This window comes from Miniopterus schreibersii (assembly GCF_964146895.1).
Source record: "Miniopterus schreibersii genome assembly, chromosome: 11".
Taxonomy (NCBI): Eukaryota; Metazoa; Chordata; class Mammalia; order Chiroptera; family Miniopteridae; genus Miniopterus; species Miniopterus schreibersii.
The window spans coordinates 36,733,922-37,310,637 of record NC_138111.1 but is presented as its reverse complement, the minus strand read 5'-3'; the positions used below and the strand labels follow the sequence as shown (position 1 = coordinate 37,310,637).

Below are 576,716 nucleotides of genomic sequence, written 5' to 3'. Positions count from 1 at the left end.
TGTAATTGTAATCACTGACCCGAATGATCGTAGTGTGTACAAGTTGTTGTATCTTAATTATTAATTTTGAATGAATCAAAGAATATAAATTTGTTTAATTTTTTGTTGCATGTTCATGTAGCATGTTGCTGGTATTCCACTCTGCTTTCACTAGTGAATCTATGTAGATAATTCATTTTTTTGTAGTAGCATGTTTTCCTTAAAAAAGATTTTCAATTTAACTTAATTTGTGAAGTAAGTTGATTTGCAGTTAACTGACCAAATTCCTCTAAAATAGGAACCTGCATTTGTTTATTTTTCTTTAATATGTATATTTAGAAAAAAATACGTGATCATTGTAGTAAGTGAAGCAAAACTTATACACATGCAATAAAGGTATTCTCACCTTGCTCTCTCCTTCCAATCACTGACATCTTCCTCCTCTCACCACAGTGACAAGTAATCCTTGGAGGCATAATCTTCTGTACTCATATAAACACACACTCATGAATATTTATAAATTTTTGAATTTATAGATTTTAGATTTCATAAAATAATTGGGATCACCCAATACACATTATTCAAATTGCTTTTGTCATTTAACAGAACATAAACATTCTTCTAGTTCAAAAGTTAGCTTTAACTCTGTTTTCTTTTTTTACAGCAGTTATATACTTAATAGTGTGCCACTCCCCAATGATGAAAATGCACACTTCTTCCTGTTTTTAGACTCTGCAAAAATCATCTTGATACATATATCTCTTTGGGCTTTCTTTTTTCTGAATTGTTTTGTTATATATTTTGTTCATTCTATCGTTTACCCCCTCTAATTATTAATTTGTAATAGTTCTTTGTAGAGTAAAGGCATTTGCACTGTGTCTATGATATCCATTTCATTTTTTCTAGTTTACAAGTCAACTTTTTGATTTATAAAATGATTTCTTTAATCAAAACAATTTTTACAATTGTTTTCATATTCAAATATATACCCTCCTTTATACATTCTGAGCTTCCCTCCTAATATAAAGAAAATAGATGATAGATGTAGGTAGGTGAATAAACATACATTTATGCTGATTAAGCAAATGACTTTTTTGTTAGGACACACTAGAATTTGAAAACAGTGGTTGCCTCTGAGAATTGGAAGAAAGCTACCTCTCCCTGTATGCTTCCTTTTGCTATTTGAATTCCTAGCATATTTAATTAGTATTGTAAAATGGCAAAAAACAGAATCTCTAGAATCATACTGCTGGATTCAAATCTCTGCTCTGACACTTTCTAGCTATGGAAAAGGGATTCACTTAGCTCTATGAGTTCAGACATCCTCCCAGAAATTCATCACTCTCTTGGAACATTTTTAATACTTTTAAGCAATTTTTAAATATTTTCTATTCATTTTAGTTGTTTTTCAGCTGTATATTTTATCCAAGTAATCAAACTCACTGTTATTTGAAAAATCTTATTTCTGACAGTGTTTTGAGAGTGAGCTTGTTGGATACACACACAGGCACACAGACATTCATTAAGTGTCTATTTACTCATGGTTTATGAAAGGTTTTTATGAAGAATAAATATGAAATTTAATTCAGTATCTTTTCAACATCTATGAGAAAAATCATAGTCATAGAACTCTAATTCTTTGATTTATTGCTCTAGTTAACTATAGTAATGGATTTAATAATATTTACTCATTCTTAAATTATTGGCATAGATTGCACATGTCAACCTGCTAATATTTTATCTAGGTGTTTACATTAACATTCATAAGTGTAATTGGTCTGTAGGTTTTATTGTCCGGTTTCAGTTTAAAAGCTATGTTAATTTCATAAAAAGAATTTTGGGGGGGAAATCAAAGTATTTGAATCTTATATTCATTCTCTATGCACTGGAACAACTTAAACAACATTAGAGTTTTCTATTTGTTAACAACTTGGTTGACTTTACCTACTAAATGCTGTGGTCCAATGCTTTATTGAAAAAGGTAGTTCTTTGAAAGTTTTATATTTTATATGGTAAGTGATTTACTTTAATTTCATGTCTCAAGGTTAGTTTTGGTAAATTATCATCATCATCATCAACTTTTATATCATTATTTCTTTCAGGTTTAAAAAGATTCACTTGCATAGAATGAACCAAAGTATTATTTACATCATACTTACCATTTCTTAAATTTTCTGCAATCTATCTTTTTTCATCTTTGGTCACCTAAAGCCTAATCTATATATTTTTAATATTTAGAAAAGAATTGGTTCCAGAATTCATAAAATAGTCATCCATTTTTCCCATAATTTAGCCCATTGCCTTCTGCTTCCTAAAGGCTTTTAACATTTTGGGGTGGACATGATTAACTTACTTTTACCCCTTAGGCTTTAATGGTGCAGCTATATATGGGCTCTGTATGACTGAGCCATCTATCAGGGACTCCTCCATAAGTTCCAATACATGGTTCTTCATCATTTATTTTTTTGAAATATTTTATAATTTTATTTTAATTTTTTCTGTGGCAAGAGAGATGTTTTAAAGGATTTTTAAATCTATTCTCTAATTTCTAGGGAAGTTTTTTTTTTTTTTTTTTAATAAAAATATAGAGAAAATTGTTGATCTGCCTTGTTAGTCAACTTATACAAGGTTCCACTTTTCCTCCTTTACTTGATTACTCATGATATGAGAAATGCAAATTAAAGTCTCTTATGACGTGTTTGTTTTCATTTTTCATACACCACATCTTATTGGGCTTTCTTTGTAATTCAATGGAAGATTTTTTAAAATATTATTTTAGAAATTGAGTTTATTTCCTTTTTAATATTTGATAGAATAGAAATGTTTGGTGTTTGGTTCACATCATCTCATTTTATTAATTCTTTTTTTAATGCACATCAGATGGTGATACAATTGACTGAATGACTCCGTCAGGTAGAATGAGGGGTGGAAAGTACTCTCAAGACAAAAAAAAAAAAGAGGAAATCTATGGAAATGGTTACATGAAGCAGGCACCACCAAAGCATCTCCCCAATTTCCAAGGTCATCGTGTCCCCATAGGGACACAGAGTTGCTATGAATATCACCTGCATGAATGAGAATTGCTCTGCATTTTTAAGAAAAAAGTTTCCCTTTGCCATGGCCACCAGGATTAGAAAATCTGGCTCCTTTCCTGTCTGCTCACAAGATACAAGAAACAGGTACAAAGCATCTTTAGCACACCCCTCAGTGTTTAGGGAGAGATAAGTAGAGTGAAGATCAGTTTCCCAGATATATAATCCCTCAGCCAAACCAAACCAAAGACCTTCCTGAAGTCTATTTTCGCAGTCCTCTTAATGATTTTAACCTTGAATTCTGCTGTCTAAATTCCTTCCTTCCTTCCTTCCTTCCTTCCTTCCTTCCTTCCTTCCTTCCTTCCTTCCTTCCTTCCTCCCTTCCTTTACTTTTACATTTGCCTGTTACTTTTTTTTTTTTTAGCCATTACTCATGGTATCTTTTTTTGTTTGTGTGTTTTTGTTTAAAATATTACAGATGTCCCTTTTTCTCCCCCATGACCTGTTCCACCCCATCCAATCCCCCTCCCCAGCCCCTCTCCCCACCATTATCCATGTCCTTGGGTTGTGCATATATGCTTACAAATTCTTTGGTTAATCTCTCCCCCTCCACCCATCCACCCTCCTCTGTCCTCTGACATTCGTCAGTCTGATCCATGCTTCCATGTCGTTGAATCATTTCTGGTCATCAGTTTATTAAGTTCTTTAGATTCCACATATAAGTGAGATCATGTGATGTTTGTCTTTGCCTGACTTATTTCACTTAGCATAATTTTCTCCAGGTACATCCATACTGTCCCAAAGGGTACGAGACCCTTCTTCTTCACAGCTGCATAGTATTCCATGGTGTAAATGTCCCACAGCTTTTTTATCCACTCATCTACTGATGGGCACTTGGGCTGTTTCCAGATCTTAGCTATTGTAAATTGCGCTGCTATGAACATAGGGGTACATATATTCTTTCTGATTAGTGTTTCAGGATTCTTAGCCATCTTAATCAATTTTTTAATATTTTTAACCTTTCTCTGCTACACTGTTTTAGGTGTCTTTCTAAGAAACAACAAAATATTGAATTTTCTTTGTTGTTTTTTTTACACCATTATGATTATTTATTTGATAGAGAAATATGTGCAAATTTGCTGATGTAACTAACATAAAAGATTTTATTCACTCTGTCTTACTTACTATTTAACACATTTACTTCATAGTTAACGTATTTTATCATTAGTTTTCTGCTTTACCTTTCATTAAGTTTGTCAACTTAGTCAACTTCCTCTTCATTTTCTCTTCCCTTTCCCCCTGTTAATTTTACTGCACTTCTATGCACTTTAATTTTACTAAGCAGCCTTAATTAAGCCCATATTACTCCATTATTTAATAAAAATTAAATCACAAGTATGGTTCTTTCTCTAACATCTTTTGCTTACTCTTCCTACTTCCCACAATTTCACTGAGCTAAGCCTTTTAGAACCCAGATTTCTTGTTAATAGAGCAGTCTGAGAGAGCAGTAAAGGATTCCTTCCCTTTCCAAAAACATGTAAATGCTAAAAAAACAAAACTACTATTTTTAAAAACCTAGAAAATGTTGACATACACAAAGATACCAGAAATGAGGAGAGTACACAAAATCAGATTATTTTGTTTGGCAGGGCCAAGGGGCTCATGGGAGTATAGAAACTGGGGCTTCACAACTGCTCAGGGAGGCTGCCTGGGGCACAGGTTCACTGTGCATGATGAGTGATCACAAAGTGATAACAAAGGCCAGCCATGTTCTGAAATAGGGAATCGAGAGCTCTCCGAACCTGCTTGAAGAAGAAAGCTCAATGCTTCTTTCTTTTCAGGGCCATGGGTAAAAAGATTCATCTGTTAAAATTTAGAAACCCATGAAGATTCCTTCACTGCAAAGCTTCTCAAACTGGATACAAATCACCTGAGGATCTTGCTAAAATTTAGGTTTGGCTTTAGTAAGGCTCAAGATTCTGTGTTTCCAATAGGGTGTCCACACTTCTAGCTGCAGGTGTGGGATGAATGAACACTACCTTAGGAAATGGGGACTCCAAATTACTATAAAAGCTAGACTGCAACTGGCGAGAACTGCAGAAATAAGTGTAAAACCACCCTACGGGGCATAAAGGACACCACTGCAAATAGTCTCCTCCTCCAAGTTGAATTCAGAGTCAAAAAATTTAAAAATTGCAGTAAGAAACCAGTTGGTAGGCCTAACAAATGAATAATGGATATGTCAAGCTGGCAAAACAAAGCTTCTATGTCAGCAAGGATACTTTGGCTGTAACAGAAAAAAAACAATGACCAGTAGCCTAAGCCATCAGTACATTGATTATTTCATATAACAAAAAGTATACGGAATATATAGGTTAACTCAGCAGAATGGCAGCCGTAGAACTTGGTGGTTTCCACTTTCCATGCTGCCATCCTCAATATGTGGGCCTTTACCCTCCAAGTTCTCCTCTAATGCTCAGCAAATAACCACTGTCAATCTAAGCAGCACATCCTCACTTGACAGTGTCCCAAATTTTAAAAAAGCAGAGGGTGTGGCAGTTCTCACATATCCCTGTCTTTTCATCAGAAGAAGATCTTTCCCTGAAGTCCTTCAAGCTACCCTGGAAACCTCATCCGATGTCAAACCGGAACTCATCCCACATCAGTCTCTACAACAACCACTGGCAAAGGGGCACAGAGTGACTGTGCTTGGCCTAGACCAGTCATGGTTCATCTCCTGGGCTGGGGAAGGGGTGGCCTTCTGGGAGCACATTTCTGATTCTCTGATCCCTTGGCATAACTGGCATTCTGTTCACTTAGAAGAGGGGAAATGGCTACTGGTTAGGAAACCAACAGTGTCTGCCCCAATCTGATGCTCATTTAAAAATTTCAGTGTCTGCCTTTCTCTTATAAGTCTATTTCAGCTATCTGGGGTGAGGGTAAGGTTGTCTCAGGGTGATAATGAGAATAAAAGCTAGATTTTGGATGACAGCCACATTCCTATTTGATGTCCCAATATGTCTTTATCACATTTAAAGTGAGATTTGCATATAATCAACTTAAAGCATAGAAATGAAAAAGAATGTCTAAATTTTATATTTTTGGAGTAACACAGAAGAGAAAGAGAGATAATATTTAAAAATCTTTTAGGACAAATGCCAAAGCATAGACATGGTATTGCTTAAATTTTGGACAATCCGTTGTATATATACTCATTACATGACTTCTTTTATTTTTTTGATAAAATAATTTTTAAAAAAAAGAATTTCAAAAGAATATTTTAAGCATTCACAGAAGCCTGACAGCTGACCAAATGAATCATAATGTTTAAGAGTTAATCGAACAAGAAATAAAATTCTGGTGACAATCATGATAAAAGTAAAATGTCAAAGGAGGTTTCCTATCTTCTACTAAAGATTTTGGATAGATAGATGATGATGATAGATGATAGATGATAGATAGATGATAGATATAGATAGATGATAGATGATAGATGATAGATGATAGATGATAGATAGATAGATGATAGATAGATATAGATAGATATAGATAGATAGATAGATAGATAGATAGATAGATAGATAGATAGATAGATAGATAGATAGATAGATGATAGATAGATGATAGATAGATGATAGATAGATAGATGATAGATGATAGATAGATAGATAGATAGATAGATAGATAGATAGATAGATAGATAGATAGATAGATGATAGATGATAGATGATAGATGATAGATAGATAGATGATAGATGGTAGATACCATCTACAGTAAAGTATAATATTAAGGAACTTAAGAAAGTGGATCTGGCAGGTCATAGAGAGATTTCAGTGCTTTTTGTTTTCTTTCTGTTTTTCAGAGAAAACTAGTTTTGAGGACTAGAATGTAATATCAAGGGAAACCAAAATGCTTTTAGGCTAACTGCAATCCTAACTACCTAAGAGGGTTTTTTGTTCATTTGATTGGTTGGTTTTTGTGTATGTGTTTTTACTGTATTTTTCCCCCCATCTTATTGTGGGCAGAGTCACATGCTTCTTCTCAAAGGTCATGAAGCCTCAGAGATAGAAAAAGATTAAAATATCTCCGAGTTGTTTGCTACTTTAATAAAAATGCAAGGTATTCTTAGGCCTTCTCAATCTGATAAGCTCAACAGTTCAAATGATTCGCAACAACCATTTGTTCCAGCCTCATAAATGAATATGTAAAGATAAAAGTCCAAATTTCAGGCCTGCTTTTGGCATATTGTCTCTTTTGAGTCTCATCATAAATTTAGAGTTGGCTACATTTTCTTGCTTTGTTGAGGTATATAATAATAAGGAAATAGATCTTCAGATGGGGAAAAAAATAGAGCAGGTGGCTGTTGTTTCTAAAGCTAGAATGTGTGTAGGCTGTAGATGGAGTTCAAGCAGAGGATGTCACTTGGAATGCGAGGTAGGATTTGAGGAAAGCTACAGGGGTACCCTACACATATGGCAATTAGTCGAAAGCATTTGTGGAGGGCATGTCGCCGTCATTCCACCTTGTCAAGGATCTGTGGATTTAGCTCTGGGAAGATATTAGATAAAGAATAATGCTTTTTGTCTTTCTAAAAAATTTGAATTTGATAATCACTGTAGTCACACAACTAATTAATTGAAATTCCTTCTAAATATATTCCCATAGGAGTACACGCATCATTTAAAACTGAAAAGCTCCCTGACCATAGATAAACATTTGGAGAAATGAAAGGATGCCTTAGATTTATACACTGTAGTGCTTTATAGTTTTGGAAAGAGTTAAAAAAATAAATCAGAAAAGGAGTTGTTTGCCCATCTTCTTTGATCCTCACAACAACCTCGTGGAAAAGAGGAAAGTGGGATTCAGAAAGGTTAACTGACTTCCCCAAGGTCATCCAACTAAAAAGTTTTCAAGTCGGGGACTATACCTTCAGACTACTCTTCAGTTTAATGATTTTCTGACTCCAGGTCCAATGCACTTACCATTTCACATGACTCTATGAGGTTAGTATTTTAACATAACACATTTTGGAGAAGTGCGCTCCTTAAAGAGAACAGGTCTAGAAAAAATGACATTAGGTGTGTTTTTTTTGTTTTGTTTTGTTTTTTGTTGTTTTTTTAAAATATATCTTTATTGATTTCAGAGAGAGGAAAGGAGAGGGAGAGAGAGATAGAAATATCAATGATGAGAGAGTCATTGATCGAGCCTGCAACCCGGGCATGTGCCCTGACCGGGAATCGAACCCCGATCGCCTGGATCCCAGGTCGATGCTCAACCACTGAGCCACACCCGGCCGGGCAGGTGTTTTTTTTTATTTGGATTTCTTTTCCCCAGAAATAAGTGAGCAAATGGGGTGGGAAGAGTCTCCCTGTCTTTGTCTCTGTTTCAGGAAGATGACTGCCTCTGTTCACGTTAGAGTGATGAGTGCTACCATGCATATCTTCTCAAATTTCTATACTTTACTGCACTGCAAGGTAAGCTTAAAAGTCATTACTGAGGGCCTTGGGTCTTTGAACACATTTCATATGTTAAAAAAGGAAAACTATACACCTGGCTGGCATGGCTCAGTGGCTGAGCATCGACCTGTGATCCAGGAGATCAAGGTTCTGAGGTTTGATTCCTGGTCGGGGCACATGCCTGGGTTTTGGGCTGGATCCCCAGGAAGAGGCATGCAGGAGACAGCCGATCAATGGCTCTCTCATCATTGATGTCTCTATCTCTCTGTCCCTCTCCCTTCCTCTTTCTGAAATAAAAAATATATACATATATTTTAAAATATATTTTAAAAAAGAAAACTAGGATCAAAAGTTTATGTTTAAAAATTTTTTAAATATTCAAACCAAAGAAGTAATTCCAAAATTCCAAAAGAGATGACAATCAGGAATCTTAAAACTGTGTCAATGGTGACAACCTATTTCAGAGATAAACTGGGTTGCTAAACTATAAAACACACATAGAAAAGTTACAATCCCATTTAGGTATTTTTATTCCACTTTTTCCCTATAATTGGGGTTCATTAATTAAGTGTTTCATACAACAATATAGGCCTTGTGCTCAAACAAAAGAGAATTTCAACGAAGAATGCACTATAATCATGCAAATTTCTTGCTTGTTATACTCATAAAACCAATATTCAACAAAGCCCATCTCACAATGTCAGGGACACATCTCAAGGGTGTCTGGTGGCAAAGAAGGTGGCAGAGTTAGCACACCCTTTGAATTGACATTTTAAAAGAAAACATGCTCAAATTGTTTAGAAAGGCAAATTAGTATATCAAATGGGCAAACAAATACGGCTGTAGCTTCTCAGAGACTAGAGGACACACTGTGCTGGGGTCAGCAAAGAGAATGATCTGACTTGACCACAGGGCACAAAAGCAAACTGATAAAAGGTGAATCCATTTTCCCCTTGCCCTTGCCTTTCTCCTTCCTAGAGGACCACATGCTGTGGTTTTGCAGAGACTATCTTGCTAACATGTTCCTTGAGGTGCAAGCAGACACATGCCTATGCTTTGTCAAGGACCCAGAGATCTCAGGGAAGCTTAAGGGTCAAGGACCAACTGCACAGACACCGGGAAGCAGAGGTGGCTAAGGGTGGGTCAGTGCACACATTGTGAGGCATGACAGTCACTGGAAATCATTTACTTACTAAAATACCATACAGAGCATTCAGTGTTTGCTCCCATAAAAAAAGGTTCTCTTACTCTCTTTTATTTCAGTTTGCTTTCTAGACAGGCCCAGAAATGGGTGGAACAATAGTTAACCTCCTGGACTCATCTATGTCTGGGGAACTTTACCATCCCTGCGATGCGGCCACAGCCCTGCAGAGAACATCTCCCACGGACAGGACCAAGCTCCTCTGAGACCGCACAGCTCAAGGGAACCGCCTGCAGAGCATGAGCCTTTAATTAAAGGAGGAGGGAGGGAGGAGAGGAAAAGTTTCCATGCTGTGATTTAATAAAAGCCAAGGGACCACTGCCTCCCAACATCTCCTATTGCCGCTCTCGTGTAGAAGTACACAACACCATGTCTGAAATTCTGTAAGTAATAAACTAGCTTTGCAAACCCTAGGTGAGTGGGGAAAGGAGAAAAGTAAAAGCAACCCAAAGATATCACAGGGCTGGGTAAAGAGAGGGGCGGAGGGAAGAGGCTGGAGGGGAGGAATTAGAACATGGTGCTGGGGAAAGTGTCTTCGTCTAGGAAGAAGTTGGTACGTTGTGCAGAAATTACAGTAGAATCATCTACGCCTCATTAAGAAATCAGGGAGGGGTGGTGACCATGATTGGAATAAAAATATACAGAGAGGAGACCCTCCAAATTAAAAAGGGACAATTTGAACAAACAGCATCTTTATCAAACCAACAATAATTGAGGAAAAGGAAACAAACAATGCAAAACACAAAAAATGTTGGCTAAGATGAAAACAAAAACACTAAGAGAGTGAACTGGGTTCATGCATTCAAATACAGTTGGGTTAAAAATCAAAAGCCCCCCCAGCCGGTGTGGCTCAGCTGGCTGCAGCATCGTCCCCTGCACTGGGAGGTTGTGGGTTTGACTCCTGGTCAAGCCACATACCTAGGTTGCGGGGTTTGATCCTCTGTTGGGGTGCACATGGGAGGCAACCAATCAAGGTTTCTCTTTCACATCAGTCTTCCTCCCTCTCTCTCTCTCTGTCACCCCCTCCCTCTCTCCTCCTCTCTCTAAAATCAATAAGCATAGCCTCAGGTAAGAATTTTAAAAAGAAAAAAGAAAAAACCAGCTATACCCCACTTAAAAAAACACATCACTTACAACTTGAAAAGTAAAAGGGATGGAAAGAGATATTAGGCAATTGTATACCAAAGGCAGTATTCTGTTTAACGGAATTTTTTGAGTTTGTTATTTTATATGATACAATAATGTGTGCTTTCATAGTAATATTGAATACTTATAGTTAAATAAAAATGGAGACTCTAGAACAGTGGTTCTCAAAGTGTGATTCCCAGATGTGGGAACTCATTTGAAATGGAAACTCTAGGCCTCTACCCCCACCCCAACACTGACCTATTAAATCATACACTCTGAAGTTAGGGCCAGAAATCTGTTTTTAACAAGTTCTCCTGGTGATTCTGTTTACTTTAGGACTCGCATGAGCCTATAGATGTATTCCTGGTCTCAGGAACCTAGAGCAGCCCTCTGCCAAAGAGAGACTGATGTTGCCTTCAGTGAGGAAGAACATACTAGGAGCTGACAACCAGGAGATGGTAAAGAAATCCGAGGGAATCCAGATGAGCCTCTAAGTAATACCAGTTATAACTCCCCCGAAAACTTCACTTTTTTAGCAGAGTTAGAGAGAGAAAACAAAACAAAACAAAACCTTACAATATTCATGTGCTCAAGAAAGTTGCCTAAGACTGGGTTTAAGCAGTCTTGGGTTGGTATTCTAGCTCTGTTTCATCTATAAATTGAGATAACATCAGGCCAGCAACTTCTTTTCTTTAAGCCTCAATTCCTCAATCTATAAAATGGAAAAAATAATCTTCTCTCAGAATATTTTTGTGAAAATTAAATGAGCTAAAGTAACAAAGTACTTAACATATTGCTAGCACTTGGGCATCTCAAAAAGTGGTAGTTTATTATAATAACAAACACATGATGACAGCTAGCCCAAACTTAGTTTCTCTAAGTGCCTTATGTTTTGACTTTGTAATCCTCATAACAACTTTATGAGGCAAATACCATTATCATATCTCTATCTTACAGAGGAGTGAAAGAAGGCCTAACACTAGCTGAAGGTTACCAGTTGGTGAGTGGCAGATACGAGTTCTATCTCAAGCAGGCTGGCCCTGAAGCCTGCACAGTAACCACTAGGCAAGTCCCCTTCAACATGATGCTAATGACGATTACATGGTCCCTCTTATGATCACCAGTCAAGACATTCAGATTTTACTTTCCCACTTTGCTTTCTAGCCATATATGCTTGGAAGTTTATTAAAAGAATGAACTGCCTATCTAGAGGGGTAATAAATGAGCAATACCAGAGTTAGGTCTTTTGTGTTAAAAAAAAAGACAAGTGAAGATTTGGTCCCATATATTGTCCCTTAATTTATAGTCCATTTAGCTAATGTTTTGGGACAAATTTGTCCTTAGCGTTGCAACTCTTTTATTCAACAGTGCATGCCCTTTTACAACTCCTAACTAGCTAAGATGTTTCATCTCTCCCCTCAACCTCTCTCATGCCAGGATCATCAATTGCCTTTTCGCATTGCTCTTCCATTGTACCCACCCAACAAAAACCAGACTGGAATAAATTCTTCACCCTGCCTATACCAGTGCTGCTAAGGATTGGTGGAAAATTAAACAACTACTATGTGACAATGCATATAAAGCACTTAGCACATCAGCAAGCACATAGTGAGCGCACACATAAAAAACTGCCATGTATTATTATTTGTCAACGTTCTTTCATTCTTAACAGTGACTAGTTTAGACACACTCTCCTCTCAGCAGAGGACCTCTAAGTGAGAGAATTAAGGATTCTCTAAGTGAGAGAATCAAACTGACAAGCTTACTTGCATCCACACCTACAATTTTGATTTCCCTCATATAGAGGTGATGGCATATTCTATCTTCCAGTGCCATTTTTTCCATGGATATCTTGATGTTCTGAACCTCAAGACTACCTGTCTTTTCAGGATTTCATTCTTTCAATAATCCCTTCTTGTTCCTATAGTTCCTGCCATTTTTTCTTAAAAGTATTTTTTTACAATCAGCAGAAAAATGTTCTAGTCTTTCACCACCACTAACTCCTCAACCCACTGAAGATTAGGCTTTATTCTCCAACATCCCCTTATAATTGGTGTTACCAATTAAGAAAATAACTATCATATAATCTGGAAATTTATCTTGAAGAAATTACCCAAAATATAGAAAACACAATGATCACAGATATTCATTGAAACACATTTCTTAATTCAAAATGTTAAAAAGAAAATTACATCCCACAGATAGGAGACTGGTTAAATAAATGATAGCCCGGCCAGTGTGGCTCAGAGGTTGAGCGTCAATCTATGAACCAGGAGGGCACATGCCCAGGTTTCGGGCTTGATCCCTGGTAGGGGCTGTGCAGGAGGCAGCCGATCAATGACTCTCTCATCATTAATGTTTCTACCTCTCTCTCCCTCTCCTTTCCTCTCTCTGAAATCAATAAAAACATATTTTTAAAAAATTATATACCTACCTGATTAAAACTTACACAACTTTTAAAAATGGATAATTATGAGTTGATATAGCAATACAAAAATCTTTCTTAAGCTAACATTAACAAGAAGAAACAAAGTTGTTATGAGTATGCTATGATTGCAATAATGGAAATTTTACCATTTGAATGAAAAACAAAAGAGAAGCCACAAATATTGTACTTGGTTTAATGTTTGAGTGTTAGGATTATGATTGATATCTTCCTCTCTATTTGCCAAACTCCCTGTAATGTTGTGACATTGTTTTCATGATTTAAAAAAAAGACAGCCTTTTTTCATAGACCAGACAATTCTTACATAAGTTATGACACATCAGTAAACCTGCCAAGTTTCTGCAGCCTTTCTCACATTTAACGAATGCATTGAGGGACTGTGCAGTTTTAGCCTGAAGATGGCTGGGGGGTAAATATTTTTATCATTTCTAGCTGACATCTCTTAAGCTTCTATTTGCAGAATCCTCTATTAAGCTTGGGACGAGTCAACAAGTGAATTGAAATTGACTTTGATTGGCATAAATACCATATTTATCTTCTCAAATATGTAATCAGGAGACAGCTGTCTGGCCACACTTGATTACTGGCATATCTAAGGTTAATGTAATATCCAAATTCGAAATCTTGAGTATTACAGATAAAATCTGAAGCCTTCTGAAACAGCAGGCCTCATTTACTCTACCCTCATCTTTCACAAACAGGCTGCAATGCATTTATTCTTTAATTAGTAGATCAGGAAAAATTTAAAGAAAAAATATATTACATTTATCACTGTAATTGAAGAAGTCTTTTTTTTTAATCCTCACTCGAGGATATGTTTAGAGAGAGGAAGGGAGAGAGAGAGAGCAACATGGATGTGAAAGAAAAACATCTATCGGTTGCTCCCCAAGCAAACAGGGATCAAGCCCGAAACCTAGGTATGTGCCCTGACCGGGAAACAAACCCACAGCCTTTTAATGTACAGGATGGCACTCCAACCAACTGAGCCACACCAGTCAGGGTGAAAAAGTCTTTTTCAAAAGTATATGTACCATGTAACATGAGCAATATTTTGATCAGTGTAGGAGTTAAAAGGGGTAAAAAAGATTGATTACATTAAATATCAGCCTAATAGAAATACTTGCTAACGCAAATATTCAGCCTTTTTTTATCTCCAAGTTTTATCTCATGTATTTTGCAAGGATGGATGGATTATAGGACAGAGTCACGCTCAGGGGCTCACATTCCCTGGATGTTACTGTTCTATTTCTACATCTACCTATGCAAAAGGGGCTGCAAAGTTTCATTACTATCTATGGCCTCTCATTTTCATCTCAACTCTAGATACATGTTGAAGTCCAAGGGACAGTGTGGGGGTAAACAACAATAAATCAGATTTTGTTCTGGGCTTTTTCAGATAACATGCACCCTGGCGATGTTCTCATTTACCCCAGTTTCTCCAGTTTGCAGTGCCCCCATCCCACTCCACTCCCACTCTATCAACATCGCTGCTATAGTGGGTACAATTTCACATTCCTTCGAAGTGTTGACTGCAGATAAGAAGTTGAGAACTCCTGATTTAAAAGACCAGAAAAATGTCACTCCTTATACAGCTTTGGAGATACCAACGAGATGGAACTACTTGTGGAGGATTCAATGCTATAAAAAGAGATTCTAAAACAGTCTGAGGAAGATGGCCATTAGGTTGAGCTGTTATTGATATTAGAATGTAGGCAATGTTCCATTAGACGCCTGCCCTGTGAAACCACCTACTGTATATTTGTTTTAGCCAGAGAAGTAGTTGGCTGGGAAGCAGACAAGGAAGTTTGTTGAAAGAATATTAGAGGCTCACCAGACAGATGAGAAGGCTGGGGTTTCAGATTAGAAGCTAAGTTTCAAAAAAATGTGTCCAAATTGTCCAGAACCAGTCTTATGATCATCTGCTACTGCTGCCATAATGACCTAGATGCTGAAATTTATATGACCACTGGGGACATGACTCCACACGCATCACCTTGGTCACAGCACCAGGGCCACTTCTTCATCAGATTTGAAAATGGCCACAAACACTTCACGCAAAATCCTCCCCTGGACAATGGATTCACACTATTTACCTCCCAACCCAAGTCTTGGGTAAATGCATCTGATTTATAGAGCCGTGGTGACATACTTGTGTCCTACCTGCAGGGGTATTTTTTGGCTTCTGTCTTAGGGAGCTCTGACACACAAGTAAGAAATATTCCAGTAAGCAAAAGTATACTTAACAGTTGGTGGGCAACAGAAGGCATGACAAATACCTATGTTATCATTTTACTGCTAATTCTTTTAGTTATTCACTTAATGAAAGATTTGCTTTACTTAAAAGAGAAAAGGTGAGCAGGAAAACAATATAGTTCTTTCTATAAACTCAGCTGCTTCTGAAAGATCTAGTGACCCTGAGAACAACTACAACTTCTCGAGTTCTTTCTGCACACCACATAGGACAAAGTAATCAATATGTGTGATCTTACCCAACCCTGACAGCAACTCCATCAGTTATTTACAGATGAGGTTTAGAGAAGTTGGGTAACTTGCCCAACATCACACAGCTAGGAAGAAACAGAACCAAGAATTCTGACCCAGAATGAGGCCTGGTGGATGGATGTTCAGTATTTCGCTTGAATTGTCCCTCTCTCTACCCCAGTCACAAGCTCCATGCTGACACCAGGCACAGAGAGAGACATTGTCTAAGCAGAATAAAGCACAGCAAGAAGAAACAAATTCAGAAGAACAGCACCCAAAGAGATGATTCCAGAATAGCTATGCGACAAATTTGCCATTTTCCAAATTATGCCAGAGCTGTGAGCTTCAAAATTTTTTTGTTTATGTACTCCCTAAAATAATTTTGAATAACTACCTACTCATCCTACATTCTCTAAGTTGATATCTAAAACTGTTATGTAAGTTTAAATAACTGAAAAGCATGCAATTTCCAACATATTGTAAATATTAATACTTCAAAATAAAAATCTCATTACTTTTCAATGTATCCAATGGAAACTACATGCATAACAATTTTATATACTTCATTATCTATTTTAAACCCACATGAACAAGCTAGCTACTCTAGCCATTTGGAATTTTATCTTTTCCTTTTCTTTTCAAACTCATGTTTTAACTTTACTTCTCTCATGTAATTTTATTCTAATAAAATACATTTTATCCTCGAGTGTTTTATTAATTTCTCATCATGCCCTTCTGCAGGAAAAATATGTTGTGTTTATTAATTAGAATTTAAAGTTTATTTTATTCCCAGCGATCCTAAATCTCTAATATTAAAAAATCTGAATAAGTTATCATTAATAATTTAAAAATTGATAACTACATAAATACATAAATGTTTGAAGTGTTGATATATCATTATTCTATACATGTAAGATTTCATTGGAAATGCATGTGTCCTCAATGAGACAAATGGAGATTTTTTTTTAATTGTCTATGCCCCTATAGGACAGTGTTGAATGACTCCTAACCATCTCAGATTCCATGGTTTCAAGTGGAACTTACTGCCCATTCAGGTTTGTTTTTCGGACCCTGACATTTCCTCTTTTCATGAACCTTCCAGTTACCCAACCTCACAGTTACTCTGAAAAAAGAAAATATATCGTTCCCCTCTCACCACTGTCCACCAACATCCAATCACTTTTCCAGTTCCACCTGTTCAGGGTCCCTGCTTTCTTCCCTTCTGTTACCTTATCTCTGCCACTACCCTGAATTTCATCGGTAGCTACTAACTGGCCTCCCTCTTTCCTTCTTTCTTTTTCTCCCCAGCTAATCCATCTTAAATATTGCTACAAGTCAGCCCTGCTTGCCCAAAGCAAGCTCAGGTCTTGTAACTGCCCTGCTTTAAAACCTTCCATCATTCCCCCATTATCCATTATCCCCCATTATTCCTTCCAAGTGCTTTAGCCCAGAAATGCTCACTCAAGGCTATCCACAACATGGTGTTAATTTTCTTTCTATGATTATTTTCTGCTGCTCATACATGAGTAAGTATGTGTCCATGCTTCTCAAACTGAGGACTCATACATCCCGGGTTTTGAGACACTCGCTATGCCAAAGGGTATGTGCAGCCACAGGACTGTGGCATCTTCTTGAAAACAATTTAAGACATTTTTTATATTAAAACAAATATACTGGCATTATGGAATAAAATGCAAACTTTGTATGAATTATTAGGGGGGAAAGTCAGGCTTTAAAGAAATTTAAATCTCGCTACTGACCATCTCTAGCTACACTACCAAGTTCCTCTTGGCCATTGTATACTCCCAGGGAAGTTTTAAGAATCACTCTCAAGTGTAAAAGCTCCTTGTTAATATCATTATTTAAGTTATTTAAAAGTATCATTATTTAATCATCTTTTACTTCATCTGCACCCCTCACTCTCCCTGTACGCGCCACAGGCTCTCTGCCTTCCTGCCCTCCTTTGAATGCACCTACGCTGTTCCTTCCCCTAAAATACATGTATTTTATAAACACACTATAAAATTCTATCAACTTCAAGGCTTGAATTTAAAAGTTGACTCTTCCACCTGGCCAGGCGTGGCTCAGCGGTTGAGCATTGATCTAGGATCCAGGAGATCAATCGCAGTTCGATTCCCAGTCTGGGCACATGCCCTGGTTGTGGGCTCCATTCCCAGTCAGGGGCGTGCAGGAGGCAGCCGATCAATGACTCTCTCATCATTGATGTTCCTATCTCTTTCTTTCCCTCTCCATTCCTCTCTCTGACATCAATAAAGACATATTTTTTTAAAAAGTTGACTCTTCATGGAGGCTTAGAGAACCACACATACTCTCCTCTCACCCTCTTTAGAAAGCAATCCTCTGGCTTCTTCCTCTCAGGTGAGACACATTACATCATCCCTATTAAGTAATTATTTAAACAGTAAAGTACTTGATAAGTGAGATCTGCATCTAATAAGTGCACTGCCCTGAACTTCCAAGAGTTCCTAACATAAAGGTGCTCAGTAAACAGTTGAATGACTGAAGGAATGAGTAAAGCACCGCTGTGTCCAGGTATCAGCATCAAGTTACTTTTGCTTTGTCTTAGAATCCTAGGATCCCGTTTGTTGAGAACATATATAAAAGATATGCCTGCTTCTACTCAGAGTGGCAGACCACAGCCCACTCTGAGTCACTGAAAAGTGATTTGATATTTAGTACAATTTGATATTTAGTTTTAAACCAGAACATTTTCCCAAGTCTTTTCATAGGTCAACAATAAAACTAGAGGACTCACTTCAATTGTCAATATGATACCTTCAGAGAAAAACACAGAGATTTCAAAGGTGACTATATCTAATATAAACAAAATACTGAATTATTTACTAAAGCTTGAGTCTTATAAGTGCATAAAAGAGACATTAGTGTAGGGTGTCTTTGCAGCACAGCTGCTAGGTCATTACAAAAAATATGGGTCTAACAGATGGAGAGAAACTAGAATTAAACCTGCAGGTATTTCTTGTTCTTTCTCAAGTCATGTTTATTTTAATTAAATTAGGGAAAAGAGAGTCTCATTTCTTAAAGGGAGAATTCTTGGAGGACTTTCATCTCCCTACCATTTCTTTCCCAACAGAATTCTGAATGGGGGCAGGGTGAGGTGGGGGGAGAAGAAAGCCTGTGGCATTTTATGATTGGAATGAGTAACTTTTAAAAGGAATGATACATTTCTTCTTTCAGAAATGTATAATAGATTATACTGTATGAGTTGTTAAAATAAGAGTCTTCAATTTGGAGGTAAAATGTAGAGAGAAACATAAAATCAAATTAGGTGTCAAACTAATTAGAATCAATTAGTTCTTGCCAATAAATCCTATGTTTGTGTCTGATGCTTTATAAACCACATGTTATTTTTAAAGGTAATTATCTAATTATCTTAGCAAGAAAGAATTTATAGACACTTTGACCCACTTGTGAAAAATGGATTTACAGACACCCGTTTCCTCTGATGTCAAGAAACTTAATCCTACCAATTCAAAGTAAATTTAGTTCCTTCTGGTTTGAATTCCACTCCATCTAGATAAAGAGCTGTCAGTTCAATATTTCTCCTCCTCATTAGTCTCTCCTTCTTGCCAGGGGAAGGGAATGACAGGATGACCTATATTTCCAACAATCCCTGTATATTTTTCAATAATCATTGCTGTGAACAGTCACTTAAATAACAATAATATGTGTCAGAAACTGTTATAAATGCTTTAAAAATTGTCTGCCCATTTTACAGATTAGGAAACTGAAGGACAGAGAGGTTAAGTGGCATGCCCAGACCTCACAGCTAGTATGGATTTAAAACTAGGCTTCAGGAGAGAGGCCTTTGATTCCCCATGGCTGATAATTATGCTTTCTTTCTACACAGGCACTGAAACTTCAGAAGCTCCCTCTACTGGCTGGTGACAAATTCTGCACAAGGCACCTTTCTTTACCTATGTAAAGGGAAAAAGTTTGTCAATAAAAGGGCTGCTGAGATTTGTGGCTGAAAATAGTTCAAGATATTAAAACCTGTGTCCTTTCTACTGTGACTTATTATTTTTTTATTATTTATTAAAGCAAGCAACCTGCTCTTGAAGAAGTTATATGATTTCTGTATCTAAAGGAATGGTGGATATAGAAATTTCCTACTTGCAAGTTTGTCTGAACTTTTCCCTTCAAATACATAGACCATTAAGAAATTCTGAAGTACTAAGAATAGAGGCAAGGTGTCCGGTAGAAATATATGGGTCTCAGGAGAAAGAGAACCTGTGTGCTGCTCCTAAAGAGGTAACAAGATTTAAGAGAGGTGATGCATGATGCTTCAAATAAGTGGGACCACAGACAACCTGGTATAGCTCTCCAGGTCACAGTCACAGCACAGAAAGAGCAGAAAAGTACCAGGATTGAAGAGGCCCTGTGGACAGGAGCAAGAAACATCTCACCAGTCATCATGTAGACACACTGTATTATTAGTCAGCTTGAGCTGCTATAACAAAATACTATAAACTGAATGGATTAAATAACAGACAATGACTTCTCACAGTTCTGAGGCTGAGAAGTACAAGATTGAGGTCTCAGCAGAATCACTGCCTGGTGAAAGATTATCTTCCTGGCTTTCAGACACCACTTTCTTGATACATTCTCACACTGGGGGCGTAGGAAAGGAGGGGTGGGGCTCTGATCTCTCTTCCTCTTTTTATAAGAACATAATTCCCATCACGGGGGACCCCACCCTCATGACCTCATTTAAACACAATTTTCCAAAGACCCCACCTTGAAATATCATCACAGAGGAATTTTGTGGGGACTCAAACATTCAGTTCATAACACAGATGCCCTATGATGATAATACTTTATCTCTACAAAAGGTCCCAGGTTCATGTCCAAACTCAGGGAAGAAAGAAATTCTGAGAAAAAAGTAAATCAAGCTTCCCATAATCACACCAGTAATGGCCCTCAGAATTTGGTTTTTAGTCCATTCACTGAAAAATAAAGACATGGAACATTGGGTTGACACTTGAGTGTATAGATTGAGAGTCACCCCATTTACCAATTATCATGTTTTTAAAATTTAAAGGTGAGCATGTGTGTATAAATGCCAAAAAAAAAAAAAATAGAGAAAGAATACTTATTAAGGAGGGGTAATTTCCAGAGATAAAAAGCTCATTTTTGCCAGTATTTATAAATCATAGCCAAGTAGGAAAATATACTTGAAGAAGTAGATTAACTTTTGCACATTACGTAGCTATCACTTATTATTTAGTCATGGTTGACCATAATCCATGTTAGTAATCTAGCATTACAATGGGAGAATTGCTAACCTGAAAGCTTTGATTCAATAATCAATATTTACACATTCCAGGAATATTTTGAAACTGGTTTTGGTTTGGCAGAAATGGTCTCTCTGTAAATGTATCTTTATATTGTGAATTGCCTGCAATGTAATGATAAGTAAATTAAATCAGACTGGTTACAGCACCATTTGGCTTAAACACACACATGCGAGGACTCTACTGTGCCTGGCAGAGACGGCTGGCTCACTCCTATAGCATGGGCTCTACGTTGTCCTTCAGACAGGTGTTTCCTGAATATTGACACCAAGAGTGTCAAAACAAAACCACAATAACAGGTTTAAACAGACACACCAAAAACAAACACAGATAAACAACTTGAGTTTACAAATGAGAGAAATTGCAAAGCCAGGATAGAAAATAACAAAATCAGGTAAATATTTGTCATTCTTCACCCATAACAAAAATGACAAAACATTTCCTGGCTCCTAACATGATGATGCTTTCAACATCTGGGATCCCAAGAAACATCTTTTGGGAAATAGGACAAGGTGTATAATGTTATTTACATGTTAATTCAGATGCTTAAAGTATGGCACTTATCCTAAAAGACCAGGATGATGCTGTTAGGTATTGCTCATGGATTAAATTCCATTTAAATCATCTCACATGCTTTAGGTCTCACAATGAGTATACCACTCATTAGTGCTGGGTAGGATAGGAGGGGAGATGTTTTCAAGGTAGTTAGAATAGACAGAATACATGAATGTCTTGGGGTTTGTTATGACTGCAGAGCTTGACTTAGGAAATAATGGCTAGATACAGTCAGAAGGACTACCCAGTCTGGGTATAAGGAGGTAGGCTGGCTACCATGCTTCCTTTCGGGCTCTGTGGCAGGCCCCAGACTCTATACCTGGGACATAAAAGCAGCCAGGCTTAGCCCTTTCATTTGTACAAACCCAGACTGTTGCAGGTTGGGTTTCCTAGGAAACAATTTCAGAAGAGATTAGTGTTCAGGAGGCTGTAGGGGGAGCTTTGTGATCAACACCTGGGGAAAGGAAGGGAAAGGAGAGGAGGGGAGGAGAGGGGAGAGGAGGGGAGAGGAGGGGGAAAGGGAAGGGGGAAGAGGGGAGGGGGAGGGGGAGAGGGGAGGGGGGGAAAAGGAAGGGAAAAGAGTCACTGCTGACAAGAGGGAGATGCTAAGCTTGAAGAGGTCTCAATGAAAGCCTCAACTGAATATATGGGAAGTTCTGAAGACAGAATTAATTTTGGAGTTGTCCAAAGTTAGGATGAGAGGCCAGACCTTTATAAGTGTCCCTTCCCCACACTCTGCCCATGTCTAGCCCCAGAAAGGGGCATCACCTTGGACAAACCAGTGTTCCTCAGCTGAGGCAGGAGTTCTTTGAAGGAGGTTCACAGTTCAGTGCTGTGCCCCTCCTGTCAACCGCAGAGGCCTATCCATGGTCATGGATGACTTTCTTGGCTCCATTTTTTTAAAACTGATTTTACATATTTTCAGAGACTCACCTTTGAATGACTTTTTTATAATCCAGTGTCAGCAGGGGTCCCACTTATATAATTTAACCAATCAAGTAACAGACCTGCTTCAGCAAAAGGGCCAATCACAGTCTTTGAAGGTGACCATGTAACACCACTAATACAAAGAAAGCATTATTCCCAACTGCAAGCAGTTCTACGCTACTCACTGAAAGTTATGTTGTTGTATTTTAATTATAGACGACATACAATATTACATTAGTTTCAGGTGCCCAACATAGTGATTAGAGGTTTACATACCTTACAAAGTGATCAGTGCAATAAGTCTAATAACCATCTATCACCATAATAGTTATTAGGATATTATCGACTATATTCCCTTTGTTGTAAATTACATTCCTGTGACTTATTTTATAAATGGCAGTTTGTGCTTCTTTATCCCCTTACCTTTTTGGTCATCTGTTAAAAATGCATCTGCATCATTGTCTATCAGAAGGTTCACTGATATCAAATTCCAACCCCCACAAACAATAACCTGACTGCAGAAGATGAATTCAATAGCTATAGATGAAGGGACCAAGGATCAAAAGATTGAATATTGTTCCCAAATAGAATTTACTATAAATCAGAAGGAATTAGTGTAGAATTCCCATCCCCATTTAAGGAAAGGAAAAATGCAGACAAAATATTCATAAGAATATAAACATTAGAGATTATAGCTTTGGATCCCAGTTTTTTTGTTTGTTTGGTGGTGTGTGTTTTTTGATTTTTTTTTTACCATGAAAGTTTGGTTTTTATTACTTTCCTCCATGAACAACGAAACACTAAATTATCATCCTCAGTTAATCAGCCAGGGTGACACAATTACAGCAAACAAGAAAAAAAAAAATTTTAAGTGGTCTTCCAGCTCTCTGATGCCAGCAAATGCATGACTTCTGTTAGGCTTTTGACATATTAAGAAAAAAAAAGCAGCTCTGGTCCTCCCCACCCCTACTTTCAAGAACCTTAGAATGAAAACCCTGGATCAGACACATCTAAGAAAGAAAGAAATTTTATAGCAAAATCAGTTCAGCCTTGCCTGTTCCCTTTTAGTTTACTTAAATATCCTTCATGAATCCATCATAAATAAGTTCATCTATTTAGTCAGCTGTTATCAGAAAAAAAATCTTTGAACATTTATTAATCTGAGAATTTTCTCAGCCAATCCACTTCTGAGTTGAGTACTGAAGGTTTATTAAAAATAATGGTAAATTTTTAAATAAAAAAGTCAAGTTCCATTTCACTGCTTGGTCCCCAGGCTCTAAATATTGCAACAAGTTCTGTGTAGGTGTGTGAAGGTTTAGGCTGGAGAGAGTTCAGGCACCGACCTGGAGACGAAAAGAACAATGGGAACAGGCAGAGATGACATGTGTTGCTTGAATTGCTTCAATTAAAGTTAGACCTTGTGCCCAGAGGTTCAGCAGCCCTGCACCCCGTTATAAAAATGTCCTTCTTTTGACATCGCACTTCGCTTCCCAGCAGAAGCGTTTCTCTAGGATCCGACGGGCCTCATCAACACCATCCCGTCTCCTCTGCTACACGTGCCGCCAGGAAAGGTTTGCGGCGTCTGGAAACTGGAAGGGGCTGTGCATAGGCTATTCCAGCAGCTTCGCTATTGCACTGGCACACCTCCAGCTTCTCTGCTAAATACATAATTAAATCTCACGGTCGACATGGTGTGATTCATTCCCATAAAGTGTGAAAACAAACAACTGTGCATGCGCTGTCCCCTATTTCAAATTCAAAACAAAAATATCCTGGAATCTTCCATTTCCCTTAAGTTCCAAATGTAATTAGACCGTTTTTAAAGACAAGTAGTCTTCCAGTTTCCATGTGTTAAATCCAATCTGTCAGTGACAAATGGGGGGGGGGGACAAACGACTGCAAAATGTAACATCTTGGTTTCCTCTCTGTATAGTCAAGTGCTCAAAAATGACTTTTTTTCCCCCTAGAATTATCAAAATGTCATTGCTCTCTCATGCAGAGCCTTTGTTTATTTACCAGTTTACAGCCAAGAGCAAATGTTCTCAAGTAAGTAATCAGACCCTCCGAGTGCTGTTGACTATTGCAAACTTACAAACTGCAGCAATGTGACAAAGGACAGCCGTGGTGGGCTCTGGCTCCACTCCACAGCCCCAAGGCATGGGGAATGTAAAGGAAATGCCCAGCACTTCTCCGCGGACGTCACTACTGAGTTCTTTAGGAGGCAACAATTCTTTTTATTCCTCCAAATAAATTTCATATATAATGAACTACATTCTTTCCACTGCTTCAGAGAGGAAATTCAGTACATGAGGAGCTAAATTTTTGAATTCACAAATACATAGATGTTTATAGTATATTTGTATTAGGAGAGATCAAAATAAATCAGTAAATATTTCAAGAAGGGAGGGAAGTCATGAGGGTACATTTCTTTTCATTAAATATTAATTTTGTGGCACAAGTCTAAAATTAATAACCTGAGTAACCTGAGTATATGAATACTCATATAATAATATATGAATATACATTTATGAAGGTTAAGTAATGACCAACAATTTCCTATCACATTAAGTCTGCCAATTTTCATGTCTGATTCTATTCTACTAAATTACATACTTGTTTACACTTTATTATACTTATATGCTTATATATATGCTTTCTCATACTATAATTATGTACTTCTTTACACTTTTGCTATACTACATAAGTTATTTTCTCAAACATGGTATATGCATCCGTGACTCTATAATTCTGCAAATTCTGTTCCCTCAGCTGAGAATGCTGTTCCACAAACTGTCAAAACACCTCCCTGGTATTTCAGAACCCAACTCAAATGCCACTGACACTTAAATAATTGTCACCTCATAGCCCCCTGAGCATTTTTTTGTTTCTCTAGTTGTAATGGTACAGTTTTTGATTTATTGATATGTGCACCGGTATATATATTTTCTCTTCACCTACTAAAACTGTGAAGAGTTATGATAAGTATTAAGTTTCATTCACTTTTTTTAAATCTCTTTCAAAGCCAAAAGGAGAATTTTAAAGGTAGGCCCTTCTCAAAAAAAAAAAATGTATTGATTAAACAAAGAAATGTGTGAGCTAATATCTCTAGCATGTTCATTGTAGAAAATATTTTTAAATGCAGAGCAGCAAAATAACATTTAAGAATATCCACAATCTATTTTAATATTATATATGCTTCTTGTCTTCTTTGCCTTGTATGTATAAATAACATAGACTTGTTTTGTATTTGTGAAAATATTATTTGTCTAATTTAGAACCTATCACAGTTACTTAACATAACCATATATCACGACTGAGTGTGTCATTGTGACTTTGTTCTATATATACACACATTTTATATAATATTCATTATATGGACAAACATAATTTAAACAATCTTCTACTGTTAAATATTTTGACTGTTTTTCATTTTTCTGTCTTCACCTTTCCTATCTTCAAACTTTTTTGATAATGCTAAAAAAAAAATTCAACTCTGTAAATTCTAAAGATCTTAGTTTTATTTAACGATTCGTGAATCATGCAGCATCCAATCTAGCAGACAGTAAAAAGCTCCAAGGAGCTGAACAAAATGGAAGACCTTTATAAGCAGAAGGGAGCAGGAACAAAGAAGTTACACTAGACAAAACTGTATTGGTTATTGCAAGTTTCCTTTCCTTTGGGGTATGACAGGGGCCTAGTAGGCAGATTACCTAACTAGTGCCTGTTAAATGATTCCTGATTGACTGGCTTAAGATCCTATTTCTGGAAAAGCTGAAACTATAATAAGAGTAATCTTGGTTTGGCTATGTGGGGCTTAGCATAAGCAACTCCATTTTGAGCCTGTTGTCTTATTTTTAAGAGTAATATAAATCATTTTTCCACCTCCACTGGTAATTCCATTTCTTGAAATTGTAGACATTACCATGGCCTCTCCCAAGGACTCACAGACTAGATGATCTGCCTGTTTTCACTCATGGTTTTCTTTAGAATATTCTAACTGAGCACACAGAGTGTTCTTGTCACCTGTCAAATCATGTCTCTGATGTCCTCAGTCATCCAATGTCTTCCTGTTTTACTCAGAGTAAAAGCCAAAGTCCTAACGAGACTAAAAGACTATTCACACCAGCGCTCCTACTCTTCCCCCTCATTGTTTTTCTGGTCCAATTTATTATTTCCCCCTCTCCCAACCTGCTTCACACACATGGGCCTCTGCTCTCTGCTATCCCTCAAATCTACCAGTTCTTCCACATCCTGCACCTGTTGCTCCCACAGCTGCCCCCCCCCCCAACTTAACTAAGTAAAATCTGTCACCTTTGAACTCCATTGCATTTTCTGTGAATGTCATTAAAGTATATTCACCCTCTCTCCTTGTTTCACATCTTTACTGAAACAGCAAGTTCTCAGCGAGGCCTTAAAATCAGTCTCTCTTAAAGCTCACCGTATCTTTTCTATAGACTCTTCACTATCTGGCACAGTTAATTTCTTTAATGTCCTTCTGCCCCAATTATGGACTCTATTTCATAAGAGTAGAGTGTCCCCTGCTCCTGGAATCATGTATCTAACACATAATTGGCACTTAATCATTAGTGGTTTAAAAAGTATATACTATGATGACTAGACTATATAAAACGTCACCTTCATTCAAGATTATTTCTTTTCAATTTCTCTTATTGCGACTAAACTATTTATACTCAAAATAAATTGAGTTTTGTCTCTCCATCTCTAAAAAAATCTGTATTCTTTGGCACAATGAATGCTTGCAACTAGCACACTACATACAAATGCACCCCAGTCCTTTATGGTATATGTTTATTAAAATCAGTTGTGTTTGTTTCCAAACCTGTGTATATCTGTTGCACTAGTTATTATTACACAACTTCATTAAATATTTACAATGGACTATAGATCTGAAAGTGCCATTGAAGGTTTTGGTAAGAACCAGTAAAAGCAAGTTACTACAAAAAAAGATGTAGAAAAAGATAACAAAATGTTTGTAAAATAACTATAATAATATAAAAATATAGAAGGAAGCTGCATTCATTGCTTTAAAAATGTTTTAAGTACTTAGTTCCCCCCCAAAAAATATCTGAAAATTATAGATGGTTAAATATGGTTGTGATGTATGTAAGAAAAATAAATCATAGAGAACTTTAATCATCAAATATATGTGCAAATAAAAGACCTTAGTCCATGTCAAGACATACATTTATGTGTTGGAAGTTAAAATAAAATGTTAATCATAATTATAAACAGATGTTGATATAGATATATACTTATATATAGATATACTTTTAAAAATAGTCACCTTTATTATTTGACTGGCTCACAACCAGTATTAATAGTAATAATAAATTAATATAATATTTCTGCCTCTCAGTTTTCTTATCAACAAAATGTAGGTGTGTTGCCTACAAGGAAGATGAATGAAATAAAGTTACATATCACAAAGTGCCCTGAAAAGCTATTAAAGATGTAAGCTGCTGTTATAATTAAATGGATTTAAGGAAAAACTGAAAGTAATAAAAGACACCTTTATTTCCTCATTCCCCTTAGACATATTCTTTGCTGGAATTATCAAGGCATTTCACATAATACTGTTCTAAACTTGAAAATTCAAATGCATCAGACATTCCAAGCATAACTGGAACAAATTCAAATGAACATCAGATTTCCATTTAAATCCAATTTCACTCATTTTCTCTCTTTCTGTCTCAGAACACTCTTTCCTCTTATAACTGAGCTCGTCTCTTAAGAGTCAAGGAACTCACTTGGGTAGCTCCCTACCTGGGGCAGCAGGCATCTTCGAGGGCCTTCGTCTGTGCCTGCGCACCGAGGGGATCCCCACAGCAGAGCCCCAGCAGTTTGCGAGATGAGTCCTGAATTGCTCCATGAATCTAAATGACCTGAAACAATAGGACTGTAGATAAGAAAAAAAGAGGGCCCAGGTTTCCATGAATCCAAACTTTCCACCCTCTCCATCCATCGCCTGAACTGAACAGGTGGCAATCGGCCCCCACCCGGCTGGGTAGCAGCTCTGCCATCCTTCCATGTGTGAGAGCCATTTCATCGATAGTGTGGCAATGAAACCATAAGATGTAGTTAGGTTCTGATTTGGGAAAATGGAAAGAGTTCTACAGTTTTTCCAAAGACTCCAACAGGAGAAGCAGCAGAATTAGTGGGAAGGGCATAGACTTTGGGTTCAAATCCTTACTACTCGGCTATTGTGATTTTGTGCAAATTACTTAAATTCTCTTAGTCTCAGTTTCCCATTTCTAAAACATGCATAAAAATGCCTACCTCAGAGTGAGGGGCTTTGGTTTTATTTTGTAATTTAAAATAATTTATTTAAAGCATCCATTTGCCAGGACATATAAAGTGAGAAGATATTTATTATTATTTATTTAACTCTACAATTTAAAGATAAAACAGATTTTGTGCTATTTCAGACTTAACTATGGAACAGTTTCTCTTCTTTCAACTAAAAGGAAAAGATGTTTCTGTAATCTAAAGAGGGCTTGGAGCATTCTCTTTTGACACTTTGTCGCACATCAGGGTTCACTTACATATGGGTACAGAGCGCTTCCTGCCAGAGTCAGGGTAGCAGAATGTGGCTGTTAGAAAAATATCTTAAATAATAGAACAGCAACATACATGAGCAATAGCCATACAAATTTCATGTCCTTAACCTTAACTTTGTTCTTAGGTTTCCACAAGCCATAGATGTTTAATTTAGTCTCAGAGGGATTCATTTTCCAGTTCTTTCTTTGGACTAAGACATTTTAATGAATAAAGTTTTGAATAAAACAATCCTTAAAAAATATTTCAATATACCTGATATATTTGTGTATTATAAATAACATGCTTCCTAAAAATTATAATAGAACACTTTCTAAGTGGTGTGTCTGTTTTCAAATTATCTCTAAATAGATGTCAATGAAATTCATTAAAAAAATAGACACAAATCATTGTGACAATATATAGTAAATACATTTAATACCATTATTATATACATAATCTTGATAGATATGTTTTCTAACTAACTAGCTTTAAATAGATAACCTACTAAAAAACACCTTCTATTCTTAAGTAACTAATTGAATACAAAAACTTATCATATTACCTTTCTTCCAGAGACAAAAACTGTTTCCAAAAATGCTTTCCAAGAAGAAATGTCTTCTTTTTTGGAGTAGGAGTTTAATTATAAAAAGACTAAAGCAAATTATATGCCAAGTGAGGGGGAAAATAAAGATTTATTCAAAGGACTTTTATGTTTTACATCTGATATTTAATAGGCTTTTGTATTACAGCTAAGCTGAAGATAATCACTCATCATCTTTATCAGAAACTCCAGAAGGCCCAGCCACATGCAGAAGTGGTAACTGAGCTGCTAAATTGGGTGGTGGTCACCTTATTCTCCCAAATGTACTTGGTTCAACTTCTGACCTTCTCCAGTCTTAAGTGCATAGCTTCCACATTTTTCCAGGTCCTCTTGGTGGGACCTGAGCCCTATGTGTTAGTGAACTAAGATGATCCCATTGACATTAGCAATTCCATCATGACCCAAATCAATTGTACAACAGTAAGAACTAGTGTGTGCTTTTACCCAAATGTATGCATTCTCCAGGAAAGTGCACTCTTTTCCATTAAAGAAACAAGGCTCTATTTGATGGACCAGGAAGAGGAAGAAGGAAGGAAAAAAGACAAGAAAAAATTGAGAACTTTAAATCCTTCCATTGAGATGGTTGATATATTTCACCTAAACTGCTAAATTTATCAGCATAGAGGTTGCACAGTATCCATTTATAACCTTTTTGAGGTCTGTAGAATCTATAGTTACAACCCTACATTGAATATTAGTATTATTAATCTGTGCTTTTTTTCTTTTTCTTGATGAATCTTAAGAAAATTTTTATCAATTTTATTACTATTTTCTAGGAGCAAATTGTTGACTTCATTGATTTTTCTATAATGTTTATTTACTGTTTCCCTGGCCTCAACTATGTTGGTACTCACTGAATAGAAGTGATGGTAAACCTTCTTAGGTTTGGAGGCATGTTATTAATATAAGTATTCTAGAAATTTTATGAAATTCCTAGAAATCTGATGTGTCTTGGTAAAATGTTATCAGTCATAGTTCCAGTTATTATCCTAAAATATTATATACAGAAATAACCAAATTTTCTATTTAATTCCATTGTAATAAACTCTCACCAGGTCATTGATAATGAGTGTATTTAAGTCTTTTGTCATTTCCAGACAGTTAGTGTTTTACTCTGATGCTTTTGTAAAAGTAAGATTCATGGAAAAGACCCTCTGAAGTATTCTTGACTACTGACTTCTTTGCCAGATTATACGGTGTCAAAACTTGGATGCATATTTCACAACTGAAGAAGGCTCCACTTGAAATCTGCTCTTGTGAAAAAGCTGGATATCTCAAAATGAAATTGACTAGGAAGAGAAGTAGCCAACCTCATGGTAGACTGCTTCCTCCCAAGACATGGGATTAAGAACCTTTCGTTCCATTCCTCCAGGCCTTTATGATTCTTTTGTCAACTTTCTGCTTTGCTCTGGCCTGGGAAGATAATGCCATTATTGACATATCTCATGCCATAGCAAAGGGAGGTTATCCAGCCTCCAAATGACTATTGAATTTGCCACATGCTGGTGATCTTGGCCTTCTGCCCAACACAAATTTCTCCCTGATTTCCAATGCCTCAGTTTCTCTAGAAAAAACTCAGCCCTCTCTTTATGTCAGGTTCCCTAATCCTCTGGGTCTGTTTACCTGCCTCTGGATAACAGTGGCAAAGCCAAGGAAACTTGCATCCAGGCTCTGTACAAAGAAAGGAAACAAGGCCAGGGTAACCAGAATAAAACCACCTGTGTGGTCTACAGACCCTTACATTTTACTGGCCTCCATGGCTGTCACCTTTCCCGAAGCACAGACTGAAACAGGAATTACCAGGAGGCATGCATGATTCAAAATTTATTTCCTCTGGCATATTTCCTATTCTCCTGGCTAGGAGTAAGTACAAATAAGCCTATGATCAGAAACCTTTCCTTAATTGTTGAAGTTATTGCAGAATCTGTTACTAAAGCGATAACTGGCCAAGAAAAAATCCTTAGATTCTCTGGCCAAACAAATACGTCAACACATGTGAAGTGTAAACTTTAGAACAGTACATTTTACAATATGTAAATTAAACTTTAATTTTAAAAATGTATTTGTTTTGAATGGTGATCAGTGGCATTCAAAAAAAGAACATGAATTTAAAATAATTATAAAGGTGTATGCAGGCCTAAAACCCTACGTTTGCTGGAAGAGACACATTTAGTCTTCTTAGCTTTGTTGTTTTGCATTTGGACTCCTAATTTCATTTAAACTCTTTTGAATTGACCTTTGGAAATGCATAGTACATTAAAAACAATTTTCAGAATCAGGTTCAAAAAGATCAGAATAAATGATTCCAAATGTTGAAGCTAAAATGCAGATACTCCAGCCATAGAGATATGTGTATTAAATTTGGGTTATAAATTTGTTTTGAAATTCTTGGTCACCAAAGTGAAAAGAGAAACACAATAAATTATATAACCTTCAATATCTGGCTTATAAAAAGTTTACTTCCACCTGGAGAGCAAAGCTTTTTCTAGTACTTACTCTTGTTAGATGAAGGGAAAAAAAGAACAAAAAGGCCAAAGAAAGAAGATTCCCATGTCCTGTAAGAAATTTAGCAGTAAGCTAATGGAGACTTGCTCCAAAATTGTAAGAGAGGCAAATATACTGATTTCCCACTAGGGAAAGATACAAAGAAAATCATCTGACTGAGGAAAAAAGAGAAAGATGAGAAGAGTTCTAGGAATGAACAGGGAATGACCAGCAACTTCACCTTTTTTAGATTCTGTTTGACCAAGAATGCAGCAAATGCATGTGCCTTCTGTAGCAACAGAGGACACTTAGGGGAAAATCATGTTCAAAATCCCGTTGGTCCAAGTCTTGGTTTTAGAGGGATAAAATTCATGAGGCAGTTTTAAAATTTATACATCAAAAAACCTTGAGGTCTTAATATCTTATGGGAAAGATCATTAAAGCTCACCAAATATTACGTGTGCTCCCCTGTGTTTCCCAGGCTTCCTTGCAGTTAAGTTGGGTCCATAGACTAGTTTTGACCAGAGCACGTCCCATTTTTGGGTTAAGACAGTTAAAAGTGAGCATTTCTACATCATTCCTATCTTCTCCTACCGTGGAAACCTTGGAGAGCACCCGCTCCTAATAGCAGGGCTGAAAGAGAGAGAAGGGCCTTTATTGCATTAAGGCACTGAAATTTCAGAGTGTGCTGTTACCACAGCATAATCTATTTAATCCTGAGTAACACATATATAATATAAACTGAAGAAGATATGGGTAATGAAAAGATATATAAGACCAGGAGCTAAAAATGAAGAGATGAATATACAAGCTGTGGCCTGTGGAGGAACTGGGCATCAGATCAGAGAAATAAAAATCTATCACCAAGACCATAATGTAAAAATTATGTTCACATCATGCTAGGAGGTCAGGACTTAACTGGTAGAAAAAAGAAAGTGAAGAATAAAATGGTAAGTAGAAGATTCTAAGGAATTTTCTGGGACTTGCCTGCAATAGTGGCATTTTTCATTGGTACCAGCTTTAGGATTATGAGACTGGGTTGGGCTCCTTTCAAGATAACAAGAGTAAAAAAAATCAGTCATGAACTGAATAAGAGGAATTGGAAGATTATTCCATTATGGAAATAAAATTTAAAAAGGCCATACTATATGTATATGAACTGAATCATTGGGAAGACACAATCACTGAGATGAGAGCACCAACAAGGCAGTACAGCAGAGTAAATACAAGCATGGACTCTGGTACCACATTATCTAGGTTCAAATCCAGGTTCCACAATTAATTCTCTGTGAGAGTTTAGACAAGTTTTTTAACTTCTGAGCCTTATGCCCCTAATATATGAAATGAGATTTCTAATATGACTGCATTATAAGACCTTTTTGAGGACTGAGTTAATTGCATAGAGCACAAGCACAGTGTCTGGCATACATCAAGTGCTGTACAAACACTCCCAATTATTTCACTATCAATCTTGATAACTAAAGCCACTTTTGATAAGTCATAAAATGCATCAAGTTTGATGATACTATATAATTACAGAATTAAATTTAAGACAGTTCACTGCATCCAAGACTATTATTTAGTGTTTCAAGTTGAGTGAAATACTTTCATAGGCACTGAGGTCCCAGAATACTTCATGTTTCTTATTCGGTTTTCAAATGACTGGCTACTTACAAAGTCTTTATTTTCTAAGTGGGAGAGAAAGAGAAATGTCTATGAAATTTCTATTTCATGACTTAAGTATCTTAAGATCAAAATTTAAATAATTATACCACAGTGGCAATTAGTTGAAATGAAATATTACTCAGGTTTGGAAGCTATTATTCAACTTTAGCTCAGTAATGTTAGATATTTTTCATTCAAATAAGGAAAATATGAGACAGTGATAAATGATTCTCTTATCTGATTTCCATCCCAAATTTGTAAAATAATTTGACAACAATGAGTCCAACAAGAATAAAGATACATCAAACTAAGGAAGTCTACAACATATATTCCATTTTACATGCACATCAAATTATCCATAACAGAAGAAATTTGAGTTTGTTATAATTTTCCTTCTACCGTGGTGATTATTCTATCTTGGCATTGTTTGCCTGAAAAATAATAACTGCTAGATATTTCAAAGAGCTAAGGGAAGAGGGGAGCTCACAGCATCCTCTCAATTATTATATTTTTATCACTTTTTCCATTAATTAACAATGAGGATATTTAGGCTCCCAGTTAACAATCACTAGAAATCACAGTACCTCATTTAGAAGACGCATCATTCAACTTTCAAACTGAAGTAATGAATTCTAATGAATCCTTTCCTCCTACATTGAAGCTTAATCCCTATTCAAAGTAGATTAGTTAGTATTTAAATTTATCATAGGATCAAGAGTGATTAGTGGCCTATCATAAAAAGGAGTCCCAAGAAATTCATGGTTCTTTATTACAGACAAGGCTGAGGGTGAGCTATTTGAAAAGTTCCCGGATGGTGCATTGTACTTGCCAATGATGCCTGTTCCTGAGATGTTCTGCAGTAAAATGCAGCCCAGAAAGAATGACGTCCACTTGTACAGAAAAAGAATTCTCTAAGAAATGAAACAGCTGCATGCTAATGGTTTGCTAAATTCTTATTATCTGCATTTCCATTGACTGCTCGGCTTTGGAATGTGTGACTCTAAGTCTCCGTTGCCTGAAAGATTTTCTAAGGAGCTTTTGAAAATATTAAAGCTCCTGAAAGACTTAGCTAAGTTTGAAGTTTGACTGAAATAAATATCCCAGAGATATGGTTTAGAAATTGAAATTGCCAGTTTCTTGTGGTTGTGTTTATGTCCTCCCAGGATAGGTGTAGGAGTGAATTAGATTTTAGGATACATATTGCAAACTCAATGATACCAGAATAATCAGAGTCATTGACATCCAAATGCTACACTTCCTCAGAGCTACATTCTGCTTCTGGAATCACTGATAAAATGCTGAGGTATATAAAAGTTGCTTTTCAGTGAATCATAATACAAAAGTCAAAGCTCTCTTCCAAATCACCCCAGGCATCCTTAATAAACAGAATGGAAATATCTTCCCATGGGCACACATATATCCATCTCCACAGTACCTTTAGTTTCAATGAATTTACTAGTTTTTAAAACTAGATCCATTTTTTCCTAAAAAAATTAAAAATGCTAATAGTGGTGATTTTTAGGAAGTATGATTGGTAGGATGTCATGACAGAAGTTCTCTTTTTTCAAATATTTTCTCCATTTTACTTGTTTTAGTGCTTGTTCATTTGAAGTAGAAAAGCTCTACTCTTTAGGTTGCCAAAGTGTCCATCTTTCCCTCTGTAGCTAAATCCCCTGATTTGAGCAGAAAATTCTTCCTCTCTCCAGACAAATAGGTCTTCTATATTTTTTAATGTACTTGATAATCTTTTTTACCTTTACTTATAATTTTATACATGTTTCCAGTATGAGAATCTAATGTTTTTATTATTATTGTACCAGTAATTGTGGGATAAATAAAGGACCTAAAATTTTTATTTTGAACTTTTAAGTTATTTAATTATGCTTATATGTATAATGTAAAACCCAGTCAGTATATACATTTTAAAACATATTCTATTTGAGGTCTAATGAGTATATCCTTCTTTAAGACATTTGTGATTTATGACTAAGCTTAGCATTCCCTTATGCACACCCTCCATTATTTTATAAACACCACTTATATCTTCTCTTCTCTTAGCCTTTATTCTGCAATAGCTGAGTCACCCACATATAGCACAGTGTTTCTTAGTAGTGGCACAATTGCCATTTTGGACCAGATAATGCTATGTAGAAAAGGGCTCCCCTGTGTCTTAGGTGATATTTAACAGCAACCCTGGCCTCCGCCCTCTGGATGACAGTAGCACCTCCAAAATTGTGGTGACCAAAAATATCTTCTGGACATTGCCTAATTTCCAGTTGAGAACCACTGGTACAGTGGTCTATGTTTTATTAGGTGTATATATTAGGTGTAATCCAAACATCATTCATTTAAAGCAAACTGTGCAGAAATTAGTGTTCCATTTTGAAGATGGGAACTCTAAGGCTCAAGAGTTACTTTGGAATTAATTAATTTTGTTTTACCACTGAAAAACTACAAGCACATTTTATTATCACAACTCAATAAGGTTATAACAGAGTTGGGAGTATTTTAAGGAAAAAAAGGTAATAATCGATGGTTTCCACTTTCAGTAATAGAGCAACCAGACAAAAGAGCAGCAAAGAAAAAGAAGACCTGAGCAAAACTGTAGATCAACTAAGGCTAACAGACATCTAGAACACTCCACCCAATACACTGAAATTAATATGAAATTAAAAACCAATAGCAGCCTGGCCAGGCGTGGCTCAGCAGTTGAGTGTCGACCTAGGATCCAGGTGATCAGGGTTCGATTCCCGGTCAGCGCCCATGCCCGGGTTGTGGGCTCGATCAATGACTCTCTCATCATTGATGTTTCTATCTCTCTCTCTCCCTCTCCTTTCCTCTTTCTGAAATCAATAAAGATTTTTTTTTTTTAAAAAATAAGAAAAACCAATAGCAGGTAAATATTTGGAAAACCAACAAATATGTGGAAATTACACAACACACATAAAATAACCAATGGGTCAAAAATTAAATCAAAAAGGAAATCTGAGAATATTTTGAGATGAAAGAAAATAGAAATACAACATACAAAAAACTATGAGAAGTAGCTAAAGCACTGTTTAGAGGGAATTTATGACTATCAATGTCTATATTAAGAAAGAAGAAATATCTCAAATTAATTACCTAAATTAACATGGGAAAAAGAAGAGCAAAGGAAGAACATTATAAAGATTAAGGTGGAAATTAATGAAATAGAGAAGAGAAAATATTTGAGAAAAATCAATGAAGCCAAAAGCTGGTTCTTTGAAAAGATAAAAATTGACAAAATTTTAGTTAGATTGACAAGCAAAGGGAGAGAAAATGGAGGGAGGAGTGGGAAAGATGGAGGGAAGAAAGGAAAGAAACACCCAAATCACTAGAATCAAAAATAAAAGTGACATTACTATGAACTTATGAAATAAAAGAATTATAAGTGAATACTACTATGAACAATTGTATGCCAGCTAATTAGAGAAAGTGGACAAACTTGTATAAAAACATAAATTACTAAAACTAACTTGAAAAGAACTAGAGAATCTGAAAAAACCTATTAAAAGTGAAGAGACTGAATTAGTAACAACCAAAAAAAAAACCCACAAAGAAAATCCCAGTGTTCAATGATGAATTCATAAAAAACAAAGACAAAAACAAACTAAAGATGAATTAATACCAATTCTTCCGCAAACTCTAACCAGAAATGGAAAAGGAGGGAACACTTCTCAACTCATTTCATAACCAAAGTTGACCCTGCCACAAAAACAACAGCATCCCTGTCCTAGGATATAGCAAAAGAATAAAGGGACATAAAACCCATAGCCATCATGTTTTCTAAAAGCAGGAACTGCGGAAAAATATTTAACATAAGTTGAACCTATGAGCAAAAGTTAATTGCAGGTATCTTTCAAGCCAATTTACTTCTGCTAAGATAAAGCAGCAGTTTAGTCCTATTTAGCCCTAGTCACAATTGTAGATACTTTTAGAAAGCTAAGAATCTAAAAAAAAAAAAAATTGCATTGCTAATCAAATTTACAGACTTGTCTCATTCTACATATTATTAAGTTTACTACAAAATGCATTGAAACCAACCTTAAGCACAGGCCATAAAAAGCTTTTGGAGCTGATGCTCTAGGTGCCACACTCATTTCCACAGCCCCTCACCACTTCAGGGGATACTAGTCCAATTCCTGGTGACTAAATTTAGCTTTCAAACAGGCCTTTTCTGACCACTGAAGCTCTCTTTGCTCCTGGCTCAGCAGACAGGAGTGTGATCCCCCGTCAGCAGCCCTTAAAGAATGACTGATGTAAGCTGGGATCCACATATCCCACCTGCATCATCCCTTACGTAGGAGAGCTTTGAAACACTTGTTCTGCAAAGGCTCCGAAGTGGCTTGAGGGGTACGCGGTTAGCTCCAGTAGCCCATGGGTTTGCTGGCTTGACCACAATCTCTCTTTTCACTTCATTTTTTTTTTCCCCTCTGTCATTCCCCCTCTCCTCTGCCAGTATTTACTACATTTCCCAACTAAACTACATGTACCTGGTCTAGCAGTCTGCATTCAAAGGAACCCAAACTAAAACAGTTATGCTTTACAATTCAGGTTGTCTAGTTATCATCTTCATTTAAATTTCTGCAACGAGTCCTTCAGGATTGAAGCTCACTCAAAACAGTTATTCATATTCTTGAAGGTTATCATCAGGCTCCCGATAAACGCCCCAATTCCCTGAACTATTGTTCCTATGGTACAGTTTCCAGGTCCATCACGTCCCCTTCCTTCACGTGCTTTCATTTATCATTCTCGAGCAAGTTTGGACAGATAAGCCTGGAATGTAATAGGACATTTATCATCATTAGTTTGGTCTTAGTGCAGCTAAATGACACAGATGATTACTACCCAGTTACAAAGTGTGTTGCAGACTGCTCTTGATTATAGAGGTTCTACCACCTAAACCAGGTTAGTTATAAATCCAATGTAATTAACTAATATGTATATCATCCTAAATAAAGTTTTGGAAAAGTTAGAGAGACACATGGAATATGTTTAAGGAAGTAAATTTGATTCATCAAGGAAGGTGAGGGGTCTGTTGTCTTGCAAATAAACAAACTGACTTGTATATTATCTGTCAACTAAATGCAACATGGAGCCAGATCACTTCAGGGTGCTAGACTTTGGCTTATTGCTATATTCTAGTTATTAGGAGCCATTGCAGAAATTTAAATGGGGATGATGACCTGAACTGCATTAGGAGCTGTCTATTGCATTCCAAAATATTAGTAAACATGGTATTTACTAATTTACATTGTAAATTGCATCAACCCATGATATAGTTAAAATTATTCACTGCTTAACTCTGTCTGCCAAAAAGCAAGTCATAACAAAAGGCAAAGTACTATGTCAAATTTTCATTAAGCTTCTAGTTCCCCTAATTAACACAAGAAACTGCTTCCCTTCTCATTTGTCCAAATTCCTCTGTGGGGTTGGAGATGGGCCATTCATGGGAGGGAGAGCCATGGTAGGTGGCCTGGAGACAGACTAAATGTTAACACGCAGGGAAGTCAGAGGAAAACTGAGATGAGAAAGAGAAGGGATTTTCTTAAAGAAACCATTGTAGAGTACCAGGTCCCAGGGACAGTGGTCATGTATTAACTATAGAAGTAAAGAAGTTCAAATCAGATAGATCCAGGACACATCAGAATAGAGTGGGAATCAGGACTCTAAAGGCAGAATAAGCATTAGAGACCTGCTTCTTTGTATCTCTGGCTATGCAAACACTGGGTGAATTTAATAGCTGAAAAAATCTTCAGCATTATCTTCCTATATGCAATTTAATCTATACCTAATTTTTACTGTACCTCAGTATCTCACAAAAATAGATTACACTTGCTGGGGTTCTTAATCTAAAACAGAATTTAGGGAGTCTAGATATTTAGATGGGGGGAAATTGCATCCTTATTTTCACTAACCTCTGAAAGTTATCATTTCCTTCCATTATGCCTGTGACAAGCAACAAAATCACAGTGGTACTGGGGAATTCAGGGCTTCACTAGGCCACACTAGTCTATGGCACACTAAATTTAAGCACACCAACTATAGTAAACCTTAGTGGGAAACCATGGCCCCAGGCTTTAGGTAGGATGCAGGTTTTAGAACCAATATGTTGTTTAATAAGACAAACTACAAAAACACTGATTTCAGTCAGTATTCAGGAGTTATTTCTTCTGACTTTCTAACCATGTGATAGTCATATTCAAATTCTATTTTAAAATTTTTTAAATATGCAAAGATATAGCCCTGGAACTTGATCTAACTGGTTTTTAGCTACTCCACCCACTATAATCCAACCTTAACCCTATGAGTCTCTTAATACCTCAGTCACAATTCCTTTAGTAACAGCATAAAGCATCATTTGTCCAACTTCCTAAAATGGATGCCCTTCATTGTTAGAGCTTTTTCTTTGGTTCTTTGGCGAGTGTGAAACCTGGGCCGTCTCAGCAATGAGCTCCATTCATGAAGTGAGTCTTGGGGAATCTCAAGTTAGTTTCAGTGCCCAGAAAGATCTAGTGTGTGTCTTCTATTTCCCCCTGAGAAGTTTGTAAAAATTAGCTGAAGTGACAGGATCACTTCAGTTATTGTATGTCTCTGATTTTTTTTTTTTAGTGATAAAATTCATTAGCACTCAATACATACAGCTTTTTGTGAAGGTCATGGGAGATCTGGGTGATGAAATGGTTGAAGAACAATAGCCTATATGGCTTTTCAGGAGTATCAAGTAACACTAATTGATCTTACCTTCGAATTCCAACATGTAACTAAAAATTTAGCCACAGTGAAAAACTATGAAAGGGGTAAAGCATTATTTTTAAGAATCAGAATCTGAATAAAAACTTTAGAGAGAGTAGTGAGGGGCAAGGTAGAGCAGTGTTCTGGGGGAATCCTAGGATCCTGTAGTGCCCAAAGAGGTAGGAAAGAGAGAAGATACACAGCAGAAATGTTAGGAGTGAAAAATCCAACTTTGATACATCACTGTTCTGCAGAAGGCCAATCATGCAGGCAGAAAGTTAAAGTAATCATCTCTCTCCTGGTTTAAGCAAGCAGGTTTCCTCTAAAGACGCATCATGTTAGTTTTCATAAGTTACTTCAGTGTGGTTACATGGTAATACATTGGCTCCACAGCTGGCTTTGCTGCTGCTAGATGTTATGGATTACCCTGTATTTCGACCAGGTAATAATAGAGCTCCCCTCAGCACCCTACATGTGGTTAATGAGATAAGAAGATAAAATGCCTCACCTGCTGCAACAGTCCTGGAAATGGAATTAATAAGAGAGCCAAAGAAGGAGAGTGGGAAAGACTAAGGAAGAGAGAGAGAGAGAGAGAGAGAACCCTTGCAGCAACTTCCATGTACTATACTAAGCTGCCTATTGGCCTTGACATCTAATGATCTTGCTTGTGAATGTGTTAATGCCTTCTGAATTAGTGCACAAAGACCAGCCAATTAAAGAGAGGCTATATATTCCTAAAATAATGACCATGCACACTGGAAAATTTTACCTGACTATAGGACTGTAATCTAATTGGGGTAAAAACCTGATCCTTACTACTCCATATTTAAGCAAAATAAATTGATGTTAATTTTTTTTTTTTTTTTAAATCCCAGCTGTGAGATTGCATTGAAGGGAATTTCTCTTGATGCAGAGCTTAGACAAGCTACCCTGGGCTGTGGGCATTCATATTTTGGTTTGTTAGAATTTCAGAGAATGAAGCCAGTGAACACCACTAGACTAGAGTTGCTAGTTCTGTGTTCATGGAAGAGTGCAGCCCAAATAGGAGGAATTATTTTGTTTAATGGTTAAGAAGTCTTTGCATGAGAATGGCAATCAATGCATGGGTTCTTGTGTGGCAGGGAAAGGGTGGGGGGTTTGCTCTTCTTACATTTCTTCTAACTCAGACTGTCTCACCCTCTTCAATATGCCAGTCCCATTCCAAGAAGTTGCAATTTTAATTGGTAGAATTATGCAACTATACAGCATGTTTAATAGTGGGCAAAATCACTGTCCTTTAAAACCCCTCTGCTCTTCCTCTCTCCTGGGCTGTGGGTAGGGTGCATTCATCACTGTGAGCATGGAGGCCAGCTGGGGGTACAATGAAAGTAAGAATAAAAGAAGAGCCTAAGCCGCATGCTCCAAACCAGTTCTAACACAGAGATCTACTTTGGAATAAGAAATTTAAGAAAAGTCTAGATTCTTGGGAGTTTTTTAAAGTCAATCTGACATACTACATGTTTCATTGATTTGCTTACTAGAATGTAAGCTCTACAACACATTTCTTTTGCTTTTTTCAAAATATTTCTAGCACCTAAGACAGTGCCTGGCATAAACTTGATAATCAATGAAAAACTTTTAATAAATGATACCTGATTTCCAGTCACATTATACTTTATCTGTACATCTACCTTAGAAATCTTACAGAAAAACAACAAAATATCAAAAGAAGATTTACGTATATCTGGGTCACCTGACTATATATTATCACTTCCAGGTAACCCAAACCTAAGCTATACCATTAATACTTGTTTTTACTAAAATTGGGTAGGATTGAAAATCAATGCTATGTTATGATGTTGAAAGGTGAGGGAAAATCTTTAATATGAACTAAATGTAAAAATTTTATATGTGGCTCAATTATATTTGACTTAGTGAATAAACTTTAATAATGAAGATGGTGCATCGCAATCCAAGATAGATGGAGTACAAATACTTCCAGGTAGCAAAGCACCCTTTAGCAGAAGTTCTACAAAGAAGACCTTTCCTCTAGCTGAGTCCTACAAGTATTATAATCAAGTCAGTTTATTTTTATGATTTTTAAGGATATGTAAAATTTATGGAGACTAGAATACATTTTCATTACAAAAGAGAAAATGGATGATCTTCAGCTATATTTCATTTCTAAAGGGAATTCTTTCTTTTTTAAAGATACATAAAAGAAAATGTTATTTTCTCTTATAAAAATGCCCCTTGCTTATAAGTTTTAGATTAAAGTCTTTCAATTATAATCTAAAAATTAAATATTCGGCTTAACATCAATAGGCAATTCTTTGCAGCTGTGTATATGTGTGTGTGTGTTGTGTTTTGTAATGCATTGTCATTGGAGCCAGAAAAGGATTCTTCTAGTGATGTCTCTATCTGTTTTCTTAAATATGACAACTATAAGATAATTTTACAATAAAAGTGCTTTCATTTTGTTAGTTTCTCAAACAACAAAGAGTCAATATTGCCCCAATTTTGCCAACAAAAAGGCTAATAATATAGTCGAAGTTACTGTTTTACTATCTGCTAGTGGAATGGAATTACTCTTTCTTAGTGATATTATATTATAGTATTTCTGAGACATGATATACTTTCTTACATATTATATATTTTTGTAATTATATCAACCCAAAGTATTTCTTGGACTGCATTCTTTGTCCCTCTGTATATTTGCCATTGCTCAATCTTATTTTGGCCTTATGTGTCCAAAGTATATTGAAGGACTATATAAGATTCAGCATACAAAATTCCCTTCTGGATATATTGCTGAGAGGGCATTGCAGATATATTTCTCTCTTTTGCGGAGTATCTACTTGTAAAAATTCCACGGGAGATGCTGCTATGGGTTCAGTACCAAAGAGAGCTCTAATTCTGAGCAACTGGCATTCTTTACACATTCAAACTCTGTATCTTTAATACTGATAACACCATTATTCTGAATGGTAATAAATTCAGAGCCAAATTTTGGCTGCATTAGTACAGGGACTTGTGGTTTGCATTTAGTGTATTTGCCCAAACTCTGTGTTCCACACAGCACTCAAAATTAGTAATTGAAATTTTAAAATTCTATCTTTGAAATAGTTAAGATAGTCTTCAAACATTTCTGGTTGGCTATAATTTAATAATTATAGGTTTCATCCATAAGGGCAAATGCAGTGATCTTCAACTTCATTTATCAATAATGGACCTCAATTAAGGAAACAAAAATAAATGAGAAAAAATATAATGAGAGATAGATAGAAAGTGAAGAGGTTAGCCAAAGAACATATATGTATCACCCATGGACAGTGTGGTGAAGGCCAGGGGCTGGGGGGGGGCAGGTGGAGGTGGGCATAGGGGGCATGGGGAATGGGAGGCATCTGTAATAGTGTCGACAATAAAAGAAAAGAAAAGAAAGGAAAGGAAAGGAAAGGAAAGGAAAGGAAAGGAAAGGAAAGGAAAGGAAAGGAAAGGAAAGGAAAGGAAAGGAAAGGAAAGGAAAGGAAAGGAAAGGAAAGGAAAGGAAAGGAAAGGAAAGGAAAGGAAAGGAAAGGAAAGGAAAGGAAAGGAAAGGAAAGGAAAGGAAAGGAAAGGAAAGGAAAGGAAAGGAAAGGAAAGGAAAGGAAGAAAAGAAAAAAGAAAAGAAAAGAAAAAAAAGAAAAGAAAAGAAAAGAAAAGAAAAGAAAAGAAAAGAAAAGAAAAGAAAAGAAAAGAAAAGAAAAGAAAAGAAAAGAAAAGAAAAGAAAAGAAAAGAAAAGAAAAAAAGAAAAGAAAAGAAAGAAGAAAAGAAAATTGGTGGACTTATCTAAGAGTTTCAATATTTGAATTATGGAATTTCAAAAACAGAAATAAAGTGGGGGAAAAAGAGATAAACTAGCACTCTGATCATTTGAAAACAGGACTGATTTCTTCTTAATAGGTACCTTCTAGAGTTTTCAGGCTCACATGCTCACTCTCAAGAGCAAATATAAAAGCCATGATATAAATAGTTGATAAATAATGGGGAGCTCAATGGGCCTCATTGAGTTTATACCTCCAGTGTCATTTCTCCACCCATTCTCCATTCATTCGTTCTTCCTGCAAGACCAAAATTTGTTTCCCTTTTCATTTTTGTCATTCAAACTAGCACTCATTCTATCTCTTGGGGAGGGATGGAGGAGATGGTAGGAGTGGTTCTCATCACTCTTAAATCTGACTGCAAAGTGTGGATCCATCTCCAAAATTCTTCACCCTTTCCTCACAGTCCTTAAAAGCAAGCACTCAGGCAAGCCCATTTGGTTTTAAGACATGTCATATCGATAAGCAGACCCAGACAGGCATACTCAAATTACAGTCATGGAGAGAGCTTTCATAATTTTTGTTTCTCATATTCTATTTCCTATTTCTCTCTTTTTTAAATATACCTGGAAAACTGCACCATTAAAAATAAAATAAAATGGATGAAATACTAAAGGTTTAATCTTTTAGAAATTGGTAGTTACTTTCTCTCCAAGCCCTTGATTGTAAGCAGCCAACATGTGCCAGGGAGAACTCACTCTCTATGGCTGCCTGTCAATGGCCTTTCTCCTCTTATTTCCATGGAAACTAAAGGAGTTTTGATAGAATAAAGCAAGGGAAAGTTTTCATACAGTCCTTTCTCTCCTCTTGTTAACAGAAGAGCAGTACCCAACCTCTGTGCTGCCCCAAGAATTGTCAGGCCAAGGAGAATAATACATTTTGTTACCTCTCAAGCATCTTTTTTTCTAATTCAATTTACACTCCATGAGAAAAGACAAACAGACAATTCAGAATGGTATTTTTTTTAGTTTCTCTTCAATGCTTTCAATAATCTCAAATGTTCTAGCCCTTTATCACCAGACAAAGTGATGCAAAACCTAGAATTCTATGCTTATAAATAAACTCTAAACATTTTAAGGGAAAATATTAATCTCAATACACACCTGCCAACAATTTCAAGATGATATTTCTTCGGGTGCCTTGGCCTGCAATTAACTTCAGAGCCTCTTCAATGTTGAGATGAAAAACAGCTTTTTCCTCTATGAGGACAGGCTTGATACTGGTCACAGATGGTTAATGTCCAAATTTAGGTGAAAAAAATCTTGCTTCTCTCTATTTAATCTTCCAAACCAAACAATTTTCTGTTTTGGCTTCTCGTTAGAGCTGCACAGATAAAATGCAAACAGTCACACTCTTTTACCAAACTCCTTCGACGATTCCATTGAGGTATCACTCTTTTAGTCTTTCATCAAACATTGCTGTGTCCCTACTATGTGCCAGGTAGGAGACTTATTAAATAAAATTGACAGCATTTTGCCTTATAGAGCTTACAACCTAGAAAAGAATCCAACCAATCAATAAAACCAAAATTACATAATTAGAGATCAAAACAGGTGACCAGACTAAAGCTTCAAAAGAAAGTGCTATAAAAGGTTATGGTTGGAGCTAAGTAAGGCAATGAGGAAACATCATTGACTAATTATGAAGGACAAGAAAATGCCAGCATTTGAAGTACTAGAGAAAGGGACTTCTAGGAAGAGAACATAGAAAATCTTAAAGCAGAGAAGAGATTGATTTGAGGAATTGAAAGGATTCTCTGGGTGCTGAAAGCAATAAATGAGGAAAGATAAATTCAGAGAGACAGACCAACACTACATCATGCACAGCCTAGTAGACCATGGTAAGAGGGTAGATTTTAGTCTAACTGAAAGATAATGAAACTTTGGACAAGTTGAGTAGCAATAAAGTTGGAGAGAAATAGATTCCTGTGGAATACATAGGACTTACTGGTGAAGGTAAAAGAAAAGGTAAGTAAGGATGACTCCCAACACCTGGTTCTGTAAGTGGATAGGATCATTTTCTGGATGGGGAAGGCTGTGAAAGAAATAGACTTAGAAAAGAAAGCCATGGACTCAATCATAAAGATTTTTAGTTTAAGATGCTGAGAGACATTTACATGGAGATTTAGTGATATATACAAGATGAGAGCTCAGAGACATGCTCTTGGCTATAGATGGCTGTTTTGGAGTCATCAAGAGCCTTGGGGATTAAAAAAATCTGTAAGGAAGAAAGTACAGAAAAAGAGAACATCTTCCTAAGATATGGGCCTGAAGATCATCAACATAGGAATACTTTTTCAGAGAGGAGTTATACTGAGAAACAAACAACAAAATAGGAGTAAATTTCAAAATGGAGAAAGGAGTTAACTGTGCCAAATAAAATGAGCATGAAAGTGTCTGTCTGCTGTATTTACTTGACAAGAGTAGTCTCAATAGGGTGTTAATAACAGAAGCCGAACTGGGATACAAAGAGTAATTTGAAAGTGAGGAATCAGAGGCAGAGCAGTTAGACAACTTTTGAAATGTAAATAAAATAGTTAAAGTAGTTAAGTAGGGGAAATAAAGTAGTTAAAATGTAATATGCATATATGCATAACCCAGGGACACAAACTATAGTGTGGTGTAGGCCTGGGGGGGTGCAGGGTGGAGTGGGTAAATGGAGGGGAAAAAGAATAAATGTAATACTTTTGACAATAAAGGTAAATTTTTAAAAAGTAATGAAAGACGATGGAGGGTTGTTTTGCTTAGTTTTGTAATTAAAATTCTAGATCAGGTTTATCTGGTGATGGCAATAATGCAGAGGCAGAGATGAAAAAAAGTGTGAGTATTTTTTAAAAAAAGCAGAGATCTTGACAAAGTGAGAGCTCTTGGGGTCCAGAAGTCATTAGCCTTCAAGATGATTTTCTGGTGGGAGAGGGATCGAAGGGACGTTAGATAAAGATGCAGATTCATGTAAGATTTTCTCTTGGGAAAATGACAGAGTTTAGAGCTGTTGGTTCTTTTTTCCCAATATTATTGAATGAATTTGGAGGAGGGAGCAGAAATGATGAACAATCATTGCACAGAGTAGAGGACAAGCTTAGTGAAGAAATCCTGGGGAATGAATGCTGAATGCTCGCTTGGGGCTGGTGATTTAAACTTTAAGTCAGCTAGTTTACATGTTTTTTTCCAGAAGGCATACCTGCAAAGGGAATAGGTATAAAAAAAAATTAGTTGACTAGGGTTCATCTAGGATTGGAGTTTGTCAGCGAGAATAGAAAAAGACTGGGAAGTAGAGAAAAGTTGTAGGGGAATGATTACAATGATAAACCTTAAGCTACACAAAGAAAAAATGAAGATCAGCAAGAGGCTTTTACCCAGAGGGCCCCGATAGCAGATATTTTTATAAAGTCAAAAAATTTTACCAATGCTTCAATTTGAGGTCTCTGTTTGTAAAGGTGATAGTGCATCTTGTTAAAGAGAGGTTCAATGCTTCTTGCCATAGTATAAACGCTTAAGAGTGAATGGAAAGGCGTTGTGATGTCAAGTGCCCAAAGAAGTGGACTGTGCTCAAGAGTGTCTGCTGCTTTCATCTCCATATTTGCCTTTGTCTAATCTCCTTCATAGCACCAGGACTGCTTGCCACGTTTCTAAAACCCCCTTGTCAATTGAGTTCCTCATGGTTTTGTCAGTGGAGGGCAATAGCAGGAGATTTGAAATGAGGGAGAAGAAAAAATGCCTTTTTCCCCCTTCTTCTGGCCAGTTCTCCCGCAGCAGCACTGGCATCCACAGGCATCTGAGAGTAGCTCTAGAGGACTGCGGGCTCCAGCTGTGTTGGTGGCAGTTCAGCGGGAGTCCAGCCTCCTGGATGAGTCTAACTCAGGGATGTCAGTGTGGTTCCAACTGCAGCAGGAGCAGCAGAAGCAGCAGCAGCACCTCCAGCGAAGGGTGGCTCCATCTTAGGATCACTTAGCAGCTTCAGATCTTGTGTTTTTTAAAAAAAAAAAATCTCTTTTTTTTTTCCAGTTCCCATCTATTTCTTCCATTTGCTTTCCAAGAGTTTCTACAACTTTTAACCAGTTCCCTGAATTAAATCCTCTCTGCTTGAAATGTCTTGAGACATTTCCGATTTCCTAATCAGATACGGCTTGATAAAGAGTAAGGAAGAATGGGACCAAGAGATGAGTGGAAATAATTAGGACTGTGGCCAAAATCCAGATGTCATATCAAATCCAGAAAAATGAGAAGATGCACATACCAGAGTTCAGGACAAGCTGAGATCTCCCAAATATGTCACATGCACATAGACCTATAAGTTCATAAAGTGTGGCACCATCGGACAGGAGAATGCCCTTCAGTTACCACCTCACTATCCAGCAATGTCCTAAGATTTATAGGGCCAATAGTTCTTGAAAATACTTTAAAGTTTCTAAATTTCATGAAAAGATAAATATAAGAAATGCTAGATATTATACATGTAATTCCTGTTTCTTGTTTATTTTCAAAGCACATTGGTGAATTAAAGGTTCTAGAATATCTTGAAGTAATAAATCTATTTAACTTCATCTAGTCTAAATGTTTCCTACATAATATATGATGAGAATATAAATACTCATAAGTACATGAATATAAATAGTGTATATACTGTATAGAGTATATAAATATATAATGAGCATATAAATATAAAATATCAGTATATAAATATATCTATCTCTATCTGTGTCTCTTTCCTATGTCTATCTCTCCTCCTTTTCTCATAACACCTAGTAACATCCCATTTAACACCCCGTAAAACAAGTATTCTGCTGAATGCACTTTGGGAAACTCTGCTGTGAGGGAAGCTGCCCATCTGGTCCGTCTATTCTGGACTCTAAAATCTCAACTACAGTTGGCAGTGCAACACACTTTGACCAAATATCTATATATAAAAATGTTCTAGAAACTTTGAAGGCAGCAAAAAGATTAGTGGGAATGATTAAACCAACACAGTGAAATAAATAATTTCCAGTTTAATAGTTCATTCCATCCTAAATATGCACGTGTGGGTTTACACACACACATACTCACACAAACAGCAAACTCTGCAGTAAGCTGTGAGTTCTGATTTCATGACCCTCGTCCATAAAACGATTAGTGACACAGTTGTCTAATGAATGACTGAATGAATAAATGACCTAGAAACTGAGGCACTCCTCAAGCTAAGTAGACAAGCTGTTCTTTAAATCATACTCTATTGTACTTTCATTGATCTTTTCACTTAGTAAACACCTATTGTGTCCTTACTATGTGCCAGGTCCAGCGAGATGTTGGGAAAATAAAGATAAATAGAACAAAGCCCCAGCCTTCAAGGAGTTCAGGTTCAGAGAGAGGGAAAGGCAAGCATGTAAAGAGGTGGGGGTGCAAGTAGTGTGCCTTGGAAAGGGCCTTTTGTACAGTGGCAGGAATAACGCCAGGTGCCTAGCACAGCTCTCCCTGTGTATGTGCGTGCGGCAGTGTGAAAGGGAGGAGAGGAGAAGACGCGTGTGCAGGTAGGGGTGTGAGAGGGGCTTTCTCAATGCTGTTTGCAGTGGCAAATGCCAAACCAGGTAGGAGCAAGAAAACCATCTCAGGGAGCTGCTACGTTAGCGTGCCAGGTAGGGATAGAAACCGGGAAGTTAGGATGAGAAAAGGGGCTGAGCATTATAGAGGGGACCCTGAATTTTGAAAGGGGGCATGTTTCCTGCACAGTTCCCACCTTTAACAGAGGACGTAGCTTAAATTAAACAAATGAATGCTTTGTGAAAGGATTTCCGATTTCAGCAATAGGCACCTCTCCTACCTGCCCCCACCCCATCCAAGACACACCAGGCAAACCCTCACTTACCTCTTGTGCATGATTGTCAGACTCAGGGCTCCAAGAGTGAGAAGAGAACAGAGAGGGTGAGGAAGCTGTGAGAAGGAAAAGCATCATATCATATAAACTATTCTCTGAAAGGCATAGCTTTCTTTTGTATTTCTCGTGTAAATTGTTCTCCCTTCTCTGCCCCTTAGACCCACCCCTAGCCAGCTTGTTCAAATATTTCTGATGTTATCTGATGTTCCCCTCTTACTTCTTGCTAATGGAGCAGAAGGCATTTTGTACTCTACTTAAGGAATACAAAGGAAATTTAAAAGTTTATAAAAACTAATTTTAATAGACAATTTAATATAAATATTCATATTCATATTAAATCATGCAGAAAGTAGACACAAAATTTCTCATTATTAGATAATGATTCCTGAATTTCCCACATTTGGGTCAGATTCCTAAAATCGTGTTTATTTCCAGCATAGTGTCTCAGATATTGAATTTATGATGAACAGAGATCATCTTAGACATATGGATGAATAAATAGGTAGATTTCATGAAAGTAACTCAGCAAAATCTTTCTGTAACAACCTTGTTGACCTGAATCAATGGCCATTTCTGGAAGACCCATGAAATTTAGAGTTTTGACAAATTAAGAATTTCCCCAAAAAGGAACAATTTTCTATAATATGGTCCCTATAAAGATGTTGGTAATTAACCACGAGTAATCATGAGTATGGGTTCTGATTTGTATTATGTAAATGCTGAAAGGGGCTTTAGAGATTATCTAGTTCACCTTTTTTTTTAATTTGACATATGAGCTAGTAAGGGCCAGAAAGATGAGTCCCCTTCTGAGGATCATTAGCAGTATACAAATCTGAACTCATGTTTCAGTCCCTTACGGATTATAACAGGCTGCCTCATATATTCTTCGGAGGTGTCATACTGTTGATACGATATATCACTTCAGACTACAAAGCAACAATCAGACCCCCTAATCCCACTTATTTTTTATACAAATATTACCATTTCAATGTGTGGCTTTCTCATTTTGCTGAGAGGTTTTTCTTCCCCACCCACCCCCTCCTTAAATCAGGCAAAGAGACAAGTAACTGACTTCATTTCTCAAAAATGTAACCCACAAGTGCATAATTCTTCCTGTCAGATTTCCTTTTCTGTAAGTTGGTGAGTTTATTGTGGTAGCACTCAAAAGGCTGAGCCTGAAAAGTTCTATAACATATGGCATACATTTAACATGGCTTGTGAATTAAAAATAACAGCCTGCCATCTGCCTCTGCAAGTTGATTTTATCAAAGTCTAAATGAGAATCTCAAAGATGTGAATGTTGTCAATTATAATAAGAAGTACTCAGGTTCAATAGTAAGTGACCAATCTATGATTCCCTGCCCTCCCCACCCCCCCCACCCCACCCCCCGCCAATGGACTGAAGTTACCGATTCCTTCCCCTCCTCAAGTTAAAAGAGCTGCCCAGTTTTCAATCTACAGAATCTTTTGGTCACCATTACATCTTATGTCTTTCCTATCTCCCACCCCCCCCAAAAAAACACCTTTGTCACAAATTTAGCTTTCAAAGCTATCCTTCTCTAGGAATATATTATGTGGATTTCTTTTCTGAGGTTAGTACCTCCTAAATAATTGATTACAGTTTATAAATCTTTACTCCTTATAATATTTAATTTCTTTTCTCCTAAAATTGAGATTTTACTAAGTAATAATAGATGTTAGAAGGAGGGAGTTGATGATTTTTCATCATAATAACATTCTCACATCTTGTAGAAATTTCTGAAAATGATCTAAAGTACTATACTCTCTGTCAGAAGCTCACACATCAATTTAGTTGGATTAGCATTTATCAAGCAACTACACCAGGACTATCCCTGGGGAGGGAATGATCGGGTAAAGGCTTTAAGGCAATTTCTGCTTTCAGGAATTTATGTCATGGTTGAAATAAGGCTTATACCTGAGAAACTATTTGAGATGAAGCCTGTCTTTGTACAGCCAAGTGCTCACCTGAGTATACTGACAATAAATACAATAAGCATCACGAGAAGAGGGAGCTCTCCTCCTGAGCCCCTCTTATTCTTTATTTAAGGGCAAGAGGCTTAACCTATACAGATTTCCATTTTATTATTGTGTAAACTTACTTTACAGAACAATCGAAAGCAAAATTATATGAAGTGCTAAATTTGTAAGCATTGTATAAAAACTAAAGGGACAATCATAGATAACATAAAATGAGCCAGTAAGTAGCCTAAAATGCTCAAGCCTCAAGACTAATTTGTTTTAAATTTAACTAGAAAAGCTGTATAGAGACTTATAATTTCTTGACTGAAGATTGAAAAATCAATAAATAAAACTACAATACAGAAATTCCATGAATCAAGAGTCATGAATGTGAACATTAAGGAGTAAATTTTGCAATGAAAAGTGGGTATTTTCTGAGCATGAAAGTCAGAGTTATCTGGCCAGCTCATGCAGGTGGCACAGGGTACATACAAACTTAGTTGGGGCCATTTGCATAGGCTACAATATGAGTATTATATTAGTTTTTTAGGGCTGCTACAACCAATCACTACAAACGTGGTAGCTTAAGACAACAGAAATTTAGTCTTTCACTGTCTGGAAGCCAGAAGTCAAAATCAAGGTGTTGGCAGAGCCACGCTTCCCCTGAAAGCCCTACCAGAGAATATTTCCTTACCTCTTGAAGCTTCTGGTGGCTCCTGGCATTCTAGTTCCTCACTCAAGGCATCCAGGCTAGGGCAACGTAACTCAACCTCTGTCTCCATCTTCACATGGCCTTCTTCCTTGTGTGTGTCAAATCTCCTTCTTCTATAAGGATACAATTACTCATCTCATTTCTAGATCCTTAACTCAATTACCTCTTGAAAGACACCATTTCCAAATAAAGTCACATTAAGATGCTTGGGTTAGGACATGGACATATCTTTTAGAGAGACACAGCACAACTCACTATAAGTATGCAAGTTTCTTTTGCTTCTAAATTACAGTTTACTAGATTACAAATCTACTTTTCATACTAATTTACTAAATTAAAAATATGATTTCCTAGGAAGCAGGAATTGACTTAGTTTAATGACCACAGTTATTGATAGTTCAAAAGGAATTTCAGAATGTAATCCAGGGTCTAGGAAGAACTAATGTGAGTTGGTTCTACCGTTTTTAGTGTTAAACCTTAAACATCTTTCTGATTATAAATCTGCTTCCAACTCTAGGAGAAGATGTCTCAATAAGCTGGTAATCATGGATGTCAAGAGAAAGATACATCTAAATGTTAAGAATAATATGTTCATTAAGCATCCCCCCCACACTCAGACCCAGAAAATCATTCATATCTTATTCCTTCAAAGGCAATACATTTTTATCTAATTAAGGCAAGTTTTTGTGCAAGAATGCATGCTCAAAATTCCATTAATGAGAATGCAAGAGAAGAACCCAAATGATGAAGTGTGAACAATTTTAAAGTGAAAACTCACACTACAGGAATGCCCACAAATCAAATAAATCAATGTAAGTAATCAATCATCTTAATGAAAGCCTATGGTTAGCAGGTGTAAATGCCACTGTGATCTCTTACTATTACAAGAAAAATCCCTGATTCTGGACATGAACAATTCACTGTGATTACATACAAATCAACTGCAATAGCATGTACTTAATGGATGCATAATTGAAGTTGATTGAACAGCTACAGTTTCCTTGTTTATCTTTCAAATATAGAGGAGAGCAATAGGGATTTTTCCACCAGTAATTAGATGCTTTTTCCCTAAGATGCATCAATAGCTGTTTCAAACAAAACACTGCCTTCCATTCAAATCACCACATTTGAGTGATAAAGGAAAACAGAAGATAAGGGTAATAAAATGGTTCTTGAAATAGAAAAAAAACTCCAAATGTAAGCCCAAGTTCTAAGACCTTCGCATCTAATCAAAACAAGAATTCATTCCATGGTCAAGATGAAATTGTCAATCTTATGAATAATATGGCTCTTGTCAACTATGATAGGCCATGCCTAATACTTCTTATTTTTGTAGACTTTGGGTTGTGGCTAGGGCAACACTGGACTGACCATTATGCAGGTAATTGTTCCTCTACTTGTGATTGGTGTGAAAGATCATAACCAAATTCAAGTGGACTGAAGTACTATCATAAAGTAGTCCCTCAGTTAACCTGAATCTGTGGTTTTACATAATTGACTATAATGAGTTTTGGCAATATTACCTATTAAAATTTCACCTGAAGAATCACACCTGAAGCTTTAATATCATCAATACTGCCTGACAAATTCACCCACCAAGAATTATCAGGAGATATTGCCACTACCCCCTAAACATATTAAGTACATCAGAAGAAAGACTGACAAGAATTGACAATAACTTTTTAACTGCACATTATAATTTGAACACAGCTTTACAAAATATTGGGAGAATCCATCAGGCTAGTGGTTTGACTTTATGCTGATGAAACTATTTGTTGACACACTGAATTTAATTTTTATCTAGGTACCTTAGATGTGTTATCTCACTCACCTAATGAGAACTCCTGCCTTCAGAATAAATTTCTTCCCTTTGGTTTTATGTTTCTGCTTCTCCATCCATTCATATATTTTTATATCATTTGAGAAACTATAGGGTAGGAACTTTAGGAATTCATGCTGTCTGGGTGTATGCTTAAGTGTAAAAACGGCACCTCAGAAACATATTCTGTAAATCTATCCTGAACATTTCCAAGACTATTATTTTGCCTATTCAACTTCAGTCCATAGACTTTCTATTTATCCCAAGAGTAGTGAATCTCTCAACAATTAACCTTCTGTTAATGGCTTCTGCAATTACTTATACAAAAAACCCATAAGTACCAGTTACTACAAAATATAAGATAGACAGAAGAGCAATTCAAATCAAAGAGCTGGCACTTTTAAAATGTTCTTAAAATGGGGGAAGCGAGGAAGTGAGGGGAGGGAGTAGAGAGTGTTACCACTAAAAAAGCACCATAAAAATGAGGTGGAGAAGGAGAAAGAAGATGCCAGAAAGGAAAGAATAATGGTTTGAAAATCTGTCCTCATTGAGAACTCTAAACTGACAAATACATAGATTATAGTTGACTGTTTTGTGCCCTTTATTTCTCCTGGAAATACTCCACTTTACCCAACATTCCCTAAGGGATGGTCCTTAAGAAGTAAAATTCCTCAGGGCAAGTCTTCGAACATGAAAGTGATAGTTTTACCCTATAGAGCCTCTTGACTTCAAAATTGGAAACAGTTCAAATTGTGTGTGTTTTTTTCATTTATAATCTCAGCTAGATAAATTGTGCCCAGGATGTAAAAAGATGCAATAATAAATGGCATAGGAGATAGAAGACCATGTCAGTTGCAAACAGAAAATGAATCTTGTTGTAGGTTCAGTGCAAGCAGCAGTAATAATTCAAAATTGCAACTACAGAACTGAAGTCTTCAGACCTGAACCAGCAAGGGCAAACAGTTTTTAAATACCCACAAAACAAGGAAATGATTTATTTATTGGACATATTTTGGAATTTTCTACTAACCAAATTTATGCAGTCTGGGAAAGAAAAAAAATGTGGCTCAAAACAATACAAAAGATTCAAAAAGAGTTAGTGAATTATTTCTGTAATACAGTAATTTAATAAATAAATATGCCTTTGAAGGCCATAGAATTTCTGTTGCAATAACTCTGCTATTATAGCAATGTATAACAGAATGGATGTGGTTGTTTTTGTAAATAAAGGTTTATTGAAAAACAGCCTATGGGCCAAATTGGGCCTTCTGGCTAGAGTTTATCAACTCCTGAACTAGAATGTAAACACACCTTTTTGTGTATGATTATATACTCTGACATTTTTCTCAAATAATACAGTGGGTTGGTTTTGTGTTTCCTACAAAATTATAAGCTCTTATCAGATAAAATAATGTATTTTGTCTTTTATTATTAATGTTATTATAATTATTACATCAATTATAGTTCCACCCTTTTTCATAGTAAGAACTCTATAAATATTTTATTTAACTTCAGTTTTCCCACCAATAAAATATTACTATTTTCAACTTCTAGTGACTTTCTTCATTAAATGAGTCTTGAAGCAAAGATTAAGATAATATTAATTTTGAATTGGGGAGGGGGCTTCAACTCCAGATGAGATATAATAGTTTTTGACAGATATAATAGCTTTTGACCAATACTTCCACTGGAAATAATTTTTAAATTTGATTTTTTTAAAAATCCTGTTTGGAAGCATCAGAGAGCTGTTTCGAAAGCCAGTACTTCAGGGGTATACATTTCAGAGAGAAGGAAATAGTTGAGTAGAAAAGAGGTGAGCTGATATGTTCTGTGAGCTGTTTTTCTGCTCAAGGCATTACAGTATTTTTGGTGCAGGGGAGAGGCTAAGAATCTGGGAAGCAAGATACTGCTAAGAGACAGAAAAGCCAGAGGGGCTTTTGATAATCTCACAGGGCTGAGGAAATAAAACTTAAAGTTCAGGGCTTTCACAGGAGCTAGGATGCATGGAGCAAAAATTCAAAAGAGAAGGTAGAAGCAATGAATTGAGCCAAGCACTCAACAGTGTTTCATTTGAGTATTTGTTGAACTCTTTAACTGCACTATGAAAGAGTCTGAAAAACCAAATAGAAAGGCTCTGAAAAGCAGTCTCACAGTAATGAGAAAAAAACAAACAAGCAAAACTACAGTTGAGATAGATACTTTATTAGACACACCAGTCCCAAAGTTTGGAATTTAAGAAGACTACATCTTGGGGAGAGACAAACCAGTCGTAGATCAAAGTTTATAAAAACAATATTTTGGCCTCTATTCAGCTCAGTGTCTGAGTGAAATTAAGTGGTCTGACTTCTCTCTGTGAGAGAGTAGGGTGAATGCCCTCTAGGGAAAAATATCATCATCCAGAACTACTGTAATTTTTATACAAAATATCCAGTATTTGATAAAAAATTATCAAGCACATCAAGAAAAAAGGCTAAGAGAAATAAGAGACAACAGAAACAGACCTATATGTAATTCAGATACCAGAGTTATAAAACAGGGACCTTAAATGTGATTCACATGTACAAAAACATAAACAAGACACAAAAATTCATCAGCACCTACAGTTGACACTTGAATAATGCAGGGGCTAAGAATACCAACCTCTCACACAGTCAAAAATCTGCATATAATTTTTGACTCCCCACAATTTAACTACTAATAGCCTACTGTTGACCAGAAGCCTTACCAATAACATAAACAGTAATTAACCCACATTTTGTATGTTATATGTATATATATATATATATATATATATATATATACATATACACACACACACACACACTGTATTCTTATATTAAAATAAACTAGAAAAATGAAGATCTTATTAAGAAAATCATAAGGAAGAGAAAATATATTTACCATATTTACCAAAAAAGAATCCCCATTTAAGTGGACCCATGCAGTTCAAACCTACATTGTTCAAGGATCAACTATTTAAACTATACAAAACAAACAAATATAAACTCAGTAACTAAATTTAAGACATAAATAAATGGGCTTAATAGCAAAAGGGACATGTCAGAAAAGAATATTTATAATCTAGAAGGCAGAGTAGTAGAGAATCAGTAAAAGCTAAAGCATAGAGAGCAAAAGATATAAAAAATATCTGTAAAAAAGAATGTAAGTGACTTATGGGATATGGCAACAAGTTCTAAAATGCATGTAATTTGAAACACAGAAAGTGAGGAGAGAGAATAAGGGGCCGAAGCAATATTTGAAGAAATAATTAATAAGAGTTCTCCAGGGTTTATAAAAGAATTAAGACATAGATTTGAAAAATTCAAAACTCCAAACAGGATAAATGAAAAGAAAATCACAACTAGGCACAACAAAACAGAACTCTTGAAAATCAAATACAAAGAGAAAAGGTTTCCAGAATTAAAAGACATGCTACCTTCAAAGAAAGAAATAATAAAACTGACAGTTGACTTTTTGACAGAAAGAGTGGAAACAGAACATGAGTAAATGGTATGTTTTACATGTTGAAAGAGAGTAACTGCAGGCATAGCGCTCTGTCTCTGTAAAAATACTATTCAAATGGGAAGTGAATAAAAATCTTGTGGGATATAAAGCAAGCAAATAGTAAGATATTTGATATAATCCTGCACTTAAGCAATAATTGTATTTTTATAATTATGTTTAAAAATTAATCACCCATATTAGAAGACAGATATTAAGGCTGGGGAAGTAAACAAGACAATGATTATATGCTGTTTACAACAGACAAAGCTTAAATATATGAAGTCAGAAATACTGGAAGTAAGAGTATGGAAAAAGATATGCCATACAAACAGTACACAAAAGAAAGCCAGTATAACTATACTAATATTAGTTAAAGTGGACTTTAATACAAGGCGCATAACTAGAGAAATAAGGAAGTATTTTGCAATGATAAAATAGGCCAATTCTAAGGGAGATTTTAAAATGTTAAGTTTATATGCACTAAAGTATAGCTACAAACATAAACTATTGGACATCTCAATAAATGCAAGAAATTACGTTAAAAAATTCAACAACTATTCATAATTTAAAATTTAACAAATTTAAAATAGAAGAAAATGTTCTTAATCTGATTTTTTAAAATTTAAGTCTACTATAAACATCATACATAGTTAAAAATATTAAAAGATTCACCAAGTTTGGGAATGAGGCAAAAATGACTACTTTTAGTCAAGATTTTACTACAGGAGGTCCTCCTGGGACAAGTTAACTCATCCCACTCAACCTCCACCCATCTCCACCTGGAATTCAGATGTAATGACTGGAGCCTGGAAGCTATTTTAGGTTGTAGCAATAGTAGAGCAGAAACCTTGAAGGAGCCTGTCTGTGAGTCATATTGTCATCCTTCAGGTATGACCTGGGTAACTCTGGCCTTGTTTTATAGGAGAAAAAGTTAAATATCTATCTTGTTTAAGCCATTGTTATATATTGTTCACTGCTATTTGTGGCAAACATAAACTTAACTGATACAGCCATTTGTAAAAATACGTTTCAAAATTTATGACCAAGCTTCTAAAAAATACTTCCTCACCAAGAAGAGACATCAGAAAAATTTCCCATAGGTTTTCCCCCTCCAAATTATACTAGTAGGTTAAAATCATCAAGATTGGAACTGAAACCCTGGCATGTGTGGCTCAGTTTTTAGAGCATCAGCCCAGGCACCTCATGGTCATAGATTCGATTCTGGTCAAGGGCACATACCTGGGTTGTAGGCTGGATCCTTGGCCCCAGTCAGGGCGTGTGCAGGAGGCAACCAGTCTATTTCTCTCTCTCTTTTTCTCTCTCCCCCTCCCTGCTTCCCTTCCACTCTCTCTAAAAATCAATGGAAAAAATATCTTTGGGTGAAGATTAACAACAACAACAAAAAATTGGAACTGAAATTATTCCCTTTGCAGTATTACATCTATCTTTACAAGTTTTCCCTCGTGGAAGCAATCGTCTTCTTTCTCAGAGGCTCCAGATGGGACCCTTTTCTGGCAAAGAAAGTCCTACAAGTGATTAGCTCTGCCATAGGGTATGTAGAATAAATAAAGGTTAAAAGATCATAAAAATGAGACCATATGTCCAAACATACAGCACGCGCTTTGGCAAAGAGAATATAAGTGTTAAAACAGATTATATTCTGCTTGCCAGGGAATTATATAAAACACAAAATAAAATAGTTCTTATCATTTTAGTTGGGCAGCTTGACAGAAGTTCCCCTGAACCTCAAAGATTAAATTTGGCCAATACTCCAAAGTACCTTACTATCTCTACCCTACCCCTTTAACCCCTATGACCAGAAAGAGCAAAGTCTTATAATTTTGAAAACAAGAAACTAATATTTGTCTCCAAGCCTAGAATTCTGAAATCCTCAAAAAATAGAATACATAAAATTCCTTTCTTTTGGCTCAGAAGAGCCACTTTTCTAAAACAATACTTGGTCACTGGTAATGATGATCTGAGAGAGTCTATCAATCTAAAAATATCCTTTCATAGCCCTTACTTTTTGGCTCATCATCAGCCAGAGTTACTGCTTCTCTTAGCCCTGGAATACCCTGTGTGTGGATGTCCTAATCTGTCAGATCAACTGGGCCAAAATGGAATTTACCTAATCAGTTCCTAACAGAAGATGGATCACGGGCCTTCTAAATCAAGGCATTAGCAGTGAAGCTATAAGTGAGAAAATGTAGATTTACCAAGGATTTTCAGTAAGAGAAAGAGGAGTCAGGAATTTGCTGGGTCAGGAATTCAGTTTTTCTGGGAGGTAGAAGATCACTTTGGAGTCTCACTCTCAATGAGTAAAGGGCCAGAGAAGAAATTACTTTTGAAAATTGGTGAGTGTTTCAATAGTGTAATAACATTCCTAGAGAAGTAATTCACCCTCAGTAATAACCTATAGAGACTAAAACAAGGGGAAATTGGCATAATACCAAGAGAATTATCGAGGTAGCCTTGAAGTTTCAATAACTCATCTTGTTATGGTTCTAAACTCAAGGGTGGCATTTGGATGACAGATAAAAGATGTTCATGAATCAGTGTTGATGTTTCCAAATTCAGACTTTCTTGGAAGATGTAAGACTATAATTTGAAAGGAGATCAGCCTCTTTACTGAAGACCTTGTCTTCTAAGAAAGTCAGATATTCCAAGCAAAATATCTAACATACTAAAACAGACCCAGTTAAAAAAAAAAAAAAAAAAAATCTGATAGGAGGATACACCTACTCTACCAGCTTCTTCTCTGCCCTCATAATTGAAAAAAATCACACAAAACAAACAAAAACCTATCTCCAGAGAATCTTCTATTGATCTTGTTGGAAAAATGAGTTGAAATATCCTAATAATAAATAGCTTGGAAACTGGCTCTTTTGAAACTGGTGCTAGGACTTTGGTTAATTATTTACTAAGCTATTTTTTCCTGTATACTTTTTAAGGTTCAGTAACTCCTGATTGCTCAGAATGGTTATGTTGGGGATTTAATCTAAAGAGCCCCACACACACCCCTGGATCATCTTCTTTTGCTTTGTGTCATAATTTATCAAGTTATATACTCTGGAAACAATTACCTTTTAATATTATTTTTGTGAAAATAATAGATGCTAAGATATAAAATGTAAATTAAAATCTCTCCCTGAATCTCTAGTCCATTCTCTAGGGATAATTATTCAGGATTAACAAATTCTATCTAGACCTTCTGGTAGTTTTCAAATAACGTAATATATTTGTGCCCTTATATCTTGAGGGCTCAAATCTTATATCTTGGTATGTCCACTATCAATACTATCCCTTGACAGTCCTTTAAATATAAAATACCTAGTATATTTGCACTATTTCTCTACTTCCCAAATTTTGTTTATATTGATGTTTAAACTTAATAAACTGGGCTTGTATTACTTGATTTAGTAAGCTTAGACCATATTTAATGACTCCCAGTTGGAAAGATGAGAATTTCAGCACCCTTAAACTTCTTCCATGAGTCTTCCCTTTCTCCAAAGGTGCTACTTATACTATTATTTTTAGATTGTCAGGATCCACCGTGTTTATATTCTGTTCTCTAACAATAATGGTCTTCCATGTTTTGTAAACTGTTAAGCCTAAAATTAAAAACTAACATCAGTTTTAGCATTGTGATTATATAAATATTTCAGAAATATATATATATGTACACTCAAACAAATATATATAATAAAGCTGTGATAATTATATAAAAAAACAAAAATAATTGAAATCATGTGGTGGTGCCATAGAATCCAAGATATAGATCAAATTAACCAAAGACAAAATTAAGACATGTACCCAATTATTTTCAATATATATGTATATGAAAATATAAAATGGCATAATTTCAAATATGTGAGCAAAAGAGGATTCTAGTATACATGTGGTTTTGAAATCAGATAACTATTTTAAATTGCAACCCTACATCATACTTTATAGTAAAATAAAATTCAGATAGGTTAAAAACAAATATGAAAAGTAAGAATGTAAAATTATTCTAACACGTAAAAACAAATTTCAGCTATTATGTTGACTAAAAACATCCAGTCATATAACCATGCATGCACTGTGCCAGTTGTGTGACATTTAAAATTCAAAAAATATATATTCTTATGAATGTAATAATAAGTAATATAACTTTATTACATGGACAAGAAAAATACACACCAATTTCAATAAAGGGATTGATTATACATAGGTTGGGAGAAAACTGTAATCACACAGTACAAAGAGGAATTCAGCAATGGTTTATAGTTTTCAGTGTAATGGTGTGGCTTATTATTTGCTAAATTTATTTCTGATAATTTCATTTTTTGCATTGTAAATATTTTTAAAGTTTTATTTTTTAATTGTTGCTGGTATACAATTAATTTGTATATATTGTCCTTGTGTCTGAAAGTTTACTCAATTAATTATAATTTTCAATAGGATTTGGTAGATTTCTTAGGACAATATTCAGTATACATGATTATATACTGCCTTATTCCCAGTCTTAGGGAGAAAGTGTCAGTATCTCACCCTTAAGTGTGATGTTAGCTGTAAATTTTTATAGATTCCCCTTATAAAGGTGAGGAAGTTCTCTTATTCTTGTTGGCTGAGAGTTTTTAATCATTAACCGATGTTAACTTTTGCCAATTACTTTTCCTTCATCTATTGGAATAGTGAATTATATTAATTTATTTTATGAACGTTAAAACAATCTTACATTCTTAGGACAAATTCTACTTGTGATATATTAAGCAGTCAATGATCTTAAAATAACTTAAAACTTGAAAAAATAATTGTTATAGGTTTCATGTCTGCACATTTATTTCTATGTACAATGTTTTCCATTCCTTTACATAGATCCAAATGTCAACCTAGTATGCCTTAACATTCACTCTAGCTACAGATACTATAATAAATTTGCTCAGCTCTTATTTTTCTAAATGTAATATTTTTATTGTCATCATTTTTATTGTCGTAAAAAACACACAACAAAATTTACCATCTTACCCATTTTTAAGTGTATAGCACAGTAGTGTTAACTATATGCACATGGATGTGCAAAGATACCTAGACATTTCTACCTTGAAAAACTGAAACTCTATACCTGTGTACAACTCGCTTTTCTTCCTCCCACCAGACTCTGCAACTACTATTCTACTTTTTGTTTTTAAAAGTTTGGCTACTTTAGATAGCTCTTTATAAGTGGAATAGTGAGTGACTGGCTTATTTCACTTGGCATAATGTTCTCCCATGTTGTAACTTATAACAGTATTTCCTTTTTAAAAAATAAATAATATTCTATTATGTGTATATACCACATTTTCTTTACCCATTCATCTGTCTGTGGACATTAAGGCTTCTTCTACCTCTTGGCTAGTGAGAATAATGCTGCAATGAACATGGGTGTTTTTAGTTCTTTTGATATATACCCAGAAGTGAGATTGGTGGATCATATAGTAATACTATTTTTAATTTTTTTAAATAAGCTTTCATACTGATTTTCATGGCCATATCATTTTACATTCTTAACGATAACTCCCAAGGGTTTTAATTTCTCCACACTATGGCAATCACTTATTCTTTTATTTTTATTCTTATTTTTATTCTTTTTATAGTGACCATCCTAATGTGTTTGGGGTGTTAGCTCATTGTGACTTTAATTTACATTTCCTTGATTTGTAGCAATGTTTTACAACTTTCATGTGTTTATTTGCCACTGTATAACTTCTTTAAATAAATGTCTGTTCAAGGCATTTTATTGTTATAAAAAATAGGCTATTTGTTATTGTTGTTGTTGAGCTGTAAGAATTCTTTATATATTCTGCATATTAACCCCTTACCAGATATATGGCTTGCAAATATTTTTCTCTCATTCCATAGGTTGCCTTTTTACTATGTGGATTGTTTCTTTTGTTTCACAGAAGGTTGGTTATAAGTTTGATGTAGACCAGTTTGTCTAAAGGAGTCCCCCTTAGTCCATGGTTTCACTTTTTGCAGTTTCAGTTAGCTGTGATCAACCATGGTCCAAAATATTAAAAGGATAATTACAGAAATAAACAATTTATGAATTTTAAATTGGATTCTGAATAGTGTGATGGAATTGTTCACCATCCAGCTCCTTCCCATCAGGATGTGAGTTATCTGCTTGTCCAGCCGATCCACACTGTGTATGACACCCATGTGTTAGTAACTTCATAGCCATGTTGGTCTCAAATCGACTGTCACAGGATCACAATGCTTGTGTTCAAGTAACCCTCATTTTGCTTAATAAGGGCTTCAAAGTACAAGAATAGTGATGTTGGCAATTTGGATATGCCATAAGGAGAAGCCATAAAGTGTTTCTTTTAAGTGAAAAGGTATACACATATAAGAAAAAACATAGTGTATGTAGGGTTCGGTACCATCCATGATTTCAAGCACCCCCTGGGGGCTCTTGGAATGTACCCCATGGGATAAGGACCTACTACTGTATTTATTTGTGTTGCATGTGCGTATGGTGCCATAGCCAAGAAATTATTGTCAAAGTCAATGTCATGAACTTTACCTCTATGTTTTTCTCTAGGAGTTTTACAGTTTCAGATCTTACTTTTAGGTTTTGAATCCATTTTGAGTTAATTTTTGTGTATAGTGTAAGGTAAGAGTCCAACTTCATTCTTTTGTTTGTGTATATCCTATTTCCCTGGCACCTTATGTTAAAAAGACTATTCATTTTTTAAAATATGTTTTTATTTATTTTAGAGAGAGGAAGGGAGAGGGAGGGAGAGATAGAAACATCAATGATGAGAATCATCGATTGGCTGCCTCCTGCACGCCCCCTACTTGGAATCAAGTCTGCAACCCAGGCATGTGCCCTGACTGGGAATCGAACCTCCAGCCATGACCTCCTGGTTTATGGTTGATACTGAGCCACACTGGCAGGGCAAAGAGACTATTCTTCATTCCCCATTGTGTAACCATGGAACCCTGGTCAAAGATCATTTGACCACACATGTGCGGGTTTACTTCTGGCACTATATTCTCTTTCATTGGTCTATATGTCTGTCTTTGTGCCAGTACCATCCTGTTTAATGTAGCTGTGTAATATGTTTTGAAATCAAGAAGTGTGAGGACTCTTTTGTTTTTGTTTGGCTATATAGGGTCCTTTAGATTTCTTTGAATTTTAGAAATTTTTTTTCTATTTCTGCCCCCAAAAAGCCATTGTGTTTTGTTGGGTATTGTCTTGAATCTGTAGATCAATACTTCTTTATGTCACTTGATTTGATAATAGTACATTTTTTGGACCAGGGATTCTTGCTAAAATGGCGAATCAGTTTAAATACCATATTTCAAGTTCCAGATGAATTATAGTCATGTGAATTTTTATTCAGAACCAACACTACTGATTTAAGATAATAATAAAAGATCACTGTATGATGAATACCAGGTTGTTGCTATTTCTTTTTCTCTCATTCTCTCATAACAGTTCCAGTGTTATTCAGACTCTAAATTAGGTGAAATATACAAAAAATAATTTCCATCATACCAAAGCAGTATTCAGTCACTTATTATGCCCTCTGATCCCATTTTGTCTTTGTAGGACACTAAAAACTAGGAATCACCAACAGCCCCTTATATTTATAGGAAAGAGGCTTAAGTAGATCAATCCCAGTTCTAACTGTTTCAAATGAAATTAGACTGTATATTAATAATAAGCTTAATCAGTTTGCTTACCCATATTGGCCTAATATCCTACTAAACTTGTTGATATCCCATTGCAATTAAGAAGTACTCCCCAGGCCAATGAATAATCACTGTTTTCAAAAGAAAGAGTTTATGTTCTATATAGCTACATAATGTACCAGAGAAGGCTTTACGGCTTTACAAGTCCCACAGTGGGACCAAGATATTCTCACAGAGGAGAGTCATGAAGTAAGGAGTGTCAAAACAAAAGAAACTAACTTCATGCAACTATTTTGAAAAAAATTTCCAAGTTTCTGATTCTAAGATTCTGTTGTATCTTTGTAAACATAATTATGATCCCATTTCTAAAGAGTTTAAGGAGGAAAGATTTCCAAAGGATGAAATGAATTATAAGATCAGATTAAAAACAACATATAGAAATATAGAAACTCAGAACTACAGATAAGTCAAGAGTAGAATGAACAGATAAATAAAATCTGGGGGTGGGGGATCCTAAGACAGCAACTATGTTGAAAGCAGAAGATATTAGTGAGTAATAAAATTAATTACTCAGCTCCTGTTTTGGTTCTGCCTTCTCCATCACAATGAATTACCTTCAAACTAAGAAGTATACAGAACATCAGTGTCTCCTCAATGCTCTTGCTGAAAATGACTTATGTTGGATAAGACATAGAACATTTATTTATATATATATATATCACTGACTTGATAAAAATGAGTTACAAGAGGTCAAAAACTAAGAGCAAACAGAAACCCAGAGAGATGAGAAAATCCCACAGAAGCCCACTTGCTGGCTGAAAAGAGGGCATTTGTTGAACTTCAATGAACGTTTTCCCAATTCTCAAGGCATGGGGATAAAGCAGATAAAGTCAGGGCACCAAGGTGGGAAGTCAAATAGGAGACATACACACACTCTTAAATTAAATTTGAATTCCCCTAAGTGCAAAGCCCTCAGCAAAATTGTAAACAAACAATATGACCACTGGCACTCTACCCAACAGGAGGCTGCAAGGAAAATTACCTATCTTGGCCCTGGGTAAAGGCAAAACACCATGAGGGAAAGCCTGTGGTGAAAACATAATCACATTTCCAAAAGAGAAGCAAGAAGGAGTTAGTGTAGCATGTGTGTTGTGTTGTTTTGTTTTGTTTTGTTTTGTTTTTTAGAGAGGAGGGAAAGTGATGGAATTAGGAAAGAACACCCAAAGGACTTCACAGTTAATATAAATGCTCTAATTAGTAAACTGTGTGCATGTATATAGATATTTTTATATTATTTTCTCCACAAATTACATGTTTTTAGATATTCTTTTTTCCTACTCAGTATTTAATTTTTAAAACTCTTAAAAATTTAAAATTTTTAAGTTTTTTCAGTTCTGAAACCCTCTAGTTCTATCAGCTCTGTTCTATTCTATTATCCACAAAATTACATTTAAAATACACCTATATACCCTAGACTGTGTCCCTGGGATGGAAGCCAAGACAGAGAGAGATCTAGAAACATCATCATATAAGGAATTGCCTCTATATAGTCCCGAAAAGACTCAAGTCTAAGAAGGTTGCAATAGTTAAGTTTCCTCCTTTTTGGGGGGGGGAGGGGAGTGTTGGTGTTTTGTTTTATTCTGTTTATCTGAAGGGACGCTCTGTAGAAGAGAGATTCAATTTTTATCATTTTCTGTAGAAACTGCCTAGAGACACATTTTGGCTTTTCCATACTGACACTGTTGAAAAGCTTATACACAATAACTAGAAATATACAAGCAAGAATGATGATTTTCTGCCAGGAATATTGTAAAGGATTCTTAGATGGAATTGGAGTCGATGACCTCTAAGATGTCTTCAGATTCTTTGGTTGTTCTCTAGAACTAGATAATATAAAATAACCTAAAACACTAGGCCAGGAGATACAGTTTCCAAGTTAGCTGTAACTATCAACAGAAAGGTATTTTTACTTTGCTGCTTTGCCTTAAGTGACAACAGACAGAACAAAGTGAACTGCTGTGGATCGCATCAAATAGAACAGCCATAGAATTCCCAACTATATGACATATGAGTCATCTCCTATCACATCAGTGGCCCAAGACACAGATTTAAAAATAAGGAAAGACCTTTAACCTGTAAAGCATGGTGATTCCCTACCCCGATACCCTTCTTCTCCCCACATTTTGGTCAGGAAGCTAGTATCTACTGTCTTACAAAATGAACAGCTGGTACAGTCACCATAAAGATGAATTTATTGCCAGGCCAGATTGCTCAGTGGTTGAGCACTGACCCAAGAACCACGAGATCAGGGTTTGATTCCCTGTCAGGGCGCATGCCCAGGTTTTGGGTCCGATCCCCAGTAGGGGGTGTGCAGGAGGCAGCCGACCAATGACTCTCATCATTGATGTTTCTCTCTCTCTCCCCCTCTCCCTTCCTCTCTCTGAAATCAATAAAAACATATTTTTTTTAAAAAAGAAATCTTAAAAATAAAAAAGATGGACTTACTGAAGAGAAAACAAAGATGATTTCCTGAAATTGACAAATCTAAGCTGAAATAAAGGCATGCCAGAGCATTACTCTTTCAGAGCAGATGCCAAACAAATCAGATCACCTTCACCTCACTTGACTGATCTGTTGTTCTTCTCTCTTCTATGCATTCCATTTACCTGTCTTAGCAAAGTGCATTCAAAACCAAAAGGTAAAATATTACTTTAGCATTCAGTATGTATGATATTGTTGAAACGGGCTTCTCAGGAAAATCATGTGTTGCTCCAGCGGCCTGCAGTCATTTGGATGTGAGCAGCTCATGATTAAGAGGTCAGTTCTTACCAACAGCAGCAGATGTTGTTGGTGTTATCTGGATAGACTGCTTGGTGTCAGCAAACAAAGTTCCCATTAAGAGAAAAATTCTAAGTGTGTCTTTCCTAGAGGATTACACTCATTTAAATTTTTCCCCTGGCTTCTTTCCATGAGATTTGGGGTTGTTACAAAGATGTGCCATGGAAATTTTTCTCCTCCCAGCAGATGCCATCCTTAAGTTGGATAAGAATTTCAAGATTCAAGGAGAGATTGGATCATGGCACACAATCGAGTCTTGTTATTTGACTCTGTAAGCAATCAGCCTTCTTTATTATTTAACCATCACGAGGAGCTTTTTCCTTTCGTGTAAGTGAAGATGAACCTCAAAATAAAACACTGCACCTCTAATAAGACTGAAAATGCCACGCTTTTATTCTTCACAAAATGTAACTGAAATAAAACTTAATAGAACCTCTTAAGCATAAACAGCAGGAACTGGAAAATTAAAATATTGTGGTTTTGTAACACATGGGCCTTAATGAAAGTGTGTACTGCATGCTTGATCACTTACTAGTTCTGTCCCCTGATTATGCTCTCTGACCTCTTCTGAAAATAAATGCCTCCCTCTGCTCCTTCAGTTTTCCATATGACATGAACACCAAGATAGCTCAAAAAATTAAAAACAATTAATGTGATGTGAGAGAAAATAGAAAAGTCTCATTAAACATCACATGTTTGGAAAAATTTGTTTTCTTCTCTCCTCTCTCTCTCTCTCTCTTGCTCCCCCTTTCTCTCTCCTGAAGATAAAATAAAATTGCTAGGCTTAGAAGTTTGCTTGGCAATGTCTACTTTCACCTTGTCTAGAACCAATGACAGCAGCAAAGCCATTGCAATTGTGCATTTAGGAAACAAGTGACAACAGCAAACTAGCTTAGGATCAGGTGAAATGAAGAAGAATATTTGTAAAGTTGTTATTTGAAAACATGACAGTGGAGAAGGGTAAATTATTTAGTGACTGCCCCACCTCTCCTCACCTTCAAGAAATAAAGATAATGAATTCATGTCTTACAGGAAAACTAGAGGATTCTGTTCTTTGTCAAGCTTAGTGCAAAAATAAAATTTGGAAATCATCTGAGTCAGCTTTGATTCATATGAGGAAACAGGAGCACTGAAATTGTCTTTTTCTTTAATTACATAATTGATAGAATCAGTACTCTGAAGCAAATATTTTAAATTAAATTAAGTTTAGATTCTTTAGCAAAGGGACATGCCCTTAATGATCAAAACACATTTATTGGCAATTACTTAGCATGGAATTGACTCACACAAGTTAAACTGAACTGCATCTTCCCCACCAAATGTCTCATCTAGAACAGAAAATAATCAGAACTTTGGTTACCCGTTTAAATCTGCTTTTTTAAAAGTAAAAGTGAAACAGTAAAGTAGCTATCATTTAATTTTGGTAGATAATATATCTTTAATCTGACTGAGTTCACCACACATTCTGCAGTTCTGAAAACTTATGCTGCTACGCTGAAGTCTTCCAGCATATATTTGGGGGCAAATGAATATATTGTTCAAAAAAGTTTTTAGAAAAATCTTAATCAGATAGCATAAACTTACTCTTATGCATTTATATTATCCAGCTCCTATTGCACTCTCTCCCTCTAACTGAAGTCATTAATAATATTTTTCCCTATCTTGCATAGGGTACAAATTAGGATGTTCATTTCTTATTTAAAATGTTTGCTATTAAGAGCCCAAGGCTGATAGTGAAGAGGCTTCAGTCTGATACTAATTGGCTATGTGACTTTACACAAATTATTTAATGGCTCTGTGCCTTGATTTCCTCATCTATAAAATGAACCATAGTAATACTCACCTTCTTATCTGTGAAAATCAAAGACATCATCCATGTGAAATTGCTTTGCAGAATTAATAGCACTTTTTTAATTGTAAACCCCTGTCACCTGCTTTAGCCTATGCAAAACCCAGGAATGACAGTCTAGAAGATTCCCACGGATACAAACATACTCTGCTAATCCACTTACATTTCTCTGATGGGACTAACTGGGATGTGTGTGACTGCCTTCCCTCCCTGACCTCCTCCAAAGGGGTGCTGAGGTAAGAGATGACTTAAAGACAGGATTCTGTTCCACAGGACTCTCAAGTGTGCTTCTTTAAGAGGCTGAGTCACCTATTTATATTTGCTAAAGTGACTAGCATTACAAACAAAAGTACCAGCCTCTTAGAATTTAGAGATGTTTGCAGGAATAAAAGCTCTGACAGGCAGGGACTATCACTAATGTGAAACACCTCATGAGCAAATAGAATTTTAGATCATGAATGTCCCAGATTAAGGGAAAGTGAAAATTCATTAAGCCTCAACCCTGAAAAAATGTTTTCCATTTGCTTTACCCTTAATTTTATACTTATATAATGTGGCAATAACCTTTCATTCAAATCCTTCATATCATCATTAAGTATAAAACAAAGACTTGAGGGTCAAATGGTGTTAGAACAAATATATAGGCTTCTTCCTTCAAATCAATGATGAGTTCATGGCTGAATCTGGCTAAATAATGAACCTCGTTTCCTTTCACAAATAAGTTCTCCATTTCAAAAGTCAAAAGTTCCTTGAGGATGTGGTCTTTTCTCCAACAACCTCAGGTTAGTAGCATCAGCGGACAGTGAGCAGGCGATGCTGTCCAGAATCAGTGTATCTGCAGCTTGGTTTCATATCCACTTTGCTCTGTAATTTTCCATCATTGTGGAAGGTAAAAGTGCTTTGCTCAGACTTCTGCCCTGCTATTCAAGGCTTTGAAAGTGAGAGGCCATATTTTTGTAGATTTTGGATTGACACAGTGCAGGAAGCTTAGCAACTCTCCCTAGAGCCCTTTTTGTGCCTCCAGGTAATTTCTGAAGATTTCTAGGATCTTTAGGCCCCTGAGCAATTTGTAATTGCTGTCACAATAACTCACCCGTATGAATTATAGTAGTACCTTGGAAGCAAGACACATTTCTCAGCTTAATACTTTGCTCCTACATACTGAGAAAATATCTTTATCATATATTTCCTCCAAAATACACTGAGCATGGCTTAAATTTACATTAACCTTCTAAATACATTTAACCAAAGCAAATTGGCTTTTATTTAAAACCAGTTTTTCATTTTTATGTATTATTTTTAAGTTTTATATTAAATGCTTTATTTTTTTGGGATTGCTTCTCCCACCCCCTTCCCAGAATTGCCAGCCTCTCTAGGGGGAAAAATTACTCTCATCTCCTCTGCTTACCTTCTGTATATCCTACTTCCTACTACCAAGGATTCCTGGATTAAAAACTCATCAACAATTGATCACAAAAGTAAATCCTACTTGGCAGAAGCCTCTAAATTATTTTTCTTCAGTAATACAGTGAATTTTCAATCTTAGTCACACTGCAGAGACTAATATATAAATATGTATGTAGTGACTTTCCTTATAAATGGAGGGTCTTGCTATATTGGTTCTGAATTTCTTACAGATAATTAACTGTATCATTGTCTCATTAAGTAAATGTACTGCATCAACTAATACTGTTCATTCTAGGAGTTAAAATGCTTTGTGGATATGAACTTAACCATATGAGAAGAGCACACATTACTGACTAAATTAAAATTTTGACCAAGGAAAGAAAATTTTTAAAAAGAATTGTGCTATTATAGTCTTAGTGGTTTAAAAACAGTTCATAAAATTGCTACATATAATAGATTAAACATTTTATATTAGTTAGTAAAATACCTCAAAATTGTGGGCAGAGAATTAGAGACTAAAAAGGTTCCTTTAAAGATTATTCTATACATAAACAAAGGTTGAAGTCCATTAATTGTTGCTCATGACAACTTTTGCATGTCTATCTAATTGAATATAAATTACTCACCCTCCTGAGCTACTCTTTAAGATGTTATTTGCACTCAATTAAATGAATTTGACCAAGTTAAATACAATTACAGTCACAGTGACTATAATAGTAAACATTTCCTTTTGCTTATTTTCAGAACATAGTGATTGGTCTGTGTGGCTATGTATGTGTGTTTCCCCAGAACACAAACTGTGAAAGACATTAATATCACTTATCAGATCTGGACTGGACCTGTGGAATTTGTTATAATTCTGTCAATTAAGGCACTTGAAATTCAGATTTCATTGTAGAAAGACCAGATTTCATTTTTGGTCTCAACAATAAAAATGTCAGGGACACAATTACTTAATATATTAATGTTCTTAGTCTTCTCCCATCCTGTAACCCACACACACTAAAGACAATGTTGCCAACAAAGGGTTCTCCCCTTTTCCTTGCTCCTATGTGAATTGGAGTCTTTGGATAATGCTATAAATATTACTGCCATCCTTGCTTATCTGATGAATTCTTAGGCATCTTTTTCCCACTCTTGTCTTTGAGAATTGCCTAAATCTTTATGAATTAGATATGTCTTTTTTAAACAGCATAGACTTTAACTTTTTAAAACATTTTGCTATGATCTCATTGATTATTTAATTGGAGCATTCATCCAATTACATTTTGTTGTATTCTTGACATACTTAAATCTCATAGGTTGACCCTCTCTCTAGGAAATGTGAACACTTTAGACTCCACTAATCCTTTTTCAGAGTGAAATAACATAGTTTTGTGTACTTTCATTACATAAATAGCTAATATATAATATCAATTATATGTCAATTATAAAATGTTAATTAGGTATTAATTATATAACATGTAACTATATATTAGTTATATAATATATAATTATATCTTATAAAATATAAGATATAATAGTTACAATATTATTTACGCAAAAACTACTCATTTAGATTAACTCATGAAAGTACAATTTTCTTTACTCTTCATTTCTACCTACATGTTTTCACTTCCTTCTGGGATAATTTTTCTTCTGCCTAAAAGACACTCTAGCGTTTCCTTCACCGTAAGACTGCAGATGAGATATCTACTTCAGTCTATTGCAACAAATAAAATATTTAAAATGTCTCTATTTCAGTTTTATTGTTTTAGAATATCTCTAGTAAATATAGAATTCTGTATTGGAAATTATTTTCTTTCAGCATTATAAAGGCACCATTCAATATTCATTTCGCTTCTGTTCTTTCTGAGGAGAAGTCAGCTGCCATATAAGAATTATTTATTGGAAGACAGTCTTTCTCTTTCTCTGGTTGCTTTACCTATTATTTTCAGCAATTTTATCATATAAGCCTGATTATGAATATTTTCCCAACCTCAGATATATATAGTTTCTTGTATCTATGCCTTGATATCTGTTATTAGTTTTGGAAAAATTTTGACCATTAACTGTTCAAAAACTGCATCTGATCCATTCTTTCTGTCTTCTCCTTCTTGGATTCCAAATAATGCACATAATACCTTCCTTCTATATCACCTTATACTTTGTGTTTTCCAAATACTTCTATTTCACCTTATACTGTGTGGTCTCATTACTTAAGTCTAGATAGTTTCTTCTGATCTATATTTTTCAGATTACTAATTCTTCTGTCCAGTGTCTAATTTGTTTTTAAATTTATCCATCTAGTTCCTAATTTTGGTCATAAAATTTTTCTATTCAAGAAATTCCATTTGATTCTCTGCTAAATTTTTTAACCTTTATAACCTTTAACTTAGTAAGCATTGTTATTTTAAAGTCTGTGTCTAATAACTGTGTGGGGTATTTCATCTTTTGTATATTATGGTTTCGACTCATGCTGTTTTGTTTTCTTATTTTTTTGCCTGATTATTTTTATTTTGGACTGAATAGAGACCACAATCCTGACTACAGACACACCTAAAAAGCTGATGAATATTCTATTGGGGTCCTCCCCTTAGACCTCCAGATAAATACCTTCAGGAGGGAGGACCCAGTGCAGCTCTCCATCCTGTGAGCACACCTGCGCCTTTTCCTTCCCCACCCCCCACGAGCTTTACCTTTACCTTCCTCTCTCCTAAGCTCCAAGGGCCCCGTCTTTTGCCTCAGTAACTTGTTTTCTGAGCTGATTTCTTCAACCGTTCACTTCTGCTACCTCTGTGACTTTCTAAATAAACTTTCTCTTATAGTTGGAGTCTTGGCTCTGAATTCTCTCCAAGCCAGAACCCAAGTACCGAGGTTGCTGAACCAAGGTCTGGTCTGACCCCACCAGTCTGACACCTGGTGCAACTTTCACTACTGTCAACAGTTCTAGTTAAGATCAGATTTTTCATATTAAAATTTTAAACTGAAAGAAATAATTTCCATTATTTCTTTCTAAATACATTTGACAATGACATAGTTCCACTCCTTGTATGTATTGTATGTGTTTAATCTAAAATTCATGACAGGCAAGTAAGAGAACATTTGAAATATGTTTATAAAGCTGAAGAGCAATATCATGATTTTTTTAAATGTTTTTGGTCAGCTGTGTTTCAGCTTGAAATACACTCAGTCACCTTATTATAAATGACATTTAGCAATATCAGGTTTAACAATTTCTCAAATATACTTCCACATCTTTATTTTAAATTTCACCTACTTGATAATTGTCTTCTCTGTATTATTAACCATTTATACATCAACCCATGTGGGTTTTGCACCATTTAAACTACACTAGCCAAGGTCACCACTAGCCTCCCTCTTTCAATCATTAAACAAAATTCAGACTTCATTTAACTCAAATTCTCTTCTGCATGTGAGATTATAAACTGTAAACTTATGAAAGTCTTTACAGCTTAATTTCTACCATCTCACATTTTCCTGAATTTCTTCAAAGAAAGGAAGAAAGAAAGAAATTGTTTGAGAACTAAGATGATGTCATCTTTCTCCAGAGGGGATTTATCTTTGCATCTGCCAAGTACAAATTAATGGGCGTGAAGACTCTAAAATCATCTTTATTTTTCATTCTCACCTGAAATATGATTTGAGAGAGAGAGATTTGAGAGAGAACAATGATTGCTTGTCTTCCATACGTGTCCCGACCAGGGATTGAACCCACAATCTAGGCATGTGTCCTGATCAGAAACCGAACAAACAACCTTTTGGTATCCAAGACGATGCTCCAACCAATTGAGCCACACCAGCCAGGGCTCATCTTTTTCATTTAATTTTTTTAGCGAGAGAAAGAGAGAAACATCAACTTCTTGTCCTACTTATTCATGCATTCTTTGGTTGTTTCTTGTATGTACCCTGACTGAAAATTAAACCCATAACTTTCGCGCATTGGGATGACGCTCTAACCAACTGCACTACCCAGCCAGGTCTGAGATTATCTTTATACAAGTTCAGAAGCAGCAATAATGTTTCACCTTTACACCTAGGGTGCAACCCATTGAGTTTCTTTTCCTAAAATAGAGTTTTTCTGCCTCTTAGCCCCCAGGCCAAATTGTCAAAAGCAATGATCAATCCTTCGTTCTCTCAGTCATGCCTTCAGGAAGTGACAATTACCCCAAGGGGAAAGCAAACCCAAAATGCTATCACTACTTACCTGGACCTTTATCTTCCCTCTCCTCTGAATCCTACTTGGTAAGTCTTCATAGTTGTTCTTTTTTAACACTTTGGTTTATTTAATGATTTCTTTGTTCAAAATATTTTATTTATTAATGATTTATTTTATTTTTTAATTAAATTTATTAGGGTGACTTTGGTTAATGATAGGTTTTAAGTGTACAATTCTATGATACATCATTTTTCATTCATATGTGGGATATAAAACTGGAAGCAACAAATGAACAAGAAAAACAAATAAAAACTCAGACACAGACCACAGGTATGGTGGTTACCTGAGGGAAGGGGGGTGGCGAGTAGTAAACGGTAAAGGGGGTCAAATGTATGCTGACGGAAGAAGATTTGACTTTGGGTGGTGGGCATACAGTGCAATATTTAAAGATTTTTGAAAAGACTTTTGAGCAGCTTTTCAAGTTGTTTTTAAGAGAGAATTTAGTTCAAATTATCTAATTAATCATCATCAGATACAAGTCCCAGTTCTGAACATCTCCTAAGGTCCAGTTCAAATTTAAACTCTTCTACAAAGCACTTTCTGTCACCCCATCTGCTAGGCAGAATTACATCCTATTTCATCTCTGTGCTCATTTCCACCATGTTAAGCTGGAGTTTAAGGAACTTCTGTCTGGCATTATGGTTCTATATGTGTATCTTTAAGAAAAAGGGTGATAGGGAGGAAACAAGATCGCGGCGTAGGTAACAGCTGCCCCCCCCCCCCCCCCCCGCCTCCGCAACCACATCAAAATCACAACAAACACAGAACCACCAGCACTCAGAGCCTCCTGGGATCTGGCTGCACAGAAGCCCCACAACCAGGGAGCTGAAGGAGCATCGAGACCGGGAGGAGGGGCGGAGACGGGGCTGAATAGCAGAGATGCTGCCGCGGGCCCACACCGGGTGCCGCGGTTGAAACCCGGAAGGGAATCTCGGTGGCGGAGTTTTCCCGGAGGAGGGAGGGGTCCCAGCCCCACAGCAGGCCCCCAGCCCAGGGCTCCAGGTCGGGAAGAGACCCTGCAACCTCAGGCTGTGAAACCAGCGGGGACTGTCCCTGAGGGTCACGGAGGCTGCGGGAGCCCCAGCAGCTCCTCTAAAGGGCCCGGCACGGACTCACTTGGACGCTCCCTCTGAGCCCAGCGCCGGGCAGCAGCCGGAAAGGAACCGGGGACACTCGGGGAGGAACTAACCTGCCTGGAATCCAGGCGAGAGGTGGAGGGGCGGCTTCCTCCCAGGCAGACGGGCTGGCAGAGGCCATGGCTCCTTTGGCGAGTCCTCCCCGCACACAGCCGGCAGGCAGGCGCCATAGTTGAATCGCCAGCACCTGACTCACACCTCTGGCCCCGCCCCATGATTCCCAGAGGCCCCGCCCCTCCCACCTGCAGGCTCATCCAGGCCATTTCCAGGGGCTTTTCTGTGCAAGTGGCCTCTTGAGCCTCATGCTGAGGACTTTCCTAAAATCTCTCAAACAAGCAGCAGCGGGCCCCATACGGCTTGATAAGAGGCCTCAGGCCTGGCACTAGTGGCAGCTGCACTGGCTCATAGCTTGGCCTCTCCTGGGCACCTCCAAGCCCAGCACAAGTAGCAGCCAACTATGGTTTGCTGTCTAGCTCATGCTGGGTGGCCCTGGGCAAGGCACTGGCACAGGCTGCCTTTGCACCTCCCGGGAGGCCCCAGAGACAGTGCACCTGGTGGTCAGACTTGACCACACTGGATTACAACCCTACCACACCCACGAGTGACACACTCAAGGGGCGCACTTGGTGAACACCAAAGCTCCACTGAAGTAAATCCTGCTCCATAGGGGTGTCTCCAGCACAGCAGCTCTTTGGCTGCAGTTGCAGCTGGTCCTCACGGCTGATTGGCCTTCCAGTGACGCCAAGAGCAACCAAGGCTCAACTACAACAGTACAGTGCACACAGCCCACACAGGGGAGCACCAGAAGGCCCAGCTCAGGTGACTGGGGGGGCTGAGCCACTGGACCCTACAGGACACATACTACACAAAGCCACTCTACAAATTCCAGGAGACATAGCAGCTCTACCTAATACATAGAAACAAACACCTGGAAGCAGCCAAAATGTGGAGGCAAAGAAACATGTCACAAAGGAAAGAACAGAAGAAATCTCTAGAAGAGGAACTAAATGAAATAGATCTAAGCAAGCTAACAGATAGAGAGTTCAGAATTTTGGTTATAAGGATGTTTAAGCAGATGGTTAGGGAAATAACTGAGAAAATCGATAACATAATAAAGTACCAATTTGAAACAAAAGCTACAGGAACTGAAATGAAGAATAATTTACATGGAATCAACGGTAGAGTAGAGGACGCTGAGAATCAAATCAACAATTTAGAACATGAGGAAACAAAAAACACCCAACCAGAAGAGCAAAAAGAAAAAAGAATCCAGAAATATGAAAATAGTATAAGGAGCCTCTGGGACAACTTCAAGAGGCCCAACATTCATATTATTGGGATGCCAGAAGAGGCAGAAAGAGACCAAGGAATTGAAAACCTATTTGAAAAAATAATCACAGAAAACTTGCCCTACCTGGGGAAAGAAATCGACTTTCAAGTCCAGGAAGCACAGAGGGTCCCAAAGAAGAGGAACCCAAAGAGGCCCACAGCAAGACACATCATAATTAAAATGCCAAAGGTTAAAGACAAAGAGAGAATCTTAAAAGCAGCAAGAGAAAAGCAATTAGTTACCTACAAGGGAGCACCCATACGACTGTCAGCTGATTTCTCAACAGAAACTTTGCAGGCCAGAAGGGAGTGGCAAGAAATATTCAAAGTGATGAAAAACATGGAACTACAACCAAGATTGCTCTACCCAGCAAAGCTATCATTTAGAATTGAAGGTTAAATAAAGAGCTTCACAGATAAGAAAAAGCTAAAGGAGTTCATCACCACCAGACTAGCACTACAGGAAATATTGAAGGGTCTTCTTTGTGAACAAGCTAATGAACAAAAGAATCTGATGAACTGAATGGATCCAGGGACATTGACACATGTGCCAGATAGTCATGTTTCAGAGGGGGGAGGGAGGGGCAGTGGAGGGTGGGAGGAGATTGGCCAGGGAGGTTATATGCATATATGCATGACCCATGGACACAGTCAGTAGCAGGGTGGGGGCCTGGGGAGGGGGTCTTTAGGGGGGGGAAATGGTATACCTGTGATGCTCTCAACAATAAAGATAAATTTTAAAAGAAAAAAAAAAGGGTGATATATTTTTTGATATCTTTGTCAGGAGAACAAAAATATATATATTTGTACAATGTACTTAGTTTTTTTATTATCGCAACATTCTTGCGCTCACTTTGCACCCTTAGCACTCTCTAAAGCACATGCACTCAGGATCCAAATAAAATAACTTAAAATGGAAAGTTATTGAGAAAAATTGTTATTCTTCTCATTTTTAATAACAGTTTTTTCAAATCCCTTTTACTATATACAATGCATCATGTGGTATTCTAAATTAGATAGATATAATTATCTCATTGTAATTTTGCTTCAAGACACTCACTACTCTCTGCTGGATTATTGAATGTATAGCTTTCATCAACAAAGTGAAAACTCATTCAGTAAATCCTGGGGAATAGAAAGTTAAATCTTTCTTTCAAGATAAGGAAAAAAGACAGCTTAACTTCAAATATATGAGATAATCTTATGGGACAGAAAAACTTGAAATAACTGTAGAAAGTACTAATTGGGGGAATAAAGGGACCCTGATCTTGTCCCCAGGCTTTCAAATTACCGATGTTCTAGTTCATCATTTATATATTTTTTCTTTCTTTCTATTGTAAGTCTGAGATATCGTGCCTTTTTAACTTGAATCCTTCCCAATTCATTCTATCGTGGGGCTTTACTCTTCTTCGGTTCTTGTCAGGATGTGGTTTCACAAATGTTCTTTGGTTATGCATGTTAATGCTTATCACCCACTTTGAACAAAAATAAATATTATATGGATAGAAAGTTAGAATAAGACAGAAGACTCGAGTGACAACCTGAGACGTATCTAAGAATACAGGGAAAAGTAAATAATTAAAGCTAAGTACACTTTTAAAAATTCATAAAACAAGAACTTCTAATTCAAAATTGTATCTACTTAGCCCTGGCCAGTATGGCTCAGTTGGCTGAGCATCATCCGAAGCACAAAGAGGTCACAAGTTCGATTCCCAGTCAGGGCGCCTGCCCAGGTTGGGGACTCGATCCCCAGTAGAGGGTGTGCATGAGGCAGCTGATGGATGTTTCTCTCTGCCTCTCCTTTCCTCTCTCTCTAAAAAATCAGTAGAAACATTTTTTTAAATAACCTATAAAATAGTGTCTAATAAGCAATGTCTGACATAGTCCCTTCTAGCTTATCACTAGGGCACATATGAAAACGAAGGAAAAGTTGAAACATAACAACACCAGCAACCAAATGCTGGAATGAGTGGGATCTTCGTTTCTCATGGAGCAGATAGAGCTGGATTGTGAAAAACCTTGTGAAGGTTTCATCTCATGACATTGCTAGGCATTGTCTGAAGAAATAGACACCCCTTGAGAAAAAGGTAGATAGACCTTTTGTACTTCCCCCACTGTATGACTTTGAACTATGTGCCAAGCTGAAATTTTGGACAGTTCTCTTTCTTGTTTCCTAAAGACCCTGGTCCACTTTTGGATTCACTAGCTTCAAGCCTCCCTGTTATTCTAGATCCACAACTTACAGCCGTATGACTTGGACAAATCACTTAACTTTTCTAAGTCACTTGACATTTTGAAGTCAGCATCTACTTCATGAGTGTTGAGAGATTTAAGTAGGTAAGGTATATTTTACTTTTGATAAGAAAAGGCAAAGATTCTGTTTGTCTAAAGACAGTGTAGTTTTATTATTTCATACAGGTAGTAGCCTGAAGCACCAATCCTATTTGCTGATTATTGTCAAAAAGAAGCACAGAGAAATTATTCTAAAACTAAAGTAGTTATTTTTAGAAACCATTCTATTACTTTTGATTGGTATATAAATAACAACCCCATACAATGAATTACCTCATTTAGTTATTTTGGTGCAGAGTCACTAACAGTTTATCTGAGAGGATACATCAGGTAATAGCACAACTGAAGCTTAGCATTTTGTGGGTCTTTTATAGATATTTTACTCTTTTTCCAGGCAAGCATGTGATTTCACTTGCCTTAAAATTCTTCAGGTATAATTATCCCTGCAAAACAATACGGAGTATATCTTAGGGCCCTTATCGCCCACTTATTCGGGTGCAGGAGCTAATTTGAAACAGTTTTCTGAACAGAATGCTGGCTCCCTGGCAAGAATACATCCAGGCGGAGATAGCCTGCATATATTCACATTAGGTTTCTTAGTTTTTCCTCAAAGACAGGAAACCTAACCCCTACCTTATAGCCAGGTTTACATACAGCATAATCTGGACCTCAGTGCTATATACATTAGCTTTGAATATCTCCTTAGAATAAATAGAATTCAGGGACAGATTTTCAGAACACTCAGTCCAAACTCTGTACCCTCTATTCTAAAATATGTAAATCAGGTCAGCTGCTTACATAGCTAGGCTATACCCATTTGTTCTATCTGTCCCTATCAAGAATTATTTCCATTGTATCATAGGGTGGTATAATGCTATGAGCTTATATAGAGAGCACTTCAGGTATAGCTGTAGGGAATAAGTCATGTATTGATGATGACATCAGTGGGCTTCCTTGCTCTATGGCTTCCAGTTAGAATGAGACAATGGGAACACCAGCAATAAATGAGAGGTGAGTAGAAAGTAATAGTCACTTCTTAGTATCCAGAAGTGATTCGTTCCAGGACCCTCGGATCCAAAATCCACAGATACTCAAGTCTTTCATATAAAATAGTGTGGTGTTTGCATATAACACACATATCCTCCCATATACTTTAAATAATCTCTAGATTACTTATAATACACAATACAACATAAATGCTATGTAACTAGTTATTCTATTCTATAATATTCTATAGTGAACAGTGACAACAAGTGTCTGTACATGTTCAGTACAGACCCAACTATCTTAGGCCTAACTACAAGTCAGCAACAACGTAACACTTTTTTCAAATATTTTTGATCCATGGTTAATCGAATCCAAGGATACAAAAACCATGGATACAAGGGGCTTACTCAATCAGGGTGCCTGGATCCCTGGGTCCCTCCCCTCTGCAGACTGTGCTCCTCCACTGCAGGTCACTGCTGCTCTCAAGGCAGCCCTCTCTGGGAAATTCTCTCCTGGGCTGTGGTAACCACTGCGTCTCCTCATCTCTTTAGAGTTCTATCAAGCTCACATTTCTATCGAGTCCTGTGTAAATAAACTTTCTTGTAATTTTCTTAATTTATGCTCGACATCTGTTTCCTGTTGGGACACTAATTAAAACAAAGTGTGTACATATATAAAAGGTTTAGATATCTCTGTGCTCATTCATTCCCTCACCATCCCTGCTTCTCATCTCTTTATGGGCCCTTGGTGGGTGTCAAGCTTCATGGGGACTAGGAAGAACACTGATTTAGACAGAGGGTGGACTTCTGCTGCTTTTCTGGCTCCTCTGATTTTACATAATTTGTTTCTCCTCCCGCATTTGTCTAAAGAGGGTCCCCATTCAACATCACCATAAGATCTGCCAAGATAATCTTAGTTGGCTTCCATTACATTTCTTCACAAAAGGTTTTTTTAGTTTTGTGGTTTTTTAAATAAATGAGGGCCTGTGCAACAGAATTTCGTCTTTACTCTGCCTAAGCTTCTATGTGATCTTCACATGTCATTTAATCTCCCTAAGCCTTGGTTTACCCATTTGTAAAATAAGGTAACTGAACCAAAAAATACCTTCAATGTTCTTTCAACTTAAAAATTTATTATTATAATTATGTCCTGAAAGAAAAATTGAGTGTGTTTTATAGACCATTGTTTTTCTACAGACTACCAGATGCATAAATATGCATGTGTATCAATATAGTTTTATTATGAAGAAATGCATAGGTGTGCAAGGTAATATTTCTCTCATTGTGAAGGCAGTATTCTAACAAACTAAGTCTTCAAAAATACAGTTTTATGCCCAGAAAAAAGTGTCGAGGCCTCAGAGTAGTTGTCACAAAACCTATGTATATCATCCCGTAGAAAGGGCATGTATTCAAACACTATTTTCAACCTTTAATTTTAACCAAAGTATGATTTTATGAACCATCCATGTATTGTCTGTTGTAGAGTACAACAATCTCACAGACACACAAACTATCCTAGTGATCTTGTGAATTAGAAAGAAAGCAAAATAGATCCAGAAATCGTTTCCCCATTTTATTATTCACTCTGTCAGCTGGAATAAATAATTGTCAATTTTTAACTTGGTATGGCACATATTGAGAAATAACTTGAGATTTAGATGATTACAAATACAGGAAATTGCTTACTTTGAAGTTATCAAACAATATGCTAACAAATTGCTAGCCTCTCTAAACCTGACTAGACACAGTGATATTAACACATTCTGGAACTTGTTGCTGTTGGTTTATCAATGTAATTTTAGTATCTAGCACGGTACCTCACCCACAGTAGGTATTTAGGAAATATTGGTCAAATCACTAAAAGACTAAATAAAAGAAATACTCTCCCAAACCTTATTTAGACCACGTGCAGCATATATTGATCTTTCTGCCTTAAGAATTTCTAGAAGCTTAAGTTCTAAGTTTTATATAAATGAACATTAAATTAGTGATCTAATTTTCTCACATAAACACCTAATTGTCCCACAAAATGTATATCCAGATGCAAGCAAGTAATTGCATATGCAAAATAAGAATTTGCAAGTAAAATGACTTGCTTACATGTGTGAGGACATATTTTACAGGTGCAATTTAGGTGCAAATTTCTGAAAATTTGAAACCAGACATTCAACCCATCTAACACATTTGTACTGTGATGTGAAGAATAAAATAGAAAAGCTGCTTTGGTTCTGAAAGTGTACTAGCACCTAGACTGCTATATCAGGCTGCTTAATACCTTGGGGTATTTGGGCAGGGGGAATTAAAAATAATAACAAAGTTATTTCATTTGGGAATATAGTTCTTAACCCAGAAGTTACTTTAGGTTTATGTTCCACATAAGTTTTCTCACCAGCTCACACACATTCATGTGGGGCTGCCTACAGGCAAAATCAGAAAGGAGGGAAATTTTTGTCTACGGAACCCATCTTTTGTTTCTCTGTGTTTTTATTTTTTCCCTCCACTATTGAGGTTATTCCTTCATCTCCAACATTTTTAATAGTTACCTGGCCTTATAAACTAACTCAAAAACTGTAGCACCTCATATTTCAGACCTTTGTGACCCTCCTTAGCAAAATCAAAATGAACATGTTTACACATGTTAAAACAATGGTTTGCAGAATTTGGCATAAATAATAGTTATAAGGTGAGCTTATTTATAGTACAATTCCATGGCCCAGCTACTAAAGATACTGCTTTTGTAGGTCTGTGGCTAGGCCTGGGAATATGCATTTTTAATATATTGTTTTATTTTTAGAAAGAGAGGAAGGAAGAGGGAGAGAGAAAGAAACATCGATGTGAGAGAGAAACATCAAAAACATCGATTGGTTGCCTCCTGTATGCACCCCGACCAGAAAGCAAACAGGAAGCCTGGGCATGTGCCCTGACTGGGAATTGAACTGGTAACCTTTTGGGGCATGGGACAACACCCAGCGAACTGAGTCACATCAGCCAGGGCAGGAATATGCATTTTTAATAAGCGGTCCAGGTAATCCTGATGTAGGCTGCACTTTGAGAAACGCCTTCAAAACTCTGGCCCTTATTTTCTAAAGGGACACTGAACTAAAAATCATGAGTTAAACAATTAAAAATTAGCACTAGATGATAGATTTTAGCATAGGAATTAAAATGACCCAATACTTATATCTCAGAGGTAGCCCAGTATAGTGGAAGGAACTCAAATTATAAAGTTAGTTGGACTTTGTTTTGAAAATGTGTTCCTCCACTTGTAAAAAATATGGCAGTGAGCAAGTTCCTGAACTCTGTAACTCAGTTTCCTCATAAGTGGATTTAATTAAACCATCCCAATAAAGTTTATGAGGATTAAACAGCAGCAAAGGAAGGAGGAGCTCAGGTACCTGATGTATATAAGAAAGCAGAGCTCCTTCTCTGGAGTGGTAGAGGAGCACTTGAATATGTCCTGGGAGCCTGGGTGTGTCAGGGACTGAACTCAGACTTAAGACATTTTGCAGGGATTAATGAGAGAGACCCAGCTGGTGACTTGTATAAACCAAGCTCTCAGGACCAGTCCTGTATGAAGATATTTCAGCAGATGTCAGCAATGGTAGGTGAAGACTCAGGAATTTGTTCCAACTTTTGGTACATAAAAATTGAAGAAAAAGCCCTGGCCTATATGACTTAGTTGGTTAAGCATAATCCAGTGCACTGAAAGGTTGCTGGTTTGATTCCCAGTCAAGGCACATGCCTGGGTTTCGGGCTTGGTTGCCAGTGGAGGGCATGCAGGAGGCAGCCAATCAATGTTTCACTCTCACCTCAATGTTTCTCCCTCTCTCCCTCGCTCTCTAAAAATCAATAAAAAATCTTTTTTAAAAATTGAAGAAAAAAAAAAAAGAGTCCCAATTTGATTGATATTAAGTGGGCATAACTTAATAAGCAGGGGGTTCAAAGTAGAGATGAAATTCAATCACAGAAAACTTAAGAAAGTTTCATTTATGACACACCTGAGAGTGGAGGCAGAGATATCCCACTTCATATTCAATGTCCTGGGCGAGATGCTTTAAACGGAGTATGTGTTCAAGAATTGTTGGCTTGCCCTAGCCTGTTTTGCTCAGTGGTTAGAGCATTGGCTTGTGGATGGATGGGTCCCAGGTTCAATTCCAGCTAGGGCATGTACCTCAGTTGTAGGCTGGATCCCCAGCCCCGGTCAGGGATGTCGGGGGACAAATCTCTCACATTGATGTTTCTCTCTCTCTCACCAATGGCCAAAACCTCAGGCAATAAAAGCAAAAGAGGAGTAGGGGATTACCCTGGTCTTTGGGTCCCCTGACATGGTAACATGAAAAAAATTACATCATGAAGGAAAGTAAAGTGCATGACACTGTGCTGGCTACTATAAATTTTTTGTAAAACATGGTACTGCCTTCAGAAAATGAATAAGGATGGCAGGTAGGACCAGACCTGCGGAAGCTAGCTTGGCCAAGGCAGGTTTCAGTAACAATGAAGACCTGGTGGAGGCGACTTCGTCAAAACTGGAGCAAGCCTAACAGGAGATCGGTCTTGCACAGTAGTTCAAGGACAATTAAACTACTTTATCTAAAGTCATCTGCCACCCTCAACAGAGCAAGTAATGGAGCAAAGCCGCTCTTTCTATTCCTCTCCCAAATAGGTCAAGGGAAGAAAAGAAGACGATGTTGAATGAATCGTCCCTGTCCTATTAGTGATCCTCTATCTCGGGCCTAGAGAAGTTAATGAACTTGCCCAGTGTCACAGAATGAATTGGGATCTACCCAGGTCTATCTAACTCTACAGACTATGTTCTAGTGTCTCTGGCTCATGGTTTTCCAGAAAGTCACTGAGCCTAAAGATCGTAATCAAGTTACTTGCCTCCTTCAGCAACTTCTCCCTCTTTTCTTTTCCCTCTGTGCCAAAATAATCACATCACTGTTTTCTGTTAGGCTTGCCAAGGAGGAACACATGAGGCTGGGTGAAAAGGTAAAGGCAATTTTATTAGGGCATCTGAATACAGGTGGTAAAAGCATCTGAATACAGATGGGCTGAGCTCCAAATGGCATCAGTGTGAGTGATTGGGGAAGGTCTCTTTATAGGGTGGAGGGAGGGTACTTTTGCTGCATACCCCAGGTTTTTCTGAGAGGGAGTGTAGAGGTACTAAGCATAACCAACAGGTTGTTGTTTGAGTTTATCTGAAAGTTACTTTCTCATGCAGAGGAGGGGTGAGCCCTCAGGAACATTAAGTTTTTGTCCAAACGTAACATTTTCTACAAAGAAATGCACCCTGTTTTATCTGTTCTATATCTGTTTTTTTTTTAAAAAAAAAAAAAAAAAAAAAAAGAACAAAAAGAATAAAGAATGAATAAACTAAAAATAAGGAAATATTTGGAAAATAATTTTGATGCAAATGTCAGGCATTTTTATTCTTGTTTGTTCTAAAATTTACTTAAAAGTAGCCTGTTGAGAATATTCCCAATTTTGCTCTCTTCATTTTCTTTCTTTACTAGCCTTAAAACCCTAGAGAAGCTTATGTTTGCTTTTTGCTCAAAAATATTTACTTTCTTACAATAGGAACATAATTCCAAATATTTGTCTTGGGCTGCTAAAAATAGTAGCTTCAAATGAAAACAGCATCTACCAAACCTGTAGCCTTAGTGGTATGGCACTTCCCTGTTAGAAATGTGCTGAATTTCACTCAAAGCACCTTCCTTTTAGTATCTGATTTAAATTGAGTTTTATTTCTACTAGTTTTACTGGGAGAGATGTTATAATTAAATGTTACTTAACAATAGTCAAATATTACCCACCATGCCTTTCATCCCTTTACATTATCTAAAGTCTTAGACTGTCCCAGGATGAATCCACCTTATACTAATGAAAAATTGATGCTTAGAGAGGGTTATCTATCTTGCCTGAGGCCACACAAAGCCAACAGTAGAACTACAAAGTTAATCGTGGAATCAAGTATTCTTCCTTCCCTTGAGTTTACTTTTATATATCTCTACTTCTAAAACTTATATTTTTAAAAGATTCTTTATTTAGGGCACAGCTCCCTCAAGTCTATCATTGGGTTGTAAACTTCTTGAGGGCAAGAGCAATTCAATAGATTCTTGGTACCCAGCAATGTATACTAATGGGGATTTATTACAATTGTGTAATTAACCAAATGTCTGCCCCTCCTTATTTCAGAAAGTATTTAGAGAAGATTTCAAGATCACATAAACTTCTACAAGATAACATGAATTAAAAATGAAAGTGAAAAAAGAATATTAGACTAAGATGTATAAGCAAGATGTAAAATGAAGCCAAAGAGACACATAGAATATGTTTACCATCCTGCAAAATATTATACTGGCTACAAGTGGATCCCATATTCACTTCTAAACTTACTGACGCTAAAGGAAAAAATGGGAAATATGATCAGTTATACTACTCACTGTCTCCTCAAGAAGAGGAAGAGTCCTCTTGATACTAGAGATACATGTTCTCTCCAATGGCTTGTTAAATATGTGTTAAATAACTCAGAGTGATTGCTTGTGTTTTGGCTTAGTTTGTTTGTTTCCTACACATTCCTCTGCCTTTAGAAAATTAACAAGTCAATTTTCTAATAAATTTATAATTTAATAACACCTTAAGCTACATTTCTAACAAGATTGCCTATAAATAGTACTCCTTGGGCATTCCAGCCTTAGCCCTCAGTATGCACTTTGCAGCGCCTCCTCCCATTCCTTCCCTCTCCCTGGCTTCCTTTGATGCTTATTTTATCAGTATTCACTTGTAAAGACATTGAATGGTAGTAGGAGAATCACATGATATGGGTAACCCCATAATTCTGGCTAGTACCAACTCCAGTGTTAAAACAAGGATGTACCAAAGCAGAAATATTTGTTGCATTTTTGGGCATTAAACATTGAAAGGATTCCAAATATCGAGGACCAGGGAGGAAATAAGCACAGATGCCACCATTTGGTGGGTGGTTGTTGTACATTTTAGAGAAAAAATACAGTAAATGTTTTATAGACATAATTGCATTACCATGCCTCCCCTGACATATTGTGCTTGTCACTTTATTACTTAGTATTTATGTGGTATTTTAACTGTTCTATATTATTTCTCACAAGCCTATCAAGTAGGCTAGTATTATCCCTATCCTGGGGTAGAACCGGATCACAAATGGCTGGAGATGTTAAACTTCTACCTCATCACACGGAAAGTTCAAAATTAAAGCTGAAGGAAATGCATTACCTTGTCCTTAGCCTTCTATTAATTGACCTCGTCCATTCACACAATCCTAATTTGAAATCCTAATTTGGGTGAGGAAGGGAAACAGATGAAAAATACAGGTCTGCCCGTAGACAGCTTTCTACTTTGGTTTGGGCTGGAGATTAAAAGAAGGTAAAACAAAGATTTGCATCACAGTGTGATTGAGTGCTATGCCTAGATTAATAGTCTATGATCATGTTACAGGCTGTACTCTACAATAATTTAACCTGCTTGTATTAAGCTATGGAAGCCTGGCACAAGAGCTAGGAAGACAGAGAAAGAGAGAAAGAAGGAAAGGTGAATGTAACAATTGAAACAGTCAGGCGATTCCCCACACTGCTCCTTTCAATGAACATGTAACCCCTTCTTCTGCACGTGTCAGAGTGTGGAGATCAGTGGTTCTCTTGGCCTCAGCTCGGCTTGTGAGTACCACCCAGTATGGAGCATCGAGTACGTGTCTAGTTTTAAATATACTTTATATACATATTTATATATAACATGAAACATAAGCTGTATACAAGCCAACTGCTTTATTGGTGCTTAATTAATGAAAGCACGAACTGCTCCAACATCTGAGAAAAATTGCTGTGTAGGACTCGCCGAGTAATAATATATCAGTCTCAGATATGGATGAGTATAGACTTAAATACCCTAATTGATAGGCAATTTAAGGATTTTCAAGGGTAATTGTAACTGTGATTTCCACCTTGCATTCCAATTTCAGAGTTAGGGAGATGTACCTGGAATGTTTGAGCTACTCTGGGGGCAGAGGGAGTGGCAGCTTGTTCATGTATGTCAGGAAAGGTCTGACAAAGGAGGGGCCTTTAAGTTGCATCTTCAGGAATGACTCGTGTTTGTCTAGGCTAATAAGGGGGATAGAACATTCTCAGCAGAGGAAATAACAATACGCAGAGCCAGAAATGTCTGAGCTAATGGCCTTTTCTAAAAATTCTAAATAATTAGATGGTCAAAGGTTAAGGTGCATGTGGAAGGGTGACGCTGAAACTTTAGATATTACACATGGTGACATCAGAGATCATTGTTAGACAAAGAAGTAGCTTAATAATTGTGTCCTGAAGGGGGCTGTCTGGTGGCTATGTAAACATTGCACTTGAAGTGATCAAAGCAGGAGCAGAGGTAAGTTTGGAAGCTGTTGCCAAGTGAGGAACAGTGAGAGCCTGAACTAAGGCATTGGCAATAGGAGGGAGTGGAGTGCGCACAAGTTTAAGAGAATATTAGAGTCAGAAATTACAAGATTTCCTGACCGACTGGATGCAGGAGATAGCACAGTTCCCAATTCAAAATATCTAGAAAGCTGATTTTGTCAAACCTTGAAGAAGTAAAAGTAGCTACATATTTATAAATTTAATATATAGTTTAAAGGGTCTCTATTAAGAAAATTGTCTTTCTTTAAAAAGACTACATAAAAATGTGTGGTTTTTTTTCCCTTGGTCACTAGGAAACTCAAAATTAAATTTAAAATCAGTCTTACTGTTATGGTTAATTTTATGTGTCAACCTAGCTGGACCAGACATTTGGTCAAACATTATTCTGTTTCTGTGAAGAAATTTTTTTAACTTTATCTTTATTGTTGAAAGTATACAGATGTCCCTTCTCCCTCCCCCCATAGACTGAGGAGGAAATGCAATTTAGAGCAAAACAACTGACTTTTGATATTCCTCCTTTCTAAGAGGGATGCTGTAATTCATAGCAAGAACAAAGATAAAGCTGTGGATGGCTACTCCTCACTTCCATCAATAGTGGGGGGGCAGCCATACCCAGGAATAGGATCCTGTGCAAGGAAAGGGTCATTTCAAAGGTTCTGCCAGTTCAAGGTGTGATTAAGGAACCTAGGCCTAGAGTGCAGAACCTTTTTTAATTTATTGAGGTTTTGGATAGGCAAAGGGAGAACTGGAGGGAGTTTAACAAAGGGGTAAGGAGTCAGACCTCATAAAGAAGCATGAAAAATTGAATTTGGAAGCTTGGGGAGAGGGGCAATGGAGGAAAGGAGAGAAGCAGTCAACAAGATGTTAGAAATCTGGGAAACAAAGAAGCAGGAAAATTGCCTATCACAAATTTCCTCTGGGGGACTGTGGAACATTTAAGCAGTGGGAGGTCTAATATTCAATATTAAGTTGTAGACTGTTCTGGGATATAACCACCTTTTATTTTTTCCAAGTTTCCGTGAAAAAGTCTGACACAGCTGCCTTGTTTATAATGCATGTGGAAAAGGTTTGCATCTCCAACAACTGGCTAGAACTAAGCAGCAGCTACCCCCCTCCTCCCACGTTAGATGGCACCTGTCCTGCTAGTTGCTCACTGTCTGATACACATTTGGATTGATGCAGGCCTGAGGGGAGCAATGGCCACAGCATGCAAAACACAAGTGAAAGGGGGAAGTTCCGAGAGCGAAATAGAATACTGAGAACAGAAGCCCGAAGGATTTGGGTAAGTCTTAGAGAAGGCTCTGGACTACCCAAAAGGAGGGAGACAGTGCCATTTCCTTTTAAAAAATAATAATAATTTTTATTTTAAAATATTTAAAGAATTATAATAGTAAAGGTCTTTATAAAGATGAAGACATCAGGAATCATCTTGCTTCTTGAATCACACTAACTCTGATGTTGGCCCTTGAATCCTCAGGCCTCATTTCCTGAAGCACTGTGCAGATCTCTAGCATCTGCTTGAAGTTTCCTCCCTCCCAGTCTGTCTTTACATTGTTCACCTTGAAAGCATTGACTGCAGAAACATTGGCAGCCTTCTGTTTCTTTTCATACTAACAGATTTTGTTGAGAGAGGTGATCCTTGGTCCTATATGGTTAAGTACACATATAACAGTCTATATAATGACTTTACATAGTAGATTAATTGTAAATACTACTCATTTCTTAAATGTGATGACCTGATTCCCCAACTGTTTAATGTTTCCACCTCCCCAAATCTCAGTTCTGTCATTGGTCTACATATGACATGGTGCTTAGATAGAAGAAATGGAATTCAGAGATCCAACTAGATAGATCAGACTGTGCTCAAACCAGGTGCATCTTGTTTAGTCCAGAGGATATTTATATGTCAGGAAACTAACATAAATATCCTGATTTCTAATTTCTTCAGACAAATCAGAAGCTCTGGAGAAGATTCCATGAGATCACGCTGCTCCTTTGCCCAACTGGCCCACTTTGCTCAGTGAGGTTGTTTGAGCTCCTTCTACTGACCTAAGCCCTGTTTGAGCATTTACCATTATGGAAAATGGTCTGTCTCACAAGGCAACCCAGCCTATTGTTCAAACTGTTAGAAAATCTTTCCTCATGTTGAATAAAACTTAATTTCCACGAAACTTAAATTGAATTTACCTCCATCACTTTGGTTACTAAATATAGTTACCAGTTTCCCCCCAAGATTTCTCAATCCATGCTAAACATCTTAATTATTTTCACCTCTCCACCTATGTCAATGATTCTTAACATTTTTCCCTTTGTGGTCATTTTTTCTGGACATTAATGACAAAAATAGAATTGTCACAATTGTCTGTGTCATGATGAAATATGGATATTAATATCAAATTGCAGTGAAAGACATAACTTTCCCTTTTTCCATATTAACATTTTTTCTTATTTTGATACATTTGTCTATTACTGGATGCCCTGCCAGAGCAATACATATATGCATTAGAAATTATGAATGTCAGAGACAGGATCCATAATATATTCATGCTCTCCATTCTGCATCCATAATGGATTCATCATAATGTGCCCTCTGAGTGTGATATATAAATAATTAAGCAAGAAAGCATTGCTTGTATACTGTTATTTAAAATGGGATAAGTTGACAGGGCTAATAATTGACATGAGGTGAGTTAAGATAAGGTTTTTCTGGGTTTTGGTTTTGTGTGTGTATGTGTTTGCATGTGTGTAAATAGAAAAGCATTTTCCCCTACCTTTTGTACAATTTTTATATACACATAGGAAAATAAAATGTTAGAGCCTTACATAGGCTTAGATTAAGTAGAAAAATACCAGCTTGAAAGCATGAATGACCTGCCCATGGTCCTAGAGATAACTGCTGATGAAGCAGACCTAGGATCCAGGTTTTATGGCTTCATTTGCCTCTCTTTTTAGCATATGCATATCTGCTCCTAATATACTTCTAGTAGTTTTTCAAAATAAATGTATAATTAATGCATCTTTAAGTATATTCAGGTCCAGAGAAAGAAAAATAAGTTGAACCTACTAAGAACTGGACTGCATAAATGTAAGAATTTTAATCAAAACCTTAAAAATCATTCTCATTCGTTCAGTGTTCAAAAGTTCAAGAGAGCAGGTACCACATTGCTTTTAGAGGGTGGAGGAAAGTGTAAAATTTTAATTTCTGGTAATAATTTTTATTGATTGGTACCCCAAAATGTACATATTAAGCTTACTTCACTATATCACATGTGAAAAGGCTGAGATGAGTGACTTTTACACTTTTACAGAAATTGTCTGTTATTTTTCTAAAATCCTACATGAATTTTCATGCCAATTCCTACTTAGCTGAAAGAGAAGTCATTTTCTAGCTGAGAGTCTGAACTGAACATAAATCTTTGTTTAAAGCATCTGTGCTAAAGCAAACATAATGAAGATTTATAGACACCTGACCAGAGAAAACTTAAAGTGATCAATTAAAACATACTTTGAAGTATCTAATTACAAGGTAACAAAAAAGAAAAGTAAACTGAACTCCTTAAAAGAAAAGAAAAGCTGATTTTCCTGCTATACATCAGTACCTAGAGCCAAAATAAGATAGATATATTCTACACTAAGTCCCTCAAGGGCTACAACAGTGACAACAGAGCTTTTCTGTCAAGAAGTTGCAGGGATAGAAGTCAGTGGTCTCTGTGAGTTACAATGAGGGGACCTCTACAGCGCTTGATGGACACCACACATTTCACTGGGAGTTAACACTGATTAACTAAAATCCTACAGCTGAAGAGCATGTTTTTGCTCCTGAAGATATGTCAGCAAGGAATATTCTTTTGCTTACTTGTCTTATCAAAAAAATCCATTCTGTGGATCTCAGAGTGAAACCTGATTTAAAATGACAATCATCCTTGATTCTAGGTTAAATCATATTTCCATCTATGATGATTCATTTTCAAAACTTGATTCTGACCAAATTAATAATATATCAAGATTTTTGCTAAAAAGCAACCATTACACAATTAACAGAGTGAAAAGGCAACCCACAAAATGGGAGAAAATATTTGTAAATCATACACTTGATAAGAAGGTTACTATCCAGAACATAAAAAGAATACCTATAATTCAAAAATAGCCAAAAAATACAATTAAAAATGAGCAAAGACTGGAATAGGTATTTCTCCAAAGAACTTATACAAATATCCAATAAGCACATGAAAAGATATTTAACATAAATAATCATTAGGAAAATGCAAAACAAAACTGCAAAAGATGCTACCTCATGCCCATTAAGATCACTATTACCAGAACACACACACACACACACACACAAAATAGCAAATGTGGGGGAGGACATGTAGAAATTAGAGTTCTTGAGTATTGTTGGTTGGAATGTAAGATGGTACAGCCACTATGGAAAAAAAGTATATATTTTATATTTACCATTTTATGTATTTTACCATAGTTTTCTTAAAGGAGCCATTAGTCTCACTAAAAGCAAAAGAATGTTTATTATTATTGTCTATAATACTATAATGGCTAACATTTATTTAACCTTATGCTTTAGGTAGTATTACATGCATTATCTTGTAAAATTATTTTTTAAAGCCAACAAGGCTTCATCACTGTTCTCTTTGTACAGGCGAGGAAACTAAAAATTAGAAATTAAGTAACAGTCACATCTGACACCCAGAATTATTGTAGTATAAAAAGACCCCATTTGACAAAATCCGACACCCATTCATGATACAAACTCTCAGTTAAGTAGGAATAGAGGGAACTTCCTCAACTTAATAAAGACTAGATACAAAAAATCTACAGCTAACTTTATTCTTAATGGTGTGAAACTCAAAGCTTTCCCAATAAGATCAGGTACAAAATAAGGATGTCACCTCTCACCACTCCTTTTTAACAAAGTTCTGTCTAATTCAGTAAGACAAGAAAAGGAAATAAGAAGTATACATATTGGGAAGGAAGCAATAAAACTGTCTTTCTTCTCAGATGACATGATCATCTATGGAGAAAATCTGAAAGACCTGACAAAAAAACTCCTGGAACTAATAAGCAATTATAGCAAGATTGCAGAATAACAAAGTACAGAGGTCAATTGCTTTTCTGTATGCCAGAAACAAACAAGTGGAATTTTATTTTAAAAGCACAATACCGTTTACATTAGCACAGAAACATGAATTATTTAGGTATGAATCTAACAAAATATGTTCAAGTTCTATTTGAGGAAAACTATAAAACTCTGATAAATGAAATCAAAGAATAACTAAATAAATTGAGAGATATTTCCTTTTCATGGTAAGGAAGACTCAATGTTGTATAGATGTCAGCTCTTCCCAAATAGATATATAGATTCAACACAATCCCAATCAAAATACCAGCAAGTTATTTTATGGATATCAACAAGTTGATTCTAAAGTTTACATGGAGAGGCAAAAGATCCAAAATAGCCAACATAATATTGAAGGAGATAAACAAAGTTGGAGGACCGATGCTATACATCTTCAATACCTACTATGTAGCTACAGTACTCAAGACAGAGTGGTGTTGGCCAAACAACTGACGAATAGATCAATGGTACAGAATAGAGAGCCAAGAAATAGACCCACATAAAAATAACACCAAGTGTGAACCCTAACGTAAAGTATGAACTTTGGATGATTATAATGTGTCATTATAAGACCATCCTTTGGGGGGGGGGGGGGATGAATCACAATTCTGGTCAGTGATGCTGATATTGGGGGAAGATATACATATGTGAGGGCAGTGGATATATGGGAAATCCAACCCACTCACATATTTGGTACCTTATCAGGGGACACTAACAAACTGGGCTCAGCTGGGATTATCTCTGGAATGCCCATATGTGGCCTTTCCACATAGTGTGAGCTTCTTTAATGCATAGCTTCTTTAGGATAGTCAGACTTCCAGAATGGTGGCTCAGGGCTCTCAGTGGAAGTGCTCCAGAAACAATACAGAAGCTGCATGTCTTTTATAACCTAGCCTTTGCAGCTACATAGTGTCGTTTTTGTCATTCTCCGTCAGCCAAAGGAGACACAAGCCTACCAAGATTCAGGGGAAGGGAACCTAAAGCCCATCTCTTGATCACAGTAGTGTCAAAGCATCCATGGCCATGTTTTAAAGCCATCACAGGTTCAAAACCCCTATTCCTAGTCATAGGTGATATTTAGTCCTAGGGACTTATAGGTTGTCATTACTGAAGAAAGTAGGAAAGAATTAGTAATTTATACAGACTTTTACTCCAATAAAGCCATTTTAAAAAATGAAAATATATATAACTCAAAAGCATTTTCATTTGAAATCACAATGCTAACTTAATATTATTTTCAAGCAGTCAATTCATATCAAAGCACAAAATGTTTACACATCTTTGTTCTAATGAAAAATGAACCTAAACTAGAAAAGTCAGAGCAAAGACCAGTGCCGAGATGGTTGACATCTGAGTAACAAAAGGACAAAGAGATGATGGATGGCAGTATGTATATTAGCAAGTACCAAGCACTGTTAATAGCCACTTGCCTGCTCTGAAACTGTATTTACACTAAAGTCCTTACAAGGAGGCGAGCAGCAGTGGAGAGCAAGGGAAACCCCACAGAAGTTTAGACCAGGCTTGGAGGGTTATAAATAGAGATGCCCTAAACCCCTCAACAGATAAAAGTAAACCCATCAATAAAACTATGAAGAGAAGAAACAGCCTGAAAATCCCGGGGGGGGGGGGGGGGGAGGGGGGAGGGAGAAAGGAGTTTAGAATAAAAGAAAGAAAAAACAAAACAAAAAACTCTTGGTTATTCTTCCAGGTGAAGTAGACTATCTTATCAGTCATGAAGAAAGGAAATGTATAGGGTATTGTTTTCATGGCCCGCTGAGTATATTTTCTTTAGGACATTAAAAAGTGACTATGAAGCCAAAAAATAAAACAATTGAGGGCTGTTGACTTTTTTTGTTACTATAAAAGAAATGATGAAACAGGATTTAGAAAAGTTGTGATTAGTAATTGAACCCCCTTGAAAATAAAAATGTAATAATTTATAGAACAGCATTAGTTTTTGCCAGTGAGGGTTACTAGAAAAATAACCATGGCTTACCAAAAAATTGCTCACCTTCCAGATTGTTTTATGGTTGCTTTCTTATTGTTTGTGCTGTAACAACTGTTCTCAACTGAACTTGCTTTATAAAGAAACTAATTTTTTAAGATCTACTCCTCAATCATTCAACATAAGCATGTGAATAGATATACAAAAGAGTTGCTTTATCTAGATTTTATCAGCTAGAAATCTGTACTGAGTCACTCCAGTATTCCAATAAAAAATATAGTAGTCTTTTTCATAATAATGACTTCAAATCTCTAAAAGATACTGAAGTGACTTCTGAGTCATCAAAATAAAAATGAAAATCGTTGGCTGAAGAAAGATTATGGAGGACATCAAATACCAGCCTAAGGCATTTAAGTTTCATTTGATGGACAAAAGAGACACATTGAAAGGAAAGTATTTGAACAAGGCAATGACATTACCAAAAGAGCCCTGTAGGAAAATTAATCTGGTGTTCAAAAACAGCTTAGATTTTAATAAGGAATGACTGGAGACCTGTTAGGAAGCTATTGAAATAATCCAGAGTGAAGGAAGAAATAGGTACCTTAACTTGGTTCTGTGATCATGGAAGGAAGAGATGATCAATTGTCTTAGTTTGCCTAGGACTGAGGAGTTTCCAAAAATGTGAGAGGTTTAATATTTAAACCAGAATAGTCTGGGACAAACCAGGATGGTTGATCACCCTAGTTGGATGTTAGGAATAAAAAAAAAAAAAAAAGATTCATTTTATGATTACAGGGAGACAGGGTTAGAATGACTATTTAAAAACTCTCTAATAGCTAGAAACTTCGGTTAACAGAAATGCTCTCATTTACAGCCATTCCAACTAATCACAAACACCATAAATATGGAACAAAAGGTATGAACACTGCAAATGAATGGATAACTTTATAGAAGGCTTTGTTATATTCCACCTATACAGTAGGGTGCAGCAAGACAGAAGTCAGACACCTGAATGACATAAGTTATAAAAGAATAGAGAACAATTGCTCAATGTAGCCTAAAAGGTCAGTCAGTGGGTCAACAGCTGAGACAATGTTGGCTAAAGGTACCAGGATGGAGAGTTCAAGAGCTGAGTATGAGTTGGAAAGCTGAATCAAGAAAAGCAGAGGTGATAAAGGGACAGGAAATGAACTTCAGAAAAAATGTATGCAGGGACTGTAAGTGTCCAAATCTTCACCAATTTCACTCAAGTTAAAGCTTAGCCCTCACCCAGTTTCATGCTCCAACTGTGGCCCATTGTCTACTCATTTCCAATGGAAAGTGCTTAAAGCAGGAGGTATATTTTTCTTGGTTATAATTTCCCCTCTCTACTCGTTACTTATTCTTTATGCTGGCAACAATTTTCCCTTCCCCACCCTCCCCGAAAGAAACTACTGTGACAAGGTTATAAGTATTGCCCCTTAGATTACTTTAATTCACTAGTTCCTCCTTTATGTTGGCCAATACACCTTCTGCTTAGGATGACAAAACAGAATGACAGAAGAAGGTGGATGGGATGGAGTATAACCACATTTTTGAGTTTCAAATGTCTAGGGAATATGGGGAAAGGGGAAGAGAATAGATTTTGGATAAGAAAGATGTTGTTGTTGATGATGATGATGGAGGGAAGAGAGAGAGAGATCTATAATCTATAAACTTCCCAGAGTCTGAAATGTGAAGCTGAGAGAGGGAAGACTGCAAGGAACCAAGGAGGAAGAGAGGTAAGTAGACAAAGTGAAGGACCCGACCTCTAACCTGCAGAGATTACAATGACAAAGGCAAAGTTGCATCTAGACATTTCCCAGTCTCCACTAAAGTGTTCATTCTTTCAGGGCATGAGCTAGCAACACCACCTACCTCTTATTCTAGCCAGAAATTTGGGAAGAATCCTTGACTATTCCTTTCTCCGCATACTACTCCTGTGGATTATATTTTCAAAATATCTCCTGAATCAGTCATCTTCCCACCATCCTCTCTGCCACTACCCTAGTTCATTCAGTCCATCTCATTCAGTCCATGCCAGCCCATATCTTGCCTATGTTACAGCAACCTCCAAACTGGCTTTTTTTTTTTTAATTATATTTATTGAGGTCACATTGGTTAATAGGATCATATAGGTTTCAAGTGTACATTTTTATGATACATGATCTGTATATTGCATTGTTTGTCCACCACCCAAAGTCATCTTCCATCATCATATATTTGTGCCCCCTTACCCTTTACTACCCTCCCACCTCAAACTGGTTTTTCTGATTTTTATCAGTCTCCAAACAAAAACATTAGCTTTTCTAATAGGCTTTGTTGTTGATTGGCACATCAACTTTATGTTAGACTAGTTTACTTCATATTTCAGTTTAATTTTACTCATCCATGAATTGGGTTTAGAAATAATAAATGACTTGTCAGACAGTTTGGAGGACTCAGCGAGTCACTACCTGTAAAGTATGCTTACGTGGAACCTTGTTACCCAGAACATACAGTAAATGTCCACTATCATCACTGATGTTATTATATTATATAATAGTTACAATATTTAAATATTTTCTACCACTTGCCTGTCAAAGGCCAAAGTTTCTAGTTGACTTAAGGAGAGGGTTTGGTTGAATCTATTCAAGGTGAGCTGACTTTAACCAAAGGGGACTCTCCAGAAGTTCTAGGCCAAAGTACCACTGGCTCCACAGGCTCCCAGAATGAGAGTCTAGGAAGCATTATGAGCCCAAGTGGCTGCCTTCATATTTTATTACTTTTCCCATGCCCACATTGGTTTTTGTTTCCACTTCTCACTTTATCTGTTTCATTCTCTCTCTGAAGACTGGCTTTCTCTGCTTATTTTATTGCTTACAATAGTAAATGGCTATCCCAAGATTTCCTACATATGTTCTCAGTTCAAACTCCCAACAGAAGCAGTTTTCAAAATGTCTGTGGGCCTGGAAATGATTGGTCATCTTGGGGCAGCTGAGAGTCTGAGAAGGGCTGTTGGAAGGGCAAACAGCCAGATGAATGCGTCTATTAATTCTGACTCTAAACTATGTTTCCAACAATGTGTCCTATCAATTCCCTGCAAAGTAGATACTTCAGCCATGCTGAATTCTCATTTCCCACAATTGTGATCATCTGTCATGAATCAATGCCCTTCCACATTGTTCTTTCCATCTGAATGCCCCTTGCCAACCCTCACTTAACCAACTTCTACTTATCCTTCCAAGACAACCCACACTCAATCACCCTAATATACCTTCACTTCCCGTTACTGCAGATGACTTTGTATATTTTGTATATTCTCCAATTATAGCTCCTCACATAGTGTATAAACTGATAAATTATATCTCTTCTCTGAGCTTCTTTAAGGCAGAGATTCTTATTTTTAATTCATCATTTATCTTCGGCATCTAGACAATTTGTTGATTGAACACTTAGATGAAAATTAATTGTAATTTTTATTATAAAATTACATTCACCCAGTCTACTCAGGAGAATCAATCTGAGCTTATGAAAAGTCTATATTAATAAATATTTTTAAAGTAATGTGTTTTTTAAAAGAAAAAAAAAAACACCCTTTCAGCATACACAGTAATGAAACCAAAGCTAATAATTTATTAAAGAATGAGTATTCTGATAGCTCTGTCTTAATTAATAGAGCTGTTAGATATAAGTGTATTTGTTTCATATAAATAGAATTGCCAAAATGGTTTTATATTATGTGGGAATAGACTGTTTCATGTAAACTAATGATTTTCTTGGCTTTCAAGTCACCATATACTTTATTACATGAATAATATATCTTTTCCAGAAATGATGCAAGAGTAACTGGCTTGTGCCTGAATAAGTCTGAATATTGAACACACATAAGTCCATTTTAATAACTGCACTTTGCCTGTCTCTATTTGCGATGTAGTTAAATGCACATGCTATTTTTCAAAACTAACTTCTGCTTTTAAAATGATTTCCTTTGAGAATAGGTCTGTCTGTTAGCATTACTGCCTTTCAGTCCTCAGAACTGCCTTTTCCTCCCCCGCTCTTTTTTTTTTCTTCTATTCTTCATCTCATTCTATTTCTTCTGAAATATGACTAAAATCTAGCAACACCCTCTGCTTGATTCTTCTAGTCTGATGACCTACACATTTTGTATTCTTTCCTCTAGACCCTGTATTCTGAAATATAGTGGTACTTTGAGTGTTCCACAAATATTTGTTCACCTTCTGACCCAGTGAGTACACTTTCCCACTTCACTGAGACGGCCTTGTCACTTGCTTTATAATGAAATATTAACAGATGTGCTCGAATGGTTTATTTGACTTCTTGTGCCTGGTAATCCACCACGAGAAGAGCTCATCCCAGGTTACTGCTGCTCCTTCTGATTGGGCCCCAGATCAGACACATTGAGCCAACTTGAACTTAATGCACGACCTGGAGCTGAGCCCAACTGACCTTGCCACTTGAATAAGACCTGCACAGATGATCCTATCATAAATCAGATCTACCTGTTGACCTTCAGATCTGAGAGCATGACAATAAATTCCCACTGCTGTCAATTACTGCATTTTGAAATAATGTGTTACATAGCATTATTGTGACAAGCGCTGACTAATATAAAATTCTTCCTAACACCACTACACTGATTCTAAAATATAAGGGGGAAAAACCTCAAATTTATGAAATTTAGGCATCTCTCACATGACAAGACTTACATAGAGGTAATTAAGAGCTAAAAGAGCTGATTTGGGTTATGACCAAGCACCTAATATATGCCAGGCATTCTTTAGATGCAATATTTCTAATCCACCATTTTATAGGTAAGAAAACTGATTCAGAAAATTTAGATAACTTTCTCAAGGTCATGGTGCTAATAAGAGGTAGGACTGAAATGCAAACCTAGGTTTGGACCTTTTCCTCTCTTACACTGCACATTATCATTTATGCTGTCAGTTAAAGTCACATAATAATTAATGCAGTCCCCAGAATTAATGTTATATTCAGACGTACTTCCTGTTTATTATTGATATTTGATGGGTAGCAAACAGTTTAGGCTCTCTTCATATAAAACAATAAAATATTTAAAACATTTTAATTATGCACATAGCGTAATTTGACATTTTTTAAATTTAGAATTTCAAGCTATTGTGGAAGTTGCCAGAGAAGGTGCAGAAGACAGTTTTTATTTACAGTGTCACAAAGATACTGAGTGCTTAAAAATAAAGTAAATTTATCATTCTGTGCCTTTCCCATATCGTGTTCAGTGATGGACAATTGTGTTGGTGCACCAGACAACTCAGATTTGAAAAAGACCAAATGACTATTATTTTACCATTATAAAGAAAAAAATGTTTGAAAATATGACACAAAAATGTTCCAAACAACAACTTAGTGGAATTGTAGTAGAAAGATACCAATTTGAAGTAATTTCACTCTTCGATTTTGAGTCCTTCTCACTATCCAAACAAAACTTCTGCTTTGCATGTGTTGAGTTGATTTGTTTTGTTTTAATTAGGGTGTGTTTTATAAATAGTATGGCTTTTCTAATACAGAGAATATCTGGAGAAAAGAAAGAGTAATTTTTTTAATTCTTCTTTCTAAGGAAGTCTCTTTAACATTTCTTGTACTGCTGGTTGGGTGGTAACGAACTCCTTTAGGGTTTTCTTATCTAAGAAGCTCTTTATTTCTCCTTCAATTTTTAACAATAGCCTTGCCAGGGAGAGTAGTCATGGTTGTAGGTTCTCGCTTTTCATCACTTTGAATATTTTGTGCCAATCCCATCTCGCCTGAAGGGTTTCTGAAGAAAAATCAGCTCACAGTCTAATGGAAGTTCCCTTATAGGTAGTCTTCTCTTGCTGCTCTCAAGAGTCTCTATCTTTAACCTTTGCCATTTTAATTATGACTGTCTTGGTGCAGACCAATTTTGGTTCATCTTGATTGGGATTCTCTGTGCTTCCTGGAAATTTGTGTCTATTTCCTTCACCAGGCTATGGAAGTGTTCAACAATTATTTCTTTGAGTAGGTCCTCAACCCTTTGCTCTCTTCTCCTTCTGGTACACCTATGATGCAGATGCTGTTACACCTGATGTTGTCCCAGAGGTCCCTTCAGCTGTCCTCATCTTTATAAATTCTTTTTCCTTTTTGCATATCTATTGGGTGTTTTCTGCTACCTTGTCTTCCAAATTGCTGCTTTGACCCTCTGCCTCATTTAACCTACTATTTATTCCTTCTAGGGTATTTTTTATTTCAGCTATTGTATTTTTCACTTCTGGCTGGTTCTTTCTTATGGTTTCTATGTCCTTTTTATGCTTACTATCTCTGTTTAAGTTCTCGCTAAGTTCTTCCCTTAATTCTGCTGAACGCCATTATAACCATTGTTTTGAACTTGTATCTGGCAGATTGCTTGCCTCCATTTCATTCAATTCTTTTCCTGGGGATTTCTCCTGTTACTTCACTTGGTACACATTTCTTTGTGTTTTCATTTTGGCTACCTCTCTATATTTGTTTCTGTGTCTTAGGTAGATCTACTATGTCTTCCAGTCTTGGTATGGTGTCCTTAGGTAGCAGGTGTCCTTTGGAGCTCAGCAGTGCAACCTTCCTGATGACCTGAGCTAGGTGCTCCAGAAATGCCCTTTGTGAGGGTTATATGAGCCCTCCTGTTATAGTTGAGTCTTGAATGCTGTTGACCCGTCAATGGGTGGGATTAATTTTCAGGCTGGCTGACAATGAGTATCAACCAAGATCACAGTGTATGAACTTCTCTATGGGGATTGACCTCACAAAGCAGAATTCAGCCCAGCAGGGTCTGGTGACCGCCAAGATGTTTACTAGGGTGTACTGCTTGGAGTTGTTCTGAAGCTCACCACTGCGTGTTTTGGTTCTGGTGCCTCTTGGGAGGCACTATGGTGCAGGTCAATGTCCAATGCTGCCTGTGACCAATTTTCGGTTACCTGTTTGGAGCTACAAAGCTATCTACAGTTTGTGGCTACCTCTGCTGGGCCTGGGTGCACCTGATAGGCATACCAAAGCTGGCTTCCACCAGTTCCAAGCCCCAGGGGCTGGTCCCCAAAAGGCTCAAGGCACCCAGAGATCTGCCTGCAACTGGTACCTTCCTGTTAGGCTCAGTCACTGTAAGAGCTTCTGGTGCTAGGTGAGTTGCCTGAGTAGGTTCTCAGTAAGTCCCAAGCTAGGTGTTCATGAGAGGTGTTCACAGATTCAAACTTGCCCCCAGTGCTGGGCCTGAGGTCACTCAGCAAAATTCTCAGGGTACACCAAAGCCAGCAGTGACCTTCCTGGGGCCTGTGGACCTTTGTGTTGGGGTGAGGGTCTCAGGGAGTCCCCAGAGTAGGCCAGCAGAGTTCATCAGACTAATACAGATTAAAATTTTGCCATGTGGAAGGAGCGCTCTTCACAGAAATGGTGGTGCCTGTGGGCATGGAGGGAACAATGGCCATCACCTCAGAACCACAAAGTTCAGTTTCTCCGTCTGTCTCTGCCACCTTCTGACTCTGCCAGACCTCCTCCAAAACCATCTAAGAAAGTCTGCACCTCAGGCCCAGGCTGTCCACAGCCAGCTGACTCCTCCACAGGGCACAAGCTTGGCAGGGGCCTTATGGAAGGGAGTGCTCAATCCAGAAAATATGGCATCTGTGGGCAGTCTGGGAGATGGACTCAGCACAGAGTCCTTGGCAGCTGTCCCTCCAGCCCTCTCCCTACATGACTTCAGTCTGCTCTGAGCTGCTGTCTCTCTGCCACGGCCCAGAATGAAGGCCCACAAATGAGATTTTGTGTGTTGGCCCTTTAAAAGGGCAACTGGTTTTCTACCACATTACCTTCACCCCCCTCCACCATTTCTCCATTTCGGATGGACTCACATCCAGGATTTTCACAGCCAGATGTTATGTGAGCACCTCTTCCCAGTTCTAGTACCCCAGGCTGGGAACCCAGCATAGGTTTGCGACCTCTCACTTCTCAGAAGGTACCTTTGCATCTGAGAGATCCTTGCATATTCTCTACCCCCACATGTGGATGTGGGGCCAGCTTTTTTTGTGTCTGTTTTTCCTACCACTCTAGATGTGGCTTCTTCTCTAATTCTTGGTTATAAAACTTATGTTCAGCTAGTCTTCATTTGGTTATTCAGGTTGATCATTCTATAATTTAGTTGTCATTCACATTTGGTCCTGGGAGGAGGTGAATGTACCTTCCATCTACTCTGCTACCATCTTGCATCTCCCGCTATCTGTGCATCTTCTATGATGAGATGTCTATCCAGACCGTATGCCCATGTTTTAATTGGATTGTTTGTTTTATTATGGTTGAGGATTAAGAATTTTATATCTATCTATCTATATCTTACCATCAGGAGCATCTCTCTCTTCCTCCAGGGAGAGCATGGTGGGTCCCCACCACGAGGACCTATTTTCTCTGTTTGGGGGATCCCGTTTCTGGGCAGACAAGAGATACGTTGCTACCGTGGCTTTACCTGGCAGCCTCATACTAAGTGGACTCTATTTGACCTGACCGAATGAGATGATGGCTCTCTCCCACGTCCCCACTGGGCAGAGCCCCACTCACAGAAGCTGGATGTGCTGGGTGTGTAGACTGGGGGCTGGCACAGGGCTGGGGCAGAGGTCTGGAGGACTTCTGTGGTTTTGGGTGCTGTGGCCTGCCCTGAAGCCTCCAGTCTGACATTCTGGCACATTCCATGAGGTTTCTTGTAAAATCCCTTCTGCTCACACAAGCTCAAGGGGATCCTGCTGTTGGAACTGAGAACTTCCCCTGCGTAGAGCATGTTCACAGTGGTCCTTATATTTGGCTGAGCCTCCCTAGATATGCTTTCCTGACAGAGGAAGTGGCTCTGCACTTGAAGGGAGAGGGAGCAGGCCAGAATGTGCAGGCCTGCACCCTCCAAGGTATCGGATGGCAGAGCCAGGCTGCTCAGCTCAGTCCAGTGATGAATCAGGGTGGGGCTGGTGTGGGCTAGGGAAAGGGTTAGAGAGGGGGAGTGTGGGGCCAGATATAGGGGAGGGCAGAGGCAAGATGGATGGCACCTTCTACCTGGGTGTGTCACTCCCAGGTACCTTCATCTCCTCCACTCCCAGGCCCTCCTCCTCCCTCACTACCTCCTCCAGGTCTTCACACCCCTGCTTTCCCGAACAGGGCTCAATGTAGACAGGCGACCACAGATGTAGAGAACCAACCCCAACACTTTAAAATGTTTTCATTAGACCAAAAATCTCTACTTTTAGAGACCTGTCCTAAATAAATAAAGATTTATGGACACATGTACCTTTCAGCATGATGATGGGAGTGAAAAATCTAAAATGGCTCATGTTTCACAACAGGGGCTTCGGAAATTCTGACAGGGAGACAGAAAATGCCAAGGAGGAAGAGGACTGTCTGGCAGTGTCCACCACTAGGAAAATGAGAGTCCAGAAGGGCACATGCCTGGGAATCCTCACTGCTCAACCCACAAGTACACATACACATGCACACACATGAACACCTACAGGCACCCACACATGCACACATGAGCGTGGGAACATAGGCACACACAAGTACACATGCCATCACAATGTGCACACACAAAGGAAGGACTGGAATGGTGAGCACCCCCTGTCAGGGCTCTCCTCCCTGGAAGGATTTTGTTCTTTACTTGATTTTGAATTGCTTTAGAATTCATTATTGCACTATAATAAATCTTTATTTTTATTCTCCTAAATCCTTTAAAAAACAAAAGCTAAATAATATACTTTACTCCATAGATGAGTTATATATGGATAATACTAAAAATATGACTTTAATATTTTTAGGACTGTTGAAGTCATGCATGCATTATAAAAAAATTAGACATCACTTCAAGGAGAAGATAAAAAATTTGCAAGTCCAACCCAGAGGTGACCATGATGTGTACCTTGGTGGGTATCTCTCAAGCTCTACTTCTCCCAATCTGTTTGCCTGACTCTGACACAGGCAGACTGATTTTCACATATGCTTATCTGCCTATTGAAATCCCATGTATGGGGTCTAACAGGTAGGATCCTGGATGCAGACCGTTGGGTGCTGTGACTGCCCTGAAGCCTCCAGCCTGATGCTCTGACCTTCTGGCACCTCCCGTGAGGTTCCTTGTAAGGTTCCTTCTGCTCACACAGGCTCAAGTGGGTCCTGCTCCTGTAACTGAGAATTTCCCCTAGATAGTTCTCATGTGAGAAGACCCCTGAGGTTTTTATCATTAGGCATTTAGAGACCCCTGCACTCACTTTAGCAGCTGCTCAACTTCCTTTGTTCATGTAGAACAGAATTGGTGGACCCATCCCCTCTCCATGGACATTAGTGGTTTTTCCAAGTCCTGGATATTTCATCAATGCCCTGATGGGTAGTCTCAAAATTACATCTTTGAACAATTGAGCAAGAATTTCTGTGGAGTGACCTCCTGGGTGAGCACTGTCAGGTGCAGGGGGCACCTGTAGACCTTTGACGGGTCCTGCTCACTCTTCCTCCAGAGGAGGCCTTCCCCCTTCTCTCCAGGGGAACTGCTGGAGCCTCTGCTGTCTCACCTTGTCCCCAGGGCTGGTCACCACCAGATCAGAAGCCTCCCAGCCTGATGGTGACAGTGCTCTCTCCCCAGTATTGACAGTGCCTGTGTCCCTGTCAGGGAGGTGGGGCATCTCTGACATGTACTGGCCTGTGCACTGCCTCTCCTTGGAAGTGCATGTGTTTGCCCTCTGCCCCTTTAGAAAATACGGACTTTTGAGAGTTTTCTGCACCACATAGATATTAAAGTTTATTCTGGCCTTTGGTTGTAAAGAATGCTTTCCAGCTTGTGGTTTGTCTTTCCAGATTTCTGCATATTTCTGTTTTGAGCACAGGAAGAACCAGCCATTGCCTGACTGGCTTGTGGACCTGGGGTCACATTTAGCACAGAGGTTTCTGTCCCAAGATTATGCTCACACCTACTAAAAGGGCTTCTTACTTTTTATATCTGATCTCTAATCCTTTGGGGATTTAATTTTCAAACAACAAAAATGCTATTTCAGATAAACACAAGCAAAAATATGTGAGCAGACACAACAAGGCACCTACAGTAAGATTCTGATTATAGGGAGCATCCAGACCACGTGAAGGAGCAGAGACAGAAAGCAGGTCAGGGGTTCCCAGGGGAAGGGGGCGTGGGGAGTGGGTACTGTGGGGGCAGGGTTTCCTATTGGGTGAGGGGACATCTTGCAACTAGATGGTGGTGGTGCCTGCACAGCGTCGTGAATGTGCTCCATGCTCAGGATGACATAATATAAAATGCAAACAATTTTATTTATTACTTAAGTTGAATCACCCCATGGAGAAACAAAGAATAAAAGAAGGAAGAATAGAGAAAAAGAAAAAGACCCCAAAATAGCTCGAATAATAGCAATAAAAAAATAAATAACTGAATCAATCCAGGGAGAAAAGTAACACATGAGAAGGAAAGAAAAGAAAAGAAAAACGTCAACCAGGGGGGTAAGACAAGTTTTCTGATGGGAGACTGTGAGCAGTCTCAGCCGGGGGCTCCAGAGCTGGCCCTGGTGGCTTTGCAGGAGCCTCTCCTCCTCTGGGGCAGGACCCAGGGCAGGTTCCAGGGCAGGTTCCTCAGCCAGGGCCGGTGGGGCCTCAGTTACATCAGCGGATGCGGCACAGGTCACTGTCAGCTTCACAGCTGCAGCTGGAGCAGCTGCTCCAGGGGGAACGACCGCTGGAAGTGGACACCCCTCGGGCTCTGCACCAGGCTCCTCTGGATGGACGTCAGGTGAGACAGCAGGAGCCGCCTCTGCCTCCTGGGCTGGTGCTGGAGTTGTGGGAGGAGAAGAGATCACCCACATGCCTGCATTTCCATGGCCCCCCCAAAGACAGAACACAGCCAGAGCCCAGGGCCCACCACAGGACACCCTCCCCACCGGCAGTCTCGCAGATGGGTGGTCGGAGGCCCGTGTTTGCCCCTGGCCAGCCTCTGGTGTGCTCCCTGTGTGTCTGCACCATCCCTCCCCATAAGCTCACATGCACCTCCACCCCGCCCCCCTCACCCCCACCTTCTCACCCTTGGGCTCTGCCTCCTTGGGCTCCAGGTCATCCTGCCTGGGTTGTTTAGCATCAGCACCGTGCCCCAGGTTGGAGTCACCATTTGTGAGCTGCCTGTGGAGGCTGAGCGGCTTCGAGGTGGGAGGCTTGTGGAGCCTGGGCGGCTTTGGGGGAGGAGTCCTCCCGCTGCGAGCCCCGGGCCCTGGCTCCCCAGACACCCAGGGGGCCACACTCCCTTCGGGCCTGCTCTGGCCCTCCGTGGTGGGGCTCACCGGCCCCTCACAGGTGGACGTGGGGCGGGGGTCTTTGTCAACCAGCTCTTGTTCCTTCACCACCTGGGTTGAGCTCTGCAATGACAGTGACCAGCAGCCAGTCAGGAGACCTCAAGCCCTGCCCAGCCCTAGTCACTGCTGCTTCTGCCCATGGGGCCTCCTGCTCCCGGATCAGGCCCAGCCCTGGGTCTGCACAGACCTCCACCCAGGGAAATGAGATTCACCTCCAGGGCTCGGGGTAGACCTTGGGCAGAGGCCGCCCCCCACACTCCACATCCACCCTGCCAGCCTTCACCTGGGGTGTGAACATGACAGGTCCAGCAGGCTTCTGACCCCCCTCCAACCTGTTCCTGCTCTGGGCAAGATCTCCCTACATGAACCCCCCCCCTTCTACACACACACACACACACACACACACACACACACACACGGGGAGGGGACATAGGGCTGGTGAGGTGGGATCAGAGTGGTCGTCTGGTCTGAACAAAACCGCCCCGGGCCTCCCTGGGTTACCTTTGGGTTCTGCCTGGCAAAGGGCCACAGGGGGCTGCGCCGAATCTGGCGGCCTGGTTGGGACACACTCTCCTTGCTGCCTCTTTTGAGGCCTGGGCACCTGGACAGGGGAAGACAGCAGGCAGACATGGTGTCCTCCCCAGGGTCTCGGTCCAAATGAGGTGGGAAGGGGCGGTTATGGAATGTGGCTGCCCAGTTGCCAAGGTTCCAGGCTCCGGCGGGCTCCATCGTCAGGAAGTGAGGTCACTGCCCCGGTCCCTTACTCTGGATGTCTTCTCAGACAGGAGCAGTGACTCATTTCCTGACAAGAGAGTAGCCTCCCTATACCAAGCAGCTCACAAAAGGTGACTCCATATGTTACTGAACAATGAAGGGGTTAACAATGAGATCAAGGAAGAAATCAAAAGACACCTTGAGACAAATGAGAATTAAAAAATAACCACCCAAGGTCTATGGGATACAGTGAAAGCAGTCCTCAGATGGAAATTCATGGCAACACAGGCCTATCTCAAGAAATAAGAAAAATCTCAAAAACAATCTAACCTTATACCTAAAGGAACCAGAAAAAGAAAAGCAAACAAAGCCCGAAGTGCATAAAATAAAGGAAATAATAACTATCAGAGCAGAAATAAGGCAAATAAGTTTTTTAAAAAACAATGTAAAAGTTCCGTGAAACCAAGAACTGGTTCTGTGGGAACCAGCATTCTCCGAGCACAGGCTTCTGAGCCCTGAGCATGGGTGGGGGACACCGGAGAATACTACCTTCCCCCAAGCTTGCCCATCTGTCCCTTCCTCGTTTCCCGTTAGCTCCTCTGGTTCTGTTTGCTCATTGGCCACCATGTTCATGCCAAGGAGTGAACTTTTCTTTCCATCCCTTGGGGCATGGGGTGGCTGTGTCCAGCCCTGGCCCCTACTCCAGGGCAGTGTCTCCTGCCTGAGCCCAGACACACAGGAGCCTGCCTGGGAACATACCCTTGGCCCCTCCTTGTGTTGCCAATTTTTTAACAACAAATAAACCAATTAAATGGGGCTTAAAAAAACAAACAAAACAAAAACAAACTACTGTTCTGAGATGAAATGTTGAAATGTAAAGGTCTTTTGTTGAAAGATTTCGATTCAGTTACTTTAGATTAAAAGAGAATAAAAGTTTCTTCTTGGACTATGAAAAGAGAATATTTTATGTTTTTTAAAACTTCACTACTGATTTCAGAGAGCAAAATACTTCTAAGATAGCCAGCAATGAAGAAAATAAAAACCTGAAATTATGAAAATAAGTTTTAAAAATAATCTTATCAACAGATAATTATTTTTATTCTTTATTTTTTCTTTCCAAAATAAAATCTCTAAGCACCCAATACCAAATTCTTACCTACATCTATCAAATTTTACCTTGCTTTGTCTTCCTCTAAATCTGTCTTTCACATATTTGCATTTCCTCAAGTGTGAATAATATTCAAAGTTTGCATATATACTGTACTTTTGAAGGTACTGTGATTATTGAGTTTACACTATTATTTATTTATTAAAATCTATTGGTTTATCTCCTTACCCTTAGAAATAGTATGAGAGAATATTCCTTGAAATCAGGGAAACTAACATTTATTTAAAGAATAGAAAATTAAAATTATTTTAATATTATAACTGTCTTTTCCAAGGCCTAGGCCTAGCATTTTAATGAAAAATTTAAATATTTAAGTAATTATGCCTCAGTATAAACAATACTATCTATTAATAAAAGATTAAAACATTATTTCCATTTAATTAGCTTTGAAAGAAAATAATGGCAAATTATAAGAACATTCTTGGATCACTAATGTTGTTTGCTTTTATGTTCATCAACTTAAAAAGTAAACATTCATTTGAAACTTAGAACTGAAAATAATGGAATAGGCTGAGAGGAATCAAGAAGAAAAGAGTGTCTTTGAATATTTTAATAAACTGGACTGCTAATGACTCAAAAATAGTAATATTTATAAATGGACTGAAGCATGGTAGTAGCGGCTTTGTGATTTAAACAATAATGGTTTTAGAACAGACAACTGTCAAATTGGTTTTTTCCAATAGTTGTCTTAATACTTTGGTATAATTCTTGGCTTAGACTAAAATTTAGCTACAACCTGGGTTATAAGCAATGTATTAGTAAGGGTCCTCCAGAGAAACAGAACCAATAGGATAGCTAGATGATGATAGCTAGATGATAGATAAACATAGATGATAGATGATAGATAGATAGATGATAGATAGATAGATAGATAGATAGATAGATGATAGATAGATGATAGATAGATAGATAGATAGATGATAGATAGATGATAGATAGATAGATAGATAGATGATAGATAGATAGATAGATAGATAGATGATAGATAGATAGATAGATAGATAGATAGATAGATAGATAGATAGATAGATGATAGATAGATGATAGATAGATGATAGATATAGATAGATGATGATAGATAGATAAATGATAGATAGATAGATGATAGATGATAGATAGATGATGATAGATAGATAGATAGATAGATAGATAGATAGATAGATAGATAGATAGATGATAGATGATAGATAGATAGATAGATAGATAGATAGATAGATAGATAGATGATAGATAGATAGATAGATAGATGATAGATGATAGATAGATAGATAGATAGATAGATAGATAGATAGATAGATAATAGATAGATGATAGATAGATAGATAGATAGATAGATAGATAGATAGATAGATAGATAGATAGATGATAGATAGATAGATGATAGATAGATAGATAGATAGATGATAGATGATAGATAGATAGATAGATAGATAGATAGATAGATAGATAGATAGATAGATAGATAGATAGATAGATAGATAATAGATGATAGATAGATAGATAGATAGATATAGATAGATAGATGATAGATAGATAGATAGATAGATAGATAGATAGATAGATAGATAGATAGATAATAGATGATAGATGATAGATAGATAGATAGATGATAGATAGATGATAGATAGATGATAGATGATAGATAGACAGAGATATAGATGATAGATAGATAGAGATAGATGATGATAGATAGATAGATGATAGATAGATAGATATAGATAAGAGGATATTTATTATAGGAATTGGTTCACATAGTTATAAATGCCAAGAAGTCCCACAACCTGCCATTTGCAAGCTGGAGAAGCAGAAAAGCTGGTTATGTGATTCAGTCCAAGTTCAAAGGCTTGAGAATCAGAGGGCCAATGATGTAAATCCCAGTCTGAGTCAGAAAGCCCAGGAACCAGTAGCACCAAAGTCAAAGGGCAGGAGCAGATAGATGTCTTAGCTCAAGCACAGAGAGAGAATTTGCCCTTCCTCTGCCTTTTTGCTCTATTTAGACCCTCAATGGATTGAATGATTTCCATCTACATTATAAAGAGCAATCTTTATTACTCAGTCAAATGCTTTCAGAGACACCCTCACAGACACACCCAGAAATAATGTTTTGCCATCTATCTGAGCATCCTTTAGCTGAGTCAACACATGAAATTAACCATCACAGCCAATGACTGAAAATATATGTTACAGACACAAATAAGAGATTGACCTTATTAGTGGAAAATTCTACAAATTGATTGCAACCAGAAAAGGACTGCACTAGCAAACCTAACCCAGAGCTGAAATCCCAAAAGTTGGTGTATGTAATTTCAAGTATTCATAGGGAAGGGGATGCTGTTCCCTGTCCACTCCCAGTTCAGGGCATTGTTTCTAGTCTGCCGTCCCCCCAGTGGAAATTCCAGTACAGTAGGGGTGGAGCATGATGCAAATAGGATGTTATGAAAAAAAACTAACTTCATGATTTACTAGGACATTCAAATCAAATTGCAGATCCAGATGTAAATAATGAAAATCTAGACCATAAAAGTCATAGTTTGTGGGCTCAGGCCAAGGTGGTGGAGTAGGTAAATGCGGTACTCTAACATTCTCCACAACCATATCAAAATTACAACTAACCTACAGAACAACCATCAGTCTAGAAATCTAGTTCCAAAAATGAGAGCGAACTCCCCCATTCCAGCTTTTTGCTGCGAGCTGTTAGCCAGCTGACATTTTCTGTGTGGCAGACCACTGAGCCAACTATTTCTTTAAGTCACTTTTGCTGTGTGCATATCAATCATTTCTTGTTTGTTTCTTTGTTTTTTAAGAATTAAAACAAACTTCACAGTGCAAAGAAAAAATGCTCTTGGGTAAATCAGGCAGGAATTAATTTTGTTGAAAAGCAAATAAGAAGATTCATTTAGTTAGTCAATCATTAACAAATGTTTACTATCCATTTACTCTATACTATTCTAGAAGACCAGAATACAATATTGAACAAGAACTGGTTTCCTTTGATGGAGTTACAACATAGGGGAAGGAAACAAAAAATAAATAAGGAAGTAAATGATTAAACAGGAAAATTTCTAATAATGCTGAGTGCTAACAACTTTTTCCTAATATACAGTAGGATAAAGGGTATGAGAAAACAGGAAAGCAATTTGGGAAAGGCTTCTCACAAAAGGGCTCACTTTGAACTGAGACCTGAAGGATGAAAAGGCACCAGCCAGGCAAAGATCTGGAGAAAGCACCTTCCGGGCAGAAGGCATGTGCCTGCAAAGGCCCTAAGCAGGAATGAACTCAGTATGTTTAGGGAGCATACAGCAAGAAGGAAAGCAACTAGAAGACATACATAGGTCAAGATGGGGAGCTCTAAGATGAGGGCAATGCGATAGGAGTCTTCACTGTCTTTGTGAGTAGTTAATCATCTAGTCTAGTATGAGGAGAAGCACTGGAAGGTTTTTCAAAATAAAATAAATCAAAGACCTATTCTACGTTTTTACAAGATCTCTCTGGCTGCCAGGGAGCATGAATTATAAAGGACTGTAGTGGAAACAGAGAGACCCTAAGCATGAGACTTCCAATTCAAGTCATATGATCTTTCTTCAGGCCTTTGTCTAATGTAGACAAAGCCTAAAAGGCCCTAATATTGGCCAAACTCTATGTAAGAATTCATATGAGCACATTCATTTAACTTTTTTTTAAATTTATAAAACATTTTTATTGACCTGCCAGGAGTGTTTTACAAGGTTATGATTTTCTGATGATCAACAGAAGCATGTCAGCATAAGAAGTGTTTCTCTGTTCTGTTCCTACTGTTAGCAGGGTAGCATTTCCTCTGTGAGATTTTGGAAGAGCTTAAAACAGAGATTTTGTAAAATCAAATAGAAAAAAGAAAAACCTACTTCTGTGTTCCACACTGACCTCAGCATTCCTTAATTGATGTACTTTATAAGATCTAACTCACTAAACAACCAAAACAAAACAAAAATATGCAGTACATGAAAAAGCAGTAAATTACACAGGCTACCTCCTGTGGAACATCAGGATATTTCCTGATGGAAGTGGGCACTAAATTATACAAAAGTTTTCCTGAATAACCTCTAAATATGATTTCCCTGTTCTTTATTTTCTTGGCTAAATGTTCTTCCTCTTGAAACTTTGTATTAGAACATCACTGGAATTTAGCTTATGTACGTCAATGGAGTTGACATCGAAGCAATTAATTCTATTGAAACATGTCCAATTCTTTACCTTCTCTGCTTCCCAATTGTAGAGACTAGCATGGACGGCAAATACTCTAAAACCAGAAGTATAAAAAGTACTTGTGACTATGGAGGTACAAAAAGACTACCCAAGGGACTAAGTTTAAAGAGTTATATTGATTCTTTTTTCGCACCTCCCTTTCACTCTTTGCCTTTAAAAATGGAAGAGGCAATTTTCAACAATACGTACCTAGTCTTGCTTTGACACATCTTTCTTGGAGGAAAATATCCTACAGATAATTCAAAATACTGTCTTAAGTTGAGAAAGGATGGCCTAGATGACTTTTATTTACTTTTTCAACACTAAGATTAATCAAGAAATTGTGTGACATTGCCATGACAAAACTTCTTCCATTCGTATTTTTTAAACTTATGCAAACTAATTTTTTCAGTACATACCTTAAGATAAAAGGTAAAAGAAACATAAATAGATTCTGAACTCTGCCTTATTCTATCAATAAATAAGTCATTCATAGATGCACGATTTTGCTTAAAAAAACAATTTCCATACATTTCATTAAAGAACACACTTCCAATAACATACTTTTTATGTAATGATTATTAGCAAATATGTATAGTATGTAGAGATGTGTATATACAGTGATCAGTTATGTACTAAAATTACTACAATGATAACTTATTTCAGAGTAGTCTTTTTAAAATTTATTATATTGTAATAAAATAAATAAAACACAAATTTGACATTTTAGTTATTTTTAAGTGTACAATTCAGTGACTTTAATTCCATTCACAATGTTGTACAACCATCATCCCCATCTATTCCCATAGTTCTGAGAGGCAAAAAGATTTTATTACTAGTGCAAATGACCACAGCCATCACATTCCCATTCCCTAAAACTGAACTTCAATATTGTAGGTACTTAGTAAATAACAAATTAATGAATTAATAAATTCTGATACTGGACAACCCTACCAGTAACTGACATATTTCATGTTCCTCTCACTCAGAAATAAGAAAGTGTTATCACACAGTGGATGACTTTGATTTGCATAATTTTATAACTAGAAGAGACTAAAAGAGATTTTTCTCTAAGCCACTCAGTTTTATAGAAACTAAGACCCAGAAGATTTAAATGTTTTTCCAGATTTTTACCATTAGTTTTTCAATAGTGAAAATCTGACCAAAATATGGAGTCTTTGCATCACATTGATGACCCCTAAACTGTAATACACTATTTAACTCACCTCACAATGTTTTGAAATCTAAGTCTTGATCACTTTAATCACAACATAAACCACTTTAGAACTGTCAACTATTCTATGTACCCCTATTAGGTGACCTTCTTGATGGTCAACCTAAATCAAAGGCATCATCATAGGAAAAAATCTCACACTATTAAAGTGACATGTAGGCCCTGGCCACAGCACCATGTTATAGAAGAAACCAGGCTATTGGGTGTGAACTTGATCCACTTAACTCTGAACTTTTTTGTCACAGTAAGTCATGTTGTGCTTAAACACCAATATATGACTAAGTATAACTTGCTGAACATTTTTTCCAGTACATTGAAAATTTATCAGATTTCCTTTTTTCAGAATTATTAAGATAGTAAAAAGGCTAAATTTATTATCACTGAATTAGTAAGCAGCTGAGCTTCAGCATGAATATTATGATATAGTGTAAGCTCTTGACTTCTTAATGTCCTAGACTAAGCTGCAGGGTCCTTCATGACCTGGTCTTTATCTACTTCTCCCAGCTGGTCTTTCATCTCCACCCTGCTCACCACCAAAATGTGCTTCCATATTTCTCCAACACACAATGCTTTTCTTGACTCCGTATGATTGCTGATAGTAGTTTTCTTTGCCTAAGCAATATATATATATATATATATATATATATATATATATATATATATATATATATTTTTTTTTTTTTTTTTTTTTTTTTTTTTCTTTTCCTTTTCCTTCAAGTCTTGGTTCATGTGTTATTCTCTCAGAAAGCTTGCTCTGCTCTCCTTTGTTTATGAAAACTGGGCAACACTCTTTGTGACCTTCTGTATGTCACTTCCAATTCTGACAGCTCAGAGAAATGGTGCATTTAAGATAATGTCTGGGCCATGAAAGAGTTTCTAGACTAAGAATTCAAAAATTGATTAATTAAATAATTACCATCTCTTGCTTGCTATATTAGAGTGGATTAATTGATTGATTTTTTTTTTCCTGTCTCTCCCATTAGGTAGCGTGTGCCTTAAAGGCAGGGACCCTGTAGTATTTGCCATTGAATCAGTACCTGTCATGTCTGTCAGCACAAAGATGTTCTGTAAATACCTGCTAAACTGAATCTAAATTGAACAGATGTACCAAGAAGTAAGGGCTCTTAATTTATGAAGCCCTCCTAGTAATGTTTAAGAAGGAATAGATTTGAACCAAGGCAAATCTAAAAACCATTTACAAAGCAAAACATTTTGTTCGCCAAGGGAATTTAACAGTTCAAATGTGTTTTTGTTTGCAATGTTTACTGTACTAACAAGCACTTCTAAAACGTATTTTTGCTGTTGAGGCTGAAGAAATTTGTTTTAAAGGCATTGGGACATCTAGTGTTAAAAACATATCTAGCCCTTACTTAAACTAGAAAAATGATTGTCAGTAGAAATGTTTGTAGGCAGAGTTTCAGCTGCGCATAGTTTCAAAATGTTTCCTTGGGAGAAATGTAGTTAGAGATATTTTAATTGAAGGACTTTTGCTTGCCAGCTTAGCTCCTAACATCATTTCATTAAAATGGAAGCCAATGCATTGCTGGAAAGTAAAAATAATATTGATTTCCACACAATAACAGTACAAAAAAATAAAAATTAACTCAACATAAAGATGAAAATAACAAAAATGAAAGAAACTTATTCTCTATTCTTTAAGCTTACTCATCAATCAAAAAGCACTATAAAGGCAGTATGAAAACTGTATTTTCAAATGCCACTTAATAAAGCTTCTTGTGGAATAATATGTACAATGTGATGTAATTTATAGTTTCCTCAGATGTTTTCACACAAAAATGTTCAAAAGATTCACAACAGCATACATCGATATACAAATCAATACACATAGTTCCTTCCAGGAGGGACAAAAGGATAGGGAACTTCAGTTTTATCCCTAATACTTACATTTTTACACAGAATGTACTATTTGTATTATTTGTAGCATTAGAAATTACTGTTTAAAATATATTTTAACGATGACATCTAAGTAAGAGTTAAACTCTGAAATGAGTGGTTACACTAGATAATTTTTAACACTTCCATACCAAGATTAAATAATTTTATTGATTTTATACTTCTCAAGAGAATTTAAAGGGAATGTAGTTAGTAGAGTTAAAATAAAGTGTTCTTTATATTTTTACATTTTTTAAGTGTCAAATGCTTTATGCAAAACAAAACAAAAGACAAAATATAATTCTGACTTAATGATAATTAGTTCTAAAATTAGTTATTATCATAAATTGATCCAAATTTTCTGAATAGAATATAAAAAAAGTGACTTCTGTAGTATTTTTTCTTGTGTGTTTTTTCCAATTTCTAAATGTACATCTGAAATGTAAAAAATAAGAATATAAACTTCTAATTATATCTTCAAAATTTTAATTTAAAATATTTTTAACACTAGAAATATAGTGGCAAATTAATGACTATTCATAGAGAAATATTTGGGTAAATTCTAAAAAATCCCCACCAAGTAGTATTATGCTACCATCCCAGGAAATAAATCAAACCCTTATCAACTAATTTGAACAGATTTTGATCACGTATTGTTAAATTAGAAAAGTGAGGTCACTGCCTGGGCCCTTCCCAGAGCATCTCCTCAGACAGGAAGAGTGACTCATTTCCTGCGAGAGGGGGACCGCACTGCACCCAGCAGTGACCTCACTTCCTGACGATGGAGCCCGCCGGAGCCTGGAACCCTGGCAACCGGGCAGCCACATTCCATAACCGCCCCTTCCCACCTCATTTGGACCGAGACCCTGGGGAGGACACCATGTCTGCCTGCTGTCTTCCCCTGTCCAGGTGCCCAGGCCTCAAAAGAGGCAGCAAGGAGAGTGTGTCCCACCCTGGCCGCCAGACTCGGCGCAGCCCCCTGTGGCCCTTTGCCAGGCAGAACCCAAAGGTAACCCAGGGAGGCCCGGGGCGGTTTTGTTCAGACCAGACGACCACTCTGATCCCACCTCACCAGCCCTATGTCCCCTCCCCGTGTGTGTGTGTGTGTGTGTGTGTGTGTGTGTGTGTGTGTGTAGAAGGGGGGGGGGGGTTCATGTAGGGAGATCTTGCCCAGAGCAGGAACAGGTTGGAGGGGGGTCAGAAGCCTGCTGGACCTGTCATGTTCACACCCCAGGTGAAGGCTGGCAGGGTGGATGTGGAGTGTGGGGGGCGGCCTCTGCCCAAGGTCTACCCCGAGCCCTGGAGGTGAATCTCATTTCCCTGGGTGGAGGTCTGTGCAGACCCAGGGCTGGGCCTGATCCGGGAGCAGGAGGCCCCATGGGCAGAAGCAGCAGTGACTAGGGCTGGGCAGGGCTTGAGGTCTCCTGACTGGCTGCCGGTCACTGTCATTGCAGAGCTCAACCCAGGTGGTGAAGGAACAAGAGCTGGTTGACAAAGACCCCCGCCCCACGTCCACCTGTGAGGGGCCGGTGAGCCCCACCACGGAGGGCCAGAGCAGGCCCGAAGGGAGTGTGGCCCCCTGGGTGTCTGGGGAACCAGGGCCCGGGGCTCGCAGCGGGAGGACTCCTCCCCCAAAGCCGCCCAGGCTCCACAAGCCTCCCACCTCGAAGCCGCTCAGCCTCCACAGGCAGCTCACAAATGGTGACTCCAACCTGGGGCACGGTGCTGATGCTAAACAACCCAGGCAGGATGACCTGGAGCCCAAGGAGGCAGAGCCCAAGGGTGAGAAGGTGGGGGTGAGGGGGGCGGGGTGGAGGTGCATGTGAGCTTATGGGGAGGGATGGTGCAGACACACAGGGAGCACACCAGAGGCTGGCCAGGGGCAAACACGGGCCTCCGACCACCCATCTGCGAGACTGCCGGTGGGGAGGGTGTCCTGTGGTGGGCCCTGGGCTCTGGCTGTGTTCTGTCTTTGGGGGGGCCATGGAAATGCAGGCACGTGGGTGATCTCTTCTCCTCCCACAACTCCAGCACCAGCCCAGGAGGCAGAGGCGGCTCCTGCTGTCTCACCTGACGTCCATCCAGAGGAGCCTGGTGCAGAGCCCGAGGGGTGTCCACTTCCAGCGGTCGTTCCCCCTGGAGCAGCTGCTCCAGCTGCAGCTGTGAAGCTGACAGTGACCTGTGCCGCATCCGCTGATGTAACTGAGGCCCCACCGGCCCTGGCTGAGGAACCTGCCCTGGAACCTGCCCTGGGTCCTGCCCCAGAGGAGGAGAGGCTCCTGCAAAGCCACCAGGGCCAGCTCTGGAGCCCCCGGCTGAGACTGCTCACAGTCTCCCATCAGAAAACTTGTCTTACCCCCCTGGTTGACGTTTTTCTTTTCTTTTCTTTCCTTCTCATGTGTTACTTTTCTCCCTGGATTGATTCAGTTATTTATTTTTTTATTGCTATTATTCGAGCTATTTTAGGGTCTTTTTCTTTTTCTCTATTCTTCCTTCTTTTATTCTTTGTTTCTCCATGGGGTGATTCAACTTAAGTAATAAATAAAATTGTTTGCATTTTATATTGTGTCATCCTGAGCATGGAGCACATTCACGACGCTGTGCAGGCACCACCACCATCTAGTTGCAGGATGTCCCCTCACCCAATAGGAAACCCTGCCCCCACAGTACCCACTACCCACGCCCCCTTCCCCTGGGAACCCCTGACCTGCTTTCTGTCTCTGCTCCTTCACCTGTTCTGGATGCTCCCTATAATCGGAATCTTACAGTAGGTGCCTTGTTGTGTCTGCTCACATATTTTTGTTTGTGTTTATCTGAAATAGCATTTTTATTATTTGAAAGTTAAATCCCCAATGGATTAGAGATCAGATGTGGGAAAAAAAAAAAAAAAAGCTCTTTTAGTAAGTGTGTACGTAATCTTGGTGTAGAGACCTCTGTGCTGTGTGACCTCTGTGCTAAGTGTGACCTCTGTGCTAAGTGTCACCTCTGTGCTAAGCCAGTCAGGCAACAGCTGGCTCTTCCTGTGCCCATAACAGAAATGAGGAAAATGCAGAAATCTGGAAGACAAACCACAAGTTGGAAAGCATTCCTCACAACCGAAGGCCAGAGAAAGGTGTAACCTCTTTCTGGTGCAGCAAACTCTGGAAAGTTCGTGTTTTCTAAAGGGACAGAGGGCAAACACATGCACATCCGATGAGAGGCAGTGCACAGGCCAGTACAGGTCTGAGATGCCCCACCTCTCGATGGGGACACAGGCACTGTCAACACTGGGCAGAGCGCACTGTCATCATCAGACTGGCAGGCCTCTGGTTTAAAGCAAAAACAGTTATTATCCCAGAGTTCTCTGGGTCTAGAAAGCCAGGCACATCTTAACCAAGTCCTCTGCCCAGAGTCTCTCACAAGGCTGCAATCAAGGTGTTGGCCAGGGTGGTAGTTGTCTGAAGGTTCAACTGGGGCAGGATCTGCTTGTAAGCCCAGTCAGTAGTTATTGGCAGGATCCAGTTCCTTGCAGGCTGCTGGACTGAGAACCTCAATTCCGTACTGTGACCCAAGACCACCCTCAGTTTCTTGCCACTTGAACCTCTTCAAAAGGCAGCTCACAACATGGCACCTGGCTTCTTCAAAGTGAGCGAGCAAGAAAGAGCGCCAGTGAGACAGAAACCAGTCTTATATGACCTAATCTTGGAATCGATAGACCATCCTGCTTGCCATACTCACCAGAAGCAAAGCATAGCTCCAGCACACATTCAAGGACAGGGAATGAGCCAAGGACATGCATAGCAAGAGGAGTGATCACTGGGAGCCATTTTTCAAGGTTTTCCTCACGCATTTAATATGATACCATTTTTATTAAACAAATGAGAACAAAATCCATCTTTTATTATACACAATTATACAAGCCTTATAGCAATATTATGAACATGGAGAAAATTAGAGAAAAATATTCCACAGGTTAACACAGGAAATCTAACCAAATAGTATTGACAACTAAGCTCTGGATAGGACCCAATAAGTCTGTAGAACTGTACACTTTGGGGTAAACATTCCCCATTGTCCCTTCATCAGGAAAGAGTCTTTAGTTTGGTCCCCTAAGGGTCTGGTATCCTGGAATCACTCAAAGTTCATGGTCATTTATCGGTTTCAGCTGGTTGAATCCCATTGTGCTGAAATACAACATTTAGCTTTACTATCTCAATGCTCTGAAAGGGAAACATTTTCCTTTTTTGAATCAGAAAAAAAATTAAGCTAGTTGTAGAGATACGTGTACAGAGTGGTTCTATTTCACTAAATGCAAAACAAAACTAACCACCTCCACTTGTTGGATGCACACTTGTATATACTGGTATAAGCATCATGCTGTGACAGGATGGGAGGGTAGCCAGGTGACATTACTAGTTTTTCATGTATACTGTATCGTGTGTTGCTTGCTGGTAAGGTGACAAACTGTCCCAGTTTCCTTAGAACTGAGAGATTCCTTGGGACATAGGACTTTCGATGCTAAAACCAGAAAAGTCCCAGGCACCCAATTTCTTTCTTTTTTTTTTAATCCTCACACAAGGATATTTTTTCCACTGCTTTTCAGAGAGAGTGAAAGAAAGAGAGACATAGACTGGTGCCTCCCACACATGCTCCTACCAGGACTTGGGATCGAGCCTGCAACCGAGGTACATGCCCTTGTGAAACCAGGGACCCTTCAGTCCACAGGCCGACACTAACCACTGAGCCAAACCGGCTGTGGCACAATTTCTCGGTAATGACAAGAATGTATTACTTCCAACTTCTGAACATTAAAGACAGCAAATAAATAGTGAAAGCTTTCTTTGGGTAGAGTTAATCATTTTGGAATGTTCTGAGAATAGAAACTTAGCTCCTTTAAAAAGTTGTTAGTGGGCAGTAACATCATGTTGAAGTTCAAAGATGCTGAGGCAACGCGGGTAGTCTGTGAAGGGGATGACAAGGAGCGGTCACCTGTGAGAGGAAGCAGGGAGCTGGTGGGGAGGCGGGCGTGGCTTGCTGAGGCCCAGCTGTGGTTTGAAGTTCTGAGTTTCAAGTGCGACCAGTCTGCACAGATGTGCCCTTTCCCCAGCTAAGTCCAGCACAGCCAGAGCATCTGCCCAGCCAGAGTTGGGCTTATCTAGGGCTTGGGTTTTGCTAGGAGGGTAATAAAGAAAGAGAGGGGAAAGGTGATTGAGAATATAAGGAAGGAGGGAGCGTAATGATAGCCTTTGGAATGTGTGTAACCTGAATGAGGACTTGAATTTAGATTAGACACGGTGCAAAGGGAGCGGAATCAAGGGGGCTACACAGGGTAGGAGAATTTGGGAAGTGGGAAACGAGAGGGAGTGAGTCAGAAAGATAAGCAGTGGCGATCAGGGTGAGAGAGTTGTGGTGTCTTGAAACAGAACATATTGTGGGGTGGGGTTTCTTTTTTAAAGTTGGGGCTCTAGGTTGTAGCCATCTAGTAACATGTACAAATAATAATAGCACCTCCCCACTCTGCCAAATCACCGGTTCTACTTGATTGAGAGGGAGGTGATGTAAGGACGCAACTGTTGGCGATGATAAGGACCCAGGGCATGTGGACAGCAGGTAAAGGAACTGGAGGCCCGTTCCTTGTGTCAATATAAAAATTATCCAGAATTATGATAAGTGGTAAGGAAACAAACACAAACTAACGAAACACTGGCTGAAGCTGTTCAAAATACAAATACAATAGAAATCAAGTAGCAGAAGGAGTGAGATAAAGTGACCCAATGATTTAAGAATGATACAAGGTGTCATTTGAAAAGGGCAGTTCTGAACCTCTAGAAATATAAAGCAAAATTAAGAGCAATGAGCTCTCACCAAGGGAAAAAAGATATTTTAAAGCTTGTTTGTACTCTCATTTGAATGGCCGTCAAAAAACAAACATGGATCAATATGGGCCAGGGGTTAGGAAGAAAACAGAGATGCCTATAGATGATAGCAGCCAAAATTATAGATAAGTAACGTGAATACTATTAAGATAAGCAAAGTCACCAAATGAGTCCTTAGTTGTTACTGGTTTTACTTTTAAACATATGATCTACTGGTTACAGAGTAATAAGGAATATACCACATACATAACAAATGCTAAAATGCTGATTTCACAGTGAAGCATATTGCTGAAGGAATATTCTATTAATCCATGTCTAAAGAAAACCTACGGGGTAACTTTAAAAGGGGAATCTGCCAAACAGATACCACCTACCCAACATGCAGCTTTAAATTAATTAACCCACCTCTAGCAGGCCCACTGCCTATTTTAACTTTTTGTGTGTGAGTGATGAAACAGCACAGAAACATTGACCAAATGCATTAAATTTCTTCATATATTCTAAAAAGTTACGATGTCTTGAAACTGAACATTGGTTGGGCTTCTTTTTCAGAGAATCCAGTTGGGACTCTAGGTTGTAGCCATTCTGATAACATGTACAAATAATAACAGAGCGGCTCCTTACCCCATCAAATCGCCAGCGCTAAATTTAGAGACCCAGATTTCCCACAGTGAACATTTAAAACCCCATAACATTTGGAGGCCTTCTGTAACATCTTATTTTTCTTGAAAGAAAAGGTACAAAGAGGACAGATACATTAACCAAAATAATAATAATAATAATGTGTTCTGAAGAATACAAATTGTTATTTAACCAGAGGGTGAAAATCTCCAAGGAAGCTCCTTAAAGGAAATGTTTACATTCATTTTTTTCATATAAAAGGATTCATCTAACAATGCATTACAAACAAAGCCCACAACACTGTTGATGATCTCAGCTGGAGTGAAAGGATAGAATGCAGACCAATTTATTGCCAACTGGTTTAAAGGAGTTATAGGCCGAGATCCAGGGAGAAAGGAGAAGGGAATGGGTTTAGGGCATACAAGGCAGGAAACACATTTTCTGATCATCAAATATGAACAAATTTTCTGCTTGGCGTTTATAGAAAATTTCTTATTTAATCCTAAAACTAACTTTATGGTAAATAAACTGGGTACGTTGTTAAAGAAAGTGAAGCTCAATGAGCTTAGCAAATTGTTCAAGGTGACACAGCTCCTAAAAAGCTAGGCCTTCGTTTATCTGGCTTCAAAGCCAGTGAGAAACACATAAAGAAATTCACCAGAGTCTTCTTATATCTTTTTTTCAAAAACCAAAGAAACATAAATGGAGGTAGTAATTTTAAGGCTCTATCCCCTGCCCCTACATATTTACTTAGATAATAATTCACAGAGGCTAAATACACCAACCATATGCTTCAACTTAAAGTCAATTTAGGTTATTAGACTAGTGGGTGCCGTAGCTATGGCTCTTTTTGACCCTGAACTACATTTCTGAGCCTGAACATTTATTTACACCAAGTTTAACACTGTTAGCAGTTCACAGTCAGACAACAAGGTGAGAGAATTAAATTGAAAAAACGAAACAACTGAAAATATATTACAACAAAAATTAAAAACAAATGCCTGAAGACTGATGTGTTTTCACTGTGTTCCCTTAGCAACGCACACAGTACCAGGTCCTCTGGACCTCATTCTCTGTGCACCCACCACACATTCACCTTTGGCATAAATGTTAAATAAATTTAAAAGAACCTGAATCCTATGTTTTAGGACTAAGTTCTGTCAACTGCCATAAAATAGTCACATTCATTTTGTAAAGTGAGTTTGACATTTCAACTCCCTGAAAAAGTGTTAAGGATTAAATGCACTCATTGCAAAAATTAAAGGATTAACCTCAGTGTTTATAAATAGGTAGCCAGTGGACAAAATATAGCCCTCAGAGCTGTTTTCTATGGTCAGAATTGGGTTTGACTTTGACAAATTCTGTGGTCTCTAGTTTGCTACAGGCTTTGCTTGCCTTCTCCCTATGATCTTAAACTCAGTCAGATTGACATAGTTATGCTACCTGACTGACCCTTGGAGGCATTTGAGTCTGTAATCCCCCAGTACAATGCTGCAGAAAGTTTCTTCCAGCTCTCACACTATGATTATTTGATTTAGAATTACTGAAATATGTACCCAGAGCCATTGAAATTCTAACTCATAATTTGATATGAAGAAAATGAATTTTTTTAAAGGAAAAGACTATCTGATCTTTAGAAGACATCAGTATTTATGGAAAAGGAAAATGGGAATGTGATGTCTCCTTAGCATTTAACTGTAGTGAAATCTTTATATAGGAATCACATGCCAAGCAATCACTGAATGTATCTGTTAGGCATCCACAGTACCCATGGCACTAAGCTAGACACTGAGAGAGATACAAAGAAGCATATCTCACGGCTCTCATCATCCAAGTGGAAAATTTCATTTAGTTTATGAATTAACAATACATGGGCTGTTAAATTATTGTGTGCCTGAGTCTCTGAAAAGTGGCAGATAGTTTTTAAAATGCTGAATCACAATTATGTTTCCCTAAGAAATAAATAAAACCAAGGAGATTTATTTGGGAAAGAGTTAAAAAAATTGCCAAGCATGTCCCTTTTGGCCACACTGAATTAAATGAACAGCAAAATAAATGAGAAAAAGGGGTGTTTTTAAGTCTCTTTATGAAATAAAGTTATTCACTGCACCCCAGAGGCTCAGATTAGTTGAGCATTCAGTCATTAGCTGTCTCACCGTCTTCTTCTCTCTGTTACAAGAATTCTTGCCCAGTAAGTCACATTATCTTCTAGGTTCCAAACATAGTATTCTTCTAATTTTGATGCTATCAGGCAAAATTTGTCCTGGAGCAAAGGTAAAGCTTGTGACCGAGGCCTGTAATCTTCTGATAAGTGCTATCCAACAATTTGATATAAGCTTCTAGAACAATGACCAATGTATAATAAGTGCTCAACGAATACTCAATGTTTATAATTTTTATCATCATCATTTTGACTCTGATTGTAAGAGCCCAATTCTTCATTAGGAAGCTCCCAGTGTTGTTAACCAATATTTTCCAATATCAGTTCACTTTATAGTTAAAATAAATACTCAAAGTTCATCGGGGGGAAAAATGCTTAGAATATTGAGCAGTATACATGTGTCAAAAGAAGGAGATACCCATCAAGAAGACGGTTTGTGTTACTTTCGGCATAGCACTCTACTCGGTTAACTTGTCGCTGAACAACTGAACTGCACAGCCGCCATGCGGCCTTACATGTTATAGTGCTCGGTTTAAATCTATCACTGTAAAATTAGCAAATAGCTCCACAAAACCATTAGTGTTCATTTCTCCATTTCTCCCTCAAATGGGGATATTTAAATCTGAAATAAATTAGGAACCAGGTAAAAAGAGAGAAAGTGGTTACAAATATAGAGTGGGCTAGAAGCAGTTTACAAATGGAAGGTGTATCAGGAACAGTTGATATTTTTTATTGCTCCCACAGTCCCACATGCTTCCATATGTTATCACCACTATTGTTATTCAAGTTTATTTTCTGCCTTCCCCACTGTTCTGTTAGCAGCTTTGCTGTAACCTTGCTCACTGTGAGGCTCCAGGCCTTGTAGAGAGGCTAGCACGTAATGGGCCAGTGGTACATCATTGTTGGGTAAACAAATGAAGGAAATTGCAAGTGATATATTCACTCTTTAACTGAATCTGACTGATCTTGTGAAAATTCATCAAGATGGAAATAGTTTCAGGACCTCAAGTTCACTATTCAACAAGAAAATCCTTGATATTTTCGAGATTGCTCCTTTTATTCAAATCATCAGTTATATACCCTGACTGTTACTACAAGATTTTTATTTGGATTATCATAGTCAATAAGAACTATTGTAGAGTCAAAGTCAGAAGGGAGCATCTGACACATGCAAGGCCCTTGCTTCATGTGTTTGTGGTATTTTTCATCCTCACAGCAAAGCCCTAAGGAAAGCAGTGTAATCCCCTTGAGCATATGAGTAAACTGAGGTTCAAAGTGGTCAAGTTAGCCCCATAGGTAAAATGGCTGGACTTCAAACTAGATCTCTCTGCTTCTAAAGTCCTTCCTTATTTCACAATAACTTGCTAAATAAGCAATTATTTTCAAGTGAAAATATATTAATGCAGGTTTATAATTTTTTTTAAGTGGGAATTCTAATAAACTTGTAATCTAATGATTTAAAATTAAGGCCAAGCCTTAGAGTACAAAATCCATTGGCTTTAATTCAAATTATTACTGCTAAAAACCTCATTGCCAAAGTGAAAGTATTTTTTCCACCATCTGCAAAGTCCATTTTTGTAATAAAGATCAATAGGATGCATTGCTTTCTTTCTGTGAGAACCTGAAAATTATTTTCCCCACATAGGTATTTTGAAAATAATCTCTTCGTGAAGATAGAAAAGGCTGTGACCTTGTATTATGTTTTCAGGTGTAACGAATCAGATATCGTAATTTTATACTGCCAATATTTACTTTAAAATAAGGAAAGAAAACGATTTCCTAGGACATGCTTTCCCTAGAACAATTTCCATTTCCCAAGGGGGAAGTAAAACGAGTTTTTAAAGAGTTGGGGGAGGGAGGGCTTGAGGAATTACAAGGCATTAATGTTAACTATGTACCCAGTGTTTGGATAAAGATGCTACATCCGCAGAAAGATGGGAGCTGCAACTGTAAGAATTATTGGGAGATGTCTATCAGCTTCCACTGAGATCCTGTTCAGAGAGCTGCCTGCCCCCCCCCCCCCCGGGAGTTCCTACAGCTCCATCTCCGTGGAAGGCAATATTGTGCTTGCCCGTGGAGAGGAGGAAGGTAATCTGCTGGGCTGTTGTCCTGTTCTTTAAAAACACCAAATCACTGACAGTATCGATTTTCAGCTCTTTATACAACTTGAACTCTCCAGAATTTAATATGGAGACACTAATGTTGGAAAAATAAAGACCTTTCCTTTTGGACAACCTCAGTGTTTGAAGGGTAAACAAGTACTTTGTAAATCGGTCCACTGAATGACAAGCCAACAGATTTGAAGCCAGCTGTCACCTTTTATTAGTCACACCCATAAATCTAGCCTGGTACTGGGATTGTTCCCAGTGCCCCTACATCACAGACAGGGTATTAAAGGGAGCCCATTGAGGGGCGGGGGGGGGGGGCAATTCCTTCTTTTTAGAGTATTTTATTTAGAAGTCTGAGGGACTGCTGTGTTCTGTGGATTGATCTTACAAATTTTCATAAGGGAAAAAGGATGACATATATTATTTTTCTTTCCCTTTCTCAAACTGTCCTCCTTTCAATCATTTCTTTAGACACTAGTCCCGACTAACACTTTACATCTAAAATTCATCAGCCCCCATCAGTACAATACTGTTTTGTCCCTCCCCACCCCAAACGAATTCCACCTTCTTGTTAATAGATCTCACAGGCTTGCAACATTACTAAATAAAGTATAAGAACCATAGCAGAGCCTTTATATTCTACCATCAATATGAATTTTAAAAGTGTCGTCAAGAAAATCATCTTCAAAGGTATTTCCTTGCATGCGTAAGTCCCGCCGCCGAGATGAAACCCAGTAGCTGCCGCAGCTCTGCTATCCGGGCTTCTGTGTTCTGATTCTTCCCCCACTAGCACAGCCAGTGAATTTAACACTCAGATTTGCTCTGACAGCCTGACAACCAATATCACACGACCACAGCTAAGAGTGGTTTATTACTTTTAGAGGGATTTATTTAATTCAGTCTCACAGCCTGAGGGTGGGGTAAAGATTTAACTTGAAATTAAATTCCAGCAGGAGACCTTTTAATATAAGAAAAATGGGCAGAAGGATAAATGACATGCTCAATTGCAATGCTTTTTTTTTAAAGCCTATATTTAACATGGAGGAAAAAAGTCCCACGAAATCATTTCAGTTGTCTGACAGATATGGAGAGAAAAAGTGCAGATGAACCAGTAATAATGATATAACTTAAAAGCGAATAATCTAAAGGAAAGTTTTTGACACTCTAGAATTTCTTCAATCCATCCAGGAAAAAAAGTTTCCCCTTTATGAATGCTTTCTGTCAATGTCTGAATAAGTTGATAAGAAATCCCAAGTGTTCTTCTATTGGTTAATGTTAAAGTATATAATAATTCTGGATGAAATACTAGAGTTTAAGCAAAGCCATGGCTAGAAATTACTCTGATTTTTAACAAGAACGCAGAAAATGTTTACACCCAAAAAGGTGGTACATGAAAGTGGTGGTCATTTGTATTATGAGGCTAAGAAAAGTGGAGTTATATCCCAACAGGTAACCCAGACAGGGCCTTGCCAATTGAGATACTTAAGGCACGTTGGATACTTACGATCATGGTCCTCTGATATCACGTATATGGAAAAAGGAGATACTTCATGGTTGATACATAATTGAATATCAATGGTATATTTTGCCTTCTGTGGTACTATTTTGTTGGCTTTGACTTCCCCTTATAAGGAAAAATAGCTTTCATACAAGTGTAAAAATGCTTTCTATTAATGGCAAATGTCTAATTTTGAGGCTTTGGGGAAATCAATGCCAAAGAAAGAGTAGAATATAATAAACAGGATAGCCATTTGCCTCACTGTGTGTTTAAAAACATTCCAGTTCCATCCAAATTTCAAAAATGTGGTTCCAGATCATACCAGACCCAGGGTCAACCAGCACAGCAACAGGTATGGCCCTGGACAAAATTACTAAGGTCATGACCTTTTTGTTCACTAACCTCATTCCACCGTTTTGTCTCTCTCTTCTCTTGTGGAATCTGAGGTTTTCATAGCTCTACAAAGAAGCCTTCTTGACACCTATACCTATTGCCAAAAAGCTGTTCTGCTTCCCTGTTCCTCATGAAAACTTGTGTTCATTGGATCAAAGCGGTTAAAATATTGTTAAATGACTAACAAATAAGTTATAATAGTTGAATGCAGGAAGTCCCATGTTATCTTGGTTTATGGGATCCTTAATTGTCTCAGTAATTGTTCCATAGCATTCTTGGGACAAAATAACAAAATATCCTATAGTCCCATTTATTAAATACTTAGGTCCAAGCATCTTAATTAGCATTTATGTTTTAAAAACTTAGCACCTATTGACACTACACAACCCTCTCAAATTGTGGAATCAGATTGGACTGAACCCCTCTCATTAAAAGAAACAAAGCAATCAATGTTCAAAGTGTTAACTACCTTGAGTTAATAGTTCACATGATGTCCAACAGATGTTACTGTGCTTATCTTGAATTTTAAGATATACTGCAATGCCTCTTTGCATTTGCAGTGGGGACCTAGGTGACCTCAGTGCTCAGTTTGAAAACAATGAGCTAATTGCGTTGTCTCTGTTAACTCTGCATTTCAATAGAGACGCTCATTCTTAATGAACCGCCAGTTGATGCCAACTTCACTTACTATGGTAGACTCAGTAGGAAAGATGAAGACAGCGATTTTTTTGATACCTCTGATCTCACCACTCACCAACTTTCTAATGCATGGAATGATGACAAAAGCCCAGTCAGAATCTATCACATTCTTACTGGTTTATCCAAAGTCCTAAGACCTCAATAATTTGAAAGATTGACTTTCAGTTATTGACACTTTTGTTTATAATCCTTGTGTAATTTATCAATGATTTTTTTTCTTTATTAAGAGTTTAAGCAGTGATAGTCAAACCTCTTACCCAGTGTTTTCATAAGCCCTCCTTTGTAGGTAAACTACAAAAAATGGACATGACAATTTGGAGGGCAAATATTTACCTCTCTCTGGCTCCGGGTATTCCTCTTCCTCCTTGTGCCTACCCATTTAATCTGGATAGATAGGATACAGTTCAATGAGCACCTTCTCTTGCTAGGACCTATGTTTCTATGGGACATTTTTCCCCTCAATTTCCCCCAGTATGATGCCTCTACCAGTGTCCTTGTCTAGAATCTTGCTTGTATAAATTGAATGCCTTCAGCTCTCTGTAACTTGATACAAAGTTGCCTCAATCCAATGGTTCTTCATCTTTGCATGAGCTTTTGTCTCGTCTTCCTAGGTGAGCTCCACCCTCACAGTGGTATCTAAAATGCCTATTGTGGCACTAGGCCTCATGGCCATGATCAATAATTCCCACAAGAAGAGAAAGGGCAATTTCCCAAAGCTCTCCCAGAGGAATGAGAAAGAACTTTCTCAAAGGCCCCTAGCAAACTTCCCTTATTCTTTTTTTTTTTTTTGATACAATGACTTTTTCACCCAAAAACACACTAAATAAACACACTCAGTGATATTTCAGACAGAAGCTGTTTTCTTGTTTCCTAATATTTGTAAGTGCATGTTAAGTGCAGGATAAGCATCAGCCAGTCCCCAAACAGACTGAAGAAGTGGTGACTAAAATGGTGCAGGAAGAAAAATGCCCTTTCAAAGGATGGCCCTTCCTACCTCCTCTCACCTACCACCAACCACTTGGAGGTCTCATTTCTTTGGTGAATTATTACATTGCATTTAAGATATAAACTATGTTTATTTGTGTTTAAGTGATTATATTTCCTACTTATATAAAATTGGTTTCATTGTTCAACGATGTTTCTATTTGTGGTTTGAGATGGAACTCATAAATTTCCCTATTATAATTAATAGAATTTTTTTTTTCTTTTAACAGCTCTTTACTTAGTGACAGTTTTTTTCAGAAAAGAATTAAAGTCATTAAACAAGGGATAGGTATATACTCAAAGCAATTTACTTCTTTGGTGATTTGATAATTGAGATATCACCATATTTTTTTTCTACAGCAAAGTTAAACTAAAGGCCCATCTGCTGATGAAAAGCATAACCAGATTTTAGGTTAATTAGCTCCCAAGTGCCCTGTATGTATTTATACCATCAATAGATCAAAAGGTACACATTTGAGTGTGCATGAAACCAGAGCTTTCTTCTACTAAAATCAAGTGTATGCATTTTCCAGAGCCTCTTCTCTGCCAAGTAACAGTCAAATGGTAAGGTATGCTTTCAGAAATACATCCTATGAAAATGTTTGTGCTGAAAGTTATTGGTAAGGAGCATGTTAAATATGTTTTCTTTTCTTCAGATTCCTACAATGATAAATATTTATTTCTTCTAAAAATGTTTATTTCTTCTAAATATTGAAACACCCTAAAGCATAAGCTATTTGAGTGATGGCAATACATCTTATATAAACAATATGAATCTCAGACCAAAGATTATAATATGCAAAAAAATTAGTCTTTTTGGCTTATAATTCAATTCAACTTCTATTGTACTTCTTGGCTCCTGGCAAACAAGCAGGAAGGAAATTTATATTTTATTTCGGTCCCCAGGATTGTGTCAGGGTTCTTGGGGGAGGAGGGGGTTACTCGCCCATGCTGAGGGCCACAGGAATCTTTTTGCAAGGATGTGACATCCTGAATCCCCTTGCTATTTTCCTGAAATAATCTTTTCCATCGGGTGGCTGATGCTTGAAAATGCCTCTGTGGAAGGTTTGCCATGTGGCTGAAGACTGAACTCTTGTTATAATGCAAATATGCTTAACAGAAGAAAAAGCTATAAAGAGGCATCCATTTTCTTCTGGTGTGAGTTAGTGGGCACGTTTCTTGGGAAGCTGTGCAGGAAGGAAAGAATGCAAGGTTAAGTTTATAAAGGTAATAGGAAGCTGGTCCAAAGTGCTGAGCTTCCCACATACCACACTTCTCATCCTCCAATTTTTAAATACACAACGTATGATTTCCATTTGAAGCCTAGTTAACTGGTGAATGGGGATTGTTCCATGTCCTATTGTCTTTATGTATGTTTCTGACAGAAAGATCTTAACTTAGAAGTTTCTAAATTTGATTCATATGGGTATTTGGATACAATCAATTCTTAAGGAAACCCAGTCATTCAAATACAGTAATAAATAATGAGCCTCATTAATACTAATTTCAATAGAATATTGTTTCTAGATTTTTTTCCCCCAATGTTTAGGGTTTTTTCCCTTATGAAAGGGCCTAATTCTCCAAACACACACACCACACACACATACTCTCTTCTCCCCCACTCTTTCTCTCTCTCTCTAAAGCCATAAACTAAGAGACTAAGAATTAACCATGTGGAGATAAATGTGAACATGTTCATTTTATAAAGGAACTGAAGAAAAGAGAATAAATAAGTTATGTATTTCAATTTGCTTTTACTAATGGAAGATTTTTTTTACTGAAAACAGAGAGCCAGTTGTGTGGGGTACTAGTTGCAATTGGAATACAGTAGAAATCCATTCTGAGTCATCAGAAAAAGTAGAACAATCTACAAAAATAATTTATGTTTGAATAATATTTGCATATACCTACCTTTTGCAATTCATACCAGTTCTACACATTTTTAAGATACCTTGAAAGGACTAAATTAAGTCACGCTATTCCTTCTGCCATAGGTTATCCACCTTCAAAGCAGCACTTGGCCGGAGTACCTCAGCCAGAGGGGTGGTCAGCCTCAGAGTGAGCAGCAAGGGAGATCTGTTTCATCGCAGTGCTTTAAGTATTGCTATTGATTTCCATTTTTTTTTCTTCTCTTGCCTCACTTTTGCAGCCCAAAGATTCTTTCTACCTTCTAAGCTACTTGCCCATAAGCTGTAAATTAAAGTTGAGTCAATAATTATTTTCTACATTACCCTTATACATTCCCACTTGAATCTTGTCTCAAGTTTCTCTGTTTTTCTTAGGATTAGGAAAAAATGTATGAAGACTGTGGAGCTAAGTTAGAAAGTAATTTTGAAAGCAGCCACTCTCTGATTTGGGCTCTATTGTGGTGCTAAACAAGGCCAGCCTTTGGCAGAACTAAAATCATAACCAACATTCCCTAGTGAGGGAATGTTGAAAATCAGGTTCAGACTTCCCTGGGGGACACCAGTCATCACAGCATTCTAATTACATGCGAGTGTGCTTACTTCATTGGGCTAGAGCTATACCTTGAAAGAGTCATTACCTTACTGGTCAGTTAAAATTCAAATATTCTAGGAACATAAAGGCAATAGTAAAGATGAGCAAAATTTATTTGCAACATGTTGGCTAGGTCAAAGGAGGGCTCTATCTACAAAAATGTTAATGAAAGAAGGGGGTGTTGTAGCTTATGGACCTATTGAAAGGCGTGTTCAGGTAAAATGCAAGAACAGAGAGCTGGGTAAATAAGAATACACAGGGCACCCAAGTCAAGAGGGGGGGGGGGCAATGAGAGGAGAAAATGATGGATGAGCTTGGCTGAGTGGCCTGTGGTGTCACAAGATAAGTCTGTGTCTACCCCATTTCTTCATTGGAGCACTGCTCTTTCTGAGCATGTCTGGTACCATTAATGGTCTTCATTGGGACTTCTATTAGCTGGATCCTTGATCCAGACTTAATCTGCCCCAATCCCTCAGCTTGCAATATCAAGTTCAGTGAATTAATTTCTCTCCCAATTTTCTTCCCAATGTATAAACGGCGAAGTACCTGCCACTTCAAACTGAGCATGTCACTATAGTAAAATCAGACTCTGTAAACCCAAACTTACACAAAGAGAGGCAGGTTTGGAGCCTGGAGGAGAGCTGAGGAATGATCTTTCCCCTCAATCTAACAGCTACTCAGAACTTGCCTAGTAATGACATTATTCCAGTAACCTAGGAAAGAAACTTTGTAGTTTTTACTCTTCTTTCTATCTTTCTGAATCTGACTTCCCAATATCTCTTACTTTTGTTACTGCTTTGCCATTCCCACTGAATGTACTCTGGCTTAGTCAACTAACTCATTCCTAGATATATGCCTTGCTTTGTGAAAGATTAAGTGCTTTGGAATTAAGTAAATTGGGGTCAAACCCCAATTCTCCCACTTGCTAGGTGTGTGATGTCGGGCAAGTTTGTTCATCGGTCCAAAGTTAAATATCATCTATAAAATGGGACTAATATTGTTTTACAACATTGTTAAATTAAATAGCTTATAAAAAACTACTTGGGATATAGTCAGTACTCAATGTTTGTTAAATATCTTCTGGAGTGGGCCTTAAATACTACATTCATTTTATTATTTTCTTGTTCAAGTACATAGCATTATTCTCAAACACCTTGAAATAGCCCCCAAAGTCCCTCCCTTGCCATCCTAGGTCTCCACCAAACATTTCTACTTTCCCAGGTAAGGTAAACTCCCTCTTCTCCTACATGAATTCTAGCTACAACCAAAGGAGAGTTCTTGCTATCTCCTGTGTTCAACGATCTCAATCCTTGAAAGCCCGTTATTTTTTTTATCCCCAGGAGAAAAAACACACAACACTTTATTTTTTCTTCCTCTCTTCATTTCTGGGACATCTTACAAATAACTTAGTACTTCTAGACTTATTACTTCTCAACTAAAAGCTCCTCCAATCACTTTAGACTCAAGAATAGTCCTTCTTTGGTAACTAAATTTCTAGCCCAGTGTTATAGTCATATAATAATATTCAATTTGCTTATCTATTTGAAAAGCTCTCCCAACTTACCTCCAGTCTAAGCCTGACTAAAACTAAAATATAAAAAATTATGTGATACAGAAGAGAGAGGCCTAATCATTCTGACTCTTGAAATGAACTGAGTACCTAGTCTTTTAGATTTCTTTCTTTCTTCACAAAACATATGAATCTAACAAAATTAATTTTTTCTAAGAAAAAATGTTGGTCGTTTAAATAATATGCCAAGTAGCAATGTATCTTTCTAAAAGGAAATAATATTCTATTTTCTAAAAATTCTCCTTAAAGAATACAAAGAGGAAATTCTAGCATTGAAAGCAAACTACAAAAATGCATGTTCAAGGAGCTTTGATTTTTAAAAGGGTGGGAACAAGATTGCTCCATTGTCTTTCGGACTTGTAGTAAACAAAACTGCATATATATTATTTTTTTAAATTTTAACTCCATTTTACTTTTTATATCTTCATAGAAATATTTTAGATGGTTCATAAAGAACTTCAAAGAAGAGTGATCATTTTCAGAAGTTATAATTAAGTAGAACCAAATGTAATGAAACAAAATACTATAATATCATAATTTATAACCTCTATTTCTTTACCTCTGAAAAAAAATGGACATAGCATGAAGTTCTGTTCACTTCATTTCAGTTTTGTTTTATAAGTATGCAGTGACCTAGAAGCCTCATGTAACTATTGTGGATTTTATTAGGTTAATTCCCCCTAGACATTTGGCATGACTATAATAGATGATAATAGATAAAATGAAAATGAATTTGGACTTTTCTTTAAGAAGAATGAAAATAAATGTTCATCTTTACAGAGACACAAAGATTAAGATCTTCTCATCCATAAAACACTCTCTGAAAGAATCAATAAAAGATGTTCATCTGCAGAATAAAAAGTGATCACACAGAAGGACATAAAAGAATAATGTATAGCCCGGCCGGGCATGGCTCAGCGGTTGAGCATCGACCTAGGATCCAGACTATCGGGGTTCGATTCCCGGTCAGGGCACATGCCTGGGTTGCTGGCTCGATCCCCAGTAGGGGCCGTGCAGAAGGCAGCCAATCAATGACTCTCATCATTGATGTTTCTATCTCTCTCTCTCCCTCTCCTTTCCTCTCTCTGAAATCAATAAAGATATATATATTTTAAAAAGAATAATGTATAATCACAGAACTTTTTAAAAATGTGTTGATAAATTTAGTCAAACATTCACCATAATGAACAAATGTTTGTAATTAAAACATTTGTTCTTATGAAAGACGTGAAAGAAGTCTAAACAAGAGGTAGTGTGCTGTTCATTGAGTACTTAAAACATGAAACATTTCTTTTATTATTCAGAAGGATGGAGATAGCGAATAATTTTGGACCTTGTTAAAAAATGTAATAGCTAATTGTGTAAGCTAAAAAATTAGAGGAAACATTTAAAAATATAAATAAAATATCTGATTTCCAAATTAGCAGAAAAAGAAAAAAGAAAAAATATCAATCCAACTTAACTGTGAAGATTTATATATATATTAAATATTATTATGATAAATAATTAATTGGCCAAAATAAATTCAAATATACATCAAGAATCTCAACATACTTAAATGGAATAAACTCACTGATGAAAAATGGTAAAATGATAAAGACTATCAGATTCATTTTTTTTTAAATCTGGTTACATTTTTATAAGAATTTCACATAAAACATAACAATGTTAAAATTTAATGACGGGGTAGAATAAGTTATGAAGGGCAAATGTCAACCAAAAAGAGATTTATGGGGCAACAAAAATTTCAGATAAAATGGATTTTTTTATAAAAAACAATAAGGATGAGGAGTGACGGTACCTAATGAGAAAGAGGAGGCTCTATGAAAAGAGACATAACTATCATGAATTTATGTATACCTAACAAATTGGTTTAAAATACAATTTCACAATATCAAAGAAAAATAGATAAGTATGCAATAATATTGTGGCACTACCAAGAATCGATAGATAAAGCAAAAAATAAATAAATGAAAATACAGAAGATTGCAAAAAACCCAGTTAATGATTTTCATCTAATAAGTGTAATAGCACCTCATAGTCTACAATTTAGAATATATTTGTTTTTAAACAGATAGGAACAATTATGAAGCATGAATATAAAGCAAAACTTAATAAAGTCCAAAGAATCACTATTATATAGATCACATTCTCTTAATTCCAACTTTAAAACAATTGGAATAGTTAGTTACAATTGCCAAATAAAATATAGGACATCCAGTGAAATCTGAACCTCAGACAGACAATAATTGTTAGTAAAAGCATGTTCCCTGCCATATTTAAAAGATGCTTAGGCTAAAAAAATTATTTGTTGTTTATCTGAAATTCAGATTTCACTGGGAATTCTGCATTTTTATTTTCTAAATCTGACAATCTTAGAAATAATTATCAATAAAAATGCAGAAAACCAAAGCAAAGTAAAAAGGAGACTATTTTGTAAACTAAGAAAATTACTCCAAATAAGCACATATGGTCAAAAGAAAATTACAAAGGAAACCATAAAGTATCTGAAGGAAAATGAAATGGAAGGGGGAAAAAAAAAAAAAGATTCACCCTACCAGATATCCAAACCATTGTAAGGGTATGTGTTTATTTTTTTAAAAAAAAATAGACACATAGGGAAGTAGAGATGTTTCCTTTTACGAAGGTTTGGCACCTGACAGGGGTAGTATTACAAGTCAAACAATGTCAGCAGGCGAGTTACTGAGTAAAACTCATATTAACAGTTTACTTTCCAAGTGGAAAATAAAGTTAGATTAATTCCCAATGCTACATGAAATTTCTTTTTAGAAATATTAAAAACAAATTTAAAAAATCAAAGCCTTAGAATAATATATAGAATATGTACTTGAACACAGGTTAGGAAAGAATTCGGAAAGAAAGGGAGCACTGGCGTGGCTCAGCAGTTGAGCATCGACCTAGGATCCAGGTGATCGGGGTTCGATTCCCGGTCAGGGCACATGCCCAGGTTGCGGGCTCGATCCCCAGTCGGGGCGTGCAGGAGGCAGCCGATCAGTGACTCTCTCATCATTTATGTTTCTGTCTCTCTCTCCCCCCTTCCCCTCCTCTCTCTGAGATCAATAAAGATATATTTTTTTAAAAAAAGAAGGGAGAAGAGGTAGGCAGAGAGCAAGTTCACACTTTGATGTAAAAGTAGAAAAGAAAGAGAGAAAAGGTTGGGTAGGAAGAGACCCAGACTGAGGTGTAGATCTAATAACATCTTGGCAAGGCCAGCAGAGTGCTCTGGCAAAAACCTGGCCGTTGCTGAGTCCCCTAAAGCTCAGCTTTGGCTCAGATGCTGTGGGAATCCTGAAGATGGTGCAGCTCAAGGCTGTAGCCTAACTGTGCTTCTCACAGTAAGTTCTCTCCGGCAGAGATCTGAGCAGACAGAGCTCCACCTTGGCTGCAAGGAAGGGACCAGGACTGGCCCTTCTTGACTAGAACTATCATGAGTTGGCATCAGTGGCCCTCTAGTCTGGACAGGCAATTAAACCTCATTCTGTTTTTCATGGGTGCTTTGTGAGTTCATCAGAGACCCTCATGCTGGTATTGTTCATCAGCAAATCTGTTGTCTTGGGACTTAAGCCCATGCTGAGCTAGCAAAAGTCCTACTTACGTCTTCTTACATCTGTGCTCCTTATACCTAGTAATTTCACTTCTGGAGAAAACATATGCCCAAGAGTGTTCATTAAAGCATTGCTTGAATATTGAAAACATGGAAATAATCTAAGTATCCATAAATATAAGAGTCAATAAATAAATTGATGTGATAGAATAGTATATAGTAGTGGTTCTCAAGCTTTAATGTCAGCATCACCTGGAGGGCTTATCTAAAACACAGATAGCTGGGCCTCAGCCCCTGGAGGTTTTGATTGAATGGGTCTGGGATAGGATGTGAGAATTTGCACTTCTAACAAGTTCCCAGTGATGCTGATGCTGCTGGGTCAGGGTTCACATTTGAAAATCACCATTATTGGCAATTGCACAGAAAAAAACTAGATCCCGCCATAGCATTATGAATAAATCTTAAAAACAAGATTTTAAGCAAGTTTCAAAGTGACACATATGGTCTAATGCCAATTATTCAAAGTTTAGAAACAAAATCGTTCTATTGGCACACAAATATGCAGTAAAAATATAAAACACGGTCAAGAAAGACACATGACAGCTTCATCATAGTGGTTATCTGAAGAAGAGAGGATATTGGATTGGGGACAAGTGGAAAATGCCTTGATTTGTAATTATATGCAAAGGTTAACATTTGCTAACATTGGGTACTAAGGAATTTATTACAATCCTTCTCTGTGGTTTTCTCCACATTTGAATTGTATCATTAAAAATAACTAAAAACACATGATTCACAATTTATTTATTTACTCAGTCATGTAATCATACCCCATCTTATTCAAAAGGGATTTAAGGGAGCTGATACATAATAAAAATTTGTATTCAATATATTATATTAACAGCAAAGATTATTATATTTTATAAAACAAATAATTACAAATCATGTGGAATCTTATCCTTTTTGAAAAAAATTAAATAAAACAGCCCCAATTGACATTTTATTATAAAATATTTACAATCAAATCTAAGTAATTGAAAATAATATTAGCATTATTATTAATATTAATAATTATTATAACTAGTTATTCTTTTGAAGCAATTTCATGGAGATGGGGGTGGGGAAGTAAGGCAGCAAGTACACAGGTGGAATGCCTAAACTTTAAATTACATTATTAATACAGAAATAAGTTTAAAGAGTCTTCTAAACTATAAAATTATTCATAGTTTCTTTAAGTTATTTAATAGCCAATTAACTGTATGGAAATTCTGACAGCAGGTAAGTTAAACTTGAATCACTGACACATACCTGAAACCCGTTTGTATCAGTGATTGGGGGAACACCTGAGGACTGTAGATACCAGGTGTGTCCATGGCATGTAGGGTTGTTTTAAAACTGTTACACCTTTACCTGAATGTTGTGGATGGTGAGAGGTAAGGGGACCAAACCTCTGAAGAGATGGGTAAATTTGCCAATTTTCCTAATGATACTGAAGCCTTTACTATTTCTTTAGAAAGGGTTAAGCAGGCCAGCTCTTTCTGTGTCGTGTGTATCTCAGGAAGCTAATCTACCTCAATCAATAACGGCTGCGACTCATTGCTGTGGCACTAAAGTGCATATTCTGTTATTCACAGTCCTTTTAGAATATTAATAAGAACTCGTTAACTTTCTCAGTTACAGCTATACCAACTGCATTATGCCGATTTCATTTGAGGATACGATTTAGGGGAGGGTTCTAAGCTGGCAGAGTCAGCGGTTCACCACAACGCACTTACTATTACACAGTTTGTTTACTGGCATCCTGGAGACCCGGTCAATTAGATTTTTCAGTGTTAGGCGTCTACTTTTCCCATGGAAAAGAAAAAAAAAAATCTCATTAGACATGGCCTTTTAATTAAAAGCTATTAAGTACCAATTTCTTCTAACTGAAGCAATCATTTTTAGAAAAAATATTTATTAGGGGATGAGTTCTTAGCTGGAAATGAAGCCACATTCAGCTGCTAATGATAACAAATCACTGTTTAACTTCATTAGAGACCATTTACCTCCATATTATATTCTGAATCAATGCTACTTGTTTGTTTTGTTTTGTTTAAAACATCTGTGATACTGCTGGCAGCATTTATCAACCAAATTTTTGTGTTTCTCACAATTAATCATTGCCCCTCCCCTTTTCTATCCAGAAACTAGTGGGACATTTCTACATGCATTTCTTTTGCATTTCATTCCAAAATTCTAACTCGGCAGAAAGCAAGGCAGATCCACAATGGAGTGTTTAACTCAAACTGGAAATGGAGATCGGAAGGGAGTTTGGATTGGAAGTAAAAATGTGAAAATGCTTCTATTGCTTTTATGGTAACTTCTCCATTAGTTAAAGTGAGCCTATTGCTATGTATTCATTTCCTCATTGCAAGTGGCAGAGATATTACCAGACAGAAACTGGTGTGAATCCCATGCAAATGATTTTTATTGAACATGTACTGTGCACATTTTAGGGACTCTATTCTACCTAAATAATGCAGGAATGTGTGATGCCTGCCAAATCCCACACAATGTTGAAACCCCAGTTAGTGTTTCATCTTTAAAGAATGAGCTCTGCGTCCTTTTGGCAGCTGATGAGTTCAGATAGAAAACATGCCAGCAGCGTGGACCGATGTATTATCACACGCACACCCCTGCCTCGTCACATGCCACAACATTGGCAAGCAGAGCCCAGAGCTCTTTAGGAACTAGAAGCTCATAAATAATGGTTGAATCACACAAGAGATAATTAAATGAGACAACTGAATGCCAATGGACTCCCCAGCAGGAAACACTCTTCAGTGAGGATCATTCCTGACTCTCCTTTTCTTTTTCTTTCTCCGTTTTAATTCCGCCTAACAGTTCATTACTCTAGATACTTTTCAAATGGGAGTGTTCTAAAAATTGTCAAACTCTGTAAAGCGTTTCAGACATTTTCATATTTAGGAATGTTTCTTCAATGTATATAAACATATAGACATATTCTTATTTTAAAGTTTTTTAGCTGCCTGGCCAGGTGTGGCTCAGCGGTAGAGCATAGACCTGGGATCCAGGTGATCGGGGTTCGACCTAGGATCCAGGTGATCGGGGTTCGAGTCCCGGTCAGGGCACATGCCCGGGTTGCGGGCTCCATCCACAGTCAGGATGTGCAGGAGGCAGCCGATCAATGACTCTCTCATTATTGATGATTCTCTCTCTATCTCTCTCTCTCCCTCTCCCTTCCTCTCTCTGAAATCAATAAAGATATATTTTAAAGTTTTTTAGCTGTATCTCACCGTTCTAATGTCATGTATCTGTCTGACAAACCAACCACAGACAACACTCCTGAAGAGCAAAAGGCGAACATTCCATGCTGTGCAGCATCTCACCGAGCTGTGTGTCCTGCGATGTGAGTGGAATCCATTCATTCTTTGCGTTTAGGATAAGTACACATCAATGTTATAGCTGCCTCTTCATTCTTAAAAAATGAGATTCACAACGAATTTCAATGTTTCTTCCCCAACCTCCTCCGAACTCTTTTTCTGAAATGCTTAGTGTTTCTGGCTTGACAGCTTTGTGCTCAAGGTTGACAGGATATTTTTAGTATCCCAAGTATTTTAAAGGCTCAAAAAAAATCTAGCTCTGGTTTGCTTGTTTATGAAATACATTTAGCAGGCAATTACAGTTGGTTTAATATGCATTTATTGCTGTCTGAGGGGGGAAAATGCCTTCAGCTTTTTTTGGCAAAATGAAGAGAAATATTCATTCTGCTACACTGAAGCCACTTGGAATAGGGCACATGTGCTGCTCACTGAGGAGTGCGCATCTTGTAACAAAAAAAGGAAGGAACTAAACCTAGAGTGGAGGTACACCTAGCTTAGCTCTACTCTTTGATCAATACGAGGAGTCTGGGGTCTCCATCCTGACCCATTTTAATTTATCAGCAACAAGATAATCTTGCACAGCAATATCTTGCACAGTAGATATGTGAAAATCTACTGTGTCACATCCGTCAGTCATCCAATATTTATTTAGCACCTATAATGTGCCAGGCCCTGTAGTCAGTTCTGGAGCTAAAAATGTAAGTAGAATGTAACTGCCACTGCTCTCTTGGTGATTAGTATCCATCAAGGAGAACAGACATAAAGAAATAATTAAAAGATCAAAGAAATCCCTGACATGGCACCAGATCACTTATGCATTATTCCAGCCTTAAGTACAAAACATAACCTAGCTATGATGAAACATCAGACAAAACCACAACTATATCAGTTTTAGTTTTAAAAAAATGAACCATGTTATTTAGAAATCTGGATTTCTTAATAGACAAAAGAAAAGCTGTGGAAATTTTCTGAATTATAGACTAAAGGGAACTAAATGAGCCTAGACTGCATCCTGTCCTAGTACATGACTCAACAAAAATGGTTCATGGATGGTCTAATGGAAAAACCTCAGTCTTCCACCTTCTGTGTAGGGAAAACACAGCTCTTCCCTACCGTGTCTTTCTTTCCTGTGAGTCTCCTTTACTACTTATACAAAGCACTTCCTGTTGGTCACCAAATGTATGGAGGTTTCTCCCCACACCAGCAAGGAGGGTGTCCAAGAATACAACTAAATTCTGACACTATATACCCAGAGATAGCATCAGAGTCCACAGGTTAAGGGCTCCATCCAAGACTCCCCAGATTCCACCCCACCCACACATGCACACTTCAGACACAAATTACAAGCCCAGGTTATCATCACCTGTGCTTCTGAACAACTGGCTACAGGTTGAGGTTCCATTGACCCCTTCCTTGGGTTTGATTAATTTGCTGGAGTGGCTCACAGAAATCGGGGAAACACATTTACCAGTCTACTAGAGGAAATGATAAAGGATACAGATAATCAGGTGGAAGAGATGCATAGGTCAAGGTGTAAGGGAAGGGGAAGGGGTGGGGAGCCAGGTGTGCTACTCTCCCGGCACCTCCATGCATTCACCAACCTGGGAGCTCTCCAAACCCTGCACTTTGGGGATTTTATGAAGGCTTCATTGTGTAGGCATGACTGATCATAAACTCCATTTTCAGCTCTTCTCCCTTTTGGGGAGAATGAAGGGTAGGGCTGAAAATTCCAAGTTTCTAATTATGGCTTAGTTTTTCCAGTGACTAACCTTCATCCAAGAGCCCATCCAGAATAACTTCATTAAAACAAAAGACATTCCTGTCACCCAGGAACTTACAAGTGTTTCAGGAACTGAGGTCAAAGACCAATATTAGAACAAGAGATGCTCCTAGTATTCTTATCACATAGGAAATTGCAAAGGGTTATAGGAGCTCTGTGCTAGGAATTAAGGGAAGAGATCAATATCTATTTTCTGTTATTTCCCAGATGGTAATTAGATAAATGTAATATATCAATGATAAGTTTACTAAAACCTTTAACTCTACTGTGGTTATGAAAGAGAGTATCTTTAGGAAAGACACTCTGAAGTATTTAGGAATAAAAATATATGATGGAAGTGGAATGACTCTGATATCTTTTAAATTTTCTATGTTTCCCAGCAGGTACTAGCTCTAGATGAAGTTCATTAAACTCAAAATATGTACTAGGTTGGCAGACTCTTTCTTTGATTTTTAGTAGAGTTACTAAGTTTTTTTGTGTATTTATTTGTAGTAAAAAATCAATTCTTTTAAAAATGTTGTTTTGATTTATGAAAACCAATTATACCTCTTTTTGAAGTCAAAATTAATGCTTAAGTCATAAGTAAATGGAAGTAGTTTATGTTCTCCAAAGTGAAACCTAAGAATCTTAGCAAACTTTATACAGTTATTCTCCTGGCAAGTATAAAAGATTAGCATAACTGGGAGAAAATAATTTTATATATGATTCTCTAAGACTCATATACTTATTTTTAATTAGCATGGAGAGCTGAAACAAACACATCAAACAAATACTTAAATTATCAATGAATCTATACATTGTTTTCAATTTGCCCAGTTACTCACTTCACTGTCACAGTTGCATTAAATAAGAAAAACACAAGTCAAAAACCTATTTCAAGAGGTCAAGAATTTTTCTCTAACAAATTTGAAATGGCCTGAAAATTGTTCAATTCCTCCTCACACCTTGCCATTGAGACAGAGATAAGTATGATAACTTTGATTGTAAGGACAGAAAGCACAATGTGATAGAGAAATTGGGAACAGAATAGCCGAGCTGTCATTGAACAAAGGTAAAAGCCCAATTCTACGGATTTTCTTCTTTAATTTCTATTCACTGGACTTCGATAACACTCACATGAAGTATCACTCTTATAACTAGAACCTCACCTCTGCCCTGTCTTGGAGGAAGACCACACCCATTACATGCAGGCTCACATCCTTCTCCCACCTGTCACCTGACTAACTCATCCTTTCCCTTGGATGAGCTAGTCAGGTAGAGTAACACAAGAGCACCTGAGAGCTTGCCTCTACCCTGTGTAACCTAGATAATCTGAAGCTGGTCAGCAACTCCGCGTTAGGCAGGAAGGGGCAAGATGGCAGGGACTATACTACATGTATCTGTGGGACTCTACATTTTGAGGGGGGGGAAAGCAACCAATTGAAATTTGTTTAAACAATGAAGAGAATTTACTGGTTCCCTTAACTCAATATTTTTCAGAAGGGTTGGCGTCAGTGTTGTTGATCAAGCTGTTTCTCTGTATCTCTGCCCTGCCCTCTGTGGTGCTGCTTTCACTCTCAGATGCATGGGCTATTCCCATAGCTCAGGAGTCTCGCCGTCAGTTCCACACCTCACGTCAAGACGGCTGTACTAGTTTGCTAGGGCTGCCATAAAAACTACTACAGACTTGGTGGCTAAAACAATAGAAATTTATTTCCTCTCAGTTGTGGAGGCTAGAAGTCTGCCAGCAAGGTTCATTTCTTCTGAGGCCTTTCCCCTTGGCTCATAGATAGCCACAACCATCTTCTCCCTTGGTCTTCACATGGTCGTTCTTCTGTGCATGTCTGTGTTGTAATTTTATCTTTTTATAGGGACACCAGTCACAGTGAATTAGGGCCTGCCCATATGACTTTATTTTGCCTTCATTACCTCTTTAAAGGCCTATCTTCAAATACAGTCACATTCTGAGTTATTACTAGGGGTGAGGACTTCAACATATGAATTTTGAGGGGACACAGTTCAGCCTATAACAAAGGTACGTGTGGGTAGTCAAATGAGCAATTAAGATATATAGTATCAAGTTCCTGGAAAAAGTGATGGTTGCACTTTTGCAGAAGTCTCAGCAAACATGAGGTCACTGACCTCATCAATGGCCTGGGTTGATGAGCTTCTTGAAGCACACATTATGGCCAGAGAAGTGAGGTTAAACTGTCATCTGGGTCCATCCTTAGAGCTGAGAAGGAGCTTGAAATCACATGGGGTATAACAAGAAAGTAGTGATTTCCCAAAGGAAATATAGGATAGTGCTATTAAGGGTCAGGTATATTAGACAACCCTAAACAAAACATATGTACTATATTAACTCAACATAAAAAATTAAAAAAATAGCAAAATCCCTCAGGCAATAGATATAGAAAATCACTCTATTGCATCCACCATAATAATTATTGGTTCAGGCAAGAAAACCAATGGGTATAGAAATGTTGGCAAACAAGATATTCACTGTGTCAAAATATGACTTTATAGACTACATATCAATTATAATGGAAAAGTCTTATAGATACCACTTGAACTGAAATGATTGAATGTAGCAATCTGTGAGACACAGAAATCATAACATAACCTATATAGTATTTCTGCCCTTAAAATGTTTAACTTGAATCTAATTATGAGGAAATAATCCAAAAATGAGGACATTTTTCAACACAATTAGCCAGATGTTATTAAAAATGCCAGTATGTGAAGGGCCCCCAAAAAACTGGGAAACCATACGAGATTAAAGAGACTGGAGAGAAATGACAAGTGAAATGTAACATGATTCTTGGTGGGATCTTGAATCCAATAAAATAACAACAAAGATTATAAAAGATATCATTGGGACAGTTGGGGAAATTTGCATATGAACTACAGTATATGAAAGATGATAAAATTGTCAGTGTTAAATTTATACAGTATAGTATTGACTTTTGTTTGTGGAGGAAGATGTTCTTGTTCTTGGGCAATATGTGCTGAAATGTATCAGTGTATATTTAAAAGCTGAAAATCTCATGTAGTCTTGGCTTACTGAAGAAGTGAGATAGATGCTATTCTATCAAAAATAATAAAGGCTTTGATGTTTATTTTCTTGAAAGATTCAGTCTTTTATGATGTCAAAAAACTATTGATATTGATTTGGTTCCTTGAATTTTTCTTCGTCTTTAAAATGAAAAGTGTATGAAATATGAAGTGTCTGTTAAAAAGTGCACTGTTTTCACACCATAGAGAAAATGAAAATTGGGGGAACCTGTTTGTAACCTCCTCAACAAAACTCATATTTCTTTATGCATAAGGCATGCCACAAAAATATATCTAGGATTTTTTAAAAATGTTAAAGACCCTATTTTTTTCTACTTATCTCCCTTTTTTATATTCTGTTTCTTTCCCTCCCCCTTTAAAAATAAAAATTATCTGGTTTCTCTTGTTACTTTTTTTCTTTAAGCAATAATTACTGAGCATCTTTTTTGTGATTTATAAGAAATTCTTTTCTATTTCCATGAGAAAATAACCAAGGAAATGGACTTAATAGATGGAGAGGTTTAACCTATGTTTAAAGAACTAGCTGTCAGATTTAATGGCAAATTTTAAAAGTCTCACTTCTTGAAAAAAATATAATGTCCATCTCTCATAAATATTTTAGGTATGCATGAAAAGTGAAACAAAAAATTTTAACCAAATAATTTCCTACTTTGCTTTAAAAATTTACAAGTATGTGATAATTGATAAGTATTAAAATCCTGAGATGTTTCCTGAAGGTGTAAAGATGTCTTGTTTTTGAGAAATTTAATAAAAATAGGGACTCAAAGCTATACCTAAACTCCATAAAATACAATCTCTGCCCATGCTCCCTGCTAATTTTATAGTATGTGCCAGATACATAGCCCAATTCACGAATAGTACTTACCTTACCTTCTTATATGACATAACAAAGATATTTGTTAGCAGTCCATATTTACAAGAGCCCCATATCCAGAGAAGTGTGTAACTGCACTAGAGAGCTCAAAATGTTGCCAAAGGTTTCTGGTTCTTTTACAACAATCAACAATCAACTAAATTTTTTTTAATTGGCATCCAAAGATATTTTTCCCATTGCTTTTTCAGAGAGAGTGGAAGGGGGAGAGAGAGCAACATCAATGTGAGAGAGACACATAGATTGGTTGCCGCCCACATGTGCCCCGATCATGGGCTGGGATCAAGCCTGCAACCGAGAATCGAACCCAGGACCCTTCATTCTGGGGACCGACACTAACCACTGAGCAAACTGGCAAGGGCAACAGTCAACTAATTTTAATCCACTGTTTCTTTCATTAATCTACATTTGACTTTTTTCTTCTTAATATAGCAGAATTAACAGAAACTTATCCAGGTAATCACCATGATATCTCATCACTATTTAAAGAAAGAGGGGAGAGTCATGTACTTCTTAACTCACTCAATTCTTGAATCCAGCCACTGTTTGGTAAACTATAGAATATGACAAAGCACATCAAAACCTTGTGGCTCCAACCAAAAGCAGCCTTCTGTTAGCCCTCACAGTTCTGCAGTGTAAGCTGAGCTAAGTTGGGTGGTTCTTGCGTCCCACATGGTCCCAGCTGGTGGGTGGTCATTATGCCCAACGGCGCTGTGCTCCAAATGGCCCATTCCCAGGGGCCCGGGAAGCGCTTCCTGCGGACTGGAAGCCAGACAGGGCCGCGGACCCAGAGGCTTCATGTCTCCACGGCGCCTCCCCGAGCGGCTGGGCTCGTGGCGCGAGGGCCGGCTCCAGCAAACTCTCAGTTCCAGCCTTGGACGTGTACAATGTCACCATCAGTCACAGCAAATCATAAGCATAGCCAAAGGAGAGGAAGTACAGAAACAAAAAAGCATCGCACTTACTATTTATATACATTTCACACTCGACTTCTTACATGCCATTGTTGTATGTTTTATATATATTCATACTTGTGTGTATATATACATATACAGGGTGTCCCCCAAAAATGTATACACACTTTAACAGCTGTTAGCTCAATTGATGCTTCTTTCTTTTCAGATTTAACCCACTGGAATTAATAATTATTTGAAGTGTGTATACATCTTTGGAGGACACCCTGTATATGTGTGTGTGTGTATATATATATATATATATAAAAGTATAGTCTTTATTATCATATATATTTATATTCTTCTTAACTTAATATATGCAATACACAATAGCATATAAGATGTCAGAAGGTAGATATATATATAATATATACATATATTATATATATTAAAAAGTAAATGCTATACTTTCTGTTCCTGTAATTCTGTGTGTGTATCTCACTATATATACATACACACACACATATACATACATATATATACACATATACAACTATAGATAAATGCACTAACACAACAATAGCATATATGAAGTCAGGAGGGAGATAAATGTAGTCCAAATGCTCCTTTTATTATGAATTAGCTCAAGAAGAAAGGCTGAAAATTAATTACAATTAATTACCTAAGCAGCCATCTCAAAGTGATTTTAAAGAGCAGTAAATTACACCCAAAGCAAGTAGAAGAAAAGGAAAAATAAAGAGCAGATGGTAAAGAAAAGAAAGATATAAGGTAGAGATGATCAACAAAATGAAAGCTGGTTCATTAAAAAAGAATATAAAATAAATAAATTTCTGAAAAAACTTATTATCAAGAAAAAAGAGAAGGGCCACAAGTAACCAAGAAGAAAAATGAACAGGGCGCAAGGCTATAGCCCTTAAAGGCATTGCAAAGACTAATAAGATAATATTATAATGTCTTTATGCCAGTATATTTGAAAAGTTATATGATAAATATAAATTCCCAGAAAAACGCAACATTCTAAAATTGACCCTCCAAAGCCAGAAAATCGTACTAGTCTTATGTCCACTAAAGTTCTTGAATCTATTTTTATAAACATCCCTACACTCACACAAGTACACAAAACCTTCATCAAGGTCAGATGGCTTCACCAGTGAACATCGAACTTATCAAATATGTAAGAAAAGGATAATACAATCAATAAAACACTTCCAGAGAATTTTAAAAATCAAGAATAGTTTCCAACTCATTTCATGAGGTCACAGTAACCTTGACACAAAACCTGACACAGACATTTAAGAAAAATTACAGGTTATCTCATTCATTAATATAGATTCAAAAATACTAAACCAAAGTTTTAGCATGCCCCATTAACATATACAGCTCACATGACTTAATATATTAATACTGAATATGTCTGTGCAGTTGTATGGATGTGTGTGTATGCATGTATGTTATAATTCAAAGAAACCAGGTGTAAATTATTCCAGGAACGCAAGAATATAAGTCGACTCAACATAAGAAAATTAATCAGTGTGTTTCACTATATTAACAGAAAAAAATCATAAAAACCATATATTCAGCAAGTTAAAAGAATAAAAGGAAAAGTATGCTCAAGAATTTTATAAATTTTAACATCACTTCATGATTAAGGAAAAAAAAACCTTAGAAAACTAGGAAAGAAAGGAGGCTTGCTTAATCTGATAAGGAGTGGGGGTTTTTAAAGTACAATAAACACTTAATGGTGAAAGCCTCCTCTCTGAGCCTGAGTATAACTCAAAGATGCCCACCATCACCACTTCTATTCAACACTGTGTTGAAGGTCCCAGCCGGTGAAATTAGATAAATTAATAAACAAACAGTAGAGAGACTGAAAGTGAAGATTTGCAATAGTTGCAAATGGTTTGATGCTTTATGTAAAATATTATCTATTTTAAAATATGTTTTTAATGATTTTAAAGAGAGGGGAAGGGAAAGGGAGAGGTAGAAACACTGATGAGAGAGAAACATCGATCGGCTGCCTCCTGCACACTACCTACTGGGTATTGAGCCTGAAACCTGGGCATGTGTCCTGACCAGGAATAGAACCTGTGACCTCTTGGTTCATGGGTCTATGCTCAACCGCTGAGCTACCCCAGCCAGGCTATGTAGAATATTTAAAAGAATTCAGAGAAAAATTATTAGAATTATTGCAAGAGTTTAGCCAGGCACCAGGGTGTAAGGCCAATATCAAAATCAATTTATTTCTACATAACAATCAAATAATTTGAAAATTAAATGTTATGATTGCACCATTTATAGTAGTATGAAAGATACTAAATATCTGGAAGTAAATCTAACAAACATGTGAACACCTCTAACAAAAGTATAAAACATTATTTTAAAAAGGTAAAGAAGACCTGAACAAATGGAGAAATATATCATGTTCATGGATTACAGAACAATAGTGTGAAGAATAGCAATTCTCACCAAATTCATCTATAAGTTCCATTAAATCACAAACAAAATCCCAGCAGAGATTTTTGTGTGTGTGGAAATTGACAAGTGAATCCTAGAATCTGTAAGTAAATGTAAAAAGCCAACAATAGGTAAGTTGAAATTGAAAAAAAGGAAAAAAGAGGTAAGAATTGCTGAACCACACATTAAGACTTGTTTTTAAAGCTACAGTAATTAAGAGTGTGGGATTTGTGCAAGGATAGCTAAATCCATAACAATAGAAAACAGAGCTCAGAAACAAATGAGCACGTACATAGGCACTTGAATTGTCATCAAAGTGGTACTGGAGAGTAATACAAAAGGACAGTCTTTTAAATAAATGGTGCTGGATTAATAGGCTCTACATGTAGGGAATAAAAACTTGATCTCTATATCACACCATGCATAAAAATCAATTTCAAATGAAATGTAGAATTAAAAGTAAAAGGTAAAGAGGAAAGCAGCTAGCATATAACCTGTGAAAATAGTTTCATGATTGCCCTAGCCGGTTGGCTCAGTGGTTGGAGTGTTGGCCCTCGGACTGAAGGGTCGTGAATTCGATTCTGTCCAAGGACTACTGCCGAGGTTGCAGGCTCCATCCCCGCCCCAGTCATGGCATGGGCGAGACACAACCAATCAATGAGTCTTTCTCACATCCAAGTTTCTCTCTCTGTGTCTCTCCCACTCCCTTCTCTCTTTCTTAACAAAGCAATGGAAAAAAAATATCCTCAGGTTAGCTAAGCAATGATTCTTGCAGGAGGAAAAAATAATCACTGTATTGGAAAATTGAGGTGTATTAAGATTATCAACTTCTGGGTAGCAAAAGTCACCAAGAAATGAGTAGGCAAGCCAGAGTGGGAGAAGATATTTACAGCACCAAGAAAAGGCTTATATCCACATGTAAGGAAATTGAGTAAAAGACAAACAACCTCAAAGAAAAACTGAGCAAAAGACGTAAAGAGGCACTTTACAAAACAAGGTATAAAAATGACCTGTAGACTTTGGAAAGAGTACTTAACTTTAATAGTCGTTATGGAAAGACAAATTAAAGCCACAAAAAGATGATCGTATACCCCCACCAGAAGAGCTGAAATTAAGAAGACTGACAATGCCAAGGGTTGTTGAGAACAGAAGCACTTAGCACTGGCAACTATCATAAAAGGCTGATGGAGAGTAAATTGACACAACCACTTGGAAAACCGTTTAGCATTATATGCTAAGGTTAAACTTAAGCAGAGGTTTAGATTTGTCATTTAACCAAGGTGGGGGGCTGGCCATCAAAAAGGAAATTGTTGCATTAAAGAGAATGGACATTTTTGTAGCTCAGGTGTGCATTTTCTGGATGGCAGTGCATGCTCTGTGACATCATAATGCTTTCCACCTGGGTCCTGCCAACCCACAATGCCGCCCGCAATGTGTACGTATACAAGTTTCACAAAAAGACATGCTTAAGGGTGTTATCATTTGGGTGGGGTTTTTTGAGCTAATTTTCTGGCTTTTAGGAGATGTTCAGTTAACTTGTAGGACTTTAGGAGATGTTTGATTAGTTTTCATGATTTTTAGGAGAGGCCAATCAGTTTTCATCACTGGCATAAACGGGTGAGGCTCATTATGCAGAGTGAGACAGCGCAAGGAAAACTTTTTGTTCTCTAAAATCATATACGCTTAATCCAGAAGCTCAGGCAGTCGGCAGCTCTCTCTCAAAGCGTTTGCAATTATCCACAAAACATGCTTCCCAAGAGCTTTCTGAAAACTCAGAATTGGGGGTTATTTTCACACTCCCCTGTGTTTTCAGGCTTTCACTGGTTTTTAAATTAATGGGAAAAGTGTGACAAAACAAACAGAATTTTTTCTTATGAGAACCTATTTGAAAGCCCATTGTGCTTTTTGACAGTAAACACCAGGTAGGAAATTCAAGGGTTTTGAATGTCAGCACACACAATTTCTTATTTACTCTTAAAGAGTAATTTGTTAAGCAGTTTCTTTATTTGTGGTAATGAAATATGTCTAATCATCTCAAAAGCAGAATAACCACTATGAGTGACAATTATCTGACAAAAAGGATTAGGCCTTGAGAAGAGTTTACATAGCTCATGCTATCCTCTTTTGTGAAGTGACATTGAATCTATATCGAAATGCATGTGTGTGTGTGTGTGTGTGTGCGCGCGCGCGCCCACATACACAGGCACACACACATATATATGCATTGTTGCTACTGTCTGCCATCATTGCTGAGCATAATATCTGTGATGATGGCTTTGATATCACAGACATGTATAATCATGCTGTGATAGCGTTTGTCAGTTCTTCTATTGTGTGGGAGGGGTGTAACAAGGACCCCCTATGTAGCTAATAACTTCCAAGTATCTTAAGAAACCCATCACAACAATGAACTACTTTCATTTTCTGTTTGAAAGGAGAGGAGAGAAAAAGAAAGGATACGTGAAGTATATCATCATTCCCTCTACAATTTACGTGAAACAGCTCAGCACGGCTGTCACCTGAATAACATTCCCTCTCTACCACTCGTAAAATACGTCCATCTCCATACAGTTATTTCCATTCTGCGGTAACTTCCCTGTCATTCTTGAGAGAGCAGCACTAAGGGCAAGTTTGGTTTTTAAGGGAACTAACATCTCTTGTACTTCAAGTATGGTATTGAAGATGTTATTTATTACATCAGACAGAATCCTCCTTATAAAGATATCTTAGAACAATGTCCATGTTTTAGGCCAGTGAGAATTGAGCTTCTCATTAATAACTTATACTTATTTTCATCTCATGAATACTGGTTATACTGTAAACAAATGTTGCATTTCTCTTTGCCTGGGCTCACTATCAAGTTAGCAACCACCTTTGACGGGTATTTAACTGGACTATACTTCATGGTTACTGTGACCCAACCTTACATATGAATTTTATTTTCTCTTTCTTTATTCTTATTTCCTTTTAAAATTTTTATTGAAAAAATTGTAAGTTCTCTTAAATGCTTTTTGACAATGCAGGATAGGCATTAATAAAACAGAACCATTCAATACATTACTAATATACAGGGGAGGGAAAAAGTAGGTTTACAGGCTAAGCTTAGCTAGATGGTTCTTCTGGTCTCAGCTGAAATGGCTCATGTCTACTCCAGCAGGCCAGCCCACACTGGCTCCAAAGCGGTCATAGAGATCTAAGAGAGTAGAAGCCTGCCATACCTCTGATGGCCTAAGCTTAAAACTAGCACATGGTCACTTTGCCACATGTTCTGGCCAATACAAGTGGCCAGGCCAATCTAGATTCAAGGGATGGGGAAATAGACCACCTCATAGGAGGAGATGTTAAGTCATATTTGAAAGATTTAGGGTATGGGACTAGTGAGCATTATGTTCATATTTTCAACCTACCACAAAGGTTATAAAACATTTTTAAAGTTGACAAATGAAAACTGTATTGACGCGAGCAACAAAACAGGCAAGGACACAGGATAGTCCTCTCCAAAGGGTTGTCTATGCTGCGTAACAAGAGAGGAGGATTCCTGGAAGACATTTCAGGATTGAATGCAACAGCTGGCAAAAGGAAGGCATTAAAAACTGTTCATTGCCCGGCCGGGCGTGGCTCAGCGGTTGAGCATCGACCTAGGATCCAGGAGATCAGGGTTCGATTCCCAATCAGGGTACATAGCTGGGTTGTGGGCTAGGCAGCCAATCAATGACTCTCTCATCATTGATGTTTCTATCTCTGTCTCTCCCCCTCCTTTCCTCTCTCTGAAATCAATAAAGATATGTTAAAAACAAACAAACAAACAAAAAACAAAAACCCTGTTCATTGAGTGAATAAATTATTTCAGAGAATGAACTTTCATGGCAACTAAAGAAATGGGCAATGACTAGCATATTTTAAAAATCAGTTGTATTCCCCACATGCCTAGTATTGATTAGAACAAAGAGAAATAAATTATTCCAGATTATAAGAGTTCAGGAATACAAATAATTTTTTAAAAGGCAAATGATATACTAAAATGGGTAATGCATCTTGCATTTTGCTAGAGAGGAATGGACTTACCTTGGCTTCAGGTTCTCTTTGAGTATATTCCTATCAAAGGATAGAGTACAGTTAACTGTACTGTACTGCACATTTGAAAGATACTAAGAAAGTAGATCTTAAAAGTTCTTAACATGCCCAGACCGGCGTGGCTCAGCGGTTGAGCATCGACCTAAGATCCAGGAGATCGAGGTTCGTTTCCCCGTTGGGGCACATGCTCAGGTTGTGGGCTCCATCCCCAGTAGGGGGCGTGCAGGAGGCAGCCGATCAGTGACTCTCTCATCATTGATGTTTCTCTCTCTCTCTCTACCTCTTCTTTCCTCTCTCTGAAATCAATAAAGATATATTTTTTAAAAAAAGTTCTCAACACAAGTAAAACATATGTAACTATGTGTGGTAGTATGTGTTAACTGGGTTTATTTTGGTAATCATTTTGCAATATATACATATATCAAAGCATTATGTTGTTCACCTAAAACTAATACAATGTTATATGTCAATTATATCTCAATTTAAACTTTAAAAAAATAAAGCAGAGTTGGCAAATTCTGCAAAAAAAGTAATAATAATAACTCTGAGGTAGATCTCAGAATACAATCACCTGAATGTAACCACTTTGCTTCCTTTCTCTAAGGAACATGTGTTTATTACAGCTAAGGCATATGTGTTTATGTATCACTTGTGTTATTTAATTTTTTAAAGGATAAATCTTGGTTATTTAAGAAAATGTCAAAACTAGGTTCTGTTTGCAAACATAACTATATTTCAGTTTTGCCATTTGCTTTCTCAGGTTGCTTTCTCTGAGACTATTTACATAATCCAGACAGAGAGCTAATTTAACTTTTTTGGCCATATTTACAGTGAACCATTTGGGTTGTATATTGTGAAGTAAGGTAAAATCTAACCCAGCGTGTGAATAGTCAAAGGTTTTTTTTCACCTCTTTTCTTTGCAATCGTCTATAATTCTGGTATCTCTAGTGCTGTGCCTCCAGTTGCCAAGGCCTAGCTGCGAGTGCCAGGCCAGCTCCTAGCAACCCCAAGGCCCATTGACAGCACCAGGCCCATTCCTTGCTGCCAAGGACTCCTTTTCTCTCTCTCAGGGAGGGCGGTTAGCTGGCATGCACCTTTTGCCCTCTGCCTTCCACTTGTTCCTGATGTAATGCAGTTGGTGGAGAAAATATCTTGAGATCTCCAGGGCAAAAGCATGAGGACAAAAGCTATATCTTGTAAGTGTCTGAGGAACTTATAGAAGACACCTGTGTCCCTGATGGAATCAAGAAGACACCATACTGGCCCGCTTACCTCTGGTGTTCTTGTAAAGTTAAAAAAGGAAGGAAGGAAGGAAGGAAGGAAGGAAGGAAGGAAGGAAGGAAGGAAGGAAGGAAGGAAGGAAGGAAGGAGGGAGGGAGGGAGGGAGGGAGGGAGGGAGGGAGGGAGGGAGGGAGGGAGGGAGGGAGGGAGGGAGGGAGGGAGGGAGGGAGGGAGGGAGGGAGGGGAGGGGAGGGGAGGGAGGGGAGGGGAGGGGAGAGAGGGAGGGGAGGGGAGGGGAGAGAGGGAACTCCTTATTTAATCCATCCTTAGTTAAACTGATCTTTCTGTGATTCACAAACCTCCTTCTTACTTACATAAATCTCCAAGTAGAAATTCAGAAAAATCAGTTGGAACTAGACCAGGTAGAGAGCCGGGGAGGGAAGGCTGTGACGGTTCTCCCTTTCCACAAGGGTGGCTCTCTAACTTGTGTGGCAGCAGGGGCTAGTTCAGGAGTTCTCACTCCTCTCAGGAGAAAACAAATGGGAATAGATGTGATTTTTTACTCTCCTTCCCTTTTGCAGGGTTCCCTGGAAAGGTCCACAAGCGGCGTCCCTGCAGGAATGTGTAATATACATATGCTATTTTGCCTGAGCAACTTGGTTTTCTCTGGGGTAAACTCTCCTCCCACATAACTCCAGTGGGCCGACCTCTCCAGGGTCTCTAAGGATACCTCCAGGCCTACCAATCAGGCCCACATCATTGGTTCAGGGATGGGAAAGCGATGCTAGCCAAGCCCGTTAATGTCAGACCTGGGACTTTTGCCTGACTGTTAGAGATACTCTGTTTGCTTTGAGTTCACATAGGTGGTAAAATGAAAGCTAGAATGTCTGGTAACTATCTTTACCACCTCATGGGTGGTAAGAAAACTTTTTAAAGCATAGCAGGACAAATGGAAGTAATCTAAATATTCAAAACAGGGAAATGATTACATAAGTTGTAATATATCTAGTTATTTATAATAGATTATACTAATAACTATAAAAATGCTACAACACTAAACAAAACCAGCATATAACATTATATGTACATAATCATAATTGTGTAAAATCCTTGTGCATTTGAAAAAAAGAAGAGAACATTGGGAGGAAAATAATACAAAAATGATGATAGTTGTGTGGTTAAATATGATTATGAGAAACTATCCTTTTTACTAAGCTTTCTCTGTTGATTGTTATATGTGTTTTATAAATTAAAAATCATCATTTTGGAGCAAAAGAGCTAAAAGACACCTCGCCAATAAGATAAACAGATGGTAAAGAGGCATATGAAAAGATGTTCAACATCATATGTCACTAGGGAATTGCAAATTAAAACAACAATGAGATATCACTACACACCATTAGAATGTTCAAAACCCAGAAAAGTGACAACACCAAACGCTGGTGGGGATGTGGAGCAACAGGAACTCTCACTCGTTGCTGGTGGGAATACAAAACTGAACATGCTCTTGTCATATGACCCAGCAATTGCACTCCTTGGTATTTACCCAAATGAACTGAAAACCTGGAAGCAACCAAGATGTCCTTCATTAAGTGAATGAATAAATAACTGTGGTATATCCAGACACTGGAATATTATTCTGTACTAAAAAAAATAATTTTTTTAATCAGTTATCAAGCCATGCACAAACATGGAGTAAATGCAAACATATATCACTAAATGAAAGAAGTCAATATGAAAAGACTACATAATGTATGATTACAACTCTATGACATTTTGTAAAAGACAAAACTATGGCGACAATAAAAAGATCAGTAGTTGCCAGAGATTCATGATCAGAAAGAAGGAAGGAGAAATGAGTACAAGGCACACAGGGGATTTTCTGTAACTATTCTGTAATGAGGGATACATGTATTATACATTTGTCAAAGCCCATAGAGTGTACAACACAAAGAGTGAACCCTAATGTAAACTATGGACTCTAGTTAATAATAATGAATACTAGTTCATTAATTATAAACACACACTCTAATGCAAAATGATATTAAGAGATGAAACTGTTGTGGGAGGGAGGGCAGGGTATATGGGAACTGTAAATTTTGCTTAATTTTTCTGTAAACCTGAAACTGCTCTAAAAATAAAGTCTATTAAAAATAATAATTTTAATGTGGTTCACAAAATCATCTGTCAATAAATTCTAGTCGTGTTTTTTATTTAGTTTGCTTAAATTTTTAGTGTTGGAGTATTTCTCATTTGTAAATGTATTACAAATTTTCTACATAAATTTTAAAGCAAAATTATATTAAGAAAATGAGATTTTAGGCTGATGTAGATCTTAGAATATTTTATAGAAGCCATCTTAGTTAAGTAAATATTGGATTTTTTAACAATTTTTGATGTCTTTGTAACAGATTTACTCATGGTTTGATCTCTGTTAAAATATATTGGTGATTGAAATGGCATATTTTATTTAAATCCATATCCACTGGATTTTTAAATGAATGAGAAACCTACTTGTAAACATAGCAATGGCTTCATAATGCCCGCTTTTAAAAAATAATCCTTTTTTCCTCCCTTGAGTTTCATCTCAATCATTTATAACTATATCATCCACATTTTTCTATCAAGTCCAAGATCCTTGCAGGCACTGAGGTTGCCCACTCATCACAGTCCACAGGATGAAAACCTGCTTGCCTTTTCCTTAGGCATTTTAATGTTTCCATTTACTGTCCTTCTGTTATCGCCAAGTTCCTTAGTCCTTTAGGGAAAAAATTGTTTTCTTTGGAGGTTGTAGACCTTTCTGAGAGCTAGTATAAGGATCTATTATTGCCCAGATGAGGTAGCTTCCCAAGGTAAAAAGATCGATGTGCAGCCAGGTTGCTAAAGACAGCTATTTCAGCATTTAAATGGAACAAACATAGACTGAGCCAGAAAAAAAAAAAATAGAATCTATGGATAGGTAACATATGAGAAATAAAAGACATACTGCCTATCTTTGATTGAAGGCAACTATGAAAAATTAATAGCTTATCAGTATTTCCCAGATAGTTTCATATTCATAATGCTCTAATATAAAATTAAATTAAATAACAACTGTTAAAGCAGATAAGTAAGGTTGTTTTTTTATATTTAATTTTGAGCTCAATGGTCTTGAAGTTAAAATATTGATTTTTTTGGTCTACAATTAGCTCCCTAGGTATGGTAAGGTGCTGGCCCCTTTTATTACCTTCACTTCAGTGTGGTCAGGTTCATCAGCTCCTTCTACCCAGTAGATTTAAGGTGGTTGCTAAGCCAGATCCCGAGCTCCCGATACTAGCACTGCGCCCTCTGCTGGACACTGTTTCCATTTCCAAATCTACTGGGCCAGGAAGTGAATGCAACCCACCCCTTGGAACCAGGCAGACAACACATGCTTATTTTTTGCCCTGAATTCTTCCACTTACTCATTTCATTTATATCCTATAAGCATCTCCAGAAGCAAAGATGGTGAATAAAGAGATCTAAGCAAATCTCTGCTACTATTTATCAGCTTACCTCAAGTTTAAATACATGACATAATACTAGCCTCCTCGGGGGACACATTTGCACATGTGTTCAAACATGGCATGACCAATAATTTTCAAAGCCATACTTTTCTGTTTCAACTTTGATTACATAACCCTTTGATACTTGTGACCAGTAAAAATTAATTCTTTTAGAAAACACTTTTGTTCCTATTTCTACTATACTTTGAGCGTGACAAAGTTATCAAATTAAAAAATATATATTCTCTGGCATATACAGCTTTTGCCATTCACTGGAATTTTTTTTTTCTCCCTTTTTAAGATAATAGCTGTCTTATAGCACTAATTTTATTATTAAATTTAGGAAGTTCCAAATGAATAACACTAACTTGACCAAAGAAATATTTTTTAACCTCGTAAAGCAGCTTAGTTAATGGCTATGTGTTTACTTTGCAGTAAATAAAGAGCCCTTTCTGAAACTTTTATTTGGGGACTGTGAACACCATTCTGCATTATTGGTTCCATATTTGCATGCTGCTCATAAACCAACAGAAAAGCCCATCACTCCTTTCTCCCATGGTAGACCAAAGTGGTCAAAATAGGTACTGGTAGTGTAAGGCTGCTATTGTGAGGACAGCCTTGGGACTGAAATGCCAAAAATACAATAAAAAACCCAGGTACTATTCCTCAGGAAACCAATCAACTCCTGTCCCAAAGAAAGCTTCCTGGAACCTTTGTCTTCTCTTTTTCTTTCAAATCTCTTTTCCTTCCTTTTCTGATCTCCACCTTTAGGCCCCAGCCCAACTTCTCCTCATTCATCAGAGTGACTAATCTGAAATATCTCCCACTATATATGCAAAACACATTAGTTTTCACTCTGTTCAGGACATACATAGACCTTCCCCATTTCTCTCAGGACTTTTTTAATCCTTGAATTCTCATTACTTTTCTCACACTTTATTTCCACCTTTGACTTCATACATCTTTCTCTCTTCTTCTTCTAAGGCCTGGCAGTTGAATTGAACAGAATTTACATTCAAATAAAACATAAAACCTTTCCCCCAGATTTTCATACCAGCTACCTGAGATTGTACGTGTCCCACTAGGGAGTTCAGATATACTTGCTTAGAGTTTTTAAAAACAAGGTGATTTCATCCGCTTACTCCAGAGAGGAGGAGGGACTATTGAAAAACTGGTTTGGATTGATAAAGTACTTGTCTCTTATTTAAACAGCTCATCTTGCATCAACCTCTCTTTTCATTCACTAAAAAGGTTCTGCAGCGCTCCTCATCTGAGAGAATCAGGCCTCCCATGTCTGCTTTGATCCAGAAAAATCACGTTCTCATTAACACAAACATCTCCTGATCTCTGCCAATGCAATTTAGATTTTCAAATTATGTGTATGCATCACTTAGCAAAGTGCAGTCAGGCCCCAGGTCTGCCAGGCATTCAAACTGGGCAATCCCATGGCATGTATGTGGATTCATCCTAAAGAGGAGTCATGGTGATTATAATCTTGGTCCCTAAAGGAGCTGCAGTTAGCTGTGTATTCTTTATTTCAAGGAAAGAAATGTAGTAAGTTCCAAGAATGTGATTTCACATCTTAAAAAGCAAAATTTAGATTCCCATCTACTCCTCTAAGCAATAGAAAAGAGGAAAACAAAATTTTGTACTGAAAAAAAGTCCTAATTTTGGTGAGTTGAAAAGAGAGTAATGTCTTTAATAATATTTTAAATATGCAGCAATATACCTGTAACAATGTTGACATTTGGGAAGTAGAAACACACAGGAAGTTCTTATATCATAATGGAAATTGTCCTGGGTAAAGTTGGTCCATGTAAATGCCTTTAAACAATTTTTTTTCCAAACGCAAATCTTCAAAGTCTTCACCTCTGTTTTCTCGTTCCATTCCAATCTTTTCTGAAACAGAAAGATAAACACCAGCATAAAATGTAGCATTTAAGCCATCCAGATACTCTATAATTATAAAATGTGTTAGAATTTCAATTAAAAATTCTGGAGAATAAATAAAAAACATACATAGCTAACAGATGACACAAATATTGAAACTATCAAACATGGACTTTAAAGTAACTATGTATTTATATGTTCAGGAAAATAGATGACAAGGTGGATATTACCAGATAACTGGAACTTATTTTAAAAAATGGAAATTCTAGGACTGAAAAACATAATAAATGAAATTTGTATCTTAATACATAGGTTGAACAACAGACTGGAAGACTGGACATAGCTGAGGAAAGGATCAGTGAACTCTAAGTTACATAAGGATAAAATATCCCGATGGAAGTCTGGAAAGCAAAAGGATAGAAACTACATATTAGAGTGAAAGCGCCATGTGGGACATAATGAAAAATACTAACACACACAACACCATCTCCCTTCATAAGGGGAAAAGAGAGTCAATGAAGGGGGCAAGGGTAATATTTAAGCATCAACATCAAGAGATTTCCAATTGATGAAAGATATCGAGTCACAGATTCAAGTACTCTGAACTCCAGACAGGGCAACTGAAAAGAAAAACCACAGCTCTGCACCTCATGGTAAAACAGCTGAAAAGCAAAGACAAAGAGAAAATCACATAAGAACCCCAAAAGGGTACATTAGTTTCAAAGGGACAACCATAAAACTAAGAACTAACTCTTCAACAGAAAAGCTGTTAGACAGAAGACAGTGGATGATACAAATAGGATGGTGGGGGGGAGATCTGGCCACCAGTGAAATTACCTTTCAAGAGTGAAGTCACTTAGCCCCGCCAGGCGTGGCTCAGTGGTTGAGCGCTGACCTAGGATCCCAGGTGATTGGGATTCGGTTCCTGGTTCAGGGCCCGTTCCGGGGATGGAGGCTTGATCCCCAGCAGGGGGAGTGCAGGCTGATCAATGCAAGGACTCATCATTGATGTTTCTATTTCTTCTTCCCTCTGAAATCAATAAAGACATATACTTTTTAGAAAGAAGAAAGAAGGGGGGGAAAGGAAGTCATAAAGCAATTGGGAAAAGTCAAATTTAAAAGAACTAGTAATGTGGTAAATAGTAAATTAATTTATATGTTGTGATCAGTTGATTGTTTAGAAGTAGCTGGGAATTGTGATAGGCAAATAAAATCTTATTTACCAGAACTGAAAAATTTGTTCAATTTTTAAAAATAGCTATTGCTAATTCATTAGACAAATTTTCTACAAGCAAATAAAAGTTATCAATAGTTGATGATTTTTGAATGATTATGATGTGCTAAGCATTATGTTAGTATATCTCATTTTATCCTTTTGAGTTTGTTTATTTATTTTACATATTTTTGAAGTGAATGTCAGGCAGGTTAAGTAACTATTTACATTGAAAATAACAGATCTATCCCGGCCGGGCGTGGCTCAGCAGTTGAGCGTCGACCTAGGATCCAGGCCGATCGGGGTTCGATTCCCGGTCAGGGCACATGCCCGGGTTGGGGGCTCGATCAATGACTCTCTCATCATTGATGTTTCCATCTCTCTCTCTCTCCCTCTCATTTCCTCTCTCTGAAATCAATAAAGATATAAAAAAAAATAAAATAAAAAAACAGATCTATGTACAGAAAACTATTTTTGTTTATGTTGATTTTTTTTCATTAATACACTTAATCATAACTATATATGTCAACTGTCTTGAAAAGGAGAACTTAATATTCCATGCATTTTTTAAATGTGGCAATTCTTAGCCAATGTGTGAAACACGTTTTCATAAAGAAAAAAAAAGGAATTGTTTACATTGTTCAAATCCTAGCAATTAGTCCAAGTTATCAATTTATTGAACAAACTTTTATTAAGCATGTACTACATGTCAGGCATCATCCTTGGCACTGAAGATATAATACAAAACAACAGAGGTGTGTGGTCCCTGACTATGGAGCAAATAATAATATTAATTATAAATTAATTTATTTCCTTTATTAGATAACAATGAGGGAAGACAAATAAATAATCATAAATTCTGATGTGTGCTATAAAGCCCACAAAAGATGCTCTGATAATTATAAATGAATACTCTTTTAGATATAATGATGGGCCTGAATTAGGCATTAGATAATTATTACATACATTTTTCACAGTATCCTTTTATTTTCAAAGTCATTGTTCTTTATTTAATGGCATTTAGCAAATAACTACCTTCAGTCATAGAGTGTGTAACATGTAGTACTGTGCAGACAAGAGTTCAAATGTCTATTTACTAATTCACAAGTGTATTTTAAGCACCTTCTATTTTGCCAGGAAAGATTCTAGATTCTGTGGATTCAGCACTGAAAAAAATAAAATCAAGAAAGTCCCTGTACTCATGGAACTTACATTTTAGTGGCTACATCTGGGTTTAAATCTTGAATCTAACATTTTTAGCTTTATGATCTTAGATAAGTTACTTAACCTTTCGAAGCCTCTGTTCTTTTATCTGTTTAAAAAAAAAAAAAGTGGAGGAAGGGATGATGTGAGATATATTTACATACCATGTATGCTCAAGAAATAAAAATTAACCCAGCCTGTGTGGCTCAGTGGTTGAATGTTGACCTATGAACGAGGAGGTCACCTTTTGATTCCTGGTCAGAGCACATGCCTGGGTTTCAGGCTTGATCCCCAGTAGGGAGTGAGCAGGAGGCAGCCGATCAATGACTCTCTCTCTTCATTGATATTTCTATCTCTCCCTCTCCTTTCCTCTCTCTGAACTCAATAAAAACGTATTTTTTAAATAAAATAAAAAAAGAAATTAGATAGGCTGATAGTTCATGTAATTCATCCAATACATATTAGCTCTTGTTTTCTGACATGTATATTATGTCCTTTCTTAAAGCTTGCTTTACTTAGCTCTTACCACACATATTGGGGTTCATTTTGTTTTGGCCCGTAACCCCCTTTCCAATCTATTACATAAAGCATAAACTACACATTTTTAGTATTTGCTCTTTTTTCATTCTGAAAATTTGTTGAATTTGTACCCATATTTAAAAATTAAGGAGAACTTAAACCACTAAAAGATATCAAGACTCCTCATCTGGGAATAAATTAAGAATAGTAATAAGTATGAAAATAACTAGATTTCACTTTCCTTTGTAATTATGTAACCAAACTCAAATATTTTTTCTTCCCCAAATTAGAAGAGTTTTAAAATGCAAAATCTCTCTGCCTCTCCCCCCCATATATCTATTATCTATCTATCTATCTATCTATCTATCTATCTATCTATCTATCTATCTATCTACCTATCTATCTATCATCTATCTATCTATCTATCTATCTATCATCTATCATCTATCTATCTACTATCTATCTATCATCTATCTCTTCATTAGAAACAAAAAAAAAAGAACTCTTATTCTGGTCTTTTCTATATTTCTGGTTCATACCCAGTGGACAAGAATAAAAAGCATTCATCCAACCAGTAATTAGTGATCATCTATAAAGTACCAGGAGCTCTTCCAGACTCTAGGGAAGTCCAGGCTCCTGCTCTCATGGAGCTTGTATTCTGAAGTCTGAAGCATTAGCTCTGCTGCGGCTACTGGATGGAGTAGTGGTAGGAGCCTACATGTGAATACACTTAGAGTTATAGACGGTATTGGAGATAATCTAGACAATGTCCAGCCTAGTAGAGAAATCTGTATACTTGTCTTTCATTCCACCTTTTCTTGGATGCCTTCAGCGACAGGAAGTTCAGTATTTTTACCCTTACCATTTTTAATAGGTTCCAACGTTAAAAGTTCTTATATTTTTCTGGCTTTTCCATTATTTAAAGGCAGCTTTATATTTGTTTGTCAGCTTTCACAGTGACACAGCCCCCTAAACTGTGCTAAAAACATCCAGTCTTTTAGTCATTCTAAATGTAATATTGTTATCAGTATTGCCAATGTGCATCCAAGATCCATAATTATTTAAAATGGTTTCTATATTTAGACTGACCAGCTCAGAATATAGGAAACCATTTCTTTCCATTTTGGTTCAAGCATTTTAGGGTTGAAATGCCTTGATCACATTAACTGGTTGGTTCATATTAAATCTTTGTGACCATAGACTATTTCTTGTCATTATTACTCTATGGCCTTAGGGATGGTGATATGTGGGGAAAGCAGGTAAGCAAACAAGCCTAAGTGATTTCATATATTTCTTGATATTAAGTACAGTGCTATGTGACTTAATGACATTATTTTTAATTTATCAAAATTTAGGTATCAACTTAGAACATCCTTCGGGTCCAGAGCCAAAGGTGGAGTTTCAAGGTTACAGGAAACCAAACAGTTCCATAATTATTCAAATAAAATTTCTGGCACTGTACTTCTGTGAACAAGGACATTATATTAATATATTATTGTTATGCCATTTGAAATATGGATGTTTCCTGGCAGATAGGTTACAAAAAACAAGAGAGTATACCTAAGTATTTTATGACTTCTTGGAGAAAGCTGATTTCTTTAAGTCCTGAATATTTGTTTTATATAAATAAAATTTTTATTCCATTCAGTTGAAATAATTTGGGAGTTATTGGAAATGCTCAAGAATTCAGTTTTTAAATTTTAAGGATGATCCAAAAAGTCCAAGATCACTACACACACACACACACACACACACACACACACACACACAGTATATGCTTCTTTGAAAAATGATAAAACATAATTGTCCTTATTTCTAATTATTTTTTTCAAAAATAGGGGGATTAGAAAATATGTGACATAGTTCTAAGCAAAATTATGCATTGTTGAACCCACAAAGCAAAGAACATATAAAAACGTATAGAAGGAAAAAGTACTTTTCATATACGTGTGACTATCTATAAGAATTACAGATATAGCAGCAGTAAAAAGAAATTTTAGAATTCAATAAATGTTTAGAAATTTAAGACAATTAACAAGTTAAAAATTTTTGAATTTTGAAATTCTTATTTAATGAGAAATAGAAAACTAAAATAATGATATTAATACAGTAAAACAATATTAATGACAGGGTTTACAAAGGCTTTGGAATTTCAAATATTCCTGAGTCTTCTTGAAGCACATAAAATTAAAATGATGCAGTCACAATTTGTTTCTTAACTGTTTTATATTCAGTAATTTTTAATGAAATGACTAAATTAAGCATAACTTAGTACAGCTTTAATGTAGTTATGATGAATCTATTTTACTTGATTAAAAATGATAAGACCAGGGAGCCTTAAATATTATCTTAAAAGATTAACTAGTGTGCCAATTACAAATCTAGGAGAAAGGTATTTATAAGGGAATAACTATTCTGACAGTAACTTCCTTTTGTTCATTTCATTTAATTAAAGACTCAATCAACTTTCACTCTTAATACTAAAATTTTCCTAAATTACACATTGGCTTGCAAATGGAAGGGCATGCAGCCGGGCTAAGACAATTTAAGACTACTGAAGATTCGGCAAGTAATCCATTTTTTATTGGGGGGAGGAGGGAGCTACGTGGCAGTGTAGAGTGATCTAATTAACTAAATAATCACCAATTCTACATTGCATTTTGTGTTACATGCCATAATATGAATAAATACCAATAAAAATCAAATTATACGGGTACCTAAATGAGGATGAGGCCTTCTCTGCCAACAGGTGCATTAATGAGTAGAAGCCTCAATTCCTTAAGACTGAGTCCATGAGGCAGGTATTTTCACCTGTCTTTTAGGGTGACCAATTAACCAAAGTATTTATAAAGTTTCCTACTGTGGAAAGTAGGTGTGATCATCTGTATATGTTTATTTTGTCCAATAAGAGGGGAAAGCTTGCAAAGGGACAGTTTTGATCTATGCATTAGATTTTTATTAAAATACAAATAAATGGTCCTAGGTAACAATTTGCACCTGAGGAATACAGATAACTTTATCTACGTTTAATTACCAATCTCCTCTAAACTGGTAAAAGGTCTTCTCGGAGCAGCTGGAGTGAACAGTTCCTCCCTCCTCAAGCCCTGCGGGGTGACCAGGTGCGCGCATCACCCGCCCTGCCTCCGGCCTCAGCCCTGCGCCTCCCATCCCTGAGGCGCCAGCACTGCCCAGGGGGCCACTGCCCTTGGGTTACGCAGCCCAACGCAGGAGGGTCTCCAAATGTTAATAAAAATCCATTTCTTTGACCAAAGAAGGCATTACATTTTTAAATAATCTTAAAAAAAAAAAAAAAGAAAGAAAAACCAACAACAACAGAAGAAATCGGTGTTCTGTTTACGTTTGGTTTTAGGTTTGAGATCAGGAAGCACCTGAAAGACGGTGTTAAAGGAAGCGGGCGGGGACTGGCCGGGGACTGCCTTTTGGTTGAGCTCAAAGTGACCAAAGTTCATCTGCATTATCCTACCACTAAGACTGAAGCGTCCTGCCCTGGGACCCCCCACCCTCCAGACAAGAGGCGTGCACCGAAAAAGGACCCTGCCGAGCGCCACAGTAAATTCAAAACCAACTACCCGAGGCCCACGGGCCGCGCCAAAGACGCGCGCGAGGTGGGACCGGGGAGCCGCGCGCCTCTCGCCTCCCAAGCGTCCGCTCCCGCCTCCTGGCACCGTCCGGGAATGTCACCTGCGCACCTGCTCGACTCTCCGGGTCGCTCCTTCCCGGGCTCGGCGCTCAGGACGGCCTCTAACACCCCTTCCCAGCCCCGGCCGCCGCCGCTCGCCGCCCCGACCCCCGCCCTCGCCGCCGCTCCGGAGCCCGCCCCCGCGGCCCCGCCCCGCCCCGCGCTCCCGGGCGCTGATTGGCCGCGGCGCTGACAGGAGGCGGGGCCCGGGAGTCCCGGCCGAGCCCGCCCCCGCGTAAAAGCCCCTCTCGGCGCGCGCTCGCCACCTCTCTCCTCTTTTCCTCTCCCGCTCCCGTCCTCCCTGGAGCCGCACAGTGAAAATGCGCACCGCGGACCCGCTAACAGGCACAGCTGTCATGTGAGAGCGCACATGCTCTGCCATCCGCGCCGCCTTCCTTTCCTTTCTGTTTCCTCCTTTCCCCCCTGGCGCCTTCTGCCTCTTCTTTGTAACTAACAAAACCACCACCAACTCCTCCTCCCGCCGCTGCCCTTCCTCCTCCTCAGTCCCAGTGATCACAAAAGAAACCTTCTGAGCCGGAGGCGGGGGCATTTTTAAAAAGCAAGCACATTGGAGAGACAGGAAAAAGAAAAACAAAAGCAAAACAAAACCCCGGCACCAGCCAACCAGCACATTTTTTTTCCCACCCTTCCTGAAAACAAACAAACAACCCAACAACCATCCAACAGTCGCCACCACCATCATCAAAACTGTTCACGCGCGGCGGCGGCGGCGGCGGCCAACGTCACCCTCCGGCCGCGGCGGCCGCCTGAAGGGATGGTTTCCTCGGCGGAGCAGCTCTTCGCCCTGCGCCCTCCTCGCTCGTGCTGAGCGGGATTTTGGGGCTCTCCGGGGTTCGGGCTGGGAGCAGCTTCATGACTACGCGGAGCGCGGGAGCGGCCACACCATGCGAGGTAAGCGAGCCCGCGGGCGCCGGGGCACCCGGGCGCCGAGGCTCCGCGGGTCCGACGGGCTCCGGCCGGACGGGCAGCTGGGGGAGGGGAGCGCACCTGGCCGAGGGGAAGCGGTTGGCCCCGCGCAGTCCCCGACTTCGCGATCGCAGGTGGGCTGCAAATGGTCTGCGCGTGGAAAGTTGTGGGGAGGTGTGGATGCCTCTCGGGAGTTCTGGAGGGACGTGGGATGGCGCTTTTTGGAGAGAGGAGCGACTCCAGTTCCTTCTTCCCAGCCCTTGAGTTGCACTGAACCTTTTTGCTCGTAGCTCTGGGGAGCAGGAGCGGGAGCGGACCCGGCGTGCGGGGGAGAGCCGGGAAAGGGGTGATTCTCAGCAGCCGCAGCTGGAACGCCGCGCGCGGGCCGGGGCTGGACGCGCTGGGCGCACCCGCGGGCGCTGGGGCGCGAGCGCGCGGACACACACACTCTCTCGGGTACAAAGCCCACCAGCGTCCGGGGGCTGACGCGATCCCTTGCTACGAGCGGTAGACCGAGGGGCGGTGTCGCGGGGCAGGACGCGGAGTCCGGGATCGGCCCCTGCGCGCGTCTGGCGCGCCGGCGCTGCGCCCAGGCCAGGTCCGCGTGCCCGAGCCCGCGCAGACCAGGGACGAGCGCCACCCCTAAAAAGTTCTGCAGAGAAAGTTTCAGAGGACCGGAGAGCCCGCGTTGCCGGCGGTGGAAGAGGCTCTTTGGTCCAAGGCCCGCTGCGCTAGGCGGTGCTGTGAAAGGGTTGGAGCCGAGACCCGCGGCGGCGACGCGGCCGCTCGACCCCCCGCGCGAGCTGGCGACTGTTGGGCGGTGCGCGGGGAACAGAGACGAGACACCTGCTCCTGCCGCACTTTGGGCTGCTCGAGCGGCTGGCCTGGGCCGGCTTTAGAGAGTCACTTTGTCTGTCTCCTCCCCTGCGGTGCCGGGACCTTTTGCGAGCGGTGTGCGCGGACCGGCCCCCTTCCACTTTCCACTCGGCCACAACTGCATTTTCTTGGAGAGCAGGTCGGGTGCCCTCGTGCAAGCCTCTGGACACCCACCCTAACCCCCCAGGGTTTTGTTCCTGGTCACCCTTCTGTTCTTTGGAGAGGAAGGGGGGAATCTCCTCTCCCCTTCGCACGTCCCTCCTGGACATGGCAACCCAAAGTTGGAAAAGCACAGCTCTGGACCTTCCTACATCCCTGACCCCGCGGCAGGTGGATTAGGCAGGAAGATCTTGGGAATTAGGCTGTAAACACTCAGCGCTTCTCACTCGGCTGTGTTCGCTGCCACCCGCTCCCCCAGCACCTCTGCGGGAGAGCACCCAGGGCGCAGTGTGCGTGCTCCCCCTGCTCGCCCGCGGCGAGCCCCAGGCCCGCGTGCTCCGCGCCCAGGGTGGGTTAGCGAGCTGCGCGCGGGGATGCGGCGAGAAAGGAAAGGAGGAACGGAGAGGTTGTGCCGGGAGGTTGGTGGGAGGGAGGGAGCTGAAGATGAGAAACAGGGATGTCCTGGTGGGATGGCCTTGACTGATCCCCGCGCTGGGCGTGGGGGTACCCTGAGCGCCAGCTGGCCCCAGTTTAGTGTTCCAGGTGGGGGCTTAGACACATGTTCCACCGTCCACGTTCTTTCAGAAAACAAGTCTGTTTTTTCCTGTTTCTGTCGCATCTCACCACCCTCCTCTCTCCTTTAGGTTTCCTCTGCTCTGCTCTGCTCTGCTCTGCTCGGGGGCTTCTAGTTCGTCCCTCATTACTCCCCCCCTTCCAACACTCCTCCCAGGGCTGGGTTCTTAGGTTCGGAAGGTCCAAAACCAAAACCACGCTCCACCTCAGCTCCGACTGGGTCCTAGGACGCGGCGCATAGAAGCCGCTCACTGTCCCTCCAAATTGTAGAGAACAGAGGAGTGCCGGGCAGGAGCGGGTGTAGCTGGATCGCGCTGCTCCTGAAGGAGCAGTTTGCCAGGGACAGTTTGGGTCCCACACCGCCTCGCTTTGGGGACTGAGCAGCTTGAAGGGTTGAAAGGCAAGCGTTGGTCTTCTGCCTACCGTGAGAAACCAGTCCAAGCCGGCACTCGCGTTCTAGGGGGCGCCACCCTTGCCAGGCTGCCCCGAGCGCATTCGGGTTCTAACCCAAGGTGGCTCTCGGGCTGCTTGGTGGGAAGCGCTGGAGGAAAAGCCAGCTTAAAAAGTGATGGGGTCTTTCCCTCTCCAGGTCTCTCCTTCCTTGACCCCTTACTGTCTCTCCTCTGCCATCGCTGTGCATTTCCTGCAGACTTTGCCCTCCTGCGACATCAGGAGTAGTTCTTTAAAGATGGGCTGAGAAAAGACCAGGCTGCTCAGGCGTCTTGTGGGAATCAGGGGTTGAACTTGAGTGTGAACTTGAGAAGTGCGAGCGGAAACGAATCAGCTTTCTCTTGTGCCTGGGCTGCTAAGCAGCCTGTTCTGGAAGGAGGAAGGCGGTTTTGAATCCAGCTCTACTGTGTGCCCACTCCATTTCCCCAAAACACAACACTACACACACACACACACACACACACACACACACACGCTCCCCATCCCCAGTCAGTCCCTCGGCCTGGGCGCCGGCCTTGGCATTTGGCAACTATTCTGGGTCAGGCAGGGAGTCGCAAACTTGGTCCAGGATTGAGTGGTCTCCCTCCGGACCAATCCAGCAAACCCACCCCCGTCGCCACCCTGCCACCGCCAGGTCTAGGATAGTAAGAGACTTTATCCCGGGGAAAGGTCTGGGTGGGTAAGAAAGGGGTTAAGGGTTGCACAGCCGAGCTGCGTCCCGGCCAGGCGCGGGGGCGCACTCCGGGCGGGCCTGGGGAGCGAGAGGTTGTATTTGGTAGCGCACAAAGCATTTCACCCTTTGTCTGCTAGAGGTATCACATCAGTTCTATAGACGCTTCTTCTTGGTAGATTGCATTATTAGAAAGAATTAACTTCTGAAGACGAAAGGGGGGGGGCTTGTAATTGGGTCCATCCATAGGTGAGAAAGGAGGAAGCCAAGGTGTGGGCTTCAAGACCCCCTCCTTCCTGAGAGTCCTGGCAGCGGTTTGTTCTATGGGGACACCGAAATGGTCGGATTTTTCAGCCCTGCTTCCGCAGAGAACCGTCCTTCCAAAAACAGGGGCACAGATGTCGTCGCAATCAATAGGTGATTGTGGCTCCGCGGATTAGAAACCTGGTTTTATGCTTGCTGTCAACAAGAAGGGCGCTTTGCTCTTCTAAAGCCCGGTTTTCATCTATTCTATTCAAGTAGTTAGTTTTTATTAATTGCTAACTTTAGGGGGGAAAGGTTGCTTGCTTTCAGAGGTATGGCAGCCCTTCCAAAATCGGGAGCTCAGAATGCCCTGCTGGCCAGGCCTTTCGGTGCCCTAAACAAGTTCTCTATCTTAATTTCCTCCACAAACTCTAGTTAAATATTTCTAACAAACATTCCCCCTCCTACAGTTAAAAAACATTATTGGAAGGACATCTCTGTCAGTAGCCTATTAATTAATAGTTCATTGAGTAATTATCAGTAAGCTGTCTTTATTCCAAGGAAAGTAAACATTCAACCAGTTTAAAGAAAAATCCTAAAGCTGTATTTCAAGTATTGTTGCAAAAGTATATAGCCACAAAAAGAAAATATTTTCTTAAGTGGTTACATCTTGGGATGCTCTCCTCCCCTGTCCTCAACATCTTGGGTTAATCTGTAGCAAATACATATTTTGACACATAAGTGTTTGACATCCTGGGCTTCTGGAATACATATAAGAACCACCAAGCTTCTTTACTTTTCTGTATTTTGGGGAAATCAGGAATTGGGAAACCAGGGTGGAAATATAAAGGAAGAAATTTTGAGCAGCAGGCCTCATAAACATGAAGAATAAAGATTAAAACCCCTTTGTTAGTATTCATTTAAAACAGAAATGGATTTTCCATCAACAACAGGATAGGTTTTGCTCATTAGAAAACCCTTAAAAGATGGCTTCTTGTATCATTATTAAAGTGGTTTATGTGAGGTTTTACTTTAACATAACACACTTATTTTATACTCTTAATCAAATAACGAATGTTAACATTTATTTTGGTAACAATTTGTTAAACACTAAACCATTAACAGCCTTAAAAACAATCATCCAGGTGTGTATTTGCATATATTGTATTTTAAACTTAAGTCTTTCAGAGTCATGAGACTGAATTTTACAGCAGCAAAGATTTTATAGCACCAAGAGGATAAGAAGTTTCAGGGTCCTTCTTCATGAAAATGACATTCGAACTGTGTAATAACACCTACTTTTTTTTAAGTAGCATATGCAAAATTGTCATAAGGATTTCTAAATGATTCGATACAGGAAGTTTTTCTAGATAAAAATACAAGTAAAACTTTTTTTTCAGCTATTATTTCACATTTTATAAACTTGTATCCAAGTTTAGGCATGTCATATGGCCTGTGTCATTTTTATACTTCTGCTACAATAGTCCTAAAAATAAAAGTGTGACCCACGACACATTAACTAGATTTTTTCCACTGCAGTAATGATAGACTTCTAATTTAAAGCACATCTCATGGCATTCAACTAATACAGAGTTAAAAATTATTCTAGTAAATTATTAAGTTTAAAAACTCTTTATGTGCAGATCTGTTGGTGTTCTGCAAACTTGTAAATAAAGTGAGGTTTAAAATTGTGAACGATGACATCAGTGCCCCTGTACATTGGTGAAATCCATGCCTCACAGATGATTATATGAGGAAACAGGAGAATTAATGCCAGAGTTAAAACCATCAAATTCTAGACAGATTGAAACAAATCAAAGGTTATGAGTGCATATGTTATTATACTAGAGTTATTAGTGACTGAGGTGACTTAAAATATATATTTTATCATTCTAATGTTATAAAGAGAATTTCTTGATTAAATCATTTCTGTATTTATCCTATACAAGCAAAGAAGCATAAAGACTTTAAATTATATTACCATTAATTTAATGTAACTGACATTAATAAATCACTTTATTGTTATTTTAAAATATACAGAAAAGTAAGTGTTAGAAATGGACATCGTGCTTAATAATTAATATGTGGGGGTTTTTAATTCTACATGTACTTTTACTATTTCACTCATTCTTATCTAAAGGATAACGTAAATGAATGAAATAAGTCTTTTTGTAATGTAGTGAATGATGACCTTGGATAAAATGAGCACTTTACATATAAAGTATCATTCCTGTAATTTTGTAATCACCTTCCAATTACAGCTTCTTGCAAATATTTGTCTTACTTTGAATAGAATCTCTGACTTACCAGAATCTCTAGCAGATAATAGCAGTCTTTGGAAGCATTTGTTGATATACACTGATACATAATATGTATATGTATGTGCCTATAACCTCCCACTCAGACAAGAAGAATGAACATTTGAGAGAGGAAATCATTCTTATCTTTGCTTCCACAATCCAGACTTCCAAATTCAAACATATTTAGAGAAATACAAGCAACTTCCCAGAACATTCAAAAAGAAGAAATGAATACATGTGGTACTTGAGTCGAATAGAAAAGAAACTGTTAATAGCATCTATTTGTAAATAATCTACACAAAACTCTATTATACTACCTAACGATAATTAGAGGGAAAAGAAAGCAAAGGATTCAGGTCTACCAAATAAATAAAATATTCCCTCCCAAATTAAGCAACAAATTCATAGATAACAAGGCTTATGCCATGAATTTGAAGGATGTCTCCTTTGTAGTGCAAGACAAAGAGAGCATAGAGGAATAAATATTGATTGAACTAATCATCTGATGAATAGAAATGAGATTTACCAGTGCACCAATATAATAGGCTATGTTAACTAGTTCTTTCATAGCGCATATGCTGCCCTTTCAGCCCCTGACCCCATCCATTCACTTCTTAATGAGGGAAACCACAGGTGTTATAACGGCATTTATAGTGAATCAAGCTAAATATAATAAACATGTGGTTAACTAATGGCATGGGGGTAGGTTCTTATGAAAGGAAATATTGTGATCATAATGTCACAAAATTATTATGCATTACAGTTCACTTAGAATTTTGGCTCTCTCTGTTTATCTTTTAAAATGTAGCTAAGAGGCCATCAATAAATTTTAAATCCTAGATTTGTCTCCATAGTAAGTACAGTTTTATTAGTGCTTATATGAGGAAATGCTATTCAGCATAGATTTTACCTACATTGTTTAATACCTTGCATAGTAAGCATCCAAAACACTTAAAAATAAACAGAAGGTATAATATTTTCTACTTAATATAACATGCATTTTTCTTGGTTAGTGGCTAATGAAATATTGGAAGTGAAATATAACTTTATAATAATTACATGATAAATTTTGTTTTAAAATTAAATTGGGATATTCTTGGCTTAAGCATGTTTTTGCAAAGGCCAAACGAATGTGTCACCTTTTGCCAAAACATGAGGCTGAACACTTGTTCGAAGCATGCTTTTGTAAAAGAGCAAAAGTAATTTGCTTTGACTTAAGTGTGTTCACCTGGGCTTAGTGAATATTTTATTAACTGGTTGGGTAGGCTGAATTTGTAAATTACTTTACTAGACAAGGTATTTGTTGACATTTTTTATGTGATTAGTTATATCGTGTGGTCCTGGGTTATATTTCTCTAATTCACAGAAATCACAGGCATAAGTAAGGAAAGAGCAAATTAATCTGGTTGTTTACAGAATTATGCTTTTTGTTATCAGCCCACTTATTACTTTGTACTCATGTAAATTCAATATCCTGACATCATGGCCCATCTGAAAGATTTGGGATGCTTAAAGGAAAATGCTGGATAGATTTTATCTCATGGCAAAGCTTTTTTCCAATACATATTACAATAAATCAATTTTAAGTCATATTTTTAAAATTTTTAGGCATTCTCCTTTTTACATGAATTTCATTACAATTATGTTGTTATCATGTGACCACGGCAGGTATACTTTTAATTTTGAATGAGAAGTGCGAAAGGTACTCTCTGATATGGGCACAGAATTATCTTTAAAAAAGAAACATCAAAAGCTTTTTTAAAAGGCCTTGGCATTTACAAGCATTACGTGGCATGAAATAAATGGGTATCAGGGCTGCAAAAGCACTTGTAGAATATTATTCTATTTTAATTTTCTGACTAGTTTATAAAACACATTTTCAAATATAAATGATTCTCCTTCCTATTTGGAACCAAGTTTGATTCTCCCTGTTCTGGAAACTTTGTCAAATTCTTTGATCAACTTGTTTCTAGGAGCACAAATTAAAATGTGCTCTTGAATATGTGAGAAAAAAATTATCTTGACAATGTTTCTATTTTCAGTTTTAATTTCAAAGGGGACAAACTTGAAGATTTCATCTTTTACAGCTGTATATATCCCAATAGAAATCTAAACAAATGTGACACGTTTGTTTATTAATCATATATTTGCTTAGCTACTCAAAGCCAGGCCTAGAGCTGGGCCCGAAAGATGCTCCCGTTGACAGCGTAGTTAGATGGCGAGGCTGCGGTGGCTGTAACCGAGCAAGAGCAGAACAAAATACAGCGGGACACACTCAGAGCATTGGAACAGCTCTCGCGGGCCAAGGGGCACCTGAGATGGGCCTCTAAGGGCGAGTAGGAGTCCATCTTTTGGTTAATTTGTTCCTCATAAGTGAGGTTGTTTAAGTTATAGTTTGTTATATCCCTCAATTGCCTTTTATAGTTGGCACTATGTGAAAGTTTGTTTATTGACATAGAATCATTCCAAAAAGAGCATATTCTGGCATAGAGAAAGCATTAGTATTGTTCTCAAATGAAACTTTTAGTAGTAAAATGATTTTAAAGCCACAATTTTTTTTTTAAAAAAAACCTCTAAGGTAGTTCTTAAATTAAAAAAAGAAAATATACTGAAGGAGACAAATACTGGTGTGAGGAAGAGATTAGTTTTAAAATTTTTTTTAAAGTATCACCAGGGTGGGGAAGGGAAAATACTTCACAATATCTCTATAAGTTTTTTTTTGGTAAGAGAAATTCTTATTTTTGTAAAATAAGGAAGTGGCTGATATATAGTGCATTTCATGTTCTTTAACATTTAAGATATTACCTGAAAATAGCAATAGCTGCTCTGGAGAGTATCTTAGATTACTAGATATCAGGGAGAAAAAAAGCCATTGAAGTAACAGGGTGTGTCGGCAGTGTCTGAGGGCCACAGTGATATTCTTCAAACTCTTACATTCCAGGAACTTGGACATAAGACTGAACTATGAAAATTAAACTCTAAAATCAACACCTAATGGTCTTACCGACTTTTGAGCTGTCTATCTTAAGCATATTTAAAGAAAGAAAACCCTGGACTCTTAGACAGTAACAAAACTGTGAGTGTGAAAAGCATCTCTTGACTGTGTTCATTCCAGCATTATCTATGGGTAAATTACTGATCAGGCTGGGGGGAAAAAAAAACAACACCACACAACAGAACACTACAATTCACCATTAGGCTCTTCATTTGAAGTGGTAATTTGTCATTTGAGTTTCGTAGGTTAGTCCTTACCAGCTTAGTTAACTTGAATCCCCATACTAAGGTCTACTCCACCCTGAAACACTGACAAGATCAAGTTTCTCTGAACCTCCAAAGCTGAAAACCAGACCCTGGGCTGGGGAGAATTCACAAAAGTAAATGTCACCATTTGAGATATCCAGGCAGCCAAATTGTCACTCTTGGTCATAACCCTCTGCATTAGCATGAACTTCATCTTTAAATGTCTACATGGTGAGCAAGACCACTGAGTCATGTATTTTCAGTCTTAAAAAATAGGTACATTTTTAAATGCTGATTATTAATTAGAATTTATTAGGCCAAGGAAGGGTGCCCTTCTGTTGTAACACATTTTGATAATAAAATGGCTATTGCACTTGATCTGTTTATTTCTTGGAACTGGAAGAATTGAAGAAGTGGCTGAATGACCCCATTTCTTTGGGCTTTTCTAAAAAGGTGAAAGGTTGGGAGAGAGGGTACTGACTTTGAGAAGATTTGATCGAATAGTTATTTAATAGGCAACTGGTTTTCTGGATACCCTTCCCCTCACCTGTTATTGTAACTCCTCTGGTGCTCACGGTATACGAATGCACACATACACCAACTTCAGTGTGCTATTCTGGGTAATAAATACAGCCCGAACCTTTGGAGAACAGTGGTTTTACTTGAAGTGCTACACATAATATAAGTCTAGGTTTATACTCTAGTTTTTATGAAAATATGCCTACTACTTAGTGAATATTAAACCACTATTTTGATCTTTCCATGAAAAAGACTTTTAAAAGAAAGTCATGGTAAATAGGATCAGAATGTGTTGTTGCCTATAATTAATTCTGAGGATACACAATTCAAGCAGTAGTACTATTTTTATTTGCCTAAATAATGTACTAAAAATAATTAAAACTAATTACTTATCAAACTACATTTAAAATGTGTTTAATGTCACCTGTCCAAGGCGTGGTTCTCAAAAGTGCTTCATACGGGTTCTGTATGATTAACATGAAAACCCATTTTCTAAGTTTCTCAAGTAAAAATTTCATGTTATAGCTTGTGACAGAATGAACACGCAAGTCATATTTTACTGTCCAGCAGCTGCTGGCTTCTAGGTTCCAGAATCAAACAAAAACACACTTTTAAAGAACTTAGAAATGTTGAGTTTCTAATGGATAATTGGCTGTGATTATCATTGTCAGGTCAAATAATAAAATTACTATGTAGAACATTTTCTATTAATTTGTTTGTAAGTTGCGCCTGGCACATAGTGAAGGACTTAGACACTTTTCTTTAAAAAAAAAAAAAAAAAAAGGAGAGAAGAAAGAAGAAACCTTGTCCAAATTTCCACAGTTTTTGAATATGAGCAAATGCCACACAGTCTGGTTGAATACAGTAACATTTGTTCAGAAAAACACATCGTATCATTAAGGTGCAGTGTTTTATGGAAATAACTTGTTTTTGTTTTTGTTTGTTACAGAAACAAAATATTTCAGCTAAATTTATTTAGGAATTTTTGTTTGCTCTAAAATTAAATTTAAAACAAACAGACCAATATTCTGGGTGTGTTTTTTTTCTTTTAAATTCTGTCTATCTTTTAAAAGGTTTAATTCTAAGCACTTTCACCCTTGGATATATATATTTTTTTTTTTCATAGTTGTGATTTAAAAAAATAAGTACAAGTGAATGGGACTTTTGGGTTATCTAACATGGTTGACATGAGTGCTGACTTAGAGTCAAAGATAGACATTCTTTTATCATTTTACATGACAAAGTTGCAGGTGACACTCCCCACCCCAATAGTGGATCAGGTTTAAATGTTTTGCAACAAATCATGATTATTGAGGACTTACTATGTATAAGAGGTGATGCCTTCTAAGACAACAGTCCCAAGCACAACAAAAGTGGTTCCTTATGAAATTCCTAAGGAATTTCTTAGATAATTTTTATTTCATTTGGATTTCTAAAGTGTCCAGTGTTTTTATCTCTTTTTTCCTAAATGCAAAAAATAGATGACTTGTCCAGAATTATTTGTTGAAAGAAGTGGAGACCAGAGTTTGTCTTCAATCAAGGGCTTCTGACTCTGAGTCCAGTTCTATTTTCATTGCTCTACGCTTTCTCCCTCAGGCTGTGCTATTTTTGCCACCCCTGCGCCCACAGCAGACATCACTGATCAGTCATGACATTAATACTTGCTAAGTCCAGATGCAGCCTCCATTATCATTTCACCAGTATTGGCCCTCTGGTAAAACTTTTAACCAAAACTCTCATAAGTGTTTTGACCATATAAAGAATAGATAATTTTATGTAAAACCATTTTAATTCAATCACATGATCCCCTTGAGCAAACCATAGTTCTCCATAGTTTTCACTCCTAAAATAATAATGACATTTACCAATCTCAGAAAAAAAAATTAAAATAAATATTATTTAAAAACCTGTAGATTCTGAATACAAACTGTCCAGTAAAAATAATAACAAAGTCAAAGTATATACAGTAAATTTTTTTACCATAATTATCTCCCCAAAGATTCTAAAATATGATTTCATAAACTCAAATATGCCGTCTTTTAAAGAAATTTCAAGTGTTTAGCAAAATTGCATACTTATTGAGGTTTCCTCCACTAAGATCCTAATCTATCTGCATCTACTTTAAGGAAGGAAACAATTTTATAAAAAGTAGCCATAAAGACTGTTGATGTCTCAATACGACATTTCTCTTCATTCAATAAACAACATGCAATTGCCTAATAGTTTATAATGTTAATCCACTCATTTGTCTCTCAGCTTGTCAGTTCTTTCCTCTGGTTTTATGTTTGTCAAGAGGAGTATTATCTCTCTCTGGGCGTAAGCATTTCAAGCAAAAGAATGGGTTGAATACCCTAGCATACCACCATTTACCTACCTGGGTTTAACTCATTTTGTCTGATTGACTGGGATTGAAAGTCTCATCAGCAGTCAGCACACTATTTTATCAAAGGCTTATTATCACGCTATTCAATTCTATGTTTTGTACAAGCATAAAATATTTTCTTAAGGAAAGAACCTTGACAACATTAAAAAGGTGCCATGTCTAATTGTGCTGAGCAATATAAAGGAAAAAACCAATTAAATTTGACATTAATTCTAAATAAATGCAGAATTCTGCTCCTCCTTGACAATATTGCAATTTAATGTGTTTTGAATTTTGGTTAAAACGCAATATTCTTTACATCAAGCTACTATTGATATGGTTAGTTTTTATGCTTTCAAATTAAGTCCATTCACATTTCTTTAAAAGCACACTTATTAGTTGACTTATTGATTTTTCAGGCCTCTTCAGTCTATGTACTACAAAAACATAGCTAGAAACACCAACCTACCCCATCATTTATTCTCCAGCACTTAAATTGATCTTATTATGTAATAATGGTCCTGACTCCTACAACTCACCTAAATTTGGCCACAGATACTATTGGAAAGAAAATGGACCGCATCAGAATCTGCATTGGATTGTCATCATCTTATACTGAGCTATCGAGTATGTTCAATAATATCACACTGGAAAAAACTGTAAGCTTCTCTCAGGTCATTCTCTTTATTTCCCCTCATGTAAAATACCTTCTTTGCTTGGCCTGTCATTTAGAAATTGCAGCATGTTTCTTCATACCCACTAATTCTGTCAGTCTTTGTACTGTGGCTGCTCTTAAGGAAAATTCTGAAAACATGTAAAAAGGAACTCAGTAAACCTCAGAGGAGCCGACAGTTGCAGTCTCATCTTTTTACAAATGGAATAGCAGGGAAAATTAATAATAATATCTGTCTGTGTTTAGCGCTCTGTGGTTCTCAATGAGCTGCTGTAGAGCCCGCTGGGCGATCCACACAGCAGCCTCGTGAGCTGCAGGACAGGTATGAATAGGAATGAGCCCAAGGAAGCCCCAAAATAGAAAGAGTGGTTTTAGAAGAGTTTAAAAATGCAGTCTCCCCACCTTAAAAAATAGTCCCCAAACCAAAATGAAAATAATTGTTTCATAAAAAGAGGGAATATAAATGGCTTTGCAGTATAATTGCAAAGGTAGAGCTCAACTTCACTTATTATAGAAATTAAAACACGAGTGCCATCTTCACCTGTTAAATTATGGGGGGGTGGTGAGTTGGACACTCTCGTATTCTATAGCAGGTGTTCAATTGGTACAGTCATGGAGCCTACGCCCTTACAAATGACCATACTCTTTGGCCCAATAATTCACACTCTAGGAATCTTTCCAAAGAAAATAAACCAAAGTAACAAAGGGCTATATACCTAAAGACACTGTAGCCTCATTATGACGTTTACAACAATATAGGGAGACTTTGTTGTAATGCTCTTTACGGCACACTTTGACTTAGTGGGTACTCGCTGTTAAACCACAATGTGTTCACCGTGTATTTAAAAGTGTTTCGATGAACCTGACAATGCGTTTTAGGTTCTAGGGATAAAATGGTGAACAAGAAAGATAGCATCCCTGAGCTCACTAAATCTAAAGGCTAATGAAAAGGTTGGAATGCAAACCTGTATATACAGTATGATCTAAATTATATAAAACGTACAAAAAAGAAATTGAAGAAAACATACAAAGTGTTAAAAATCACCTTGGGTATTAAGATATAAGGTAATTGTTTTCTTATTTATTGCCATTTCTGTTCTTTCAAAATTTCACACACATTCTTTGTAGATTAGTCCTGAGTGTCGAAGTGCTTCAGCATAGTAGCTACGACTCATTGTATTTTAGCTCATCCACTTGCCTGAGGTCACCTAGTATGATAATAAAGTTGAAAGTTTAATGACTCATAGAGAAAATTAACTTATTTAATATTTACACAACTGTTCACTCATTCATTACAAAAGATTTGTCAAGGACCTGTTATGCACCAGGCACTACCTGTATGTTAAAGACACAGGGAGAGTATGATTCAGTTCCAACCTCTAAAGAGCTTAGAGCCTAGTTTTCTTGGAAGCCATATGCTGTAATTCACAATAAACAGGAAATGGTAGTAGTAGTAGTAGTAGTAGTAGTAGTAATAATAATAATATGCCATTTAAAAAATGTTCTCCATCATTGGGAAAAGAAGTGTTCTGCCTCAATTTCTTGTTAAGAGTAGGTTAATATTGCCCCTTTTTGTCTCTGAAGGTTCATTTAATGAGAAATATATTGCTCAAATGATGAAGGAAAGATAAAGATAAGATACTCATATAGAGAAATTAATCAATTTGTCTTCATTTTACCTCTGTTAAAGTAACCTATCTCTATTCCCTGACAACACTGTGGGGCTTGCAATCCCTAGAGATGTGGAAGAACACCAACACAGACACATTCAGGTCTCAAAATACAAGAATCTGGAGGATGCATTGATTCCTATTGGTGGGGTTGCAGGAAATTTTTAAATATTTCTATGCTCTAAGGTAGATGAGGGATCTAATTTGCCCATGAGGCTATTGGAAACTTCTTGGTACTTAGTAGAACAGGAAATTCAAATATGATGTTCACTGCTCAGGTGGTCTTCATTCATGGACACTCATACCCCTAAGTCAGTGGTTCAAAAAAGGTAATGATTTTGCCCCCATCATTTTGATACCTTTTTAATTTAATTTCTTGGGGTGACATTGGTTAATAAAATTATATTTGTTTCAGGTGTACAGTTCTGTAATACATCAACTGTACATTGTACTATGTGTTCACCGCCCTAGGTCAAGTCTCCTTCATCACCATTTATCCCCCTATACCCTCTTCTATCTCTCTCCACCCCCTTCCCCTCTGGTAATCACCGTGCTGTGGTCTGTGTCTAAGAGGGATTTTGGGGGGTTTTTTTTGCTTAATCCCTTCACCTTTTTCACCCAGCCCGAGAACACCCACCCGCCCCGCCCCCCAGCTGTCAGTCTGTTCTCTAAGAGTCTGTTTCTATTTTGTTTGTTAGTTTATTTTGTTCATTAGATTCCACATATGAATAAAATCATATGGTACTTGTCTTTCTCTTACTGGCTTATTTCACTTAGCATAATGCTCTCCAGGTCCGTCCACGTTGTTGCAAAGGGTAAGATTTTCTTCTTTTTTTAATGGCCAAATAGTATTCTATTGTGTAAATAAATGCACCACAGCTTTTTTATCCACTCATCACTGATGGGCACTTGGGCTGCTTCCAAATTTGGGTTCTTGTAAATAATGCTGCAATAAATATAGGGGTGCAGATATTCTTTCCAGATAGCGTTTCGGGTTTCTTGGGATATATTCCCAGGAGTGGAATTGCTGGGTCAGATTCCACGTTGACAGATTTGTCAATGTCAAGAGCCATTCTTGGTTGTCACAGTTAGGAAGATGCTACTGGCATCCAGCAGGCAGAGGCCAGGAATACTGCTAAACATTCAACAATATATAGGGCAGCTCCAAAAAACAAATTCTTCTGCCCAAAAATATCCATAGTGCTAAGGTTAAGAAACACTGTCCTAAGAGTATTGGAAGGCTTTCTAAATGGAATCACATTACAGATCCTCAATTTTCCTATATATTCTCTGAGAAACCTGGTTCCTTTTATCATCTCCCCTTTCACAACAACCCCACTTCCGCTTCACAGAAGAGAGATCAAACTCTTACTCATTTCAAATAATTTTATTATGTACATGGTTCCCGAGATGGAGACATTTCCACTGCACTAAAATAAAGGGACAATTTGAAGTACTGATTTTGATGCTGAGAAAGTGAATGATTGTCATGAATAGGCAAGACATTTTTGCAAATTAGATAGTTTCCATTTCTTTACTTTCAACAAAAATTAAATAAAGACCTAATCAAGTTTTTAATTACAAAATAATTAAAAATAGTTTTGATGCCTGGCCAGCATGGCTCATCGACAAGCAGTTCAGCATTGACCTAGGATCCAGGCGATGGCGGTTCGATTCCCGGTCGGGGCACATGCCCGGGTTGCGGGCTCCATCCCCAGTCGGGGCCGTGCAGGAGGCAGCCGATCAATGACTCTCATCATTGATGTTTCTATCTTTCCCTTCCTCTCCCTTCCCCTCTCTGAAATCAATAAAAACATATTTTTTTAAAAATAGTTTTGGTGATAGAATGCTCTGTGATTTGAGCATTTACTTTAGAAAGAGTTTAAAGAAGTGAGTTAAATTGCTATGGCAAAATTAGTTCCACTTCCATCGACATAGTTATGCAAATATGTTTTTCAACACTTAAATTTCTAAAAACTGAAATAGGAATAGAAGTGATGCTAAATTCCATTATAGTCTGTAGTAAATAAGAGGCGAATATAGGTAGCAGAATTAACTGGAAGAAAAAGCCCCATCTGGCTTATTAAGAGATGAATTTCCTTTAAATTTATTTTTATGTTTAGTAAATGTAGAATTTGTAATATATTTGTGTAATTCTTATCAATTGTGATTCAGTGATAACGATAACAATAGATCAATCCAGAAGAAATGTTAACACTCAGAACTCATGTTCACGGGGGGGAAATGTTAAATTTAAATATAAATACATATTTTTGTTGCAGAAAAGTAAAATCAGGTGATTAGTTAAAAACTTTCAAATATGAAAATTTTGACATTGGAATAAAATTGTGTGGGGGGTGAAATGAAAGTGTGAATTTAAGGAGAAAATATATATTGTAAAATTTATATTACAGAAGCACTTATTTATGATTTTCTTTTTAAATGTATTTTGAGATTTAGATTCCATTAATATATTTAAAGAGTGATTAGTCAGTTTTATTGTAAAACATATCATCTAAAATGCCTCAGAAATTGCATTATTTTGCAGTGATATTGTATGTATTACATAGTCTGCTTTTATAAGAGTTCTAGGTTGAAGGGGAATGCTCCAGGACCCATGATTCCTAGTTCATGGTGGTTTGCCCTGTTTTTTAGCTCCTAATTGCTGGTATCCTAATTGCTTAGGAGTTGCATTAGATTGGGTACCTAGGCAACAACTGTTTCAAGCTCTAAGAAGAGCCAAGAATGATAAGCTGTTCTCTATGAACTTTTCTGAGATGACCAGGCACAATCATACCTGAGAGGCTTTGGACAATATCCAACTATTCACTTCACCCAAGTTTCCAAAGTTCCGGTGGTCTGTAGAAGTTCTGGATGACCACTAACCTCAGAATCAGCAACCATAATGTAAAACCAATATTCTCCTCAAAAAAGAGGTACTTCAGGACATTCCCCTAAACTAGGGGTCTGCTAACTTTTTCCGTAAAGCCCTGGATAGTACCATTTTAGACTTTATGCCCATGTGTTCTCTGTCGCAACTACTCAGTTTCGGCATTGTAGCACAAAAGCAGCCACAGTCGATATGTAAATGAGTGATCGTGGCTGTGTTCCAATAAAACTTCATTCACAAAAACAGGTGGCAGGCTAAATTGTGGTGGGCAGTTGTTTGCTGACCTCAATACTGGACTGTCAAGTCCCTGAGGACAGGATGCACATCTTACTGAACTTCATATTCCCATCACCCAGCACAAAATCTAACATCCAGTAAATGTTGAGTAAATGAGTGAAAGCATCCAAGCCTTAAGAGGATATTAGTATATTAAAAATATGCTGAAATACAATGCACTACAGAGGAGAACAGGAAAAGAATTATAAATCTCATAGAGCTTAAGTATTAGCCCAGCAGATATATTTCTAGAAGTACTAGGCAGCTCAGCCACAATTAATAGAATGAATCTGCAGTATATTCTTTATACATATCCTGATATTGAATAATTAATTAATATTCAAGTATACTTCTTATATATTTATCTTCTCTATATTTTGAACTCCTTGACGTCAGACATCTTTGAAGGCCTAACTCTAAATTCTATACCTTACTCACACACAGTAGGTCATTGAAATTTCAAATTAATTATGGATGAGGTAACTAAAAAAAATGGCATATTAACTAATTGATCAACAAATATTTGGTGTGTCTAGTATGTTCTAAGCATTATGTAGTTGTTGGAGGAAATCCAATGAAGCTAATTTATTTCTTAAAAAAGTAAATACTATATAGTGCTTATCATGTGGCATATCCAGGGCTAAGTTCTAACAAATGTTAACTCAGTTAATCCTCACAGCAAACTTGGATAAAATAGTGTTTATTATTAAGTTCATTTGATAGGTGAGGAAACTGAGATACAGAAAGTTTAAATAACTTGTCCAAAGTCACACATCTATCTAGTAAGTGGCAAAGCTGAGATTCAGGCCCAGGCAGGCTACCTCCTGAGTCTGTGTTCTTAACTATTGCAGAATGGTCTCACTTTTCTTAGAAGTAAACTCCTGAGGTTTATAAACGACAGATGAGAATTGTTAACTAATAATACAACACAATATGGCATTGCTCAAGGACCCCTGTAACAGGTAAAATCTAGATAAGGTAAGAAGTGAGAAGGCCAATGTTAACAGTGATAGGATGAACTTTGTGGGAAGTCTCTTGAACTAAACTTTCAAACTGCAGAATTTCATCAGCAAGGAATCATAAGAAGCTTTGCAGGCAGAAGGACAGAGTGAACAGAAGCTTGGGGACAGAATTGTAATGCAGCAGTTGTATGTGTCTATCACCCCAAATGAAACAAAGTGTAAGAGAAGAAACGAACTTTTACTCCACCTTTATTATGTGTCAGCTACTGCACTGGGTCCTTGAACACATAGGGGGCTATTTATAATCCCAGGCATTAAAGTGGGACTGTCAGGCCCCAGTCCAGCCTCTACTACTGTGTGGGTGGCCCTGGGCAAGTCAGTTAACTTCTCTGAGCCTCAGATTTTTTGTAAAATGAAGATAAACACTTGTATCATGGGGTCATTGTAAAGGTTGAGTTACATGAGATACAGTATGAAGTACTTACATAGTGCGTTGGTGTGTAATCCTCATTGAGTGCTTTATTTTTGTTCTTGAATATTTATTGTCACAAAACAATGTGAAGTGTTGTTGTCTCTATCTTGCAAATGAAAAAGCTGAGTTCCGAGAGTCTCAGACCAACATCTACAACATATATTTAATGTTCCAAGCAGAACAGGCTTCCCAGAGAGTTCTCATTGGGAAGCAGAGGTTAAGTTAGACAGAGGGAAGAATTAAGAGATACTGAGATGTCAAAGTAAAAGTTTTGTTGTACTAAGATGAATTTAGAATGTTGGGGGTCTAGAGTTTGAACTTTTGAAATACCAAAATATAGGACTATTCCGTGTTTAAAATGTGCTTCTTAACAATATAGGGGTCTGGAAAAAGCAGAAAGGGGGTCTGGAGACTTGGTCTGGCATATGCCAGTGTCACAGGTTTAGCTGATCTCTCGATTGCCCCCCCCTTAGACCTGACTCATAGTAAATGTCCTCACTTTCATCTCACAGGTCTTAATATACCTGTCAACTTGATTTCAAAACAGTGATTGAGTATAATATTGCATCCAATTACAGAGAAGAAACTCAAGATTGTTATGCTAGTTTGGTGTGGGTTTTTCCTTAAATTTATTTACATTTGTTCAGCACAATCTGGTTGAAAAGCTTATAGACGCAACATTTACCAGGTATAAATTGCAATGTTTTCCCCCATTTCATCTCACTAAATATCATTATACTCATTGGGTTGTTGTTTTCTGGGGTCTTTTTTGTGGCTATGGAGGATGAATATGTTCTTTTGGGGGAGCTCACCACTTTTTAAATGGGAGCTATCCAATATTTTATTTTACTATACTTTGCACACAACCTTTACAGATCCCACCAAGTTTCTAAAATAGTTTAGTCTTTCCTCTTCTTCCCACTAAAAACTGTGATTTCCACCATGAAAACTCAAAAATTTCATCTGAACCTACTTTCAAATATATGCCTGCAAAATGCATGTATGATTTTCAATTCTCTGTTATTTTATCTTATATCAAACAAATACTTATATTCATCATTTTATTTTTAGGATTCCTATTGGGGAGTTCATAATTTCATTGGTGCTTCCTGCCATAATGGAACGTACTGACATCAGGAGATCTAAACTGTGAAACTTATGTAACCTGTACTATACTCAGCCCAGTGTCTTATGGTCTAATTAAATACAAACCAAGTCAGTTGGCAGAAAAATAGTGTTATGGTGCAGATATTAGCACCTTGTTAGCAGTCCAAAACCTGCTTTCTCAGGCAGAACCTATTTCTGAATGCAAAGTTTTATATAGATAAAAGCTGTAATGGAGGCATTTGATGAACTTACATTTGAAGAAAAAAATAGTATTTTCTACTGGACATTTTTAATTAAAAAAAAAAAAAAAGCTAATCCTACTATATTCTTAAACGTGATGGGCATATTTTAAAATCATTATTTCACTTTTTAGGGTTCAATTTCTAGAAAAAGAAAATTTATTTATTAATGCCACTACATGATAAGTGATTATGTGAAATATGTTATAAGTGTGTTATATAAATGTGTTTTAAGGTCCATGTTCCCCTAGCATTAAGCTATATTTCTTTATCATCATTACCATTCATCATCATCATCACTAATTTTTATTAATCACTACATGCTGGGCACTGTTTTGAGCACTTTATATTACTTGCCTCAGTTAATAACAAAAAAAGTCCTTGAAATTAAAGATAGGGGTTTTTTTTGCACATTTCACAGGTGAGGAAAATCAAGCATAGAAAGGTTGAGTAACTGTCCAAGGTCACAAGCTAGCATCTGGAGGAACCGGGACTTGAATGTAGGTTTTTAACAGCTGTGCCGGCTCCTCTTCTCATCACCCGCTTATGGTCAGAGGATGCTGCAGGCAGATTTCCTCTTCTTGTTCCCTTGTCTATCTCAAGACCCTTCTTGGGCTACATGACCTTCAGGCACCTCCCTGACTCTAGCCAACCCCAAGCTAGGTGGATGGTCTGGGGAAATGATCTGCTCATCTCCTTCTTTAAGTCAGGCACAATATTAAAACATCCCTGCTTGGCATCATTAATGAAACATCTGGAATAAAGGATAATTATTCAAAATCACTCAAATGCATGTCTTTGTATTATAAATGTGCGTTTAGAAAAATTGCCACCAATGACCATATTGTAACTGGCCCTGAGGCAACCTGTCTTAATTTGAGTATGTGTGGCTCTCACCCAAGTACAAGCAGTATCCAACACAATGATAATTTGCTGTGTCACAAAAGACAGACTGTCTTCTGGGGATTCAGTGGAAAGAGTTCTAGATTTTAAATCAGCAGGCATTTCGCTGCCCCTAACTGACTGTGTACCCTTGGCAAGTCACCTCTGTGGCCCCTCCTCTTCATCTCTAAATAAGATTGTCTCTAGGGTCCCTCCAGCTTTCAGAGTGCATGGGTTCATGCCTTTAAGGATAATACTTAGCTACATTGTTACCAGTTTCTCAGTTGTTTTAGTTATTAAAGAAACAGAGGCTTTCACAGACTAGGTAAACCCATCCAAAACCAAATAGGTATAAGGTGTGCACACTGGAATTCCAACTCAGGGCCATGTGACTCCAAAGGCCTGAACTGGGTTGTCCTTTGTGATTCTAAAATCAAATAGATCTGTCCCCTCCAACATGCTTGGTCTCCAACTTAATAGAATTATAGTGACTGTTTACATAGTATAGTCCCTTAATCTTACAATACACCAAACAATACAATATTCATTAGGACTATAGTAAGGGTCACGGACATCAAAAGAAGAGTCTGATTGTTCTTGAATTCTATTATAAGGCTTATCACTGAGAAATTTAGCCTCAATATCATTTATACCCTGGTCAATGGGTTTATCGCATCCCTTCCCAGGAACACATTCTCCCACAGATATGCCGAGAGACCTCAAGGGCCTGAAAACTTGAAAGCTCCGTCTCCTCCAGAGTTGAGGTGGGTTGGGCACAGAAAGGCCGCGCTGACTGAGGTAGCTGTCCTACCTGCTGCACAGTTTTGCTGGGGGCTAGTGGGCCTGTGTGTGCATGTGTGTGTGCGTGCGTGTGTGCGTGTGCGTGCGCTGCACGCGGGAAGTATTTAGAGAAGTCAGGGCGGGCAGCTTGTGTGGGAGGTCGGGGAATTCAATGAAGGGAGACACTTTAGCCTTTCCTTCAAGTACATCTCCCTCCTGAGTGCATTTACTTCCATCACAATGGACGAGAAGAGATCCTTGCTTAGTGGTGCGGAACCCTTGAGACCTAATTTAGCTTTTATAGGAAATTCAAAAAGAGAGAGACGGCACAAGAGCCAGAGAACAGAACAAAGATATGAGTTTGTACAGGGAATATTGATACTTCTGGACTGCCTCTGTAACTCTTTGGAAAGGAAATTTTCTAAGTAAATGCTGACTTGGCCGTTTCTGTCAGTGGAAGGCCCGAGCTCCTCCCGCAGAACAATGTGCTGCTCCAGTCAGCTTTACAATTCCCGACAGCCTGCCGTCTCGGAAGCTGGGCTCCGTTGGTTTTTACGCTGTGAAGGTCAGCAAACATTTTTGGAAAAATAAATGTTCCCTTTTTAATTTCTTAAATGTGCCCTCACAAGGATGCCTGGAAATAGGAAAGTTACGTAAACGCAAATTTAAAACACGCCCGACAAGCTGTGCCTGTTGGTCCCGTTCATCATTTTTTGCTCACACGTCACAGAAATTTCCAAGAACTTCCCCGCACCCTTTGTTAACTACGTATCAATTAAAATAGCTCTGAGAGGCAGGTACGGTGACGCACTCTTTGTATCCTACAACGGCCAAAGGCCCCCTTTTTCCTAACTGCTATGGCACAGCAGGAAGAGAGGCAGAAAGGGGGAATAGCCTGCCTTTAAGGATTTCACAGAAGACGAAGACTGTTTTTTCCGGGTGCTGTAAGAGGGAAAGTCAGAGGCTTACCAGTCAATCAGTGGGAGAATAAGACCAGAACACAGACATTCTTATTCCTTCCCACCTATTGTAGCCGCGAAGTCTAATAAATTATCATTCACAAACAATTTTGCCACACAAATATAAAGCTGTTAGTGCAAAGAGCCCAAATTACATTTGTGGCTGGCTCTAACAGTGGAGGCAGACCGATTTTAAAAAGAAGAAAAAAGAAAGGAGAAAGTAAGAAAAACATTGAGCTTTGAAATTAAGTGTCTTTCTACCCCATTTTCTTTCTGAGTCAGCTGGGATCATCTTCCTACCCCTCTGGTCCTGGTTTTCTCACCTGTCCAATAGGAGACTGAGACCTACTTCATTGGATAGGTAAAGAATTAAAGAAGCAATAGATGTCAAAGATAGCAGATACTTCACTAGTAATATGATTATTTCCTGATAGATAGCAATCATATAGAATGTTTGCACTTTTAAAAGCTAGCCTTAAGTAGCTCCACTGCATTTAACATGCCACTCATATCTGTAGGACTGGCTTGCTTTTCTGCATGCTACAAACCTGCCTGTGGTTATGCTGATCTTGCATCCTGTCTGATAACACGCTCACATCTTTTAGTCTATTTACTATCTATAGCTCCACACCATTTTAAGTCTGTTAGATATGAATACAAAAGAAATGTATAGATAAATTTATGTAGGGGTAAATATTACATATTATAGATGATTTATATGGAATCATAAATTCTGTGATTTAACAGATTAATTAACCAGGTCAAGATGTTAAATTGAGACAGTGGTCTCACATAACTAACAATATATTTAATTTATTGGGCAACTGGGTGCTAACTGGCATTTCCTACCAGCTAGGAAAATACATCAAGATAACATTTTCCCAGTTTCCAATATCTGCCGTTAACTAAAATTTGATTTGCCAATGCATTAATCACAAACTGTAGAAGTCTGGAAGCTGAAAGAAGGAAGAAGGCTTGGACAGGAGGGTCCCCTTGTTTTTATTCTGGAAAGATGATTTATTCAAAATAATGTTTTCACTTAGGGGTCTAATGATTCAGATGGTGAAGCCCAGCTGTAACAACAATAGTATCGTGCAGAAAAATAACCACATGTATGCTGAATCCCTTGAAAGTTTTCCATAACAGAGCTAGGGATGATAAATCATGCACTCATTCTATAATTAACTAAAGTGTTCCTTTTCCTTCACCATAATCCAAAAGGATTAGCCCATGACCTTTAGTTGGATAAATCCAGGGGGCCATAATTTACTCTGCTGTGCAGAATTAAATTCAAAAAATTCCAAAGACACACAAAAGTGAGCCTTTAGAAGAAACCCTCATAACAAATAAAAAATTAAACAATGAGCAATATCTCTATACTAAACAGCACAGATTTCAATAATCGATTTTAGAACTTTTCCTTGGGAATCTCCTGAAACTTCATGGTCATGTCATCTAGTTATTGAGTTAGTAACATGAGAAAGGCAAGAGAAACAGCTTTCTACAGTTTATTCCTAATCTCAGATTGTCACAAGACTACTTTTTCATCATTTTATCCCTATTGCCCAACACAGTGCCTGTCACATGGCCTCTGGTGAATAAAGGCATCCAGGGAACAGAGCCACACCTCGTGTCGCTATCTGCAACAGTATGAAAGTAGTTAACCTCCTTCGGGTGGTTTACTATGAAATTATAAGGACTGGTAAAGCAGCATTGTGCAATACCCTAATCTTTCATAAATATACTCCTGTGTATTGCCTCCAATATTCCTGCTCCTGGCTGCAACAGACCTTGGTTCTATTTCTGTCTGGCTTTTGATTTCTATTGCCATTCTACTGATACATTCAATAAAAATATATTGAGCAGTCACTTAAGACCTTTTTTCAACAAAGCAGAAGATGGATGAATGAATGGATAAATGGATGGACAGGTAACTTTCTTTTCAGAGGGCATTTATAGTTGCTGAATTTTAGCAGCACACTTTTAATTTAGGTTTTACATTTTCAGCTCTCTTATGATATTGATCGTCTTTGGAGAATTGCATTGTGCTGAACTTATTGATTTCCACTGAGCATGTTGAAAATGCCCGCTACTTGATACATCATTAATACAATAATTGATATCAAGCATTTTTAGATTCAAAATAACTGACATCAAAATTTCACAAGCATTAGAAAAATAGAAGGTAGAATTCACCTTCACTCCATGAAATACCAAAATTATTCTATCCAGTGATTTTCTCGCATTATTTTCTGAATTATCTGTACATAGTTCAGATAAAGGCCGAGAAATTCAGTTCGCACTATTAACCCAAGCGCTGATCACGAACTGGCGACACAGCAGTGGACTCGGTGTTTACCCCAATAAGGAGAAAGCCTCGTTCTTTCATTTTGCTAAGATCAATCATGTAATTTGGTGCACTGCCTGTGACTTTTTTCGCCTGAGAGGATGGTGTTGATACTCAGTTCTTTAAACGGGTTCCCAAAAAGAGCGATAGCGCGCATCGGGATCCATCAGGTGTGGTTTATTACTCGCAAGGAACAGCCTGGAAGCTGAGGCCATTGTCCGGCTTCCCACTCTACCCAGAGAAGGAACTAGAGAATGGAAGAGAATGCCTTGATGAGTAGGGGCATCACTGCAAATCACTACTAACCTTCAACAAAGAAAGGAAGAAGGAGACTGTAAGATCCACCTCTTTGCTGGCGCCCAGCTCTAGCTGACCCTTGTTAGCCAACCACTCACCCTGATTTATAGGGTGGGGATGGCACCACCTGAGTTTAGGTGTTTAACGAGCAGTAAGCATTTGGTAGGTATTTCTGGAGTTGTTAGCTGTTGATTCAAATTTGCTTTCCTATAATCATCTTTAATTTGCTATTGTCTTATGTTTTCACCTTTCATTCTCTTACAAATTTACATATTTTTATTCCCTGTCATTTCTCAGTTTTTCCGTCATCTCATAGCTCGCCCCCTGGGGATTGACTCTATTGCTCCCTTCTTTTTTTTTTTCTATTTCCATTCACTTTATCTCAATAGTGTTTTAGGGTCCCCCCCCCCTTTTTTTTTTAGTTTGCTTGACCCATATTACTCATCCCTGTTTCCTTAATCTGCCTGTTTGCATTCATTGCTTTAAACATGTCTACCTTTGGCAAAAAGTTTATCAAAAGTGCCACTAGATTACAGAAGAAAAGATCTCAAGATCTTTTTCTTGTACCTTTGCAAACTGGGTCAGATGCAAAGCATAAATCCATATTTACAGGCCATGGCTCTGGCTTAAAAGGATGTTTGTCACCGTCTGTGTTGTTAACATTTCACAACTAGAAAGCTCCAGAAAGAGCTTTAAAAAAAAAACCAAAACTTTAGCCTAATTGTTAGTGTTTCATAATCAAAAGTTAAAAGAAAATACCAACTGTGATGTTGATATTTTCAAAACTAGCTTTCCAGCTAAACTCTTTTTCTACGAGTCTATAAAACATTTTAAATTTAATTATTTTAATGAGGATAAGTACTCAGTTGTTTCCTGTTGACTCTTCCTTCTACAATCAGTATCAAGTGTGGCCTGACGGTTTTGATGAATTGATTATGCAGCTAAAGCCGTTTGAGGTTATGCTCAGCCTTTAACTCCTGAGCTATGAAAAACTCGAGAATATCTGCAAGGCCTTCTACACCTGCGCTCGCAGCATGGAAATGATTGCCATGACTTCGTTCACTGGGTCAGCCACAAGTTTGCTAGCAAATATTGTGTGCCAAGACCTGTGCTAGATTTTGCAAGAGGAATAAAGTGAAGATCTCATCATATACAGAGAGCCAGAGATACAACCAAGCAGTAACTGCAGTGTAGGGCAATATGCCAGGTAGGGTTTTACAGAAAGGGCTCAGGGGTCATCGGAGAGGGAACTGGGTCACCTTAGGTCTGGGAAGGCCTAAAGGTGGGATTCCTTCACAGGGAGGAATAGCTAAGGTCAGCCCAAGCAAGAGCAATGTCTGAAAAGGATTCAGTTTTACTAGATATGGTAGCTAATGAAATTGGGGAAAAGCTTGCTATAATGATTGAGTCTACAGCTGTATCATTATTATCTCACAGATACGAAGTCTTAAGAGATCTTGAAAGAAACCCAAAGGTCTTGACTTCTACTGAAGAGCTAATTAACTTTATTTTTTGCTGACCTTTTCATTTCCTTCCCATAAGATGAGCTGGTGATTTAAATACATGCATGAAAGAGGTCTACTAATTTACAGAAGATAATGTTTAAGTATTTATTGTATTGTTTGCTCAGCCCATTCCCGTGGTCTCCTCTCTATTTGCATAATATAAATACTCTTTTTCCACAACAGGATTCTTCCCATGCCTGATAATCAAAGCTTAGATCAATCATCATAGCTAAAATATGAAAAGCCAAATTCAAAAAATTTTATTTATTTTATACTTAAATAATGAAAAAGAAAAAAATGTATTATATATACTGTAGAGATCACATCTGGAAACCTAATGATCTTTTAAAAACTTTTTTGGAAAAATGTGTGTTTAATTCTAATTGGATATAATAAAGAAGGCTTTTAGAAAGGGAAATTATATATTTTTTACCTTAGAATTACTAAAGCACAAAGCTAAGGGCATACAAGTTATTCAGAAATTACTCATTAAAACTGAATCTGCTTAGTGATCTACATCCCAAATGCTGATAAATAAACACAAAAGATTAATCCAAACCATATCACCTTTACATCAAGAATGAGGATTTTAAATTCCTGGTTTGCTAGAAAACAAGCAATATTTCATTTTGTCAACTGAATAGAGAAAGAAGAGTATGCTTTCATGCCATAATCCCTACTGCGACTGATTAAATCCTTTGTAAGTAAAATGTAGATGTTATAAAGAGTTGAAGGTTATATTGATCTTTCATTACTAGCTAAAGGCTTGCATGCCTTATAAAATGAATTCTAACATTAAGGCAGGAAGAAGTTTTGTTTCTGAGATCCTTTTTAAGAAATCCCTAGGGAACCAAACAGTTGTATAGTCTAGTTAATAAAGTCAGGCAATAGGGTAATGGAACTTTATTTTTACTCTTTCTTAGAGAAAGCTAGATATTTATCTTTATAATTGGTCAAATAATCTTTAATTTCCCATCTTGCATTTCACATGTTATTAAACCAGCCAGCGTTTTCTTTCTAGGCCCTTCCTCAAAGGACAAGAGGATGACACACCCACATATTAGAATTTTCACTGTATCAACACAGCAAGTCTGCCAGGTATGTGGGAAACCTGATTAAAGTTCAGATGTTCCCACAGGATAATGAATAAATGTACCTGTTTAATTTTTATAATAAGTAGAGCATTCTGTTTGTTTCCACTCCCATTCTAGCAGCACCCTCATGAGTGTTCACGTTTGCTCCCTGAAACCCGCGACTAAATCAGAATCTCTTATTAAAAATATCCCAGGTAGCCCTGGCTGGTATGGCTCAGTTGGTTGGGCATCTTCCCAAGCACCGCAGGGATGCTGGTTCGATTCCCAGTGGGGGTGTGCAGGAGGCAGCCAATGGATGTGTCACTCCCACATCAATGTTTCTCTCTCTCTCCCCTCCTCTCTCTCTAAAAATCAATAAAAATATTTACACACACCAAAAAAATGTATCGTAGGTAATTACAACACAGAGCCAGGGCTGAGAGACATTGAGGAAACAAATGCAAACATAACTGTAGTCGATCACAAATTTTCAAAATTAAAGTAAAAATAATTGCAAAAAGACTGGTTAGAAAATACATGTGATATGGGAAGTTTAAGAAAAATGACTGCTCCCAATTTACACGTTCTTCATGCACATTCATTTTCACAGTAAGAAAACCAAAATGAACCATCAAATACTCACCTAATTTAGAATCACCCAAGTTGGGATCAGCACCTGGTTTGCATCAGAATGACCAGGGAATTTATTTATTTAAAATGCAGACTACTGAATCAAAATCCCTAACTGAGGGGCCCAATAATGTAATAAATATCTACTTTAACAAGACCCTCAAATGAGTCTACACTACAGCTTGAGGTGCATTACTCTAGTCAACACACACACTTTCCCCTTAGGAAAACAAAGGTTTACATTTAATTTTGCAGTTTAAACAACCAATGAGAAAAAGCCTAAAGACGTATCCAGAATCAACAGGTCAGTCAGCGACAGTGATTCCTGCTTGCCTGGAGCTCTCATTACTTCTCCTGCATTGTGCCTCCTCCATCGGATGGCCTCTTCTTTCTCACCTCTGCAGATCAAGGCTGCCACAGTTCCATGGATGCATTTTCTTCCAACACTTGTTTCTCAGAATTTCTCATGACTTTTCTAAACTACTGAAGGTACATGTCAGACATCTCATATAAACTTCCTGTCATCTACCAAAAATTAGTTTGTTCCAGAAACTGCGGAAGGTTTATTTTGTTAGATGTGCAAATGAAGTGTTAGCCATGACTTGTGGTCTTGCTGGCATGACTTCTGGGATTTTTTAAATTATGTAATTATAATCAATTTCAGAATACACATCTGCAATAATATAAATGAGACACTTAGGACAAAGTAGGAGACTCATGGCTAACCAGGAAAAAAGCTGACAAATATGCATTTCAGAAATTTATGCTTTAACACTCCCAAAACAAGCAAGACAATAAACAGCAACAACAAATAATAATAACCACCTCCCCCAAAAAAGACAATAAAGACTGAATGTTAAGGAAGAGACATTCTGGGACACACTGGTAGAACCAGGGCTGATGAGTCGAAGTTATTAGAAAGCAAATTTCCACTCATAAAAAGGGATACTTTGTCTAAGAGAGCTGTGTTGGGCTCTGCCATTGACATACTCATGCAGAGTTTGGCATGGATGATTTTTACAAACATAAGCCTCACTGAATGGAGGATTGGGATTAAAGATCAAAATTCCATTCCAGTGCTAATATTCTATGTTGCTATATTTACAGCTATTCACAAAAGGCAATTTGGGAAAGACGCCCTAATTAATTAAAGCTAGCCTTAAAACTCATGATTTGGACCTAGAAACCGTAAGCATTCAGCAGTTTACCATTATCTCTTACTAGCAATATATCTTTCAGTGTGAAAAGACTTTGTTATTCAACTTTTAAATTAGAAATTTGTTCTCCAGCATTTGTTAGATAGGATGTAAGGAGAAGCTGTAATTATCATACTCTCCTAGAGAAAACAGGATGCTGAATTATGAACAGTTGTGAGACTCATTCATTCTATACTTATTTATTGAGCACCTATTATGTGTCAGTCACTGTTCCAAGATATGGGAATACAGCCATGAACAAATGAGACCAAAATCCCTGCCCCAATGAAACCTACATTCCAGAAGGAGATACAGACAACAATTTAAAAAGTAAAAGCTATAGTATTTGCAACTGTATTCAGTTCTACAAGAGAAAATAAAATAAGGAAGGTGGATAGAGGGACTAGCATGATAAGTTGCAGGGAATTACTATTTTTTGTCTCTATATAAAAGCATAGCCACGTTTATTATTGCCGAGAATAATTTTAGAATTCACAGATGCAGTGTCATGGAGTTCAACTCCCTGGTTTTACAGAAGAAAAAACAAACCCCATAGAAGTTCATATTTTGTCTAAGATTTCCAAGATCTGAGTTCAAATCCTCCATTCATAGGCCAGAGCTCTGTGCAATGTATCAAGTGCACTTCTTAAAAGTTTAGAAATTGTCCTTCAAATCCATTTTGTCACTGCAAGCGAGGCCAGACTTTGACTAAGAATACTTTCACTCTTCCAAAATATTTCTCTGTGTGTATATCTCTCCAGCAGCATGTTTGTAGGGGAGCCAGTTGACTTCATGCACTTGAAGATAGATGGCTGTTAACACCATGTTGTGAGTGACGTAATTTCACATGATTTCCAAATGGAGTTTCAGAGCTACTCTTCCAAGACTAAGATCTATGTAGACTATCAACAGATGACCAGAAATATAGTTTGCTATATTTTATTTTTAAACTATCTGCTTTGAAAGACACTCCAAAGCTGTCACTTCCTTTTCCCTAAACTTCAGTGGCATAAAATGAGAGAAGATCGTGGCTCTATGAGGCCAAGGGCCAGCGAGGCCTTGAAGGAAGAGCTGAGCAAGAAATTACCCTACTGGAGTTCACCAGCGATCTATGTAAAGAAAGTGGGGGGTTCTCATAGTCCAAGTGTCAAAAACACTTTTAAAGTGCAGTTATCACTAGAAGTAACTGTGAAAATGCTGTTGTTCTCGTGCAGCTGCTCCTTCATACTTGCTTTGCTGAAAAAGAAAAATGTTTACTGTGGTTAGTCATGCAAGCCTCGGGCGTCCGTGTGTCCGATCTCTCCCCCCACAGGCGTGTGTCTGACCTGACGGTGGGAAAGGCCGCGGCCCTGGGTGTTTCAGTGCAGGACCGTGCGCCAATGTCTAGGTCCCTTTCCACCTGTGAACCGAACACATGAGAGACTGAAAGAGACAGGCTGTGGGTGGAGCTGACGGAGATTTTATAGTCTAACTGTGGGTGTAATTGGGTTTTCAATATGATTTAGGAACAAGCTGAAAATTATTTTTTCTGAATGTAATGTGTTCAGTTTTGTAATATTACTGAAATTACTTCCTTCTTCATTGGTCAGGCTGCACTGGCATTTATTAAAGACCTACTAGGTGCTGGTTCTATGTCTATGTTCTGTGCTTTGTTTCTGGTTTTGTTGCACTAGTGGGAATAGTAATAATATTTCTTATGTGCCTACCCTACCCTAGGCATGTGCTGAGAGATTTACATTTGTGACCTCATTTCATCCCCCATGAAGTGGGAACTGTTATTACTGCCATGTTTTAAAGAGGAACCGAAGCTAAGGAAGCTTAAATAACATTCCCAAGGTTACATCCTCAGTGAGTGGTGGAGCTAGGATTCCAGGCCAGCGGGACTCACAATCATGAAGCTTCTTTTATCAGAGTGTTGACTGAACTCTTTATCTGACAACTTTTTCAAAGGGGAGCACCATATTTTCTATCCGTAAAAATGGTTAAGGAACAGAGGAGGTATTTTTGCAAATATCAAATATTTCAGAATTAAGAAAGAGTCCTCATGCTGTTAGAGAATTTGGAAGCATTGGCTTTTAGACAATAATATTTTTTTCTTCATAAAGGAAGACATATTGAAGCCCAAGGACTTCTGAAGGTTGACTTGTTATTGGAAAACTGAGGAAGAAAGGAAAGAAGGGTAGTTTGTAGTGGAAAGAGGATTCAACAGAAGAATGAAGACAATAAATAAGGAGCTAATAGGCTGAGAATAGGTCATGTGAAGCTAGAAAAAAATGTATAAAATTAAGATTAGATTTAACTATTTAGTTGTTAACCATAAAATAAAATAAAAACCCATAGTCTTGTTAACAAAGACCTTCCAGAGAAAAGTCATCTTAAAACAAAGGGTTTATTGAGCTTTTAAGACCAGGACCTGGGGCATGAAATCTAAACCACCAGCAGCAAGGCTAGATAGAAAAGCCATGGAGCTGGTGGGGCTCTTTTCTACAATGGGTTGGAGAAGAAAGATGTTGTTTCGAAAGAATTTACATTGGCTACAGGTAAAGGGGGCAGGAAAAGGTGAAGCAGGGCCAGTTCTAGGCTAGGTGCACATTTGTTAAGGAAGGAGTATTTCTTACTTCTGGATTTATCTTGGCCAACAGTCCAGGAAGCTCATGCATAAGCAGATGCTCTGGCGTCTGGTCCTCAGCTATTCTTTTAAATAGCCACCTGGAAGTTGATTCAAAGTTTTAACATACATTCAAAAATGTGAACAGTCTTTTGTTGGTTTTAACCCAGTCTCTGCTAACTGATTAACCTCTTATCTCTTCCTCCCACCCTGAAGCCTGCTATAATTTAATTTAGGACATCTCAGAATTTTTCTCTTGTCATTCTCTGCTCCTTGTCAAATCACAGCATATTTCCTCAATATTTAAATCTTTCTAAGTTCAGGCTTGCTTTGACTCAACTTCTCATCTAAATGAGCATAAAAATAGGGGCAACTGGCTCAGTGACTAGTGGTGAGAATTAATATAGTAAATGCACTTAAAAGAGCAAACACTTTGTATTTTAAAAGATGTTTTGAACAGTCTTAGTACATAGTAAACACTCAAATGTTGGATACTGTGAAGTTTTATTATTACATATCAATATGTAAAAAAGCATGATACACAGAGGAATTAAAACTAATTCACAATTTTCTGTCTTAAGTATGAGGACATATTATTAACTGGTATATTATTTTATTTAGTGATACTCCAGAGCTGTGTCAAATGGAAGTGGATCAGGCTGCAGGTGTGCCCAGGCAGTGTGCTGGAGAGTAAATATTCTCTCAACCCAAACACAGGAGCACTCCATGTCTCTTCTGAAAACTGATGTCTCCTTTCCGTTTCTGCAAATCTCTGGAACAAATCCAAATTCCAGCCCAAACTGATGAAATGTTGTACACATAATCAAAATATTTTTCAAATAGAAGTAAAATTTTATTCTCTATTATATTTCAGTGGTTGGGGAAGGAAACATGATTCTTTTCACTTCTTTTGAGAGTGGACTGAAAATTCTCTGCTTTTTCTTTAGGGTAGCAAAATCAAAGCTATCATACCAGTTATATGCTGAATTTGAAGCTAAATAAAGCCTTGACAATTAAAGTGAAGCCCATGTCTTTAAAGGTGACACCAACCCAGTTATGGACGCTGCTGTGAAATCTTCCCATAGCTTTCTGGGAGTAAAATTGGCCATATGGCCACCTGAAGAGGAAATTTGATCTTTCTTGTCATGTAGATCCAGGCCTTTGAACCAAGCAGAGGCGAATTGTCAAACTATGCCATTTATGCTGGTAATCAAAAGGCACTCATCTACAAATCAGACAGGAACACTCATGGCTTGTGGCCTGAAATCAGTCATTTCCCTTTATCTCACTCCTCCCTGCAGGTAGAAATTAAGGACATCAACCCTTTTCCCTGGCCTCAAGGTTACTGTTTCTAATGCTGGCTAATTGTTTATTTCCCAATGAATACTTGAGACATTTTTTAATGGCAATTTCCTTCTTATTATTCCCATTTAACAAATGTGACTCTTATCCCAGAAATCAGTTTATTGTAATCCTTCATTATTCTTTGTGGTATTCATTATTAACCTCAACATTTCTCCTGCAACATGAGAATAGTGCTCCCCGTTAACACTATTATGTCACGAAGACCCTCAATACCTGAGAACATTTTGCCAGGGAGGCAGTTTACTAGAAGCATCGTTGTCAGTCAGTGTGAGTTCACACCTGTTAAAGATGTAAACTGAAACCCAAGCCCTTGGGTTTCTCTGATTATTGTATCAACATGACAATGACTGATCAAGTAAAAGGCTAATTTTAAGCTTTCTGCTTGGTAAGATGCAGGCATAACCCCAAAGCCCCCCAGCTCCAACGGGTGTAGGACTCCACCTTCAGACTAGGGCCATGTGCACAGCCAAATCAAAAGTGCCCCCAAAAGCTCCCAGTTATCCACATATTACATCCAGGTATATGGTGAAGATCTGGGAAGCTGGATTTCCCTTCCTGAGCGAATGGCATTCCCATTTCGGAAATACCAAATTGTGGTTTTATGCCATTTCATACAATTTATTTATGAGATCAGTTTATATGGCTCAGACATTTTAGGTTCAGACATCTGAACTTCAGATACGTATAACCAGTGAATAATTGCCTCCTTTAAATGGAATGGCAGTCAAGTTTAATTATTATTTGATTTCTTTCATATACAAGAGAAAAACAACCCTGCATTTTTGAAAGAAAAGTAAATATAAGTCAACTTAGAACAGCTTTTGTCTCTCTACCCTTCCCCACTAAAATTTGAGTGTAAACATGCTAAACCTTTCATGAGAATTATTTTTTGTAAAGACTGCAAAGTTTCCTTGCATTTGGGGTGCAGTTTATATGGAAAGGGTGATGAATTCCTCGTCTTGAAATTCAGTGTCAAAATTATTGCCATTTAAAGTCATGTCTTGAATTTTTTTTCGTTGGAATTAATGCTGTGTGATTTTCAAAGCCCATGAGAAACCTTCAGTGTTTCTTTTCATCTGAGCTCACATGCTGTCACTGTGAATAAAATTTTAAAAAAACGTATAATCCTGTGAATTGTTTGCAATCAGAAATTTGCTTTCAAGCTTACCTATCCTTGATCAACTATCCATGACCTCTACAGTCAATGTTGGCTTCTAAGAATCAAAACCTGAATATTTCTGTTGGCAGCAGAACCACACCAGGTGTTAGACCAGTGGAGTCGGACTGGACCTGGGTTCAGCAACCTCGGTACTTGAGTTCTGGCTAGGAAAGAATTCAGAGTCAAGATTCAAACTATAAGAGAAAATTTATTTAGAAAGTCACAGAAGTAGATGAAGTGAGCTGTAGAAGAAATGGGCTTAGGAAACAAGTTACAGAGGCAAAAGAAGAGCCCTTGGAGCTTAGGAGAGAGAAGCAAGGAAAATACACCCCGAGGGAGGAGGTGGGGAAAGGCGCCAACCCGCTCCATTCACAGCAGCACTGGGCCCTCCTTGTTGAGGGTGTTTATCCTGCAGTCTCAGGGGAGGGTCCCAATAGAATATTCATCAGCTGCCCAGGTGTGTCCTTTCAGGGTCATGGTCTCCATTGACTGGTGGGCACCAGGGCAGGCGTCACTATTCGATGCTGCTGGTCCTGAAGTCAGCCATGGCTTTGCTTGTCTGGTTTTGCTGATTTTCTGGGCCTGGAGCTAAACCACAACTGAGGCCTAGAGGTATCTGATGTGAGTCAGAACCTCATTGTCCTGGGGGCTTAATGCTTCAGGGTTATTCTCTGGCCCTCTTGTCAAACCCGCATGACTAGCAACAACATGTCAGGGGAAGAAAGGTCAGGGGAGGGTCCTAACCCCATGACCAGTGATATGAAAGATCAGGGGGTCTAAATCATATGAGCAATGACATGCTAGGGGAGGGAAGGTTACACTAGAGGAGAAGTCTTTATTTTTTCAGTTTTGCCCATTGCTAGGAAACTTTCTGCCCTGGTGACCTGTACCAGGCCTGTTGTCCTGCTCTGCTCATGCCCGCCTGACTTCCTACCATATTTCTATAATTCTTTCTTGTGCTATTCTACACATAAGGAAAATGACCAAATGTAAATGCAATCTTATTTCATTTACTGTGAAGGTCATATGACATCTAACAGATTCTCTAGCCTACCCCCCTTTTTCCTTTTTCTTGGAGGTCAGGTCTAATCACCCCCACAGCACTACTCTAAGCTTAGCTTTTATTTTCTCTCTTCAGTCTCATTGACTCCTCCTGGTCTTTATGTGTCAAAAAGCCCAATTTACTCTTATTTTTACCATTAGAAGAAAGAGCACAGTGTTCTACTATCTTTTGCAGTACAATTAGAGAGCTGCTTTCTTTACTTGGTTCAGCTCCCCAGGTACACACCATACTCTTTAAGAGTAAAATCTTTGTCCTCAACATATCCAGTGCTTTTCAGAGCATCAATATTGAACTTTATATTCAGGAAATGCTCAATAAACATGGATAGTGTGATGACAAACTCCATAAATTACAAATGCAGCTGAAATGATGAATCCCACCAGCATTTTTTGTTTGTTTGTTAGTTTATGATTTGGGCTCATTTTTGAATAAGTGCCCTTATTTTAAAATCAGAACACTTTACAAAAATCCAGATTTCCAGTTTCTCTGTAAAAAATGTCAGGAGCTTTAGGCCTCCACTCCTACAGGGCAACACCTGGAACCCAGAAGTGGCTCCCCTCTTTATGTGGCATGCACTCTGTTCCCTGTGCCCCGTGGACTTGCTTCATGCCTTGCACGAGCTGCCTAGCCATTTGAATTTGCTCCCTCTGCTCTGCACAAACACTTTCTAATCTATTTTATAGAATTATCTCACAGATGCAATTTCCCCATGAGGAAAAATGATAGATGTTTCCCTGTGATAGGATCCAGCCAGTGTCAAAATGTTGTTCCTGTGGCTTTCCTCATATTTATGCAAAATTTTACAGGACTTTTCTTTACAGTTCTACAGGAGTCCTTGTTCAACTGCACCTACCCTGGGAATATGATGAGATTTTTGAAACGTTCTGTAAAATGTCCTGAAAAATTACTAACAGTGGCAGTGACAGCAACATCCCTACCTAGAATAATACTTCTGGCGATAAGACAGAAACAGTTCAACATCTTTGTTTTTAATCACAATGCGGTTCTCCAAGGGTTAACAAGCTCTGCTCCTTATTATTTTGTTTTGTTTTTTTAATCTACCCCGTAACTTTTCAAAAATTCATTTAATCTGAATAGGCCTGTCAAGCTTATTTAAATTGATTGCAGGGCTGAATGTCAGTCCAGGGAGATAATGGCGCCAGTTCTCCCAAGTTTGGCTTTGTTATTATATCCATGAGCTCCAGTGGTTATGATTCTTTAATTAGGAGGGACCTGGAGAAATGTTTTTACTTCTTTTCAATGTATGCGTCGTTATCGAAATATTAGACTTTTAAGAATGTTGATTTTGTTCTCTTACTGAAAAATGATGACATGCTAAAAAAAAATTTTGTCCAATGAGTTTAGTAGAGGACCCATTAAAAATGGACACTTGCCTGGTCAGCGTGGCTCAGTGGTTGAACATCAAACTGTGATCCAGGAGATCCAGGTTCAATTTCCAGTCAGGGCCCAGTCTCTGGTTTTGGGTTCAATCCCCAATAGGGGTGTGCAGGAGGCAGCCGATCAGTGACTCTCTCATCGTTGATGTTTCTATATCTCTCTCCCTCTCCCTTCCTCTCTCTGAAATCAATAAAAAATATATATTTCTTAAAAGATGTTAACTTAAAAAATATATATATATTTTAAATGAACACTTCACCATTGACTCGCTGATTTAGTCATGTAGTGGGGAGAACAGTAATCTCTTCAAACAGTGGATGGCCACCGTGGCACCTGGATTCCTGATCTGTTGACAAAATTATTCATTTCTCCCTTGGGTGTTCTCCAACAGACTGAGTCCACGTGTGACTTTTCTAATGAAGCTCCTCTTTCTGTTTCCTAAGTATCCTTTTCCTGCATTTGCTGTTTTCTTCCTACTGTTAAAATGGCCATGTTCTAAAGGAACAAATCAACAGAACGCCTTTTAGCACCTCTTAGGGAGTGGAGAGCCTCCTGAGCAAGAAGTTCCTCTCGGATTCGGAACGTGGGATGGAGGTTGATTGTCAGATGGCACCGGTTAAATATGATTGATAATGGCTTGATATTATTTCTTTGATCTTATTTCTTTTTTCTCTCTTTAATCCACATGAATAGCAATGAGCACAGCTGAGTGAATGAATACAAAAGCAGATGAGCTACTATGCGTGTTTTATATGCTCCCATCTAACGAGCACATTGTCTTTCACATCATTAACGAGTTTTGCAAAATCTGTAGTGTTTTCATACAACACTCTTGCAGCTTGTTTAAGGGTCATCTGACCATACTTTGCCCCTGGCACTAGAGTGATGGCTTAATTTTTAATTACAAATGCTAATTCTAACGAGCAAGATGGGGGGAAAGTCAGATTGAATTCTGTATGACCCTGTCCACCCACTTATACCCCAATGCTAACTTGAACCCCAAAGCCACAATATAGGAACTCTGTCTGTGCTGCTGCCTGAGAAAAGATGCTGAAGTCGCTGCTGCGACACCCAGCGTGGATACGGTGCCAGAGAATATTCTGATGTCATGATTACAATAATATTTTTACTCTGCAGTTACTATCCCCAAAAGTGGCTATGTCAGGACATCATTTCTTCTTTTTCTGTTTTCTCAACCACAAAACCAGTCTCACAATTGGATTTGGCAGCTGCTGAGCTACCCTAATATAGCAGCAGACGAATCCAGGCAAAGAACAGATCTATCACTGTATCTGACTGATCTTTCTGCTTATGCACAGTGACAAATTCTCACCTCTCCATATAGATCAGCGGGCTCTGTATGCAGTCAGTCACACATAAGTTGTGACAGCGCATCACAAGACTGGCATTTGGGAGCCCTGAGAACAAGGTGAAACGTGCAGTTATTTTACATGAAAACTAGTCTTTCCCAGAGCAGCATAGGAGTGTGCGTGTGTGTGCGTGTGTGTGTGTGTGTGTGTGTGTGTGGTGTGTACACATTACAGAAAAAGACATACTATTCTATTTGCTTTATTAAAAATACATAAAAAATAAGGAGGTAGAAAAGCAAAGCTTTGTGCTACAGAAGAGGAATCTGCATTGTCATTGCATAAAGATTACCCAGACTTCTTTCCCCACCTGCTTCTAAATTACTCAGAGTGGCCAAATCACGGGAGCCTCTGGCTCATGAGAAGATGTGTGCCTGCCTGGGGTTCCAGTGCTATGCTCAGGATGACAGATGAAAGAAATCTTGGGATACATTTTCCAGTCATTCCCCTCCTATTCCCAGTGAAATGCACTCTCCCCAGGCTTGTGTTTACCTTCATAAACTCAAAACCTCCCGCTATTATTTCTCCACTTAAAAACTTTTAGAAAGTAGTTTTGGCATTTACGTGGATTTGAGAGAAACCCCCTTGTCATTTTACAATAAGCATATTCACAGAATAAAAGGCCTGGCTGCTTCTGAAATGGTTCAAGGTCTGAGGCCAAAAGCACTCCCATGAGCGACCCAAATTCAGAAGAAGGCAGTTACACTTTAATAAATCATTAATAGATCTATTAATGATGTGTATATGTTAGAATTTATAGGTTTGAGGTGTACAAGTTAAATGTATCTTAACATTAGTCATTTATAGGCAACTAAATCTGAAAATGAATGGCTGAATAAAATAATGCCGGCTTTTAGGATTGTCGTGGATGATTATCTATATGTTGTAGGTATAAGAGATAGTGAATCATGGTCTTAGGACAGTCTCAGGTCATTGACGCAACAGATATTTCCCAAATGGAAGCAACAAAATCATATCTAAAAACTTGATTTATTGCAAAGTCTCATAAAACATACCAAACTTCTCTGCTTACATAAAGTATTAAATCCTTCCATTAAATTTACTTCCACTAAGAAAAGACCTTATTCAGTCTGTGCTTTATTCTGGTTTAGATGGTTAAAAATAACATCTTGTTTTTAGGTTTAAAAAAGGGGGGAGTCAGTTGTTGTACTTCCTGTGCTTAAAAGAAACTAAGATACTACATTAAAATTGAGTAGGAATTCAGCACATGATGATGATGATGATGATGATGATGATGATGATGATGATGGAAGAGCAGGAGGAGGAAGGTGAAAGGAAGTAGAAGAGCAGATTAGGAAAGTTATATTAACCGACATTTTTCTGTGGGATAACAGATAACAAACTAGTTCTTTAATTCATCAAAGTCTTCGGAAATACATTAACTGAAATCCTTCACCTCTTTTGGGGACAGTAAAGTACCATCTACTGGTATCATAATTATAATAGTTGGTCAATTAATATTATAAACTCAAAATCTCCCTTTCACTCTCTGTAGCAAACTCAGTTGACTATATGATTTCAAACCTATTGCTCACTCTGACGGTCCTGACCAAGTCAGTAACTTCAAGGTTCCAAAAATGGATTGTGTAGCTGGAGTCATTTATTAAATTGTTCTCAGAACATGAAAAAGGAAAAAAAAAAAAAAAAACCCTGAAATTCTGAAGATGTGAAAACTACAAAGAGGAAATATCAGCTGACTAGCCCAAGGTCACCTGGTGAGGCAGCGATAAAGACAGCAGTTTAATATCTGTCACTCCAAAACCTTTTAACTGGCATGGAAAGGGAAGAATTTTTAAGCTTTCCTAAAATGTGTGACCGTTCTCATGACCCACATAAGGAAGAAGCCTCTCTGATATTGATACTGAACTTTTATTCTCTGCACCTGCAGTTCACTTATCTGAATTGATCCTGCAACCTTTTGGTGTGACTTATGAAAGACCCATTTTACAAGTCAGGAAACTGAGCCCCAAGAGGTTAAATGACTCACTCCGAGCTGTAGAACCAGCTAGGAACCGAGCTGGAAGTAGAAAGCATTCTCCTAACCTGAGGTCTTCTAGAACCTCACAATGCCTCCTTCGTCGTTACCTTTCTACATGCTTCCTGGCACCAAAACCTGGTTTTGCTTGGGGGATGTGAGGAATAAAGGTTGTGCATTCTCTTACTTACGTAGTAAACAGAGGGGAATGAAGCATTAATGTATTAAGCATCTGAAAGCAAGTAAAGACGTTTTCTGCACATGGCTTTCTAGTTCTTAAAGGGTTTATTTTTTTCTCTCACTTTCGTCTGCTCAAAAGAAAGTCCCCATAGCGTCTCATGAAACTTGAAAAGGCTAATTTGTTTCCTCCACGGGAAACCTTCAACTCTGTTTAAATAGAAGAAATCTTCAAGCAGGTGTTTGTTTTCTTAAAAACAAGAATGACATTTTAACTTTATTCAGTTTGCTTCAAAAGGAAGCATTTTATTCATTAGCTCAAAATGAAACATTTTCAAAGAGCTTCATTGCTGACTAGTTTCATGCCATTTGAAGTTATAAATGTCATTTGATGAGTTGTAGCAGGACAGACTAGAAATAATAAAAAGACCTTGGTTAACTGAGGAAACACACAATAGTCTTCTCAAGAACATTTGGGTAATTTTAAAGTAGTGAAAACAAATGTTATAAGTGTTAGAAATGTAAGTGCATTTGCTCACTGTTCACCCCTCAATTAAAAAATTAAAGATGAGTAAAAGAAAACAAAACTCTAAGATTTGAAAAGCAGGGAAAATATTTTCACGAGACCTAATATTTGGCACAACTTGTGAAAATGCTTCCTTTGTTAGTGTTTTGCTTCAGCAATACTATTATCAATACTTAGTACTTTAATTATTATTTCAATTATTTATTAATGTTAATAATTATTCAATTAGTGTGCAAATAAAGTTATAGAATTTGGGGAGGCATTTATATATGTTTGTATTATTTATTTATTTATGTATTTATTTATTTATTTATTTATTATGCGTGATCTACTTCATAAAATAATTTTGGGTAGCTTACAATAAGAAACAAAATAGAATCAGTAAAAAACCCCACAAAAAACAGGGTTAAAGGAAGAGTTAAATAATAAAAGGGAAGTAGTCCAGTCGTAATTAGGAGCATGGACTTTGGAGTTAGGTAAAACTGGGTTTGAATCCCAACTTAGCTGATGACTGGAGTGACCTTGGACAATTTACCCGAAGTCCTGGATCCCAACTCCTTAAGCCATAAACAGAGATATAATAATGATCACCTCAGTGAAGATAATGGTGCCTGCTATTGTTTTTATTCCAGAAATGTATTTACTAGTGGGCTTTATTGCAATTAAACACAAAAACATAATCCTGACCTACACTCTGCCCCTATTCATGATTATATAGAAATGTAGAAACAAATGCTGAACTAAGGTTTATTTTCCTATGAGGTTAGAAAGATCAAATTGTAAAACAAATTCTGTAGCGTGGCCTTCATGAATACATTTCACGTGTTACTACCTATGAAAGTAAGCAATCAACTAAGAACCACAACAAAAAATGGTAAGCAAACATCAGAGATACACACATACATTTATTCTTAAAGTTCTAAGAGTGTTTTACATTAGATTCCATTTAGATGTTGCTGGCTTCTCTTTGTAACACCCCCGAAATGCAATGTTGCTAGAGAAACGAATTCCATAATACATGGAAAATGAAAGCACAGCATTCCAAGATTGGTTGCTGTTTGGATAAAGGAAATAAAGGAAACAGAAAATGATGTAAAGAATTGCTCACTTTGAATATATATATTTAGATAGATAGAGATTAAAATGGAACTTTTTCTATTAATAACTCCAATAAATATTTATTAAAAGGGGGCCTCTGTTCTAAGTGTACTAGGCTACAGCATCAATAAGCCAGATGGGGTTCTTGCCCTCACAAAGCATTTTATTCATTAGTTCAGTAAGGGAGACAGACCATAATCAAATAAACATGACAACAAAAATTATACATATGGCAGTCATTGATAAATGCAGTGAACTAAAATAAAGCAGGGTGACGGGATAAAGGGTGGCAGGACTCCGGAGGCAATAGGATGGAGCCATCTTTTACTATGAATGCCATGTGTGGATAAATATAAAATATTTTAAACACAATTCGAGAAAACCTTAAATTTTGTGGTTAAATTACCTGATCATCTATTCACCCCAACCCCTAAAAAAAAAAAGGTTCTTAAGAAAAACAAAGTAAATTTGCTTCTTGCTTTAGCCCTTAAATCATCTCCCAGACACAAAATCAGTCATCATTTTCTAATTTAAAATGATAAAAGGCTGGAATTAATGAGATTTACAAACTACCCTTTGCAACCTCCTCTTCCAGCAATATAGGAAACAAATATCTTATGCTGGCAACAACTGAAAAAGCTGGACACTTTAGTGTGTGTGTGTGTAACAGGTTATACACGACACCTTTTGCCCCTGCCTGCCCCATTGACTCCCACTGTGCCCCAACCTGCCTCCTCTAGTTAATCATTTTTATGGATTTCTTGTGTATCCTTCTACTTCCTAGCTCTGTGACCTTGGATGTGTCACTTAACCTCTCTATGCTTTAATTTCTTCATCTGCAAATGTGAGGATAATGAAATCCACCTAAAGGGTCTTAAACAGGGATGAACTGAGTTGATGTTCATAAAAATCCAAAGGGTCCCCAACTTAACAATGGTTGGTTTGGCTTACAATTTTTCAGCTTTATGATGGTGACTTTAGGATGGTTTGAAAAAGTGATGCATTCAGTAGAAATGTAATTCAAATTTTTTTTTTCCTTTTCCCATGATAGTGACAGACTGCATGATCCTGTCCTGGGATTCTGGGCAGCGATAGGGAGCATGGCTCCCAGGTAGACACAGAATCATGAAGGTAAACCACAGATACTCCACAGTGTAGTAGTAAATGCATTTTCAACTTAAGGCATTTTCAATTTATGATGCATTTATTAGGACATAACCTCATTGTAAGTCAAGGAGCATCTGTACAGAGAAGAGTTCCTGACAAGTGAAAGTGTTAAGTACATGTTTGTTAAGTAATAAGTAAATCAATATGTACAGCAAATAAAATATATTAGTAATATCCTTCTTTATTATACAATAGGTGGAATATAATATACTTTATTTTGTAATTTGGCTTTTTAAACTTAGGATATCTTAAAATGTTTCATTATTAGTACAGAGGACTTTCTCATTTTATAGCTGCATAGTATTCCATTGAATAGATGTACCATGCTTGATTTCACTATTTTTCCATTGCTGATCATTTGGGATGCTCCCAGCTTTTGCTTTTATAAACAATGCTTTGAACAACCTCATACATATATTACGTTGTAGGTGTTCAGGTAAATCTGCAAGGCCAATTTCCAGAAGTGACATGGCTGAATCAAACGATAAATGCATTTGTTGTTTTATAAACATTCCCAAACTCCTCTCTGTCCTGGTTGTACCATGTTGTACCCCCACCAGCAATCTGTGAGAGTGCCTGAGAAAACATCTTTTTAAAATACACTGTTGAGTAAAAAACAAAAGACTTCTGAGAGAAATAAAGAGTAAAAGATTGCAAAGTAGTGGAGTCAATTATTACACTATTATATTTTACAAGAGAGTTTAAAAATGGTAAAATAATTCTTATAACAACTTAGACTGATCTACATAGCAAAGAGGACAATCCCCTCTTTAAGTCGCCATCCTATCCTCCAGCCTGCCTCACATTTTCTTAAACTGAATCTATTCAAACTGTGATTAGTTTTCTTCCTAAGCCATACATGGGAGTTTTTAGTGATGATGTTGTTCTAGGAAGAGTATTTTTAATTTTGAAATATAAAGTTTTGTGTAGAAAATATACTTTCCCTTCAATAAATTTATAAACATACCTAATCCTGAACAAGAGAGAGAGGGGGAAGCGTTTAAGCTGTTTTATCCCTGAGCCATCTGCCAACCCTCATGAGCTGCCATTCTCACGACTATGGTGGGGGAGGGGGGCGGGAGCCAGGGGTTGAGGGTCCAGGAGACAGGATAGTGATCTTAGGACTTTCCCAAAATGAAGATTCTAATGAGAGACCCGCCCATAAAATTGGAGGGGCCAGTGATGCCCTAACCTTGACATTAGAAGAAAAATGTCTTTCTTGAGAATGAGTAACCACAAAGCAGTCCTCCTGTGGATTTGCTGCCCAAATTTATAGTACCTGTGTGGGAGGGGAAAATGCCCAATCTAATCCAAAATGTGTTTTAAGTAATCCATGGTACCCTCAGATGCCTAATAGAAGCAAATGTAATCCTCGCTGGAAAAGGAAACTTCAATCCAGACCTCAAAGGATTCACACAGGGCACTAAGGCACATGAATTAACAATCAAAAATGACCAAAACACTAAAGAAAATAAGATATTCTGACGTAAAACTAGACTTCAGTTATTAGAACCATGAGATTCAAGATAGAAAATAAGTATGTTCACTGTGTTTCAAGAGATAAAAAGTGATACATAATATGGAAGTAATGAATAGGAGACAGTAAATAAAACCAAGCATATTTGGAGGAAAAAGAAACTTATAGAAATGAAAAAGTTATTGATCCAGGAGTTCAGGGAATTCTGGTTTAAAAATAAAACCTCAGCTTGATGGAGGAAGCAAAGAAGTTGGAACTTTTGAACTGATGCATATGTTCAAATAAAAACAAATTTAGTCAGTAAATAATATCTCCCTAATTGTTTATATCAAAAGCTAATATAATCCTCTGTCAACGGTCTTTAGAGGAGAGTTGGGAGATGTTTTCCTTCGCAGTAATGCAAAGGAAATTAATATCACTTCATCAGAGCATGAAAGGAAATTACTGAGAAACAGCCTCAGCTAAATGCATATAATATGAAGCCTAGTTTCATCTATGTGTATAAATTAGGATGAGATGTGGGTTTGCAATTTAATTGAACACCTCGAAGCTAGACTTAAACTGCTGGACTTTTTGTTTCCAATCCCTTGACCTAAGGCTTAAATTGGATGACATTTTTGAGGATATTGTGCCAGTGACTGTCTTCGGTGGAGAAGAGCCAGTGAAATGTACTGTCAGGGGACACAGTACCTTTTCACTTTCTTATTTTGTCTTTGTTACTAGGCCTCCGCCCCACCCCCACCTCCTCCAAACACTCTGGGGCCGCCGTTGGCCTAGGTGCTTCTGTTTGCGCCATGCTCTGCCATTGTCCTGATTAAAGGACACAGCTATTGATGTTGATTGCGATCTGGTCTCAGCCTGGAGGCAAAAAAAGACCCACACCGGTGCAGCAAACTCTCTCTCTTTCTTTCTCTCTCTCTCCCTCCCCCCCCCCCACACACACACTACACCACAAAGTTCTTTCATTTCCAGCACACCCAGGATGTCTATGCACAATTGCACAATTCCATACCATAAATTGTTGAAACCAAAGATAGGGAGAAGGGATTTGCTCCATTGATTGCTTTATACTTTTCTAATTTGCATACAGTGGGTCTAAATAAATAAATCCACTAAGGGATGTGGTCGTGATTGAGAGGGCTAGTTCTGGGCTAAATTACCATTCACCTTCAGAGCCCCGAATCTCTCCTCCCACCTCCCTCCAGGCTGATTTTCTCCCCTCGCCCTTCACCAGTTCTCCTCTGGGTTTTTTACCTTGCACATCCTGGCAGACAGGCACAGAGATTCCTGTGTCCTCGAGGTGCACGGTGCACAGGGATCCTGAACAGGAAGCTTCCCCCGCTCAGCCAACTTGATCAGCTGAGTCAACCCCAGCCTGCAGAAGGGTGACAGATGTCACAGCCTGGTTCTCATCATCCAGAGGAGTAAACATTAACTAGTTGTGTGCAACGAGGGGATGAAAGGGGGATTTAAGTTCTCAGGAGCTCATTCACTTCATCTTCAAATTGGGATTAATAGGACAGGATGTTATGGCACTTAACATATTGAAAGGTCTTCGGAAATTGTGATGTAGTACACAGATGTAAGTCACTCCTCTTCTACTTCCATTGCCATAGGATTTTTTACAGCACTAATTTTGGGGTCCTTCCTATTGCTTTTCTAAGTGATAACTAGCTACTGTTAGGTTGAATGGAGCTCATAGTTGAATTTACTTTTTGCATTTAATGGTATTACTTTAATTGAGATAACAGCATTCTTTTGTTTTCTATATTTAGAAAATATTTTCACAACTGCAGCTTGAAATAGTTTCTGTTGGCTGAGAAGTATAAAAATATATATAATTTCAAGATAATGCAAGGGCAAATTATATACTGGAGATGAGCTTTCTGGTTAGAATGCCAACTCTGGGCTCTATACATACTTCTTTGTTCCCTCTCACCCTAAACGGACTTGACTGTTTGGCCCCAGCCAGTCAGATATTATCTATTTTTGCTTTTTATTCTTTATCCTATAAAAACTTCCTGCTTCTGCCCCATTTTGCAGTTGTCCACTTCATGAAATGTTAAATAGTTTGCTTGTATCACCTAAATTGTCTTCTTTAATCATTTTTTTAAACATCAACCTGTCAGTTAACAAAGGACAAGGATTGTCTGCTAACAGTGAAGAAGACAGAATTAGGATTGGGAAAGCGAGAGTGGAGCAAGTTTGTCACAGCTGATTTGGGAAATTCTAATAGCAGACCCAAGAAGCTTGCGATTTTAAATAAAATTATCAGGGAGGCCTCAATGAAATGGTAACATTTGTGCCAAGATTTCAAGTTGGTGAGGAAGTGAGGGAAGTGGATATCTGCTGAAGAGCATCCCAATCAGAGGGAACAGTAAGTGCAAAGGCCCTGAGATAAGAGAGCACCTGATGTGTTAAATGAACATCAGTGAGCAAGGAGATAAGGTCAGAGAATTAATAGGAGGAGGAGAGGTAGTGATTTATATTATCCATGGTTACATAGGACCTTGTCAAGAATATAGCTTTATCTTATATAAAATAGGGGTCCATTCTCTTTCTAGGGAGGGGCAGATGACAAGATCTGACTTACATTCTAAAAGGATCTCTCTGGCTGCTGAAAATAAGGGGAAGGGAGGCAAGTAAGGAAGCAGGGGGACCAGCCAGCAGGCTACTGCAATAATCCAGGCTGCAAAGTAGAGTGACTTAAACCAAAAATGTAGTTCTGAGAATGATTTAATTTTTTTATGTTGAGTTTTCAATATAATTTAAAAATAAAGAATCCAGAGGATTGTTGACGGATTGAATGTAGGATGTGAGACAGGCAAGGATGACTCCACACTTCTTTAGCCTGAGGACTCAGGGCAATAATGGGATGATGATGGTTGAGAGCATGGGGGAACGGGGCAGATCAGCTAACAGTGTCGGTTAGCTGTTGTTACTGTGACTTTTCTTCTTATCACTTTGTCTACTCCCAGACATTATTTTTTTGCATTAGATGGTATTCTTTTATTGTTATAACAGGTTACTTTATTTGGAAAATATTTTCACAACTTCAGCTTCTCTGAAACAGCAGTATCTGTTGGCTGAGAAATGTAAAATATATAAGGTGTCCCCAAAAAATGTATACACACTTTGAATAATTATTAATTCCAATGGGTTACCTCTGAAAAGAAACACTGAAATTAATAATTATTCAAACTGTGTATACGTTTTTTGGGACACCTGTATATAATTCCAAGATAATACAGGGACAAACCATATAATGGAAATGAACTTTATGGTTAGAAAAGATTTTCTTTATCCTATGGAATTCAGTATTTTGGTTCAGATTAATTCTTTTTAGTGTTTCTTATTTTGCAATGTATTTTTTTAGAATATGTGGATTTACAACATAATCTGAGCTGCTGCTTACAGCTACACAAACAGCACCCTGCACAACTCCAGGGGCAGCCATTTACTCCCTGCAGCGGCACCAGGCAACTCCTCTGAAAGCAGCCTGAGCTTCAAAAGTAGTAACTAGTCAATGCAGAGAATGTGAGCAATGCAGAAACACATAAAGAAAAAAAGTACCAAAAAATAATTAACACTTTGAAACATATTGATGAATTTTCTTCTAGCCTTCTTTCTATGCATATGTATAATATATACTTTTGTTTTTCAAATCTGAGATCATCCTGGAAACAAATTTAGTATCCTACTTACTATCTTCTTTCCCATTTAAAACATTCTAAGGATTTTTCCATGACCTTAATTATTTTTCATAAACTTGCACCATGGCTCATAATATGGACAATGGATATACGTATTTGTTTCAAATTGCACCATTATTGGATATTTATGTTCTTCCAAAAAACATGCTATTACAAATAACAATATTCCAGGCCTTTATTAAAATTTCAAATTTTTTGTTTAAATCATTAATTTGGACTGTAGGATCACCCGAACTCTATGTCCAGAAATTCTCGTTTAGCGGATCAGGGGTGCAGCTCGGGTAAATGTAAGTTTTGAAAGCTCCACCACCAGTCTTTTGGCCTAGCCAGGGTTGAGAGCTACTTCTCTAGTACTTTCCAATGGGAGAGGGGCCTTTATTTCTAGCTCTCTGAAGTTTCCTCATAATTGGACAATGCTAACTTTGTTCCCTTCCACCTTTCAATTACCACTTGACAGTACATTTGACAAAAAAGGATGTCACTTTATCATCTTCCCTTCCCGTCTTAGAGAGCTACTCTGGAAGAAAGCAATTGCCAGGTCAGTCCCATGTGCTGGTAGTCATAAACACAAAACCTAGAGGGCAGCCCAATGGATAAATAGCTGCTGGGCATTATCTCTCCTATAAACACTTACAGCTGCACTGTTCAGTATGGCAGCCACTAGCCACGTGTGGCTGGTTAGCAGTTGAATGTGGCTCGTCCAGACTGGCAGGCTTATATGAATAAAATGAACAATGGACTTTGAAGACTAACCACCAAAAAAAGTAAAATATCTCATTAACAATATTCATATTACTTGCATGTGAAAATGACCATTTTAGATATATTGGGTTAACTAAAATATATTATTAAAATTTCACCTTTTTTCTACTTTTCAAAAAATTAAATGTAGTGAGGTAACATTGGTTAATAACATTATATAAATCTCAGATGTATGACTTTATAATACAACACACATATAGTCTATTGTGTGCTCAACCCCTGAAGTCTAGTCCCTTCTGTCACCATGTATTTGGCCCCCTTTACCCTTGTGGTCCTCCCACCTCCTCCTTCCCCTCTGGTAGCCACCACTTTGTTGTCTGTATCTATGAGTTTGTATTTTTGTTTGTTTAGTTTTTTGTTTGTTCATTTGTTGCTTTTTGTTTTATATGCCACATATGAGTGAAATCATATAGTTCTTGACCTTTTCCATCTGACTTATATTCACTTAGCAAAATACTCTCATGATCCATCTATGTTGTCATAAATGGCAATAGCTCATTTTTTGTCATGGCTAACTAGTATTCCATTATATACATAGAACACATTTTTATCTATTTATTATTCTACTTTTCTTAATGCAACTATTAGAAATTTTTAAATTACCTGCAGGGCTTGCATTATATTCTGTCAGACAGCACTGATCTAGAGATAAAGTATGCCCACTGAGGCAAATTAAATTAATTTTCACATTACTGAAAATTTAGTCACTTAAAATTATACAATATAATTAGAGACTTAGAGTAGATAATTTAGTTTGATTTAATCTGAGGCATAGTCACAGTGTATATAAAAATCACTCAAAGTAATTGCAACACAAAAATGTTGTCCTGGAAAAAAATTGATAGTGGTTGCCATTTGTTTAATTTTCAAAGGTTTACTGTGGAGTGACTTTTCACAGCATGAATATTTTCAATTGATCTGATAGAACTAATGAAGCTTTTTCAAGCATAGAACTAGTTGTTATTCAAAAAACATTGACATAGGATGAAGTGATAGAGAATGATTGAGAAGTCATGCAAGATCTCCCTGAGGCTCAGGATCAAAGGAAGGACTTGGCCCAGAGAGCATTTCAGACAGAAGGTGCTATTGGTACAAATGCACTGAGGAGGAAACCAACTTGGCAAGGATCAGATATCCAAGAATCAGAAAGAGGGTCATTGTAAAGTTTAGGAAGCCATGGGAAGACTACCTAGAACAAGTAGGGTTGGGCAAGAGAAGGAGCCTTGGTACAGAATTTGGCTTTTATTCTGAGAGCAATGAGAAGGCATTGGAGGATTTTACACAGAGAGATAGGTAGTGGAAGCAAAAGCAAGGAGACCAATTTTGGGTAGTCCTGGCAAGACAAATGGTTTAAGCAATTTTTTTTTTTCTAAATCTATAGCTACCACATGAGACTTATGTAGTTTGGCTCATTTTTTTTTCTTTATATTTTGGTTCTGAAACAGATCTACATTTTATGCACTCAGATGTTTGGAAATTTAGAATCACAAACAAATATTGTTAACTCTAGGCAAAAATACTCACATTTGAGACCCAGAATAGTGAAATGACTTCTCTACAACCACATTTGGTCAACAACAGAATTAGAACCAGAATTGATATCACGTCATTTATCTTAACAGTGAGGTGAAATTTATGCAACAAACGTGATTTTATGATAGCTTTATTGACATATAATTGGCACAAAACGAACAAGTTTAAGATGTACAATGTGTTGATTTTAATACATTTATATATTACAAAATGATTACCCAGTAGCATTAGCTAACACCTACACCACATCACATAATTACTATTTCTTTTTTGTGGTAAAAACATATAAGATGTCTCTTAGCAGCTTTCAAGTACATAAGACAGTATTATTAACTATAATCACTATGTTGAAATGTATGTAACAAACATAATTTTATATACAAGAAATAAACACATACAAAGAGAGCACAAATTCTATTAATGTGAATTTATCAACAAATGGATTTCCTACTATATCTTTGTGAGTCAATTGTACAATGATTGATAGATTGCTCATTTTATATCATACTGTACTTTCATGTAGAAATTGTCATCACTTTCTGTTTTAGTTATCAAACAAATGACTTCAAAGAAAACTGGAATCTCTTGATTTTCTACTAAAATAAGAGACTGAGTTACGGCCACTCACTTCTCTTGACCCAGACATAAACAATACACAACAGTCTAAGTGAAAGTAAAATCATATGTAGCACTTCAGAACTCACACGATCCTTAGAAAATCATCTAGTTCAGTAATTCTCACTGAGTGTCTCCTGACCTGCAGCATCAGCACCACCTAGGAAATGGTTAGAAACACAAATTCCCAGGCCTCATCCCAGACCTGCTGAATCAGGAACCTTGGAGATGACACCCAGCAATGTGTGCTTTAGCAAGACCTGTAGGTGGTTAATCTTGCCTCATGCTTCAGCTTGGGAACCACTGATGTAGTTCAGATTCTTTTATTGCACTGGTGAGGCAACTGAGAGAACCAGAGGAGTGATTTGCTTGAGATGACCCTGGTTAGCATCACAACCAGGACTAGCACCTGGGCCTCCAGACACCTGGTGCGGTGCATTTGCATCTGGAACTGGACTTCCTTCCATTCTCTGCAGTTGCAACCTGAGAAGCCCAAGTTGGGCCCAATCGTCATTGCTTTTTGTCTCTGCCCTCCTATCCTACATCAGGGAAAGGTATGCTTCACCGAAGCGCCTGGGTTCTTTCGTTTCGTTTTGGACGGTTGCAGGAGTTTGTTGTTTGGAAGCTGCATAAATAATGAGGAGGCACAGCCGGCCCTGTTTAGCCACAGCTAAACCTTAGAAGGGAGTGTAGAGCTACCCAGAGTCCAGCCTCTTCCAGATGCAATTTGAATAACTTAAAAAAAAAAAAAGAATGAAGGTTCACTCTCCATTTTCACAAGCATTTATCTGATCATAGCTTCAATACAAGCTTTCTGTTTGTTTGTTTGTTGAGGAATGAATTAATACAAAGGTCCCAGTAGAAGTGGAAAGATAGTTGAAATACTAGCCTGAAAATTCAGATGAGCAGTGACTGTTTGGTAACACCCAGCCATAGCTGTGTACCCCCGCTTTCTTTGCTAGTAAGATGGTATTACGAATTCAGTCCCTGCTAAAAAAGAGATCATGTCATCCTAGAACTTTACCTGGCATCTCCTTTCTATAGTCGTTAATATAGCCAAATACGATACAGTTACCCCAGTGTTTGGGAGGTGTTTTTGGCGGGTGTGATTGTGAGTGTGTCTGTGTGCAGAAGAGGTGAGCAAAGGAGTGAGAGGGAAGAATGGACAAAGAAGCAAACCAACCTTGGGACTCGGCTATCAGAGGAAATCAGTCATTAAAACTAGGCACATGCTAATTATTGCCCAGCCTGGCCCCCACTCATCCTCACTCATGGCCCCGTCCCAACCCAGTTGACTCTCCTAAGCACTGAGGCCGCAGCCCGCTGGCCTCTTATGTAAGTCTGAAATCAGATCTGGCATGAGATTTGTTTTAGCCTGTCACCAACGCAGGCCACTGTGTTGCCCTGACAAGGCTGTTCAGCATAGCATATGACTATAAATCTTCTTTTTCGTGCACCACAGTGGGGACCTTTGTCCTAGCAGTGATTTAGCAGCTTTTATGAGCCTGAGCAGCAGCCAGTAATCAGGAAACATTTAAAGAGGGAGCTTGCTCATTGCGATGGAAAAGAATCCAGAAACCCACGGCCTTTTAAAAATTACTTTTGATTTAAGAAAAATAAGACTTTTTAAAAAAAAATCTAAAGTCTATGGTATATTATCATTTTAAATCTATTATTGTTCCAACCGATCCACACATAATTTAGCAAAGATTTGAACTCACAACTGCTAAAGTATCTTTAAGATTCTGCAGTTACCAAATCATGAGACATGGGAGTTTGACGTGGAGTTTTCAGAATTATGCATTTTGAAAGAATGTGGTTCTCGGATGGCAGCTTCGTGTATTTTATTCAGATCCTGGAATTTCCACTACTTTTAAATTCACTGTAATTCCAATTAGAGTTTGGGCTCAGGGATTGGCAGCAGCTGCAAATAAGAACTAATAATGTTTCATTCCACTACTTATGTATTCTGCAAATGTGTTCTTGACATGGTAGTTTGCATATGATGTCAGCGTGGGAAAATAAGAAGGTATTAGCATCTGTAAGCCCAGCAGAAATTTCTCAGAGAAGTCACCTCTCAAGCTCTTATAGCTGATTCCACAATTTAGGCAGTGTTTTCATTTTTTAAAATGTATTTGGTGATTTTTTTTTCCATTAGTTGAGCCAGTAAATCAGCGGCTCTTTATTTGCACGTATTTGCAAATTTTTATTTCATTTTCACTGAGGTCGTGTTTGCCATTACAAATCAGTGGGCTTACGACTATCTGCCGTTGTAATTCTTATACAAATATAAAATAATTGTTCTCAGAAATGTAAACATGTTTGTATGGGCATCAATGTGAAGGCTTTTATTGAAATGATTTCTTTAAGTGTAAGTTCCTGAAACTAGCTGTGGGGAGACAGACGCATTATATGAATTCAATTCACTTACGTCTTATACTTACTATGGACATCTACTATTGTAGAAGCACAAGGGCCTCTGCTGTAGGTCTCGGGACCCTCTGGGGCACTGAAAGAGTGTCGTATGACACTAAAAGAGGAAAATGAGCCTTTCAAAAGGAACCTTGCTTTTAAAACGTGGCATAAATGATCTTATCTCTATAGCAAGGAGTTTCATCCTAATTCACAAAGAGCTGGAGTTATGCAGCCAGAGCCAAGTGGAGGCCTATCCATTTATCTGAGGATTTGGGGACCATCCACAGAGACCACGCAGGCTGTTCAGGAAACAAAGCCCACCCTTCCCCGCTCTATCTGATGGCATAGATGGTCTTATATTTCCCAGATAATTGCACCACTCACTGTTTTGCTTTGCTGGGTCATAGCAATTGGCTGATCTGCCATGAGATAAATGGGGGGGGAGTGCGGAATTCACTAGGAAAGCCATTCCTTTAAAAGTATTTACCTATATGCTGTTGCGGGTGCTTTGTGTGCTGGGGAGCAGGTGGCCAGGGTGGGGGAGGGATGAAATGAGGAACAGTCTGATGGTGGAGCTGACCGGGGCCATAGAATTATTTTTATACCAACTTGCTAGTGCTACAATAACTGAAACCCAGAAATTTTGTGACTTTGTTCAGTCAAATGGTTTTTTAATGCCAACCACTGGCATAGATTCTGGGTGTCCTGACTCATATATTGATTTTCTCCCCACTATGGGTACACTACCATGTAGTAGGTACTGTTCCTTGCAACCTAGGATTCATTGCCCCTTTTTCTTCTATTTACTAGAACCCCACCCTACCCAATGTCCCACCTTCCCCCTCCTCCCAGGAACAAACTCCTTCCCCACGTAGTGCATAGGACCCAGGCGAAATTGTCTATTCCCAGGCAGAGTCTAAATCAAGGTAATCCGCTCCCTGCCTTGCCTGGGGTTGGTTCTGGAAACCAAGCTTAAGCCAATCATCACAAGGATCCTCTAACATCATTATTGGCCCAAATACACCGATGGGAAGGACTTTTACCCCATCCTTGGGGCAGCGACATCAGTAAGGAGGCAGAGGGCCCCAGTTGCTGCTGGCAGCCATCCTGACACCATGCGGAAAGCCAGCTTGAGGAGCGTGCCTCACAGACAGAGGAGGGCAGTCAGAATGCTAACGGGATCATGCCTTGAACTTGCCGTGCCTCTGGATGTTCTAAGTGACTTAAATTTTTAATCAGCTCAGCCAGTTTGAGTCAGAGTTTCTGTGACTTGCAGTTGAAAACATCCCACCTAATGGGCACTAATGTGTTTAGCTATGTGAATAAACCCTATATGTGATCGGGCCTCAGGGAAGCACTGTGCTTTGACAGATGTTCCCACTATCATTGTTAAGATGACCTTCCAGAACTTTGGCCTTAGTTGTGGTAATGGCAGAGAACTCAGTGTGACATCCCTCACAACTCAAGTAGCCTGGAATTCTGGTCTTTTTCCCTTTGTTTTAGTTGTGGTTGTGATTTCTTAACAAGGAGAAAACACCATCTTTGGTTTCTTTTAGGTTGTTCATATGAAGAACATTTATTGGTTTATGTTGTATTTTCCTCTAAACTTTAAGTTTCTACAACTTAAGATTGATAACCAATTATAACATAACATTTTAAAATATTAAAACAAGAAGAAAAATTAAAATGACCTGTCATATTCCCAGTCTTCAAAGCAAACCATTGTTGGGAGATGGTCACATGTGTTTCTCCTTTCCTGTCAAGGAGTACATATTTTCCTTAATATTTATGTATTACCTATATAAATATCTATATAAATGTTCTAACAGCTATATAAATGTTATTTTATTTTTATATCGTGTGACGCCTTGACTGTTATATTTCATTTGAATTAGAACATCCCACAAAGCTACCTTTCCCTTTGGGGCTGCTCCTCAGGCAGCGACCCTGAGCTGGGTGCCCCTGGATGGAAGGGACAGTCAGTTGGCCTGAGCAGGCGCGGGTGACTGTCGGAGCTGGGGAGCGCTGTTGCTCAGCACTGAGAACCCGCCTCCCTGGACTGGCACCTCCTGGAGATATGCCCATCACCTCTGTCACTTTTCCCCCTTTCTCTACATTTTTATCTTAGCTCTCATCATCACTTTAAGACTACATTTAAATAGATACGTATTGATTTTAGAAGTCTAATGAAAAGAAGATAGACTTTTTATCATAAATGGCTTTAGCTCACTCACTCTGCACACGGTAGCCCGCAGCCGGGGGTGAATGGACCCGGGCACCTGACCTCCACGGTTCCCGGTGCCCTGGGGGAGACAGGCTGTGCACACGCCAGAGCGATGCGATGTGAGGAAGGTAGAGCGGGGTGCTGAGACGCAGAAGGGGAAACAGCTGGACTCCGCAGGCCCCCTCCCTTTCAGGGGCTGCTCACGTTTGTATCCCAATGTTGTTTTATGTAAGGCCTAAGGCTGGTTAGCAGCCAGTTATCCTGGGACTTTACCCCTAGAAAGATAGAGACAGAGAACGACAAATACTGTTGTGATCTCACTTATATGTAAAATCTAAAACAAAGCAAAGCAAAAAAAAAAAAAACAAGCTCAGATATACGCAGAACAAATTGGTGAATAGGTGAAGAGGTCAAAAGGTACAAACTTCCAGTTATAAAATAAGTCCTGGGGATGTACTGTCCAGCATGGTGATCAGAGTTAATAATTCTGTATTGCATATTTGAAAGTTGCTAAGGGAGTAAATCTGAAAAGTCCTCACAACAAGGAAAAAAAATTGAGTAACTATGTGTGGTGATGGATGTTAACTAGACTTACTGTGGTGAGCATTTTGAATAATATACAAATATTGAATTATTATGTCATACACCTGAAGCTAATATAATGTTATGTGTCGATTATACCTCAATAAATAAATTAAAAAGACTGGTTGCTTGCCAGTTATCCTGGGCCTTTAGCTCTAGAAGAGATTGGAGCACCTGTCTGCTATAATAAAATCCCCCTTGGAAAGGGCTCATTGAAAGCAGACACATGTAAATGGTCATTATCAGCAATAATTATGGGGGAAAAATTCCGGGGACAGTGTGACTGATCCATTTAACCCATAGCCTCTTGAACTGGAGTGTGGTTGTCAACTTCAAAATGTCATATTTGGTAGCCATATTTTCCAAACTCAGGACATAAGATTTGATAACCACCATGGGCTAGTGAGGCAGAATGAAATCACTACTATATTGACAAATCCAAGGCACTGGGTCTCTGTAAACCGTATTTCCTTGCATATTTGTGCATGTTGAACAAGTCATTTTATTTACCTTCTATATTAGAATGCCAAATAGTGGCTTCTAAAACTTTGAAAGAGGTAGAGTGAGTCTTCAGATATTGGCTCCCCAGCCCCAAGGTACAGAAATTAATGGAAGACAGACACTTCAGAGCTGCTCCTGCCAGAATGCGAGCATGAGCTTGGTATTGGGTGCCTGTGGCCCATGAAACCCTTCCCAAAATCCTCAGCCACCATCTTTCTTTGCCTGTTTTTTTGTCTGTGAGTTATTTTTTTCTTTCTGATAATATAGCCACAGTTTCACCTTTGACTTTTCATATTATTGATAGGAAGTTGATGAAATCAAAACAAACCCAAATTTTTCAGACTGGAATTTTATACACAAAGACAGGAGCTTTTGGCTGTAAAGTTCACTCAGGCCAGATGAAATAATAATAATGATAATATCCTGGATTTCTATGCCATCCTCCTACCAAAGAGATGAATGCACCTTGATGGCAATATTGAAATATTCATAAAATTTCCAGTAAGTAGATGTAATGCTGTTATCCTACCTTTTTGATGAGGACTCCAAGGCCTGCTTCTTTTGAAGGTGTTTTTCAAGGTTGTACAGAAAGTGGCTAAGTTGGAACTTTAAAGCAGTCAGAGTCTTTAAAGCAGGGACACTAAGGAAAGATTTAAGAATTTGATGCAGCTATCATACAACCACATTGCAAACCATTTACAAAATCTCATTTAAATGTATTGATACTTAATAGTCATACGAGCAAATCCTACTTGAATCATGTGTCTTAAACAAACTATAGCAAATGTATTTGGAAAATGTTAAGAGAACTGGCCCTTTTGTTTCCTTTGAAATTCACCCATTTCTCTTTACTATTCAGTGTACTGGAAACCTCATGGTTCTCATATGATGTGTCATTTAAGAGTAAAAATGTATCTCTAGACACATCCTTTGGCTATTTCTCTTTACAAAGTTCAAATTGCAGTTCACAGCTTCAAGTACAAGATATCTTTAATCTATTGTGTGCTTGTAGTGCAGTGTAATGAAAGCATTCAGAATCCAAGGAAGGGCATAAGGCACCTTGTGGCACAATCCCTTAACTCCTCCAGCAACGCAAGAATGTCACCCTACACAGAGCGTGTCAAAGAGCACTATGGCTCCATGTAGCAACAATTGCTGTGCCCTGATCACCCCAACTCTAAAGCAGCTTATTGAACTGAAAATATTAAGGGAAAAGTATGACTAGGGATGTTGATTCACAGATTTAAGAAAATACATATAGTCTCAGAAGTGTTTGGCTTTAGTTAAAAACATTTGAGACTTTTCCAAAGAGAGGCTGAGATTGTTGGGTTAAATCTTAAAGCAGATTCAAAACAATTTGGTCAGCATTTTGAAATGTATCTAATAATATGTGAATTTAACTTGATAATCTTTCAGTATTGATAAGATGATATTAACGATTACCCCAATTCACCTATAATTTCAAAATTACTTGCTCTACTAAAACTCAAAAGCAAGACACATAAATAGTTCTCTCCTCTAACCACGTGGGCTTCAGTTTCTCTTACATGATCCTCTCAGAATCCTGTGAGCTGTTTGCCAGGATTCTATCTAAAAATACATGTTATCAGGATTAGGCCTGAAACCTAGTATGAGGCAGGGTCTTAGTTTTCCATCTGTGGAATAGATGAAACTGTTATTCCTCAGTCCCTGAGTCAAATTAAAGATGATGTTGCCTACAATAGATGCAACTTCCCTTCCATTCTTATATAAGAGGATAAGTCATGCTCTTCCACATACTCCCAGGAGATAGAACAAGAGCAAGAAATATTAGAACCGAATCCCAGCTGTGGAGATTTCCAACTCCCCAGGATGCCTTCATTGAGTCTTTTCTAGAAACATGAAGAATGGGCTATTTCTGCTCCTTACCACTCCTAGCATTATATGTTTCTCTAGCTCTTGTTCTAAATGGATATCAGGAAAGATGATAGAAATATCAAGGGAAATCTTGGATGAAGTACCACATTCCCTTAAAAGACAGTCAAAGTAAATATCTTATCTTTGCATAAATGTTATGAGCCTAAAGAATCATACATTGACATCTGAATATACGTACCAACTAAATTAATACCAGTTTAAAATCTGAAACCTTTTATGTTGGGTATAAAATAACATTTTAGGACTTAATGTGCCATGTCTATGCACAAAATTGGAAACATTCAAGACAGAATTGTAATAGTTTTATTTCCTAGAATGAATTCCTGGAAATATTTTATTTTCTATTTTGAAATCATTTTAGACTTGAAGAAAGGTGCAAAAATAGTACAGAGAGTTCACATACATCCTTCACCAGACTTCCTCTAATGTTAACAATTTATATAACCACAGTACCATGATCCAAAACAGGAAATTTACATTGGTACAATGTTATTAACTAAATTACAGACTTTATTCAGATTTTACCATTTTGTCCTCTAATGTCCTTTTCTCTACCAGGATCCAATCCAGAATTCCACATTTTATTTTGTTGATGTGACTCTCTAATCTGTGAGAGTCCCTCACTCTTTCTTGCCTTGAACACTTTTGATGACTGCTGGTTGAGTATTATGTAGAATGTCACTCAACTCAGTTTTACTGTATGTGATGTTTTCTCATGAATAGATTGATGATATGCATTTTTTACCAGAAGATCATAAAAGTAGTTATGTCTTTCTCAATGCATTATATCAGAGGCTGGTGCCCAATCTCAATATGTCACATTGCCCATGGTGATAACCTGGATCGTTTGGTTAAGGCAGTATCTTCCAAATCAATAGTAATCTTGACTCTGCTATCCTTGAGTCAGTGAAACTATCTGTACCCAAATTCAAACCTTTAATATACTGCATATTTTAATCTGCTGTCTTGTTGTACACTCAGTTATATGTCAGGTGTGATTCTATATCTTACCCGTAAGGATATACTAAAATATCACTCTTAGTATCTCAAAGTTCGATCCAGGGGAGTAGAAATTTAAGTCAGACTTCATCATGGACTCTGACCCCTGCAACCATCTCAGTATGTGTGTATACATTTTTATAGATTTAATACGTGACATCATAAGATACATTTTATGTCAAGATTATCAAGAAATTTATAAATTTGCATTTGTCTGTGAATTGCATCTGAGAGCAGAGCTAGGTATCTGAATGCTCTGGGAGGCACCTTGGTCACTCACCTGCTGGTTCATCCCCGCTGGACCTGATGAGCTAGGTGGTCATCTTTTCTTCCCCTGAGCCCTAACCTCGATGCCTCATGTGGCTCTGATGCAATGAAAGGGTTGAAGAGTGGGACCATCATTCCGAGTAGACAGCAATTAGCATGGAGATTCAAATCCTTATCAGCAGGAGGCCTGGCAGAAATTAGATAACACACTCAGCTAGAATTTTTGGAAACTCATTTAAAATTATTTTTATTTCTTATTTTGAAAAAGTTTCCAGTTTACAGAAAAGTTGCAACAATAGTACAAAATACTCCTATATACACTTTATCACAAATGCTTTCTCATCCCTTCTCCTTCTTTCTCCTTCCCTCTCTCTTCTCCCCATCTCTATATACACTTTTTTTTTCTGCTCCACTTGAAATTCAGGTGAAGACATGATGTTCCTTTACTTCCCTAAATATTTTAATGTGCATTTTCTGGCAATAAGGACATTATCTCATATAACCACAGTACAATCATCCAAATCAAGAGATTAGCGATGATACATTACCATTACCTAATGCACAGGCCTTACTTATATTTCACCTATTTTCCCAGTAATATTCTTTGTAGAAAAAAGTAATAATCTTGCCTGGAGTCCAATGCAGGATCACAAGTTGGATTTAGGTGCCGTGTCCCTTTAATCTGAAATTTTCCTCAGCCTGCTTTTTTCTTTCATGGCATTGACATTTCAAAGTAGAAAGGCCAGTTATTTCGTAGACGGTCCGTCAATTTGGTTTTGTCTGATAATTCGTCGTGATTCAAATGAAGTGCATTTTGACAGTGATGTGTCTTGAAGAGACTCATAATGAAGGGACAATGTACATAAGGGTGGGAAGGATTAAGGAAACCTGCAAGGTATGCAGAGGCACTTAGAACTAGCAAAAGAGGAGGCAGCTACACTCCTGGGGGAGACTGTTACAAGCTAGAGCTGGAGCCTTGGGGGGGGGGGGGGCTGGAGAAAAGCAATAGTCTTAGAGGGAGAGAGATTCTGCAAGAGCTGTGCCAAAGAATGGTGGGGGTGGAAATGGGTGCCTCCCAATGGCTGAATTCTTCAGGAAGCCATAAGGCAAAGAAGGCGAGTGATGTGGTTCATAAATGCCAACCCCCTGAGGCCCAAAACAAGACAGAAAATCAGAGGCCAAGCCAGGTGTGGCTCAGCGGTTGAGCATCGGCCTAGGATCCAGATCGAGGTTCGATTCCCGGTCAGGGCACATGCCTGGGTTGCGGGCTCAATCCCCAGTCGGGGGCATGCAGGAGGCAGCTGATCAATGACTCTCATCATTGATGTTTCTGTTTCTCTCTCTCTCCCTCTCCCTTCCTCTCTCTGATATCAATAAAGATTTTTTTTTTTTTAAATAGCCACTGCAGAATTTAAGATTCATAGTTTTCATTCTTCCTCTTACAATCAACACATTCCATCAAGCTGCAATACATAATGTTCTAGACAATAAAATATAAAGGATTTTAAAGTATGAGTCAGAAAACTTGGGCTCAATTGTTAGCATCACATCTTTCTGGCATGCACCTTAGGCCAGATGCTTATCTCCTCTGAGTCTCCGTAAATTCAGCATCTTAACATCTGCCCCTCTTTTTTATGGTGTCATTGCAAAGATTATTATCAAGATATGTAATAGGTGTAAGCCTATGAAGTTAGCCAGAATTTAACTTAGAGCAAAAGTAAACGAAGCATACTAATGTTTGCTTATGCCTCATGTTCAAAGTTTATTAGACTTGTTTTCCAAGAAGACCATTTTCTCTTGCAGTGTGTCTTTCTTGCATCTGCCATATTACTACTTCCCTGTGAGTGGCATAAATTGTAAAAGCTGTTACTTGGAAGCCCACCGTTTTCTCTCATGTACAGATATTGCTGAAAAGAATGGAACTTGTTTTGACTGCTCTCTCTCTCATTTTCTGTTTGTCTTGCCCTTTGCATTTCTGCACTCATTCCTTTGTATATGTGACTATGATTCTTTCAATAGTCAGTAGACACACAGTTGGTGGAGGGTAGATAGGATGAATGCAAACATGAATTTTATGTAAGTATCATTTCTCAAAACAGCATCCACTGGAATTTAAAGGGAGAACTTAGAAATGAAAAGAAGAGTTTTTTAAAATGAAATGGGAAAAATAAAATTGAAAATGGGGTGAGACAAAGCACTGATAGGTTGAGATTTAAAGAATCTCAATCTCAGTTCTAGTGCCTTTTTTTTAAGGGTGTCAAGATGCCAGGAGTTTAGGCTTGGATTGGTGGCATTAAGAAAGTGTGTCTCACCCAGCCGGGCATGGCTCAGCAGTTGAGCATCGACCTAGGATCCAGGCGATCGGGGTTCGATTCCCGGTCAGGGCACATGCCCGGGTTGCAGGCTTGATAAATGACTCTCTCATCATTGATGTTTCTATCTCTCTCTCCCCCTCTCCTTTCCTCTCTCTGAAATCAATAAAGATATATATATAAAAAAAAAAGTGTGTCTTTTTGATAGGTAGCAAGCATTCAGAACATCTTTCTACTTAGCATCTTCTCAGCATGTGTTGAGTGACACCTTAGAGCAGAGATGACTCTCAAAAGAATACATCTTTAATGTAACTGGCACTGGTCCGATACATGAAAAGAAAAAAACATCTCTTTAAAATTTCTCATTTTATTGTTAAATGTCTTTCAGTGATGGTTTCTATGTTCTGTTACTTGAATCTGATATTCAGGACCTAATAACATAAATACCAGATGTCAGTATAATTCTCAGCTAAAAGCACCCACCCTTTGCAAAGACACACCATAATATATGCACTCGGAAGAGAGCCTCCTGTGTAAAATCCATTTATTCACGAATTCACACAAATAAAATTACTCTTAGAGAATTTCCAGAGAGAACAAATGGGTTGCTCTCACCTGCTTCTTCTTTGATTTAACATTTAGCATCCTTGGGTATGAGAACAATGAATTTTGGAGACATACCAGTGTCAAACTCAGAAAGTTGATTAAAATCACATAAATGACTTTGTTGCTCAGCTTTCACTTTAGGTGGCTAACATCCCTTCAGACTTTGTCGTAAGCAGTCTGTATCTTAGAGACCAATGTGATTTGATTTTTAAAGACATTCCATTTTGTGGGCACTCACATGACCTCTCAGCAGGAAAACTGAGAGAATATGAAGTGAAGATAAAGATTATTTATCTTTACATTTCTTCAAAAAGTGGAATGCGGAAAGTGGAATGCAATATCTTAAAAACATGCCTTTCCTTTAAAAGCACCTTCTTTTTCATACTTTTTTATTTAAACTTTTTTGCTTGTGTATTGGCAAAATAAGTCTCCTTCAGGTTACATGCTATTGAACTATGGACATTTCGTCAGCGAGACCTAGTTTTATCATTTATACTTCGGCATAAGTCACAATCCCCTTCATGACATTCTCTAGCGTGAATATCACAATTGCCTAATTCGAGTGAAACTGCCCTGATTAGTGACAAGTGCTCTTTGAACAAGATGTTCTGATGATCTCTAATCCTAAAATTCCCCTTTAAAAAGGTCTGTGAAACTACTTCATGCATCGTAATCTGCTCTCAAGCACCGAAAGAGTATTAGTGAGAAAGACCATCGTCATCTATCCGTTACCTACTGGGAGAGGTGGAATAGCGCCTACCAGGGATAAATCTGTTCTCTTTCTTTTCTGTCCCCTCATCTCAAATGCTGAAAGGAGGAGTGAGTTCATGATAATATTCAAGACCAGAGAAATGCATTAGCCAGAGTAGTCTCTCCATTAATGCCTTTCATCAGAAGTTCTTATAACTCTTTGGCTTTTTCTGGCTTTATGAAATCTTAACTCTGAAAGTTAGAATCTCAAAATAATCCTGCTTCGTACGGCTGTTGGAAAGTTATGAGATAATGCATATGGACTTCTTGTCATGTTTTAAGAATATATTATTTATGTTATTTCCCATTAGTTTATTGTAGTGTTAATTTTATTAACTTACCTACACTATTGTGAACAGTTTTATATTTCTATAGTGATTCCTCGCCAATATTCATCTTTTATAAGCCTTCAAGGCTCCTGATGACCCCCTTCCTAAGTTAACTGGACAAAGTGGGGGTAAGATGTAAGGCTGATAGCCCCAATCAAATCGGAGAAGTCATTAGTATGTCAGTAAATCAGCCATATTCATATTATCACTTGATATGCCTTACCTTCCCAGGTGGGAACCCAAAGTTCTGCTTAAAGGAGTGTGTTCTGTGGGTTATTTTGGTTTTCCAAAAAGCTGTTGCTTACCTGCCTCATTTGGGGCAAGGATGCCCTCTATCTGACAGGACCCTCCTGTCCTAGGAAAGCTGGGAGGTTCCAACCAAAGTGAAGCAAAGATTAGTCTGAGGTAAAATTAAACTGAATCTTCACATTTTTCTTGGTAATTAAGCCCACATAAACCAAGATAGAAAAAAGGAGAAGTTAAGGCAGGTAATGGCGAGGAATGAAAAGTAGATTTCCTCAGGGTCATAGCTCTGAGAAACAGGAACATGATAAGCGTGGGGGGAAATGATGACCAGGAGTGTCGTGAAAGAAAACACATTTTGACCGATTACGGAGCAAACATCAGGAACTGTCAGAGGGCTTGTCATCGCGCTTTGAAGCCTTATGTCATTTTATTTTTACAGCCCAGGGCTTTCCCAACTCAGAAGGCCTCCTATGTGTTCATTAACCATAATTCTGTAATTTAAACGTACAAGTATCTCCTGTGTAATAATATGTTACATCATTTCCATGAAATAGTTTCCATTTCTTCCTGCTCTCAATACGCCAGATAGTTTAAATATACCAAATTCTTATAACACCTTTCACATGTTAAAAGTGTGCAGTTTTGCTGAATGAAACAAAATAAAATAAAATTCAGCACTGGACAGCACTCCCCAAAGCTGCTTGATTCAGGTGAAAAGTGTTATTTCCATATTGGCTGGCAGGATATGTTTATATAAATGTTCTGAAAATAGAAGTCCAGTAATATTACTGTGAGATTTTTTAAGGTCACTACATTGGGGATCTAACCTCTCTCTAGAGATCACCTAATAATGATGAAAATCAGCAAAATAAATATGACTATGAGAGTAGCAATAACTTCTTCCCCCAAAAAAATAAACCAGAAACTTTTCTTAAAAAAAGTTAGAGTAACTTGAGTTAGTATTTTTACCTAGAGTTAATGAACAGTTAAAATAAAACTTTAAAATTATGTTTCTAAATATAAATATATATTTTAAATAATTTGTAGTTTCCTCAGAATATTTATATGTCACAATTCTACAGCTATGAAAATCCTTCATCTTTTACCAAATATTAAAAATCATAAACCTCAAAGTTCTCATTACAAGAAATGCACTCTTAAGAACACATAAGAGATGCACCCCCCCAGCCAGACATCACAGTGAATGTACCAACGTTAAGGCTTTTGTTAGTTGAAGAGGTTGTTCCTAAAATGGATATAGACTATTGAGATGTCACAGCACACAAGTGGAAAAGAATTTTAGTGGCCCACAATAAAATGAAATTATTATTATCGTCCAATTTTTCTTGATTTTATTAATGAATGCAAGGACCTACTCACCGTTATTTCAAGCTTTAGCTTATAAAGCTTGTTCATATTTTCTTAGTGTTTATAAATACGCAAGACTCATTTTTGTTGCTGTTGTTAAAAGGACTGTATCAAAGGCGTTAAGAATGAATATGTATATTAAAATGCATACTATAACCATAGTCAAGGTTTATTAGAAATGCCAATGCTATTTTTTTATAAAGTTTATTCTGATGACAGTTTAAAAAGTGAGACCAATCCAAGAGAGTTTATTACATACAAAATATGGTAATAACTTTGTAGGTAAGTAACATTGTCCTTTATGGTGTCTCGGGGGTAAGATTATTTCATAAATTTGATGTGTTGCCTTTAAGTAGCACATAGAAGCCAGTCAGAGACACCTCACCTGGAAGGGGAAATGTTGGCCCTGTAGTGAGCCCCTCGTCATCTTTGAAATAACCTGGAAACTACAAAAATGGGCTACAAAATTAAGAAATTCTGATATTTTTGTTTATAAATAATTTAAAATACCTCAGGGCGCTATAAAGAGAAAATTATATTCTACATTTTTCACGAATAGGACTCTGACAATGTAATACAAATGCAAATGTCTCTTTCTTTGGCTGGATACACAGAGTGAGCAAAAGTAGGTTGACAGTTGTGAGTACGTGAAACACGGAGTTTAGTCTTGTGTTATTATTTATTAATTACTGTATTGTCTTTCATACAAACCGCTGTAAACTTGCTTTGGCCCACCTTGAAAATAAAGCCAAACATTCAGCATATTCAATCAAAACTTCATCTCCATGTTTTCTCTGCCAAATATTTGGAAACATTCAAAATGTTTATTCCATTTGTTCCAGACCTCATGAAAGTGTTTATTACGATCATCCTTTTTGCAGCACAGACCCAGACAACAGTGTGGTGATGGCCAGAGGGAGAGCGGGGTGGGGGCCGGGTGGAGGCGGGCGGGGGCATGGGGGTGGAAAGAGACTTCGCTTGGGGCGCTGGGCCGCGGTGCCGCGTGCAGATGCTGTTTTATTGAGCTGTACACTTGAAACATGCATGGTTTTGTGAACCAGTGTCACCGCAATAAATCCAAGGGGGAAAAAGATGATCTTTGTTTTCCTTTCTCCCTCTCCATATACCTTAAAAAAGAACAGCATATACCTTCCAATAATATAAAATTTCAGTTGATATTTTTTAGGGCTAATAAATCTATATCAATCTTGTAACACTCAAATCTTTTCTTCCCCTGAAATCTTAGAAGTTAAAGTTATTTTTAATAATAGGAATTTCTCTATAGCATTTGTCAGATAGCTTTGTTTTACATATACTTTCTCATTTTATAATGTATCATTATATGCTATCATTTGTTAAATTAATAGAATTCTGCATGTAGGCATATATGTGCTGAATGTGTAAATAAATATGTGTTTGTCATCTTTAATGTATTTGAATTTGGCCAATGTGCCCATAAAAAAAGCCTCCAGCATATTTGCATAATTAAGCTACTATGATGATAAACCATTTCAAGGAAATAAGTTGGTCTTCTCTTCATAATTATGTTTGTTTGTCTGTTTACCCTGTATACTCAGAGTACATTTGTGAAAGGAATTGGAGGTAGAAAAGATTGGCTTTGGTTCATGAAGATAGGCAAAATGTTATTTTAATTAATCTTACGTTATGCCAAAAAAGAGTAATTATGTAATAAATATTAAACATGACTGGTACAATTTTGAGGGGCAAGATTATTCTATCCGTTCCAACTTTCACATAAGAAAATATTCCTAGAAGGTGGTATTGATTGGGACTGCAGTGTACAATAGCTGTGTGTGTGTGTGTGTGTGTGTGTGTGTGTGTGTGTGTGTGTGTGTGTGTTTTATAAATGTGTCTCTGCAAGTCACCATGAGGCCTTGTAGATAGTGTTTAATACTTGCCCTTTGATTAATTCTTTTTCTCCCTCTGAATTATATCACCATAACATATGTGAAGGTTAATAAGCAAATGGATCTTTTGAAAGGATATTTTTTTAATTTATTAATATTTTTAAAAATAAACTTAAAAATGTGTAAAATCTGGGAATCATGCTATACTTGTAAACTAATAATAAATAATATAGTGATAAATTAATGTTACATGTTAATGATTTTTAGCTTGATGGGTAGAAAAAATATTCATGAACAAAACAGAAAATCATTTAACCTACGGGGAAGTGGAGCATTCAGGTTTCTCCCCAAGGCTCCGTCTGTGCCGTAGTTATTGGTGACATCCTGTGGTTGATGTTGGTATCGTCAACAAAGGCAGAGTTTCTAAAAGCAGTTGGATTACTGTGAGCAAATTTCAATTATACAGTGTAATGTTATCAACTGTAGTCACTATGTTATGCATTAGATCCTCAGGTCTTACTTATCTAATAAATGAGTGCTTGTGCCCTTTTACCAAGATCTCCCTATCCCCCCTCCCCTGCCAGCCCGTCAACCACTTTTCTACTCTCAGTTTCTATGATTTAACTTAAATGTTCTCACAAATGCACAGAAAAGATAAATATGTGAGGTAATGGATGTGTTAATTAGCTCGATGAATGGGACCATTTCTCGTTGTAAATGTATATCAATTATCACGTTGAACACTTTAAATATCTTACAATATCATTTGTCAATTATTCTCAGTAAAGCTGGGAAAACATACTGTTCAGCAAAATAAAATATCTTAAACATATATTGTCTAAATTAAATTTGAAACAAAGTACTTTACCTATGTCATGACTAATAATTTGACCCTTCAATTACAGACTTCTTTTAGTGCAACGGGCAGGCGCTCGTGAGAATTGGTGAGTCAGAGAACTGCACGCAGAATACGCAAGAGAAGCGGCTTTTATCACAGCACTTGCCCCTTTTCATCAAAAGAGCTAACATTTTTAATTACTAGAGTTGGGTACTAGATCTCCTCAAAAGAAAGTAGAGTTCTTTACTCACTATCTCATTTTTACGGGAAAAGATGTTACCACCATTAAAAGCATTTTAAAAACTAAATTTTTATCTTAATTTTTTTGGCTTCAATTACCTATGATATTTTAATCAAACATTACCAGTTCTGGAAAACACCTAAGATCATCCACAGTTTAGAAGTATTTTGTCATAATTCCCTTTTCCATTCATAATAGACAAAAAGTTTAAAAAATATTTGAACTTTGAACTTCAATGAGAGTGCTGGCGTCTAAAATCGCTTTCCCCCTGCAATGCCAGGCTGCTGTGCACATGCTGATGAAACGGGAGGGAGCTGACACTAACGTAGCCCTGTCCCCCTGGAGGGAGGGCAAGGCTGAGGCGCAGGGTGGTCAGCACAGGTGTCCTCATCGTTGTCTTTGTCATTGTCATTGTCAGAAGGGCCAGCTAAGCACCCTCCTGCCGCAGAGCAAAGAGGTGAAGATTCCTTCGGTCAGCATTCCTGGGCTGTCCCCAGCCCCGCAGGTCTTCCTCCCACCTGTGGCTCTTCCCTGGTTCTGACCTTACAGAGCAAAATACAGAGCCCTCCGGGAACCTCTGTCCCTACCTGGGGAAGGGCTTCTAAATTCCACGGTATCTCCACCTGAGAGATCAATTTGCGACTTTTGCCAGGGTTTGGTGAATGCGCGTTCCCTAGAGGACCGCTTATTGCGCCACATGATACTAACTAAATGAGAAGCTTTCTTTTCCCCTTTCTCTCTTTCAAATTCAGCCTCTGCATTCAATGGGAAGGGGAAGCACAGATAACATTTATTTTATGGGCGATTGTCACTGCTTGTAAAGGAAAATGGAAGTGACGGGTATGTTTGCATTGAAGAAAGTGGGACTGTCAGTTTTGTTTCAAGACCAAAGTGACAGGAACACAATCTTCAGCTGGCTATGAACGTTGCTTAAAGAAAGCACGGGGATCAGAAGTTTTTTTCTTGAGCTTGGATGACTGAGGAAATCTGGGATGTGCCTGGTACTGCGGTGCCGGCTATTTTTGGAGAGAGCCAAGACCTGTAGTTGCTTCTCCCCGAGAAAGATGCCCCACAGCGATAGCCGGTTATTGAACTGGTGGCATTGACAATTGATGAGGCGATGGTATCATTCCTTTAAGTGCGGGTCACAGGAGGAAAAAAGGGTGATCTTGAGGGCAATGAGATACAAAACCAGCAGAACCACACTGCCGTTGCCCAGAGCTAAATTAACAACGGTAAGGAAAAACCCCTCGGAATATATTTCCTCCCGCCCTTGGGCCAAGCCAGCCCTGGGACTAGCTGGCTAAATTCAGCTGAAATCCCCTTTTTCCTCACTAGGTTTCATCTAATTACTTCATGTTCCCTCATCCGGGTGTAACACAGCAATGTTAATTTCAAACAAGCCCCAATGCCACTTTTTAAAATATATGTCCCATTTCCCCCTCATGTATGTGGCACAACGGATGAGAACTTCTAGAATGTGAGGGAATTGCTTATCGAAGGAGTATCCAAAAATCAGCAAATTGTAGCTGACTCTGAAAGGGTCATTTTAACCCTTCAGAATCTTTTGATTTGTAGATAACTGACATCTCACCTCTTTTATATTAAAGTGGATCATTCAGCCAGGAGCCCCAGTTTCCCAACTTATAAAATATTTAACATGAGGTAAATGTAACAAAAGTTTTATGTGTATGTCAACTACTGAAAAGCTTGGCAAGTTTTTAAATGTGCTTTTTCCATGTCTTAACTCTATCAGTTTTACTTTTCTGAACAGAGTAGGTGGTGCCATTTTGGACGTTTAATTAATTGGTACATCTTGCAAAGAATTCAAGCATGATCTGTAACTGTTTTGAAGGGGCTGAAACGTCAGACATGGATGGAGGTGCCAATCAGCCACTTTGACTGTCATTTGTACAAGTGGATTTTCCCATTCGATTTTGGTTCCACTCTAGATGATGACTTCAGTGCTTGGTTTTGTTCCATGGGAGGCCAGGAAAGCGCTGTGTTCCCTGAGCTCGATTTGTGACAACCTTCAACCAAAGGCTGAGCTTTTGTTGTGGGGGGAAAAAAACAGGGCTTAATGATTGCAGCAAACAGGGCTGGGGTTTTATTGGTGTACTCTGTGTGACTGTAACAGTGTTGACATTAAATCAAATTCAATTAGCATGGGCCTGCTAATGACTTACACTGCTTCAAAAAGTAGCAAGGACAAAGCACTTGGCAAAAACTCTCCTGGTTACAGTCTGGTTTCCAACTCCTTTGGTTGTTTTTCAGCTGCAATAACTAACGACCAGCTTGTCCCCGCAGATGAATGCTACAGAACTTCACTAATGAAACACTTAGTGTCTGTGTGTGATGAGAGGGAAAGGGTAGGGATGGCAGGGGGACGTCTGTCCTCAGGTGCTCTCGAAGCAATTTCGAAAACCACTGTGAAGCGCATGGAGAGAAACAGCAGCTCTGTCCCTAGGGGATAACTTGGCTGGACAGGGTATCAAAGCTGCGAGGGGAAATAAGGTCTGTGGTCAGGATAGGGTTTCAGTAAAGCTAGAGGCACCCTCTCGGAATGCGTGGGAGGCCAGGCCATTATCTGAACAGCATTTTAAAGGAACAGAGGAGCCATTATGATACCTGCACCACCCCAGCAAGACGAAGACGATGTCCACTCTAGATAGCCAGAGCTTTGATTGACTGCCTTCCCATTGTTCCTTCCCCCAGAGTCTGGCGCTCTCATCATCCCCCCCAGCGGGGCCACAGCCGCTTGGAGTCGATATACACCCCCCGCTGTGCTATCAGCCAACAGTCCCCGCGCTGGGTCCTTTCAGAAGCGCTCTGCAAACACAATATTGAATAAGTAAAGTACCATCCTAATTTAGAGAACGAATTTATGAGAGAAAAAGCCAATATCCTGCCATGTTGTCCTGTCATTTGAATACTTCAAGCTGGTTCCTTGAACGTTTATTCTCAAACTGTCATCTCCCTTTCACCCCTTAATGTCTCCTCTGTTCACTTAACTATACTGTTAATAACAATTGCATAAAGGAGTAGCATTAAAGAACTCCAAAGAGGAAATAAAATCAAGCATGGTATCTGGTGAGAACATGCATATTTGTTTAATGGCATCATGTTGTAGTGCCACCAGATTATCGTAAAAGAACAAAGCTTATGAAGTCAGAATTGGGCAAAACCTACAGCTTTCCTGAAACTTTTAAATCTTATAGATAAGTTTATGTTGTGAAACTGGACCTTGAAAACACCAGTAAAAAGCCCCAAATTAGCCATACAAATGACAATCCAAGCCTACAGTGAGGCGATTTTGACATTAGCGAAAAAGGGAGAAATCTTTCCATTCTAGTGACTTCTGAGATTATAAAAAAAGAGGAAACAATAAGGAGAGATGCTCCAGAAAGACGTATTCAAGTTAAAGAGAGCCCCCCTCATATCACCAGTCAGTCATGCTGATGGGGACTAAGGTGATCGGGGACTGAAGCCTGGACCGGTTGGAGGCAAAGGGGTATTTTGTTCAGGAGGAATATAGATGTAAAGAACTATAAGAAATTCAAACTGCTCTGTGTGTCCCAATCCTTTTAAAAGTTGGTTGAGCCACGTGAAAAATGCCTCTGGACACCTCAGACATATGGACTGGTGCAGAAAGAGCAGAGTGTGCCTCGCTCTTCATAACAACCACAAGATTACCTTTTTTATGCCTCTACTATGAAAGACTCACCTTATTTACTCTGTAAAATTACCCTGTAAAGTTATTGTTCCTCTCATTTTACAAAGGAGGAAACTGAGACTCAGCCTCAAGGACGGCTCTAAAATTTCTCAATGAAAATGTCCCCTTAGAAGAGGCAGTTCAAGGAGCAAGGGGAAGCTGGAGGACCCCGCGAGGCTGCATTTGCTTGGCAGTCACGTGCTTCTCACTTAAAGTGACTCTGTGTTCATATGGCTTAGCCTTGCTACTCTCTAAATCAGAGCAGGCAAGAAACTTGTTCAAAGCCCACCTGGTAGTGGTAGAGCCAGGATGATTTGAATCTACCTGCCTGACGTCAAAGCCCGTGCTCTTGTAGACTGCTTACAAAATCTTCCATCAGGGCTACCTTCATTCACTGTGACAAGCTTCCAGCACCATTGTACACGCCTGGACATTCCCCCAGGAAATGACTACTCCAACTCACAGGGCAATGGACACGCACACACACACACACACAAAGTCACACACTTTCCTGTCTACAAGTTAGGGATTTGCCTCCTAAAATTTTGCACAAAAGTCAGAAAGGCAAGAAACAAAGAGCTGTGTCCCTATAGACTGGAAAGGGGAATATTATATTCCACAGAGTAGGAAGGACAGATTGGAGACAGAATTTTGTGAAGATCAAATGAGATAATGTATGTGAAAGCACTCTGTAAATGAAAAGGCGCTGTGAAATGTAAGCTGGCGTTATTAATAATATCATCACACAGGATTTCTCTGCCTCCATTCTTAATGAAATAATGATCTTCTTCAAGGTCCCTAGAAGCCAAGCCAAAGGAATGTGTTTCCAGAGAAACGAAATGTAAAGATGATTGTGGATGTTCAATAAATATTCAACAGCCTTGCTATTTGTAGGAAGCTTCAAGTGCATGATTAAGTTGCAGGTGATGGTAAAGGAAACCAGCATGATCTTTAATTATAAAATACTTGTTAGGTTTGATTCCAGTAAAATGCAATTACCTTGAGACTTCCGGTTATATCTCACAAGAGGTTATGTTCTCAAGATGAAAGCTTTTGTGGATGAATGTTAGACTCCATTGTTTGGGACCATCTACACCGGTTCTGGCTCCTGTCTGCAGCAGCTAATCACCATTAGCTTGGCGAGCCTTACAGGAATTCCCAGTTGTAGGCCAGCCATTCTGTGGCCGCCTTGAAGTAGGGAAACATCACAGAAGTGGGGATAAGGGCAACAGTGGCAGACCGGAGCATTAGTTAGGCTTAGGGAGAAAGGGACTTAAAGGGAATTCAAGATTTCATAGTGGACAAAAGAAAGCTCAGTAGGAGGGACGAAATGGAATTGTCCTTGTACATGTCACCGTGGTTATAATGCAAACATATTTTTTTAAACACTAGCAAGGAAAGTGATTTTATTTAGGAAAATGATCCATCAGTCTTTATAGCTTCATTTTAAATTGATATTTTTAATCAGTGTCTATATTTTTAACCTGCTGGTGGAAGTAATTGATGGGCTAAGAAAATGCTATTTTGAAAGCCTTTTTTAGTTTCAGACTGGTAGGGTTCCAAAAGCCTTTTATTAAGAACCTTCTTATATAATAATAATAGCTAGCATTTAACTTGTGCTTGCTACGTGCCATGTACTGGCAAGTGCTTTATACATGCGAACTCAATAGTCATAATGAACCCATGGGGAAACTGAGGCACACTAATGCTAATTAACTCACCTGCAGTCACACAGTCTATAAAGGGAGGCGTCTGCTGCTGTGCCCCAGTGGTCTGGATGCAGAATTCATGCTCACACCCACTACACCTTTCTACCTCACAGGCTGAGGCCATGGAGGTTTCAGGCATGTACAGGTTATGAGAAAGGCTGCATGTCTGTGTGTCTACATGGTCTGTGTATTTTGTACACTGAAGCAATTGAAATTTTCTGGTTTCTTTCTCTCTATGTTCTTCAGTTTCTTCCTGTATAATTGGTTCTATCACATGGATTCAGTACTTCCACTAATTTCAAAATGGTTCTGTAGAGGAGTTCTGTCTTCCCTTTAAGAATGGACTCGGTGTCTTTTCCTTTCCCTTCTAAATTAATACTGCCTTCGATTAGAGTAAGGAGCTTAGATGCAGGGTGACCATCAGTCTACTTTTAGAAATCTACCTGATTTCATTTGCCTCATCCTACATTTGCTCTAAGGGGCAATCACAAGCATCAGAGGACATGAATCTTCACATGGAACATGTTAGTCAATAGGCAAAGTAGTTTCTCTGTTTCTGTTTGAGAGAAACTGGGTGCTGTGGATTGTGAGGTGAGTGATAGGTTGCCTTCAAAACCAAGAGCAAACATTTCCTCAGAGGAAGTTAGTAGAGGGTAACACCTGTTTGGGATGCAAAGTGAAACTGAGCAGACTCAGAAACCAGACAAACCTGAGTTTAAATCCCAGCTCTCCTACTTTCCAGTTATTTAGACTCACTGATCCTCAGTTTTTAACCCTGTAAAATGGGACAATGAACTGAATAATAACCTGTATGAAGTGCCCGGAACAGAGTAGCTGATTAATTGATTGTAGTACCAAGCAATAATTGTTTCTCTTCAATTTGGTCCCTGGACTAAAAGGAACCTTGTAATCCTCCTTGGGGATGGTTCTGCAGCTCCCCAGGCTCTAACTCAAAGAATTTTAGAAATCCCCAAATATTATCTGGTCTGGCCAGATAAAGTATAAATCCCTAACCACTCTCCCATTATACAGATAAGAAAACTAAGGACCTGAGAGTGTAAGTGACTTGCTCAAGGTCATATATGTAGCAAGGGGTGAAGATAAAATTGGAACTAAACACTGCCACCTTCTGAGAGATTTTTCATTATACTTGCTGCTTTTTTTTCTGTACTGAAAGTCTTAGGCCAGTAGGGGTCAGCCAAGAGCAATTCTAGTTATAAATTTTTACCCTGATCACCAAGATCATAAGATAAAAATAGGGGTTCTAAGAAGGGCAGAGAAAATATAGGTTATATCAGGCCATCAAATGCTTATGTAAGAAAGAGAACAGTAACAGTTTACAGAGAGCACAATTAAGATTCAAACTGAACACATTCTTTGGGGAGGGTCCTTTTGCCTCATTATTTGGCTCAGTGAAGTGTGTTCAGGTCCAGGGTATGAAGGACCCTGGGAAGTCAGTTATAACAATCAAGCAATACAAGTGTCTTGCAAATGAATTTATAAAATTGTTTGTGCCATAAAATGCAGTAAAAATGATTTTATTTTGAATATTAAAAGTTTGCTTAAAGTAGTAGATTCTTTTAGGGATACCTTACCAATGCTGTATCCCACTGACTTAACTGAAATGGTACAAACTCTTTGCCTTTTCTACACCACTACTTCCATGTGAAGTCTGTCATGATAAAAAAAGAAAAAGAAAGAAAAAAAAAAAAAAAAGCTGCCATTGGAACTCTTTCTTTCTTCTGAAGGCTGCCTAACTCATTTGCACAAGTTCTGATTGCCAATCAGGTCCTCTGCCAGTTGACATTGTGTCTTAGCATGTCTTTATCTCTTCCTTCTGCCTGTCCTGTCCTACTTCAGTTCAGCAGTCAGCGATTGTCTGCATGCAAAAAAAGAGCACTGACTGAGCTTGATTTTATAAAGATGAGTAGACGAATACCTCTTTGAAACAAATCAGATTATACACTATATTCATTATATATATTTGTTATATATCATGCATATTTTATCTGATCATTAAGTTATCTTTTTGTGATTTTCTAATGCTTATTCTATTATTTTCTCATCTAGATTAATAAATAATAATTCAGTGCATAATATTTTGGTTTTATAAGAAATTTTCAGTTTTGGCTTTTAGCAAGTCAGGCATATGAACATGGAACTTAAAACTAAATTTAAGATATTCTGGGCAGTAACAAAACTACTGTTTACTTATACATTAGTAATGATTTACACTTTGCAGACTGTACTTCCATTGTTTTCTTTTTAAGTTTCTTTCTTTTGTTTTAAGTTGTGGCAGCATCTTTTAGCACTATTAAAGGGCTGAATTTCCGAAGGCTTTGCTCCCTGAATCACAGCAGGGCTAACTGAACTCTGAGGAGTAGGCCGTTGCTTTTCTTATTAAAAGCTACCAAGACTGGGATTGACACACAAGAGTAAAATATAGATGGCAAATAAATAGAAGATGGAAAAGAAGTTTTATTTGCCTAAGAATCTAAATTACGATCCTGAACTTGAGAAGCACTTTTCCTGTCATGTCAGGTTCACTACAGTAGAAGGGAGTATCTTATAAAACACCAACTGTAAGAATTTGAAAATACCAGATTTTGATTTCAATGTGTGCCAGTCAGCTCTAGCTTCCCCTGTCAGTGGACAGTTTTTGTTCCTGGGTAGAGTTATTTGTCCAAAGAACATTGGAAGGCATTGACAGTAGCTTTAGCAGGCTTTTATTTAAGAGAAGATAAAATTTGGGAAAGACCTGTAAAATCTAGTAAGCCTCAACAAGAGTGTAACTGGAGGGATGAGAAAACCATCAGACAGTTTAAGATAAAATTCCCTGTGTCACAAAGTGTCTCCAAAATATACATGAACTGCACTTGATTGTTTTTCTATGTTAATTTGCTAAGCTGATATTACCTCTTACCAAAATCTGCATGAATATAAGTAAATGTGAAATTATTCTGGCGGTCTTGCCCATTTTTCACCCGAGTTTTACTGAGATATAAGTGACACATAACATGGTGAAAGTTTAAGGTGTACAATGTAATCATCATATACATATATGATGAAATGATCACCACAATAAGGTTACTTAACACATCCTTCACTTTAGATAATTACCATTTTTTTTGTTACTGTTATGGTGAGAACATTTAAGATCTACTCTTTTAGTAACTTTCAAGTATACAATAGAATATTAACTACAGTGACTAGGTTTTATATTAGGCCCCTCAAACTCATTCATCGTTTTTAATTTATCTTTATTGTTGAAAGTATTACAGATGTCTCATTCGCCCCCCCCCCCAATTGACCCTTCTACCTCGCTCCCACCCCCTCCCTAGGCCTTCACCCCATTATTGTTTGTGTCCGTGGGTTATGCATATATGCATATAACTTCTTTGGTTAATCTCTTCCCACCCTCCACCCCCCTTCCCTCCTCTCTCTGAAATATGATCGTCTGTTGCATGCATCAATGTCTCTGGATCTATTTAGTTTGTCAGATTCTTTTGTTCATTAGCTTCTTGTTAAAGAAGACCTTTCAACATTTCCTGTAGTGCTGGACTGGTGGTGATGAACTCCTTTAGCTTTTCCTTGTCTGAGAAGCTCTTTATCTGACCTTCATTTCTAAATGAGAGCTTTGCTGGGTAGAGTAATCTTGGTTGTAGTTCCATGTTTTTCATCACTTTGAATATTTCTTACCACTCCCTTCTGGCCTGGAAAGTTTCTGTTGAGAAATCATCTGAGAGTCATATGGGTGCTCCCTTGTAGGTAACTAACTGCCTTTCTCTTGCTCCTTTTAAGATTCTCTTTTTGTCTTTAACCTTTGGCATTTTAATTATGATGTGTCTTGCTGTGGGCCTCTTTGGGTTCCTCTTGTTTGGGACCCTCTGTGCTTCCTGGACTTATAAGTCTATTTCTTTCCCCAGGTAGGGGAAGCTTTCTGTAATTATTTTTTCAAATAGGTTTTCAATTTCTTGCTCTCTTTCCTCTCCTTCTGGCACCCCAATAATACAAGTGTTGGGCCTCTTGAAGTTGTCCCAGAGGCTCCTTATGCTATCTTCATATTTCCGGATTCTTTTTTCTTTTTGCTCTTCTGGTTAGGTGTTTTTTGTTTCCTCATGTTTCAAATTGCTGATTTGATTCTCAGTGTCCTCTACTCTACTGTTGATTCCCTGTAAATTATTCTTCATTTCAGTTCGTGTAGCCTTCATTTATGATTGGTACTTTATTATGTCATCAATGGTCTCACTTGTTTTCTTAATAGTCTTACTAATATCCTTGAGCATCTTTATAAGCATAATTTTGAACTCTGTATCTAGTAGCTTGCTTGGTTCTATTTCATTTCATTCCTTTTCTGGAGATTTCTTCTGTTTTTTCCTTTGTGACCTGTTTCTTTGCCTCCACATTTTGGCTGCTTCCAGGTGTTTGTTTCTATGTATTAGGTAGAGCTGCTATGTCTCCTGGAATTTGTAGAGTGGCTTTGTGTAGTAGGTGTCCTGTGGGGTTCAGTGGCTCAGCCTCCCCAGTCACCTGAGCTGGGCCTTCCAGGTGCTGCCCTGTGTGGGTTCTGTTGTAGTTGAGCCTTGGTTGGTGTTGGCATCACTGGGAGGAACTGACCCCCAGACCAATAAGCTGTGAGGACCAGCTGCAAATACAGCCAAAGAGCTGCTGTGCTAGAGACACCCCTATGGAGCAGGATTTACTTCAGTGGAGCTTTGGGGTTCACCAAGTGTACCCCTTGAGTTGTCACTCGTGGATGTGGTAGGGTTGTAATCTAGCGTGGTTGAGTCTGACCACCAGGTGCACTGTCTCTGGGGCCTCCCGGGAGGTGCAAAGTCAGCCTCTGCCAGTGCCTTGCCCAGGGCCACCCAGCATGAGCTACACAGCAAACTGTAGTTGACTGCTACTTGTGCTGGGCTTGGAGGTGCCCAGGAGGCCAAGCTATGAGCCAATGCAGGCTGCTGCTAGTGCCAGGCCTGGGGCCACTTATCAAGCTGTATGGGGCCCACTGCTGCTTGTTTGAGAGATTTTAGGAAAGTCCTAAGCATGAGGCTGGAGAGGCCACTTACACAGAAAAGCCCCTGGAAATGGCCTGGAAGCGCCTGCAGGTGGGGAGGGGCGGGGCCTCCAGGATCACGGGGCGGGGCCAAAGGTGTGAGTCAGGTGCTGGCGATTCAAATATGGCGCCTGCCTGCGGGCTGTGTGCGGGGAGGACTCGCCAAAGGAGCAACGGCCTCCGCCAGCCCTTCTGCCTGGGAGGAAGCCGCCCCTCCGCCTCTCACCCCAACTTCAGGCAGGTTAGTTCCTCCCCGAGTGTCCCAGGTCCTTTCATCTGCTGCCCGGCGCTGGGCTCAGAGGGAGCGTCCGAGTGAGTCCGTGCGCGGGCCCTTAAGGAGGAGCTGCTGGGGCTCCTGCAGCCTCCGCGACCCTCAGAGACAGTCCCCGCTGGTTTCACAGCCCGAAGGTGTGGGGACGTCTCTTCCCGGCCCTGGAGCCCTGGGCTGGGGGCCTGCTGTGGGGCTGGGACCCCTCCCTCCTCCGGGAAACCCCCACCGCCAAGATGTCCCTCCCAGGTTTAACCGGCGGCACCGGGTGTGGGCCCACGGCCGCATCTCGGAGATTCAGCCCCGACCCGCCCGCGTCTCCGCCCCCCTTACCGGTCTCGATGCTCCTTCAGCTCCCTGGTTGTCGGGCTTCTGTGCAGCCAGATCTCAGGAGGCTCTGAGTGACGGTGGTTCTGTGTTTTAGCTGTAATTGTGATGTGGTTGCGGGGGCGGCGGGACTGGGCTACCTGCGCCGCCATCTTGCCCTAACAGACTCATTCATCTTATAACTGGAAGTTGCCACCCTTTGACCAACATCTCATTTCCCCCACCCCCAGCTCCTGGCAACCACCATTCTCCTCTCTGCTCTGGGAGTTCAGCTTTTTTAGATTCCACCTATAAGTGAGATCATGTTTGTTTTTCTCTGATTTATTTTGCTGATTTTGCCCCTTGATTCACATATAGAATCATTTTTCCAAGAATTATTGCCTAACAAACAGTGTATGACCAACACTGAAATCTTTTTGGTGTACTAGTTCATGGTGGGAAGATTAGAAAAGAATGCCACCTTTTGCTGCATGCAGCTCCAACAAAAGAATTCTATAATGATTTTTAAGGACTATACTATTTTTTCAGGAAAGAAATTAAGGTCACCAAAATTTATTCTTCAAGGATGGTAGATCAAGCAGTTAGTTGTGTCTTCCTCTGGGGGCTGAAGGAAGTTGTAGGTCCCAAATGGTTTACAGAAATCAGCCCAGTCATGCGGCAAGAACACTGTAGGTACCAGTGATTCATAATAATATCACCTGACCTTGAGGAAGTCACTGAAATAAACCATGCCTCAGTCACTTTCACTGTATAATGGGAATTTCTATAACAACAAATGTAGCAGAAAAGAAAACGTCTCTAGTCGGTTCACAAACAATAATGGAAAGTCACAGCTTTTTTAGAATCAAGTATTCTACTGAATCTCCAGATGTGAATGAAGTTTTGCCCCAGCAAGCTGTGGAAAGGAGCCAGAATCATATGGGGAAACAGCCGGACTTCTTCCCTCTACCCTAAAGGCTCAAGTCCCTGATGCTGGTAGCACAAAACCCCAGAGACACTACTTAACTCCTCTGAGCCCCTATGTGGAAGTAAAGACGTGTCCACTAGCTTCCTTCTTCCCTCATAAAAATGCACCGGCATTTTGAGAACATCAGCCCATAGCTTTTAGAGTTCCAAAGCCCCAGACAAGAGGTTTGTGCAGTCTCAGGCACCAAAAATGTCATGCCATATAAAACTAACTGTGATCAATGGTGAGGACATTAAATAGGATCCAGAAGGTCTGCTTTTTCTTGAGCTGTAAACAAACATTTTTTATGTGCTCCACTCCTACATCAGCTGATTAATAAAACTAAGTCTAGTTTCAAGATAGAGATGGGAAGAGCTCATTTACTAAGGAAACCAGACTTGTTTTGTTTTTTATCTCGCACCCTAGGAAACTAACATCAAAGGAAGGCTTCTATTAGCAAGTGAGATTTGCCATCAATGAATTGATTGTCTTCATAGCCTCACCAAAATGACAGGAAATATCTCCATTTGCTTGAGAGGGAAAAGTTGGTAGACCTCAAGCTAAAATACAAAGAGAAAGAGGCATTAACCATAAAATGTGATCCTACATTCTCTTCAGATATTCCGCTCTCTTTACAAGTGTATCTGCATCAATCTATTAAAAGACCCCAGTCTGTGTAACCTGCAATGAAATTCTCTCTTAATGAAGTGATCCCTACCAAGAGCCAAACATCATTTGATATTGAATTCATGGCTACCAGTAGGCATTAGAACACAGGCATTCCTCTGATGGATTAATTCATTACATATTTTACACCACTCTTTCTCTAGAGCTTTAGAAACTCAAAGACACCTGCTATACACTTTATACATGTGTAGGTTGTTACTTCACATTTAAAAAAATAGCATTGTTATTTTAGTTCTTAAAGTCTGTACTCATGAAGTGAAATAAAGAATTCTCACCCATATCAATCAGTTCAAAGAAAAATTGAATTCCTTGGATTTGTGGTGACAATGTAAATATTCTATCATCTATTCACTGTCTATTTATGTCTCTTCTTGAACTTAGCAGCGTGATGATATATTGCATTCTGCCAGAAGAAATAACACCCAAAATAGCATTATACTTTAAGTGGAACGCAGAAAGTTTATGACTGGTTTTCTTAGTTGATTAGGCCATGATATTAATAAGACCAAGGTTTAGGGTTGAAATTATGAGCCTGTTAGCCATTCTAGGATAATTTCCCCCTTTTGTCTCTAATATAAATTTCCAGCTGGCTTTTGCTATGTATACAAAAAGAGATTTAGTGAAGAGGGAAAGTGGACCGGTAGAAGTTGTAACTGATAATAGAAAAATGATTCAGAGCCCATGCCAAGAATGTCAGGTAAGGAATGCCAGTGTCACTTAAAAATGTGAGCAAATTATTAAATGGAAGAGACCTACAAAGGTTACAAATTTGCAGCCTGCATGCTAAGTACCCCCACAATATCACTTTTTTGGACCCTAGAATGTTTTTAAAAACACCTGAATTAGTTACTTGCATTAAAAGATTGGAAGATATCACACAAAAATCTGGGTTGCCCCTTGTGCCTACATTCTTGTTTAGCAACAGTCACCTAGATCTGAGCAGCCGCTGCTCCTTTGAACAGTGCATGTGCTTATGAGTTCACCACAGTCCCAACTACACCCTTTAACCATGTATGTTACCTACCCAAGCCTCAGAAGGTACTTGAGCTTAAAACCTTCTAACTTCTTATATGCACAAAATAAACATTTGTAGAGTCTGAGCAGTTTATCTTTTTAAAATAAAGAACTTACATGCATATATGCATAACCCAAGGACACAGACAATGGTGTGGTGAGGGACTGGGGAGGGGTGGAATGGGTCAGTGGGGAGAAAAAAGGACATCTGTAATATTTTGAACAAAATTTTTTTTTAATTTTTAAAAATTAAAAACAAAAATCAGTGTTTCCAAATACTCTATGTATACAACATTCTAAGAGTGTGCATAACCTTTGCTAGAAGTTAAAACAATGCAAAACAAAACTAATTCAAACACTAAAAATTGACTTTTCTCAAAAGACTTTGAAGGAGCATGTACAAATATATTGATTTTAGGTTCTTTCATAGAATAATACATGCATTACATCTCTTTTGGAAAAAATTAAAAATAATAAAATAAAATAAGCAATCCACTCTTTCAATAGGTGTCAAAATTTTCTTGGAAAGGATAGAAAAGTTAGAACTGTTTTATCTTTAAGAGAAGACTCAAAAAGTTGTACCACTGTGGCTCTCTTGCTCAGGTCTCTGCATGGGATTGTATGTACTAAGGGCTCTACTCACACATAAGGCAGCTAGCTGTGTGGCATGTAGACTGGGCTCTGCATGTAGACTGGGCTCTGGTGTGCACAAATGGAAGGGCGGGGAATGCATATCTAGCTTCTTGAACCAACCTCTTTCCCCAAGAGTCTTCAAGGCTAACCACTTCCAAGACTCACACAAACCCAATTTCAAATCCATAGAAGTGAATCTAGGACCCATGTAATGTTTCTCTCTAGTAATTTACTATTGCCTCAGTAGATAGTTTATAAAGCACCTATGGACTAAAGAAGAACTGGCATTCACCCATGCAGGCAATTCCCAAAGTTGGACATGCCTCAATGATCTTCCCTGAACATCCAGACCTTTCCTATGAATCTAATGATCCATTTCCAGTACATGGTCCTAGTAATTCTGCTTTTCTTTCTTTTTCAAGATTGTTTATATTTCCAAAATTGGTGATATGTTTTATTTTGTTCACTAATTCTATAGGTAATTATTTATTTACCAAATGGTTGTTTTATCTAATCAAATAGACTTCCAAAAGTTGCCCCTAGGTTGATGATCTACTAGTTACAGAAGAAAAGCAGTTCAGACTACAAACCAGCTTCGTCCTTCCTAGAAGGGCATTGGCCGATAGATGAGGTTTATCATCTAAGAAGTCAATTCTACTTAGTACTAAAGCCTTCAACTCTTTGAGACTCTGATGGCTGAATCCAAATATGCTTCATGGTAGTTCTGATTTGCAGTCTACAAGTTAAAGATGTCTCTTCCACCTGGTCAGTGTGGTTCAATGGTTGAACTTTGACCCATGAACCAAGAGGTCACTGGTTCAATTCCTGGGCAGGGCACTTGCCCAGGTTTTGGGCTTGATCTCCAGCAGGGGGCGTGCATGAGGCAGCCAATTGATGATGTTTCTCTCTCATCGATGTTTCTGTCTCTCTCCCTCTCCCTGACTCTCTCTCTAAAAAAATCAATAAAAACATATTATATTATTATATATATATAATATAATATAATATATTATTATAATATATTATTATAATATCTTATTATAATATATTATATTATATTATTATATATATTATTTATATATATTATTTATATATGTTATATATATAATAATATATTATATTATATTATATTATATTATATTATATTATATTATATTATATATTATATATTATATATTATATATTATATTATTATATTATATTATTATATATATATATCTTCCCTCTCAGAGGCAGAATTCATCATTTGCCTAGCCATAAACTAGACTCATTGGGAAACAGCTCAGAACATTGATGGTGTTGCTTAAGTTTATGCGAATATTGTCATTATGTAGAACTGGTACAAACTGAAACTTTTCTGCAAGGACTCTTATGATGGTGAGGAAACATTTCAGAGGACTTGGCTTGTGCTATCCCTATGTGTGCCTCTCTTGACAGCCGTAAGCACTGTCTCCCAACTTGAAGCTCTATCTGGACAGGCTGAGAATGAAAGACCATTAAAATCATTAAAAGGACTATTACTAGCACTCTCAGTGTAGCAAATCATATAGAATTTTATTCCTATCCCCTGTGCAGTCTTAGCAATTATATGAGTTTTTTCTTTTTTTCAACACTGCTGTGTCATTTAAGCAGCACTGTATGATGAAGGGAGAGAGGTTTTATGGAGCCAGCCTGTCTGGAGTTGTACTGGCTACCTGAACTTAGACAAAAATTTATCTTCTCTATGCCTTAGTTTCCTCATGTAAAACGGGTATTATGATAGCATAACCACTTATAGGGTTATATCAGTACTATGTATAGATGCAAAAGTTGGGTAGAGAAGAAGACTGATAGAAAGAAACTAATTCATTTGACATATGGGGTTGGAGGAGAGCTCCACTGATACTCTGGATCACCTGGAAGATGAATAAGTGGATCTTAGAGCAAATTAAGTCTGAAATATTGTTAAAGGCAAAAATGACAAAACTAAAGCTGCCCTACTTCAGGCACATCATGAGAAGGCGGGCTTCCTGGGAAAAGACAATAATGCTGGGAAAATAGAAGGCAGAAGGACCAAATATGAGATGGACTGACTCCGTAAAAGAAGCCATAGGCGTAAGTCTACAGAAGCTGAGCAGGGCTGCTGAGGACAGAACATTGTAGACATCGCTCAGTCATAGAGTCGCCAGGAGTTGGAGCCAACCCAATGGCATGTAACACAGGATCGTTATAAGAATTAGATGAGATAGCATATGAAACAAGACTTATTACAATGACTGGCATGTAGTAAGCACTCATTTAAATGTTGATTTCTTATTATTCATAAAGTGTAGTGTGCTAGGCTCCGAAGAGTAGTCTAGGACTTTCACAGTGCCATTCATTGCATTGGAAGCGTTGTCTGTCTATTGATTCAGGAGTCTACTTTCTTCACATCAGGTCAGTATCACAGAGGACAGAAGCCATTAAGAACACATCAGTTAGACATTAGTTTATTTTATTTAAAGTCATTGTTCAGTGGTAATAGAGACACATCTTAGCAAAAGTTTCATTTCTCTCTTCAGTAACTATTGTCAGAGACCCTCATGTTGCTGTAAGCAGAGGGAGACAGATGTGGAAGGAATCTGAGGGCTGCGTTTGGAGAGAGATCCTGCTACTACTGGAACTGGCTGTCAATGAATGTGAAGTTTGGTTGTGGCATTGGAAAAAACCATATATAAATAAATGCTATGGATCGTGCTGAGAGTGATGGTACACCTAGGGCTCTGGTGGACTAGGTCTCCACTCCCCTTTTCAATATCAACACTAATGCAATGGTCCAACCAGAGACCCTGAGAGTAACAGCAGAGTCCCCCTGCTTATGTATGCACATAATGTTGCCTGAAGACCAATAAATATTGTCTCATGCAGGTAAATGTGACCATTTTTCAAATGTAGATGCTATGAAGACATTGGTAGCATTTTATAACTGTGTCTACTCCCCATCAACAGATTCCAAAAGTACAGTTTAGGATGAATCTGAAAATCTGCCTACCCTAAGCAAGTCTTTTTAGTCCACATTTTTGAAACCACTCACCCTAGCTTGATTTCAAAAAATATGAGGGACAAAAAGAATTATCTCTGAAAACACAAAAGTGAATGGAATCCTTCAAAGGTTAAAAAAACATATTCTGCATGCAGCTATGCACTTTTATAAAGAATATAAGCAACTATCTGCTATCAGATTTTTCAAACAGGTCATAAATTATTCAAGGTTTGTGAAACTGAAGGTCTGCTGCCTTTCAATAATCTTGATAAGTCCTCTCTTCCTGAATTCTAAGTGTTAGAGAGAATGCAGCTGACAGCCATAGTTTACACTTTGTCATTAGATCATTAGATTTTGAAGAATAGCTTCATTGGTACTATATTGTCAACTAACCCCTCCTTCTTTCTCTCCCATAAGAAGACATTCCCATTAGACAAAAACAGACTAGTGGAAACATAGATGAAACCAATGGCTGCCGGAGGGAAAGGGTTGGGGAGGGATGAAAGGTGAAGAGGAATATAGTCAATAACACTGTGATGAGTGTTTACTGGACTACTAGACTTAGTGTGCTGATCACATTCTAAGGTCTATAAATGTTGACTCATTATATTATATACCCAAAACTAATATAAATTATATTGTATACCAACTATACTTAAATTTAAAAAATTAAAATAATACAGTTAATCTTCAACAATTAATTTTAGGCTTGTGGATATTATCACTCAATTCTCACCCTATTTAAGTTATATACATTTATTTTTATTTTTTGCAGTCCTTTTTTTTCTTGTTTTTTCTTTTTATTGTTGACATTATTACAGGTATTCCCCGTTTTTCCCCTCTACCCAGACCCTGCCCTCCCCTCCCTCTGGTCATAACCACATTGTTGTCTGTGTCCCTGGGGTATGCATATTAGACTTTTTTAAATCTACGTAACACTTTTTTTGAAGTTCACAGTAAAATTGAGAGGAAAGCACAGAAATTTCTGTATGCCTCCTTTCCCCCCACAACATACCTAGCCTCCCCATTATCAACATTATTCACCAGAATGGTACATGTTTTAACAAGGACAAACCTCCATTGACACACATCATAATCACCCAAAGTCCATAGTTTACCTTAGGGTTCATTTTGGTATTGTACATCCTATGGGTTTGGACAAATGTGTAATGACATGTGTTGATTATTATAATATCATGCAGAATATTTTCAGTGCCCTAAAAATCCTCATTCCTCCCTTCTGCCTACGACACACACAGCACTCTTTTCCACAAAGGTTATTAGCATAAAAGATGCTATAATTTACCAAAGTATTAATGATCTACAGATGCCATTTGCATATGAAATTCTAAAACTAACAGACAACTTACATTGTAGGAAAACGTACTTCACTTATTTTTATTGGTATCATTGATTCAGGTAAATTGTATATGTATGAGTGTGTGTGTGTGTGTTACGTGTGTGTTTTCAGAGTATTTTACTTGGGGAATACTTACTCCTGCTTATACCACTCCACATGAACGAAGTTGGAATGCTTTCTCTGAATCTGGTGAATATTTTTATTTGTGTTTTGCCATTTACTTGAATTTAGAGTAGAGATTGTGAGAGAAACTCTAATAACATGTGCTAATATCACTCATGAGATTGGTTAAATTAACAAAATTTTTAACTTTGGTTTAATCATAGAATTAACAATATAGCCTCTGTCAATGTAGATGCATTGTTCAGTTTCTTTGTCTAATGCTTCATATTAAAAGTCATGTCTGATATCCAGTGGGGTCCTAACTAACGTGTCCGTTTTCTTGGTGCCAACATTAGTTGGCAATACCTGGCAGAGCAGGTTATTTAACTTTGGCTTTAACTTTCTCCATCAACTTCATCTAAACCAACAGTTGTATGGTAAATGATAAGAATACTTCTGAATTGATGAAAATCAAATAATTAAAAGACTTCAGCCTTGACGGAACCATGGTGTTCTCAGTGAATGGTTTCAGGATTTGGGTCTGTACTGGTCAGGGCTTCAACGCCCAAATCAAACACTGCTCATATCCACTTTTTCCTGACCACCCCCCAGTGGAATCAACCGAATTCTATATTAAAAATTACTGTTATATGAGAGAATTTAAATGCTTTTAAATTTTGAAAGGATTCAAAAATTGTCAAGTGACTGCTTCTGTCAGATTTGCTCTTGTTCTATTGGCCATAGCAAGTCACATGATCAAGACCAGAGTCAATGTGGGAGGCACTATCCAGACTTGTGGATGCAGAGAGATGTAAGTGTAGCATTGTGGGACCTTACTGCAACAGTCTACCGGGCCACGCCAGGGTGAGAATACTGTTCAGTCTCTGGGCCTTGTCTTTGGTGTTTCACTGAAAAATCACCCCAGTTTAATTCTGCATAATTTGTCACTAGATTCTGGTCATCTCTACCCTTTTACATAGGGCTCATAAGTGACAGGAGTCTATGTGACTCGTGGGCCTTTATTTACAATACAGTTTCTCTGGATTTAGAAGACAATGTTCAGAATATCTAACGAGGGCAGGAGGATATGGTGGCAAGAATATTAGACTAGGTGTAAGCAGGTGTCTTTTCCACCGGCTTGATGTGGGGCAAATGGGATAATTAGGGCAAGTTCCTCCCTTTCAGCAAAGAATCGACTTCCTCACCTGGAAAATGAGGGACTTGAGCTAAGCCTTGTCCTGACTCTGATATTCTACCGTCTAAAATGTTCACAATAAGTCTAACAGTACAAAAATTGATTCTGTGCTTCAGTAAACATATGGATGTCTTGCTCTATGAGGAAAATATTAAACTTGGCAAACTCAGGTCAATAAATTTTGATGTTTGGCTCAAAAGAAATCAATACCCACTTTTTTATCTACACATAAAATAATGCTTTTAAGAGCCAAAGCCAGTGATGGAAATGAGTTTACCTCTCATCCTGATAAATGCATCATATACACTGTAATATTATTATAGATCATCATTCATTATAGTTGGGTATTCTTTGATTTAGAACAAGGGTATAATACTCTTAATTCATCATTCAGTTAACTTTTCCTCTGAAGGAAAGATTAAAAAAATTTTTCTCATTCTTTTCAGGCCATTAGTACATGAAATAGTATATTCATTACATAAGAACACTCGGAGCTTTTAAGCTATCAATGGAATCTTGTTTAGTCAGCTAAAGTACATGTATTACCTTGTTGTATGGGTACAAAGTGATTCAAAGCAAGATATCTTTTAATCCTCTGAGGAAAACAGTTGTATATTTCTCTGGCCTGCTTTCCCTGTTAACGTTTCTTATTTCTTCTTGTTTTCCTTTGGATTTGGCTCAGAACCATTAGATGAGGTTTTTTTTTAAACAAAGAGCCCAGAAAGAAGTGAAGGCTTTACATGCATGCCTGGCAAAAGAATGATGCTAACTATAATTTTCCCTTAAAATGAAGCAGAGTGTTAACATTCACACAACAGTACAGGGAGGACTCAGTACAGGTTGGACATCCTATTAGAGAGCAACTCAAAAGCATCTCTTTCTAAAATTGTCTGTGTTTGAGGTCAGAATATCCCTTAAAATCATTTTTCCACACTTAGATTCAGTCTAAGGATTCAGTAATTTTACAAATAGACAAGAAGAGCAGAAAGTGGAATTAAGGAAGTGGAGGGTTTCAGTGATCCAATGAATTTGTGATCCTCAAGGAACTTTAACTGGGTTTCTATGTCTCTCTGATATTTCTTTCATTACTGGAAACATGAGTACACAGGGCCTCTCACTACCACCTCCCCACCCACTGACTTAAAGTTTTCTCTTCAAAACAGGATCCCCATGGTTCAGAGTAAGAGCCCAGACCTGGACTGGATTCAAAACATGACTTTGTCACCTACTTGCTATGGGACTTTGGGCAAGTCACTTTGTAAGCTTCAATTTTCTTGTTCTTTAAATGGTGTCAAGACCTATCTCACAGGACACACATGGGAATTAAAAAATCATTTGTTGTATGGAATGCATCTAACAAAAAACCCTAACTCACAAAATATTAGTTTTCTTTTTCATTCCTTCCTTCCTCATCTCCATATACATGCAACCAAATTTGAAAGGAAATGGAAAAATCATAGGAGGAAAACAGCACAGGGACTTCTCACTTGCCCTCCTGCATATCCTGCTCTCTCCTCTCTCAAGGACCTGCGGAGCTGACCTCTTCTGCACTTAAACCCAAACTGCAAGCCTCAGGTCTCCCTCAGAGAAACATTGTCCAACTCAGGGACTAGGTTGGCTCCCCAGCTGTACACTCCCCCTTCTTCTTTGCTGCAGTTTGCACACTTCTCTAATTCATTCATTGTAATGGTTGGCTTTCTGTGGGGAATAAAAACATGGACTTTGGAAGCAGACTACCTAGATTCAAATTCCACCTCCTCCACTTACTACCTCTATGACCTTAGGGAAGTTACTTAATACTTCTGTGCCTCAGTTTCCTCATCTATAACCTGAGAATAACAATATTCCCTGCCTCAAGGAGGTAATATATAGAGAGAGCATTTAAAATCCTGCCTGGCACATAGTAAGCTCCAAGCAGTAGTAGTAATGATAGTCGTAGAGGTAGTACTAGTACTAAGTAGTAGTAGTACATAGTAGTAGCAGTGCTAGTAGTAAGGGTACCAGGAGTAGCAGCACTCCTTACTGGCCTGGAATGTCCATCTTTTTTGTTTACCACTCTATCCTCAGTACTAGGTTTGTGCCTGGCACGTAGCAGACACTCAAATATGTCCATTAAAAGACTGATTACTTTTGGATCAATTATGAGTCCTCCTAAAATGTAATAAAAATTATTTTATCAGTAATATATAATATCATTTGCTGTTAGTCTGGGTTGTAGTCCAAGAGTTGTCGTGCTTAAGTCTATATTCTGATGACAGCTGGATCTTACTTCAAGTCCTGACTTTACCACTTAACGCATTGTGTGACTTTGGGAAATTTACTTAGCCTTCATAACCTTTGGTTTCTTCAGTGAAATTGAAAATGTCATGAAGATGACATAAGATAACACATGTAAAATGTTAAGCATATTGACGTACACACAGTAAGCTCTTTCCATGATTGGCTGTCATGTTGAGTGAGACCTCTAGCCCATCCAGCTTTGTATTCCATCTCTCACAAGGTACTAAAGGGTATTTGTGAGAGTACATCATTGCTCTTTGGGATTTATTTGTATTTTCACTTTGGAAAATGTCCTAATCTGAGCAGTTTGGTTATTTTAAGGGAAATTTCAGAGCCAAATTTCAGAGAAAAGCACCTTCTACCAAATACTAAAAAGCACTTGACTTTCTATCTGAATTGAGTTCTTATAAAATTAACTTTAATGTGGGCTGAACTTCTAAAATTCAAGTAGTCTTATATTACCTTTGGAAAGTGATCCCAGTCTTGAACTGGGACCATGCTATTCTGTGCATGTGAATGAATGGCTTTCCATGGTATGAGTCAATACCTATTCTAAAGACAAAACATCATGGCCTTCTCATTGAGTCTTTCAAGATGAAGCCCCTTCGCTTTAAAAATGTTGTAGGAGAACACAAAAGTTATACACACTCTAGCTACAAAGAAAATGAAAGCAGATTTATAGCAAATAACATAAGTAAAACAAAGCAATAAACATTCTAATTTAAGGTGGATAGCTGATACTAAGTGGACATAGATCATAAAGTCCTGGCAACTAGTCTAATTATTCATTTTATTGCCCCCAGAGTAATATGGTTGAGATAATAAATAGATGCTTTCATGGAATTTGGAATTCTTTTTCACATAAAGCATGTTTTTCTCAAAGCTGGATTTACCTAAATTCACTGACAGCTGGAAGCTAAATGTATTCACAATAAATTGTTTATACCACTGGGATTCCAGCAGCCAGATTAAGTACATTTCATTTATTAATGCACAACAAGAAGAAGAGATTCTAACTCCTATATTTAACCAAATATGTCTCTCATTATTTCTATTGCTTAAAATGTTACTGAGAGGGTGCATGTGTGTGTGTGTGTGTGTGATGTGAAATCAGATGATGGTTGATTTTTGGTTTTGACAGTGTATCATTTTGTTTGTTTCCTGTCTCTTTTTGCAAAATATAAAGTGAATTAAAATCTACAACAGCCCAGATTTTGATAGTTCAGAAACTGACCATAGCTATTCATATTCATTCAGTTTCCCTGGAACTCTCAGTCTTCAGCTTCAGCATTCACACATCCCTGGAAAATAAACAGTGGGAATGCAAAACTTCAAGATGACAAGACAAGGGTTCACTTTATTGCTAGAGAACATGTAGAACCTGGAGTAGAAGAAATTATTAGAAATGCCGACTCTCAAGCCCCATCGCAGACCTACAGCACCAAAATCTCCATTTACAAAAGCACTTTTCATGTACATTAAAGCTTAGGAAGCACTGCCCTGGGAGGTTTTTCACACTGCTGTGCACCTCCAACCCCCAGGTTCTTTGGAGTATCCCCATGATATTGCTGTAGAATTTGTAGAGTTAGAGAATAAGAAATAGCTAAGGGTGTTGAGAGAATGTTTCTCTTACCACTCATTATCTGGATAGTATTTTTTAAAGATTAGGTGACTTAAGGGCTGGTAAAAATGTGCAAGTAGAGAACTCAGTGGGGAAAGTAGATACTAGCTATATGGAATCTGAGAAGCCAGACCCAGGTCGGATAATAGTGGTCAGTAACAGCCTCAAAACCCAATGGATGACAGGAGGCACTGAGAGCCTTTCGAGGACCTTCCAAAAGCCACAGTTTAGGGGTGAAGAAATATAGAAAACTAAGGGATGTTGTTAGTGACAAGCCTGTGAGGAATTTCCTGAACCCTAGGAAGGTCTTCCTTGTGTCTGTAGTCTCTTTCTTGAGTGAATGACAGTCTCAGCAGCTTTCTATACATGATACCTTCAAGGGCTCACTCAGCTTCTTACAGTGACCGAATATAGCCCTTTGATTACAACTCAACTACCTGGCAATGTCGTTTCCCCAAGTATGCATCAGAAATCTAATTTAATTCAATTCAACGAATATGTATTAATGGCATGCATCAGGCACCATAACTATTACTCAATTTTTAAAAATTAAAAAAAGAACCTCCAAATAACCAAAATAGGCAAAGAAGTTCATTATTAAAGTGCATCATTCTTCCATGAAGAATCAGAATGGACCTAATTCTGAGTCTATTTTTACTTATTTTATTTTACTTTATATACAGTCCTGGCAAGCTTGGTTATCTGGTTTCCAAGTCCTCCATAGAAAGCCCCTAATTTACATTATAAGACTTTAGCATGAATGAGGCCTCTGCACCAGCTGTACACTGATGAACATTCCATAGCATTTGTCTGTGACACATCTGAGGACTGAGTTGTCAACACACCCTTCTCATATTCAACCCCCATTTCCATGTTCTTGAGGGTTATTTCGATTAAACCTCCCAGGAAGCTCCAAACAAAAGAACCATGACCCTTATTTGCCTGCCTCCTTAAGGAATATTCAAAAATAGTGATATCTGGGTATAAAGTAGTGTAGAAATTGTATATACAATCTATAGGTAATATGTATATTGATTTAGTATACTTAATACAAATATATATTTTATATTGCTCTAGCCAGTTCTGCTCAGTGGTTAGAGCATCAGCCGTGGACTGGAGTCCCAGGTTCGATTCTTGCCAAGGGCACGCACCTCAGTTAAAAGTCCGATCTCCAGCCCCAGTCCGGGGGAGTGTGGGAAGCAACTGATGGATGTGTCTCTCTCACACCCGTGTTTCTCTCCTCTCTCTTTAAAAATCAATTAAAAAAACAAAACATATCTTCTGATGAGGATTTAAAAAGAGAAGAGAAAAATATTTTTTAAAAAAAAGAGAGAGAGAAGAGAAAGGAAAGAAGGGAAGGGGGAGGGAGGGAGGGAAGCTGGTTCACTTTCCTCCCAAATGCCACATGGCCTGTCGGCTTCCCTTCACCTTTACCCTTTATTTTAATCCTCACCCAAGGATATAGTGTTTGTTTGTCTGTTTGTTTTTTTAATTGATTTTAGAGAGAGACGAAGGGAGAGAGAGAAAGAGAAACATTAATCAATTGCCTCCCACATGCACCTCAGCCAGGAATCAAACCCGCAACCTTCTGGTGTACAGAACGGCAGCATTTCCTCATAATTGCCACTGACTATTCTACACACCCAGTGCCTGAAAAGGTCCCTGTTGGTAGATGATAGATCCCAAAAACTAAGGATAAAATCAGCCTGAAGCCACAAAGCCAGTCTTGGGTACAACCAAAGATCCGGACCCTTCCACCAGCAGGGTCACCTTCCAGCAGCGTAAGGGCCTCTGTGACTCTCCTCCTGTGTTCCATAAGCAATCGGGTCACCTTCCTATTCAGAAACACATGTAAGAACCAAAAGACAATCCTTGGCTCAGAAAGACAGCCACCCTGTCGCGGGTTGGTACAAATTAGGACGGCTGCAGAAAGAAGACTCTGGGTACAGGCAGCCTCTCATTCGAGAAAGCTTTCCTGAAACCCATTCATGGTTCACCAAAGTAATCAGGGCGTAAGTCATCTAAAGAGATAGTTTTATTTTTTCTCTCCTGAACATGCCCTTTCTTTTTATGCCGTTTAAGACTAAGCAGCATAAAATGAGATTGACATTATGTAATTACTTGCCTTTTACACCACGCTAACTTAATTTGCTTTTCATTCTCAAGTATTTAAGAGACCATTATTTTCCCATCAGACTTTACTGTCTGCCAATTAAGGCGTTAGATGGATGAGGTAGAGAGAGACCATTGTTCGGGGAGGTTTCAGGTAGATATATTAAAAACAGCAGCTTTGATTCACTTTCCTTTTGTGAAAGACAGAAGTATTTTTACCAGTTTACCAATTTATGTGATACCCTCTGTCTATAATATGTTGTTTTCTGGTTCACTTACAAATAAAAATGTCATAGCCATCATATAAGTTCTAGCGTTTACAACTAAGTGCAAACTAAGTCTCCTCTCTATGGGAAGGGTGAGCTGAAGGGATCAGGTTTAGAAGCTGGGGTTGTTTTGAGGTCACGCTTACCTTCTGGGGTGGCACCCAAGTAACAAAGAGTGCTGTGATGGGCCCAGTGGTTTCACAGGGCTGAGCTGTCCCTCTGTTCTGCCAGGTAAACTTCATCAGGAGCCACATCCCAGCTCCATAGAGCCCCCTTCAATTGCATGACCAAATATGACTTGTGTCCAGGGAAACGCAGGGTTTGAGTTGGTTTAAGTGAGGTGTGATGACCCGAACAAACAATGAAAGTCACTTCTCTTCTCATCCCCCCTCATTTTAAGTAATAACCGTTGTGGCACTGAGGTTTTCCCTTCCTGTACCTTGAAACCCAGTCATTTTATTTTTCTCTGTGTTATTATGGAAAATGCCTGTACTTAGGAATTGCAAGGACTTGCTCAAGGACTGTGGCAGGAGAAAAAGTCCAGGACAAAGGTAAAATCATTTCCAGAAAGCACTTTTTAGAAAAAAGAATTAACAAAACAAACAAAAAAAGAGTCACCATAAACGTAGCCAGATAGTCTGTACCATTAAAAAAATTAATAGACTGTCAGTTATGATAACTCAAGGGCCAAAGGAAGAGAACAGCTTGTGCAGTCATTAATTACAAATATGATTATTGTGTGTCATGGCCTCCTTGTCAGTATTCATGCTTCTACTTCTGACCTGGAAAAGTAAGTCCCTGCGTCTTGATCAGGCAGTGGGCTACAGGTTGTTTTGATGATCCTAATCCTGTGCTTGGAACACACACTGGTTCAGTGAATCCACCTCCACCTCCGTTCTAAGACAGCAGCCCTGGAGAAGATAGGGCTGTCACCTATCAGGTTCCACCTCTGAGTTAACCCTAAACTCACCCCAGGTTTGCATCTACAATCCCTGCACTGTTACTAAACCCCATGCCTGTCTTTAAGAGAGGCTTATTAGATAACCACAAGCCACATGCAGCTATATACATTTAAATTTAAGGTCATTAAATTAAATTGAATTTAAAACTTAGTTCCTTATTTACACAAGTGGCCAATAGTCATGTGGCTAGTGGCTAGCATATTGGACGGTGAGAATATAGAATATTTCCATTGTCAAAGAAAGTTCTGTTAGACAATACTGCTGAATTAGAAGCTCTTGTTCTTTTGGCATCCCCCACTCCAAAGAACAACCTTTAGACCTATAGCAGTCATTTTCAGACTTGTGCACGCATCAAGCCTTGATTCTGTAACTAAATAGGAGTATATTATCTAGAGCTGTGCTGTCCAATACAATAGCCACTGGCCACATGTGTCTTGTAAGCACTTGAAATACACATCTAAGGAAGTGGATATTCAATACTATTTCATTTTAATTTAAATAGTAAAGCAGTGTGAAATATTTTTCCATTAGTCACAGCTGTACTATTTTGGCAGGACTACATATCACTTGAACCATTGAAAATTTAACATCCAAATTGAGATGTAAGTGTAAAATACATATTGGACTTTAAAGATTTATATGAAAAAAAGGTGAAATATCTCATTAATAATCTTTATGTTAATTGCTTGGGTCCCAGGTCAGAAGGGAGTAATTAGTGATCTCTGAAGTCCCTATAAGTCTATAATAGTCTCTGATTACTATAAGACAAACTGCTAGGAGATAATTGTCTTTTGTCTCTGCTTTTTATGAAAACATTGGGCAAACCTGCCAAATATTTCCCTTTGAAGGCCATGACAGCCCACTCTCCATCATCAGTTTAGAGAAAAAGATGACTGAATCTCCTTAAACCACTGAGGACTACATGTAGGCCACATACCCATGACACATTTTTCAAATTGGGCTGCACTTATTTAATATCTCCCTACATAACCAAATGAGAATGGGCTTGCTTTTGTTGTGTATAGTAAACCATTGGGTTCCAACTCCAAACACCCTTTCCATCAGACACAAAAATATCATGAATTGAAATGCTAACTATTAGTCAATGGTCCCAAGGTAAATATATATACATATATACAAAATTTACTTCTACCACATACAAATGAAATTTTTACAAGTTAAACCAATATCCCCATGCTTGTAGCAGCATTATGCACAATAGCTAAAAGGCAGAAGTAAGCCAAGTGTCCATCCCAGGATGAGTGGGTAAACAAAGTGTGGTATATACATAATGGGATACTATTCAGCCTTAAAAAGGAAGGAAATTCTGGCACATGCTGTAACATGGATGGATCTTGGAGACATTTTACCAAGTGAAATAAGCCAGTCACAATAGGACGAATGGTGTATGATTATACAGAAATACTGGTGGCTGGCCAGGTGACTCAGTTGATTGAAGCATTGTCCTGTACACCAAGATGTTGCAAGCTCAATTCCCAGTCAGGGCATATATCTAGGTCAGGGCACATGGGGGAGGCAACCAATTGATGTTTCTCACTCACATCAATGTTTTTTCCTCTATCTCTCTCTCCCTTCCTCTCTCTCTCCCTTCCTCTCTTTCTAAAAATCAATTTAAAAAAAAAAAAATGAGTGGTGGTTTCCAGACAGGGAAGAATGGGAAGGTAAGAAAATTTCAGACACAGAGCAGACAAGAAATGAGATATTCTCAAACTTTCAGTGGTGTCCTTAGTCATATTATGGAAACAACTGTCTATTTATCTACAGATGAAGGTCGTATGCAGAGTGAATTAAGGTAAACCTCCCTGTTCACCACTGAAATGCTTTGGCCATCTTGCCAAAACAATGTAGAAACCTTCATTAAGTCCCTTCTGAGCACAGTGGTTGTCCCTTGGATCACTAATGGGCCAGGTGGCCTGTCATTCATAGTCTTCATTTCATATAGTTCTGTGAGCCATGGCTGGTCCCAAATCTGTCATTTGGTGCAACATGGTCTGAGGGTCTCATGCTGGCTGTGGTACAGTTTTTCTTACTGAGATACACTCAGATATCAAGACAGCAAATGATTTTGGTGACTTTGTAAGGTATATAATGTCAAATCACTGTGCTGTACACCTGATACTAATATAATAGTGTATGTCAACTATATTTTAATTTTAAAAGGATAGAAAAAGATTTCAAAGATGAATTTCAGAGCTAGAAACATTAATAAATTGAAATCTTTTATTGAAGTACAAATCTCATTTTATCAATACACTATCTTCTGCATTGACCGTAACTCTGTCATTCATCTGTGCAGAACAAAAATAGTACAAATTTTACCAAAATCATGGGAAACCGAAAGACTATTTCTACCTAGGTCTGAGCAGATTTCCCTTTGAAAATATAATTTTCTAATGCTTTTGGTAATTTTTATCCCATAGATACAAAACATAAGAAGCAAAAACTTATGTTAAGTGACAGGTAGAAGCCAACTTGGGGTAAATATGTTATCATATTATAGCATCAATATATCAAGAGGACATTTTTCACCTATTACATTGGAAGTTACTATTTTTAAAAAATAGTAATAGTGTCAGGAAGAGTATAATGAGTCAGACATGCTCATAACATGCTCGATGTTTCAAAAAACTTTTAAAATAAGTATACCCTGTTTTTTTTATAATAGACAAGAGTCTTAGAATTAGCTTAAATATCCACTTATGATGAAATTGAATAAATTAAGGCAAACCACATGAGGAAGTATTACATATCTACTAAAAGAAATGTTTCTTTGAGAATATTTTTAAAATTTTTATTTTAAATTTTAATTTAATTTTGCATAGGAAATATTTGAATAATATATAATATTTATTGATTCAAAATGTATTTAATTAAATGTTTCCCTCTCACCTCTAACCATCTCTCCACAGACACACAGTATTACCAGCTTCTTGTTATCATGTCAGAGGTATTTTATGCATATACAACCTCTAACATGTGTGAACAAAATGTTTGTTTTTTTCTTGAGGATGCTCATATTAAATGTGTAGCTTTAAAAGAGATTACTACTCAACCCTATCTCATTTTTTTACTGTAGGGCTTCCTGTGAGATTTCCAAAATATTCACTGTAGAAGGACTTATATCATGTGGCATTGCCAGAAATCCTATTTGCCCACTTGTCTATAGAAACCTTTTGATTAAGAGCAAAAGAAGTAAGGAGTTGTAGCCATGTGGGCACTTTCCCTCCAAACTCCTAAAAACCTATTGCAATTTGATGAGTGATTGGGGGTGAATTGTTTTCCCTCTTTCTAAGCCTAGACTATAGTCATTAGAAGACTAGGCTTCTAGTATAAATGTGCAGAAAAAGCCAAGTAACACCCCCACTCTTGTCACAAGCTACAGTGAGAAGAAAAACTCACATTCTCACCTTAAAACAAGACTAGACCTTGAACTTAGCTTAGCTCATCGTCAGCAAAAATGAATGCTGACCCCCCCCCCCCGCACCAATGGTTCCTGCTCCCCATCGGCCAGGTGTCTAGCTCTATCATCATGGGCATTTAACCCCCAACCCGGCCATCAGTGTGCTCAGAGGAAACCACCCGCAGTGTGTCCAAAGGAAACGTCCCAAGTCTGAAGAGCAACCTTCACCAGCTGTCTCCCCAGGCCGAATAAAATATCTTCCATGGGGCATTTTTGCTGAGACCTTGTGCCTTTTTTCCCATATTAAAGTCATAAGATAGAATTGTTTTACCTAAAGTATTTATTGAATTTCTGGATTTGATACATAAGCACTCAATAATGTTTCAAAGAGATGCCTAAATGAATGAATTCGGTACTGTTGCTTCAAAGGATATTTTTGAAGATTCACACATAATACCTTGTGGTGCTGCATATTATAGATAAAAACAGCTCAGGTGGGGGTCCTGGTGGTGAGAAAAGAACTGGCGGAGTTGTGCTTGAGAAAGGTTTGCTGCAGCGTTGGGGCCTAACGCACTGACGACGACAGGATACACGACGTTACAAAAGTGCTGTTCTACCCTCTGAGGCCAACCTCACTAACAGACTATTCTGTCCCTGAGCCACTTTGTCTGAAAGGAGCCGCACGTGCAGAGTGGAGAAAAAACATTAATGACCTTTGAATTACATGGCACTGTCTCTTTCTGAAGAACTCCAGTGTTTGCTTAGTCAGCAGTTCCTTTCCCTGTATCTGTCTGTTTAATACCTTTCCTTCTGGTCTGTCAAGAAATTCTTCACTCTGTAAATTGGTTTCACTTATAACTGGTAAACATTTTCAAATTTTAAAATGTGCACGGAAATGTACAGAAACGTGCTATATAAAGTCATCATTTATATCTGTTATTGATGTTATAATTTGTATAAATTTGTATAAGAATAATAATGTTTATAACATTCTCTCAAAGCAACAGGCAGCAGGATAACCAGTGAGTGTAAATGGGCACTGGGTCGGGCAGTTAATGGGTATTTGATAAGAATTTATTGCTGAATTAATCGGTTTGTTTAATTTTCCCTGTTGCGGAATTACAGGGAGTAAGAACCCACTTGGGAAAAGAGGTTCCCTTGAGGTAGAAATTCATAGACAAGGGGGACGGCTTTTGTTCACATATGTTACCAGCTCATAAGAGTTTCAGGCATTCAACCCCAAAACATACATCTGTGTCCCCAGTGGTGGGTTTCTGGGAGGATTCTCAGCCTCCAGCAATGAGGAAAATGCAGGAACCCCACACACCTAGGGCTGTGGCTCTTTTCTGGCATAGTGACAGCGTGCTGAATTATGGGGTGGGCAGTTTTCTGCTTAATAATGACCACCACATGCTGACAACTTTCTGTGTGCCAAGCATGGGCCAGTTCTCTCACACAGGATTTTATTTTATTCTTTCAACAACTCTGTGAGATAAGAACCATCACACCAGGTTGGTAGATGGGGAAACAGAGATGTAGTGAGGTTGGTCATCTTGACTAACGATGCATCTCTTGAGTAGACTTGAACACGGGCACAGGTCCAAAGTCCATGCTGTAAACCAGTGTTTCTCAAAGTGGGATCCTCAGTTCACCGGGAGGGCCATGAATTCCTCCAGGCCAGCCTCTAATTAAATATTACAAGCCCTTGTTTTTCAGTTCTTATTCTAGGAAAATAACAATTCTATAGAGTTTTATTTTCACATAAGACTAAGGACAAATTCACTAATAACTCACTTAGTAGATTGCAAGGTGTTAGTAAAATATTGATATCCAGAAACTATAATTAACATGTGAAGAATTCAGACTTTTATATTGTAAAGTTGCCACTTTACACATGTAAATCTAGAGATAGCTGGAAACCCACTAGAAAGAGGGCATGGGTGGAGTAGGAGAACTCTGAGGTCTTTGCCTTGCTTAAATGTGCTATAATTTTAAAAGGCTGAGCACCACTATCCTAACCATTACACAAAACTGGAAAGAGAAAGGGGCCTGTCTTAATCCACTCGAGCTGTTATAACAAAATACCATAGACTAGGGAGGCTTATAAGCCCCAGAAATTTATTTCTCCCAGCTCTCAAGACTGGAAGTCGAAGATCAATGTGCTTGCATGGTCCAGTTCTGGTGAGGTCACACGTCTGTGTTGTGTTGCAGACTGCCAACTTACTGTGTCCTCACAGGGCAGAGAGAGAGAGCTGGCTAGATCTCTGACCTCTCCTTACAAGGACGCTAATCCCATTCACAAGGGCTCCACCCTTATGACCTAATTATCTCATAAACACCCCACCTCCTAATCTATCACATTGGAGGTTAGGATTTTAACACATAAATTTTGGGGAGACACAAACATTCAGTTCGCTGCAAAGAGTTTATTCCATTCCACGTTAACAAAACAGAGTATGCAGTGGGAACTTAAGTACAAAATGTTATTTTACTCTTCTCATATTCCTATAATTTACATAGGATGAGATCCTTTTTAAAAAACACCCTGTTGTTATTTTCTGAACTAACGATCAAGAATCTCAAATAAGGCAGGACACATCCAACCAGTGCTGATGATTAGCTCTGCTTTAATTCTCATGTGGATTCATTTTTTGAGTAAGTGTTATTTGAATTCTTTCCTGTTTTAAGATATCCTAACGACTCTGTCTTTTTCACACGCTAAGCAATATAAACACCTCAGCGAGGCCAGTTAGTCTCCCTTCGGAAAATCAGAATAAGCACTTTTTTGAAACATACCTAAGGCGGCTGCTCCTCCAACACATCACCCATCAACTGCCTTTAGCAACCAACAGATAATTTTTAGATTCCGAGCATTAACTAGCCCCGGACCCATTAGTTGCATGGGCGTGGGCAAATTGGGTTCTTCACTCCCCGAGTGTCTCTGTCAGAGTGGAAGATACAGATTGTCTTTATTTATTGAGATGATCCTGCAGCATTCATTCTCGACTCGTCTGAGCATTTCAATATTTATTCCTCCAGACCATCCAATTATTTTTTGCTAGTAAGCGTGGTGGCATTAAATAGCAATTATTTTTACTTGGCGATTTTATCTCAGCACAATGGGGGAAAATTGTCTAAATAGGGTAGAAAAAATAGCCTTTCAAGTCTTTGACATGACGTTTACCACTGAAAATTCCCCAGGCTTTGTTGACCTCCAACGCAGCAATATTTTGATAATGCTATTCAAGTGGTTTGAAAATAACTCGAATTCACCACTTAGTAGTGCTTAAGACAGCAGATTGAACACCTACTAAGTATTAAGAAGAAAACACAAAATACAAATAAGATGCATTGCAGATGCTGTGACGTTCACTAAATTGAATCCACATTCTGCATTCTACACTTTGTTCTGACAAAATGGGTAAGCCTACAGGTTTTACAGTCACCCTTTAATCCTAGGAAGCAGGGGAAGAGATCATCATAAACATGCATTTCTCTTTATTCCTCTCCTTTCTTCAGGGAAACCGAAGTTTAAATCTTTCATTCAGCCCTAAAGTAACAGTCTGCGTAACAGTCTGCATGAAGTACAGCAAAGGTGCTAATGATAATAAGTGAAAATAGTAATGATGAAATGCCAACCCAGCCAATGTTATATTGAAAAGGTAGCAAGAGAAGATAAGTGACAATTATTTTCTTATTCAGACACCCAGATTTATGACAGGTGATCAGATTTCATGAGGATTAAAAAGATTCAACTTTAGAACCAAAAACTCATGGTACCATTTGTTGGTACATGACCCCCTAGAGAAACATGCTGTGGGTTTTCAACCCCAGCAACAGCGGCGTGCTCTCGTTTCCACAGTGCAGGCACTCTGTCCACCGCAGCAATCACCAAATAGCCCAGAGAGGAAATAGCCCAGAGAGGAAATAGCCCAGTGTCTGTCTGCTCCTTAGAAATAGAGAGGGAAATGCTTGCCTGATGTGCACTTTTCCTTGTTTGCAGGGATCATCTAGCCCTGCTGAAACCACCGGGCTGGAAGTATGGGCCTTCAGGGCTTCTTCAAATAGACAAAACAAACAAAACTTAATACTTAGTAAAAAGTATGTGTGTCTTTAAGTACTCCTAAGTGTCTCTCACTTTTGTGAACAAGTCTATAATATCTTGTATCTAATTTAGAGTATGGGCCGAAATGCCACAATAGACAGGATCAAAGCCGTTGTTCTCAGACTTTAGCAGTCATTAGACTCGGCTGGAGGACTTTTAAAAACACAGATTGCTGTAATGTTCACTCCTAGTGTTTGTGGACCACACCTCAGTAGATCTCAGCTGGGCCAGAGAATTCTCACATCTAACCGGTAGACGGAGCGGGTGGTGACACTACTGTTGCTCATCGGTGGACCACGTACTGAGATGACCGCTGTAGGTTCCCTTCCTTAGCCCTGTTGTGCCTCAGTTTCTTCACCAATTACTTGAGAGTACAAACACTTAGCTCCCAGAGCTGCCATGATAAATAAGTGAGGTAATGCATTAAAGCTTTGAACACAGAGTCTGGCACATACTAAGTTCTCAATCCATGCTAACTGTTATTAGTGATGAATTCTGTGGACCCTGCAGGATTCTGCAAATGAAAACACTAAAATGGCTTGATATATTTGCCTCTAATTGCGTCTCAGGATTTTCTGCTTTTAACTTTAGATCAAACTAAACTCCCGTTTTCACCTTTGCATTAGAAATAAAAGATTTTGTTCTTCAAGGAAGCTAAATCTACATTTAATTTTGCAATATGTGACTTGTTTGTATGGCTCTACATTCTCCATATGCTTCTTATTCCAGTCAATAAAACGTTCACAATTTTGGTTGGCCCTAAGGTGCTGCAAGATGTCCCAGGATGAGTGAGGGGGAAACTGCACAGTTCTCCTCTCTAAGATACTTCAGGGACAAATTTCTCTCTACTAATGCAAGTATGGATTGCACACAGAGTTAATGCTACCATTCTTGGACTTTTAAGTAAATTTACTATATCTGGTTGTTAAGTTGTCTCTTGGTGAGTATGTTCCTTAGAAGATACAAGGTGAGAAACTCAACTCTTTTACTGAATTGTTTAGCAGTAATGACTTTACCTGAATTCTTTCTGACAGAACTGCCTGGTTCTCATGGAAAATAGGATATGTTGATGGTGCCTTTATACAGAAAGAAAAAAATAGAATTCAATCAATAGCAATAAATGACAGAACCTAGAAACCTGAGGTTTAGAAAAGTCACTGATATTTATAAAAGGAAGAAGTTATTCTTTTCATTTGATTGCCACAAAGGAGAGCTGGCACGGATGAAGGCCATGTAAGAGTACATAACCATATAGGTCCAGGTGCAGGGTCTATAGTCATGTGTCCTGGATTAAAATAATCCAGCTCATCCTGTGATGTCACATATTTAGCATCCTGTGATGCTGCACATGCAAAAGTACTGCTGCCTTCCAATAGCATGAATGCTGCAGGTAACAGTGGTCTTATTACACAGGCTTAGGAGGGCCTTATCTGAAGCCAACTTCCAAGTCAAGATACCTTGGCTAACATTTTTATGGTATCAATCCCTTGGCATATTTTTAATAGTGGTGTTTCCTCCACTCAGGAGAATAACTTTTAGAATGGAAGGAGATACAACAAAAGTCAATAATGCAGAGTTGAAGTTCACCACCAAATTGGAGTTTGCCACTTTAAGTAAGCAAAAGTCTCCAGATGAATAATATATTGGGTATTATAGATTCTTTCTTCCTTGATGGTAAACTTTTATATTCTTGGCTTTTCAAAACTTCTAGAAGATTAGAAATAACTGAAATGTCCCACATTCAAAAGCAGACAGAGAAAGACGAATTACATATAAGTTAAGTATTTATATTATACATATGTATACATAGGTATACATAGATATACATATCCACTATAGACAATAGCAAGACCTTAGAACAAATTGGAGCCTAGAGCCATAAGACTAGGCAGGTAAAATGGTGTCACTGGCAGTCATTTTGGGCATGACAGAAATTAAGTAATGACAAACTAATCCCAAGCACTTTTTGATAGTGTTTATTATATCAATAAGACCAATGGAACAACAGAGATATAGTATTTTTATTTCAGCAAGGCTTGTGGGCATGCTACAGACATGTGGGCTGGAGGAAACTGATTGATCAGTAAAAAGTTGCAACAATGAGATCTGTTGTCTTCCACAGTGCTACATGAGAACCAGGGAAATCTCTTAACCATTCCTGCACCGTAGGCTTACATACAGATAATAGTGGTCTTATTCTATATAGGCTTATGAAAGACCTTAGGGAAGGTATTTAACTCAGTTACTAAAATATTGTACGCACCCAACAAACATGTATTTTCTGAATGAACAAATGTCAAGTTCAATAAGTGACTGGGTTTTAGCCATTTCTTGATGTTCAAGTCTTAACTCTTAAATAGCTAGTATTTCTGCATAACCAAACACTATTGAATTAAATAGTGTTTGCTTAATATCAAAAATATTAAAGGCAAAACAATGGAGACAATAAAAAAAATCAGTGGTTGCTAGAGAGGTGGAAGAGGAGGAGATGAATAGGCAGAGCACGGAGGGTTTTTAGGGCTGTGAAAATATTCTGTCTGATAGTATAATGATCAATACATGTCATTATACATTTGTCTAAACCCATAGAATGTGCACCACCAAGAGTGGGCCCTAATGTAAACATGAACTTTGAGTGTGTCAGTCAATGTAGGTTCATCCTTGTTTAAAAAATGTCCCATTCTGGTGAGTGGTGATGATAATGGGGGAGGCTGTGCACGTGTGTGAGCAGGACTTACGTGGAAAATCTTTATCTTTAAATTTTGTTGTAAAACTGCTTTAAAAAATTAAAGTCTTTAAAAATATTCACCACTTGTTAATGTGAATAAAAAATTACTTGTTCCCCAAAATCTACCTTACATACTTTATCAATCTCATAACTCATATAATAAAAGGAATCTAGTTTACATAGTACTGGGAAGTTATTCCTGTTAATTTTCTTACAGTTCAAACCTATGTTAGAAGGAAGCTTTAAGAATGTATTAGTGCATAAGCAACTAGGGCTCAAGATTTCTCCCATTTGAATTTTGGGTTATACTACTAATGTCAACCAATAAGAATATTACTAGTCTCTCTGTTTTCCATTTTATTGTCTATATCTTTCTTTTGAGTGAGAAATAAGTAGGAGCACTATTGGGGAAAATCTTGGAAATGTAAGTGGTTTTCATAATGTAGGTTTGAACCAAAGTTCAAGTATTTGCAGGCTTAGTCACCAGAATAATTTAGCTATTGATCAAGGCAATAATTACTACTCTACAAGGCATCAAAATTAAGCTGCTAAAGTTTCTTAAATGGATTGTACAAGATAAATGTCCTCCAGGGTATATTGGAAATATTTGGAAACATTTTTAGTTGTCACAACTAGTGAATAGAAGCCAAAGATGTTTACAATTTTGCTGCATTTGCAAAATCACCAAGAGATTAATCTATTCCTTTAGCCTTCTAGAGAATGTATAGTTTTGACAACATTAATATATTTAATTTACTAAGTACGCTTAAAAACCTAGTTTTTCAAATGCAATTTTGACAGAATACAAGTTATTGTGACTGGAGAAACTCTTTTCGCTGCTTACTTGTCAATTTAGATGAAATTATGCCATTCGAAGTGTATATCCCTGAAGACAGGGACTATGCCTACCTTAGTTTCCCACTATGCTCTCATCAACTATGACTTTAAGGGAATGGAATCTTTATTGAGTGCCTACTGTATACCAGGATATTGGCTTATAAACTTTCACATGTATTACCTAATATAATTTTTATGACAAATACATGAAATAGTAATTATTTTTCCTGCTTTACAAAGGAGAAAACAGTGGTTCTGAAGGTTGTCACTTCCTAAAAGCACATGGCTAGAAAAGGGGGGAAGCAGAACTCTGTTCTGATTCTGACATGCCCTTGATCTTCTCCAACACCAGCTGTAGACCCTAAGATGTATATGAGTATTTAGTCATTCTGATTCATTACTAGAGAAGACATTGATGAATGGGTATACAACTTCTTTGTAAGGACTTTAAGAGAAGGGTTTTCCCATTTTCCCAGGGACGTGGAATCAATATAAGACTACCTATCTATCATCTCTCAAGGGGAGCTGACATTTACTGAATATGTACTGTCTTAATCTGTTCAGGCTGCTATAACAGAGTACCATAGACTGGGTGGCTTGTAAACAACAGAAGTTTATTTCTCATCGTTCTGGAGGCTGGAAGTCTAAGATCAGGGTGCCAGCATGGTCAGATTCTGGTGAGAGGGTTCTGGTGAGAACCCTCTTCTAGTTGCAGACTAGATACGACTTCTCACTGTATCTTCACTTAGTGAAAAGGGACCTGTAGAGCTCTCTCCAGGGCCCTTTTATAAGGGCACTAATTCTATTCATGAGTGCTCTACCTTCATGACCTAATCGCCTCCGAAAGGCCCATCTCTTAATATCATTGCATTGGGAGTTAACATCTCAACATATGAATTTGGAGGGACATAAACATTCAGTCCATAACATTTGCCATGCTCCAGATACTGATCTCAGTGCTTTATTTGTATTTTTCTTTTATTTTTCAAATGGCATAAAAGAACTCTCTCACATGGCTATGACTCTTACTTCCATTTTACAGGAGTGGAAACTGAAGCTCTAATCATACAACTGTTAAATGGTAAAGCATGAATTTGTATCCAGGCACTGAAACTAGAGAAAAACTAGAGTTGTCAATTGGGGGGGTATTTTGCTCCCTCCCCAGGGCATATTTGGTCATTTTTAGAAACCTTCTTTGGTTTTCACAGCCCATGGGGTGGGGGGGTAATATGTCATCTAGTAGATAGAGACCAAGGATGTTTACAATGTACAGAACAACTCCCCTAAAAACAATTATCTAGCCCCAAATATCAATAATGGTAAAGTTGGGAAACCTTGTTCTAGAGCCTACATTTTAGTATTTCTCTGTACTTTTCTACCATTAAATTGGGGCAACATCATGGAAATAATGAATACATCTGGCATTACTGATGATTAATTCTTACCTGTGTTTAATCTCACACCTTTTTCTTGGCAATACTGATTTTAACATATAAAACAGTATATTGTTCTGTACTTCAGAATTATTTTATCTTTTGTAAAATAAAAATCCCTGGTCTTCCAAAAATTTTTACTGAAATAGTCTACATATGTCTCTTAGGAATCAGATATTTTAACATCTCACTTTAAATTCTTCAACACTTCTATCAGGTAGGTATTCTTATGGCCATTTTACAAATGATGAAACAGATATCAGAAGATTGAATGATTTGTCCAGACCACACAACCAGTATGTGAGAGCTGCAAATTTACTCTTGCTCCTCCTGATTGGAAAACCCACACTGTAAACCAGTGGCTGTGAAACATGCGTGTGCATTGCAACCAGCTGGAGAGTGAAAACGTAGACTGCTGGACACACCCTCATATACGTACACACACCCACATACCCCCACCACCACCACACACACACATCAGTTTCTGATTCCGGAGGCCTTGGGCCAGGCCCCAGGAATTTGCATTCCTAACAAGTTCCCAGGTGCTGCTGCTGTTCCAGCTGTTCTGGGGAACTACACTTTGAGAACCACAGTGCTAAACAGGGACAGTTTCCTATAAAATCAAGCTATCTCTCTTTTATGATACTTCTTTGTTTAAGAAGATTCATGTCTCATTTACCCCCAGATCTTAGGAGGTTTTTAAAGAACATTTTTGTCCCATTAGCTTAATGTATTATGATACCAGGGACAGTTTAAGTACTATGTTGGTGTGACAAGTGTTTAATAGCCACTACCTATAGTGGAATGGGGTCAAGGGAGAGCCATCGAGGAGAGAGATCAACTCCCTCTTGCCTCTAATGATAGCACTCCTACCCAGAGAAAAAGAAATATACCTACTCGACAGAGAAAAAAACTAGACCAGTGGGACAATAATATAAAGTGGACATTAAATGCCAAACAAAGGGGCTGAAAGGAAAGGTAGTCGATGAAGGGAAAACAGGAGATCAAGAGAAGTTTTTTGTTTCAACCTCCTTGCTCCTATACTAAGAACCAATTATGATTAAATAAAGAGCAAAAAGAGGCAAGAGCTTTTTTCTTAACCTTTTCTCATCTCCACTAAGTAAGTACATAAGCTTAGATGCCCCAAAGATGAGCTACCAAAGTGAAATGCAAGTGAAAGGAAGCGGTGGGAGTGGGCAGTGAGACTCATCTGTCCCCAGCGCTGCAGTCGGCCAGCAGGTGTGCCCTCACCCACTGATCCACTCCATACATTGCACGGACTCTCTGTGCTAGACACTGGGAGACACCCAGAGGGAGGGCTTTAGCCCTAAGGAGCTTACAGTCAAGGTGAAAGGCAAGCATATAATGAGGATTAGTGAAGAACACCAGGACCAAATGAGTGGTGGGGACAAAGGAGCCAGGGTGATCACTGCGGATGACGTGGCCAGGGGGTGCTTTGCGGAGGTGGTAGAAGTTGAGTTGGGTTTTCAAAAATAAGCCAGATGTGGGTAGTTGGAGCACAATGAAGTGAGGTCTTCATGAGGGCTAAGGAGGAGAGAGAAGTAGAAAAAGGTAAAGAAGTGAGGAATTGAGGTCAGAATTTGAAGGTAGATGGATGCCTTTGGTCCTGGATCACAAGGTGTGTTCCTGAAGACAGCTGACCCAGCGTGAAAACCCGGGCCAAGGAGAGGATTAGGTTTATCTTGTGAATCATAGGGAGCTGAAAAGTTATTAGAAAGAAAGTGATATGATAAAATTATAACTTTAGAGAAATCCCAACAATTTCTTCCTTTTTTCCTGACCATATGCCCCTAATATAGGCTGAGTCCCATCCCTATGCATGTGCTCCTATCTCAAACCCTGACCTTTGTTTTCAGGGGAATGAGCATGCTCTGGTTATCAAGATTCCAGTGAGTCTGTTTTGATGTTCTTGGTACCCACTTTCTTTCTCCAGAGCAGGAGCTGAATATTTCTCAAGGCTTAGGAGGCATGAGGATGTGTAACTTTCTAATCCTGAGATTTGGCTTCCGGCACCCTATGAATGGTGCCTATAAATTTAATGCCACACAAGTCAGTATTTAATACCCTTTAAATAGTTCACAGAGAACAATTCTGTCTCATTTAAGCTATAACACAGGAAACATCTGGTATCCCCCAAATATGTTTATTTTCTGACCAAAAAGAGTTTTTAAATGACTTTCCTACTCATTATCAAAAGGTCCTCTAAAAATATTATTTCTAGTATTATACAGAAAACTGACAATTACAATGGAAGAATTTAAATAAGATTAAATTTATGTATTTTCAATACACATGGACTATGGGCTCCATAATATTTATTTCTCAGTGCCTAGTACAAATAGTATTTATTATTTTTTTAATGGAAATCTTTTTTTTAATATATCTTTATTGATTTCAGAGGGAGGAAAAGAGAGGGAGAGAGAGAGATAGATAGAAACATCAATGATGAGAGAGTCATTGATCAGCTGCCTCCTGCACTCCCCCAACCAGGGATCCAGCCCACAACCCCGGGCATGTGCCCTAACCGGGAATCGAACCCCGATCACCTGGATCCGAGGTCGATGCTCAACCACTGAGCCACGCCTGGCTGGGCAGTATTTATTATTAATTTATTAATTAATTATATTGACTGAATAAACAATGATAACCAGAGTTAATAGCCAAAATGCATGTGTTTTTCATAAGCAAAGGTAGGCAGATTTATTTTCAAGTATATTTCCAATATGTACCAGGCTCTGTGCTAAGAACTATCACATTTACTCCTCACACAACTCTGGTGGGTAGGTGTTATGATCTTATTTTAGACATATACAACTTGAGGCACAGAAAGTGTTAAGTAACTTATCCAAGAATTCAAATCTAGATGTTCTAATTCAAAGTCCAAGGCTCTTTCCTCAAGTTTTTCCCAAATTTGTCTATCACAGCAAACACCTGCACACTTATTACTATACCTTTCCAGGCCCCTCCTCAGAGGATTCTGACTCACTAATTGGTGGGGACAGGGATCTATCATTTCACACATGTCTCTGCTGGTTCTGAGAAACATTCTAGGGGTCTTCAGTCCTGGCTGCCCATTAGAATCACTTTGGAAATATTTAAAAACCCCAGACACCTTAGCCTCACACCAGGCAAATCAATGGGAGGTTAGAGAGAAATCTCTGAGCATTGATATTTTTAAATTCTCCAGATTGTTTCAATGGGCATCCACTGAGCTCAGCCCCACCATGCTGACAATAATACTTGATGGGTTTACCCAGCCTCCTCTAACCACCTCTCCACCCCCGGCCTTTGTTCCCATCAAAAAGTAGTTCTACTACAATGCGAGCCAGGAAAAAGCAAAGATGTTTATGAGAAGAGAGGAACAGAAGGAAGGAGATCAAGAAACCATTTGTGCTCGGCCGGGTGTGGCTCAGTGGTTGAGCATCAACCTAGGATCCAGGAGGTCACAGTTCAATTCCCAGTCAGGGCACATGCCCAGGTTGTGGGCTCCATCCCCAGTCGGGGGCGTGCAGGAGGCAGCTGATCAATGACTCTCTCTCATCATTGATGTTTCTCTCTCTCTCTCTCCCTCTCCCTCCCTTTCTCTGAAATCAATAAAGACATATTTTTAAAAAAGAAAGAAAGAAAAGAAACCATTTGTGATAAAGGATTAGTGAAAAGAAAATGAGAGCTGTCGAAAGTAATGGAGAGGTGAGGGGAGAAGAGAATGGTTTGAGATTCATCCTGGAAACAATTGAGTAACTCGAGGCAAAATTTCAATGGAGCTCATACTCATGTGTGCATTTTGCTCTCTGATAAAGGTCATGCACTTTTCTATGTCAGTAAAAGCAAATTTTACGTATTCACATATTTATCCTTCCTGGTGACAGGGGTTCAGGATCAGAAGTTTCTGTCTGTGTGTCTTCATCATTCTTATAAGTGCGAGCACTGAGGCATGCTGGGAGAATAAAGTCACTTTGGACCTCAGGGCTGGGGCCAGGTGACCCACCTAGTATGAAGTCCCAAACTGGTTCCCAAGCTGTGTTGCCACTGCAGCCATAAGGGATGCACATTTTCTTTGCCTTTAAGATGCTCATGCGCGTAGACAACTTCCATCCGATATTTGGGGGGACAGAGCGTGGTAATACGTTTACAAGATCCCTTGTCCCTGGACCTCAATAGAGGGTCCAAGCTAAATGCGGAAAACTAATCCTGAAGGAAATTTGTGTTGTACATTTATAATCACAGAGGTGACTCTGTTACCTGGCATATGCCTATTCCAACAGGATGAAAATAAAAAAGTTGAAGTGCAGAAATTCTATGTGTCTGTACAATTCCGGAGCGGGGAAATGATGTTTTTAAACTTCTGATTGTGATTTCAGCAAATGCTGCATTCTTTCATGAATAAGTAGTATCCAAAAGAAAAGCCAGTACCCTCCCTCCGCCCCCCTTGCCTGGGCAGCCCTTCACCCTGACTTAATGAAATGGAACAGTTGATGCCTTTAACCCCCCTTTCATTTAATCTCATTAATGCAGTCTGTTGGGATTCTAGTCGTGAGGGAGCAGAGGGGCAGTCGTCAGACCGCCAGCGAAAAGTGCAATATTTTTCAGTTAGACTTTTCATTGCAACGTCAAAATGTGTGAGAATGAGCTCAAATCCAAAGCTGACGCCACTGGTGAGTTTTACATTTTCTCCTCTTGTGACACTTGGCTGTGTGAACTGTTCCCAGGCAGGACAGTAAGCGTTTAGAAGCTGTCAGTAAAATAAATGAGTGGCTAGGTGTGGGAACAATAAAATGTTTTCTGACTTGAGAGTGTATATAAGAAAAAGTCACTCAGGCTTTATTTTACACTGGAGAACATATTTGTATATAAATATTATCACATCCGGAAGTGAATTGCTAAGTGCATAGGTTTTGAGACTGAACTGAAATAGTCATCTGCCACATTACACTAACATGCAGTTAGCAGGATGAGCAACTTCATCACAGTTTGCAGTTTTGATTTTAGTTATTGGCATTGCTGTCCTCGTGATCATTTTGATGTTTCTAATTTTTTTAATTCTGTTTATAAATATACCAGACACTTTCTCATATGTAAGAAATCTATTTTCCAAAAAATTCTATTTTGTTGAATGATAATTAACAATGAGATGAATTATGTTTGTGGGGTTTTTTCTCCTAAATGTTTTACATGTAAGTTAGTGCATAATTCTCTACACACGCATTATTTCATAATATAGGCAGGCTCTGGGCATTCGTTTTAAAATATTTCAGGGCAATATGATGCATGATTTATTGTCTTTTTTTTTGTCATTACTACATAGCATGAACAACAGTTGGAAATATTAAGATGTGAATTGATATAATCATTTTTTTCAAATAATATAAACCTTATGATTGTTCAAAAAAAGTTACTAATCAAACTAAAACTTCTTCAGATATTATATAAACTCAGAATTACCTCTTTCCATGATGCTTAGAACTTCCTAGTGCTTGTATTTTTAGAAAAGAATATTATTTTAATACAATTATACACTGGTTTCAAAATATATGTATTTAAAGACTTTATGGGTGAAATAAGTGATTATGAGCAGATTGCAGTCCTGACATCAACGGAGTCTTTAAACAACTGTTTATACTTACAGCTGACAGATTTACTCAGGATATTGTTGCTATTATTGCTTAGAAATTAATAACACTGGACATATTAACGTCTATGTACTTAATCCTCTTTGGGTTTGAATTACAATTAGCAGAGGCTGATAGGTGAACATAAATGTTCTTCTCTCCACTGATTTAGTGTTAAAGGAAAAAAACATAAATTTTCCCTCTCTTGTAAAATTACATAAAACACAGCGTTTTATTTTAGGAACTTGCGTTTCTATACACACACACAACTCATTTTTAAAGGAACTATATGAATAATTGTCTTTATGTTTTGCAAAGAGAAGCTGATATTTTTTTCCCTCTTAACTGTGGGGAGAATTAAAAGGAACACTCTAAATTAAAGCTACAGAGTTTTTCAAGTTACTACAGTAGAATACTTGGCCTTATGTTTAGCAATTTCTGGTTTTCACCAGTCTTTTTCCTCTATTATTTTCTCCCAAAATAAATATCTCTACTGCTTTAGAAGTACTTCAAACCTCTAAAGAAATGACAAAAAACAAAATAAACACTTTCTCCTACCAGTTCAGTCCACCTGGAAGCACCCAATGCCTTTGGTAGAAATTAATGTATAAGAAACACAGCTCGCAAAAGACAACCATAAACATCTCCATGCGAATATTATTACAAACTATCAAGCAATGATTATCAATGTTCTGCTTGTAGAGAAAGAATGTTCAAAAGGAAGAAACTTGCTAAAGTGGAACTTGAAAATCACAGTCCCTATTCTTACTACTCGGTCATCGCGTTCGTACAGCTCCTTCCCCAGTGTACGTGAACGCTGCAGAAAGCCAGTAGGGATTACGTGCAGCGTGCTGGATCTGATGAGCTCAAAAATAAGACAGCTTGGGTCCTATAATATTTTGGATTATGCTGGTAATCTCTTTAGGGAAAGTGTGCAGTATCAGCAGAACGGGCACTTCAGTCCGAGGGAGCCGTGCACTACTAATTCCACGTTTGTCAGGCGTGCACTGATAGGGCCTTGTGTTGGTTAGCATAGAGTGACAATATGAGAGCTTCTAAAGTGACATTTTAACTAATCATTTTATCCCTAAAATAATTTCTGCTGCTGTGTGCAGATGAGAATACCTTCCTTTAAATTCTATATCTCCCCTCTTTTTTAAAAAAGGCCATCTATGTAAGAATGAACTAAACCCAAACATTCTTTTCTCCAACCTCTGAACTCATTCTTGTTTCTAGAGATAAAGTACAAATTAAGATGGTCTCTTCAATTCTATAACTTCTTTTTATTTCAAGATTCAGTGCTGAAGCAATGGGGGCTGAACAGTAAATTCAGTAGAACGTAAGTGATATAATAATGTAATTCCTGATGCAGAAACTTGTGATATATTTTGATACTGCAGCATTGTCCATGTTAAAAACAAAATCAAAGCTCTTGCAGACAATCCACAAAATGAATTCCCGAAATCTGTGTTCATGTACAGTGATCACTGGTGCCATAATATGTCCAAAGTGTTCTCCTCTAAGTGAAAACTCCTTAATGTCACTGTAGGAGTGCCTATTCACACAAATTTTTCCCTAAATCAACCCTCTGATGGCAAAAGAAGTCTTTGAGGCTACTGGGAGTGATTTGTCTTTTTCCATTTCTTCTCTCTCTCTGTCTCATACACACACACACACACACACACACACACAAGCACACACACATATACACCAGGTTTAAATATCTCACCTATGTTCTAAATTTTGTTTATGTAACTACTTGTTGCATCCATGGCTAAGAGCATATTAAAAAACAGAGAAGTGTTTGTAAATATGACAGAGTGACAAAATACAGTGCTATTTAGTTTTTGGCCATCCAAGCAAATTATAGGATGTTAAGAGCCAGTTAAATAAAGTTATTATTACATTAGGAAGAAAAAAATGTTAATATGATGCAAACATTCTCATCTTATGTGGATATAATCTACTCAGGTATCTCATTAAAAAATGAGATGCCACTTTTATTTTACAAGGTTTCTCTTTTCAAGTAAAAGGCACTGAAGTTAGATTGTGATCACTGTATTTTAGAATACGTATGTCATTGTTCTTTCCCTCGTAGCTCTACCTTGTCTGTTTTTAACACACTCCAAGAAATTTAGTGTTTCTTTGTCGCTAGGCAGAAAGAGACATGTTTCTCTTACTTTCATACTTTCTGAACAAGTGCTGAGAACTTCAGGGATGGCCTCCACCGCTGCTATCAATGAAGAGAATGGGAAGGAACATTGCAGGCTTTCCACCCAAATTTTAGTTACTTGGGGCTTTCTTGGGGTTTGTGTCTTTTCAATGAATGATCCTGTTCCAACCTTTGAATTGTCTACCGTCAGATATATAATTTAACAGCTTTATTTTTCTATCTATCAAGCATATCCCTGTTAATTGGTCTTTTCAAGTGTTCTCGAAAAAGAATGTAGAGCAGTGACCACAGTCTAGAGCACAGTGTGCGGCTCCTCCCTCCCTGCTCTCCCCGGGGAGGTGGTGCTGCGGGAACGCGACCTTCCCGTTGAAGGCCTCAGCTACATGGACACTAGGGAAAGGCTCAGAGACAAATTAAGGAACTAAGGACAGACAAGGTTTTCACTGCAGCAAAGTAATTGCTGTTTTCTTCTTTTTATAGCTGGAGAAAATAGCTATCAAGTAGCGTACATGTCTTCTTTTTTTATATAAAGCTCTCTTTACTGAGAGTTGGTGTTTGGGGCAGACACCCTGAGAGTTAAGCTGTAGAATGTCCTGCCTTCCTCTCTTCCAGGTCCTCTCAAGCTTTACTATGCTCATGCATCACAGAGACACCGGTACTGTGAAGATTCTGATTAAGTCGGTCTAGGGTAGGACCTAAGTGCCTGCATTTCTATCAAGCACCAGGTAATGCCAGTGCTGCTGGTCAGGAGCCACACTGAGTAGCACGTCTAAGGACAGCGTTGAGATGGATGAGAGGAAAGGCCTGAGTACCGGCTTGACGACTTCTCAACTCTGTGTTAACTAATCTGCCCCCACGAGGCGCGGCAGCTTTCCAAAGATTTCATTTCCAGAATTAACATGAAGAGCAGAAATGAGTTCATTTCTGTTTCAAACATTACTTGACCTCCTTACCGCCACCAAAAGAAGGAAACTTGGTGCAATTCAATTTTTAAAATAGAAAAACTATTTTTAAAAATCTTCTCAAGAGAGGCTTTTTCGTACTCAGTATCCAGAGAGTGAGGTCGTGGCCACGACCCCAAGAGCAGACCACAGAAGAGGGAGGACACACTGCCACACTGTGTCAGGACGTGAAGAAGATGCAGGCACAGCTGACAATCGTTAAATCTGCAAAGGAAACCCGGTACACTGGGTGTTAGTTACAGTAATGCAAGATGTTTCTGGGAATACACTGGCTTCTCTTTCTTCTGCCTTGTCAATTAATGACCAGAGTTTTTTGTAAATAATCCTTTAATTGTCTTACTGTCTTTTGAACAAAAAAGAAATGCCTAAAAACAATAGCAGAAACTACTTTTCCAGAATCCTGTGAAGTTTTTAATTTCTCCTGGTGCCAGAGAAATTGAAAATCCCATCAATTCTCAGGGTAGCTATGACTGAATTACCTGGGCGTCACAGAACAGTTCTTCGCAAACCTGAACGCTGTCCTGGGGAGCTTGTTAAACAGCAAATTCTGATTCAATTGGTCTTGAATAAGTCTCAATGGTCTGCATTTCTAACATGCTCCCTGGTCATGCCAGTGCCAGAGTCTCCAGACCACACTGTGAGTGGTCATGGAAGACTTAACTGCTTTCAACCTGACTGAATGTCAGCTCCTACACACATGTTATCGCATTATAATTAAAACTTTGGCAAGACAAGAGGTATTAAGTGGGAATTAATTCATAAATTATTAGTTTAAAATGATTATGACTTATAAAAGTGATTTGCTTTGTTTCCAAAGGAGATATTTAACTTATCAGTAATTGCCACTAATGATAATCCTAATCACTGTCATTGTTCTTTGTGGGTTACATTCTCTGTTATTTCAGTCTTCTGGGGAATGAGAGTAGGCAGGCACTTCAGGGGTAAATGTTCCTATGGAAAAGATAAATCCACTCTCTTCATGATAATTTTACAAATCCTGTCTTTGAAAAAGTCATTTTTATGTCATCATCATGTGATAGTAATATTTTTTCTTACTCTGGTTTCCAATGATACATAGGTTAGGAAATTATAACATTGTAAAAGTAAATGTTATCTTTTCCTTTAGAAGCTATCCACTGAATGGAGTAGAGAGCTCATACAGACCGCTACCCAGAATATTACAGAGAAGAGTGTGAGAGAAAGGGAGGCCCTAAATGCTGATAGATGGGAGGGCATTCTGGTAACAGTTCGAGTGCACTGAATTTCATGTGCTGTATTTGGTACTTAAGCAGGAAGCTGGGATAAAGACGTCATGTGCCTGATGAGATATACACAAACACAAGCCTGACCCAACATCAGGAGTCTTTACAATCATCACCATATAGCATGAAATAAGGACAAAAGCTCAAAGACTTACTTTTTCCTGAGGGTCTCATTTTTCCACACTTCGATCCCACCCCAGTCTTGGGGTTCTTTTCTTTCCTTTTCTTTTTAATTTATCTTTATTGTTGAAAGTATTACAGATGTCCCCTTGTTCCCCTTGGGGTTATTTTCTGATGAATCACAGTTACAGTGGAGCCAGATCTTAGGAGCGTTCACTTCATCCTTTAGGGGAGTTGTTATGTGACATCAGATGGTCTTATACTCGCTTCAGACACTTACTGGCCTGCCAGTGAGAGGACGACAGCGTGCAGACAGGGATTTCAACGTGCATTTGCCACAAAGGAGGGATGAGATGCAATTTGGGTAGAAGAGATGCAACTTGGTCTACTGAGACCATCTGCAAAAGGATTTTTAACCAAAATAGTCATCTTTATTGGAAGTTTTTATATGTGTGAATTGTGCTTTACTCAGACATGAAGAGTTTTTCCTTCACTGTCTGCTTTTAGCATAACTAAAATTCTCAGAAACAGAAAGTGAGAGGCAAACCTAGTGCCCCTGGATGGGAGCTATTGTAGACTGAGTAGATGCTTCTTATTTCCCTTAAGGAAAAAAACAACAACGGTGGGTGGGCAGAAAACAAGATGCCACAAGTATAGCCCCAAACCAAAGGTCAGGAAACAGAGAAAGAATTATTAGTCACTCCCAAGTATTTTCAAATTCTAGCGTGATCCCAGGTTTTATTTCTTTACAGATGGTTTACATGCTGCAGAGATTTCCTACTTAATAACTTGATTCATTGAAGACTCAGTGGGGCCTTATCATATCATATCTGAGTCACCTGGGGGCATACTCCAAAGAACGTATCTACCCCCAATCTCAAGATTCTGACATTTTTCTCCTCACCTCATATATGGGAAATCAGTACTGCATAAAGCCTCTTTTATAAAAAGCAGTGTGTCAAATCTCTCAGTTGTACTGAAAGAAAAACAATTTTAAGACCATTACTTTAAAGAGTTATAAAAATTCTCTTTTGGTCTCCACGGAAAATATAAAAAAGAAATATGACCTGGACCCTGTCCTCAATGGACTTATAATGCCCAGAATATAAGAATGTCCAGGTTGAGTTGTCAGAGGTGGAATGATAGGAACTGAGAGTCACAAGAGCACACACAGTAGAACATTTTCTCCAACCAGAAAGTACCTGATCAGCCCATTCTTATTACCATTTCCGATGGTTGCTTTTAAAAGTTAAGGTATTTTGATGAATCAAAGTGATACATTTTCTACTTTAACTCATTGGCCTATATTGGTTAATCTAACTTAACACCTCTCTTCACAAGCAGGGGGGTTCTAAGAGATCAGAACAAAAGATATGTACATTTTGATAAGGAGAAGAAATTCAACACACACGGTGGATTTGTGAGATGGGAAGGAGCTCTGAGCCAGGACAGGCCCTCAGGAGGTACTGGGGAGAGAAAACTGTCATCTTCAAACAAGAGACAAATTTTGACTACACTATAACTGTTAAATAAGACCTGCATGCCAAATCATGGGGTATTAAATTAATTGTACTCCATAGATTGTTCTAATACAAGGTAAAACATGAAATAATTTTAAATCTTTCATGATTTTCTTTGGCATTGTAAGAATATCATTTCAGAAAAACTGTATCTGATTACTTTTATAAACAAAAACTTTAATTGGTAAATGAGATTTTAACTAGAGTCTCCACAAAGGATTACCAACAGAAAAATATAAGCAAGAAGAAGATAAAAGAAATGGAACAACTGAGAAATGAGCATATCTCAAGCCATCTCTCAGATCGTTTCAGCCCCTCTATGTTTATCTGCCAGAGAATGCTATTTTTGAAGTAATCCATGAGTTGAACTCTCTCCTCAGTTTCCTTATCACATCATCATTGTAACAGGTGGTGAGGTCCAAGCCACCAAGTCCTCCCTAGATGTTCAGTTTGAAACCATGATAGATAGCATGTCACCAGATCTGTATTCACTGCAAGGCAATTGCACCAAAGACTATGGCTGGTATCGTGGTAAGATGTTTAGAAAAGGCAAATATTGGAGCAGTCATGTGACCTGTTGTCCTAATCAGCATCTGAAATACTCTGTCTGGAAAATGTGCTTTATAAAATACATTGAATGAATTATGAAGTTGTAGCTCAGAAGCAGTTCATTTTAAATGAGAGAAGAGGATTAGTACTTCGAATTATTTAAGTTTATCTTCATCTATAATAGACCTCAGCTGATCTATTCTGCCATGCTAAGTAAAAATGGTTTTCCAAACCAATGATCCCTTCCTACACACAGCAACACACATATACCCTTTTAAGTGCTTCTTTCTCTTTAAAAATACTGTTCTAATGTTTATGGTTCTTCAGGATTACATGTTGAGCTAAGATTATAAATATGTATAAATATGCAGATGCTCTATCGAATCATCTTATCCCATTTGTATTTCCGAAGTTGTGTAAGATAACCTTTGTGGCTTTCAAAAACATCTTCTCACATCCCAGGGGGCAAATTACCTCTATTTTCATTTCCTTTAGAGTTAGATCATTTTATAATTAAGAACTTATTGAAGCAGATTCTCCCCACGTGTAAGTTACTCCCTGGGGAGTAATTTATGCAAAGAGTCCCTCTGACTTAATATTATATAAGCCTAACAACTGTACGATGGATACCTGGGATTCTTAGTCAATTTTCTAATTGTTGCAAAGAATTTACTGTTCAAAAGGTTATCACTTTTAAAAATAGTACAAATAGTTTATAGTTTTATTCATTTGTTATTTTTAAAATAATATTTTTAATAAAGGAATAATAATGTGGCATATGATATTTCTTGTCCAAAAGCAGGAGTAATACCAGTTAACAATGATGATGCTGATGATGGTGAAGGCTGACAATTTGTAATTCTGCTATTTTCAGGGCACTTCTACATAAAATATCTCATTTAATCGTCACAAAACTATGGATTTTGTCAGCTAAGCTTTATAAACCAGAAAACAAGATCAGAGATTTTATCTTTGCCATGGCTCCAGTCACTAACCTATTAGGGACTGGAATCAAGGAAACCAGAACAGAATGCATGACATCAACTTTCTTATTTTCTCCACATTATGAAATCTTGATGTTCTACTAACTCGTGTGGTCTTAAAGCTAAAAGAATAGAAGCAAATAAACACAGTTGCATAAGTATTTCAGTTGACTTTGTCTTTTCTGATATTTTTATCAATATCTCTATATCCAGTGTTCCTGGAATAATATAGAAATTCAAAACTGTATTCATGTTTTATCTTTGTGGGAGGCCAAGAAAGGGTTACTGAATGAAGTATCAGGAAAATTGGCTAATTTCTGGCTGCCATCTCCCAAGTCAACTCAAGGGCATCCTTAGCCACCTCAATCCTCAGTTTTCTCATAGAACATAACATTGAATTTTTTGCTTGTAAAGATGATTTAGACTTACCACGAAATATTTAATTTTTTAAAAATTTAAAGTAAAGTGTTATCTTTTTTAAGTGTAGAACAGTAAGAAAAAGAGGATTATGTCTTGCATTTTGTTTTGTTTTGTTTTGTATATTTAAGGGTTAGAAACTGTAGAAAAGCATCCAAGTGGCACATTGATAGACAAAGCATTTTGAAGCATATTTTGCATATTTTAAATCAGGAGTAGGAAAAGCAAATCTTCCTAGTGTGTATATTGTATCTTATTTTAACAACGTTTATTGTTTTCGTGGACATATAGAGTATGCTCAATAAACATTTGACTGATTTATCACCAACATTTTCACAAGTGAGCATTCAGCCACATAATGTATAAACTCACCACCATCCCCTCCAATTTTGCTCTATTTACCTATCTTCAAAATTATTGAAATAAGGCAACGTGGTAGCTCTTCTTGACTTAATTTTTGAACAGCAAAATAAGGAAACCAAAACCTCAGGTCCCAGGGATTTCTGACTCACAGTATTTCAAGGTCAAGTTTATAAAGGAGAAAATGATGAAGGCAAGAGTTTACAAAACTTCTGATTTCTGGTTTTATTTTTTGGTTTGAGGGGGAAAAGAAAGCAAACAAGGTGGAGCCCCTTTCAATTAGAAGAGGCTTAGGGAGGCCATTCAAATAATAGCAGATGACCCCACCCCACACCCCTGCTCCCACCCCAGCGGCTTTCAACACTAAGGTCAGGGCAGGGGGCGGTGGAGAGGGAGGTAAAAGGGTGAAACTGAGAAGATAACTCTGTGAGCTCAAAATGTCTGTTTTCCCTTTTCAGCACAAATTGAAGTGATACCATGCAAAATTTGTGGCGATAAGTCCTCCGGGATCCACTACGGAGTCATCACGTGCGAAGGCTGCAAGGTATGGGGCTGAGACACCGCAGCCCACAGCACCCGCCTTGCCTCAGGCACCCGTGTCCCTCCTGATGCACACAGTGACACCTTTCTAAAGGCCTGCTGCTGACACTCAGGAATTCTTGCTTGATGGGTGGGCGGGTTGGTTTTCCGTGTCTTGGCCTTTCACCTTTTAGCTATTGTCTAACGGGTCAGCAGATGCTTAAAAATCGCTTGTTATGTAAAAGCGTGAATTATTCACATTTACTGAGATATAAATGCTGATTCTTTCTTTTTTTAACAGTACTGTCCTCAGTAAACTCCAGGGCACTTATTACTATATGATAGAACTGAAGGTTAAAATAAAGATTTTAAGCTAATGGGCCTTTATTTATTTATCTGTTTGAGTAATAAGTCAAAGTAACGGTTGCAATATGCATATGGCCACCCTTTATTCTCACACTCTAGAAAAATTTTAAAAAGAAAAAACTGGAAGCATGAAACATTAGAAGTAAGCCAGGTAATCTCTAAATTAATTAAAAAGCATCTGCCCAACCTCCTCATTTTTCAATGAGGTCCTGAGGTATAAACAAGATTATGTCATTTGGCCAAGGTCACTGATCTGGTTGGAGAGAGAGTAGGGCCAACGCGCGGGGGGTTTTCATTCTTGATGCAGTTTCCCCTCCAGGGCAGAGTCAACCAATCCTTCCAAAACAAACCCATTCCTACCGACAAGTCGCTTTTAACACCTTGCTAACGGCTATTTGAGCCGGAGTTCGCCCCTGCGGCAGGCAAGGTGTTTAAAATTACTTAAATTAATGTAAGTGCAGACACAAGTATACTCTGGACCAGTCTAGATAGGTGATAGATAGATAGATGATAGATGATAGACAGACAGACAGATAGATGATAGATAAAACACAGTTGGGGAGATGGTAGTTAACATAGACCTAATGTAAAATAAGAGAAATTTGAAACTTAACAGTAAATTTGTTAAATTAATCCTTAGAAGGAAAGAAAGAGCTAGAGACCAAATATCACAGGGGAAATAAAAGCAGTTCTACAACTAATTTTAATGGGCACTGTGGAATCAGAACAAATAAAATGCAGCTATAGTCTCGCAAGAAAAAGAGATACACTGGCAAAGTTACTGATAAAAGCACTTCTGTTTTTGATCAAAAATGCAAGAGAGTAAATCACTCATTTATGATCAGTAAACTGAAAGAGATGTAGCACAATCATAGATTCTAAGAACCAACCTTACTCTTAAGAGACTTTCAAATATAAATAAAACGAAACAGGCAATGTCTTATCATAGCCTCAAAAAAGCAGGATTCCTGGAATTGAAACTGGATGGAAGAAGAGAAAAAAGAAGTGAATGAAAATAAAGTAAGGGAGGGCTGCAGAGAGGGGCAAGTAACATTGATGCACTAACCCACCAACATAGTGACCTGCTTTAGAAGTGGTTTGTAATAATCCACATTCGAATATCACGAGATGTGCCTTTCATTCTTCTGCAGACCCACAGTTAAGAATTGCATGTTACCACCTTCATGCAATTTTTTCAATTCATCAGAAGGGGCAATAAAGCAAAATTACAAATCAGCAGTGTTTTACTCTCCCAGGATAAGTTATTACTACCCCTGGGCAAGTAGATAGTTTTCTTTGTAAACGTAAATAATTTTGGAATCAGAACCCTCTCCAGTGAAAGTATTTCCACCACTGTGTTAGTTTATTGTGCAACTTTAAGAGGCCTGTTCTAGTTTACACAGTACACACACACACACACACACACACACACACACGTGCACATGATTTTTAGACTAGTTTTAAAGCGGAGATGTACTGTGTTTCACTGCATAAAAGCTCCATTGGAAAATATCTGATTTCCAAACATGAGGATATGTTCATGTTAAGAAGCAAAACATTTAGAACAGTAATTTCCAAACTACTGAACAAATATATTCCAACAGGTCCATAGCCAGGAACAAGTGCTTAGGCTCCTGTCATCTCTTCTATTTAAAGGAGGAATCCACAATCAAAGAAATGATGCTGCTATTCTGGAGCATACTCTGAGGTTTTAGTCCAAATGACATTGTACACCACACTATTTTTTTAAATTTCATGGAAAAACCCACATTTGTAAATATGCTACACTTTCCTCCAAATAGAAAGCTCAAGAGATTCTGTTTAGAATAAGATGTCACTGTCAGCACATTTAGTATCAACCTCTGAATTTTTATAATACTGTTTCCCAGTCAACATAAACAACCCATTTTAAATAACACCAATTCAGCTTGTGCACTTATTCCCATTTCTATTCATTCAATAAAATTTGAAACAGAATTTCTTTTTCATGCCAAAAACCTCATTTGCAATAATGAACAACACAAAAGCAAGCAATGCCTCATAATTAATGTCAAATTGGCCTTAAATTAAGGCTGTAGCTCTGACTTCAGAAGAGTCTTTTCTGTCAATTCATTTGTTAAGTAAGTGGCACTAGAGTATCCAAAGATTAAAAACTACCCGATCTTTCCCAACATGTAAATTCCAAGTTATCTTTCATCAGTACCAATGGGCTCAGGTTATGCTTTCTGACAGCTTTCGTGGTATATGAAATACATCGTTTCCATCCCTGGGGCTCAGTTGGATATGATCTCTATTTTAAGAGGCTTCATGAATTCATCAGAACTGGACAATCAAATATTGCATTCTGCCACCACTGGTCCATTAAATAAATAATACATATGTATTTGTGGTGATGAAACTAGTGCATGTTGTTGTGTGGCTTGGGGCTTACATCACAAACTAGTTGGCACTCTTTCTCCATGAACATACTTGACCACACATCCATTTCTGAGGTTCTTCATAAGGTTGGCCGAGCTCTCTCCACAGTACCATGCTGGGCTATATGGAAGCCTGAAACAGAGGACAATACTAATCTTGATCCTGTCTTTATTCAAACTCTTGGGAGTTTTTTGCATTAGTGTTGATTTTTAACAAACTGTGTTAAAAATCCTGATTTTAAGTTATCCTGATTACCAAGTCTTTTGGCAACCCTTAAATGCTGTGGCCAACGGTATTGCCTCAATAGCCTCACCTAGTCCCAGCCCCACTCTATCTCTGGTTGACAGTTGAGGAGACACGGGAGCTGTTTGATGGAAGTCAGGTGACCGATTCCAGGCCTCTCAGCAAGATGGGTATTGGGCCTGCCACCTGGAACTTTTCCAGTTCTCCTCTTGCAAAAGATGCTACTGTGGGTTATCTTTTCCTAAAATTCCTCTTGGTAAATCTATAGACCACCTCTTTGTTTGTAGCACTGTGCCCTTTTACTGTGTTGCAATTCAAGAGTAAAGGGGGATTAGGGAAACTGATTAAATAGGTGAATGATGCTTTCATATCTCTGGAGAAAATGTTTCATTCCCAGTAGGGCTTTCTATAAAATAATTAAGGCAAGTGGTATCCAAAGATTAAAAAATTAATAAACTCAGACATGGGTTTATTCAGAAGGGTAATGTATGATCCATGGTATTTCCTTTTGTACCAGAAGGACCCAAACTTATTTACATGAAAATCTTTTATATCACTATAGCCTGAGGCCAAGAAGAGAGCATTGATTCAGCTTTTACTTATTGCTTATTTTTTATTGAACAGCTTGTATGCCTTATTTTCTTATTCGAAGACGTGATTGATTATAAGGTACATCACTGGTTCAAAAAAACAACCTTCCAGATGCATTCTGGACAAATTCAAAATTTTTCAAATGGGCAAAAACGCATCTTACAAACTAGGAAGATAGAGGTACATACCGAGCCCAAACTCCTCAGTTCTGCTCTTGCAACCGATACCCCAGCCCCTCACCCCCATGGCACTTGACATAAACCTGTGTTACTGTCCCCATCAAGTATGGTCATATTTGGCTTAGCAGTTTTGTCATAATCGTTTTCCTCTGCCACTCCTTTCCCACTCCTCTTTGGGGCAGAAGCTCTGTTCTGCTCTTCTTTGCATAAAACAGGATAGCTAGCAAGGTTTTTAGTAAACATTGAATGAATGAATGAATGAATGAATGAATGAATGAATGAATGAATGAATGAATGAATGAAATCTTCATATTTTCCCTAGTAGAAACATCTGTAAGCTATCCAAGGAGAGGTATCTAAAGAATTTTAAAAATTAAACTCAGTTATGTTCACTGTAGAAAATGTAGCAAGGGTATATGTTAATGGTCTCTGTTCCCATTCTTATACATCTATCTCCCTCCCATTCTTTTTTCCCCTCCAGGGATTCTTTAGGAGGAGCCAGCAAAACAATGCCTCTTACTCCTGCCCAAGGCAGAGAAATTGTTTAATTGACAGAACCAACAGAAACCGTTGCCAACACTGCCGACTGCAGAAGTGTCTTGCCCTAGGAATGTCAAGAGATGGTAAGGCATTGCCCTCCTAGTTCTTACATAAAGACTTTCAAATGGGTGTTTTGCTGGAGTCTCTTTAAGCTGCTGGAGGAGTTATAGACAAAAGGAATTAGAAATAAGAAGGAGAAAATAGAACATGCTGGTAGTGCATTAAGAGGAAAAGTAAGAACGTATAAAAATAGAGTATTGCCTATGAAATAGGAAGAAAGTAAAGACTTTATTGTAGCTTGTGGAGCAACCTGTGCTAACTAACTAGATTAGGTGAAAGCCATATAAGCCAAGATTGAAAGATCACCACCTGTCCAGGTCTGCCTGCAAATGAGGGGTTGGTTTCCTTAGACATGAGATTTTCAGAGCTAAAACTGGGAAGTCCTAGGAAAACCAAACCGTTTGGTGACGGTGCACAAGTTGCATAGTATGTGGAGATGCTAAGGAACAGAATGTGCTTCTATAGGAAGCCCAGAAGCTCCACTGGCAGGTCACAGCTATTCAGATAAGGGTGCAGACTCTTCTGAGTCATGATGAAGATCCCAAACACTACAGCAGCAAGTCAAGTCTTAGAAGGGTTGTGCAGGTACTGTCCTTCTCAGAATATGACTCAAGTGTACACTCACCTTCATGCCCAACCCAACTGTGTGGTTTGACTCAAGAACTGAACTTATAAGATTAATAAAAGAGGACAAGTAAACTCAAACAAAGAATTCCATCTAGCTTTTTTTCCATTTTTAAGCATTCATCTAAACTAATTATTTCCCCACTGGCATGGGCCACTGCACTCCTGTGTCAGACTGTGAGCAGTCCTGAGTCTTGGGGCCATTTCTGTCTTGTTCCCACTGTATCCTCAGGGTCTGGTGAAAAGCAGGCACCTAAATGTTTGTCTAATGAACCATGGCAGTCTCTTTTACCTAGAGCCTGAGACACACACAGTGCCCCTGATACTTACTCTCTTTATGTGAAGCACTATGGACTCTATGCCTCTGGTCACACTGCCTCTAATGAAGTGCAAGGTGGTGTGGACTCAGCCCCCCACAAAAATCAAAAAGAAAATAAATACTTCCAGATTTTTTTTAAATGGATAACTGGCATGTAATACATCTTGGTATAAAGGGATTTTATGAATTATTAAGTTAAATGTGGGCCTTTTAGTCATTCGGATAAATTCAACTCCACATAGGCCTTGATATCTAAGCATATAAACTGTTACTCCTTAGCTTGCAATCTCCAAATAGTTATATCTTGAATTTTTGTTTACTTTTTCTCTAATTCTCAACCCAACTAAACTTGTCTTGCACAAAAGTACACCTATGAGATAAATTTGACAAAAAGAAAAAAAGAATCTGACTTTGAGCTCTTTAGTTTAGAGGTAGCTTCTAAAGATGCAGAGATGTAAGTTCCCCAAACTTTTCTATTTATTACCTAACTGATTTTTTGTTTGTTTATTTGTTTTTCTAGACTTACTAAGCACATAAATTTACTCCTGGGATGAACTTGTAGCACTGTACTTCCACATAACTGAAATGAGGAAAGTAGAAAGTGGAGGTTAAGTGGTTTTCAAGATTTATTTAGTAAAATTTTATGGGAATTTGAGTTGATGATTTTGTACTTTATGTCTTCCATATGGAGGTAGCATATTAATTGAAAGTATCTGGAAAAAAACATTAATAATTGTCCAAAAAGAATAAGTCACTGGGTATTTGTCTTTGTTACTTCTTCCTACAATAAAAGGAAAGACCCCTTTTGGAAGTGCGGATCTTGTAGGTCTGTCTGTGCTGGTAAACAAAATCATAGGCAAGGAATGGGCAGACGGTCCCAGGAAGAATCAGTGACAGACATCAGCCCACAAAATCTGGAAGACTGTCTGAATCCCATGACATAAAAGCATTGTGCTGGGAGAGGGAGGGTCACTCAATGGATACAGCCACAATCTATTCTCAAGGGGAAGAAATTTACTGCAGTATATAAATTTCTGTGTAAAAGTGAAAAAGTGTCTAAGGATACTGGGGATTAAGGATAATGATCCATCTTAATATTCGATTCAGAGACCATGCTAAGGATACCAGAGACATCTTCCAAAATGCCTCCTGAGCACATCTTGTCAAAGTAGCGATGAGAAATGCTCAAGGATGGGAGAGGTGGTTGGGAATGCAGAGAAGGGGCTCCAGCAGAAGAAAAGACTGATTCTTTCCGTGGCACATATATGAAGAGACAACAAACTCGGCAATAACAAAGTTGTTCAAATTTAACTCAAAGACTCAAAAATAAATTCCACTTGGAATATATACACGTGTTTATGTGTATAATAAAGTGAAGGTATGCATGTATATGTGTGTGTGACTTGATAGCACGGATATGCCTATTGCATCTTCTCCACCACCTTATTTTTCTTTTTAACCGGATCCTTCAAAAATGTTAGTTGCAGGAATATTTAATGGAAACTGTTCCCAATCATACTACTACAAACTACCAAACAAAAAATAGAAAAATGTTTAGCATTAGAGGAAGATATTGGGCTCCAAAGAGAAAACATGACGCCCACACCTTGCAGTAATCGAATATGTGTCTTCCCCAATGACATGCGCCTACGAAAAAATAGAAGCTGTCCTACAAGGACAGGTTTCACAAAGTAAGCTTCTTATTCAGAATGGCATTATCCAATATGGTATTCAAGTGTCACTATTTAAACTTAAGTTAATTAAAATTAAATAAAGTTTAAAATTCCGTTTTTAAGTCATACTAGTTATATTTCAAGGGTCAATAGCCACATGTGTCTGTGGCTACCATATTGGAAAGAGAGAGAGCCTTCCATCATCACAGGGAGTTCTGTTGGATGATACTTGAGGAGGAGGAAGAGAAGGAATATCTCTAAATTATTAATAGGGTTGAGTAGATTGAATCAGATTTTTTTTCTGCAAAGCTCAGAACACTATAGAAAAGGCACATCCTTGAAATTTAAGAGTTACATTAATACCAGTTTCCTTAGTAAGTAGAGAGATGTAAACATAGAGAACTTTACAAACAAGAATAGTAAGAGAATATAATTGCCTAAAGATGATGAAAAGCCATAGATGATAGTTCTTCCGTTGTGTTATCTTGAAACCAGAAACAAGTGGTAGTGAGTAGAAGTCTTTGAAGAAGCAATGCCTGTGTTTCATGGTTACTCCCAAAACTTTCATTCCATTTAGAATCCCACAATCCAAATAAATATGAAAAGATTTTTGATATTTTGCGTAAAATTGTTCTTTGCTAGTGTGGGATCAAAATGAGGGTTAAGAGCTTATCATGAGCAAATATCACCACCACTGAATATTTATAAAGCACTTGCAATGTATACAGCATTGTGCTAGTTTCTTTTGAGAGCTAGCAGTTTAACGAGAGACTGCCTCTATACTAAAGTGAATCTCATTAACAGAGTAATTCAAGTTCGAGAGGGGCGAACACTTAAAATATGTGCCATTCTGATTGATGGTTAGTGGTAAGAAGAACGCTAATATTTGAGAATAGAATAGTAATACAGCCTTTGTGGAAATAGGTCTATGAATATAACAAATGTATGTATGTACGAATAATGACAAAGAATTATTTATATATTAGGAATGTTCAGTAGGTTTATTTTTGTCATGTACTGTAATTTTTCCCAAATATGTCACTACATTTATTACAGAAAGAGGCATAAAACTGAAATTACTGGCTCATCGGTATTCCTGAAATAAATGGAAAATTCATTCTAAAATAGTATTATAGTAATTGTCAGTAAAGTCAGTGATTTAGGATGAAGCCTGATAATTCCAAAAGGTAGTAGGGTTTTAAGTTGCTTCTCTGAAAGTATTTCAGTTTGCTCAGTGACCTGATAAGTTAATTTCTTGGAAAAGGCACAATTATTCACCATTGAGTTTTCAGATGTTCACCAGGCACAGGTCTTGACAGCATACTTATTTGACATTGTTAGCTTTGATTTCGAGATCTATGGTTAACAGCAGAATTCTGAACTTAACATTGTTAAATGTAGGGTCTTGACTGGGCTCATTCACTCATCTGTCATCAGCTACAGGTCAGTCACCGCCTGGACTGATTGTGGATGGCCTTGGCTGGGATGACTGAGCTGGCTCGGCCCCGCTTCACATATCGTGTCCTTCAGCAAGCTAGGTTAGGCGTGTCGTTTTGATGGTGAGATACTCAATCACACAAGCACTTTGGAAGCCTCTGTTTGTGTTCCATATGTCAACATCCCGTTGGCCCAAAGCAGGCCACATGACCCTGAGCCAAGGGGTGGGGTAGGAATGCCTAGCAGGCGAAAGGGCCCTGCAAATTTACATGGAGGAGAAATGGAAGTCAGTAAGAGAAATCAGGGTCATTGATCAAATCAGTCCACCACAATGTAGAATTCACCTAAACATAGAGCATATAGAAATCTCAAACAAGGATGGAACGGAAAGGAGTTTAAAGAGAGACGCTGCCTTCCCGTCTTCGTGTTCGAAGCGTTTCTCATTCTCAGTTTTTTCTCCCTATAATTTTTAAACTAACACATGCAAAACTATTCTACTGAAGTGAGTCAGAAAGTAGATAATGCTCGTGCCAAAACAAAAATATACTTCCTAACTTCATGGCAACAAGAAATGCGCACGTTTTCACATTTCTCCCTAGCTTAGACGTCGTCCTCGCTGTGCACATAACCCGGCAGAGATGCCCAAGCATGTAGCCTCTCACCAGCGACGGAGCGTCCGTGCCCCGGCTCTTGGGCTGTGGTGCCAGGCGCCTGTGCCTGCGATGCTGAGGGGGCGCCCCCCCGGGCCCCTCGGCTTGAGGGGGTTGAGGGGAATGGTAACCCCAGCGGTGCTGTCTGCTCTTCTCTCCGCCCCAGCTGTGAAGTTCGGGAGGATGTCGAAGAAGCAGAGGGACAGCCTGTACGCCGAGGTGCAGAAGCACCAGCAGCGGCTGCAGGAGCAGCGGCAGCAGCAGGGCGGGGAGGCCGAGGCCCTCGCCAGGGTCTACAGCGGCGGCATCAGCAGCAGCCTCGGCGCCCTGAACGGCGAGGCCGGCGGCACCTACGCCAATGGGCGCGCCATCGACCTGCCCAAGTCCGAGGGCTACTACAGCGTGGACTCCGGCCAGCCGTCCCCGGATCAGTCGGGACTTGACATGACTGGGATCAAACAGATAAAGCAGGAACCCCTCTATGACCTCACGTCCGTCCCCAACTTGTTCACCTACAGCTCTTTCAACAATGGGCAGTTAGCGCCGGGGGTAACGATGACTGAAGTCGGTAAGTGGAAGCCTCCCCCCAGCTCGTTCTGTGGAAGCCCTGCGTGGAAGTTGCCTTGGTCCTATTTCTGTGGTCGTTTTCTTCGGTTGTTGGGTGACTTGCATTCATGGCTTCTAGTGAGAAAACGAATTGATTTTCAAATATAGTCTAATAACTGTCCCTGTTCCCCTGCCCCATGAAAGTTTGTCTCGAGCGAAGGGAGAAAGGAATTATAAGTAGAAAGATGCTATCTGTAAAGAACAGATGCCCTCCGTTAAATTCGGGTTCATCACTAAAAGAAAAATGTTATTGGTATAAACAGGAAAGTTTCAGGAAGGATTCAAGGTGGTGCTATTTAATGTGAGATAACTAAAGGATATTATTCCAAACAATATATAATAATTGAATGAACGGGGCTCCAACTCTCCCTCTAAGATAAGTGGGGACAAACCGTAAGCAAATGGTACCTCAGTGTCCTTCTTAGTAAAGGCAGGGGGATAGACCAGAAGACCTCTAAGGCTCTTGTGAATCTGAATTCTAGAATTCTGCACAGGAATAGAGTCGGAATGACTGGCAATGAAAGAGTACAACCTGGAGTGTGACAGAGCCTAAGAGCAACAAATAAGCTCTGGGAGTAGGGCTAGTCACAGCGTGATTGCATCAGCAGCCCAATCCTCTTTCTGCTTGATGTCCTTGGAGTCCTATGGAGTGGTCTTCAAGAGTGTCCTGTCCTAGGATGCTCTCTGCTGACCCGTCGTAACTCTTTTACCCTGTGAAGCTCGGGAGCCTAGTAAATGTTTAACCAGTTGACCTCACTATCTGTCATAAAAATATTGATGTAGGTTTAACACCTTAGCCTCGTGGGTAACGGAGTTGCGAGTTAACAGTAGCCTAGAAGAGCTAACCGAGCAGAGGCTACCAGGCTTTGCTGCAGCGGTCAGGGTACTGGGGAAAACCAAGCAGCGCGCAGGAGCCTTTGAGGCCGCACATCCCACCCTGAGAGACTGCAGAGCACGAGCGTTTAAGAACCAGGCCACTGAGTTCAGATCCTGACTCTGGCTTATTATTTGCACTGGAGCAAGTTTCTAAATCTCAGTTTGCTCATCTTTTGTTGTTGTTTTTGATTGTTCATCTTTAAAAAGAGAAAAGTATTCGTTCACAGAGCACATGGTTGTTGTAGGAATTAAATAAGTTAATACTTGTAAAACAGAGCAATGTTTGGAACTCAGTAAGTGCTCAGGAACTCTTGGCTGATATTGCTTATATACCATGTGCTCAGGCACCTTCTCTGTCTACACTGCGAGCAGGAGCCTAAAGCCTACAAGTGTTTTAAATAAAGTTGATGTGAGCACATAATGAAGTACATGCCATATGTATCTTGGCTACTTCCACCATCTGGTTGAGGGAGAAGCAATGTTACGGTTATAAAACCCAAAACATGATTTCTCTCTTTTAGCAATTCAGGGTCTGACAGTGAGTAAAGAAGTTGTTGACAAAACATCAGTAATGACGTTCACATCAAGAAACAGAAAACTGAACATCGGCTATAATACAAAAATATTTACTACTATTCCTGTCCTTAACCTTGCCTTTTAACAGGTCACAGGCACTTCACATACATTTAATTTTCACAAGCATCTTATAAAATAAGTAAAAATGTTATTCCCACCCTGGCCTGTGTGGCTCAGTGGTTAGAGTGTTGACCCCCCACACCGAAGGGTCTCGGGTTCGATTACCAGTCGGGGACACACACCTCACTTTCAGGTCTGATCCCGGGCCCGTCCAGGCACGTGCAGGAGGAGACTAATCGATGCACCTCTCCCACGCTGATGTCCCTCTCTCTCTCCCACACTGATGTCTCTCTCTCTCTCCCACACTGAAGTCTCTCTCTCTCTCCCACACTGATGTCTCTCTCTCTCTCTCCCACACTGATGTCTCTCTCTCTCTAGTGGTTTACCAAGTGAGAGGGAAGGAAGGAAGGAAGGAAGGAAGGAAGGAAGGAAGGAAGGAAGGAAGGAAGGAAGGAAGGAAGGAAGGAAGGAAGGAAGGGAGGGAGGGAGGAAGGGAGGGAGGGGGGAGGGAGGGAGGGAACAATCAGCACCATTTTTCACTTCTATGCTCCTTAATGTCTAAGTACAAGAGTCTGCTGTAGATTTGAAACACATGTTTGAAACCTAATGAAAGAAAACTCACAATTGTTGGGCAACCATCTGCCCCATTCCCAAAAAAATAAAGCCCCGTAAGAATTCAAAAATCACAGTTTCCTTGTAATTCGGAATCACTAGGAAGTATGGAAAAAGAAATACAGCCAAAACCATCAGGCCCGGGTATCCCTGGGCAAGTCACTTTTCCTCTCTGGCCTTCAGTCTATTCATCTCAGAACTGATGCCTTTGGACTAAATAATCTCAAAATTCATCCAGATTTTCTACACAGACGGTGATGCCCAAAATGGACTGGCATATTTTTAAAATTATTTCAAGGTACCTTTAGTCTTTAGAATATCTCTAGGTCGTCTCTGAATTCTCTTCCATCAGACTTTTAGGGATGCAATTAGATTGTCCTGATACTTCTCCCATATTTAGCAGGCTCTTAAACCTAAACGTTGACTCGGTTCACATTTTGTTAAAACAGCAATGCCACCTAGTGGACACAAGCTCCTTCTATGGGTGTCAAATGTAGGTACCTATGACAAGCCACAGTAATGGGACACACTATTCTTTCCTGCACCATCCAAAAACCAGCCACTCATTTCACTAAAACACTGAGTCCATAACAGCATCATTGGGCAAGAGGCATCAGAGGCATAGCGCTGGCGGTTAAGAACTCTGGGGCTGGAGTCAGACTGCCTGAGTTCAAAACCTGGTGGGCCTTTTCCCTTCAGCAGTTTACCTAACCTCCGGGCCTCAGATGTAAACCTGAGACTATTAATAATAGTCCCTACCTGTGTGTGTTGATTAAGTGAGTTAAAATTTGTAAGTTCTTAAGACAATCTATCATGCATAAGCCTCATTATAATTCATATAATTGGTATTATAAATGTTATTAATTTCATTATTACTTAATAACATTGCTTGTTATTACAGGTCATATAATTACTGTTCATTGAACACCTACATTGTGCTGAGCGATGTCTTTTAATTCTCATAACAATCCTATTATACCTATTATATGAGTATTTGTATATCCATTTTACAAATGAAAAATTGAGGCTCAGAAGCTACAAAATTTGTAAAAAGCAAAGCAAGCATGTAAGCCCAGGTCTGAGCAACATCGAAACCCATTCTTTTAACCATCTTACTGTATTTTCCTCCCATCAACAAAGGGAGCCACAGCTAATTGGCATTCCCACTGCAAAGCATGTTTGGTGGCGTTGCCTGCCTGGCGGCCTTCGTGTAATAGATGCTACAAAGGAGCACACAGTGTGAACATGCTGACGTTTTGACTTGACTTGATTGATGAGCATCTGTACTAATCGGGCTGGTGGCAGCTGTCAGAGAGAGAACCTTATGCAGACAAAATACAAAATCTGACTTTAGCCCCATTTTCACTGGGTGAATTCAAGGCTATTGAATCACACTAAAGAAATTTTTATCATCAGTCTTGGCTACTGGAAGTCCTGGTCAGCTTCCTCCAGTTTCTGAGAGAGCAATGAAATCTGTAGAACCCAGTCATTATTCTAATTTTGGGTCATCTTAAGGCAGTTGTTTTTTCAACTCGTTTTTTTTTTATTAGTCCATGTAGAGTATGGTCTTACAATTTGGAAACTTTTAATCAAAACATGTCTAAGAACCATAAAACAACTATATAAGCAACAGTATGAAGGTCCCAAAAAGTCAGTTATATAAATGTTATCAGAGTCAGGAATATTCCCTCAGAAAAACCCAACGTGTCTTTCTAAAAGTGCAGCGAAAAAACTACACAATTTCTAGGTTAGGGAGCCTAATAATAATACATCCTGTATGGGGAAGATGTAGGAAGACCTTTCAGGCATGTTAGCCAACTTCAGCCACAGGCCAGTGCCTTCAGATGGGCAGTGAAGAAATGATCCCATAGTGCAGATGAAAAAATTAAGGCTAAGAAACAGTGAGCGATTTTCCTAGACCACAGAGTTAGTAAGAGGTAAAGCCTAAATTCTGACGTGGGGTTATTCTACTACCTTAGACAGCCGGGCATTCTTTCAAAAACAAATTTTCAAAACATGCCAGGCACTCAAGGCGAGCAGCCCATGGTTCCTGACCTCACTGTCTAGGAGCCAGACATGAAAATAAATAATTGCAATTCAGGGTCATATTCTCTAAGTCCTGGGCATGATGGTATCACAAACTGCCTGGATGGGAGGGAGATGGGGCCTATTGCTTACTCTGAGCCACATCTCTTATGAGGAATAATTTATTCCTATAGTTTGGGGGATAGAAAACAAAATGTGAGTAAGTAAAAGAAAACTGGGGGGGAGGGGCAGGCTGGAATGGGTCATTGGGGAGAAAAAGGGACATCTGTAATATTTTGAACAAAAATTTAAAAAAAAGAAAACTATTGAACATTATATCCTTGAGTTTTTCAAAATCCCCTGGGAGAAAAAGACATGAAATAAGAAAAGGGCAAAAGTAAGCTTCAAATTAATATTTAGGAAACAGTGTTAACTGGGTTTAGTTGGAATTTTCCTTCAAACTGGCATGTGGATGTGTTTTATATCTCTGGAAATAAAACACTGCAGCCGTTGGTGGCAGGGAGAGGAGGCTGGCTAAAGCATATCTGGCACACAAGCAGAGAAGGAACGTGGGCGCTGGTGTTTTGGCCCCCCCACCATGGCCCTCAGATGGGCTGGGAGATTCTGCAGGACTAATACTCTTAGCAGAAGCTCATTTAAGCTCAGAGATGATTGACAATGTATCTGTGAGTTTCCAGACAACAAGGCGATTCAAACTGCCAGACAACATCCCCTTAAAAACAGAAAGAAAAAATGCCATCGAATTGGCTGCGATGCGAAGGGGATAAGTTGCCTTTTACGCACATCACCTGAGTTTGCAGTTCTATTCAGTAAATCTCTCCAGATAAAGACAATGAAATGCACATTAATTGATCTCTCCTGTATAATCTTAAATATAGATTTACTTTCATGTTTCTTTTGTGTCCTATTTATGGAACCTGGAATTTTAAGCAATGAAAATAGAAATTTAAAAATTCACCTCTTGCCCAGCTGGTGTGGCTCAGATGTTGAGCATCAACCTATGGATCCAGGAGATCGAGGTTCCATCCCCGTCAGGGCACATGCCGGGGTTTCTGGCTCGATCCCTGGCAGGGGGCGTGCAGGAGGCAGCCAATCAATGGCTCACTCTCCTCATTGATGTTTCTATCTCTCTCTCCCTCTCTCTTCATCTCTCTGAAATCAATAAAGACATATTTTTTAAAAATTCACCTATTACAGAAGTTGAGTGTTAATAGAGAGGATTACAGAAGGGAATTGGCCTAAAAGTGATCTATTCCCCGTAGCGTACAACTTCATTCAATCAAGTCTATATAGAAACATAAAAATAGGAGTAGTGCTGTTTTATTTCAGGGAATTATATAAAAGTTGGTGATGTTTCAATTGTTACTTATTAAGAACCCCAGTGTGTGCTGTGGTCTTAAGGTAGCAGCTTTAATGACACGCTTCTACAGATAAATATTTTCTAAACTGCTTTAATCTGTTTATGCATATTTATATGTATATTAGGTAAATTGCATTTCTCTATCTCTACATATTTAACTACTCATTCAGAAATGGCACAGAGAATAGAATTTAACTCTAGCTATGTTCTATGTCCTCTGATCGCACCTGTATCAAACATAGGTAGCCTTTGATTTAGGAGCAACTGCCTAGTTAGTCATTAAAATGAATAAATGTAGACTAAACTGTGAGAAAATCATTGAAGCAATATGGAAACAGGAAAACCCAGTGTCTTTAGTTCTTCCTTTCTTACTTTGAGGGACGTCTTGTGAGCTGCCACTGTCATCTAACACCTCCTCCCACCCTCACCCCAACCACAAGCCCTCCTCAGGCAGCTTAGGAAAAGGACATTGAAATGCAGAGTCCTGACTGCACATACGAGCCATGCGAGCTTGTTCAGAATTAGTTCAGCTTTCTGAGGCTCAGTCTCTGCATACGAATAATAAGGTGGTTGAACTAAATGACTTTGAAGGATTATTGTTCTCCCAGCTCCTGGTGGGAGCTTTGGCCACATGAACAAATATTCCCTTTGTTACAGCCACTTCCCAAGGAGAAAGGTAGGGTCGTGGAGAGGAGGGGATTTGCAGGCAACCGGGCAATCCTGAAGCACTTGCCTATGGCAGTAGCCAGCCACACCTCCCTCCCAAGAAGCAGGACGACATTTGGGACTTCCCACGGGGCTAGATGACCCTGACACTTATGCGTTCAATAACTACATTCAAATCAGGATGGTGCACCAGCCTCTTCTCTCCAACCACCCTCCTGAAAGCAAACAAACAACAAAACAAAATCAAAGACAGTCAGAGGCAGCTCAAGAAGAGGGTGGTGGCCAACCCCAAAATACCCCAAGTTCATGTGTAATCAATGTAAAGAACGAGCTGCTATACAGGCAGAGCTTCAGGGCAAATCCACCTGTCCTCTCTGGCCCACTCCAACCTGACTACCTTCCCACACCCCTTTTAAGACAAAAAGGGAAACTATAAAATGAAGATACATCTTGACTACTAAGGGACCAGCCTTAGCCCCAGACCTACACAGGTCACCTTGGTTATTGAAGAGGCACCTGCTTGACTCCTCTGAAATTTTAACATCACCTTGTTCTTTGCCACCCGCAGAATATCTCCCAAGAGGCTATTTCCAGAATTCTGCCTTCTATCTCAAAAAAAGAATACCCTGAGTACAGGAACTGGACTAATCAACTTGATTTGTCACCAGTCCATGGCCATGAATTATTCTAGAGCATCCTGGGACAAAGAACCCTATAGTTTCTTGCTAAGGTCGTTCTAATCCATATCATTCTAGATATCCTTTAACAACCTCACAAAGATGGAGTAAAAATCACCTTGTAATATGTTGTAATCACCCTACTGTCATGCTCAAGCAGTGATGACCCACAAGTGGAGTAAATGCATAATGCAGACAAAAGTACTTTGTGATCAGCAAGGCTCTACACAAATATAAACATGTGATACACACGTATATATGCTCAATTCAAGTACTTATGCATATCTGTTTATAGTACTTGTGTAATATTAGTCACTACATGCTTGTACCTCCGTTAATAAAGCTTTCCTAATGTGTTAGCATTCACTAGATTAGGTAAGTCTTCGAAATCACCTTTTCTATTTTGAGTTGAAATTGTGCAAAATTGATCTTCCTCAGTGGATTTCCCCTAGAGATATGAGTTTGGGATTAATTTTTTACTCAGAATTCAGAACTTCGTAAGAAGATTCTAAAATCCACTTACCTGAGGGGGGGAAAAGGCTCTTGGAAAGCTATTGGAAAACCAATTCCATTTGATACACTCAATTTCAAAAGCCATAGTAGATATGAAATATTCTGCAGTAAGGAGGAGGAAAGAAGATTTCACGAGGTTCTGCCTGTGACTGATGGAGGGAGGGAATGTTTATGCTTATAAGATAGCCTCTGCTACAGCCCCGCTGTAAAGTAGCACTTCAAGCCATTCAAGCTCTGGCGTTGGCCCTAAGCAAAAAGCTCTGCATTGCTTTCTCACTGGTTGGTGTGGACATGCACTGCCTTACCTCAGTGTCAAGCACCTATTTGGGGAAGAGCTGGCTAGGGTTAAAATACCACATGGGCATGGGACACAGAGATGTCGACTGATGGCCAGGTTGCCGGAGGTCAACACTTGGGTGTTATTAGCCCCATATACAACCAACTTATCAGGCTCTATCAACCAGTACAGGATTTATTTCTGTGATGTTTACAAAACTGGGGAAACCTGTTGGAAATGTTCCTAACTAGAAAGACTTGGGTTTATTTGTTTTATTTTATGTTTATTTTAGGTTATAAAGTTTCTTTTGACAATATACCCTCAAAACTGAGGAGAAAGAATTTACTGTTTAAATTTAACCATATTTATGAGGTCCATTATAGAGCAGCTATTTGGGTTTCAGATAAGTTTATTCCAGGACAATTTTGTGCTAGACTATTTAGAAAACACTTATTTTAAAACATCGGTTGATTAAATGTATTATTTAAGTAATCAAGTTATTTTTTAAATTTTAGATCAAATGTTAGAAACTGTAAAATTTGCCTCCAAAGATTTCCTCTGAATTAGTTCTTCCTAAAAGTCAGAAATACATTGACTAAATTTCCAAAGAGGGGGTGGGGTAGGGGAGGAATTGCTTGTGTTTAAATTAATAGTCAATCCATATGTCAACAAAATCCAAATAGTAAAAGTCAGTCTTAATTATGACCTTGAGCAATTTTCATAATTAGATTTTCCTCATCTGTGACCCACTAATTGTGCTTCAGGTAGTGTGCGGAAGTACAGTTCTTTAAAGAGAGTAGGGAAATATTTTAATGAGCTCTGGATTATATTGTTTTTGTTTATTCTATAAGATTCTTCAAGTGTTTTTAGGTCTGTGAGCTGTACTCTCAACCTCTGTAACTGCAAGACTTCTCCTCCCGGAGTCAAAACAGAGAGAAATTCCTGGGTAGACCCTCACACTCAAGTTGCCATGCTTCACACAGCCCTAAAAAATGTCTCTGCTGCCAAACCCTTCTGTAGACAGAAAATTAAATCCAAAGAAATTAAGACTTTAAGATGTTAAGTGATTTTCCAAAGGGCACAAAATAAAAGTCTGAAGGGGGCATATTGGCTTCCTCTTCTTACAACTCACCAATTTGACATTAAAGTAAGTTGATCTTTGCAGATTACTCTGTGAAGGAGGTCTTTTACTATGAAAGTTAATTTTGAAATGTAATATTTTCATAATAGGTTCTTTCTCAATTTTCTTAGCTAGTTTGAACAAAGAGAACTATAATTTTCCAAAAATTAGACATGCACTATTGCAATAAAACAAAACACTTGTGATCCAAAACAGCTTTCCATTATTAAATTATTAAGAAGGCACCCTCTTAGTGCATTTGCTTTGCCTGTGATTTGTTTTTTCCCTTTGCATATACTCTGCTTAAACACAAAGGCTGTATAGATTCTTTAAATTTTTCTTTCTGCTTTCCTTTCTGCTTTCTTGTCTTCTGTTAAAATGCTCTTACCTAAGCTTTTTGGAATTTGAGAAAATATTAACCTTTTTATTTATTTGTTCAGTCTTTGCCCAGATATTATCATTATTTGTATTAATCTGACTTTTTCGTTATTTTTCTCTGTTTATATTTTATTGAACTGTGTTTTATCACATGTTCATTATTTTTTATAGTTAATAACATAATCTTATATTTTATTAATATATTTTACTGAAGAACTCTAAGAACATTTCGGTTCAGATCTTCATGAAGTAAAAATCAGTTATTTTATTCTCTGATACAATAATGGGCAATAGAATCTGTATGAAAAGGAGACCAGAAGCTACCCTAATTCATTGGTGGGAAAGTAAAGAGTGGTTGGACCATGAATCTGAGCCAACAAATGAGTTATAGGTTATTTTTGCCCCCAACTCTTTCTTTAAAAGATCTGAGGAACTTAAAAGCTAAAAAAGACTACTTTCCTATTGACGCTGTGGATTACTAAGAGATGGCTCTTACAAGCTTAAATGTTACTGATGTTTTTATGCTGACAGTACAATTCTATTTGTACTAAAAAATAATAATAATGATGATCTCTAAGTAGAGATTAGAAAAATCAAAAAGGTCTTGAAATTGACATTGTCCTTTCTGACATTGTCATCTATTATACTCTAGCCAGTGGACTTGTTTTACTAAATAATAGAAAACTTATAAAACTAGTGGCCTATTGTCAAAACGACAAAATGCACACTTGATTAAATGTTTCACCTTTCAACCAGTTGTTCTAATATATTCTAGTTACTGCCTCAGAGTGTGGATTCTGAGGAATCTTGATATTCTGCAAACCTAATGCAGGCACTTGAAACTTGCCTTGAGCAAGTCCATAGAGATATCCTGGCATTAATTCAAAGTGAATCCCCTAAGACTTCCACTTTCACACTAGTTCTATAAACTAAACAGAGAATTGAGTGGTTCTCTAGATCCTTAAGGCAAGTGAAAAATTAAAAATTCATTAATCATTTTGAATGAGGCTGAGATACAGTATTTTAAGAAGAATGCTTCCAAGTTTAAAAAAAAAATTCCTTTGTGGAGAAAAATGGATGGGGGCATATAGTTCAACAAGAAGAAACCATCATTTCTCTTGAGAGAGAAAAAGCGGGGGCGGGGGGAGAAAGACTTAGGAAGTTTGATGCAACCCCCTCTAATGCTATATATAGCTTTGAGTCTCAGCTTCCTCACCTTGGTTCAGTTGGACCATGGGCGCCCTTGATATTAACACTGAAAGCAGCAGTTTTTAAAGATACACTCAACTTTCCCCACTCCCAGGATGTGGGATTCTAATGAAGTCACCCGTGCAGGCCAGGGCTGTCTGAGACGCTGGAGCCTTTGGAGAGCGCCATTTGCTGAAATGTCTAGTGAGAGCTAAAATAAGCCCCTTTGGTGGAAAAAACCCGCTGAGTGGTTGAAATCAGAGCTGCAGAAGGTCACTTGCTATTTTAGTAGCTGCAAGCTGGTCCTCATTTTATAGCATTACAGTTATAAACAAGAAGTTGTCACCTTGCTTGTCAGTTTACTCATTTCTCACTGAAATAAGCAGATATCGCCTCTTTTTCTGTGTGGAATTAGGTAATTCTGATGACTTGTTTCCAAACTTCACTTCACTATGTGGATCAATGTGTAAGAAAAGTTATTATTTGTGTATGTCTTTAAACATTACTTCAAAATATTATTTTTACATTGTCTAATATGATTCACCTTTAAAACTTCATTTACCAGTATGAACTTTCTCGTATACATCTCAACCATCTGTAAACACCTTAAAGGGGATTTCCTTCCTATTTATTTCAGTAGATCACAATGAAGAGTGATAAGGATGGGGGAGGGGTCTGGAAGTCCTTTACAGTTTCATAGAATAGAGACCCAACTAACTTCCAGAATTATTTAGACACAGTCCATTTGGAAATGGAGGAAAGAAGTTTGTTTCAGCCCCGGGGTCCTATAATTTTTGCACACACTATTAAAAATTACCATCAATTTTATTCCAGTTTTCCCTTTAAAAATTTAATTTCTCTTTTCTTAGAATTTCCCATATTGTAAGTGGAATTAAGCCCTGAGTGGGTTTAGGATTACTCTTCTAGGGAAGTGAGACAATTTTAACAATACTTTTAAAATTTTTTAACAAAAATGATAAAGCATCACAGGGATGTAAAGTACACATAAGAAATATAGTCCATAATATTCTAATAACTATGTATGGTGTCAGATGGGTACTAGAAATATCAGAGAGAACAGTTTGTAAGGTATGTGAATGTCTAACCACTGTCCTGTACACCTGAACCCAATACAAAATAATACTGAAAAAAATTATAAAGCATATTTGCCTATGTCAATTATTTTTAAACCTCTTTATTAAGATATTATTTGACATACAAAAAACTGTATCTATTTAATGTATACAATTTAATGAGTTTGTTGATAAATATATATCAATTAAGCTGTCACCACCATCTAATCCATAAACATACCCCTGTATCAATTATTTTAAAGATTTATGGAATGGTTTTTTCACTTGAACCCTACATTGTCATTTCTATTTCATAAAGAGTTACTTAATACATGAAGTTACAAATTTTATTAATTGTTTATAAGCCTTAGGTTCCAATAAGCCTTCCTTCAAAAAAAAGTATCAGTGTCAAAATCTAAAAACAAAATAGCAATTTTATTTTTCAATAATTATATACATTTACATGGGGAAATAGAAGAGAGAGAGAAAGTGAGAATAAGCTTTTGTTCATGAAATTAACAATAGAAAGTAAGGATCATGGACTTAATATAAACCTGTAATCACACACCCAGTTTTCCCTTGCCAGCATCAATATTTACATTTTATCTCATCATGATTGAAAGAAGTGACTGAACTGAGCATGTAAAATTATTTTTCTCAGTCCTTGATATCATTTTATTAACTGTCAGGGCAGCCCACATACTCTTGGTGGTTGGACAAACCTCTCTCACTGAACATATATACAGAATCTTAACTTCTGAGATGTTAACTGCATTTTATTTTCCACTTAAGAAATCTCTAGCCCCGTCCCTGGTTTTAGGAAGAGCGGAGTGTAGGGCCCATGGCCTCACCCCTGCAGGTGGTAGAGTTTCCCATGAGTCAGTCGCGTGGCCACGCTCCCGTTGGACCCATTATCCCAGCGCCCTGCGTGCCGACTCCAACATGGGCCTCCTGCAGCCCAAGGCAAAGAGTCCGACAAAAACTGGGCTCTGAGAGCAACTGCAATCCAAGTCGGGGAAACGGATGAAGGGTATGTGATTGCCCAGAAAGATTCCGCATCCTCTGCTCTTTTACCTCAGTCTCTTTGTCTGGACTTTCTCATGTGGTTGGTCCCTGGAGATGATAGCGTTTACTATTACCTTTTCTATTTTTCCAGGCAAGGACTCTTGAAAGTTCCTTTGGCTCCCAGCAGGAACTTTGCATACTGTATTCATTGTCTCTCCCTTTGTCCCTTCTTTTTAAATCTTTCTCCCCTTTTCACAACTGCAGACTCTCAGTTCAAGCAGACCGTCTTCTCGGTTGTGCATCTTTCTACTTGGCAGAATGAGCCCTCAGGCCTTGCTCCTATGGGACCAAGTCTAGCTTTACCTTGCGGTTTATTGATCTGAGCTTTAAGAGGGTCAAGTCAGGTTTTTGCACAAGTCAGGTTTTTGCACGTGGCTCACCTTTGCTCTGTAGACTCATTGGAGGAAGTGGAGGAGGGCTGCTTCTGCAACAGTGTCTGAGCTTTCATTGCTGTTTACAAGTCTTATGTCAAAAAGAGATTTGCCTTTTGTTTCTCCCCACAAGAGTATGGGAAATAATTATGCATGTTTAATGTTTGACATCAAAGCCATTGTAAGTGCTTAGGCTTTAAAATCATTAAACAAATGCTCAATCTAAGCTTGTTAAAATCCTTTGGGAAATAGAGCAGAAAATGGAAGGATAGAAGGAAGGATAGATGGATGGACAGACATTTTTAACATTATTTTTACTAACTCAGCATTGGCTGAGCACCTCCCATATTGAATGTTCTCTCTCTCTGTCTCTCTCTGTCTCTCTCTGTCTCTCTCTCTCTCGGTTCCTGTGCAGCACCCTCCTTCAGAATTGTCTTGAGTCCAGCCCCTCCACTCCATCTCTGTCATTCTTCCCTAGTACATAGCCTCCTCAGATCTTGCTTGAATTTTCACAGCAGCCTGATGAATCTCATATACTCTCTAATTCCATCTCCTCTTCTTTGCCATGACCAGGACCATTTTTCTAAAGCCAAAACCCCACGACATCACTCCTCTGTTTCACAGATTCCACAAACTCTCACATGCCTACAAGATAAAATCCAAGTTTCTTTCTCAGCTCTTCAGTCTCAAGTCACAGTTTCCATCCCTAGTCTTATATCCCCTTATCTCTTCCATGCATCCTATGCTGCAAACACTATAGGCTTCTTGCTAGAAAAGACAGACTCAATTTCAAAACACCATTTGCTACCTCTGTAAAAATGGGTCTAGAGTCACTCACTCTGAACCTCATATTTTTCCTCAGTAAAAGGGAAATTGGTTCTAAAAGGTAAGGGTTGTGAAGATATAAAATAGAATGTCAGGAATTATCAAGCCAATAGCCAGTTTTTCTATCTATCCTTTGTATTGTCATTCCCTCCACCTGAGGTTCATCTTTCTCTTCTTCGTGTGACAAACTCCTACTCAGACCCAGGTCAACTGGCATCTTCTCTGTGTTTATTTTTCTGCCTCTCCAGATTGAGTTAGATACTTTCTTCTTTGGGATCCCACAATAACTCAAGGCATTTATTACATCATGATATGATATGCTACTATTGCAAGATCCTGAAAAGAAAGTCTTTTTAAAAATCTGTACCTGAACCTGTCTTATAATAGTTTCTCAAAAACTGTTTGCTGAATGAATATATGAAGGCACTATGCTGGGCTCTGCAGTCTAGTTATTGAAGAGCTCACAATCTTGAAGGGCATGGAACAAACAAAATCCACACAAATAACCACAATGTGAACCTGACTAGTTTAATTGGAGGGTTTAATTGGAAGTAGACTCAAAGTGTAATGGTAGCCTGACTGGCTTGGCTCAGTGGTTGAGCATCTACCTATGATCTAGGAGATCATGGTTCGATTCCCGGTCAGGGCACATGCCCGGGTTGCGGGCTCCATCCCCAGTAGGGGGCGTGCAGGAGGCAGCCGATCAATGACTCTCTCATCATTGATGTTTCTATCTCTCTCTCTCTCTCTTCCTCTCTCTGAAATCAATAAAGATATATACATATATTTTTTAAAGTGTAATGGCCGCTGGCCCTACTATCTAAGGACATAGGAAAGCAGGGAGACTGTCACCAGGAATGGACATCTGAGCTGAGTCCTAAAGCATGCATGTGGGTTTAACTTCCAATTTTGCTTAACTTGCCCACCTGTTTATTATGCCCACTCCTCATACTCCACAAAACCCTAAGCTTTGGTGGCAGAAGACTAGAGGATTCTAAAACTTTGGCCAACAGTTCCCCAGATGTGTCATAAACAGATAAAGAGTTTTTCAGAATGCAATTTTGAGCAGCAATTGTAGTTTTGCTTATAAACCCTGAAGCCTATAAATTACTGACAAATCAGCATATCTTTGAAGATGAAAGCAAACTACACCAAGAAGATAAAATTTTGAAAACTATAGAGCTATAAAAATCTTTGTTTTCATTATATACCTACCCAGGAATAGATATGTGTTTTTTTCTATTCTAAGTAATTAGACTGCCCAAGTGAAATTGAAAAATGATAAACCATGACATACCAATCTATTTTAATATGATGTATAGGGTAGTTCCTGCCCTTTTTTACAATACAAGAGGATATTCAATAAAATTTTGAATATAGGATTTTTCAAGAAAGTATTTTATAAGATAATAAGCCATGAAAGCCTAGAAATGCTCAATGCTAAATCAGATAGAGCATAACTATAATCATAAGTTAGCATTTGTAGCACCTTCAACATCTACCACTTTATAGTTCTGATTGAGAAAGTCTAGTAAATATTGAAATATCTTCCTTAGTGTAGCAGTGATTCCAAAATTAAATTTCTTTGCTCTGTTTCCAATGGAGTCATCACACTGCTTCCCTAATGACAAACTATATAGAATGTCCTAATAATGGTAATTTATTTATTCAGTGTTTATAATATGCCAGGCAATGGGCTATATGAGATTATTTTATTTGGGAAGTTAATTAGAAGTTTAATAAGCTTACATTTTTTATTCTCTCCATCACTAAAACTCAATTTATTTCACACCATATATACCAGAATCTTAGCAAGGTATGAAAAAAGTTCTAAGTACTACTTTGAGATTATCTTGGAGAAATTAAAAAAAAATTGCTATTTAGGAGAAAAAAAATTGCCATAGAAGATATTACATTTGAAATGGCACAAATTGAAACACAAGAAAAATTCCATTTTTGTATGAGCCAAGAACAGTCATTAAGCTGAAAATCAGTCATCATCTTCATTCTACTCACACCCCACATACAGAATTCCTGTGTACTTTGGTTTCCTAAGATATTACCTTGTTCATATGTTCCAGCAGCAGATGGAATTAGGAGGGACTGTCCTACCAGCTCTGTCCAACTTCAGGGGATTCACAGTAGGTTTTTAAGAAGCACTCTTTTGTCTGGTTCTGTTGTTCAAATTTCATACCTCCAAACCCAAAGTCATCAGTATTTAAGATACAATACCAAATGCAATTCATTTGGAATAAATGGCCCCAAAAGACCGATTATGTTTGTTACCACTTTTTTAATGAATATAATCATTTTCTCTCTTTTAAAGAAAAAAATTCATTATATAAAAAATTATAAAGGAGAATATAATGCCCCCATGACCCAACTTCGATAACTCATGAGTCCTATTATTTCATCTGTAACTCCTCTCCTGTTACTAATTATGTAAGATATCTACATGGTTCCAAAGCCAAATATACAAAAATAATATCATCAGAGAAGTCTGGCTTCTATCCCTGTCCCTCTACTCTCCTTCCTCCACAGAAAACTATTTTTTTTAGATTATTGCTTAATCCTCCCCTTTTAAAAATATGAGCAAATACATTTGTATTTTAATTCCCCCTTTCTGAGATAAACAATGGGGGGGGTTCCAGGATTTTCAAACATTTTAAAGTATTTGGAGTGTAAATGTTAAGACTGTTAGGGGAATTTTAAGCCAAAAGCAAGAGCCATGGTAATTTGTATTTATTTTTAAAATAACTAATTATTTGAACACTTTACAACTTGTAAGACCTGGGTGTGTAATCAGTCAGAGAAGAAAAAGGCAGTAAATTTTGATTAAGAGGTTGAAAATTGAAAATAGACAATAAAGAGTTTGTCTAAAGATTTTAAAAATAGATAGTAGTGTTAAAAAAACAACAAAAAAACCTCTAATATAATTGAAGTACCTCCAAAAGGCATTCCCATAGCAAACACATTAAGAGCAGGTTTCTTTGAGCAGAGTGGGATTTCATTTACAAACCCTCAAATTGATTGATATTTTTTTCTTAGATCGAATTGCACAGAACATCATTAAGTCCCATTTGGAGACGTGTCAATACACCATGGAGGAGCTCCACCAGCTGGCGTGGCAGACCCACACTTACGAAGAAATTAAAGCGTATCAGAGCAAGGTACTCTGGAAAACTACAGTTTTCCTGTAGTTTTTCTATTTCTGGCTTTCTCAACCTCAGAAGTACTGACATTTGGGGCTGGACAATTCTTTGCTGTAGGGACTGTCCTACGCATTGTAGGATGTTTAGCAGCATCCTTGGTCTTACCCACTAGATGCCAGTCGTATACCTCTTCACACACAATTATGACGATCAAAATATCTTTGAGATTGAGATCCTTAATTATAAGTTCTACCAATAAATGAAATTTTAATTAAATGTATAAATGTGTCTGTGTCTAAATATATAATTACAACATATATTGGAACAATTAAATCTTACCACTTCTATATGAATATAAGGACAAAAGCATAGTTACAGTCAATGAAAACCAGAATTAACACAGTTGGATTTATGTTTCCCATCCCAAGATAAATAACCCAGAGAGCAAAATACATTTCTGGGATTCGATATTACTTAAGAGAGCAATTTTATTTGATACATTTTCCCTTGAAATTCATTTTATACCAAAAAAACTCTGTAAGTTCTATGAAAAGAACACAGAATAAAAATATTACTAGTGTCCATCAGGTACACATGAAAATAACCTTATAAAAGCCTGTGAATGAAATCAGTATTCCTCAGTGCAAGAGTTTGTTTTCACAAAATGGACTAAGAGCTTGAGTTTATTTAGATGAGGTGATGGAGGAAGAGGAGAGGGGAAAGTAAGGAAACTATAAATAGCCATCTTCACATGCTATTATAATGTTTCCATGATTGTAGCCTCAATACTTTGATCATTGTGGTGTATCAAAGTTCAAACAGGTCAAAACAATATCTTGGAAAATATTGTCTACCTCTTTTAAAGGAATCGGTAAACTCCCACCTTGCTCCCTAAGTGACAGGTAAGCACAGTAGGGCGACCCTGAATACTTCATTGGCTCTCCAGGTTGTTCTTTGCTCCATGTGCATTCTGTCTTTTCTCTCTTGAAGTCCAGGGAAGCACTATGGCAGCAATGTGCCATCCAGATCACTCACGCCATCCAGTACGTGGTAGAGTTTGCAAAGCGGATAACAGGCTTTATGGAACTCTGTCAAAACGATCAGATTCTACTTCTGAAGTCAGGTAAGTGAGGAGAAGATTCATGGGGTGGGCCTGTTTTAGGCCAGGATGTGGTCAACCCTGAGCTCAATGTTGGTTCTGGAAAAATCCTCCTTCCAATGAGTACCTCATTTTTACCACCCACGCTGTCAGCCAACTCCCAAAGGAAATTCTCGGCAATAAAAATGCCCTGATGCTCATTCAGATCCCCTTTGAAATCAAATACAATTTTGCTTATTGAAAGGAGAGCTATTAATTGTGAAGGTTGAGATACCCAGCTTGACAGGCAGTGCAAGTAATTAGCGTGTCAAGGTGGCTGAATTGCTGAGCTGGCTCTAAAATGTACTTCTTGCCTTCTGTTGGTGGGGGTAGAAAAATCCAGGCTAGCTGAGCTCTGCCTCTGTGGTCATTTCCAATCATTTTAATGAGGATAGCCTGCAGCCAGAATACACCGGCAGAAACTCCACCATGCTCTCATCTTTCTCTCCCCCTTCTCTCACATATACTCTGACACACACACAATTAGGAAGTAGCTCAAGAAACTGCATATGATTGACTTTACAGATGCTATCACCCAAACAGGAAAAAAAAAAGTATTTGTCTTTCTTTGCCCTATTTGAAAATCGAAGACAAGAACCACCATTCAGTGTACGTTAACCTCCATGATCCTGGGCCATAGTAACAATAATGATAAATGATATACCCTTATATCTATAATAGCATACATATATATGTTTATGTTTACCTATGATATCTCATTTAATCTTGTGAGATCGGTATTGTTTCCATTTTATAGAAAAGGAAGTAAAGGTTGTTAGGAGTGAAGGGCTGTGTTCAGTATCACAAAGCCAATAGACAGCAAAGATGGCATTTGAACTCGGGCCACATAGAATTCTAAGTTATTCTAAGTTCCTGCTGCTTCTTTACCAAATGATACAGGAGGGTGTAAATCTTGACTCAAACATTAACTTGATATATCAGTTACCTACTGCTGGTTAAAAACAACACCAAAACTAGTTCAAACAACAATAATCATTTCTTTTGCTCTCCCAAAGCTACAATTTGGGCAAGGCTCAGCAGGGATGGTTTGTCCTGCTCACTGAGGCAACTTGATGGGGGAGGTGGGGAGGAGGCAAGAGAATCCACTTTCAAAATGGTTCACTCGTGTGGCTGACAATTTGTGCTGGTTAACAGCCCAGAATTCAACCAAGGTTCTGGCCTGGGCACCTCGGTTCTTATCCATGGGAGCCTCTCCATAGGCTGCTTGGGCTTTCTCACGGAATAGTTCCTAGGTTTCAAAAGCTAGCACTGCAAGAGAGCAAGACAGAAGGACATAGCATTTCTCTGACTTAGCTTCAGAAGGTAGACGGTGTTATTACTACTGGATGCAGTCATGAAGGCCCACCTGGGCTCAAGGGTAGGAGACATGGACTCTACTTCTTCATGGGAGAGCGGTAAGGCTCTAGAAAACATGTGGAATGGTAGATATTTTTGTGACTTTCTTTGAAAAATAAAATCCACCACACTTGATATGTGACCTTGAGCTAAACTCTCTAGATGAAAAATAAAGAGATGAGCCAGAAATAATGAATTCTGAAGTTAGACTTGCATCCACAGCATCGGAGGAGGTTACTCACTGCTCTCAGTCACAGGCAACATCTGAGGCCCATGGAATATGAATCTCCTAGAAGGGAACCCAGTTTATTTCATTTTTTACTAAGTCTCAGATACAACTGGTCCACAGACTGACATTTGGGAACCATTGGGCCATATAATTTTTATCATCTCTGCCTACTGTAAAAATGTTAACTTTAATATAAAAGGCAGAAAACTTAACCTATCTTTAAGCCTCCTGTAACTCATCCATAGAAAGGGGCTAATAAAACTTACCTGAGGCGGTATTGTAAGGAGCAAATAAAATAATGAATGTAAGGGGCAACAGAAAGTGCCTTCCACATTGTAGATAATAAATGGTACCTATTGTTTTTGTTAGAAAAACATCGTTTCAATTAATATTTACAAATCCCCTCCTATGTGTAAGCCCCTATTCTAGGTCACATATGAGGGAGAGAAATCAGCAGAACAAAAGAAATAACACAGAGATATAAATATAAAGTAGCAGCATAAGGAGAGCACCATGGGTACCCCTGGGTACACCACAAGTGTGACCAAGTTACCTATATGATGCCCTCATGCAAACTTGTGGCTGCTGAGTCTAGCTGTCACCTTCCAACACTCTACGGGGCGAAATCCCATTTCTCCAAAATGAGGAGAAGCTGTGCAGCAGTAGCTCCTCAGGATGTCAATAAATGTTCAGGAGGAAAAAACAAAGGTAGTAAACTCATTCAATAAATATTTGTTAAGCACCTACTATGTGCCAGAGACTTTATTAGGTCATGGAAATAAATGGGTGGCTAAAATAACCTATGGCTAAAATGCCTATGGCTGCAGGCAAGGGTCCTGTCCTCATCGGGCTAACAGTGAAGTCAGAAAAATGCCAGGTCTCTCAAGGCTGAACAAGCTCCTTCATGTTGGAACTTCTCCAAGCCTTTGATCTGTGATTGTTCAGACTCATTCCTCCCATAATTCATTCCTCTCTGGAGAGACATAATATTCGGCATTTTGCCAAAACTTATTTGACCAAGAAACTCTCATTTCAAAAAACATCAGATATAATGGTGCCCCAAGAAATACACTGAGGAAGTCCCTATTTAAAGTCATCAAGTGCTAAAATGTACACAGAATATGTCAACTGAAAGCAGGCAACTAGTTTTCCCAATATCAAATCATCTACAAAAGTTAGCAACCTGGGCTTGCCTGCCGCACAGCTCCTTTCTGGGTCACTACCATCACCTGTGAATGCAAGAGCTGAAACTAACTTTAATATTAGACAAAAAATAGAGAGAAATATCGCTTTAAAAAATGTTTCTTCCCTCCACTTGAGCCACCTTTTAAGTGTATTTTCTCTTTAATTCCTCACATAAGCATCAAGAGAGCTGTCTTTCTAAAATAGGTAGTTTTACTTGGGAAGGAATCTTGAAGGATTTCTGTATATGTGTGTCTATATGTGTCTGTGTGCGTGTTTTAAAGTTTTTGAAAGTCTCTTGACCTATATGCAGTAATAACCTCTTTATGGCTGCATACATTACGCATAGTTTCGTTGTTGTTTTTACTCATAGGTTGCTTGGAAGTGGTTTTAGTGAGAATGTGCCGTGCCTTCAACCCATTAAACAACACTGTTCTGTTTGAAGGAAAATATGGAGGAATGCAAATGTTCAAAGCCTTAGGTAAGTTTACCTTTGATGATGACACAGTTTTATTGGCTACCTGCAGTTTCTCCACTCAGCTTGAAGTTGGTAAATGAAATACCTTGATTCTTTAATGTGAGCTAGTAAATCACTTCCGATAAGGGTTGCATTAGGTGGGCCTCCAATGTTTTGTCTAACTCTTCAGATCTTGTAATTATGCATCCAAATATGAAAGGAAGGAGAGAACCGTGAACCCTATTGAGACTGACCAGGGCTCATTCGGAAATCAATGAAGACTGTTTCTAAAAGGTCTGGGATGCAGTATAGGTTATTCTTTGTAGGGTCAGCTTTCCTTTTACCTTCTAGCTTACTGCTTCACAAATACATTATGTAGACCACTGGTGATCCATGGGGTGACCTCTTACATTTTTTTGTTAATTCATAATCATTAGGTAAGATAGTTAAAAGAGGGGTTCCTTCATTTATTTCTCACTCAGAGAGGTGATTCTCTCCCTGTTAACTCATGAAGTCTGAAACCACAGAAAGAGTGGGTGTCAACCTGCCCAGAATGACCCCCAGGCCATGCTCGTGGGAGGGCATGATCAGAGTCACTCTGTGGAAGTCTGTGGATCATTCGCATCAGTCATCAGCACAAGGCTAGGATAAGGAGAACGTTAACAAAGATGGGCTAATGCCAGGAAAGGTTTTAATGACTGACAGTACCATTTGTTCCATATCCTGCCCGGACATCCAAGAAGGCCACCGCCCTTTGACCTCTTGTGCTGTTAGGTGATATGCAGGCAACAGCGCCATCGGGGCTGGCAGTGTTTCCTTCTGCAGCTGATACACATCCATGTCATCTCCAAGGCTAGATTTTCAAGAAAGGAGGAAAAGCCTTGGCAAGCAACTTGGGGATATTTCCAGCTTCATAAAATAAACATTTACCAAGGATCAGTTTAGGGATAAAGCATTATTTTGCCAAAATTCACAATGGCTAAGCAACTGGCTTGCAAATCATTCATTAGAAGGTAAACATAAATGAATGCTTGTTCCTCAATCAAATTTCCAGAGAATTTACCAAATTGAAAGGTACCTCATCTCTGCTCTATTGGTTTCTAACATCTCAGTTTGAGGCTCCTGGACCCCCTACATTACCAGGCTCAAGTGTCACCAAGATTGATAGCTCTCAGCCCCTATACAGAATGTTTTAGGTTTTCTATGAAAGCTGTCTCTATACTAAAGGATCCCCAAGTCACTTATTTAATTTTTTTTAGTTGGAACTAATTTCAAAGTTAGACAGTTAGAGTTGAGCTATATAGTCCCACTTGGATATTACATACCATTTCCATCTGCCCCTTATTGGTAATATTCACTTCCATTATCTGGACAAGATGTTGCCCAGATTCCTTGTTCTATGATTACTACTAAATCACTTCTTATGGATAGAAACTTGGAAATATTTTTCTATGTACCTACTAGGTAAAACCTTGAATAACTTTTTGATTTGGGGACTTTTCTTACTATTGCGCATTCCAATCAAGTGTTTTCTTTTAATTTGCCTTTTTTATATAGGTTCTGATGACCTAGTGAATGAAGCATTTGACTTTGCAAAGAATTTGTGCTCCTTGCAGCTGACTGAGGAGGAGATTGCTTTGTTTTCATCTGCTGTTCTCATATCTCCAGGTAGGAAGCCTGAGGTCTTTACCTTTTCTTTTTAACCTGTTTTACTATCTTTCACATGGACTACACCTACTTCAGCCTAGGTGCTCGAGGGGAACTTTAAAAGAACCATATTCTCTTTAGCAAGCTTGTGATATTTTTGGACAATTCAAAGGAAAGTAGTCTCAAGTGAAATTAAATGATCAACTTTGTCTCAAAAGCAAGAGTAGAGCATGTGGTAAGGCTCACTCCAAATTCAGAGAAGAAAAATCACTCCTTAACAGATAAATAAGAACTGACAGTGACTTGTTACAACTAAGTTTCATTTTGATTTTAAAAATAAAGGACATAGGGGAAAAATTTCCAGTAAGGTGAAACTCAAGAGGAATATACCTGAATGAAAGATCCAGTATAGGAACTAAAATAAGTAAAACATAAACTTTCTCCTCTTTAAATATCTTTCTCTGGCTTTTCCACCCCGAGTAATGTTGGTGTGCTCATTTTCAAACAAATGCCAGTGCCTCTACTTTTCTCTCTCTTTTTTTTTTTTTTAGCCACATTGGGGTCTTTAAAGGGAGGTGAGGACAGCAGAGGGAAAAAGTAGCTCTTGACCAGAAAAGGAAGAACCTCTGATGTGGCAGCACACATCCTAGTACAGGCTCTGTCACCACTCATCTGGGTGACCATCAGCACTGACCCCCCAGAGCCTCCGTTCCCTCATGGATAAAGTGAGAGGGTTGGGTTTCATAATAATAAAGACCTTGTTTGGCTCTAAAATGCAATAAAACAGCAAAAAGTTTTCAAAGAAGGTAAGGTGTGGCACTTATAGATAGAATAGAACTGTAGCAACTGAGATTCTTTTTAAAACTATGTGCCAGCTTGAAAACGTGGAGAATGCGGATACAGTCGTGGCTCTTGCTTCAGCCTGAATGGGGACCCAGAGCCACGCACTCAGCTGTCTGTACAGCGAGATCTGGGGTCAAGGGAGAGCAGTGTCACTGGAAGCTCTCTGCTGACAGAAAGACACGTTCTTGCTAATTTTTACTATCAAAAGACTCATTCCTTCAATAACCCATTTATCTCTAGAGACTAGATCATTTTTCTTATACCATAACATATTTTTCAGGGAAGCAGGAAAAAAAATTAGTCTTACCTATGATGATACACTTTGACATATCATTCTAGCTGTACCTATCAATAATACCGGCCTCTACACTTTTATCAGTTAGTCTTTATTTATTTTCAAAATGGAAGAAGTGACAAGACATATTTATTTCTTCTGGTAGCAACCAAATGCCAAATAATTTTTCTCCTACCATTTTCTCTCTGCGTTTTATCGTTCCCATAGAGCGTAGTTCAGTAGAATTCAATTCTAAGCCTTGTGGATCTACGCTGAGGGAGGTGGTTTCACCCCGATGTCTGCTTGCTCAAAGGAAGTGTTGCAAAATTTACTGTCCTATTTCTGGCAAGTCAGTAAATTCCTAACAGCAAATATTTAAGACATGATATATCAAACCTAAACAAGCCTTAAAGATAACTACTCCAGCAGGAAGGCAAGGCTGTACCTTATGAGTTAGGAATCAACTGAATTATGGATCCATTCTTCAGAAAGAACAAGCTGTGGCCACCAAATTCTGCTGTTTGGAAGCTCTATATTTGGCTTACTCTACCTAGTGGGGAGTCTTCCAACCCCGGTAACAGACCCACACTCAGAGGCTTTAGCTACTCCAAATGCCTTGTTTGCCACTCTGGCCTAGTGCCATATTCAAAAAGAGGGAAGAGAGATTTCCAGACTATGTAGGCTCCATCTCGTGCCAGAACCCCGCTTTCCCTCCCGCAGGTTCTTGCCATAATGACCACTGTCTATTCAGCTCCAGATAGTTTAGAGAAGGGAGAGGGAGGGAAACTTAATTTATTCTGACTGACAATTGTCAACTGAAGGCTTTTGTGCTCACTTACGTAAGGGTTTGCTTAACTGTTGGCTAGACTTGTTCTTGCCCTGTCTAGGATTACAGAGTCGAGTTTCTCACCTGACCTGAACTGCGTTCAGAAGGATCATGTCCGGGTTCTTTTCCATGAGTATTTTTCAGCATTTGGAGACTCCAGGTGTCTCTCCACTGAAGTTCCCACCTGAGGCATTGATGCTGGGCTGAATTTTGTCACCATGGTGTCTAGAGCTTCTAGGAAGAAAGGAAAGAAGGAGGGAGAGAGGGAGGGAAGGATGCAATGAACAGAGGAAGGGAGGAAGGGAGGGAGGAGAGTAAAAAGGAAGGAAAGGAGGAAGGGAGAAAGGAATAGAGGGCTTATCCTATTCACCATTTAAAAATTCAATATAGAAAAAGAGGACTCAGGATAAAATTTTTAAATTTGATTTATGTTTATGCTATAGAAATGATAACATAGCTTATAAAAGGGTAAGGGGGTCCTTAATACCAAAAATATTCCTGTACAATAAATTTTCTTCACTTCTATAGTTCATTTCTTCACGAATCACTAACCTCCACTTTGAAAGAAAATCTCAGCATATGTCCAGAAAAGGTGTGAGAGATATAAATTGTCACAGACAATAATAAACATGAAGGAGTTTATTTAACCATTGGGTCCTTACCACCATTCTGATTTCTTATGTCAATCTATTGTGCATCCCTGTCATCATGGAGATGCTTATAGAATATTTATGTTCTCTATAAAAAGTTACATAACTTCAGAAGTAATTTGGAACTAATTTGAAATGGGTTCAAAACTCAGCCCTTGTACATGTAGGTGAAATAAAACAAAGCTTACGTTCCAGCCCCTGCTTACCCATTCTTTTCCTTTGTCAGACCGAGCCTGGCTGATAGAACCAAGGAAGGTCCAGAAGCTTCAGGAAAAGATTTATTTTGCACTTCAACATGTGATTCAGAAGAATCACCTGGATGATGAGACCTTGGCAAAGGTAGGTCCTCAGGCCACAGACCCACTGTCACTGAAACTGAGTGCAGTGAGCAACAGAGAGCTGGTTGTATAAAGCAAGAGTCATTTCTCAGCAACAACAATTTCTGGAAGTTACCAAAGGTGCATAAATTTTGAGATGCACATTTTAAAAGGGAGACTAGTAAATTATAATAGATGGTAAATTATAATGACATCCTTAGGGAAGGATGATATTGATGTACCTGAACCTCAGGTATAGGAAAACAAATCAAGGAAACTGAGGTATTTCATCTGAAAAACAAAAGTTTGAAGCAAGTAATCAGGTCGTCAGAATTCATATGTGACACAAGAGGGGACTTTGTGTCACACAGGAGTCAGGTTTGGGCAAAAGTTAAGAGGAGGTAGGTTTTTACTTAAAAAAAAGGAATAACTATAAAATGATGAGGGCTGCTGAACAGAAGGGTAGAACACTGTGTGAAGGAGTGAGCTCCCTGTCATTAGCCATATTCTAATAGATACTGCTTGGTTTTCTCTCAGGTCTATTGTAAATGACAGTACTACCCAGAATAGAAGATTAGACTGATTCCTTGTAAAATTCCCTTCAACTCTAATCTCTTCACTCAAGATTTGCCCTGGGGTTCTTTCAAAATGACAAGTGTCTCTTGGGCAAAAGCAAGCAACACACCATCAATTTCTTGATTCAGTTTTTAAATAGTGATGTTTAAGGAGAGTACTGAGAAAAATTGTTTACCAAGATAAAATGATCATAAAAAGGAAAAAATAATTTTCTAATAATTGACATTTAGCACTATTTTAGATTTTAAATTATCTCTGGTTTCTTAAGAATTGTAATATATTTGAGGGCCAGAATTATTTTAGATTTTTAGGTATCTTTGTTCTCTTAAAATCTGGAATTGGGGGGGGGGGGGGAGTGCAGGGGGGATGAATGGTGATAGAGACTTGACCTGGGGTGGTAAACACACAATATTTTTTCAACAGATGATGTGTTGGGGAAAAAATAAACCTGGAATTTTTTAGAGGGTAAACAACTAAGGAATGGAGCTTATTCATGGTAAAGATGTTAGAAATCTTGCTCTTTAGTTTTTTTATTAAAACCCTCTCACTCTGCTTTGAAGTTCTTTATTTTAAAAAGGGGGGAAGACTCTGCTGGCGATACTATCAGATTTTACTTTGCACATAAAGAGTATTGTCACTTAAACAATACAGTGGTGCCTCGGTTTTCTGATGTCTCTGTTGACAAACATTTCGGGTTACCAACGCCGCAGTAAACCTGGAAGTGAATGCTTCGGTTTTCGAACACGCCTCGGAGTCGAACATGCCCCGCGGCTCCCCTGAGGGCAGGATCCTGAGGCCCAGCTGTGGGCTGTGATCCCTCGGCTTTCGAACCTTTCAGAGCTCGAGCGGTCTCCCGGAGCCGAGTCCATTCGGAAACCGAGGCACCGCTGTACTTGACTATGGTAACATTGTGTTAAAATTAACCACATCCCAGGAAGAACATTTCCACACTGTGGAGCAATAGTTCTCTTTGGTGTAACTTTGTCTTAGTGGGAAAGGACAGATCACCTTCTCTCTGCACCTCAGTTTTTTCCCAGTTAAGAGCAAAAGTACGGATATTCTAGACAGAAAAGGTGGTAATATATGCATCTTTCTCTATACTTGCATATATAATTAGCCTATATATGCATAAGTATATCTAGTTAATTAATTGGATTTGGGGTCCTGAATTTGGGATCTTCCAAAGACTTTGGTCCCCATGTTTACCACACTAAAATTAAGGTCTGGGTAAAATTCAGAGTTAGACAGAAGTTGTTGTTATTCTGCTTAGGGGTACTGTTTGCTTTTCAGAAAAGTCTGGTTTCATCATGTGTCAAATGAAAATTATAATTCCTTGCTCCTGTATAGATGTGCTTTGAGGTTCAAATGAGATATACACACTGCGTGGATTCTAACACACTGGGACATTGTGCTGATTACTATTATTACTATCCTAGGATAGTAAAACTCTCATGCTTACACCATCTTTTACCTTCTGGTGTCCTGGTGCTGGTGAGCGGAGGTATTTGAGATAGGAAGGAGAGAGAGAAATTGAAGAATGAAAGGTATTTAATGGCAAGAAAAAAAAATTAAAACACCAACTATAGGTCAGTTTAATTCTCCTTTACCTTTAGTGGGAAAAGTGCACAAGTCAATTCTTCTCTTAAGGTTTTTAGATATAATTGACATATAACATTATATAGTTTGGGGTGTATAACATAATGATTTAATATTTATATATAACGTATTGCAATATGATCACCACAACAAATCTAGTTAGCGTCCACTCAGTTCTTTTCTTATAGAATAATGTTACAAAGCTGGGGAACAGAGAAAGCATTAGAAGAGGGGAATTTCTTGTATAAAATTCACTGGAGCCAGATGACAGAGCATTGCTTCCACAGGTCATGTGTGGATATTGGGTGTTTGGGTGGACTCTTCCCTGTAACTGTCATCACTTTAATAGGATGTTATTTGAACTAATGTGGAGGGATCGTGAAACAGAATGAGAACTGGACTCACTTATCCCAGCTCTGAGCTGTGTGGCTTTGGATAAGTCACCCCATTTGTCTAAGAGTCAGACTCACCAACCGTCAGGTGCTGTGGTAGGGATGGCTAAGCCTCTTGAGCTCCTGAGCTTGAAAGCTATAAGGATAATGGCACCATCAACACATAGGGACACCCTCTCCTCAAACCCACTCTCTCCAGAGGGAATAAATGTTGCACTTCAATCCAAGAAATCTGTTCTCCCTACCACAGAGTCTTCCCATCTTTCCCGAAATGCTCCACAATACCTATGAGACAGGGACAACCCTTCTAATGTATGTTATATACAGACCCCTCGGGGAACCTGACAAACATTACGAAACCTGTCTCTAGAAAAATGCACACATAGCTAACCGTTGTATTCAAGTCCAGGGCTCAGGTTAAACCCCCAGTAGGTGAGTTAGATCTGCCTTGTGTGTACTGTGCAAAGACTATTTACACTGCCAACCAGTTAGACCCCGAACAGGTGTAGCAGACGTCAGGTGAGAGGTGCAGGACTCACAGTCAGTGGACTTGGTCCTGAAAGAACAGGCCCAGCACACTTTCTACATGCCCACCTCCGGAAATTAAATCCAAGTAACAATGCCTTATACTTTTAACCAAATTTAGACTAAAGGAAGGTTTGAAATTTCAGGAATTCTGTGCCCATTAACTAAATGGTTTTAATCTCTCTATATTAATCCGTTTTCATTTATTTATTTTTCTTTGTCTAAAAAAGTACCCTATTAGAAAATACAGTTTTCTTTTTTCATCAGCATAATGATAATATGTAGCACATTTATAATAAACTATCAAAAGCACTTCTTAGCTGAGTAACCCTGGAAAAGTGATTTAACCTCCCTGTGCCTCAGTTTCCCCATTTGTAAAATGTGACTACTGATAGTATCAATCTCATATGGTTATTTTGAGGACTAAATGAGATAAAATATAAGCAAGCAGCATGGTTCATAAGAAGTAGTTTGTAAGTGCCATTGTTGTAGTTATGGACAAAAGAAATTTTATTTTGGCAGAGAATTTTTTATCAAAGAGATGGTATGCTTGAGCTAATCACCAATGGATGAAAGCTGTTTCAAAAGACAGAAGTTGGGGGCAGGGGGGGTTGTGAAGAGGTGAAGTAGGGCATTCCAAGTGATGGGGGCGTAATGTGGAGGTAAGAAAGTGTGAGGCATATTCAAGCTGTGAATAACAGTTAGATTTGGCTGGATCCTGGACCTGAGAAGCCAGGAAATGAGATGATACTGGTCACTTTCACTAAAGCTCATGGGGAAAAAATACACATATATATTTATAATATATATACGTATATATTTTTAAGCCCCATCTGACTAGGGGAGACAGCCCATCTGTTCTCTGGGCTTTACTTTTCTTGTCTGGAAAATGAGTAGGTTGCACTGGGTGGTCACTAAAGTCTCCTTCAGCATAATATTCTTTGACTCAAAGAGAGAAAAATAAAGGTTTCTCCTTAAGATCTTTGTTGGCCCTCCAATGCTCAGCCCAGTGTGATAGTTTTAAGGATGCTTTAGACTTTCTACCATTACAGTAAGTGAAGAAACAAATTGATTCCACCTAGTCTTTTAGATTCAAATCAGTACTGTGTGCACTATGGTGATTTAGTCTAGGATGATATTCAGGGCACACAGTGCTTATAAACCCTGTGTCCAGAAGTCAACATTCCTGTCAGGCTTCCCCGTGGGCTCTGTCGCCTTGAGATGTAGGTGCTACAATGACTTCCTATGAAATGTTTACTTCCTGGGTGAGGATCACTATGGGGACTAGGAATTTGTGACGCCCTTTCTCCATTCACTTGAGAATAGCATGACCACTGCTGTGGGAGGGATGGGGTGGGAGATAAAGCAGTGAATTTTTGTTGTTGTTGTTCAAAATATTACAGATGTCCCTTTTTCTCACCAATGACCCATCCACCCCATCCCACCCCCCTCCCCAGTCCCTCTCCAAACCATTGTCCGTATCCTTGGGTTATGCATATACGCATATAAGTTCTTTGGTTACTCTCTCCCCCTCCACCCATCTGCCCTCCTCCATCCCTCTGAGACTTGTCGCTGAATCATTTCTGTTCATTAGTTTATTAAGTTCTTTAGGTTCCACATGTAAGTGGGATCATGTGATGTTTGTCTTTCTCTGCCTGGCTTATTTCACTTAGCCTAATATTCTCCCGTTCCTTCCATGCTGTCCCAAATGGTACGAGATCCTTCTTTACAACTGCATAGTATTCCATGGTGTAAATGTCCCACAGCTTTTCTATCCACTCATCTACTGAGGGGCACTTGGGCTGTTTCCAGATCTTAGCTATTGTAAACTGTGCTGCTATGAACATAGGGCTGCATATATTCTTTCTGATTAGTGTTTCAGGATTCTTAGGATATATTCCTAGAAGTGGGATCACTGGGTCAAAAAGCAGCTCCATTTTTAATTTTTTGAAAAACCTCCACACTGTTTTCCATAGTGGCCGCCCCAGTCTGCATTCCCACCAGCAGTGCACCAGGGTTCCCGTTTCTTCACACCTTCGCCAGCACATTTCGTTTGTTGATTTGTTCATGGCAGCCCATTCTGACAGGTGTGAAGTGATACCTCATTGTGGTTTTAATTTGCATCTCTCTGATGATTAGCGACGTTGAGCATTTTTTCAAGTGTCTCTTGGCCATCCGTATTTCCTCTTTGGAGAAGTATCTATTCAGGTCCTTTGCCCATTTCTTAATTGGGTTGTTTGTCTTCCTCTTGCTGAGTGCTATGAGTTCTTTGTACACTTTGGAAATTAGCCCCTTATCAGATTCATCCTTGGCAAATATGTTTTCCCAGACCGTGGGGTTCCTTTGTATTTTGAGGCTGTTTTCTTTTGCTGTGCAGAAGCTTTTTAGTTTGATGTAGTCCCATATGCTTATTTTTTCTTTTGTTTCTCTTGCCCTAGGAGATGTATCAGTGAAAATTCCGCTATGTGAGATGTCTGTGATTTTACTGCCTATGTTTTCTTCCAGGACTTTTATAGTTTCATGACTTACATTTAAGTCTTTTATCCATTTTGAGTTTATTTTTGTGTATGATGAAAGCTGGTGGTCTAGTTTCATCTTTTGCATGCACCTGTCCAGTTTTCCCAGCACCATTTATTGAAGAGGCTATCTTTTCTCCATAGTATGCTTTTGCTTCCTTTGTCAAATATTAACTGACCATAATGGCTTGGGTCTATTTCTGGGGTCTCTGTTCTGTTCCATTGGTCTATATATCTGGTGTTGCACCAATACCAGGCTGTTTTGATTACAATGGCTTTGTAGTACAGTTTGATATACAGTAAAGTAATCCCTCCCACACTGTTCTTTTTTCTCAAGATGGCTGCAGCTATGTGGGGCCTTTTATGGTTCCACATAAATTTTTGAAATGTTTGTTCTAGATCTGTGAAATATACTGTTGGTATTTTAATAGGAATTGCATTAAATCTATAAATTGCTTTGGGTAGTATGAATATTTTAATGATATTAATTCTTCCAATCCATGAGCATGGTATATTCTTCCACTTGTTTAAATCTTCCTCTATTTCTTTTTTCAATGTCCTGTAGTTTTCCAAATACAGGTCTTTTTTTTTTTTTTTTTTGTCTTTTTTCTTTTTTTAATATATCTTTATTGATTTCAGAGAGAGGAAAGGAGAGGGAGAGAGAGAGATAGAAACATCAATGATGAGAGAGTCATTGATTGAGCCCGCAACCCGGGCATGTGCCCTGACCAGGAATTGAACCCCGATCGCCTGGATCCTAGGTCGACGCTCAACTGCTGAGCCAAGCCTGGCCGGGCCCGAATACAGGTCTTTTACATCCTTGGTTAAGTTTATTGCTAGGTATCTTATTTTTTTAGTTGCAATGGTAAATGGTATTTTTTTTTTAGTTTCTCCCTCTGAAAGTTCATTGTTGGTGTATAAGAATGCCACCAATTTCCAGATACTGATTTTGTATCCAGCTACCTTGCCAAATTTGTTTATCAAATCTAGTAGTACTTTGATGGAGTCTTTAGGGTTTTCTATGTAGAAGATCATGTCATCTGCAAATAATGACAGTTTTACTTCCTCCTTTCCAATTTGGATGCCTTTTATGTTTTCTTCCTGTCCGATGGCTGTGGCAAGGACTTCCAGTCCTATATTGAATAAGAGTGGTGAAAGTGGACATCCCTGTCTTGTTCCTGTTTTTAAGGGAAATGGTTTTAGTTTTTGCCCATTGAATATGATGTTGGCTGTAGGTCTGTCATATATGGCCTTTATTATGTTGAGGTATGATCCCTCTATTCCCACTCTGCTGAGAGTTTTTATCAGAAATGGGTGCTGGACTTTGTTGAATGCTTTTCCTGCATCTATTGATATGATCATATGATTTTTGTCCTTCATTTTTTTATGAGATGTATCACATTTATTGGTTTGTGAATGTTATACCAGCCTTGTATCCCCAGAATAAATCCCACTTGGTCATGATGTATGATCTTTTTAATGTATTGCTGGATCCAGTTTGCTAGTATTTTAGTGAGGATTTTAGCATCTATGTTCATTGGGGATATTGGCCTATAATTTTCTTTCTCTGTAGTGTCTTTATCTGGTTTTGGGATTAGGATGATGCTGGCTTCATAAAAAGAGTTCGGGAGTTTTCCCTCCTCTTGAGTTTTCTGGAATAGTTTGGGAAGAATAGGCGTTAATTCTTCTTTGAATGTTTGGTAAAACTCATCTGTAAATCCATCTGGTCCAGGACTTTTGTTTCCTGGGAGTTGATTACTGCTTCAATTTCATTAGTTGTTATTGGCCTATTCAGGTTTTCTGCCTCTTCTTGATTCAGCTTTGGAAGGTTGTATGCTTCTAGGAATGTGTCCTTTTCATCCATGTTGTCCAGTTTGTTGGCATATAGTTGCTCATAGTATTTTCTTACAATCCTTTGTGTTTCTGTTGAGTCGGTTGTTACACCACCTCTTTCATTTCTGATTTTATTTATTTGGGTCCTCTCTCTTTGTTTCTTAGTGAATCTGGTTAAAGGTGCATCAATCTTATCTATCTTTTCAAAGAACCAGCTCTTGGTTTCATTGATTTTTTTTGTATTGTTGAAGCAGTGAATATTTGAACTGCAAAGACTGGTGATGATTCTGCTCTCTGGCCTGTGGGCTTCCTTATTACAATTTACTAAATCTGCTTTCTTGTTGCCCTGCACGGAGGGGCAGAGGATGAAGATGAAAAGGAGCCAATCCAGCTAGTGCCAGGTTCAGGCAGTGCACTCATGGCCGAGGGCAAAGCAAGGGTTTTCATGTCTGCTCACATCCTGCCCTCGGGTGCACAGTCCCAGCTCTTTCTTAAGTGCAGCCTCTGGGTCAGGGCCATAGCTGGAGACTTTTTCAAAATAGTCTTCTCCAGCCCAGCCCCTCCTGCTGTGTCTTCTGGGTAATTAGACTCATAAAATATTGCTAAGTGGCATATATGCTTTTCCCAGCACTTCTGCAAATATATGCAACACTCCTGGAGGTATGTTCTCACCCAAAGCTGGACTGAGGAGTTTAAAAGTAGCAACTCTATAACAACACATACATATGTCCAATGGGAAGGCGTGCAAAATTCCTGGTGTAACTCAGACCACAAAACCCGCTCGCCTCACCTTATGCGGAGCTTGGAGGAAGAGTCATTTTTTTGTTACCACATCTAGAACACTGCAGTGAGTGCCATGCCTTCAATCTACTTCTCCAAATGGTGTGCAAATGCTTGTGCCTTGTCATGTGCTATAGAGGCCACCTTTCCAACAATCACGGGCCACACCACCCCTCTGGGGGTTTTTAACCCATAGTTCTATGCTGATAAACCCCTCTCTTTCTTCCAGAATGTGGAGGTGTCTATGTGGAGGAGTTAGTTTGCTGAAGCTCCCAATCTCTGTCACTCCTCTCTTTTCCCCTATTCCTGGCTGGCCAGAAAGTTACCTGCCCCCCTACCCACTGGGCTCTCTCTTTTCTATTATTATAGAAAATATTATTATTCCTTCAAGGAGAAATACTAGCAATACTATTATTATTCTCTTTCTATTATTATTAAAAGTTCTGTCTTTTTAAGCTCTTGTCCATGAAGATGCCACACAGCATCCTTTCCTCCATAGGTATTAGCCTAAAGTTATGTCATGTTAATGAAAATGCAATGGAGATCTCAGGCTAGCTATGGAAAGAAAATGACCTGGCCAAGAAGAATGGCTGCACCATGTGGTGACAAGTCTGTTCCTTTGAGGTTCATCTCCTCCTCAGGTCTGAAGGCTTCAGCCTTCCCTGGGGGAACTGTGAAAGGTCAAGCTGGGAGAGGTACAAGCCAACAGGTTCACTAACTTTTTAATTCCTATATCCATTTCTAGCATAACAATAATAAAACTGTGTCATCAATATAGAGATGGAAGTTTGTCTTTCTATTATCACAGTACCAAGTTACTAAATAAAAGCTTAAAGGTAAAGGAACTAGTGAAATGGATGTATTTAGCCTCACTTGTGCCCTGTTTTTATCAGTGCTTCTGAAGTTTCTTACACTTTGATCAAACCCTTATCAGCTTCCTGTGTCAGGTTGGAGGGTGTCTTGATGGCCTGGAAGCCATATGAACAAGATCACTAGTTTTACGCTCTTCATGTTTCATGTTTTCAACATCAAATGTGCCAGGCATAAAATTATGGATTTTTCTCATAAAACTACTGTCTGGAAAGAGGCATAGGATTATTATCTCTTCTCAAACAGCTGCTTTTTCTTCTTGTAGACCCCTGTAGGTATAAGCTAAAGCTTCTTCTTATAAAAATGCTTGTATAAGATAGAGATGAGTGTGAAAATGCCTTTTTATAGACCCTCTGCCTACACCCGCTATGGGGATTATTTAAACATGAAGAAATGTCATGATTTGAAATTGACTACCCCCTCCATCTCCAAGTGCTTCAGGATCACCTCCCCAGCTGTTTAAAAAGTTGTTGAGCCATTAACTGCTGCTGAGGCTGCTCTGAGCTCCCTTTGAAATGGGGTCCCCCAGCTGTAGTACACAATGTTAATGAGCAATAAGTGATTGCCTGCTGCTTCCTCCACCAGGCCCTTCTGGGCGCTGACAAGTGCCACTGCTGCCTCCGCGTGGCCTCCTGGCCCACCACGCCTCTGGAGTGATGGATGCCCCTGTCAGCACTTCTATTTCCACAGCTGATTGGATGCCTTTAAACCATCCTCTTCTGAGAGCATAGAGATTGGGGAAGCTCTTTGCCTTCCTCAGTGCTCCTTGTTCAAGTGGTCCCAGTGCTCTTTAACAAATAGCAATTCTCACAATTTGGCCCATTCTACAGATGAGCAGCAGGGACGAAATCCAAATCCCATAGAAGAGGGGAGAACAAGTTTCTGAATCAGATGCCTCTTAAACCCAGTTTTAGGCAGAAAAGAAGCAAGAGTCCATATTCCCTTTCCCAAACCAAACACGTGGTTAAATAGTTCTGGTGCGAGTGAGCAAGGGTAAAAGGGTTTCAATCCTCCTCTCATACATTTAATTTCCCACACTACCCTTTCTCTAAAGAAACAGGCAAATGCTTTAAGAATTATAGTACCTAGAATTCTATTTTATGGGTCACAGTTTATTAAATGAACAACTTATTTTAATTGCTGCAAGAAAACGAAAATCAATATGTTGCATTTCTATCTCACTAAAAGTAAATGGCTGATTTTGTATTCACACATGATATACAGAGATTCGATTTTTGGTGCTTGGTTAAGAACTAAGCTGGTGTCTTGCCCTAAGTCCCATTTGGCTAAACAAGCGTGCCCTTGACTACGTATTTCTCTCCTTGGAGGAAGCATTATGTGGGAGCGGAAGCATGATAACCTCACACGTATGTCACCATTGTGTGCCGGGCACTGCTATAGACAGTTTGTGTTGTCATTTATTTCTCACAACTCTCTGAGATAGGCGCTGCTATAATTGCCATCTGACAGAGAAGAAAGCTGAGAGGTTAAATGACTTGCCCAAGATCATATAGCTGGAAACAGCAGATCCAGGATTCAGTCAGGCTTCAAACCCATACTTTTTTTTTAATCACTACGCTAATCCTCTCTGTGCAGTATTTGTGTGTCATAAGGGACTCAGGAATCTCATTACTTATCCCTCACCAAACTAACAGAACTAAACACAGGGACTCTTCCCTCTCTAGGTATAACTTCCTTGCCTGTCTCCTGAAAGGAGCCGGCTTTACACTCAGCTACCAGGACTGTTTCAAATATGATAAAGTATTTACTTTTCTGTTTTGAAAAGCAGTTGTAAATATATAAGATTTGAAGATCTGAAGCCGTGTTTCTCAAACTCTATTTCCTGGACCCACTACATCAGTATCCCCACAGGATGTTCATTTCAAACATAGAGTCTGAGCTCCACCTGGGCTTCCTGAAACAGAACCTCTAAGGGCAGAACCCAGTAATCTGCATTTGTGGGAAGCACCCCAGTGACTCGTGTACACACTAAAGATCGACACACATTCTAGAGTTGCTTCTGGAAGTGTCAGGAGCTCTCCACATCATCAATCCAACTGCAGATGATTATAAAAGCTTTCAAAGCCTGTCTACATTCGATAGCTATTTCAGGGAGAATTGTAATGTGTAAGGAGTGTTCTGAAACTGTTATAGTCTCCTTCTGTGTGAACCAGCTGGTAGGAAAGCTTGAATAATTTCCCAAGGAACTCTAGTTAAGTGGACATTTATACATTCTTTACCTATGAAAACACAGCAAAGATGCCGTTTTCCACCCTTGACCTTAAGTAAATCTTTCAGAATGGGATTCTGATCATCTTTTTCTTTTTTTTCTGAAAACCCTTACAAATGCCTTAACATAACTGAGACCTTGTGTGATCTGGCCATACCCACCTCTCCAACTTTATCCTTGAATATGCTCACCCACTGCTCCTGTGACGCTGCACTTCCTCCAGTTCCTTCCAGTGCCCCAAGCACCACAGCATCTTGGCATATGGTCCTGGAGCATCTTATGGAACCCCTACCCTAGTGTCTAGTTAAATCTCACTCTTCTTGCAGAGTCCACTATCAATGGCACTTTCTGGGGAAGTCTTCCTGGCCTGCCAGAGGAAATCAGAATGTCCTACTATCTCCCACTTCTAGCACCATTCTTCCCTAGTACTCACCACAGGTTTTCAGTCTGCTTTTGACTACATGGTAACATTACTCACATCTGTCTTTCCAAGTAGACTATTAGCAAGAATCAGTCTGTTTTGTGTCTTCTGCTGTTTAGCAGAGTGCCTTAAACTACAAGTTTAAGTAACATTGTGTTGGACAGAAGTCTTCATTCTCAGTCTAAAAATTTAGCATTCATTCGATAGACAATGAATGTTATTTCATTTCTATCCTTATCAGTAAATAGCAGTGGAAATGGACAGTCTGAACACCAGACTTCTTCATGTGTTCTAGATCCCTTCAATAAATATGTCAACAGCTCTCATTATGCTATTTTTAAATTGCTCATAGTATGGTAATATCATCATCAGTTGTTAAAATGGAAGTTAATGAAAGAGTGGAAATTTCTGATTTTGGAAAGCCACAAAGTAATTATCTATTTCCTTTTCTACTTCAAAGACTGAAACGATTTCTTATGATTAAGTAGGGTAGGGAGCACAGTGAGCCTAATTGGTGATTAGATGGGTTTTATTACATTTTATTTTATCACTTTCAAGTGTACCTTTGGTGAGCTATATGAACTATCAAGGTTATCTTTTGCAAAATTGTGCTCTATTTGAGGACATATCTTATTCCCACAGTAATTTGACCACAATGACTTTTGGTTTTCAGCTCATTTTGACACTAAATGATGGATTCTAAGTGTCCCTAAATTACAAGTATGTTCAAAGCTAGAATTGTTAATCTCCTAGGACTTCTATAGCATTTGGCAAACTGTGGACATTTTAAATTATTGCGAAACACTGCCTTCTTGTTATTTGAACTCAGAATTACATCCTACATTATCTATATATTTCAAAACCTAGCGATTATAAGTGAACATTCTCACCCAGGTTTTTCAAACATCTCCCTAAGAGAGCTAAGTGTCAGCGACCTCCTAAACTTTCCCTTGATTGAATAGAGGTTTCATTTCGTGCATTACAGCAGAAAAGGGGGTGAGGGATGTAGGCAGGCCAGTGAGCCTGACAGCAAAGCAGTCCAGGTAGTTGTGAATTACACCTCACACAGTTTAGGCCACACCTTCCTAACATCGTCACCTTCCAAAACTAAAGATCGAATATTCACACCATAAAAGTCGGGGGCAGGGGATAGAAAATAATAATATTAGCTAACAACGGTGTTTCCTGCCTGCAGGGTTCTTAACACTTTTATATGAATTCCTTCCTTCAGTCCACACAACAACCCAATGAAGCAGGTACTGTGACTAAGCCCATTTTACAAATGAGAAAACTGAAACGTTGCATGTGTCACAGCCCCACAGCCAATTAGCTATTTTGGAACCAGGCTTCCAGCTCAGTCAGCCGGCCTGCAGAGCACCCACTCCTGATGCTTAAACTGGACTGCCTCCCATACATATTTTATTTCAGAACAAGGAATCAGGAAGCGTGGTCCGCCTTTCTCTCTCTTTATTTCCCCTTCAGAGGGTGGGGATGGGAGGGCGGGATGAGTATTTTGTTTTGTTTGTTTTGTTCTAAAGGAAAAGCTGAAAGTGAGCCTTCTTTCTTTTCTGAACATCTTTTTCCAAAGCCCATTTCCCTTCATCTGGGGCCAAGAAGGACACTGCTTGAGAAGACAGAGCACTAATGAGCCTCCCCCTTTGTCTCCTTCCCTGTCCCTCCATCCTGCAGTTAATAGCCAAGATACCGACCATCACGGCCGTCTGCAACCTGCACGGGGAGAAGCTGCAGGTATTTAAGCAATCGCATCCAGACATAGTGAATACGCTCTTTCCTCCGTTATACAAGGAGCTCTTTAATCCTGACTGTGCCACCGTCTGCAAATGAAGGCAGCGACAGAACTGCCTCACAGCCCTGGAATGCATCACCATTAAGACGAAAGCAATGTGTTCATGGAGACTTAAGGAAAATGTCACTACAGCAACACTAGGAATGTCCTGCACTTAATAGAATTACTTTTCACCGCTACAGTTTGAAGAATGTAAATATGCACCTGAGTGGGGCTCTTTTATTTGTTTGTTTGTTTTTGAAATGACCATAAATATACAAATATAGGACACTGGGTGTTATCTTTTTTTTTTTTTTTAATTTTATTCGGGTATGTTTTGGGAGACAACTGTTTATAGAATTTTATTGTAGATATATACAAGGACAGAGCAGTACTTTACATGAAACTTTTCCTGTTGATTGTTCAGATATAATTTAAGAAAATTCCACTTAATAGACTTACCTATTTCTATGTTTTTAGGTAGTTGGTGCATGTGTAAATCTGTAGCTGTCTTGGAAAGCACTGTGCATGTATGTAATAAGTATATAATATCTGAGAATATTATATATGACCATTACTTATACATGCACATGCACTGTTGCTTAAAATATCATACCTACTAGCAAAGGAGGTTCAGTCAGGCTCTCTTATATTATTTACCTTCTGTGTTATATGTTACCTTTATGTTAGACAATCGGGAGTTTGCTTTCCCAACTGGAGTTTTTATTTATAGTCAATGGCAAGATGGTACCAATTCAGAAATAAGTCTATAAAGGAAGAATTATAATGCATGGCCTCTATCAATGACATCAAAGCCTTGTCAAGATGGTACATATTGGGGGGGAAATAGAAGTATTTGTAGCCATTTTCCTGTTTTAAGAATTAGGCCATAGGTAATATTATGGAGTCCAGGACTTTTTTGACCAAACAATAGATTTTTCACCAGGACATGCAAAACACATTTTTTCTTTGGATTTCAGGTTGTGAAAGAAACTTGATTTTGGTGCTTACTGTGTCTTCAACAGAGAAATACAGTCTGCAGATTAAAACCACCAGCAATTTTTTTCTAATAAAATTAAAGTAAAAGAAGCCAGGATCCCAATGCCATTTCATGTAAACATTTTCTCTCTGACCATTTTTTTCTTTTTTCTTTTTTTTTGCAAAGAAGTAAAAAGAAAATATACAAAGTAAAGAAGTAGTTCTTTATATCCATTCTCATTAATAAGTTTGTTAGAAAAAGCAGCAATAAAGGGGGAGGCAGGACCTTGTATGTCCTTTAGTCTGGAGTCTCTAATTCTTTCCAGCTCCAAAATACTGTATTATAAAAACATAGCAACTTGACAGATTGGGAAAAAAGATATTAGGTATTGTATAAAACAAATACACCCCAAAGCCAAAACGATTATCTTCTTAGCAACTTTTAAAAGAACAGAATGCAAGAGGTGAGAAGAGGATTGGAGAGTTTAGGCTTCCCAGTACAAATTCTCAGTTCCCCACCTGCTCTTCAGAAAAGGCAAACTGATCACCAGAAAAGGCGTAAATTCTAAAGAGTTTGTTCTACCTGTGGTCTGAGGCCTTATGCCTTTGGTCTTATCTGATCCAAAATAAGATTTTTTAAAAGGAAGGGAAAGGAGAACTTTATGTATGAAACAGTGAAAATTATGATATCCTGTAAGTGTAGCCCAGCCATCAACTCATGGAGACCTGCCCCTTTTTTCTTTTCTGACACACGCACATGCATGCACATGCACACACACGCACGCCTGCTTTGCAAAGTTTCCATCAGTGGAAACTTTGAGTTCTGGCCCATCTCTCAGGCTTTCCTGAAGTTACGTGGTCGAGAGCGGTCGCCACGATGCCACAGAGCTCCTCCACAACAATCAAACGGTAGTGCCAGCATTTCCTTTTAGAAAACAGAGCCTTTCCCACCTCATGATTGATGAATTCCAGACCAATGGGGAAAAACAAAAAGGCTTTAAAATAATGAATCTCTTTCTCAACTACTGTTATATTCAATTAATTTAACTACATTGAACCAAATTAACTTCGGTGTCTGAGAAGACAGCTGTAGACAGCTTATTATGCTACTACAGGGACTCAGTTCTTTTTGGTGTAAATGTCACTCCTGCTAGCTCTTTGTATAAAGAATTAATTCCAAGAGTCATATTTCCTTCTAATGGAAAGATTACTTTACTGATTGCTAGGAAAACAGGGTAATGGAAGGCACTCAATTAAACCAAGCTGTTTCCAAATGCAATGTATGTTTTATGATTGGCTTGTGATAGGCGATGTTTAATGTGTCTACTTGGTGTTTCCCTTTGAGCTTTGAACTTATGTCAAAGTTTGTTTTCATTGTTCTCTTGGCCTAGTGTTTTCCATTGTCAGCCTGTAATTCCTGCTCCATTGCAAAGGGGATCATTTGTTTCCTCCAATTTACCTTAGAGGATTTAAATTGGCTCAGTTGATGAAGAGGCTGAGAATTTTTTTCATCCCTTGTCCCACGGGTGATGTAGGAAAAAAGATTGTTCCCCACATTTGCCTCAGGAGGTACTAGATTTGAGTTTGTGTCATTTCCACTAGTGCAGGCATTTAACTGGGACGGCAAGAACCTTTTGAAGCTGGGGGATCGGAAACAGCTAGAGACTGAACCAAAACAGCACGGTGGAAACCGTCCACGCTCAGCCCACTTCAGTTGAGAAAAGAGATTTCCGTTTCTCGCCACAGTTGCCAAATCTGTCCCTTAAAAGAGAATCGAGTCATATTTTCGATGGTAACAAAGCACTTTTAAAAGCTGCCCTTTAAACATCTGCTGTGACTCCATCTCGAGGTATTTTGAAATTTTGGTAAGAGCAACTTCCTTTACCACATGTGATTTCCATCCCTTCCCCGTGAACACTCACCAATGTCCATGACACATTCATGACAAAGTGTGCACTGGAAAAAACACCCCGCGCCCTCTACTTTCCACCCCGTGCTTCGTAAATGACAATCACTGCTTGATGCAGATGTTGCACTGTATCCACTCAGGGATGTTTTATTTTTTTAAAAAAATTTTTAAAGGTACATCAAGAAGGAAGGGAAGGGGGGAAAAAACAGGAAAATGACAACAAAATGTAAATGGCATAAATTAAATATGCCCACAAGAGAACCTCTCTGACAAGGCTTTCAGACCAACGAGCAGTGATTTCATGTTGTAAGCTGAACTTACTTTACTACTTGGACTTGCTGACAAGTTGCTCATGAGGAAGGACAACTTAGTCTCATTTTCTGAAATCTGCTAAGCGCCAAATAATTCAGCTGCTCCATTTACAGGAATATGCATCTCCCAGTAAACCGAGGCTTCCTATACAAATCCTGAAGGAAAATACACAAATCTCCAGGCGTTAGATGAACCAACAGGGGATGTGGAGCTGTACTTGTGAAAAGAAAAGCAAATTTTGGAGGAAATATAGTCGAAAAGGGGATCCCAGATCCACCCACCATCTCACATAGACCCCTACAGTCTGTGACTTGGGTGATCTTTGTGTCCCTTTTTCTTCAACTCTTTTATCCCCAGAGCCTGAAAGCTGAAGGTAGATATGTGCTCTACAAACCTACCCTCCCCGGATTTCCCTTGTTTTAATACCGTCTTCAGGCTCTGGACTAAAAGACCACTGATTTGATAAAAACAGAGAATACAGTGGTCTCATAGGTAATTAGACTTTTTTTAACAGAATCTAAGAGACCCTAAATTATAATGAACTCTGAATACTAACAGGAGGTGCCAGGGAGGCATCAGTCCATTTTCTGTCCTAGCTGCCTTGTTCGACACATAACTTAAAGCAGTCAAGCTGAACCATTTGTAGAAAATCACACACGTGGATAATCAACTCACACCCACTCTCTACAATCCCACGTGCTCCAGGCTTGAATGCAAAATCAATTCTTGTGTCCCAAGGACGACCTAAAATTTAACCAGCTTTTTTTTTCCCCTCAAAAACATCAGATGCAAATGATGTGAGTTGTGTTCCGTGTTCTTTGTTTTTGTTTATTATAGATGCAAGAAAAGTTCTGCTTCTATGGGAAATTAGAAGAAATAATGTTTCCTGGCTCTTTTTTCTCTATAAACTTTTGTTTCCAAGGAAGTTAGTACGATCGACAGTAAACTCAGGCAAGGATGTCTGTGCCCTGACAACCACCATTCAGTAGAAGAGCAATAACTGTAAAGTGTGCATCTGTAGTGAAACTTGGCACAGAGACAAAAGCCCACCATCTGCTTTAGATGACGTGGTATTTGATTTTCTTTTCCTAATTGTTAGCGCAAGCAGCAACCTGCTGTAGGAAAACCATGTGGGTCTTATTTAAGAGTTGACGGCTGTTTGGGGTGGGGAGGATCTCAGGACCAGAGATGCATGTTCATGTAAAGCAAGGGTTAACATTCAAAAGCCTAAAAGGGCCAGGGAGTTGATGCAAATGAGTGAAGCAGTCCAGCGGTGAGCTGGCAAGGAAATGGCCCATCCAGAAATGGCCAACCAATGTGGCTAAAGCTTCTGAACCTTGTAAAAGCTCTTGTGCTGTAAATTAAGTCAGCTGGCTCAGAGCTTAGTGCAGTCCAAACAAACATCTCCGAGCAGAAGGGGGCTCACAGTTTGCAACCTCTGGCTTTAAAGCATGGTCAAATTAAGGGGTCTATTTAGTTGGAGAAGCCGGGCCAGATGCAACTCTGAGTGATTTTAGGGTGGGGAATAGGGGTAGGGGGTGGAGATCTCGCCCTTCTGCTACTCAATTTGGTTTCCATATTTGACTGTCACTACTAGAGGATATAGTAAGAGGTCAGTTGGAAAAACAGCAATCTAAAAATGAAAACAATTTAATGATGGCTTATAAAAGACACTTCTTTTTGTCTTGTGCAAACTCCCAGCTTCACAGAGCCAGGTGGCTAGATCTCTTGCCACTTTTTTCCCCCCAAAAGTCAAATGCATGATTTTTATGCTTTGGGGATCTGCAACCGGTTTTTATTTTCCCTCAGTTGTATCTAAAGGACTTACTCTAGAGTCATGATCATTAGTTCTCCATTGTTCTGAAGTGCGGGACCATGGATTCCTATGCAGCAGACGGGGGCTGGCCGGCTGTGCACTTTTTCCCAAGCTGCTGAAACTCCTCCGAAGTGATTGGCCACAGTGATTGTGCCTCCTGCGAGACTGTGAGCACGACCTCCAGTGGATCAGAAACAGCAGCTCAGTGACTGGCCTCGCGGCCAGAAATAAAGCACAAGGTTACGGGAATTGAATAAACCCAGCTGAGGGCCGGGCGGGGTATCTGTACCGCAGCTGGGCAGCACGATCCTTATATCCAACTCTACCCTCTGGCCGTGGCTGACGGCCTGTCACTCCTCACGCAGCAGACACACGCTAGGTCTGTCCGAAAAGCTACCAGTCCCACATCCAAGCACAGCACCGTCCGCCTCATCTGATTCACACACACACAAGAACGGAAACTACACCCACGGAAAACTGAGTATGTATTGTAGAAATGTAGAGGAAAAATAAAAATATTTTTTCAAATGTAATTACTTTTAATATATGCTTGTGGAAGGTCTAATATGTACGCTGTCTCTGTAATTTTTGCTGTAAATAACTGGAGACGGTGAATACACTGATTTTTCTATGTCTCTGTTTAAGCATAAGACTTTGTAACAATTTTTTTAGAGGGGGAAAAAACCAACAAAAAGCAAACATGTACTTGCTTCCTTTCTGCGTGTTATGTGCTTCTCAGAAACTGGTTGTAACAGTTTAAGCATCTTGACGGGTCGTTGGTGTTAACTGTACGTTTCTTTGTGTAACACAGCTGAGAAAGGGACAGGGCTTTCAGTTAGATCTGCTCCAAAGAATTTGCATTGAAGATTGGCCCCAAACCTGCAAACTCTACCTGAACTAGACGATATAAAAAATTAAAAAATTTTTAAAAAAAAGAACAGTTAAAAAAAGAAAGAAACGTTGCCTGAGTAAGTCATCTTTTGTGGTAGCAATGGCTTTGTCTAAATCCTCTCTGCATGAAATAGCTTAAGGAAAACAAACTCTGCTTTCTGATGAACAAAATATTTTTGTACGCGTTTATTTCTTATTAATAACCTGAGGTCAGACTACTCATTCGCTGAAGCCATAACTGACCTTCACCAAATAAATGCTGTAAAGGACCCAGGGGAGGGTCAGGGAGAGACGGAGGGAGGCAGATGGAAGGTGTCGTGAGCTGTAACAACACAGGCAGGAGCGAGTCTGATGAACCTGATGCTTTTCCTGCATCCCAAATATGACTTTAAAAGGCTAGTATTTTATGATGATCAATTTATAATAATAATAAAAAAAAGATATTTAGATTTAAATGAGACTTTCCAGTATTTTTGAATTCCCTGACAATGCTTCCTTGCTTTTAGGATTGAGAGAAATGATTTTCATATACTTCCAACTTTCGGAGATTTAATGTTTTTTACCTAAGCTCCAGCCTACACGTGTACAGGGAAGAGATACACTAAGTCCTTCAGCAGTTGAAGCCACGGGCAGTCTGGAGCTTGGCTGTACCTACCAACCATGACCGCACCCGAGGGGCTGCCCGTGGGTGTGCAGGGCCTCTCTTAGCACGCGCATCGGGTTGGCAGTGCTCGGAAGTTGCATTGCCAGGCATGTGTAACGTGAAAGCATTCACTCTAAAAAGCATACTAATTATACTTTTTTAAAAGAATCATGCCATCTAGAGTCACCATTGATTTTTCTGGAGCTTAATTACATTATTACCATGTATTCTGATTGCCCTATCGAGGCAAAAGGCAAACTACAAATAAACCCAGTGACATCCATAGTTTTAAAATCTACAATTTTCTGATCTCTCTCTCCTTGTTTAATATATAAGCCCTAATTTCTGTGTACGTGAGTAAAACTGCAGCCTGAGTCATTTAGGAAGTAAGCATTGAGTTTTTTTCATTATAAATACACTAGAATAAAACAGCACTCCCTAACAATTAAAAGAAAGAGTTTTATATTACTTTAGAATGTAATCGGTTTTGTCTTTATTTCATGTCCTGTAAGTTATTAGTTGAATACTGTTAGCATTCCCTGATAATGCACACATGATTTCTGAATGTTTTCTGTAAATGACAATCAATGTTTATGAAGTTCCCTCCTTTAATGCTGAAGAAAATTAAAAGCAGAAAAAAAAAGTCTTGCCTAATTGTTTTCTTTTCCCCACAGGGAACAAGGAGAGAATGAAGATGATAGACTGGGCTTTGAAATACATGACCCCATGGACCCTTACCGATACGGATACCCTTTTTATACTAAATAATGGAGATTTTTTTTCCTGAAAATTTTTCTGTCCTCATGGACATGACTTGAGTTAGAAATGAGGGAAAGAAACAGACTTTTGAGGTGGGAAAAACAGACTTCATTCTAGCCAAAGAGTTTACCAAGTCGCAATTAAAATAATAGCAGCATCTCTTGAAGACAATAGCTCTCCTTTTCTAGAAACTTTCATAAAAGGAAACCCCAGCTAGAAGAGACATAAGCAACACCGCTGCAAAAACTTTGTTTAAATAAGTTGCAGCAGGTTTAAAATAGGTGTGACAACCCCTTCATCAGATGAAAGCTTTCATGTAATAATTCATAATCATCTCTAGATCTGATTTTTTTTTAATTTATCTTTATTGACTTCAGAGAGAGGAAGGGAGAAAGACACAGAAACATCAATGATGAGAGAGTGCCCTGACCAGGAATCCAACCTCGATCTCCTGGATCCTAGGTCAATGCTCAACCACTGAGCCATGCCCAGCCGGGCCTGATTTTTTTTAACAAAGCATCACCAAACTGCTCCACCACCCAAATCAATTCTCACCAACATCTGACTAGTTTGAATCTTTATTTATTTATTTATTTTTATTGATTTAAGAGAGAGGAAGGGAGAGAGAAGTAGAAACAGTGATGAGAGAGTCATCTAACGGCTGCCCCCTGCTGGGGATCAAGCCCACAATTCAGCATGTGCGCTGACCAGGAACTGAGCCTTGACCTACTGGTTCATAGGTCGATGCTCAGCAGCTGAGCCATGCCAGCTGGGCAATGCTCTGAATCTTGTCTGAAGCTGCAGCAGGAAACAGTTGAGGACAATCACAGACTCAGAGTAATACTGACAAAGGCAGTACTAGGAAAGGCCCGCAACTTTTCAGGTACGTGGAACTTGTTTCAGGTTAGAGTCCCTGGAGAAGAAATAATTTCAAGTATAGAAGTTTAAAGCAAAATTTAACACCTTTTAAAACTAGAAGCACTAACCCATATAAAAGAATGAGCCTTAGAAACCCTTCTGTAGTTTCTCCCAACTTTAGTCTTTGAAAACAGTGAAACCCTTCCAGCATATTTCAATGGTATCTGTACTTGAGACATCCAGACCCCACATGACCTGTTCAGAGGCCAAAGAAGCAGAGAACTGTGCAGAGACCTGTGTCTGTTAGAGCACCATTCCTGTCCTTTGGTTTCTAATCGGGCCTTCAAATGACTAGTCAGAGACAGCAAATATATTATCACAACCTATCCTGAGCTCATGCCAATTGTCACCAGCAATTGACCATAGAATTCTTTACTGTAAAATCACCTAACGTTTTCTTTCAGTAACCTAGACAGAGGCAGCATTGAAACACAAGATGAAATTTACCATTTTAAAATTCAAGTTGGACCATATAAAATGACAATTATTAACCTTTGGTAGCATTACTAAAAATTATGAATTAAACCCTTTTTGTGCACAAATGTTCCATTCATAGATCCTTTTCTTGCAGAGGAAGAACTGGCAACATGTTCCCATAGTCACACCAGGCTAGGGTGATAAGGCATTTCTAGTTATCAAAGAACTCACTGGGGCTTGGGGTTCTACTCCAAGTGGTAGCAGCTCCTTGACCAAATTAAAAAGGCAGAAGTGAAGTGAACCCTCTAGTGCCATCTTGGTAGGGGCATGTCTCAGATTACCAAGGCAGCACGCTATAAAAGTTTTCTCTCACTGTTTCCAGAACTTGAACTTGTTAAGCTTAACTAGTTGAATAAACATTATTCTAAGAAATTACCAAACTTCTGACAGCTATGTCTCATGGATCTTGAACTCTCCCAAGTTCATGGAGCAGGGCAGAGCACAGAGGAAGCATTCAATAATTGTGTATTAGAGTAAATTCTCTAAGACACAATAGAGTCTACTACATGTATTAGAGTCCATTCTCCTTTGGTAATTTGAGCTGCCCAACTATCTCCTTGCTGTCATTTCACTGATTTTGCCCTTAAGCAAATCATACTCTAGCAGAGACATCAGATACAGACATGCTTTTTACCAGAAGCAATGAGATGTGGAAATAGCATTCCACTGGCAAAGACATTGAAAGAATACTCTTTCCCTTCCTTTCTTCCAAGAATTAACCGAAAGCAATAAGAGAGAGAGCTGGGGTGGCTATTAGAGGTTAGACATATCTTCCCACATTTTCACAGAAGACCTGCTGAGCAAGAACAAAAAGACAGAGAGACCAATGAGCCTACTTTGTAAAACAAATTGGACATAAAGGCCTGGTCTTGGCATGTCCCTTTCATATTCTCCAATCTGAATTTATCAAATCTCAAAGTCTGAGCCGAAAAGAAGAGAATCTGATGTAATGAACAAAATATACTAACAAACAAAATAGAAACAGACTCATAGATACAGATTATATATAAGAGAATTGTGCCCCTGAAATCTATATAATTTTATTAAGCAATGTCATCCGAATAAATTCATTTTTTTTTTTAAAAAGAGAGAATCTGGAGAAGTTATTACTTCTGAACTATATCATTGCACAAGTAAGAAATTTTAGAGAAGATTCTATTTTTTAAGAGGTGGAAACCATGATAGCTGGGATCATGTGTTCCTGATGCAACAGTCAAAACGGTAGGCCAAATGTCATCCGAGATGTCATCTTAATCACCGAATACTTTGCATGTGGCCACAGATGAGAGAAGCAAGAGAGAGCACGCAAGATTACATAGTAGGTTTGCATAAGCTAGGCCCACCCACATTCCACATTCCACATTCCACCAGTCAGAATCAATCCCATGGCACCACATAGCAGCAGAGGTGAAGGGAGATGTAGTCTACGTGTGTGCTCACAGGGAAAAGAAAACCAGGTTTGGGAAACACTAGTCCTGACACAAATGTGAAAGAACTCCAAGAAAGTCTCTAATTTGATTTCCCATCAGATACTACAATAAACATTTATTTCTTTAACAAATATTTATTTCCACTACTATATGCCAGGCACTATTTACTGGGAATACAATAGTGAAATGTGACAGATATAGAGTCTGCTCTAGGAATCTATGGTCTAGGTTCAAGAAAGGTGGACTCACAAGAGCACAAAGACATAATACAAATAACTATAAAAGATAAACAACTGTTATACTAGCTCCAAAAAAGTTACAGGATGCTCCTACAGATGGGCATTTATTCTCTATTTAATTGGACTCTTGAACTCATTATCACCCATCATAGCCTATTTTTTAAACAACATTAATTGTTCAATTAATTTCTTAATAGTGAAACAAAAATCTTCCTTCTCACATCTTTTACCTCCAGTTATTGCTAGTTCTGGCTCATTGAGATTAAGCATAACAAGTGTGTATCCAAACCTATCTTTGTCATTAACACCTTAACTAAAATAGATACATCTTTCACTCCTCACTCCCAGTCTCATTTTTTTCCAACACTAAAAATTCTCAGTCATCCCAAACATTTCTCACAATGTAATCTGCTCATAAACTCAAGTGTTGCTCATTTGAAGAATCTCATCAGAACAACCAGTAACAGAGATCAATGACATGGGACCAATCAGGGACCCTGTCTACATCAATAATGTAAGTCATTTATGCATTTAGAACAAGTGGCTTTTACAGACACTCGTGTTTTAAAATGTAGGTTTCATTATTATTCAAGTATGGGGAGGCCAACAGATCAGGAGATGGTCACCATGGAAAAGAGTTTGTTACTCACAGTTCCAAAGAGGAGGGTGCACACCATGTTGTGCCACACAGGGCCACATATGAAAGCACCAGGGCTGATCAGGAGGCAGGAGTGAGGGGAAAACCTGGGCAAGAGCTTTTATTGTGGTTTCCATGGGAAAAAGAGGTGAGGCCAGGTAAGCAGACTTGAAACTGGTTAGTTTGTAGGGGCTCTCTAGTTTCTGGTACCTGGCCCTGGGGTGATCAAGCTTGGGAGATAGTAATGCATAATGTGAGGACCTAATACAGGAGGTAGCTGGGGCATAGGCTCTACACTGGTTGGTTTGCATTTGAAAGGGGCACTCCCAGGCTAGTCTTCACTAGCTGTAGGAATTGACTAGCCCTGGGAGGTGCAGTCTTTAGTCTTCCCAGGACCAGCAAGTCCTCAGATGTCAAAGCACCAGAATAAAAAACAGCTTAAGCCCAGCCAAGCATGGCTCAGCGGTTGAACATCAACCTAGGATCCAGGAGATCACGATGCGATTCGATTCCAGGTGAGGGCACGTGCCCGGGTTCCGGGCTCGATCCCAGGCCGGGGCGTACAGGAGGCAGCCGATCAATGACTCTCTCATCATTGATGTTTCTCTCTCTCTCCCCCCCTCCCTTCCTCTCTCTGAAATCAATAAAGATTTTTTTTTTAAAAAAAAAGACATCTTAATACAAATTGATTTGTGCATGTTGATCCATGGGGGGAATATCTGGTCCATTTCTTATATGTGAAGAATAGAGCAATTTCTACTTATTGTAGAAGGCCATTTTTTGAGCTTTTAATCTGTTTTTCCCTATTTTCCCTCCTCTGGGTTCAAACTCATACATACCTTAGGCTACTCATACTTCCCTCCTTCAAAAATTGTTACAAGGTAGAAAGCTGAGCCTTAGGCTTCTAGTTCTAGCAAAGACTATTGTGTTTCACACAGGGCACCAAAGAAGAAAATTTTCTATCTGCAAGGTTTGGGTCATGAAGTAATATGCAGTGACTATGAGGACTAGAACACAGAAGCCTCCCGTGGGAGGGGCATCAGTTCATTAATTCAATCAAGTTATTTATTAAGCACCTACTGTGGCCAGACATTGTGCCACTCATTAGTATATTAGTTTGCTAGGGCTACTGTAACAAAGTGCCCCAAACTGGGTGCCTAAACAGCAGAAATGTGTTGCCTCGCATTTCTGGAGCCTAGAATGCAAGATCAGAGTACTGTCAGGGTCGGTTCCTTTTGAGAGCTGTGAAGAAGCACCTGACCCAGGCCTCTCCCCTAGCCTTTGGGGGTTTGCTGGCAAACTTTTGCATTCCTTGGTTTGTAGCACTCTCACCCCAATCTCTGCCTTCATCTTCATATGGCGGTCTCCCTGTATGCACGCCTGTCCCCAAACTTCCCCTTTTATAAGAACACTTGTATTGGATTAGGGCACACCTTAATGACCTCATTTTAACTTGGTTTCCACTGTAAAGACCCTATCTATAAATACGGTCACGTTTTGAGGTACCAGGGATTAAGCTGCCAACATATGTTTTGGGGGAACATAATTCAACTCAAAAATTAGGGAGAAGGCCATGAATAAACAGACAGTTTCCTCCTCTGGATAGTATGCTATCCAGTAATATCCGTAACCTCCCGCCTGGCCAGTGAGACGATGGCACTCCAAATTGATTTCAAGAAAATAAAGGTATTCCTTGAACATCTATGTTTATGACCTGACCCTCAATCCACAACATGCACAGCTTGTTTCTCAAGCAATGGAAAAGCATCAAAGCAACATCAGAAAATACAGGACAGAAGGAAGAGATTAAGCCATTTGAAGAAAGCTATAAGAGATAAGTGGATTAAGTGGGAATTCTGAGATTCAAATATGGAGAGCCAATCCCAAACAGCCCCTCACCCTTCCAGGCACTTTTCCCAAGGATCAAATGCCTCACTTATGTATTCAAACATGAACTCAGAGGATGGAGAGGGAATTAACAATTCCTTTATAGCTCCAAGTGGCAGGGAAGTTGTACCCAAGCTGTGATCTATACTGAGCCACCACTTAGTATCAACCATTCTAACAACTTTCTCCTCTGTACTTCCCATCCTCACCACACATTACAAACCTAAAGTTGTGCAGACAGATATCTAACATGCTTGAGTAAGATGCCATTTGCATTTTCCCCTTGGGAAAGAAAAAACATTATTTTTAAGATGGGATGGAACTGACTCACGGGTAGGGGTAGGTGAGTGGGGAAAGCAAAGTCAAGAAAGGCTTTCCCAAAGAAAATAGTAACTCTCATGACCCACCATTGGCAGAAACTTCCCATCCTCAAACCCCACATCCACATTATTGGTCAAGGAATTCTTGTTCATTACATGGTGAAAGTCCCTGTGCATATACTAGGCAAGATAAAAACACAACACACAGAAACTGCTGATTTTTTTTTATTTATTTTTTTGCCTTGTGCTTAAAGCATTTGAGTCCTGAGATGTTTGTAGTCTTGAAAGAAGAAGTCATAAAAATGTTAGCTATTAAAATAATCCCTTGGCATACATCTTAATTCTATATCATCCAACTAAAAGAAAATCTTTATTATTTTTGTATTAAAACTAACAATTTCAGGCTAATAAGGGGGGGGGGGTCTCTCCCCTAAGGTTTATATCTGTAAATTCTTCTTTTCAAAATGCCATTCCTCTCTGAAATTAGGAATTAAATTCCTAAAAGTAATCTTATATGAACTTGTAGAGACTCAACTCTCAGATGGTTAAATGACACCATTCTATGAGAAATTCTCATCTAACTCTTAGCAGAATTTAACTCTCTTCACCAGACAGATTCAAGGTAGCAGTCAGATCGCTCTAATTCACATTCTGGAGAGGAATCCCAGAGGCAGTTCCATTCAACTTCTAGCTTTTCGCCTTCTCTTCAGCAGGAACAAACTCCTGCCCAATGGTCCTCAATGGGCTGTGCAGTAAACTATGCTCTAAAAATAGACTTCAAAGAAAGAACCCAGACATTTGTTCAAAACACCCAGTAAATTTTTTTCACACTGATTTTCCACATAGATTGTATCAGCCATTGTTTCTGTTTGTCCCCAAAGGTCAGGGGTAATAATTTCCAAAAGGCAAGGCATTGTGATCAAATGCAGAAGAAAAATCTGAGAGGTAAAGAGGAGAACGGAGAACTGAGCTCAGGCCTCACATGCCAGGGTCTTGTCATTTCCCTCATCCAGTCAACAAAGACTGAGTGCCTGCTATGTGCCAAGCGTTAGATGGGGTCCTGAGGATAAAAAGATGGTTAACATGGCCCTGTTCCTTGAAGCCGTCATAGAGTAGCAAGGCAGGCAGGCCAGCAAACCAATGCAGTGACGCCTTTTGGAGGAAGTATTCAGAGAGAGGGCTCTGGGAACTATGAAGAAGGGCTGATGAAATGTATTTGAGAGCAGCTGCAAGGGAGAATGGGGGACCTAGAGAAATGGTGCCATTTGTACTGAGCCCTGAAGGACGACAAGATGTTTATCAGAAGAAAGAGTATTCCTAGTAGTGGAAGAAGCAAGCTGTGGAGAGAGGGAGAGAGAGAAGGAGGGGGCAAGGGGGAGAGAGAGAAAGGGAGAGAGAGGGAGGGAGGGAGGGAGGGAGGGAGGGAGGGAGGGAGGGAGGGAGGGAGGGAGGGAGGGAGGGAGGGAGGGAGGGAGGGAGGGAGGGAGGGAGGCTAGAATATGGAACTGGCAGCTTACATTCCAAACATTACCTACCCCTAGACATGTTTTGTTTGGATTACACTTATTTAAAGGACATTCCATATAAAACCAGAATCTCCAGATTCTTTTATAAAAAAAATAGAAGATCTGGCAACATTGTTTCCACATTCTAATATGGAAAAACTGACCAGTGCCCAGTCAAGGCTGCCCCTTTTAGACAGTTCCTGTTTTTTCTAATTTTACTCTTTACTCATTTCCTACTGGCCTGACTCCTTAGACAACTGAGTCCATGGTGAGCAATAATGGAAGGTGAGTGGAGAAAAGTCTAAATTAGGCTGGTTATGAAGACTCTGCAATGCCTACTTGAGAAGCTTATTTTTAGCTCAATGTTTGATAACCATGACCTCAAAGAACTGGGTATCCACAAACTGGATCAAACCATTGATTTGTTTTGTTCTTATAAATCTTTTTTAAAACATTGGGACTAATTGCCACCCATTTAAATTGGTGTACTGGGCGGGGGGTGTGGATGGGGGATACCTGTTATTTATTATCACAACTACCTGCTCAGGAAGACAGTTTCTATTAAATAGAAAACCCTCAGTTCTGTTGAGACTTAATAGTTTTGGACGTATAAGTTTTGGCGAAGAATTCCGAGTCTCCAAGGCTCTCCAAGAGGAAGGAAATACCTCAGGTAAGAAGGGAGATGACACTGAGAAAGGAGCCAATGAGATCATGAAATTTGGGTACTGATGGGCCAAAGGATCAACGAGAAATTCTCAGTCTTATGATGTCCCAAAGGATTTTAAGAACAGGAATGGCAAAGGTATGGTTTTAGGTTGTCTGCTGCTCAATGAACAATATGGTACCCCACCCCCACAGTGACTCCTGATTTTCAGTAAAGTCAACCTCAAAATGGTTTGTGTGACCTCGAGGATTTAAATACCCAGAAATTTGCAGAAATCTTTAGAAGAGATTTAGACTTTCATGGGGCATGGAATTGTGTGCTTAAACTAGATCTCACAGAACAGGTAAGCCCTGGTTAGTATTAAGTTTATACTAGACTTTCATCACTGACAAAATAATATTTAAAACAAAATTATTCATTAAATTACTTCAAGACTAATCTTAATATTTGATAATAATGTATTATTTTTCTATAAGGAGCAACATGACTCCCAGGAGCTCTGACATCTGAACACATTTGATGAACACAAAGCTGGGAAAGACTTCATGAGGATCTCCAGTTCTCTACTTGGGAAGTGGTTCATGGAACTCAATCTGGGAGAAACCAGAGGGTATTTTCTCCAAGTCCCTACTTGTTTCCTGGGAAGATAGTGCCCTTATAGGCAAAGACCCTGGCAAGATCTATGCCAGCTTACCTGATTGCCCTTTAATGAGAGCAACTCTACCTGTACTGGATTTGAATTGCAAAGTCTCACCAGCTGGTGAAACAGCTTTGGCCTATAATTCACCTCCTGGCTCCTGGTCCTTGTGCCTGATAGATTCAAATCCCCAAGCTTCCCATTTTGAATGGTGCCTATAGTAATTCCTGGGTCTCAGAGTAAATCACCAGCTCATAATTCTGCCTTCAACTGAATGAAATGTGTCCCTTGGATTTCCCAGTCTGGAGACTCTTGCCAAGACAACAAAGGCCTGCCAGGTGGTTGAGGCTCAGTAAACATCTGCTCAGCTTTGTGTTTGACCAAGATGACCATTGGGATGCATGTATTCCACATGTGTTGTCAGAATCAGCAGAAAAAAAAAAAAAAAAGACCCCAACATCTGCCTTTAAATGGAAGCTGTATGTTGTAATTCATTTCTGAGTAAATAATTTCCATATATCCACTACGTCCCTGGGCACAGGGCCTCATATCCGTTTTGAACAGGGCATAGATAATTGAAAAGTAAATGTGAAGTGAAGGTGGCCAAGCTAGGTGTCTAATCAAGTTTACACATACTGATTGAGCAGCTACTCTAATAATGAGTAACCACTGTAGAGTTCTTTACATCTTACAACGTCTTTCACATATATTCTTCATTTGAGCATCATAACAGGCCATTAAAGGAAAAATAGGTATTAGAGAGGGCACCAATACCCTCTTTGGAAGTGGTTCTTCCAATATTCAGCAATAGAGTAGTTTCCCACCATAAAATGAAATATAACTGAGAAGTAGAAAAAATTCCTTCAAATCTTAAGAGATTTCAGATCAAGGTGATTCATAAAGTTATTAAAATAAATTCTACCACTAAAATAAATTATATGTCACATTACATTATTACTGTATTAATATTACCCCTTTTTACATGTATCAGTAGTGCCAAAACAATACTTCTTAAAAGCTATAAACTAAATGTCATACCTAACAAGTCTTGGTTCAAATAAATGTTATATTAGAATAAATTCAAGGAGAAGCATTTACAGTTTTACTAATAGCTACCAAAAAGACATTTACAACAAAAATTCTAATTAATATATGAATAGAATAAAACTATGTATACCTGATTAATAGATTTAGATGATCAGTACAAATATTAGGGGGAAAGAAACAAAATCATCTTTATATTTTAAATAACATAATTGCATATCTAGAAAATCCAAAAGATTACTTTTCAAAAATCAATTCAAATTAAAAAGATAATTTCATTAGATGGCTGCATGGATAATAAATATGTAAAAATCTACATTTTAAAATACTATCTCAGTAACAAATAAAATGGGGGGGAAATCTCATTCACTATAGTAATAAATACTACAAAGCTCCAGTGAACAAATTTAACAATAAAAGTACAGAATCTATCTGAACAAAATTATAAACTCTTACTAATAAGAGACCAAAAAAAGACTCAACACACTGCATTTCTGGAGGAAAAAGGGAAAAGAAGCAACAGAAAGGATAATACATAAAAAAACAATAAAATGACTCAAAAATAAGTTTATGCATACTAATAATTTATAACAGATGTGTTAATTCCCCTTTGTAAAGATAGAGGCACATGTCAGGTTTTATAAAAATTTAAATATACAATGTTTTAAAAGAGAACCTTAAAACAAAATGACAGAAGTAAAGAAGTATAAAAAGCTGCCCTAGATAAATGCTAATAAAAAGATTTTTTAAGGATGTAGAAATAGCAATCAGACAAAATAAAATTCAAGAAGGTTATGGTATAGATGATATATATTTTTTTTTTAAGTTACAAATCCACCTGGAAGATTTAATAGTCATCTACTTTCATGTACCTAACAATGTAGCTTTGAAATATATAAAGCAAAATCTGAGTTCCAAGGAGAAACTGAAAAAGCCATAGTGGACAAAAATCACACAGACCTCAGATCCTAGAAGATCAAACGGTTTTTTCCCAAGAAAATGTAGGGAAGATTTTAATAACACAGTTAACAAGTTTGATCTAAGAGATAAATATTTAACTCTGTACCCAATAAACAAAGAATTCACATTATTTCCAAACACATGGAACATTCATAAAAATTGGCTGTGTATTGAGTTACAAAGAAACTCTCAATAAAATCCTGAAAGAAGTTACTCACCACAATGGAAAATTTAGAAATAAAGCAACAAAATAAAGATCCCCAAGCACCACCAAAAAAAAAATAAAAATAAAAATAAAGCACTTAGAAATTTAAAAATAAATTTCTAATTAATTCCTGGACTAAAGAGGAAATTGAAACTTAAATTACAAATGACTTAAAAATAAAAATAATGTGAGCGCTGAATACCAGTGCTTATGAGATGCGACCAAGTGGAACTTTGTGGAATATGTATGTTTTAGAAAATAAAACTAGCCCAGCCGGGCGTGGCTCAGTGGTTGAGCACGGACCTAGGATCCAGGTGATCGGGGTTCGATTCCTGGTCAGGGCACATGCCCGGGTTGAGGGCTCAATCCCCAGTCGGGGGCGTGCAGGAGGCAGCTGATCAATGATCCTCTCATCATTGATGTTTCGGCTCTCTCTGAAATCAATAAAGATATATTTTAAAAAAAAAAAAGAAAAGAAAAGAAAAGAAAACTAAACTTTCAGCTTGAGAAATTAAAATAAGATAAACACAAATAAAATGGAAAGAAATTATGCAGACAAAAGCAGAAATTCATCAAAATTAAGTGGAGTTGATCAATAAACAAAAAGTTGCCTTATTAAAAAACTATAAAATGAACAAACCCCTGACAAGTTGGATTCTGGGAGATGGGACGTGGGGAGAGCTACAAATGTCAACAGTTAGTAGGAGAATTTAACTACATATACATCTGTGCTGTCGTTTTCTCCATTTTTTCCAGGGACTCTCACCTCTGCCCTTCACTATTGCATTAGTCTTCTAACCAAGCTCCCTGCTCTGCTCTTGCTTCCTGCAGACTATTTTTTTTTTAATATATATTTTATTGATTTCAGAGAGAGGAAAGGAGAGGGAGAGAGAGATAGAAACATCAACGATGAGAGAGAGTCATTGACCGAGCCCACAACCGGGGCATGTGCCCTGACCAGGAATCGAACCCTGATCACCTGGATCCTAGGTCGATGCTCAACCGCTGAGCCACCCCTGGCCTGGCCCTGCAGACCATTTTAAACCCAGGACCAAGAGCCAACCTTTCACAACTCAAGTCATAGCATGTCTTTCCTTTGCTCAAATCCTCCTAGTGGCTTCCCATCTCCTTGAAAATTAAAATTCAAAATATACAAGGGACTATAGGATCTGCCTTCCTCCCACCTCTTTTGATCTTCTCCCCTGCCACTCACCACCTCTCCCCCAGTGCCTACACAGGGCTCCCCCCTCTTTAACTAAAATAACTCTTTCCTGTTGCTTTCCAACTATGTGCCGCCTCAGTGACTCTGATCTTGCAGTTCCTTCTGCCTGCAATGCTCTTCCCCAAATGTCCACATGACTGACTCCCACTCTTCTTCCAGGCTTCAGGAGAAGCCTTCCCCGCCACCCTCTCTACAAGAGGAACCACCTCCACTTCCCTCTCTGTCCCCCTTATCCTGCTTCACTACTCTTCATTGCATTTGTTGTATATTTATTGGTGTGTAGTAAAGAAATAACCACACCCAAAGAGAAGCCTGGATTTTGCCCTTGGTTACTAGGAGATGATCTCCTGGCCCCTGGAATGCCCTGTGTGATAGACGTACCTTTGTCTGCAGGCTTTGGTCACCAGACAGTCTAACAATGTGATTGACAATGGGAGCTTTGGGCCATGCCGTATCAGTCTGACTTCCAGAGGGACTGGAGACTAAGAGTCAGCTAGGTAGGCGGTATGTGGCTGGGCCCAGTAAACACAGGACACCAAAGGTTCAGATGAGCTTTCATGATTGGTACAATACATAAGTATCATACACTATGGTCAGGGAAAGAAAATGCTACCATGACTCTTAGAGGAGAGGCAACTGGAAGCTTCCCATTTAGACTCCTCTAAGACTCTATCCTGTGCATCTCTTCCTTTGTCTGGCTCTAATTTGTATATTTTTCCTGTAATAAGCCATATCCATGAGTATAATAGCTTTTAGCAGGTTCTGTGAGTGCTTCTAGAGAATTATCAAACCTGAGAGTGGTTTTGAGCATACCCCAAACTTACAATTTGTGTGAGAAGTGAAGTCGGTCTTCTGGGAACTATTCCCTCAGTCCTTGCCCGTTAGCTAACTCTGGGCAATTGGGTCATTGTCTTTCCCCCACCTCCACCCCAACTAGCTCATCAGCTTCACAAGGTTTGGTTCACTGCTATACACGGAGAGCGTAGGACTGTATTTTATACAAAGAATGAGCATAATACATATTTATTGAACTGATTAATTAATCCAAGAAAATAAAACAATTCACCTTCAAGGGACAAAAATCACATTGAATTTTGCAGCAATAAATGCTAAAAGACAATAAAATGCTATTTATCAGATTTCAGGGGGAAAATAAAAAGATATTACACAAGAACCTTATACTCTACCAATGTCTTGTTCCTAAGTGAAAATGCAAAAAGTCATATCCAAAGATGCAAGATTGCAAAATAATAGCAACTATATACTTTTCCTGAATAAAGAAAAAGATACTTTTCAAAGACATTTACCAAAACACTGAAGACTGAGCCAAACACAAAGAAAAGAGAAAATAATAATAGTTAATAATGCTTGCTTTACTCTGGACACTCTCCTGGATGTTTATTATGATTCATTTGAACCTTTTTGTGCAAACTAATGAAGTAGCTTCCATTGCCATTCCCCATTTCCAATGAGGAGGGCATACATGGCGGGGAGGTAGAGGTGCCTCCCCTAAAAACACTGGGTCACAACTGTGACGGTCTTGTATGCTACGGGAAGGAGTCTGACAGTATCCCAACTGAATGAGTGAGACAGAGCATGAGAACAAACCATCACAGAGCACCTACTGTGTGTCAGACCATTGCTAGTTACTTCATGTGAATTATCTTCATCTACATGAGAGCCTCAGGAGGTAGATATTATTAGCCCTGCTCTACAGATGAAGCAACCAAGAGACTCAGAAAATCACAGTAGATTTTCTAAGGCCACACAGCCGGTAACCATCACAACGAGGATTCAAACCCAGACAGACCTGATTTTAACTATCTGCTCTTTCCAAAACACCTCGCCATCACATTTTTGAAGGACGAAAAGGCATGTGAAATTCTAAAAGCTATAGTTTCATCCAAATTGCTTGCAGGAGTTAGGGGGACCAGCATGAAGGGTATTGTAACAAGCCAGGTGAGCAGCGATGGTACTGGAGGTGGTGAGAGTGAACGTGCTCTGAATAATTTTGTAGGTAGGGCTGGGAGGACTTGTGAATAAACTGGCTATGAGGTGAAACAAACAGAGGAATCAAGGATGAGCCCAAATGCTTGCCTTAGCCACCAAAAGGATGGGTGGCATTAACTGATGCGGGAGAGGCTGACGAGCATAAGTATGAAATCGCCTGAGGTGTCTGCTATCCTGCAAGTCTAGCGAGCAATGTCTGGCAAGCATTTGAACACAGGAGACTGATATTCCAGAGAGTCTTTTGTTTAAATGCGTGTGTGTTCATTTTCCATACTCTTCTAACAACATTTAGATTTGCTTATAGATGGCAAAAACGAATGAATGAAGCAATCAATCAGTGCACATTTACAGAGAGAGAGGCTTGGATAGTTTTAATAATAGGGGTCTCTATGTGGTAAGCTAGTGGGTGACTCTTACTTTCTTTTGGGTGCTTCACTGAATCTTTTGAATTTTTTATAGTGAGCACTGGATTGTTCTTCCAAATACAGTAAAAGTATTTTTTAAGGATGTCAGAGGAAATTCATTTTACATACAAAGCCTGAAAGTGAACATGTTCTCTGACATAGGAAGTGTACAGTTATGAAACATTAGCACTTGTCTTCGGTTTCACACAAAGAGCTAAAATGAGCATGTACTGACATGAGGTTTAGACATTACAAGGTACTCACTCTCAGGTTATGCCTGGACCAGATGCCCTTTGTGGAATATAGTCGTTGAGCCTAAGCCTGTCTGCAACCAGGTGAGTACATGTGTTATGTACATGAGTGTATATGAGTGTGTGTGTCTACAATCTGTGTCGGGGTTGGGCAGGTGCCTCCTACCCCAGTGCTATGAGACTCCGCTGGGGGTGAGGGGGGGAATTGGACACTGCCTGGTTCCATAGTGTTAAATGAAAATAACATTCAGCTGAATTAATCTGATTGCATGGAATCTATTTTTCCCCCTTGCTGCAAATCAGAGCAGTCTTCAGCTAACAAGGATGGGTGCTCTACTTGAATGGGCAGCGGGCACTGCTGCTAGTCAGAGCGGCACTTAGCATGGCATTGCCATCATTACATCCCCAGGTTCGAGGCAATGAAACTCCAGGAGTGGCAAAGTCAAATCAGTTCAATTGTCTGATTGTTCATACTCATAAAGTGGGGAAGCTGGCAGGGGTCCGGCATAAAACTTGGAGCTGTGCGGTGGAGCTCCTTTAAGGTAATTCATTGCCCTCTGCAGAAGCTTAAATCAGAAGGGCCAGCATGGTCACAGTAAATGCAGCTCCCCACACTGCTTGAGAGCAATATTGCAGATAGCCGGCTGCTAGGCCAGATGTCAAAGGTGCACTAAAAGCCCTTGTGTTTGATCTGCCCCATTCCCGAGAAGTACAATGGATGGGCCTTTAAGCACTGCCATAAAAAAAAGATTGTGATTAATGAAGCAGCACAACTTAATAAACCAAGTTGACTCCCGCTTCCTTCTCCTAGGCGTTTTCACTGTCCACAAAGCAGTTCTTTTACTTAGCAGCAGGGACATGTAAAGTGTTAATCATCAATCTGTGGGCCATTAAAGAAGTTGCTTTCCCTTTCTCAACTTGAAAACCAAGGGGGAAAGATAATAGGTTTGGTTAACAGAGCCGTTCGCATAATGGAAATTTGCAGAGGAGAGCTTTGATAGAGTCAGCCGGGGAGCCCTGAGCGCTAATCCATCCTGCTCTCGGGACCATGAGTTCAAATCCTATTGGGGCTGGGAGGCTCAGGATGGAGGCTGGGGTGAGCGTGTTAATCCAGCTGAAGCAGTGGGAGGTTACTCTACCTGAGTGGGGCCAAAATAAGATGAGAAAGCATGGAAGCTTTCTGTGTCAGAAGAGAGGGACAAGGGCTCTTGGTGCCGCCTGAGCTCACCTAGTCTTCCTCCCAGAAAAAAGACCAAAGCAGCTTTCCCAGGTAGGCAAGTGGCTGTGACTGGAGCCCTGGGAGTAGATTCCTCCCGTGCCCAGGCACCAGCAGAGTTTTTAGCTAATTCTCCAAAGCCTAATGAAACACTCTCTCTGCAGGAGTCAAAACAAAAGTACATCACTCAGAGATACATAATTTAAAATTTCACTCATGATTTAGGAATCGCTTTTGGCAAAGGCAAGAGTTAAAGACAAGAGGATCAGGCACTGGCCCACAAATGCTTTATACAATCAGTCGGTTAATATCGGAAGGCCAAGAAAAACTACTGGAAGACAGCATCAAGTTAGGACATTTTGAAATGTCCATGATTAGGGAAGTTGATGCTAAAATTAAGAACAGTTCTCACTGCATCTCTTTTCACTTTTAGGTAAACTCTTAGTCCAGTCTTGCCTTGGTGGAAAAAAGCTTAGACTCTACCTGGCCACATGGCCAGAGCAAGTATGAGGAGATGCTTCCCACTCCTAGAGTGAGTGTGTGCCTGATGGCCCAGTGAAGAGAGGCCAATGGTCCAGAGCACTCTGAGAAACTCTGCCTGGTCAGCTGAAGTGCTATTTCCCTGCTAGAACCTTTAACCTTCAGTTTTCATTGCTTCCTCTGAAAATTAAATGGGAGCAAGGCCATTTTCCATCTTTTAAAATCATGCACGCTTACATTTTTCATGTTTTCACTCAGTATGCTTCTCCTAAGTTCCCAAGTTCAGATCCTCAGGTCCCATAAAAATTGGTCTCTTACTAACCTGGGTGGTCCATTTGGTCTGAGAGAAATCAACCAGGCTCAAAAATGCAGACTCTGGCCAAAGAACTATTTGGCAGTTTATACTGGGGTCATGATTTTCATTGTTTTATGAGATTTCTTGGAGCAAGAACATGAACTTATGAGAGAGCTATGCTGAGTCAATAAAAGTGGGCTTCCTTTCTCTCCCCACAGCTCACTTCAATCCACTAGATGGTTATCAGGGAACAGATGTTGGTCAAATGAGCCTGAACATTCTCTTCAACACCTTTTATTCATCAAGGTGACCACTGCATTCTTCAACCTTCAGCCTCCAACCTCTCCTCCACAGAGCAAACACAGCAGTCGCCTGAAACACTTGAGACACATTCCAGTCAAACCAAACCTTACTCCTGTTCCTTGGCAAGCCCTTCTAGAAATGCCCTTCCCCGTTCTCTTTCCCAAAGTCTTCTCATTCCCTATGACTCAGCATTGGCTTGAGCTCCTCCAAGAAGCCTCCCTTCACCATGCACATTAAGTACCCACAAGAGAGCCTCTGCGTCTACTTTTGCACATACCACCTTGTACTGTAAGAATTGATTTGGGTCTGTGTGTCCCTCAGCACACTCCTGTAGATCAACTTGCCTCATTACACAGTGAAACCTGTCATTGTTGACTGCTCCAGACTTCCTATAAAGGGCCGGTATGGGGAGGGGGTTATCTGATTGAAAGGTGGACTAGGGATCTTTTCTTGCTTGTATACTAAGGACATTGTTTTTATATAGGTTTTATGTTATAGATCAATAAAACAGCAGTATTTCCCAAAACATACTTAACATAAGATTGAGGAAACTTCCATCAGCCTCTTCAAAGACAATGATGATGCTAATGGTGATATGAAGTGAATTTGGAAAGGGTTGATGGTAGGAATAATTAAAGTCCTTCCTCAAAAAACCCCAGAGCCATCTCTATTGGTTGTAATCACTCAACAAACTGCAAGTTCACTATGGGCTGGTCCTACATCACATTCTGTTATACTTCTAAGGCCAAGCAGTTTATACTCAGGGGATGATGAGTAAATGCTGCTGTTCCCGCCACCAGGTAAACTTCCTCTTATTCTCTGTGAAGCTTCTCCTCCCCTCTTGAGAAGGGGAGTCCCTCCTTCACTGAACTTCAAAAGCATTTTTGCAAATGGCTCAATTGCAGCTTTGGGGGCAATCAGGTTGCTTTTCAAGTCTGTCTTCCTAGGACCCCGAGTGCCCACCTTGCTAGATCACATGTGCTGCCTAGTCTGCCTCTGTCAGCCCTGGTTCTTAGTGGGCTTAAAAAGGAGCAGATCATAAATTTTCCTAATACTACTCTAGAAATGCCTTCAATTGTAAATTTTGATAAATTGAAATATTTCATTAAAATATTTCAACTCCCTCAACCACTGCCTTTCAAGAAATAATCCAAGATGACACTTAAAAATCATTTTGAAATTTATGCATCCAAGCTTTAAAGTCAGAGTACCCCTTAATGTCTTCTACTTTGTGGAAAATGTACATAACTCTCTTCATAAAACATATTCAATTCCCATCTCTCATGTATATCCAAGTTTTCTCCCTCCATCTTAGCTCTTGCCATGGTGGAAATTTACAGTGATCATGGCCATTCAGTATAGGAAATGAATTAACATTCTCCACAGGACCCTCACTTGTATAGTACACTAATAGGCTCCTTATGTAAATTTTTACACTTACCTCATTGCTTATATGCTTGCTAGCTGGTTGTATACAATTCAGAAATGAGGGCAAGAAATGTTTGATTTCACATGGTGCTTAGACGAATGATGGGGGTGGAGGATGCATGGGAGTCAAGCAGTGAGAGACAAGTTATAGTTGTCACCAAACTAACAGTGCTCAATAAAGTCAACTCTCATCCCAGTTAGATTTGACTTCCTGTGTCCAGTAGATTTTACCACTATAAATAAGTTATGGGAAAATAAGAGAATATATCTGATGATATTTTGAAAATATCTGGTGAGAGATATAGAGTTAGGCAAAAGTGTACCACATCCTAAATCGGGGAATTTTTTTATTAAAGATTTCTAACCCAGATGGCATAGCTCAGTGGGTGAGCATCTATCTATGAACCAGGAGGTCACGGTTCAATTCCCGGTCAGGGCACATGCCTGGGTTTCGGGCTCAATCCCCAGCAGGGGGGGGTGCAGGAGGCAGCCGATCAATGACTCTCATCATTGATGTTTCTATCTCTCTCTCCCTCTCCCTTCCTCTCTCTGAAATCAATAAAAATCATATATATATATATATATATGTATATATATATATATATAATTTTTTTTTTTTTAAAGATTTCTATGGAAAGAAAAATTCCACTCTCAAAGCCATACCAAAGAATACTCTTCCATCTTCAAAGTTACACTCAGATAAGGAACTGGACCAGAATAGATAATCCCTAATTTAACAGAGATTGCTAATTGTTCATCAAACTCCTTTTCTTCTTTTTGGGCATATTGCTAGACTGCATTTCCCAGCCTCTTTTGCACATGGGCATGATCTTGTTATTAACTGAGTTCCGGCCAAAGGTATATGGACAAACGGATGAGTGTCGCTTCCAGGGCTTGCCAGTAAACTTCCCACGTGTCCCCCTCCCTTCGCGCTCCTTTTCCCTTCTAGTGACGGGGCTGCAGATCCCCAAGAGCACCCTCCGTACCGATCTGCTACAGACAGCAGGACCACTGTCAGCCTGAGTCACAGAAATCAGGGAGCAAAGGGCCCAACCAGTCACCCTAGATTGCAGAGTAAGCAAGAAATAAATGTCTATAGCTTTAAGTCATCACGTTTGGTGTCTACTTATTGTTGTTGTCCAGCCTCCCCTAATATAAGACCCTTTCAATTCTGGCATTCTAGGATCAATGTCATTAACTATTCAGTCCTTCGTTTGAAAAGAGAAGCAAACGGAGAAGGTTATGGATGTGTGCAGGCAGGGGGTATAGGGAGAATCTCTGTAACTTCTGTTCAATTTTGCTGCGGAGCTCAAATTGCTCTGAAAATAAATTTCTTAAAAAGAGAAAAAGAAGCAGATCCAGCTCTACCAATCTTGGATTGGAAACTGTTTTGGCGATAAAAGTATCTTAAGTAGTAGTTATTAATAATTTTTCAGCATGCCTATCATGTGGCATACACTGTTCTAAGTGCTCTATGTACATCGTCGCTAATTCTGAGAATATTCCTGCTTGGTAGATATTAGGTTACAGCACACTTGGGTGCAAGAAATGGAACATTACCTTATTTTTCTAAATCCAGATAAAGCTCCGTTCTCTTTAAAATGCTAAGAGAGTCTATCTCAGTAACATTTTCAATTATAAAACATGTAAGAAAGAACAAAGGTATTTCACTAAGCACTTGGAAAACAGGGCTTCTAACCTTTAGGCCATCGGGCCCATAGTCCCAAGCCTTTGTGATCCATTCAAAGGCAGGAGCCCATTTGATCCATGAGTAGCATGGACATGTATCGCTCCCTGTGACTTCTCAGGCCATAGTCTTAGTCGGTCCTCCTGATATCCATGAACTAGCCCTTCACAAGCCCTGCACCTCTTACGCAAAACACCATCATCTTCCTTATCTCCAGGAATGAACCTCTCATCTCCTTCCCAGGTAGGCTTCTCCTGCCTCATCACCTCCAAGTTCCGGCCCTCATTAATTTTCCAGAAGTGTCGGTGGGCCTTCTTCAGTAAGTCATTGCTGTCCTGAGGCAAAGGCATCTACCTACCTTTTTGGAATGAAGAACAACAAAAACAAACACATGTCAATATCTTGACAGGTTATCCTGCCATATTCAGATGATGGACTGGGTTCAGAGAGATTAAACACATTGTCCAAGGTCACAAACTATTCAGTAGCAGAACTTCAACGCAAACCTAAATCCATCTGGCTCCAAGGTCTAGCAAATTTTCTACCATTTTATGTAGACCTTTCTGGGAAAATTCAAGGCAAGCCACAGGCCTAAGAGGCCTTTTGTGACAATAGGATATAATCATAAATCATCTTCAACAGCATGAAATATTTGAAACATTTACTGAAATCCAAGTCTTACAATGTCTTCATTTGAAATCTTCAATGTTCACAAAAAGTTGGTATTCAGATAGCTACTTTCCATTTATGCAAACACACATACACACATATGTACATACAAATAAACAAAGAGAATTATTAAAATCATTAATTTGTAATAACGTTTTTCAACTAACTCTGAAATCACATATCTAATGAATTATCCTCATTGAAAAGCATAGACAATTAAACCTCATTTGACCCAACTTAATAACAGCTTATAAAAATTTCCAAGTTAACATTTTAGTCATAGAAACATCTGAAAAAAATTTTAGGAAAACAGAAGATTTTAATACAACAGAGGACATTATTTGCCTCAACACACAAATTAAGTCATTATTAAGATAAATGATGGTCACTTAGGAGGCTTGAGTTCTAGTCCCTCCTCTGACAATTAGTTATATTAACTTTGGATGAAGCACATCTAATTGGATCTCATTACTTTCAGTTATCTTTTTAGCTCTCACATATTCTAATTCTTTATTTCTAGAAAAAAAATGGTACCTCACTTGTCAAGTTAATGGTTTCTTGGTCCACATTTGTGGTCAGTATAGTATAAAAAGGCATAACAGAAATAAGAAATCAGAGAAAGAAAATTTCAGAGAGGAAGGAAGGAAGAGAGGGAGGGAGGGAGGGAGGGAGGGAGGGAGGGAGGGAGGGAGGGAGGGAGGGAGGGAGGGAGGGAGGGAAAGGGAGGGGGGACAATGAGAGGGAGGGAAGATGGAAGAGAAAAATATTTTCTCATTATGAGCCATACTTCTCAAGGCTGATCTAAGAGTCACTTGAAATTCTGTTGCATCCTTTGGAATCTGTCTGGAGTATTGCACTTTGGGTATTCCACTCCCACAGGCAGACTTATCCCACTGGAGAAGATGGGATGAAACAGGATGTCTTAGCCTGACACCATTAAATATTTGATTTATCTAACTCTCTTTGTTCTGATTCCATGCACTTCAAGCAACCCTCTGATTACAATCCAGCTCCCAAGGCCTCCGGGGACACAGTGTGATGGTCAGACTGATAAATTTTTATAGTTTGCATAGATTCTACTTCTCAATATAAATTGATAACTGGAATGCTATCGAAGAGCTAGCTGTTGTGTTGACCCACAGATATCTAATTATGTAGGAAGGCAAGAAAAAGAGGGCAGAAATGCAAATGGAGGCAGAAAAATTCATTGGCTGATACAGTGTCAGACTTATACGAACCCACCCATCGTCTCGCACTTACCTTGTGATGATGTCAGGAGGGAGTGGCTTCACCATGGACTCACAGTCTATAAATGGCCATTAGCTGTGCAGGAAAGATTTGCTTGACATTGACAGATGCAGAAAGGACGCAAAGTAACACTCCACAGATGCCAGTTGGGATTTTCTCCTTTGGTGGCCTAAATTAGGTCTTGACTTTCAAGTCTGAGTTTCAAATCATCATAGGGATTCATGCTCCAGTAATTTTAAGGGTGCTGGATAGTATTGCTTAGGCTCTACATCACTGATCTGATCAAGCTTTAAATCCCGGCTCCTCCTTAGGTAGCTGACTTAATCATGTCACATAACTTGTAAGTGGCATTTTCAAATCTTTGTAAAGGACATAGTAGACCTAGCCCATCAGGTTGATGTTCAGATAAATGAAATTATATACAGCACATATTTATTCCTAGAACATAATGAGTGCTCATTATATGTTAACTATAATATTAATGTAAAAGTTATCATTATAATCATTATTGTTGCTGGGCAATGATGGATCAGCAAATTGTAAACTCCTTATTTGTCTTGGAAACCCTTGAAGGCAGAACTGGATTTTTATCTAATAAGTCTAACCTGAGTGTCAGGGCATAACACATGGTAAGGCTCAATAAATATTTCTTGAATACGATATACCCTGAAGAGTTGTATAAAACTAAGAACTACACCACATATAACCTCTGCACCTCTCTTCCTACCTTGTCCTCTAACAGGTCCCCAGAAGTCCTTTAAGAATAGGCCGATATCCCATCTCATGAAGCCCAGCCCATGTGTGTTTTCACCTGCATCATTCATGTGATCTTCCAGAACACACCACTCTACTCCAGGGTAAAATGACGCCCCAGCCCCGCCACCACCCGATGCTCCCTATCCCCACCCGCGGCAGATGGCTGCATATTTCCCCTCTCCATTGTTGTTACCAGCATCTCGGCTCCCCAAGTCCCCACCTACAGAATTTCAGGGGCAAGTAGGGAATTCCAACACATGGCAACACACGGTGAGAATTTACTAGGCTTCCATAAAGTAACACAGACTAGGGGACTTAAACATGATACATTTATTTCCTCACAGCTCTGGAGGCTGGGGGTCCAAGATCAAGGTGTAGGCATGTCTAGTGTCTTCTGAGGCCTTTCACTTTGGCTTGCAGACAGCCACCCTCTCTCAATGTCTTCATACTCTCTTCCCTCTTTATCTGTGTGTGTCCTACTCACCTTTTCTTTTAAGGATACCCATCATATTGAATCAGGGCCAGCCCTAATGACCTCTTTTAACCTTAATCATCTTGACATCAATCGCCAAATACGGTTACATTCCGAGGTACTGGGAGTTAGGATTTCAATGCATCAATTACGGAAGAACACAATTCAGTCCTAACACACACCAAGGGTTTATTTTGGTCACCAAAGCATCCCGAGGCTCTGTGACCTCTTACTTGGTGACCAACAGGATACAGGAAGGAAGATTCATTAGAAACCAAAGTGCATCCACATGATGCCATGATGATTGATTCCCCCAAATTCCTCCAGTGAAGGCAATTGTTAGGTCCACATTTAGACAGTCATTAGCCTACCATAATACATGCAAAGGCTTTGTGACTAATTTAGGAAATAAAATCTCTATAGGTTCACAATGAAAAAAATCACTAGGAGAAGGTCAGAATTCTAAAGGAAGTTGGTTGCTGAAAGATGCTGACAATCTATAGGCCAACATTTTTTTATTACCAATTATTGTCAGCTCTATACTGACAAAATATAACTCTCCATTAACAGTTTTGAAAAACATCAAGCTTTACAAGCATCAAGATTCTAAACCTGCTCTCTTTTCATATCCCCAAAATGTCACCAATGATGGCACAAACTTTTCTTCTAAAAGACTTTCCTTGAGCAGAAGATGGCAAAAGAAATTAGCTGGGAAAACCTAAATCCATCAAAAAAGATAAAATAAAATAAAAAGAGACACCGTGAAATGGTGAACTATTTAATTAAGCTTCAAAATAGAAAGGGAGAAATGAGCTTATTCCCCTCGGAGAGTAACAGCAGAAACTACTTTTGTGTTTATACTGAAACAGGTCCACTGAGGGTCCTCTGTAAACATTAAATAATGATCACATAGTATCAAAATGAAAACCCTGATTATTTATTGAACTGGATCCCTTGCTCACAAGAAGCCTCTTGAATGAAATTCTCAAAGGACTTTATAAATGCTGTCTTATTATTGTTCACTGTTCTTTGAAAAGGTAAGTATCTCATCTCCATTTCAGATTTAGGGGTTAAGAGAAAGGTTAAATGAATTAGATAATGTTATACCAACATCTGCCAAAGACAGAGATGACATTTGTTATCCCTTGACGACTAAAAATCTCTCTTTGAAAATTAAGCAAACTAACTCATTTTTTTTTAGGAGGGAGTTTCACAAAAATATATTTTATCTGTGCATCACGGTCTGAAAAGAAAAGTCAGAATTAATAACTGTGTTAAATAAAAAATGGTGGTTTTCAGAACCCCTTCTATTCTGTGTACCTACCCGTGTGGTTGGAGATTCGAAATGTTATTTAAGTCTCATTTTCCTTCAGAAGCTAACCTCTGTGGAATAAAATGCTGTTAAGGAAGAAATAAAAATCTTTTCTGTCATTTGACTTTAACTTATGATAAATTAGCTTCAACTAGTTTCTTAGAAAATTGCCCAAGAAATAACTACAGAAAATTAAATACCAATACTTCAAAGAGGCAAACACACAGCTTTCAAATTCCGACCTCAGAGAATAATCCTCCCTTTCTGGTGCTTTGGAGAGATGTGAGTAAAGAAATCGTATGAGAGCATGGTAATTAACCATCTTTCAAATGACTTTTCTATCAATCTTCTTTTCGAAGGGTAATAAAGTGATGATTATTTCTAGGCAGTTTCTGGGAAGTTATCATCTCATTTCAATCGTCACCAGCAAGGACTGCACTGTGGTGCTATCCCCATGATGATAAGGGCAAGAGCTGGCTGAGAATTCAATAGACAAGGTGCAGGCTGTTAAAAGCTATTTCCTGGAAAATTAAAACAAAGAGAGATCAAAAGAATCATGTTGGGTCTTAAGGAATTGGTCATCACTCCTTTCTAAATTAAAAATGCAAATCTGATTTATTACCTAGTGAATGAAATTTATTATCATTTGAAGATTTCATTATTTCAATAAATAATGTTGAAAGCTTATTATGTGCCACACTTTGTGCTGGGTGCTGGTGACTGATGGTGACAGAAAACAAGCCATGGCAGGGGCAGCTCTGTGATGACTTCAAGAACCTGAGTGGTCCATCTCATGTAAAGCAACAAAAACCAAAAAAAAAAAAATTATTTTTAAGTTGAGTAAATTGTTTGGGGAGAAGTGTTAGTCATCAAGTTTGTTTTCTACAAAGTCACAGAAAGTAACAACAGGGCAAGAAAGACCCCAAACTGTATGTGACCTCAGCCCCTAGAGCTGTCAGAGCTTTAGGACATCATGGTGCAGAAGTCGCTTCGGGAATGCACAGCCTGGTGAGAGGGAAAGCCTGTGCACAGGGCCCCTCAGAAAGCACTCTGAGACCCTGGCTGCTGCTCTGGTCCCCATCTGGGAAGTGGGCTTAATGCTCAGACAAGGGGTGTGCAGTCGTTTTTCTTCAGTGGTTCCTAAAAGCACTTATTTTATCTTTTTATTTTATCTTAATTCTCTTATCCCAGTCTGAAATTACAGCCCACTGGCAGACAGGGTATAGGATACACCTCCAGATTCAACATTTTCCCAGAACTCAAATTTTTTCAGTACTAACCCAAAATCCAAACTTGGAAGAGAGAGGGGACAGGGAGAGGGAGAGGGAGAGGGAGAGGGAGAGGGAGAGGGACAGGGACAGGGACAGGGACAGGGACAGGGACAGGGACAGGCAAAGGCAGGGAGGGAGGGAGGGAGGGAGGGAGGGAAAAATGGACATAAACCTTTTGGAGGGGAAGAAATGCTATGTTTACTGCATCCTCACCACTCACAGGATACAGAGAAGGCAATAAGTACCTGTTGAATAAAACTGACTGACTGACTGACTGACTGACTGACTGACTGACTGACTGACTGAATGCCCTATGCTTCTGAGGTCATGAGCCCTCCAAGGCAAGATTATCATATGGGTATTTGCATGCAAGCAATCCCACAGTGAGCTCTGCCCAGCAGTTCATCTTTTTAAATGTTATTCTGGTGATTTTTCTTTTTTTAAAAAGAAAAAGGGGGAGAAAGAAAAAAAAAAGCACGACACAGAAATTTGAAATCAAAATGTATTTGTTTTCAAGTTCCATTCCAGTTAACCAACAGTTGACCATTGAATGAATGCCTTTACTTCGGCCCTTGGATAGGCAAGCTGCCTCTTTCCATAGCTGAACACAGCACTGAACTGAGTACCAATAGATCCCTATTGATTTGCAGAATAAGATAAAGTAGTTAAGCCTTGAAAAGTATTAACATTTTATCTTCATTGCCAATCAAGAAATCATCCAATTTCCTGCCTCCTGCCACCCCCGATACCAAAATAAAGGGGTATAAATTAGCCCTGTGCAGCGACACCTACAAGAATCAGACACAATCCTTGGCAAACTAAATCCTTGGCTGTACAGCCCCCCGTGCCTGGGCCAGGTTTCCCCTGAAGGATAACCTAAGGGTGCAGGAGTGTTGATTTCAAAAGCGAGCCCGTCATGTAAGGGCTAAAGTTAAAGGTGAACTTTTTCAGACCGAGGAGGTTTGTCGCTGGCAGGTTGGAACACTCTATAGAAAGAAAAGGGAGATGCAGGGGAGAAGAGGGAGGGTCCCAGCCTTCCTGCCCTCCTCGTGTGAAAAGCTCATGCTCGTTCTAAGGTCGGGCAACCCCAATAGGGTGGAAAGGAAACAGACTGAGCCCCAAAATGTGCTGTGAGGTGTAGCGTCCAGGGACCCTTCGCTCGGGCCTCCAAAATGCTTACGTGTCCTCAGGCCGGACTTAGGATACACACAGCCCTCACTAAGCCACCAGAAGTCTGCCCCGGACCTAAGCAAACGCCTTCAAAGCATATTTTCGATCAGAACCCCATCCATCCCCGTGGGATCTGACGGAGAGTAAGTTAACCTATAACATTATGCACACAGCTTTAAAAAAGGGAGTGATGTTTTGGAGGTTGGCTTAGTCAACTCTCTAACTGATAGTACCCCTGAGCTTAAGGGAAGGGAAAACATTTCTTAATAATAACTAGTTTTGCATGTCCCTGTACCCCTTTAAAATAAAAAAAAAGGCAAGGCCATCTGTTTTAGATTTCCCTTTTCCCTTCTTTCAGAAAAACCTGAAATGCCCAGACATCTTATGATTCACTAATACTGCCGGCCCATCTAGACTTCACCTGAATACTAACTTTTCACTGATTAGTTAGTGCAGGAGTGTGCTTCAGTCTGCAAATACACCCGCATTCCAAGGTTTTCCTTACTGTAGTTTTTCAAAGCCCCATGCTGCTGGGGAGGAGGGAGGAGGGAGGAGGGAGGAGGGAGGAGGGAGGAGGGAGGAGGGAGGAGGGAGGAGGGAGGAGGGAGGAGGGAGGAGGGAGGAGGGAGGAGGGAGGAGGGAGGAGGGAGGCAAATCACTTTTTATGTACATCTATATACATAAGCACAATATGTGGGTGAGGTGATGAACAGCAGTCGGGTTAGAGTGTGCACACAGTGAACAAATAAATTAAGTTCATCTCCCCGATTCTTCAGTGCCAGCACTCTGCTCCGAGGCACCGGGGGGGCCAGCTGAAGCAGTGAGGTATGAAGGCGCAGTATTCCCAGCTGACCCCCCACTGTCCTCCTGCAGAACTTGAGGTGATGAGCACACACGAAGCACCGTGCGCACAGCCAACACCTAGGAGAACCCATCCTTCCATACGAATGAGGTCTTTGGGCAAGAGGAGACGCGAGGCTCAGGAGGCATGTCCCAAGGAGGCCCGTGGAAGGCCATCCTGACAGAGCTCTGACGTCATCAGCGTGACGTCAATCAACCTCTGTTACCGTAGAGTTACTTCAGGGAAGGGAGGCCAAGGGCTGTCATCTTCTTGCTTCTCCCCTTTTTACAGTCGAGTGAGGTCTTCCGAAGGATTGCCAACTCTCTCCCTCGCTGAAGGCCCCTCACCTGGTTCTGCTTTGTTTTCAAGTCTGAAGGTGGGATTTATCCTACCAGGGGAATAGTCATTCCTTTTTAAATCTGCAAGGAAGACAATTAAGGCGTTTATGGGGATCCTCAAAAACGAAGTGCTCATACCGATAAACTGAGACGTAAGCTTTTCCAAGGACTCAGAGCGCACTGCTCCCTCAAGCAACACATATATGAAACTCAAACCTCCAACCATGTCCGAACCACCTGCCCCATGCCCACGTGTGACTCTAACTCCCCAGTGCTGTTTTAGACTTGTGTGCACTGGGGCCAGGGAGGAAGGGTGTGGTTGCTTGATTCAATACGCAATGTCCTATGAGGCACAACCTGGCCAGAGGTAAGGGAGGCCAAACTGGAAACAGGGCATTGCACCACTGAGCAATGGGCAGGACATGGCAGTCCGACGCTGATCCCGAAATTCTGTAGTCAGCTTTCTGTAACAAAGCTGCACCTGGGTCAGTGCTGCCTCGAAAGTGTCATCCAATTATTGGGTCCTGTGCTTCCTTCTTCCATTTGAAAAGGAAATTATCAAAAGAAAACATTAATAGGGGTCATCCTTGGGGAGAAACATATGGAGGAAAATGGGCTTTAAATGTTCGTGTACCGCCCAGCCAGCGTAGCTCAGCGGTTGAGCACTGGCCTAGGATCCAGGAGATCAAGGTTCAATTCCCGGTCAGGGCACATGCCCAGGTTGTGGGCTTGACCCCCAGTAGGGGGCGTGCAGGAGGCAGCCAATCAATGACTCTCTCATCACTGATGTTTCTCTCTCTCTCTCCCTCTCCCTCTCTCTGAAATCAATACTTTTTTTAAAAAATGTTTGTGTACCATTTTGTGTTATATTAATTAAATTTAACCTTAAACATCATATATATTCGGTGTATTTTTAATGTTAAATGAGGATTATCCGAACATAAAAATAACACAAGTTGCAGTTTAATAATAACCAACAGTTATTGATATATCCATATATTACTTCAATCCTCACACTGACTTCATCAGTGCTATTATCCCCAGCGTACAGATGAGGAAACCGAGGCCCAAGGTCATATCCTCGTAAGAAGCAGAACTGGGGTGTGAGCTCAGACTATCTGGCTCTGGATCCCACGTCTCATACACTATCCTAAACTGTCTCTTTAAATTAGGTAGATCAATAAATAAAACATTATCGAGGAAAAAGAAAAACTACCCCTATTCCTGTTTTCCAGACTAAACTTTTTTTATTCAGATAGCCAAATAATTGAATAGCTGAAGATGTTTCTCAACAGCCAGTGGGCTGTGGACTGATCTCTCCGCCCAGGTCCGCTGTGTGGTTTGTGAGGGCAAGTCCTCGGCAGCTGGAAGAGGGGAGTGACGCCCCTCCCCCTCTGTGCCGCTCCCACCCCACCCCGCATACAACCCTGACCAGCGCCTCTGTCCGACAGGCCACTTCTCACTGGAATCGGAAGCCTGCTCCAAATCCCAGTCCTTTGCTATGTCTTGCCCACAAGAGCTTCTCAACCTTCCACTTCTAGCACTAACAAGATTAGAAATTGCCCTTTTTTGTTGTAAATTTACACCCACTCCATCCCAAGTTATAATGAACAATGATCTTTTACTGATTTCCAATTCAGGATATGACCATTTATCCAAAGGCAGGAAGGGATACTCTGCCTAAAATATTTGAAATTCCATTTTAAGGACAAGTTTGGTATGATCTAAGAAAAACAGTGAGCAAACTGAGACAGACATAAAGTGTCCCTTCTGAGATAAAAGGAAAGAATGAAACAGAGCTGAGACTGCCAATGTGGGGAGCACAGACCTCCAACTGCTAGCTTTTATGTCAGGAATATTTTCTGTGGTGACTATCTTGGTTTCAGAAAAAGTGTGTTATATTATCAAATCAGATTTAAAATATAGACATGTATGTTTAACCTGGCAGGTTTTTGTAGTAAAAAGCACTACTTTAATTGGCAGTTGTGTTTCCCTCCATACCCCACCCTCCCAGTGTCCAATGAGTAAATAAGAATAGACTAGAGCCCGGATGGACATGGCTCAGCGTTTGAGCATCGACCTAGGATCCAGGAGATGGAGGTTCGATTCCCGGTCAGGGCACATGCCCAGGTTGTGGGCTCGATCCCCGGTAGGGGGCATGCAGGAGGCAGCCGATCAAGGACTCTTTCATCACTGATGTTTCTATCTCTCCCTCTCCCTCTCTCTGAAATCAATAAAGATATATTTTTTCAAAAAAATTTTTAATTAAAAAAGAATAGAATAGAAATACTGTGGACACCACACAGGACCCAAGGGTGGGGAGTGGCGCAGAAACCTGCCTCAGTCCAATTTTACTCCAATTAGTCTGTAGCACTTTTCCCCTGGACAGGCTGTGACAAGTGTTAGGCCCAATGTTGTTTTATCACGTTTTGGCAGAACCTGAAGTAAATCCCTGTCTTTTTAATCCCTTTAAAGACTTGAAAAAAAATTTGCAGTCGGAAAGTCAGGCCTCAACTGCGAATGAGATAAAAATGTGATTAAGATTTTCTACTCTATCCCGGGTCACAATGGATGCTGCTGTTCTATGAGAGCTTTACTTAGAAAAAAAGTAGAATTGTTTGGGGCATACCCGGGAGTTTGAGCTTCCGGCAGCAGGCGTTGCAACAATGTTTTGCAATGAAGTTTCTAATTGCATCTTCCCCTAAATTGGCTGGTCCAAACACCATTCCTCTTGATCTGGAGGAAATATCAGAATATCAATTAGATCACAGCGAAGAAAAAGGAGCTGGACTAGGATTCTCTGAGATACCGAACAGTATCCCATAGTAACCCAGCAAACTTGAAGGAGCCAACAAAGAACAGAGCACTTTGGGGAAGCAACAATGTTAGGTTTGCAAATTTAAAATTCAAATGCACTTAAATCTTTGGACCCAACTCCAAGACCTACTGTGAAATTCATTTCAGTGCTAATCTGATAGAAGAGTGAATTTTCTACATAACCGCACGAAACCAGAATACACTGAGCCCCTTTTTCATGCCTACAGCTGAGAGAATGGCATTCCTTACCAAGCGTTCCACTAGAATACAGGAAAGGTCAGGTATAAAGTAAAACAACTTTGCTGTTGAAACACATCTTCTAAAAGGATTCATATACATTGTTTCAAACCCAAATACCTTTCTAAATATAACCATGTCCTGGAAAACAAATCCCAGACAAAACCCGACATCAGGACTCATGGCTCTTTCAGGACCTGCTTTCCACCCTGCAGACTGCTGCGGCTGGGCTCTTTGTGGAAAGACAAGACTGCCGTGATTTTGTGGACGTCAACTACATATGCTAAATGTAGGTGGCAAAAAATCACAAATAGAATCAGTATCTATCTGGCATATTTTGAACACTCTGATTATAACAGATCCTCAGCAGATTCCAGGATCGACACTCATCCATTATCAGGTCACGCACACCCATTACTCTTAGGCTGACACTCCGCACACCACGGAACACAGCACACCAGAAACACTCCCCAAGAAACTTTATGAAAGCTAATATTTTATTTTAATGACATGCAGAGTGGAAAGAGCACGTTTTAAAATCTGAACTCAATTACCGCTCTTAAATACCACGTCTTAAGAAAAAAAAAATAAAAGCAAACTATCACAAAAGGAAACAATAAACTTTGCTTCGAAGGAATGCAGTTTTTCAAAAGGGACGTGGTGTAAAAATGGACTTTTTTTCCATCCAAGTATTGAAACATTTATCTCAATTTCCACTTCCTTTTGGCAGGGTAACAGTAGCTGCTCTGAAGATGTGCCAAGCTCAGAATGAGGGCTGATGTCAGCCTGATCTCAGATTGCCTCCCTGCTCCGCGGCGAGTAGGTGGAGGAACTCTCTTGGGGAGACCGAGCGAACAGACACCCAGGATTCATTTTCCTGGTCACTCAATCGCCCTTACAAAGCACAGCTCTGGTGGCATTTACCCGGCTGCATAAGCTGCACCTTGTTAACTAGCCTTCTTTCTGGGTCCTTTTGGTTAAAAATCACTTCAAATAAGGCAAAACCAAATGTGGCAACAAAAAAAACTAAAATCACTCGATATTTAGGACCAGAACTCTGATGCTGATAAAGTGAAAAATGATGTTTTTTTTAAAGTCATTAAAATGGAAGGATTCCTTTCATCGTCTCTCCAGCAGGACCCCATTAGAATATTTCACTCTTGTGCATTCTGTACCTGCTCCTGCTCTCCTCCCAGTAAAACATGAGACCCCCAGCTTAGAGAGGTAACCCTGATTCTCAGATAAAACTACAAGCTAACTGGTTTCCCTCTGTGACCTTTGTGAAAGTGAAGACAAAAGAGTCAAAATTACTATAAAATGTATCTATCAGGGGTTGGCTCCCTGTGCAGGGGGCAGTGAAGGAGGGTTGTAGGGACAATCGTTTGGGTCTCTACCCTACAGCATGCCTACAGCCTTTCAATCTCATAGAGAAGTTTTAAAAATAAAAATAAAATAAGATAGATAGATGATAGACGATAAATAAATACAGCTGTTTTCCAGATTTCTCACCACACAGGAAAAGCAAGTGGTAGCTTGTTTCCATATGGGAGGAAATGCTAATTAGTGCCATGTATACACAGATTTACTAAAGAACATCTCATCGATATCATCATTCCAGACGTGTCAAATGCCCCAAACCATCACGGCAGTAAGTGAGAAGATACAATCCCAAACTACCAACACCTGGCACAGCCTCCACTGAGGCCATGACCTGAGGAACCAAAAGTGGCCAGGGGGGATTTGGGACAGAAGGCCTAATGATTTGTCTTCACCGGCAAGAGGCCAGGACAGTCAAGGGGCAGCAGGCAGCAGAGACAATATCAGAATTGGCACCACAAAAACATCTTCTCTTTCATGGACCCCTCCTTCCAGTAGGCAAGTTACTATTGGGATTGAAGATGCTCACCTCTGATGTTGTTGTTAAGGGAAAAGTAAGCAACATGTGAAGGCACTTGCTTAAGCCAGTGCTTCTCAAACTCTAAGTTACTGCAGATCAGCTTAGGAGCTTGTGAAAATTCAGATTCCGATTCAGGAGCTCTAGGGAGGGCTCCTGAATCTTGAGATTCTGCATCTCTCACAAGCTCCCAGATGATGCCGCTGGTATTGGTCCATGGCCCGTGCTTGGTGCAGCAAAGGTTTATTAACACAGAGAAGGCGTCCAAAATGTGAGCCTTGTTGAACTAATAGATGCAATCTGCCACCATTGCAAGAAGATAGTACTTCTAGTTATCTTCACCATGAAGACCAATTGTGCCCAAAATTAGGTGACCCCACAAAGCCAGGCATGCTGCAATGATCACCCTATCAGTGTCCAGAGTTTCTATCCTCAAGTCATAAAAAATAAAATATGCCATAGACAGAGGTTCCCAACCCTGGTTGTCCATTAGAATCACATAAGGAACTTTTAAAAAATACAGACATCAGGGCCCTCTCCTCAGAGATTCTGATTTGATGCCAATGCTGAACAGCTTATTTTTTAAATTTTCCTAGATGACCTTAATAGAAATTGAGACCTACTGGCCTATAGAATGCAATTAAACACTCCACTGTCAAGTGGGATAATGTAATCCTAGAATTCTAAAAGGTAGGAATATTCAGGTCATATTAAACGACATATACAAAGGTCAAAATTTAATGAATGATAGGGTGTACATAAACTTGGTTCGTGATATTTGCAAAATTTTTTCACTGCCAGGTTATAAAGAAAGTACTTATAGCGCCAGGTTCCTACTACAAACCCTTGGGCACGTAGGGCCACTGAGGAAATATTATTCTTAGCTAAAAACACTTTAGCTCTGCTAAAGTGAAAAATAACAAAGCCTTTATCGATCAGTACCCTAAAAGTCACAACATGAACTGCATGGTCAAATAGCATAGGAATTGGAAGCATAGGAGTGGCATGGCTCACCTATATCTTCTCTAGCTCTCACCTGGCACACAGAAATAGCTAATACGTTTAGGTGGGCCTCTTTGGATAGAAGGTTACAGATGAGACCATATTTAGATTAGATCACTCCGTAAAAGAAGAGAGCATTAAAGCAGTAAATATTTACAGTATGAGTCCCATGGGAGGGAAAGTAAAATTTTCAAATTTTATTATATAAGAATATCGCAGTTATTTTATATATGTATATATTTTACAACCCAGAGCCAATTATAGACACTTAGGAAAACTAAGGAATAAAAATGTCGTATGCTGGCAGTTCTCAAGCGTAGTCTCGGGTCAGCAGCAGCATCAGAATCATCTGGGAATTTGTTAAATTTTTTGGCCCCACCCCCAACCCATTGAATCAGAAAATGGGCTGGGGAGGCTGGAGGCAGCAATCTGTGTTTTAACAGGTTCTCCTGGTGATTATGATGAAAGCTCGTGTTTGAGAACCACTGTCGCCTGCCATATTGATCAGTCTTTAATCAACACCATCACTTCTCTCTTTCTACCCCACCTTTCACAGAAGAACACAGCCTCAGATCCTCCACTGCCGCCTTCCCAAAAGTCTGCTTAGTGGATAAAATGCCATGGGATTCAAAGGACAGGCAGATGACTCATCCCTCCAGAGAATTTAAACTTTGGCCTTTAATTAACAGACAATACGATGCTCCATATTTAAGCTCCATTGTTCTGGCCCCTCACAGATTTGCCATTAGTATTGATCGCACTTTATGCCCTCAGCTTTCACTTTATAGGCCTGTGGTGGAAGACGCTGCCCACGATAAGATGCAATGACTCCATTGTGGGGACAACAGAGGAAACTCCTCCCACGACATTAATTTCTTCATGTCAAAGCATATAGAGGCTGCACTAAGCCATATTTCCCTTTTGTCTGGGCCACTAGAAAACAGTCAAATTTGCAACAAAGTTCTGGCTGCTGCATTGGTCCTTCTAATTTCCATTTATGCACACTAACTTAACTCCAGAGTTAATCTTATGCTAGTTCCTTATTTTCTTTTTGCTCCCATTTCTTAATCTATGCTTTCTTTAAAATCTTATTATATTTTAAATCTCCTTGTATTTTCTTGTATTGTAGTTGGATATATATATATATTCTCTCTATATAAAATATAGAGAATAAAGATATGGATATGGATATAGATATATAGATAAAAGCTGCCTCAAAACCTTTCTAGGATCGAGGCAAGAAATATACATGCTTAAAAATTATTTTTAAAAAACCATGTACAGTGTGTTAAATGCAATTTTCTAAAAAATATCATAAATTAACTTACTGTTTGTCTTCAGGTTTTATAACAGATGGATCTGTCAAATTTTCTCCAACACCTCCAAAGAAGAAAGAAAATTCATTTAGCAAATGGGAATTTCATTTTTTCAGATTTCCTGAAAATAATAATCGAAGTTTAATTTCTTTCTTTAAACATCTATCTACCCAGTAATAAATTAAACAGCATGTGAATTAACTGTACTATAAAAATTGTGTAGGCATGTTGGAAAATTTTAGTTAATGCAGTCTCCTACAACTTCCTCTTATGCTATAAACAACTTTTAGGCTGCAAGTGAATGTTTTAGTGGTGTGTTCACAGTCACTGATAGTAGCACCATCACTCATGTATTGCATGTATGTACCAGACATTCTAATTTTATTTTCTCTAATTCTTAGCAATCATAAAAGAAGAGTATTAGCATCCTCATATCCTCATTTTACCAATGAGTACATTGATATTCAAAGAGATGAGGCAATTTGTCAGGGTTACACTGTTCACGGTGGTGATAACAGGATTGAAGCTGAGCCAGCGCTTGTCCCCTCCCACCTGTGCTGGGCCAGGTGCAAGGCGCTGTGTGGCCCCGCAGCTACAGCCTCTGATGCATCAAAGACACCCAGCCAATGCTATATCTAGCATCTAAACACAGTAGGATACAAGCACCCCCAAGTTCTTGATTTGGGTGCTGGTTACACATGTGTTCCGTTGTTAACATTCTTTGGGGTGTATGCTTAATGCTGTGTGCACGTTCCTGAAGATAGAAATCTTCAATAAGGTACCCTTTAGAAAATGACACCAGTGCATAAAAGGATAACTAAGTGTATTTTAAAGCTAACATTTATCAAAACAAGGACCAACACCCAAAGGGAATCTCTGCTATAAAACACAAGCGGTGAGGAGGCACATTTCCACCACGGTGATGTTTCACAGCGAGCGGGTCAGACAGGTGAATGCGCCGCGCTGTTCAGGATCCTCCTCTAGTCAGCACTGCTTCTCTGTGCTTGGAAGACACCAGCTTTGTGGAAAAGTTATTTTTAACTATTATAAAACTTATGGGTATTTTTTAAAAGATTTTTGCTATGTTCTCTATGTTTTACTATATGCTAAACCTTTCATAAAAAAATTATATATATATACATATATATATACATATATATAGAGAGAGAGAGAGACAAGTCTTGTTTTTCTAAAAGACTATGTCAGTTCATTTTATGGATATATTAATACCATGTACATTTAATGTATTTATCAATATAATCAGGTTTCAGTTTATCATTTTAAAATTAGTTTTCTATTTATCCCATATGCTCTTTGTTCATTTTTTTCTTTTTTCTGCTTTCTTTTGAATTACTGTGTATTTTTTAGATTTTACTTTATACCAAGCATTTGCCTGTTATTTGTTTTATTTTATTGGCTACCGCTGCATTTATGTCTTTTTAACTTACAGTCATCCTTCCAGCAATATTTTTCCACTTATGCATAATGCTGATTCTTCAACAGTTTACTTCCATTTGCTCCCTTCTGGAAGTTGTGCTATTATTATCATAGTTTATTTCTACACATGGTATAAACTCCATAATTCATTGTTAATGTTTTGTGCTTTGAGTAAATTTTATTTAAAAATATTTATCAATGAATAAAAAATTAAAAAAAGAAAAATACAATCCTTAGAGTTTACAGAGCTTTTCCCTAAAAAACTGACTGCGTTAGGAAAATAACCTGCTTAGGTAGGGGTTTTTACCTTTTTTGAGCTATGACTCTCTGTTAGTCTGATAAAGCTAGGGGATCCCCTTCTCAGAGTAATGTTTCAAAATGCCTAATTTAAATCTATAGGATTACAAAGGAAACCAATGATACTGAAATACAGTTACTAAAATATTTTTTTTAAGTTATTGTATTGCAATACATGTGTTTCTTTATTAATTTTTAAGTAACAGAATCTAGCAGAAGTCTAATAATTGTCACACCATCCGACAATAAATAGAACAGTATTTTGAGATATCTGCCAACACATGTGTCATGTTAATGTCTATAACTGCTCCTGCCAACAGTCACAGGTACTGCTAATACCACTGAGGTCTGTGGTCTCCATTATAATTGAGGAAAATGATGAATTTCAGCGATAGGTTACTGAAAATAAAGGTATGATTTGTTTTTCATCAGAGTTCACAGACCCTCTAAATTCTGTACAGGGACGTTTTAGATGCAGTCATAGAATCTCTGTACACTGATTTTGACTAGGGAAAGAGAAAATAAGGCTGAAACACAGGCTTCAGGGCAAGTGTGCAAAATGTGCTTTTGTCATCATTTATCTTTTTAAAAGTAAAAGTCATAGGGAGAGTCTGGGCTCTTTATACTTTTCTTATTACAGGCATAAGAAGGAACAGCCTAGAGAGACCGTGCTTTTTGAACTACGTAGTAAATAAGCAGAAAGACAGACAGACTGATATCCCAAGTACCACCAGTAGAGAGGCTGAAGGCTGCAAATCCTTTACATGTTAAAGCTCAGACCTAACTCTGAGCCTGAAAATTCTAGCGCTGATGACGGCTTTAGGCTGATGCCTGAGTAAACCGTAAATTTAAGCTGGGAATACTCACAGTGCCTAAAGAGGTCATAGCAGTTGAAAAAAGGGAAGCTTTACAGGGAAAACTAGTCTATCAAAATCATATCAGCTCTTGTTTACATCAAATCTTGTTGCTGGTTACACAGGCAGAAGGTCAAAGGACCTGGGTTCCACTCACAACCCCATCACTTTCTAGTGGGTGACCTGCCCGCCACTGTTAATCTCTCTGAATCTCGGTTTCGTCACCTGAAAGTGTGAGTAATAAAGAGCCTTATCTTACAGGGTCACTGAGAAGATTAAATGAACTATTGTATACAAACTGCTTAGCAAATTTGTCTGACCCAGAGGGCACTAAAAATGTCAACTGCTATTTTTATTATCTTAATTCTATAAAGACCTCTGGTGAAGTAAAATTCTATTTTTTAACCACTGCCAAGTTCTGATTATCTCATTTCCCTAAAGTACTGTGGTTTTTAGTGAATAAATTCCCCTATAAAAATGAGGGTTTGATATCCACAAAATGTTGTTTCCCCAAACTCAACCTGACAGTTCAGAGCTTAACTATTAAATATATTTGGGAGGCCGTCAAATGGCAGACAGGGCATCGCAGTGCCTGATAAAGGGAAGCCCAGATAACCGCTCATGCTACACACACTCTGCACCAACACCGCCTCCCCTGCTCTTCCAACTACACAGGAATTTCCCAGAAGGAAAATTAGCATAGGTGCCCATCCTACCCACATAGTCTCCTAGATATTTGAAAACACGGGAGAAAACAAGACATTTCATATTTAAAAATCCCAATGATATCTCTTTACCAGCTTCAATAGGGTAAGTGCACATGTATAAGGTAGCATGCAGTCTGTCCTCATGAGAAACCCAGAAACTTATATTCTGATCCCAACTACCGTGGGACACATCAGGGAACCTTTACATTTGTGGAAAGAAGTTACCATCTTTGTAGCAGCAGAATTTCATGATGATGATGTTGATGCTAATGTGGACTTATTCTGGAAACTGCCTTGTCCAATGAAAAAAAAAAATCTAATATCTTCAAAAGTTCTTTGAAAAATATAATGAGCTTTTAAAAATTGCTCCGACCACTGTAATTTGAAATGCAATTGTTTCTCATTCCCATTGCAGGGAATTAAAAGTAGGATTTCAAGTGTAATGATGATGATTCAGGCCCTCGCATGTAGGATTTTTAAATGGAAAGAGAATAAAAACTACAGTATAATTACAAGACTGGAAACTGATCAAGCCTCTCTTTAGAATTTAGCCCCCTGGCCTGGTGTGGCAGCTCCTGGGTTAATTACTGGCAATCCCTTGGAAGGAAGGAGAGAGGGGAAGAAAAAAATAAACTGCCAGAATGTACCTCATTCCTTCTTTCCCTCAAAGCAATAAGAAGCCACAGCAAGCTGATCGGGGCTTCACTCTGCAGAGACCGAAGCTGGGGTCTCTCTGCAGTCCCACATAGCTAAGAACAGACTACTCACAGCTGAAGATTAACTTCCATTTGCAAGAGCCACGCAGAGATTAATACTAACAACACTTACAGAGGGCTTCCTATGTGTCAGGAGCTTGTCTCATGTCAACCCCTTAACAATCTTAGGAATTAACTGCATATTATTTTCCTCAATTACAAATGAAGGAAGGTGGGGCTCAAGTGGTCACCCTCTGATCACGCAGCTAACTCGCGGTAAAGCCAGGGGTCAGTCGCCAGCACTGCCGCAACCCCGAGCTCCTCCTCCTAACTGCTGCCATCGGCCTCTCACTCGCCGTTCCCTACCATCCAGATGATACATGTCATCTCCCCAAAGACGGGAAATACTGATCAACACGACTGAACTCAAAACCATTAAGACACTTTAAGAAAACATTAAGCTCTTCCCCTTTTTCCTTTCCAACCTGGTTTGGATTAAATATGATAATGCATAAGCCTTTAGCCAAATGTCTAGAGCAAAATAAGTACTTAGTAAATGTTAGCTAGTGGTACTAGTAATATAACTGCTTATAATTACTGTTATAGGATTCGTGTTCTTCTATAAATTCAGGCCTAACCAACTGGCCAAAACTCTCCAATAAGAATCTCAATGTCTTCACACTCTCTCTATGATGTCCTCTCTTCCCTTCTTTGAAGGTCAGTGTTTTGACATAGTTTATTTGGTGTGGCCTATTTCTGCAAGTCACATAATTGCCCAGTAAAAGAATAAAGTTAATTCCTTTTTCCCCCAAGATGACCAATATGACATTTGTTCTGTTTAATGTCACTTTGGATTACTAAGAGACATAAAAATCCCCAAACAGAAACATCATTAAACAAAAACCTATTCAAGTGGAATACAAAACACAATAAGAGTCATCATTAATTCCTTAAAGTTTTTCTTTGGTTGTTTTTTTGTTTTTGTTTCTTTTTTTTCTTTCTTTTTAAACAACTCCACCCAAAACTCAAAGCACAGACACTCAAGTGCAGATGAAAACCATCAACCTCTCCCCAACATAAGCTACAAAAGCAGATGCCTTGGGCATCCACATGCTGGGTTTACATGGGTCATGTACTTACTGGTTTAAAAGATGAACCTTCTTGACTGTTTTAACTGTGTTTACACTGTTTCCTAAAATATTGTGTTTGAGGGTTAGAAGTATAACCTGTGAACAGCACAGATCTGAAAGGAGAGAAGGACTTATGTGTAGTTTAAAAAGTAGATACACTCCTTGAGCACTTGGCACAAATTTTAATCAAACCGGCTTTGCAGTCTTACTAGACATTGCTAACAATGCCCCAGGATTGCCCATCTCGACTCTCCCCAGTCTGCAAGCCTGGCTTTCGGCACAGAATCCCAGGACTGGACAGGTGGGAAAGTCAGAGAAAACAAGAAAAAGGCCCAATCTGTTTAAATGAACCACAGCGTGATTAAGGAAAGAACAGATGGTCTAACCAACTTAAGTCTGTCATTAAATAGCTGTGCAACCCTGGGCAAGTTATTTAAATTTTCTGTGCCTAAATTCCCAATAATATCTACCTTGAGGTGCTGCTTCTGGGATTAAATGATATAACTCCTATGAAACTTCTTGGGCTAAATCCCTTAGTTAAAACCAAAGCCCCAGTCAGTGAGCCCAGGGACTAAACTTTGACCTTAATATATATTTCATTCTGTCCCCTCAAGGAAAGCCTGCTAGAGACACTCTGTTTCATGCTGCAGGATTATAAGTCACATGTGAGGTGTTGATAGAGGGGAGATGCACTGATCAAAGGCTTCCTTCCATTAAATAAGAGTGCACTGCGCCTTCTCAGACTGAGTCTGTACTTTTGTGAACTGTCATATCAAGGCCCACAGAAAAGAGAGCAAGCTAAATTACAAATTGCTAAAGCAATGACCTCAAAATTGTGAAAAATGTTAAGAAATTAAACTTTCCTGTGTGTTACAGGTGCATGCCTACATTTTGTTGTGAACATAAGTCCAAGGTAAAGCCATAAAATTGGAACATTTGGTGTAAAAAGTCAATCTCCGTTTAGATCAAAGTTTTAGTTGTCTTTAAATTTTAGGCCACTAATCATCTGCCTGTATTTTTCCCTTGATCTCAGTGGAAAACAACATAGTAGGTGCTCGTGATCATCACTGTACAATGTCTGAAATAAATGGCCCCACCTCCCTTCAAAACTAGATAGAACAACTCTATATATCACCCACCCCAGTTCTTGCAAGATCTCTTGGGACACCTGTCTGGTTAGTCCTACTTAGGACAGTTTCACAAATAATAAATAAATCAGAAAACAAATACCATCTTTCAGTTTTCAAATTTAAAAAAAAAGAAAAAAAGGAATGCCATGGAACAACCCACTGAAAGACTTGAACCATGGCTTTGAGTAAAGAAAGAGCTGAGGTCAAATGTAGGTAACCATGACAAGGAGAAAGCGACCCCTGGTCAGTATTTCTTGACCTTTGCCTCATGCTTGTTGTATTAAGTCCTAGGCTATCAGTCACCTTGCAAATCTAAAACCAGCAGTTCTCCCCGAGTGTACTCATAGGTCCAGTGAGAAAAAGCCAGCATCAGCTCCTCCAAGGTGTTGCTGGGGGCAATTTCATCACCGTTGTTGTTGTTGTACTTCTGGAACTCCCCCATCATATACTTCTCAATGGTGAACCATTGGTTGGCGGAATGATAGTAGATTAAGAAAACTTCTAGGAACCTATGAGGAGAAAAAAGAGGCCATAATTCCTCACAAGGCAGCCAAGGTGGGACTTACATTATTAACAGTCAGCAGAGGGGGAGAGTGCCTAACTCTGGTCCGATGCAGCCTCAGTGAGCATGCCCCTGCCTTTCTATGGAATGCAAAGGTGGGGTTGGGGAGTCCCATGCTTACCCACCTCCCTTCTCTTTGAGGAAACTTTCCAACTCCTTTATGAGTACCAAACTCAACTTTCCTTGCCATGTGCTATAACATTCCTTGTAAATGAAACAATAAAACTTTACTGTAAGATTGAGCACTGAATTATGATCTGTCTTGCTAGATGAAAGCAAGTGTATGGAGACACTCAAGTGAACATAATAAGAGTTCATTCTTAAAAAGTTCCTAATTTCTGTACGATATCAGGGAAAGAAACTATGCTTAAAATAGAAATGTTTTTCTGCCATAATGTCCCTGGACATTAGTAACCACACCCAGGATCTGCCTGTTTCACATAGAGAGGTCAGTCATGGCCTCTGTGAGAACTTTTTTCCACTCACGTAAGTGCAGTGATTTCAGTATCCCTGGGATGTCTAATGCTCTTCTTACCAGTCTCTAGAACTATGGAAAGAAGAGCCCAACAATAAAGTCTTGGGGAACTTCCCCATGGGTCTTGTATTCCTCATGGCTAAGAGGGCTGAGAAGAATTGATAGAAATTCCTACTTAACATGAAGGGCCAGGGTGCCAATATTTCCTCACCTTGGTGCATAGGGAATGGTTCGTGGTTTCACTTGGTTGAAGGTATAGATTAGTTTTTGAGCAGCTCTTTGTTGTTGAATTTCCTACAAAATAGAGAGCATTGATAAAAATATTGGTTTACTCTCACATGCCTACTAATTAATGATCATAGAATTACTAGAGGCCTTCTAAGTGTAATGTTCAGCCTTATTAGAATCCCACCACTCCCCACTCCAAAAGCAAAAGCTCTACACAACAAAAATAACAAAATACCACCACCTCCAAAAAGAATAGGCTATCCTTTGGGTTGAAGATAATGGCCTTCGATCTCCTTTCTTTGACCCATCCATCTGGGCTCTGGGGCTCTGACTTACCCTGAGGCAAAGGTGAAGCACAGTACTCTCCTGGAAGATTTTGTGCCACGTCTGCACAACCTCAGGAAGAAAGGACTTCACAATGAAAACCTGCCCTGGCTTGAGAATGTCATCCTCAGACCAGGTACTGATGACTCGCATGGCCTTGCGGAGGCCGCCGTCCATCTCCTCTCGGGACAGCACCTGGATAATTGCAGTTCTCCCGCGCTTGGACCAAGAAGACATGCTCCTATCAAGATTCAAAGGGGAACTCTCCTCCAGCCTGTAGACAGTCACTTCTTCTCCGGCTGCAAAGAGAAGTAAGTGTAGGGGAGGAATTCAGCAAGATCTCATGTCTGTGACACGAGGGACATCCTAAATATCAACTCCGAATCAGATCAGTTTCCCCAATGCTCAGAGAAGAGTGAGAATTTCACCTTCACAGGAACTAGCAGAAAATAAAGACATGGATCCAGCCATGCTGTTATGCTATGTATTGTCCAGTAAAGAGGGAGAGGGGGAGAAGGGACAAAGCACCAGATGATATACAATAATTAAGTTGTTCTTATTGTAGACTACCGCCGGACAAAAACAAAACCCAAGTAGTGAGGATACGTAACCAAAATCAAAGCAGTAAAGACAAATCCTTCTAAAGAGACAGCTTAACCCCGTGTTTTTCATTATCATCCCCCTTATGGGCATCATTAGACATTTTTCCTAATTGCCCCTCCCATGACATTTTAATACCAAAGATATACTGTATATCTGTGCTTTATACATAAAAGGGAATGGATGTTTTTGCTCCCTCGGGGGTGATCTCACCCCCGTTGACAATGCCTGGTTTAACCCAGTTTAATTAGACAGGATTAAGGTCATACACCAGAGACTCTCCCTCCGTCCATTGTGCTTTTGAACAGGTTACTTAAAGCCTTACTTACTTTATCAGTAAAATGGGAGTGAATGTAACACCTCTTTGGATTGTAAAGATTAACTATATTAACCTGTCTAATGTAAATCAGAGCCTCACATACAAACTCAATCTCACTTAAATTTAGACACAAAATGCTCTTTAACTGCTATACAGCTTCCACTTTTAGCCTGCTGAACAGGGAACAATTCTTACGCAGTCTAGATCCCACCTAACTGCAATGTTCAATGCTTCATAACAGAAGGAGCATATTCTATACACTTCTGCCCAACTTGTGTTTCATTTTCTCCTTTCACCTCTGCTCCTAATGGCATTTTTTTGTGAACACTATAACTAGTTAACCAAGAGAGGAATCTATTTGCTCACTCTTGCACTGAACTGCTTACTAAAAAACATGTCTAGTAAGTGCTTAGTAACATATTTTCAAATATTTATTCTTGGTGCTAAGATAAATGCCACTGAACATCTCTCTGGAATTCTAAATACCTAAAGAATTTAGAGCAGAGTTACTGAGTTGCAAAACCACCCATGGAGCCAAGGGGAAGGAGAAGGCATCTGCATCAACAATCAGAAGCCACCTGATCTGTCCCCATGCAGGGAGTGTGAGGAGAATCAGGATCTAGGACAGTGTGGGGACCTTTGCATTGCCAAATGGCCGGGCAGAGAAACTCTGGTAGCCTTGGCTAACGTGAGCTTGTTTTTCTTTACTACTCTAGCCTTTAAAAATGACATTTGCTCTCTGAACTAAGAGCAATTAGTCTACACAAAATAAAACAAAGCACAATATACAAAGCATTTCTCTTCAGATGCCTGTTAACTTTTACTGTATTGACATTTATCGCTTTCTTCTGTGTTTATTATACATGGTTGGTTGGTTCTTTTCTTTCCTACTTGCTTCCAGCCTTAAATCAGTGAGTGCCAGGTGCAACATTACTGCTTTTTCCCCCAACTGCTGCTCATTAGAGGTCCCATCCCCATGGCATTAGAGTTTGACCCTAGATGCCAGCCAGGCGCTTAACAAGAGTTTCTGTTTTAGGAAATGAATCTCACTAAACTACAACCACTGGCAAAACAAACTTTTCATCTTAAGTGATGCAAAATGGTTTCCCCTTTGATTTACTCATACATTATGCCTCCACCCTTGGCACAGCCTCAAGAAGGTAGAAATGGCACTTACCAAACAGTTGGATGGGTGTAAATGGTATAGTCTGAGAAAGCCTCATTAAATTGTTCCTTTCAATGGCTGCAAACAAAGACAGACTTACTGTTTTAAGTATGCATCAGTGGGCTGAATCCACAGCGAGCCTCCCCACATCAATATATTCATATAATACCAAAATACTTCATTTCAAAGACTCCTAATTTTTACCTCTATCAAAAATATTATACAGTACTTAAAATAAAGTATGCCTTAAACAGGATATCCCCATCTTAGGAACAGATGATATGAGATTATATAACATGGTCTGAGGTAGAGCTATCCCCTCCACCCTCCTGCATACCAAATCACATACCTGTTCAGATATACATGAAACTTTCTTTTAAAGTACATTTTAATCTGTGATTTTTATTCCCTGGTTTTTCTTTTCCAAAGCAAATCTAATGCACGGTGGACTGTGGGGACATCTACTGTTGACTTTGCACAGTTCACCTCTTTTCCCAAAGAGAGCTGGAGACCAATTTTAATTAGAAGCAAGTGATCTGCATTTTCCTGTTAAGAGCTGTATCCTAACAGATCAGAGTTAATATGAGTTACGGCATTCCTCACCAGAGACTTTTTTAAGTTGACAGCTAGAGTCAAAATAATGGATTAGAGCTGAGCTGAAAGACCAGCTATAAGAGCCTGGAATGTGGAGTCTGGAATCCACTAAAGCACTATTCACCAAAGAGGAGAATTCGGGGCAAGACAGGCTGTTACTGGACCCCAAACACAAGGCCTTGACATAGTAATAGTAATAATGGTAATTACCACACTATTAAACTCTTACTCATGTACCAAGCTTTAGATTGTGTAAAAAGCTTGCCTGTGTATTATTATCTCACCCAATGCTGCAAGCAATGATGCCCAAAAGACCACCCAATGGCACAAGTCCCACTGGTTGTTAACATTGCTTTGCATTTCAGTGTTTCCTTCTTAATTCCCAACTAGCCCATTGGCAGACTGTTCCTCGGGAAGGGCCAGGACAATGACTCCCACTTTGAAAGAAAGACAACTGAAGCTCTGTGAAGTTATGTTCCTTAAGAGTCAAGACCCTTGATGACCTTGTTTAATAACATCCTTGTAAAGTGTGTTTGTTAAACTTACTCTGTGGGGTTGGCATTCATTCAGTGGTCACGTTCACTGAGGGCCCGGTGAGGGTACAAAACCCCCCTCAAAGAACTAGTCTCAGGCCTATCTCTTCCCTAATCCAAAATTTAGAGATCTCTGCCTTTAGGCTGGCTTTGAGCATGTAAGGAATCTGTCAATCTCAAGGTCATCTTTCCCCTTCACAATATGAGCCTGCCAATACAAACTTTTTTTAAAATACAAATTCTCTTACATCTTGTCTTCCCAAGTCAATGGCAAGGTAAAAATATAAATGTTCTTCTCATCAGAGCAAACAACAACTTTTCAAGTTGAGAGCCATACCGATGCTAGGAATTCATCAACGTTTCTGTTTACAAATGCAGAATCACAGGTGTTTAGCTCAGTTGACATGTCTATGTGCACATGCATCTTACCTGAATAATGATGGTGAGGCTCTTGAGGGCTTTTTAAGGAGGCTGAGATTTCTGAAATTATAGAGAAGATTGGCATTTTAATTACTTGGCTGGAGATAAATACATGCTCCTGAATATATTGCCTTCAAAGTTATTATTGAGCAGGTTAATCAGAATGGCTTCTCAGTATTCGAAAAAGATTGCCTAATATCCTTTAACAGCATTATTGTGCATGGTATCCTGACAGCTTCCAATCATCAATGCAATATCTCCAAACATATTTATATAGGGAATTGAAGAAAGACAGGTAATATTAGCCTCAAAGATCTATTTCCTCTGAACCAATTACACCTCTGGGTCGCAGAAGGCACTCAGCTGCCCATCACACTTCACGACATCCCAGAAGCACAATTCTCTGAGCTCCCCACCAAGATGCAGTACCCATATAAAGACATTATTAATATCAAGTTATTAGCGGACTACTTCACTGACCTAAAATGACAACAAATGATGAAAATGCATTAAGAGCTATGCACCAGAAACAAAGGAGTGGGTGGAGAATACGACACCGGGGATCTGTTTGGTTACAGAAGGACTGTGTGCTGGGAAGACCTCCCGCAACTTTAACTGGTTCTCCATTCCGCGCTCAAGTTCTAAATTACAAGGCTCCGGAGAAATCCTTTACAACAGTTTTGCCATTTCATAAAATCAAAATTAAAGTGAAGAACCCCAGTCTCATGGTGGTAACTGCTGTATACCTAAGAGCAGCAGCCTAATGAGCCCAGTTTCATAGATCCCTCGGCTCCTTGTTGCTGGGTAAGGAAGGGAACAAAAATCCCCTCCTTTGGGGGTGCTTGGTAAAAAGTAGCATCAGCAGAACAGACTTTCTTTCCAAGTTCATTTAATAATAATAATTTTAAAAATATATATTCAGTTCCCACTACAGATCATGCTAGGTGTGACGGATGTGAACAAGATGTGTCTCCCACCCTAGAGAAAGACATGGTGACTATAATCACAATACAGTTTGCTAAGTTATACAACAGAAGTGTATACAGCAGCTTATGGAACTTTCATAGGCAAAAAATGTGAAATACTTTAAGGAGCACGGGCATCTAAGTCTGATAAAGCTGAGTTTCAATCCCGGCTTTACCACTCAAGGAGCTATGAGAGCTCGTCTGCATTGATTCAATACATATTTATTGGACACTTACTATGACCAGACACTGGTCTATGCTCAAGAGAAATAGTATTAATGAACACAGATAAAGTCTCTAGCTACATCCTAGTAAAGGGAAATAGAAAATAAACAAATAAGTAAACATATAATGTATATAGTGTATTACATATATATCAAGTTAAAAGGGTTAGGAAGTGTGGGTGATAGGGATTTTACTATTTTACGTAGGCCTCTTTGATAAGGTGAAATTTGAGCATAGACCTAAAGGAAAGAGAGGAGGAGAATTATTTGGATAAATGAAAAGCATTCCAGGCAGAGGTCACAGCAAGTGCAAATGCCCTGAGGCAGGCCCATGCTGCTGTGTTGAGGAGGGTTAGCCACAGTGGACTGTGCTGAGAAGAAATGAGGTTGGAGAGTTGGAGGAGGGGGAACAGATCAACAGACCCTTGTAGACTGTTTGGATTTTGCTTTTACAGGGTGAGATGAAACACCACGTGAAAAAAAGAGGGACTCGATTTGACTTGCAGTTTAGAAGGGTTATTCTGGCTGCTCTCTGGAAACAGACAGAGAGCATTGGTTCGGAGGCCATCCTGTAATCCAGGGAAGAGATGAAGAATGGTATGTAGAGGTAGCAATGTGATCGGATTCTTGATATATTTTGAAGGACTTACAATGGGTTAGACCTGGAGATGTGAGAAAATGGGAGATAAGTATGATTACAAGACTTTGGCCTCAGCAATTAGATGGATGGAATTGCCATTTCCTCAGCTGGAGGAAAAAGGGGGAACATTTTGTGAGGTGCCTTCGAGACACCACATGGAGGTGTTCATAGGTGTGTGTGCTCATATTCTGCACAGCAGAATTATTGAAGGAAAGGGCTCATGAGCATGAGCCTGGAAGTTTGGACTGGGGCTGGCTGTCAGGATCACGAGAAAGACTAAGTAATCTGCAGCCTACCCTGTAGGTAAGGGAAAGACAGTGAAGGTTTCCACATAAGTGATGACTTATCGCTCAGAAAGACAGGAACGTGGGCAAGTTGAAAGGGAGAGAAAACAACCACAATGCTAACACAATATCAAGGGCAAAAGAAAGTACACACTTTTTATTTTGGAAAAAAAAAATGTTGGAGGCTTGAAGGCAGGAGTGGTGGGGCAGAGCAAAAACAGACAGCTTCTAAAGACAGGGTGGAGGTAACGGTCAGAAGGCGAAGCTGACAGCTAAGAGCAGTGGTGTGGGAAGGGCACTGTCCACGCCTAAAACTTCCAGCTTGGGTGAAGGAAGGGGAGGCTGTCAGAGAGACCAAGGGTCAGTCAACAAAGAAAGAGAAGAACAGCCAGGAAGAACAGCCTCGCGGAAACTTAGAAAACGGATAGAATGGCCAATGTCAAATGCCACAAGTTTGATGAGTACTAAGAAGAGGTCGTGTGACCTAGCGGTTAGAGCTGGAGTTCCAGCAGAGTAGTGGGGATAGAGCCCTGAGCTCATGAGCAGATCTTAATACTGTCTCAGTCAATCTGGAGGTGAGGGAAAGATGTGGCAGTTTGAAAGCTAGGTAAAATCAAGAAAAAGATTATTTTTTTTTTTATTTTGTATAGAAAATGACTTAAATTTGTTTGTAGGTGGAAGAGAAGGAATGGACTGCAAAGGGGGTAGTGAGCCCCAATAATTAGAGTGAAACAAGAACGTAGAAGAGAAAGGTACCCAATCTGCATCAAGGGGTCAAGAATATGGAAAAGAGGTCGCAGTGTGGTAAAGTTTAAGATTTGCTGCTGAGAGTGGCTTCACCAGGGACTTGTCTCACATGACTTAGCCTGATGTAGCCATTGGGTCAGAGTCCTACTGAAAACATACAGGAAACGGTATCCACATATAATCTTCTGAATGGCTCTCAATGAGCAATATGTGAAAAAGCGACAGTAAGAGTGGTTCAACAGCCTGCATGAGCTCAGTGGTTACAGCCTCACTCACAGAGAAAACTGGAAAATCACAGTGAAAAACAGACAACTCAAAAGATTTTAAACCAGACATCACTCCTGATTTATCTGGAGAAAGACATTAACTTTCCACTTTTCTGCTGAACCTTCTACTTTGCATAGTAGATAAAACTATGTAGTTTTAAAAACTACGAAAATATCAACGGAAGAGTAAACCTTATTATTACTAAGATGAAAAAATAAAAATAAAATGTTTAAATATAAAAACTTACTGCTGACTCCAGTTGAACTTCTCAACCTGTTGAAAAATTAAAGTTGTTGAGATAGTGCTTCACACTTTTCAGTGAACAAAGAAGGGAAAAAGATGTGAAACAGCAACAATAGTCTATACCTATATATATGCATGTATGTGTGTATATAGTTCATTGAAAGAAAAGTATCAGTTAGCCTTTGACCCCTATCTTTATCAATAGAGAAATTGTTTACAATTGTTTTCATAGAAAAATGAGCACCAGATATGCATGAAACTTATCCGCTATGTATCACTCAAGCTAACTGAAAAGCAGTTGTTGGTTTTGGGTTTTAATTAGCTATATAATCACACAACATATATAAGATTTAACTGTGTTTGTGTTGTTCTGGATCAACTGAACTAACGGGTTCCTGAACTATGCAAAGCAGATGCCTACAAATGAGTCTGTGAATGTCTCCAGACAAGCCTACAAATCAGTTTCATTAGCCCACACGGCCCCTCAATGTTCACAGGCTGAAATTAGTTCTCTTTAAATTGCTACTTGCCCTGCTCAAGTGCACAAGTGGCCATGGGCAAGTCTGAGTAAATGCATTCAAAGAATATCTCCAGTATTTAAGGTCCTTGGGGGGAAAAAGTACAATTACAATTATTGTTTAATTTCATGCTGCAATAACCCACTACTCTGCATGAGCACAAACTACTGAACCTTTGGGAGAAGAAAGTCACATGTGCTTTAAGTCTAGAGGCCGGCTTGCACAGAGAGACCTCGACGGGAGCTCCAGTGAAAAAGGTCACCTCTGATGGAGCTGACTGCAAACTGAAAGTCACATTCCACCTGCTTGGTACCAGCTGGCCCTTTGTGGCATAGATGGCACTGAAGTCTGCTTCTATGGCTGTATGAACAGTCAGTGTGATAATATAACTAGAAAAGTCCAGAAAACACTACAAACAAAATAGAATAATCTTTGCTCGTTTGATTTTAAAATTTTATTTCTCTGAACAAATAAAATTCCAGGATACTCAGGTCTGCAACCATGTGAGATCTCTATCTCCTAGCTGCCTGTCTCGCTCCCTTTCTCTCTCTCTCTGTCTCCATACTTCTCAAAGAGTTATTGTCTTGTCAAACACTTAGGGTGTTGATGAGAACCAAAAATAAAAAAGGTCAACCTCATAAACAAAAAGAAAAAATTGTAAACAAGAATTATTTTTAAGACTAAAGAAAAAAATATATAATCAGGTCTTTAGTCTCAGTCTTTTCTTTAGGCAAGACAGCTTCATTTCTACTCTTTCGTACAAATTTCACAATCTTATCTGTCAGAAAAGATACAATATTCATTATTCCATGTGCACTTTCCTGACATGGAAAAGACAAATGGTTAATTTGCTGTAGAAGCAGGTGCTACATTACATTCTTAAAGGTACTGAGATGAGATCTTGTTGCCAGAAACAAGAAAACTTGGGAGAATAAAGGATTTTCATTTCTTGCTAACAAAAGAAAAATACTGTCATTGGACAAACACTATTTTTTCTCCTTTTCTGACCAAATTAAGCATGTGTTCCCAATCAGGTTAAAAATAGAAACAGAAGCCAAAGATGCTAAAGACATTTAGAAATACTCACAGGGAGTTTCTACTGAAGTTGGTGCTCCAGGAATTCCACAAAGAGCTTTTACTCAGATCCTGAGCAGAAGAGAAGGTCATTATGTTTACCCAACATTCTCCCACCGAAGCTTCCAGTAACATGTTTGCAAAATACACTCCTTGGAAGGTATAGTCCTCCCCTCCCCCTTCTTGTAGCTCCTTATTTCTCTTTTAGTTAACATACTAAACCTAGGCTAGAAAGATGCATAAAGTTAGCACAAAATCTGAGTAACTCAATCAGTTGAAGGACTTTAACAGAATGAAATTACTTTTATGGTGACAGCAAAGAGAAAGTGTAATATATAAAGGTTTTTACAGAAATGAGAGTGAACATATAAAATTAAGAACAAATGAAGGTCAACGTTGATAGGAAACATCAATCATTACATCGTTATGTCCTATCGTCAACAGATTATTGTTTAAGGTGATTATTTAGAACAGGGGTGGGGAATGTCCAGCTTGTGGGTCGTATGTGACCCCCAAAATCCTTTGGTCTGGCCCTGCCAAGGCCTCACCAAAGAGAAGCCGTTCCAGCCATCACATTAGGAGTGAGTTAATTAAATGTTTGACCAAATATAGCTGGCTAATTTTTAAATTGATAATTTTGTATGGCCAGTGAGTGATGTTATATCCAAATGGCCCTTGACAGAAAAAAGGTTGCCCACCCTTGATTGAGAATAACTTTACCCTGAAACTCTCTCATTCTAGTTCCTATTTAGATTCAACTATTATTTCTTGAAACTTAGGACACTCTAGTCACTACTCTAGACATTTTCATTGTTGTTATTTTTGTCATCCACTATCAATAATCTCATAAGAATGGCATTAGCCCCATTTTAGAGATACAGCTCCTGAAGCTCAGAGGTTAATTGATGTCTACAGCTTTGAAACCTAGGAAGCGGGAGAGCCAGGATCTGACAGCGCAATCAGGTCCCTGCCTCCAGTTAGTTACCTTCCAGCAACGCTGCATTTTACTATCAAAACTTCCACGGGTTACATTCCTACAAGAATATCTGAGGCTGTTAGAATATATTCATACAGGTAACGTGTATATAGTTCCCGTGTTACGGATAATGTTTAAACCAAACCAAAATTAGACTTCTTGGGTTAGTCTAACTAGATCACACTTCCCACATGGGGAGTAAAGCAGGCACATTCTGTAGACGGCAAGAAAAGCAGACTGCAAACTAGGAGAGCCTCAGTGTTGGAGAAGCATGGAGGGTCCTTACCCTGCAATGCCCAGCTCCCCTCCGACACATCTGCAAAGAGGTTTGTCAGCCTGTTTGACTAACCACACTCAGTGGGGAACTTAGCACTTGCAGAAATAAACCATTCTGTCCTTAGAAAGCTCCACTTGCTAAAAATTCCTCCTCCCTTTGGGCTGAAATCTGTCTCCCACTAGCTGCTGTATGTTGATTCTAGCTGTACCTCTTCAAGCGAATTGCAAACACCTTACTTTAGTTCCACGTGGCAGCTTTCCTATATTTGAAAAGTTTCAAAAATCCCTGATTTCTTTCTCTTTCATGCCAGAAATGAGCAGGATAAATTATTGGGTGAATAGACAAATTGCCTAAAGAAGAGCAAGGAAAGCATAAAGGGGAGGGGGGGTGAGCAACTATTCAAAGTAAAGATTTCAATGTAATACATAGAAGCCAATGAAGGGGCATAAAGCTAAAACAGCCCTGGCCAGCGTGGCTCAGTTGGTTGGGCTGCGTCCAGTGCACCGGAAAGGATCGGTTCATTCCCGGAGGGCGCATGCAGGAGGCGGCCGGTCAAGGTTTCCATCTCCTGTCTACGTGTCTCTCTCTCTCTCCCTCTCTCTCTCCCCCCCCCTCTCTCTCTCCCTTCCACTCTCTCAAAATCAATAAAAATATTTAAAAAGGAAACAGACCCAGTCAAGGAATTATGTTGTATGAATGAATTTTTTTTTTTTTTTATAAAGTATCAAATGAAAGGTTTTACCTCTTGAGACTGCTTTAGATAATCACTGACTTGTACAGGGTGTCCTTTGATTTCTTTCATTTTCTTTTTCTGCTGTATATTAGGTTCTAGATCTTGTTAAAAAGAAGAAAAAAATTAGAGGATACATGAATACATGAAAATGTGTTGCTTTCAAATAGAAAGATCTGAACAAAGTGTATTCATCTAAATTTGAATATAGTTGGGGTTTTTCTCTTTTGAGTAAGTTTTATCAAGGGTCTTTTGTCCCTAATTTGCTCAAGTGATTGAAAGCTATATGCTCTATTTCTATTCTTCAATAGTTACTTTGACATTTATAATATTAGCTTGTCCTATAAAGTAATGCCTCTCTATGTTTTTTTACACCCACCTTCCCTTGCACCCTACCATCCAGGCTTTACTTAAAATAAGTGAAATTTTAGTTCCAAATTGTTGGGAATCCTTCCTTAACAACTGTATCAAGCATCATAGTGTGCTACTTTAAAAAAAAAAAAAAGAAAAAGAAATAGAAAAAAGACAAAAGAAAGATAGAAAGGAATGGCAGCAAAGGGGTTTAATTTGTAGACCTTTCTTTAAAAGGATGATGAGAATCACCATTGTTATTGTTATTTTTTTATGCCTGGTACCTACAGGGTAGGTACATAGTAGTGGGATTAATTCCGAGACTAATACTGATTAAGAGTCCCTGACTAAGCATAGAAGATAAAAGTTGTACTTTTTTTCCTAATGATTTTGTGCTAGAAAAAAAAAGTATACAAGAAGTACAAAAAACCTATTAGAAAATCACAAAATTCCATATATTATATTTTTGTAATATCATAAAATTATGATAATTATGGCTGCAATGATAGCAGAGTACTATAATTAAAATAAAATACCTATAGAAAAAGCTAAAAAATATACTTTCCCTTTTCATTGTTAATTTCCTCAGAACTCTTATTTAAAGAGAGCTACCTGACAGGGCATCTGCCCACCCTCAAACTTTTACTTATTTTTAAATTCTTTTTCAATTAACTCAACTTGGACAGGTTTCAGAAAAATAAAATTCTCAGCTCACTGTGTTATACACCTAAAACCAATACAATCTTACATGTCAACTATACCTCAATTAAAAAATAACTTAATCTCAGAGGTATGTCGGGAAGGAGAGTGGAAAAGAATTTATATGCATATATGCATAACCCAACACAGATGATAGCCAGGTGAAGGCCTGGGGTGGGGTGGGAGATGGGTGGAGAAGGGCAAATGGGGGGGGAAATGGGAGACATCTATAATACTGCAACAATAAAATAAATTTTAAAAAAATTTAAAAAATCAATAATTTAAGTAAGAATGATATATAATAACATAAATATCAGATAATTTACAAAAATACATCATATATACATAATACGGATTTCAAAACAATGTCTATTTGTACCTTAAGTTTGGTATTTCAAATAATTTTAAATCTTCATGAGTTTTTAATCACACAGTCCCTTCAATTTAAGAATTAGTAAATTCTCTTGTTACCTAATGCAAGAAGTTCAAAGTTCTGATCATTGCTCTTAATTCTGTTCATAGTCTGCCCTCATCTTACCTACCCAGGCTTATTTCACATTCTATGCCTAGATCATAGTCTTCATTCCTAGCTGGTTGACTCGTCTTCTATCCTCCACACACACCATGATTATTAAGCTTAAGATACTTGCCCACAGAATAAGCATTATTTGTGGACAGTAGTAAAAAAACAACTACAACTCAATCCACTGAGCACTGTGCAACTGTCCATATCAATGTCACATGACCCTTAAGACTATAAAATTAGACACACACACACACCCCATAAATCAGACTAAACGAACACTGAGTCAGGCTCAACAACTCTGAATAGAACAACTATCTAAATCTTAATTTTTCTTTTCTAGATTCTGACACCTATTTCATTAAACCCATGGAAATTGTGTCCCTTTCATAAAAATTAAAAACAGAAAAGAGGTATTTTCTTAAAAGGGTGTTACCGCCCTCTCATTCCCTCATCTCCACTTGAAAGAACATCAGGGACCACTCGTGGTCTAAAGACCATGGCTTGAGGAGACTCTACCAGAGGTTTTGGGGTCCAACAGTGCACACTGTTACATACTTAACTGACGAAATTGGGACACTGTCAGCCAGTTCTTGCTGCACGCCTCTTCTTCTGGGATGTTATTTTCTCCTGGCTCGGAATTCGATTGGTCACCGTGAAAGCAGGCATTGACTGTAATGACCTGGGAAGAAAGACACTCGTTGGCACACAGTGAGATTAATCTGAAAACACTGACTTACGTTAATAGGGGGACCCTGGTGAAGAGCACTGGTTGTTAACATAGCTGCACATTAGAATAACTAGGAAGCTCTGAACTCCCATCACCCACGCTGACAGTTCACAAGGAGCCGCGTGACTCTGCTAATTGCAGTCCTGATTGAGAACCAGGGTGGGCAGTCGGGCTTCTCAAACTTAAGTGTGCATCAGAACCACCCAGGACTGTGTTAAGCCACAGATCACTGGGTCCCACCCCTAGGATCTGTGACTCAATAGGTCCGGGGGGAGGGAAAATGGGAATCTCTATTAAGTTTCCATGCTGATAGGAGACCACAACTTAAGAACCACTGGTATAAAGAAAAACAAAACAAAGCTTGGATCCAAAAGAACTTGTGTTGAAATTCTAGCTCTGTCACTTAGAAGCTACATGAACTTGGGCCCCATTGCCTTTATCATTAAAATAATAGATAGCCGATAATAATGGTGCCCTGTGTACTTCCCAGAGGCAGAGAAGAAAACGGATGAACTGATAAGCTACAAAGCAATAAACAAATGCAAGTTATTAGTACTTGAACTCAGTTGCAATTCTTAGCTGAAATCTGGCCACTTTTAACTATTTCAAAAAATAAATCTACTTTAATTCATTATTTCATGGGATTTCAGCAACTCGTGTCATTTTCCCTGATTCTTCTTTATCAAGCCACATCTCTCTCCCAAAAGGTGATTTCACATCATTTTCTCAATATTTATCTCTTTGCTTCTGCTTCTCATTCTAAAAAAGAGCTGAAGTGCTTTTAAAAATGCATTGAGATCACAGGGATATAAAGCTACACGTAGGAAATATAGTCAATAATATTGTAATAACTTTGTGGGGTGCCAGGTTGTACTGGAAATATCAGGGAGAGCACTTTGTAAAGTATGATTGTCTAACCACTGTGCTGTGCACCTGAAACTAATACAAAATAACAGTGAATTTAAACTGTAATGGAAAAATAAAATTTAAAACAATTAAAGTTATAAATAATGCTAAAAAATGCACTGGGATTATTATATGAGAAATATATATATGTAGAATAGAAAAGTGAAGCAGGGCATTAAAACCATGAAAGGTGAAGTCCTGCAGAACAGCTAATTCAGATCTAAGGCTTCCTAATAATAAATAAAAAGATTCACTAAATGAAAATAAAAACATGCTACATCAGAATTTGTAGGGTATAGCCAAAACAATGATTATAAGAAATATAAGGAATTTTATAGCACTAAATGCCTGTGTTTGAAAAAGGAGAAAGTCTCAAATCAATAACCAAAGTTTCTCCCTTAACAAACTACAAAAAAAGAGAAAATTAAACCCGAAGTAAACAGAACAGAGAAAGTAATAAAGAGCAGAAATCAATGCAATAGAACCCAGAGAAAAATCAATGAAACTAAGAGTTGGCTCTTTGAAAAGATCAATAAAACAGATAAACTGTAACCGAACTGATCACGAGACAAAAAAAGCCAGCTCCCCTCCGGCTCGCAGGGTGCACTTTCTCACTTCACGGAAGGCTGAGGGCTGTGCTTCCCGCTGGAGCTAAAACGGAAAGGGCTGAGCGCGAAGGACTGGTGAGGATGTGGGCTGCTGCAATGCTTGGAAACTCTTACCCAAGCTGGCAGGAGCGTAAAAGGATGCAATCACTCTAGAAAGCAGTTTGGAAGCTTCTTCTGAAATTAAACAACTGTTTACCATATGACTCGGACGTTCTACTCCTAAATATTACCAGAGCCCTGGCCAGTTTGCTCAGTGGTTAGAGCGTCGGCCCTCGGACTGAAGGGTCCTGCATTGATTCTGGCCAAGGGCACGCACCTCAGATGCAGGCTCGATCCCCAGCCCCAGTCGGGGCACGTATGGGAGGCACCCAATCAATGTCTCTCTCTCTCACGTCAATGTTTTTCTCTCTCTCTCTTTCTCTCTCCCCCATTCCACTCACTCTGAAAAGCAATGGAAAAATATCCTCAGGTGAAGATTAAAAATACATATATGTATATATCTGTATATATATATAACTTACTGATATATATATGTATATATATGTATAACTTACCAGAAAGAAATTAAAACTCATATCCCCACAAAGATTTGTGCACAAATGTTCACAACAGCTTTGTTTGGAACAGCCAAAAACTGAAAATGAGACAAATGTCCTTCAACTTGTGAGCTGATACATGAAGTGTGGCACATCTAGTCTAATGACTCTTAAATTTGTAAAACTTATATCTCCACAAGGTAATTTTGTGTATAAGACACTTTAGGATAAAGAGCTAACAAGCTACGAGTGGCCACTACCTCAATTGCCAAAAACATAAATGACACTTACTGGCACCTGCAGTCCCTGTGTTTCCTTCTTTTTCTTCGACGATCTCCTGTCCTTGGTTAGCGCTTTTGCTTTGATCCACGCCAACTGCCCCATCTCTGAAGACTTTGAGCGATCTGTAAGAAATGGTTTACATGAGAAAGTTTACGATGGTATGGGGAACTATTTTGTTTTACTGAAAGGATGAGAGAATGGGGAGAATGAGAATCCAGGCAAAAGTCAGACTTTTGCCCGACCGGCATGGCCCAGCATCGACCTAGGATCCAGGACATTGAGGTTCGATTCCCGGTCAGGGCGCATGCCCGGGTTGCGGGCTCAATTCCCAGTGGGGGGTGTGCAGGAGGCAGCCGATCAATGACTCTCATCATATCATTAATATTTCTAATGTTTCTATCTCTCTCTCCCTCTCTCTGAAATCAATAAAGATTTTTTTTTCAAAGTCATAGACTTTAAAAATAGCAGGAATGCAAAGAATTTTTTCAAAGGGTTTACTTCTTACTTTTAATCTTACAGGTCTTCATCTTCTCCTTGTGGAATCTCAAACTCTGACTCCGAAAGAGGGGCCTGTCTCTGCGGAGAGGACTGATCCAAAAGGATGTGTAGGGCTGAAGTCTTGGTCCCTCCTCTGAGCAATCACTATTCCAGGCCAGTCCTGTTGAGTTATCAGAGAGGGATCTGCCCCAGATCTGCCTCTGGCATTGTCCACTCTCGCTGGAGTTATGATTACTAGTGGAGGCCAAGCAGGTTTGCCATTTTTTCCCGATGCTAAACACACCAGTTTCATCACCTTCTGAAAATGCCCAGTTCACATATCCACCCCCAGTTTGCATGCTCTCGGCTTGGGAAGGGGGGGAGGTCACTTTCAGGGATGCAGGTGTGCAAATCAAAGTGGTTAGAACTTGCTCTCCCCTATCTTGTCTGGCTGGTATCTGAGCGATTGGTTCATATTGCTCCTTGTGTTCAGCCACTGAGGCCTGGGCTGAGACAACTGGGGTCTGCCACGTCAGATGCACAGGGACTTCATTCTGGGTGACCTGTTCAGGTGCCAGCACACCTGCGGCCACTTCCGCAGATGGTCTGGACAGAGGCAAGTCAGTTTCTGCAGAAAAAGGAACTTGCTTTAGATAAGAAGGGACCAGAAGAAATTGGCCATACTTTGGGTGTGCCTGCTTGTCAAGGCAAGAAGCAACTATACTATTTTCTGTTTCTTGCTCTTCCTGGTCATTTCTCACATTTGAAGTCTCTCTCTGACTGTCTGAAATCTCAACAAGGGGTCCCCTCTGCACTCTTAGGGGATTCCGGCCTCCGGCCAGGCTCCGCAGCAAAGAAGGAGGCATGCTATAATACTGGTATTTCTTCTCCCCAGCCATCTCCATGCTGCTTAGAACCTCTGCACAGATGACATTGCTCCAGCTGTGGGGGGGTTTTCTGCAAGTCGGAAGCTTTCTGTTGGCCAGGAGCGCCTCATCCTCTTGTAAGGTGTCAACAGCAGAAAGGACATTTAGGGTGTCCACTGTCAGGGCAGAGAGGTCCTGCAGGTGTCCCACCTGGCTGTCCAAAGACAGTAAGGAGTCCTTTATAAAAGATACCTTTTCATTCATTTCTTTCAGTTGGAAGAACATCTCCGTGACCCTAACGATAAGGAGAGGAAGAAAACCAACAAACACGTTAAGCCAACGGGAATCTGCCTTATTCTCTCCCTGTCCTTCTTCCATCCTTAGGTGTCCCCTCAGCCTAAGCTGTTCCCAAAGTTAGGTGTGTCTTCTGCCATCTTCTGTCTCTGATTCCAGGTGATCTCACCCACCCGTCATTCCCACTATCACCCCGATGCAGAAAAACCACAAATCTACATTAGCTGTTAGTTCTAATATTTCAGAGCCACATTTCCAGCTTCCTGCTAGTTATCCTTTCAATCATCTCACCAATCATTCCACTTGTATTCATTTATATATTCATTCATTTATATGACAAACATTTGGATACCTCCTACTGGCAAGCACTATGTTATTTTGGTAAGGAAAGGAGATCCTGAGGAAGAAGCCAGAATGATAGGAACAGCATCAATAATCAAATATGCAACTAGAAAAAAATATTTTATATATCTTAAAAAAAAATTCTAAGTCTACATTTCAAATAGGTTTCCCAAGTTTCAAACAAAGACTACTTTAAGAGGCCTACATCAGAGAAAACCTGAAGCAAATTTTTAAAATTATTTTGAATACTTAAAAATTATTTTGAATACTTTAACCCAACATTATGATGTCCAGCCACTGATTCCTGTCAAAGCAAGACAAGACATCTTCAACTAGCAAGTACAAAAGTAAGTTGCAAGTAGAGTCCAATTAAATGTACCAACTGACTTCATTTAGAGAGAAAGAAAGAAAGAAAACATTGGTTAATATTTATCTGTATATATCTCTGTAAGGGGATGGGTTTTGTTCTGTGTCCCTCAAAAGAGATATGTTGAAGTCCTAACCCCCAGTACTCCCAGAATGTGACCTTATTTGGAAATAGGGTCTTTACAGAGATAATCAAGTTAAAATGAGGTCATTAGGGTGGGCCCTAAGTCAATATGACCAGTACCCTTAAAAAAGAGGGAAAATGCCTGGTGGTGTGGCTCAGTGGTTGAGCATAGACCAATGATCCAGGAGATCGAGGTTCGATTCCCAGTCAGGGCACGTGCTCGGGTTTTGGGCTCAACCTCCAGTAGGGGGTACGCAGGAGGCAGCCAATCAATGACTCCCTCATCATTGATGTTTCTATCTCTCTCTTTCCCTCTCCCCCTCTCTGAAATCAATAAAGATATATTTTTAAACAAATAAATAAATAAAAATTTTTAAAACATTTTTTTTTTAAAGGGGAGGGGGGGCTTGGATACAGAGGTAGAAGACTGCCCTACCAGTAGAATGATGCATTTATAAAACCAAGGGACACGAAGGATGCCCAACAAACACCAGAAGCTATAAGAGGTGAGGAAGGACCCTTCCTTAGAGCTATCAGAAAATGCACGGCCTTGTCAACATCTTGATTTTGGACTTCTAACCTCCAGAACCATGAGGCAATAAATTTCTTTTCTTGTAAGACCCCCAGTTTTTGGTACTTTGTTATGGCAGCCTTAGGAAACTAATACTTCATCTAAGCTTAACAATGAATACCATAATTATAAAATATATCAGATTTGGTTACATAAATAAACTTGTATACATAAAACTATAATACAAAATTTTAAAACAAAAAAATAAGCTGGAAATTGTTCTAACAAATATGACAAGGTGTTTGTATCCTTAAATAAGTCAAAAGCTCTTACAAATTGTTGCCCAAAACAAAATTACAAGGACTCCAAAGAACACGAACAGACAATTCACAAAAGATAAAATACAAAAGTTAAGGAAACGTGGTAAAATATTCAACAGCATTAGGTAAGCAGACAAGGATGCAAAACTGGGGCATTTAATTAGGCAACATATACAAAGAATTTCATTATACTAAAGTACACAGATATTCTTTACATTGTGAGATAAAATATTATGAAGCCATTAAAAATCATACTTATAGTGTTGATAATAATTTCCTTGGCTATTTCTTACAGTAGGGGTGGGAATGTAGATGTTTGCTATATTCTGCGTTATATATATTTTTTAAACATATTTTTATTGATTTCAGAGAGGGGAAGAAAGAGAGGGAGAGAGATAGAAACATCAATGATGAGAGAGAATCACTGATAAGCTGCCTCCTGCACGCCCCCTACTGGGGATCAAGCCAGAAACCAGGGCACCTGCCCTGACTGGGAATCAAACCACGACCTCCTGGTTCATGGGTCAGTGACCAGTTACTGAGCCACATCAGCCGGGCTGCATTACATACTTTTAAATGTGGCATAAAAAACTTTGTAAGTAGAGAAAAAAATTAAAGTTAAAAATATGTTTACAAAAAATGTTTAATTATTTGAAGAAGTGATTTTGATGTACGAGATGGAAGGGGGGACAAAACACAAATTTGTATAGTTTTAACTAAAAATATATAGAAGACTAAAAGGCCAAAATTTTGACAGTGGACTCTGACTTATGACATTGTTCTTTCTCCCCACCCCACCCCCATTTTATTCTTTTATTTGGAGAAGGGAGTAAACTTTCCAATTTCTCAATAATAAAATCTTTGAGAAACAGGAATAAAGTAAAAAAAGAGCAAGAGAGGGAATCTAACCAGGAGTTTCTCTTTTTTTTGATAAACCTCACCTGAGGATATTTTTTCCATTGATTTTTTAGGGAGACTGGAAGGGGGAGGCGAAGTAACATTGATGTAAGAAAGACACATTGATTGGTTGTCTCCCACTCGCACCCTGACTGGGTCTGGGGATGAAACTGCAACCCAGGCATGTGCCCTTGACCAGGAATCGAACCCACAACCCTTCGGTGCGCAGGCCAATACTTGAACCACTGAGCCATACTGGCCAGGGCCTCAACCAAAGTTTTCATGGCTGATATGACCATATGCAGAAATAAAAAAGGGTCCCCAGTCTTATTTGGGGACTGAGAGAAGCAGTGATACCATGAAGGGGTGTATCAAGTACGTCTCTTGAGAGCCCCTCAAGCCACATGGTTGAGAAATCATCCATTTCTTCTTTCTGGGAGCTTTGCACATACGGATGAAATAATAAAGAGGGTGGTTCTTTCCATTTTCATTAGAGTTGATGTGGGTGGCACCTTCTCTTTCTTGTCTGCTATAGAATTCAACTTCTATAACTCAATAGAAGCTTAATAAATGCTTCCTGACCTTCTGGAACCTGCAAAACTAGAATTGGCAAGGCTGATGAGAGAAAGAGCACAAAATATATGTATATTTCCTTCCAAATGTGCTTAATTAGAGCCTTTCCATCCAGTGCACTGTTTCATCTAATTCAAAAACAGTACAGTCTGAACAGCAGTAATGGAGACTCATTAAGTTCCATTAGCAGCAGCCACATCGAACGGACACAATAGAAGCCAGCAACTATTCATGGCAACAGGTAACACGCTACAATACAGGCCTGTTAGGCAAATAACCTGGTCACCCTCAAATCAGGTCCTCTTGCTTTTATAGGCACTTATTTTCTAAAGCATTATGTCCTGTGAAACACATTTTAATTATATTCCTCAACCGCAAACTACATTAATTTAATCTATCCTTTCAGTCATTCTGACACGTAAAACACATTCTTACCATTTCTGTTTTCTCTGTGCAAGGTTTGAGGGTGGAGGGAAGACCAGGACGGTGTCTTGTTTTATTGTGGGCCTTCGGACAAGAAATCTTAAAATGATACCATAACAAGTATAATTATGATCATCATGACAATTATAATATTCAATGAGTGGCCAGGCATTTTACAAAGGCTCCATATTATTATTATTTTATGTAATCCACACGCCAACCCTATAAGGAAGGCATTGGTCTTATCCCTGTCATGAAAAGAGGAGAGGTCACATGGCCAGTCACATGACGGGTGACAGAGTGAGGCTCGGACCCAGGCAGTCCGACGCCACATTCAATGGTATTAGCCACTGTGCCCCAGCACCTCTCAGCATCTCACCCGGGATCTAGGCCAAGTTCTTTAAGGGGGTCCTAACGCCCCGTGAAGTGCTGAATGAATTACACCGTTTCCCAGGCTGGGAGGCGTTTGGTCACAAATGATCCGCAATAAGGTTTCACAGCCAAATAATGACAGCCTGCTCAAACTATAACTCTCTACTGAGTCACAGTGCACTTTATGTTGAAGTGTTTGCACTTTCTAAAAAATTTAGCATTTCCCAAATACAATGTTCCCAAATAGGCTTAATATGGATAAATGCCTAATAAACCTCTTACTCCGCAGCACAGAGGGGGAAAGGCTGACTTACACCTACTAGGTCAAAAAGCTGCCAGCACCCTGGCCGGTTTGGCTCAGTGGTTAGAGCATCAGCCTGTGGACTGAAGGGTCCCAGGTTTGATTCCAGCCAAGCGCAGGTACCCCGGTTGCAGGCTCGAGGCCCAGCCCCAGTCAGGGCGTGTGCAGGAGGCAACGGATCAATGTGTCTCTCACGTCAATGTTTCTCTCTCTCTTCCGCTCTCTCTGAAAAGCAATGGAAAAAATATCCTCCGGTGAGAATTAAAAAAAAAAAAAAGCAGCCAGCATTCCAAATAAAGAAAGACAGACATAAAACAGACGTAATATGTTCTCTTTTTACACTTTCACAACTCACCTAACTCTATAAGGACTTGGTGATCTCTGCTCTCGAGGTAGGAGAACATGCAGATAACCTGATTGCCTTTCCCTCCCTCTTCAAATGACTGTTCAGTTACCTGAGAAAAATGTTCTTCCCTCCCTCCCACACCTCCTTTGTGAGCTCCCCAAAAATAAACTCAACAAAAATAGCCATGTAAGAGCAGGGCTGGTAAAATAGCTCTATCAAGAGGAAACAATTGACTGATTATGTGGTGAAGTTAAATTGGAGCTTCATAATTCATTTCCAGAATATTTCTAGAATATTTTTCAGCTGCTGCATATCCATCTACCTTCTAATCCTCTCGATTCAATCCCAAGAGGGAAAAAAAAAATCCAGAGACATATAATAATACTTGATGGTTAATAGTGTTAGGTAATTTATTATTATTATCATTATTGATTTACTTGCTAATAAATGTCTCATTCTCTCTGTAGTTACCCGACTACCTTCTAGTTTTCCTTACACCCTCTGCTCACTTCATTTGTGTCCCCTCCATGAGCGCCTCTTCCTCGGCCCATTATACAGGTGGTAGCCCCTCTCAGGGTCACCCCCTCAGCGCACCGAGGTTCCTGACTCTGCTTGCTTTCTGGGCGTGATCACTTCCTCGGTCGTTTTATTTTCTTACAATGAGCAGATTTCTTACAATAAGTCGTCCCTCCCAAATCCCCTTGTCCAGCTCAAACTTTGCCCCAGGGCTTCAGATTCGTGCATCCAAAGACTCCCTGACACCTGTGGCTGAAGGTGCCCCAAGACTCTCAGGCCCACGAACCTAAACCTCCTGGCTGCCCGCCCACCCCCTGCCTTTTGTAGTCTTCACCTTGGTGGTGCCACCTCTCGCCTGCTCCCCCTGCTGCAGATCTGAGCCACCCTGGGCGCCACCCTCTCCCTCAGCCCCACGTCCAGTCCTAACTCACCCCGTGGACTGTCCTTTCCGCCCCCTCCACATGCACACACCAGAGTGTTAGTCCCGAGAGGCAGGGGCCCTTGTCTCATAGTCACCATTTACCTACAGTGACTAGCAGACTGCCGGGGACACAGCAGATGTTCAACAGACATGTGTTAATTACATGAATGTTATATGCCACTAGAGAGCATCTTAGAGAACCCAAAGCCCTGGGTTTGGAAAGATCTTTGTCCTTTTTTAGACATTCTAGGAGAATCAGGGTTGGGGAGTAGTTTGGGGATGGAAATATGTACATCTTTTACCTTTCTGCTGTCACTCGGATTCGTTCCTCACAACTGCAGTTCACACCTTCCATCTTCTCATGGAAGTATTTTTCCACACACTGCTCTTCAAAATCGTGGAGTTTTTTCAGATCCTCCTTACTCAGGTAGAGCTCTGTGGAAATAAGTATGCTACATAAAAAGAATCATGGTTCACCTTTAATAGAAAATCAGTAGTGTGCAAGTGGCTCTTCTTCCACTTGTGCTGAAATTTGATAAATCGTAGCGTATATGATAAAACTCTGCTCCCTGGTCAGACTGGATTCCTAGTATTGATGGGGAAGCAGGACATAGGAACAGCTGGTAACATCAGCCTGGGTCTTTCCTCTTTGTTCAGTTAACAGGCAGGGAATCTGAAGATGACTCATGAGGAACAGACATTTCCCTTTCAATATTTTAATAGGTTAGAATGTTTTTACAACATCAACAAAAATTCACTCCCTCTGTCAAAAATCTATGTATAACTTCAGACTCCCCCAAAATGGATTGTCTTTTTCTTCCCTGCCAACTGTTTTATCAATCAAAATGACAGTAAAACCAAAGCTAGAACTCAAAGTCTTTTGAAATGAATCTGGTAAGGGAAAGAAAGCTTTACCTTTTTAGACTGAGTTCATATATGCTAAATTCTATTGAAAAAAGATATATTACCAATCGCCAATTGAGGCTCTCCACCTTTGCCGACAGAATTATAATTAAACTCATTAAAAGACACAGCATTCAGTGATGCAATTCTACATCAAACTTCAACAGTCATTAGGTCTACCAACTTGGCTCTCACTCTGACCTAACCAGAAAATACATCTTTTGAGCAAGTTTCCAATACTTGGAAAATATAAAAATGGTGCTGCAAAAAGAGTAAAAGTGGCCAGAATGAAATGAAATATTTTTTAACCTAATGTCTTTTAAATTGAGGTAGAACAATGACATTCTGAATTATATATTATATTCAATCTATTTTAAAATATTATTGTAATTGACAGAGTGAAAGTATAGATAAAAAACCTGTGTAAGAGGCTGTTTTTTTCCAAACAAAGTTTTTTAAAAGAAATATTTCTTCCTCCAAATGTCTTATTTGAGGAAAATATTACTGTCTTTATTTTCATTATTAAGATTCAATTTGACCTTTGATGATATTAAATTAAATCATTCAGAGCAGAAGTGGAAGGTTCTCTACCTTCAATAATTTCACTTAAACTAGGGGGGAATGAACAATTAGGGTTCTCCAGAATTTATTAGAAGTGAAAGTGTTCCATTATTTTCCCATAAAATGAGAGACAAAAATATTCATTTTAAATAGAAAAACATGGCTAAAAGAAAACAATATTCAAGTGCACAATGTTTTCTGATTTTATGGTGTGGAAAACTCAAATACTAAAAATAATCCAGTATCTCCCCAACACTCAATATCTGTTTACATTAAAGAATCTTCTATTGCCCAGCTGGGCATGGCTCAGCGGTTGAGCATCAACCTGGGATCCAGGCGATCGGGGTTCGATTCCCAGCCAGGGCACATGCCCGGGTTGCGGGCTCAATCAATGACTCTCTCATCTTTGATGTTTCTATTTCTCTCTCCCCCTCTCCTTTCCTCTTCTGAAATCAATAAAGATATATTAATAAAAAAAAAGAATCTTCTATGAACAAGAACCTTTACAACTGTCAATAGTTGAGCCTCCTGTGCATTCCTGGGAGCAAACAGTCCACACAGCCATTCATCCCAGTGGCAGGTGCCCCTTGTAGCATGTGGAACATTCTTGGGACTGTCCACCAGGTGGCACTGCTGCCCCATACGCACACATACTCGAATCATTTTATAAGCCCGGGCCCAGGTGAGCCCAGGAAAGGTTCTTTGGTATTGTGCTGGGAAATCTGGCCAAATCCTAATTAATTTCAGGATCTCTCAAGTGGTTCACAATCTATTAGGTTGCAGTGTTTCTGCAGCCAGTGACTGGGATGGAGTTCTATTAAAAGCCTAAGAATTTCAGTATAATTATAAACCTTTAACTTCATTTGTGCTCTGGCTTCCTCCTTATAAAGACCGAATCTCTTGTGTGGGAAGAAATGGAAAAGAAAAATAAATCTCCTAAATGACTCAAGAGGAGAAAAATACTTCACACAACCAACTACTAAGAACAAAAGCATATCACCCTGTCAATCTTGCAGTAATACCTGTTTCCCCAAGTGCTCACTGAAATGCATAAACACTCCACAGCCCCTTATCTGAAACTCCTAGAACTAGATGTGTTCTAGAACTTAAAATTTTTTTTTCTAGTTTTAGAAAAGTAAAAAAGGGCATATTCTGTAAATGAGCAAAACCCCTAGTTAGGGCTAGGGCAGTCCCTGTAACCAAACACATGACTATTTTTGCAGCAAAATCAATAAATATTCACACTATGTGGAGTAAAGAAAATAAGTGGGTTCACATTAGTCTTAACAATGAGTCTTCCCACAACTTACGAAGAAAAAAGACTTTCCATTTTCAGAGGAACTTTGGATTTGGAATTTGGAATAAAGGATTGTGGATTTATGCCACCTTTTTCCTCTAAGAATTATCTAGAAATGGGCCTGGTATCAATTGTGGGGTTGCTTGAGAGGAACTAAATCACAATAAGGAATGTTCCCTTATGACAATCAGTATGACAGTCATATCATGCAGTCAAGATATGACTAAGCAAAATGAACTAGGAAAATCTCAAAATATGTAGACTTAAGCTTTGCAAAGGAGAGAGACACAGAGAGAGAGAAAGAGGGAGAGAGAGTTCATTCTTCTGCATCCTGAGCTGAAGATCTTAAAGATGTGGAACATCGATTCAGAATCACCTCCACGCTCGGTAGATTACAGAATGAGAGAACCATGACTGGTTAACAAGTTAAGCACAATGTCTTCCTTGTTTATTTTCCTTAGACCATGAACTTCCAGGTCAGCAGAGAAAGCACAGGTATTCCAGGAGACATAAAGCCTTTACACATTCAAACAGAGATTCTGTTCCTACCTATTCTTTTCTTTCAAAGTACGTATCAGTTCATCTTGGCAAAAGGCACTACGACTGCACAGTGACAATGTATTTCCTTCGACCCAGCTCCTCAGCTGACACTCTATTGCCTGTTAATTCCCAGAGCCTTCCATCCTGTGCCCTGAATTTAACTGGCAACGTCCTGGTGTCTCTTCACCTTAGATCTCCACTCTACTCTCTTCCTCCTGCCCCATCAATAAAAACTTACTTAATCCAACATCACCCTCTTCTTGGTCACTTGGAGCTTGATGGTGGCAAAGACGGCGAAGGAAGAGGCCGACGTGACTCAGCAGAATGAAAGGTGGGGGCAGCCACGGCTTCTCGTGGTAGGTCATGATGTAGCGATAGCGATTGTATTTCCACAGTTTATTTGAAATGGATTTCATATCTACGTAAACGTTGCTGTAAGTTGTAGAAAGAGAGAGACAATGTTTTAATATGGACTCCTGAAACAGAACAGATTTTTCTTTATTTTCCAACTTTTATGATTGATTCACCTGACATTACCAGCAGTTAGCCAATAAAAATAATAGCCATTGCATTTATAATTCTTCTTCCACCAAACAAAGTACATTAATCACCTTCTACAGTAAAACATGCCAGTGAGAATAACAAAAAAAGGTAGAAATCACAATCAAAGAGAAGAAAATGCTAACATTTTAAATGCAATGAACAGAAACTGCCTCTAGAGCTGAACGCTATTCTTGGTTCACCGTCTCTTCTCACATAAGCTCTTTTCAGTCCATAATTCATCATTCATGGTAAAGAGCTTTAATGTTGCTCCACATCAGGGGTGGGGAACGCCGGGACTATGGGCTGTATACGGCCCACAATAATATCATTTGCTCTGGCCCTGCCAAGGCAACCGCAAGCAGGACTCAAAATTCAATAAATCTAAGAGCTTTTTCATAGCTAATTTTTCAGTTGATAATTTTGTATGGCCCGAGAATGATGTTATAAATATCCAAATGGCCCTTGGCAAAAAAAAGGTTCCCCACGCCTGCTCTATATCATCAACCTTATGAAGAGATTCTTCCAATGTCAAATGTGAGAATGGCTAGAATAATCCCAGTTAAAACGGCTAACAACACAATATTAAGAAGAAAAGACAGGGGAAAAGCATCAATTCATCCTAAAGCAAATCAGTAAGTACAGCCTCTATTTAGAAACTAGATATATTATTTCAATGAACATTACAATAGAAGTAACTGCTTATTGGTAGGCGACCTTGGATTTTCCCTTTCATTAAATCAATTATAATATACAGACAGTGCAATAAATATAGTGATATTATAAAACTTTCTATGAAAGTTGTGGTGGGTGATACAGTTATCCAGTTATTATAAAACAATATATCACCCTTAACTACATGATGAGGCCGTATGTCCATCTTCACATTTCACTTAGGCTAATATAAAATGAAGTCTCTTCAGATAAAGATGGCAGAGAAATACTTGAGTAGGGCAGCCAAATTTAGCAAATAAAAATATAGGCAACTCTAAACTTGAATAATAATAAAGAAAAGTAGGAAGTCAGCTTAGGGTAAGAGGAGGGGGGATATTTACAGAGTGTATAAAGTAAATGAAGGAAACAGACTACTGGGTTTTAACAGTTCTCAAAGTGTAGTCACTGAACCAGAAGCAACAGCAGCATCACCTAGAAACTTGTCAGAAATGCAGATTCATGGGCCTTATTCCTGAGCTATGTAATTGGAAATCTAGAGGCGGATATCATAGCAATTTGTATCTCAGCAAGTCCTCCAGGAGATTCTTCTGCACGATCAAGTCTGAGAACCACCAGATTACATGTCACTGCCTTTCCGAGTGTGACCATAGTCTGTCCACCAGCAGGTGAAGACAGTCACTTTGTATTTCAGGTTCTTGGTAATTAGAGGTATAAAGAATCTGGAAAGGGCCTCTGGACAAGTAGTTAGATCTTGGCCTTCTCAGCATGTTTGGTCATCTCTAAAGTGAGAAAATTGTTCTATGTGAGGATTTTTCACCCTCTCTTAACACCTGGTCTGTTTTTATAAATAATTTTATTGATTTCAGAGAGAGGGAGAGGGAGAGAGATAGAAACATCAATGGTGAGAGAGAGTCTTTGATCAGCTGCCTCCTTTGCACCCCCTGCTAGGGATCAAGCCCTCAACCTGGACATGTGCCCTGACCAGGAATTGAACCTCGATCTCCTGGATCATAGGTCGATGCTTAACCGCTAAGCCACGCCGGCCAGGCAACACCTGATATTTTGAGAAAAAAAAATCTCCTGCCCTCCTGTCTGAGTAGCTCAGCTGGTTAGAGCCTCGTTCCTACATGCCAAAGTTGGGAGTTGGATCCTCAGTGAGAGCACGTACCAATGAATGCATAAATAAATGAAACAACAAGTCGATGTTTCTTTCTCTCTCTCTCCAAAATCAATCAATAAATTTTTTAAAAAATTATCTCATGCCCTTCTCTTAATATTACTTCATATATCAAAAAATAGCTATAATAACTAAACACTAATAAAGGTTTAAGTTTATAAAACGCTGGAGATAAAAGTGATAATAGCTATCATATAATCTTGTAAAAAGCAAGACGGTATGTCCTCCCCATTACATGCAAGTCATTTTTAAGGATTCTCATTTATTCTGCCTCCCTCCAGCCTTTATCTTCTCTACTTTCTTTACTTAGATTCCATGCATTGATTTCCCTTTTCTTATCATTTCAGTGCTTGGAAAAAATTCATGAGCAAACAAAAAACAAAAACAAAAAACTTGTTCTTGGGGAGCTTATATTCCAGTAGGGAAGCCAGATAAACAGAAACACACAACATGTAAATTATAAAATATATTTGTGTATATAATATAAGTGGGTACAAAGAAAGAAGAGTAGGGAGGATCAGGCATGCCAAGGAGACGACTGAAGGAAAGGGAGCTGCACTTGTAAATATCATCCTTAGTTTAATTTAGAAAGGGGACATTTGAGCAAAGACTTGAAAAGGGGGTGAGGGAATGAACCACACTGATACCCGGGAAGAGCATTCCAAACAGCGGGAAGAGAAAATGCAAACATACCTGTGTTGCTTGAGGGGCCAGTGTGGTTGGAGAGAAATGGATCAGGGGAAGAGCAGTGCGACGTGTGATTTGAGAGGTAGAAGGGAAGCCAAATCACATGGGGCCCTCTAGGTCACCGTAGGAACTTTGGCTTTTGCCCAGAGCGAAATGCAGAGCCATTGAAGAATGTGGAGCAGAGGAGTGACATCATCCGACGTCATTGTGTTGATAACAGAATACAGGGCCAAAGACAGAAGCAGAGAAATAAATTAGGAGGCTCTGTGGTAACAGTGGGGTGGTAAGAGGGGTTGGACTGGTGATCTATTTGAAGGTAGAGTCATCAGGCATTCCTCACAGTTTAACATTGGAAGTATTAGAGGCATTAAGAATGAATCCAAGGGTTTTGGCCTGAACAATGGGAAAGATGGAACTCTGACAGATACTCGTGGTCTTCCTCATAAATTTGGGAAGGACTAAAAATAAAATAAGTACATGTTGGGAAAGAGGAGAGAGCAAGAATGTGAACATTTAAATTTTTAGAAATCTATCACATATCTGACTGGCAATGGAAAGGGCAGTTGGATCTATAGGACTGAAAGTCAAGGGGGGGAAAACTAGGGCTAGAGATCACCAAAGCATTCCAGTGTTAGAAGGTTAAGGAGAAGATGACCCAGAAAAGAAGACTGCAAGTAAGTGAAAAGTGAGACAGAAAAAAACAGAATGAGGTCCACCGGGAGCCAAGCGGAGAAAGGAAAGCAAACGCTCCTTAGCCAAATGCCAACCTCATCAACTGTTCTTCCACGATTCCAATTATTACTTAATTACAATGCATGATTCCCTTTTATCCTGCTTTTATTATACTTTCTATTTATTGTGTTTCTCTTCTCATGCTCTACTGGCTTCCTAACAGTACTTTCAGGCCCATATTTTAAAACCATAGTAATAAAATATGAAACACACAAAAACCAAAAGTCACATGCTCAAAATACATGTGAATCTACCCAAAGTGCCTACCCCCATTTTTATTTCAATGCAATAACCATATTTAATTAAAGTAACCTACTTGAAGAAAGCAATTAACAGGTTCACCATGATGATATATTGCACGAAGAGGTAGACGGCTTGGAGAAATGGAGTAAGAAAAGAACCAGGTGGGCAGGATGACTTGCTTGAACAAACTACAAAAATAAGAATGTAAAAGAATGAAATAAGATGAATCACAGTCCTATGAGTCTAAGCAAATATTTAGCACATTAACTTAGCAGAATGCCATCAATTTTTGATATTTTTAAGATTCAGATGATTATTTTCCAGGTTTTTATTTTACTCTGGGTATCTACCAAAGTTCAGTGTCCGCTAAGGGCCGCTCCCCCACGCACCGTCTATTTCGGACGCGTAGACTTCTCCGTACATCATCCAGTACGGCTCAAACACGATGTCTCGGGCGAGGCTCCAAGACGGAGGCTCCTTTGGCGAAAGGATGGCCTTGCGCGCCACTCCGAAGCTCAGCAGGACGATGGCCATTATGATCACGATGTAGAACATGTTCGCTGTCTGCAATAGCACCACCCAACAAGGATTTTACCACAGCTTTGAAACTGAAAACAAATAAAACACTAGCAACCATCATAATTATACCTGCCAATAATAAGACCGTCTAGTCTTTGTCCAAAATGCCCTCGTCCACCCTGAGCTGGGTTTCCTTTGGCTAAACCACTTTGTTTTCCCTGCACAGTACATGTTTCCCATCAACATCGCCTATGGAATAGCAAAAATTCTCTAACAGCAGAGAATCTGGGCTGCTTTTTTTTAAGACGTAATAAAATGTGAACTGCTTGTGATGAGCTAATATCCAACTTTCCACCAACTGGGCCAGAAGTTAGGAAAAGAAAACAGGGATCCTCAAATGAGTAAAATGGTTCTTTATTCCCACAATTACCCAAGGGTATTTGTTAAATACAGGTGTAGGCAAAAGCAGGTTTACAGTTGTTCGTATGGAAAATAATACAATAATTAATAAATAATAATACAAGAAGAAGCTCTGTGTTTCACGTACTCACAACTGCAAACCCGCTTTTGCGCCGCCCTGTATGAGTTTGCGGTTATAAGAAAGCAGCGACGAACTGATCCTACTCTCTGTGCTTCTGTAAATAACCTCAAACCTTAAGCTGCTGCATGTGCGCCGCGAAGACCGGCAGGCTGCGCTCACCATTTTCGCAATCATGGTCACATAGGGGCCTGCGTGCTGGTTCACGGCGAAGAAGTCCAGGAGGCGTGAGAACCAGAATATGATGTCCACGCAGTAGATGAGTCTCCCCGCTGTGCGCAAAGGGGGGTCGCCCCACCGCAGGCCGAAACCAACCACGAACAGGCCAGTGGCCACAGTTTCCATGAGGTTCCAGTACTCGCTAATCCAGACCTTTACCTTCTGGGTAAACTTTTCAGGTTCTGAACTACAGACCTAAAGAAAGACAGAAATGGGGAAACGTAATGAATGAGGTACAACCCAGGGGCCTCATCAATATCATCTTCTTTAATGTATCAACTGCTTCATTTAAAGAGTAATTTGAATCCCGCCAGATAAGGGATCACAAGGGGATTTTGGAGACTTAAGTTATCCTCAGGTAATGATTTAAACAATTCTATAAATATATATATATATATTTTTTTTTTTAAAATATATCTTTATTGATTTCAGAGAGAGGAAAGGAGAGGGAGAGAGAGAGATAGAAACATCAATGATGAGAGAGAGTCATTAATCAAGCCTGCAACTGGGCATGTGCCCTGACCAGGAATCGAACCCCAATCGCCTGGATCTTAGGTCAATGCTCAACCGCTGAGCCACGCCTGGCTGGGCTCTATAAATGTATTTTAAGGTCACTGTTAGTGCTAGCCAGCTATTTGAAACCCCAAACAGAAGGTTTGTTTTTGTTTTGTTTTCCAAAAGGTAGTTTTTCTAGCTTTCATTAATCCTAAACTAACACAGGAAAATGCCAAGACATTTTAAAACTTAATATTACACTGGATCTATATAGCTACGATTCCATTTCCTGAGGCACAGTCAAGCGCAAAGGAGACTGGTTTGAAACCAAGAAATTCTATTGTCTAGTCCTACCACTTACTGCTCTTTAGGGAGTTATTGACAGTTACTCAAAATGTGATATTAGAACTCACTGATATAAGAAATTACCCCACAGCAGAGTATCAGACAACTGAAATGTAAGATAATTAACCTATATCCCTGAAGCATAAAAATGGTGGAATTCAGATAATGTTTTTCTCCTGAATTGTTTTCTATAATCTATAAACTCGATAGTAACTAGCAGAGAAGATAGGTATAATTACTAAGAATACATTTTCTTAGTATATAACACTAAGTTTCTCATAGAGTCACTCACATTGGCTCTATAAGAAAATCAATGTATGTAAATGCATAGACATAGAGATACATATGCATTGATCTCTAAAACAGTCTAAGTCATAAATGTATGTGACTGCTGTTATAACTGCATGGGAGTATCTTCGTTGTTGTTGTTTTTAAGTGGCTCACGCAGACTGAAAACAAAAATTTTTGTCTTGTTTTGTTTCTTGGACTACTTGCCCCAGAAGGGTTTTCAGCTTCAGTTTTGAAAGGTATTTAGCAGAATCTTTCAAAAGCTACAAATGATTTACCTATTGTGCAACTTTGATCATTTATGTGCCACTCTGCGATGAACTGATAACGTGCAAGTAATGCTAGGCTATGCACAATCAATCTTACAAAAACAAAAACCCATTTCTGGGAAATCAAAAATTTGGAGGGTCTAATATAAATTAGATATCATCACTCTAGGAGTGATAAACACACTAAGCTGTCCTTGAAAACACCTACTTTCAAAGAGCAGCAACCAGAAGAAAGTATGGGCAAGGACAATGGTTTGCCATCAGAGACTTTCCCATCAACACCCCGCGGCACCCAAATCAGGATCGGCCTGCCCGTCTCACCCTCGCCCGTGGCCAGTGCACAGTCATCACCAGAGCCCAGACCGCCCCTAGCAGAGGGGGCAGGGGACAAGGGGAGAAGCCAGAGCTCACCTCCCGGACCTTCTCAATGGCGCTGGTGAGGACATAAATGATGACAAGCCACTCCTGCACGCTGGGCCGAGGCTGCATCTGCACCAGCACAGTGTAAGTGAACAGCATGAGGAATGCCAGGTACACCATCTGAGGGGACACAGTCCCTGGGCGTGAGTCACGGTCATAAGGGAGGGGGCTGGGCACACACAGACCAAGAGGGGCAGAAACGCACACTTGAACTTCAGTGAGATAACGTGAAAATACAACTGGGACCACCTTCTGGTTATTGATGACCTGATATCGAGGAAAACACAGGAATCCAGCTTTCGATTCCAGGATTAAGGGACAGAGTGAAAGTCACTGTTGTCAACTGCATGGGAAGGGGTCACTGTCTCGTCCTGTTAGCTCCTCACCAGAATTTCCAGAGCACTGCACATTCCACAAAGGGCATTTTAGGGCCCACAGCAAGCAAGGGGGACTCACACACCTTCCCCTCCATTTAAATGTAGAAAAGGGGTGTGTGACAAGCACGCCAAATGAATAGGGTAAGCGCCTATTTTCAAATATAATAAATCATAGCATTTACTACTGCCGGGAGTTATATTTTATGTTGATTAAGACATTCTGGTTAGTGGAAAAGTACTGTCTAATTTTAATTACATTAAAGACTGTTGATGTTTTCATCTCAGCACTTGGCCTGACACATGGTAGATATTTAAGAATATGTTTAATTACTAACTGGGTATATTAAACATAAATTTCCAAACTCTTTAAAGAATTAAAATACGGTAAATACACATATACTTATGTACTAGTGACAATAGCTTTGTAATCTTTTCTAACATTTTTACTTTCTTAAGATATATTCCCAGAAGTAGAAGAGCTGAGCATACACATTTAAAACTGTTACATGTATTACTAAATTGCCCACCAGAAAATTGCCATGATCACCAACAATGCATGAGATGGTGCAGCCCTTTAAATAGCTTCAGAGACAATACACAGTGCTAGCGGATCAACACTTGTATTAAAAATCCCAGAGCAGTAGAGAGAAAAATGTTTGTGAGTATACAGGTGTTTGTTCATCTCACAAGAATCATTATTTTTAACCTAGATCCTTATTTCTCATATCTTTTTGAGCTCTGCCTAAATGTTATCAGTTTTTTAAATTTAGTTCTACATAGAGAATGGCTGAAACCACTTCTGATTTACCATAGTGATATCATATACAATAGGTGGTATTTCTGGCAGGCATAGTGCTCATTACTGCCTATGATAAAGAGCTATAGTAAAAAAGCCTATAAGAAAGGCAAGGTAAATTCTATTAATTTTATACTTCCCCTGGTCTCTGTCTCAAAGTATGATTGTGTTTGATGACCCCTTAGGGACATAAGTTAATAAATCTGTTCTATCAAGCAATCATTTTTTACATTTTTGTCATTGTGTCATGGTGGCCAGACACTGCTGATAATGGTGATATTGCTTCTGACTTTTTATTTCTTTCCAGTTTTTAAAAACAGATCTGAAATGTTTATACTTTACTTTTTCATCATAACAGTTAAACAACACACTGTTTTAATGAAGCACACACACCAGCACCTGACAATGTGACAGCCAAGAGCAAAACGCCTGTGCTCACCATCAGTTACTGTGGGCAGGCCCAGCTGGCTTATTTGTGCTATTTTTTAGCAATTTGTGTTGTTGCTGTTCTTTTGGCTTAGCTTTGTTCCTGTCTCCAAGAGTTTGTAAGATGTAAATTTCCAAGGAAAGAAATACTTGCTCTGGGATATTTTATCACATATTCACAAAAATGGTGAAATATCATTTAAAAGGAAATTTGACTTTTGAAAACAGATGAAAGTCATTCAGAGCTATGTACTTATTCAATAAGTGTGTAAAATGAGTGTGTAGTTGAGCAAGTAAATATTTTGAAATATAACACATTCAGGTAAATATCCTTTTACAGTCACAATTCAAATGTTTTAAAAATACAAAAATCTTGGCCATGAGCAATTTATGTATAAGCATTAGAAAAATAATGCTGTGAAATAAGAGTGAAAAGCACTCAATACATTTAAAGTACAGTTCAGGCTTTCTCTGTATCTCTACTATCCATAACATATTTAGTATTTGTTCATACAACTAAACTTCTACAATTTTATTGTGCTCTATAGACAGGGTGTCCCAAAAAAACGTATACACACAATGTCTGTAGATTCTATTACATTTTGAAAATGAAATTTATTTTAATAAGCACTGCCTTTATAATTATTCAAAGTGGGCATGCATTTTTGTCTATATTACACATTATTCCTACAAAGAAAAAAATCTACAGAACTGGCTTTTTTGCCCAAGATGGGGAAAGAATCCACTCCCATCACTTAATTCTGCAACCACTGTTGCTAATTTGCTAATTTTATTGAGCCACAATGCCTGGCGTGCTCAGCCCCAGCTTGCTAATGGGAAGCACTCGAGAGAGAAGAAAATGCTTGTTCTCTCACTCCCAACATAGGAGAGCTCTGTTCTAACCTTTACTCGCCTCCCTCCAATCTCCTTTCCTATGTCCTTGGTCATCCCCATCCCCCTTTTTTACTGCAATTCTACATTTTATCACAAGTTGGCAAATCAGGTATATCCTTATCAATGTTATCATTCACTATTAACCATAAGAAATTGTTATGATAAAACCAACCGTATAAAACCAAAACTTGACAATTGGAGCGCTGTAGAACTCATAGACTTTCCTGGTCAATGGAAGGACTTGAGGACCACTCTTTAAAACAAAGTGCTGATTTTCATCTATTTTCTCATCAGGTCCCCTCTCCATATCATGGTCTTTCTATAAAATAAACAATTTATTGTCAGAGGCTTAACTAAAATATTGACATATGCAAGTATCCAAAAAATACCATCAACACATATAATAAATATGTTAGAAATTAATTGGGCACCCACCTGCCAAATTATAATCTTATTTTTGAAAGGAAAGAAAACTATATGTATTACATAAGTCTTTGACCAGGTAAGGAGCACAGGGTACTCCTGAAATGCAATCTGAGTCTCTAATAATCAAACCTACTCAAACGAAGGGTAGTACCAAGGAATTTTAAATAGTCACTGTTCTTGTTCTATTTAACTTCCTTGATCAGTATTTGGAACATAAGGATATTCACAAAATCCCCATGAGGTCAATAACCAATAATATAATTATTTCCATCATATAGGAGAACAAAATGGACACTCATTGATTGATACATCTTTTCCAATTCATAAGAAAGTTGGGTGCAGCATTAGTTTGGGGATTCTGGCTTTCAGAGCTTCTCCACTTATTTACAGCAGAGGTTCTTCACCAGAAGTTCATAAAGTCTGGGCTTCTGGAGTTCCTTGAACATCCTGCAACTATGTGCAAGTATTTGTGTTGTACATGCATTTTTCCAGGGAAAGCATCAAATCTTTCATCAGTTTCTCAAAAGTTAAGTGTCAGCCCAAAGGAATTAACCCTTGTAGGTGATAAGTAATGAGTGTCTGTGTGGCAAAAAAGTGGCTGCATGAAATGTGACTACACAGGTACCCACACAGAAGAGCCTTTACAAAAGGGGAGTGAAAAGAAATAAAAAGAAAAAAGCACCTGTAGCCTGGCTGCTTTTAAGAGGAGGAAAGTTGTGGGGGGGATAGTGAAAAGAAGCCAACAAGATTTCACCCTACTTTACAGAATTCTGTGTGGTTTGAAGCAGAAAATGCATTACTTTGGGGATTTTTTAAAAATTAAATAAAAAGAAATATTCTCTGATGCCTCTCAGACTAGTACATTTCTTCAACCCATCCACAAAAGATCTCTCTCTAGCTTTAGACCTGCAAGATTAGCAAGATTTTTCAAGCCAAGAAATAAATCAAGTTTTGCTTGTTATCCATATAATTGCAAGAAAATGTAATTTTTGAGGCCTCAGGCATCTAAATGGGTTACATCAACGGCATTCATGTCACCTTGGGTAGTAAAAGTGGGGTTGTGACTGACAGGTGTAGGAATGGACCTGGTTCCTGACAGGTTTGAACCAGCCCACAGTGGTGAAAATGGCTTAGAACAGATTACAAAGTCATCATTTGCTATGATTTTAATGACATCAGGACCACTGCTGAGAGACCCCAGAAAGCAATTTAAGCAATGACCTTGTTATTAAATAAGTCCCCTTACTAGTTTTTCCAGAAGTGTTTCATTTGGCCTTTAATTACTCTTGGCATTTTGGTACAGATTGTGAAGTACTAATTGATCTGATCCTAACTGGGAGCTGAATTCAAAGACATCAACTGCCGTGATGAAAAAAGCATGGGAGTATAAATTCAGATTCAGGAGTTTTTCCCCCTCTTAGGATAAGGTAAACACAAAAATCTTTTTCTTAGCTTTTATTCTACTTAAATCTCAATCTCTCCCTCTTCTTTCTCTCTCTCCCTCCCTTTCTCTTTCCTCTCCCCTCTCCCTCCTCTTTTTCTCTCTCAAACAAGAATCTTGATACCAGCAGGAACAGAGAATAAAATTATAACTACAACCGTCAGCTCTACTACAATTCATGCCTATTTTCCATTATACTACAGTCACCATTCCCACTTAACGATGCTCTGATAAAAATACATTATTATTCAACTTGTAAAAATATTTTTTATTGTGATTTAACAATATGTCTAAGACTAAGCTCATCTTTCCTCTTCAAAACCTGCTCTTTTTCCAGTCATTTCTATGTCCCTTTAACGATGGTCTTGTTTTAACCATCAGCATCTCAATCAGATTAGCTATCTCCCTCTCGCCCATGTCCCATGTTCAGGTCCCATTTAACTCCGCCTTTTCTTCCCCAGGCCCATGGCTGCTAACCCTGGATACAACCCTTATTGCTTCCCATCTGGAGAGTCACACTAGCCTGCTCTCTCCCTGCTTCCAGGGGTCTTCTCGCTACATCACCCTGTACACTGGAGGCAGAATAATTCTCCTAATGGTCAGGTCACCTTGCCACTCTGGTCATATATGTTCACTGACTCACCATTACCTACAGAATAAAAACCATCTTCCTTCATAGGAAAAACAAGGGTGTCCATGATCTAGCCTCACACTATTTTCCCAGCCATACCTGCAAATATCCTCTCCTTGTTCCAAGCCCACCATAACCTGGACTCTAGCCACGCCATACAACTTGTGACGCTGGACATACGCCTGGCATTTCCTGCCTCTGGGCCCCTGCTTACAGTCTCCTTCCCACTGAAATGCTATTTTCCCTCTCCATGTGCTCAAGTCACAGATCAAACACCACCTCCACCATGAGGCAGTCTCCAATCGCTAATCCTCACATACTGACCCCCAGTGAGAGGGCCCTCTTCCTCCCCTAGTTAATCCATTCTGCCACCTTGCTACAATTTTTCCTAAGAAAGCTCACATCATCAGAAGTCATGCTTTCAAGGGGTGAACAACTAGAAAGATTTAGTTTTCTCATGGCAAAGTTATTTCACCTGTGGAATTACCAGGCTTAGGCAAGGGAGGGGAGGAGGAGGGGAGGGGGAGGGAAGGGGGAGGGGAGGGGGAGGGAAGGGGGAGGGAGGGGGAGGGGAGGGGAGGGGAGGGAAGGGGGAGGGGAGGGGGAGGGGAGGGGGAGGGGAGAGGGAGAGGAGAGGGAGAGGAGAGAAACACATACATACCCAAATAGGCGTGATAGTAAAAATATGTAACTGATCTGGCCGAGGCATTAACCAATCAAAACAGACAACCAATCACAACAGATTGCAGCCATAAAAACAAATTTATAATTAATTGTTTTCCATTTAATATTTATTTAATATTTTAATGTTATAACAAATACCCCATAAGTAAAAAAGGATGTCAGAGAAGATGCTAGCTAAAGATGCCTCATTAAAGTATTAAGTACCAGAGATGTTTACAACACCTCTCAGTATATGATAACTTTATAAGCAATGATATAAGTTGAGATATAACAATAAAATATATACCCACAGACAACATACTGGAGACTCTCCAGTGAAAATAGGTGGCAAAAGAAGTAGCTGCAGTTACCCAAGAAAGAATATACACCTGAGAATCCTCATAAAACTATCCAGTCACTGATCACAACAAATGAAAAATTTCGTGGAGTAGAACAGGGAAGATCAATGCAAATTCTAAACCTGCATCTTTATAATGAAAGATTTTTAAGGACATGAGGCATTCTTCATTGTAGTTTGAGAGAAATATTTATTCTACTAGTCACAAAGCGATATGAAAAGTTAAGCAGCTGTCAAGATATAATAAAGTCTGAAATTTGAAGCAGAAATAGGATGTTTTGCTTAATTATATGTGGGAGTTAATTAGATTTATCACATATGCTATACTTGACCTTTCTATAATGTGATTGCTAAATAAACGGTTACATAAATAAACTTTGTGTACGTATGCACTGTGCGCAGACAATACCATGCAAACTCAGTGTACTGAAGCAATGCACTAACCGTACAAGCACCTTCCTTGGCACTGCTCAGGTTCTGGTCACCACTGTACCACGTGAACTGGAAGTCCTGGGACTGGGGAATGTGGGACATCTCCGCTTTGCTTTTAAATTCCAATGTCAAAATGGTAGGTGGTAAAAGAATGCTTATGATGATCTTTAAAAGAACACAAAGCAAAACACATAGTAGGGGTTAAACAAGGCAAAGTATTATTCAAATAACAAAATTAAGATTTTAGTGTGTATAAAATGTCAGAACCATCACCAATTCAATTGATATCCTGATTCTATACATACTTTTTAACTCAACGATTCCAATTCTAGAAGCATCTCCCTCAGAAATACTCATGAATGAAAACATATGTAGGGTTATTTGTAATAGGAAAAAACTAGGTGCCAACATAAATGAACACCTATAGAGGGACAGCTGGTGTGGGGCAGCTGATAGTGAAATACCACACAACCATTAAAAAGACAAAAAGCGATTTTGAATATGATGAAAAGGCATCCAAGTTATATCAAGTGAAAAAAGCAAGTTACATAACAATATAATATGATCCTATTTTTGTAAAAAAAAGAAAAAATATATATGCGCATACATTTAGAAGTTTTAAAATATGTAGATCATCCCTTTGTCGCCACAGAGGAATCTATATGGAATAATTTATGAATGACTTTTCTCTTATTTCTGCAATCTCATTAGTGGAATTAAAATGTGCAAGCTCTTTTATATATTTTATATCTTATATATTTTATTTCTTTGTGTTTTCTATAGTGTATCCACCAAAAATATATTTTTAAGAACAGTCATTCCATTTGGGACACACCGTATTTTTAAGAACTGTAGGGAGAATAAAATTAAAGTATAAAATATAGTCTCATGGAGTTCTTAAAGCTCATGCCTTATCCCCTTTTTTTCAGTTTCATTGGCACACGCACTTCTTGAGCTTAACCACAACCTAAAGCTGTAGGCTTAGGTTTAATGTCAGAAGTTAAATGCCTTTAAGTGGTTAAGTAAATTACTCTTGATAATTCAAGATGAGAGTTGAGGCTAAACTGTCATGGAATAGAAGAATCTGGAGACAGTCAGTGGTATGAACAACTGTAGTTGGGGGCAACTTTATAAGACAGCCATTTATTCCCTGAAACATCACAGTGAATGAGCAGAAGAACAGAAATTGCTAATTTTATTTAGTTTATTATGAGTATTCCTAAGTGGAGCAAAATTTCACTTAAATCTCATTTACTTCTGTTATAATTATCAGAGACAATGAAGTTTACTACTAATGAAATCTTGTGTATGGTTGTATATGGTTTTAACGTCTTCTAGCCACATTTATGATTATGCCTCTGGGATGGAAGGACAAAGCTGGTAGGATTATCCCTGTTTTTTAAAACACTCTGTGGTAGTAGGAGACAAAGTAGTTGTAAGGTCCCAGCTCATCTGTGAGAATCAAAGATATTAATTGGTGTTCTGAAGATACTCTTTTGGAAGAAGGGGAAGAAATGAACTCAAGAGTACAGGCCTTCAGATGAAACTAATATTAAACTCTACAAAGCAAGCAAAGGTACCTTTAACCAAGAGATTTTCATTTTCAGGCGCCCCATCCACATGTCCGTCAGTAGCATCTGGGTACAAGTATGGGAAACAAAGGGCCGCAATCCTCCAGACACCGCCAGTTTCAAACAGGTGGAATTGCTCCAGTTCTTGAGTTCATAGGTCAGCAGCTTCATGGCCATTCTCTCATTCTGCTTGAATGCCTTTTCCAGCACGTCCAGGGCAAGCTGGCCAAACTGTCTGCAATGTCACGGGGGTGAGAGGTGAAAACAAATGCAGGTGAGAGCCCCATAAACATTCAAAAAGGTTAGATCTGAGACTCAGAAAAGACCGATACAAAAGAGCAAACAGCAATTTAATAATCTCAGTTTGCAGAAGCTGTTTGAAAGGGACTGCTGCTCAGGAAATGGATTGCTGTCCCTTTCCTGAAGGACCAGAACTAGGGGGCTCACTTACACTGTGGCATAGAGAACTTGGTTCACACCAGGAGTGCCTGAGATATGCACGGGGAGAAGCCACTTCACACCACAAAACAGGCAATACAGAGCTTGGTTTGGGGCTCCCTGGTAAGATCTAATAAAGAAGTTTTTACAGAAAATACTGTTCAAAACTGACTAGCAAATAAGGAAAATTGTGGAACTGCTTTTTTTAAAAAAGGTCTTATAAAATATATAGACGACTTAAGGAAGAAACCAGACCTGAAGACATTTTCTGGAAGGTTTCTCTAAAAAGTAGATGCTTTTCAAAATCAAAATTATAAATGTGTTTCTATTCACTCCAGCTGCCCAGTTTTCCTCACCACTATAACGCTTTCATAACCAAGAAATCAAAAGCATTTTTTACTTTTCTACCTGCCAACATCACACTCCGGTTCTTTAATACATAAAAGATTTATTTGTTTTTCTGGCTGAGAGATACTTAAAGTAAACCACTAGTTTTAATTTAACTTACTATTCGGGAGTTGAGAGTTGGGAGGGACTTTCAAAATCATTAACCTACCATTTTGCAATAGGAACCTAAAGTCCCAAAATCTAGTCAACTGACTTGCCCAATTAGTAAACAGCTGCACTCGGATTAGAACCCAAGTCTCCTGACTTGAAGGCCATGTCTCTTTCCTTTATTCCACAAAGTCCTTAAAATACCTCAAGAACCTTATTTACAGGAAAGTGCATGAAATGCACAGCAACAGGTCCACTCAGCTCAGAAGCTCTAAGGTGAGGGAGGGAGGTAGCAGTGTCTAACTATCCTAAGAACCACCGATGTTTAGTGCATGGTGAAGAGGGAGCCCCTACTTGGAGTAATCTCTCATCTCCTCCGAGGCGCCGTCCACCATGCTGCTCTGCTGGGCCTCCCGGGCCATGGCTCGGTAGAGTATGCAAGCAATCACCGCCTTCACCGTGGCCTCCTCGCCGTGCTGCCAGAAGAACATGGCCATCTTCTGCCTTTTCATGAGCACGGCCCACACCAGCAGGTCATTATAAGGGTAAATAAAGCCGGTGGCCTCAGGGTCGTCGGGTATATTTTGTTCTTTTGATTTCTTCCTTGATTTATGAAGGACGACAGTCTTTTCCTGTTGGGAAATAAAACAGGAAAGGTTTCCCAATACTCAGAGACGTGGTGTTCTCCCTAATGAAACGCATCGGCATCTTAGAAATGGAAATTAAATAATGGAACCTTATTAATAATGGAAATTAAATATGTGGAACTTAGATTCCACATATAAGTGAAATTATATGGTACTCTAAAGAAAAATAAACAAACAAAGAAAACAGAAAAAGACTCCTAAGTACAAAGAACAGACTGATGGCTGCCAGAGGGGTGGGCGAGGTGAGGGACAGGGTGCAGAAGATGAAGGGACTGAGAAGTACAGATGGGTAGCGACAAAACAGTCACGGGGACACAAAGCACAGCCTAGGGAATACAGTCGATAATATTGTGATAACTATGTATGGTGCCAGATGGAAACTGGAAATATCTGGGTCAGTGAAGGGGGCAGTCACATTGTAAAGTCGTTGTCTAATCACTATGCTGCACACCTGAAACTAATACAAATAATGCTCGAATGTAAGCTGTAATTGAAATAAATAAATAGTTATCAAAATCAGTTAAAAATCATAATAATAGAACTTTATAAACCAAAAACCAAAACTTTGGCCTTCAAGGTAGTCTATTTCTTTTGTATCAAACAGTTCCAGTGTCCCTTAGCTGAGATACCCTAAATTCATTTAGTACAACTTAAAACACTGCACCTTTGGAACAGAGCCACTAACTATATGACAACTTTTCATTTCCCAAGGAAATGAGTTGAAATAATATACTGGATAAGTGACAACTATTAAGCAAAACTCTAATCTCACCTTACAACCAGATTCATTATCCCCTTAAAAAAGTCACTAGTGTTGCCAACATGCATCCAAATAGATTGGTTTTAAGTTTCCTTTCTTTATTCTGATTATAGTCCTCTAGTGAGGGCAACGGGTAATGATGAAATATTAGTCTCCACCTGGTAAACCCACCCTTTACAGCTCATCTCAGATGCTACTCTCTAACCCACTGTTTGTCTGTAACTCTGCATGTGTCTCAATTTCAATGCCCATCATACAGCACTATAGTTATTACTTTGGGGAGGGTGGGACCATTTCTCAGTCATCATTATATTTTCCCCAACCCACCTGCACCCCAAATTCAACCCAGCACCCAACATAATGCCTGGAAAATAATAAGATTCAATAATTATTCTTTTTCATTAAAGGGGGGCAGTTCATAGCAAAAACTGTAATACGCTTCCTTTATTTCTATAAATAAAGGAAGTTTGTATTCATTCATGATTAATGGTAATTTTATTTAAAAATCTTTTCATTCTAGGAGCTCTGGGCAACAAACCTCTTTCAGCCCACATAGGCACCATTTATATGGAAACTCCTGAGCAATGCATTCATCCCCAGAGGCGAGTGGGGCTGAGGTCGTAAGGCGAGAGGGGGGATAACATTATGTACGCAGGCGCACACACATTATTGTTGTCATACTGTAACATTGAGCTAAAATAAATTTTAAGAAAGCCTCAAAGGGGAAATAATAAGATGCAAAAGGGCAATCTAAGAGAGGAGTGAAGGAGAAGGAAGTAGTCACATCCAATTAGCCGCAGGAAAAGGGGATGCTGGCTTGGTGTTGGCTTAGCAATTACATTTTTCATACCATCCCATGGACGGCCTTCCTGAGTCACCATCTGGACCAGGTGGCAGTAGGAACAAGGAGGACAGGCTAAAGTGCCAACCCCAGGTATCAGTTCCCAGTATCAGTTCCCAGTGCTCTGTTTTGGGCCTTTGCTCATTGATACAGGACAGCTGGGTTATGCTTTTGATTTGCACTATCTGTTTATGGTGCTTGTAAATGGTCCCTCTATTTGTACCTCCCTTTCTCCAATTTTAAATGAAGCAATCAATGGTCTCAGTATACAAGAACAATTTTCTTTTCAAATCCATAAATAAATGACAGTACCTTGAGTTTGTAAGGCTGGGCAGTTCTAATGAACTGGGAATGCAGTGTGCTTTCTGCAGATTCCTTTCTGGTTCCTGAGGCGCATCTCCGGGGAGCATGGGGCTGGGAAAGGCTCTGAGCAAAGCTGGTCACTCTCTGAAATATATTATTTTTAAAATAAAACAAAAAGGGAAAAAGAAGATTATAGTAGTGACAATTAACATTTTATTTCTAGACACTAATTAAAACCAAGCATAATACTGTCCTACCAAATATCCAATGACATTCTCTCACCAGTGATTAGTAATTAATCATTAATCAGATTAATTACTTACTGACCCGAAAAGAGCCTCTCATGATGTCCTCCTTATTAAGGGCCCTGTTATTTCCTAACACCTTAGAAAATGTGCTCTTTTTTCCCCTATTATGTATCTGCATTCCTTCTCTATGTGGAAATTCCATTAGAAATCAATGGATGTTCCATACATGGAACAAGTTCAGAATAGGCAATAAAGATACACTGTTCTGATAAGAAAAAGTCCCCATTCACAAACAGCTGCAAGGTGAAGGTTAAGCTAGAAAGTTATGGAATTTCTCCACGTGTTATATAATATCGCCACTGGAATTCCAGCGGCGAGGCACAACAACACAATTCACTGCTCACCAGCATGAAGCTTTCATCAATGAGAAAACAAAAAGACGCATTCGTAAAGGGTCTAACATAAAAATTTGTGACATGAATCACAGACTTTGAACTATTTTATTTTTATTTTTAGTTTATGTGTTATGGATATAAATTAGATATAGAAGTGATAGAGTAAAGACTTTTTAAAAATAATACTCAAGTTATTATTGTGATAGAGAATTAGTAGTATCATTAGTAATAATCATAATAGCTATTATTAACAGCTACTCTATACCCTTTATGAAAAACCCAGAAATGTGGGTTTTTCAGACATTATTTTTAGTCCTTTTGATAATTTATAAATGGAGTATTATTAGCCCCCTTTTATAGATGAGAAAACTGGCACAGAGAGGTTAAATTTCTTGCTCAAGATTATGCAGTTACTAATGAACAAAACAAAGACTCAGTTCCAGATCTCTCTGACTCCAAGCTATGTGTTTGTAACTCTATGATCTAATTTAGTAAGCAACACAATAAACTCTGTGCTTCTTCAGTAGAAAATAATCAGACAAATGGGTCATGTTCTACTCATTCCTGAAAAGGGCACCAGGGCACGTGCCTGGCCTGCTCCCTGCTGGACTGACCGAGGCCACAGCCAGTCCTCGTACCTGCCCCTGGCAGCCGCACAGCAAGGTGTATTTTGTTTAAATGAAGGAGCTGATGCCTCAAATGTGTCCCTATGCCTTGGAAATTTCAATAAAGCACATTTTTTTTCTGTGAGATTTGGGTTTCTTTCTGTTTTGTTATTTCATGTCCTAAAACCAAGTTGGGCTTTCACATCACCTAATTGCTTATGGATAAAGGTCAAAAGTAGCTTGAGCCCGGCCGGGCATGGCTCAGCGGTTGAGCGTCGACCTAGGGTCAGGAGTTCGGAGTTCGATTCCCAGTCAGGGCACATGCCCGGGTTGCGGGCTCGATCCCCAGTCGGGGGCCGTGCAGGAGGCAGCCGATCGATGACTCTCCCATCATTGATGGATCTACCTCTCTCTCCCTCTCCCCTCCTCTCTCTGAAACCAATAAAGATATATTTAAAAAAAAAAAGTAGCTTGATATTCTGGACTCTTCACATGATCTCACACCAAAGTGCCTTTCCATTCTCACCCCTCACAACCTCCTGGCCCTTCTCCACGACAAAGGTCTCCTTGTCGCTGCAAAAATGTGCCGACGTCCACAGCATTGTGCCTGCACTGCCTCTGTTCCCTCTCAACCAAAAAGGCCCCTTTTCTAACATCCATTATCCTCTAACAAGAATTCATCTCTTCAGTTTACTGGCCTGTAAAGGCACCTTTGAGAAACAAGCAACGTTTTCTCTGCTAATCAACCAACCAGTCTGATTTTACATTCCTAGACTTTTAAAACTATAATGAAAAATAAAGTATGTAAAATATGTACTTTTAAGTACATGCTGCACGCATCTTTCAATATCATCCCCATACCTGTCCCAAGTTTGTCATCTCCATGCTATGAACCACCATGGTTTATAGATCAAATCCTATTAAGCTTTAGTCTTCCGTATTTTCAAAAGAAAAAGAAAGAAAAGTAAAGAACTGGTCACCTCTCCCCCTAAACTTTATTTCTATGCCAACATCACGTTATTTCTATGCCAACAGAGCACATATTACATTCTGTCCTGTGTGACGGCTAACAGTCTGTGAATTTGTTTCCTCTACGAGTTTCTAGACTCCTAACCTTTATGTCCACCCCAGGCCAGCATGCCAGCACAGTACCTCGCATACAGTAAATACCCCAAAACTGTCGACACACAGACTGTCCATTTTAGAAGCTATTCCCATCTGCACTCCCCAAGCCACTTTTTTAAAAGTATTACAATTAATTATCCTTAGTTTTACTCAGGTGCTTTTCAATTGTGCTACCTTGTGTTTTCTGTAGAGATTGTAGAGGGTTCTGAAATTCTTCCTAGTGTAGCTGCTGCGATACGCTCCACCAATGAGATACTCTATCACCAGCCCAATGTCAATCAGTGTTATTCTGTAGCCTGCAAGAAGGGTGTGCTGAAACAAAAACACATAATCAATTATAACTTTCGGTTCCCTTTTTCTGCTTTCCCATGCCATCAGAACACAGCCAAATCAACTGCAAAGAGGTAGACGCGTACTTTTCAATCATCTTTACAAACCTATCAATTACTATGGCCGGCCATCAATAAAAAACTGCTTGGTCAGATAAGAAAGGATACTTAGCTTTAATATGGTTTTAGTTTTCTAGACAATGAATGTCTGTTTATATCTGCTCATTCATTCTCTTTTTTCTCTCAAGCATACACATACTTTAGAATAAAATCCATTTAAATATAGTATTAAAAATTATTTTTAACTGGAAATAACAACACCTGGTTAAATTTTCAGCCTCTCTCTTTATGAGGATGGTTATAACACTTTGCATTGTGTTGACAGCATCATACACAAAATAAGAAAACAGAAGGAAGTAGAACAAATAGAAATAAGGAACATGGAATGGGAAAACCAAATGAGATAGCAAAAGGTGAGGCTATGCCAAGACAAATTTTATGGTTGGTAGGAGAGCTGAGCAGCAGATTTCCAAGTACATGGGTCTTAGTCTAAATGAAAATTATTTTATCTCCTAAAAACCCACCATACTACCTCTTCAAAAATGTTACTTCTGGAACAGCAGGCATGGCTCAGTGGTTGAGCATTGACCTATGATCCAGGAGATCGAGGTTCGATTCCCGGTCGGTGCAGGCTCAATACCCAGCTCAATACCCAATAATGACTCTCTCATCATTGATGTTTCTATCTCTCTCTCCCTCTCCCTTCCTTTCTCTGAAATCAATAAAAACATATTTTTTAAAAAAATGTTACTTCTGAAGTGCAATTCACAGGACAATTTTAAAGGCACACAGAGTGCTGAACAAGATCTCTGTGAATAATGTTCACAAAGCTTTGGACAGGAAATAAGGTGATAGATACGTATACATGTAAATATATAAATAATTTAATTTCTCTTTTTAACATTCATAATTTACTTCTTTCAAGAAACAATAAAAATTATGCTCTCATTTGCTGCTAGTTAAGAGCCTATTTAAGCTGTTCCATTCCTTTTTCTTCAGTTTACTGGGATAGAATCAGAGTTTAAGGAAATAATCCAAGGAAAATCATTTTGATCTATCACAAATTGATGCAAACTAAATTTACATTGGCACAGACACATTTGCTTACTACTAATTTGCCAACTAAATGTCTCCTTCCGTAGTCCTTTCACTCTGGATCGCCCACCACGTCAATATAACCAGGAAGCCTATACTCTGTGAAGATATTAGACTTCCCGAAATGAGGAGAGAATTTTTCAGACATGTGTGGATGGATGTTAATCATGGTGACAAATGAAAAGCACTCCCAGGGTTCTGCACGTGTGAATAAAAGTTCTTGGTAATTGAAAGAGAAGGAATTAAGGCGTAAAAATCTGTTAGAGTTGAGAAGCTTGAGTAAGTAATGGGACAGTTTTAAATCTGACTTACCTCAAAGTTCAGTGGAAACACAATGAGCAAAATATGAGGAAGTGTATAGAGCAGTGGGATTCATCCTAGTTCCCTAGAACAACGCTTAGACTCAGAAAAGTGAGAGTCCCCAAGCTATCACCAAGGTATCACTAATAGTCAAAATAATCATGACAAAAACAATGGAAATCATATGTCTTTCGATAAAGGCAACAGGATCGGGAAGTATCTTTATTTTCAACAGGTATTATTATCACCATTGGCAACACTCTTGTACCACGTTGAACTGAAGTTCTGATTAGAAGTTTTATATGCCTCTGGTTCATATTTTATAAGAGAAAATAATTATTAGCTAATGGCACTTAGTCGGTGGATCAAATCTTTAAAATTACAAAGTAAATAATAGGAAAAATGTAAGAATGTGGCTTGGTGATGAAATTGGTGATAACCTTCATAACTAGGTTACCTGTTTCACATCTCGGACAAGATGATGCAAAAGAATATTAGTAGGTCCTTGTTTCTGTAATAAAGAACAAAAGGAAGAATTTTAATTACCTTTTAATTACCATATGCTTGGAGGCTAACTTTATTTCAGAATGCATAAATAATCCAGAATACTGAAAATTTTCTTCAACGTCTTTAGTAATGAAGCTTAAGCCACATTAATTCCGAGGAAGATGTTTCCCAAGAGAAGGTATCATTAGATTGAAATAGTTTTTAAAGCAAGATGTATACAGGTAGGTAGTAAGGACTTAGGTTTATGTGAAAAGAGGCAGAAATAAATTTTAAATAATTTATAACTATCTTTTAACATATATAAACTACACAATTATAAATTCCATCACACAATTACATTCCATCAACAACTATATATATATATATCAGTCAAGCTTCTGAGGGAGGCAATGAAGAATATAAGTACTTTATTTGCAGGGTTTTTACAGTCTAATAGAAAAGAATGAGTACTCTACTCACACAAAAAATAACCAACAATATGAAAGGGTGTGTGCTCAATAGTTGAAAATAATTTGTACTATAGGGACAGGTCAAAAAGACAGGACTTGAGTAAGGCTTTGAAGAAAGGCTAAGAGTCAAAAGACGAAGAAGGGCATTTCAAGAAGGGTGCGTGACTTGAGCAATCGTTGTTTTTACAATGAGTAAGCCAGTCTAGTTTCGATAAAGAGTTGCATAGGAAAGTTGCAGAAACAGAATTTTAACAGCAGCCTTAGGTTGAGATGCTTTCAATAACTCAATAAAACTCATTTGTACTTATTCCCATCTGTGGCATTAATTATGATCTTACTACAATACTTTCTTAAGTTGGTTTATGCTTCCATACTGTGTAGTTAATGATCACAATACTGAGATGACCCTAGGTTCAGATGGAATCGGTAAGAATATTTCTCCTTTGGTTGAAAAGTCTGTCTCTCTATAAGCTGTATTTGTACATGAACATTCAAGAAGACTTGAACATTCAAGCTAAATCTTAAGGTAAGTTTTAAAGAAGGTGATTGATGAAATGTTCCAATACTCACTGTATTATAGAGCTCTTCCAGTCGAGGGATGGTAAGAAAGCGATGGAGATTCACTCCATACTCTATTAAGAGCTTCACAAAATCCACCCGATCCATCACTAACGCATCCAACATTGCTTGTTCCAGTGAGCCAGGCTTCAGAGGGTAGAAATAAATAAAAGAAAAAAAGACATTTAAGGAAGTAAAAATAACTAAAAGATTATGTGTATTTGAACTCAAAACTATGCAGACACAGTAAATATAAAATAAGATCTTACTTCAGCACCTGAGTGAAGAAATAACAAAAAGTGAACTTGAGGACATAAAGAACATCTTGAATAAATTTGCTCAGGTGGGAAGACTGACTATTGTAAAGATCTCAATGCTTCCCAAATAAATGTGCAGGTTTAACACAATTCTAATAAAAATCCGTCTTGGTTTTTTTTTCTTTTTTTTATAACTTGGAGTGTTTCCATTTAAACTACACCTGGCTTTGAGGTATATATGGCAAATTAAACACATTCATGTACTTTTACTCCTACCTAAAACTCCATTAAACTATAGTAAAGGGATTTTCTCTTTTAAGAAATGAATCCACAAGAACATGGAGGTCAAGAGAGCAACATTTTAAAAGTTGGAAAGCAAATGGTCACGTAGTAATTGACTTAGCAGTGTCCAGAAAGCCAGAAAGTGAAAGTCCCCAGAAACTGAAACTGGGAAAAGTCAACAACCAAACAAATCTATGCCACAGAATTCTGACAGCACCAGGACAAAATAAATGCACGTATTCTGAATTTCTCATGTTTCCCAGTCATCTTCTCCCACTTAACTTTCATAACATGAGCAACAAGGCTTTTATCTTTTTTTATTTTTTTTAAATATGTCTTTATTGATTTCAGAGAGAGGAAGGGAGGGAGAGAGAGTGATAGAAACATCAATGATGAGAGAGTCATTGATCGGCTGCCTCCTACACGCCCTCAACTGGGGATCCAGCCTGCAACCTGGACATGTGCCCTGACTGGGAATCGAACTGCCATGTCCTGGCCGATGCTCAACTGCTGAGCCACACCCAGCTGGGCAGGGCTTTTATCTTTGAGGCAGGGGATTGAAGGTTTTTTTCTGGTATTGTGACTAAGACACGAGAAAACATATGAATATGCTGACTGCTCAGGTCCACCAACAAATGCCCCCACTGTGAAGCTCCAACCTACAAGCCTAGGCATTTCTAATGATCTTTCTCTCCTCCACTCTTAAATAAAAAGTCCAGCACAAACAGACCACAAAACATCAACTAAGAGGAATCTGGCAATGCAGGAAGAAGAAAACTTCAAAAGAACCATTATTAATATCCTCAGAAATAAAAGAAGACATTTGTATTCAGGATGCCATTTTTAAAATAGGGCAAAGAACAAATTTGCTCTTAGAAATTAATAGTATGCTACCAGAAACAAAAAGCTACCTGCAAGGCATGAAAATCAAAGTTGAAGACATCTACCAAAGAAAATGCATATTAGATAAAAGAAATAATACAAAATTAGAGGAGCCATGGCCCAACATTTAATTAATAGGAATTCTACAAAGAGAACAGAGAAAGCAGGGGAAGAAATTCCCCAGAATAGAAACACACGACTGCCAAATTGAAAACACCTGTTCAGCATAATGGATATAAAAACTCAAAACAACACATATATATTTGAACCCTCAGAACACTGGAAAAACAGAAGATTTTTTTGAACTTCCAGGTGAGGAAAAAATGGTCACAAAGGATCAAAAAGTAGAAAGACTTTTACTTCCCAACAGCAATGCTGGATATTAGAAGATAAGCATTCAGAATTCTCTAGATTTATTTTCAATCTTGAATTAAAATATATTCAAACACATAAGTCTTCAAAATATTCTATACTCCCTTTCTCAGGAAGCTACTGAAGGATGCACACCACCAAAATAAAGGAGTAAACCAAGAAAGAAGAAGACAGGAAATACAGAAAATGGGTGTCCTAACACAAGAGGGAATCCCCAAGACAAGGAAGGATGACAGTCCAGCACCAGGAATCACAGGCAACCAGTCCAGACTGCAGCGGTGAAGAACACAGAGAAGCATTGAGAGGCCTCTAAAACTGATGAATCAGAAGACAGCATATGACTTACCGCAGTAAACAGTTAAATAGGCATGAAGAGAGCAAGGACAGTGGGTCAGGTATGGAAGGTCACCAGGGCAGGGCAGAAGGCCCCGAGTGTCTAGCAACAGACAATTGTAGGGTAAGACCTCGCCCCCAGGGTAACCTTTCCTCCCCAAGCATATTGCTGGTCATGCGATTTAGGCCCTTCACCTTTCATATTGCTGGTCATAGGGTTTGGACCCTCCCCTGACCTTTCCTCCCCTGGCAGGTTGTTAGTCATGTGATAAACCCCCTTAGAAGAGGAACAGGGGGGCAGAGAATAGTCTCATATGACCCCCATACAAGCCCTTGCATGACCACTCCTTTAAGCTTTAAGACCTCAAGACAACCCTGGCCAGGTTGCTCAGTTGGTTAGAGCGTCATCTCATACACCAGGAGGTTGCGGGTTCAATTCCTGGTCAGGGCATATACCTAGGTTGCAGGTTTGATCCCCAGTCTGGGCATGTATGGGAGGAAACCTATCAATGTTTCTTTCTCATATCGATATCTCTCTCTCTCCATCCCCCTTCCTCCTCTCTAAAACTCAATAAAAATAATGCTTGGGTGAGGGTTAAAAAAAACACCTCAGGGCAATGAGGTTCTGATCTGCATCAAATAATCTTAGGAACAAAGCCTTGGGTCTGTTGACCACACAGAGACAGAGTTTTGGTCAAGCTAGAGATAACATCAGTTGTGTTTCAGCTCCAGGCCCAGAAAAGCAGCAAGGCCAGTCGGGGTGACACCAGGGCTGATATCAGGACCAGTTTCCATGACTCATGACCCCCTTCCCTGGTGCTGACCAATCAGTGGAGACCATGACCATGAAAGGACACACCTGGAAAGCTGATGAATATTTTACTGAAATCCTTCCCTGGGACCTCCCCTAAAATCCCAAACCATAAAACCCTTAGGAGAGAAGACCCAGCACAGCTCTCTCTTGAGCCCGCCTGTGCCTTTTCTCACCCCCTTCTTTCCCCAGAACACCCAAGTCTTTCCCCCTCTCCTTCCCCTGGGCTCATATATTCTTGCTTTCTTTCCTTAAATTCCAAAAGCCCTTCTTTTGCCTCTGTAGTTTGTTTCCTGACCCCATTTCTTCAGCTCACTTCTACCTCTGTGACTTTCTAAATAAACTTTGCATATAGTTCGAGTCTTAGCTCTGAATTCTTTCTTAGCCAGAGCTCAAAAGTACAGAGGTTGCTGAACCAAGGTAAAGTCTGACTCCACCGGTCTAACACCTGGTGCCATTTCACAGCCATTATTATTTAGAAATAAGGAAGTTTATAAATACAGAACAGTCAAAAATGTCAAAAGTACTTGGCTCTTAGGATTAGCAGGGCAAAGACTTATTGTGTTTTTTAATAGATTTTTAGTACCATTTGATGTTTTAAACAATATGTATGTATTAGTCTGACCCCAAAATAAACTACCGATGGTATAGTAACAACTAATTTTTTAAATGAAATGTTAATAGTAATTATGATTACCACTATAGATAATTTTTCTTCTGTCTACTTTTCTGTTTTCATTCATTTCTACTATGAGCACATAATAATTTAATGCAAAAACATAAAATAAACTTAAAGTTTTAAATAATGATATAAAAATCTGCCCATTCAAAAAATAAAAATCCTTCTAATTTGTCATTTCCCCAACTTCCTTTGTCAGCTTCAATTAGGCTGCAGAGCCAGAGGAATAGAAATGTTTTCAGGGAGTCAAAGTAGAGGAGAGAAATGTTTTTGTGATCCCTGGGCACCTAGCTATGGAGATGCTACCCCCACACCACTCCCAAATCAATTAATCTCTCCTCCAATTTCCTCTTTTGCCCCTCCCTAACAAACCAACACAAAAATATTTTTTCCAAATAACTTCATTTTTATTATACCTTCCAATGTTGTCCATGTATTAGGATATGTTTCTGGGCAATGTCTGTCCTGTCCCAAGCCATTGCCAGATTTAATTGTTCAGATGCTGATAAATTTGTGCCTAGAGTAAAAGAAAGGAACAATCATATATTCTATTTAAAATGTCAACATATGAAGCACAAAGTGCCATTGAATGTGAAAACAGGAAGTAAGGAACAGTTTTAACCCTGTCAGACACTCACCTTTTAACAGAGCTGTTAGGATTGCTAGATCAAGGTCTTGCAACTCCTCAGAATCAGCCTCAAATATGATAATCTATAACAGTTGGAAAACATAAAGCCATACATTTTGGAAACTAGCAAAGAAATGCTTTCAAGACTATCCACAAAATTCATTCTTGAGCTAATGAATTGAGGAAAACAATCTTTATTAATGTCAATAATCACTGAATTTTTTAAAAATAATGTTGTACTTGTAGAAAAGAAAAATTTTTACATAGGGTAATAGAGAATTGTGGGCATGCAGGGGAAAAAATATCTAAAAAATTCCATGTATCCCAGAGGAAACATATAAAAGAACATTACTGCATTAATTTACTGTGCACGTACTACAAGGAAAGAAACTCAGTTCGGTTCCTTGTGTAAAGAAAAGCATCCCTCATTTTAAAGGAATACCAAATGAGATCCTTCTGTTTACCTAGCTTTAGAAACAAACACTTTTGCTTTTTAATGAGAAGTGAATCCTCATGGATTTGTCATAAAATAAGTGAGGCAATTGCAGTGCACCCAATGAGCAAGTACAACAAACAATACACTGTCATCACAATGACAAAGTGTCCTGGGCAACCCCTCATGTGACTATTTTTTTAAGACAAATAAAGATATTATTTATTATTATAAAAGGTCTCCTGCTGTTAATGAATGTATCTCAGTCTTTCCAAATAAAAATATATTTTATATAGTAGAGGGAGCTGTTCAACAAAAAAGAGCCTAGACTGGCAAGTTCTAGCCCCAGATATGCCACTAACTACTCAACCTTGGGTAAGTATCTTATGATCACTGAATCTGAGGTTCCTCACCCATGTTATGAGAGGAACCCTACCCTCCAAGGTCCCATTAAAGGCAGAAAAACTATGCTTCTACAGTTCGCACACTGGTTCCTTCCACCTAACAGTCCTTCTATATGCATGAATAAAATCAACCCTCAACTGTACAGGAGCTGAGAACCTAATTCCTATAGTGTGCAAACACTTAGTTGCCTTCTCCAGTTCTCTCTTGATATTACACCGCCACTCATTAGTATTTCTCCCTGATGACAGGAAGAGGCAAATATAAGAGTGATCTCTGTAACGTGTCCTTTCCTTAACTTACTGACTATTGTAGGAAATATAAAATGTAGTAGACCATGTATGAGATTTCAACTCTGAGCTCAAGTTTCAGTTCTATTTCATAATTTCATGACTCTGTAAATCACCCAATTTCTCTAGGTTTCTGCTCCATCTTCTCTGAAACTGAACTAAACTATCACTGCCACATTCAGCTCACTCAAGGGGCTAGACTGAGTGAGAAATATGTCTGAAAGCACACTGCTAATGATAGATACGGTTGTTATTTTTGTTGTTATTAAGTCAACTAAAACCGCAAGACTTTTTCACATATGCCTAGCCACACTTTGTCTAGCCTGAACTTGTTCAATTGGTTTTTTGAGGCCAGGTGCTTAGAGATGACCAAAATCTTGAATAATTGGGCCCAGCCTTCAAATTCTGGAAAGATCACCGTAAATCCTATCTGCATATTTACTGTAATTGTCAGCTTCATATCAGCTGAGTCATTGATAAAAATTTTCATGAAAGGCCCTAAAACACTAAAATCTTTTCCTGGAATCTACACTATGTTCATAACCCAGAGCGTGTGGACTCCATTTTCTATCCCAGATATATTGTCACGTTTCCCACCGAGGTACGTCCTTAACGGTCCCCTGCAGGGTTTACTCAGGATGCCACGATGCAGCCATCGAGCCCGGCAGACCTGAGTTCACTCAAGACAAGGAGCTGTTCCTTTACCCACTGAAAAGATTTGTTACCCGGCCGGGCGTGGCTCTGCGGTTGAGCGTCGACCTAGGATCCAGGAGATCAGGGTTCGATTCCCGGTCAGGGCACATGCCCGGGTTGCGGGCTCGATCCCCAGTCGGGGGCGTGCAGGAGGCAGCGGATCAATGACTCTCATCATTGATGTTTCTCTCTCTCCCTCTCCTTTCCTCTCTCTGAAATCAATAAAGATATATTTAAAAAAAAAAAACACAAAAGGTTTGTTTAATTTTCACGAAGTTAATCACTTTATGTCCTACTGCTATGCTACCTGAGTGCTTTCTCCCAGGTACAGCTGGGAATTCGAAACAGAGGGTGGGGGAGTTCAGAAACCAAGTTACTCAACTAAGGGTCAAGTTCGGTAGAGTTATATACAAAGTTAAAAATGAAAAATTCCATACTCTCAAAAATGGTGAAAATAAACATACAAGTGTTAAAATTAACACTCACAGAATCCCTGTGCGCCATGCACTCCATGAGAATCTGGAACAGGTGCCTGGTCTGTTTGAGGCTGAAGTTGAAAGTGTTCTGAATCATGCAGCTGATCTCCTCCTTCACCTGAGGGCGCAGGGTCCTGGGGGAGAGAAGTGGCCGTGACTGGACACATCGCAGAGAAGGGAACAAGGCAGCAACATCAGTACAAGAAAAGCAACCGTCTGCCCCACCTGAGAGGTTCCTAAGGACAGTTCTGCCGAGGAAGAAATGAGCAGGGGGGAAGCAGAGAGAAGCAGCGGCCAGGCGTCTGAATTTGGAAGAGAGTGTGGCCTGATCTGCCAGGATCCTGGCAAGAGTACACTTGGGGCAAGGTCCTCGGGCTGATAGATATCCAGGAGGCTATCAATCTCCAGAAATTATGGGCATCATATTCTCAAAAGGATCCGAAACCCCAAAAGGTTCAAAAACCACTCATCAAGGGTGACTAGGAAAGGGAGAGGTGTGAAAGGAGACGGAAGGAGGTAGAGGGTAGAAGCAGGGAGCTGGGGGCTGAAAGGGAGGGAAATTGTAAGGAAAGAATCGTCAGAAAGCAATTATAACATAAGCATAAATGCTTATTAAGTAAATTAGCAAGGTCAATATTTTAGTTCATTAGCACTTTATTTACTCACACGGTAGAAATATCATGCTTTTGAAATCGGAAGAATCACAATGGATATAGGGGGGTGGCTGGAGAAAAATTACCTTCTTATTTTAAAAGGGGTAAAGAGTTAAAACCTCAAATAAACACAAAATATGCTGTATAAAAGCCAGGATGTCGATTTCCCCAATCCTGCTATTTTTACTAATGGTCAATGACTTTGAAGGTGATCCAGTCACACTGGTTTCCTCGATCACTACAGATTTTTTTCAGCTTTAATGGCCATTTGCAGGAGCATCTCCTCCCACACTCTCCCTGCAAATGCTTTTTCCAGAAGCTCAGACAAGGCTCAAGGTCATTCTTCAGCTAAGGAAACAGCAACTTCCATCACTGGAGGGCATTTTGATTAATAAATACAAAAATCACTGAAAAATGAATTCCAGTCTCCACCTCTGTCCTTCAGGGATATCTGGCCCACATAAAAGCAGAGCTTAAAGAACTACAATGAAGGAACAGTCACAGAGTTTCAAAAGTGAGAGTCAACCACTTACCTTTCATCTGCTAAGTGTTTGTGGGTGAAGGCCAGGAGGTCGGCCGCCCTGCCAGTGCCTTCACACACCACCACGGGGTGTTTGTCCTTCACGGTCTCCCACACCGAGAGGATGACATTGGGACCTCCTTCCACCACCAGCCCCACCATGGGCACGCCTTGTCTTGAGCCTATTTCAGATGACAAACAATACCAAACTGTTACAAACTGTGATTGCCAGACACAAGTGTTTCGATCGCCACGTACATTTGTTACCTGCTCTACCCCTCTCTTTTTGACTCAGACTTGCTTAGTTCAAGACAAGCCAGAAGCTTGGACTTTTACATAAAAGTCGCATAACTACGGTGTCAGCATCTTCAAGTTTCTCTGGTTTTAAAAAAAAAGTAGCTAAAAAGGGTTTCAGTAATTTTTAAAAATAAGTATAGTCTTCAAGAAATAGTAACATTTCATAGGGGAAAATTTCAAACCTGTCTGAAAGAAAACAGAGTGATACAATGGATCCCGAAGTATCCATCACTCATCTCCAAAAATGATCAAACTTTCGCCAATTCAATCAACTTTTAATGGTGGTTACTTCTATAAACAAGATGGAAAGAGTAACCCTCAAAGACGTTTACATTTCAATTTATTGTATTTTTCACTGTTTGAATTTCTTATCATGACTATATATTACTTTATTAAAGTAAAGAAAACAAAAAAGAAGTGTTTGAAGTCATTCTTTTTTGTTGTTTTCCCTTTTTTTTTAGAGAGAGAGTGGAAAGGAGGGGGAGAGAGAGAAGGGAAAGAGAGAGAGACATCAATGAGAGAGACAGACACATGGATTGGTTGTGTCCTGAACACGCCCCAGTTTTCTAGTTCTCTCAGGCCAGTCTCTTTGCTGTTCTTCAGTCATTCCCATTCCCTCCTCTCTCTCTCTATCCACCCAACCCTCAGGACTCCTGGAGACTCTGCTAAAGTCTCTGCTCTTCCACAAAACCTCCCCGTCTCTACTGTCCCCCCTTTATTTTTTCCTGTCTCCCAGCTGTAACCCACAGCACCTGGCTCCATGCAGGCCCCCAGCCAGGACGTGCTGGCTGAACCCCTGTGGTACTCACAGCTGTGTATTTTCTGCAGAGAGAGATACTTTTCCAGGTTCCTCCTGAGCTTCATCTCATTTCCATACTTGCCCACGGTCCCGTCATCAGACAGGATGAAGTGGGAATGCATGCTGTTGAGTGTAGTGAGCTTGCTGAGGGGGTTCCCCAGGGTCTGGTACAGGCACACCACCTGCAAGGACAAAGGAGGGTCAGAGCTCGAGACCCTTCCAGTGGTTCAGCTGCTCCAAAGGCCTGTCTCTGCACTGTGGAGTTCTTGTTGAGGTTAAAAAGCATGATTTGCTACCAAGAGCAGTGCTTCTCAAGCTCTCTGTGGTGAAGGATCAATTGGGTGGTATGTTTTTTAATTTCCCATTTTTTTATTGACCAATATGTCCTACTATGCGTGACTAGTATGCAATTCTGCTCATGAGATGCAACGGTGCAAGTTCAACAGCACACTTACACCCACTGCTCAGCAAGAGCCCACTCACCTCGTGTGTGGATGTCACAGCGCTGCCACATTGCTAAAAATGCTTCTAAAGATTGTTTTCAATTTCAGTACTTACCTTGCTTCAGAAGATTAAAAAGCAGTTCAAGAATCAGCATCTTTACACAGACTACATCAGTGTCCAGAAAATATGCCTTTAGCAGATCTATTCCAGAATAGTATTTTGACACTGATTTTCTAGTATTTCAAGTGAGATGAAGACTACCAGCCAATCAAATGGCAGTTCATTCTATATAAAACATCCAGATCTTTATTAACATTTATGAACTCTTCCATTAAGCTATTCCAATTTTTTTTGTTTTCTTGTTTGTTTTTTGTTAATACTCACCAGAGTATAGATATTTTTTCCCATTGATTTTCTGAGAGAGTGGAAAGGAGGGAGAGGGGAGAGAGAGAGCGAAACATCGATGTAAGAGACACGCATCAATTGGTTGCCTTGATTGATTGCCTCCCGCACAGCCCCAACCAGGGCCTGGGTTCGAACCTGCAATCCAGCTACGTGCCCTTGACCAGGACTCAAACCCAAGACCTTTCGGTGCTCAGGCCCACGCTCTAACCACTCAAACATGCCGTCCAGGGCAGCAATTCCAATTCTTATTTGTTTTTCGAGATCAGAGGACAGGATTTGGATTCAAAGAGCACAAGTTTAACTCCAGACTCTTCTTACTAACTCTGGGTAATCCCTGCCTCCTTTCTCAGACTGATGTTCTTCATGTATAAATAGAGATGATAATAATTTCTACATCAGAGGGTTGCTATAAGGCTTAAAAGAAATAATGAATGTAAAAAGCACTATAAGCTTTACAAACATTATTCCTAAAAAGTTACGTTTATAATTCCTAAGGATGACACTGAGGCCAGAAATAAAAATGAAAGTTATTGATAGATTAAATACATATTTTTTATTCATGGAATAATGATCATAAATAATATAAAATAAAATCTTGAGGAAATGCAGCATACATGACAAACAAAAATGTAAACAGACTGAATTACAACATAAAAGGTCTTTCAAAATATAATAATTATACTTAAAAATGCACAAAAACCACATGAAACAATGTTGAACTTCACTAGTAATCAAAGATATGTAAATAAGAACAGGTAAGTATCATTTTATATCTACCAAAATGGCAAATTTTTTTAAAGGCCAAAATACCCAGGGCTAGCAATGGAACAGAAAAATGGGCACCCTCACACCCTGTTGGTAGGAATGCAAATTGTTACTTCCTTTCTGGAAGTCAGTGAGTCACATTTTTAAGGGTAGATACCAACTAGCCCAAGCATACTACTTTGAGAATAACTTTAAAGGAAATAAAGCCAGCTAACTTCAAAGATCTATATATCTTATTACAACATTAATATCACTTTTGTAATAGGGAAAAACAAGAAATTTACCTAAATAAACAATAACAGAGGAATAGTTAAATATAGTACAGTGGAATATTATGAGGCATGAAAAATCGAAATGCACTGCTAGCCCCCCAAATTTGGTCTGTTAATACTATTTCCCACTAAAAGCAGCCACTCATTTCTCTAAGAGCAAAAAATATATACAGTGAACCTAGAACATTTTTTCATAGCAAAATGCAAGAAAGCTATGGAAAATGACTAGAATTATGTTAAAAGGACTCAGGAGACAACTCAAAAAAGCTCCACTGGGCAAAAGGAGACCATTTGAGCATGATTAATAATAATAACTGTAATGGATTGAAACATACTAAATATGTTTAAATTCATGAATCCAAAAAAAAAAAAAAATCTCATGATTCACCTTGGAGGATGGTAGATAATCATCTCATTGATTTGTAAACCAGGAAATAAAGAGAAAGAGTCTAGCATTTATTCTACCCTCTCCTATAGAACTGCACCACAAGGTGAACCAAGTGGCTGGTAAGAAAATGTTTTTCTCTATAGAGTGTTTAACATAATAAATGAAGAAAGAACACTATAATAAATATTAGCATTTTGTAACCCTATTGAAATAACAAATGTAGGCAACGACATCATAAAAAGAGGTAATCAGCCCTGGCCAGTTTGGCTTAGTGGTTAGAGCGTCGGCCCTCAGACCAAGGGGTCTCAGGTTCAATTCCCGGCCAACCTCTCTCACATCAATGTCTCTCTCTCTTTCCCCCTCTCTCCCTTTCACTCTCTCTAAAAAAAATCAGTGGAAAAAAATAGCCTCTGGTGAGGATTAACAGGGGAAAAAAGCAAAAGGGCACAAAATAAATATTTACCAAAAAAAAGAGAGAGACAATCATAGGTTACCAGGGATGGACACACGTCCTATAGTGTAAACCTGCACAAATAGAAGCTGAATCTGATCATGCCTTTGGATCAATTTACAGGAAAGACAGGAGAGACAGGAAAAGGCTAAATCCTACAAAGGGGTTAAATCTGCAATCCAATCTGTGGGAAACTCTTCAGGTCAAATGACCCAGTTTCTTCAACAAATAAATGGCCAAAAAGGAAAAGAAAAAAAAGGAGATGGAGGGAAAATCTATATATTAAAAGTGATTTAAAATGACTCATTTCAAAAAATAAGTCACTCAAAGACCTATCAACCCATCATGATATAGGAAACTTTTTTGGATGATATCAAACAACTAAAAAATTATGAGACAATCAGAAACTTGAACACAGACTAGGTATTTGATGATATTCAGGAATTATTATTAATTTTTTAGGTATGGTAACAGCAAACTAGCTATATTTTTTAATTGTCCATATATTTTAGAAATACCTATTGAAATATTTACTAATGAAATTTGCTTCAAAATAATGGAGAGAGGAGGTGTGGAGTGGATAATGGAAAAGATGAAACAAATTTGGCTATAAGTTCGTAAGTTGAAGCTGGGAGATGGGAAAACAGGAGTTCAGTATTCTAATCTATCTTCTCTTTTAATACGTTTAAATTTTCCAAAATGAAAAGTTAAACTAAACCGTAAGCATGTCTATAGTAATTGACATAGAACAATAACTACTGTATGTTAAATAGTTAAGCTAAAAGAACAGATTTGCAGTAGTGGGTTTCCATTATTACTGATTTTACATACAAACTTTTTTTACTATACATATGCACAGATACAAAGAAAAAATTCTGGAATAATACACACCAAAATATTAACCATACTTATCTTCCTTCTTCATACCTTTTGTTATAGCTGAGATTTTTACCAAAAATACCCATTAGTCATAAACATAATTAGACAAGTCTATTCTCTTTAGAAAAACAAACAGATGGAGCTAAAGAATCAACACACAGGAATGAATGAAGCAGGGAATAGTACGAGACGAGGGGAGCGAGGGGCCAAATCATGAATGTCCTTATTTTGCTGCGTGCCCTCCACTGCAAGGAGCTTGCCTGTTCCTCTGAGTGAGGCAGGATCCACTAAAGGGTTTTTCACAGAGGACTAGCATGATCTAGTTTATATTTTAGAAGAACCAGTCTGGCTACTGTGTTTAGAATAGACTGTCGTAAGAGACAAGGGTGAGAGTAGGGATGGCTATTGTAATCATCCAGGTGACAGGAAAATGATGACTTGAACCTGACTCAGTCACAGTAGGGATCATGAGAAGAGGTCAGATTTGGGGATGATGATAGATGATGACAGACAGACAGATGATAGATATGTTTTAATTTAATCCTCACCTGAGGATATTTTTCCCATTGCTTTTCAGAGAGAATGGAAGGGGGGAGAGAGAGAGAGAGAGAGGGAGAGAGAGAGGGAGGGAGGGAGAGAAGAATGGATGTGAGAGAGACATATTGATTGGTTGCCTCCCGCACGTGCCCAACCAGGGTCGGGGATCGAGCCTGCAACCAAGGTACATGCCTTCAGCAGGAATTGAACCCAGGACCCTTCATTCTACAGGCCGACCTCTAACCACTGAGCAAGCCAGCTAGGGCTGGATATATTTTAAAATTAAAGCTGAGATGATTTAGTGATGGATCAAGTTTGAGGCATGAGACTAAGATTATTCCATGAGTCCAAGGTTTTCCTTGAACAACTCCAAGGATGGACTTGTCATTTTCGAAGATAGGGTAAGGAAGGCAGAAGGAGTCAGAAGTTGATATTGGATATATTACATTCCGTATGTTCATTAGCTATCCAGCTACAGTGCTAAGTGGGCAATCAGACACATGTTCATTTCCTTTTGTTGTGAAAGGGTTGTCTACTTACATCTTTTCCAATAAGATCTCTCTGGTTCTCAATGACACCCCAAGGAGGGATTCCAACTGTCCAAATTTTTCTCAAACACTGGGAGAAATGGGCTTTCAAGGCATCCCCAACATGTTTGGACACTCCTGTGAACAACCAGTTTAGAAGTCAAGCTTTAACTTGCAAATCATGAGAAAACATCACGACTCTCAGAAAAAGATAAATAGACAAGTATATGCAAAGAGACATTGTTAGGAAAAGTTGTTGCCCACGGCGGAATTTAATTCCTTATCTTGGCTTCCTCTGCTCCTTCTTGACACCTCCTTACCAGAACAATTCTCCTCTCCCTATGAGCAGTTTCTGCTTACAACCTCAATTTTGCCCCCACACTTGCCTGACCAGAATGTCCTGTAAGCCCAGGCCTGAAATCACAAATGCTCTAAGGATTTTTTTTCTCTAACCTTCTCTACTGCTCCAGCAAAACATCCTTCAGGTGTGTTCCTTGCTTCATTCAGGCAAGTTATTTTAATAGTTTTATATACACAAATATTCCAGAGCTAATACATTAATGCCCTTCTGGGAATAATAATAGTAGCAATAATTATAACAGCCAACTCTTACTATGCACCAGTTGTTTTACATGTGTTTACACTTTAAGTAGAAACTTTCTTAGTCCATTAGTCAATTTTATAGGTAAAAATTAAGGCATAAAGAAGTGAAATAACTTGCTCAAGGTTACAAAACTGGTAATTTGCAGAGCTTGGATTCTTATCCAGGATATCTGATTTTTCTTGAAAAACTTCACTTTTTAGACCAGTTTTAGGTTCATAGTAAAACTGAATGTACAGGGCATTTCCATAAGCCCCCTAACCCCACACAACCGCAGCCTCCCCTACTATCAACAACTCCCACCAGAGTGGTACATTTATTACAACTGATGAGCCTACAATGACACTTCATAATCACCCAAAGTTCACAGTTGACATTAGAATTCAGTCTTGGCGTTTTACACTCTATGGGTTTAGACAAATGTATAAATGATATGTATTCACCATTATAGCATCATATAGAGTATTTTCACTGCCCTAAACATCCTCTGCTCTCTGCCTATTCACTCTAGCTCTCTCCCATCCCCAATCTAACCCCTGGCAACCACTGATCTTTTTACTGTCTTCATATTTTGCCTTTTCCAGAATGTCATATAGTTGGAATCATGCAGTATGTAGCCTCTTGAGATCGGCTCAATCTGACTTTTAATCACAATGCTACATTGCATTCTTTATTTATCCTATGTATAGTACTGACTCTGTATATGACATTAGCACAGAAAAAAATAATAACCCTGCACAGCGCACGCCAATACCAAGTGCTATACCCTTCTCCAAGCCTTCCCAGGTGCCCTCGGTTGGAACTAGAATTTATCTTTTCCTTTTACCCCCAAACACTTTCTTTGTATCTCAACAATGTCCCACCTTTAGTTTTTGCTTACTGTCTATTTGCTTACTGTCACAAACTACCCCATCACTAAACCCAGAGCTTGTATCTTCCTCATCTTTCCATCCACAGAAGCTATCCAACTGCTTTATATGTAGTAGATTCTTAAGGCTTGTACAATTTAATTTAAGTAAATGTAAAAAATTGATGCCAAGTAATGTTTAACCACAACTGAGAAGCATCTCAAGAATAGGCAGAAGTTCATAAGCAAAGCTTCTTAAATGTAAGTGTGCATAAGAATCATCTGGGGATGTTGTCAAAATGTAGATCCTGATCCTGTTGGTTGAGGAAGGAGCCTGAGATCTGCATTCCCAACAAGCTTCCAGGGGATGCTGAAGCTGCTGGTCCAGGGACCACTTCTTGAGTAGTCAAGCCCTAAGGAGTTGTGGTTGAATCAGATCAGGCCCTAATTATTCTGTTTGGTTTTGTTTTGCTTTGAGAGAGAGAAGGACGGAGAGAGAGAGAGGGAAATGGAGAGAGACATGTTAGCTTTTCCGCTTATTTATGCATTCATTGGTTCTTGTATGTTCCCTGACCAGGAATCGAACCCACAACCTTGGCTTATCAGGACGATGCTCTAACCAACTGAATACCTTGCCAGAGCAAACTTAATAATTGTTTAAGGAAGCTCCAAGTATGTCTCATTTCTCATTTATTTTGTTCATATGAACTGTTTCGATAGTCTTCACACTATTATATTTGTGTTCCTTAATTGGTCCTAACCCAATTAAAAAAAGGCAATAAGTAAAATAAAGCACATAATGCAGTGATGCAGTTAATTAGCCTTACCCAAGTCTATGTTTTTCTGAACTCTGCAAAACTTCCCAACCCACCGCCTTTTGTACTGGAAATAAAATAAGTACTGTACAACAGACTAAGAACTCCACCAACTTCATTTTCTTCCAAGAATCTGAAACAATAATTATCTCAATAAAACAACCAGGTTACCCATTGATAATCCTTTGGTTTTATTTTGCTTTGGTTTTCAGTCATTTGCTTCCTTCATTCCTTTAGTCAGAAGAAATGATTTGTCAAACCAGCATCTGTTGCTCAATGCCTAGCAGATGTGTAGGCCCTGGTGTCTAGCTAACAACCAGGAAGAGAAGCTAATACACAGACTCATCCTAACTGATAAGGAAAAGCAGAGAATGCTACAAGTGCTATAGGCAGTAAATGCTATAGAAATTAAGAGACAAAAGTGAGTTGAGATAAAGAATGCTTCATGGGTATGTTGGCATCTAATGTAGCTCTTAAAGGATGGGCTGAATTTAATAGGAGACATTGCCCGGCCGGGCAAGGCTCCACGATTGAGCATCGACCTAGGATCCAGGAGATCAAGGTTCGACTCTCGGTCAGGGCACATGACTGGGTTGAGGGCTGAGTCTCCAGTGGGGAGCGTGTAGGAGGCAGCCGATCAATGACTCTCTCATCACTGATGTGTGTGTCTCTCTCTCTCCCTTCCTCTCTCTGAAATCAATAAAGATATATTAAAAAAAAATAGGAGGCATTGACTAGGACCAATCAAAATCAAAAGAAAGGGAAATAAAAGATGAAAAACCATAGTGATATTATGATTTATAATACGAAATATATATTTGGTTTTCATCCTATTCCTGACAGAGCTCCTTAAACCCTGGAACTTCCTAAGTGGCGAGAGTAACAAAGGTATGTTAATGAGGTGACTCCAGGACTGCACCAAAGCATGGGCCTGGTTGCCAGGGGAACCAACCAAGCGTTTAGAGGGTTGGAACTTTCAGCTCCACCCCCTGACCTCCAGGGATGGAAGACAGCTGGAGAGTTAGTTCAATCAGCAATGGCCAATGATTTGATCAGTCATGCCTATATGACAGAGCCTCCATAAAAACCAAATGGCCAGGGTTTAGAGAGCTTCCAGGTGGGAGAACAGGTGGAGAAGAGGGAAGGGCATGGAAGCTCTGTGCCCCTTCCCACACACCTTGCCCTATGCATCTCTTCCACCTGGCTATTCCTGAGTTATAACTCTTTTATAATAAACTGGTAATCAAGTGAGTAAACTGGTTTCCTAAGTTCTGTGAGCCACTCTAGCAAATTAAACCAAAGGAGGATGTCATGGGAACCTCTGATTTATAGTCAGTTGGTTAGAACTACAGATAACAATCTGGACTTATGACTGGCATCTGAAGTGGGGACAGTCTTGTGGGACTGAGCCCTTAACCTATGGAAGCTGATACTATTTCCAGGTAGACTATCAGGATTGAGTTGAATTATAGGACACAGCTGGTGTCAAACAATGTGTTGAGAAAGAATCCAAACATCAGAATTAGTGTCAGAATCATAACAGATGATTGTTAACAGAGGAGGGTTTGAGAAGTTACTAGTTCTCAACCCTGGCTGCACATCAGACACACTTATGAAGCCCCACCCTGAAAAACTCTAGTTAATCTGAGGTCAAGTCTGGGCATCTGTATTTTTTAAAGTCCCTATATGAGTCTCTGCAGACAGTTCATAAATACTGATGCAAAGAAGTAGGGTTAGAGGTTCAGCGACTACTACATAAAGCCCTTGAATGTCAGATTTCAAGGAGCATGAAAGTCAGTGATGGAAATAGTGAATGAAATGACAATTATGTAGCTAATAATCTCCTCATGCCCAATACACTCAATACAATTATTACACGCCCCACTGATCTCCAATGCCTGGGAACTTGACCGTGGTGAGGTTAGCTCATGTCCATACCCACACACTACACACTTGCATGGGTTCCATCTCCTTTTTAACCTCATTATAGTCCAAAGCTCATGAAAGACTGTTTCCTTCTTACCCAAAACTTTTACCCAAAGTTATATAAAAATAGTATATTTTAACAATGGTAAAAACACATTCCAGAAAAAGGTCTGTGGTTCTCTTGCGTTTCTTTGCCAGTCACTACGCTTTTAGTCTTTCTCCCTAGTGCCCCCACACCTGGGAGTACTGCAGAGTGGCGATGAGCTGCCCTACTGTCTGATTCACAGTCACAAAGAGGGAATTTTTAAAAGGTGTGTCACAAGGGAGTGTGCTTTACCGGTATTAATGCCTTCAGTTATTATCCACGCTCCCGTTGTCTCGGCAGCTTTGACCAGACCCTGGCTGAAGATCTCTTTAAGTTTGGATGGCATCGTGAAGTTCTGGATGCCCCCGTGGACAGAGATCACCAGCTTCGGCAATTCCATCTTCCACTCTTTCAGCATCAAATGTAACAGATGATCCAACTTTGTATCATAAGAAGTTCTAATGTACTGGAAGATAAACATATACACATGTCCATAAAACAGTGAGAAACACATCATCATCATAATGAACATGCAGAGAGGCAATTAAAATCACCAAAACTCAAAAGGTAGGGTCTGAGATCTCTTCAAAAGTTCATTTTCACATAATGGAAATATTTACTTTGCAAGGATCCCATGCCCCCTTTAAGTTCCTTCTGGGAATTACAAATCACAGTAGGAAGGCTTCCTCTGGTTTTCAAGGTTGCCCACCCATGTTCTCAGAAGGTCTCAGGTGAGGCAGAAATATTTCAAAGTGACAAAAATCACTACTCCAGTAAACCCGTTTACAAAAAGTTTTTAGAAATAAGTGACATAGGGTTTTTCATAACTGTTATGTTTTAATTTACTTGACATATTTGCATAATTTAAATTAAGATCCAGGAGCATGCACATTTAATTTCTTGTAAATTTTACATTCCAACCATTTCCTTTATATTAATTATCCCTCTGAAAATGTTTTTCCCCAAAATAAATACTTTTCACAAAAGTGTCATATCTTTGATTAACCAATGTAACGGAAAAGATGAGGAAAATCCAAACCAGCAGGTAGCCCCAGAATCATTTTGCATTTTGCCTAAGGTTATAGTATATGGCTGACTTTCTTTTTCCAGCAGCGGCAGCCACACACAGATCATTAAAATCATGTTGAGATGAGTTTGCCTTCCTCAAGCATAAGCCAACCAACAGCAAGAATAAGTCAGATTTAGAGGAAGAAAAATGACCTGCCATTTGACCCAGTGATCCCACTTCTAGGAATATATCCTAAGGAACCCGAAACACCGATCAGAAAGAAGTTACGCACCCCCATGTCCATAGAAGCGCAGTTTACAACAGCTAAGATCTGGAAACAGCCCAAGTACCGATGAGTGGATAAAGAGACTGTGGTACATTTACACCATGGATACTATGCAGCTAAAAGGGGAAGGATCTTTTATCCTTTGGAACAACATGGAAGGAACTAGAAAGTATTATGCTAAGTGAAATAAGCCAGTCAGAGAAAGACAAGTACCACATGATCTCACTTAGATGTGGAATATAATAAACAAAATAAAGTGATGAACAAAGTGGATCCAGAGACATAGAAGCATGGAAGACACTGAGGGATCTCAGAGGGAAGGCAGGGATGGGGGAGTGTGTGGGGAGAGATTAATCAAAGAACTTATATGTTTATAAGCATAACCCATGGACACAGACATTGGTGTGGGGAGGGCCTGGGGTGGGATGGAAGTGGGGTGGAGGGGATCAAGGAGGATAAAAAGGGGACATCTGTAATATTCTCAACAATAAAGATAAAGAAACTTAAAAAAATAATAAGTCAGATTTACAGGAAGAAAGGAGGGCGATAAAAAAATGAATTATAAAAATATACCAAAAATAACCATAGGTGGATATACAAATAAAAGTTATCACATTTATCCTCCAGAATGTGAAAGAAATTTAAAACAATTTTCCATTTATCTTTGAAATTCAAAAACCATAATCTTTTTATGTCATAATTAAAACATTACAATTTCTGAACATCATGATGGTGCAGCCATCACAGAATGCGAGTCATAGAAAGAATCTGAGGACACCTAGGACTCAGTTTACAAGTGAGGAGAAGCAGTTGCCACGGCTTTATTACATATTCCAATAGTAGGAAAGAAATACAAGCTGGCCTTTGTGAAATGACTCATGTTTCTCCCAATGAGTAAGCGCAGAGGGGCAGCTCTGGTCTAGTTCATCTTTCCTCTACCCCAGCCTCCTCCCAGGAGCCCCTCCCTTGCAACCATAAGAACTTTCAGTTCTAGAAGACATTTCTCCTTGAGAGTTCAGGACAAACAACCTGGATTAAATTATCAGCACTAGAGCCTTTCTCCCCAAGGCCAACCAAAGACTGTGCTAAAGGTTAATCACACACACACACACACACACACACCCGCCTTTATAACTAACTCCCTCCGCAGGTTAGGTAGACTCAGACCGGCAAAGAGCCAAGAACAATCCTCTGGGATGTGGTGGTGGGATAAACAACGGGGAAGGGGAATGCAGTGGAAGGAGGTGAAAAACCAGCTCTCACAAGCTTCCCCCTGCTCACGGAGAACTTGAAGGGCAACTCTGGGCTGAAGTATAGAAGAACAGACACTTCTCTTCTGGAGATCAAATAAAACTCATTCAGCTACTGTAGGATGTAACGGGAGCCAAATGCTAAATGTAAAATGTATTCGTGATCAGGAGGTCTGTCTCACCATATTTTCAGTTCTCCTAAATGTACCATACTCTAATTCATGGGCCTTTGCATAAGGTATTTCTTTTGCCTAGAGAGGTTTTACCCCTCAGTCTCACCAGACACCAAACACCTCAGCCAGCTTTCTGATCTCAGCCTTACTGTCCTTACATTCAGATGGCTTCCTTGACACTCATGCACAGCCCCAGAAAAACAGGACTCACCTTTTTTATTCCCTCAAACAACCCTGTATGCCCACTTTCTGTGGTGACTGTATGTTTATTTTGTGTTTCCTTCACTAGACTCTTAACTGTCTGGGTTCAGAACAAGCCACCCCAAGATGTGCCTCAGTGGTACGCAGGTTCCTGTGAGCTAAAGGAAATTTTAGCTTCAGGCTCAAGAGAAAATTTTGTCCCTCCCTTTAACTACTATCTGTAGGGCAGGGCAAACTTCTATTTGCTAAATGTCTGTTCTTATCACCCTGCAATGACCCTTTGAAGCCCCCAGGTGCATTGCTTCATCTCCAGCTCAGGATGTCTTACACGCCTCCATCCCCCTTTCCATCTCTGAGCCTCTCCGCCAGTGGGGTCTCTGACTCTCTTGCATGCAGGGTTCCCATGCATATGTATTAAATTTGGTCATTTGCTCTTGCTGATCTGTCTCATGTCTATTTGACTATTAGGCCAGCCAGAGAAACTTAAGTAAAGGAAAGTTTGTTCCTCCCCCATAAAACCAATGGAACATACACTCTTTGGGGCATAGCAGAGTATGGGAACCCAGTATATTTGTCAAATAGGTGAAAAAATGAGTAAATGAAGGTGATTATGAATAAATATAAGCAGCAAAAGGAAGAGGAAAGACTTAAGGGGAAAACTACATACAGACTAATTACATACATACTAAAGAGTTGGCTTCCAAAACCGATTGGAGAGGAGCATGAAAGCAGTTTCCCTGCCAACTAACAAAGACATCAATGCACAGAGTTCAATGCAAGAGGATTAATAACTGGAAACGCAGGTTACTGTAGAACTATATTATGAAACTTTATTGTGATTGCACTGTGAAGAACTGTTGCTTCAGATCCATCCAACTGATGCCACACTCCAGAATACAGCTGATTCTGAGCCTCCCCAGGTGCCCCACAGACACATATTTTCCCCTGGAAAAACTGCATTTAACAAAGCAGCAGGTGGTTAACAAGTTCGAGAAAACAACTGGGAGGTAGCTGACCTGTCAATATGCAAACACCATGCAAAATTACCATGTTAGGGACAGAAGGAAAACTGCCTTGAGAGACCAGTACTAGAATTCCGGGGTGCAGAGAGAGGTTCCCCCATTCCCTTCCTGAGGAGAGGCTCTCACGAGGCCATAGCAGGCATGAATAGCCACGCGTTAAGAGTAATTGCTACGACCACGCTTCAGCGAACGCCTGCTGTCTGGGAGTAACTTTCTGAGTTTCACAGGAGCAGCCCTCTGGCAACTGTCTCAAGAGCAACAAGCCATCATCTTCCACAGAGGGCATAAGTTTGCTGAAAGAGCTCAGTCAAATAAACAGCGGGCCACACCCCTGGGAAAGGGAGAATCAGGCCATTTTTGTCAAGAGGTTAACGACATGGATCTACTTTTCAATAAAACCTGGTCATCTGATCATCTACACTTGGCGATATAATTAGGAGATACAATTTGGAGGTTGTAGCCTCTTAGAAACCAGCAATATAACGTGGGTTATTAACAAACCTTGGCGTGGTGGATGTGCGCGCCTTCCTGGAAATTAATAGTGCCAAAGGTATCTGTAGGGCTTCTCGTCGTGTGCTTTTCAACAGACCACTGTTCATTTTCATCGCCACTGGCAGCTGAAGTGGTCCGGGTAAAATCTATCCCAGGATGGTCTCCAATCAGTCGCCCACAGTAACACCTTAAATTTTGGATAAAAACCAATTTCAAAATAGAAAGCACACAATTTCTGTATAGAAAATAGAAGTAATGTTTCTACATTTCTCTAATGCAATGTACAGATGACATATATTAATACTTTTTAGATGTCACATTAAGATTTATATTAGATTTTTCACACTAGACTATCCTCTAAGAACCCTCAGTGGTTCTCTCCCTTATTGCACATCACAATCATTTGGGGAATGTTTTAAAAAAAAAAATACTAAAAATCTCTTGCACAGCCATGTCCATAGCAGCATTATTCACAATAGCCAGAAGAATGGATAAACAGAATGTAGTGTATGCATATTACAGAACACTCAGCCTTAAAGGGCAAGGACATCCTGTGATGTGATACGACATGGATGAATCTTGAGGAAGTTATGCTAAGTGAAATACGCCTGTCACAGAAAGACAAATACTGTATGATTCCACTAATATGAGTGAGGTACATAGAATAGGCAAATCCACAGGGAAAGAAAGGAAAATGGTGGTTGCCATGGGTTGGGGGGGCCAATAGGGAGTTACTCTTTAATAGGCAAAGAGTTTCAGTTTTGCAAGATAAACTTTTGGAGATTCGTTAGACAGCAATGTGAATATACTTAATGCTACTGAACTACACACTTAAAAGTGGTTAAAATGGTAAAAAATTAAAAATCAAATTGTAGAATTTAAGTAGGTGTGTTTCATCTTGTGTGAATTATACCTCAACAAAATTGTTTTATAGCCCTTGTCAGAGTGTCAGCCCGATACACCAAGGTTGTGGGTTAGGTCTCCGGTCAGGGCACACACAAGAATCAACCAGTGAATGCATAAATACGTGGAACAGCAAAATGATGTTTCTCTCTCTTTTTCTCTCCATTCCTCTTTTTCTCTCTCTCTAAAATCAATAAATTTTTTTAAATGTTTTATAAAAAATCTCAAAATCTCTAGTATACAGTACTTGAGGAGAAAATGCCCTCATGTAAAACAATATGCACATCAACAGGAAGGAATATTAATGTAAAAAATAGATGCAACTTCAGAGAAATATGTAAACATAGAACTATGATGAAAAAAGAGCTATGAAAGAGACTTGACTGTAAACATAAATAAATGAATATATGAAATATAATTTTAAAAGAACTTAATAAATATTCTTGCAAATAATTAGCAGTTTTGAAAATGATTTCATATTCATAGCCATAATTTCTACGATACAACAAAACATACTAAGCAAAATAAAAGGTTACATCTTTTTAAAACTAAAACTACATAAAAATAATAAAATATAATATTCATCATATTTGTGAAAGAATGATAGACGTCTCATCCTGGATAAATAAGGAACAATCAAGAGAACAAATTAAAAATTGAATATGTAGAACTTCCATACTTTCTTCAATGAAAAATTATATATCTGCAGACCAAAAAAATTATTTGTATCAAAAATGTCAGATCATATACCTATTACATACAAAGAGATTATTATTCTGCCTTATAAATGATTCAGGCTTTTGTGTATGTGTATAAAGCAACATACATGTACAAATTATGGGGTCCAACTAAGCAAGGAAGCAGGATGAAGAGAAATCAAGAAGTTGGAAGGCGGAGACAACGGTGGGGATCCAATGGAGGCGCTCTTGACGCTAAGGGAGGAAGGAGAACCCCAAATGTAAGGGTGCACATCAGCAGGATCTACTAGTGAGAAATGTGTCTGGTCATCTTTTGGAGCAAGGGTCACTCTTAGAAATGAAAAAGCATCTCTTTATAAACTCAATGATGCATCTCACTGTGGCTTTTTCTAAACAGAACATCAATGGAGGCAACCACACCTGGAGAGAGAAATCATTACTCTTTCATAAGACTGTTATTCAGTTTGAACCCACTTGTTTCTAAGTCTTTTTCTAATCTAATCCATTTGATTTGAGTTTATATAGTGTTAGTCTAGTTTTTAAACAGTTTATTAAATTATGGCTAAGTAGAATATGCAAAACTGTTATTCTTTTGAGCATTTGAAATCTTAAGACCCTGTTGTATGTCATCAGTTTGGCTCAAATAAATTCTTATAAAAAAAATTTTTTTTAACTGTGGCAAAGTGGCCCCAAAGAAGAAACAGACCATCCCCAAAATTTAGGGGAAAAAAGATTCCATGTTCATCCCTTTAGTTATAACTTTCAGAAGTCCTAAAATATACATCACTAACAAGTACTAAAAACTCACCTTAAGAATCAACTTGAGAAAGGTGCCAATTTTATAAATTCTATAAAATATCCAACAAAATCCTAAAAGGATTTTTCAGGGAACTTGATAAAGTGATTCTAAAATTCATATGGATGTATAAAAGTGTCCAAAAGAGTAAAACAACTTTTGAAAGTAAAAATAAGCATAGAGTGTTTGCCCTGTTGGGTATCAAAATATATTTCAAAGCTATAATAATGGAGCACAGTCGCATTTACCAGGAACCAGAGAAGTATATGTATGATATTGAAAAGAAAGCTCAGATATAGAGCCACAGACATATGGGAGCTTGGTATATAACAGAGATGACATCACAAATTAATGAGGCTAAGACAGACTGCTCAGTAACTGATATTGGGATATCTGGCTCTCTATATGGGAAAAAATCAAAACTGGGTCCTAGCTAGTTAAAATTATAAATTTTAACTGCTTTTAATTTCTGAATAGTATGAAAATAGATGTTTTTACAGTATTGTTCACATTAGTTTCTCTGAAGATTATAAGGTTGGGAGAGTACTGACAAGGAGAGATTCTGGAGAATCAAGTAGGAAGTAGGAGGAATAAATGAGAGCTTTTCACTTCACTACATGCTTGTGTTGCTTAGAATTTTAACAAAATTTTAAATAATTACTAAAAAGAAAAATAATGTTTAGCAAAAAGTAAAAGAGGTTAGTCAAATGGAAACTCTTCCCCCTGTGTTATGGACTGAATTGGTTCCCCCAAATTTGTATGTCGGAGCCCTCGGTAATTGCCAATGTGACTATATTTGGAGATAGATCCTGTAATCCAGGAATAAAGTTTAAATAAAGTCATAATACTGAGGCCATAATCATACAGGACTGGTGTTTTTACAAGAAGAGAAAGAGACACCAGAACTCTATCAACAAATGCACAGTGGAAAGGCCATGTGAGGACATAGCAAGAAGGTGACCATCTGCGCAGCAAGAAGAGAAGTCTCATCAGAAACCAACCTTGACTTCTAGCCTCCATCTATGAGAAAACTAAGGAAATAAATGTCTGCTGAATACACTAATATACCCAGCAACCCTATCCTTCCTCTCATATCTGTGGGTGGTGTTTTCCTTTCCCTGTGATTTGCTAAATTTTGGATTCTGAATTTTTTTACCAAAATAAATTTCACATTGGTTCAAGCCATAATGTGAACTTCCAAATATGATCACAGTTAAGAAAATTTCCTTTTCTCCTACTTACAAATGAGAGGTAAAACCAGTTACTAACGCATAGTTTAAAATGCAAATCACTGTTAAAATCTGTATTGCACTAGTTATTTTTGCCCATAATCTTGTGTGATACTGTGATCTGTAATAAATATATATTTGGTCTTTGCCCCTCTGTCTGGCACAGAGCTCCTAAAACCCTTGGAATTTCCTAAGAGATAAGACTGATAAAGGTGCTGGAAAGATGGGGTCCAGAGAGCACAATCAGGTGCTGAGAGTGGCACACTTGCAGAGGACATGGAAGCTCTGTGCCTCATCCATACCTTGCCCTGTGCAAGCTGTATTCTTTATAATATCATTTACAATAAACTGGTAATCTTAAATAAATGTTTCTCTGAGTTATGTAAGCTGCTCTAGTAAATTAACTGAACTGTGGAGGGGGTCTCGGGAGCCTCCAATCTATAGCCCACCTGTCAGAAGCACTGACAACTAAGACTTTCAATTGGCAGCTGAAGTGGGGAGTGGGGGGTGGGGAGTAGTCTTGAGCTCTTAAGATGTGGGATCTGACACTTAATGGTGTTGGGGAAAAATGATATCAGAATTAGTGTCAGACTTAGAGCCTGGTCTGCACATACATCGCTTACAAGTCATAGATCAAATACAGTGTTGTATGTGCACAAAACATCTTCATTATCCAAATAAAATGCAAGACAATAAATGAAAACTTAATGCTTTACAAGTATTTCAATTGATAGAAGCTCTTGTCAAGGGCCTTTAGCCATTTACATGTCTGGTAATTCAATCACTCTTCTTCCAAAATATCTCACATTTCTTTTTTTTAAACTTCCCTTGGAAAGGAAATAAAATGCACCAATAAAGCCCTTTCATTGAGTGCACTCAAGATGTGAGAAAACTATTCCAATGAATTTGAAACAGTGTGCCTAAAAATTAAAAGAAATCATATAGATCTTTTACCTGATTAAGTTCTGGCAGACCTGGCATCCTGTGGTACATCTAAATTAAAGAAATAAAATCTGTTAGTTTGGTGACATATTTGAAGATATATTTAATGCTTATACAGTAAATATCTGTTCTCTTCCATGATCTGGAAATCAGAGTTTGCTGAGTACTCATACATCATTCCCCAAATATTCCCATGTCATTTACCAAATTTAGCTATGATCTAATTAAGAGGACAATACACTTGGAACCAAAATACCTGGATTTAAATCTCATTAATCACTCTTCTAAGCCTCAGTTTCACATCTGAAAATATCTGCCCTATAAGGTCATTAAAAGGATTATCTGCGATAATACATGTACACCATACATGGATGTGGGGTCAGCATTGTGGTCATCAGTGATGGCATTTCAGGTGTGAAGAATTTTTAACTAGAAGAGAACTCTAGTTAAATCAGTGGAAGAAAAGGTAGTGTTTGTAGCATCAGAGTCATTCTAAATTATTCAGAAGGGAATACTTAGGCCTCTCACTTTTTCCTGTCCCAGCCTTTTGGGAATGTCTTTTTCTTGGAAGCTTCACTTCAACAAGTTCAAGTGAGAAGGAAAAAGACTTTGTAATCAAGTCTATCAGATTTGTGTCTTAGAAGCTCCAAAAAGAATCAATAAAAGATAAACTTTTATCTAAATTTAAAATAGTGAACTATCACCCTTTTCCTGTGTACCATGAGGAAGAAACCCGCTTGAAAGCTACAATTTTGAGAATCTTACTGGGCTCTAAGAAAAAGGTTAGCATAGGAGGAACAGCCATAATCATCCATTGACTTTTATACAGTCAAGCAAAAATAGCGGCTGCTTTTTTCCCCATAAAATGTCATATATCTTGGACCATCCATGGAGCTAAGATCACTGATTTTTTTTGAGTCTATGGGTTAATGACCTATAGTTTATCACTATTCATGAGGTGCAAGGTGATGGTGAAGACGATTTTCCATTTACAGAGCAGTAGGAGCTGCCTGAGCTCAGTCTGCCTTCCATTGCAGCCACCATCACATTACAACACGTCATGAAGATTTAATAAGCATTTTATAAGCAGGTAAAATGAGAATTTCTAATCACAGGGCTTACAAGCCACAGGTAATTCAATAAGAGTGAGGCTAGTAAATATTTAACAAAGGCAAGAAACAGTATTTTAGTCATCCCTAAAAAACTAGGATTTCACTAACCTCACCATGCTACCTTTCATAAGCATATAGCAGTGACTGCTAAACTTCAAATGAACATAAGGCCAAATGTTCAAAGGAATCTAAAAATGGAACGGTCCCCTAATTGAAATACAGTTGACCCTTGAACAACATGCGTTCGAAGTGTGCAGGTCCACTATATATGGATTTTTTTCTATAAATATACAGTCAGCCCTCCATATCCCCAGTTTCACATCCATGGATTCAACAGTATTTTTTATCCAAGGTTGGGAACCCACGAATAGGAAAGCCAATTACACGCAATGCTCTATGCCATTTTATATAAGGGACTTGTGCATCCATGGATTTTAGTATCCAAAGGGGTCCTGGAACCAATCTCTCTCAGACAGTGAGAGGAGTTAAGATTTCAGGGAATCAAGAGTTATACATTTTTCCCTGGCCCCTGTGGCTCGGTTCGCTGGGCATCACCCCATGCACTGAAAGGTTGCCCGGTTTCAGGACACATGCCTGAGCTGTGGGCTCATTTTTCTCTCTCTCCTCTAAATATCAGTTAAAAGTCTTTTTTAAAAAAGTTACATTTCAGTTGCACAGGTGGTCAGTGCAAATAATCCCCATGTTGTTCAAGGGTCAACTGCACTGATCTTCTATTTTCCTTTCAATTTCTTTTCCCCAAGGGCAATAATACCCAATCTTATTTCATGGACCCAGTCACACTGGGGGATTTTTTGTAACCCATCCTGCTCTTGTCTTTCACTAGCTGTTGTTTCGAATTTTGTTCGAGAAGTGTACCTTCCAAAGGGTTATCAAGAACTCAGAGTAGTCAAACTCTAATCATTGTATTCTGCTGCCCAAGATCTGCTCAGGCAAAAAGCCTCCGGGAGGAAAATGGGGCTGAAATTAACTGCTTGTATAATCTGAGCACAGTGTCCTGAAATATCCCACTTGCTATTTTCCATAGGCACTCTAGTGGAGGCTAAGGAGCATTCACAAAAATCTGAATATTCAATATTCAGAAGTACATTTTTTATCGAAACCCAGTGGAATAGATGTAGTACCAGGTATTTCCTGAAATCTATCCTCCCACTAAGAGGAACAGGAGTATCAAAAATAAAACAGAGGCCTGGCGGGCGTGGCTCAGCGGTTGAGCGTCGACCTAGGATCCAGGCGATCGGGGTTCGATTCCCAGTCAGGGCATGTGCCTGGGTTGTGGGCTCGATCCCCAGTCAGGGGCGTGCAGGAGGCAGCCGATCAATGACTCTCTCATTACTGATGTTTCTCTCTCTCTCCCCCTCTCCCTTCCTTTCTCTGAAATCAATAAAGATATATTTATAAATAAATAAATAAAACAAAGTAAAATCTACCAAATATTAACAGTGGCTCCATCAGGGTGATGTCATTATGATGTGTGTTTTTCTTTATATTTCATTAAGTCACTAAACAGTTATTTCCCAGGAACCTATTACCTGACAGGCACTGTCAAGAGGCCCCAGGGTTGGAGTGAGGTATAAAATTGACAAGTACCCTGTTCTTACCAGAAATCTGGTAAGAATTTCTACAGTAATCATGTACTATCTTTATAAGGACAGACAAACTTCAAATAAGAATAAATACTAACTATATAGATATTATAAAATCCTTTAAACAAGTCATATCTCTAGGTTTCCACAAACAGACCTTCAAGTAGTGCTGCTTTAAAAAGAAAAATGGAATTAAAAATTGTACCTGTGAGGGTCTTTGGAGCTGGGTATGATTTTGTTACATTCTCTCTTGTCGAACACACCTTCTATCCAGGATTTCTGGGACTGAATAGAAAGTGTTGTTATTTTTATATTTTAATTAAGTGAGAAAGCAGTGTAACCACAGCAGTTCATGCAGGCAAGACATATTAGCTTGGTCATTAATTAAAATGGCAAGACTAATCCCAAAGAAGCCAGGCATTTACTGGCTTCTATTACAGACAACATAGACACTACTAAGGCAAATGTGAACACAAAAATATTCAAAGTTTACTGGTCCATAATCTCATCTTAAGTGAAAGATCCCTAAATGCACAAAACTCTAGCAAGAAATTAAAGACATAACTGATGCTCCCATAATTCTGCTATAAATCATTTTTAAATCTTACACCATAATTCTATAGAGGGAATATCAAGCTCTCAAACTTCAAAATTCTCACTCATCAAGGCCCAGTTTGGCTAAGATTGCCTCAGTTTACCTCTTTATATAGGTTGGTAATTTGTCACACAGTCTGTAAGCCTGGCTTACCTTTGGCTGTGTTGTTTCATATTGCACAGCCTATAACTGTCCCTAAATCCAAGTGGGACATTGGTACTCATTCATCCTCCTAATAAAATCTCACCCATTCTACAAAACTCAAGTCATAGCCAAGCTCTTCCATAAGCTGTATTACATAAGTCTAGAAGCAGAAAGCACTGGATCCACAATAGAACCCAACCAACTGATGAACTTGGCCTTCTAATATAAACATATTTTAGCCCGGCCGGGCATGGTTCAGTGGTTGAACATGGACCTAGGATCCAGGAGATCTCGGTTCGATTCCGGGTCAAGGCACATGCCTGGGTTTCAGGCTCAATCCCCAGTCGGGGGTGTGCAGGAGGCAGCCAATTGATGACTCTCTCATCATTGATGTTTCTATCTCTCTCTCCCCCTTCCTTCCTCTCTCTGAAATCAATAAAGATATATTTTTAAAAAAAAAGAGAGAGAGAGAAACAGCAAATGCAAAGAGGCTTTCTCTAAACTTCCCCATGCTGCATGCTGGGAATTCTAGAGTAAATAAAACAAGCTCTGAAAAAATATAGAACAAAAAGGAGAAAGCAAATAACAAATTAATTATTAAACTTCAGTGCACCAATAAATTATTAAAAACAGCTCCAAAAAGGATCCCTAATTTAGGGGCTGCAGACAAAAAGGGATTCTAAGGAAAGTAACCTCACAGGGTGATGTGATCATGGAGGGTAGTCACACATCAGGCATATAACTTTTTTCACAAAAGGTTTACCTTTGCCTCAAGCAAGCCCTTTGCATTGTTCTTGAGCACCTAGGTTTACACACTTTGAAATGCCAGAATAATCCTCTTTACAAATCCTCTAGAAAGCCATCATTCCCAAAAGAGTACATAATCTTGTTAACCTGTAATCCAAGACGGCCTTGCTTTCTCCCACCCTCAAAGTAATCATCTTTAGTTGCCTCCTGAATTCCAAATACATAAAGGAAACTGCAAAACTGTCATTCTTGGGAACATTTGATATCTTGTTTACTGGCAATTGTTGTCAGTTTTGGCTCAAATAAACTCTTCTAAAAGTTCTTTACAGGTTTGGAGGTTCTTATAGAGGCCAGATATACAAATTAAGCAAGCTGTACTCAACCACTCCCTTCTTTTATAAAGCTAGATTGATGACTTTAGTAGGACTATCTGGAAAAATTAATTTCTTCATGACTATTTGCTCATCTATTAAAAATGGAAATAATAACACCTCATAGGGCTGCTGAAGGCATAGATAAATTAAAGACTTAGAATTCTCTCTGGGACTTATTAAGACTCAATCACGTTTAGCTTAATATCAGCAATATCAAAGGTGAAATTAGCTTTTGGTTGGTGGCCTGGGAACTTAACTTTGATGTTTTTTATTTTCAAAGAAAAATATCTCCTGGCCTCCAAATTTTCCACCTTGGGTCCTTCATACTTCAAATGGCTTTTATGGGTCTACTTTTTCCCCATTAGACTCCAGCTTCCACAGGCCCAGTCATTTCTGCTGCCCCAGGGCCCAATCCAATGATTGCTGAATGAGCAACAAAATGAACACACTTAAAATAGAACTTCAGGAATCCAAGTATATTTTCCCTCCAAAGGTATAAACAGGAAATCTGTGTGATTAACAAGAACTTGGAAACTTTCCTTCTACAACTCCATTATCGCAATAGCCTAATCTACGGAGGACAATAGCCAAGGTGCTGTCTTCCACCACCTGGAGCGGCTGATTGTCAAGGTGCCAGTGCCAGTAGTGGACAGTGGAAATTAAGCCATTTCTGCAGCTATACTGGCAGTCTTTATTGACTGGGTGTTTTTCTATATACAGAGAGGTTTTGTTTTTTGTTATTTGGGGGAAGAAAAGGCAGAGGACATAGGTGGGAAAGAGTGTTGGTCTCAGGCTGAGTGTAGATCACAATTTGCCTCACCCTAAAATATAATCAAAGTTTTCATCCAATCCCAGGCCTGAGGCCAGGGTGAGAACTTCAAAGACAGGTCCAAAGACTAATCCTCCAACAGCACCTACGTGAACTATTCCCTCACTGCAAGTATTCCTGCATGGAGCTTTTTAGGGTTTCCAGATTACCAATTTTCTCTCAGAGGAATCTGAGGCAATTTTATTCATGTCCTTCATAGTAAGGTTTATATATACAATGGAGATCACTTCTTTTATTTTCTCAGTGAAGCACAGCAGAAATAACACTGCAACAAGATTTTATTTCTTGGTTTAACTCAGTGGTTAGAGTGTCAGCCCACGGACTGAAGGGTCCCTGGTTCTATTCCAGCCGAGGGCATGGGTACCTCAGATGCAGGCTCTATCCCTGGCCCAGGTGGGGGTGAGAGGCAACCAATCGATGTGTCTCTCTCACATCAATGTTCCTCTCTCTCTTTCTCTGTCCCCACCCCTCCCTTCCACTCTCTGAAAAGCAATGGGGAAAAATTACCCTAGGGTGACAATTGTTAAAAAAAAAATTTACTTCTTAAAATTTGGTGGTGACACAAACCACATTTTTAACTTCGATAAATTCAAAATCTTTGCTAAAAGAATAAGAGAGAGGGCTAGAATCTTTTTTTTAAGATTGGGCAATTTCATTGCCATTCCATGTTCATAAGTGTATTATGCCCAAGAACAACAGCTCTCTAACTTCTGGGGCTTAGGACCCTTCATATTCATAAAATTTACCAAGGACCATCAAAAATCATTCATTTATATGTTTACCAATATTTACATATTAGAAATTAAAACTGGTACTTTATAAAAAATACTGACTCATTAGTTCCTTTAAAAATAATATGTTAACATTAATATTTTTTAGGAAAAAATTAAGGTTTATGAAATGAGCATTGTCGTGTATTTTTTTAAATCTCTTTAATGTCTGCCTTAAGGTAACTGGATTCTCATATCTGCTTCTGCATTCAACCTGTTGCAAAAAGTCAGAGATTTTCAATTGGTGAGCCTCAAGAATTTTTAAAACATGCAATACCCGACTATTTAGTCAGGGGCACTGGCCTCTTTTCCCTTAGATTATCAAATTTTAAAAATGACAACAGCCAGCACAACAATGGCCATCCGGTATGAATTAATCAAAATTATACCTTTTTTTGTCAGATTGGCAAAAAATGTATTTTCCGGTGTGCCGCAGAATGTTAGTAATTAGTTTACGTGTGCCAGGAGATGAAGGTTAAAAATCGCTGCAATAGGTGGCTTCGGTTGAAGTACATTAAAAGTATCAGCCTCACCCAGACATGCAATTGGAAAAGGAAATAGGTATTGTGGGTTGGTCATGTGACCCCAGGAAACCTCCACTCCAGACTCATGAGACAGTGAATAAAAAGGGCAAATAAAGTCTTAGCAGCATTATGAAAACAATTTTGATGCTGAGGATTCTGAAAGGGTCCCACGGACCCCTGGGAGCCCCTGGCCCACACATGGAGAAGCCTGCCCGGCGGCCGCTCGCAGGCAGCGGGGAGCAGGAGAGGGGCTAGTCCCCCGGGCGGCCTCAGGCCCCGCGTCCTAGGCTGAGCACCGCATCCCAGTGAGCGCTCTACAGCAGCACAGCAGCCTCTGTTCAGTCTGGAGCTCGCTGAAGGAAGTCCCAACAGAGAGAAGAAGCAATTAGACATCAAATCTTTATGGACTATACTTTATGAGTAACATAAGGAACTTTTAAAGGACAATTTTGACTGCATTTCATTTTTAATCTTGAGCTAATCTTATTGTCTACCGCATGCTCACCATAGATGTCACCAAGGATGACAAGCGTGGGATCAAGCCTTCAGAACTCACAGGCAGGATATACTCTCTTCCTTTAAAATATTGATACCTCTAAGAATAGCTTTATTCATTCATTCATTCATTCATTCATTTAAAAACACTGTGATTGGCATATCATATTATTCTAATAAAAATAAATAAACAAATAAAATTGTGTCCTAAATACCAACATCAAAGAGTAAGGACCTACATTTACAAATAGCTATCAAGTATGGTGCAAGAACAGAAAAGAAGTCCCTTCTGCCTGAAGATATCTGGGAAGTCTGCATGAAGGATATGGAATTCAGGAAAGTCCTTGAAAGGTGACAAAGGGTTTGAGAGGTGGTGATGGAATCCATGGTGGTTAGAAATGCAGAGATTTCAGACTGGTAGTGGATTCAGAGGACACCCATGTTAAGGTACAGTAACGCCATGAGGTCACCGAAAGCAGAAAATAGGGGAGATAAAAGAGCCAAGAACCTTCGGAAACATCTAAGCGTAGAGGGCAGAAGGAAGACTTCAGGGAATAAAAAACAGAGCTATAGTAAGGATGGGGACTCGATACCTGAAGTCAAGAAGAGAGAAACTTTCTCTCTTTAAAAAAAAAGTCTGCATTATTACAAAAGTAGGACGTTTCAAAGAAAAACTGAGAAGCTGTGTTTAATATTGCAAAGAAAGTAAGGAGGGTGGCGATTTTTGTCCATGATAAACAAGCAGATGGAAAGAGATTCAGGGAGTAGGTTGCAAACAGAGGAGGCAGCTAGTGTAAGATACCCTTGGGAGAAACAATATTAAAAACAAGAGCCACAAATCAACAATATAAAGCAAAATCCCACATTAATGTAGCCTGTCATATATGCCAAAGGCTGTGCTAAATGCTTTATGTGCTTGAGCTAAAGTAATATTCGCAACTATGTGACAGATACAATTATTATTACCTCTTTACAGAGGAGCAGTTTCTACCTAATACCAACACCAGAGCTTTAGAGCTCTTTTACATGATGTTTAATAGGGAAGTTGGAAGAAAGTTTATTTTATGTTGAGAAAGCCTGGACCTTGTTTATAGATAAAAGCCAATAAAAAGAGAGAAGATACAAGATAGAATGAAAATGACTTTAGGGACTATGGGGGTGGTGGCAGGGAAAGAAATAGTATGGACAGCCAAAGAGGAAGGCTCACCTTCGAAGAAAATGCTTCCTCTTCTGATAGAGGCAAGGACTGGAAGACAAACTTTCCTTCTTGGTGAAGTTGTCCAAGACCCTATTATCTATGTTCTACAGAAAGTCACAGCCCATTTAGCTCTGAAGGCTGCAAATCTCAGCATTCTCCTTTGCCCCTTGTACCCAGAGAGAGAAAGGAAGGTAGGAGAAACACAAGTGCAGTCGAAGTGCCCCTTTTTATTGTCAGCACAATACAGTATATGTTCCAAAGATCACAAAAGTATACGAGATGCCCTCTCAGCAGAGGGTCCACCAAACTTTAGATAGACGGAGAACATCCACAGTATCCCACTGGACATCCTATGGAGAAAATTGCCACACAGTATTCCAGGGATGTCCTTAATATGCTAGCCCAAAAACGTGCGCCTCAGAATACGAGGATCTGCAGACACAAACCCTAAGCAAATAGGCATTTGGGGTAAAGGGTAAGAGTAAATGCAATTGGGAATCACTGGGCAATTCGAAGAGTGAGGGCAAGGTGCAATGAAAACAAAGGAAGGGAGAGGAAGAGCAAGGTAAATTTGCTCTCTTCTCTAGCCTGTAAAAAAATCTCTATCAGCAAACTGGAGAAATCTTGTTCTCCCTGGTGACTAACCCCAGGGATTGTTAGAGTAATTTTCAGCCATAAATTTTCATGAACATTCCTTTAGCTGCACTTAGAAATAGGCATTCCACTTGCATTTAAAAAATTAATTAATTATAACCACTTCAGGTAAACCTTTTACTACTGTGTGCCTAATTGCCACAGGCCAAAAGCAAACAAAACCAATCTGCTATAATGTTATAAATGCTGCACTTGGTTCTTGTTTTCAAAGACTTCACTCAACTACTCATGGAACATGTAAACCATGCCCCAGTAACATTTTTATAGGTAATGGTTTAAAATCCACAAGGTACAACAGGTGGTACAAGGAAAAATTAAATCTCCAGCCATCCAGTTTCCTTCACCCAAAGGACCCCCTATTACAGTTTGTTGTGTGTTCTTTCAAATACAGTTAGTTACGTAGAGGTATATTATTTATACACACAGTTCTGCACCTTCTTTTTTCACTTATTAATAATCTGGATATCCTTATATCTTTGTACAACAGAATGGTTTCATTCTTTGGGGGGCTAACGGCATTCCTTTGTATGGAAGTCCCATAATTTATTTAGTCAAAATACATACAGAAAAACTTTTATGTGCATGTACATCTATAGGATAAAACCTACAGATGAAGTTTCTAAGTTAATTCAGATACTGTCACTCTGCCCTCCATAGAGGTTGTACCAATTTATAAGCAAAAGGTGTAACAACTTTTAAACATTGGAGAATACACTGACCATAATGCATAATAATTGCTTTAAGGAACTACAGTATTTTTTTAATATGTTTGTATTATTTCAGAGAGAGGGAGGGAGAGAAAGAGATAGAGAGAAACATCGATGAGAGAATCATCGATTGGTTGCCTCCTGCACCCCACTTACTGGGGATTGAGCCTGCAACCCAGGCATGTGCTCTAACCTGGAATCAAACTGGCGACCTCCTGGTGCATGGGTCGATGCTCAGCCACTGTGCCACACTGTCTGGCAGGAACTACAGTATTTTTAAATATTCAACTTCCTTCCAAAAAGATTCAGGTGACCCAACTCTTCTATTTAAAAATAATTTAAAAATAAAAGACAAAAAGCTTTCTTGCCTGAAGAACAATGGTCTCCTTAAGCATCTACAATGGCTTTAATGTCCAGAAGTTAGAAAGCACCTCAGCAGAACTTTGAAAAGATGTATGTGAATACTGAACAGCAACAGAGACAACTAAGGCCTGAAGAATTCAATGAAAAGAGTGCTAGTTTTCTGATTACTTTCTACAAAAGTCACAAATTCTTTGAAAAGTAGGTTATAGTAAACAGAAAGAGGAGTCAGAGGACAGGGGATGGTGTTTTTGTTGCCCACTGACTAGGGACAGTCCATTCATCTGCATGCAACTCAGCTGACTGGGTATATAAAACCTACCCTATTTATTGCACCAGGTTTAAAAAGAAACAAGAGTCTTAGTTCAAATTAAACTTTATAAATCTGTATTCCTCATTTCTCCTACCTAAACTTATGCCCCCTCTTTTATTCCCTAAGGGCTCCCCAGTATACCCAGGTATCCAAATTAGAAACCTGAGCACCCCTCTTATTTCTTCCCTATCTTTACTTCCCAATCAACCAAGACCTATTGATTCTATCTCTTAAGCAATTCTTGCATCTGCCCACCTCTCAGCATCCATATTATCACCACCCTAAAGTCGCGGTGAATTCTTGGCTCCATTACCTCCCACATGGTCTTTCCGCCTCCAAATTGCTCTTCTTCAATCCGTTCCCAGAAATAAAGCTTATAATCTTTTTAAAGTGTAAAGGTAAAGAACCCATTCTCACCTAAAACTTTTCATTCGGTGGTTTCCCCATTGTCTTCACCATAAAGTTCAAAAGTCCTTCATGAGATTTATAGCCCCTGCTACCGCATCTGAGGTCTGCTCTCCCCCCATCTCTTGCTCCTTCCTCTCTCAGTCTCTATGCTCTACATATACCGAACATTAAGTTCTCTGAATTCACCTCATGGGGTTCCCTTACGATATTCTCCACTCCACCCCTTTCTCCACCAATTTAGACATCATGTCTTCTAGAAAATCTTCCAAGCCACTCTTCGTGGATCTCTGACTCAGGAGTTCCTCCTGCGTGGCTCCGGGCCTCCGGGCACTGTGCTGCTGTGACCTACTTAGACCCAGGCACTCGAAGGCCCGGGAGACAGGCACCGGTCTTGTTCGTCATGGTAGCCACAGGGCCTAGCTGAGTTCTAGACACACACTGTATATGAGCACTTTACCATAGTTTTCTAAAATATATTCTACAGAACAATGGTAGTGCTTGGGAGGAAAAGAAAATGTTTCCTGACCATCTAAGCACATACAAGGCTTGTGACTCTGTGGAGGGGAGAAACTTTCCACTGTTCCCCTAAGTGTATCTGAACAAGGATCATCTCTGAGGGCACCACACACGTTTCCACAGGATGCATTCTGAAAGATTCTCTTTCAAGAGATTTCCACCACTTACCTACTAAGAATATTTCCTTCCCTAAATCTTATATCTTAATGTAAGATTTTTATCTTCATCTTTAAGAGTTTTAATTTATTTTTTTAAATGTCTTTGAGATGTTTAACTTAACTTAAAAGATAGAAATCTGCCCTAGCCAATTTTGCTCAGTGGTTAGAGCGCCCGCCAGTGGACTGAAGGGTTGAGGGTTTGATTCTGACCAAGAGCACATACCTCTGTTACAGGCTCCATCCCTGGCCAGGTCAGGGCATGTGTGGGAGGCAACCAATCGATGTGTCTCCCTCACATTGAGGTTGCGCTCTCTCTCCCCCTCCCTTCCACTCTCTCTAAAAAAAATCAATGGAAAAAATATCCTCTTATGAGGATTAACAGCAACAACAACCAAAAGGTGGCTATTGTTTAAAAACAAAATAAATAAATAAATAAATAAATAAATAAATAAATATTTAAGATTTTATCTTAATTTAAGGTAAAGATTTAGGGTAGGGCACAAATCAGTTTTGGTGTTTTTGTTTTTGGTTTTTTCAGGAAAATAAGGTAACACCCAGGATAACTAATTCCCCTCAAATGCTAGGAGGTAACGGATGTCAATAAAATAAACTAATCCAGGAAGTTGAGAATCAGAAGTCTGTCAGCAGGAGACCAAGAATCCTGAGTAACAGAGGTTGGCAGATGCAAAATCTCATTTGGTAGGGTAAAATTTCCCAACTTCTGTCTGTGGCTGCGACACTTGATATTTAAAGTTCCAGTACTGTTGTTTACAGACTAACTATACTTTTAATGCAGTTCAGAAAGGAAACGGGAACATAGCCAATACACAACACCTTTCTCTAAGTCATGAGGAGCAAGCTCCAGAACAGATTTCCATTTTCACTGGATTTTGGTTATTAAGATGTTTCTTCTGTATTTAATTTCCTCTGTTATTGTAAGATGAGAAGAAATATATTCTAGCCATAAGGAAGAGGCCTTGAAATGACCCAAAAGGCAATTATAAAAGAGGGTGTGAACAAAAGAAAAACATTGAGTGATTGTACTATAAAGAAGAACATTCGCGACCTTCTCCACCTCCCGTAGCCAACTGACAAAGACTCTCCTTGACCAAACTTGAGTCAGGCTCTTTCTGACTCGAGTCCCCTTTCTGACTAAGCCCCAGTTTTGGCCTTTGTCTTTGGCCCACCTAGTCCACTTGTAACAAAAATCCTGCTGAGTCTGCTTAGAAAAAATCCCCCACCCTTAGTGTCTGACCACACTGGCCTGCCCTCAGCAAGAATTCTGCTGCGTTGGCCTAGCAAGAATCCCTCTAGCCTCAGTGTTTGCTCTTAGTCATTTTCCGCTCATTGACCCCACCCCCACCCTGTTCCTTGGCTATAAATCTCCACTTGTCCCTGCATTCAAGTCGAGCCCAATCTTTCTTTCCCCATTGCAGTAGTGCCTCTTGAATAAAGTCTCCTGTGTCATGTGTCAAGACAAATTATTTTTTTAATCCTCACTTGAGGATATTGTTTCCATTGCTTTTCAGAGAGAGTGGAAGGGAGAGAGAGAAACATTGATGTGAGAGAGACACATTGATTGGTTGCCTCCTGAACACACCCCAAATGGGGCCGGGAATCAAGCCTGCAACCAAGGTATGTGCCCTAGGTACATGCCATTGACCAGAACTGAACCCGAGACCTTTCAGTCACAGGCTGATGCTAAACCAGCTAGTGCAATAAATTTTTTTTTAACAAAACTCTGCTCCCCGCCCTACACACACACAAATCATCTGTAGGTCAAAGAACAAAACTGACAAAACACTGGAATCCCAGTAATGCTTAGAAACTTCTGGTGGCCTAGACCTTAGAGTTTTCCCTTTAGTTAAACTTAAAGAACAAACTCTGATGTTCAGAAGACCCAACAGAGAAGGACCTCAAAGGGCTCCCTCAGGGTAAATGGCTCCTAGTCCTTCATCTATCCACCTTGTTTATTGCACTCAATATTTGTTGAGCCCAAATACCAGCCAGCAAGATGCAATTTCTATCTGAAATGTCTCTGCTGTAAGAGTTGCTTCTCAAGAATGTCGTTTCCCCGAGAAACTGAAGAGGCGAACCTGCCCTGTTAGTGCAGCTGGTAGTGTGTTAGTCATAACCTGAATGGATCCAGAAGAATGATTGGTCATGAAGAGAAAAGCACAAAGGTAGCAAGAAAATGCTATATGCACGATCTTTATTGATCCAGTTCATCTGAACATATCATTCAAGAAAGCATCAGTACATACTGACGTGGAAAGATCTCCAGGGAGCTCTTTTCAAAGGAATCACATTGCGAAACAATGTATACAGCATGATTCCCTTTATGTAAAAACAAATGCACAAATCGAACAACAAACACATATGTACATAATAACATACCAAAATCATATGCTCCAAACCCAACAGCGTGATTACCTCTGGATTGGAGGGGGGTGAGGATGGGGCGCAGAAAGGGAACTTTCTGTTTGCATAACAGAGAAGCAAAGTGAACCCCCAACCTGACAGTGAAGAGAAAGCCCAAAGTAACAGCCACACATCAAACATCAAGAGCAACCAGTCTGGAGCCAAAGCAGGCCAGCAAGCTGTGTTCAAGAAGATGAAATGGATTCACTAGCTGTTGCACAGGCACATCTTGAGGGAAGATTTAGACAACTAGCAAAGAACTTGCAGTTAAACAGCTTCTGCTGTTTTTAGTAATAAACCTGATGAAACTATTCGACCCTGAACTGTTGCCAGGATGAAGTTACAACAATCACAAACTCTTGCAACCTGCTCAATATGTTAGGCATTATTCTAAGTGCACTACATATATAGCATCTCATTTAATCTTCGAAGTATAACTATTATCCCATTTTCCAGATGAGGAAGCCAAAGCACAGACGTTAAGTAACTTGCCCAAGAGCATAGCTGGTGGTGGAACTGGGCAACTAATTCAGGTGATGTGGCTCCAAAGAAAGTGCTCTTAACAACCAGACTATGCAGAAAGGAACTCAAGTTTGCTAGGCATCTTGTACTAGGCGTCAATGTACTCAATAAACAGTACTTACGCATATTGTGTGCCACTCCAGACAAAAGGGATTAACTGATAGCTAGGCTGAGGTTTGGCCGCGTTATCGGAGACCAAGGCATGACCAGGGTACCCTCTCCACCGCTCTCCCTAACACCCCAAGCTCACCTCTCTCCCAAGCGTCCCCAGCGGCCCGGGGTCGCCCTCCCTTTCTGAGGCCCCACAACTAACTGTTGCGCTCGGCGCCAGCTGTGGAAACAACCCGGCGCGCTGAACTGGGCGCAGGAAGTGGGGTGGGGGTAGGGGGCGGGGGGGGGGTAGGGGAAGAGGGAATGGGGGGGCGGCGTTTACCTGCGCCGGCACTCTCATGGCTCTGGACCTCCGTTGCTGGGCGCCCGGGGACGCCCAGGTCTAGTGCCCCTGGCGCTCGGAACTGCACCTGTCTGGCTCCGGGCTCCGCGCTCCCCGAACGCCGCTCCGGGCTCCGCGCTCCCCGTTCCCGGCTCCGCGCTCCCGGCTCCCGGCTCCCCGCTCCCGGCTCCGCGCTCCCCGAACGCCGCTCCGGGCTCCGCGCTCCCCGCTCCCCGCTCCCCGCTCCCGGCTCCGCACTCCCGGCTCCGCGCTCCCCGCTCCCGGCTCCCGGCTCCCCGCTCCCCGCTCCCGGCTCCGCGCTCCCCGCTCCCGGCTCCCGGCTCCCGGCTCCGCGCTCCCCGCTCCTCGCTCCCCGCTCCCCGCTCCCCGCTCCCGGCTCCGCGCTCCCCGCTCCCCGCTCCCCGCTCCCGGCTCCCGGCTCCCGGCTCCCGGCTCCCGGCTCCCGGCTCCCGCCGCGTTCGGCCCCCTCTGCCGCCGGCCGGAGCGGAACCCGAGCGCCGCCTCTCGTCCCGGGACCTGTCCCCGCCGCCTAAGCTGAACCCGCGGCCCCGGGGGTCTCCGCTCCGACCCGCCTCCGCGCCCGCCCCACTCCAGCTCCCCGACGGGGGGCTGAGGGACCTGCCCCTTAGTAGGGGTCCTACGTTATCCGAAACCCCAGATATGCTCATCAGCTTTGGGGGCAGACCGGAGGGCTTGAAGGGGTTAATAGTAAGCCTTAGCTACTCTAGATCCCAGTTAGATCCCAGGGGGACTGACCGCACCCACAGCCCCGGAGCCCGGGGCCGGGAGCCGGGAAATCGCCCCCGGCCCTTTGCGCGGCGCGCGCCCGCGGCCCCGCGTACCTGTGAGGGCTCCGGAGCGTGCGGGGCTGTCATCTTTGACTTGCAGGCACCGCTCCCAAAGCCGCGTCTGACTTGTAGTCAGATCTGGGCTCCACCTCCACACAGCGCCCTTTACAGCTCCCTGTGTTTGTCCCAATACCGTTCGGTCTCAGTTACCTCCTGTGTAGGGAGGAGGTGATTCCCGCCTTACTTAAATCAAAGGAATCTCGTGTGGGTCGAATGGGATGTTGACTCTCATCCCAGATACATTTTGTGGAATTGTATTGTGCTGGCTGAGCCGGTGTGGTGAGCGAGGACTCGGGAGATGGAACCTTACAGCACAGTTTTTACTACCTAGGAGTTAACTGGGTGTGTAAAGTGAGCCCTTTGGGCCCGCGTTCCCATCTATGCCTGGGAATCATGGCGAAAAAACCAGCTTCCTCAGAGGTTATGCTGAACAAAGGAAATCTCTCCCCTGCACATGCTTTCCTGACTTCTGCTCTCTGCGTGGGTTCCTCTGGCTAGGTAGTCTTGATAAAGGCTGTGATCGGTGACTATGGGTGGGTCCCCGTGTGAGGGCAGAAGTGATGCTCACTTATTACAGGTGTTGTAATTAACAATGCTAGCCGTTCATCCCCGATAGTTGACTTCAATTAGGGTCACCTACCCATTCGGTCTATTCTTAATATCTGCCCAGTGAGCTCGAATTTATTTGCAGGCACAGTTAACAGGTGCACCCCGTCCCTGTTTCTCAGTGTGGTCTTAATGAACATTTCTGTATTAGAAAACTTGAACATCTCTTGTGTATTAACATTTCGTTGTTTTTTTTTCTATTAACACATTTAATCTCCTTTCCTCTCTTGATTTATCTCCTTCAAAATGCTAATAGTCTGAAAGCAGTTAAAAGGTTTAGAAAACCCCCTAAGGCAAGTAAGCAGCTCTTGATTGGTGTTCACTCCACATGTCTTCCCAGTTATGTTAAGGTCTCTCAGCAATGGAGACTGGAAGTGATAGGGGCACTTATAATGTCCAAAGATTGAGCACCTGAATTAATCTGAAATATGATTATATTACTTATAAAGTTGTAGAACACATATACTTATGTGAGCAGGGATTTAAGTTTCTTTTTTCCTTAAGCTTCTTTCGCCTAGGCCTTTGCACCCTGCACTCCCCTTGATCCCAGACTGAAGCAATTAAGGAGGTGGTGCAGCTGTGAACAATGGGTTGAGATATCACCTTATCAAGACATCGCCAGATGACCCAGCTGCATGGTCCGGCCAACCCAACAATGACTCAAGATATCACCTTATCGAGACATAGCCAGACGACCAAGATCAAAAGAATGACGTCTGGGGACTTCCAGGACTGCACGTAGCTGCGTTCCATTCCCAGCCTCAGTTTGCCCCATATAACCCTAGCCCTCAGGCCGCTCCTTAAGACAGGTTTTGGATGCTCGCATGCTCCCTGCCTTCTCAATAAACACCTTATGTGATTCAACCCTGCCTCCTTTGAATTAGATACAATGATAGGCAGCCCAAACCCTGCCGGGGTTTCCCGGTAACAGAAGCTCTCAGAAATCTGCAGACCCACCAAGAAGTCCAGACATTTGGAACAAGAGTCTTGTGTGCTGTAACTACAACCTCCTACTTTAATCTCTTTGGTAAATTTATATGTTAGGATGGTCATACATTCTTTCCAAATCAAGCTTCAAGGGACAGAGTTTAAAATAATAGAACAATTCCAGGGTTTAAGGCATCTTATGTGTTAGTTTTCAAGCCTTTGGTTCCCAAGCTGTGTTTACCTGAGGCATTTATTGGAAGTGCTGACTCCCAGGCCCCACCCACCCCACCCAGACCATCTGGATTGGAATTTCTAGGGTGGGGCCCATAAATCTATATTTTTCACAATCCCATCAATTAATTTAAAAGCTTGTCTATAAAAGTTTGTGGCCATAAATATACCTATGCCCAGAGGCTAGCTATGAAATTTAAATTTTACATTCATTAACAGTCCAGTGTGTTTGATTCGGGCCAATAAATATTTCCTGAACACAGACTGTTTGTCAGGTATCCCGCTGGGCACTGGCAAAACAAAGATGAATAAGACATTGTCCAGTCTGTAAGGAGTTCAAGTTTGTAGGAGGAGAAACAATCAAAAATGAAACAGTACCTGGGACACCATCGCTCACACTCGTCAACATAAACAGCGCTTAGTTTTTTCATTGGTTGCTCTCTCTATCCCTTTCTTCCACTTTCCATTCTTCCTTCCTATTTTCTTTGTCAGAGCTCCATTTTCCCCCCTGGATATTGTAAATACTTTATTCCTGATCTAACATGGTTTTAAAAACTGCTCTAACTTTTAAGGTCAACCTCATGATTTCAAAATGGAGAGGAACAGCTGATTTTTCAGCAGAGAAAAATGGACATAACACACTTTTTTTAATTTGTTAAGATCTTAATGAATCCCAGTCACTGGAGGTTACTTAAGGGTAGTTTCTAATATATGCCTTCTTTTCCTGAAGAAAGCTGTTTCAAGCTTGGATTTGGTTTTTGTTCAGTTTCCTTTATTTGAACAGGGATGAAGGTTGTGGGCTTTTGCACTGTAATACTTCCAAGCTTCTCTGGACAGCCTAACAACAACAAAAAGAGAAATAAATTGCTCTATTTGGGGGCACCAAAAAGAAGAAAGGGCACCATGGGAAACTTCTTGCCCAATCCATCATGGTATATTAACATCTCTGGCTCATGGTCCTCACTTTGAGGGGTAACCACTTTCCTTTCTGAAGCACAAAAGAAGCAAAGGAAAAGCAGTGGTTAATCTGAACTCAGGTCTGTGTTTTGGATGGGTTGAAGCCTTCCTCTGCCTCAGTGAAGCTGTTAGAAAATGTGTTTCACACTTCAGGGTGTATCTTCCAAGAGCTTCCTCAAGGCTATTTACATAGCCCAACCTGTCCTTCCTGACCTCTGTGAAATGGGCTCATTATATTGATGACTGACAATGTTAACCCGTGAATGTTTGCCTCTGCTACAGAAAATCTTGCAGGCTTTGCTGGACCACCTACAACAAAGACGGTGGGCAGTGAAGCTGCAGAAAGTTCAAGGTCTGAGCACTGCAGTACAGTTTTGGGGAATTGTACGGTTGGGCCAGACCCATGTTGTCTCTGAGGGTGTCACGATCAAAGGTCAAGCCTACCCCATACCAAAAAATGTAAAAGAGGTACCGGCTTTTGTGGGAATTCTGGGGTATTGGTGAACTCCATTAAGCACAATGTCTTTGCCCATTATATCGCCTAGTTAAGAAGGGATATATATGGAACTGGGGAGCCAAACAACAGACTGCCTTTGAGAAAGCAAAAATGCTGGTCAAACAACTTAAAGCTCTAGGAACCTCCCAGGTGGGATTACCGTTTGAATTAGATGTTTCAGTAACCCCAGAAGGTATGGGCTGGGCCTTATGGAACAAACAGCAAAGGAGTGACTGCCCCTTAGATTTTGCTCCCAACTATGGAAGGGGGCAGAGATCAGAGATGCCCCAACAGAACATCAATTATTGGCAATATATACAGTACTCCTGCAGGTGGAGCCTCTTACTAAAGAACAGCCAGCTACAGTCAGAACTTTCCTTCCCATCAAGGAGTGGATCTGCATGTTTACCATCCGGCCTCTGTCATGACTCAGGCTCCTATGCTGACTACATGTCATGCCTATTGACAACAGAGGAGTGCTCTGTCAAATAGTTCTGTCTCTAGAGATGCAGCAACTACTAGGCCTTGCTGAATAAATATATAGAATCTCCAAATGCTCCTGTGTTGGCCCCTGCAACCTGCAAAGAAGGAATAGAGGAAATTCTGGCTGGAGCCTAGTCCACTGACTGCCTTAGCTGGGGCAATTTGCCTACCTGGATGGCACGTATTATACTTGCTCCAAATTACCCTCTCTTACTTTAAAAGCTATCAAAAAATAGCTGGAGGCCCAGCTGGTGTGGCTCAGTTGGTTGGAGCATCATCTCATGCACCAAAAGGTGGCAACCGATCGATGTTTCACATCTCTCTTTCTCTCTCTCCCTTCCTCTGTCTAAAATCAATTTTTAAATTTTTTTTTAAAAGAAATAGATACAAATTGCTAAGTATCTGTATTTTATGGGGTTCAGGAATTCTCACTTTTATGAAATTGAAGATTAAGCATGTTGAAGCATTTCAGTTTTTATGGCATTAGTATGCTTAGGCCAGCATGATTGTATCGACAGGGAGAAACCAGAGCTATTGCACATGTATTAGTATCATATTTCCATAAAATAACTTACAGAGTTGTAATTGCATAATGGAAATCAAAAACCACAAAAGGAGATGATGATTACTGCAAATAATGTAACTCATCGTTGAGATAAGCAGAGATTAGAAGACAAACACTTCCATGTGGGCTGTAAACTATATCTAAAGGGCACAGCAGAGCTATGTACAAAATTTATAGGCCTAAAGTCCCACGTAAGGTAACACAGGGGACCCAGGAAATACAAACACTGCTGTTTGAGGCTCTGTGAAAATATAGAAAAGGATCAGTGATCATGGGACCAAAATCAGTATCAGGACCACCCACTTCTTTTTTTTTAATATATCTTTATTGATTTCAGAGAGAGGAAGGGAGAGGGAGAGAGAGAGAGAGAAACATCAATGATGAGAGAGTCATTGATCGGCTGCCTCCTGCATGCCCCTGACTAGGGATCGAGGCCACAACCCGGGCATGTGCCCTGACCGGGAATTGAACACCCATCTCCTGGATCCTAGGTCGATGCTCAACCACTGAGCCACACCCCCAGCTGGGCAGGACCACCCACTTTTGAAAGCAAAAATACTTCAGGAAGATATTACTCCGAGATGTCTGGATACTTGCCCTTCTTTCTCCCCCTCTTGAGGGTGATTGCTTACTGATTGCAGGTCTAACTCAACGACTAGGAGACCAGATGTTTGTCAACACTGACTTCACAGAAGCACAAGGTTTTGGTATAACTTCTTTTGGAATGGTGATGTGAAACCGGGGTTTAAGGTATTGCGGCCCAGCAGGAATTAGACTTTTTTCTTGACTCTGGCAGGAGCCTGTCTGGAGGCGTCAATGGTGGCTTCATCTTTCATTGGGGAAACCGAGGAAAGGGCAGCATCTGTTCCTTCTCTAGCCAGATTCCCCCTCTCTCTAAAGCTCTGTGTCGCGTATGTGCCTGCGTGTGGTCGGAGGGCAATCACCGAGGCTGCTGGACTTAGAAGTCAGGGCAGCTCCACCTTGAGTGCTCTGCTCCACCTTCTACCTCCTCGCCTCCCAACATACCAGGAGCCGCTTCACAAACTTACATGCACTTCTTTCATTCCAGAAACATCTTAATGCTTCTGATTACAAAAGCAATACATCCTAGTTATAGAGAATTTGGAGAATTCAGGAAGGTGAAAGAGAGAGAGAGAGAGAGAGAAAATGAGGGGCTGGAGGCAGAGAGAGAGGGAGAGAAAAAGAGAATGAGGACTTGGAGGGGAAAGAGAGGAAAAAGAATACAAACCTCTGTGTTTTTCTGGTGTATTTCCTTCTAGCCCTTTGCGGTCGTATGTCTGCTCTCAGCCACCATAGCAAGGAACCGTACGAATCTTAACTCCATTCATGTATCAGTTCATAATTTCTCTTGTTTATCCTTCATAATCTTGCATGTTATGTATCACTGCTCTTTCAATGGAAATTAATTCCGACCAGTACAACACCCCTGTCCAAATTTAATACGACCGCAAAGGGCTAGAAGCTCTCTTTTCAGTATCTCTCTGCTTGGTTCTCATCAGTTCCCTGTCTTCCATTTCCTATGTCATCTCTTATTGAACTGATATCTAAGTGGGTGAATACTTGAATTAGAAAAAATAATACTTTGTGTAAATGAAAGTATCAAAAAGGTTTTTCCCTTTAATATTACCCACTGCATGCTGTGGCGGTTCATAGCAATGGAACGGTACCTAGTAAGACAGGCGTCCATCCGGGCCGGCAGAGAACCCTCCTCCCTGACTCCCGCCGCTGCCACCATGTGCAGCAAGGATGAATATTGCTCTGTTGAGACATTAGTTACCTTATGAGTTACACAGGCCTAGAGATACACCAGGGAACCCACAACCTACGTACCTCTGTTTCCATGGGAAAATCTGTTCTGGCTTCCAAAATACTTAATAACAAACTAGCTTACAGAAAATAAGTGATTTTTCAGAGGGAAACTGCCTATGTTTGGATCGCTGATGTAAAAGAACAGGAGTAGCTCAGCCAGCGTGGCTCAGCGGATGAGCATCGACCTATGAACAAGGAGGTCGCGTTTCAATTCCCAGTCAGGGCACAGGCCCAGGTTGCGGGCTCCATCCCCATTCGGGGGCGTGCAGGAGGCAGCCGATCAGTGACTCTCTCATCATTGATGTTTCTATCTCTCTCTCTCCCTCTCCCTTCCTCTCTCTGAAATCAATAAAGATATGTTTAAAAAAAGAGAGAGAGAATAAGAGTAAGTGCTTGGGTAACATTTGTGAAGAGGCTGTGGTAACAAGCCACCCCTTGGAGAGGAAAGCAGTGTGGCTGATTTACATAGAATTATGTGGAGTGGCTCTGACTTGGAAGAGCAAGGGAAGAAGACAATTCTTCTAAGTAACTGCCCTCTGAGGCTTTGCTCATCTCTAGTTTTTCCTCTTGCCTCTTCTTTGTCTATTGAATTCATTTCTCAAAACTCAGCCCCACATGTGCCTATAAAACTGGTGAAATCTGAAAAAGATCTGGAGATTGTCCCAAAGTCAATATGCTGGTTTTGCTACTGTATTGTAGTTATATTAGATGTTACTGTTGGGGGAAGCTGGGTGGAGGGTACATGGGACCTCTTTTTGTTATTTTTGCTACGTCTTGTGAATCTATAATTATTTCAAAAGAAGAAAAAAACTCATCTCCAGAACTTTTTGCAGCACCAAGTCTTCCCTGACAACCAAATTCCCATCATTTTCTAATTATCTATGTCATACCACTTAGCATACATGTGTATTTACATATGTATTGCATATACTTATATATGTTTGCATATATTGTGACTTAAACACACAGACTGTATAATGCTGTCTTGCTCACTAGCTGTTTCTCATATGTATATACATACAGGGTGTCCCCAAAAATGTATACACACTTTAACAGCTGATAGCTCAGTTTTGAAAATGAAATATATTTTAATAAACACCGCCTTTATAATTATCAAAGTGTTTGTATGCATTTTGGGGGGCACTCTATATGTCATGAATCCCCGGGAAGACTGTAAGCTCTCTCTGTCCTTGTACCTCCTGTCCTGGTCCCTCATGGCACCGCACCGTTAACTGCATGGTAGGTACTCAATAAACACTACTTAAGTGACTGAAAAAGTGAGAAACATTAAAGAAAATAAGGAGATAGCTGACACACTTGATCAAGTTCGTTGTTTTTTAACAGACTATAATTTGGTGTCCAGAAAATATTTACTACCCCACGATTAGAGTTTAAAGGCTGTAGAAGACAGTACATCTGCCTCCTGTGATCCTAGTTATCACCATGAGCAGGCGGTTATTGACCGAGAAGACAAAGGTTAGTCACAGGTGTGTTGTTTTAACACTTGCCATAAAATATCTCTTTGAGTTCATTGAAGGAAACGCTGAAGAAGCACTTTGCCAGCCCTGGAATCCACCCTTTCCCCAGGTAATCTTATCTGAAGCAAGGGGTGAGCAAGTTTATTTAAGCTGAAAACTTGGGTGAAAAAAGAGAACAGGTAAATTTTAAACTTTATGAAAAATGTGTACCTTCAAATTGATATGAACAGTATCTCCACATTGAGAAATTAGAAACATATCCACTGATTTAATCAAGTATATATTCTTGGAAAAGGTACCTGTTTACTTAAACTGCTATTTACAGGTTAAAATACATTGGTTATAGCCTAGAAAGAAGGATTGACTAGAATTTTTATCCACTTTGGCCCTAGGTGATATAGAACAAGCTATAAAAAATATTTTGTGAAATAAAGATCAGAATAGGTGCATGGTATTCTAATTTTACCATTCATGCTTTTAAAATGAGAGGGAACTTATATATATTTATATACTTTTATATATTTATATGCACACATGCATATATATATATACATATAACAAGCACAGATGTATGTGCATGTGATTTTATAACATGAACTCCCCCTGGCTAGATACACAGGAAGCAGGTGAGAGTGGCTGCCTCTGGTGAAGAAAATTCAAGGATTGGCAGGTGGGTTAGGAAGAAGACTGCCTTTCACAGTATAAACTTTTCCACTGTTTGACTATTTTACCACCTTCGTGTATTGCCTTTAGAAATGTTGTTTTTTATTTTATTATAAAATAAAGCACAGATAAAGAAACACTACACAAATGGATGGCTTAGTGAATTATTATAAGGTAAAGGCTCCTGTAACTACCTACCAGGTGAAGAAATAAAACTTTGCCAGCCACCCTAAAGCCTCCCTCTCAAAGTCCTGTTCCCTCCTCCAAAGCAGCCACTAATCTTGACATTGATACTAATCATTTTCTTCCATTAACCTGGCTTTGATAACTTCCTTGCATTTCTTTATAATTTTATCAATGTAGTTTGCATTCCCAGCTGCCACAGTCTTGCCCATTAAAAGAAAAAAAAAAAATGATCTCTTGTAATGTACAGTTTCCCTCTCCTTTTCTAACTTACACTTTTTCTATTGAGTAACCCAGGCCATTTGGCCTACAGAGGAGTCCCCCAGTGTGAATTTTGCTGATTGCACACTCACAGTATAGTTCAAAATGTTCCTCCTATCACTTTCCCTGCAAATTGACGCTGAATCCAGAGGCTTGATCAGACTCGGGTTCAGTCCCTTTAGCAAGATCTTGGTGGTGATCTGTTCTTTCATCAGATGACACATAATGCCTGATTTTTGTTCTTCATTGTCAACATTTCATGTTCAATGCCTACATTTGTTAATTTATTGGGGGTTGCAGTATGGTAATATTCCAGTCCTATCATTTCACTTCATTAACTGAAATAATTTTGTAAGACGACTCTTTCACTCGTCTACCTTTTGGTTGCCCAATGCTACAGGTCATATAAGAAAAGCTTAATTATTTTCTTTTATTTCCCCAGTTTTTCAAGATAACATTTGGTTCTCTGTCATCCACAAAAGGAGTCCAATCACTTTATTTGATGATTAAAAAAATTTTTTTGGCCCTAGCCCAGTTTGGCTCAGTGGTTAGAGGGTGAGCCAGCAGACCAAAGGGGCCCAGGATCAATTCCAGCCAAGGGCAAGAACCTCGGTTGCAGGCTTGGCCCTGCTGGGGCATATTTGTACCATATTTGGTACAGGACTTTGAGAGGGAGCCTCTTCAGATTGTCTCCTGAGTTACTTGAGATAATCCTGGTAGTCTTTAATAGTTTATTTATTATCTAATATAGAAAGATATCCCAAGGTTTTCTTAAATAATTTTCTGCTCTAAAACTGGAATTAGCTATTTCTCCAAGAAGTCCTTGTTTATTTTATTGGAAATGGTCTTGAGAAAGACCACAGTCTGGGTGCCATGGGTGCTTGGTTGGTCATTATTTCTAGAGCTTTTCAGTAGAGAGATAAAATACTTTGTGATTTCATACATAAATTTCCAATTCAAATTCAGGATTAAATATTTTTACTTCACTTCTTTTATATTAAATTTGATTCTTTCAACTACATGAAGAATCCTGGTTCTCAAGGACAGAGACAATAAAATTATCTATTAATTAGTCATTTGCTTTGTCCCACAGAAACACACAACTGTCTCAGAAAACAATTCCAATACTGCCAGTCATGATTTCTGAAAACCATTTGAAAAACCTTTGCACATGCTACCACAATCCTCCCCCTTTTTAAGTAGTTGTACCACATCTCATTCTCAGGTCATGTAGCCATTCCATACTGTACACTTTCATTTTTGATGCCCATTTAGTGTTAGTTCTACAAGTAATCATACAGTGGGAACTGAGGTAAGGAAGTAAGGGCAATAAGACTGAGTCAGTAGGTAATTCATTATCGAGGACTTAAGGGTCTTACCAAGAAATCTTAATTTTATACTTTAGGCAGCAGGAAGCTTCTAGAGGATTTTGAGTCGGGAACTAAACAGATTTTTTCTAAGTTATATAGCACGTCAAATCTCCCACCAAATACTGCTCAGGGTCACAGTTCTCTTTTTCCAGTCCCACAGCGGTAGGCCTTGTCCAAGGGGGGGCCACTGAGTTCCTACTGCAGCCCCGCCCTCTTTGCTGACATCCCCACTTGCAGCCTTTTCTCCTTCCACTTCTTTCCCTTCTTCAGCTTCATAATCTGACCTCACCCCATTAGAGTTTGGGTTGGGTATGTTCTGCAGGAATCCTATGATTATTTCTATCACATTAATTGAACATTCATTAGTTCATTCATCAAGTGCTTTGTGATCCCCTGCTGCCTACTGGGCACTCTGCTAGGAACTGAGCCCACAGTGATGAGCAAACCTAGACCCAAACCCTGCCCTCATGTAGCCTAGAGGCAGAGAGAGAAGCCGTCATATTTGGTATCCTAGTTTTCACTGTAGTATTTATTGCACTGTATTTCAACTGAGCTCAGAGCACCTGGCACTTTGTAGATGCTCAGTAAATGTTTGTTGATTAATTGGTTGATTGAATGTATAGACGCTTGAAGAATCCTGTGCATATAGCCACAAGGATTGTCATTAGTCCTGGAGTAATAATGGCAATCTCATCCCTTCTCAGAACTGCTGATCACATAGAAACATAATCTCTAGGTCACAGGTTGGCAAACATTTTCTGTGAAGTGTTAGCTGGTAAATACTTTAGGTTTTATAAGCCATATGGTGTCTGTCACAACTACTCAACTCCGGCATTGTAGTGCAAAAGCAGGTGTAGACGAGATGTAAACAAATTTATGTGGTTGTGTTCCAATTAACTTTTATTTATAAAAACGCAGTGGGTTGGATGTGGCCTGTGGGACCTAGTTTGCCAACCTGTGCTGTAGATGACACCACTTTTGTAATTTTTCAGGACTGCCTTCATGCCTGGTCCATACTCTATTCTTTAGTCAGGTAAATTTAGTTGCTACACCCAACATCTTAGTTTACATTTAAACCCATGTCGGACATCTGCAACCGTGGTATTGTGAAAGAGCATGTAATCTGAAACCCATAAAACCTGTTTTACTCTGGGTGACCATTTGACAAGTTACATTAGCTTTTTTGAATCTTTATTTCCTCACCATAAATGGAGTTGCTTTTTTAAGTCCTGACCATGAAGATGAAGTAAGATATGAATATTGAGAACTGAACATGATACTTAGCACACAGTAGACAGTCCACAAATATCCCCCCACCCCTTTGCCAAGTGATATTCTTTTACTTCTTTAAACTAAATTATCAGATAGTTATTGAGGATTTACTATATCCAAGGCACAGTTTCACTTTAAAACTATTCTAAGTGCCCCCTCATATCTCTCTTGACCACTGTTTTCTCAAACTTGGCTATAATACAATATACCTGGGACCCCCAAAGTACCGATGCCTGCATCCCAACATTAGATATTCTGATACAAGGTTTTTTCTTTTTCTTTTGATATAAGTATTATAAAGAGTGGCCTGGGCTTCAACCCCAGATAATTTAAGTATGGAGTAAATGTGAGAGTCATTGCTCTAGACTATAAAATTCTGGTTCTAATCAGTTAAGAAGCCCTCTCTTCTGTCTGGCTTCTCTTTACTGTGAGAACCTATATGCACATTCTTACAGAACTAGAGCTGACTGAGTTCTGTTACTTCCTCATATTTGGGTAGGTTTATGTTAAGGAGAGTAGAAACAGGGAATGAAATAATCACCTTCCTTCGCATTTGACATTTGTTGTTTAACTATCTGGCATCCATTTCCCTTTCTGATGGCAACAGCTTTGATTTTAACTTGGGGATCCACTTCTCCCCCAACCTCAGTCCACTTGGCCTACTTGAGGTTTTCCCCGGGCCCTCAAAGCTCGTGAAACTAGTACATGGACTCTCCTGGCTGCACTTAGTGTTGGTCCACTCGAGTGAGTGTCATGATTTTAGTTTTCTAGGATTGCTGCAAAACACATTTTTTTCCTGCTGGATTGGAATCTAAAAGAGTATGGTTCCTGGAAGCTCCAGAAGCTATTTTACAACCTCAAAGGAAAAGGTAGGAAAAAAGTTAAAAAAAACACACAACAAAAACAAAAAAATCCTCAAAAGAGAAAGTCTGTATGAAAACATAGTAAGAGAAAAACACACAGACCAAGAGAGAGACCATTTTGAGCCAGTGTCTAGTGATTTCCCAAGTCAGGTGTACCTTTAAACTGCTGTGTAAACCAGTCATTCGTTCAACAAACATGTACTGAGTGTCTGTTGTGTACAATGCCTGCCCTAGGAAGAGAAATTACAGTGGTACACCATCATTAAGAACTGCACAAATTTTTGTGGAAAAATACTCAGCAACAAAACCATCCCCCTAACATGTGTAAGATCCTGTGCTAGGTGTTGAGAACAGAAAGGATCATAAGTCAGGGCCTATATTCACCAAGGTTTGCCATCAAAGTGGAATGATGGCATGCCCACAGAGAGAAGCAACACCTGGGATGTTAGGTGCATGGATTCCTGAGGATGGAACTCAAACTCAAAGCAAGATGCTTAGGCAGAAAGTCTTAAGTGAGCACAGACAGCATAACATTGTCATTTTCCTTTGAATCAAAATCAGCTAGAAGAGGGAGGGGAAGTGTTGCAAAAAGTGGGAAAGAAGAAGAGGTAATAGGAAAGGGAGAGAGATTAGCGGCTTTGAAAGTTGTTCTAAATCTTTTTTTTTAATTAAAAAAAATAAGGTATCTTGTGAATTTTATCTGCTTACAAATTAACTATGCTAATTTTTTAAGAATTAAAGATTACAGCTCCAACCAGCATGGCTCAGCGGTTGAGCATCGACCTATGATCCAGGAGATCGAGTTTCAATTCCCGGTCAGGGCACGTGCCCGGGTTGTGGGCTCGATCCTCAGTCAGGGGCGTGCAGGAGGCAGCCGATCAATGACTCTCATCATTGATGTTTCTCTCTCTCTCTCCCTCTCCCGTCCTCTCTCTGAAATCAATAAAGACATATTTTAAAAAATAAAAATAAAAGATTACAGAAATCACTTCATGGTTTATTGTTAATAAATGGCTTTATGTTAATAAATATAGATTCACCTCATTATTTTTTATGAGATATAGTCCATTGTATTTCACCACTGTCCTATTCATTAACATTTAGTTGTTTCCAGGATTTCACAATGATGAGCAATGTTATTGTAAAAAATGTGTGTCATTTCTATAATCTTTCAAACACTCAAAAGAAAGTGTTAATTAAAGTTCTCCCAAATGGAATGGTTTGATCCATAGCGAAAAAGATGTGAATTATATTCCTTTCAGGTGAAAACCCTATGATCTACTTCCTTTTTGGTTAATCATTGACTTACTGAGTACTTCATAAGATTTTACTCAAGTGACTAGAAATGTCTGCTAAATTCCATTAATATAAGTGCAGGCTAAAAAACAGCTAAGTAATCAATAGCTATTTTCATGAAATCTTCTATGTGCCCAGGTCTGCTCTACACTCAAAGAAGAAAAATCTGTATTTTCTTGAAATAACAGGTCACCACAACTGAAATAGGCAAGAACAGAGTCAATACTCTTCTGTGAAAGCCCTTCTATTATACCCAAATATCATTTTCCTTTTCAGGAAAGATATTATTTGAAATATTAATAGCAGTTTTATTTCTAAAACTGTTATGACTACTTCAGATAGGTTTTAAGAAACAAACGAACAAAATCACCTTGTTGAACAGAAACAGCCATAAAACAACATTTCTATTAGAACCAGAATTATTTGCCATTTGAAGTCTACCTCCAGATAGTCCATCAGTTCCTACCTTGGCTATTTCCAATAATTGAAATTATTTATGACTTTTCATTCGCATAAAATCATCTCCAGTCTATTTAGTGAACAGTTCAACCTTCCATCGATGCAAAAAGACATTTCAATAACAGTTCAATGAACAAAACAAGCTGTTTAATTAATAAAAATAATTTTTAGGGGGAAACTACAGCAATTTTGTCTGGCTTGCATGCTTAATTGTGTGGTTTAATAGCTTGTGATCACTTAAAAATAATCATCAAGCAAATCTAAACGGTTAACAGTAATTCCAAGATTGTGCCTTTTGCATTTTACGGTGTATAAAAATCAGCATTAGAGAAAATAAACACATGAAAGACAAAAAGTTCCATTCACTTACCCTCTTCATACCCACAGCCAGGGTAAACTTCACTCAGCCTCAGGCCATTGAATTTTATCCTGAAGTTTCCATCTACCACACAATCAGATAAACCCCAGCTTGTGTGAGTAACTAATGGAAATGGTGCCGTAAAAAGAATTGCCAAACAAATTTCCATGTGCTTAACTAAAGGGGAGAAATTACAACAGGAGCTGAGTAAAAAGCTTCTAGCTGTTTTTAAACCAGAGGGGGTGATTTCACTTTTAGTAGGACCTTGTGACTAAGATTGCCGGTCAGGAAATGATTAACACTCCTGTTGTCATGGGCCTGAACCCACTCCAGCTGCAGGAAATCGGCTGCGGGCACCTTATCAATCCCGGGCCTGTGTGTTCCGAATACTCTGTCCCGAGCTGGGGCTCAGCAGGCTGGGTTCAACTTCAGTGTGAGGTGATTTTAAATAAAATTCAGAACCCCTGCCAACTTCATTGGTGGTTATTTTTACTGAATTATTGTTATAAAAGGTTTTAGTTTTGCTTTTCACTTCTGTGCCTCACCTTAAAAAATGGATTGTCACTTAGACCCTTTTCCTTAAAATTCCGGTTTTATAAGTAACATCATCAGTGTTTCTGCGTTCCCTCGGCCTTGGTCACTTCGCAACCATGCTTGAATCTAAAAACTCCAGTGTCTTTTTCAACTGCCAGTTCTCACCCTTTTGGAAACCAGGGGCATGGAAAACTAGGGGAGAATTAATTAATAGCTGCGCAGAACTTGGAGGCACTAGAAAGTCACGAAAGGGTTATTATTTTTACATGGTTGTTATGACTAGCAACTACTACATGATCATTTCTTCATACGTGCTTCTAGGAGAAGTGGGAGAAGGGACGGGAATCTCACCCAGATGTGAGAAAGAAATGACAGAGATTTATTTAGATAAACTTCTGTGCTGTTCCTTGCCAACAGGAGCCTGCAGCGATGGTGCACACGCGTGACTTCTCTTAGGTGGCATTCCACGCCACCAGCAGGGCTCAGTGGATTGGCATTTCCTGTCCCATGGCTGAGGACAATGACAACTGGGTCTCAAAAGCAGCACGGAATAATCTGAGAGCTAGCTGTTGGCTGTTTTATCGTGCGATGAACTTCGCTTTCCTCGTAGCCCTTGTACTGCTGATTTAAAAGTAGATTGATGACTCAGAGTTCTTATCATTCTGAGAATTGTCAAATTCATTTTAGGAACTCAGTTACAATGTCCCCTCCCCCATTACCACCACCCGAGAAAGCAAGTTGGAACTGTTTCCATGCTGTAAAACAATTCTAAATAAATTCAACGAGTTTCTCCCTCTGCACCCATATATTGCTCTTGTCTCTGAGATTTAATAAGCTCTGAGTTTCAAATATTCTTTGCTAGTCCAACAATGGTTAGCACTTTAGAGTCTTAATTACCACACTCTCAATTCCTTTCGTTGGGCTGCAACAAATATCTAGAAAGTTGAGGAAGGATGCCAAACATACACAAGTTTTAAGTCGGCTTTATTGTCTATCATTTTAACAGGGCCTGGCACACAGTAAGCACTCAATAATAATTTGCCATAATTGTTCAGTTGTCCAAAAGGATGGTGTCCACAAACATATGAAAAAAGCAAAAAACAAACAAACAAAAAAACCCAGTTGACAAGCCTTCAATCTTCCTGCTCTGCTCCAGTTGGCATGCACTTTTTTTTTTTTTAATATACCTTTATTGATTTCAGAGAGAGGAAAGGAGAGGGAGAGAGAGAGAGAAACATCAATGATGAGAGAGTCATTGATCGGCTGCAGCCCGCAACCCGGGCATGTGCCCTGACCGGGAATCGAACCCCGATCGCCTGGATCCTAGCGATGCTCAACCACTGAGCCACGCCCGGCCGGGCTGGCATGCTCTTTTGACTTCACGGCTGCACGATGGCTGCTGCACAACCACCAAGAAACACACGACTAAATTAATTCATTAACTAGCAAAGGGTAAAATTTAAGAGCAATCCCAAATAAAATGTCTGTTTGAATTATTTCAATTTTCTAGGTATGTACATTTTTAAATCTGCAAAGAGAGATAATTTTCTTCTTTACTCTCAATGTTTAACTGATTATTTCACTTTCTTAAGCATTATCTAGAACCACCAGAAAATTTTTGAAATAAAATAATGATAATGGCCATTCTTCATTGTTCTTAAATTTTTTTAAAAAAATATATCTTTATTGATTTCAGAGAGAGGAAGGTGTCCAAAAGGATGGTGTCCACAAACATGAAAAAAGCAAAAAAAAGGGAGAGAGAGAGACAGACAGAAAAGTTAATGATGAGAGTCATTGATCGGCTGCCTCCTGCACGCCCCCTGCTGGGGGTCGAGCCCGCAACCCGGGCATGTGCCCTGACCGGGAATGGAACCCTGATCTCCTGGATCATAGGTCGATGCTCCACCACTGAGCCACACCCGGCCGGGCTGTTCTTCATTTTTCAAGAAATTGATTCAGTAATTCCCTACTTTTATTTTATTTTCTTATTGAATTTGTAGGAATGCCAAATCAATGTTGAATAATGTTGATAATGTTTTAAATATTGTTCTTGATGCTACTAAAAAAATGCATCAGCATTTTATTATTCAGCATGATATTTATGACTTTTAAGCAGTTTTCTTTTGTGCTTTACTTAGAATAATGCCTAAAAGGTTCTGAGAAGGAAAAAGTGAGACTTAAGAATATTACACCTCGCTCTGGCCAATGGGGCTCAGTTGGTTGGAGCGTAGTCCTATATACCAAAAGGTCACGGGTTCAATTCCCCATCAGGGAGCATACCCAGGTTGCAGGTTCGATCCTGGTCGAGGTGCATATGAAAGGCAACCAATTGATGTTTGTTTCTCACATAGATGTTTATCTCTCCTCTCCCCCTCTCCCTTCTTCTCTCTCTAAAATCAACAAAGAAACATATCCTCCAGTGAAGATTAAAAAAAAAGAATACTGCACCCACTTGGGGTGGTGAGCACACAATACAATACACAGATGGTGTATTATAGAATTGTACACCTGAAACCTATATAATTTTATTAACCAATGCCACCCCAATAAATTCAGTTTTAAAAAAAGAATATTACACCCAGTCAAGCTTTGTTCAAATGTGAAGGCAACAGGCAGGCAATACACGAACTCGAGGACTAGGAATTGGGCACCATTCTTGACAAAATTCTTCACAAATTCTAGACAACCAAAGGAAGGAAGATCTCTTGACAAAGCACTACAGCACCAATACATGCCATAGTGCAGCAATATCTACAGTGTTCTGAAGGAAAGAGAGTATAACTAAGAATATTAACCACTAAGATGTAATGCAAGTATTGCCTGGCCAGCGTGGCTCAGCAATTGAGCTTCGACCTATGATCCAGAAGATCGGGGTTCGATTCCCAGTCAGGGCACATGCCCAGGTTTTGGGCTCGATCCCCAGTCAGGGGCATGCAGGAGGCAGCCGATCAATGACTCTCTCATCATTGATGTTTCTGTCTCTCTCCCTTTCCCTTCCTCTCTCTGAAATCAGCAAAGACATATTTTTAAAAAAATATATTTAAAGACATATTTGTAATATAAAATGAGAACATAGGCACTCTCAAACAAAGCAACACATATAATAACAAACTTCTCAAAACTGTACAGCAATGAAGTCAGTCAAGCAGAAAATGAAATTTTTAATCCTCTAGAGTGGATGGAATATGGTAAAAAAATACATATGTTAACAAGCATACATTTACACTTAGAACTAAAAGAAAATATATATGGGAAATATGATTACACAGGGAACATAATTTTTTAAATGACAAAGTAAAAATAATATAAGTACTGTAGCAAGATAAGGAAGGAGAGAAATAGAAAAAAGTATATTACTTCTCTTGTGTTTTAATAAAGGCAATCAGTCGATATGATCTAAAATTGAAACATCTAGGTCGTGGCTTACAGAGACTGCAGGGCTGCTGTCCTGTCCCCGTCCCCTCTGCCAAGAGCAAGTTACAGGCCTTTCTGGTGAAGATGAGAAGCCCCCTGGGACAGGGTGCTGTTTCTACACTAAGAGAGGCCGACGACAGGAGAAACGAGTCTGCTGCATTATGAAGCAGTTGTGAAAACAAAAGTCCTCTTTGTGGAACAGGGGGAAAAAAATACACTCCCTCTAAACAATAGGTTGAAAATGAATTTGATTTATAAATAAGAAGACCGAGGGCAGAATACTGATTCAGATATTCTGCAGCACGTAAGAAGAGGAAATGACGTGGAATCGCTGCCTCCTATAATTTGAAGGCCATTGTGAAGGGAAACAATGCTGTGAAAGACAGTTCTTCATATTAGGACATATGCCCTTGCATCACATTTAATTTATTTTTCTGGATATTTTTATAGCCTTTAATAAAAAAAAATATATTAAAAAAGGAACAACTAGGTCATGTAGTATTCACGATCTTTCTTTTTTGACTTTTGATAATATTTTATCAGCTAATATAGGGTGTCCCAAAACAGTGTATACACACACTTTGCATAATTATAAAGGCAGTGTTTTCTATAATAGATTTCATTTTCAAAATTGAGCTATCAGCTATTAAAGTATGTATACATTTTTGGGGGGAACACCCTGTATATTTACCAGTGAGGAAACATTTATCTGAGGTTTAGCTATTTCTTCTATTTTACTTAAATTTCTTCTATTAAATTCAAGTATAATTGCATGTAATACCTTATAAAACTACTTCTATCTCTATTTCCTCTATCCATGTATGTATCTCCATACATCCATCCCCCATCCATCAAGAGGTGCTAGATATGACACTCACTGAGTGTTATCAGACATTACGTCTAAGTGATAGTGGTGGCATTTGTTACATTCTTCTTTGTACGTATCTGTATTGCTCAAGTTTTTATGAGTATGCTTCTTAATAAAGTCAGTCATTATATTTTAAAATATTTGGAAATTTCAAGCTCACAGAAAGTCACAAAAAAGCATATTAAAACAATTCAAAAGTGTTCTAAAAACAGTGTATAATAGATAATAAAAAACAAGCTAAAATGCATACTAACTGTGGTTGTATCTGGGAACAAGATTTAGATTTTTTTTTTTAATGTTTTTATTGATTTTTCTTAGAGAGGGAGGAGAGAGAAAAACATTGATCGGCTGCCTCCTGCACGCCCCCTACTGGGGATGGAGCCTGCAATCCCGGAATGTGCCTTGACCAGGAATCAAACTGGGGACCTCTCAGTGCATGGGACTATGCTCAACCAACTGAGCCACGATTTAGATTTTTCAATATCTTTGTATGCTTTCATGAATTTCAAAATAGGCACACATTATTTACATAATCAGAAAAAGATACATTATTTTTAAAAATTAATTGATAGATTTAGCTATATACAGGTAGAGACTCATGTACTAGGTTAGCACCTTTGCTTGTGAGACTGTACAGCTGCTTGTTTAACAATGGAACACAGCATCAAATGATACTTACAAAGGTTAAGGTTGGAATGCTATCAGACCTTATCAAATACACCCACACTTTTGCTCCTGAAGTTTTACAAACTCAAGTTAAAAAACCTATCATATCAATAAAAATATAAATATTGTCTTCAGGTTTTAATAAGCATTACAGAATTATGTAATAATACATTTTGTGATTCTGATAGTTACCACCTTTTATCTAAAAGGAGAACCAAAATATTTTAAAGAATTTATTTTAAATATTGAGCTATTTATATGAAGAGCAACACTATTTAAAAATTTCCAAGGGTCAAAAGACTCATTAAGCCTTAGAAATACTCAAATAAAATACTCAGGAGTAATAATGACTATAATATCACTCTACCTTAGACTAAAAATAAAAAACAAAATGAAGCAAACAAAAATCAGAATTAGCTTATTATAAGGACAAAAAATAATGTTTATATCTATTAAATTTATTTGAGTAGATCTGAGAGAAATATCTATTTTTATCTTTTTATATAAACTTTTAATACTTGTTAGGTTTTTCTGTCAATATTTTCTATAGGATTTTTGTGTGTATGTTCTTGAGGGGTATTGATCTATGGATTTCTTCTCTTGTAATGTATTTATCTGGTTTTGGTATCAGGGTAATGTTGACCTTATAAAATAAATTGGAAAATAGTCTCTCCTCTTTTATTTTTCTGAAAGAGAACATATTAATTCTTCCTTAAATGTCTGGCAGAATTTTCCAGTGAAACTAGATAATTGAAGTTTTATTGTTGGAAGGTATTTGTTTGTTTTTAATTAATTAATTATTATTTTAATCCTCACCTGAGGATATTTTTTCATTGCTTTTCAGAGAGAGTGGAAGGGAGAGGGAGAGAGAGAGAAGCAACAATGTGAGAGAGACACATCAATTGGTTGCCTCCTGCACATGTCCCGACCAGGCCAGGGATCAAGCCTGCAACCGAGGTACGTCTTTGACTGGAATTAAAGCCGAGACCCTTCATTCCGTGGCCGACGCTCTAACAACTGAGCCAAGCCAGCTAGGCCAAGGCTCTGTTCATTTTTAAAATCATTTTTCTCCTTGTTTTTCAGATTGGAGAATCTCTATTGATCTATCTTCGAGTTCACAGATTCTTTCCTCGATCATCTCTATTCTGCTACTTAGCACATTTACTAAAATCTTTTCTTTCAGATATTGTATTTTTCTCTTCTAAAATTTCCATTTGTTTCATTTCTTATAGTTTGTATTTCTCTTCTGAGAAAAACTGTTTTTGTTCAGTTCATTCTCTTTATATAGCATGGTTTTAATAGCTGCTTTAAAATCTTTGATAATTCTAAAGTTTGCATCATCTTGGAATTGGCATCTGTTGCCTTCCCCTTGAAAATTGGTCATATTTTTCTAATTCTTTGCATGTCAAGTATTGCACTGTGTCCTGAATATTATGTTGTGAAACTTTGGGTCTTGTTAAAATTCTCTAGAGGATGTTAATTTATTTAAAACAGGTACTCAACCCAGTTTGGTTTAGATTCTTAAGTTCTGTCTCTTCATCTGTGGCCATGGCTCTAATGTCAGTTTAGCTTTCAAACACTTGGCTATGCTGCTTTGGGCCTGTCCCATGCATGCATCTCAGACATTAGTGAGGGACATGGCTGGAAGTTTATATTGTGGTTTAGTTCTCAAAGCCTTTGCTACATGGCAAAATTTCAACCTAAGTAACTTTGGAAAACAATATTTTAATTGACTATCCAAAGGCTAAAGATGGAAAGAAGTGTATACAGATATTTCACTGTAATTAGCAGGACTGTCTTTTATAAGTGTGAGTTAAGTTTCCAACCTATGTTATGAATATTTAAGGATTGAGCAAATAAATATATTGTGGATATAAAGTCCAGTTTTCTCACTGTTGGTTAAAGGAATTTAAATAAGGAAAGAGGGGAAGGTAGACTGACCCCTGTGGTGTTGGGCTGTAGTTAAGAGTATCAGTTTGAACTCGTGTGTCAAAAATACAGACACAAGCAGACAGATATAGAAATACATATAGTTGAATACAAAACACGTTTTATCGTTGTCAGCTGAGAGGACCTAGAAGCAATGATACCCAATACCAATGAGCAGATCTTGCACTCAATCTTCATTTCTAAATACCATTCTTCAACAAAGAAATCAGGGCTTTTGGAGAAATGATTCCAGGAGTAGGATGGGGAAATTATAACAAGAAAAATACCTGCGCCAGAACATGTTGTGAGAGAAGGTAAGGAAGTGAGAAAAAAAGAAAGAAAAAAAAGTTGGGTCTGTATTTGTTTTCAATTGGTGTGTAATAAATTACCACAAACTTAGCAGCTTAAAAGACATCAACTTATTAACTCAGTTCTGTAGGTCAGAAGTCCAACTTGACATGCAAGGTTCTCTGTTCAGAGTATCACAAAGCTGAAATCAAGGTGCCAGCTGGGCTGTGTTCCTTCTGAAGGCTCCGGGGAAGAATCTACTTCCATGTTCATTCAGGTTGCTGACAGTTCAGACCTTGAGGCTGTAGGACTGAGGTCCTTGCTTCTTTGCTCGCTGGTCATGGGGATTCAACCTCTGGAGGCTGCTCTGAGGTTACCACATGGCTCCTTCCATCTTCAAAGCCCAAAGAAATACTCTCATACTGAATCTCTCCCACACTTTGCACCTTTCTAACTTCCTGTCTCTGATCTCTCCACCCATATCTAAAGGGCTCATATGATTAAGTCAGGTCCACCTGGATCATCTCCCTTTCTTAAGGTTAATTGGCTTGAATTTCATCTGCAAAATTCTTCACAGTAATGCCTATATTAGTGTTTGATAGAATAACTGGATGTTACACCAGGGGCTGGCAATCTTGGCACCCATCCTAGAATTCTGCCTGCCACAGGGTCATATCAAAAGAACACAAGATAAAACAATCAATAAATTGCTAGAGTATTATTGTTTAGGTCTGTGGACTCCAGATAATTCAAGAACTGAAATTCTTGCCCGGCTGGGCGTGGCTCAGCAGTTGAGTGTCGATCTAGGATCCAGGAAATCGGGGTTCGATTCCTGGTCAGGGCACATGCCCGGGTTGCGGGCTGTACCCGATCAGTGACTCTCTCATCATTGATGTTTCTCTCTCTCTCTCCCCCTCTCCTTTCCTCTCTCTGAAATCAATAAAGATATATTAAAACAAAACAAAACACTGAAATTCTTTCAAAGTAACCTCAATCAACTTCAGGTATTTTCACAGATCACTAACAGTTTATGTATGTATGTATGTATGTATGTATCATCTATTAGAAAGATAGTGAAAACAAGCATTTCAAGAGAGAAACGTACTTACTGCACACTATGGGTTCCCCACAGCCTTTATGTAGTTTTATCCCACTCTGCTCCTCTGAGGTGAGTAATGTCCCCATTTTCGGAAGAGAATGGCAAGGCTCAAATTGTTTAGTAAATTTAAGTGTTGCACAGCTACTCGTTTTCGATCAATGAACCTTGTAAATGCAAGAGTGCACTGCCAATGTTAACCAGTATTCACACAGTAAGTAATAAAATGTTTTGGGGAGGGGGGAGCACAAGAGCCAACTTGAAGGGCTTCCCAATGGTTAAATCTGGGATAATTTCTGCAACCAAATAATAGTAATGGATTATAACTCATAAAATATATACACATTAGTCTATACAGATATAATTGAATAAAGAAATGGAGGTAAAAGAAAAGCTCTCAGAATTCCACATAATAAATGTAAAAAGGATGATGGAAATAAAAAATTACCGTTTGACATATACCAGAGCAGTTAAGTATTTCAGGCAAGAAGCATCAGTAGATCCTAAAATTTGTGGGCAGAATATAATGAGAAATGGGTATTTACATAGTCTCAAAGTATCAAAGGAGAAAATAGTAACTACACAACAGAAAAACCTGGCGGACACCACCTTGACCAAGTAATTGGTTACAATCTCCAAGAATGGAAGAAGTTGACATCAGCACCTCTGCGTCTTGGTACAATGTACTGAAGATATGTCGTCACATCTATGTTCTCACCCAAAATGCGTAATTTTGAGAAACATCAGGCAAACAGAAATTGAGGGCCATCCTACAAAGTAACTTTTCAAAAAGTACCAAGGTCATGAAAAGCAAAGAAGTTCCGAGAAATTATTTGATTAAAGGAGACTAAGGCAATACTAAAACTAAATATAACAGGTGACCGTGGATTGAATCCTGAGTCAGAAAAAGGATGTTAATGAGGAAATGGTAAAATCTGAATACAGCCTACAGGTTCTGTAGGTTTTTGACACAGACCCTTTAAGAGTTGTCTGAAGTCATGCTTTCCATGCTCACATAGTTAAAATGTTAAAATTTCCACATTTTTATAATCATATTGTGGTAAGATGCTATATTAGGAAATCTGGGTAAAGGGTATACAACTTAAAACAAAGAAAAACCCTACCTTTAATTTCCATCTCAATTAACCACAGTGCAATTTTGCCAAGTTACCTGAGGTTTACTTAAAACTTTTTTTCTTTCTGAATTTTAGAGGACGTTTATTAAAGCTGGGGACAGTGAAACAAGAAAGGGACTAGGATAACGGAGGACTAGGTGGGGAAATGAGCCTAGGCTGGGCTTTTTTGGCTAAGAAGTCAGAGAAAAGGGAGTCTTGGGACAGGTTCAGGGGGTTTAACTGGAACTGCCGCTACCCATTGCTGCTCTGGTTGCAATAAACTTTAAAGAATGGAATTATTTCAAATCTGTGTGTTTATATTAGTGTATGTACAAACATGCCCTACCTTTATATATTATCTATATTTTACATGTTAAGCACATATGTATACATCTTTACATTAAAATATACATACTTACTTAAAAAATATAAAACCTCTAACATGTTAAAAGCAAGTATTTTCCCTGAATATTTACCCTTTGGTTTTAATGACATATAATGCTTTAAAAATGTGTCTGAGCTACTCTTTGAATCTCCCATTCAGACTACAGTGTGATGACCTATGAGATTTCTAGTCAAATAATCACCCCTTATTGTTCACTTTGGTGACTTAAGTCTTTACATTATTATATTATATAATACATTATTATAGAATAAATTTAGCATATTTCCAATGTTTTCCTATTTGATCTCTGCAACAAACCTTTGGTACACACATCTTTGAGAAAATGGCCTCGCTTTGTAAATGTTCCTAGAAAACTGCTGGTATTACACCAACAGATAAGAATGTCCATTCATTCATTAATATTTATTGACTGTCTACTATGTGACAGGCACTGTTCTGGGCACTAGAAGAGCAATGAACAAAAATGGACTTTCCTATCATACCCAGAAAGGGGTTAGTTTACTTTTTCCCCCAGAAAATTTACCATTTTTTTCCACAGTACTTTGCTCCTCCATATGTTTGCTATCCTTGCTACTTCTTCAATTCCAATTCCTGAAATATCCAGTAGCAATTGAAAGTGGAATGAAGAGCAACTATAGAAAGCACATTTATTCTAATTTTTTTTTTGTACCTACAACAAGAATATTATGAAATTAAACAAGATGATGCAGGTAAAGTACTCAGTACATCATTTGACAATAAACATAGTGTCTCTGAGGTAGATACTATTTATTGTTTCTTATTTTACAACCAAGGAAGCTGGGGTTTAGAGATGAAAAATAACCTGCTTAATGTTACACAGGTAGAAAGCGGCAGTACAAGACTTTGAACCATGTCTGACTCCAAAGTCTTAACTCTTAACCACAATACTATACAGTTTGCCTTCTGTTCTATAAAATTCTTATTAACGTCAACCATATTTAAACCCTACAGTACACACGAAACGTTCTTTTTCCCTCTCACTGGCATTTATCATCCTTCCTGAATTTTGAATATCATTAACAAAAAATATACAAGGACAACTTACTCAATTAAAAAGCCAACATTCTAGAATACAAGTTAATTAACTTAATCACTGATATTCATATAACTCAAACACAAACTGCTTACTTTAACAATGTAATAGTAACTACAGAATAATTTCGTTGTAACAAAACCATCAATAGGGTAAAATAAAAACAAAGCTAATTAAGAGGCATTGCTTCAGCTCAAATTAGTTATTTCCTTTCAACAGGAAAAACTACCTTTAGTTAGTGGTCCTCAAACCTGTCTGGAATGCAGGGAGGAAGAAGAATTGGTGCTTTAAAAAAATAGCTACATGTAAGGGCCACATAAGAACAATTTAATAAAAACCATGCCCTCAAGGCAATTCAAAACTAAGACATTTTTAAAAAAAGAAAAAAGAAATACAATGAATTTCTTTCATTTATCTTGGGAAAGCGGGGAGGGAAGCACCTACTCATTTCTCATTTCTTCATCCATTTTTGATAGTTCAAAGTAGAGTTTAACAAACATCAAATATTAGAAGTTAATGCAAACATGCTATCCACATTGAAATTCTCACTACTTTACATTTAGAAAGCTCTTTTTTAAAGACAGCTGTTTTAAAACAACACCAGCTTTCAGAAAAATCCCCCACATTTTAAGTTTGCATAGATGTTTAGGTCGGCTATTTGTTCAACTAGGAAGAGTCAATAAAGTATATTAAAAAGCATTTTATTAAGTTATTATAAAACATTCATTTCATGTGCCACAAATTAACATTTTGTTGCAGAGGGCTATTTGAGTGTTTCCAATTTCTTAAACTGTCAGAATTCCTATTTATAATATTGACATCTTCAAATTTAGAACCTAAACATAAATTTTTCTTTAAGAACATATACATAAAACACTTCCCCTATAACTGCAGTCTATTATTGACAAATCCTATTGGGAGTTTCAGTAGTGACCGCAGGCATTTATCTTTAAAACAACTTTTCCTCATTTTTCAGGTTTGGGAATAAAATCACATAAAATATGGAAAATAACTTTTTTCCTAAGAATACATAAATTCATTTAGAATTTCAAATTCAGAAAAACCCATTTCTTCAGCTCCTCTGTCAGGACTCCATGTCAATCTCAACCACTTCATTCTTGCCCTGAAGCCTTGCTTCTGTAAGGTTATCTTCACTTATAGCTTCAATGTCTGCCAGATCAATCGGTGGTAAAGGATTCCTCCAGTACTGGAAGGTGTTATACTGCCAAAATTCTTCATTGAGCTTTAGGGGGAAAAAAGAAATGAAAGTACATCAATGGTTTAGAAAAAGTTAAGTTTTTTTTTTCAGGAAAAAAAAAAAACTCACATAAAAGGAAACTCACATAAGATTTTGTAGTCTTTAACTTTGTATCTTCAACAAATATACATTTTTAATTCTAATCAAAGTATTTCAGGGACTCAGTCAAATCTGTGCATTTTCATATTCATAGATTTGTGAAAGTATTTCCTATTAGTAATTTAAATTTAAAAGTATTTCTTCCAAGAGTATCCCTTCTGACAATTGTCTTCCATTTTCAACCAAAGAAAATGTCTGAAAACAGTTTTGAAATTTGTTACCATTCAGTGAGGAAAATATTTTTATTGAAAACATATACACGTACCTTAAAACTTATTTTTGGTCTTTTTCCTGAGGTTTGGTATTTTACGGGATTGACTTTATATAGGCTAAAATATTTCTACAACCTTCTACAAAGTATTAGGATATAAACATGCTAAATAACAAGTAAAACTTAGACTGATCATTTTTATCAGGATACCATTTGGTACAAGGCATGCCTTTTAAATTAGTGTAGCAAAATTGATAAATCCAAGTGAACACTGGCCTCTAAAATATTTAAAACCTTACTCAGAATGACTATAAAATTGTTTCAAGTAACTATGAAGTGAAGCTGGTGTTCCAGTAAAGTTACAAAATTGGCACAGAAGTTCAAAATCATCCCCAAAATACTTTGTGTAAAGGAAGCAGCATTGGAATTATATACAGGCTCCCAAGGTGACCATTAACCATCGCAGGTGGGTATCTGTATATCTGCATCTATTCTATGACATTATGTTCTTATGTTACATTCATGCTTGCTAGGACAGCATTATCCAACAGAAATATAATGGAAGCCACATATGTAAAAATTTTCTAGTAACTATAGTAAAAAAGTAAAAACAAACAGGTGAAATTAATCCTTTTTTAAATAAGATTTAATGCTATATTGCTCTTGATGGTAAATCAAAATATGCTTTAGAAATAGTTAATGAAAAGTAGGAATATACGCACTAAACTATACACTGCATTTAATTAAATGGAGAGAAACACTTCATTGCATACAATCGCTGTGTCCTCCTGCTTTTCCCTCGGCACCCTGGAAGCATGGCTGTGGTCTCACCCTAAATTCCTGATCCTCTTTCAGTTGCTACAGACTTCTCTTAGGACGTCATGAAAAAGTGCTTGTGACAACTAGTGGTCCTGGGGCTCTCCCTCAGGCGGGAAGCCACAGCCCTGGGCTGAGGAACCACAGGCAAGTAGAAAGGCAGGAGACAACTCCAAACCCCCTCCTCCTCTTTAGCTTCTGAAAGGCACGTATTTGGCAGGTTCCATTCTGATGTGCCTAAAAACATACCTTTGCATGTATCTAGTATAAAAATGACAAGTTTGAGGAAATAAGTGGGACAGAGAGGCAATGTTCTAGTTAAAATAGTTCAACTAGTGCCAAGGTGACTGGCAAAACTATGTGCGTGGGTAAATTGGGCTGGTGGCATCTCTGTGTTGTGCAGGCAGCTGCCCAGGCCTAAAGAATAGAATGAGTTTCCAAGGACAGGATGCTAATAGGATTCTCTGTCACAAATTGCACATGGTGTTTGTGAGCCCTGGGAAGTAGAGGTGGAGGTATATATGAGACAGACCACGCTTCTGGGATCATCTGGGGGTCAGCCAGGTGACATCAGATGTGGACTCCCCTCAGCCCCTTCACCACACGTGGTGTCCTGAGTCTTTTCTTCTTTCAAGGCTCCTGGCAGGGAGGCCCAAGCTGCCCAGACAGAGGTCAGGTGGATTTAATCTTAGTATTTTATTGCACCTAATATATCCAAGCTATTATCATTTCAATGTGCAGTCATCATTTTAAAAATTAATGAGATAGTTTACATTCTTTTTGTCATACAGGTTTTCAAAATCTGGCAGGTAGTTTACTTCTACCACCGTTCAGATTAGCCATCTTTCAATGCTCAATAGCTACATGTGGTTGATCACTTTACTGAAAAGCACAGGTATATAAGAAACTCTCATTAAGAAGTTCATTCAGTGCCTTAAACACCAAGGCTTAGAGAATTAAGAGTCTCTGGAATTTCTTAACACTGGGATAAAAATATAATCATTCAAAGGATGCCAAGAAAAATTTCATTTTAATAAGCAAATAAGGTTAAAAACATTATCTATTTCTTTGCCCACTGGAAAAAATCTATTGTTCATATTATTTACTTACAAACATGGGACAATGATGTCATTGCAACCTAGTAGCTAAGAGCACAAACTCTGCCACTAGAAAGACCTACCTAGGTTTGCACTACCCACTAACTCTGATGTTGACCTAAGTGTTTTCTAATCAGTAAAACACACGACTCTCTTACTCCAATTTAGCACTATTAATTGCTCCATACTGCTAGGTATTATACCCCAAGAAGCCTCTGAATGATCAATCACTTTCTTCCTAGTAACAGAAAACATTTTTGCTTATTGTCTGTTAAAAATACCTAACAGTAAGGGTCAGCACTGCACAGAGCAATAAATCTGCATAAAGTGACAATAACATGAGAAAACATGAACATTTAATGAATACCTGGTTTTATTTTAGTTCTGTAGTTTAAAAAAAAATCTGAAACAACTCAAAAAATATTCTGAAGTTCTGCCTAGATTGCATCCCCAAAATAGAAAGGACATACTTGAGAAAAATTTTCCTTAAAGAGATCCCAAGGGTAAGGGCACAGATCTAAGCACATTTACTGCACAAGCTTTACTGAAAAAGCTTTTTAACTTCTCCATGTTTCTGTTTTATCCTGTTTTCCCTTGGTAATTATCTGTAAAATCCTTAGAACAAAGCCCCTGCATCTTTGGAGGCAGGAAAGAGGGAAGCTGGAGAAACATGCCCCTCTCTTAAGTCTGCAGAAGAAAAGCAGCTCAAGGAACAAAACAAACAAAAGGAAGGACCGTAAGGGTTCCTGGGCTTTTGCATTAGGAAAGAGAACAGTGGACTAGTCTTGGTGAAGAAGGAACCCTTCGTGTTTCCTGCCATGAGCTTGTAGTAACTAGAGGATGCAGGGAGGTGCCAGGTGTAGTCACTGCCATAGAGGAAGACACAGGTGTGTCTAGGAGATTCTAAATAATGGAGAGGGCATGGAACTAAGCCTTATTCTAAGCACAAGGACCAGGGAGACATCTACTACACAAACTGTGCCGGATTACTAAAATATTCTCCTTCTTTGCCTTCCAGCCATTTCTATATTTCCCTCTTATCAATCTGTGGCACACTGCAGTATTTTCTGGTACAAAAGACAAGGCTATGTATGGGTGGGGTCTAAAGAGGAAAGTTTTCAAATAGGTCTGGATGACTACCATTTTTTTTTTAGGTTTTGAATATTGGCATAGACATGATTTAATTGGAAATTCTTATTCTTTATTCTATTTTCATAATATAAGTTCTATCATTCCATTTTAAGCAAGCTGATTTTGAACCTAAAAGCAATCTGAAGAAAAAAGTCTAAATAAGGCTCATGATTCCTAAATTCCATGAAAACTGAGGGTAGAAATATTTACAACTTATAATTTCACCCAGAAATGCTTATCATGATTGTCTAAAGGATAATTTCACACTCACAGGGAAAGACCTTCCCCAACTATCAAATTCTCATCTTACTGGATCTTTCACAAAGATCAAACTATGCCAAGGGAGCCTCAATTTTTGAGGGGAGGTAAGAGGGGCAAACAAGGTATTTGATAAACTCAGCATAAGATACTTAAGGCAATGGAGAGATGTGAGGTAGATGCTATGATGTAGAGATTAAAGAGTTTGGTGAATTCTGAGCCCAACATTTGGCTTTTCTATCTTCAAAGTTCCAAGTCAGCCCCGCCTGCCTGGCTCAGTGGTTGAGTGTTGCCACCAGGAGGCTTGATTCCTGGTCAGGGTTTCTGGCTCCATCCCCCATAGGGGCCTACAGGAGGCAGCCAATCAATGACTCTCATCATTGATGTTTCTCTCTCTCTCTCCCCCTCTCCCTTCCTCTTTTTGAAATCAATAATAAAAAGAAAGCTCCAAGTCAACAGAGAACTGCAGAAAAGCAATTTGAATTCCTAAGTGTAGACCAAAGCTCTCCAATAAAATATATAATGCCAGCCACAAACATAACTTTAAATTTTCTAGTGGTTGTATTAAAAAAAAAACAAACGAAAACAGGTGAAATGAATTTTAATCCACTGTAGTAAATCCAATATCTCCAAGTTATTTCAACGTGTAATCAATATAAAATGTTTTGAGATCTTCAAAGCCTAGCCTGTATTTTACACTTAGAGCACACCTCCTTTCAAGTGCTCTGTTGTCTCGCATGGCTAGTGGCTGCCATACTGAACAGCACCGATCTAGACAAATCAGATCTGTGTGCAGAGACGGGGCAGGCTCATTTCGCCAGGAACGGGAACTCTCCAAAGATCCTCATACACCTTAGGGCCCCCGTTAATCTTTTCTTTTTTCCCCCAGAGAAAGGGAGAGGGGAACAGATAGAAACATCGCTGGGAGAGAATTATCCATTGGCTGCCTCCTGCACGCCCCCTAACGGGGATCAAGCACGAAACCAGAGAATCTAACCGTGACCTGGTTCCTGGGTGACATTCAACCACTAAGCCACACCGGCCGGCCAGGCCCAAGTTAACTTTCAACTTTTTCACAGAATCAGATTTAACACAGTGAGTTAAGATACCTTGTCCCAAGATACAGAAGCCCTTCCTCTCTACCAAAAAAAACCCCAAAACTGTGCCATGCCTGAAAAACGTCCAACTGATGGTTACCACATTGGTCACCTCTTTAGAAACCAAAAAAGGCACGCTGCACTTTCTCTGGCCTGAGCCTGGTGCGGGTAAGTCACCGTCTCCACCACATTCTAGTCCATCATGAGTCAGGCCCGTGCTTCCCTCTCCCATGACACAGGCGCTCAAGCAGCAAGGGCAGGTCTACCTCACCCGACGGCTGTTTCCCCTGGTTTGTCCGAGCGCTCTCGGCCCGTCGGGCTCTCCCCAAACGCTGCCAAGGTGGGCTGGGGCCCTCGCTGTTGCCGGGAGGTGGGCGTCCGTTCCTGCAGCAGGGACCCCAGCTTTTCGCCTTTTGGGGCGTCTTGATGAATAGGAGTCTAGAGGGGGACGATCTGTTCCTTCCCAGGGCTCCATGTACCTGCGCAAACGGTGACCCCACCCACCTCTGGAGCTCCCAGCCCGCCCCCAGCCCCTACCTGGCGCGGTGCGGCCCCCCAGTCTCCCCGCGGGGGCTCTGCGCGCCCCGCCCCGTTGTCGCCACCGCCCCTCGGAGGCCGGGCGCCCCGGAGCTCCTCCCCCGGCCCTTGGGGCCGCAGGGGCGGCTGCTGCAGCTGCGGGGGCTCGCCGGTCTCCCAGCCGCGGCCCTCTCGCTCCGCGCCGCCCGGAGCGTTGGTGTCCCCACCGTCGTGGCGCTTGCTGGGCGAGACCGAAGGCTCAGTCATAGCCCCCGCGTCGATTTTGCGCTTTCGGGGCAGCTCTGGGACGCCAAGGGGCTGCCCGGGATGCGAGGCCGCCGCCGGCGGGATCCAGAGCGGCGGTGGCGGCTCCTCCGGAAAGTCGCAGAGCAGGAGCCGCTTCCAAGGCACGTGGAACGTCAGCGGCTCGGCCGCACGCCGCTTGGCCATAGGCCCGGGAGGCTCGGGCGGAAGCCGCCCAGCGCGGGAGGCCGAGCGCCGATAGCTGCGGAGGATGGGGCAGAGCGCGCGAGGGAGGGCGAGGGCTCTCGGGGCGAGGGAGTGGCGGGAAGGCTGGAAGGGAGCCTGGAGGGGGCGGGGCGACCGGCTTCCCCGCGGGCGGCGGGCGCCGTCCTCGCCGCCGCGGACGTGCGGCCGGACGTTGGGGAGTAACCGCCAAGCGGCGGAGATTCGAACCTGCGCACAAACGTGCGCTCACGCACCCGCGCCGGTCCGGCGGAGCTGCTGGTTGGTGGAGGCTCGAGGGGCGCGCTCCCGAGCGCCCCCGCGGCCGGAAGTGCGCGCCGCAGGGGAAGGCGGGAAAGCGGCGGCGGGTTTATTGAAGGTCTGGTCCAGTTGCCAGAGCGGGGCGTGACTTGTTTTGTTGTGACTGGGAACGCGTGGTGCCAGTCCCGCGCTCGGCGAAGCGGTTTAGGCTTAAGACCTGTGAGATCCATGTGTTAATATTCCCTTCCTTGAGTCAGTAGTTAAGAGGGCGTCTCTGGGAGGTTAAAACAGAAGATTTTACAAACTTAATGAACTAGTGTTAAGAGGCTCTAGCAATACATTGATTATTGGAGATGGGCTGCTGAACGGGGGTCGAGGCCGAGGGGAGTAGCTAAGGCCAACACGCAAACATAAAGCAAATAAAACAACGCCATATATTGTATGTTTTGAAGTGGCTGCTGTGGAAAGTAAAGTAGGCACCCCTTTTCTTGATCTTTTGATTAAAAATTAGTGGATGAAGTTGCAGACATGTGCAGCTCATCCACAATAGCTCATCCAAGAGCCAAGCCTGGAGCAAAGCTCTTTTCCAACTGAAACAAAATTGTTTGGCTCTCAACTAACTTGGGAAGCCACAGAGTTCCCTGGCTTACTCTGTGCGATGACCAGAAGTGAGTTTCCAAGACCTACTTACAGCAAGGTGAATGGATAAACAAATTGTGATAGATCCATAGAATGGAATACTACTAGGTAACAGAAAGGAACATGCAATAACAAGGATAAATTTCAAAATAATTGTGCTGAAAGAAGCCACACAAGAGTATATATACTTGTATGATTCCATTTATACAAAAATATAGAAAATGCAAATTTATAACAAAGAAAAGCAGGTTCCATTTCCGGGGAAAGAGGGAGGCATTTCAAAAGGGCAAGAGGAAACTTTTGGGGTGATGGGCATATGCATTATCTTAATTGTAGATACGGTTTCACAGCTTCAGCAAGTCAAACAGTTTAAATATCTGCAGTATATTTTATGTCAATTAGGCCTTAATAAAGCTGTTAAAAAAAAAAAACCAGCAAAACGAAAAATGTTATTTAGGAACACATACACAGATGGACACATTAAAAAGAAAAATCAAGGGCTGATTAATTCAGAATTCAAAATAGTAATTACCTGGAATTGGGGAAAGGGAGGGAACCAGGATGTCACCGTTGGATTCCTGTTCAGGGCACATGCCTGAGTTGCAGGCTCAATCCCCAGTAGAGAGCCAATCAATGACTCTCTCTTACTGATGTTTTTATCTCCCTCTCCCTTCCTCTGTCTGAAATCAATTTAAAAAAAAAAAAAATTGCATGTAAGGCATTGTATGGTCATAGGCTTTCTTTTCTCTTGGGTAAATATCTAAGAGTGGAATGGCTGGATCATATGATCGGTGTATAACTTTTTAACAAACTGCCAAACTGATTTCCAAAGTTGTAACATTTCACATTCCCACCAGCAGTGTATGAGACTTCCAGTTCCTACACATTCTTTCCAACACTTTATTTGGTCAGACTTTATTTTAGTCTTTTTAAGTAGATATCTCATTGTAGTTGTAATTTTAATTTGCATTTCCTTGGTGACTAATGATATTCAGCATCTTTAAGTGCTTACTTGTCAACTGTGTGTTGTCTTTGGTAAAATGTTCAAATCTTTTGCCCATTTAAAAAATTGGGTCGTTTGCTTTATTTTCCTTATTTTACTTTTTTTTTTTTGCATGTAATGGTATTTCATTTGTTCCTATTGAATACAGTATTCCATCATATGAATCTACTCCATTGTCAATATGCATTTTGAGTTTTTTCAGATTTTTGCAGTGCAAATAGATTTCTAAATCACATGTACAAGAAAGTCTATTTTATATAGAATGGAATTACTGCATTATAGAGTATGTTTATCTTCACTTTAACCAGTTTATACCCCTTGTAGCAGTGGATGAGAGATGCCTTTTTGCCACATTCTCACCAATAAAGTTAAGATTGGTCTGACACGAGCCGTGTGAAGTGGTATTTCATTGTGGCCTCAGTTTGTATTTCCCCAACGAAGTTGGACATCTTTTTGTATGTTTATGAACATTCCTGGAGCAGTAATCCTGCTCTTTACTCTTTATGGTATCTTTTGTTGAACAAATTCTTAACTTAAATATGGTCAGAATTATCCAGCTTTTCTTCAGTTGTTTGCAACTTGTGCTTTTCCCCCTTGTTTAAGGCATAGATCCTTTCACCACTACCTCTGCTTCAAGACTATCCAGCCTGATCCCAGTCTCTACTTGGCCCAATTTGGATCTCTAGCCCTTTGTGAAAGAACTGTTAAATCTTTTGCCCTTTTAAAAATTGGATTGATGGTTGTTTTTCTTTCTGGTTTGTGAGAGTTCTTTTACTATTCTGGGAAACAATTTCTTATGGGTAATAGGTGTTGTGAATATTATAAATATCTTCTCCCAGTTTGTATTTTCACTTTCTATGGTATCTTAATATAATCAACTTTATCAATTTTTTGTTTTCTGCTTTGCACATATTACATCTTGTTTTAGAAATCTTTTCCTTGCCCGGCCAGGCGTGGCTCAGCTGTTGAGCATCGACCTAGGATCCAGGCGATCAAGGTTCGATTCCCGGTCAGGGCACATGCCCGGGTTGCGGGCTCGATCACCAGTCAGGGGTGTGCAGGAGGCAGCCGATCAATGACTCATCAATGATGTTTCTCTTCCTCCCTCTCCTTTCCTCTCTCTGAAGTCAATAAAGATATATTAAAAAATATATATATATATATTTTCCTGTCTCAAGTTCTAGATGTTTTATACTTTAAATTTTTCTTTTTTGAAACTTTTTTCTTAATATTAAAAAAAATTTTTTTTTACTTATTTATGTTTATATTCCATAATATTTTCTATTAGTTTCAGGTGCACAGTGTAGTGGTTAGACAATCATACTTTTCAAAGTGTTCCCCTGATGTTTCAAGTTACAGTGTTGTATGTTTGCTTCTACATATAAGTCTTTTATCCATGTGGACTTAGTTTGTGTGTGTATGTGGTATGGTTAGACTCAAGTTCATTTTTCTTCCCTATAAGTAATTACTAGTGTCCTCAACACCATATATTGAATAGTTGTTCATTTCTCATTGCTCTGCAAGTATCTCCTTTATCATAAGTCAAGTTTTCATAAATACACTCAACTCTTTGGCAGTTTTTTATTCAGTTTGATTGGTCTGTTTGCTATCTTGGGCCAATATAACAGTGTTTTAATTACTCTAGTTTTGTAATAAGTCTTTGATATCTAGAGCAAGCCCCCACATCTTTCTTGTTCTTCAAGAGTGCCTTTTTTCTTTTTGTTTTAACTTTTTTTAAAATTGAATTTACTGGGTGACTGGTTAGTAGAACCATACAGTGTTCAACTGTACAACTCTGCAACACATCCTCTGCACACTGCATCGGGTGCCCAGCACCCAAAGTCAAGTCTCCACCACCATTTACTTCCCCTCTGCTCTCTCCCACCTCCCCCAGCCCCCCACCCCTTCCCTCTGACAGTCTCCGTACTGTTGTCTGTGTCTGTTGGTTTTTTCTTAATCCCTTCACTTTTTTCACCCAGTCTCCAACTCCCCTGTCCCCTCTGACAGCTGTCAGTCTGTTGTATGTATGAGTCTGTTTCTATTTTGTTAGTTTATTTTGTTCATTAGATTCCACATGTAAGTGAAATCATATGGCATTTATCTTTCTCTGACTGGCTTATTTCACTTAGCATAATACTCTCTTAAATCCATCCATACTGTCACACAGGGTAAGATTTCCTTTTTTATGGCCTTATAGTATTCCATTGTGTAAATGTACCACAGCTTTTTTATCCACTCAACTACTGATGGGCACCTGAGCTACTTCCAGATCTTGGTTATTGTAAATAATGCTGCAGTAAACATAGGGATACATATATTCTTTTGAATGAGTGTTTCAGGTTTCTTAGGATATATTCCCAGGAGTGGGATTGCTGGGTCATAAGACAGCTCCATTTTTAATTTTTTTGAGGAAACTCCATACTGTTTTCTACAGTGGCTGCACCAATCTCTATTCCCAACAGTGCACAAGGGCTCCCTTTTCTGCACATCCTCACCAGCACTGGCTGTTTGTGGATTTATTGAAGATAGCCATCTGACAGGTATGAAGAGATATCTCATTGTGGTTTAAATTTGCATTTCTCTGATGATGAATGACATTGAGCATTTTTTAGTACATCTACTGGCCATCTGTATGTCCTCTTTGGAGAAGGGTCTATTTGGATCCTTTGCCCGTTTTTTTAATTGGATTGTTTTCTTGTTGTTGAGTTGTATAAGTTCTTTATAAATTTTGGCAATTAACCCCTTATCAGATTCCCCTTATCATTGGGGAATGTGTTCTGCTGTTCATTGGGTTGTCTTTTCATTTTGTTGATGGTTTCCTTTGCTGTGCAAAAGCTTTCTAGTTTGATGCAGTCCTATTGGGTTGTTTCCTTTGCCCAAGGGGATATATCAGAAAAAATATCCCTGTGAGAAATGTCTGAGATCTTACTGTCTGTTTCCTTCTAGGATTTTTATGGTTTCACAACTTACATTTAAGTCTTTAATCCATTTGAGTTTATTCTTGTGTGTGTTGCAAGGAGATGGTCTAGTTTTATTTTTTGCATGTATCAGTCCAGTTGTATGTTCTTGCCTGCTTTGTCAAATATTGACCATAAAGGTGTGGGTTTATTTCTAGGCTCTCTATTCTATTCCATTGTGCTATATGCCTGTTTTTATGCCAGTTCCATTCTGTTTTGATCATTATGGCCTTGTAGTATAGTTTGACATCAGGTAGCGTGATATGTCTAACTTTGTTCTTCTTTCTCAAGATTGTTGAGGCTATTTGGGGTCTTTTGTGGTTCCATTTAAACTTTTGGAATATTTGTTCTAGTTCTTTGTGATATGCCATTAGTATTTTAATAGGAATTGTGTTGAATCTATAGATTGCTTTGGGTAGTATTGACATTTTAATGTTAATTCTTCCTATCCATGATTACAGTATATGCTTCCACTTATTTGTATCTTCCTGTTTCTTCATTATCCTATAATTTTCTGAGTACAGGTCTTTTACCTTCTTGGTTAAATTTATTCCTACATAACTTTTTGTTGTTGCAATTGTAAATAGTTCTCTAATTAATTAGATCTTTTAAAAGGTCACTCAATAAAGCTTTATAATTCTTACCATGGAGTTTATATACTTTTAAATTTATTTTTATGGTGTTTTTTAAATTTTATTTTTTTATTACAATTGGCATTCAATATTAGTGTCAAGGAGTTTATATATCTTTTATGTTTATGCCTTGGCACTTTAGTTTTTGCAGATAATCTACTCCCCCTTTTAACTGACATTTTCTGAATTATTGTTGCTGCTCCTGGGCGCTTTTTAAAAAGTCCTGTTAGTACAACTTGAAATTAGTTTACCCCATGTTGTAAATAGTACTAGATCCATGTCTTCAAGGAATGTGTCCATTTCATTCAAGTCATCAGATCTGTTGACAGAATATTTTCTGCTTTATAGATTTCTACTTAATTTGGATTTACTTTGTTCTTTGTTGTTCTTGCATGTACCATGTACACTTGAAAAGAATATATAGTTTTTTGCAGGTGTTGGGCATAATAATGCTCTGTAAATATCTCTTAGCTTAAGGTGGTTGATTGTGTTTTTCAGATCTTATATGTCATTACTAACTTTTTAGTCCAATTGTTTAATTGCAAAGAAAGGGGTATTATAATCTATAATTTATAATGGTGGATTTTTTTGTTTCTCCCTTTAGTTCCATCAATTATATATTTTGAAACTCTTAGTTATGAGGCAGACACATCCTACGACTATTACATCTCTAATGTATTAACTTTGTCCTTCTGAAATATCTCTCTGGTAGTGCTATTTCATTTTGAAGTCGTCTTAACTTGATATTTAAATAACCATTCCAGCCCTCTTATGCTTAACATGTGCAAAGTGTATCTTTTTCCACCTCTTTACTTTCAACCTGTCTTTACATTTAATCTCTTAGAGACAATACAGTATCATTGGGTGTTGCTTTTCCCCACATTCTCTTACTATCTTATATACTCAGAGCACCCTGTACCTGTCCTTTTTAATGGTTATCTCAGTTCTTACAATAATTACTTGTTGATACCTTTCCTGTTATATAAGCTGTGTGGTGAGGGTAACAATCTGTCTTGTTGACCTCTGAATCCCCAAGACCGAATCTGGTGCCTGACACAATGCAGGGTGTCAATAAATATCTGTGGAATGAATAAAGAAGTGATGACCACACAGTAAATAGTGAAGCTGGGATACTGGCCTGGCCTACCCTCTATTTTATTTCACTCTTCCTCAGGCTGTCTGTGATGTAAGTACCCCACTCCTCCCCCCTCTCCCCCCAAAAAGGATAGACCGAATTTTTCAAAAGACTTTAGTACAGATTTTCAACATACAGATTGCCTACCATTAAAATGTTTAATAATAGGTTATGTTGGTGAAGATATACTCTTCTTGTTTTAAAGTGTAACCTTTTAAGAGACATCTGGCACCATCTGTGAGATTTTAAAAATGCATATGCACATTTCAGCAATCCTACTTCTAGGAATGTATACTCCAGCTATGACAGTGGACACAGGGGTATGTACAGGATTAGCCATTGTAATTCAATGCTGAATAGCAGAAGATTGAAAATAACCTCAATGTTACTTATCAGTAAAGTATGATGTGTGTGTATATATATGTAATGAAATGCTGCTTAGCTTTTATTAAATGAAGTAAATTTATGTATATGGATGTAGAACAATCAGCAAAACTAAGTCAAAAAAGCAAGGTGCACAATATATATAGGCCACATGTAGGAGAGGACACACACACACACACATATATGTATATTGTATACATGTATATGTGGTCTTTTTGTATTACATAGATGTTCCCAGTAGGATACTGTTATCAATAGTCAGTAGGGTGGGATACTGAGGAATATGGGTGGAGAGCATATGAAACACAACTTGGGACTATTTCAGATTATCTTGGTGTCACTGGTGTATTGTGTGGGTGACAAGTTTCTTCACTACAGACCAACACTTAGAATTTCTGGCTTCTGTTATCTTCTGTCAGGAGATAATTTTCCATGGGTCTTTTGCATTTCAGTATATTTTACAAGCAGAGGCTCTGGCTGCCTTTATTCCAGATGATCTTTTTAAGGATTGTTTACAGTGAACAGCTTGGAAGACAGACATTGTCTACCTCTGGAGTGAAGGGCAGATTTGTTTACTGTCCTGTATACTTTCTTCTAGGACAGAGTCAGGCATACACACTGTTTGTCATAAAAGATTATGGCTTCCTAAATGCAGAAATCTCTAACCCAAGCCAATGCATGTGTAGGCATCACTAGCACTCTGTGTCACTCTGTGAGACTGGGCTACAGGGAACTGGTTCAAATTTAATACTTTGGCTACTGCTATGAGTAATAGACTGTCCTTTAACTTTCCTGTAAGAGGTTTGTGTCTTATGCTTCTATTCCTGAAACTGGCAGACTAACACCTCAAATTAAATGCCACACAGACATGGGTCCTGGCCTCACCAGCAGCTTGAGCCAGATGGCAGAATCTTGAAGCACAGGGAATTAGCTCTTCTGGAGCAAACTGTGACAAAGAGATACATTTTCACACCCTCTCTCCTTCTCCTGGACTATTTTTAGACAGAGTGTTTCTTTCTAGCTGTCCAGAGATGTCCCCATGTAGCCAAGTGAGTATATCTCTTTGTGAACGCAGTAGCTGGCTTGGTAACAACTACAATTTTTCCTTGTTCTGTGCTTCTTTGTAGTCTAAATGTCATATATTTTTCCTTAAGCCTATCAGAACTGATGGTGCAAAGCAATTCAGTAAGCTGAATTCTAGAGGGACAAGCTTCTCCAAAGAGATGGAACACATGACTTTTTCACATTTGGCAGAGTATAGAGAAGTGGCTGCTTTATAAGCTGCAAATAAATCTGAAAAAGTTTTACATTCTTGGTAATTGTGGGTTAGCATCTCAATTTGGAATAGCTGGGAGTCCCTGATATAAGGGATGTTTGCACTCATTTTTCATTGTCTTCCATTGGGTGCTCAGGGGAAAGACTTGGGGCAGAACGAGAGACTGGAGAGAGCCCCGTGGAAGACACAGGTGTACAGGACAGCTGCTGCTCCCAGGACAGGCATAAAAGCCCACGTTTCCCTGGATTATTCTCTGCTGGAAGCAAATCCATAAGGTGTTGATGGAGGGTCAGCAAACTCTCCCAGGGACAGGCATTGCTTGCGGGGGAGGAGTAGCAGCAAACCCAACCCTACCTTGGGGCTGGGGCAGGAAACCATCTCATCCCCAGGTTAAGAACAAGATCCCTGGAGGAAAACCAGAAGCAAAAATCTGCTTTTGGGGAAGAGGAGCGGATGATAATTTGGTGCCTAGTATCCTTCATTGATACTACTACCGGAGGAGCAGGAAATTCCTGCGTAAGACCAACCACAGATACATGGGGAGGAGGGTGAGAATGCCGACGGGCCCACTTATGAGGCCCAGGTGCATGAAGGCTGGACTGAGACAACGCCCATGGCCCTGTCATGAGCCTACCACAGATTAACAAGAAACAGTTTTCCCCTGGGGGAGACGGGAGCATGAAGCGAGAATTCCACTGTGGCTACGGCATGCAGAACACAAGAATGCTGGAGGTGGAACAGGAACAACGGGGGAAAACACCCACTGGCATCCTGTTACTCATTCTATGCACAGGTAGCCACAGCGCACTGCTGCTGAAACAGGAAGCCTGATGCTCTGCAAGTAACAACAACAAAACGCAAACCTGACTCCGTTTTGCAAGATTGATTCAATCTCCCATACTGACCCAAGAGGCATACATTCATACCCAGGAATAAATATTATTTACCTCAAGTTGGTTTTTTCTACACAGTAAGTGGAATTCAATGAGTCAGGGAAAAGAGCAAGAGGAAAAAAACCTGTCAAGAGAAAAATCGATGAACAGAACTAGACTCAGAGGTGACCCAGATATTGGGTTTTTGTCAGGGACTAAAATTCCTGTAACATTAAAGGATATAATAGAAAAAGTGAACAATATGCATTGACATGGGGAATTTCAGCAGAGATTAGAACTATAAAATAAGATAAATGGAAATGCAAGAAATAAAAAGCATGATAACATGAAAATGTTTTCAACAGGTTCATTAATAGAAGGGACACAGATGCGAGTTTTAAGGAACTTGAAGATAGGTAAAAAAGGAACTACTCAGTCTGAAACACCAAGAGGGGAGGAAAATGAGTGAAAAACAAAAACAACTAGAAACCACCAGAACAGAGCACCCAGGAGTAGTGGGACTATAATGACTAATCTAATGTATGTGTAACGAAAGTCCCAGGAGAAGCAAGAGAGAACAGGGCAGAAGAAATATTTGAAAAGGTAATAGCAAAGAACTTTTTAGAAATGCCAAACCATAGACCCAACAAACAGGGTAAATTCCAAAAGTCACACACATCTAGATACATACTGAAAATTAAATATAAAATCCTGAAAGCAGCCAGAGAAAAAGGAAACACATTAAGGATAGATTAAGAATTACAGCTCTCATCAGAGTACTCAACAGGACAATGGAGTGACATCTTTAAAAGAAATAGTCAGCCCAGAATTCTGTACTCTGTGGAATAAATCCTTCAAAATAAAGGTGAAATACAGGCTTTTTCAGATAAACAAAAGCTGAGAGAATTCATTGTCGTAAGACCTATAATACAAGAAATATCAAAGTTCTTCAGGTGCAAGTATGAAACCAGATGGAAACTTGGATGCACACAAGAAACAGTGTTGTATAACAAATTACCCCAAAACTTAGTGGCTTAAAACATTTTCTGAGTCTGTGGATCAGGAATTCATCAGCTTAGCTAGCTGGTTCAGAGTTGCCCATGTGATTGCAGTCAAAATTTTGGTTGGGGCTTTAGTCATCCAAAGGCTTGCCTGGGGCTGGAAGACCTACTTCCAAGCACATTCAGTTCGTATGACTATTTGGAGGTGGCCTTAGTTCTTCACCGTGTGGGATTCTCCATAGGGCTATATGAATATCCTCATAGGGCTATTTGAATGTCATCTCACTTCTACAAGTGATCCAAAAGATAAATAGAAGCAGTATTATCTTTATGACCCAGCCTTAGGTCATTTCTACCACAGTCTATTCCCTCCTACTAGAAGGGCATCATTACCACCTGCACTTCAAGAGGGAAGAGGAATTACTGTCCAAAAGGGAGAATTTGTGGAAATATTCTTAAAGCACCACACACCGGAAATTATAAGTCATATACGTATAATGGAGTTGATAAATGCCTGTACTTCTCCTTCCCATGAGTGTCATATTCAAGGACTACTGCATGGACTGTCCCCTCCTGGGTGGTCCAGGGAAATCAAAGCTTCAGAGACTTAATGGCTACAAAAATACTCAGGCCATGGCCAGATATTCCAGTAACACCAACTGCCTCACGCTGTCACCAAATACACCTTTGTACCAAAGGCAACTATTAACCAACTTTTGTTGAAACTGGGTGCATGACTCATGGATGTCAAACTTGTGACTAGTCTGACATCCCCATTTGGGGGTGGGTCAACTGGACTTGATGCCTACACAAGGTGAAAAGGAGCCAACAAGCCTTGCAAGTCCAACTGAAATAGCATATTCAAGAATGTGGTGGGCCTGACCCTAGCAACTTTTTGGTGCTATGAAAAAGTGGAACTAATCCTTTGGGGGTAAACTTTATGCCCCACTCTGCCACCTACACCAAAGCTGCTGGCTCAATGGGGCTCTTGACTCACTGACAGTCCCCTAAACTTCTGGGCCGAGATCACCGATTGGCTAAATGGAAACCTAGTGGGGTCCAGTGGGCTGCCATCACTGTTCAGACTCAGTACCAGCTATGTAGAACCAAAAGCAGATGGGGCCACTCCTCTCAGTGGCTAGAACTCAAAGTGGTCCTCATGGTTAATTCTCCCCTTGACCAACCGCACTACATTTTTACTAACTGTTGCATTTTTGCCAATGGCTTGTGTGGCTGCCATGTGAAAAGAAAGACTGACAGATTAAGGGCACCTCTCTTTGGCCATTAATCTTACATAAATTGCTCAACTTCCCTAATGGTTAAAGAAATGAATATTAAAATTAGATACCACTTTTTCCTATCATATTGACAAAAATATGAAAAGATTAGCAATGCCTAGTATTGGCGAGGGAATGGATGCAAAATTATTCTCAAGTACTGTTGATGGCATGTAAAAATTGGTAGTCTTTTTGAAAGGCAACCTGACTGAAAATGCACATAGACAGTGACTGAATGATTCCACTTCTAAACAGCTGCTAAAGAGAAATCACCAAACATATGTACGAGGCATATACTAGCGCGTTTGCAAAGTGAGTAACCCTCTATTAAATTTCATGTATGTCCTCTCTCCCATTACCTATCATAATTTCTTTGTAATTTCCACCAAACTTTTGGAATCTAAAACTATACATGCCAACTTTGACTCCCCCCACCCCCCAGGATTCTACTGAAACTTTTTTCAAAGGGTCACCGTAACATTAAAACTAAAGTCCTGTTACCAATCGTCTTTTTCTATCACTACACAGCAGTCAACAGATTGAAATTATATTTGTCTACGATGTGCTTTCACATCTTAATATATAATGTTTTACATATAACTCATGACCTCATTAAAAACCCTTTGAAATAGGTGGTAGCAATCCTCTTTTATAGATGAGGGAACAAACTCAGAGCACCTTGCCCGAGACCACAAACAGTAGTTCAGGAAAATGATCCCAGAGTATCTTAAGGGCTGAATCCAGCGCTCGTCCTACTAATGGCTGGCCCTGGAACTTTCTTCTTTTCCTTTATAGTTCATTTTCTATTATTTAACAAGCCCAAAGATCAGGATTAATTAGGGTAAGGTGTAGCATACTCGAAGAACAAGTATCATGTATAGACTTTCTAGAAGCATACAGAAGCTAATGCAAGGGTTCCAAGGTATATGTGCTCAATTAAAATTCCCATGTCTACGGTTATCACTAATTTAGATAGAAACAACCAAGCAAATATTGTTTCATAGCAATTGGCAGACTTTAATATTCAAGAAAAATCAAGTCCATCATACACATTAAAAATATAGGAAATTTCATGCAGACATGAAGCTTCCAACTCAGCCTTTGTGGCAACTTTTAGAATGAGAATTACATATAAATACAGTGCATTTTATAATTCCAAAACTTCATAATTTTATACTGTGATTTATACAGCTTCTCTTTTATATTTTACATATCCACCTCGCTCACTTGATTAACATACCCTAACCTGCACAACTTCAGATTATGGAAAAAAACAAAAACAAACCCAGCAAGCAGAATGACGTATCTTCTCCAGCTTTATGAAAATGAATGGAAACATTTGTGTATAGAGCTAATTTAAGGAAAAAAGTAAGAAACTTTTAAGGCTTACACACCATAGTAGGACTATACATATGAAATACAAAATTAAATCCTCCAGTGATTAATACAATTTTCAAGTTCAGAATATATTAACTGCAAAAGCTGTAAGAGGAAAAAAAGCAATGCAAATTTGTGTAGAACATTTAAAGTATTCATAATATGAGGGAGAAATTAAAAACAACACATTTCAGAATTAACTAAAATGTAAGGTGTAATTTATAAATAAAAGTAACATTATTAAAGAATAAAACCTGATAGCAGAACTTTTAATAAAGCCAACCCATAAGTGTCAACCTGTTTTTGCCTCTGAAAAGAACAAGACCATGTTTCAATACATGTTATAAAAAAGTGAATACTAGTCAGTGATTAAAAAACTTTTCTAAATTATTCAAAAACAGCATGCATTTCTTTTGGTAGATTTTTTTAAATACCTAGGTTCCTTTTAAGTCTTTTTCTTAAAAATAATAATTTGGGGGAGCAATTTATTTCAAGTTTATTCATGTGGTAGAAAATGAGAATTCCTACTAAAAGAACATCTGCCAAGTACTGAGGGACACAAAAAAGAGAAATCATTTAAAAAACCCAAACAAACTCAACAGGTTATAGGCTTCCATAAACTGACAAGTCAAATTAGCTTCATGAATCCCTTCACTGCATGAAGGGCTCAAGAGTTCCCTTACTATATGCAGAAAAGCTTCTATTAGTAAGATGCCAAATTGTGCAGTGACTCCCCCGACCCAAATGACCATAAATGTTTAAAGACTTACAAGTAAGTTTTCCCTTAAAACATGACATTTATGTTACCAGCACATTATTGAGATTAAGTCTAATCCAAATTGCCACAGAGGTCTCTTAATGCCATCAATCACCTGTGAAAATATTCAAGCATACTTCCTTTTCTTCAAGAAAAGGTTAAAACATTCTATTTGTCATCTCTACTTTCCAAGCTATGGGAAACAGAATAACATAAAAAAAATACAAAGGAAAACTCCCTCCAATAAAGATCTGCTAGAGGTAGAAATTTAAAACAGCATATACTGTTTTAGCCCCAGCTATCAGGAACAAAATTGGTGTTAATCTGAAATTATATTAATGGCTGTTTACAATATTGAAGACACAGACCACGGGCAGTAATTTATCCCTGAATTTCATATTCACATTAATACTATCATAATTTTTACTAGTATATAGTTGTTTTAATGAAAAAAAGTGCTTGCTTTTGTAGCCAGGTAATCTAAAGAAAAGACATTATTGTAAACATCTCATGACAGACTGTATTCATTTATAGTTTGAAATCATACATTTCAAATGGGCAGAATTTATTCTTATTTCCCCAGTTTCCTAACAGTACCTTTAATAACGGTTTTTGTGACTCACTTAGATTGTTGAGATCTTCATACATTTCAGAGTGATCCATGATGAGTATGCTTTCAAGTGTTCAGTTTAGTGTGGCCGAAAGACTAATTTCTTGGTTACTTGAATGCATTTTTACTGGCCTATGATACTATTAAATTTAATATTTCATAAAAATGAAAGGTTTGATGCTTCCCTAAGTTCAGCTAAGAAAAAAGTTATTTGAATAATAAAAGAATAGACACACATTTGATGTATAGATTGCTTAGGTCCAAGTGAATAAAAGTCTCAATTCCAGATGTTGAATATGAGAGGATCCTTAGACTCTTCTAAAAATAACATGTGCAATGCATACAAAACAAAAAAGGAGATTATTATGAACCTCAATACTATTAGTCATTTGCATGGCAGACTTGGAATGGACAACTTCATGAAGACACTAGAGATCAAGTGTTTTCTACTGAGACAATTCTGGGCTTCAAGGAAAAAGTAAACTCGAAGACGTTTCCTGTTTTTACTTGTATAGTACAAATATGCATGGCATAGTATATTTCTGAAAAAGCGATAGACATATTAAGAAAATAGACACTATTTCTAAACTTTGTTAGGAATAAGAAGGCACCACTGATTTGAGGTTGTGTCCTGTCATTTGATAGTTGATTTGGGGCTGTTTATTTCAGGATTTGCTCTTACTAAATACTTTTCCTGGTGATATCACTTGAGACCATTATTGTGGTTTACGGACCACAAACAAGACACATTCATAGTAGTATTTCATCATGGAGAGATCATTCACAGTGTATGTTGACAGGACAGATTCTTTTTCCACCTGCAATGCAAACAATCATGATGATGATGGCCACCATGATGATAACACTAACAAATATTGAGCACTTTTAAGTGGCAGGTGCTATTTTACATATATTCTAGATATTAATGTACTTATTACATTCAAGTACTACCATAAGATTGGTACTATTAGTAACCCTACTTTACAAAGAGAGGTTATTCAAAGTCACACTGCTAATAAGTGGTAGAACTGGGGTTCACACTCAGGCAGTATAACTGCAGAACTACTAAGCTACTACAATATATTGCTTCTCTTTATCTTTAAGAACTAATCTGTTATTTTTTATATGAATGGAATGTTTCTAAATAAACATATAGTAAAACACAATAGTCAAAGTATCATAAAACTGTATAATCACATAATAAAAGAAGACTGAACAGTACAGAAGCACATATAGTAAACAATACCCCTCTTGCACCTGCCCTCCCATTCCCCATTTGCTTCCCCAGAGTCTAGTCTACTTGGTAACTAACAGTCTACAAAGGTCATTATTATGATAATGGTCAAGCAACAATCTACTGAAAGGTGATTATACCAGGGATATAGTTTTCCATTTACATACACATTATCCCAAATCCTCATAATTCTAAAAACTATTTACTTTATGGATGAGAAACAGAGAGGTTAAGAGGTAAAGCCAGTAAATGCCATAATATCACCATTTCTGAGTAAGTCCTTTGGAAATTAAGCTTTGGCAATACTTTATTCCATCCTTACCTCTAGCTGGAATCCATACTGCAGAACAACATTTTTTAGATCCTCATAACTCAATTCTATGGAAAGTTCATTCGCTAAATTTTCGAAGTGGTATAGCAGAGGACCTATGGTTTAAAGATACTATAAATGAATTACTTGAATATAAACATGCACTAGTAACTATGTTAGACTGAATTCCAAGTTGAATAAGTTGGGTAGTGGATAAAAAGGAGAAGTAAAGAACATTTACATTTGCCAAAGACACATACCCAGACCCCTGAAACTTTGGCCCAGTAACTGACATTCAAGTGCTGGGCCTATATTCATGGGAGTGGGAGCCTCTGGTACACTAGCCTTGTACTGTGATTCTCCACTTCATGGACCTCATACATGTAACTCTTGAGTGAATGCTAAGTCCCCAAATTCCAAAGATATACTGCAATTATAATTCCATACGTAAATGCAAAAGGACAGCTACAAACTGGTTATCATGTGAAAACAGAAGGGTCCTCAAGCCAGCAGGTGGCTGGGGATGAGGGGTAGTGAGGAGAGTTAGAGGCAGGGCAGCCTGGAATGAAGAGATGACACTAGGGTGTGTCATTTTTTAAACGCACAGCTCATATCCTAAGCTCTAACACCTCCTGATTATGTTCCTGTTGGCAAGCCACTAATTCTGCCCGCCCCATCTGTAACATGACTTTAATGTGAGATAACACATAACAAATCAGGCATATAGAAGGCACTAAGTAAACGATAGCTGTAACAACCTTTTTAAGATGACAGTCTCCTTTTCTATTCTCTTATTCTATATATCCAAGAAACAAACAAACAAACAAATAAATAAATAAAAACCATCATGTGACTGAAACCAATTTTCCAATCTTTTAATCTGTCACATTTCCCCCAACCCATCAGCCTCATCCAGGCAACATTATCATTCTACAGTTATACTTCAGGACTAATCTAGACAATCTTCTCCTTACCTTTCACTGGGTTATTTATAAATCCGTGACCAACTCACAGTCCCCACTCCTTTCTCACTCCTCACACAATGTGCTAATCATCAAAGATAAATGTAACAAACAGAACAAGGTTTCTGCTCCTAAAGGTTCACCACTCTGGAACATACTTAAGGTTAAAAAGGGTTTATTTATCTCCCCTCTTTTTTATCCTATATAAACCACTAGAAAAAAATGACTAAATATAGTTTATATATTAGTGCTCTTTTCAAAATATAACAGTGTTTCCCTATCAAAATACTCTGTCAAGCTTAAATTCCTGCTAGTTTTATTAGTACTAGTAAAAATGGCAGTAGTAGCCATTTACTGAGCACCTGCTGTATTCTAGGCCACCGGGAAACCTTTGAAGCCTTTTTATAAGAATGTAGAGCCTCATGGCAGTCTTTCCAGCTTTAAAGCATATGCTGTTCCTGCTCTCTTATTTTAAAAGCCTCCAACAATATTGTTTCACTATATCCACATGAAAGCATTCCAAAGATTCTTACATACTCAGGCCATATTTTACTTCTACTCATGCTATGTTCTACCTAGAAAGCTCCAACTCTCCAATTCAAGCTTTAGCCATGTTCCAAAACCTTGCTGAAATCAAGTTTTAATATAATCCATCTGTTTCCAGCCCTACTGCTTATTCCCTTAATATAGGATACTTTAAACTTCATTTAATGCAAATGTTACACTGCTCACTGATTACTTTTCATATAATTAGCACTGTGTTTTTTTCCTTAAATATTTTTATTGATTTTTAGAGAGGAAGGGAGAGAGAAACATCAATGTGAGAGTGGAACATCAATTGGCTACCTCCTATATGCCCCCTACCAGGGACTGAACCCACAACCCAGGCATGTGCCCTGATGGGGAATTGAACCATGAACTCCCGGTTCATGGGTCGATGCTCAACCACTGAGCCATGCCAGCTGGGCTCCCTTAAAGCATTTTATAAGTTAATATTCACAACTCTGATTTCATACAATCTGGGCAATATTTTCATTATAACTTAATTTCCAATGTAACTTTTTAGTATTCTATAATGGACAGCAGTTAATTTCTCATTATAAATGAATATATTGACATTCTGGTCTATGTAAGTCTGGTTAGGGTGAAATGATCCCCATGGGGCTGATGCTCCATCAGTTTACAGAAAAAAATAATTTTCCAGATTTATGTGATGAAAGCCAAAACCATAGAAATGTTTTAAGTTTACCAATATAAATGCCACTTTATCATGTCTCTTGGAAGCCAGTCAATCTTCTGTGACATCTTATCATTATTTTGTTCCCTCTTTCAAATTTCAAAACAATACATTCATTTATACACGTAAGTCACTAAATATCTATTAGATGTCAGGCCCTGCCCTCATTAAGCTTAGAAAATAGTACAGAAAACAAAAATATATGGGTGACAATACCACAATATGTTAAATGCTACTGACAGATCCTATGAGAATGTAAAAGAGAAATGCAGAATGTTTAACTCAACCTGAAAAGAAAGGATCACCTGAGCTGAGTGTTAAAGAACACATAAACTACCTGAAAATAGAAGGGGGAAAAGAAAGGACTTTCTGGGTGACAGGAGTGCACTTGAGGTCAGGACAGGGGTGGTAAAAAGTAAAAAACTGAAGCCAATACATGAAAAGATGCTCTATATTACTAACCATCAGGGAAATACAAATCAAAACCCAACGAGATATACCTGTTAGAATGGCTATTACCAAAAGACAAGAGATAACAGGGTTGGCAAGGATATGGAGAAAAGGGAACCCTTGTATTGTGCACTGCTGGTGGGAATGTAAATTGGTGCAGCCACTATGGAATACAGTATGAAGTTTCCTCAAAATATTAAAAATAGAACTACCATATGATCCAGCAACTCCATTTCTGGGTTATTAATCCAAAGAAAACAAAAACACTAACTCAAAAAGATATATGCACCCCCACCCCCATGTTCACTGCAGCATTATTTACAAGAGCCAAGATATGGAAACAACCTAAGTGTTCACTGATGGATGAGTGGATAAAAAAAGTCACAGTATATGCTGTATATACAATGGGATATTATTCAGCCATAAAAGAGAATGAAATCTTGCCACTGGTGACAACATGGATGGACTTTGTGAGTATTATGCAAAGTGAAGTAAGTCAGAAAGAGAAAGACAAATACCATATGATCATGCTATCTGTGGAATCTTAAAAAAAAGCAAACAACAAAGAAATAAGCTCACAAAACACAGAGAACAGACTGGTGGTTGCCAGAGGTGGGGGCTGGCAAAATGGATAGACTCAAAAGGTACAAACTTCCAGTTATAAAATAAGTCATGAGGATGTAATGTACAGCATGGTGACTATAGTTAATATGCATAGTTGGAAGTTGCTAAGAGAATAAATCTTAAAAGTCCTCATTACACAAAAAAAGTCCTCATTACCATATGTATGGTAACAAATGTTAACTAGACTTTATTTCAAAATATATACAAATATTGAATCATATTGTACACCTGAAACTAATATAATGTTGTATGCCAATTATACCTGAATTAAAAAATAATACAGCCAAGACACAAGACAGAAGAAAGAGTACAAAGGGCACTGAAGAATTTAGGTTTCCAAGAAAGCTAGGCTTTTTTTAGGAATATGTTTCTATTGATTTTTTTTAGAGAGAGAAAGGGAGAGAAACATTGATGTGAGTGAGAAACATCAATCTGCCACCTCCCACACATGTACCCTGACCAGGAATCAAACCTGCAACCTTTCAGTGCACAAGATGACCCTTAACCAACTGAGCCACACCAGACAGAGCAAAAAAGCTATGCTTTTATGCAGGGAGTCTGACAGAAATGGATTTACATATTGTAAAGATCAGTCTGCTGGTAATATGGGGCACTGGAAGGGGCAAAGAAGGTTGGAGATAACTTGAAGGAAACTACTGCAGTAATGCAGGCAAGCAATGATGAGGGCCTGGACTCAAGTACTAGCATGAGGTTAGAGCAATGGTTCTCAACTGGCATTTTTGGATTTCAAAACTGGGAAAGTATTACTGGAATCTGGTAGGTAGAAGCCCGAGATGCTGCTAACCATCCTACAGTGTTCAGAACAATCCTTCCCACCCTCAAATGAAGAATGATCCACCCCCAAATGTCACTAGTGCCACAACTGAGAAACCCTGGGAGACAAAGAAATTCAAGGGCTATTAAGGAGTTTTAGGAGATACAATTTGTAGACTAAATGGGTACAGATGGTAAGTACAGGCATCATTTTCTTGACACACACAGATTTGGAAGTATTTGTGGTGCATCCAATTTGGACACAAGGGCTTGGAGCGTGAGAGAGATTTGGACCTGATTCAGACTGGGAATTCAAACAGTAAAAGATGCAATGGGATTAAGTAGGAGTAATCCCTAATACAAAGTAAGAGATGAGTGCATGGCATAAAAGGTGAAAAACACTGAATAGATACCTGGAGCATACTGATATTTAAGGAAAATTGACTCAGATATTCTTCTTTTAAATTCTTTAACTTACACAAGGAAAGAATGTTCTTTGCAAAGTATTAACCTTCCAAATAACTGCGTTTAAGGGCTGTTTTCCATTATTCCAATTCTCAAAATTGTTTGAGAAACTCTGTGGTAAGAAGAGTGGATGCCCTTGATCTCTCATTAATCAACATGCCCCATTATCTCTGATGCTCAAGACAAATCACACCTTGCCCCAGCACATCTATTCTTATCAAACAGTATGCTTACCAAGGACAAATTTTATTTGTCCCAGGCAGTTACAATTATTATTTTTATGAACAATAAAATATTAATGAACCACTAAAATAAATGTTCAAAAGGAAAAGTTATTTCTATGAAAGTTAAGTCAAATGCTTTGGAAATATACAAAACCTTACCATAACTCAGTAAATGGGATCAAAAATTTTAATCACATACATATGCAGTTAAGATTAATGCTAAGGATAAACTGACCCAGCACAAGCCTGCAGAGATAGCTGGTTAGCATTCAAGGAGTTGGATATAGGCTGTAAGCCTGATTCTCCAGTACCTTTTTTCTAGATATTTAACCCACAACTCAGTATCTTCAACTATAAAATAGCAATAACGCCATTTCAACATAGAACTGTTTTGAGATTAAACAAGGTATTTATAAGTGGCTAACACAATGCTTAACACACAGTGAGCAAATTACCCAGTAGGTAATGTCTTCTTTCAGTCATTCTTGGGGAAAGAAATACTTTTCTTTTAAAGAAGACCCAAGGTTTGAGATACTTGTTTCATATTATGATTACATCGTACAGCCAGCTGTTCTCATCTGTCCTATGGCATTCTAAAGAGAAGTTTGGAAAAGGCCTACTACCTGTAGGCTTAATCCTACTGGCAAAACCTCTGGTAAAGTCAAATCATTAAAAAAGAACAGGTGACAGAACCCACCAACAAAACCAAACCAATCCTGAAGGCTAAGGACTCAAACAACGTGTATCTGACGTTCAAGTAGTATATTAACCCTCATGTCCTTCTCAACACTGATTATGTGTTTCACTAAAAAAGATAATTATCTTTACCTTGATAATATTATTTTTCTCCCATTTATTTTAAAGAAAAGGAATTTTTTTAAAAAGAAAGGGTAAAACTGGCAGTTTCCCTTATAATCTACATGGGAGGGACCACGTCACACTCATCATTTGATTTCCAGCACCCAGTGTCAGAATGCAGGAAGTTTTCTGCATATGTGAAACTATATTTCTGTTCTTTCTTAAACTCAAGGTAGTCACAAAAGTTATCACATCTCCTCTTTTCCCAGTATGTATATGCACTGGGAGAAGGTTTCCAAGGGAGAGTAAGTGCTTGCCCTCAAATGTTTCATTACAGAAAGAACAGGACTGTTGTCTCCGTAAAGTGAAGAGTGGGGAAGATGAGGTAAGATGATCATCAAATGAATAACCAGTACTCTCTGAAATGATGAATGCTATGAAACTGACCTGGTGTAAATGCACAACTTAGGGGCTTCCACTACTTATGGAGGAATTAGCTAGGATTGGAGGAACTGTACCATTAAGTAGGAAGCAGTCTAAAGGAAAATCCAGAGGTTTTAAAACATATACAACACAATTATAACTTTTGTGAACACTTGGTACTATGAAGTTACCAAACGTAGGATAATTATAACTACTAGGTTAATGTGTAAAATCCTGATAAATACTGAGGAACTTACCTAGATTTATCCAAATTCCACCTGGCTTGAGGATTTTCCATATTGTGTCAATATAATCAATTACATTGTGAGCTGTGTCTATGAAGAAACAGGTAGCAATACAGTCCCAGGTATCTATTCAAGGAAAATCAAATTACTACATTTGTCATTTTATTTTGACTTTTAACTAATTCCATAAATGTACCAGTTACCTCTTAACAGAATATTAATATTTCATTAACTGCAGGGCTATAGAAGCTAACCTCTTCCCATCAACTACTATGATCAAGGCAAACAATCATTTATGAGATAAACTTTGCAATTCACAAAAGATTTAATTAATAATTTGATAATCAATTTGGGAATAATTTTTTTTTAAAATGTATCTTTATTGATTTCAGAGAGAGGAAATGAGAGAGAGAGATAGATAGAAACATCAACGATGAAAGAGTCATTGATCAGCTGCCCAGCCTGCAACGCGGGCATGTACCCTGACTGGGAATCGAACCCCGATTGTCTGGATCCTAGGTCGATGCTCAAACGCCGAGCCATGACTGGCTGGGCTGGGAATAATTTTTGATGACCTATATCACTATATATCTTTACCAAATGACATGTTTTGCTTATAATTTATTCAACTGCCTTCATTTAAAATCAGTGCAGACAAATAATAGTCATTTGAATTTTAAATTGTGATTTCTTTCAACCAATGTTAACTACCAATTTCAAAAGGTTTCAGAAAGACTGTATTCACACACTTTCTTTTTAAGTTCTGTTCTTAGAAAGACCTTCCCTGATAACTATATAAAACAGCAGCCCGCCCTGGCCAGTGTGGCTCAATTGGTTGGGCATCATCCTGTGCACCAAAAGGTTGCAGGTTCGATTCCCAGTCAGGGCACATGCCCAGGCTGCAGGCTTGATCCCTGGTAGGGGACGTACAAGAGGAAACCAATCAATGACTCTCTCTCATTGATATTTCTCTCTCTCCCCATTCTCCCTTCCTCTCTCTAAAAAATAAAAATATTAAACAAAAACAATAAAAACCCAGCAACCCCTCCCTAGTCCCTCATCACCCTGTGTCCCTCTCCCTATAAGAATATAAAAGTTCCCTGTGTACAGGACTTTTTGCTCACTGCTCTCTTTCCAGTGCCTAGAACATATCTGCCACTTAGCAAGTGCTCAACAAATATTTGTTAAATGAATGATTTGCTGACCCCTCAGCATTTCATTCTTCTTTTCACTGACAACCCCCCTGTCTCCCTCTTTACCATGTACATCTGTTTCTCTAATGCCTAGCATAAATTTCTTCATAAGTTGGCCAGGCTGAAGTCTAAACTTCAGAGCCTGATTATAAAGGTCCTCCACAATCTGGGACCAACTTACTTCTGGAACCATGTCTCTCATTAAATCTCCAAATAAACCTCCCTTTGCCTTCCGGTGAAGCTGTTCTACCATCCCCAGTTCCCTTATTCATTCGTATCTATGTACCTCTACTGGCCTGGAATGCCATTCCTCTCATCCTTATGTCACAGCCTCTCCAAAGAGGAATCCCTTCTCACACTAACCTACTTCCATCTTTATTACATTCATTATTCAACTGAACTTGTTTATATGTTGTCTTCTATTAATAGACCTAACAGATTCTAAATTGCTTAACTGTGGGATCTTACACTTCTTTATATTTCCCATCATTGCCTTATACACAACCTTTAAAATATTCTAAATTGTTACTAAAGTATACCTTATATTCTACCATCAAAATGAATGACCAAAACTTTAGCTTAGTATACAATTAGCTCATTAAATTTAGAAGAATAAAACCTTTAAAATGCATGCTTTAAACTTACTGCATTCTGAGTATATCTCCTGAAAATCTCCTGCTGTCATAGAAAAGTTAGAACCAGGAGGAAGGCTGTGGGGGTCAACATCAGGGAAAAAGATGGGTCGAATCTGATCAGCTGACCTCCTGTTATTGCTAAACTGATGGATCCAGGGGTAAAGCTTATATTTATTAATTTCAGAACATCTGCAAAATATGAGCATAAGATTCAGTGTTAACTATTTTACCAAGAAAATCTACTTTCAACACTAAAATATTCTTTTGATTAAAGGTTTACTTATATAATACTTAAAAAGTATTACTACTCCCCAACCATCTAAAAAAGCACATATACATGCAGATGAATCATGAATGAAAAGACAGAAAAAAATTAAATTCTGAGATATAAATATGTTGTTCATTCCGTTTTAAAAATGTACTTCCAAACTTCAAAATCAAGTAAAAACCAGTCCAAGTACTTTTTCAAAAAGTGTTACAGGTTTTGATACCTATTTTAATTATTTTGTACAACCTTCTCCTTTTTACCTTATTATCACCCCCTAACACATACTGCTACCAAAACAACATATCATTTAAACAGACAGCTATTTACTTTTTCTCTAACACACCTCTTCTGGCTTTAAAAATAACAACTCTTCTGACTTTATAATAACAAATAATAACTACTTACTAAGAGGCCACAGAAGTTCTGAGAGATCTTTCCAACTCAATCATGTGAGCTTACTTGGCCATTTAATAAGAATTTGATTAAGAAAAAAGATATGATCACTATACTGCACTCTTACTCCACCGAAGAAACAAAAGAGTGAAGAAGTTTAAGGAACAATGAGAAAATACTCCTTCCTGGATCATACTTGGTCCTGAAATTCACACAGAAATCATTTCAGTTTTGTGGAAGGCCAAGTCACTTTCTAAAGTCGCTAATCCATCCTCATCAAATTTCTGTTAACTAGGAAACTGATTAAAGTGACAATTGTATAAGTAATTTAATATAAGAAGCATTTATGATAAATATCATAATTAAACACTATGTGCTTATCTTCAAATTCAGAATTGTTCAAAAATAGGTAAGTCAATCTGATTCTGAGATACTACTATTTCTAGCAAAAAGTAAATTAAATACCTGTTGAGTACAAAGTTGGAAGAAAAGAGCATAAAAAAACTCCATTCATTTCCTTGACAAGCATAACCTAGCATAGCTATTTCCCAGGCCAGTCTTCCTAGTCCAGCACCAGGTACCAGAATATTTACTTTAGAAGGATCCCTGAAATGAAATAAGGCAATTATGTCCAACCCCTTAAAGAAAAAAAAAAAGACAAAAATCACATTAACAACTAAAAACTCTGATATTTAATAATAATAATCTCACTCAAGAATGACTACTTAAAATTGAGAAATACTTCTAAATATCAATGTAAAATAAAGGCATAAGGTATTTATTGTATGTTCAGATATGAGGGTTTTATCCCCAAAATATTACTTTTCAGAAAAAATGCAGTCACCTTATATTTGAAGACTTATGAAAACACTCATCCCTAGTAGCTGTCACCTGAACAACTGCGTTAGGAAGACAGATTACCCCAAAGGGATCCCAATATATACAATGAGATTGAACAAAATTATTTTATCATGAGATGGTAAACAAAGCAACTTTATTTCTAAATTCTGTATCTAATACAATGGTTCATGTAACTAAATGATTAAGCATATAAATTTTAATGTGTCAGGCGTATCTTTAAAATCTTTTATTTCAGTTGGCAGAAGAATTTGGAGGGGGGATATTCTCATGGGTAAAACTGCCTTCTAATTGAGCATATATAATGGCAAATATATCACATCAAACCAGAATACAATAAAACTACTCTCACTTATTTGCATCACTCTACCACCAATTTCCTTTGCTATAAAATCTACCATTCCACTTTCAAACCACTAGATAGTAGCCTTAGCAAAGCAAGAACCTTTCTCAGGACTTCTGGCAAATAAATATAACCTTAAGAAAACTAAAATGGTATTCTTACAGAAAACAAAAATGTGTATAGTCAGCTAGTATGTCAGTTAAAAAGGAATTTCTCTATTGTCTGTATTCCCCAAATTTAGTTCACAAATAAAATCCAATTTCCAAATGTAGTCCCATGTATAATTTCTTTTTGTATTTAAACATCATGGTGTGGTCCAAACAGCAGCAGGGCTGTTTCCTAGAAGCCCTAGATGATAACATTTGCGTTTCCCACTTTAAAACAGAAAACAATCAGGACTATGGAGCTTTTGAAAATTCAGTCTACAAATATAGTAACATGGGACTTTACCCAGGGGCATTCAGTCTTAATATTTACATATGGAACATGTTATTTGTATAAAAACCATAACAGTTTATTTAGTTTGTTTCACTGTTGAATTTTACATATACAATATGGCATAAACCAAAATTTGTTAAAAATGATTTCTGACACATAGGCTTATTATGATTAGTAAGACATCCTTTAATCCTTGATACAGGCTAACTAATTCCAAGGTGCCACATAATAGTTTTCACTAAAATAAAATAGAGTGCTTTCTCCTCATTCTAGATTATACAATGTGTGTGTGCATGTGCATGAACACTTAAATTTTTAATGAAGAGGGCATATCATCAGTCCTACCTATAATCGGTATCTAACAAAAATATATAAAATTTTAATATCTGAATGTGAGAAAGTCCTAGCTGTAGAACTCTGTGCTACCCCTTGTATAAAGGACTTGTCACTATGGCACCCCACCCAGGCCTCTCTCCCATTTTCCACTCCCTACCAGACCTACCCAAAATACTCTCCAGAATTACCCCGTTTCTTTTCAGTTCCCATTTGCCCAATAAAAACATACATTTTCCCCAAACGGTTGTTTTCAGCTTAGAGTTGTTTTGCTTAAATCAAAATAATGGAAGTAAAAGGATTTGAAAGTAAATTGGGACTTAAATCTTTATAAAAATAATCACTAATAATTTCTGAATAGCTAATCCATCTATGTAAAATATTACCATGCAGAACATAGATGAGTCTCAATGGCTTTATTCTGGGTGAAAAAAATAATTTCAAAAGGTGACAAATATACTGTTATGATTCCATTTATAGGACATTCTCAAGAAGAAAAAACCAGTGATTGGTAAACAGTTACCATGGGTTAAGGGTGGGGATAGTGTGTCACTACAAAGAGAAACATGAGAATTTTTTGACAGATAATGGAACTGTTCTGTATCCTGTTGGTAGTGGATTATGCATATCTATACATGCTAAATTCATAAAACTACACACCAAGAAAAGTAAATTTTATGGTATTCATTAAAACAAAAGGAAAATCATTCAGAAATTAGAAAGCATGCTAACCTAAAGGGTAAGTTTTGTTAATAATGGTATCAACAATTATTTTGTTTATGAAGGAAATTAACTTATGGCTGCTATTATGAAATTCACCCTAACTAATCAGAGCCACAGAACTCACTACCCCCACCTTGTGGCAGAAAGTCGCTGTATAAAACTATTAAAAGGCTGTCATCAAGCCAATTACTTGTATTATGACAAAAAGGATTCCCGTGGGCATATAAAAGAATACATATTAAAACAAATCACTGAAAAACGATTAAGAATTAAGCAAGGAATGGGAGAGATGGAGAGAATTTCCCCCTAATTCTTTGTTCTTAGCTAGATTGCTTTTCATTGGGTCTATACAGAAGGGATATTAACAGTATAATGAAACATCCCTGTAATTATAATGTATATGAAACTAAGGCACCCTGAAAAGCAGTTTCTGCTATGGATCCTTATGAAGTCTAGGACACTTCTATGAAGGTATTTCTATGGAGAATAAGAGAACTATAAATCTAAGTATAGACCCTTATGGTGAAATGGCTTAAAAAAAAAAAAAACCCAAAACAGGAAAAGAGGCATGTAATATGTGGCTCAATAATCAAGTGTTGCCTGCTGGAGATTCTTTGCAAATATAGGCAAGCAAATGAATTTACCTAATTATTAAGGTCCAAATATGGAGATGGCACATTTAGTACAAATGCAACACCTCTGGCTACTAGAGGATACATTTGTAAGGATGGAACAGAGCCTTATAAGTCTGGACAGGCCGTGGGTCACATTTGTACCACCCTTTGTGCTCCGACTCTTTTACCAGCAGTAAGTGTGCTTGGGAGAGATTTCCTTTATTGGACACAGAATGTTTTTTGCATTGCAGTTACAGATTAGCAAATTCCAATACACAAAATATTTCCTCTTGTTGTGTCAACATGATGACACTTAGCTGACCCCTGGTGGTAGGAGTATATACTACCTTTAAGCATCAAAAAGGTTAATTTAAGTAAGTTGTTTAAATCACAGCAATTCACTATCGGTCCAGTATAGTAAATGCCACTAACCACTTGTGGCTGGCTACTGAACACTTAAAATGTGGCTAGTTCTAATTGAGATGTGCTACAAGTGTAAAATAATGCCAGATTTCAAAGACTTAGTTTAAAAAAGGAATGTAAACTATCTCATTAATAATCTTGTATACTCATTGTAAGTTGAAATATTTTTGATATAGATATACTGGATTATTAAAGTATATTATAACTTCACCTGTTTCTATTTACCTTTTTATGTAGCTACTGGAAAATTTAAAATAACATATGTGCATTGCTTTATATTTCTATTGGCCAGAGTTGGTCTATATGATGAAATAATAAAAACAATTCTGAGCAAAAAACAATCTTGAAAAAACATCATAAACCATTATATGAACTTTTAAAGCATACAAAACAATACAGTATTTGTATGGTTTAGGCCAGCAATTTTCTTTCTTTTTCTTTTTCTTTTTTTAAATATATCTTTATTGATTTCAGAGAGAGGAAAGGAGAGGGGGAGAGAGAGATAGAAACACCAATGAGCCCGCAACCCGGGCATGTGACCTGACTGGGAATCGAACCCTGATCGCCTGGATCCCAGGTCAATGCTCAACCGCTGAGCCACGCCCGGTTGGGCTAGGCCAGCAATTTTCAACTGGTGTACCACAGGAATTTTTAAAACATGCAATACCTGACTACTTAGAGGCACTGACCTCCTTTCCCTTAGATTTTCAAATAAAAAAATGACAACACCAAAAAAAACAATAGCTGTCTGGTGTGAATGAATCAAAATTATATCTATATTTTTTCCAGGTCAGCAAAAAATATACATTTTGGTATGCTGCAGAATTTTAGTAGTTTATATGTGCCATGAGATTTAAAAACAGGTTGAAAATCACTAGTTTAGGGGTATATGAGCATATAGTTAATGTAAGAAGGTAAGATTACAGTAACAAACAAATTCATGTTACCATCTCTGAAGAGAATTGCTCTATTGTTTGAGGGCAGTTTCAATTGTATCTGTAACATTTCTTTTAAAAAATACAAAAATTTTTGAATATAACAAAATGTCAAGGTTTAACAGAGGTAGGTGTTGAAATATTTTTTACTCAAAGTAGAAAATGAATTAGAAACCAGCATTAGTACCCAGCCTCTTCAAAAACATGGTCCCAACTTACCACTTTAAAAAAAAATTTTATTGATCTTAGAGAGAGACGAAGGGAGAGGGAAAGAGAGAAACATCAATCAACTGCCTCCTGCAGGATCAAGCTCGTAACCCAAGCATGTGCCCTGACCAAGAATCAAACCCGTGACCTGGTGCATGACACTCAACCAACTGAGCACATTGCCAAGGCTCCAACTTACCTTACTCCCAACAACAAAAAAAAAAACACTCCACCTATCAACCAAACAACTTCTCACGAATTCCATAGAACACTTTCTCACGTTAATCTTTAGAGCTCCTAAATACCCACAGAAACTCAGTTTAAATTATCACCTTATCTATGAAGTCTTTCCCAAATATCCCAGGCAAAGCTTGAACTCATTTCTTGATGCTTTCATTACTTCATTCATACTTCTGTTATAGTTCATATTTCAAGTTCTTAACTTTGCACCTTTTATTTAATACAGGGTTCAGCAACTGTGACCCACAGGCCAGTCATGTTTTTGTAAATAAGGTTTGATTGGAACACAGCCATGCCCATTCATTTATATATTGTCTATGGCTGCATTACCAGGGCAAAAGAGCTGAGTGGTCCCCATACATCACAATGCCCACAAAGCCTAAAATATTTACTAGCTGGCCCTTTGTTTCCAGTCTTTTGTTATTATAACATTAAAACTAATATCCTTGACCTACATAATTTTCCACATGCAGTATATCTGTAGAAAGCTTCTCCAAAATTGAATTACTAGAGTCAAAAGACATGCATATGATTTTTCTAAAATATTATCAAGTTGTCTCTATAAAATTTACTAATGCTGAAACACCCTTGCGTTACTGAGATAAATCCTACTTGGTAATGGTGAATAATTATTTTAATATATTCTTGGATTCTATTTGCTAATAGTTTTTTGAGGATTTTTACATCGACATGTATAAGTGATATTGATCGTTTTTTCTTTGTGAAGTTTTTTTCTTGTGATGCCTTTATCTGACTTTGGTATTGGAATAATGCTGGCCTCACAGAATGAATTAGGAAGTGTTACCTCCTCTTCAATTTTTTGAGGACAGATTAAGAAGAATTGGTGTTTATTATTCTTTAAATGTTTAATAGAATTCACCAGTGAAACCACCTGGTCTACAACTTTTCCCTCTAGACCAAAACCAAATAAGGAGCCCCCTTCACCACTGCTATTCAACACTGTACTGGAAGCTCCAGCCAGAGCCATTCGTCCAGTGGGGAAGGAAGAGGCTAAAAACTATCTCCAGCCCAGCCCTCAGGACTCAGAGGCTGGGCATCGACCCAGGATACAGGAGATCAAGGTTCGATTCCAGGTCAGGGCACATGCCTGAGTCGCGGGCTCGATCCCCAGAAGGTGGCGTGCAGGAGGCAGCCAATCTGACTCTCTCATCATTGATGTTTCTATCTCCTTCTCTATTCACAGATGACATATCCTATATGTAGAAAAATCCCAAAGAATCCACAAGAAAGCTACTAGAGTCAATAAACTAACCAAAATTGCAGGGTCCAAGATTAACACAAAAATCAGCTGTGTTTCTATGCATCAGCAATGAAAGTAACTCAATTTACAACAGCACCTTAAAGAACTAAATACTCAGGAATAAATTTAACCAAGGAGGAGAAAGATTTGTACACTGAAAACTATAAAACATTGCTGAAAGGTATTAAAGAACATCTAAATAAATGAAAAGACGTCTTATATTCATTGGTAAAAGATTTAATATTGTTAAGATGTCACTACTACCCAAAACAGTCAACATATTCAACATCACCCCTAACAAAATTCCAACAGCCTTTTTCACAGAAATGGAAAAGCTGATTCTGAAATTCATATGGAATTACAAGGGACCCCAAGTCCCCAAAACTAACCTGAAATCAAGAATAAATTGTAGGACTCATTTCCTGACTCCAAAACTTACAAAACTAAAGAAATTAAAATAGTACGGTATTGGCATAAGGGCAAATGGACAAATGGAATAGAACAGAGAGCCTGAAAATAAACCCTTGCCTATACAGTTGATCGATTTTCAACAACAGTGCCAAGACAAACGGGGAAAGGACAGTCTTTTTAACAAATGGTGCTGGGAAAACTGGATAGCACTCACTCACTCACTGTTAATCCTCACCCAAGGATATTTTTTCCACTGATTTTTGGAGAGGGGAAGGAAGGGATGGAGGGGAGGAGGGGGAAGAGAATGGAAGAGAGCGACAGCCAGAGAGAGAGAGAGAGAGAGAGAGAAGCATCAATGTAAGACAACAATTGGTTGCTTCCCACACGTGCCTCGACCTGGGGCCAGGGATCTAACTGCAACCCAGGCACATGCCCTTGACTGAAAATCGAACCCGAGACCCTTTGGTGCACAAGCTGACGCTCTAACTACTAAGCCAAACCAGCTGGGGCTGGATAACCACATTTAAAAGAATGAAGTTAGAGCCTTACCTTATATCACACACAAAAATTAACTCAAAATGAATCAAAGACCTAAACTTAAGAACTACAACTCTTAGAAGAAAACATTGGGAAAAATCTTCATGACATTGGATTTGGCAATGAATTCTAGATGTGACATGAAAGGCAACAAAAGAAAAAAGATATAAATGGGGCTTAACAAAATTATAAAATTTTGTACAACAAAGTACATTATCAAAAAGTGAAAAAACAACCTATAGCATGGGAGAAGATATTCACATATCATTTATCTAACAAGGAATTACTACATGTGAAAAAGGAGTCAAAGATCACAAAATCTCATCTATGATAGGTCATCTTCAATCCAAACAAAATAAAAAGCTTGAAGAAGAGACAGTGTTATATAAAAAATTAGGAACCCCAACATACTGTGTCCTCACTAATAAAACTTGAATACAAATGCATTAACAAGTCCTTGGACACTAAAAATGTAAATTTGAAGCTTGTCAAATAAGTACTATATATGTCATGCAGTTCCAGTAGTTTAAGTATTTAAAATCTAGCTTTGAAACCTATGAATAAACTTCTTTCTAATAAAACATGTCACTGAGGATCTTCTTCCTAAATTATGTCTGCAGAGCACAACAAAAAAGGGGCAATGAATTATTACTTATATGACTCCTGAATCTTGTACATTAGGTATTTGGACACACAGAAATAAGCACTAGTTTTTTTTGTTTGTTTTTATACCTAGTAACATGACTATATAATAAATTCAATTATGCTTTCAACATTATTCCCTTACTGAGCTATTCTGTGTCTCACACCCAGAACACTATATATCTGATGATGAATATTTATAAAACTGAAAATCAATAAAGTGTCATAATAATCATCAATGGAATAAAAATAATGAAAGTTTTAGTGATACAGGAATTCCAAGTATAAAATAAATATATTATCCCTTCGACTGTGTGTTCAGAAGGTAATGATAGCACAGAATATCAAAAAATTACTAGTGATAAGCAGAATACAGTGGGTGACTTTTATGATAACTTATTCAGCTAAACACAATCTACATGGCATAGAGACATACAGATATTCAAACAAGATGGATTAGCAGCCATTTCACAGATGAAAACTCAGAAACTATCTCCTTTTCTAGAAAGCAATGATATTGCTACATTATCATATTTCTAGATGCAAAGTTTATGGACAAAATTCTCTTAGGTGATTGAAGCAGCTAATACACATAAGAATATTAAATATTAAAAACACTGGAGATTCACTTAGTCCCCCCCCACACTAGTGGTCTGCCAGAAAAAGGTAAATGCTTTCCTCGTTGTCAGTATTATTTAGTTCAGTTTCTACTGTTCCTTTACATACAATTTTTGGCATTCAATCAAAAAATTATGAGACATGCAAAGCAGCAAAAAATGTAACCCACTGTTGTGAGAGAAAACCTTCAACACAGCTGACCCACAAACAGCACGTTAGAAATATCAGACAGGGATTTTAAAATAACCATTAAAAATGTGAAAGAATCAAGTGGAAAAGGTAGATCACATGAACAAATAGGAAATTTCAGCAGAGAATACACACGTGAGAAAATATATGTATATATTGAAGTGCTAATTTTTTTTAAATGTGGTATCAAATATAAGGAAGTCTTTCAATGGGTTTATCAACAGACCGGCACAATAAAGAACCAGTAAAGTTAAAGTAAGGTCAACAGAAATTATCCAAACTAATATATAAAGAGTTGGGGGGGCAAGGACAATGTGGAAAAAAGAGCCATACAAAACCTGAGAGACAATGTCAAACAGTTTAATATATGTATATGTAACTGAGTCTCAAAAGAGAAACAGAAAAGGGGAGGAGGAAGACATGAAGAGACAAGAGCAAAGAATGTTTGATTTGGTGATATACATGCACTCAAACCCCCAAAAGGAAAGCAAACACCAAGCAGGATAAACACAAAGAAAACCACATCTAGGAAACTTATATTTAAACTGCTGACAAACAAAGGTGGGGTAGGGTGAAGGGGATGGGGAGTAACTGCTTAATGGGTACAGGGTTCATTTGGGGTGATGAAAAATGTATTACAATATAGAGAGGTGATGGATGCACACCATTGTGAATGTACTTAATGCCACTGAATTGTTGACTTAATTTTGAAAAATATGCCTTTATTGGTTTCAGAGAGAGGAAGGGAGATAGAGAAAAAGAGAAACATCAGTGATGAGAGAGTCACTGATCAGCTGCCTCCTGCAAGCCCCCTACGGGGGATCGAGCCTGCAACCTGGGCATGGGCCCTGACCGGGAATCAAACCTCAATCTCCTGGATCATAGGTCAAAGCTCAACCGCTGAGCCACGCTGGTCAGGCTCAATTATGTATTATTTTGAAAAAGGACATATATTCTAGATCTAACCATGAAGAAACATCAGACAATAACTTCCTTGTCTTCTTCAAAAATGTATCATAAACCAAAAAAAAAAAAAAAAAAAAAAAAAAAAGGGCCAAGATTAAGACATTGGACAAGGGAAGGCAATGTGGCACTGAAGCAAGATGCTATCTATCCTGTTGGTTTTGAAGTTGGAAGAAGGGGCCCTGAGCCAAGAGAATACAGAGATGCAGCTCTATAAGCTGGGAAACGCAAGGAAACATATTCTATCCTATGGTTCCTGGAAGGAGCCAGCCCAGCTAATACCTTGATTTTAGCCCAGGAAAACTGATTTGCTGATCTCTAGAACTCTGAGAATAAAATATACATTGTTTTAAACCAAAAAAAAAAAAAAGATTAAGACATTACAATCAAATTGTACTATGATATCCTGGATTGTATTCTAGACTGGACAGAAAAATGAGCATTACAAAGGACATTATCAGGATAATTTATGAAACTTGAATATAGACTGTAAGTTAGAAAACAGTATTCAAAGTTAAATTTCCTTAATGTGGTAACCGCACTGTGTTTACGTTAAGAGATTATCATTGTTCTTAAGAACATACATATAAAGTAGGGGAAGGTAGGAAAGAGGGAAGTAGGAAAAAGAAATACAAGCACATGTAAAATGTTACGAATTTATGAATTCAGATAAAGAGTATATGGGAGTGGGAGTGGTGTCAATGGGAAAAAAGGAGGACATCTGTAATACTTTCAACAATAAAGATACAGAGTATATGGGAACTTTCTGTACAATTCATACACCTTATCTGTAATTTTTAGGTTATTTCAATAAAAACTTTCTTTAAAAGACACACACACACACACACACACACACACACACGCACGCGTACTGAAATTTCTGGAAGGATATACCAAACTTAAAGATGCCAATCATTGAGGAGGGGAAGAAGATGAGGAAAAGTAACCTGTCTACAAGGATATTTAAAGGACAAACTGAATTCCATCCAGTGGTTCTCCTTAAACATATAGTCTCTAAGTCAGGGGTTTCTAACCTGACATCCAGGGACCCAAGGGGTCTATGGAGAGAATTCACTGGATCTATGAAGGGAATAGGAAAAAAATTACACTTTAATTTCATTAACCTTTAACTGTTACTCTCTTCTTCAATTATAAATGCAGGCAACAAATTGTAGTAGTTATGGGAGTACCTTTGGCTTTATCAACTATAGAAAATCACATATATTTTCACTTCATATCAGTTATTGAAATTCTCAAAATAATATATGTACCATACAGTACTTTCAAAATATAGTAACACTTGTTGCTAGATTTTAATGTGATATATGATAAAGAGCAGGTTATATTACAAATCATCTTTTTAAGTTTTTGGTAACTATTTCAAAATAACTGGTTTCTTGATAATCCTAGGTATTTTATCTTTAGATTCATAAATGCTATCCTCATGGGCTTCAGACTGCTCAAGGATTTCAACATTAAAAAGTGAAGTATCTCTGCTCCAAGTTATTGATCCCTCATTTGCTTACAAGGATGTTATAATGAGGAAAATTGAAGTTTTCAGCTTTTTGCTCTGCCATAAAGCAAATGATATAAAGACATCATTGATAATGAACATTCAAGCTAAACTTCTCATTATTTAATTTCTAATATCCCATATGTGCTAGAACAAAAATTATTCACAACATTAACTGCAACCTCACACAAAGCATCCAAGAACAAATATACCACCATACACCCACATATGAAAAAAAACACAGGCACACAGTAACTATAAAAATGAATCAAAACTGTGAAATGCCTCATAGAAAAACTCAGTGCTTACATAGCTTAAAGAAATTGGTTAAAAACAAGATACTAATTACCATCTCTCTTTTGGAAAATTTTTTAAAATTTCTTTAATGATTGGCTGGTAGCAGGCATCCCTTTCTGCTTTCCCACTTTCACACCAGTCTCTCACAAACTGTTTCAATGTGGATTTTAACTTATCCATGTCAAATGTAGATGCTGGCATAATCTTTCCATTCCCCTGTTTAAAAAAGAGAAATCAATTAGTTTCTGAGAAAAGTAATCAATCTTGAATATAGTTAAATAGATAAGCTTCTAAGAGGCTATATAGATGGTTTAGTGAATAAATATCACTGCCTCTCACCTCAACGAGATTTGAGTGCAGCTTGAGATACTAAATGAAAAGTCTGGTGGTCTCCCTTCTACCCTCAATAGATTATGATCCATTAATCATGAAACCACCATATAATTAAGCAGTCTTTACTCTGGAGAGGACCAGCACTGAGCTGTATGGAGACCAAACATTCTCTAAGAGAGAGAAGAAAGTCCCTCCAGATCATTGATGGGGCAGCATGGAGAGGCTCACAGTGGAGTGGCCCAACTGTATCTATCCTGTGGACACAAAAAGAGGACTTCAGTTTCTATTACTGCCAGTCCTTTGAGATTTATAAGTGAAAATAATTTCTTAAAATAAAAGATGACTTGCCCTGGCCAGTGTGGCTCAGTTGGTTAGAGCATCATCCTGTGCACCAAAGAGTCCTGGGTTCGATTCCCAATCAGGGCACATAGCCAGGTTGTGGGCTCAATCCCCAGTAGGGGTGTGTGCAGGAGGCAGCCAATTGATGTTTCTCTCTCACATCTATGTTTCTCTCCCCCCCACCCCCGCCCCTTCCTGTCTCTTTAGAATCAATGAAAAACATATCCTTGGGTGAGGATTAAAAAGTTAAATTAAAAAAGATAACTATCAATAAATACAAGATACTGGGCACAATGAATTTAGCAAGGGAAATTAATTTTACATAGCTAGTAAAGTTGTTTATAAAAATTTAAGTCACTAACTGTATGCCAGAACACTACGTGAAAGTGTATCAAAATACCAACAATTATCTTAGTATTTAAAGAAAAAAAATCAGTGAACAAATACAGTTTCTGGCATGCTGTTCTATTAAACCTAATCAAATGACTGAATATACAAGTGGAAACATTCCCTGAGTAGAGAAAATAACCCATGCAAAATTATAAAAATAAAATCCAGAAAGATAAAGACCTCAAAATACAGAGATTAAACTCTAAAATAAAAACAAATAGAACAAATTTCACATACATTTTCTCCATATTCTTTATTTTCAAACATATGTATGCAATCATTCACAATGGTCAGTAGTATTTCTTGATTATGATCAATGCATTTCCGGATCTTGTCCAAGTGAAGAAGAAACTGAGGAAGTAGTTTCTGTTGATTAGCTGGAAGTGATCGAAATTGTCTTTCCGTTCGGTTCACTCGCTCATGCATACTGATGCTAAAACATAAAAGATGTTTTTTAAATTGGCAAGAGAATTCTCAGCAGAGGGCAATCTTATTTTAAGGCTGTCTTTCTGTACAATTACTCCCTTATTAATGCTGGATACTGTCCTGTCACAATATTTTGGTTTCTTAAAGGATATCCACTTAGAAGGTTTTGTATGTTTTCACACCTTAGTACAAATTCTCTAAGCAGCCAAACAAAAGATAAACTGTTTATAACTACTAAAAGTAAACATCTGTACCAATGAAGGAGGAAAAACATTAAAGAGGATTAGTGTAAAATAAATTTATTTTTATGATTTCAATTTCCAAACTTAAAGATTTTCAGCAAAAGTAGCTGAATGCTTTAGATTTCTTCATGAAATTAAGTGTCAACCACACTGAATTTTTCAAAATATCATAAAAGATCTTATGTATTACAAAAGTAGTGAACAAATTAAAAATTGAAATTCTATAGCATTTTACATGACAATATTCACCTTTGCATTCTAAAAGTTTCCAAATAACTATGCCCTGGATGATGTGGCTCAATGGTTGGAGCATCACTGGATGCACTGAAGGGTCTTGGGTTCCATTCTCAGTCAGGGCACGTATCAGGGTTGTGGGTTCAATCCCCAGTTGGGGCACATGCATGGGGCAACCAATCGATGTTTTTCTCTCTCCCTCTCCCTTTCTTTAGAATCAATGAAAAACATATCCTCAGGTGAGGATTAAAAGTTTACAAATAACTCTAAAGGTCACGCTAGGGACTACCTCTTTATAAAATTTGAAAAGAACATCAAATGTTATATTCACAATGAAATGTGATTTTACTTCAATCAGATGGCAAAATTTAAAAGCGTATCTGAAATGCTGGTAAAAATGTGAAATAATTAGAATATTTACATACTGACTGATGGTGGGTGCATAAATGAATACAACTACTTTGGAAAATAATTTAGCATTAGTTAGTAAAGCTTAATATGCATATTCCCTTTGATCTAGCAATTATACTCCTAGATACATACTCAAGAAACTCCTGCAAATGGTCACCATGAAACATAAACAATCTGGACCACAGCACTGATAGAAATAACAAACGAAAAATCTGGAAACAACCCAAAGGTACATCACCAGTAGACTGAACAAAGAATGTACAGTATAGTCACACAATGAAATGCAGTTAAATTACTAAATTATAGCTACACATAGTAATATGGATAAAACTCAGGAATGTAAATATTTGTTGAAAAATCAAATTGTAGAAAAATACATGCCGTATAATTCCATTTTACATAAAAATAAACAATGTATTGTAGGAATGGAGCATATGTAGAAAAACTACAAGACAGGAAAGGAAATGAAAATTCAGGAAAGTGATGTGCTTGAGGGGACTGGGATAGGATAATTGTTCTTTTGTAAAATTGTGGGATAGGATAATTGTTCTTTTGTAAAATTGGGTGGTAGGCTCATGGGTGTTCACTGCATCATTCTTTACAGTTTACATATACAAACAAACAAATAAAGGTAAATGTTTCTTTTAAAAGTCCTTTGGCATTTACTTAGTATTAAATGAAAATAAAAAATACTTTTTCATTTGGTTGCCTGAATCTCTCTATTCATCCAAATAATTTTACCTTATGCCAAATCACTCTCTAATTTCTGAACAGCAATATTTAAGTTCTGAAGAAGCTCTGAAAAAACTTAAACAAAAGCCTGGACATGTTTTTAGGAGCTTGGGTGTGGTGGTATTCCGGGGTTAGAGGCAATGTGAAAAGATCAAGTTGGCATTGACTGGCTATACTGATGACTGCTTTTTGCCCGCTCACCCCCCACCTCCTTGAGACAGTCATAATAGTGAGCTCTGGAAATAAACAGATCTGGACTGAAATTCAGGTTATGCCACCTATTTACTATGTGACTTGGCGAGTTACTTCCTTTCTCTGTGCCTCAACTGTCTCATTTACAAAAGCATAACAACAACGATGATGATGATTACAGAAGCTATCATTTGTAGAGATTTAATAAATGCAAGGCACTAAACAAAGTCACTAAGTGCTTAAATATAGTAGGCATATCTAACTTATAAAAACTATTATGTTCACACTGAAAATATGAAAAATGCAGAAACGTAAAAGTATTTTTTTAATTAAAAGTATAATCCCTCTTTTAGAGGCAATCACTTCTAACTTTTTGGCATATTTCTGTTTTGTAGTTTAAGACAAAGTTATTTAGTGCCTTTCTAATAAAAACGTGACAGTACACAGATCAGCAGACACTTGGAAGTAGTTAGGAATGAAGAATCTCAGGCCCTACACAAGACATACTGAAATGTAATCTGCCTTTTAACAAGATCTCCAAATGATCCACATGCACATTAAGGTTTTAGAAGCATTTGTAATTCTTCATCTTTATTAGAGGAATTTCCCCAGATCAGAAGAGTTCTCAAGTGACTATATGGCAAATGACTGCAATGACTGTTTCATCTTATGCAACCAAATTTTACTTAGCTATTTCCCAAACAAATGGCACCTGGATACTTTCGCTTGTCTATATGATGAACTTTTTGTGTTTAAATCTGCCTGTATTTTAGAAAAAAATTAGCACAAATTCTCGAAAGAATCACCGTGTCAGAAAGGAGAGTATTTTTTTAAGTCTCTTGATACAAACCGATTTTCAGAAAGATTGTACCAATTTACATTCCTAGCAGTAGAGTATGACACTAAAGGAACTATTTAAAAGAGACCACAGTATGTTAAGTAAACAGCAGAGTTGCAACAGTTTACAATTTACTGTCAACAGATTAAATAGTCTTTTAGTACTTTATTTCTAGTATCCTTGGGCACTGGATGCCCCCTAATCACCCTCTCACCATACCTCAAAACTCAACATATCCAAACTGAATTTAGCACATGTCCCACCAAAAAAAACTTACATATTTTCCTACATTGCTGATATTGATGAATGGTACATCATACATCCACTCAAGTCAGAAACTAACAAGTCACCCTAAAATGCCTCTTCTCATGGCCCACACAATCCATTAAGCCCCAAATCCTTTTGATTCTACTTCATAAAACTATCTGCAAATTACACCCCTCTGCCCCCAGTGCTTTAGCTCAGGCCCTCATTATGTCTCCCAAAGATTACTGAGAGGCCTGCTACCTAGGAATGCTGTCCCCAACCTAACCTCCCCATCAGATGAATTCTAAAACACAAGTCTCATCTTTGTCACCATTTAAGCTCCGTATTTCAGCATACGTAAAAAGCCATCAGTAAAGATTCAGTGAAGCTCCCCCTAGGTGCCACTTTTTGTTCTCCAAGGAGACTACTTATTTGCATGATAGTAGAGTTAAGTTCTGGATTGGTCAGAAGGACCTAACATATTTGAGGTCAATTCCTGCTACAGAAGTGATGTAACTACACAGAGTGCAATGCGATGTAGCATATCCTTTAACCCTTGGTTACTTAATAGTATGCCAAGCTATCTATAACATATACCTACAGTGACTTTCTTGAAATGAGGTCTTACCAAAGTTGAGAAAAGAGTCCAATTCTTATTGTACTATTATAACTGGGGATATTTTCACTATTCTGGAAATCCTTACATTATGAGGAATAGAGTGAAGAAATATAATGGAGTCACTGTAGTCAAACTGCTAATTACTAAAATAAATTAGGTTCAGGTACGAGGAAATTATTTTATTCTTGTTTTAACTAGCCTGGGAACTTAAATTTTTGAACTTTCCAGTTCTGTGGTAATGCCTGGATATACGTGAGACCTTCGGATAACCCTCTAATCAGCCTCTGTCATGTATCCAGACCACCTGACACCACCATCCAGACTGCTTAACATCTGACTGATAACCATCCTGAACCAATCCTAGTTTTAAAAACAGAGGACTAATTAGTCTCAAAAATTCACATTTTACTGTAAGAACTCAACTTTTTTCTCTTCTTCTAAACACATCTGACTTTTTGCCTAGTTGTTTCCAGTTTGCATACTCTAAGACCCTTGAATAAGCATCATTTATTTCTAGCCAGAGCCTCCAGGCTCTTTTTGAGTGCATCAGACAACTTTTTGAGTGTGCTTTAAGACAGGGGTGGCAAACCATGCTCCCCAACCCCCACCCCTGGTCCTTGATCTGTTTTATAAAAAGGTTTTACTGGAACATAGCCATGCCTACTTGTTCACATAGTGCCTATGGTTACTTCCACAACAAGGGCAGAGTTGAATAGTTGTAACAGAGACCACTTAGCCCTGAGAGCTTAAAATATCTATTGCCTGACCCTTTAAAAAAAAGTTTGCCTACCTTGCTTTAAAGGAATGTTTTACAACCTTCAGACTCTCCTTGGTTCTGAACACAGTCAGCATAATGAGGCCACATCTTCTGGCAGCTAAGGGGAGAGAGTAGTCAGCAGCCATCTTTCCTTAAGGGTATATCTACCTCCAGCTCTCTCTAGAAGGCTGGTCTAGGCAGTGACCCCAACTCTGACTTAGTCACCTTTCATCAGGGTGGGTAGATGCTGGGTCTGAGCCAAAGGCCAAGGTCACTGACCCATCCCTCTGACCCTGTTGAACTACTCTAGAATTCCAAACAGAAAAGCATACCTTTTCAGAAGGAAAGTCTGTCTCAACTCAATTAAAATAGTTATTAAATACCCAAGGTTAAAATTGTCCTACTAATATCACTGCTTACTAACGCAGGGTAAAATCTTAGTAAATGACTTTGGATTTAAGGCCAGACGCTACCACAATTTGGTTGTGTAACCCTGGGCAAGTTACTCATCTCTTTATATGCCTATCCCCTCACCTGTAAAAATGAGCTCTACATCTCAATTTTAAAAAATCTCACCTAACCGCTATTTCTAAAGGTAAGACAACTCTAACAAGACCTTTGATTTTTCAACGGTAGTATTTTCTGTGTCAACTAGGTACCTTCATTCATAATACAAGTAGTATTTTAAGGCTTACAACACTTTTTTGGTATTCATTACAATGCCATTTTTACCTTAGAATATGTTCATCTAAGCAAAATCTGTAGGAAGCACAAAATTGGTAGCAACTGGAAAGAGAAAACATTAATCAAAAGACATTTCTTGCCCTATGACTTTAATCTAAATCTCCTATATATTGACTAAAAGGCATTTAGAAATAAAACCAAACTCTGTGGCTACTGAGACTGAGGAAGTAAATTTTTAATTGTATTAAGTTTTAATTAATTTAAGTTTTAATTTAGCCAAATGTAATTAGCAGCCAAGACAGTGGACGGTGCAAGTCTAGATCATAAAATGCTGGAATGAAACAATCCAGTGTTTTCTGCTGCACAATGCTTTCTGTAACCCTAATCCTTTCAGTGATATTTTAAAAAGCATATTTTGTATCGTATATTAGTTTTAGTCTAGAGATTTAAAGTGTTTCATCATAGAGTACATACAAATAATAAGGATTGCTATTAAAAAAATGAAGTTTTCCTCAATCCTATATTAAAATGGTAAAGAGGGATGAGAGTATAGGAAATTATCACAACTAGAACATGCACACAACTGCCCTTTTTTATATTGCCACACTTGGGTCCTAGATCCAGGTCAAAGTCCCTCTGCCCCCACAACAAAAAGGCCCATCTGATAGCTAGTCATAAATATAAATTCTAGATTAGTCCTAATATTTTAGACCTGGGTACAAACACACATTTTAATTAATTATGTCCATTATATTCCCAAAACATTTCCCAATTATCTTTCTAGATTCTTCAACAGTAAAATGCACAGGACTTTTCTGTATCTACCACTCTTAGCTATCTAATGACAGCTGCTTCTCCCGCCTGTGTGGTTCCTCCAGGCACAATACTTACATCAAATTCAATTCTCTGGTTGTCTGCCTTCCTTCCTCTGTTGATACTAAGTAAAATCCCCATACTACTAATTTCCTTTGGGACTCTATAACTAATGCAGTCCACGGTTTCTATCCCTGTGCTTCGTTAGTAAATTATTTCATCAAGATCTCTGAACTTCAAAAATTCATGTGACAAATGTAATCAGATTCTAAACAACTTTAAGCTTTTATTAAGCGAGTTTCTAAATTCAGAATAGTAACAGACTAGTTTACCAACTGGTCACAAATTGACAGACTATTTGGGAATGACAAATCTATTTCTTTGCTTCTACCTCTTATTTGTTAAAAACAGAGCTTCATATGGCAAGCACTAGTGACATAAAAATAAATGAGGCTCAGTCCCTGCCCTTGAGGAGGTCACAGTAGAGCAATAAAAAGTTTGCATAAAGCACAGCAGAAGCCCATCTAGGGGAACAATTCTTCTCGCGGGGGAGGTCATGTCTGATTACAACTGCAGACTCAGAATGTGTCCCTCGGTGGACTCATCTCTTACACGAATAAAATACTACCTTTACCTGCAAATCGAGTTGATTTAAGTCCCTTTCAGGTCTCTGAATTAAAAATTTTGTGGCTAAGCTAGTTTAACATCTATCTAGAAGAAAAGTAGAAGAAAGTTTTAAGTTCCACCAACGTACCAGGCTCATGGTGAGAATTCAATACATATTTGCAAAATAAAAGATCACAAAGGTGGCTCTCACCGTGACTCCCCTCAAGACTCTGCTTAATTAGCAAATGTTAGAATATCCGGACCACCTCCGACCTTAATCTCACCCACCAGTTAAAGACAAGGAGCCGCCTCAGTCACTCGCTCACCACAATGTGCCCGAGCTTCTACAGCGCCGTGGGGGTGGGGCGGAAATCTTAGGCTGTTCTCACAACAACTGGCAACAGTTTGGGAGATACATCCTGCCGCATCCCACGTGGAGGTCAACTCGGGCTCTCCGTGTTCAGTTTGGAGACCACTGACAACACAAACCAACCATGCCCAGCACTGGACAACTTACCACCATCGTATCTCCTGTCTGAAATTGTCACAGAATTTTTCCGGTTACCACCCCCCACACACACTGGCTTCAAAGCCAAACCTTTAACGAGGGATGGAAGGCAACAGAGCTCATCTGATCCTGAGGTCAGAAGGCAAGAGACCGAGCAGCTGACGGGTGCGCAGGGCCGAGAGGGGATACGGTGGTGCGAGGTGACTCGGGGACCCCGAGGTCAGCTCAGGCGGCCCGGTCCGGGAATCCCGGAGGCGTGGCGGCCGAGGAGGAGCGCGGGCGGCGCCACCGTTTCGGCGGGTTCGCCGCAACCAGCGGACACCCGGACGGGCGGAGCTGGGGTCCGCCACGGGCTCCTTACCCGTAGTAGCGAAAGGCATTAATGATCTTCCAGAAGTGCTCGCGCTCCAGCCTCTCCTCCTCTTCCTCCGTGTTGCGCGTGGCTACCGCCGCCGCCGCCGCATCCACGGCGACCGAGCCCAAACGCCCAGCGGAGAACTGCACTTCCACCTCCCCGCTCCCGCCGCGGCCGCCGCGGCCGCCGCCACCTCCCCCGCAGTCCTCCCGCAGCTGAGAGGCGGACGGCGAAGGGCGCCGCCGTCGCTGCATAGCTGCCGCGGCCCTCAGCCTGGCTCGCTTGCGTCTCGCCGCGACGGAAAGCGTGGTGGCGGCTGTTCGGCCTTCCTCTAGTCACGCCCCCAGCTCGCGGCGCGCTCCGCCCCCGCCGCCCTCAGGCCTCCAGCCGCGCGGGGCTCCGCCGGGTCTTCACGGAGCCCGGAATGAGCGCGCATGCCCGCGCGAGGGTACGACGGTGGGCCGCGCTGCCTGCGCTCATTCGCTACCGACCTTCGGCGACGGCGCGTGACGTCACTACGACACGCACAGTGGGCGGGGCAAAGGCCGGGTGGGAGGGGCGCTGGAGGAATCCCCTGGTGGCGATGGCCTGACACCTGCGAGCGGCCTCGTGGGTGCGGCTCAGGAGCCTGCCATCGCTGGGTTGTGGAGCAGGCGACTGAGCCAAACGGCTAGCAGAGGGGAAGGCAGAACAAAAAGCTAAGGTCCGATGAATTTATTCGGAATTTTTATTTCACAAAGTCTCGAAGGAAGGTTTTGCAGTCAGCCCAATTTAAGTTTCAGTCCATTTCCTAAGTGAATTTCTACTTTTAAGTACGTAAGGGGGGAGGGACACCATCACCTTGTCAGTGTTTAGGGACCGGTGTAAAGTCCTGTCGCGCCCCGATTGGCAGCGGCAGCAGACAGGGAAGATGCAGGACCCTGACTCCAAGCGGCCCGTGCCTTCGGAGACCACCGGGCGCCCGGGAGCCTGAGGGCCGCGGGCGGGCGCGGCGCCCACCAGCGCTGGCCCTGCTCTCTTTAGCTGCATCCCCCCCCACCCCACCCCCGTTTTCCTCTGGGCTGATAGTAAAACAGCTGTCCTACCTGCATTTAATGTTATTCTTAGGAAATAACTTATTCCATTTAATTTAATCTACCACCCAGCAAATCAGTCTTTCAAAACAATGCTGAAAGGGAAAGATTGTTTTATGTAGAAGAGTTAAACATGCCCAGGGACCACAAATTTTGTTTAAAAGATGCAACCATACTGAAAATGAAGTGGATTCTTCTTTTCATCATTTAAATTAATAATTGAAATAAAGGGACTGTTCAAACAGGTACTGTGGTTATTCTTTGTTAATGTCACAGTGTTATACAAGATTTTTATAATACAGGGGAGGGCAAAAGTAGGTTTACAGTTGTTTGTATGGAAAAAAGACAGGCAGGTTATGATCATTACAATGGCTTTATTATAACACAAAAGATGTCACATTCTTGTAGTCTATTTACTGTACTCAAGTACACTAGAATAGAGTTCTCACCTGCCTTTGCCCAGCCCCGTGTTGGTTGATTCTTGTATGTGCCCTGACCAGAGAGCGAACCTGAAACCTTGGTATCAGGGCAACGCTCTAACCAGCGGAACTACCCAGCCAGGGCTTAAGGCAACTTTTAAATGGTGTCTTAATACAGCTAAAATTCTTTTAATTTTCTCCCAAGAAATGAAAATAGGGCATTGAAAGGGTATCTATACTCCCATGTTCATTGCAACATTATTCACACCAGCCAGGACATGGAAACAACCTAAGTGTCCGTCAGTGAGTGATGAATAAAGAAGATGTGGTATTATGTACATATAAATTAAAGTTCTGAAGCTTTTATTTATAACTTCCAGCTGTTTAAAAAATGAGAGCATGTCTATCCAATCTTAGTAATTAAGACTATTTGATGGGGTACCAATTATGTATAGGCAGAAAGGAGAGAAGGAAGAGGAAAGATAGAAAGCATATCAGGTAAAGCTGTTTCTTAATTGGGGAGAGGACTGACCTTAGCTCTCAGGCAAAGAGATTTATCTTACCTTTCCAGCTTCCTTTCTCCAGTCACTAGATCACAGGATGGATTCTTCTTCAATTCAGAAAACTGGCAAGATTCAGTGATTTGGTGGATAGAATAGAGAGAATGTGGGAATTCCCAAAGGAGTAAAGTCTAGAATGGAAAAAGAGAGGCAAGTACCAGCTCACAATTCCAAAACTATTGACTACAGGATTAATGGAGCACACAATTAGAGCTATACTTGAGTGCCTTGTCACTAACCTTCCACTTTCACAAATTTTAGACTTTCTCTCTGTCTTTAAATAAGAGCTAATATTTAATGAGCACATATCCTGTGCCAGATTACTATGCTAAAATGTAAAGCATTTGCATGAGTTAAAAATGTAATCCTCACAGCAACTTTATAAAGTTTATGTCTACTTTACAGACAAGATGACTAAGCCTCAAAATAGATTCTGCTCTATATGACGGACACAAAAGCTCTGGTTTTCATTACCATATTATACTCTTCACCAAATAAATAGAGAAACTCTTACATTTCTTTTAGCTGGGTGACAATATTTCAACCCCCAAACCAGAATTTTTATAGTTAAAGAAGAGGGGCAGATGGAAATTGGGAGGCATTCTCTGCCACATTCAATAAATCAGCACAGTTTTCCTCTAGCGTTGGAACAGATCACTGTTTTTTCAGCTGAGCACCAGATGAAGTAAATGGCTTGAATTTAGGGGTTGTGTTTTCTAAAGAGTCAAACCGCATTTAGCACTGTGGAATGCTCATACTATTGTGTATTTGGGGGCTGATGGGAGATCTTGTAAATATGCATCTTCTTCCATATTACCAGCCAGGCATATATTCACTTTCTCTCTCCTGTCCTCTCCCCTTCTCTCTCTCCCTTCCTTCTTCCCTCCCCAGCCCTCCTCCCCATTTTAAGCCTATATAGTTGATTGGAATTTGTTACAATGGCATCTTTATCCTGATCGCTTTTCCATTCACCTTTTGAAATAAGTTTAGATTTCAGAAAAGCTCCAAGAGTAGTACAGGGAATTTTCATATTCTCTTCACCCAGCTTCCTCTAATAACATCTTGCATAACCATAGTACAATGGTCGAAATTAAGAAGTTGGGAGAGTAGCATTAACTAAGCTACAGAATTTATATGCATTTCACCAGTTTTCCTAATAATGTTCTTCTGTTGCTTCAGAATTCAATCTAAGATCTGGCATTCTATTTAGTCATCACATTCCTTTGTTTCATGTGTCTGCCTGTGACATCTCCTCAGTCTTTTTTTCCTTTCACGATCTTGACACTTTGGAAGAGTACTGATCATTTTTTTCATATGGTGTTTCTGAAGTGGGCTTCTCTGGTGTTTTCTCATGATTAGAATACCACAGAAATGGCGTGCCCTTCCCAGTGTATTATGCTAGAGGGCATGTGATGTCAATGACATGTTTTTAATCAACGGAGTGTCATGATACAATTTACACTTTGGAAAGATAACTCTGGCAGCTAGGTGCAAAGTGAACTGGAGTGAAGGACAGTTGTCAAAGTCACCAATTAAGAAGCTGTTGTAACAGACTAGGCAGAAGATGAAGGTGGTCTGAACAAAAGCCATGGCTGCAGGAATGGGGATGAAAGTCTGAATATGAGATTTCTGAAGTAGAGTAATAGGATTTGGAGGCTGTTCCCATGAGTGAGAGGAGGAGAGCGAGGAACTGAGGTTAGTTACTAGGATATTAGGATGTCAGGTAGATGGTTGACTCCATTTCCATTGGTGGCTAAGATCTTTGTAATTCAGATTTCTTAATAAGATTTAAAAAATAATTGCTGGGGTGTGGCTGCTATAAGAAACTGCTTAAGTGTTTGTGGGGGGGGAATGCAAAAAGAGAGGGAGAAAGAGATGCTTAGTCATTCATTTACTCTTGTTTTCAGGTTTCAGTTTTGGAAATTCAGCGTCTTGGGTCTATATGAGCAAGATCCAGGCAGAAGTGTAAACATCTCATCATGGTGTCATTTTGTCTGGGTAAAAGGGAATTTTCATATGTACTTGAAAAATATTTGTGGAATGTTGTGTAAATGAGTTAGTATGTCTGAGTCAGGGGCAAGGGAAGGTGAGCAATAGAATGTGATGGCATCCGTTGCAAATTGTCCCTTGGCCAGGAATATTTCCTACAAACTGGCTGTGATCTTAACTTGGTTCAGTGAAGCCAAGATGGGAATCCAAGAGTAAAGGAGTAAAAATTAATGTGCCTTGCTCATTTCTGTGTTAGAGATAGAGGGATGAAAAAGACCCTCAGGTTTTCCTAATGTTGGAGAAACCTGCATGAGCTTCCATTACCTAACAGCTAGTCCTATCACAATGCATCATGAGGGAAGAGGGAGTTTAGTTCACTTGAAGTTGTAGGGTTATAATTATATGTTAATATCAATATTCCACAGTAAAACAAAGTTGTTTTTTAACTGAGCTGCATATTATAATCATCTGTAGAGCTTTAAGAGAGAGAGAGAGGGAGGGAGGGAGAGATGCCCAGGACCCATCCCAAGTGATTCTGATACAGTAGATGTGTTATTCAGAATTTCTTTGGTTGGAAGTGCCAGAAATGCAACACAAATCAGCCTCAGCCAACAATTTTGAGTGGGTTGTGTATTAGCTATCTACCACTGCACAAAAGATTACCTAATTACCCAAACCTTAGCCTCTTAAAACATAGTTACCTCGTCCAGTTTCTGTGAATCAGGATATGTGATGTGACTTATATGGTGGTTCTACCCCAGGGCCTCTCATGAAGTTGAAATCAAGTTGTCAGCTGGGCTTCAGTCATCTAAAGGCCTGTCTGGGGTTGGAGGACCTACTTCTGAGGTGACTCAGTTACGTGGCTGCCAAGATGGTACTGGCTGCTGGCAGGTGACCCTATTTTGCCACATGGAGTTTTGCACAGGGCTGCCGGAGTATTCTCACAATATGTTGGTTGGGTTTCCCTTGATCAAGCAATCTAAGGCAGCAAGACAGAAGCAGCTTGATAATTTATGGCTAGAATTAAGGTGCCCTTGAGTAGGAGGAGGGGTGGTATTCATAGGTCAGATTTATTGTTGCAAAGGCTAAAATCCACTCTTATATAGGGTTTTAGGTCCTAGAGCCATATGTTCCACCATACCCAGTCATTTTTTTTTATGAGGTGAAAATGGTTAAAATGAGTATCAAGGGAAGGCTTGAAGGGGAAAGAATACTAATTAAAAAAAAAACCCGAGGGTTATGTGTGACTCACCTCTATTCGTGGTAATAGGCTTAGATCTGTCTTAATAACACTTTAACAGTTGAGGAGCTCTTTAGAGTCTTATAGATGGTTTCATAACATTTTATTTGATTTTAAGAACAATCTTAGGTTGGTAGGGTGGAGTCATGAGGGTTGGGACTGAAAGATGGAGCTAATAATAGTGAACACCCACCAGGTGCCAGGCATTTGACTGGGTGCTTTATATTTATTAACACTTTTAACCAAATACCATGAGGTTGATGTTAATCATTTCCATTTTGAGAGAGGCTTGGCTTCCTTGGGCTCAGAGAAGTTAAATGACATGTCCATGGTCAAGCATCAGAGCTGGAATGAGAACCCAGGTTTTCCTACTCACAGTCCCACCTGTTTCCCACTTGGCTGTTTCACTTTTCAGCATGACCTACCATTGCTGCTACCTTCTCCACGTGCTATATCCTTGATTCAATCTTCATCTTCTGGCAGCTTGGGACTTCCCAAAAGACAGGGGATGCTATAATTTCAGGCCCAGACTTATTGTATCCTAAGAAGTTGTTTTTGTTTGTTTGTTTTGGTGAGCATTTCATTACAAGCCTCATTATAAGCATGTTGGATTGGAGAAAAGACCTAGTTTATAGGTCTGGAGAAAAGATGTAGTTTATAGTTTATAGACCTAGTTTATACTGAAATAAATCCAAGTCTCAAGGAATGCCTACCTTTGTTTGATTTTTATTAAAAATCTGGCTCTAATGCAGACTATTTGAGTGGCCCCAAATAGCATCATGGCACCTTTTTCCTTTGTTGTCAAGTGGGGTAATTCTAAAGGTTGGCCTCCCTTTCATGGATGTGGGAGGATATAGGTGACATGAAAGATGGGAAGCACTTTGTGTTCCTGTATGTGTTTGGGTGGAACCGAAACCTCCTGGGTCCCTTTTAGTGTCATCCAAAACTTGGACTTCCTCTATTGCTGGATTTTTTTTTTTAAAAAAAAAGCACAATCAAACAATCCTTGCACAAATGAGCTGTGCGGTCCGATCACCCTTTCTACTTTAAACTTTCTTTGCTAAAATGAAACAGCACAACGCTAAGGTTTCCTCTATAATCTTCACCTGTGACACCAGCTCCTGCATCTATGAAGCGTTTTGCAGCCAAGCCAGAACTGGAGGCATTCTTCCATAACAGCCTGAAGAAAGAACTATTTTCATGTTAGTTTTCACAAGGGCTTTCTCCACAGATGGTATTCTAGAATCATACAGGCCGTGGCCTGTGACCCCACAGACCACTTGCTCAGAGCCATGGCATGCTCTGAGAGTGGGGCAAAGTGGGCCTCGTGCTACCCTCCTGTGCAGGCCGCCCACTTGCTGGGGGAGGTGGCAGCTGTTCCTTCAGAGCAGGGCATGGCAGAGCCGAGTGCTGGGGAGGTGGGAGCAGAGGGAACATCAGGGAGCAGGATGAGCCAGCCACAGTGAACACACCGGGTTCTTGCATGTAGTTTTCATAAAGCTAAATTACCTCCTAAGAGAGGTAACTCAAGACTCGGGAAAATGATTGCTTAATCACGGAATCCAATAAAGAGTCATATGCTCCCTACTGTGATTAGTATTATTAGACTAGACAGAGAAGACGTGAAGATCAGCATGAACATTCCCTGATGCCTTTGTGCCTTATTTTACCGTAGCCTCCATTTGAAAAATAGGAAGAGGGACAAAAAGTGAATGCCAAATGCCAGACAAGTCCCAAAAGAGTCTATCTTTTGCCTGGAGAGAGAGATAGCAGCAACTCACTCGCAAAGACAAGTTCAAGGAACACGTTGAATGGACCATAGCGCCTTGAATTGAGTAGCTGCAGATTCCACGTACCCCTCTGTCAGCCTGCTCTTGTGTTGACGTCTGTTATATTGTAATAAACTGAGCATAGAATGTTCCAAAGTTTGAAGGCTACTCTGATTGGCTCTTGGATCTTGAACTATGGAAGCCCTTTTATAGTAAATAAATTGGGTGGCCAAGAGCTGTGGGGGTGTAACTGCAAGCTAAATGCATTGGCTGCAGCAAGCCAGGTCACGGAGATTTAGGACTAGCTTCATAACACAGGATAGCACGGTGGTGAAGAGCTCACTGCTTGGGTCATGAAGACTTGGGTTCCAAACCTTGTTCCAAGTGTTAACAGTGTGACTTTGGGTAGTTATTTTACATCTCCAAGCTTCATGTTTATACAGTTGTTATAAGGATTCAATGAAGTAATGTATGTAAAGTATTGCCAAAATATACTTTTCAAAAAGTTAAAAATATGACCCTCACACAAATATAAAGTGAACACGTGTTAAAGATTAACTTAACATGTTAATGAGGGACTGGCAAGATGGTGTGGCTGGTTCAAAGAAAACTGGAGAGAGCAATGCATTTATGGTGGCTGAAGGAAAAAGGCTTGAAAAAGGTGGTTAATTTTGATACAAAACTGGTTAATGTACAGGGCAATAAAACTCATTTTTAAGGTTTTCTTTTTTATCAGATAAATCACTGATATTTCTAGGGGACAAATTTAATTTTCATCCCTATCAGCAGTTGATCTCAAGTGGAGATCATTTTGGCCTCCAGGGGAACTTTGGCAATGTCTGGAGACGTGTGTGTGTGTGTGTGTGTGTGTAAGTATATACCTAAAAGAGTTTTTTAATTGAATTTATTGGGGTGACATTGGTTAATAACATTATATAGGTTTCAAGTGTACAATTCTATAATTCATCATCTGTATTCATATTGTGTGTTCACCACCCAAAGTCAAGTCTCCTTCTGTCACCATTTTTCCCCTCTTTACCCTCTTCTGTCTCCCACCACCCTGCTTTCCACCTGATAATCACCATACTGTTGTGTCTGTGAGGTTTGGTTTATTTTTTGGGTTTTTTTTGCTTAATCTCTTCACCTATTTCACCCAGCCCCCCAGCACCCCTCCCCTCTGACAGCTGTCAGTCTGTTCTCTGTATCTATGAGTCTGTTTCTCTTTTGTTTGTTTATTTTGTTTATTAGATTCTACATATAAGCGAAATCATATGGTACTTATCTTTCTCTGATTGGCTTATTTCACTTAGCATAATACTTTCCAGGTCCATCTATGCCGTTGCAAAAAGATACATGCTAAGGTTTGAGAATCACTGCTATAACAATAAGCTCTAGGAACTTGCTGTGCAGGCTTGAAAGGAAGAGTCCATAGGGACTTCTTTTTTTTTTCCCCTTTGGTTTTTTATTTTATTTATTTTATTGTTCAAAATATTACAGATGTTCCCTTTTTTCCCCATGGACCCCTTTCACCCCTCCCACCTACTCCCTGCCTCAGGCCTCCACCGCACTATTGTCTGTGTCCATGGGTTATGCATATATGCATATAAATTCTTTGGTTAATCTCTCCTCAGCCACGTACCCACCCCTGCCTTCCCTCTGAGCTTCATCAGTCTGTTTCATGCTTCTATGTCACTGAATTTATTTTGTTCATCAGATTATTGTGTTTAGATTCCACGTATAATCGAGATCATGTGATATTTGTCTTTCTCTGCCTGGCTTATTTCACTTAGCATAATATTCTCCAGGTCCTTCCATACTGTTCCAAAGGGTGCAAGATCCTTCCCCTTTACAGCTGCGTAGTATTCCATGGTGTAAATGTCCCACAGCCTTTTAATCCACTCATCTACTGATGGGCACTTGGGCTGTTTCCAGATCTTAGCTATTGTAAACTACGCTGCTATGAACATAGGGGTGCATATATTTTTTCTGATTAGTGTTTCAGGATTCTTAGGATATATTCCTAGAAGTGGGATCACTGGGTCAGAAGGCAGCTCCATTTTTAATTTTTTGAGGAACCCCCATACTGTTTTCCATAGTGGCTGCACCAGTCTGCATTCCCACCAGCAGTGTACTAGGGTTCCCGTTTCTCCACATCCTCAGCAGCACTGTCATTTGTTGATTTGTTGATGGCAGCCATTCTGACAGCTGTGAAGTGATACTTCATTGTGGTTTTAATTTACATCTCTTTGATGATTAGGGACCTTGAGCATTTTTACAGATGTCTTTTTGCCATCTGTATGTCCTTTTTGGAAAAGTGTCTATTCAGGTCCTTTGATTAGGGATTTCTTTGTATGAGTTTTGGCGTTAATTTTTAATCTTGAAAAAGACTAACTTCTCCAGGATCTGGAAGGTAGCAGGGAGCATATTACTATATCTCTTCTTTTGCTGTACTGATGATATCTTTGTGGACCTTGTGGGTGTGACTGCATGGGATATGCTCACTGTTAGATGAGCCAGGTATAGAAACCCAGGTACAGAAACTCAGGTATGGAGACTCACCAAGGTAGGAAGCCCCGGGTGCCTAGCAAGGGGCAAAACTGGGAAAACAAGAACCTCGTCCCCAGGGTAACCTATCCTCCCCTAGCATCCCGCTGGTCAAGCGCTATAAAATCCCCTGAGCCTTCCTCCCTAAGATAACATCTAGGCCTCAGTTGTATTTCAGCTCCAGGCCCAGATAAGCAGGGAAACCAGACAAGTGGCACTGCAGCTGACTCAGGACTAGCTACACTGACTAATGACCTCCTGTCACCGACCAATCAGTGGAGACCAGGACCCTGAAATCGCATACCTGGAAAGCTGATGAATATTCTATTGTGACACTCCCCTGAGACCTCCCCTAAGATTCCCACCTGCAAGAAAGAGATAAATACACTCAGGACAAAGGACCCAGTGCATGCTCCCTACTAGGGGAGCATGCCATCGCCATCCCTCCAAGGGGACCCCAAGAGACTTGCAACCCGGGGAGCAATGGCAGTGGCAGCTCATTCCTGTCTTCCCCCCTAAATCCCCCTCCTCTCTCTGACTTCTTAGGGAGCCAGAGCAGCCCATCCTGGGTTCTCCTGTTGCTGCTTCTATGCCCTTCCTTGCTTCACTGTCCCAAGTATATTTTTGCTGCCGTCATGGACCCAATACCCTTTGGCTCAGTGCTATTTATCCCTTCAGTTCGGATATCCCCATCCCCTTATAATAAATTTAATTTTTCTTTATTCACCCGTCTGAGATGGCTATTTAGCCTGCCCATGCACTACTGAACCCTAACCTTTCACTCACTTTGGGGAATTTTTTTTGTTCTTTTATCTGCAGGTCATGCTACCTTGATTAGGGCCCCAAAGCTACTATTGCAATTTTCACCTATTTCTGTGTATGCACAGAAGTGGAGAGTGATGCTTATTCTATCTTTCCGTATTCTTGCTTTTTCTAACCCTCCACCATGGACGAAGCATTGAAAGAACAGCTGAAGCCGCAATCCCAAGGCCTGCACAGCCAAGGCAGTGCGGCAGCTCACATTAGCTCCCCAAGCTCCTTGCCTCATGAGTCAGCTTGTCGTTCTGAGCTCCCACAGCCCAGACAGAAAGCTTCACTTTCCCTGATATAGCCCTTGTTTTTTCAGTGCTTCTCAAAGTGCTCTCCTCAAAGGAGAAAGGGAGAGATGATATGTTCTAGCAGGCGGCTTTTCTGAGATTCTTTGCATTGAAATTAAAAATGTGTGCGTGCGTATTTGAGTGGTGAAGGCTTGTAGCCTGGCCCTGTTTCCACCACTAACTAGCTGCATGGGGTTGGGCAGGTCACCAGCCCTGGTTTTAATTTCCATACTGACATATAGAGCATTGGACCACTTGATACTGCTCCACCATTTTATGGTTCTATTTTCTACCACAAGCATATCCTTAAAAGGTAACCTGGTCTTGAATCTTGCCCTTTAGTGAACAGGAGGTCCCCTTTCAAACTCCCTCTTCTGTTTGATATTAAGCACAAGGAAGCCTTCCTATGGCCAATTCATCCTAAAGGGGTTGAGGTTATTTATTAACAGAAAGTGATGGCTTCAGCAGAATTGCTCTGTTTCAATAAAGAATATGTCTTTTGAAACAGACACAACATCCCATTAATTGCTTTGATAAGAGTCATTGCAATGTGAAACCACACATCCAGAAAGGAGGCGCTGGTATTATTTCCCTCCCAATCTTTCACTGATAATCGTAGGCAAAAGATATTTACTTCCCGAAATGATTTGAATGTTTCCATTTTGAAAGCCTGTTAAGGTCTTGTCCATTTTTCTTCAAGATAGTCTTTCTCTGACCTCTTTTCTTTTTTTAAATATATCTTTATTGATTTCAGAGAGAGGAAAGGAGAGGGAGAGAGAGAGAGATAGAAACATCAATGATGAGAGAATCATTGATCAAGTCCACAACCGGGCATGTGGCCTGACCAGGAATCGAACCCCGATCGCCTGGATCCTAGGTCGATGCTCAACCAACTGAGCCACGCCCGGCCGGGCTCTGACCTCTCTTCACATGCTGAAATGGGGAGAAAAGTCAGGTGCAATGGCTCTCAACAGGGAGGGATAAGAGGGCATTTCAGAAATTCCTGGAAATTAAGTTTGAAAAGTCATACCTAGACTTTTATTCTAAAAAAATTTCTACTGTTTTCATAACAGTAATTTGGAATTCCAGCAATCAGCTTGATAAAAGCGTGGCCAACATTTCTAGTTACTTACCTGGTTCCTCCTCCTTCCTTGCTAAAATAGGCTAGATTTTGTTCCCCTGGCCACACCCTCAGGCAATGAATCATAACTGGTCCAAATCTACCATGACATCTGCTTTCCAGCCTCCCTTGCAGTGAGAAATGGCCTTGTGAGCCAGTTCTGGCCCAGGGGCATACGCGGGAGCCTGTTGGAGACACTGTTGGGCATGCGGCTCCTGGCGCCTCCAGCACCCCTCTCCCTGCCTTGACAGCTCACACTATGGAAAGAGCTTCCACTGCTTTCTGTGACCTCCAGGTAACAGGGTCACAAACCAAGGATGAAACACTCTGACTTTTATATGACCTTTTTGAGTTGTGGCTAAAGTAGAGGTGCCAGGTAAAATAAAGGACACCCAATTAAATTTGAACTTTGGAAATACAGCAGTCTTAAATATGTAATATTTGGGACTGACTTATACAGAAAGTTATTTATAGTTTATCTGAAATTCAATTTAACTCTGTGTCCTCTAATTTTTTTTCTTTTCTTCTAA

The 576,716-nt window shown here is 38.8% G+C and overlaps 4 protein-coding genes and 2 long non-coding RNA genes across 13 annotated transcripts; 2 read left to right on the top strand and 4 right to left on the bottom strand.

The window, feature by feature from the left end:
• Positions 1–160,447: 160,447 nt before the first annotated feature.
• Positions 160,448–170,992, bottom strand: LOC308563996. Its single transcript, XR_013999892.1, has 3 exons — positions 170,875–170,992; positions 165,067–165,259; positions 160,448–164,238 (listed from the first exon to the last, which is right to left on the bottom strand). It is a non-coding gene; the product is annotated as an uncharacterized lncRNA (long non-coding RNA).
• Positions 170,993–171,415: 423 nt separating this feature from the next.
• Positions 171,416–344,162, top strand: RORB (RAR related orphan receptor B; the record flags this gene model as incomplete). Of its 2 annotated transcripts, none has more annotated exons than XM_081151708.1 (10): positions 171,416–171,776; positions 294,838–294,923; positions 299,177–299,318; positions 304,165–304,566; positions 321,336–321,457; positions 322,430–322,562; positions 325,718–325,825; positions 327,359–327,469; positions 330,268–330,380; positions 343,787–344,024. In XM_081151708.1, the coding sequence occupies 10 exons, from the start codon at positions 171,770–171,772 to the stop codon at positions 343,940–343,942; spliced, it is 1,380 nt and encodes a 459-aa protein (XP_081007834.1). In that variant the 3' UTR covers positions 343,943–344,024. The 2 variants fall into 2 exon arrangements, with proteins under 2 accessions (XP_081007834.1, XP_081007833.1); XM_081151707.1 differs by lacking the exon at positions 171,416–171,776 and adding an exon at positions 285,040–285,079 and having other exon boundaries at positions 343,787–344,162.
• A 35,210-nt stretch (positions 344,163–379,372) lies between these two features.
• TRPM6 (transient receptor potential cation channel subfamily M member 6) lies at positions 379,373–501,573 on the bottom strand. Its single transcript, XM_081150606.1, has 39 exons — positions 501,384–501,573; positions 474,242–474,321; positions 471,333–471,371; positions 466,762–466,939; positions 462,572–462,785; positions 458,059–458,183; positions 453,388–453,559; positions 452,295–452,463; positions 451,119–451,242; positions 448,825–448,897; positions 448,603–448,703; positions 444,583–444,717; positions 443,514–443,567; positions 441,447–441,584; positions 438,909–439,043; positions 436,703–436,980; positions 435,425–435,650; positions 433,857–434,009; positions 430,066–430,212; positions 427,392–427,520; positions 425,527–425,778; positions 424,697–424,871; positions 424,381–424,495; positions 420,492–420,685; positions 417,255–417,387; positions 410,309–411,441; positions 409,813–409,925; positions 407,300–407,423; positions 405,181–405,272; positions 403,199–403,257; positions 401,598–401,623; positions 398,233–398,283; positions 396,689–396,754; positions 394,605–394,891; positions 394,252–394,334; positions 393,307–393,512; positions 386,766–386,817; positions 382,117–382,223; positions 379,373–379,568 (listed from the first exon to the last, which is right to left on the bottom strand). Exons 1-39 carry the CDS (start codon positions 501,390–501,392, stop codon positions 379,435–379,437), a joined length of 6,081 nt encoding a protein of 2,026 aa, XP_081006732.1. The 5' UTR covers positions 501,393–501,573; the 3' UTR covers positions 379,373–379,434.
• A 10,863-nt stretch (positions 501,574–512,436) lies between these two features.
• LOC308564098 (uncharacterized protein C9orf40) lies at positions 512,437–521,276 on the bottom strand. Of its 3 annotated transcripts, none has more exons than XR_013999895.1 (2): positions 518,975–521,276; positions 512,437–513,984 (listed from the first exon to the last, which is right to left on the bottom strand). XR_013999895.1 is itself a non-coding variant. In XM_081151802.1 (2 exons), the coding sequence occupies exons 1-2, from the start codon at positions 519,672–519,674 to the stop codon at positions 513,826–513,828; spliced, it is 588 nt and encodes a 195-aa protein (XP_081007928.1). In that variant the 5' UTR covers positions 519,675–521,276; the 3' UTR covers positions 512,437–513,825. The 3 variants fall into 3 exon arrangements, 1 of the variants encoding a protein (XP_081007928.1); XR_013999896.1 differs by having other exon boundaries at positions 518,980–521,276; XM_081151802.1 differs by having other exon boundaries at positions 519,246–521,276.
• On the top strand, positions 519,543–553,907 carry LOC308564099. The gene is made up of 3 exons (XR_013999897.1): positions 519,543–519,631; positions 541,286–541,333; positions 553,615–553,907. It is a non-coding gene; the product is annotated as an uncharacterized lncRNA (long non-coding RNA).
• On the bottom strand, positions 532,126–564,892 carry CARNMT1 (carnosine N-methyltransferase 1). Of its 5 annotated transcripts, none has more exons than XM_081151799.1 (10): positions 564,382–564,454; positions 562,142–562,195; positions 561,443–561,527; positions 556,950–557,145; positions 555,703–555,866; positions 544,571–544,711; positions 543,455–543,633; positions 541,629–541,742; positions 535,427–535,530; positions 532,126–534,688 (listed from the first exon to the last, which is right to left on the bottom strand). In XM_081151799.1, the coding sequence occupies exons 3-10, from the start codon at positions 561,502–561,504 to the stop codon at positions 534,587–534,589; spliced, it is 1,062 nt and encodes a 353-aa protein (XP_081007925.1). In that variant the 5' UTR covers positions 561,505–561,527; positions 562,142–562,195; positions 564,382–564,454; the 3' UTR covers positions 532,126–534,586. The 5 variants fall into 5 exon arrangements, with proteins under 5 accessions (XP_081007925.1, XP_081007926.1, XP_081007927.1 ...); XM_081151800.1 differs by lacking the exon at positions 564,382–564,454 and adding an exon at positions 564,030–564,240; XM_081151801.1 differs by lacking the exon at positions 564,382–564,454 and adding an exon at positions 564,111–564,125.
• Between the last annotated feature and the right edge of the window lie 11,824 nt (positions 564,893–576,716).

Bases quoted from the DNA above. Each gene is read 5' to 3' on its own strand.
- TRPM6 (XM_081150606.1), bottom strand. The intron at 451,243-452,294 runs GTAAGTGGTTGA...TCTCTCCCCCAG, and splicing joins AAACACTTAGCAGATGAAAG to GACCCTGCGCCCTCAGGTGA. The intron at 425,779-427,391 runs GTGAGCTCTGGC...GTCTTTCTTTAG, and splicing joins CCATTGAGAAGGTCCGGGAG to GTCTGTAGTTCAGAACCTGA.
- CARNMT1 (XM_081151797.1), bottom strand. From the start codon at position 564,629: ATGCAGCGACGGCGGCGCCCTTCGCCGTCCGCCTCTCAGCTGCGGGAG. The intron at 557,146-564,381 runs GTAAGGAGCCCG...TTTATGTTTTAG, and splicing joins AATGCCTTTCGCTACTACGG to CATCAGTATGCATGAGCGAG. The intron at 555,867-556,949 runs GTATGTGAAATT...TTTTTTAAACAG, and splicing joins ATAAAGAATATGGAGAAAAT to GGGAATGGAAAGATTATGCC.
- LOC308564098 (XM_081151802.1), bottom strand. From the start codon at position 519,674: ATGGCCAAGCGGCGTGCGGCCGAGCCGCTGACGTTCCACGTGCCTTGG. The intron at 513,985-519,245 runs GTAGGGGCTGGG...TTCCCCCTAAAG, and splicing joins GGGGGGCCGCACCGCGCCAG to CTCAATGAAGAATTTTGGCA.